Raw genomic sequence first — 446494 nt, 5'->3', positions numbered from 1 at the left:
AATGTTAGGGTTATTGTTTTTCATGGTAACTTATATTTTGTAAATAATTGAAAAAGTACAATTTTGAATGAAAATCAGTTTTTGCATGTGTTATACAAATAACTGTGCTAAAACAGTTTTCTTTGCATTTCAGTAGTTTAACAGGTTTGACCCCCCCCCAAAAAAAGAAAAAATTAAATAAATAAATAAAATTTCTGGCTCCGTGGCAACCTTCACGTTGGGGAGTTCCGGCAAGAAATTCTAGCCACTTTCACCCCTGGTGTACAGTATGATGTTACATGATGCATGAACAACGAAATGCTAATATACTGTCCTCACCAGGACGCTACGGCTCGGTCCTGGCTATACAGTGAGCTAAACTCCCAAATGACGATGCTGGACGTCCGTATAATTTGGTGAATCAATGTCATCCTTGATACCAAACAGGTTCACATCAATATAAATAAATGATAATTAGGTGCTATTACAACAATGACACAAACGGTTAGCATGCGTTCGCTAGGATTAGCACATCGTTCAAACAACCACACAACTGGCTCTAAGTGTCCCCTCGCGTGTGGAAAACATACAACAACAACAGAAAAGATAATACACACATGCGTAGCCTCTGTAGAGATATTTTACAAGGATAAACAATGAATGTAGGTTCGCAGCCGTATCTCTTTCTCTCTCTCCCTCTCTCTATCTCTCTCTCTCTCTCTCTCTTGCCCACTCGCTCAGAGACGCTGCGTAACTGTCCGTCTTCTTCTGGCGTGTGAGCGCTCTTCTTCGCGTAAACAAGTGCGAGTGCGCCCCCACGTGGGCATGAAAACGCCACAAACTAAAAGCATACATTTCAATATAAAAAAGTCAATAATACAATTGAACACACGTTGCCAAAGGCAGAAAGCGAACGTGGCCATAGCTATTAAGAGTAATTCAGATTACTATAGCATAAAGAACAAGCTAACAAGCACAACAACAAACCAACAGTGTCACTCCAAAAACCAAAATAATATGTGATATATACAGCATAGTTAATTTTGCTATTAGCTTAGAACAGCTGTTACTGTCCATAGAGGGCATCAAAAAAAAAACAAAAAAAAACTATATATGTACGTGTAGCTAAGGTCCCCCTGAACATTTTGAGTCATTGAAAGTAAAAAAAAAAAAAAAAAAAATCGGAAATGACAAAGTTATAACACCGCAAAGGCGTGGACATAAAATGGTCGAAATACCTCGAGTGTATATAAAATTATTTCTAACCCCAAGGGTTAATAAAGTTAACAAAAAAATAAATCACATTCATGAACAATTATCGAAAATAGATAGAAAATTACGAACATTACCGAAAGTATTTTGGAAACAGCCGAATGGGGCGGAGACGTCACAACAAGGAAACAAAAGGTCGAGGCAGGTGCCATCGTTGTTTATCGACGAGAGTTGCGTTCGTGTTTTATCAAAAAATCGCTAAAATGGTTCAAACCTGTCATGCTGTGTACAAATAGCCATTTGTCGCAATGTAGTACCCATGAGCTCCCGAAAGCGAGAAAAAGAGCTGGACTACGCAGACAATGAGTAAAGTTCCTCTGTGCTAAGAGGGCTAATTTGCAGACCCAGCCTCTGGCACGGTTTTGTGTGGTGCGCATTTTACACCTGAAAGCTATTCGAACTATGGACAAATGAAATCAGGTTTTGCTAAGAAATTGCTGATGAAAGCAGATGCGTTGCCCACCATACACGCGCAGCCACCTAAATGTCCCGAGATATCAAGAAAGAGGACAATGTCTGGCTCTAATGAGACAACCCCGGGCTAACCAAAGGAGCGGCGCAGCCAAGCTCGAAATGGCCAGAGTGAGTACTCTTTTATAATAAAAAACATCACGCATTGGATATAGGACTGGACACATGCATAAATTATCGCTCGTAAAATATATAGAACAAATCCTCTAATCCCATTCGTATTTGTGTCTGTTGGCAGAGCGAAAACCTATGATAGCACAATAAATGATAATTATTCTATACATTACTTTATTTGCGGTCACGTGTATCAGCTTCACAAAAAGAAATGCAAAACAAACCATTCGGTGTTTCCCACACGATATGTTGCCAGTGTTGCATCAGTGTGATTGCTCCCCTCAATGATCCTTTCATTAGGCTGCATTGGCTTTTGTTGGGCTCAAATTGATAACCCAAAACACAAAAGAAAGGTTCATAACTCTCCTCGTCACTATTAGAAGAATGTTCGTTTCGTCGGAATCGTCGCTGCAACTAGAAACAAAATTGTCCACCATCATCGCCGCCATTCAGTACTAAGCACTGAGCCGGTTGTTCCCTTGTAGTGACGTCATACACACAATATGCTATATTTCCGGGATCTCGGAGGCGGGTCCTTCCTTCCTTCACAATCGATCCAAATTTCTATCATTTTCATGGTGTTGCGATGTGTGTAATTACACGAAGTGGCATGATAGGAATCCAAAAGGCATGCGTTTATGGATAAATGATGGAATATTAGCATTTCCCCAGGTGGTGTAATACCCTTTAAAGGGGAAGTTCAGAATTGTTTACATTTGGCTTAATCTTCGAGTTAGAGGGTTTTGAATTACAGTTGAGTTGATTTCAACAACAACAATTCCATGCAGTTTGTCAGTTTTTTGTTAGTTTAAGGGCTCTGGAGTGGCTAAGCTTGTGTGAGTCAATGGTGCCTGCTTAACATGCCAAGAAAATAATAATTAAAAAAAAACCAGCTCTAACATAGTCAAATAAACTCAAAATGCTGATCATTGTTCTAAAAACCCATGCGGCCAAAACAATGTCACAGCAAACTGCCATAATTCATTTCGTTCTGCGGGCCTATTGTTAGGTTTTGTGTTTGTTTTCTCCTAGTGTGACTTGTCTCTGTGATTGCCCATTGATTTCACCTGAGGTGCCTTCTCCTAGTGTATCCTCCTGTGCTCACCTGTTCCTTGTTGTCTCGTTACCCCTTGTCTGCGTGTGTGTATATAAGCACCCAGTTTCTTGTCACTCCTTGTTGCGTCATTGTCAAAGTCTGTCTACGTCCATGTCCACGCTCTGATCAACATTCTCGCGTCTCTCCAAGCCCTCGTGTTCCCCTCAGTAAGTTTTGATACCCAGCCGCTGTGTTTTTTGGAATCTTGTCATCATTTGTTGGTACTTTGTTTTTCGCTTGCCATAATTAAATCATTTTGCACCGTCAATCTGCCTCGCCTCCTTTCCCTGCATTTGGGTCCACACACCACCTGCCTGCCCGTTTCCTGACACCTATTTTTTTTAGATGCGTAATGCGACCACAATGAAGAGGAGTACTTCGGCCACTCATGCCCAGTCTGCTGGGGAGTCCCTTTACTTCCCACAAAAAAATCAGCGGTGAAAAAAATCGTGTCATATCATTCCTCCCTGCTTGCCTAGACAGTCTGTTCCCTGCAGAGCTGCTGGATTACAAATGTTACTGTTCATACTAAAATTACTGACATATAATGGTAAGTGTTAATAACTTTATCCTGAAAACAATGCCAACACTGTTGATTGATGGGTCATCGATGATTTCCATGCATATGTTTATTGGAATGCTAAGCAGGCACCATTGACTCGCGCTAGCTTAGCCACTCTAGAGCACAAACTAACAAAAAACTCACAAACTGCACGGAATTTGTTGAAATCAACTCCACGGACCGAAGGTCAATCACATGCAATGACATTTTTTGGCCACTGAGGGGCACTGCCCACCGAATGTCCGACTCTGAGTAGAAGTACTACGTACACTTGACACATTCCTTCCTTCATCCTTCTTGTCTTCCGCCATACTTTTTTATACCATGCTCTCTCTAAAAATGGTATAACTACATTTGGCACAATCCATATAACAGTAATTTCACGATAAATGTATTTGAACAGAGTACAGCGTCATTGTGTTTCACATTCTCATTTTTTCTTCTATGGCAACATCACACGAAAAGGTGCTTCACATCAGCATCAACCATTACCTTGTGTAGCCTGTGAACGAGCCACTTGCGAGTCATTCCCCTTCCTTGCCAGCCGACCACATGAGCCCTATCCATAAATATAAATGCTTACTTTATCAAACTAATGCATATCAAAGCAATGCCATTGTCGGTGGGAGTCGTCGTGAAAAGGCTGCTTTTTTTTTTTTTAACGAGTGCGACTCACTTCGGCGCTCGGAATTAAAACTGAATTCTCAATATGTGCACGTCTCTTTACAAGCACGCCGTGCAGCCCTAAAACTTGGACGTATTTGTCTGTGAAGGTTGGATTTCACGAGGAGAAGCTATTGTGGGGCTTCTTGGCATCTCTCCTTGTGCAATTACATAAAGAAAGGCCGCTACTGGCGAATGATTTTGTCTTGACGTCTGCGGATAAAAACAACACCTCTTATATTGAGTTGTAATTACAATAGAAGCAGAGTTATGTGTTCCCTCTTACATGCTTCAATTGAGAACTGAACCAACCAGAAATGTTTGAGACACTGCAAAATAGCATGGATGTTTTAAGGCAGGGGTCTCCAACCTTTTTTTGCACCACAGACCGGTGTGATTTGGGTCTTTTTTTCAAGGACCGGTGTTCTGTCAAATTTTGCACCCTTATTAAATTTTGCTCCCAAAGCTTTTGTGGCGGTGAAAAAGCCCTCTTTTATATTCAGTTGGACTCTTTTCTACATGTCCGTCCATGATCAAATGTAAGATAATATTCCTTTCTTTAAAGAAAGTTTGTAGTGTTTACTATGGAATCGCTGCATTCGTGGCCATTTTTAACGTAACGCGCATGCAAAATTTGTCAGAACACCGGCAATGTACGGCAGAAAAATGCAGCAAATATAAAATAACATTTGTTTTTAGCCCCGTCGTGTTAAGTGCAGGGAAAATATAACTCACCCGCTGAATTAGTGGAAGGCCTGAGCTTGTTTCGTTGTGACGAGATGGTCCCATCTAGGTGTGATGGGACACAGTGAGACAGTGCTCCTTATGTCCAGTCTGTTCCGTAACTTTGTCTTGGTTGCCGTGATTGCAGAGAAGCCCGCTTCAGAAAGATACGATGTTGGAAATTGTAGCAAGGTTTTCAGTGCTCTCATAGCGATGTCAGGATATTCCGGAATGACATTAATCCAGAACCTCGGTAGAGTTGTTGCCGCAAATGTACGTTTAAGGTCGCCGTCATTTGCAATTTCTACAAGCTGATCCTCCTGTTGCACAGACATGCTCGAATCACTCGGTTTATTCACAAATGAGTCACGAATCCACTCCTTTGCAGTTTGTAGGTCTTAAGTGATTGGAAAGTAGCATAGAATTTGTTTTCTTCGAGGATGTAGGCTCATCTTCTGGCTCGTAAGGATGCCCTTTTCTCCATAAAAAATCTGTCCAAAGATGTCTTTTTTTCAGTCATTCTAGTGTTGGGGCTAATTATTTCCAGGAACAAATGTGATGCACCCACCCTACGTCATACGTTATTATCGAGGACAAGCGCACATAGATATACAAAACAAGATCTACTGCAAGCAGTACAATCAATGGATTTCTATGACAACATTCTATCCCAGGGGCCAGCACCCATGTCAGCACTGGCACGTGAAGGGTTAACCAGTGACACGCGAGCACATGGCAAAATCTAAATTAAAAAAAAGTGCCTTTTCACCTGAAATTAAAGCATTTTCACCGCAGTTCACTTTTCGGGGTTTAATTCTCCTCTATGTATTTTTATATTCTCTAGTTCGGTCGTCATTGAGTTGGGAGGGGCCAATCCCGCAGCTGGCTGATCAGAGACTTAACATGGGAGACGAGCTCTGTAATAAAATGCTCATCTCCACGTAATCTGCGATGGGAGGACCACAAATGGGCTCTGAATTGAAGCATATTATTGCAACGTACGTTTTAAGGTTCAAGTAAAATGTGTGAATGCATTATCAGCTAATCACAGCTCGAATAAGTCGAGCGAGCCGGCCGGTATATAAATTACTAGGGTTGTTCTGATCATGGTTTTTTGCTCCCGATCCGATCTCTATCGTTTTAGTCTGAGTATCTGCCGATCCCGATATTTCCCGATCCGATTGCTTTTTTTTTTTGATCCCGATTCAATTCCAATCATTCCCGATAATTTTTCCTGATCATATACATTTTGGCAATGCATTAAGAAAAAAATGAATAAAAGTCGGACGAATATATACATTCAACATACAGTACATAAGTACTGTATTTGTTTATTATGACAATAAATCCTCAAGATGGCATTTACATTATTAACATTCTGTCTGTGAGAGGGATCCACGGATAGAAAGACTTGTAATTCTTAAAGGATAAATATGACTTTGTATATTGTGACTAAATATCGCCATCTAGCGTATTTGTTGAGCTTTCAGTAAATGATACTGGAGCCATTTAACTTCTGCCCAAATGCATGATGGGAAGTGCAACCATGACTGTGCGTCGTTGTACCAATTGATATGTCTTCTCTGCGTTGGGAAATAACATACGGTGTTAAAAAAAAGATCAATGACTACCTTTCTTCCCCATATTGCTTCCCATGATATTTCTAATTGCAGGGAGAGGAATTGTAAGGCTTTAGCCAATTAAAAAAAGGCTCCAAAGGCTGCCAAAATTCACTTTACTCATTTTACGCTGCCTTTTAGCTCTATATATAGGTAAAACCGTTACAGTTTGAACGTGACAATGCGTGAGTGGGTCGTGCAGCGCATGCGTTAATTGCGTTAAATATTTTAATGTGATAAACTTTTTAAAAAATTTAATTACCGTCGTTAACGGGATACATTTGATAAACCTAAACTAAAGACTCTGGATGAGTGTAACATATTATGTCCGTAACGTTAAATACAATTAGAAAACGATTTAATTAAAAAATATACTGTATATATATTAAAAAAAGGCATGTCCGATATTTTTTTGCCGATTCCAATACTTTGAAAATGACGTGATCGGACCCGATCGATCGGGATGTAAATTACATTTAAAATTACAGAAATGACTCGCGAAGACATATGTTCCTGACACCTGTTCCCCACTCTAAAGATAAACTTTAAACAATGACTGTGGAAAAGAAAAGAGCAGGAATGCCACGTCTTGATCGTCCGCCTCCATTGTTTCCAATGCCGTCATGCCGCAGTAAAAATGGCAATGGAATGGCGTCACTTCCTTAGTATCCGATTGTTGTACGGACACTCTAGTCTATATTAAGCGGCGGGTAATATTAGCCGGCTAACTAATCTGTATAAGTTCTTGCACTGATAAGAGACACATTAGTGTAGCCGTCATGCAATATAGTCTAACTAATTACACATTTAAGGCAATTATTTGTCCTAGTGTAGACGTAGCCTGAACCTGAAAATTCCTTAAGTAGAGATGTTCGTAAGTGGGAGGTACCACTGTATTTCTGTGTCAATATTTTTTAATTTATCATTGAACATTTATTCTAATTCTCAACATTGAAGCAGACGTGATGTACTGCAGTACCAAATGACTGACAGTACATAAAGTAATAATTGGGCCTCAGTGGAGATCTCTACAGTACCTAATAGTTTTGATTATGCTTGCAAAAAACATTCCTTGTTGTGTAGACCACATTCTGAAACCCTATAGCATGAACCACTGAGTCATTAGTCCAGCAGAACACTTTTAGGTGTATTTTTGCACCGTTCCATTCTGTTAATGAGCGAGTTAATGTCATGACATGCATGAGACCAGTGGGTTCAAGGCAATCAAAACAATTATTCGTAGAACAGAGAGGACTGAGGTTGACATGTGCATACTGTAAAGTAGGGATGTGTTGCTGTTTAAAGTTCATTTATCTAAAAATCAGAATATACGCAGATTATACAAAATTCTGAACTCAATTTCCTCAAAGTTCCGTTGTCATTATTGGACAATGATGTTTTAGTTTGTGGCAACAGAGTGATCATCATGACTCCCGACCATTAAAGTGCATATGACATGACAAAAAAAATCTTAAATAGCATTATTATTGAAATTAAAATCATACTTTGAGATGATTCAACTATATACAACAATTTGGCAAAGCGCAGAATATGAGAAATGTGTCTTTAAATCTGCCGTTTAGCTCCTCCTGTCATTATAGCGCTCTGGCGCCTCCATCTTGATGATGATGTCAGACAATGAGAGATTTCAGCAGATTTAGTATGGAGCCCAATGGAGGAGGTAGCGTTTTTCAGCGATTGTGGCTCAAGTGTGGGTTTTTCAAACTTTACAGTCGATCCAGAGGAAGTATGTGACATACAGCCATGTAGGTTTGAGTCGTATTTGTAGGAAGATTCAGAACGAGAAAAAGGTGACAGAGACAACAAACATGAGGCTGATGACGAGAACAGAATGCATGGGCAACGCAAAATGTCATCATTGTCTGTATCGCTCAACTCCAATATTATTACAGAATATATGTATGTATACGTATTGATTCCCCGACTGCTATATAAATTGTATGGTCATGACAAAAAACAGTCTTATGCAAAATGAAATATTAAATATAAAAAATGAAAAATGAACTCAGTACAACAACTCCGACTCTTGTCACACATGGCAGCTGGAGTGATTGCCTTTACCGATCAGCCAGCATGCGGACTATTACAGCTCGTCATTCCCCTGCTGTGGCCCCGGAAAGCAGTTCTGCCAGACCAACAGCAACGAGGACGCAGCAATGAACGTTGAAAATGGCTCATTCTTGGCTGGCAAACGACCGACATTGGGCGGCTTGTCACGCAGGCCAATGAAGGCAAGCACGCTCTGCTTCACTGGACGACGGCAAGCATTATCACCCACAAAAAATACAAGCCTCCTCCTTTTTAAAACATGTGCGATGATCCCAGTATTTGATATACAGTGGGGCAAATAACTATTTAGTCAACCACCAATTGTGCAAGTGGTCCTACTTGAAAAGATTAGAGAGGCCCGTAATTGTCAACATGGGTAAACCTCCACAATGAGAGACAGAATGTGGAAAAAAAAAAAAACAGAAAATCACATTATTTGATTTTTAAATAATTTATTTCCAAATTAGAGTGGAAAATAAGTATTTGGTCACCTACAAACAAGCAAGATTTCTGGCTGTCAAAGAGGTCTAACTTCTTCTAACGAGGTCAAACGAGGCTCCACTCGTTACCTGTATTAATGGCACCTGTTATAACTCATTATCGGTAAAAAAGACACCTGTCCACAAACTCAGTCAGTCACACTCCAAACTCCACTATGGCCAAGACCAAAGATCTGTCAAAGGACACCAGAGACAAAATTGTAGACCTGCACCGGGCTTGGAAGACTGAATCTGCAATAGGTAAAAGGCTTGGTGTAAAGAAATCAACTGTGGGAGCAATTATTAAAAAATAGAAGACATACAAAACCACTGATAATCTCCCTCGATCTGGGGCTCCATGCAAGATCTCACCCCGTGGCGTCAAAAAGATAAGAACGGTGAGCAAAAATCCCAGAACCACACGGGGGGACCTAGTGAATGACATACAAAGAGCTGGGACCACAGTAAGAAAGGCTACTATTAGTAACACAATGCGCCGCCAGGGACTCAAATCCCGCACTGCCAGACGTGTCCCACTGCTGAAGCCAGTACACGTCCAGGCCCGTATGCAGTTCGCTAGAGAGCATTTGGATGATCCAGAAGAGGACTTGGAGAATGTTTTATGGTCAGATGAAACCAAAATAGAACTTTTTGGTAGAAACACAGGTTCTCGTGTTTGGAGGAGAAAGAATACTCAATTGCATCCGAAGAACACCATACCCACAGTGAAGCATGGGGGTGGAAACATCACGTTTTGGGGCTGTTTTTCTGCAAAGAGACCAGGACGAATGATCTGTGTAAAGGAAAGAATGAATGGGGCCATGTATCGAGAGATTTTGAGTGAAAATCTCCCTCCATCAGCAAGGGCATTGAAGATGAGACGTGGCTGGGTCTTTCAGCATGACAATGATCCCAAACACACAGCCAGGGCAATAAAGGAGTGGCTTCGTAAGAAGCATTTTAAGGTCCTGGAGTGGCCTAGCCAGTCTCCAGATCTCAACCCCATAGAAAATCTGTAGAGGGAGTTGAAAGTCCGTGTTGCCCAACGACAGCCCCAATACATCACTGCTCTAAAGGAGATCTGCATGGAGGAATGGGCCAAAATACAAGCAACAGTGTGTGAAAAGCTTGTCAAGAGTTACAGAAAACTTTTGGCCTCCGTTATTGCCAACAAAGGGTACATAACAAAGTATTGAGATGAACTTTTGGTATTGACCAAATACTTATTTTCCACCATGATTTGCAAATAAATTCTTTAACACTCACTTCCTCATCCATCCAATGGTCCCTCGATTTTTGGACTTGTTTTGCCCATTCTTCACGGTGAACAGGATCTTTTGGAAACCCAAAAAGGCTCACAACACTCTTCCTGCTGTAGCAACAAAAGCTTGCAGCACATTGGGCTGGCGTGACGCGAAAAATAAACTAATTGACCCGCAAAATCATCTGAATCCGCAGTCCTTCTGTATGCAGTAGTAGGGCTGTACCAGTATAGTGAAGATCATCTTATTCTCTGACGTCACATCCGCCTTCTTTCTCAATCCTAGACTCTGGCCAGAAGTTACTCATTTTCATAGCACCGGATTCAAAAAGTTGAATAAATATATCGATCACTTCCACGCACATCCAAGCAGTCCATTTCATTCAGGAGCATAAAACATTGCATGTAATTTGAAATAAACATGCTTTCTGGTGTCATATCCACTTTGAGTGCACAATTAAGTCTTTTGAAATTCACCCCCATCGTGTCGTCCGCACCAGGATCACAAGCGATGGGAGCAATTCCTCCCACAAGGACTGAGTGTTCCGCAACAAGGCTGATAATAGATGCGATCCAAAATATCAGCCATGTTTCATTCCTCTTGTAACCGCCTGTTCCCGCTTCCTAGCACAACAGCAGTTCTGAGAGGGCTCGGAGGAGTGCGTTTCTGTGTCTGTGTGGTCTCTGGGGTTTCATTCTCAAGAGACCAATTGTGGGATCTGGAAACTGGAGTTAGCTGTCATAACACTCTTACTTCACCATCCCAAAGTTCTTCAACAAAAAACGCAGCAAAAACTTTGGACCGTTTGTTCTTTGAAGCCGCAGCATCTGTGCTTTGCTACTTTCACCAGGAAAGTACTAATTGTCAACTTTTTCATAGGTTTTTTATTATTCAATATATTCATTATGTTTTGCTGAGAAGTGCTATATGTTAGAGTCTCTGGTGTTTGGTATCTTGCTCAAAACAGAATTTGTTCGAGAAAACGATGCAGTGGGTGGTCTGCCATTTTACTACAAGTGAGCTCCGAGAGCAGGGGTCCTCAAATACAAATCCTGAAGGTCCACAATTATTTTTTTCATTCAAGCATGGGTCCATTTATTAATGTCGGTTAAGTACAAGGCAGGTTGAAGGCAGTAAAGGTGGTTTTGTTTTGACCAAACAAAAATACAATGTACATTCTGATTAAATAATAAATAAAATACGTAAATAATAATAAATAAAATAATAAAATAAATAAATTAACAAAACATTTTTTGACTTAAAATAAAAATACAAAAAAAAAAAAAAAATGCAAGTACAATGTTTACACACGTACACTACATAATTGACAAGATCTGTTATTAAGGTGCAAACAATAACTATTGTCAGTACATTTTGTAATTGTAAAACTGCTGGACAAAAAAGAAAACATGTGCAAGTAGTACAGTACATGTTCACTTGTTCAGAACATAAATGACAAGCTCTATCATTGAGGTGCAAACATAATTATTGACTGCAACTTTAACTTTAAAACACTGCTCAATGAGTGAAATGGCATTTGGTGGTCACAAATCTGTTTACTCACATCATCAGCCAGTACTTCAGTGAGTCTTGTGGTTGATAAATCTGAGAGTGAGATTTGTTTGATTTTTGTTGTCATTTCTTCCCTTTCTTTCCCTTAGAAAATTGCTGTCATCACTTCAATCATACACTCTTTTATTATTTCTCCATCAGAGAACGGCTTCTTATGTTTGGCCAACACACACGACGCTCAGCGTGAACACTCTGTTTCAATTTGTTGTTGTGTCATAGATTTAACAATAACCTGGCTTGACTCTTGATATGACTGCTTCAACCTGTTAATTTCTTGCCTTCTCAATTCTGATTTAGGAGGAAACTTCTCTTCAAAAGAGCTGTGCTCTTAACATAATGGAGTTTCAAATTTTCACTTTTTTATCAGAGCAACTGTCTTTAAGCATATTAAGCACATATGTTTGGTACTTGCAGTTGGTAAAATGGACACATATTTGTCATTCCAATCCTCAGTGAAACGGCGATTTTCGTTGTCCATTTTTCTTCTTTTGGTCAACTTTGAGCATGCCATTTTGTTAGATTCGGTCTTCTACTGGTATCATGTGTGGTGTTAGTGAACGTTGCTTAACGTTGTGATCTTGAACGTTGCCCGCATGCAGTGAGAGTGCCGGCGTAACACGGGGAAATAAATAAATATATCACGTTTGCTCACAGTATGACTCACGTTCTTGAATGAAAAATAAAGTACACGACAGCATGTACAAACAGATTGCAAAGTGCCGGGTGCGACTCGTGTTTGAGGTTGCTGACACTGCCGCGATCCGTCCACGCTAGCTAGTAGCATGCAGGCTCTCTCAGCCAATCAGCGCATCGATGCACGCTCTCTCAGCCAATCAGCGCATCTTTGTCATAGAAATGACAACAGAAGTGAGAACATGGAAGATATTTGACTAAAAATGAAACAGAATTTAGCAATAGAATAATAGTGCATAGCGATAGATCGGCGATTCATACAAATGATATATGTTGAAATTATAATTTTTTAAAAAAATTTTTCTCCCATTCGTCCGTGGGTCCGCAGAGAAGTGTGCTGTGGTCCGGTCGTGGACCGCGGTCCGCCAATTGAGAGCCACTGTCGGAGAGCAAGGTTTTTGCACAAAGCTATGGCAAGTCTTTCCTTAATAAAAGCTCAAATACTACAAAAATGATGTGGCCTAAATTGCCCTTAATTAATTGACAGGTAAGAAAAATTTGGGGAGGGGCTTTCTTGGGCATGTGAGCTCAATGTGTCCAGGGATGGATTCAACCATCTTTCAAAAGAATAAGGCAAATGCAGTGCAGTGCGTGCAAGAAGGTTTTTAGGAACAAGTCCTAATTGGATCTTAATGTCACATCGGTGACACAAGATGATGTATTAGGGCTCCGACTTGAGCAATAGAAAAAAGCCAGTTTGAAGTTGTAGCTTCTTTAAAAGGACACTGAATCACTGCGAGTGCTGCTAATGAATTTTCATGCTCTTGCATCTCGCATCTCAGCTTGGCAGGTAGCAAAGATTTGGCCTGTGGGAAGACTTTTCTTGTCATGCGGACGACAGTGATGCCTTCAGAGAGCTGAAATGTGTTGGTTTTACATACCCAGAATAAATGATCGACGTGAAACATAGCGACAATGCTAGTCAGGTAATGTTATTTTTTTGTTTTGCTCATTAAATACTATCGATAACACACCCCAAAGTTGGTACAGTCCACCGTTACTGCTTTTCCAAGCATTGCTACCTGGGCCACAAATTGCAAGTCGACAGCATCACATTTCATTATCCCCACCAGAGACTCGCGAGGCTTTTAAACGAGAAACAAACGGCTCTTTGCCAGGTATCTTTCACGTTAATAATCGCATGACCGAAATCTTTCCACGTTTGCTTCATCCTGCTCAGGGACGGTGTAGGTGAAGCGTGAGGCTTACATGTTCACCTGAGCATAATGGTGATGTAATGGCCCGTGCTCAGTATGAAACTGGTGTTATTATATGAATGTATATATACAGCTCCTGCCAAAGCTTTACAAGCCATTTAGGGCTGTTCAGACAGATTGGAACGTGTTACATGACTGCCATCATTTGGTCACTGCATGAAATATTCACTCTAAATTAGAGACAGTCTAAAATTGCCTGCCACTACAACCTGGAGCCTACGGACTATCCCTGTCATCCCAATTGACGCCCTTGATTTCCATCTTGTTATCACATAGAAATTCAACTCCAGGCTCAGTTTTAAAAAGCTAACACATCTGATGTCCTCTCCAAGTTAACGCTTAACAGCCTCCGCATGACTAACTCGCCCTAATTACTGCCACTGTCATTTTTGTTTTAGCCTGTTCATTCATTCCTTTTTATCAGCCGCCTGGCAGAATTGCCAGCGTCTACCCAGGACATGCCGTTTGTCTCATTTACATCTTTCACATTCAAACCGCACTTATAAAAAGTGACTATGCCCAAGTGATAATTCACTTCCAAGTTCAGATGGATTGGACATCTATTCAGGGATGAAAGTGGCTAGAATTTCTTGCCGGAACTCCCCGACGTGAAGGTCACCATGGAGCCAGAATTTTTTTTTTTTTTTTTTCATTCAAAATTATATTTTTTCAATGATTTGCAAATTAAAAGTTAACAAAAACAGCAATAACCCCAACCTCCATCTCCTAATTTTTATTTTCCCTCATTTCATCACATACTAAATGCCAAATCCCAATTTTAACTGAACTAAATTGAAGTTAATCTTATATTATGCAGAGGGAAATGGAATTTATATTGAAGATCGCGCAAACACTGACTTTTTAAATCCTAAGGAAATGAATAAGTAGCCTAACATAAATGAGCAAATATAAGTCCAGAGTGCACATTGACAGCTAAGATGTTCTGATCCCCCCCCCCCCCCCCCCCATCGGAGAAAATAAAACTAAATATGATAAATAAGCCTCAACTCTTTCGTTGCGCTTTAAGATTTGATCAATTTTCTGTTGCATTGCCTTTTTCGTTTTTTTTTTTTTTTTTTTTTTTTTTCTGTTCCAAAAAACATGCACATTTGAACCAATCAGAGCTAACCACCTCTGCTGATCACATGTCAGTATGTCAGCCAATTGAACAGATGAATGAGTCCAGGCGTTTTGCTTCATCGTCAGACTCAGATAACTGCAGCAGCTGGGGAAACCTCAATGCCATCCGTGGAATAAAGTCAATAATAAATATTGGTGGAAACAGATTACGCTACACAAGCACTTTATTATGTTTGTTGTTAAAACTTGTGTATGTAAATCTGATGTTAGTAGATTGTTTTTTTCTAGGAGCTGAAATGCATGTGTGGCAGCTTAGCATTTATTTATTTATTTATTTATTTACATAGCGTTTTGACAGTTGCTGTCATATTTTCGGAATCAAAGCACCCTGTACCGGAACAGCATTCCAGCCCTGAATCTTATACCGGAACTGCGTTCCTGACCGTTCTGGCCCACTTTCACCCCTGAATCTATTGAAGTCAATACCAGTGAATGAGTTCAAATGCACATAACAACAGGTTTGTCCGTTTTAGGGGGAAGGCTGGAACGGATTACTAGAATTTCCATTTACCTCATTGGAAAAAGATTTGAGGGTGTTTGATACAAGCATAGTCATATTGATGACAAAAAATATTCATACATGGATGTCATTTAAATTTTCTCAATTACAAATGAATGATTTCCATGGAAAGTCCAATGTGAAACCCCTTTGAAATTTACCATCACCTTTCTGTATTTTGACTGAAAATACTTGTTTGCTACCCTAATCATCTCTGTTGGTAATCTTACTTTAAAAAGTAATTACTTACAAATTACTTCTCCCAAAAATGTAATTGAGTTAGTAACTCAGTTCTCTCATTGTAAGAGTAATTGCCCCGATAGCAGGTTATAGCTTGCCAGATCCACATAGCAATCACGCCCACTGAACGTCAGTTTGCCAGATGCGGCGGGGATCATCAATCTAACAGTCCAAACCCAATAGCAGGTGACTGTGCACCGGATCCGGCGTCAGCTCGCCAGGTTCCCATAGTAATCACGTCTGTTGAACGCCTCAGTGCGACAGATGCGGCAGGGATCATCAGTCTGACAGTACAAATGATAGGTTACGCACCGGCAGATCGGATACGCTAAAAACAATGTTCGTCCTGTGACGTCACAACAGCGCGCAAAGGCGGGCATCCGCTACGACATGGCAGATCGACGGCGTAGACCCGACCCTATGCCATCATTGAGAAGTTCTGCGTCAAGGGAACGCGATGCTCTATAATTCACCGCCGTGCCACTAAAGGGGTGTGGCTTTGTCTTTGTACAATTTGGGGGGACTCTTGTCAAATTCCTTTAGTTTCCCTGTCATTGACAACAATGGCAACAGATGGAACGTGTGTATTTTCAGCTGCAGCTAATCAATATTGAACAAACAAATGTTAATCCAAATGTTGAAGCGTAGGCGATACAGAAGATGTTTGCGAATGTTTGGAAACAGCGGTGTTGTCATGCTGAACTGGAAACATTCAGAGCGGACCAATCACTGTCCTTCGACATTCACAACACGCGCGTTGACATGACACATAGTCAGGATTTTTTGGAGGTGCACGTCAGGTTACCAAATTGTAGTAATGCCATAGGCGGAGTTTGACTTTTGGGGCAGGGGGGCACAACATGTTGATGACCCCGAAACGCAGTGTCAGCAATAAAATTAACTTACAAAAATAGTCATAATATTAATTTGACAATGAGATTTTTTTGTTTCCCATCATTCTTGAGGGGAATTCTAAATCAGTCTGCTTAGGCAATACTGTTTTGCCAAGATCATCATCCATTGAATATGGTAGGCCCGCTGGTGTCGTGCCAATGTAGTAACCTCAGTCAAAAATTGTATCCCCCTCGCCGGAGCCATATGGAGGTAGATTTGTGTCTTTATTATCCAATCAAATAAAAATGGTGGCACGGTGGCTGAGTGGTTAGCACGTCTGCCTCACAGTTCTGAAATCAAGGGTTCAATTCCGGGCTTCGGCTTTCATTCATTGTTGTTAGTTTTATTGCTTTACAACTTCTATATATGTAGCAAAGTCAATTACATGCAATGACACTTTTCAGCCATGGGGGGGTGTGCTGGCCTTACTGGCCCCCCCTTAAAATCCGCTTATGAGTAATGCGCTCCTTCACATCCTCAGTCGCGTCAACAGCGTTGCAAAGATGGGAAAAGTAATTCATTAGATTACTCCCGACTTAAAAAAATAACACCGTTAGAAACGCTGTTATACTCTAACGCCGTTATTAACAACACTGCTAATCATTAGTGAGAAGAATCTTAGATCTCTATTTTTTTTCAGACACTATAAAGGGAACATCTATCCGTCCGTTGATCATCCTGGAATTCCCCCTGCTTGCCCCCTAAATTTCATATCTCAAAGAGCACCATCTGAAAAAGTATCAGGCTGCCGTCCATGCAAAAGTTGAAAAGTCTGCTTTGGAATCCTCTCTAGGGATCCTCCACTTGGGGATGAAACCTAAACACTCTCATTTGCGTTTGTTTCTTCTGGAGAGAGCAGAGAGAAAGAGAGAGAATGAGAAGCACTTTGGGGAGCATTTTAAATTAACAGTGTGTTTATTTCCTGAGCTGGTCTGTTTAGCATTAAACGGAATCCAATCTCTGCTTAGACAGCAGCAAATTAGGCACAATTAATTTCTTTCTTCTGTTTTTTTCTTTTCCTGTATGTCCTGGGTATTGGGATTAGTCCAAGGCAGTTTCTACTCTGCGTACCCCGTTCACTGATGCTCTTAACTTATTGGGTGCCATTGACGGAATTAGATGTCAAATCTATTTGAATTGGGAGGGTTGGCAGCGAATTAATGAATGTTCATTTACGTTTCCAGTTGAGGTGATTTAGATGCTTCTTAGTGACAAACTCATTTCAGTTCACAGCAGAATGATGAGAAGAGCCACATGATTGGACATCCATCTTCATCAATGCCACCAAAAGAGTTAACTATTCCAAAAGGCTAGCAAAAAAGTGAAAAAACGAGTGTCAGGTTGAAGGGGGTTCAGTATATTTTTCGGTTTTCCGTCATTGTCTGCTGCCTACAGTTCTTGCTAGATATAGATCCCTTTCACAAGAAAAAGGCATGCCATGAATTATTAAAGACATGGCATATAATGTGAAACGTTTCTGAATTTGGAGTCCATGGTTCCCCCCCTTGACTCGTGATAAACTGCTGGAAGTTCCCCAGTTCTTTACAGCAGCATTGTGACAAGCAGCAAACAGTATTTAAACCAGTCTACTTTCAGTCAGGTGGTCTCGTAATAGGTCAAGCGACATCTTCTCAGTCTCTGTGTTCTCTGGCCTTGGAGATCTCATGGAGACCTCGACTAAGTCATGGACAGAATTAGTCCCTACGACGTCAACGAGATGTCCCTTCGACCAAAAAGAAGAAAAAAAAAAAGAATGAAATGAAATGAAAATGCCAACAGGACTCTGGCAAAAGCGAACAAATATAAATGTACTCCTACTCTTTGACAACTTAGGTAGTCTCCAGGAGATGTCCATACCTGTCAACCCATAGGCCGTTGGCAATCTTACAAATGGTGACGTATTCGCTTATAAATTGGTGACTAATCTTACAAAGTTTTATATAGCGTGCATTTTGAAACAAAAATAAAACTCAATTTCTAAAATAAAATGAATTTATTGGTAATATTGTCACATACAGTGGGGCAAATAAGTATTTAGTCAACCACTAATCGTGCAAGTTCTCCCACTTGAAAATATTAGAGAGGCCTTTAATTGTCAACATGGGTAAACCTCAACCATGAGAGACAGAATGTGGAAAAAAAAACAGAAAATCACATTGTTTGATTTTTAAAGAATTTATTTGCAAATCATGGTAAAAAAATAAGTATTTGGTCTATACCAAAAGTTCATCTCAATACTTTGTTATGTATCCTTTGTTGGCAATAACGGAGGCCAAACGTTTTCTGTAACTCATCACAAGCTTTTCACACACTGTTGCTGGTATTTTGGCCCATTCCTCCATGCAGATCTCCTCTAGAGCAGTGATGTTTTGCGGCTGTCGTTGGGCAACATGGACTTTCAACTCCCTCCTCAGCCCGTGGCGTCAACATGATAGCAAGAATGGGGAGCAAAAATCCCAAAACCACACGGGGGGACCTAGTGAATGACCTACAGAGAGCTGGGACCACAGTAACAAAGGCTACGATCAGTAACAAAATGCGCCGCCAAGGACTCAAATCCTGCACTGCCAGACGTGTCCCCCTGCTGATGAAAGTACACGTCCAGGCCCGTCTGCGGTTCGCCAGAGAGCATTTGGATGATCCAGAAGAGGACAGGGAGAATGTGTTATGGTCAGATGAAACCAAAACAGAACTTTTTGGTAGACACACAGGTTCACTTGTTTGGAGGAAAAAGAATACTGAATTGCACCATACCCACTGTGAAGCATGGGGGTGGAAACATCATGCTTTGGGGCTGTTTTTCTGCAAAAGGACCAGGACGACTGATCTGTGTAAAGGAAAGAATGAATGGGGCCATGTATCGAGAGATTTTGAGTGAAAATCTCCTTCCATCAGCAAGGGCATTGAAGATGAGACATGGCTGGGTCTTTCAGCATGACAATAATCCCAAACACACAGCCAGGGCAACAAAGGAGTGGCTTCGTAAGAAGCATTTCAAGGTCCTGGAGTGGCCTAGCCAGTCTCCAGGTCTCAACCCCATAGAAAATCTGCGGAGGGAGGTGAAAGTCCGTGTTGCCCAACGACAGCCCCAAAACATAGCTGCTCTAGAGGAGATCTGCATAGAGGAGTGGGCCAAAATACCAGCAACGGTGTGTGAAAAGCTTGTGAAGAGTTACAGAAAACGTTTGGCCACCGTTATTGCCAACAAAGGGTACATAACAAAGTATTGAGATGAACTTATGGTATTGACCAAATACATATTTTCCACCATGATTTGCAAATAAATTCTTTAAAAATCAAACAATGTGATTTTCTGGGTTTTTTTCCACATTCTGTCTCTCATGGTTGAGGTTTAACCATGTTGACAATTACAGGCCTCTCTAATATTTTCAAGTGGGAGAACTTGCACAATTAGTGGTTGACTAAATACTCATTTGCCCCACTGTATACCCTGGTGCAATCAAAGAACAATCATTATATTCAGCTACATCCTGATTACTAAAATTTAACAGTGACTTTTGTTATAATTGTATGTAGCACGTTTGGCAATTTCTATCATGTCTTTTGATAGCTGCACGTCATGGCACTTCAGCTCGCAATTCAGTTCGACTTGAAGGTACTTCGTTAGTGTGTCCAGTTATAAATTAAAAAGGTCAATTGATAAAAATAACTTACCGATGCAATCTTTGAGTCAGGGAACATTTCTTTTGCTAATTCTGAGAAGTGATCAGTGATAGTTGCAGGCAAATTGTGATCGGCAACAAATTGGCAGAATAAAATCTCCGCTTTCGTCACTCATTCTGCAGACTGCATCTTTATGACCAGTGTTGTTAATCTTACTTTAAAAAAGTAATTAATTACAGTTACAAATTACTCTCCCAAAAAGTAATTGAGTTGGTAACTCAGTCACCTGAATGTAAGAGTAATTAGTTACTTGGCAAAGTAACTGGTGTTACTTTTCATGTTTTTTTTTTTTTTTACTCACCCCCCACGCCCCCAAAAAACAAACCTTCGCTATGTTTGGAAGTCATTTAATGTTGTGAATCAACCCTTAAAGTTATTAAAATTGCTCCCGTTTTTCTATTAGTTCCCTTCTTTCGACATGTGAAAGTTTTAAAACTGTTTCATCATTTGAAGATAGATTCAAGTCAAGATTTTGCCGACTTAGGAGTATTTTAGATAAAAAGTTACTTAGGTTCACTAGGAAGGTTCACTACAACAGAGCCTTTCTGAGAAGTCTACTGCTTTAAGATGGCGGTTGCTTACTAATGCCGCCGAGTCTGTCATTTCGTATCTATTTCTATAGAGCCTTTCTGAGAAGTCTACTGCTTTAAGATGGCGGTTGCTTACTAACGCCGCCGAGTCTGTCATTTCGTATCTATTTCTATATGCATGTGATATCTAGTGTGGCATCAAGTGGGCGTAGATTGTAGGCTGTCGGCTACAGTCAGAAAATATTGGAGCCACCTAGCCGAGCATCGCGTTTGCAACAGCGTCACAACACTCTTTTCCCTCCTTCCCACTCCCGCTCTTCTTTCTCCGTCAGACTTTTCTAGCGTCATTCAAGCAACGGAGTAACGCACAATGTCTCGTTGCCGAAACGGTGACAAAATCCGAATGGAGAAAACAACGTAATGCACGAAAAATGTACAGTTTTTGAACGTATGGCGTATACATTTAAAAATCAGTGCTCGCTTGTACAAATTACGCCGAAACCGTACAACTTGACAGGTATGGGTGTTGCAGAGACATCTCAGTAACCAGGGTATCCAACTCCGGTTCTCGAGTGCCCCTATCCAGCTTGTTAACCATATCTCCCTCTTCCAACACACCTGACTAAAATAATCAGGATCGTTATCAGGCTCCTGCAGAGCTTGCTGATGAGCTGATCATTTGATTCAGGTGTGTTGAAGTGCCTTTGACACCATAAAGCATGTTTATTTCATATTTCACGCGGTATTTTATGCTCCTGAATGAAATGGACCGCTTGGATGTGTGTTGAAGCGATCGATATGTTTATTCAATTTTTGGAATACCACGCCATAAAAATGACTGACTCCCGGCCAGAGTCTGCATTGGGGAAGAAGGCGAATGTTACGTCAGCGGTAGAGATCATCTTCACTATAAAGCCATTACTATAGTATGCAGAAGTACTGTGGATTCAGCTGATTTTGCTGATTAATTAGTTTATTTTTCTTATCACGCCAGCCCAATGTGCTGCAGGCTTTTGTTGTTGTACCAGGGAGAGGTGTGTGACTATTTTTGGGTTTCAAAAAGTTCCCGTTTACTGAATGGCCAAAACAAGTCCAACAACTGTGGGACCATTGGACCGACGAGGAAGTGAGTAAACTACGTTTTGTATTATGTCAAATGCTGGGATAATGCGACGCGTTTTAATTAATAAATAATTAATTAAATTAATTAAGAATTATAATAATTAATTAAGAAGTTGGCTTGAATTTTATGGGTAACAATGCTCCCTGTTCGAGAAGGTCACTCAGCCGACGATCGACGGCTTGTCACACACCATGGTCACTTCTACCCATAATCAGAGTTTGAGGGGGGGCCCGGAAGCCCAAGCCCCCTATGTTGGCCGAAAAGTGTCATTGCATGTAATTGACTTTCCGATATATGATTTTAAAACAGTTTTCCAGTAAAAACTGTATATAAAAGTTATAAAGCAATAAAACAAACAACCAAAATGAATGAAATGAACAAAAAAAATTATTTTTATTATGGGTCAAAATTTGTTTGAGGCATATTCCCGATTTGTGTTATAATTGTAATTTTCCTCCTTGCCACTAGGAGATGTCAAACATTTCTTTCCACTGACGCCGAGTCAGCCCCGGTACACTTAAAATGGCAGCTAATGATGACACAGGGGTTGGTAGTTAGGAGGGCAAAACAGTTTTTGACCGTGACTTAGTGCATTGTGCTTGAAAGGAATGTACTCATTTTGTTTGTTCCGTTCTGAATACAGTTTTGAGTCTTTTGGTTTATTACTTTTATTTGGATAAAGAGCATTTGAGTTTAGTTTATTTTGGCGGCGGCGTGTAACTTTTGGATGAGAGAAATGGACTCGCTGTGTGTGCATCGCTTATTCAACTGCACTGGGCGCACATCCTCACAAAATTATTTTTCGAGCTGATAATGTGACTAGCACCTTAGACGGCCATTTGCTTTGCTTAGCCAAAACCACCCGAGGAAGGAAGACACAAGACAGATTTTTTTTTTTTTTTTCAAACCTATGCTTTCAAAAGCGACAACAACTACCGAGGAAGAACCAAGGATTGAAAATGTGGACCACGAACCGCCAGAGAGCACTGCCAAAATGGTGAGCGGAGCTTCAATTTACTCCACTAAAGATGCTAATTATACAACAGAGCCCCCACCGGTGTCTTGGCAATGTAGTTACCCCCATCGAAAAATTGTATGCACTGGCCGCGGGACCGCGCACACATTCATTATGAGTTATGTCGACTTAAACAATTATTGAAGCCAGAAAAGAACCACGTTTATTAAACTGGAGAAACTCCATACAGGACTTGAATTACAGTAAAAACAGTTATAGGTCATCCTACGAGTAAAACAGTAAAACCTTGCCTTTTTTTACGTTCAGTGCGTATGTTACGTTGTACGACAGAAGAAAAAAAAAAAGTTTTTTATTTTTTGATGGACGGACCATCTTTTAAAACCTCGTAGATAACTACATCACCAAAACATGGAAATCAAGCAAATCCGTGCAGCACAGTGGCTCCGCTGAGGGGGTACAATTTTTGACGAGGGTAAATACATTGGCAAAACACTGCCAGGAGTACTAAATTTAATGGACGGCGATCTTGGCGAAAAGTATAGCTGTCCTAAGCAGCCTGATTTAGAATTCACCTCAAGAATGATGAGAAACAAAAAAAAAAAATAATGCTCATTTTCAATTTATTATTATAAATATTCTTGTAAGTTAATTTTATTGCTGACACTACGCTTCTCGGTCATCAACATGTTGTGCCCCCCCTCCCCCAAAACTATATCACCAGTACACGTCCAGGCCCGTCTGCGGTTCGCGAGAGAGCATTTGGATGATCCAGAAGAGGACTGGGAGAATGTGTTATGGTCAGATGAAACCAAAATAGAACTTTTTTGTATAAACACAGGTTCTCGTGTTTGGAGGAGAAAGAATACTAAATTGCAACCGAAGAACACCATACCCACTGTGAAGCATGAGGGTGGAAACATCATGCTTTGGGGCTGTTTTTCTGCAAAGGGACCAGGACGACTGATCTGTGTAAAGGAAAGAAGGAATGGGGCCACGTATCGAGAGATTTTGAGTGTAAATCTCCTTCCATCAGCAAGGGCATTGAAGATGATACGTGGCTGAGTCTTTCATCATGACAATGATCCCAAACACACAGCCTGGGCAACAAAGAGTGGCTTCGTAAGAAGCATTTCAAGGTCCTGGAGTGGCCTAGTCAGTCTCCAGATCTCAACCTCATAGAAAATCTGTGGAGGGAGTTGAAAGTCTGTGTTGCCCAACGACAGCCCCAAAACATCACTGCTCTAGTGGAGATCTGCATGGAGGAATGGGCCAAAATACCAGCAACAGTGTGTGAAAAGCTTGTGAAGGGTTACAGAAAATGTTTGGCCTCCATTATTGCCAACAAAGGGTATATAACCAAGTATTGAGATGAACTTTTGGTATTGACCAAATACTTATTTTCCACCATGAGTTGCAAATAAATTCTTGAAAAATCAAACAATGTGATTTTCGTTTTTTTTCCCACGTTCTGTCTCTCATGGTTGAGGTTTACCCATGTTGACAATTACAGGCCTCTCTAATATTTTCTAGTGGGAGAACTTGCACAATTAGTGGTTGACTAAATACTTATTTGCCCCACTGTACTCAGGTGCGACTTATAGTCCGAAAAATATGGTACATTGAGGAAGTTACGTGATTGTTATTATTATTATTATTATTATTATATTATTCCAATTTGTAGTTAATTATATGTTTTGCTATGTGTGATTGCTATTTGTAATTTGACCTGCAGTATTTATGAAGGATTTAGCGTAGGTTTTTGGGATGTGGAACGAATTAATCGAATTATAATGAGTCTTATTTGTAAATCCAGCTCGTCATTCGACCATTTCGACTTACAAACCAGGTCCTGGAACCGATTATATCTGTATGCACATGTCCCTCTGTACAAAGGTTGATGCATGAAACTTTCCAAATAAGAAGGCCCTTGTTCTTTAAATTGGGTTATAATGGTGAAATCATTGATATGTACGGTGGTATCCCAACTTTTGAGTGTCTCACCTGAGGTACAGTCAGCAGCAACCGTGTAGCGCCCAAGGGATCAAATCTAGATCTTGTGCCAACAACTTACCCAAGGGAACTGATTAAAGTTCTATATTTCGGTTGTCGGGGAACCTGACACCCGCAAGAAAATGCCAATCCTACACAGAGAAGCCCTGCGGCTGGGATTCTGCTTCTCGGGATGAAAAGGTTGGGGATAAAACTCCAAGTGCTTGGCACTGTCGTTTGTCTATCACGGCATGTAGATGGCATTAAAAGTTTAGAGCTTGAAATGATTGGTAGCCCTGTAACATCACAATATGTAAGGATAGTCTATTAATTTCATACATTTCCTCGTCATGAGGCAGTAACACCACATTATGTGGCAATTTTGACATTCCAGGTTATTCACGGGACCATTGTTTTTTTTTTCTCTTTATGTAACTGTAACAACAATATTTATATGTAGGTATGGTTTGAGGGAATCATTTTGGAGTGCAAGTTCCCAATGACGGTTCATAGCTCACTGTCGAGGACACAGATTGGTTCCAAATACCATTGGGGGATATACAGAAGCAAAGGGCTTCATTTATTTTGTTACACCATTTTCAACTCAGTGATGACTTGTAGCAGACCAATCCCAATGAAAGAACAATGATGCCATTTTCTGCAAAGCCTTACTAAATCAGTTTAAGGCTTTAGTGGTCTAGCGGTTTTCTAAAAGCTTATCTCTGTGTGTGTTTTAGTTGTCAAGTATTTGGAAGAGGCAAAACAAATCTGTAGCTAATATGTCTATGGCGGAAAACACAGACAAGACTGAAAAAGCAGTTTCTGCACTTGCACCCCTCTTTAAAATAAACTGCTGTATTTTAAGATAAAACAACTGTTGTGTTTAATAGAACAATATGTTTATATGCTGCCATAGCAGATTCATGGCACATGAAGCCCCCGAACTATTTTTAATTTGTCCGTTTTACCCTGAAAACCCCCGTTTACAGACGTCGTGCAACCGCTTTTGTTTCAACCCAGCCATAAAACAAAGGTAATGAATTATATTTATTATTCAAAATATCTGTCGTTTTTAGCTTAGAATCATTCATTAATGTCTCATATTTCGGTTTAAAAAAAAAAAAAACACTTGAAAAAATTATTCACTCACACATTTTAAACTTTTAAACAAATTATGTCACAATGAAAAAAATGGCATTTGTAAAAAAAAGTCATGGATATCTACCTCATAACTATCGCTTAATTGTATTTTTTTTTTGTTACTGTCGCATTTTTTCCGATATGTTAGATGATAAATAATTGATCCAAACTAGGGGTGTGAAACGATTAAAATTTTTAATCGAGTCAATTACAGCTTAAAAATTAATTAATAGCAATTAATCCCAATTCAAACCATCTACGAAATATGCCATATTTTTCTGGAAATTATTGTTGAAATGGAAAGATAAGACACAAGATGGATATATACATTCAACATACGGTACATAAGTACTGTATTTCTTTATTATAACAATAAATCAACAAGATGGCATTACCATTATTAACATTCTGTTAAAGTGATCCATAGATAAAGACTTGTAGTTCTTAAAAGATAAATGTTAGTACAAGTTATAGAAATTTTATATTAAAACCCCTCTTCATGTTTTCGTTTTAATAAAATTTGTCAAATTTTCAATCAAAAAATAAACTAGTAGCCCGCCATTGTTGATGTCAATAATTACTTACACAATGCTCATAGGTGCTGAAGCCTATAAAATCAGTCGCACCCAAGCGCCAGCAGAGGGCGGCAAAACTCCAAAAAACACAACAAGTACACCTTTCACTGTGCTGTCATTTTAATATGTTTGAGCGGGGCATTTGTGCGTTAATTGCGTCAAATATTTTAACGGGATTAATTTTAAAAATTAATTACCGCTCGTTAACGCGATAATTTTGACAGCCCTAATCCAAACAAAAAAAAAAAAAGTTGGAAAAAAAACGTTTAAAAGGGTAAATATATGAAAAAGAAAATCTCGACCACTCCTTGATATCTGCGATTTCTGCATCGTGACCCTTGTTGTATTACCATGTTTCACCCATAAAATCCCCCAAAAATCCAGCCGTGGCCAATCACAGCTGTGTCTTGACACTCAGTGATACATGCTACATGGAGTTTTTTTTAACAAAACAAAGTAAGTACGTGATAATATCTTGTTAAAGTCATGGCGTCTGTAATTCTATTCTCGCGTGCGCTCACCTCCAGATAGGGTTTTGCTGTTTAAAAAAAATATCTTTTTTTAAAAAATGCCCTCCTGCTAAAAATTTTTCTTCCCCCCAGAAAAATGAGATTTTAAGCTTTCCAATGATGTATCACACATGCATATCGGACAATTTTGAAAGTTGGCTAAATTGGGGGTCTCAGAGCGGAACTTCAAGTCACCTGAGTGTTTTCCCCTCTATGCATTTTCAACCTCTCATGTCCTGATCGGGGTCATGGACACCTTGTAAGTGCCTTGTGGAATATTTGTAACTATTACTACTGTATCATCAGAAATATCCTTGCACCCATAAAATTTTGCAGCTGAGATGCATCAAACCGGGAGGAGCTTTGCGCATGAAAGCATCTCCCGGCGAGACGGTTAACAAGTCATAAGGATTTATTGGCGGGAAGGTGCGAAAAAGCGCTGTTATTGGATGCCGGGGAGTTGAAAATGATACGAGACATTGGTGAGTAACTTATAGTCCCGCTGCTGAAGACATAAAACCACATTATGATCTGACAGCCAGAAGCGCGATGGGCATCGTTTAAAATAAGCCGCTCTGATACGCGTCATCCCGTGGCATACAGAGTGCACTGTATAACGCGTCCTCGTATTTTCCACGGTATGCTGCAAATCTTCGGGTGCGGGTGGCACTTGGGATCTTGTTAGAGGACCCTCGGTTGGTATGAGCACAGAGCATGCCAATGTGGAGACAGACAATGATGTGCAGTTGTAAGGGGATGTTTCCAAGGCAGGGGTGGGCAAACTATTCCACAAAGGGCCGCAGTGGGTGCGGGTTTTTGTTCATATCCATCACGAGGACAGCCATTCACCAATCTGTTTTTTTACAAGTGCAATCAGTTGATTGCAGTCAGGTGCTTCTTGTTTCCACGGAAACCTCATTGGTTAAACTGTCTGTGCTGAATCAGTTGGAACAAAGACCAGGACCTACTGCAGCCCTCGAGGACCGGTTTGCCCACCCCTGTTCTAAGGGCTTGCTCAATTTATTATTGGTTCCCACCCAACAAAAATCGTTTCTCATTATCTGGACCCAAGAAGATAGGAATTCATACACCCTGTGCCTGTTTGGGAATAATTGTGGTCTAATATAATTTTGTAAAAATCTATTCCCTAAAGCATTTTTTCCCTAAAATGAAAGGGCAGCATGGTGCTCTCGCAGTTAGTATGTCTGTCGATTTGGTTATGAACATTTAGCGAAAACTATGTTTATAGTGGTGTAGATGGCCATTAACACTATTACTCTATTGTGAAATATCAGTTTCTATAACTGAATCATGTGAAGCGAAGGTCCACCATGTGCTCAAGGCAAGACTACATCACATAACACAGTGGTACCTACACATAGGATCGCACCAACATATGATCTTTTCGACATCCGACATAAAATTTGACTCATCATTTGTCTGGACATATGACGACATGCTCGAAATACGACGATTTATGAGAGCGTCACAATTTCATTTTTTTCCCACAAGACAGATGCATGGCAGATTTTTTTCTGAGAGAAAGCAACAATGGTCCCAAGAAGGTTAGTGCAGGTGGTGAAAAAGGGAAAAAGGTGATGCTTACCATTAAAATTAAGATGGAAATGATAGAAAGGGAGGTGTGCATGTCAGTGAACTGGCTCAACAAAACAGCCGGAATATGGTTCTCGACAGTCCTACTCCGGTCGCCAGTCATATAAGTTTAGGTGACAATTATTATTATTGCAACATCGGCATGAAGTCGCTAGCTTCGTCAGATTTTTTATCATTTATTTCAGAACTTGTGCAACACAACATGGTTCCTGTTCGCCGTAGCCAACGCCAACATCAACATGAAAAGAGACAGTAAAAACTCTTCCACACCTCTCTCAGTCTGTCGTCAGTCACACGGTGCGTTCTGCAACAGCATGCAAAACACAACTGCCACATTGGAACCCGATTCTGTCATGTTCTGCTCCTGGTCAGATTTTGTGTTGTTGCAGAGCCAGCTGTGGGCCGTTCTCAACGTCACACCTGCAGCTAATCACTGCTCATCAACAATAGTATAAAGACGCAGGCGACCCACTGGAAGGACGCCGAGATATTTCCCTTGCTGGTCGCCATTAACACATACTGTTTTCGAGTCGCTTTGTATTTGCCTTCGAGTTCATCAGACGTCTTAGTTTTGTGATCCTCTTCCTTGTGCAGGTATTGAGTGTAATTTTGTTTGTCTTTTTGGCTTTCTGCCCTCCGCTTGGTTTTCGCTGTTTGATCCCCGTCGACCTATTTGTCACGGAACCCTTTTGTTATTCCCTTTTACCGCGATCGCGTGTTTTTGTTTTGTATTTAATAAACCCTTGTACGCTCCCCTCAGTCGTTTTTTGTCTGTTGTGAGTCCAACCTTGTTTCCGCGTTCGCGGAACCTGACAGATTCGTTACATTATTATTATCATTATTGAATTATTATGATTTGTATTAATAATGTATATGGTGGAAAACGCTCAATAATAAAATAAATAAACAAATAGATAATATAAAATAAACGCTCAATAAAGCGTTATAAATAAGCGTTCCCGTCGGGGGGATATTTCACGTGGGGCGGCTATTTTTCGGCACAACACCAGCGCCGAACCAGCCGCCGCTGCTCTGCTAGATAATTGTAAACAAATAAAGCATAGCAGTTTTCCCGTTTTGTCCGAGTTGTAGTAAGTTGATGGCTTTAAGTACTGTAGCCCGTAATTTAGCGTTTGCTATCTTTTTTGCATTAGCTGCGGCGTTAAGTACATACCAGAAACATTGAGCACATCGCTTATTTCCCTCCAGGCAGCGTCCTTCTTGTTCCGGTCTTTCTATGTTGGCAACGTCGTGTTGTAAAGGACAGGATGGTCACTCACAGCAATTATCAAAGCGCCTTCCATTTTCTGAGTAGTTCGAAATACTTGGACTTGTGTTCACCGGATGTAGCGGCAGGTTTCCGCCTCCGGGGCAGCTATAGTCGCATGAATGAGAAACTTATTCGATGTGCTGCTTCCCCCTCGACACCGAACTCTGTCGGAGAAAGTTCAACCAAACCATCGCCTTGCGGCGCGTTAAATTTGACGCGCGACAGTCGATTTGGCGTCATCGCTTGACGCGCCTGTTCGCGCATTTACATTGACTTTCAATGGAAACCCGACGCGCCACAAGCAAATGATGCGGCCGGTGTGAATGTAGCTTAACACTTTCGCTCTGAGACCCCCAATTTGGCTAAATTTCAAAATTGTCCTACATGCATGTGTGATACATCTTTGGAAAGCTTAAAATCTCTATTTTCTTGGGGAACAAAAATTTTGAACAGGAGGGCATTTAAAAAAACAAAAACAAAAAATTTAAACACCAAAACCCTAATTGGAGGCTAGAGTACGCGAGAGCAGAAATAAAGACGCCACGATTTTAACGAGATATTACCGCATACTTACCTTGTTTCGATCCAAAAACTCCTTGTAGCATGTATCACCGAGTGTCAAGACACAGCTGTGAATGGCCACAGCCGGATTTTGGGGGGATTTTACAAGTGAAGCATGGTGAAATAACAAGGGTCGCAATGCAGAAATCGCAGACAACAAGGAGTGGTTGAGATTTTGTTTTTCATATAGTTACCCTTTTAAATGTTATTTTTCAAATTTTTTTTTGTTTGGATCGATTATTTATCACCTAACATTTCGGGGAAAATGCGACATTAACAAAACAAAAAACAAAACAAAAAAATACAAATAAGCGATAGTTATGAGGTAGATATCCGGGACTTGTTTTACAGACGTCAGATTTTCCATTGTGACATAATTTGTGTAAAAGTTCAAAATATGCGAGTGAATAATTTGTAAAGTCGTTTTTTTTTGTTTTTTTTTGTAAACGAAATATTATACATCAATTAATGATTCTAAATTAAAAATGACAGCCATTTTGAATATTAAGTGAATTACTTAACTTCTTTTTATGGCGAGGTTGTAACAAACGCGGTTGCACGACGTCTGTAAACGGGGGTTTTCAGGGTAAAACGGACAAATTAACAATAGTTCAAGGCTTCGTGTGCCATGAATCTCCTTTGGCAGCATATAGACATATTGTCCTATCAAACACAACAGTTGTTTTTGGCTTAAAATACAGCAGTTCCTTTTAAAGAGGAGTGCAAGAGCAGAAACTGCTTTTTCAGTCTTGTCTGTGTTTTCCGCCATATGTTTTGCTATGTGTAATAGCTTTTAGCGTAGATTTTGAGACTGTGGAACAAATTAATTGAATTATAATGTATTTTAATGGGAAAATCCCGCTCGACAGATGACCGTTTTGAGTTACAAACCAGGTCCTGGAACTAATTAAATTCGTATGTTGAGGTACCACGGAACAGTATCGCTTGCCTGGCACGGCCAGACTGTTCTCCCTGTGTTTTTCAAACACTGAGAGTATAGTCTGGGACCCAGCCCATTAACGGCCTCTCGAGCAAGTACAAAATAAATCGACAAATCAGATTAGTTTATTTGCGTGACATGTTCTTAACGAGCAACGTCACTCTTCCGCGTCGGAAGTCGTCTCCACAACAACACAGATGGCGAACGGGAGAGCCAAGAATATGTTCCAATCCACGGTAAAATCAGTTTTAAATTACCAAAAACACATCGACACAAGTCATTGACAACAGTCTGTCACGCGCTAGCCATGTTGAATAAACTCCACTCTCCTCGTATGTTTACTTCCGCGCGCAAGTCCCTCGTCCCGCCCGTCGCTGATTGGTCCACTCCGCTGTATGTTTGCTGTTGCTTGCTCCGCCCTGGAAATTTTATCCGCTTAATGGTGGCCAGACTCAATAGCTGGAACAGCGGTGAGTCTGGAGTACCAGGCTACAGTATCACTGGCTGCCATTGATAACATGTTCAATCCATTTGAACGGGGAAGCCTGTCAAACAAAGGGATTTAGCAGCCTCTTGTGGCATCTTCTGGAATTACAGAAAGAGTATTACACGAGTCACTTGACCTTCTTGAGATACATGTAACCAAATAAACGCATGCACTGCGTTCTAATTTGGCCACTAGGCCTTATTCTGCCAGAATCCCTAATGAATATGCATGAGGACCTCAGACAACATTCTTTGTGAAATGAGGAATCCACTTGCATTCATCTCTGACGAGACAATGTGCAGGAGCTCCAGTTTTCAGCACGCTGCCACGCATCCAGGGTTGTGTCATTTTAATTAGCCGTCCACCAAGCGGGTTGGCGACACGTCATACTTGAAGAGAGACTTCCTCAGAGGCGGCTAGTTGTTAGCGACGTCAGCCCGTGTGGGTTTTCTTTTTTCTTTTTTTTTTTTTTTTTTTTTTTTCTTTTTTTTTTTTTTGAGTCACGCTTGGCAAAGTGAATGTAATTAACCTCTGGGGAGCAAAATGGGAGGCAAGAGTCTCAAGCCCTGTATCTCCAGCCCGGTGGCCTGAATACTTGTAGTAAGGAAGTCACCGAGTGTGCAGTGGGTTCCTGTGATAGAGACCGACGAAGACGAAAAATAATTATAACAGTAATAAATTAATAATAATAAAAAACAAGATGAAATCTTCACAATCACACTTCTGTATATTAATAGCGTACTACATGCAACACGTCACTTTTGCTCATTAATATTCACGACTTTAGCAACTGTTATGCATGTAAATACTGTACGAACGAGATGTTTACTGAGCTAAACCTACCAATTCTGTCTGTAAATGATGTCCCTGGAGCCAAATTCACTGGTAACGAGATGGAAGAACATAGAAATGTTTAGTTAAAGAGATGGCTTCAGTGTCGCGGGCTGAAAAAGACGGGAAAAAGAGCCAACCTGATCCAGAAGTAGCTTTTTTATCGACACCTTTTTCTTGTGTGCATTGCCTTACGCCACTGACAATGACATTCTCCTGTATCAACAAGCGATCCTTTACCACCATATGCCCTGTCTTTCTTATATATTATATCCTCTGGTTGTCTTACGTCTCTGACTGTTCTTGGTGGTAATTTATATTGCTATTTTTGTTTAGCGGTCGCAAATGCTAAACAGTGACAGCGAATGAACACTTTAGATTTTTTCAGTAATAACAAACCTTATTTCTATTAATTTAGTTACACTTCCCCCTTACTAAAGTTGTTTCTTTACAACAGAAAAGGTAACAACAGTGGCAGTCAGATACCTTTTTAATTTTTTCCAGGTCAATCGTTGTCAGACAGAAGCAGCACGACAAAACCCCACGCTAAAAAATAAGCAAAAATATTAGAATTCAATTCAATCTTATTTGTATAGCCCTATATCACAACAGGTTTGTCTCAGAGGACTTTACAGAGTCATTTTGATACACAGTCAGATACAGTAGATGAATTGAAATATATTTGCAGTTTTGTAAATTTGTCAAAGGTACACTACACACATCTGAAAATCTTTTTAAAATTTTTTCACGTATAAGTGTCTGCTTCTCGTGGAATCCCTCGCATATTTTAAATTTGCTGTTGTTCCATGCAACCAATTTCTAGTCCAAACAGACAACAGTAGCAGCCAAGAAAAGCAAATAACAATAAATATTTAAACTATATATGTTATAATTTATTAAATATATTTATGCTTAGTCTTCATTTGCACTTGCAATGATGGTGGCACACTGTACAGTATCGAGTGTATTCATAGAAAGAAAGGGGATGCGTTATTCACAAATTTTCAATAACCGAGAAATATACAGTTACAGCTGTACAACAGTGTAATCTCCATCAAGTTTGAGTTTCTAATTTGTAACCCGTTTATTTGCTCTTGTGCATTCCTTCAAAAGTAGTGGGCAACTCACACCTACAACAAAACCTGCGTGGGTTAAGCCCTGTAAAACACGACGTAAAAAGTGAGTACTGCATATGTATATAGTGGAAAACATTCAGGTGACATGAAGTTCTGCTCTGAGACCCCCAATTTGGCCAAATTTCAAAATTATCCTATATGCATGTGTGATACATCATTGGAAAGCTTAAAATGTCAATTTTCAGGGGGAATTTTTTTTTTTAACTGGACGGCATTTAAAAAAATAAATATATATATATATATATATATTTTTTTTTTAAACAGCAAAATCCTAACTGGAGGTGAGAGCACGTGAGAGCATAATTAAAGACGCCATGATTTTAATGAGATATTATCGCGTGCTTACCTCTTTTCGATCCTAAAACTCAATGTACAATGTATCACCGAGTGTCAAGACACTGCTGTGAATGGTCACAGACGGATTTTGGGGGGATTTTATGGGCGAAACATGGTAATACAACAAGGGTTGCGAAGCAAAAATCTTCTTTTTCATATATTTACCCTTTTAAACGTTGTTTTTCAAATTTTCTTTGTTTGGATCGATTATTTATCATCTAAATTATCGGGGGAAATGCGACAGTAACCCAAAAAATATATTTAAGCGATAGTTATGAGGTAGATATCCGTGACTTTTTTTACAGACACCATTTTTTTCATTGTGACGTAATTTCTTTAAAAGTTTAAAATATACAGGTGAATTTTTTAAAATCGTTTTTTTTCTTTTTAAACGAAATATTAGACATCAATTAATGATTGAAAGCTAAAAATGACAGACATTTTGAATAATAAATACAATCACTTCCCTTCTTTTTATGGCTGGGTTGAACCAAAAGCAGATGCGCGATGTCTGTAAACGGGGGTTTCCAGGGTAAAACAGACAAAATAAAAATAGTTTGACGGCTTAATGCGGCATGAATCTGCTATGGCAGCATATAGACATATTGTTCTATCAAACACAACTGTTCTTTTGGCTTAAAACACAGCAGTTTAATTAAAAGAGGGATGCAACAGCAGAAACTGCTTTTTCAGTCTTGTCTGTGTTTTCCGCACTATATATTTGACTGGGCCTCCCAGTCATAATGGATTGAATGTCGGGATTGAATGTCTAGCGCCGTCAATGGAACTGAATGATAAGCATTGCAAACTGCTTTTTTAGCCTTGTCTGCGTTTTCCGCCAATATAATATTAACATTAATATCTCTCGTTCCTTTTGTTTTATCACTTTTCCCGTTTGTGTCATTTGGGACTACCCATCGAGATAGGAGGAATAATGACCTTCACCTGAGATGAAAAACCTTGTCCTGCATTGCCATCTAAAGGCAGGATGATGACATAACAGCCATTGCACTTAAACCACAGTGGTTGGTTTCAATCTAATCATGCAGGGGCGCAACTACCCGTTCTTTTTTGGGTATGTGAAATGAAAAATGGCCCAGCCCCCACTCACCCATGTCCCAATTGGCTCTAACCCACAATTTTGTTTGGGGGCATTCTTAGCTACTTTTTTAAGTATGTTAGTGATAGGGCTGCATCTAATGATTATTACTATTATTTTAATAACTGATTAATCGAACAGTTAATTAAATGATTAATCGGATAAAATCACTTTTTTCAATTACAATTTAACTTGAAGTTGTTTTAGGCATGTTGCAAGTAACGAAGAAGAAAAAAGGATGACTATTTCCTTCAAAAATAATATTTTATTACAGCTTCCTGACCTAACTATAGTCTACAACTGTGCTGTTTCAAGTACATACAACTTGTTAATTTTTTAGATAAAGGTTCTGAGTGTAAAACATAAAAATAATTTCTCAGTACACAAATGAGACATGTCCTGTTCATTCAAATGAAAAAAAAAAAAATGCGCTGCTGATTGACTTTTTTTTTTTTTTGTGGGCAAAGCGCTGATATAAATTGTGTCAATGACACATTTATTTTCTTTAAACAAACTAAACAACAAAATCAAATAAGGAGGATGCCGACTTTAATGAGTCAGTTTGCCATGCCTTGAGTTCAGCTCTGTTCAGTTTGTGCCCTAATGCAGCGGTCAGCAACCCGCGGCTGCAGAGCCACATGCGGCTCCTTGAACCCTCTGATGTGGCTGTTTTATATTAAATAAATGAATATTTGATATTATTATCTTCCATTTAGTACGTAAATCAAGTCAGGATCACTGTTACTCACACAGGTTATGCCATTCACAGATGAAAATACTCGTAGGTACACCTTCCAAGTGGCAACTGTGACCTTACATAGTTGGTGAATTCATGAACTGCAAGAGGGTTCTGTGAATAAAAGTGTGGACAAAGTGAGCACTTATTCTGCGTACTAAAAGGAGGCCAAAACTCCTTTGTCCAGTGAAATATGGACCACATAATATATTTATATATACAGTCAAGCTAATGCAATCATTTCAAGTGTCAATATGTGCGTGTGGCTCCAAGTGTTGTCTTTTCTGTGAAAACATGGTCAAAACGGCTCTTTGAGTGTTAAAGGTTGCCGACCCCTGAAATAGACAATGTTGAATAGTCTCATTTTTTGCATTCCTGGATAATTGAGATGATTAACAAATTTGTTTTTCTTGTGTGTATGTTAAAATAATTCAAGTTATGTTCAAATATTGTAATTTCAATTTGCTAATATAATCCAGATATTCTGAAAGTTTTCAAAATGTATCTTTAGTAGTTTTTGAAAGCAAAGGTTTGAATTGAACGGTGTATCATTTGAACCAATTCCCGTGAAAGTTAGTATAATCAGGGGTCGGCAACCGAAAATGTTGAAAGAGCCATATTGGACCAAAAAAAAAAAAGCCTTATATACAGTAGGCCTTATAATGAAGGCAATAGAGGCTGTATGTATCCAGATTAGCTTTATTAGTCTAGTATCAAAATGACTAAGTTGGCTACAAATACTGTACATAATGAGCCTTCATAATTAAATGTTTATTTTCCCTGCAGTGCATCCTATAGAGAATGATGCACCACGTGACTACTCTGGTGTACAATGCAGCCTCAAGTTTAACTTCATACAATATTATTGAATTAGAAAACTGTGTCATATTTCTCCTCCAATAGAAACCATATTAAAACAAAATATTTCCCTCCCCCGTCTTTTTCCATTTTCAAATTTTTTTGAAAAAGCTTTAGGGAGCCACTAGGGAAGCATTAAAGAGCCGCATGCGGCTCTAGAGCCATGGGTTGCTGACCCCAGTCTAAATAAGTTATATATATAGAATAACAAAAATAAATAAAAATGGAGCCTTCCTTCGGGTAAAACACTACCGCTTTTGTCCACAAGCACGGCCAAACTCAACAAAAAATTAAAACTTTTTCCCTCGATTATGATTAATGTATGATTATCTGAAAAATTGTCTGCATAGGCTGCAATTAACATTTTTTAAATAAATAATGTAGAAAATAACAATCCATTTTAAATAAATGCAAATCATCAGCCAAACAAACGTGCGTTTGTGGGGGAAATAATAGACTGGCACATTCAGCAAGTGAAAAGGGATAAATGTAAGTCTGAACATAATGAAAATAATTGACTCAATAATGGTAGGGTAAATTCTATCATTACAACATATGGGAAGACAATCAAAATTACCTTTATAACTGAATTTATTATCCAACCCCGAGCAAAAAGTATGGAATGACCAGTCTCGGACGAGCACTCACTCAGACATTTTATCATGTAGAACAAACTCTGATAAAAAGCTTGAAAAAATAATGAATTAATTCAAAAGTGCAACTCTTTAGCATTCACAAACTCTAAAAGAAATGAATAAAAAACATTGTGGTGGTCAGTAAATGTTAATTTTATAGAGCAAGTGCAGGGAAATTATATGGAATCACTCCATTCTGGGGGAAAAAATGAGTCCAATGCAGATTCTTGACTCCTGACAAGGTGATGATGCTGTAACTTTTGTTTGGTGCTGTTCCAGTGAGATTTACAAAGACATCAAAATTCCCTCAGTCCTTGATTATATGGAGCTGCATGTCAGGCAAAGGTACTGGGGAGATGGCTGTGGTTAAATCTTCAATAAATGCACAAGTTTACATTGAAATATTAGACAGCTTTCTTATCCCTTCATTTGAAAATATGTTTGTCATTTTCCAAGATGACAATGCAATGCATCATGCCACAGAGCTTAAACTGTTAAAGCATTCTTTGGAGAAAGACTCATCCAGTCAATGCCATGGCCTGCAAATAGCCCAGATCTCAACCCTATTGATAACCTGTGGTGGAAATTGAAAAAAAAAAAAAAAAAAAAGGTCCACAGCAAGTCTCCGACCTGCAAGGATGATCTGGCAACTGCAATCAAAGAGAGTTGGCACCAAATTGATGAAGAATACTCACTAAGTCCATGCCTCAGAGACTGCAAGCTGTTATAAAAGCCAGAGGTGATGCCACTAAATACTAGAGATGTGTTCTGATTGTTATTTGTTTTATTGTTTGTCATGACTCCATATATTTTTCCTCAGAATGGAATGATTCCATATTTATTTCCCTGCACTTGCTCTATAAAAGTAACATTTACTGACCACCACAATGGTTTTTATTCATTTCTTTTAGTGTGTCTAAATGCTAAAGAGTTGCGCTTTTGAACTACCGGTAATTAATCATTTTTTCAAACTTTTTATCTGAGTTTGTTCTACATGATAAAATGTCTGAGTGAGTGCTCGTCCGAAACTGGTGATTCCATACTTTTTGCTAGGGGTTGTATAATGCAAACAAGGTTACTTAAAAGTTGTTGGGGACAATTTGAGCATCCTGAAAAGTTGGTAGTGCTATGTTCCTTCCGTTCCGATGCAAACATACGCCCTTGTGTTCAAGCACCATTGATGGCGCTAGACAAAATCGATTGGCCGTCATTGGCAGCCAATGAGTTAACTAAACTAGTTTTCCTGGTCAATCCAAATGTTGTCACTAAAGCGCCGTGCTGCTATTTTGCCTCTAGAGGGCGTCAACGCTCTTTACTTCTGGTGAAGGCCAAACCTCAAAGGAAACGGATGCTGCATTCCTTTTTTGTTTCCTAAAAGTGTTTTTTTTTTCTTTTCAATTCAATAAAGAATAAAGAAGATGGTGATAGCGCCACACTCGGGTTATTCATGAGGAAAAAATTTGATATGTTCTTGCAGGCGAAGCTGACAAGTGCCTTGACAACAACCTTGATAGGACACCAACAATCTTTGGAAAATAAAAGAGTGTCGGCAACTTTACTAAGAATAGGACAGTCAGTTCAAAATGATTCACAAAATAGGGAAATACCCCAAGAAAAAAAGTACCAAAGAGCAAGAAATAGCGTAGCATGCACCTTGTCATTGTTAGAACTACTTCAGTCGGAAAAAATAATGGTACAGGATTCAGAATGAATGTTGGCAGGTCTATGACACCCAGGAAAAATTTAGTGTACCCTCGATTTAGAAATTATTTATTCAGTCTTGCGTTAAACCAAACTTGTGCTACTAGTCTCACACTATCTCACCCTCTGACTGATTGACATCTGTATTTTGGCCAGTTTTATGGTTGCTTCGCCTCCTATTTACCCAACTGACACTTGCAGATCACTATTTAATTTAATAGACTCTCATGCTGGCTAAACTATTGTTACAGGGTTTTTCTTTTAAAAAAAAAAAAAAAAAAAAAAAAAAAAACAGATTGTAATTTATCTTAAAACAAAAAAATCAGTCTTTGACATTTCTGACTTACAGTGCTGGCCAAAAGTATTGGCACCCCTGCAATTCTGTCAGATAATGCTCAATTTCTCCCAGAAAAAGTTTGCAAATACAAATGCTTTGGTAGTAATATCTTCATTTATTTTGCTTGCAATGGAAAAACACAAAAGAGAATGGGAAACAAATTAAATCATTATCATTTTACACGGAACTCCAAAAATGGGCCGGACAAAAGTATTGGCACCCTTTGAAAAATCATGTGATGCTTCTCTAATTTGTGTAATTAACAGCACCTCTTACTTACCTGTGGCACATAACAGGTGGTGGATATAACTAAATCTATAACTTGCAGCCAGTTAAAATGGATTAAAGTTGACTCAACCTCTGTCCTGTGTCCTTGCGTGTACCACATTAAGCATGGAGAAAAGAAAGTAGACCAAAGAACTGTCTGAGGAGTTCAGAAGCAAAATTATGAGGATGCATGGGCAATCTCAAGGCTACAAGTCAATCACCAAAGACATGAATGTTCCTGTGTCTACCGTGCGCAGTGTCAACAATAAGTGTAAAGCCCATGGCACTGTGGCTAACCTCCCTAGATGTGGACGGAAAAGAAAAATTGACGAAAGATTTCAACGAAAGATTGTGCGGATGGGGGATAAAGAACCTCAACTAACATCCAAACAAGTTCAAGCTGTCCTGCAGCCCGAGAGTATAACAGTGTCAAACCATACTATCTGTCAGTGTCTGAATGAAAAGGGACTTTATGGTAGGATACCCAGGAAGACCCCACTTCTGACGCTTAGACATAGAAAAGCCTGGCTGGAGTTCGCCAAAACGTATCTGACAAATCCAAAAACGTTTTGGAAGAATGTTCTCTGGTCAGATGAGACAAAAGTAGAGCTTTATGGGAAAAGGCATCAACATATAGTTTACATTTACAGGAAAAAAATGAGGCCTTTAAAGAAAAGAACACAGTCCCCAAAGTCAAACACGTCTGAGGTTCCCTGATGTTTTGGGGTTGTTGTGCTGCCTCTGCCACTGGACTGCTTGACTGTGTGCATAGCATTATGAAGTCTGAAGACTACCAATAAATTTTGCAGCATAATGTGGGGCTCAGTGTAAAAAAGCTGGGTCTCCCTCAGAGGTCATGGGTCCTCCCGCAGGGCAATGACCCAAAACACACTTTAAAAAGTACTAGAAAATGGTTTGAGAGAAAGCACTGGAGACTTCTAAAGTGACTAGCAATCAGTCCAGACCTGAATCCCATAAAAACACCTATGGAGAGATCTGAAAATGGCAGTTTGGAGAAGGCACCCTTCAAATCTCAGAAACCTGGAGCAGTTGGCCAAAGAAGAATGGCCCAGAATTCCAGCAAAGCATTGTAAGAAACTCATTGATGGATACCGGAAGCGGTTCTTTGCAGTTATTTTGTCTAAAGGTTGTGCTACCAAATATTAGGCTGAGGGTGCCAATACTTTTGTCCGGCCCATTTTTGGACTTTAGAGTAAAATGATAATGATTTAATTTTTTTTCATTGTCTTTTATGTTTTTTAATTGCAAGCAAAATTAATGAAGATATTACAACCAAAGCATTTGTAATGCAATCATTTTCTGGGAGAAATTTGGTATTATCAGACAGAATTGCAGGGTGCCAATACTGTTGGCCAGCAGTGTAGATAACTTTGTGCTCAGAATAAAAAAACATTGCTTAGAAAAAAAAATAATAATAATAATAATCATAAGCAGTTACTCACAATGTTACACATGAGTATTCTTTTCACCAAATACTTTTTTTACTTGTACTTGAGTACATTTTTTGGATTACTACTTTAACCGTTACTTGAGTAATATTATTTTGAAGTAGCGCTACTCTGACTTGAGTAAAATTTGTGGCTACTCCAACACCAACTCTGGGTGGCAGTTAATGTTTGTTTACATGCCAAGAATGGAGCTAGATGTCCAGTCCATTAGAATTCGAAGAGGCTGGTAGTGACTGCCTCCCAGTTCAAATGGATTAGACATCTATTGCTGTCAATGGCAGCAAATGAGCTAACCGAAACAGATTACAAATATGTTTTTAACAAGTAAAAATTGATTAAACGCTTACCCATTCATTGCCGCCATTCAACTCTTAAGGTGTTACTCAAGGTGCTACTGTATCAGGATTTTGGAGTTTACACCTGTTAAAATAAGAATCGAGTTTTAGATTTTCTTCAACTGTATAAATATTTGTGCAATTTTATTCTGATAATAATGAACTCATTGATTGCCATTGACAGATCAAGGCGTCAAATCTATTTTGACCGGGAGGGTTAGCAGTGATCATTCAAGAGAAACTGGTGTGCCTTATAGTATTACCGTTTATCGCAAAGATAAACAATATACAACTGTGTATTGTTATACTGTGTATACAACAAGATATACTGTCATAATGTCTCTCTTCTTAAGTTGCTGCACCATTATTGCTGCAATAATTAATGTTTAACCCATTGGCACTAATTTAACTCACTGGCTGCCATTGACCGTACTAGAAGTCCAATAGACCCTACTCACCTACGTCACAAAATGGGCGTGTCGCTGTTTCCGGCCGCCATATTGTACCTCTTTTTCAGACCTATTCTCATTGTTTTCTATTAGTCGAGCAAGTTATAGAGCAATTCATGGAAGCCCCGGTGTTATCTGACGCTGTAAACTCATTGGATCCGTTGCATAAAAGGCGTTACGTGGAAAAGCTTCAGTTTATCCATTCGCCAGATCCGTATTTGATGCCTAAATCGATGTTTTTCGACCCGCTGGCTTCGCCTGACATCTGATACCCACACAAAATCAGCTTATTCTCACGAAAGTTTGAAAAACTTTAAGAGCTTGGAGGCTTATAAATGCTACGTTGCTGGTTAGGTGAAACACGTCCTCGTACACGAAAATTCGGCAGGAATCTTGTGCTCGGAAGGTGAGTTACGAAATTTTCAATTGAAAATCTTTTGTTCTTGCTAACATCCACTGTCAAGTCTAATGTATTTCATGTCATTTGTCAATGGAGCTAGGGCTTTTAATGTTTATATGGTTTAGCGATAGCACTAACTACATACATACGTGTATGTTGTCGGCGATTAGCCTAGCAATGATCTTAATTGTGGTTGTCAGCCCGAAACCCTCTAAATATATATTAAATGCATCTTACCAGATATAAAATGACTACTACATAATCTGTGGTAGTCGTTTGGAGCCCAGTTGTCTCGTCGAATTGCAGCAGTCAATCGCGGCCTCCTCTTCGTGTCTCTCGGAATACGGTAAAAATTCAAGTCTCTCCGTCTATCTTCTCTGTTTTTGCAACCGACCGCCACACACGACTTCACCATTTTGAGTATTAATGTTGACGAGCAGTAAAACGTGCAATAATAGGAAGAATTTACTAAGCGCTCATGCATTTCTATGGCGAGTATGCGGACATCATGGCGCGGGGGCGTGGCTGTGACGTCACGTGAGTAGGGTCTATAGACAAGTACTTCCACTGTACTTCCACATTTCTGCTCGCTGCTTCCGTTTTACACTCTCTCCATCCAAAACAACAGTGGAGCTGGAGTAACATTACTCATCAAATTCCCTCAAACAAAGACAATTTGGAAATGCTGTATCCTTAGGTTTAAAGCACATCACATCCTTAACTTATTGTCTGCAGCTGATTTCGATTTAAGGTGTATGATGAGGTAGATCCACACTGGCGCTTTGAAGCTGGATGCTGTTCAAAACTTCCAACCATATACAGGATATGGGCGCTTCCAGGCATAAGCGGATTTTAAGGGGGGGCAGAGGGGTCAGCCCCCCCCCGGTGGCCGAATATTGTCATTGCATGTAATTGACTTTCCTATATATATTATATATATATATATATATATATATATATATATATATATATATATATACAGTATAAGTTGCAAAGCAATAAAACAGCAACAAAAATGAATGAAATGAACAACAAAATATATATACATATAAAATATATACAGTATTAGAGAAAAAGATATTTTTCAAAAATGAATTTTTTTTTTTTTTTTTGGATTGAATTTTTTTTTTTTTTTTTTTTTTTTTTTTGATTGAAGCAACTTTTGGGGGGGATTGAATGATTTAGACACAAATGTCCTAATCATAATATGGCCCAAACACAAAAAGGATTGCTTCAATCAAAGAAAACTTTTTCAATGAAAAATTAAGAGTTCAAATGCAATTTTTTCTATCTCAAATATTTTTTCATTCAAAAACTTTTTTCTATGATTGAATTTTTTTTTTTTTTTTTTTTTTTAATTGAAGTGATTATTCTTGTTGAAAATCTATATTTTTTTGACGCAACTTATTTTTTGATTGACTAATAGAGAAAAATGTCCTGGCCAAACTGTGGCCCAAGCTTTCACATGCATTTTTTTGAGTTTCAAATTTGTTTTTGCATTGAAACACATTTTTATTTTTATTTTTAATTGAAGTGACTTTTTGGGTTGAAAATATATATTTTGATTGAAGCAACTTTTTTTTTTTATTGAAGATTTTTTTTTTTGGTTGAATAATAAAGACACAAATCTACAACCATATGGCTCCGCCCAGGGGATACAATTTTTGACTGGGGTAACTACATTGGCACGACACTGGCGGGCGTACCAAATTCAATGGATGACTATCTTGAAAAAAAGTATTGCCCAAGCAGCCTGATTTAGAATTCCCCTCAAGAATGATTGGTAGCAAAAATATTGTGCCCCCCCTGCCCCAAAAGTCAAACTCTGCCTATGCTTCCAGGAGTTCACTCACAGCACAGAAAGTCTCGGATTCTCATCTACGTCGTTCTGAATCCATTTTGGGAGATTCTGTGGGTTCCACTGGTTTGATTCTGCAGTTTTAACTTTGTCAACTAAACTGGAAGTTCAGAGCAGGAATTATCAAACGTAATGTCAAAGGTAATATGTTTTTCGTTCAGGAAACTTGTCTATGACGGAAAACACTTAGGTGACTTGAAGCTACGCTCTGAGACCCCCAATTTGGCCATACTCAAAATTGTCCGATATGCATGTGTGATACATCATTGGAAAGCTTAAAATCTCAATTTTCTGGGGGAAGGAAAATTTTGAACAGGAGGGCATTAAAAAAAAAAAAAAAAAAAAAAAATTAAACAGCAAAACCCTATCGGGAGGCGAGAGCACGCGAGCAGAATTAAAGACGCCACGATTTTAACGAGATATTATCGCTTACTTACCTTGTTTCGATCCCAAAACTCCATGTAGCATGTATCACCGAGTGTCAAGACACAGCTGTGAATGGCCACAGCTGGATTTTATTTATTTATTTATTTTTTTTATGGGTGAAGCATGGTGATATAACAAGGGTCGCGATGCAGAAATCGCAGACATCAAGGAGTGGTTGAGATTTTCTTTTTCATATATTTACCCTTTTAAACGTTTTTTTCTTTCTTTCAATTTTTCTTTGTTTGGATTGATTATTTATCATCTAACATATCGGAGAAAATGCGAAAGTAACAACAACAAAAAAAAAAAACAATTAAGCAATAGTTATGAGGTAGATATCCGTGTCTTTTTTACAGACGCCATTTTTTTTTATTGTGACATAATTTGTTTAAAAGTTTAAAAAAAAAGTGAATAATTTTTTAAAGTCGTTTCAGGGTAAAACGGACAAATTAAAAATAGTTCGGGGGCTTCATGCGCCACGAATCTGCTATGGCAGCATATAGACATAATGTTCTATCAAACAACAGTTGTTTCGGCTTAAAATAGAGCAGTTTCTTGAAAAGAGGAGTGCAAGAGCAGAAACTGCTTTTTCAGTCTTGTCTGTGTTTTCCGCCCTATATATTGGATTTAATGTCTAGCGCCGTCAATGGAACTGAATGATAAGCATTCACGGCCAGTCATCCCAGTTTAAATCAATTGGACGTCTATCTTTGTCAATGGCAGACAATGAGTTACTGCTTCTTCCCAATAATTCGATAACAACTTTTCATAGTGATCTCTTGTGTCGCTTCTAAACCGCAACTGGGCAGTTTGTGCAATAATCCGAATTAGTGGACCATCTGCCGTCTCCTCCGCCTGCTCCGCGCACTACTTTGTCACGCGCTTCCTCCTTTTCCTCCATCACCCCCTCCTGTGTGCGCTTACATGCTGTGCAAGCGATGAGCCACCGGGCGGAGTAATCGCACTGGTATCATTTGAGCGTGTGCGTGTGAGTGTGCATGTGAGTGCTCCGGCTGCTGCTGCTGCTGCTTGTGCTGCTGGTTGTCACTCATATTGCTGCGCGCACACGGGCAGCGACAAGGAGCACCGAGAGAAACCCGCCCGCTGGCTGTTGTTGTTTACCAGCTTTTTCGAAACGAGGAGAATATCAGTGAGCTGCACTTAAAGATGCTTCAAACGAAGGACATCCTTTGGGGATTCTTCTACATCGCCTGCGCAGGTGAGTTATTGATTTAGGCGTCTGTGTTTTGGTGCAGCATCTTCCGGAGCCACCGGCGGACACCAGGGGGTACGTTCATCGGCAGGAGGCGCGCCGCGCTTGGGCCCAACAAGTTACCCTCATCGGCTTCCCCATGATGGTGAAAATTAAGCGACTTGGAATGAGTTTTTCGCGCTAAAACTTGCTTTTGTGGATACATTTAAGCTTTTTTTGGGGTGGGTTGTTGGTGGAGGGTGCTGGAGCATCACCACTCTTCTTTAGGTGGTTCATTCCAATTGCTTTCCAAGATGTATTTTCATAATATCAGGTGTGTTTTTCAGAAGTTGTTGTTGTTGTTGCCTGGTCTTAAGGTTCCTCTTTTGTTTCAGTGGTTGATTGCATTTTGGAGTCACTGAGTTGAACACATTGATGTGGTTGTCTTTTGGGTTTCCGATGCCTGGATGGCAAGGAACAGTTTCTAGCTGCGAGTCCAGACAGGACCAACTGTGGTGTTTAATCCGGTTGGAGACTGCTGAATAGTCATCGTGTGTGTACAATAGCTTCCAATCCTGAGGCTCCTGTGGTTAGGGGACCCTATTTTAACCCCAAAACTCCTCCTACTCCTTCTCCTCGCATCTGCTCTCCAGTTCTATAGTCAGCCCCAAGTGTAGTTTGGAGGGCTCCCAGGGGCCTTTGGAGAGAGGAAGAATAGTTGATTTACGAGACGTCTATCACAAAGAGTAAAGTTAGGCATTGTGGGCGCACAGTTCTTACGCCAACTGTTATATTTAGCCCATATGTACGATTAGAAGTAGAAGCAGCCGGTTCAGGAGGACTGCAGTGTAATGCATTCTGTGACAAGTCTCCTGTTTTCTGACAAATTAGGCTTGTATTGTACACTCATTGAAAAGGGGACATTTGTTCATGTTACCAACTTGAAATGACAATGGTAACACACTCGATTGACTCCATGGTCTCCACTGTGCTGCAGCGCTTTGGTTTCTTTCCCTCAGCCTACTTTCAGATTAAAACGATTGATCATACGACACATATTCATAGTTCTGAGAATTTTCATCTGAACAGAAATGTGCTGAAGTATTGATCTTAAACATTTGTGAACAAGAAGTTCCCAACAAAAAGCATCAAGATGAAGTAGATATGTGCCAATTACTGGTTTCAAGGTATACCGTGGTATGACAACATCACGGTTTCAAAGCCGCAAAAATTTTCTGTCATACCGTCCCTAAGGTATTAGCTATTTTTGATGTCCCAAGAATGCATGAAGAAATCCCTTGCTTGCAGCAGCTAGGCTCAACCCTTCCCCACCTGTTGTTGCTCAGTGTCAGTGAGTCAGCTGTGTTAGACGATGGCTGGAGGAGGTGAAACTCCTTAACTTTTTCCCCCATCGAAGAAAAAGAAATCGCTGTTATGGGAATACTTAGGCTACAGAAAAGTTAAAAACGGCCGCGGCTTAGAAGAAGAGGGCTAACCGACATGTAAAACATGTTTGTGGAGGGTGGCTGTCGAGGAGGAAATACCTCCAATATGATTTCACATTTATACAGAATTAAATGTGAGTAAACACCTTATAAGCATTTCCCACCAGCTACGAGAGTTAACTCTAGCTTGTTTAGTGTGTCAAGCGTCTGTGTTGAGAAAGAGTGTGTGTATAATGTAAACATGAAACGAGTCATACACACGTGCTTTTTATGGAAAATAATTCAATTATTTTTGTTCTGATGGTAATGATGTTGCGCTGTGTCTGTGGGTTTAGGCTCACCTAAAGGACTGCATTTATTCTAATTTTATCTAGAATATTTTTAAATTTGTTTTAACTTAACAATATATTTGTTTCGATTTGCTAATATGTTTTGAAAAATAAAAATGTAAAGTTATTATTATTATTTTTTTAACCAAGATATCTCAAAGTCACACATTTTAGAGCTGTAATTGCAATACCGTGATACCGTGATATTTTTCTTAAGGTTCTCATACTATCAGAATCTCATACCGGCACATGCCTACGATGAAGTCACAATTAAGTCGAAACTTAAAAAAATTCCACGCGTCATCAATATGATACCATGAAAAAAAAGACAATGAAACTTTAAATTATTTCTACTTTTAGTGATTCATTGAGCTGTGGAGGAAATTAAAAGAAATAAAATACAAGTTTAAATCAACGTCATTATACAGTATGTGCTGCTTAACTCATTGGCTGCCATCGGCAGAGATCGCCATGAATGATCGCTGTCAGACCCTCCTAGTTGGACATCATTCGCCGTCATTGGTAGTGATGGCCTTTGCCTCTATTTATCAGCGACTCAACCAGCAGTACTAATGCACCCTGTCAACACCCCGCATTGCTCGGAATCTTTCCGAGATATTTTAAGAAAGTCGCTGCAGTGCTCACAAGCCCTTGAAGAAAAACAGTGAAAAGAATGGAGAGGAAGATAATTAGATATGTGTGAGCTAGTGCTGCTCTGTTGGGGCAGGCGAAGAAAGTCAAAGAAATTGATCACATTATTTGATAGGCCAGGCTGTATTAAAAGGGTAATGGCGGTATTACTTATTAGAAGGCTGAGCAACATAATTGGCTTTATTGATTTCCGGTTCCTGTTTCAGTTCAGCGGTAATTAAATTTTCAGATGAGATTCGCATCACTTTTGGAGGAATTAAATTATACATTCAACCAAAAGAAAAGATAGATAATGGACTTTTGAGTGCGTCCGCTTTGGTCTGTCAAGTTGAAATGTTCATGACAGGATCCTAATTTGGAATGTCATCTTAGTCTTTCAAGTCAGTATCACCAAAAAAAATGTGTTTTCTACCAGTTGGAATAGCAAATTGTTTCCCCCCTGTTTTTCAGTGCAAATAAAAGCCATACTGTAAACTTCCTTCTGAGGCCATAAAATCCAAAGTGTGGTCTTTTCTCGTAACTGACTTCCCCTTTGTTACTTGTGGTATTGTTGCAATTAAATTCATTCATATAACAGCTTAGTCTTCTTTCAACACCAACTCCCATTCAAACTTTAAATTGTCATACAAGAGTGTGTGCTTTGAAATTGGATTTGAATTTTATTTATGAAAAACTATTTGATAAAGAAAACTGACTCATTACAGTCTGCCTATGCCTTATCCAATTTTGTTTAGTTTGTTAAAAGAAAATAAGTGAGTCAATGAGACAATTTATATTCGCGCTTTGCCCACAAAGAAAAAAAAAAAGTCAATCAGCAGCACTTTTTTTTTTAATTTGAACAAACAGGACTTTGATTTGTGTACTGAGAAATTCTTTCCGTGCTTAACACTCAGACCCTTTATTAAAAACTTTAACAAGTTTTATGTACTTAAAACAGTAAAGTAGTAGAGTACAGTTAGGTCAGGAAGCGGTAAGAAAATATTATTTTTGAAGGAAATGGTCATCCATTTTTTGTTCATTGTTACTTAAAACATTCCTAAAGCAACTTTAAGTTAAATTGTGAAGGTAATTGAAAAATTGATAGTTTGAGTAATCGTCCGATTAATCGATTGTAAAAATAATCGTTAGTTGCAGCCTTATCTGTTACAACTTCAGACGGCGTCCCACAGGGCACGATTTAAAACCCTTAGTCTTTAAAAAATCGGAAACAGTATCACAAGTCTTTTTTCAGTCCTAAGAACTGTGTGGTGTGAATTAACACATATATATCTGACTGTGTGAAAATTCACATTGCATCCATTTCAGTGCTGCAACGATTAATCAATTAACTCAAGTACTTTGATTAGAAAATAAGATTCTAATTAAATTTTGCTGCTTCGAGTATTCGGTTAATTAAAGTGGCGTTGTGGGTTTGTTTTGAGGGTTTGCATTTACTGTTATTGATTTGGGTGGATACACTGCCCTCTAGTGGTGACAGTGTATATTACATAACTCATTTCATTTGGCTGAATCCGGCTGCTCCCTGTTATGAACATCATAAGTTTTTGTTGAGCTAATGTTTTTTTTAATGCATTCGTAATTTATTTTATGGGTATATTTAGCCTTTTTTTCTGTGGGAATATGTGTTTGAACCATTTGTTAAGATCATTGTAAAAAAAAAAAAAAAATGTTGGCATTTAATAGCATTTAAGCTAACGGACTTTTTCTACGTAAGTTAGCCAATTGTTCTTTTGTCGTACTTAGATCCTCATTTATTTTTGTACACTATTTGAGGCTCAGCTCAGGCATTTTAATTTTTTATGTTCCTTATCCAATTACTCAATTATTTGAACATAACTAGTTAATTGATTAATCGACTATTAAAATAATCAATAATTGCAGCCCCAATCCATTTCCTTCCATGAGACCGTCAAAGTATGGTAGAAATTGTCAAGTTGACAATTGACAAATTTTCATGGACGCTGAATGTAAAATAAGTGAACAAGGGAGGACACGTCCAAAACAATGTTTTCCTACATCGAAAGTTAAGACTGAATTCCACCCACTGACAAAAAAGACGAGGAGACAGTAAAAGTTTTGAAAGAAATTATACAACTGCTAAATGGCAAACACATGTGACTTGAACTGCCGTGCGGTTTTGCATGTTCAAAGCCACTATGAAAATAATATGGGCTATTTTTGAACGAGTGGCAACCGGGGGAGAAAAAGCAACCAAACAAGAGGAAAATTATAAGGTTTCGCTTAGAATATATGTGAGCCTCTGAAACTTTGTCACTGCACCATCTGTGTGCAAAAGTGACACAGTGAACACGTTTTACTCTGGTGCATCACGGAAATAAGCTCTGAACTAACATGTACCGCAAGGTAGAACAGTACTAATTAGGAGTAGTTGTTTTGTGATTATGCTTGCAATTTGCAACTCTAAACACTTTTCTCACTAAAATAAATGGTTGTGTAAAACTAAAGATGTGCACGATCTGATTATGTGATTGGAAATCGGGCCGATCAGGCCATTTTTCTGAGGATGGGAATCGGGTGAAAAGGATCGGGTTAAGATCGGGAAAATATTGCCTGAACAGAATGTTAACAGAACGTAACATACTTATAGCTGCTGTGCAGTTGGCTATTGCCTAGCATTCCTCGCATCCAACTGGCTAAGAGGGACCGCCACTGTATGTGTGTATCCCAGCATCCTCTTCGTTAGCTCCACGTGTTCCAACAGCTGAGTGTATTAACTTTGATTCTTTACTCTAATCTTGTTTTTTTACATTATGCACAACTCGGATTTTATGTTTATTGTGCAATAATCTAATTGTAACAGATATTTGTTGCATGTTTTGATGCATTTTCGATGAATTATAAAAGATATAAATTATTTATGTCTGAAATTTGGGGGGCTTGAAACGGATTAGGGCATTTACATGGAACGCATCTCTACTTTCAGAATTTTCAAGTTAAGAAACTACTTCCAGAACTAATTAATTTCATAAGTAGAGGTACCACTGTATATAGATATAAATATATACCTTTTATACATTGTAACACTCCTGGAAAAAGCAGAAGAGGAATTACTGTACTGTAACATATAGAGGCGTGCGAAATTTCCGATTCTTAGATTATTCGAGATTTGGCCGTGGGAGATTCGAGAACGATTTACAAACATCCAAATTCCAATTATTGAATTATACCTGGTAAAGCAGAACTAAAACACCGTCAGCGCGGTCTTTGGGACGCAATGAGGAACGTACGGAGAGGAAATATCAGGTTTAACTCATGCCGCGAGATAAAAAAACAATAATACCTGACTGCGGCTGACAGCCGCTACAAACAACGCCCATTTGCTAGTTGCTACAAACATACGGCCACATAACGCTACGGTAGATATCACATATATGTAGAACTAGATGCGAAATGACAGACGACCGCGGTGTTAGAACATGTATCGAGAACTAGTTGCGAAATGACAGACTTGCAGGCGTTAGTAAACAGCCGCCACCTTAAAGCAGTATACTTCTCTGGAAGGCTCTGTTGTAGCAAACTTAATTAACTTTTAATCTAAAATACTCCTAAATCAGCAAAATCTTGAATCTATCTTTAAGTGATGAAACAGTTTTAAAACTTTCACATGTCGAAAGTAGACAGAAGGGAAATTATGGAATAACGGAAGCAATTTTAACAACTGTAAGGGTTGATTTGCAACATTAAATTGAATGTATTTTAAAGCTGCTGATACTGAATGGGGACTTGAGTTGAGTATTTTATTTACTGTTTTGAACTATTAACTTGATACTGAAATAGTAGTTTGGTTTAGCCTGAGAGGATTTTTGAAGAATTTCGGAAGTAATGTGCAAGACATTAAAAGGGGGGGGTATTGCATCAATTATCAATTTATAATCAAATCAAAATCGAATCACTAGGTGCCCAAAGATTCCCACCTCTAGTAACATATTTGGAGCTTCTATTAAACTAAAAAAATAAAAACTTTTTTTTCGTTATCGGATCAGGAATCCGCATTGGCAGATTCTCAAAATCCGGTGACTCGGACTCTGGTGCAAAAATATGCGATCGGGACATCCCTATGTAAAACCCAAATATTTTCAGTCTACAGCAAATGCTGGTTTTATATATGCTGTTCCAATACATCTGCAAGTGTGTGTATATTCCCACACAGTTCACTCTAAAGCTAAATAATGGTTTCATTATTCATAAATCCTCACCATATAGCAGGGTTTTGTCATGCTGAATTCGTTAGTGTAGCATTCATATTTGACAGTCACTCTATTTCATCTCCTGCCACTGGTAGACAGCGCTAGGCCGTCCTTTTGCATATTAATAAGTGCGTGAATAGAGCCGCGGGCAAACATTTGCATTGTGTGAGCTCTGAGGGTGTTCTATTGAAAAGTGAATGTGGGGGCAGGATGAGCACAAAAATTGGACTAAAAGCCCCCCCGTTCCCTTCTATTAATGCGGTATATGTATATGCAGACCATTACTGCAGATCAGTTCATTCATTATATATAGTACGTACATCACTGCAACCAATGATTTAGGTCAGGTTAAGGAACAAGTCAAGAGCACTTTCATGTGGTTTATGATGATATCAAACAAGTGCAGCCTGTACTTCAACCTATGTCAGTGGGTTATGCGTCATTAAAAGTACAGTAAGTTCTAATTTGGACTTTATATGATCTTACACATACTTTAATCTTGACAAGCGCCAAGAGGGTCACAAATGGACCGTCGTGGAGAAAAGTCCTGCTACAAAACCACACCCGAGTACAGATTTAATGGTTAACAAATCCTTGCTTCAGAAGACAGCTATTTGTAGGAGTTACCAAAGTAACATGACAGCTATTGAGGTTGGAAATTCTCCTCATGCTAAATCAAGATTTTGAGTTTAATCGGTTGATCTCTCCCAACAGATTATTATTATTATACAATTAGTTTAATCGGTTGAGCTCTCGCAACAGATTATTATTATTATACAATTAGCGAGAGTGTGCTGTTTTGAAAGCCAAAACTCCAGTTTCAGGTAAAAGTTTCAATTCAATTTAGATGTTGCATTAGGTCATATCTGTTTACAGGCTAAAAAAAGTGGTGCCTTGACTCTCCATTTAAAATTTCATACCTCAGTGACTAAAATGTCAAATAGGCTACTTTTCAAATCATCAGGAGGACTGAGAAAGATATTTGTTCCTCACCGGTGCTTTCTAAAAGAGCTGTCCTTCTATACTTCAGTGCTTAATTGTAGTTGTTATTAGTGGAGTCATGGGCAGAGTATGTCTAGATACAGAGGATGATTATAATTGTAACAAATTCCTACATTATGATGACTTTCAAGTTCTCATTAAATGTGGTCGGAACAACTCATTAGCTCAACGGGTGGTGGGTGTGTGATCTCATCCCAAGATGGTGTCTAGCTCTTTTGTGAGATTTAGATTAGCTTCTCAAATACTTCCCTTTAATGCCTTTGTTTTGTTTTGCTTGCTTCCACCGGATACGGGTTATAAGAAAAGCTCTGCGTCAATTAGCGGGTTTGCACAGTAACCAAGAACCAATTAATGCCACTTGCTGTACAATCGCTTGATGCTTACAGTGGCTGCAAGAAGGTAACAATGAGTATTGCCCATTGATCTTTGTCTGCTACTTGCAACTCTAAAAATGACTTTAGGAAACTCTTACCGGAACCTTGGAGTTCTGAAACCTGCAGAGTGCATGCATTTGAAGAAGCATATTTTTACACCCAAGTCCAAGTCGGAGTGATTTTGAGAATCTGGCGATACCGAGTCCCGATCCGATACCGCAAAGAAGTTTTTTAAAATTATTTATATATATATATATATATATTTTTTAAAATTTGAACAAAAATTCCAAACATGTTACCGTACTGTACTTTTTACAATACTTCCGCTTTCGTTTTTTTCCGGGCGTGTTGTGGAGTATAAAACATATATATTTTTGTATCTGTTGGCAATGCCATTGCATTTCTAGATTACTTTGTTCCTTTTTAGCCTTTAAAAAGTGAAAAAAAAAATATACCGTGTTTTTCGGACTAAACTAGTAAGTCGCAGTTTTTTTCATAGTTTGGGTGGGGGTGGGACTCATACTCTGGAGCGACTAATGTGTGAAATTATTAACACATTATTTTATTTTGGTGTTTTGGAGTGACACTGATGGTTTGGTAAACTTGCTAGCATGTTCTTTATGCTATAGTTATCTGAATAACTCTTAATAGCTATGTTACGTTAACATACCGGCCATGTTCGCATCCAGTTGTTCATGCATCATGTAACATTATCATACTGTACACTTTTTCAGCATGTTGTTCTCTATTGTATTTTTATTTTAAATAACCTTTCAAAATGACACATCTGTTCTATGTGTTGGATTTTATCAAGTAAATTTCCCTCCAAAATGCGATTTATACTCCGGTGCGACTTTTATATGTTTTTTTCCTCTTCGTTGGGCATTTTATGGCTGGTGCGACTTATACTCAGGTGCCACTTATAGTCTGAAAAATACGGTGTATTAACAAGTGAAGTTTCGCCATTTTCAGCCACTTTGTCAACTCTAGTCTACATGATGTCATGCCTTTGTGTTAAGAACATAAAGAATTCATAAGTTAATAAAGTTAGTTAAAATATATATAAGTTAGTTAAAATGTAAATATTGTTGTGGAAAGGTTTAATCTTAAAAAAAAAAAAAAAAAAAAAAAAAAAAAAATCAGACCTCCCTCCTCCAGCGAATGTGGATTTGTGCTTAGGGCAAGATCATCTTTTGCAATTAGCGATCTTTGATTTTTCCCCCCCCTTCATTCAAGCTTGTTTCTCACTCAGCGGCTGTGAGACTTCAAACGTTGACAAAGTTGCTCTCCCAGCTAAGCCTAAGCTAGCATTCGTCTTTGTAAGTTTTTAGTTAGTTTGTATATTGAATTTGAAAGGAAAACATGTGTTTTGTTTTTGGCGAACTTTTTCATGGTGGTAACCTGTTGAACCTACTCACACGTGGAAAAATACAATTGTATACTAAATCATTTTGGATATTTCACTTACCATGATTTGAGAGCACAATAAATTGAAGAAAAGTACGCCTTGTGTATGGAGTGTATATTTTTGGGTTCGCTGGCTGTTTAGCAGAATAGCGTCACTGACACAGCAACATTCAGGGGAGGGAGTGAGCGCTGCCGCACCAAGCCTCTTCTGGCCTCATTTTTAGCACATGAAAAATAGCGAATACCGCACTATGGTATGACGGAAATTTTTAGTGGTTTTGAAACCAAGACGTTTTCACACCACGGTAAACCATGAAACCGGTAACCCAAACTCGTCAGCTAGGGTTGCCACCTTTCAGAAATTTGCATCCAAACCCGTACATGTGACGAAAAAAAAGGGACATCCTCAAAATTCCTAAAATGCATAGAAATGTATCTATTTATATACAGTATATTCCCTATTGGTTGAAAAGTTATCTAGCTTTGCTTTAACGCCATACTTTTAATCACTCTCCATAACATTCATATAATTAATTCATCTTCTGAACCGCTTATCCTCAAGAGAGGTAGCCTATCGCAGCTAACTCCAGGCAGAAGGCGGGGTATACTCTGAACTGTGAGGTGGGCGAGCTAACCACTGTCCCACTGTGCTGCCTTCAAAATGTGAATTATTTTCGAACAAAAATAACGTGAAAATAATGCTTGTCTCTATTAAATGCTTCATTGAGTGAGTCCAGTCAAATTCACTCACGTTTTGACGCCCATGCTGCCGAGAACAGCCTCTCGACACAGGATACTTCAGACTGTAAGTTCAGTAGTGATTAATACATTTGTGCCTTTGATCGTTGAGCTACCGACTCTTCTGTGGCCAGATCAAAGCTACAAACCTGTCAATCATCGTTAACTTTAAGTACTAATTGCCAGCTGCACTGGTGACCAAGAAAACAGTTTTGTCGCAATGCTTAGCAGGAGAGAGAGTGAGAGGCTCTGGTGCTGTTCAAAAATAAAAACAAAATATCACACGTCCTTGCGATGCAAGTATTGCGCATCTGCACATCATGATGACGATGTTCAGGCATAATATAAGTATATTTTTTAAATTAAATACCCGATCCTTTTTACTCAATTTCACTCCACTGAAAAATGGCGCGATCGGCCCAATTTCCGATCACGTGATCGGATCGGGGACATCCCTATAGAAAATACTTATCCTGAATAGAAAAATTCCTCTGAAAGCAGACAGAAACCCGTTTTGAATAGTCAGAATTATGTGGATGTCACGCTTACTCGAACTTTTTGACGTATTTAAAAATATAAATAAACTCAGAAACTTTCACGGCATGATTAGCATCCTACACTTGTATTTCAGCATGCGTTTGGGAGCAAACCCAGCATAAGCATTGAGAAAACATCTCCAAAATAGCTTCCTGCATGTATAGTAGTTCAGCTTCCTCTTAGCTGATGTCACCATGCACTCATTTAAGCAGTAACTAAATCGAGTTTTCCTCTGCTGGTTGCAGAAAAAAAATCAATCCCAAATAGACTGAATGCTAAACCATCAACCATCAGTCATTTTTCCGGACATACTGTACATCAGTTTTATTCAAACTGAGTCCTAGGCTTAAATATCAAAAACAAATGTTCAATTTTCCTAATTCTCAGCTGACCACTGAGTGCACTTCAGGAGTTAATAATTTATGGACCTCAGAGCAGGGATCAATTCCAGAACTGTCTTTGTGGCTACAAGATGAGCTGCTGCCGTTTTTGTTGCCTTTGCTGAAAGCCATTGCCTCCTTACACCTTTCCTGGGTACGCGCTTAACTCGCTCCTGACCTCGCGCTATGACTCACCGTCATGATGTAATGCCTGGCAACTGTGGGTTAGCTCATCCCAGCAGGGGCATGGGGGCGCCGACAGAAATGAACCCCAGGGCGTTAATGCCTCAACCTTTGTTATGTCGACTCCTCCCTCTCACGACCAATCCCCCCAGGTGATTAAAATGTGGTTAAATATGCAGCATATGCGGTATTGCGAAAACCACTCGTTTATTGTCTGAACTGGCAACGTGAACATATTTTTGAGGCGAGCATCCTTTGTGGCCTAGCGGTCTTCTCGAGCTGTCTACCAGTCAAAGGCCAGAAAGACACAGGGTCATTGTGGCACAAACTTCTACTTCTTGCAAGTTCTTAACGAGAAAGTTTTGTGGAATCTTTATATTGTCAATATTTATTATAAGTTGGAAATTTTCAGTCCTGGCCCAAAGATGAGTTTAGTTTTGTTCAGTTCTGTCTTGCTTAAGATATCTTCTTTGTCCTCAAAATCAGTTAAATCTTAAATGCTGTGCATTTGCTATGTTATTTATAATTAGCTTACATTTTAGTGCTGCCAAAGCATTTTTATCCCTTCTGATATATCTGTATACTCCTGGGGTATATTAATAGTGACTGTACCTTCTGTCTCATTTCTTTTTTTCAGTAATGTATCAAGGTTTTGTTCTCAGTTTGATATTTTCCAACATATTCAAGGTTCTGATCACTGTTTTGTTTGCGACACAGAGTTGAGTGGAGTCTCTAGTGTTTTTAGTATAGTCAGTAGAGGTGGGAATCTTGGGGCACCTAACGATTCAATAACGATGATGAATCAGAGGCTACGATTCGATTATACATCGATTATTGATGCACCCCCACCACTGCTTTTAATGTTTCGTACATTAGTTCGAAAATTGTTCCAAAGTCCAACAGTTCAAAATAGTAAATAAAATACTCAAGTCTCCATTCTGTATCAGCAGCTTTAAACTATATTCAATTAATTTAATGTTGTGAATCAACCGTCAAAGTTGTTAAAATTGCTCCCGTTATTCCATAATTTCCTTTTCTGTCTACTTTCGACATGTGAAAGTTTTTTAAAACGGTTTCATTATTTAAAGATAAATTCAAGTCGAGATTTTGCCGATTTAGGAGTATATTAGAAAAAAAGTTAATTAGGTTCGCTACAACAGAGCCTTCCAGAGAAGTCGACTGCTTACTGCTTATTTACTTTTGCTGGTAAATCTGTCATTTTGCATCTAGGTCTCTATGGATGTTCTAACGCCGCCGTTGTCTGTTATTTCGCATCTAGTTCTATGTGATATCTACCACAGCATTTTGTGGCCATATGTTTGTAGAAACTAGCAACCGGGTGTTGTTTGTAGTGGCTGTCGGCCGCACTCAGGTATTATTATTATTATTATTTTTTTTAAATCTTGCAGCATGAGTTGAACATGATATTTACTCTCGGTCCGTTCCTCATTGCGTCCCTAAGACCGCGCTGACTGTGTTTTAGTTCCGCTTTACCTGGTACAATTAAATAATCGGAATTTGGATGTTTGTGAATCGTTCTCGAATCTTCCACGGCCGAATCGCGAGTAATCTAAGAATCAGAAATTTCGCACACCTCTAATAGTATTCTTTTATGTCTTGGATGTTTGTTCCATCCATACATCTTCAACCTCTTATCCAAAGTCAGGCCACATTTACTTGCTCTGACTGGGGGATCCCGAGGCGCTCCTAAACCAGTGTCGAGATATAATCCCTCCACCTAGTCCTGGGCCTGCCCTGAGGTCTCCTCCCAGCTGGACATATCAGGAACACCTTCCTCGGGAGCCGCCCTGGTCGCATCCGCACCAGACGTCCGAACCCCTTCGACTGACTCCTTTCTACGTGATGTAGCAGCGACTCGACTCTGAGCCTCTCGCGAATAGCAGCGTTTCTCACCCTGTCTCCAAGGCTAGCTTTATACCGCAGGTCTTAGTGCACGAACCTGACTTTTCGTGTTTTTCCGACTCGAGTGAGACATTAACTTGATGGTCTGAACGGGAAAGTCGCATAAAAATGGACAGTTTCAAATCAGTCACTTTAATATATGGTTAAAATCCGATCTGGGCCGCATTTTTCCAGAATGTGGCTAGGGTCTGAACTGTCAAGTCCCTCAAATTGGAACTAATACAGCAATTCCGTCCGCAAAAAGCTAGAGAGACAGGGCGCTACAGTAGCGGTGCAGCTGTCCATTAGCATTAGCGCCTTGCTTGAATGCGGCTTTTGGAGAAAGGGCAGACTTGTTTTTCTCTCTGCTCCAAATGAGCAATATTTCAAGATTGCTTACACGGTCGGGGGAGAGTTGGGGCAAACTGTCCGTACGTGTGTGTATGCCTCATGCGTAGTCCTTTTTTTTTTTATGCTCCTGGAAATGCGGGTCAGTTTGCTCTGCGCATGTCGGACTGCGAATTATTGCGCATGCGTAATACTTAAACAGACTCAATGGACAAAGGCAGTCTGAACGGGCACGCCAAAAAAACAGATATGACAAAAAAATCGGAATTGTGCATTAAGACCTGCGGTATGAACCTAGCCTAAGGGAGGCGCCAGCTAGCCGCCTGAGAAAACCCATTCTGGCCGCTTGTACCCGTGATCTTGTTCTTTTAGTCATTACTGGATATTTGTTGTTCTTTCTAAATGTTTTTTTTCCATTGACTGATTTTAACATGTTCACCCAGTCTCAATGTTTTTTTCTGGTATTGCTAAACAATATGTAAGATTTTCAGTCCAGTCCAAATTTTTAGGAGAGTTTACTGTCTTTTCAGTTGTGAAATTGGGCTTAAGTCTTGTAGTTCCACTTCAGGAGTGGTGATGAGCTGGCAAAGTTGCAGGGTAAGCTTGCTTTGCAGTTTGATATTCCATTCTCGTAATAATGTGAAACCTGTCATGCAGTGGGAACAAGATGAAACGCATTGGGAGATGTTTATTTGACAGGCTCTGAGGACCTTTTTGATCAAACTGTCATGTCAGCCATCATCCAATTAGCTCGTAACATCCAATATGTGGAGCCTGAAAGGCAAATGTGTGGTGATGAGGTAATGCTGATAGAAGTAAATGTGTTGTCGTCTCTGGGTGGTCGCAGGTGGCTGCTGAGATACTGTAAGATGGATGCTGAGGCAGGAAGAACATTGCAGACTAAGATTTTAAAAGATTGTACTACTGGAACATTCTTCATGGATTTGCCTAGATTGTCTTTAACCGAATGAAGACATCAGGTGTTGTGAGGTCTTTGAAATTGGTCTCGGTCATACAATCTCATTCTGTTGCACTGTAGTGGGACTGAGGTTTGAATTGTCAATCAATCGTTGGAGTTTGATTGAAATGTTTTGTCACTGACGTCTGCTTCAAAACTGTTTTCCTATCAGATTTCAAACACGTTATTTTTCCAGTTAACCCCTTTATTCCTCCTAAACTTTCTGTTTAAGGTCTTGTGTCTCAGCAAGAATCCACCCTATTGAATTTAAAGTCTTACAGACTGAAAAGGTCAGAGGTGGTATGGATTGCTCTTGCCTCCCCCAAGGGCCAATGGCTTAATCGATCTTCTTCAAGACTCGGGGAGTTTTGATTTTTTTCCCTCGTTTTTAACGCCATTTGATATGAGAGTCCTGACGAGGGTGAGGTCAAAATGTCAACTTGAGCACTTGTTCATTTTCAACACACAGAAAATGGTTCCAACTCCCAAGTTTTGAATATAGCATTACCAGTGGTTCTATCGTGCAATTAATTTGTGATCTAGCTTGGTTTATTGCAGTGAGTCATTGATCCCCTCTCTTACTTAACATGCCTCCAACCGTAGCAGAGCCATTACCGTTATGTGTCCGTGGTCTGTCTGAGTTTTCATTTACAGTATAAGGCTTCCACTGAATGGAGTGCACTGCCCAGGGAAGAAGCTTCAGGAGTGGGAGGGTTTCTTTAAGCTTGGCCAGGTGGGGGAGGGTGGGTTGAACAAAGGTGGCGTGGCTTTGGAGGAGGAAAAGGAGTGGCAGCTGTGTTGTTGTGACACAATGTCGTCAAAGAGGAAAAGCTCCAGCTTCTGGATTTACGACTTTCCTTTCAGTGGAGCGCTGTTTTTCGGGATCAAGTGGAACACAATCGGTTCATGATCAGAGCATTGCAAAGTGAATAATGTTTGTGATTAGGGCTGCAGCTATCGAATATTTTAGTAATCGAGTAATCGACTGAAAATTCTATCGATTAATCGAGTAATCGGATAAAACAAATATATTTTTAGGTGAAGAGCAATTATAAATATACATGAGAAAACAAGACATTTCATCTAATTTTGAACCATTTTCAGTCAATCAATGTCTTTATTTTCGATGTATATTGTTGAAAACAGCCAACAATTGCATCTCAGATGTAACTAGAATTAAAAAAAAAAAAAAAAAAAAAAAAGACTAATTCACTGCTTTCACTCAAAAAACTTTAGATCTTATTACAAATATATATATATATATATATATATATATATATCTTACCTAAAAATGCCGTTACGCTTGATAACACACATCACTTAAAAGTTTGGATTTTTTCCCACGTCTTTCAATTGAATTTCTCTTTGTGTCAAGCCATTTTTAAGTTCTAGTTAAGTTTTAAGTTAGTCTAAACTGCAAGTCCTGATAGGATTTTGAGTTTTTGCAGTGTTCAAAATAAATGTATGATACAGGCTGTATTGGAGCACATTAGCACCAGTGCTACTTGGTGTTTTATCCAGCAATGACTACTGAGCTAAAATTGATAGTTAGCATGATTAAGTTTTTATTTTACACCCTCATCACTCCACAATGCTATGTTATGTTAAAGCCTGTATGTAAGACACGTTAGCCAAGCATCGACAGTGGTCATAATTAATAGAAACCTAGCCCTCCGCAGGGCTAACGTTACTTCAGAACAGTAACGTTAATCTTATTTATTAGCGCTTAGCGCTCTTTATTAGCGTTTAGCGCTCTACTGCTTTAAGATGGCGGCTGTTTACTAAAGCTGCCCAGACGCCGCCGAGTCTGTCATTTAGCATCTAGTTCAACATACATGTGATCTCTATGAGACGCATGAGACGCTACCTGTACCAACGTAGCATCGTGAGGGCTAGTATTTAGCAACGTCGGCGTCGTTTGTGGCGGCTGTCGGCTGCAGTAAGTCCCCCCCCCCCCCCCCCCCCTTCTTCCTCTCCGCACGTGACAGCGCGTTGTCCCGCATTAAAAGTAGTCCGAGCAAAACGTGATGCTTAGAGCTGTCAAAATAAACGATTACTCGAGGTGAATAAAATTACTCGGATCAGTTTTTAAACTGAGTTACTCGAGATGCTCGAGTACTCGTTTCAGCTCTATTCGTGATCAATATATTTTTCGGTGGCATTAAACAATTGAATTTCAGTTGACAAATAAACATGTCTATGACGCAAATGAGTTAATTGCATTGATTTTCTTTCATTTTTTTGTTCAAACCCATTTGAAACCATGCATCAAGAAAGCCACACTGAAGTACGTCACTTTCTTGTTTGTATTGCAAAGATGTTGAATGAGAAGACACTTCCCGAACTGGCAGCTTCATTTTATCTGCGAAGTGCGCCGACGCACTGCTTTAATAAGATCATGTTGGCCTGATGTTCTCTTGCCGGGTAATTATTTTACTGTCTATTGACTGTTCGTAATTTGCCTGCACATGATTTGTCTTTGCTGTCTTACAGGATAGATGTTGACAAATGTTCGTTTTTTGAGCTGTCAAGTAATTTGGAAGCAATCTTTAGGATAGAGTTTGGTCTTCATTATTTTCCATAATTACCCCGGGGTAAATCCAAGCCATCCCACCATTCAGAAAAAAATGTCTAGAATGAAAAAAAAATAACCATCATGGTAATAAGTCCCTCCCTCAAAGTAGAGGAAGTGATTAGAAACGTAACTCAATAACATTCAGTCAAGCTCAGTTTGCTACACTGATTTACTCTGCTGCGCATTGGTTCTGTTATATAAACAGTCACTTACATTCAAACTCACACCTCTGGACAAGTTATAGCCTGCTTTGAATCAGCGTTTTGCATTAAAGTACTCTTATGTATGAAAATCACGATAAAAAGGGACTGTCATCCTTTTTTTCCAAGTTATTTATTGACGTAAATTTGCTCTTTATTTACAACCCTGCCTAAAAAGGCAATCCAATTGCTGTGACTGATATGATGAAAGGTGTTTCATTAATATGCATGATTGAATTCATGCATTTTCAAACAGCGCATCGTGAAGGGCTGAACGTCTTTTTGCTCGGGGCTATCCACTACATTAAGTCCGTGCATCGTAAAAAATTGTGCCGTTGTCCTTCCGTCATCAGCGTCGATGTTGAGGGAAAAGGGGGATGGCGGTTCTGTGAAAGTAGTGAGACACGTTTTTGCGCTGGTGCTGATGTGAATGCATGAGCAGCTGTTGCCTTGCTGAAAGTTTAATAGGGTTGCAGCGCTCATAGCCTGGCTGATTTGGTTCGCAATCCATCAAGAGCCGCAGTTTGTTTAGGGAAAATTGAGATAATTGTCAATGTGGTGTTGCTATGCATAAAAGACTTGACGAGTTAAAGATACTGTCAGCCCTCCCAGTTCAAATGGATTTTTTGGGAAATTTAGCAATTGAAACTTTGTCTATGCTTTTGTGAACGGGACTGCATTTGTGAACACTTTGATGATGGTTTAACTTTGCTCAATCATGATTCACTTTCCAAGCTCTGTGTGAAATGTTTGCCTGATTACAGCCTACTGTTGTCGCTCAGCTCAGCTCTGCTCTGCTTTCCGTTGCCAAGCTGGCAGCGGAGCCATAGTAACCTCCCGCAACTTGGCCTGCTCCCGTTTTCTCGGGTGACACCCCGAAGGGACAGAGGTGGCAGCCGGAAAGGCTCTGATCTTTGTGAATCACAAGCTACAGGGGGGGTGTATTGTTTCGGCTCCAAATCAGATCGGCAAATATAAGCGGACGAAAATGTCTGAGAACCAGCCATGTAAGATGGCGTTGGGCCAAATTGTTAAAAATCTTATCCAATTTCTTCTTCGAAGGGCAATTTGCCGGTTGGTTTTCATCTTGGCTGGATCGTTTCACACCTCAAACTACACCGACTTCATTTGGAAGTGAATTGCTTGGGTCAAAGCTGACTTAAAAAACGATCTGTTTTGATTTATTACCAAAAATAGTATATTTAAAGTTGGATAAAGCTACCATGTACACTCACCCTTTACCCAGGGATGGGCAAACCGGTCATAAAGGGCCGCAGTGGGTGCTGGTCTTTGTTACAACTGATCCAGCACAGGCAGTTTAACCAATGATTGGTCCTGGGAAACAAGAATCACCAGACTGCAATCAACTGATTGCACCTGAAAGACACCAGATTGGTGAAAAAGTGTCCTCTTGATGGGTTGGAACAAAAAAACGAATCTGCTGCGGCCCACTGTGGAATAGTGTGCCCACCCCTGCCCTAATGATTTACCTGTCCAAACCTTGAAACTAATCCTAACTCTCCCCCCACCAAATCCCAACCCTTCCTTTACTCTGACCCAAATTGTGAACTTAACCTTACCTTATGCCAGTGGTTCTCAATTATCTTCTCTCAGCGCCAACACTTCTAGACACATTTTTTGGTAAATTCACTCACTAATCAAAGAACCCAAAAATTCATTGACTGCTGAATTTTATTTAAAACTGCAAGATGGAAAAAAAAAAGCAAAAAAACTGATTGCACCTTAACCGGAAGCTTAACAAGCTCAAAAAACTCCAAAATGTAGCTTAATGGCAGATTACTTGCAACTATCAGGTCCCACTTACTGTACAAGAGTGTGCAGCACCCATCTGAAGGCGTGCTCCTCTCACTGTTGGTTTTTATTGGTCAATATCTTATAGTTGCATGAGCCTCATTGATTTCGCCGGAGGCATGAAAATGAAACTATCAATTCACACTGAGAAAAACAAACAAACAAACAAATAAACAAAAGTAAGGTGTAACGCAGGCGACAATTTGAAAAGTAGTAGAGTAAAGGCCGAGTTATGCTTCCGTGTCAGACCTGCGCCGTCAAGGAAGACCCGATTTATGACCCTCCGCCGTAGCCTCTCTTGCTCCTTCTCAATTTTCTGACTTTGCATCGCGTCATCGCGTGTGATGTGGCTCAAATGGACTCTGATTGGTCCGCTCAGACTGTTGTTTCTGCGCGAAATCACAGCCATTGTCAAACATGATTTTGCTACACGCAAAAATGGGACCAAGCCGACAAGAGCATCAACGAAGAGCAACTACGACAACTTCTACAATGTCTCGTCAAGACATTATGAAGATTGCCAAATGGCAAGCAATTCGTGGGAGGAGTTTGACGAAAATACGGGGCTGGATGTCAACCAGCGATTGAATAAAAAAATGGAAGAACCACCGAGACAAGTATGTGTGTGTTCGGAATTGAATGGCCACACGAAGCGGTGACCCAGTCGGACAAAAACTGCCAGCTTTTTATAACTTTATGTCGTATTTTTGGTTGGTGCACGTCGTCATTTATTGTTCACATGTGTTTGCTGTGAGTCTGTGACTTAATTACATGTCACACTTCAAGTATATGAAGAATGAAAGCACAGGTTTGGTGTCAAAAGAGTTGTTTTGATGTTAAATTTTCAACAACAGACAGTTCTCACTCTATACATCATCACTGATTGAGAGTGCCTCGGTGCTTTTATGATAACGTTAACATCAAGGCTTCCAACGCTGTTTGGGAAGTTCCATAGCCGCCAGGAATCTGCTACGGCTTCCCACTGGCTGGCTGTAGGACACGGCAAACAAATCGGGCTGGAGGGCTTTGCAGACCTTGAAAAAAGGCTGGACGCAGTGCTCGACGCCAGTTTGAAGCTAGCCGCCACAGCTTGCTGGTTTCCACCCGAGGCTAGAACTCTCTGTCCGGCATCATATGTTGGACAGACCGCCTCGAAACCGTCTTCTGCGTCGCCTGGGCTTCAACATTTGTATGGTCAACATTTATTCAATGTTGATGAGCTCAAGACCCACATTCAAGCGTTCCATCTTGCGTTGTTTATTTATTTTTTTCTCCGTTACACTAGACTAGAGGAAGTCAACAAGCATGCTCCAAAACCGCCACACCCCTCTAGTTGCTTGGCGGTGAATTACAGAGCAATGCGTTCCCTCACCGCAGAACTATCGAATGCTCATTGATGTCGTAGTCACGTCGCCGTCACCGCAATGCAGCAGCATAACTCAGGCTTAAGAAGTACAGATACATGCTGTAAAGTGTTGTGACGTAAAAGTAAAAAGTACCACTTCATATTTGTACTCAATTACAGTACAGATACACAAAAATGTACCCGAGTAATGAAGTACTTTTACTTTGTTACATTCCATTCTGCTTTTCATAAAGCTCTTTTCTGTTTAGAAGAAAATAGCAGTACAGGAAAAAACCTTTAAACTCTGAAACACTTCAAACTTCTCCAGATCAGTCTAAACATTGTTTTTTTTTTTTTTTTTTTTTTTTTTAGTGATAACGGAAATCGGGTTTAAGAACTCCACATATCTGACTGAATTCTCAGTAAACCCAAGAACTATTGAAGTTTCCTCGTGTTTTTTGTCCTCATTAGGTTCACCATTATCCCTAGCCTAGACCAACCTTGCCACTACTCCTATCAATAGACCTTCCCCTATTCAAAGCCTAACCTCAACCCCTTCCCTAACCTGGTAATGATGTGTTTCTGCCCTCCATCCCAGGGGGTGAATAACTCCCTAATTCCGACGGGAAGTGGAGAATAGAGGAGGCGGGCCCAGTGAGATGGAGAAGTTGGTGAGAAAGGCTCGGTTGTTAGTCCTGACATGCATGAGGTCGGTCGCGTTTGGATACAGTGGAGGCTGTCATGGCCAGCTTCCCGAGGACACAACTCTCTCTTTTTTGTCTTTCTTCCTCCCCAAAGCATCCGCTCATTAGGGAGAACATCTCGCTTTGTGTGCGGACTTTAATGAGCTTCAACGAAGCTCTGCATTCAAACATGTAGCATGTGCACTTATCCACTGGACGAGCTTCTCGTGGTTCTTCCTTTCTCTTGACTTTTTTATGCTAGAGATATTGTCTCCTACTCTACCTGGCTCTTCCCTTTGTTTTTTTTTTTTTTTTAAGGATTTTGTCCTTTCTCATTGCAATGTCAGGGCTCCATTTCTTTGACGACATCGAGCAGCCTAATTAGTTCATTTGCGGAGATGGCTTCTCTTACTTGACAAGGGCTTTCTGGTCTCAAGGGAAGACCTCAAATGCCATGCTCCCTCTTGGACACAGAGGAGAGATTGAGGCCTTAAATTAGGTGGGGCAGAAAACAACAACCTGTTAGGTTAATGGGGAAAAGAATCAGAAACTACATGCATTTAGCAAGCTGTTTAAAGCACTTTTGTTTTTGGCCTCTCAGCTTGAGCCAAGTCGGGAAAAGAACTTCGTAATGACATTTGTCTCTTTTAATTGTCGGCTGACTTTTGAACAAGGTTAAACTGAATAAATAGATACCACTTTGGAGGTGGGAAAAGGTTTCAAGTTCAATTCGGTAAAGTATAAAGTTACCAAACCCAATTTGTGTTCATCCGCTGGGCTCCAGATTGAGGAAATTTTTTCCTGGCGAGACTTTTAACTAAATGAACTGAAGTCCATACGGTGATTTTGAGATTTTAAGTGTTTTCTCCATCAAGTTGTAAAATGATACAGTACCAAAAACTCAATAACAGCGAGGTCATCCTTTCACGGTGGGAAAAAGGTCAGCCGGTGTACCCTTTCATCCAATCTGTGCCATTTTCAAAGATATCTCATTAAAAGTGAGAGGCGCCAGAAAAATGGGATGTCAGGGGCAGCAGCGTGTGGCGCACCGAGGGCTCACGGGGGGGGGGGGGTTAGAGGGCTGCTTCCTGTAACACTATCCTGTTTGTGGAACGGGGGGGTATTTCTGCAATGACATTCCATTTCTGGGCAACCGAGCAGCAGCTGTGCATATTTTGCGTCTAGGCAGGTATGCGGGGTGATAAGAGCCTGAGGACATGGCTGTTTGAACAGCGATTCCTGCATCATTTTGGCGAAAGACAGTTTTTTTGGGGGGCATTACAGTTTTGGTTGGAAGACTATGTCAGGTCTATTTTTAGGGGTGCCCATTGCATGACTTGAAAAACTTACTTTTAGTGTCTAATGTTACAGGTTGCAAAGAATAAAGAATCTAGACCGATGCTATATATTGTATGCCATGTAACGTTTTATTGAAACATTTATTATTCTCTCCACAGTCAAAATGGATTGATCGTGTAGCGCTTTCAATGGTAGCCAATGAGTTAAATGAGCGCCCTTTAAATGCATTCCAGAATGTTCAGGTTCCACATACCTGTGACCAGTGCGTTAATTTTTCCAGTTTTGTAGCTAAACCCGTGTCGATGCACACCATTATGAGATATTAGACCATTATATCTGGACATGGAAAAAGGTGCTGTCTCTAATTATCAAATAACATGTTAATGAAAAAACATCCTTAGATATGTATTTGGAGTTTTATGCTAATCCACATCTTAGAACCTGACGGTTAATTTGCTTCTGCCCTGTGTAAGCACTGCTTTCCAAGAGATAGGAAAGTGCCGTCGTGTTTTCAGGAAATGTATATCAGAGGACATCTCGGGAGTCATTAGTTGTGGACTGGCTCGCGCGCTCCAGAGTGGAGCTGGAGTATCAGGGAGGCGGGGGTGCTCTCGACCGGTGTGGCCTCATTAATCACTCTCTTCGCCACTAGCTGCAGCGCCTCCCTTTGTCTGCTTTTGTTCGGTAGCATCGGAGGCCATCAACTTCATTGGCGTTGACGGTGGCACGAGAAAAGTGTCCCTTGGTGGCTCGTTTTGGGAATCCTTCTTGTCTAAAGTTGGATTCTATTAACCTACATATAAGGCTTTGCAAAAGTATTCATACCCAATGGAACTTTTTCTTCCTTCCTGGCCTTCAGAGGGGACTGAATGGAGTTGATCCATATCAACCACGACTATTTGCAATTATAGAACATATAAACAGATAAACACTGTATTTATGCATGTATGCAACTGTGCTATGCACATTTGGAGCAGTTAAGAATCAGAATTTTGTCAGCTTAAAAATTAATTAATCGTAATTAATCGCAATTAATCGCAATTCAAACCATCTATATAATATGCCATATTTTTCTGTAAATTACTGTTGGAATGGAAAGATAAGACACAAGATGGATATACTGGACTGTCTCAGAAAATTAGAATACACAATATTCTAATTTTCTGAGACAGTCCTGTATATTGTTCTATGTAAAGGACGTCAGCCAAGGTCGGCCCCCCACATTTTTACCACGCCAAATCTGGTCCCCTTTGCAAAAAGTTTGGACACCCCTGCTTTAAATGGTGGATTAATGTACAGGACTGTCTCAGAAAATTAGAATACACAATATTCTAATTTTCTGAGACAGTCCAGTATATATATTCAACATGCGGTACATAAGGACTGTATTTGTTTATTATAACAATAAATCAACAAGATGGCATTAACATTATTAACATTCTGTTAAAGCGGTCCATGGATAGAAAGACTTGTAGTTCTTAAAAGAAAAATGTTAGTACAAGTTATAGAAATTTTATTTTAAAACCCCTCTTAATGTTTTTGTTTTAATAAAATTTGTAAAATTTTCAATCAAAAAATAAACTAGTAGCCCGCCATTGTTGATGTCAATAATTACTTTCACAATGCTCCTGGATGCTGAAGCCTATAAAATCAGTCGCACACAAGCGCCAGCAGAGGGCAGCAAAACTCCGCAAAACACAATTAACAAGTGGGCCTTTCACTCTTCTGTCATTTAATTCTGTCTGAGCTGGGCAAGTGTGTTAATTGCGTCAAATATTTTAACGTGATTAATTAAAAAAAGTAATTACCGCTCGTTAACGCGATAATTTTGACAGCCATAGTTTTTTATTTATTTATTTTTTAATTGGCATGCTTTAATTAGATACTGTTCTGACTACGGATGTCCTGATCCAATCCCGTGATCATAAATCAGGCTGATCGGGCCATTTTTCAGAGGATCAGAATCGGGTGAAAAGGATTGGGTTTTCTGCTTCATGCTTGTACAGCGTGTCAACCTCCCTCTTGCTAGTTAGGCAGTGCAACCAAACTGTTTTTTGTGGTCACCAGTGTGGTTAGTGTTTGGTACTTAAAGTTAACGATGATTGACAGGTTTGTAGCTTTGATTTGGCCAGATAAGCTCGGTAGCTCTACGATCAAAGGCAAAAATGTGTCAATCATCGTTTAGTTTGTCACACACCAGCGGTAGCCCAGTCTGTTGCAACTCATTCATTGTGTAAATGAGAGGCTGTTCTCGGCAGCGTGAGTAAATTTGATTGGACTCATCCAATGAAGCATTTAATGAAGACAAGCATTTTTCTGTTATTCTTATTTAAAAATAATTCAAATTACGAAGGTGGCGTGCGACGGTTTTCTCTGGGTTCCTGCAACATCCCCAAAAATGTGCATGGCATGCTGATTGAACACTGTGTGAGTGGTTGTGTGTCTATATGAGCTCTGCGACTGGCTGGCAACCACTTCACGGTGTACCAGTCTTCTCCCTGGAGGTAGCTGTGATAGGCTCCAGCACCCCTGCAGCCCTCATAAGGATAAGCGGTTCAGAAGATGAATGAATTATATGTTATGGAGTTATGGAGAGATTAAAAGTATGGTGTTAAAGGGGATACAATGAAAAATGTGGGTGCGCACCTGTGCAAGCAATGCAAAAATAAGTGTGGAGCCTTGGCAATATATATCGCAAAGTTAATTTTTTCCAATATCGTTCAGGCATAATTTTTATGTATATTTTTTACTTTTTAAGGACTAAAAAAACAACAAAATTATCCAGAAATAAAGTGGCATTGCCAAAAGATGCAAAAATATATGTTTTAGGAAGAACTGTAGAAACTACGGTAGTGTAACATGTTTGGAACTTTTGTTCAAATAAAAACGACAAAAAAACCTTTTTTTCGGTATCCGATTGGGACTTGGTATCAGCAGATTCTCAAAACTAGGTGACTCGGTCTCGGTTGCAAAAATATGTGATCGGACATCCCTATTTCAGACAAATAAAATAATAAAATACAGAGTTACCACTACGTACGAAGTTAACTCGTTCCAGGACTTTGTTTGTAAGTCGAAATGGTCGTATGTCGAGCCCGACTTTCCCATAAGAATACCGTAATTTCCCGAATATAAGGCGCACCCGTGTATAATGCGCACCCCAAATTTACTTGTAAAATCAAGGGAAAATTATTGTACCCGTTTACAACGCGCACCCTAATTTTAGCACCAATAAATAGAAGAATACAAGAAAACAGAGCTCGTGTACAGATACAGAAATGTAATTTTCCTGACTGGTGAAACACAGCACAAGCATAGAACATTAGTAGTTCAAAACTTTACCATAAACTAGCAATATTTACGGTAATAATATGATTTGACAACTTCTCCAACTTACCAGAATCTAGGAGAAAACAAAACAGATGTGACTTTTCTTTTAAAGGCTGCTGTATAACTTGCTCGTTTCATCATGATAAATAAATGTTTCTTCCATGGATTGATACGGTAAAATGAAAGTGAGAAGGTAAGTCGGAAATCCGTGAGAGCTCATCGCTGTCACCACGACAGTAACAATAGGAACTATTGTTATTTGGGTTTGAGTTTCCCGAGGGACAGATATAAATGACGGACACAGGAAGTCTGTGTTCTTATGTTTGTTATGGTCCGAGTTGCGGAGCTGCAATAAACGTTGACTCAAATGAGTTCAAGAAACTAAATTCTGTGCTTTATGAAGAGTGAAAAAAGCAGAATTTACCACGGACAAAATCATTGGGCCAATTAGAGTGAAGTATTACCGAAACAAAATGCTGACGTCACGTACCGTAATGGTCGGCAGCGGGTCGCCGCATACGTTTCTTCAACACAACGTGGCCGTGTAAATAAAAAAAAAATTGGTTTATATATATATATGTAATATATATATATTTCTGTCTCCATCCATGTACCCGTTTATAATGTGCACCATGATTTTACAAGTTGATTTTGGGGGAAAAAAGTGCGCTTAATATTCGGGAAATTACGGTACATTATAATTCCATTTATTCGTTCCACAGCCCGAAAACCTACACTAAATCCTTAATAAATACTGCTGTTACTCTCGCAAATAGCAATTACATAGAGAAAAACATAAATTATGAATAAAAATAGGAAAAATAATATAGTAATATGTAATAATAATAATGATACCTGTAATAATGTAACGAAACGGGTTCTAATTTGGCGAATGTGTTTTGCGTGTTGTACCTGAACGCATCGCGTGGCTGACTTGACAGAGTGAGAGAGGACTTTTTACTTTTATTGTTCACCTGCGGCGGACAGTTGGCATGTTGTGTTGTACAAGTTCTGAAGTGCTTAAAAATCTGCCAAAACTGGCGATTTGATGGCGGTTACAATCATAATAATTGTCACCTTAACTTGTAAAGGCTGGCGAACGGAGGTCGGAGGGGGACTGTCGAGATCATAGACATTTTATGGCCGTATTGTCGAACCAATTCACGGACGTGCACATCATGTTCATATTTGTCTATCATTTCCATTTTCATTTCAATGGTAAGCCTCACCTTTTCCCTTTTTTCACCACCTGCACTAGCATTCTTGGAACCCATGTTGATTTCTCTCGCAAGAAAAACCGCCGTGCGGCCGTCTTGCGGCAAAACAAACTGCAGCGCTGTCATAAATCGATTTATGACAAATTTCGAGCATGTCGTCGGATGTAGAAACAAATGGCAAATCAAATTTTACATTGGATGTCGAAAAGATAGTGTGTTGAAGCGATCGTATGTCGAGGTACCACTGTAGTTGACTTTAGGACAACAAGTGACTTCGATGTGTCTTCACACTACTTTCCATCCTCTAATTTGGGCTGCTGTTTTGATGCAGCACAAAAATCTGAAAATGCTGGCTTTGTCACACTTTGTCAAAGAGACACTTATTCTCTTGGTTAATCAGCTGCGAAGACACACTTTGTACTTTTGCGAGACGTTTGTCAATTTAGGATGGAATGAATGCCATTTCACTCAGAATAGATGCTTGTTTTGTAGCCGTTGTGCAAGATTTGGGGAGAAAATGAATGTGACCTCATTTAAGGAGGACAGAAATCAAGTATGTAAGACATCACTGTGGTACAGTGATCTGGTTTGGAGAAACATTCAAACACTTGATAGCTCAGTGCCAGCCCTGCTAGTTAAAATGGTTTGGATTCTCATTTTTCACTGCCAGCTCTCCAAGTTCTAATGGATTGAGCGTTTATCAGTGCTCATTACAGTATGTGAAACAGGACTGTGTTGGAGGCTGGGTATGTGAGCAAAGTGCTCGGTTCCTGCTGGTTAGCAGTTGATCTGTCAAACGTATTGATTCCTTGGAGCATTAAAATGGACCGCTGTGAGCAAGCCTGCGCCAGGACTTTGACGAGTTGGCTCGCTGACCCGCGGAGATGCCTGACATCAAACGTCCGACGTTGGTAATAGTGAACAATGAAAGCTGGTATTTTTATCGCAGGAGAATTGAAAATGTTGCTCCAAAAGTGAAGTCGACAGCCGATAAATAGCGATCCAACCCCCCGTTAGACTTGGGTAGGTAATGGCACCAATTATGCTGTCATCGGTGATCACACAACTCATAAACAAAACCCAATTAGAAGCTGTCGTGCGGAGAGGGTGTGTGATGTCGGAATTGATGGAGTGGATACTGCTTCTGTCCTGAAAGGGACGGCGTAGGTGCGCTGCTTAAAACATTCCATTCATAGGGACAAGACATCTAATCCATTCGAACTGGGAGGGATGGCAGCAAAATTCCAAATGTTAATTTGCTGCCAGCCTTTCCAGTTAGAATGAATTGCATGTCGGCAAGTGACAAACACATTTATATTTACTGCCGGACCAAGGCAACATCGCCGTCCCCGACTGTTCTCCCACCAGGCGGGAAGACCTTCCCAATGCAATGGGAGCAGGAGGGCGGGGGGGCCGACGGTCCTGTTTTCTGCTCTGCTTCACCTGAGACACTGATGGGGCTGGGCATATTGGTGCCAAAGGGAGGCTAGAGGTGAGAGCCAGCCCTGAATGCTGAAAGCTGTTGAACATATTGTGTAGTCTGAAACTCTGTATATTGATTTTTTCTGGCCAACAGGGGGAGTTGGAGAACATAAGCAAAACTTTGACAGATGTAACATGGAATTACTCTACGCACGATTTATGATGATTAATGGTGTTTAGGCAACAAACAGGATGAATCGTGATCCCACACACATACCTCAACACACAAGGCATTGTAATTCTAGTGCAGTGGTTCGATCGAACCCCAGGGGTTCGATGAGTAAGCCTCAGGGGTTTGGTAAAGGTTAAGAAACGAAGAGTCCTATTTTGTACGCTGACTAAATCTAGGCCAAGTGGCGTTTTAGACCAGGTTTTGGACTGGTTTGCCCTTAATTAACAGGCTTTATTCCATTTCTTTCAACTACTAGCCCTCTATCTAATGGGAGGAGAAATCGGTTTGCTCAGTGGAAGTTTGACTGGCACTTGGTATGAGGAAGTATAACAGACCCACAGACAGCGTGAACTGTGTAAAAAAATACCCCATCATTTTACCCCATGAAAATAGTATATAGGATACAAGGATGACAAAAAGGAACAGTGTGAAATGAAATGAGTTTAATTTAATTTTGCAATGTGAAAATAAACAGCAAAAGGCATAACTATAGTATTTGTAGTAAGTTTGAAATTTGGAAGAAATTTGAACAGGAATTCACTTAGATGTTAGCTTGCTAGGTTTTGAATTCGTTAAAAAATGGTTGTATTATGAAATTTCGAAGGGTTCAGTGAATGCACCTGTGAAACTCGTGGGATTCAGTACCAGTGCTGTTTTCGTCAACGATGACGATAACGAAAATATCTCGTCAACGAACAAATGACCCCAGGTTGTCATGAGAACGAGATGAAAATTTGCCAAAGTTTGTCATAAATTCATAATATGTGATATTTTCTTATTGTATGTCTAGTTAGCACGCATTTAGCAGTGTTTGGTCAGGTCACTCATGTGATGTGCTGCGCCTCCCCTTCCCCACACTCATGCTTAGGGATGGGAATCGAAATCCAATTCTAATTACGAACCGGTTCTGAGTGTTTCGAGGGCTCGACATCACAATGAAAAAGCCTTAACGATCCCTTTAACGATCCCTTAAGACGCATATTGCGTCGTGACGTGTCTTGTTGTCCAGACGCATCAAACTAGCATGGCGCCAAGAACCACTCGCTCCAAAGTTTGGGTACACTTCACCAGGAAAAAGGGTTTAAGATAGTTTAGCATGAGCATTGCCGCCGTAAACATAACAATGACAGCACGTAGGTTCAAACGCTCGAAAGTGTGTCTTCACTTCACGAGGAAAAATTACAACAAAGCTACTTTAGGTCATTGCAAGGTGGAGATAACTGCATCGGGAGGGAATAGACTGCACCGTCCTCACCGAGACGCTAAGGCTCAGTCCTGGCTATACAGCTAGCTAAACTCCCAAATGACGATGCAGAAGACGTTGGTATAATTTGCTGACTTTATTCAACCATCACTTGAAGAGTGAAACTAAAAATAGAAATGGAACAAATCAATTTCGTCCCCAATAACAAACAGGTTTGCATCAACATAAATCAGCTATGGTTAGCTGCTAAAACAAACAGTTAGCATGCGTTGGCTAGCATTAGCACATCGTTCAAACCACTACACAACTGGATTTAAGTGTCTGATCGCGAGTGGAAACACACAACAACAACACAAAAGATGATACATACAGGCGTTGCCTCTGCAGATATTTTACAAACATTAACAAAGAACGTAGGCTCGTGGCAGTGTTTCCCTTTCTCACTAACTTGCTCACTCGCTTGGGTGCGGCATTTCTTCTTCGCGTGTCAGCGCACTCTTCTTCACGTGAGCGCGTTCTTCTTCGCGTGAGGAAGCGCAAGGGCACCACCACTTGAGCGTGAAAGCACCATAAAAACTAAAAGGCATGCATTTTTTTCAATATACTGGTAAATAATACATTTTAACAAGGGTCCCCAAACTACGGACTGCGGCTCCACATTTGGTCCGGCCCCCTGAACAATACCAGAGAGCATTTCAATTTTTTTTTTTTTTTTTTCCTCCCTCAGTAGTCCTTCAGTAGTGTTATTTATTTCCTGGCCTTTTTCAGTGAATAACTCTTGTTATTTTTATTTTATTTACTTTTGTTCAGTGAAAAATCCACAGAGGGTTATTTGATTGTGGCTTTCTGAAAAACAATAATTTTTTTACATTTAAGCACTCCTGCAATGGTCACACATTTTCTGTTACAAACTGATGTGGCCCTCACAGGAAAAAGTTTGGGGACCCCTGCTTACACATATTGCCAAAGGCAGAACAACGACCTATATGCCAATATATACCAATATTTTTTATTTCTATTAGAAAAATGTTTCAGCAAAATGTTACGCATTCTTGTGCATTTGCCACTTATTGCCACAGTTAGCATTGAGGCTTTGGGCCTCTTTTGACCTCGTTGTGAGTTTGTAAGGTTGTGACTTCTGATTAAACAAACTCGATGCCAATCAAAATGTTTGTTCTTCTTTTTCCCGAAATTAGAATCGATAAGAGAATTGGTATAGAATCGAATCGTTAAGCAATATCGATAATGGAATTGGAATCGGAAAAATCATATCAATTCCCATCCCTATTAGGCTCGAGCGTATGACGTGGCACTCGCGAGGTTTCCGCCGCTATTGCCATTGTGGAAGCGAGAAACATAAACTGAGGCATTTCAACACAGGTCGCTTTTTAAAAATGGTTGGAAATTATTGTGCGGTAAAGAATTGCAACAACCGATCGAATAGAAAGGAGAATGTACAGCTCGACGGAACACCATTGAGTTTCTTCCGGATCCCTACATGGAGAAAAGGCGAGGGAAAGCTCATATCTGAACTTACCAAACGTCGAAGAATGGCATGGGTGGCCTCGATCAGAAGGAAGGGCATAACGTTTGATTCTCCAGTTACACACTGAGTTTGCTCTATGCACGTCCACTCCGGTAAGTTAATTTCGTTTGTTTACGCAAATTTCAGTAACTTTACGCCCTAAGTCGCCCTGTTGTTAGCTATTGCTACAGCTAAACAACTAGCATGCATACATGTGCATTGTCTTGATAAGACATCATTCCTGTCAGTGCTAAATGAAAAAGCTGTAATATTTTGACGTGAGAGAGTGGCAAAGAATTTGTACACATGCTACATTTTATGCAGCAAAAGATTTGTACATCCGTGGTCACAGACTAATGTAAACACACATTGCCTACCTTTGCTAGAAAGATGGTGTTGCCGTTTGCTATGGCCATAAAGTGAAGATCCTGCACCCATCCGCAGCAAAACTGTTCGTAGCTTTGTAGCGATTTGTATTTTCGGAATTGCTGATGAGTGTAGTAACATATACCAAACACTAAATACAGCGTGATGTCCATTTCGCGTAGTGGTGGAAGCTTGTCGACATCTTTATTCCATTTGTGTTCGGCTTGCTCGTGAGGGTCAACATTGTTCACATCCTTAAAATTGCTCACATATCTGTCCTTTGCCGTGGTAACAAGTTTGTCTCTGTTTCGAACTGGCAAGTTTTCCTTACATTTTTCCATCTTTGGCACTCGTAGTTGAATTGTATTTGCCGTTAAGTTTAAATGTCCCGTGATGCAGACGTGCTTCCGCAATGGATGCGTTGTCGCAAATCTCGCACGATCCCGTGCTGCTGTGACGTAAACGCTCGAGCCTAATATGAGTATTCACCAGCCGGTGAACCTATGCCCATTCCAGTCTCCTTTTGTGTAACATATGTGTCAGGTGCTGCTTGGTAAGTTTTGCTAGATATGCCTTGTTGCTTTAGCCTTTAAAGGGCTGTGCTGAGTGGTCATCACACACTAACTTGTAGTGTTAGCATAGCACTCGCTTTAGCATAGCGTTCGCATTAGCATTAGCATTTGGCGCTGTGGCTCGGTGTCTTCTTAAACTAAAACGTTTTACATACAGTTTGTGGCATCCAGGTGAGTTTAATTTATTACAAATGTGCTCGTCTGTCATGTTCATTTGAAATTGTTGGAAACCTTGGATTTATTTATTTATGAGTGCACTAAAACTTTTGTAGTTTATAGACGAAAACATTTTGAGAATTGTCGACTAAAACTAGACGAAGACGAACACATTTTGAAATGACTAAAATCGCATTTTTAAATGACTAAAAAATAACTAAGACTAATAAGTATTTTCGTCCAAAATACTAATATGAAAGTTAAAGTGGCTGCCAAAAACAACACTGTTCGGCACCTTTAGCAAGGTTAAGAATCACTGTTCTATTGCTATATATTCATATGTAGGGCTTACTTTAATACAAAAACTATAAATTGTCATTTACTTGTTGTATTATTTTTATTTGTCAACAAATATAGGTATTGGATCAATATCAGATCGGTATCAGTATCGGATTGATATTGGCAAAACATATCTTGGAAAAAAGTATGATATGTATGTCTATACTAGGAGTGGGAACCTCTTGGTACCTCACGATATGATACGATTTAAGATACAAAGCTCACGGTAACGATCATCTGACGATATAGCGATACAACGATTAGCAATACATTGGTCAGGAAATCATTCTAGGATATTCTACAAGCAACTAATAAACAGAAAAAACAACCTCCTGCTGTGAATTGGAATGAGTTTATCACTAGTAGACGTCCAATCCATTTGAACTGGGAGGGTGTCCCACTTCAAACGGATTGAACGTCTATGGCCGTCAGTGGCAGCCAATACCAGGCAATGAGGTAATTTTGTGCCATTTAAGGTCATTTACCTGTTTATTTTCAGTTACTTCTTGTTAATTTTGGGGTATTTTATAGGACATACTGTACTGACATACTGACATACTATAGAACAACGTTGTTTCAATGTCACTTAACGTCGAAAATTTTTATGTCAACCATACTGATGATTTTGATGGAAAATCAACGTTTGGTAATATCTGGGTAATATGGTAGAAGATTTTGGTAGCAACTTGTTGGTTCCTTTTTATTTTATTTTATTTAGACATAGACACCTTTTTAAAATCACAACTCCCGATTCTTGGCAGGAACATATTGATAACCTTTCGGGATACAAAGTATCACGATATATCACCATTTCGATATTTTGTCACACCCCTAGTCTATACAGTATCCCTACTTACGACAATTTGACACAGTCAACTAATTTGTAAGCATTACGAAAATTTTCCTTCCATTGGTTCAAACTGTCATCATTATTAACTCATTTTCTCACACTTAGACAAGATGAGCGGACTCAGATGCAGAATTCAGTCTTTTAATAACATAAAATGGTCAGAGGCAAGTACAAACTGAGGACGCTCCAGTAGGAGGAAATAACGGGCTATGAAACAAAAATAATAAAAACGAGAAACAAGAGAGCCAGGCAAAATGCACTGGAGCATACAATTGCAACAAAGGGCTATGCATGAGGCACAAAATAACAAAGAGCTATGGCAGAATACTATGAACAACTTACAACTTAGAATATCTTTGGCTATGGACTGGCTTTGGTGGCAACGAAGGGCGAAGACACTTTGGCACAAGACTAGGGAGTGATAAACAATTTAAGCACATGAGGAATGGGGCACAGGTGGGAACAATAGCTAATCATAATCAGAGACAGGTGAGACAGCAGGAAAGGTGAGTGGTGGAAACAGGAGGTTGAGCCTTCAAAATAAAGCAGGAAAAGACAACAATATATCAAGACATGACAACCCACACCCAGGCGTGACACATATAGTGGCAGTGTTTTTCACGGGAAGGGATCTAGGAATTGCAGAGATGGCCCAAAACTAGAATAGATTCAATTTTTAGTAAATAGTTGATGGCAAGTAAAAGCTTTAGTGCCTTGTGGACTGCAAAAAAGATGGAGTTTCACATTACAAATAAGGTCTCTAAAGTTTCCTTTTCTGTTCCCTTCATTACTTTAACTTCTGTTTTGTCGCCGGTATCGCCGCCTCCGGCTGTGCGCCGCCACGCTTCATTCTTTCATTAAGGATTGCTGGCGTATCCTTGATTCCTGCTGCTGTAGCGGCGAGGATGGAAAAGTCTAGACCGGTCGGGGAAAAAAAGAAAAGAGTCTGACGAATCACCTTCACACCGCTGCGAAGCCCACAAAATGGCAGCCTGCCTGATGGCTCCGTGATAATGTGTGCGTGCTAGGTAGCACGCGTGCATTCAGATCAATCACGCTTCCATCAGTCATGATGGATATTTCATGTCAGTCATGATGGATATTTCATGTCAGTGCAAGTTCATTGTGATTGCACGTTTGAGAACTCCTGTGTAGAGTCTATAATCACCTACCTGAGTCTAAATAACAGGTTAATTGTCTGTCTTTACAGTTTTAAAAAAATAAAAATATTTTTTTTTTATGACTACAGAATTCTATGATTTCTCAGTAGTACTCAAACCTCAGTGAAATTGTCAAATTGCCACTTCTGGAAGCAGTAATTCCCGTGTCTATTTTTGTCAAACCGCAGCCAGATGATTGCAGCACTGCCAGGTTTTTTTCTGAAGTCAACCAGCAAATGTCCTGGCTTTCCCATTGCCATTATCTACAGCTAAAGGGAAGCTGTGATTGATCATCTTTAGGGATCTTCTCTTCTGGTCTTGACCGGTCCACTCTATGTGAGAGATGGTCGTTTCTCGCAGTCCTCGCATTGCCTGTGTGCAGTCACTCTCTCCTGTGGGAGATGTGCAGTCCGGCAAACCCTAACCTAATTCATTGTTTGCCACTGTTGGCAATAGGGGTCCAATCCATTTTAACCTGTTCAAATGGATTGGACATATACTTTGATGCAGGAATTATGACTTTTTTTCACCCACTCTTTGAACTCATTGGCTGCCATTGATGGCCCTAGATGTCCAATCGATTTTGACCAAGAGGCCCATTCAAAATGGATTGGACGTCTATCAGCTTTAAAAGCACTGAAAGAATTAAAATGACGTCTGGAAAAAAAAACACAATTTAAGACATACTGTAACAAAAGCAAACTTTTTATTCCCCGTGAAAGCTTTCAGCGTCCCTGAAAAGATTGCTTTTCTTGCTGTGAGCACTGAATGAGCAAATGGCTAATTTTGCAGCATGAAAGATAACAACAAAAAATGTCTGTGCATGTGTGCGCTGAGTCTCTGTGCCTTTCTTTCCTGGGCACTAATTCAAAAAGAACTGCAGGCCAGAAGCCTTCCTTTCAATGCAACACCGCGCTCGGTTAAGCACTGGGAATCCGTTAAGTAAAAAAACAAAGTGAATAAAAGGCTTAAATTGGTCTTGGCCTTCGGATGAAGTAGGAATCAAGGAGCAGGAGTTTGCCGGGAAGTTTGAACGCAGTAACTTGTTCCTTGAGATGTGATCCACTTTTCCTCATTGAACTGCGTGAAAATGCCATGTTTATATGCTACTATGTACAATGATTTTCAGTGATCAGCCTAGACATATCTTTCACTTATTTTTTTCAATATACAGTATTTATTTGTCCATTAGAGGTGTGACATTACATCGGTGTGGCGTTACAACACGATACTTTGGATGCCAATTTGTCGATAAGCTTCCGTTAAGAAACGATATATCGTTTTAAAAAGATGTCATTGTTCAATAGAGGAACCAACAGGTTGCTGCCAAAGGTTTCCTCGAGAATGGTGTTTATGTTAACTTATTGGCTGCCATTGACAGCGCTATACGACCAATTCATTTTGACAGGGATGGCGCAAATCATTCAGTCCCCAGTGCAAAAAATAAACTTTTGTTTTACCATTTAGAAATACAGTGGTACCTTGACATATGATCGCATTGACACACGATCTTTTTGACATTCGACGTAAAATTCGACTCACCATTTGTTTCTACATCCGACAACATGCTCAAAATACGACGATTTATGACAGCAGATTTTCTCGTGCGAGAAATCAACACGGTTCCAAGAAGTTTATTGCAGGTGGTGAAAAAGGAAAGAAGTTCTTTCTGTGGATTTTTCTCCGGATTTCCATCTCTGCGCCGAGCCGATGTATTTAGCCAGCTGCAAGCTTTCAAATGGAGAACTGATGCACTTTTCAAACTAAAGTGTGTAATGGAACAATATGTATTTGACGTGCTATTTCAGACAACTTATGGCAAATATGGCGTACAAATGAGCTTTGTATTTTCATTGAGACATCATGTTAAATTATACAAATTATAAATTAAAATGGATCTTAAAATCTTTAAAAAAAAAAAAAAATCCCATTTTCAAGGCGTTGCGGCTTTTATTTTGGTGTGGCGCTGCGCCTTGATCTTTCATATGTAGGGGAAACCCTGGAGTAAAATTGGATTAAAACAACAGGCAAACACATTTGACTCATCCAGTATACCTAACCTAACCGTTAATATCTGTAATGAAGTACATAAAAGAACATAATGCAAAGGAAAAAAAAACAAAAACAAAAAAAAAACTTACCTTTTTTGTGAGGAAATGTCCACTTTCACGAGATCGATGGTGCTTATCGCTTATCTCCCTTTTCGTGACACAAAAACGTGAGGAGACCTGTGCTCTAATGTGCTACTAATGTAGTGAACCGTATGTGGGCTTAAAAATACTCTTCGTGACTTGTGCGCTTTTGGTGTAGATGTCGACCCGCTGTAATAACAACACTTTCGGGCCTGTGCACATCATCATTCTCAACACCCAAATTGAAACGTGATTAGCATTAGGCCAATAGGGGAGTGGAATGGCATTACTGAGCATGATGGGAAAGATTATGACCAATAGGACAGCAGGTTACTAAGGCCCAACATTGAAAAGCAGAAAGCAGGTAGTATATATATCTTTTACAGTACTGTATAGTATTTTTGCCTTTTGTACCCTGAAATTTCGTCCTTAACAAGAGGCAATATTTTCCCGTTGAGGCGTCGTTAACCTGAAAGTTACGTTTGTAGAGACGTATGTAAGTAGAGCTACATCTGTGTGTGTTATTGTGGAATATTGTAGATCGATTTATGATGATCGATGTAGCCGTAATTGTATTGCCATATTGTGAGATCATCGTTATTGTGAAATTGTATTATAGCAAATATGTATTGTATTTATTTATTTGGGGTATTTTATTTTGTCCGTTTTGCACAATGGCAATAAATTTATTTCCTAATTCTGTCTATAGCTATTAATGGCAGTGACACATGATCATTCACTTCCAGCCCTCTGAGCTGAAATGAATTTGACGTCTATCGCGGACAATGTTTGGCCTGTCAGAATACTGCTAGAAACTCATCCATTTGCATAACTGTCGCGTGACAGAAGAACGACGTGCCAGCAGGAGGTCCTAGCCATGGCGTTAGGGCACCATTGTGGACGTTTGTGAATGTGTCAACGGAGGTGGAGAGGGCTTTCATTTCATTGAGGAATGCACACTGGGTATATTTGTTCTGGTGGCGAATGTGTCCACAGTTCACTCCATGATATAAACAGTTGTTCCGTGGGGTCTCCACACCGGGCGGCCCTCCATTAGAAGCTGTCTGCGACTCGCCAACTGTGCTGAGAGTTTAACATTTGGCTCCCTTGCGGCTGCTCTTCTTTCAATGTTTGGTCGCTGCTGTTTATTTGGCTGTTATTTTTATGAGAAGGTCATCATGAGGCCATCAAGGACACGGTTAGTGATGAATGGACACGGAATCGAATCACATTTCAAACTGGTGTTGTACCAATACCATTTTTTGGCTCCCGATACCGATTCTGACAGCCCAGTGGCGGTTTTAGGGGTGGGGCCACAGGGCCTCACCTCTAATTGGAATGACCCTTGAAGTGCCCGTTTCAATTTTAGCACAAAGCATGGCGATTGGTGTATCCTTCGTGAGAGAGAATGAGATAATGTTGTTTCTAGAGTAGGCATGAACAATACAGTGATCCCTTGATTTTCGCGGTTAATGGGAACCACAACCCGCCGTGATAAGTAATAAACCACGAAGTAGCGCCCCCGCACCCCCCCAGAATAAAACAAAAACTTTTTTTTTGTTTAATGTATTTATTAGTGCTGTCAAGCGATTAAAATATTTGATCGCGATTAATCGCACAAATGTCATAGTTAACTCGCGATTAATCGCACATTGATCACAACTTTTTATCTATTATAAATGTCCCTTGAATTATTTTAATACTCTAATCAACATGGAAAAGTGGATAGGCTTGCTTTGTGCATTTTTTTCATTGAAAACAATATGTGGTGTTATATTTCGCAGTACCATTCTCACTTTGAGTAGTCATTCACATTTTAAGCAATATCTCACACAAGTTCAGACAAGTACCTGCAATAATATAAAGAAGCTCTTCAGTGTTGTTAGTCACATAGCACGCACGCACGCACGCACGCACTCACTCACTCACTCACTCACTCACTCACTCACTCACTCACTCACTCACTCACTCACTCACTCACTCACTCACTCACTCACTCACTCACTCACTCACTCACTCACTCACTCACAGATAGCTCACACTGGTATCAGTAGTTACAGTAGTATATGGATAGAGAGGAGGGATATGTCTCTGTGTCTCTGTCTCTCTCTTTCTCTCTCTCTCTCTCTCTCTCTCTCTCTCTCTCTCTCTCTCTCAAACACCCACACACACATTTAACATTACTGTTCTTAAACATATCTACTTTGATTAATAAATTAACAGATAGGCACATGACATGGACAAACTATGAGTTACCTGCACTGCTCCAACGCAGCTTTGAGCTTCCTCATTTTCTCCAGCTCAGTAGCTGGCATGGCGACATTGCTTGGGTGTAGGGCCAGTGCGTCTCTCGCATGTCCCGTATTCCGCTGGACGTGCTTGATCATTTCAAGGGTACTGTTCCATCTAGTTGACACTTCCTGTGTGAGCGACTCTTTCTTCTGATGGTGTGCGATCTGTTGCTGCTCTAGCTCCACGGCATCTGTTGCTGCTCTAGCTCCACGGCATTTGCTGGGCTGTGTTTGAAATGTCCAACTTTTCGGCATTTTGCCAGTGCGCTGTCAAACGGGCTGTTGTGTAAAGAAACCGTGACTGCTCGGTGCACACTGTGTCAAAGTCAAAGTGACTGAAGTTCCCACAGTGGGTCGAAATAATGTGCTGTGACCCCGAGGTAGTTATCATTACTGAAGGACGTCCAGTAATCTACAGTGAGCGCGACTGTGTTTGTCTGCTCCAACACGTGCTGTACCTTGCACTTCTCCGTTAACTTTCCGTTCAGAATTGTTTTCGTTTCCATTTCGTTTCACTCAAACAGCCTACTCTTTCACAGCAAGTGAGCAGGCAAGATCAAGCACATGCGCGGGGCGTGCCTATTGTTTTGTTTCCGGGTTACAACTTTTTTTCTCACGTTGCAACCAGGGCCCACAGTTTATAAAAACTGCAAGTCCAGTTGGTCACAATGAACGTTAATCTCGCGATTAAAAAAATGACACCTTTAAAATTGATTTTCGTTAACACGTTAATAACGCGCTATTTTTGACAGCAATAGTATTTATTCATTTGAAAGAGATACATATAAGACATGTTTTTTTCATCTTTTTTTCACCACCCCAAAGTATCATTTAAAAAAACTTTTATGCATATATTTCTTTTAATAAATGTTTTTAAGTACTTTAAATATAATAATTATAATAATTTTTAAACATGTTACTGTCCCACTGAATTATTTTTAAACAAGAAAAAAAGTAGACGCCCAATCGATTAAAAAAAAAGTGCTAAATGCTTCATTGAGTGTCCATTCAAATCCGCTCCAGCTGCTCACTTACACACAATGAATTGCCACAGCAACTGTTTAACAAGTTAAACGATGATTGACGCATGAGGCGCTTTGTAGGTCGAGTCTCTGGCAAAATCAAACCTTGACCGTCTTGCAATCATCATTTATTTTAATACGCAACTCCAGTTCACTCTCTGTCAAACAAAGAGCAGGGTGAGGGAGGGAGGGAGCGAGCGTGAGACAGCGCGATCGGGTTGGGATAGCTCATTATATTTATTTATTTATTTATTTTAATTGAAAAAAAAAAATCCGAGATAGACTGAGGGGGGGAAGTTTGAAGCATGAAGTAGCGAGGGATCACTGTATATCGTTTGTTTTTGATCATGCAAACTTGTTTTCCTGCTTCATGCTCGTACAGTGCCACAGCTTTCCTCCTGCTAAGCAGTGCGACCAAACTTTTTCCTCAGTCACCAGTACAGCTGGTGTTTTGTACTTAAAGTTAACGATGATTGACAGGTTTGTAACGTTGATCTGGACAACGAGGTAGTCAAAGGCACAAATGTGTTAATTATCGTTAAGCTGGTTACACACGAGCACTATCCCAGTCTTAACTGTGCTGTGGCAACTCATTTATTAAGTAAGTGAGAGGCTGTGAGAGGCTGTGCTCGGCAGCGTGAGCGTGATAACGTGAGTGAATTAAAGATGTTTTTACCGCCACATGAAGGTTAATCTGCATTTTGCCTTGTTGACCAGAACAAACACTGAACAAAGATGGCAGCGACACTTGGCCCCTTCTTGGCCTGTCTCAGAAAAATCCTAAAATGGCCAAATCGACACCGCAGAACTTTTATCAAAGCCACGTAAAAAAGAAAAAAAAAAAAATCTTATAAATACCAAAATAATACTAAATTACTTTGTACTCACTTGAATGTAACTTATTGTTTCCCAATGTCGGGGTTAGGCGTCAAATCCATTTAAAGTGGTCATACTTCAAATGGATTAGACGTCTACTAGTGATAAGCTTACTGAAACTCATCGCAGAAGGATGATTGGACACAAACGAATGGACGTCTGTCATCATCTTGTGAAGCGGAACAAGCATATCGTAATAATATTGGTTTCGGTTCACACTAATTCAAACCCAGCTTGTCTGCCGACCGACCAGTTTATAGGCTGCTTTTTTCCATGCGATTTTTCCATTTTTTCCCGTTTTGAATCTGTACGATATAGCCGAATATAATTACTTTCTGCAGGAAAGCATTCCTATTTTTTTACACTATATGTAGTAGAAATAGCCAGAATAGCCGTCGCTGGTTGGGCCGAGATAAAAACGCCGAGAGGCGGGATGGACTTGCGTCATTATTCAGTGGTAGCTGCTGATGAATGGATGCTTTTCAGCAACGCATTCAACACGTCTATTTTCAGCCGTCTTCATTTGCCACCAATGCTGGCACCGTTCAAGATTGCATTTTAAGTAATGACAGTCGGCTGTTGGTGAGATTTGCACTTGGAGAATTTGTGAGGAGGAGGCGGGCTTTCATTTGAGCTTGTTCATAAAAACACATTCAGGCTCTTCTGCGCTTTTATGGCTTTACGCTGGTTGAACAGGGGGTTTGAAGCTGGAAAGATTGTCTTGCGAGATGTTCACATGGGGCTGACTTGATTAGACGTTTCGTTTCATCTGTCTGCGTTAGCACAGGCAACTGCTGCTGACTGGCAAGGTAGTCGGCGAGTCCTGAGATCGATCGTATCAATTGTAACTGAGAATTACGGAAAGGTAAATCCAACTTAAAACAAACATAAAAAAGATTTATGTTCAAATTCTGTCCCCTGAGGGCCACATTTGAATATACCTTAAATGCGGAAGGTAGGAAGTGTGTAAGATTATGAAATATTCAAAGAAAAGATTTCAGCCATTCAATATATTCTGTGATTAATATATACATTACAACAGCATGTCTTTTTCAGTTGATCATAAATTGGATTTTAAAAAAATGGTGACAATTTACTTATTCTATTAAAATACTTATTTTTATTTCTACTTTTTAAATGGAAAAAATACATTTTTAGCAAGACTTTGCATAGGACCAAAATGGAAACTTGAATTATTATTATTGTTATTTATAAAAATAAATGAAATATTTAATTTCCTAGCATCAAAATGTTAAATTTTGACAACAGTAATAAATTATTTCATGACTGTACGCATACATCAAGTAAATAAATAAGTAAAATGTGTTGTAATTAAAATTGTTTTATTTTTAAGTCAATAACATAGTTTGCTGTGAAATTTAAAATGTTTTAAAGAACCTTTTAGTGTGGGTTCCGTTGGTCTGCGTGTTAGCCTGGGCGATATGAAATCTTTTTTTTTTTCCACCCAAAAATTTGATACACAATTTTTTCCTGATTTTATATTTTCCCTGCTTCTTTTTACGGAGACGATCAGGACAAAAGAAAAGGCTCAAAACAACTTTTTCTCACCTGTTGACAGAGTTACTTCTTGGCAAACAAAACAAATTATTATTATTAATCTTTTGGAATAAAAAAAACTCAAATATTTAAAAATATTTATCGTGCAAACCTGGGTCTTGTTAAATTTTATTATTAGAATACTGGATGTGCTATACCCCTCCAAAAAACACACATGCTGTAGACTTTGAGGCCGAAATCCTCTTGGGTCATTTAAGGTGCCATTTAAGCTCTGCTTACGCATCTCTCTCCGGAATGTTCCATGATTCATCCCTCCCGGTATTCTGTGTGGCCCCCTGTCGAGAACCCCATTCTGATCCATCACGGGAATACTGCGACGTGAAAAGCCGCACAGGTCGTGACATTTCTAAAAGGCGAATTGCCATCATTGCGTGGTGGCTGCCCCAGGCCGAGCTATATTTCGGCGGTGAGCGATGGGAATGCGCGGCCTGAACTGACACCGTTGTCGTTTGACTCGGAAGCAAGGAGAAGAGAGGGATGAGATAGTCAGGGCGTAAGGTGTTGCATCATTACGCTGAGATAAAGTTATATGTAGTAGGACTAAACCCTTTCTAGGACACTCATTTAACTCATTGGCTGCAATTGAATGGTATTGGACGTCCAATCCATTTTGACTGGGCGGATATTGAATGAATGTCAAAATAGATTAGATATCTACTGACGTCAATGACACTGAAACATGATCATTCACAGCCAGTACTCCCAGTTCAAAATAATCCAGTGTCAATCATTGTCAATGGCAGGCAATAAGTTATATTATGTATAGCACGTCCGATCCTTTTAAACTGGGTGGGCTGGCAGCAGTGTTGTTTTTGGCAGCCCTTTCAATTTTCGTCTGTTTTTTGGGATGAAAATACTTAGCAATCTTAGTCATATTTTTAGTCATATTTTAGTCATTTCCAAAATGTGTTGGTTTTCGTTTAGACAACGAAAACTCAGAGAAATTTAATTTAGTTTTAGTCAACAATTACTCAAAATGTATTCGTCTGTAAACTAAAGTTTTAGTCAATGAATAAATAAATAAAAGGTTTCCAACAAGTTCGAATGAACATTGACAAATGAGCACATAATTGTAGCATGTACAAGGATATCACTATCTTTGTGATAATAATACACACTCTGCAGGAAAACAGTACATTATGTTTATATATCATAATGTTGTATATTATATAATTAATTAAACTCACCTAGACGCCGCGAACTGTATGTAAAAGATTTTCCAAAACTAAGATGATTCACCATGCTAGTGCTAACGCTACAAGTTACATTTAATGTGTGATGATCACTCAGCACAGACCTTTAAAGGCTAAAGCAACATGACATATCCAGGCAAGATAAGAAGACAAAACTTACCAAGCAGCACCTGACACATGTTTCACAAAAGAAGCCTTCAGGAGTGTTCAGGAGTCTGGACGCAATGAGGAACGGACCGAGAGTAAATATCAAGTTCAACTCATGCCGCAAGATAAAAAAAAATAATACCTGACTGCGGCTGACAGCCGCTACAAACAACGCCCAGTTGCTAGTTGATACAAACTATGGCCACATAATGCAGTGGTAGATATCACATACTGTATTTATAGAACTAGATGCGAAATGACAGACGACGGCGGCGTTAGCACATGTATAGAGAACTAGATGCCAAATGACAGACTTGCCAGCATTATTAGCCGCCATCTTAGAGCAGTAGACTTCTCTGGAAGGCTCTGTTGTAAAGAACCTAATTACCGTAATTTCCCGAATATAACGCGCCCTTTTTTCCCCCAAAATCAACTTGTAAAATCATTGTGCGCATTATAAACGGGTACATGGATGGTGACAGAAATAAGACGAAACGTATGCGGCGACCCGTTGCCGACCATTACGGTAATGCTTGTCTTGTACTACTTACTCTAATCCATGGGTGTCCAAACCTGTCCTTAAGGGCCGCTGTGGGTCCTGGTTTTTGTTCCTACCAATCGACCACAGACAGTTTAACCAATGAAGTTTGTGCTAAAACAACCAGCACCTGACTGCAATCATCTGATTACACTTGTGAGACACCAGATTGGTGAAAAAATGTCGTCTTGTTTTGTAGGAATGAAATCCAGCACCCACTGTGGCCCTATGTGGAATAGTTTGGACACAACTGCTCTAATCGGCCGAATGATTTCGTCTGTGTTAAATTCTGCTTTTTTCACTCTTCATAAAGCACAGAATTTAGTTTCTTGAAGTCATTTGAGTCAACGTTTATTGCAGCTCCGCAACTCGGACCGTAACAAACGTAAGCACACAGACTTCCTGTGTCCGTCAACTATATCTGTCCCTCGGGAAACTCAAACCCAAATAACAATAGTTCCTATTGTTACTATCGTGTTGACAGCGATGAGCTCTCACGGATTTCTGGCTTACGTTCTCACTTTCATTTTACCGTATCAATCCATGGAAGAAACATTTATTCATCATGATGAAACAAGCAAGTTATACAGCAGCCTTTAAAAGAAGAGTAACATCTGTTTAGTTTTCTCCTAGATTCTGGTAAGTTGGAGAAGTTGTCAAATCATATTATTACTGTAAATATTGTCAGTTTATGGTAATGTTTTGAGCTACCAATTTGCTATGCTTGTGCTGTGTTTCACCAGTCAGTAAAATGACAATTCTGTATCTGTACACGAGCTCTGTTTTCTTGTATTCTTCTATTTATTGGTGCTAAAATTAGGGTGCGCGTTATAAACGGGTACAATAATTTCCCCTAGATTTTACAAGTAAATTTGGGGTGCGCATTATACACGGTGCGCCTTATATTCAGGAAATTACGGTAACTTTTTATCTAAGGGGCAGTTTACATGGCGACTATGTGGCACGAAGACGCAACGACTGTGTTACGGAGTGGCCTCGCCTCATTCGTCTGATGTCGGCGAAGACGGAAGGCAAAGACGCAAACCTTGAAATGCTGCCTCCAAAGTGGAAGAGTTTGATTGCGGGGGCTTGAGGGGGGCTTGTTCCGCATGCATATCAAAAGCTCCCGCGGCGCGGGACCAGGCCGATAACGTCAGCACTCGTACACGTCACATTTGGCGTGTGCAGCGGTGCTGCTAAACATTAAAAACAGCAAATATGGCAGAACTTCGGCTTTAATTTACTGCTTTTATAATATTTTTAATTTAAATAGGTTGAATGTTTCCACTTTTGTGCCTTTTTGAACAAAAGAAAATGCCATTGCTTGGAGTGGGCGGGCATGTTGTCTTCCAGGATGAGAAGGTCAAAGTGCATCATTTGCTGTCACCTTGTAAATCTGCACTGCCCACTAGGGCCTGGCATGAATACTACATCGTTTTCATGCGGAATTGTGACATTGTTTGAATGGAGATGGAACCATATAAATTCAAACATGAAATTTTTCGTCTTCTCGGAGAGCCATGAAAACGGCACTTCTAGATCTCCTAAATCGGCAAAATCTTGACTTGAATCTATCTTTCAATGATGAAACAGCTTTAAAACTCTATATGTCGAAAGTAGACGGAAGGGAAATTATGGAATAACGGGAGCAATTTTAACAACTTCAGTGCTTGATTCACAACATTAAATTAATTGAATGTAGTTTAAAGCTGCTGATACAGAATGGGGACTTGAGTATTTTATTTACTATTTTGAACAGTTAACTTGATACTGAAATAGTAGTTTGGTTTAGCCTGAGAGGATTTTTGTAACTTGAAAAATTCGGGGGGGCATCGATTATCGATTTATAATGACATCGTAGCCTCTGAATCGTAATCGAATCGTTAGGTGCCCCAAGATTCCCACCGCTAGTTTCAAATGTCGGTGGTACCAGTAAGAGCTTCCTAAATTCCGGGTTGTCCCGCCCAATCCAGGACTGTTGGCAACCCTAGTGGGGTGGCGCAGCACGTCACAAGAGTGAAACGACCACAAACACTGCTACCATGCGTTCTAACTACACATGCGGTTAGAAAAGATGTCACAATTTGTGAATTTATGATAAACTATGGAAACTATATTTCATCTTGTCTCGTCCAACTAAAACTGTCATCACTATCGTTATGTTTTAGTCTCCCAAGAAACGTTTATAGCTCGTCATTGTCACGTCATCGTAATGAAAAAAATGTTCGTTGACGAAATCTTTTCATTATCATCATTGTTGACGGAAACAACGCTGGCTGGCAGCAAATAAATGAATTCTCATATGGTGCCAGCCCTCCAAGTTCAAATGTCTACTCATGACAAACTAATTTAAATTTACAGCAGAAGGATGAGGGAGCTACATAATTGGACGTCTGTCACCGTCAGCACTGAAAAAGTTAACATGATGTGCCATACATTTTTAAGCCCCTATAGAAACTTTGTGGTAAGACGATGTCAGTTCATAATGAGGTTAATACCGCATCTCCCTCTGCAGAGGCAGCGGTTAAGTGAAAACATGATGACCTGCCTGTTTGCATCAACAAACTGCAGCGCCGCGATGCTGAGCTGGTTCCCAAACCTGCGTAGGAGCATTTAATCATCATTACGCCTTCTACTTGCAGGTGTTGCATTTCGTGTACTCTCAAGCACTGGTGTACAAAAGTAAGCTTGAATTGAACTTGCGACCGCAGGGGGAAAAAATAACAATGTAAAATAGAGCGGCTCGTTGTTGGCCAAAGGTCAGCAAGTCCTGGAGAGAGGGGTGGTATTATAAGAACTTGAACTTGTCTGCCGTAAGTGTGCACAAGTCATCGAAAGAAAGTTAAAAGAGCGGAAAAGGGAGACATGTTTTTTTTTTAATTTTTTTTTTTTTACTACAGCTGCAACCTAATGAACCATAGCAGCACTCCATCTAAAATCACCAATTTCTCATCATTTTTTTAAGACTCGTTGGGTCGCTGCGACCTGTAAACCCCTCGGCATCTTTTGGAAGGCGACCTGGCACCTGAACACAGTGTTCCTGCGCCAGTGTGGGCGAGGTCACCCGGGAATAATACCAACTGTTTGCCATGTTATTTAGGAGAAAGTGGCAACCTTTCTATTAGATGAAAAGACAAGTATGTGTAAGATGGTTGGTTAAAGATTCGAAATGTGCAAATTAGGATTATCTTTGAACTATGAAAACAGAAAACAACTATGTTTGAACTCAAAAACTGACAGCACTTGCAAGTGCAGCCGTTGTGTGACAAATGTGACATCAGGCCACGCGCATGAGGCACATAAACGCAGATAAAATTGAAATTGGTGTTGCACCAGCGATACAGCACTAAAATGACGTCATCGGTATTAGAGAGTACGGGTAGTCCCCAGGTTACGAACGAGTTGCGTCCCTATGATGGCGACGTAACCCGAATTTCCGCGTAAGTTGGAATTAACCCTTTAAGCACCCCCCAAATCTCAAAAATGATCCAAAACATGTAATATATGTCATTGTACTGTCCTTGCCAAGACGTTGGAGCTAAGACAGCGAGCCAAGCTCCCAAATGTCAGACATCTGAGTGGTTTGCTGACTTTTTTCAGCTGCTCATGACATTGACTAGGGGTGTGCCATCTAAGGCACCTCACGAACGATTGGATTCGATTATGCTTCGGGGTGCTACGATTAGATCATTGAAAGATGACCATGGTATTGACAATGATCACGATTATCATGATTATCGATGCATTTACATTTTTAATGAATAAAATAGTCAAACAAATTTATGTCCATTATTTATTTAAAATATCCTAATAATTCAACAGGAACGATGGAAACATGCCCGAACAACAAAAAGCTGCCCTTAGGCTGCTTTTTTTTTGTTTTGTTTTTTCACTAGAAAGTGCAAATACATTCACCATTTCAAAGGCAGTACTGATTTCTCAACATGCCTATACAAAACAAAGCTGACCGTAAGCTGCTCTTCTTCACAAGAAGGTGCAAAAACAACCGTTTCAAAGGCAGTACTTATTTCTCTCAAAAACACAATAAAATTTGCTCTGGTGTCTTTTAACCAATAGACTTTGTTTACACACTATTTCGCATGTTTTCAGTTTAACCGCTGTACTTAATCCTGGTTTTACACGTTCTGTATCTGGAGTAACTTTTGTACACCACCAAACAACGCACAAATGGACATGGAAATGCACGATTGCGAATTTGCTAATTAGCATAGCGCTCGGCACTATCTAGTGACATCCACAGGCATCGCGTCCCATTAGGCATACGTGGGCAATTGCCTAGGGCCCCCAGCCAGCAGGGGCCCCCCAGAGGGCCAACAGATTTGGCACACAAAGATTTAGCACACTCAGCTTCTCCGCACTGTCGTAGCTACAAGTATTGGGAGTGATTCAACACCATGAAATCATTTGGCCGATTAACTATCAATTCTGTCATTGGTCCCAATTAGCATGCATGTTTTTATACAAGTCCAATCAGTTTTACCACTGTATGTATGTAAATGGTGTTCTATTACGCTTTTCTACTTCTCAAGGTACTCAAAGCGCTTATCACTACGTTGCCATGTGCCTACTAATGAATCAGCACCAGGAACACGGCAGGGTCAAGTATCTTGCACAAGGATATATAAGAGAGTTCACCAGGGTAGGGAATCGAATTCACAATCTCTAGAGTCGGGGACAACCACTCCATCACTGAGCAATGCAATTCTAAAAGTACGAGCGTAACGTGATTCACTAAGAACTTTGAGAAAAGTCCTTGCAGTAATATTTTACGTAGGTTTTCACAGGCCACATCATTATTCATGTGACTACTTAAAGAAATGGTGATTTTTCCAAGAAAGTCTGTTAATGGGTCTATCGTAATCCTCGTTGAATACTCTATAAGAAAAATATAACATATATGCATCTAAAATAATCCTAAACGATTTTATTAGCAATTTTAATACTCCTTTTAGCAAGGTTCCTTGGGTATGCGGTATGCCGCTGCGTACGTTCCCATAGCAACAAGTGCTGTTATTGTCCTACGTCACAAGCGCTGAATATTCTGAGAACGAGAATAGGCGTAAGCGTAAAGTGCGCATTTCGAGCAGAGGACGGCCACCCCACCTGAGGATTAATCTGTGCGTCCATGAACGAATGTAAGTATTTCCTCTTCATGCCATAAACTTCTTATGATAAGTTAGAGCCGTTATCAGCGCGACCGTTTCGTGTTTTTCCTGTTACGTCGGCTGGTTGATCCTACTCGTTCTTGCTGCGTCAAGGAGAGCGTTCTTTACATAATATTCGCATTGCACATTTGCTTTAAAATGATGTTGTACATCCATGAGTGTAAAGTGTTTAGTTTTCGCCACTTTTATGGCCAAGATGACCTCACGCAGCGCGCACTCAAACCCCCCCACCACCTTCGTGTTCATTTTGCTGCGCAAATATGTATGTGTCACGTGACTCAGATCGAGAGTGGGTGGCGATCGGGCCTTTTTTTAATTGGCAAAATAAAGAGAAGTTATCTGTCTGGAAATGAAAAAAGAAAGAAAAAAAAGCAGAAGAGGAGAAAAGGAAGCAAGACAGCGGTGAGTGTACTATGTTACTGTAGTTTTATGTCCTAATGAAGTAGAAGCCGGCCACTCTGAGTGTCCTAAAAAACACTCCATGAGACTGAGGCGTTATTATACTTTTATTAAATATGCTATTGCTCCAAGTGTCCCCCTTACTTGCACACGCTCAAAGGGCCCCATGTTGCTTGTTGCCTGGGGCCCCCTGGGACCCTTGCTACGCCTCTGGTGACATCTCAAAAACAACAGCAACAATAAAAGCTAAACAGTACAAGAAGGTTTGTGTCCTCAGTTCTTATAGACGCACACAGGATTTAGCAACACACGAGAAACATTTTCCAATCAACACAACTTGAACATAGTGCTGGACAACTAAAAATCAAGGCGCTACAAATTATCTCTCTTCCCCCCTCGCTCTGAAAAATAACTTGCGCACAGAAGAGAACCCAAAGCGCGACCGCCCGGTACTTTCCTGTCTCATACACAAATATATTTTCAAGTCTTTTGAACAGGAGTAAATATATCGCTCGGTAACTTCTGCTGCAGCCATCCTAACCTTGTGCATCCCTTAAGGCAGGGTTCACTAAATCCGGACCTCTGTGCCACTTTTTCTGTCGTGTTTTCCATGTCTCTCTCCCCTAACACACCTGAATCAAATGATTATGTCATCAGCAACCTCTCCGGAAGCCTGATAATGATCCTGATTATTTTGATTCAGGTGTGTTGGAGGAGGGAGACATGGAAAACACGACAGGAAAAGTGGCACCGAGGTCCGGATTTAGTGAACCCTGCCTTAAGGTGTCCTGGCGGCAGACGTGTCTTGAATTCTGTTTCGCTAGCTGCAGCTGTCATTAAGTTGTGAGCGAAAAGCATAGTGTTTGAAGTTTGAACATTTATGAATCGTAATCGAATCGTCACATGTCGAATCTCGATGAATCTAATAAATGATGTATTGGCACGCCGCTAACATAAACACTTGCAGAATGAAACTAAAATAAAAAAAATGAAATTAAATCCATCTTAAATAACAGCAATTCAAATTTGCGTTTAGAACTAGCTGCTGATACAGCAATAACAATCCACACAAACGATTAGCATGTATCAGTTAGGGTCCACACATCATCAAAATCACATAAACTTGCCGCAAGTATCTGACCACAGTTGAAAAAGCACAGTAAACAGTATAAAAGGTGTTATTTACAGGTGTTGCCTCTGTGGATGCTTCACAAGCAACAAATGTGCGCACAGGCATGGAGCTGTAATCTTTCCCCTCTCTCACTCGGCTGCGCGACTTCTTCATGGGAGCAAATGCGCTCTTCCTTGTCTCTTTGGCTGTGCAAATACGTTCTTCTTCATGTGTACATGCGCTGCTCTGATTCCTGCGCCAAAATAAAAGCATGGATCACAAAACAAAAGTCAACAAAAAAAAAAAAGAAAAAAACCCACTGGAGACAAAATGGCAGGCCAGACGCCGGTGTTGTAAATCATCCTCTGCTGTGAATTTCAATGAGTTTTAGACGTCCAATCCATTTGAAGTGGGAGGGAGCAAGTCCTCACACTCTTTACACAATCTGAATCGGTAATGGGAGTCAAAATATCCCATCAATGCAACTCTGCTCGAAACATACCTTATAGTTTCTGAGAAAATGACAGAGGAGTGAAAAAAAATGAACAAAACCTAGATATTTGTAAAACACTTTGGCGGACACCAAACAATTCCTGCACATGCCCATCGTGAACTGCGCCATCAACCAAAATGCTCTTGAGCACCTTTACTTACTTTACTTTAGTGCTGCAACGATTATTCGATTAACTCGAATAATTCGATTAGGAAAAAAGCTTCGAATTCAATTATGCTGCTTCGACGATTCGTTTAATTACAGTAGAGTGGCGTTTAATTTGTTTGTTTTGGAAGTGTTTGCATTTAGTTGCATTGATACACTGCTTTCTAGTTGCAACAGTAATTATGACATAACTCATTTATTATGACCGAATCCAGCTGCTCCCTGTTAAGACCAACATAAGGGAAGTTTTTGTTTGAGCTAATGTTTTTTATGCATTTGTAATTTAGTTTATAAGTATATTTAGCAGTTTTTTTGCTAGGAATATGTGTTTGAACGATTTCTTAAGAGCATTGTATAACAAACGTTAGCATTTTACAGCATTTAAGCCAGCGGACTTTTGGTATGCAAGTTAGCCAATTGTTGTTTTGTTGTACTTGGATCCTCATTTAATCATGTTCTCGTACCGTTTGAGGCTAAGCTCAGGTATTTTAATTTTTTCTGCATAGTTTGAAGAAACACTTGGAAATTTTTGTTTTGTGTTCGCATTTAATGATCGTTTGAAAGTGATATATTAGCAAGCTTTTGCTTAACAGCTCCTAAAATTTATTCTGCAATGATCCTAATCCAATTACTGTATTGGCCCGAATATAAGGTGGCCCTGATTACAAGACGACCCCCTCTTTTTCAAGACTCAAGTTTGAAAAAAAAGACTTTGAACACCAAATTATTTTTTATACAGAAAATAATTACAGTACATCTGGAACAAATGATTATAACAATATATTTGAGAGAAAATGCATATTATTTTGCCTCATTCAAATCTTAATATCTGAACATTTAAATATGTAAACTAAAGTGCACTCACATTTCTAAATGAATAGCTTCTGTTTTTTGAAATGTAAATAAACCAATCTATTGTGATAAAACAACAAAACTGCAATAACTGCATTACCCATCAAAGTGACGTCTAACTGTAACTGTAGTCTTGAAACAAATCTGAATAAGGAAAAACATTGCAATAAAATAATGCAAACTGGTTAAACTTGAGAGTAGCTGAGATCTGACATGACAGAACATTACTCCTCATGTTCGGCATTCGCTGAATTGATATCTGGCGCCATCTAGCGTCGTGAATGTGTATAATATCCAGACCACGCATATAAGACGGCTCCCACTTTTTCAGTCTTATTTCAATGCAAAAAAACACCCTCTTATATTCGGGCCAATACGGTACCTTATTATTTGAACTAACGAGTTGATCGATTAATTGATTACTAAAATAATCGATAGCTGCAGCTACATTAGTTACTTTTGGTAAGTAAATATTTTACTCTTTTATAAACTGTCGCATAGCCTTACTAGAAAATGTGATCGTTTATATATAAAAAAAAAACAAAAAAACAACAATTTTAGTGACTCTTATTCATCTTTTCCGACCCCAATGGATGATGGGTATTTGTAGTAACCACAACTAAGAGTAGTGATTGCTGTTTTTACGTCATGTTTGTTCCGTTCATTAAAGCGTGTTGTTTCTTGGGGTCGTACGTTGAAAGGTGCACAAGAACAGCAAGTGTTAAAAACAAAAGCCAGTCTCTGTAATTCTTCTCTACGTCGCTCGCCACAATATTTACTTATCAAATCAATGTGCAGTAAGTGAAGTTGTTGAAGAGACCGCGGGTTATACTATATAAGATTATACTATTGATTGTTATACTATTGATTGTTCATTTCACACCAAGCATTAACAAAACATTCAGCAGCGTGTCAAGAGCCAATGTCTCTTGTGTCTTAAATGTGTTAAAAATGTTAATTAGCATGGTCTGTTTATATTGCAGAATTAAGTTCACCTGCATATAATGAATGAGCAACACTAAAGCTAACTAAGGTATCACTTCAGTACTGGAAACTCATAATAAATAACTTACTGAAATCTAATCAATTGCAGTCATTTTGAGCACTGCAAACTCAAATAAGTTACTGTCATCTAATGATGAGCACTGCAAACTCAAAATAAATAAGTTACAGTGATCTAATATTAACCTTAATTTGAATTCTTAAAATTTGAAATAATGAAATCTATTGTATCTCATTAATGTTAGTAACAAATTATTTTCTAAGGCAGCAAGTTTGTATTTTTTTAAGTAAAGTCAACTAATCATATTTCCCAGTGCAGGAAGATCAATAATTAATGAAAAAAAATGAAAATAAAAAAATTAAAGAAAACAAAATCTGTGTGAAACTGAAACTGTAGTGTCTGGAGCAACCATCATTGTCTTTGGCTTGGTCAAGCTGCGGTCACATGGTCTCTGGAATAAAGGGATTACCATGGAAGCAAGCTCCAGATGTTTTTCCTTACATCTTCCTTGGCTCTAATTAACCAGGGCCAAGCTTCTACCAAGGGGTTTATCTAGCTCCATGTCAATTTGCAGCTATCAGCTCGCTCAGGGAGGTCGCAACAGCTCCAACCATCTCCAACTTTCAATTAGATACAAACACATAAAAATGCTGCTGTTGTTGTTTTTAATGTAGGAAATGGAAAAAGATTGTTTGGTTGCAAGTTGACTTTGTTTCACCATTCCTTGTGGATGACATTTAACATAAAATAATACATGGAAAAATGAGTTTTTCACATGGCGGGAGCAACTTGATTAAGACGGAAAATGGCCTCAATCCGAGATCTAAAAATGAATATTAATAAAAGAAAAACTCATTCTTTTGAAGTGTAACGTTCATTATCAGCTTGCTGTAGGATGTTGAGTCTGGTTCAGTCAAGTCTGCTTTTAGCTCCTGATGCGGAGCAGATGTCACAGATCAAACCGGAACCTGACACCAGAATGAGCATTTCATTGGAGAAGATTTATCTCCCACTCCTCATTAACTCATTTGCTTCGATTAAAGATGATATGCATCCAATCCATGAGCATTTGTTCGAACTTATTTATATTCACAGCAGAAGGATACGTTTATTACTTGGAGATGTCCAATCCATTTGACATTGGACATCTATTGTCACCAGTGGCAGCCAATGAGTTCATTTTTTGCTACGCCAGCCACTATCGGAACTCAGTTTCCGTTTTCTTTGGCGCAATCCCACTCCAGGGCCTGTTAACTATTCAGTAGTACAGCTTCACATTTACTGGTTTGAATCCAGAAGGCCCTTTTGTTATTTATTTACACAATGTTGGATGTCAGGCGAGCAACATCTGTAAGCAATTGAGACAAAAGAAGGACATGATCTCACATTTAAGCCGCTCTCCTACCATAGCTGAGTTTTCCCACTCCTGTAGGAATGGGCTGAGAGGTCGGAGTAATTACTAGCTTTGGCTACTGGAGACACATTTTAAGTGCTGATTCATAGTGGAAATGCATGCTTTCGCACAAAAAAAGAAAAGTGGAAAACTTTAAGACTACTGTGCCAAAGCAATAAAATTCAGGGATAGCCTGTTTTACACTGCATTTCTGTGTCACCAGCGGTGACGAAACATTTACAGAAAATATTTGCTCTAAATTGGGAGGGCGGATGGAATATTAGTTCATTAGCCCCTCCCAGTCAAAATTGAATTGGACGTCCAGCCCCGTCATGGTCACAGGGTTCCCGCGGGTCCGTAGAATGTCTTAAATTTAAAATCTGGAAAATCAAGGTCCTAAACTGTGTCAAATTTAATGGAAAATTGCAGAAGGTTTTAAATTTCCAGACGGATTTTTTTTCAATTAAAAAAAAAAAAAATACTGATAAGCTGTCCCGAGCCGATCGCGCGGTCTGAAACCACAGCATTCACAGCCAGTCTTATGTGGGCATTTACAGGTTACCTCCTGTTGATTTTGAGTCACTTACTATTCATTTAGGAGCATTCCAAAGTCCCTTCCTTTTCAGTAACCCAAAATCAACAGGAAATGACCTGTAAATGCCCCCACATCAAAAGGAAGGGACCCATAAATACTTAAGCGGTAAAAGGAAATGACTGAAAATTTTTCTTATTATTAATTATTAAATAATAATTTTCGGACTGTAAGGGGCACCTGACTATAAACCGCGACCCACCAAATTTGACACAAAAACGGCCTTTGTCAATAGATAAGCTGCACTGGACTGTACTGTTTAGCTGTCCTCACTGTACTATGGGATATTTACGCCAAAAGATATTAACCGGTAATAATATTTGACAGCGGTATCATAAGATTGTCATAAGATCAAATGAACCACCATGAAGCTTTGAACCAATTGGCTGCAAAGCTTCATGGCTTCAAGAAGCTTCATTTGGCCATCAGTACTCCCTTGGGGAAGACAGTCAACCTCTGCTGCCACCTGCTGTCAACACTGTTGTCGTCTAACATGCCTCCTAACATGCATTACAGCGCTACAGATGTAAATAACAGTCAAAATTCATGTTCTATGCTAATTATATCTGCAATTACTGTTCCAGTTGTTTCATTAATTACTAGTTATGGTGTTTGGTAAGATCGTATTTAACAGTGGGGCCATAAGACTCATACGACCATCATAATTATGACATGACATTGCCATGAGCATTAATGAATGCTTATGACGGATGTCATTTTGTGTCATCCGCCAAATTAGCTCACTTTTGAATGGGATGTAAAGATCCTAGCTGTACATAAACAGAGTTAGTGACATAATTCACGATTTCATTGATGCCCATGATAGTGTCATGTCATAACTATGACGGTCTTATGGCAGTCTTATGACGCCGCCGTCAAAGAAAGTGTTACCTATTAACCTAAATAATAATTAACCAACAACTAAGCCACACTGGACTATAAGCCGCAGAATTCAAAATAAGGGAAAAAAGTAACGGCTTATAGTACGATAATTACGGTAACAGGAAAATTGTTGCCTGGAATTGGCTGCCACTGACTGCCATAGGCGTCCAATCCATTTGCAGTGGGAGGGATTGGACGTCTACTAGTGATAAACTCATTCCAGTTCACAGCAGAAGGATGAAAAGAGCTCATTTTTCTGTGTATTAGTTGTTTTGTAGAATATCCTGGAGTGATTTCCTTACCCGTAAGCCTGTCGGAATATGCAATAATTCCATTTATCGCACGGTAAATAAAAATGAAGGCGGTAATTTTCCACCGCGATTTATCACCTCACCTGCACGTGCGTGCGCGCGTGCGGCTGATGTGCTGTTAAGAGTTCAGCTTCCTTGTTACCAACTACGCAAAAAATGCATTTTCGTTCTGGGTCCGGCAAAAAATAGCGCCGGAGCCAATTTGTTCCCATTATATCTTATTGTTCAACGTATACCGGCCGCGTCAGTGCTCCGGATTGACTGCGGACCATCTCCGGCGTGCCGGAGCCCGCCGGATGGTTTAGGCTATTTTTTTATTTTAGTGCAGTTTTAGTTTAGTGCAGGTGGAGGAAAAAAAAGAAAAGGTGACGCTTACCATTGAAATGAAGATGTAAATGATAGCAAAATATAAGCATGGTGTGTGCATCCATGAACTTGGTCGACAGTAGGGCCGTAGAATGTCCATCTCGGCCGGTGTTCTGACAAATTTTGCAACCCATCAATTTTGCAACCCATCAAAAATTGCTACCTTGCGGTTTTGTGCACGCGCGTAACATTAAAAATGGCAGCGAATGCGGCGATTCCAAAGTAAACACTACAAATGTTTCTTTAAAGAAAGGAATATTTACTTAAGTTTGATCATGTAAAGACAAGTTCTCAGACACATCCTACTATGTTAGCTGCACACAGCAACTGCACCCCGCGCTCTCACTGTTAACGACTTCGCCGTGTCGTTAAGTATTAATTTACGCCATTTTCGTGTTGCACATGTATGTTTATGATGTATCTAGTTAGGTTAGTACCTTTGGATAACATTGAGAGTCCAACTGAATGTAAAAGAGGGCTTTTTCAGCGCCACGAAAGCTTTGGGAGCAAAATTTTATAAGGGAGCAAATTTTGACAGAACACCGGCGGTCCTCCTCCGTTCGCCAGTCTTTATAAGTTAAGGTGACAGTTCTTATTGTGGTAACATCGCCAAAGAAATCGCAGCTTCGTCAGGTTTCTAATCATTTATTCAATCAACTCGCCGAGTGTCCACTGCTGTTGACGCCAGGATCGAAACAGAAAGTAAAATAGCGCTCTCCTGCTCACCGTCAGCCCCGTGGTGCGTTCAGGTACAGCAAAAAAAGTCTGCTACATAAGAACCCGATTTGTTACATTATTACATCTACTGTACTGTATTATTATTGCTATTATTATATTATTGTTATTCTGATTTTTATTCATATTTTATTTGTTTTGCTATTTGTAATTGCTATTTGCAATAGTAACAGCAGTATTTATTAAGGATGTAGTGTGGGTTTTTTGGCTGTGGAACGAATTAATGGAATTATAATATATTCATATGGGAAAATCCTGCTCAACATACGACCATTTCGATTTACAAACACGCTCCTGAAACGAATTAACGTCGTATGTTGAGGTACCACTGTATTACACGTGGAACACCATAGCAGAAGCTATGAGGGGAAAAGTTTTCATTTGCCTAGATCAGGGGCGTCCAAACTTTTTGCAAAGGGGGCTAGATTTGGTGTGGTAAAAATGTGGGGGGCCGACCTTGGCTGACGTCCTTTACGTAGAACAATATATTTAAGCAAATTTTAGCAAGCCATTCAGTGTGTCACATTTGCTTAATTATTTTTTTCCTCTTTCGACTCGACTCAACGTCACTTTGCAAATGAGGCAGACACAGTTGTTGCGTATTTTAGTGAAGAAATAGTCTAATTTCCACCTATCCCTGAAACGTCGGCCGTCACAGTCAACTTTCTTTTTTTTTTTTGTTAATTGTCACCATTTTAGAAAATGGAAGTAAAAGGTCACACGGAGTAATGTTGCTTAGCCCTTAAATACCTCCAACATGAAGCAATTATTAGAGAATCCCGAAATTTGAAAAATAAGGTCCAAATTAAACTTTTTTTTTCAAATTTGTAAAAAGAAAAGTCAAAATGAATATGTGTAACAAGCGCTCTATATCTATAACCCGTATATAAATCGTGTTTTTTTTCTCATGGAACCTGCAGATGCATGTGTTGACTTGCATCCATTTTTTTTTTCCAAAACGAAATGTCAAAATTCTAAATTAGTCTCAAAATCATGGAATTTTAGTTGTATCAAATGTGATACATTTGGCAATAAAGGGTTAAAGTGCTGCTGCCTTTTAGTGGGTAAATGAAGGGCAGCATTTTGTGTGTAAGCTACTTCATATGCTGGTTGCAGTACTGCTGACCAATTCATTAAATCTGTGTTCGGTCCAGACGTTATTAATTTTATGACAGAGGCTAGGGGCCAGATGAAATTTGACCACGGGCCGCATTTGGCCCCCCGGGCCGGACTTTGGACATGTCTGGCCTAGATGCTTAAATTATTAAGTGGATTTTTTTTCTTTTCTTAAAAAACACATTTTATTTATTCTGTGTTTCTGTGCAGTCATAATATTGTTGTCTTTTACTTAAAAGAGGCATGGTGTATTGTTTTTAGTTGTGATTTTTAAATTTAAGAGTAAACATTTATTGGGTTTAACTGGGTGTACGTGATCTATTAATATATTCTGTATTCTCACAGTGTTATTGTATTTATTTTATTTTTTTAATTTGGGGGGTGCAATAATATCGCATATTGCAATAATTTATGAAATAAATTATCGCACACTAAAATTTGTTATTGCGATTGGCCTACTTACCCGTGTATTGATAAATTTTGTTTGGCCGTATTGTGGGACCGTTATCATGTGCTTTTTATCGCAAATCGTATCGTATCACAAGCCACCCAGAGTTTCCCACCCCTTGTGCAGTCTGCAAAAAGACTTCATGAGGGACAGTAGGAGTCATACGGGACCAGCGGTCTGTGGCAGCACTTCTTTGTTTACAATGAAATAATTTCTTCTAAATATTTATTCATCAGAAATTGTGACATGTTTTGGTCTTAAAATGTATAATTTTAAGGTCTTAAAAATGTCTTTAAAAAAACATTAAATTTGACTTTTAAAAGGGTGCACGAACTCTGTGTCAGCCAATGAGTTCAATGAGTGGTCCGTTTAGGGTTAATGATTAAAAGTGATTAATTCAAAACCTGTTCTTATTTTTGGTATATTTATATTTATGAGTAACAACAAAAATTTGAGATCACAGAATTCGATTTCCTAAATGAAAACCATGGAGGTAATTTTAAGAATAGGCTTCTACTAATATGTCTGGCCACTCATGTCTTAATGCATCACAGTTGGGTGTTGTACAAAAATATCGATGAGATCAAATAATAAAAGTTAAACATATTAAAACAAATACAAATCAGTACCACATCTGCTTTCCAAGTCTGGTCGCCCTCTACTTGAACCTTCAGAGTTTTCTGAAAATGATTTATACAACATGTGGTTATTCAGTTAATTATATTTCATTAATAATGAAAAGCAACACCCCTCTTTAATCTCTGGGCTTGATATCACTCCACCGCCTCATTTCAATCAATGCCAGCATGTGTAGTTGAGTGTTGAGTAAATCCTAGAAGGACGCGTTCGCCATCAAAGTTGTCTGTTTAGCTGCCAGCTGGATGGAAAGAATGCGATGTTCTGATTAGGTCTGCCTGCTCGGTGGAAGGCGGCAGATAACTTGGGCGTGATAAGCCAAGCAAATTGTGCCGTGTAACAGATGGATGGAGATAGCGAGCCTTCAGGCTGCCCAGGTAGACGTCGGGATTAGAGACGCCAATCTTTATGTCAATAAGTGATTTGATGGTTTGTAAAAATGCGCCTAGTGTTTTCCGCCCCAAAGGTAGATGAATCAGGTTTAATTTTTCATGGGAGATTTGTCAGAAGTTATGCTGAAGCTGAAGATGTGTGTCTGACTTTGTGTCTAGTGCTTTAAAATTCACCCAGGTTGCTAGTTTGCCTTTATTAATCTAAAAAAAGACAGAATTTTTTTTTTTTTTTTTAAATATATACAACCTGTCCTGTTCAGCTGCTTGACACGGAGAATGAAAATCTGAGTGTCAGATTGGGCTAAACAGTTTTAATGTATCACATTGGAGTATGTCATACTTCCATTGTGATCATTCAATATACCGCGTTTATTCTGAGAAAGCAGTGAACAGGAAGGGGTTATTGGGGAACAGAAGAAATGGAGAGACAAAAGAAGCACAAACAACAACAAGAAATACATTGAATGCCTACACTAACTATGAATATGTTGGTGCTATCGTCATCTAGTTGTATTTCGGGTTGACACCATGTGGAGGGCCTGATGACAAAGGAGAGGGACGGGGAGAGTCAGAAAGATAAGTGATTGGGAGGGGTTGAGGGTACACAAATCAGCCATGTGGTCTAGAACCAGTATTTGTGTGAATCCATTGTGAGTGTGAGTATGTTGGCATCCTCTACTATGCTGTCCGATCGCTAATGCTGACACCGAGGTTTTCTATTTGAGTGTGTCGAATTGCACCTAGGCATGCATGAATCCCATCAGACATGTGATAATCCTGCAGACTAGTGGAAATGCGGTACGGGTGCCGCTAGCCCATACCTTCTCCCGCTGCCCAACAAAGGGGCCGCCGTCATCCGCCCTGGGATCCAGGGCCAAAACCACCCCCACGCCTACCCCCACATGCCCACCCGGCCAACGAGCCACTGCCATGGCCCCCAACTGGCACGGCACATCGCGGGACCCTCAACGGTCCACCAAGCCCAGGGCAGGCCAAGATCCCCCACTAGAGCAGGCTATACTCAGACAACCAACTGGCAACCAGCCACGCAGGGTGGGTACCCAGGCAGAAAAGAGAGGGGAAGGGGGAATATCCGTATTCTCAATGGTTTCAATTTGTCGTGCAATTTATAGTGCAATTCATGGAAGCCCCGGTGCTTTCAGACGCTGTAAACTCATTGGATGCGTTGCATAAAAGGTGTTATGTGGAAAAGCTTCAGTCTATCCATTCGCCAGATCCATATTTCATGCCTAAATCGATATTTTTCGACCCGTTGTCTTCGCCCTCTCTGCCTGACATCTGCTACCCTGATATCTACAACTATCTTGTCCACACAAAATCAGCCTATTCACACGAAAGTTTGAAAAACTTTAAGAGCAGCACTCTAAGCAGCATTACCCCGTGTGACCCTTTACTTCCAATTTTCTAAAATGGCGACAATCAATAAAAAAAAAAAAAGTTGACTGCGATGGCAGACGCTTCAAGGATAGGTGGATATTGGACTATTTCTTCAATAAAACACGCAACAACTGTGTCTGCCTCATTTGCAAAGAGACAGTCGCTGTTTTCAAAGAGTTCGTTGTGACGCGATAATGATATTACCGAACAAGACACGCTGACATGTACGACAACATTACAGGGAAGATACGCAGCGAGAAATTATAGCAACTTGAAGCTAGTTTAATTTCACAGCAGCAGTATTTCGCAAGAGCCCGAGTGTCGAAAGAGAACGCCACAAAGACGAGACTGTTGAAATTATGAATTAAAAAAAAAAAAAAAAGCTAATGTGACACACAGAAGGGCTTGCTAAAATTTGTTTAAATATATTGTTCTATGTAAATCAGCCATGGTAGCCCCCCGCATTTTTACCACACCAAATCTGGGCCCCTTTGCAAAAGGTTTGGACACACCTGTTTAACTGATGATCCGTAGACGAGGCCAGCTTCTTTCACTTGGTACCAGCTAAATATTATTCAAAATGTAATGATGGCGGAAGAAATAAGCATCTTGAATTTGAAACTGTATGTTGTCGGCGATTAGCCTCGCAATGATCTTAATTGTGGTTGTCAGCCCAAAACCCTCTAAATATATATATTAAATGCATCTTACCAGATATAAAATGACTACTGCATAATCCGTGGTAATCGTTTGGAGCCCAGTTTTCTCGTCGAATTGCAGCAGTCCATCTCGCTCTCCTCTCCGGGTCTCTCGGAATACGGTAGAACTTCAAGAGTCTCCGTCTATCTTCTCTGTTATTGCAACCAACCGCCACACACGCCTTCACCATTTTGATTATTAATGTTAACAAGCAGAAAAACACGCCATAATAGGAGGAATTTACGTAGCGGTAATGCGTCAACACGACGAGTAGACGGACAATATGGCGCGGAGGCGTGGTTGTGACGTCATGTGAGTAGGGTCTATTGCTGTTGCTGCCAGGTCCCCGACTGGCAGCCATTACCTCGCACTGTAAATGGATTGTGTGGGGAAGGTAGTGCAGTATACCTGTATGGATTAAAATAGGAGAGCCCGGCTTAGCGCAGTGGGTCCGCCGCATGGAAGTTCTATCCAGGTGCCCGTCCCACCGCCCCCAAAAGACAGAACTTCTTGACGAACGCAATGAGGTTAGCCGTAAACTTGGAGAGGTAGAACTACAAATGTAAATGTTGACTGAAATCAAATTTGACAAGTTTTCAAATTTTAGGCACAGGAATGGTATTAGCTTTTTGGCTTGCTTAAGTTTGTCGAAGTTGTTGATCAAAGTTGAACTCAATGTATCAGGCATCACATACAATTCGTTGGTGTGGCGTGCCGTCCGGTGTGACAGGCATCGTGGAAATGTTATTAAATGTTGGGGTTTTTCGGGGCTGAGCCATCACTCACTGGCTCCTGACAGGTCACTGATGAGAATCACAAGCATTTCCTGTCTCACGCCCTCAGGGATATGTTTCAAGTTTGTGGGGGTGGAAAAAACGCAGGTCGGGGTATCTTTAAGTGGCATTGACGGACATTATGCTTATCATACCTGGGAAATAGACATGGGAGTCCTCTTTGCTGGGCTTTGATTTATAAAGCTCATTATAGTGTGTGTGTGTTTTTTTTTTTTTAGTGTCTGAGCAATTTTAGGGTGTTTACGTGGCGTTTTGCCTGTCACATTAAATCCATTTTTAAACTGAAATAACAAACTTATTTTTTTGTCGCTAGATTGTCCAAACTGGACTGCTTGGAAAAGCAGGTCAAGACTAGGAATGTCCGATCATATGATTGGAAATGGGGCCTGATCACATCATTCTCAGAGGATCGGAATTGCTTCTAAAAGATCGTGTTTTTAGAATGTATTTGTTGATTTGATTTGATTTTTAATGTATTAACTAGGGACATACCGAAAGCAAAGTTCTTGGCCCAAACCGAAAACTAATAGTGGAAACACTTGGCCGAAAAAAAGAAAACCAATAGGCCGAATTTTACACATGTATACAATTCATTATTTATTCCTTCTTTACAAATTCATATTTTATTTAATCATTTTCCGATGAATGCCCTTTGCCCTTGCCATTTTTTTTTTAACAATCAGGCGGAAATAAAATATGGTCCTTTCTCACAAGTACACAAACATCTTCCAAAATATTGTACGACCCCCGAGGCTCGAGGAATTTTGTTTGAAAGGTGCAGAATCTGAAACCCCTTGGGAAGGTGCGTTCTCGGCGGTAGTGAGCATTTGTGGCAAGCTCTGAACGCATCCTAGAGCAGAGATGCCAGCGTTGTCGTAGCATTAAGTTTGGTGGACGTCACAGCCGATGAAACATTGATAAATGTGCTTTCTTTGGGACAAAAATGGGTCTCACGCCGCCAGTTGCTAAGCTATTTAAGAACTCGATGGACGTTTGTGTGGAGCTGTAGTTCACAACAACGATAAAAATCTATTCCTGGAACTAGTAAAGCTCTGTCCAAGGGTATTACGATCTCTCGTACTCCTTAAAAAAAATCGCTGTTTTCTTGTGTGTGGAATCGATCAAGAGCCAGACGAGTGGGCTGAGTCCTAGCGGCGACAAATCTGAGCCAAGTTGCTCCCGGCCGGATTAAACGGCGGTGACATCATCACAAGAGGACTACGGTTATTCACACTTTTCGGTGGTAAACTTTCGGTCTTTTAAGTGAAAATGCAATTTTAGCTCTTTTCGGCCAAAAGTTTTCGGCACCAAATTTTCGGTCCCATCTCTAGTATTAACTCAATGGCTGCCATTGACTGCGTTCGATGTTCAATCCATTTTCCTGGTAGCCAAATTGGATGGCAGTGAAACATGATCACTCAATTTCAACCATCTCAGTTGAAATGGATTTGATGTCTAATGTAACCGTCAATGTCAATGAAGGAGTTATGGGCTACAAGCAACAACAAAAAAATCCAGATCATGCCGAAAAAACACAATGATATACAGTGGGGCAAATGAGTATTTAGTCAACCACTAATTGTGCAAGTTCTCCCACTTGAAAATATTAGAGAGGCCTGTAATTGTCAACATGTGTAAACCTCAACCATGAGAGACAGAATGTGGAAGAAAAAAAACAGAAAATAACATGGTTTAATTTTTAAAGAATTTATTTGCAAATCATGGTGGAAAATAAGTATTTGGTCAATACCAAAAGTTCCTCTCAATACTTTGTTATGTACCCTTTGTTGGCAATAACGAAGGCCAAACGTTTTCTGTAACTCTTCACAAGCTTTTCACACACTGTTGCTGGTATTTTGGCCCATTCCTCCATGCAGATCTCCTCTAGAGCAGCGATGTTTTGGGGCTGTTGTTGGGCAAAACGGACTTTCAACTCCCTCCTCACCCCATGGCGTCAAAATAATAACAAGAACGGTGAGCAAAAATCCCAGAACCACACGGGGGGACCTTGTGAATGACATACAGAGAGCTGGGACCACAGTAACAAAGGCTACTATCAGTAACACAATGCGCAGCCAGGGACTCAAATCCTGCACTGCCAGACCTGCCCCCCTGCTGAAGAAAGTACACGTCCAGGCCCGTCTGCGGTTCGTTAGAGAGCATTTGGATGATCCAGAAGAAGACTGAGAGAATGTGTTATGGTCAGATGAAACCAAAATATAACTTTTTGGTAGAAACACAGGTTCTCTTGTTTGGAGGAGAAAGAATACTGAATTGCACCATACCCACTAGAGGTGTGCAAAATTTCCGATTCTTAGATTATTCGTGATTCGGCCATGGAAGATTCGAGAACGATTCACAAACATCCAAATTCCGATTATTGAAATATGCCAAGTAAAGCGGAAGTACAACACGCTCAGCGCGCCGCGCGGTCTTCGGAATGAGGAACGGAGCGAAAGTAGCTAAACATCATGCTTCTCATTACCCGGCCCCTCGGGTAATGCCAATGCTCAACTCAAGGCTCTAGCTCAACTCATGCCACGAGATAAAAAAAACACAACAACATACCTGACTGCTGCCGAAAAGCTGCTACAAAGTACATCCACATAATGTTATGGTAGATATCATTTATATAGAACTAGATGCATTGAGATTCGGTAGCCTTAGCAGCACATCTACAAAAAGCTAGATGCGGGCGTTATTAAACGGCCGCCATCTTAAAGCAGTACACTTCCCTGCAAGGCTGTTGTAGCGAACCTTCCAAGCAAGCCTAATTAACTTTTTATCTAAAATACTCCTAAATCGGTAAAATATTGACTTGAATCTATCTTTAAAATAGTTTTAAAACTTTCACATGTCGAAAGTAGACAAAAGGGAAATTATGGAATAACGGGAGCAATTTTAACAACTTTAACGGTTGATTCACAACATTAAATTAATTGAATGTAGTTTAAAGCTGCTGATACTGAATGGGGACTGGAGTTTTTTATTTACTGTTATTTTTGTATATTTGTTTACTGCTATATGTTAACTTGATACTGAAATAGTAGTTTGGTTTAGACTAAGAGTATTTTTGAACAATTTTGGAACTAATGTACAAAACATAAAAAAAAAAAAAAAAAAAAAAAAGGAGGGGGGGTGCATCAGTAATCGTTTTATAATCGAATCGGAGCCTCTGAATCGTAATCGTAATCGAATCGTTAGGTGCCCAAAGATTCCCAGCTCTAATACCCACTGTGAAGCATGGGGGTGGAAACATCATGCTTTGGGGCTGTTTTTCTGCAAAGGGACCTGGACGACTGATCTGTGTAAAGGAAAGAATGAATGGGGCCATGTATCGAGAACGACAGCCCCAAAACATCACTGCTCTAAAGGAGATCTGCATGGAGGAATGGGCCAAAATACCAGCAACAGTGTGTGAAAAGCTTGTGAAGAGTTACAGAAAACGTTTGGCCTTAGTTATTGCCAACAAAGGGTACATAACAAGGATTAGAGATGAACTTTTGTCACTGACCAAATAGTTATTTTCCACCATGATTTGCATATAAATTCTTTAAAAATCAAGTATTGTGATTTTCTGTTTTTTTTTCCCACATTCTGTCTCTCATGGTTGAGGTTTACCCATGTTGACAATTACAGGCCTCTCTAATATTTTCAAGTTGGAGAACTTGCACAATTAGTGGTTGACTAAATACTTATTTGCCCCACTGTATCCAGTACATTACATAGCTCAATTCATCATATTGGATGACCAACTTTATTTTTTATTCATGTAAAACAAATCATTTGAACATAATTAATTTGCAACATTATTTTGTCTTATCTTGCAAAGAAGAAAAAGGGCATGAAATTTATTTTCGCTTCATTAAAACTCTACTGCACTAATAACCCTTTTATATGGCTATAATGTCCAGATAGCTTTGAAATGGGAAAATAAGGCATCTTGGTATACTTTTTTTCCCTTCCTTAAAACATTTCCACGGTATTGGCAGATCAGGTGACTCGGAGTCACTTGCAGAAATATGTTATCGGGATATCCCTAGTCACGACAATGGAATTGTTTCGCTCTATAATGTGTTCCTATCACCGCCATCTTATTATCAGCTGATTAAGGCACAAATTTCAGAGGGATGTGGCGGTGACCGGAAACCATATCGGGAAGCCTTTTGTGGGCGTGTACTAAAACCTTCCGATTGTTTATCGGAAAACTCAAGGGTCATTGCCTGCATAAAAGCCACTAATGACATTAGAATTGAATCTGCCGAGGTACAGAACAGAGGACAAGGGAAGAGATAATAGAGGTTCCGATTAGGCATCTTGGAGACGGCAGCCTAATGAGATTGCGGAGGTATGAGTTGATTATGCTGTCATATTGATAAAAAATAATTGCATTTTCCATAATCCCCACAAGGGCACCCGGTTCCGAGTGGGTTGAAACTGGTTTAGCAGTGCAAACATGTAACCATCCATGTACAGAGCAGCCCAATAACAGAAAAAATATAAAATGGAATCATATAGGCCATAATTAGTCCTGTGTGAATGGCAGCTCGACATGGTTACTTTGCCTCTAAATGTGGGCTGTCACAATAGGAAGCAGCATTTCAAATTATATATATGTAAATGACAATGCCAGCTGTATATGCATAAGGGCTTTTAGCGCACAAAAGGCAGAAATTGTAGTCCTCAGCAAGGAGTCAAAATAAATCTGTATGGGGCGAGAATACGACACATTTCATGTTTGCATTTACATGGTTCTGTCTTGGTTCGGTCTCCATTCAAACGATGTCGCAATTCCGTGTGAAAACGATGTAGTATTCATACCAGGCCCGATGCAGCAGTGCAGTTTTACAGTCAATGATGCACTTCCTTGACAACAACCTCCTCAGCCTGGAATATAACATACGCGCCCACTCTGAGCAATGGCGTCCACATTTTTTTCTTTTGCTTCAAAAGGCACAAAAACGCGAACATAAAATACATTTAGGTTAAAAATATTTTAAAAACAGTAAATTAAAGCTGACGTTCTGTCATGTTTGCTGTTTTGAATGTTTACTAGCAGCGAGGGTGTTCCATTTATATGGATGTTGAGAAAAAGTGCGTCTTCGCCTTCCGTTGTCATCGTCACCGTGTAAAGGTGAGGCTATTCCGCAACACAATTGTTGCGTCACCATATAAACGGCCACTGTATTTTGAAGTCCAAACTATAGCTGAACAATATTGGAAAAAACTAACATTGCGACTTTTGGGGGGTTTGCGATATACAGTATATTGCTAGAAGAATTTTCACCAAATGACCCGAATAGTTTGAGACGACTTTGGTTGACTCACTATGACCACAATGTATTTATTAGAGATGTCACGACTTGATCATGTGATTGGAAATCGGGCCGATCGCGCCATTTTCCAGAGGATGGAAATCAGGTGAAACGGATCGGGTTTTTCTGCTTCATGTTTGTAGAGCATCTCACCCTCCCTCTGGCTAAGCAGTGTGATCAAACTGTTTTTCTTGGTCACCAGTTCAACTGGCGTTTGGGACTTAAAGTTAAAGATGATTGACAGGTTTGTAGCTTTGATCTGGCCAGAGACTCCTTGGTAGCTCTTCGATCAAAGGCACAAATGAAAATCATAGTTAAACTTGGTTCTCAGTCTGACGTGTGCTGTAGCAATTCATTCATTGTGGAAGTGAAAGGCTGTTCTCAGCAGCAATATGCGATCAGGACATCCTGAGTATTCATATAATACTGTTTAATCCAGGCTAAGGGGATTTGTCTGTGAAAGATAAAGATTTCTCTTTATACAGTGGCATGAAAAAGTATCTGAACCTTTTGGAATTTCTCACATTTCTGCATAAAATTACCATCAAATGTGATCTGATCTTTGTCAAAATCACACAGGTGAAAAAACAGTGTCTGCTTGAACTAAAACCACCCGAACATTTATAGGTTTTCATATTTTAATGAGGATAGTATGCAAACAATGACACAAGGGGGGAAAAATAAGTAAGTGAACCATCACATTTAATATTTTGTGCCCCCCGACCCTTTGGTAGCAATAACTTCAAGCAGACACTTCCTGTAGCTGCAGATCAGTCTGGCACATCGATCAGGACTAATCTTGGCCCGTTCTTCTCTACAAAACTGCTGTAGTTCAGTCAGATTCCTTGTATGTCTGGCATGAATTGCTCTCTTTTGGTCATGCCACAGCATCTCAATGGGGTTCAAGTCTGGACTTGGCCACTCCAGAACGTGTATTTTGTTCTTCTGAAACCATTCTGAAGTTGATTTACTCCTGTGTTTTGGATTATTGTCTTGTTTCAGCATCCATTTTTAGCTTCAACTGTCTGACATACTGCCTCAGGTTTTCCTGCAAAACATCCTGATAAACTTTTGAATTCATTCTTACATTAATGATTGCAAGTGTCCAGGCCTGAGGCAGCAAAACAGCCTCAAATAATGACGTTCCCACCACCATGCTTCACGGTGGGGATGAGGTGATGATGTTGGTGAGCTGTTCCATTTTTCCTCCACACATGACATTGTGCTTTTAGACAACAGTGGCTTCCTCTGTGGAGTCCTCCCATGAACACCATTCTTGGCCATAGATTTACATATAGTTGATGTGTGCACAGAGATATTGGACTGTGCCAGTGATTTCTATAAGTCTTTAGCAGACACTCTAGGGTTCTTTTTTACCTCTCTACGTATTCTGCGCTGAACTCTTGTTGTCATCTGTGGTGGAGGGCCACTCCTTGGGAGAGAAGCAACAGTGCCAAACTCTCCGTTTGTAGACAACTTCTCAGACTGTGGATTGATAAATATCCAGACTTTTAGAGATAGTTTTGTATCCTTTCCCAGCTTTATACAATTCGACCATCTCTAAACGCAGATCTTCAGACAGCTCTTTTGACCGAGCCATGATCAGACAATGCTTCTTATCAAGACAGTTTTTACCAGGTGTGTGTTTTATTGTGGGCAGGGCAGCTTTAAACCTCTCATCAGTGATTGGGCACACAACTGACTTAAATTGTTTGGTAAAAATTGGTTTCAATTGCTCTTTAAGTCTCCTTATGCACAGGGTTTACTTATTTTTCCCCCTTCTGTCGTTGTTTGCATGCTATCATTAAAATATGAAAACCTATAAATATTTGGGTGGTTTTAGTTAAATCAGACACTGTTTTTACATCTGTGTGATTTTGACAAAGATCAGATGACATTTGGTGATTTTATGCCGAAATGTGAGAAATTCCAAAATGTTCAGATATTTATTCATATCACTGCAAAAGGAATCCAAGCAGCCATGTCTCTGCACAATTGCTGCTTTTATGAAGAAAAACCAAAGTACACTTAAAATAAATAAATACATAAAAATAAACAATCGCACATCTTGCAATGGGATTATTGCGCAAGCACACATTGCGATGGCAATATTCAAACGATATATTGTGCAGGCCTGGTTCAAACGGTCACGATCTTTCTTCAACTCAATAGCGTGGAATTCCCACACGTCCTCCTTTGTCCCGTTAACCAATCAGCTTCCTCGAACCACTCACTTCTAGTCCAGGTGTGTCTCATCAGGTTAATTTCCCTATTTGGGTAAGACTGTTTGGGTTTGTTGACGCTACTGAGGTTTTTTTACTCCTCAGTCAAGTTTCCTCTTGAGGTGAGTTTATTCCCAGAGTTTGTTTAATACTTCCAGTTGGGCTCACCACCCGCTATCTGTAACACAAACACCCCAAAATTTTGTGAACTTGTGAGCGACCTAGGAATTGAATTACTGTGAAGTAAGCAAATCGGCATAAGCAGAAAAGGCTCTTGGGGGCATCTTATGCTTCATTGACGGGGAACATTTAATAAACAGCATTTTAAACGTTGAGCTGCATCCATTTTTGATGAAGGTGATCAACTAGTCTGCTTAGCACCTCTTTGATACGTCCGTTTTGCTCTCCCAGCGGTTGAATGTTAGACGTCAGCCTTAGGGATGTCTTTTTTTGTTGTTGTTGTTGTTGAAAAGATTGATTCATTCTAGCACTAAAGATGCCCAGCTAGCAGAGTTGTTTATTTATTTATTTATTAACTCTTTCGCTGCCATTAGGTTATCACAAGTAAATGTATCCATTTGAACTCGAAGGGAGCTAAACTGGGAATTTGTAGTCAATGAACATTTGTTTATTCGCTGTCAGCCCTCCCAATTCAAATGGATTGGACGTCTACCGCTGTTAATGACAGCCAATGAGTTAAAGTGTCTGTGACACAAAATTATTTAATTTTACACGTGGTATTTTAAACTCCTAAATGAAATGGACCACTTGGATGTGTGTGGAAGAGATCGATATATTTATTCAACTTTTTGAATCCTGCGCCATGAAAATGAGTGACTTCTGGCCAGAGTCTGGATTGAGGAAGAAGGTGAATGTGACGTCAGCGGCCTAATCATCTTCACAATACAGGCATTAATATAGTATGCAGAAGGACTGCGGATTCAGCTGATTTTGCGGATTAATTTGTTTATTTTTTGCGTAACACCAGTCTAATGTGCTGCAGGCTTTTGTTGCTACACCAGGAGAGTGGTGTTAGGCTTTTTGGATTTCCAAAAGTTCTTGTTCACCGCGAAGAATGGGCAAAACAAGTCTGACAATCTAGAGACCATTAGACGGATGACAAAGTGAGTAAGCTACGTGTTTTAAGTTTTTTGTCAAATAATGGGATGATGGCAAACGTTTTAATTAGGAGGTGGCTTGAATTTTGTGGGTGACAATGCTCCCTGTGCACCGGGAAGGCCATTCGGCCAATGGCCGGCAGGTAACCGCACACCATGGTCGCCGGCTGATAAAAGCGTGCCCGCCTATAGAGCGCTATCCTCGGCTTAGTCCCAGGGAGCTCCCTGGTCTTGTCTCCGGTTCCCGATTGTGTCTAGACTTCGACCCCCTTGGCCTTCTTCACGTGCCCGCCTAGAGAGCGCTATACTCTACTTGGGCAGCCAGGCGCTCCGACGTCAGCTGGTTTGTCCACAGAAAATGCGCCATTTTTGGCATTTGTTCCCCTTTGCGTCCCCGGCGTAGTAGTAGGGTAGTTTTGTGTGATTTTTCATTTTTGAAAGGCGAGGAAGAGACTTGGAAGAGCCGCTCAGTTCGGGTTTGCATGTTGCCTAGCTCTCCTGTTTTGTTTCCGCTCTTTCCTCCGTCTCCGAAGCTGGGGCAGGGAAAAGACAAAAGCTGGACTAACTCCGGAGGCATTAAATACTGTTTGGGAGGTTTAAGAAGTCGGCACTTTTGACCATCATGCAGTAATTTAGCCTTGTCGTACTGAATAAATGCATTTTTAATTTAATGACATGACCATACAATTTCTTCTGCCATTTCTGAAAAATGCTTGGATAAAAAGAATATCCTATGAAAATTATCGGAGAAGAGAGATAAAAACTGATGACATTTTGCTGCTCTCTGTCGCATTTTCCTCGTTCTCAATCTTCCTCCTCCATTGGGCTGAATTCTAAATCAGCTGAAATTGTTACTCTGCCGACTTCATCACCCAGATGGCGGCGCCAGAGCGCTATAATAACAGGAGTCTCCAAACGGTAGCCTGGTATACCAGACTCACCGCTGTTCGAGCTATTGAGTCTGGCCATCATTCAGCGGATAAAATTTCCAGGGCGGAGCAAGCCACAGCAGACAGCTCTATACTCTACTTGGGCAGCCACGTGCTCCGACGTCAGCCGGTTTGTCCACAGAAAATACGCCATTTTTGGCGTTTGTTCCCCTTTGCGTCCCCGGCGACGAGCACTGCCTGCCTGCCGGGGCTGCAAAAGAACGACGATCCGAAACTTGCTCGCCACCGAGGGCTGGCTGATTGGTGAAGAAAATCACCCCCGCCGCCGTGTGTGAAACGAGTCGGGGTAGTTTTGTGTGATTTTTCGTTTTCGAAAGGCGAGGAAGAGACTTGGAAGAGCCGCTCAGTTTGGGTTAGCATGTTGCCTAGCTCTCACGCCTCCTGTTTTGTTTCCGCTCTTTCCTCCGTCTCCGAAGCTGGGGCAGGGAAAGGACAAAAGCCGGACTAACTCCGGAGGCATTAAATACTGTTTGGGAGGTTTAAGAAGTCGGCAGTTTTGACCATCATGCAGTAATTTAGCCTTGTCGTACTGAATAAATGCATTTTTAATTTAATGACATGACCATACAATTTCTTCTGCCATTTCTGAAAAATGCTTGGATAAAAAGAATATCCTATGAAAATTATCGGAGAAGAGAGATAAAAACTGATGACATTTTGCTGCTCTCTGTCGCATTTTCCTCGTTCTGAATCTTCCTCCTCCATTGGGCTGAATTCTAAATCAGCTGAAATTGTTACTCTGCCGACTTCATCACCCAGATGGCGGCGCCAGAGCGCTATAATAACAGGAGTCTCCAAACGGTAGCCTGGTATACCAGACTCACCGCTGTTCGAGCTATTGAGTCTGGCCATCATTCAGCGGATAAAATTTCCAGGGCGGAGCAAGCCACAGCAGACAGCGGAGTGGACCAATCAGCGACGGACGGATGTGACGTTAGTAAAGCGATGAAGGACTTTTGCGCGGAAGTAAACCTATGAGGAGAGCGGAGTTTATTCAACATGGCGCGTGACAGACTGTTGTCAACGACTTGTGTTGATGTGTTTTTGTTCATTTAAAAGTGATTTTACCGTGGATTGAAACATATTCTCGGCTCTCCTATTTGGCATCTGTATTGTTGTGGAGACGACTTCCGACGCGGAAGAGTGACGTTGCTCGTTGAGAACACGTCACGCAAATTTTGTTGATTTGGTTGATTTTGTTCTTGCTTGAGAGGCCGTTAATGGGCTGGGTCCCAGACTATTCTCACGGTGTTTGAAAAATACAGGGAGAACCGTCTGGTCGTGCGAGGCAAGCTAAATTGTAGATTGAAAGACTCATTTCTCGTCATCTGGGCTTTGCCAAATTGTTGTATATAGTCGAATTGTCTTAAAATATGATTTTAATTCACATAATAATGTTATTTAAGACTTTTTTTATGGTGTCACTGCCAGTTTAAGAGCAGCATTCAAACTCTTGTTCTTTTCTTATTTTTGCCTGATGTACTGCTGACATCCGACAGTGTATTTGTTTGTACCTGGATTTAGTCCTTGTGCGTTTAGGTTGAATTAGATTTACGTCTACACACGGAACATTGCCAGTTGTTTAAGTTAGTTTGTGCTTGTTGTTGCAGGAAGAGCTGTTTCTGGTTCAATGTCTTGAATCTTGAGTGTTTTGAGGATTCAATATTGTGAGGCCATCCGACACATCTGTTTGTGTATTAGATGAAGTTCAATGCATTTTTATTTGTGGATTTTCCATTTCTCTTCTGTGTGGAAATTGGAATGTCCTCACATTAATGCCATTTTTATCTTCATTTTTCTTCGTTAATTCTATCTTTCGTTTGGTTAGTGACGTCTGCCATCCTAAAGGATGTCCAATAGCAAACTGAGCTATTTTGCTAGTGGGAAGCATTCTCGCCAATTGGTGCCTCCACCTCGCGCCTTTTGTTGACCAAGTTTAGAACAGCCATACTTTCACTGTGTCTTAAGCTGGTTATCGCTGCCGTCCTTGCTCAGCTCGGGTTTCACGGTGGAGCCAAAATGGCGACCAAGCCAAAAGGCATTCTCTATGGTGTTGAAGCAACAGGAGTTTATAAGAAAGCATTTTCACAATAGAGCAAAACTGGCTTGTGTCGCGAATGCCACTGGCAGCGCTTCAGAAGCTGAACCGGCTGCCCGCATGATTTGCATACTCTTATTTTTATTCTACAATATTTGAGCCAAGACTTTTGAAGTTCCTCCCAACACCTTGCTTCTCCAACAGTATTTTGTCCTCCCCACGTTTCTCTTCCCTTCACCTGACCTCGTTTTCCTGAGCATCTGCGAGGCTTCAGGTGATTACCACTGGGGGAGCATTGGTAGATTAATAATTTGACCTACACATTTGCTTCTTTTCAGTCACTTTTATCGCAATAAGTAAAGTGCCCTTGATAGTCATTCAAAATGTTGCTTTAGTAATTTTTTTTTCTCTCTGAATAACTTTGACATTCTTTAATCATTCTTCTAATGTTGTGCACTTAGGAAATGGAAATGAGTGCTCCATGACACTGATTGACCTCCACATTTTGTTTTAGCCGTATTGAAGTCGAAAGGGGTGACCTACGTGAATTGTGTAGGTCAGAGGAGAAAATTTTTAGGAGGGGGTTTTCGGAAGTATGCATGTGCCGGTTACCAGTTTCGAGGTGTACCATGGTATGAAAACATTGCGGTTTCAAAAACAGTGAAATTTTCCATCATAACGTAGTACAGTATTCGCAATTTTTTATATGTCAAAAATGCAGCCAGAAGTGGCTTGGCGCAGCAGTGCTCACCCCTGACACTGTTTGTTGCTGTGTGTGACACAAGCCGTACTTTTTCAAATCGCGGTAACTGAAATATACAAAATGAATTCATTTAAAACGTTGTACAATAGTTTTTTGTGAGTAGCTTCAACAGATTAGCACTAAGGGTGTAACGGTACATGTATTCGTATTGAACCGTTTTGATACTCGGTGCTCGGTTTGGAACGGAGGCGTATGGAACGAGTTTCTGGCGTAATGTAAGCCATACTTTTCGAGGCTGTGAGTCGATCGGGTTAGCTTCTTTGTGTAGATTATTTTTACTCCGTCTTCTCTATTATAATGAGGACCAACACGGTAGGACAGTAAGAAACGTCAACGGCGGGACTACGTGGCCGCTGCAAAAACGCAGTGAAACGCGGCCGTTAAAGTCAATCAGCCAATGCACACCAGTCGCAATGTGGCCGCTTGTTAGACGCGTCCCAGAAGCGGCTCAACGTGATGCACGCGAAAAGAACTGAGTTTATTATTTGACGCGAGACGCGGCCCTCCTGCGTCAATACTACTAGCTAGCAGATCGGGCAGACCGGAAGTCAGTCGTGTAAAAATACGGTGGATCCGGTCGATTTTCAAACTAATATGCAATTGTAACCCACTTTTTGAGTCCATCAGATCTCTTGAGTGGTAGATCGGGGCACAGTTGACTTTTCTTTGTTGATTTACAGTTGTCTTGTCTGCGATAATAATAACCAACACGGCTCCGTGTTCAATACAAAACCCTCCTACCACAACAAAACAAGTAGGAACTACTATTAACATAGGAACTAAAGTTATACAACATAAAATATACAATATAAATGAATAATACATCACATTTGAAAAATACAAACACATAATAAAATAAATAATAGCCCATTTAAATAAAATAAATTGAAATGAGCTAAAACACCTGTAATTAAATGATAAAAATAATACCCAGATCCTGCTTACAGAATTAAATTTATGAATTTCTGTGCGACACTTTAACCTGAGAAAATCCACCAATAAAGCTTTTGAAACCGTTCATGAGAAAAAAAAAATCATTGAGGCATTTTATTTGTAAAATACATGTTAAAATCTTTGTCATTGGGATTGCTTTTCTCTTTAGCACAGGACTTCTTTTTTCTTCTTTCTTTCTGAAAGAACGCTTACCGATACGCGAGGTCTGAAAGGCAAATTGTTGCTGGATTATTATCTTTAAATACCCTCTATTTTTTTTTTAAACAGAATTCTAGCTTTGTATAGGCTAATGTTCCTATTGCTGAAAGCACAAAGTGTGTAATAAACAACTGGCATATTTATATTTTGCATTTTGTTTTCTCACTGTACCGAAAACAAACCGAACCGTGACCTCAAAACCGAGGTAAGTACCGAACTGAGATTTCTGTGTACCGTTACACCCCTAGTTAGCACCATGAAAAAGTTGGCCAAAACCAAAACACACATTTTCCTTTCAAATTCAATATACAAAACTAACTAAAAACTTACATAGACGAATGTTTGGCTAGACTTAGCTGGAAGAGCAACTTCGTTGAGGTTACAATCACAGCCGCTGAATGAGAAGCAAGTTTGTATGAAGGGGAAAAAGGACATCATCAAAGATCGCTAATTGTGACAGACGATCTTGCCCCAAGCACAAACACGTTCGCTGGACGAGGAGAGGTCTCACTCCCAATGTTTTTTTTTTTTTTTTAGATGAATGCATTTCCCAGCATATTGTCTTAAGTGAGTAATAGTTTCAATCGTTTTCATATTTTGCGGTATAACAAAGTTATTGCCGTTCATTGCAGCTTGCGTTGAACACTAGTCAGAGCTAGCCAAATCTCCAGTGAAAAAATAGCTCCCGTTAAGTTAGTGTCAAGCTTGTGTATTTAACGGTAATACAAAAGAAGAAACACAAGCTTCTTTCTAATATTGCTGTAATTGGAATTTCAGGGACGTGGGGTGCCCTTTTTTTCAGCGCGACATTCGTGTACAGTGTTGAACACCTAACTCTTCTTAGCTTCTGTGAAAGTGAACTTTGTTTCTAAATAAAACATGGCCAGCACAAGTAGTATGTGTGTCTGTGGTGCCTCCTGCAGATTACTGAAACACAGTGTGGGTCGACAGAGCTAAATATTTTGTTGGGTTGTACAGTGTACTGATGTTCGGCAATTCCTTCCTACGTGGCGAAAGGTCCTACACAATGCTCATTCGCACGCATGCGCACATCGGTTAAAAGCGGCAAGTCCTCACCATTATTGTTTTTTATTACTTTTTCATTCCCTCAAAAATGCTTTTTGCATGTATTACCCTCTCATAGTTTTAACAATTGTGTTTTTTTTTTTTTGGTGGTAGCGTTAAAGCAGTTAACCACATTAGTCACGTAGCGTATTTAAACCGTCCTTATTTGATATAACTACATTTAAGTATTTTCTTAAGGCATTTTTTTAGTACGTTCTGCCTGTATGCATCTAAACAAAACAAGTTGAGACCGCACGGTAGTACTTTGGGTGTCAAATTCGCCTCATGTAGGACGTTTCCTTTTTAACCCCTGACCCATTTTCATGCCTGGTTTTTAGTTTGCACGATTTTGCTTTAACTTGGGTACAAATACTCACGGCTCTTTCTTTATCCTCTGCGAAAAATCGCAGGGCAATAATACTGTGCCTATTGAGTGATGTCTTTGTATGTCCGTATTATCGCTGAGCAAACATTTGCAATGTTGATTAGTTGACTTAGTTTGCATTTTAGCTGAACTCCAACTTTGCTCTTTTGTTTTTTTTCCAGCCGGTTTGTTTATATAACTGTTTAACATCTCATCGGGGATTAACTTCCAAGTGCGGCTCCTTTTCCTCCACTCATTTGTACCGTTTTCATTTAGCGGAGGAACACTGACCTTTTCAAAGTGCGGTGCAAAAAAGCAACGGAGCGCCGCCATGCAAATGAATCCGCGGTATCTCGCCGCCGATTATAGCGCTATCTCTCGAAAGGTTGCGATGTAACACGAGACAGGCGCTAATCCGTTAAGCTGACTCAAATTAAAAAACGCAAACAATGCCGTGGTGGATTTAAGTGACGGCGCAACCTTCTGAAGGTTTTTCTTTTTTACTGAGCGCCACCTTTTTAATATTCCGACCGATGTGCCCTTTGTAGGCATTATGCGTAAACACGATCTGCCTTGTTGAGGGTAAACAGCCCTGCAGAGGGATGCATTTCAGATTTAGTTTAAAGGTCGTCGGGAATGAGTCTTTAATGTGTTTTTGATTGTTTTCTATGAGACTTGATTGTTTACTTTTAAACTAATTTGCCTTTTTTTGTCTTTTTTCTTTCCGGTGGATTCTTCGGCCCGTTCTTCTCGGCAGGTGAGTACTTATCTCAAAAAGTCTTCTGAAAATAGCCTCAAAATGTCTTAAGGGGCTATTTTGGCCCACTTGGTATGTCTGTAGGGTACCTTGATTCTTTTGTTAGCTGTCCTGTGAATATTCACTATCCATGGAAGATTTCTTTCGGAATGCTTCCAATCCCCTTTTACTGTTCTTGTGGGCTCCCTGTAGGACCTCTTAAAGGATAAATCAACAGCCGAGATCCTACCCCTGAAGACTTGTCCCAAATATCCTCTTTTCCTCAGGCTATCGCACAAAGTGCCCATTCAAGGCTTGGACATACTTGGACAAGCTCAAAATTGCTAATAAAATACAACTTAAAAAAACAGACCACCAAATCAACAGCCATAAATTTTCACACATTGTCTTACCTTAACACATGTGTTCTCCAACATTTTAGCCCAGAAATCAACTAAAGAATAAATAAAACACCAATTTAACGTAGCAGTACACACTCGAGTTCAACTGCCATTTTTTTTGTATAGAATATTTTACACCAGAATAAACCATTTCAAAATATTGACATGAATCAGCATAAATTGACCAACATTTTAAATGCCCCCAATATGACATTTTTTGTTAGCAAAATTTTGAAGGTTTTCTGCCAACTGTACAGAAGTTCCAGAATATTAACTCTTTATAGGGCAAGTGACTATATTTGGTAATTCAATAATAATAATAATAAATAATAACCTGACATCCACATAGTATATGTGGACATGACATTTTGGGTCCCTTAAGCCAGAATGCTAACATTTGATATCCAAGTGTGCCCTACCAAATACCATGTCCACATATATGGACATCAGGCCTCAATTATTCCTATTTATCCACAGTGATCCCTCGTTTTTCCCAGTTAATGTGGACCAGAGCCCGCCGCGATGTGATTTTATTTTATTTTATTTTATTTTTTTTGTGTTCAGTGTATTTATTCAGATTTAGCATTGGAAAGACATATTTCACTTTTTTTTCTCCCACAGTATAATAAAAAAAAAAAAAAAAAAAAAAAAAAAACTTTTATGTGTGTATGTATATTTTTTAATGTTTTTTAAGCACTTCAAATGTGATAATTATGATAAGTTTTAAACATGTTACTGTCCCACCGAATTATTTTTTTTAAACAAGTATAAAGTAGAAAAATGTTTGTCTTTATTAAATGCTTCATTGAGTGAGTCCACTCAAATCCGCTCGAGCTGCTCACTTGCTTACAATGAGTTTGTACAGAAACTGTTTAACAAGTTAAACGATGATTGACACATGTGGCGCTTTGAAGCTTTGGCTTCCAAACAACTGTGGCAAGCTCAAACATGAAACGTCTGTCATTCATCGTTAGCTTTAATTGGCAACTCCAGTGCACTGCCTGACCAGCAAAGAGCAGCAGGAAGGAGAGTGAGACTACGTGATCTGTATTTATTATTATTTTTCTTTTAATTGGGAAAAAAAAATCCACGATGGACTGAGAGCACAAATTTTGAAGTGGGAAGTAGCGAGGGCTCACTGTATATCATTAAAAAAAAAAAAAATTATTCTAAAAATACTCTCGTTATCGTTATGATGCCCAATAACATTCTCAAGTGAGATATACTGTGTGTGCATATATATATATATATATATATATATATATATATATATATATATATATATATATATATATATATATATATAGTATCTTAACCCATTAACCTGCCATTGACAACCACAGGAGTCCAGTTCTTTTAAAATGGGAGGACTGGCTCTGAATGCTCATCTTTTATTGGCACTGACAGCAACAGCCGCCTAATCCATTTTGACTAGGAATGGAAAATAAACGAATGTTTAGTGCCATCAATGGCAGGCAATGAGTTAAATGAGTACCTAGTAAAGGGTTCAAGTCTAGTTTACTAAGTGAATTAAAACAAATAACTAATATTTTTATAATTCTCTACACCTTTTATTCCCTTTAAAGAAATAGGAGTGGATTTTTTAGAAAATGCAATGTTTGTTCAGAAAGACCTGGACATTATTTATATAACGCTCCTTCTCATGTGAGATTGATGAGTTTGTATGGTAGAAATTCACAATCACAGCTTAATTGGCCCTATGATAATGTAAAAGGGGTAATTGGCTTGTTTACTTTGTGTGCTTGTTGATTTTTCTTGAAGTGGTCTTGATTCCTTTATTTGTCAAATTGCTCCTGCTCAAAATTGGGAAAACTACCATTTGGATGAAATTCAGCACTTAGTCCGGTCTAGTTAATTCACAAAAAACATGTATGAAAGCGTACATATTGATCTTCATTACACATGCAAAATGCTGCCGCACTCATTCTCTTGCCACGGTAACTGATTTTTCATTGGGTTTTTAGCTGTAGTCCTTTCATCTTGCGAGCGCAATACAGTTTTGTTGTGTTTTACGGTGACTGACAACGTAAGATGGTTGACACTTGCATTCCTTTTGAGAAATTTAGGACACCTTTTGAATAACATGACAGATCTGGATGGCATCAAATCAAGTGTAGCTGACCTGCTGAACTGGTACTACTTCCATACTGTAGTTCAATTCAATTCCTTTATTGTCATTGCAAGCAGAGCAAACAACGAAATTGGAAAGCTACTCCGTGGGACCATAAAACACAAGACTATAAAATAACACACAACTAAAATATATCACAGAATAAAAGACAAGAATAAATTATTGTGCAAAAGTCGCTGCATAGCAGCATCATGAGGAAATTAGTGCTGTTCAGTATTAAGAACGCGGATGGCCCTAGGAAAAAAACTATCTCTGAGTCTAGTTGTACGTGACCTCATCGCCCTATATCTCCTGCCAGAGGGCAACAGTTCAAACAGGTGATGGGCAGGATGGGAAGAGTCTTTAATAATGTTCCTAGCTCTTTTAAGGTGTCGCGCAGCAGCAATGTCCTCCAGAGGTGGCAGAGAGGAGCCAATAATTTTCTCCGCTGCTTTCACCACCCTCTGCAGTGATTTTTTGTCCGCTACCGAGCAGGTTCCATACCACGTTGGAATGCAGTAGGTGAGGATGGACTCAATAGCTGCTCGGTAGAAGGCAGTCATTAGTTCCTTGCCCGTGTGGTTGTCATTTGAAAGAGAGAGCTTTTGAGTTAGTTGTCCCGTTTTAATTCAAAGTAATTTGTTTTCATATTCACTATTGACAGTGATGTTAATCTTACTTTTAAAAAGTAATTAATTACAGTTACAAATTACTTCTCCCAAAAAGTAATTTAGTAACCCAGTTACCTGAATGTAAGAGTAATTAGTTACTTGGCAAAGTAACTGGTGTTACCTTTCATGCTTTTTTTTTTCTCATCCCCAAAAAAACATAGTAGGTGTTACCTTTCATGCTTTTTTTTTTCTCAACCCCAAAAAAACATAGTAACCTTTGCGATGTTTGGAAGTCATTTAATGTTGTGAATCAATTGTTAAAGTTGTTAGAATTGCTCCCGTTACTGCATGAGTTCCCTTCTGTCTATTTTCGACATCTGAAAGTTTTAAAACTGTGTCATCATTTAAAGATAGAGTCAACTCAAGATTTTGCTTATTTAACGCTTTAACACCTAAGCCCATTTTGGCCGAATTTGCATGCATTTGATGTTGCCTTTATATTTCAAAGAAAAAATTGTTCACAGTGGCCAAGTTGGGTCCCTTTTTTCAGGACACCTTGAACTTCATGTCCAAACTGTTGTTTTCTTCACTGACCAATTATAATCCACATTTTGGACCCAAAAAGACAAAAAAATCCCAAAATATTTTTTCAAAATTTGTAATGTTGGTGTCCCATTGACAACCAAACATGCTCGACCAACCGTTTTGAAGCTTGATAATATTTATTCAACTTGTTAGGATAAACATTCAACAGAAAAAAAATAAGATTGAATAGTTTTATGTTTGACTATTCAACACAAACAGCAGGTATGGTCATAGGCGTTTTTGGCCTTTACACATACTATGGTCTAAACAGGTTATATACAGTGCAAAATAGTGAGAAAAAATTATATATATCATCTAACACATAAAAGGTTTGGAGGATATCTCTTTGTGAAGTTAGGTATTATACCCATCACCTTATCTAAAGTATACGTACATGCAATCAAGCTTCTCGAACACACATCTATATAAAAATTGAAAAGATTCATAGTGAAGAAAAAACATATATAACATTGAAAAGTATTTTCAAAAATATTGACAAGTAAATCAGTTCAATTAAATTTTTTTTTTGTTTGCGCACTCAATAAAGTTTGTTTTTGATCAGGTCACTGAGCTGCGTCACATACAACGTCACACAGCCTACTCTTCTTCCGTTTGAGCGCTGCTGTCACTTCTACTCGCCGAGACGCCGACTAATCCGAGGAAAACAACGAAAAATGCAGCTCATCCTATTCCTTGAGTTGATGAAAAAAAATGCATTACCTTGCGCTAAATTTAGTTTTCGATTCATTCTGCACGTTTCAAAGTCGCTCGCACAATCCAACCGGTGTTCATGCCTCCTTTTCCTTAGTTGGCGCCTAGCTCGGCAATTTGTTAAAAATGTTCACATTCGGTTCGTCCTTCTTGACATCACAACGGATCTTGGGATATGTAGTCTTTTGTGCTGCTTTCGGTTTTGAAAAAGGACAAGAAATGATAGAAATGTGGAGATAGATACATGGTACATGCAGCGTTTTAATGCATATTTATGAGTGCAATAAAACTATAAAACTCAAATGACATTATCTCCCGTTTTTCTTGGTCGAATGACTTCAAATAGAAACTGGCGTGGACATCAACTTCCGCACTTTCAAATGAGACCAATCAGCGGCACGTGGGTGACGTAATTACAGCGTGACGAAGCTTCAAAGACGACATGCATAAACGCGTCGCTGCCGACACGTTCGGTGTTAAAGGGTTAAGAGTATTTTGATTTAAGAGTATTTTAGATTAAAAAAAAAAAAAGATTTTCTTGGATAGTTCTCTACAACAGAGCCTTCCTGAGAAGTCTACTGCTTTAAGATTGCTGCTGTTTCGTAATGCCGGTGAGTCGATCATTTTGCATCTAGTTCTCTGTACATGTGCTAACGCAGCCGTGTCTGTCATTTCACATCTAGTTATACAGTGTTACTACAACATACAATGGCTTCGACACATGATCTTTTCTACATCCGACATAAAAATTTCACTCGCCATTTGTGTCTACATCCGACAACATGCTCGAAATACGATAATTGTTGACAGCGCCACAGTTTCTTTGTTTTGAGAAATTCTTGTTTTGTTTTTTTCTTGTGAGATAAATCAACACTGGGTCCAAAAAGGTTAGTGCAGGTGGAGAAAAAAAAGAAAAGGTGACGCTTACCTTTGAAATGAAGATGTAAATGATGGCAAAATATAAGCATGGTGTGTGCATCCATGAGCTGGGTCGACCATAGGGCAGTAGAGTGTCGATCTCGGCCGGTGGTCCTCCTCCGTTTGCCAGTCTTTATAAGTTAAGGTGACAATTCTTATTGTGGTAACATCTCCAAAGAAATCGCCAGCTTTGTCAAGTTTCTAAACATTTATTCCATCAAGTTGTGCAACACAGCACACCTAGTGTCCGATGCTGTTGACTGCAGCATCAAAACAGAAAGTAAACAGAACCGCGCTCTCTTGCTCACCGTCACTTCAGCCCCGCGGTGCGTTGTGGAACAGCAAAAAAAGTCAGCCACATTAGAACCCGGTTCGTTACATTATTACAGGTATTATAATTATTATTATTAGCATGGAAATGAATGAATGAATTAATACTAATATTTTTATTCTGACTTTTGTTCACAATTTATTTGTTTTGCTCTTTGTAATTGCTATTTGCAATAGTAACAGCAGCCCCTATTAAGGATTTATTTATTAAGGATTTAGTGTAGGTTTTTGGGCTGTGGAATGAATTAATGGAATTATTTTGTATTCTCATGGGAAAATCCACCTCGACATATGACTATTTCGACTTACAAACAAGGTCCTGGAACGAATTAACTTCGTATGTAGAGGTACCACTGTATATACATATATCTACCTTAGCATCATGTGGGCGTAGTTTTTAGGCTATCTGCGACAGTCAGGTATTGTTTGAGTCACCTAGCATCGTGTTTGCAACGGCATCACAACTCCCCACTCCCACTTTGCTCTCTCATCTCTTTGAGTTCGTGTCTCTCACAGACTTTTCTCGCGTCATTCAACCAACGTAGTAACGCATAGTAACGCAGGCCTTCACGTCCTCAGTAATGGTAATGGCGTTGCCAAGATGAGAAGAGTAATTAATTAGATTACTCCCTACTGAAAAAAATGATGCTGTTAGTAACACTGTTATACTCTTGCGCTGTTATTAACAACACTGACTACTGGCTTAGAGAACCGAGCAAGTGGTGCAACAATTAACCAACAACAAATTATTGAATTAGTCAACAACTGTTTTGATGATTAAACCAAATCCTCTGGATTTCAACAGGATTTACTGTATGTACAAATGTGCTCCATGGAAGCTTGTCATTTTGAGTCAAAACAAGACCTTTGCAAACATAATTGTTTCTTCAGAAACAAATTTGCCATTATTCCGACATGTGTGTTGACGATACTAGTAGCATGCTGAGGTGATGTTGGGCCTAGCTGGTTTTGCTCCAAAAATGAATAGAACCTGCCCTGATCCGAGGTGTATAGCCGTTTGGCTGGCATGACGCGCTGACCCGAAGACAGCCGTGCAGTATGTGTAATATGTGCACAAGGCAGTCATATCTTTTCACAACCTGAGTAAATAATGTGGGAATAAAAGCTGACAGCTCGCGCGGGGTCGTATCTCCCTTAAAGATCTCCTTGCGACAGTTTTTCACCTAATAAACACACTCAGTCTCACTCTCACCTTCTTAGGACCTCATAAATTTGACAAGCTTCCTCGCTTTTTGTTTTCAATTCCCAAATCTGGTTGCCATTAAGCTGCAGAGGCATTTTGGATGGCGTCCAAGCCACACGCCGCCCCTCTTCTTTTTTTGTTGCCTGCTGCCGGCTGTCCGCCACTGTGCGCGCGGACCTTCCTTAAGCCCACCCATCCCAGAGTTCGGGGAGTATCGAGTGCCTACGCGGTGCGGCGTAATGTCGGGTTGGAATTTATCATGCTAGGCTCGCGGGACCACATGAAGGCGAGTTTCATCTCGGGGAAAAGCTGAAAAATGACCCTCGGAATTCTGTTTTTATTCTTCGCCTTTAAGGTTCATGTAAATTATGCAAGAGCTTTTTCTAACTAGCTGCCTTTGGAATGTAGTACCCTGCACACACATCCTTTCCATTTTGTGAGCTTTGCAAGCCTAATGCCTATGTGATTTATAGGGTTTCATTTCAGGAGAATTGCATCAAAGCAATTGCATCTCAGCTGCGTCAGGTTTTACAGCGGTTGAATAGAAGGACTGGGGGGGAAAAAAGGCAAAACAACGATGGTAGCAAGATTAAAAAAAACTGCGTGGGTGGATACTGTTATCTTTTGAAATTGCACTTTTTCATTGAGGTATCGCCGCTAAAAAATAAAGGAAATGCCATCTAAATGGAGGTGAACCTGAGGTCACGCAGTGCAGTTTAAAAATTAAACACTTTTGATTGCACGTGGTTTAAATTGTAGCTGGTTATTCTTTCCCCTCATCCTCCGCTTTGTTTGTACAAATAAGTGTAGTTCCTGGGAAACTTACATTTTTGTATTTGGCCCCCAATAACACTCTAAAGGAAACACTCATCTTTCAGTGCCATTAACAGTGCCAGACGTCCAATCCAATGAGTGGTTTTAAAAAAAAAAAAAAATTCTTCCCTCCGACCTTTCCGCTGGGCGACGAGCACCAGCTGTCAAAAGCTGCTGTCGTGAAGTTAAGATCACATAGGCTGCCGGCTGGAGCTTTCTTTTCAGGAAGCAAATCAAACGACTGCAAGAGAGGGTGAGAGGGAGGAAAAAAAGAAGACCCTATGAGATAAAACAATTTTGGAAAGTGAATTTAAAACACAGCTATTCCTTCTGCCATGATAAGCCAGTAGCACAATGAGCATTCCAATGTTGTAGTGGTCTGTATTACAATACTAAAAACAGTTGTTCATTTGTGCTATGTATATAGTCTATGCCAGTTTTTGACACATTGCCAGGGACAGAGGTTCCTTTTGTCAGAAAGAAGTAACGATTAGAGCTGGGAAAAAAATCATCTGGCGATATGTCACGATCCGAGTATCCATACCTTTTTTGAGTATCGATACTTCTAATGTGCTGCGCCAACGGAGCGCCGGCCACAAGCCAACAAACTAGAGATCCGATCACTGTCAGTCCTGCTGCTTTTCTTGGTCGGCAGTGCGCTCGAGATTTCTTGTTAAATTTTTAAAGGATTTAAAACTCTCCCAGTTTTTATTTGGCACCGATTGACCTCGGAAAACTGGAGATAGAGTAGGCCTGAACGATATTGGAAAAAACTATTGTTGCGATTTTTTTTAGGTGTGCAATATATTGCGATATTATATTGCGATAGTAAAAAAAAAAAAAAAAAAAAAAAAATTTAAAGAAATATTCACTAGATGACTTGAATAGCTGTTTGGAAATACTTTGCATGACACACCGTGACCACAGTGTATTCATATAATACCGTTTCATTTGTGAATGATTAAGATTGCTGTATTATTATGAAGGGATCCAGGAAGCCATGTCTGCACAAAATAGATAATTTCTTGAACACAATATTTGACACTTCAACAGCAGCAAATACATTAAATGACAAATAAAAGAGCAGGTGCATTCGTCCCCTGAGTTTTTGACAAAATATAACAATAAATAACAACTTCGGTAAAATAACAACAAAGTTGTAAACATATTTGAACAAAAATATTAAATATGACAAATAAGAGTTGTTCACAAACTATAACAATAAATAAGAACCTCAGTAAAACAATAAAGTTGTCAACATATTTGAACTTAAATATTAAATCTGTCAAATAAAAGTGCAAGTGCATTAGTCCCCTGAGTTGTTTACACAAAATATAACAATATAGAACTGCAAAACTGCAACAAAGTTGTAAAAATATTTAAAAAATATTAAGTATCAAAACTTTATGTGCAGCTGTACTATAGTTATTTGAAAAATACGATTTACAGTTAATTTAAATATAAAAAACAGAAACTCAATTGAACTTGTAAATAATTGAACTGAATAACAGCAAATAACTGATGAATAACAGAACCATTTTAACTCCCAAATTTATGTATTTGTCTGCATATCGTCCACCTTCCTTGCTCAGCAATTCTCAACTGGGTCTCATAGGTTTTTGGCCAAGACTACTAGTTTATCCACCATTGCAGGCTTGAGACAACAACGTTGGCACGTAACAACGTTCCCACCTGTACTAAAAAGCCTCTGATGGGAAGCTCGTAGCAGGAATGCATAGATACCTGCGTTTTAAATGGTCCCACATGTTCGACGGATTACTTCTTGTTGAGGCAACCATGGCGAGGCACTGTCAACAGGGCTGTTTTTTGTTCCTTATATTCTTGTCGATAGCCAAAATACTTCCAAAACTCCTTTTGGAGACAGTCTTCCCTATTCAACGTGCTGCTTGATTGCTTGCTTTCACTTTGAAAACGGCCCCTCCTCCCTCCGCTCTGCTGTTCGGCCCCTCCTCCCTCCACTCCGCTCTAGCAGGGGAGGGGGAGGAGCCGATGACTGCGAGCTGGAGAGAATGAGAGACTGTGCACTCTCTTTCTCGCTCCTTGCTCAAAACAAACGTTTGTGGATTTAAAAAAATTAAATGAAAAAACTATCGCACGTCCTTGCGATGGGACTATTGCGCATGCGCACATCGCGATGGCGATGTTTAAACGATATATCGTTCAGGCCTAAGATAGAGTATGATCCTTTTAATTTCACAATGGTAACTATGAAGGAACTACGGTATTCACTTCTCAAACTAGGAGCTATTTTCTCCACTAGAGGGCAAGGCATTCATGCTCTTTGAATGGAAAAAAATCTTCATTACTGTTTTGTTTCTAATAGAGAGTAGAGTAAGAGTAATTTTATTATTTTGAATTAACGCTACTCTTACTTGAGTAAAATTTTTGTCTACTCTACCCATCTCTGGATTTTCATCCGTGCATATGTTTTTTTTTATTGGCATGCCAATAAAGATGGCAGGCGGGATCATTAACTCGCGCTAGCTTAGCCACTCCGTAGGAAGGAAACTAATGAATAAGTACCAAACTGCACAGAATTAGTTGAAATCAACTAATTGAACCCCCGCCAACTCGAAGATTAAGCCTAATGTCAAAAATTCTGAACTTCCCATTTAAGGTAGAATAGGTTTTGCAGTTGCACTTTTGGTGCATGTATGATAGCTAAACTGTGAAGATCTTAAATGGAGGCATGGCTTTGAGGTGCAACATATCAATCAAAAGATTCATTCTAAAGGTGGAAAGCCTGAGGTACTAAGGCGGGGGCTCCACGAAGCCTACTATTCTATCACGGTTGGAGCTCGGTCCAATCAGTGAACCTAGTGGAAAGTGAGTGATGAAAATGTTTACTCGCCCCCCTGTACTATTTTTGCCCTAGTGGTCAGCTGTGAATGATTGCCCCCAAATATCCATCCGTCGTACATCCTTCCACAGCCAGCCGACTTCACTAACAAAAGCGCCTGCAACTAACTTGTTTCCACTTAGCAACGCCTCCCTGAGATTGCGGTTCCGAAAGCCCTTAGATTTATATCTGCATATTTTGCCCACCCACTGAGAACTGCACTTTCATGAGCACGAAAATCGACATCAGTCGGGAAAAAAAAAAAAAAAAAAATCAAACAAAAATGTTCTTTATAGTTGAGGAGGGGGATTGCAGAGAAACGCCAATGTTGTACTACTGTTTAACCGCTTCTAACGCACTCAGTGGCTGCCATTGACGACGCTAGACACCCGATCCATTATGAGTGGGGCGGGGGGTGAATTTTTTTTTGTTTCGCAATCCGATATTTGTGGCCAATGGCAAATTGTTACTGTTCCTTTGTTGAGATACCGCTAAAATACCCAACAGTCAGTAGCCTCATGTTTTCAGTGCATGTGCTAATGAATAAATGTTTTATCACATCATGTATGACAATGACCTTGGTCCAATATTTCAATGCATATTCCAGCAGGTGGATATACTGTATATTTTTCTGCCGTAATCTGCTTATCGTCATCTCACTGGGCGGAAAAAAAGCTCACCTTTCTGTCTCAAGCAAGGCAAAAGGAAAGTTGAGGTCGGACAAATATGATTTAAAAAAAAAACAATTCTTAAAGTGGTCACGTAGAGTTGGCAACAATAAACCGAGATAAGCGAGTGGAAAAAGAACAAAAGCAAGATTAGCCCTGGGCTTTATTTGAACAAATACATTTTTGGGGAATGAATGGGCCAGCAGCTTGAACATTTTAAACAATGTTACTGAAATGTAGCAATATGTCAAGTGACAGTTGCTTTAAAAACAAAGTGAAATGAAATCCAGACAGGGAACCAACAACGCAACATTTTGGCTTATCAGTCTTGACCTGATTGCTCGGTGCTACTGTTCTGGTTATCAATCTAGTTCAAGGCTTAGACGTAAATTCTTTCACGTCCTTGTGCTTGTGAACTGAGGCGATTATTCTTTCTGTATCTATTTTCCCTGGCGACCGCTTTTGACAGAAATACTGTATTCGTGCGTCAGCCTTAAAAATCTTTAACCCGTGAATTAAGGCCTTAATGGGATTTATACGGAACATGATGTCTGGAAATGGGGAAAAAAAAAGTAAGACACTGGCAAGGAATGAGTCTGAAGAGCCCAAAACAATGTTTGACTTAGTCTAGTCATACAGTGTCGAAGTGCACAGAATGTTTCTGTAAGGGTGATTAATACAAGGGCAGACATACGTCTCAAAAGCGGTGCAGTCGTTTTGGAGCGCTTTGTGGTTTCTTTCAAAAGTTAATACGACGGCTTCTTTTGCTCCATTCACATGGCTTTGGTTGATTCTGTGGAAGAAGCGCCTGAAGTGCAGTCATGTGCTGAACTCGTCTGTGGAACATCTGCCTTCAGGGTGAATAAGGGGAAAAAATGTGCAAGTTTTTAATGCACTGATGTTTGTGGCATCAGAATGAGTGAATGTAATATTTTATGATGTTTTGATAGGTGCTACTGATTTGGTTAGCAACAGGGAAGGCTGCCTGTGAATTGTTTGTACCATTGACAGTAGAGCTGGGAATCTTTGGGCACCTAACGATTCGATTACGATTCAGATGGTCCGATTCGATTCTAAAACGATTATTGATGCACCCCCCCCCCCCCCTTTTTTTTTTTTTTTTTTAAATATTTTGTACATTTGTTCCAAAATTGTTCAAAAATACTCTCAGGCTAAACCAAACTACTATTTCAGTATCAAGTTAAAATATAGCAGTAAACAAATATACAAAAATAACATTAAATAAAAAACTCCAGTCCCCATTCTGTATCAGCAGCTTTAAACTACATTCAATTAATTTAATGTTGTGAATCAACCGTTAAAGTTGTTAAAATTGCTCCCATTAATCCATAATTTCCCTTTTGTCAACTTTCGACATGTGAAAGTTTTAAAACTATTTTAAAGATAGATTCAAGTCAATATTTTACCGATTTAGGAGTATTTTAGATAAAAAGTTAATTAGGTTTGCTTGGAAGGTTCGCTACAACAGCCTTGCAGAGAAGTGTACTGCTTTAAGATGGCGGCCGTTTACTACGTCTGCATCTAGCTTTTTGTAGATGTGCTGCAAACGCTACCGCTACCGTAGTGCATCTAGTCTTATATAAATGATATCTACCGTAACATTATGTGGATGACGTACTTTTGTAGCAGCTTCAGGTATGTTGTTGTGTTTTTTTTATCTCGTGGCATGAGTTGAGCTAGAGCCGTGAGTTGAGCATTGGCATTACCCGAGGGGCCGGGTAATGAGAAGCATGATGTTTAGCTACTCTCGCTCCGTTGCTCATTGACCGCGCGGCGCGCTGAGTGTGTTGTACTTCCGCTTTACTTGGCATATTTCAATAATCGGAATTTGGATGTTTGTGAATCGTTCTCGAATCTTCCACGGCCGAATCGCAAATAATCTAAGAATCGGAAATTTTGCACACCTCTAATTGACAGTACGTAGACATCCAATATTGTGGCTCTTGAGAGCTAAATTAAATGTCTTTCAATGAGTTCAGATTGGACACCTATTGCCGTCAGTGATGGCCAATGAGTTAAGACATTTTTTGAAAATTCAGTGTCGTACCACAAAATGTAATATTGGTCATTCCACCGAACGATACTTAACGTTTGGCATGTTGACACGAAGCACACTACAGAAAATTAGGAAAATAATTTAGGGAAATGGACTGAGCCGAGATTTGAACTAATTCACGGCAGTTGACGGATATACTGTACTGGTTTTTCACTCTGGGAGGAGGGACTAATGCTACTTGAATAAAAATTTTGTATTTAGTTAAAATATTAAATTTTTCAGTTAGACAATTTTCCTGCCAAACAACTGCCAGGAGATGGCGGTGATCCACCAGTTTTGAAAAATGGCTACGTTTTCATAAAATCCAACTAAGGGCGCTTTCACACTAGCACTGTTTGGTCAGTTTTAAACCGACCAGTGTTTTTTCTCAGAAAGTCCGCTTCGTTTTGGAAATGTGAACGTGTATCCGAACTCTAGTTCGGATCAAACAAACAAGGTCAAAAATCGTGGGTCTCCGTCAGCTTTCAGCAAACCTTGCTTCGCTTGTGAATGCAACCGGAGCATGGTCAGCTTTCGCTACTTTATGTGCAGTGTCACCGCGTGGACCTATGTGACGCTACACGCAGGTCATTCTTGGAAGCGGTAGTAGAGCGTGCACACTACTCAAAATCAATGTGAGTCTCGCTCTCCTGGAAGTAGAGACAATTTAACAGTCCAATAAGTCACGAAAGTGAGAGTACCACACGGTTCCCTTTAGGGATGGGAATTGATAGGATTTTTACGATTCTGATTCCATTATCGATATTGCTTAACGATTCGATTCTTTATCGATTCTCTTATCGATTCTAATTTGGGGAAAAAGAAGAACAAACGTTTTGATTGGCATCGAGTTTGTTTAATCAGAAGTCAAAACCTTACAAACTCACAACGAGGTCAAAAGAGGCCCAAAGCCTCAATATTAACTGGCAATAAGTGGCAAATGCACAAGAATGTGTAACATTTTACTGAAACATTTTTCTAATAGAAATAAAAAATATTAGTATATATTGGCATATAGGTCGTTGTTCTGCCGTTGGCAATATGTGTTAAAGCAGGGGTCCCCAAACCTTTTCCTGTGAGGGCCACATAACTTTTAACTGATGAGGGGCTGGTGTCAGTTTGAACAGAACACAGAAAAAGTGTGACGATTGCAGGAGTGCCAAAATGTAAAAAAAATTATTGTTTTTCAGAAAGCCGCAATCAAATAACCCTTTCTGGATTCTTCACGGAACAAAAGTAAATAAAATAAAAATAATAATATAATATAATATAATAATATAATATAATAATAATAAATAATAACACTTTTAATCAAATAGATAATAACCAAATAACCCTCTCAGAGTTCTTCACAGAAAAAGGCTGAAAATAAATAACACTATTTAGAAAAAAAAAAAAAAAATTCAAAATGCTCTCTGGTATTGTTCACGGGCCGGACCAAATGTGGGGACGGGCCGTATCCGGCCCGCGGGCCGTAGTTTGGGGACCCCTGTTAAAGTGTATTATTTACCAGTATACTGAAATGCATGCCTTTTAGTTTTTAGGGCGCTTTCACGCTCAAGTGGGGGCGCCCTTACTCTTCCTCGCGCGAAGAAGAACGCGCTCATGTGAAGAAGAGCGCGCTTACACGTGAAGAAGAAATACCGCATCCAAGCGAGTGAGCGAGTTAGTGAGAGAGGGGAAACACTGCTACAAGCCTACGTTCTTTGTTAATGTTTGTAAAATATCTACAGAGGCAACGTCTGTATGTATCATCTTTTGTGTTGTTGTTGTGTGTTTCCACTCGCGATCGGACACTTAAATCCAGTTGTGTAGTGGTTTGAACGATGTGCTAATGCTAGCAAACGCATGCTAACCATTTTGTTATCACTGTCTGCAGCTAATCATCCCTGATTTACGTTGATGCAAACCTGTTTGTTATTGGGGACGAAATTGATTTGTTTCATTTCTATTTTTAGTTTCGCTCTTCAAGTGATGGTTGAATAAAGTCAGCAAATTATACCAACGTCTTCTGTATCCTCATTTGGGAGTTTAGCTAGCTGTATAGCCAGGACTAAGCCTTAGCGTCTCGGTGAGGTCAGTGCAGTCGTATTCCCTCCCGATGCAGTTGTCTCCACCTTGCAAGACTGCAAGTCGTTTTGTTGTAGTTTTTCCTCGTGACGTGAAGACACACTTTCGGCGTTTGGACCTACGTGCTGTCATTGTTATGTTTACGGCTGCAATGCTCGTGCTAAACCATCGTAACCTTTCATTTTCACCCTCTTTCCTGGTGAAATGTAGTCAAATTTTGGAGCGGGTGGTTGTTGGCGCCATGCTAGTTTGATGTGTCTGGACAACAAGACACGTCACGACGCAATATGCGTCTTTAGGAATCGTTAAAGGGATCGTTCATGCTTTTTCATTGTGATGTCGAGGCCTCGAAACACAAGGAGCCGGTTCGAAATTGGAATTCAATTCCCATCCCTAGTTCCCTTTCATGGTTTAATTTTTCCCTATTCATTTTTTTATATACTCCAGTTCACTCTGCATCGAGTCGGAGGGAACGACCCCGCCGCTGGCCGAGCGGCGACTTAATTTATGCTACATTACGTGCCTGGTATGATATTCTTACGGTTTGATAACCTTAAGCCAAAATATCACGGTTTCATGGTATTGCAACTACTGCTTTGAAATGTGTTACTTTGAGATATCTGGATTGAAAAGAAAACAAACAAAACATTTTTTTCCCCGTTGAACAGGATTTTTATTTTTCAAAACAGACTAAAATAAGTTGAAAAAAATATCAAAATATTCTAAATAAAATTAAAATAAATGCATTCCTTTAGGTAAGCCCAAACCCACAGCCACAGCTCAACATTATTACCATCAGAACAAAAATAATTATTTTTGATAAAAAGCACGTATGTATGACTCGTATCATGTTTACATCATACACACACTCTTTCTCAACACACAGTTGCCAGAGAGGAAAAAAAAAAAAACACATGCTTTACCACCGCTAGACACACTAAACAAGCTGGAGTGAACTCTTGTAGCTGGTGGGAAATGTTCATGACAATGTTTTCTCACCTTAAAATTTGTATAAATGCGAAATCATATTGTAGGCATTGCCTCCTTGGCAGCCACCCTCCATAAACATGTTTTATACGTCGTTTGGCCCTGCTCTAAGCTGCGGCTGTCTGGGACTTTTCTGTCGCCGAAATATTCCCATACCAGCCATTTCGTTTCTTTGATGGGGGAAAAAGTTCAAGAGTTTCACCTCCTCCAGCCATCGTGGAGCACAGCTGACTCACTGACACTGAGCAACAACCGGTGGGGGAGGGTTGAGGCTTACAGCTGCAAGCGAGGGATTTCTCATGCATTTTTGGGACATAAAAATAGCTAATACCTTCGGGACGGTATGACGGAAAATTGTACGGTTTTGAAATTTTGACGTTTTTATACCACGGTATACCTTGAAATCTGTAAACGGCACATGTCTACGCGCCACGCTCACTCTTCTCCCAGGAGGGACGTATTTGCTCTTCTATTTGTCCAATCAATGAGTGCACCTTTCGTCCATGTGATGCTACTCATGAAGTTTGGTTAGCGCAGTGTGAATCCAGAACATTTTCAACAAGTCATTTGCAAGTGTATTTGCGAGGTAGCTTCCCTGCTCCACTTGGTCTTATGTGAAAGCGCCCCAAGAATCATTCCCCCCTCCCCCTGAATCTATTCTTTTTTTCTTTTTTTTTTGTATTTCAAAACATAGAACATAATATTCTCTTGGTCTTGTCAAATTGCTCTAAAATGGTTCTGAATTGGGTTGGTTGTTCTAAAAACGCCGGCTGTGAATGAGCTTTGACAGAACTGTTTTAAATTACAAAAAGGAGCTCCACATCTTTTCAAAAAGCATAATAAAGCTTTCACCAAGTGTAACAAATGTCTATTTTGAGCTCCGACTCGCTCGCTTCTGAGCTTTTCCCGCCGTTGAGGCTTGAAACCATAAAGCATCAAAACAATGGAAATGTACATTGTCAGCTCATTTAGCTCGAGCCGTCCTCGCGGGGGCTCTGAGGGCGTCGCTCCTTGTTTTTATCATGCGGCCTCTTGGCCTTTGGAGGGTCGGGGGGAGAAAATCCAGCTGCCAAGAGCCGACCGAGGTTCCTTTCGGCTTTGTTCTCGGAGCCAAGAAAGGCCGCAATCCTCTGCTCGTCTTCATTAGTGTGGAAGAAGGGAGATCTCATTCCGCTTTCAGGAAGCATTAACGCGATCGCGCTGACGTCGGCTTCAAGGTTTGCTTTTGGAGTAGCATAAGTAACAGATGATTGAAGGCCAGTAAATAATTGCATTCTACTTAAGCGGGGGTCACTTTCAATGATTCATCGTGATAGACAGATTATATTATGCGGGCCACAACCTCATTTCGTAGATGCACGAAGCAATTCTTCACATGTCGTAGGCTGTGATTATTTTCCATATAAGCACTCAGGATTTCTTTTTTAACCACCGAAATCAGTCTGTTTTAGCCAAACACATAGTCAAGGGTTTTTCTTTCAAATAATGTTCATCAAGAGGAGACTGAGAGCAGCCAGAAAAGAGAACATGTTTGTATGTTTCCAGCCGTGCTTGATTGAAGATCAGGCTTTAATGTCCAGTTTGAGGACTAACCATCAGGATTTTTGGCCTTTTTAAGACACTTGCAGCTGTTCTACATAGAGAGGCGGACAAAATGAGGCTGGCTCTGGCTTTCCTCGCTCCATTTAATAGAACGATGAAGCGCTGATTACCTGCCATCTGCTCTTATGGCGGAATGAACGTCATCGTTATTATAATTGTCCAACAGATACAGTGTATTACATGAAATATCCTACGATGTCTTGCCTTGGGTTTTCGCCTGACAACTAATAAGTTGTTCTTTCATCTAAAATTTGAACTTATTTGACCTCAAAGCCTGAAATAATCACGTTTTAGTGCCAGTGACGACAATAGAAGTCCAATTTATTTGAATTCCTTGAATCGATAGGATGTTGTTTGCCATCAATGACAGCAAATGAATGTTATTTGAATTCATTTCAGTGCTTTTTTTGGTTGGCAAAAAAGCAAAAAGGGAAAAGTTCTCTCAAGGGTGTTTAAATTCATTCTCTGTAATGTTAATGCATGTTTTAGGATAGCAGCCATTTGGACTCAGATAGGATTTATTCCAACTATAATTGATTTCAGTGGGAACTTTTTTAAAAGATAGGAAAGAGGAGTCCCACTACAGCAGGCTTGAAAGGCACTTAAATGTATGATGTTCTCTTTTTGGAGTGCTCGATCGATGCTGAGAATATGACAAGTCAATATGTTAACAGGGTAGGACAGAAGAGCAAGAGGGAGAAACTGATGAATGGGAGTTTAAGCAAGTTTTTCCTCCACTCCCTGCTGCTTTTTTTTTTTTTCCTGAGGCCATGCCTTTTAAGGAATAGAAATTGTTGGGTAGAAAGAAATTGGGGTTCCTTAATGGCACACAGCCTGTAAACACATAAATAAACATTATGGCAAGGGATGGCGCAGGATACTTTTACGAGGGCAGGTGGTGAGAGGCTGGTTAAGTGGCGCGGAAAGCCAGTAAAACGCCAATAGTTCAGTCTTTAATCAAGTTTTGGCGGGGCGCTCAGCGGAAATCTGATTAGATGCAGACACCGGGCCGGCCGTGATGGATGTGGGCGGGACTTTATTCTACTAGCCTTCCCATCGCTCTCCCAGGATCAAGGCTGAGATGTTTCGCATTGATTTTTACAAACATGTGCCTTCATGGCACCATATGGCGTGGGTATCAGTAGCGCTCATGTCATCTTGGTAACACAATCTGCTCAGCAAGCTGATTGGCTGCGTTAATGTAGCTGTGATTCAACTATAATTGTTGTATTTTCTTAGTTTTCCTAGAGCCGTTGGCTAAGAAAAGGAAACCTAGGAACTGTTTTCAAGTTGTTTGATAATCAGCGTTGGGTAAAATGTAAAATTTCCATAATGTCTCCTTGAAGTAATATATATATATATATATATATATTGTTTTTTACATAATTAGCTATTATACATGTCAACCAGTTTTCAATGCAGTGGCTCCTTGAGATTCGGGCTGCAGCTCTCGATTCTTGTTGTGGTCGATTGATCGATAAACTAGTTAGTTCAAATAATTGAGTAATCGGATAAGGAACATAAAAAATTAAAATACCCGAGCCGAGCCTCAAGCGGTATAAAAAAAAAAAAAAAATATATATATATATATATATATATATATATATATATATATACGAGCATCAAAGTACATCCAAAGAACAATTGGCTAACTTACATAGCAAAAGTCCGCTAGCTTAAATGCTTAACTTTTTAAAAAAAAATTTTTACAGCGCTCTTAACAAATGGTTCAAACACATATTCAAACAAAAAACGACTAAATATACCAATAACTTGGGAATTCATTAAAACACACTTTCAAAACAAACCATTAAAACTCTGCTTTAATTAAACGAATCCTTGAAGCAGCAAAATTTCAATTTGAATTTTTTTTTTTCTAATCGTATTACTGTAGTTAATCGATTAATCGTTGCAGCACTACTTGAGATACCAGCTGAGGTGGATAGTAACGCGTTACATGTACTCCATTACATTTACTTGAGTAACTTTTTGAGAAAAAAATTACTTCTAAGAGTAGTTTTACTAAGCCATACTTTTTACTTTTACGTGAGTAGATTTGTGAAGAAGAAACACTACTCCGCTACTTTGGGCTACACTAGTGGTTACATTTTTCCTCTTTATTCTAAATTTTAGATTTTACTTTAAATTTTTTATTTTGCCAGAGACGCCAACAGCGGCTTGATCAGTTTCACCAATGAGACGTCGCAAAAATAATCACATGACTCCAATATACCAATCAGACTCGTCAGCTTTCCATTCTATGATCACGCCAGCCTGTTCAATCTTTAAGGCACTGTAAAAAAAATTATTTGACATGGAGCGCTGCCGTCAACATGACTCGAAAGCACAGATTTTAAACTCTCTCCCAGTTTTTATTTGGCACAGAATGACCACAGAAACCGGAGATGTGGTCCTTTGTTTCATAAGTGGAAATATGTTTTCTCCACTAGATGGTACTCATGCTCTTTGGAGTAATGCTGCTTCATTTGTTTTTTTTGGGTTTTTTTTTTTTCTTGGTAGAATTGATTGATTTATTATTACAGTATTTCTTTGGCTTAATGTGGATATGTAGTAGGTTATAGTCTTCTTCTTCTTCAAAGTATAATAACAGCAGATCATATATATAACTGCTGAGACAGAAAAATACTATCGTTTGAAAAAAATCATTTATTAGCACCTTCTCACAATGTTACTCATTACTTGAGTATTATTTTCACCAAATACTTTTTTATTTACATTATTTTGGTTGACTTATTTTTATTTGGGTAAAATTATTTTGAAGTAACGCTACTCTTGATTGAACTTTTTGGCTACTCTACCAAACTCTGTATACCAGTGACCCAAACTTTTGAGTAAAAAAGATTTCAAAAAAAGATTTCTGATTTGAATTGGGAGGGCAAACTTGAACTATAAGAGCCTTATGGTAGCAGTTAACTCGACCCACTTCTCAGTAAGCAGTACTATAATCAAAAAGTTATTTATTGTTACTGCCACTTTGATCGTTTGCTGTCACATTCTTTATCCTCTGCAAGGAACTGTTACAGCTTAAAGAGTATGTCGACCCCTGGGGAAATGTTAATATTCCATCATTTATTCATAAACGCATGCCTTTTGTATTCATATCATGCCACTTCGTGTAATTACACACAAGAAAATGAGAGAAATTTGGATCGATTGTCAAGCTAAAACGACCGGCGCCCGAGATCTGGCAGATTGTGTGCGTGACGTCATTACAAGTGAAGAGAGTGCCACCGGCCACTAGGGGGGCAGCGCCTGTCTGCATCAATATAATTCCTTCTAGTGAGGGGAGAATTAGGGGTGTTTTGAGCTTTTTATGCTGTTGCATTGTGTTCGTCCTGCTCTGCACATATTCCAGGTTCCCTCATGAAGAAACACCCCTCGTTGTCAATAAAAGAGAATTCAGAATTGACAGTGAGGGGTGTTTCTTCAACAAGAAAAAGGCTCAGTGCTTTAATACTGAATGGCGGCGCAGACAATTTTGTTTCTAGTTCCAGCGACGAATCCGACGTAGAAGGACGTAACGAATGCTCATCTAATGGTGACGAGGAGAGTTACGAAGCTTTAATTTGTGTGTTAGGTTACCAATTTGAGCCCAAACGAACGCAAATGCAGCGTAATGAAACGGTCGTTGAGGGGAGTAATGACACTGATGAAACATCGGATATGATATGTTTTTTATTATAGAAGAGTACTCACTCTGGCCATTTCCAGCTTAGCAGCTACCCTCCTTTGCTTTGCCTGGGATGGTGAGGTGGGCTCATCTATGGCAGTCTTCAGCCTCTTTCTTCGTGTCTTGGGACATTTAGGTGGCTGTGCGTGTATGGTGGGCACCCCATCTGCTTTTAGCAGCAATCTTTTAGCAAAAGCCGATTTCACTTGTCTGTAGTTCGAGAAGCTTTCAGGTGGAAAATGCGCACCACACAAAACCGTGCCGGAGGCTGGGTATGGAAAGTTAGCCCTCTTTGCACGGTCAAACTTTACCCATTGTCTGCGTAATCCAGCTCTTTTTTTCGCGTTCGGGAACTCATGGATACTATATTCCGATAAATAGCTATTTGTACACCACATAGCACAGCAGTTTTGAACCATTTTAGTGATGTTTTGGTCAAACAAACCCGAACGCTACTCTCTCGTCGATAAAAAACAATGGCACCTGGCTCCGCCTCGACTTTCATTCACTAGTAGTGACGTTGCCGCCCCATTCGGCTGTTTCCGGAACACTTTCGGAAATGTTCGTCATTTTCGATCTATTTTCGATAATTGCTCATTAATGTGATTGATTTTTTTGTTAACTTTATCAATATTTGTTATCTTGGCATATAACAGTTCTATTGATGTGACAAAAACGGTTCAATTCTTTTAGTTATATTTTTACTGAATGTTTTTATGAAGTGCCGTTTTAGTTCATTTAAACTCATCTAGTTTGGAATAGATTAAGTGAATTTCCATAAATTCAACACGAGAAAAGAATAATATCTAAAACAAAACCGCTCACTGTAAATACAAAACTATATAAAAGGTGATAATTATTACTTAGCTGAAGTTTTTAAGATTTGCCGACATCTGGTTCAATATCTGCACTTTGAACGCAGTACGTGAGTTAGCTTGGCCGTTGCTTTTAAATTCATGCTTTTCAAGCCACTGATCTCCACGGTAGCTTTGTAGTGGTAACAAGAAGATGGAGAAAGGGAGAAAGTGGGACGGGCCCTCTTAGTTCACGGCTAATGGGATCAAAATGGCTCTGCAGACGATGTGCAGATAATTGAATTGCAAGACTAAATCAAATTGGCCTCACAGGCTTGTAAGTTGAGTCACCGTTTGACTTGGTATTGACCATGCCGTGAATGGAGATCATCCCTTGCTTTTTCATGCTGTGACTCTGCTCAACTTGTATCTCATTTTGACAAAAATAGACTCGCGTCCCCCTTCTCATTATTATTATTTTTTCAGTTCTGGCGGTCAAGAGAGAACACAGCGTTCTATGATTTCATGCTAAAGGGGAGCTTGCTGTTTTTGGGTTACCCGCTTAGTAGTCACTGAACCGGGGGGGGCTAGCTCTTCTCTTTTATGTGTGGTGTTGTTGTTCACACACCTCGACATCCTCCACTCTCCCACCTCCGTACACTGGGGAGCCTGGAAACATATGTTGCAGAGTAAGGTTACATTTTAATACTTGCTCACATTGCTCCAGCGAGCTGATGTGGCGCCCCTGAGCACTTTAATAGTTGAGTGCCTTGCTGAAGGACACCTTGACAAAAATTAGAAAACAGAATAAGCTCTCTCGAGCAACAAGTGTTATTATTTTTTTGTATTACAAACTGTAACCAGCAATTCTGATTTGCTTTCATGCCTAGACTCAGTGGGTTGAAAAGAATTCAGCCAATTTGCCATTTAACACGGTTTGTATGAGGAGTCTAAAGTATAATAGGTTGCACATTACCCAGATTTTATTGTTTTGAAAGCACAAAGTTAAACCTTCGCATTCCTGACACTTTTAGTCACCAGATTCTGATACTCATTCGCTGTCATTGCTGGTGATGGTTGTCCAATCCATTTGAACAAAGAGGGCTTGCAGTGAGCAAGTACTCCCATTTAGATTGGACATTTGCCACTGTCAAAGGCAGCTATTAATTTAACCTGTGTCTTATTGGGTTGAAAAGATACTTAGTAACTGTTGCCGTCAACCTGAATTTGAATTTAAACATATGGGACTAATAAACGCATTGAGTAGCTGTTAACATTCCCTTTCTGACACCATTTATCATAGACCTCTGGTGGTCATGAGAAAACCTTGATCTTTCATCAGTGGGATTTGGAACCACATGAAAGTATTCACCTGGATTAGTTCTTCTTGAGCGTTTATTCTCCGAGACAAAGCGCATTCATTCCAAGGTTTTCTTCAATGCACTCCATATGCATGGTAACATCCTCATTCTGCTTTTGTCTAGACAGCTGCGCACTGCTGGCGTCTTTGTGCTCGCGTCCCCATACACTAGCAGCTGCTGGACACATTTGTCCTTAGTGCAACGTAACTGAATCCACCCGAGCAAGAAAAGAAAAAAAGCCCCAATAACTGAATTATAGAGGTCCATCGAAGCTGCTGCCCTGCGGCTTATGTAACGCGGTAATTTGCTTAGCGCTGCCGACTGCATGCGTCATGTATGACAACGGTCATATCCTCCTGTAAATGCGTTTTACATTGATTCCTTGGCGGTCATGCTGCCGTCCAGCGCTAAAAGGCTCATTTAGCCTCTAGCTGTACTTTGCTATTGTTGTTTGGACAAAGGGGAATCGCAACCATATATGGCAGCTCGTAGCAAAGCTGGCCTAGCTGCATCAGACACACTCTGTTTAAGGAGGCGGTCGATGATGCCCCCACTTTCCCTTAATTTATGAAGCCCCTTGAGCATATGAACTTGAGACGGATCGTGTGGATCGGGTGTTCAATCCCCCAATGGATTTAAGGCGCTCTTAAGTCAGGGGACCTCAGGGGAGAGCACACGGGTCTGAAACAGGTCAAGGACAGGTCTCACAGAGGTCAACACCAAATTACATAAAGTGAACTCATTTCCTCGAGCCATTAAGATTATTGAATGGCATATGGACAGAACGGCATGTAATGATATCCCAACTATAAATAGAACTGTTTTTACTTAATTAGCATCACTTTGAAGACGATGACAATTAGTTTTGTCACAGCTTTGGATCAGTTTGGCCTAGAAAGCAAGAGAACACAAAGCAAAGCATGCACAACCTTAAATACCCTATTTCTAAAACTATTTATGAGGTGAAGTCTGATTAGTGGAACAAAACAGATCCTAAACTATCCTATGCTTCCGTGGCCTGAATTACCCACTCCTAATTTACAACATAATTGTATCTATTACCAATTAGAAGCAAAAAAATTGCCTTCCAGCTCAGTAGATATTTCTGTTGCCATATATTATATGCTGCTGACACTTGAAACACAGTCTTAAACATCTGTCAAGTGCTTTTGTTGAGATTTTCCATTTTTCTTTACGAGAAGTTCTTTTAGCCTTCAAGTAACTGCCGTCCACGTCATTTAACATCGGAACAGGAATGGTACTGTATGAGTCATGATGAAGTGATGCATGACCATGGCGACAAGCTGTTATAATGATTTTGCAAGGTTGTTTTTGCCCCATTCACGCAAATAAACACATGTACACGGTACTTACAACATGACTTTCTGCCCTTTTGCTTTTGTTCCAGTGCTGTTGAAAGCCATGAAGAAAAATGTAATTTCTTAGAAATAGTTCACTGAGGCAACTAATGATTAATGACCGTACAATATCAGTTAAAAAATAACATTGCTGCGATTGCTTAGTGCATTGCTATGGCGCTATTTTCGCGACCGTAGGGCGCAATGTGATATTTTTGTCTTTAACACACACACAAGGCGCACCGCATTATTGTACTTAATTGAAGAATTTACTAAAGTACTCCCATTAATCTTTATCAATTCACAAATCCATCAGTCTTCATCTTCTGTATCTAAATTGGACAGCTGGGCTAGATCTCCGTCAAACACGGCAGCTCAACTTTTCTGAAGGCAGCGTCTTCCTCTTAAAAATCACCATTGGTGGCAGTTTTTTTGGTTCGCGTAGGTGATAGCCTTGAGTTTAAACTGGACTTTGTAAGCTGTCTCTTTGCAGTAGATGCCACTTTTGAGGGTCCTTCGCTAAATCAATGTTATTTAGCCTAACGCACACACTCGAACATTAGAGCTACTTGGGGTAGCCCTCTAGCACACGCAACCTTCTCCCTTTAAGGTTCTCATGCGGCTCTCACTTACGTCTGCCTTTTCAAAAATTGCTCAGTCAGGCGGACACATTTCGGTACTACCGTAATTTCCCGAATATAATGCGCACTTTTTTTCCCCAAAATCAACTTGTAAAATCATGGTGCGCATTATAAACGGGTACATGGATGGAGACAGAAATATATATATATATATAAACCGCTTTTTTGTTTTTATTGACACGGCCAGGTTGTGTTGAAGAAACGTATGCGGCGATCCGTTGCCGACCATTACGGTACGTGACATCACCATTTTGTTTCGGTAATACTTCACTCTGATCGGCCGAATGATCTGCTTTTTTCACTCTTCATATAGCACAAAATTTAGTTTCTTGAACTCATTTGAGTCAACGTTTATTGCAGCTCCCCAACTCGGACCATAACAAATGTAACAACACAGACTTCCTGTGTGTGTCCGTCAACTATATCTGTCCCTCAGGAAACTCAAACCCAAATAACAATAGTTCCTATTGTTACTGCCGTGTCGACAGCGATGAGGATTTCCGACTTACGTTCTCACTTGCATTTTACCGTATCAATCCATGGAAGAAACATTTAATCATCATAATGAAACGAGCAAGTTATACAGCAGCTTTTAAAAGAAAAGTCACATCTGTTTTGTTTGCTCCTAGATTCTGGTAAGTTGGAGAAGTTGTCAAATCATATTATTACCGTAAATATTGTCAGTTTATGGTAATGTTTTGAACTACCAATATGCTATGCTTGTGCTGTGTTTCACCAGTCAGTAAAATGACATTTCTGTATCTGTACACGAGCTCTGTTTTCTTGTATTCTTCTATTTATTGGTGGTAAAATTAGGGTGCGCGTTATAAACGGGTACAATAATTTTCCCTAGATTTTACAAGTACATTTGGGGTGTGCATTATACACGAGTGCGCCTTATATTCGGGAAATTACAGTAAGTCCACACAATAGGTGCACCACATTATTAGGCGCAACATCCATTCTGCAGAAAATTTTTACTTTTAGGTGCGCCTTTATGGTCGTGAAAATACGGGACTAGAAACTTGCAATTTCAGGAGAAATTCCATGGTGATGCGTTCTGGTCCTTAACCTTCCATGTGTCACTTCCTGTTGTTTATGTTGTTGTTGTTGTTGTGTATTCCCGGGTGACTTTGTTACTTTCCCAGCAACTTCCGTTGATTGTGTGGCAATTCTAGCAAGTTTTTTGTACATGGTAATGAAAATGAATGGAGTAATTGGAAATATTTAGGGAAATTTTTGTCAAATTTAGATGGTTTGTGTTTCTGCTAAAAACTTGCTGATAACATTGTGCGGTTTGATTTTGTGAAAACTTTCATGTGGGAATTATGGTAATTGGACAAAAATTGTAGGACTGTAGCTTTTTGAAATGAAAATTTTTTTTGCCCCCCAAAAATGTTGGTGACAACTGTGAATATTTAAGCAACACTGTAACCTTTCAGTTTTGGTCGATTTTAGCCACGCCGGTGGACAAAAGCAGTAGTGTCTTGCCTTAAGGAAGACTGCGTTTCCGATGAGGACCAGCGCACACCCGCAGTGTCGTAAAATCATCGATCAATCAAAAATCAATCCCCCGGTCGCTTGCAGATGGATTAAACAACATTTCTCTTTCTAGTGGCTGTGTGAAGGATGAATAGTAATAAGGTAATGAATCCATTTGTGGCTAAGCAACTAAGCATTATCGCTGACGAGTCACGGCACGCCAGCGAGTGAAAGCCAGGCCAATGTTTAGTCTGTATTCTGACAACTTTTTGTCTCTTGTTGCTCTGCCATCTCAACAGAATTCGCACAAAAGCAGACGCATTGACTTCTGTCTTCATAATAAATGGGGAAAAAGGGGAAGTGACGTATGCCATAAAGCAGTAAGCATTTCTGTATTTTTTTTTTTTTTTTTTGAGGGGCAGGGTTCCTGCCGCCCTCCTCAAAGTTTATTAGTGCCGGTGAAAGCAATTCAAAACCCCTCAAGATATGAAAGATTTAAGTCATTTAACTAGTTGTCAGTCGATATATCATCACAAATGTTATGAAAATATTTTATAAAGGTTGAAAAGTTACCTAGTGTTGCTTTAAGGGCAAAATCCAAAGGGGAGCCTGTGTCGTGTGAATTTTTGGAATGGAACGGAACGTGAGTTGGAACTGTCTGTACCGGTCAAGGCGTCTTGTGCAGTGTGCTGCAAAAGTGAATCCTGATAAAAACAAAATACATATATATGGGGAGCTTTGTTTTCCAACACATTCTTTTTAAATGGGTAGAGCAGTGTTACTGTTTGTACTGTAGTTCAATAAGAATAATGGGAACTGGATAGACTGACTTTAGAGTGCAGAATTTCATTATCTCCATTGAGAGTGAAGGTGTCTGAGTTCTTTGGAGGCCAAATCCAGCGAGGAGCTCATGGCTGCGTGTAGTAAATGCTTTCGCTCTGCTTCTGTGTTGTGGCTTTGGGGCGGCTCGCTCATATCGAAACCAGCTGTGACTGCTCTCTCAGAGACAGCTCTACTTGATCAAAAAAGATTAGGGGACCCCCCAAACCCCTACTTTGATGTGTTGCCGTTTAGACACAGTCATCTCCAGCAGAGCTCCCAGCCTTGGCTCTAAAACACTTCTCATTTTGCACCCTGGCTGTTATTTGAATTTTCGGTCATTTTTCTGCCCTCCGCCTCCGTACGGCCCGAGAGGATCTTGAAAGATGTCATCGGTTCGCCAGACCTCATGGTCTGGTTTATTGTGCGTGACAGGGTCCTGCGGGGATGAAAAGCAAGAGGGAGTTCATGTGTAGACGACTTCAACAGATGACAGCGACGCTCAAATGAAAATGTCCCTGCCTGTGGATATGGAGTCGACTCCCGCGCGCCGATATCTCCGTAGGCTTTCCGGTGCGCAAGTGTCATGTGGCGAGCCACGCGTTCAATACCGATGTGATGTGTTCATACCAGTAGCAGACAAAAAAGAGACATCAATTTCACAATTCAAAACAGTTCTCAGTTGGCTTAACTCTTTCAGTGCCAGTGAGGATGATAGATTTCCAATCAGGTGGCTCTTTTCATCCTGTAAATTTAAATGAGTTCATCACTAGTAGACAACCAGTCTATTTGAACCGTGAGGGTGGTAACGAAGGAATGTTCAGCTGCTGCCGCCTCTCCCAACACCGTTTGAACTTCAGTGGCGGAATGTAACGAAGTAAAAGTACTTTGTTACCACGAATCCACGAAGTAAAAGTACTTTGTTACTGTACTTAAGCACATTTTGTACATTTGTACTTGCGTACAAATATGAAGTGGTACTTTTTACCTTTACTTCACTACATTTTAGAACAGCTATCCGTACTTTTTACTCCACCTTTTTACAAATTGTGGCCCGAGTTACACGGTACTTTTGTTTTTCTCTTTTTTCTCATTGTGAATTGATAGTTTCATTTTCACGCAATCGATAAGCCCCGTGCAACTATACCATAACTGAGCATTAAAGGCAGCAACACGAGTACAAGCTTGATTAGGCAGGTGAACAAGATATTGACCAATAAAAACCACCCCACTCTTGTACAGTGGGTGCAGCTGATAGTTAATTTCAATGGGCCATTAACCTAGGTTTTGGAGCTTTTGAGCTTGTTAAGCTTCTGTTTACAGTGCAGTCAATTTTATTGTTTTTTTTTTCATTTTGCAAAGTTTAAAATAAAACTGAGTAGTATTGACTTTATATGAATTTTCTGGTTCTTTCTATGAATATTGACTCAGATCTCTTTTTATGTGTGGGTATTTATATATATATAATTTATACTGTATTGGCCCGAATATAAGACGGCCCTGATTATAAGACGACCCCCTGTTTTTCAAGACTCAAGTTTGAAAAAAGACTTTTTAAACACCAAATTTTTATACAGAAAATAATTACAGTACATCCGAAACAAATGATTATAACAATATATTTGAGAGAAAAAGCATGTTATTTTGCCTCATTCAAATCTTAATATCTGAGCATTTAAATATGTAAAGTGCCATCACATTCATAAGTAAATGGCTTCTGGTTTTTTAAATGTAAATAAACCAATCTATTGTGATAAAACAGCAAAATTGCAATAACAGCATTAACCATCAAAGTGAAGTCTAACTTTAACTGTAGTCTTGAAACAAATCTGAATAATGAAAAACATTGCAATAAAATAATGCAAACTGGTTAAACTTGAGAGAGCTGAGATCTGTCATGAAAGAACATTGCTTCAATGATATTTGGCGCCATCTCGTGTCGTGAACGGGGAGAGTAGCTGAGATCATGACAGAACATCGCTTCAATGATATCTGGCGCCAGTTAGCGTTGTGAATGGGTATAATGTCTAGACCGCGAATATAAGACGACTCCCTCTTTTTCAGTCTTATTTCAATGCAAAAAATGCCGTCTTATATTCGGGCCAATACATATATATATCTATATATCTATTTTAATTTTATCATGTTTCTGTAAATTATTGTTGGAATGGAACGATAAGACACAAGACAGATATATACATTCAACATATGGTACATAAGTACTGTATTTGTTTATTATAACAATAAATCAACAAGATGGCATTAACATTATTAACATTCTGTTAAAGCGATCCATGGATAGGAAGACTTGTAGTTCTTAAAAGATAAATGTTAGTACAAGTTATAGAAATGTTATATTAAAACCCCTCATAATGTTTTCGTTTTAATAAAATTTGTAAAATTTTCTATCAAACAATAAACTAGTAGCTCGCCATTGTTGATGTCAATAATTACACAATGCTCATGTGGTGCTGCAACCCATAAAATCAGTCACACCCAAGCGCCAGCAGAGGGCGAAAAAACACAAGTAACAAGTGGACATTACACTGTGCTGTCATTTTAATGTGTTTGAGCGGGGCATGTGCGTTAAATGCGTCAAATATTTTAACGTGATTAATTAAAAAAATTAATTACTGCTAACGCGATAATTTTGAGAGCCCTAATATATAGTGTATCACAAAAGTGAGTACACCCCTCGCATTTCTGCAGATATTTAAGTATATATTTTCATGGGACAACAATGACAAAATGACACTTTGACACAATGAAAAGTAGTCCGTGTACAGCTTATTTAATAGAGTTAATTTATTTTGCCCTCAAAATACCTCAAAATATAGCCACTAAGATCTAAACCCCAGACAACAAAAGTGAGTGCACCGCATGGGAAGTACTTACATCCCTAAATGTCCAAATTGAGTACTGCTTGTCATTTTCCCTCCACAATGTCATGTGACTTTGTTACAGGATTGCTGTCAGCATTGCTGCAGAGATTGAAGAGGTGGGGGTGGGGGGTCATTCCCACCACCATGCTTGACTGTAGACATGACACACTTATCTTTGCACTCCTCACCTGGTCGCCGCCACACATGCTTAAGACCATTGGAACCAAACAAATGAATCTTCGTCTCATCAAACCATAGGACATGATTCCAGTAACCCATGTGCTTTGTTGACATGTCTTCAGCAAACTGTTTGCAGGCTTTCTTGTGTACCGTCTTCAGAAGAGGCTTCCTACTGGGGTGACAGCCATGCACACCAATTTGATGTAGAGTGCGGCGTATGTTCTGAGCACTACTAGGCTGACCCACCACCTCTTCAATCACTGCAGCAAAGCTGACAGCACTCCTGTAACGTGTCACATGACATTTTGGAGGGAAAATGACAAGCAGTAATCCATTTGGACATTTAGTACGTATTTACTAATGGGTGTACTCGCTTTTGTTGCCAGGGGTTTAGATAGTAATGGTTATATTTTGAGTTATATTGAGGGGAAAATAAATAAACTCTATTATATAAGCTCTACACAGACTACTTTTCATTGTCATTTTGTCAGTGTTGTCCCATGAAAAGATATATCTAAAGATAAATATCTGCAGAAATGCGAGGGGTGTACTCACTATTGTGATACACTGTATATACTAGTGTAATATATAATATAAAATTTAAACCCCTAAACCTTAACAAGGGTCGCGATGCAGAAATCGCAGACATCAAGGAGTGGTCGAGATTTTCATATATTAACCCTTTAAAAAAAAATTTTTTTTTTTTCATTTTTCCTTTTTTGGATCGATTATTTATGATCTAAAATATCAGGAAAAATGTGACAGTAACACAAAAAAATACAATTTAGCGATAGTTATGAGGTAGACATACGTGACCTATTTACAGACAGTATTTTTTTTATTTAAAATTTTGATTTAGATATTTAATTTGTTTAAAGTTTGAAATATGCGAGTGACTAATTTTATAAAGTCGTTTTTTTAAGCTAAATATTAGACATGAATGAATGATTCTAAGCTAAAAATAATAAACATTTCAAAAAATAAATATAATTACCTTCTTTTTATGGCTGAGTTGAAACAAAAGTGGTTGCTTGGTGTATGTAAACGGGGGTCTCCAGGGAAAACGGACAAAAATAGTTTGGGGGCTTAATGCGCCATAAAACTGCTATGGCAGAATATAGACATATTGTTCATATCATACAATCAAACAGTTCTTTTGGCCTAAAATACAGCAGTTTATTTTAAAGAGGGGTGCAAGACCAGAAACGACTTTTTCAGCCTTGTCTGTGTTTTCCACCATATATATATGTGTGTGTGTGTGTGTGTGTGTGTAAGCAAGTACTTTTGTACTTGAGTAATTTTTTTCTTAGATGTACTTTTACTGAAGAATTTTTTGCACCCATACCTATACATAAGTAAAAAAAGTGAGTACTTCATCCAACAGTGTTCAAATTTAATGTATTAATTTTGCCCTCAACGTTCACGGTGCAAAAAGATTTTTGGGGTCAAAAAAGCCATTCTTTTCCTATGACAAAAACATACGTATTTAGAATTTGCTTGCTTATGTTATTTTATTGTTTAAAAGTATTGTATATATTTTTTTTCATTATTATAAGCTCAGTAAATGCATCACAAGCTGAGCGTGGGCAGCATTTTCACTCTGACCTCGTCTTGCTTGTTCCAAGCCACACACGCTCTCGTGCTGATCAACTATTCATGGGGCATTGGCTTTCGCAAGTCCTCGATATGGCCTCATGTAGGTCAAACAGATAGTCGGTGATACAGTGGCAAAGATTCATGGATTTCCCAACGGCAAATGGAAAATAAAAGAAGGCAGTTGCTGCTTTCTGGCTGGGAAAGTGACTTCCTAGTGTCTGTCTAGACACTTTTAACAAGTCATCTCGATTAAAGCAAGTTTGCCACACAGGATGTCGTTGGATTATTTTGAATTATGTCTAATGGTAACTCCAAGTTCCACTCAACTGTCGACATTTTAAAACTGTCAACGTCCCTGCCAATATTGTAAGTAATTGGAAGCAGAAGTTAGTCTAATATTAGCATGTTACAAATAAGAAAACTGTTGTGTGATAGGTCAAAGGGGCCCTCCAGCATTTTTTAAAAAATGTTTTCCGTCTTGGCAGAGTTATGAAACAATAATAAATGAAGGCAACCAAGTCTCCCAACTAAATTCCCACAGCAGATTGTCACATATTAACCTCATTGTCACCGATGGACCGTTTTCCAACAGCGCTTCCCATGTCTTCCCGCTTATTCACTTTTGTCCGGCTGCCACAGAACGAGTTGGCTCCCATGTTTGAGGGGGAAAAAAAAAAATTGGTGTGCTGCGTCAGAGGTTGTCTGTGGGTCAGCTCAGAAACCTGCAGAGCCCTAAAGGGCGCCGACAATCTCTGGGAAAACACCACAATAGCCTCGCTCATTTCATTGGCGAGACAATGGAGGCGATTGTCATCTCGCCTTTGGCCTTTTTTGAAACATTTCGCAAATAAATCATGGCGAGAGTCCTCCTCCCCCCTTGTAATTGTAAATTCTGTTTGTGTTTCACATTTAACGCTTCTGCCGTAGCAGTTTGAAGGGAGAGAGCTGGCAGCGGAAAATCATGTTTTAGTGCTATCATTGCTAACCCTCACAGTTTAAAAAGATATCAATGGCAGGATTTTTGATCAACCAAAAGACTTCCTAAAGACCTGGCGTTCACTTACGTGGACATCACATTTTGGATCATTTAGGCCACAATATTACCATTTGATATCGTACGACTGTGGCCCACATGACCCAAAATGTGATGTCCACATTTATGGATGGCATAAATATACTTATATAATAATCAGGGGTGCACATATTATTTTTTTGCCCAGGTTCTCAGAGGAGGACCTGGAGATGTGAAATGGTCCTCATTGAGCTTGAGAGCCGACCCGCCTGATGCGATAAAATTATGACAAGCTTTACTTAGAGCCAATTAACTTTAATTAATTATATTAACAATTAATGCTTGATTAACATCAACGGACACAACAAAATTGCCATTACTTTGAAGTGAAATGTAAAGAAATAAACATAAAAACACCAATTCAAAATAAAGGGCATTATGCGGCTCCCACATTAACTCCAAGCCTTTGTAAAAGTGGGATGTCCTCCTCATAAGACCTCATTGAACGTGCATGTTTAGCTTTGTAAAATGCGAGCAAAAACACGTTTGTCAGTGCATGGGGCTGTTCTTCATTACCTTTATTCCGCCACTTGTCCATAGGGCGAGTGGGGTCCTGTCTGACATCGATAGTTTGCTTAACTGCCACATGCTGTTTTTTTCGTGCTTTTCAAAGTTTGGTTGGCTGAAACTCTTTGACCCTACATAAAATGCGCTGCTCTTATCAGCGACATTGGGATTCTCACTGCACATTTTGTACCGCATTTCCGTGCGAGCATCATTTGCTTCTAGCCATGGTACCTCCTGCAGCCACTTTTCAGCAAAAGTCCTTTTTTTCGGTAGCTCTGGTGACGTCTCTGTCGTCTGTCTGTCTTTTGACGGGGGTGGGCGAACACGGAAATAATTACTCAGTGGGGCCTGCCTCTTCGACATTTTGAGAAGTTATTTTCTCGTGTCCGCCGCAAAAACTGGTCAGCCATCGGTACACAAAAGCGTATGGAAGCAGTTGAGGGCCAGCGCGTTTGTCTACGTCCAGTACGCATGCGCGCATGTGGACCACTTATGTGCACCCCTGACAATAATAAAATGTGAATGAAAACTAGATTAAAATGAACAAACAGAAATACAGGTGGTCCCCGGGTTACGACGTACCTGACTTATGTAATTTCGACTATACACCATTTTGTCTCTAGTTATTTTTGTTTTCTTTTGTGATGCATACTTTTATTTTGGCGCATGAAGCATAGAGCACGTAGTCCTTCCACAGGCGAGTAAGAGCACATTTACACACGAAGAAGAACGTGTTTGCGCACACAACGGAGAGTGCACGAACAAACAAGAAGGAAGAATGCATTTGCTCCCATTAAGAGCAAATGCGAAGCAAAGAGAGAGAGATAGGAGAAAGATTACAGCTGTGTGTGCAGACATTTGTTGCTTGTGAACCATCCACAGGGGCAAAATCTGTATAAAACACCTTTTGTAATGTTTATTGTGAGTTTTCAATTGTATTCAAGTAGTTGGCGTGAGTTTATGTGATTGCTTTTGATGATGTGCGGACGCTCACTGATACATGCTAATCATTTGGATTGTTATTGCTGTATAAAATGTGTATGTGTGAATGTAATGTGTATGCAAATGTGAATTGTTATTGAAACTCATTTGATTTCATTTTTGTTTTTGTTTCATTCTGCAAGTGTTGATGTCATGAACAGCTGAATAAAGTCCGCAAACCACACAGACGTCTGACCAGTGATGTTAATAACGTTGTTAGAGTATAACTGCGTTACTGTGTTAGTTTTCATCAGTAGTGACTAATCTAATAAATTTTCTTATCTTGGCCATGCCGTTACCGAGGATGTAATGCGTTACTATGTTGGTTGAATGAAGCGAAAAAAATCAGAGACACTGACTCACAGAGACGAGAGAGCAGAGCTGGAGTGGGGAGGAGGGAAGGGAGTTGTGACCCCGTTGCAAATGCGATGCTAGGTGGCTCCACTAATACCTGACTGTAGTTGATAGCTTACAAACTACGCCCACATGATGCTACGTAAGCTATCACATGTATATAGAACTAGATGCGAAATGACAGACACGGCAGCGTTAGCACATATATAGAGAACTAGATGCGAAACGATAGACTCGCTGGCGTTGGTAAACAACCGCCATCTTAGAGCAGTAGACTTCTCAGGAAGGCTCTGTTGTAGAGAACCTTCCTAGCGAACTTAAATAACTTTTTATGTAAAATACACAAAATCTTGACTTGAATCTATCTTTAAATGATGAAACGGTTTTAAAATTTTCACATGTCGAAAGTAGACAAAATAGCACTAATGTAATAACGGGAGCAATTATAACAACTTTAACGGTTGATTCACAACATTAAATGACTGTCAAGCATAGCAAAGGTTACTATGGTTTTTTTGTTTGTTTTTTGAATGGAAAAAAAAACATGAAAGGTAACAAGTTCCTTTGCCAAGTAACTAATTACTCATACTTTCAGGTAACTGAGTTTCAAACTCAGTTACTTTTTGGGGGAAGTAATTTGTAACTAATTTTTTAAAGTAATATTAACAACACTACGTCTGACATTGTCATTTCGGACAGTACAATGACATAGAATAGAATAGAATAGATTAGGTCCTTATTGTCATTGTCAGCAGCGGAACATTGTGAACAATGAAATTGGACATGGGACTTCAGTATAAAAATATGTGTCCAATAGAATAAAATAATGGGAAAATATATGCTCTAGAGCTATAAGTGCATAATTATAGCTTTCTTAGACTGAAATACATGCATGACAGGAATAGTGCAATGTGATCGTAATTGAGCAGTGTCACTGTGCAACTCTAAGAAAAGAATATGAATAAAAATTCTCTAAATAAAAAAAGCAGTCCAAGTGGTGTGCAGGTTCACGGTTTAGTACAAGTTATATCACCAAGTGAAAAAGTGTTTCTGAGGAGACCATATTTTCTTGTGTTTAAGGTAGTAATGGCCGTGGGAAAGAAGCTGTCTCTCAGCCTGTTACTTCTTGTTTTGTGGGACCTGTAGCGTCTGCCGAGGGCAGCAGGTCAAAGAGGTGGTGGCCGGGATGAAAAAGGTCCTTAATAATGTTTACAGCTCTGCTGTGATAGCAGGAGCAGGCGATGTCCTCAAGACTGGGCAGAGGGGAGCCTATGATCTTCTGGGCTGTGTTCATGACTCTTTGCAGGGTTTTCCGGTCTGCTGCTTTGCACCCAGCACAAATGTTTTTGGACAGTTATTTTGAGATTTGGGGGGTGTTTAGGTGTACTTAAACGGTTAATTCCAACTTCCACGAAAATTCAGGTTACGTTTCCTGCGTAGGAACCGAACTCGTTCGTAACCCAGGGAGTACCTGTACACTCTGTGTATGGCCTCAATTAACACTGTAAAGTTTATAAATAAAATACCATTTAATTGTACTTCATTAAAATTCTTGTTTTGTTTATAATTGAAAAAAGTAAGAGAATTGCAGTTTATTCTTTTATTCTATGAAAACAGATTTTTAACTTGGGGGAGGGGGGGGAGGAAACACAACTAATTAAAAAAAAAAAAAAAAAAAAAAAGATGAGAATGAATTGACTATGAACTCATTGCCTATCCTTGACAAAGATTGTCCAATTCATTTAAACTGAGGATTGGCTCATCTTTCAGTGCCATTGACTGCGCAAGATCCATTTTGACTGGGCTGGGTGAATGAACGAACGTTCATTTAGCACAGTCAGTGGCAGCCATTGAGCTAAATGAGTGCCCTGTAAAGTGTTAAGGCTGTCTTTAGATTCTCCCTTTGGAGGCGGTGCAAGACTTAACGTCCTTGAAAGGCTGAATTTTGGTCATGCAGTTCATGTTGCGCGTTTACCAAACAGCGAAAACGTCATGCGCAGCCATTCTGTGCAATGATTGAGGCCGATCGATACATAACTCAGTAGTATTCTTGCCTTAGGATAAATATTGCACTAAATCACTCATTGCCTGTGTTTGTGTCTTTAGTTTTTGTCAGATTTCCATGTAAAATCCATTATTTCTTAGAGGCAAAATTGTCACAGCTATAAAATAATTGGCTAATCTACAATCTTTTCAAATTGGTCAAAGGCGTGAGAGAAGGGCACCAAAAATATGGTGTTTTTGCTAGAGTGGATTCATTTGCAACAGTTGTTTGAAAACTGCTAAATATCCTCCCGCTGAGCACGCGAAAGAAAAAAGATTTTCTTCAAAAAAGGAAACATCCCTGAGGATAAGCGTGCCCGCCAGTGCTACAAATACACCATTTTACTTTCATCCTCTGCGGCGTTTTCCTCTGGCGTGAAATTTATCTCGCTTTTGCAGGAGGTAGGAAGAAGCGCAGACGTATACCGGTTTGTTCTGCGCTGGGTTAGAATTTTTTTTTTCTTTTCTAAAAGACTACACTTTTGTTATTTGGCTCCTCCTTTTGTCTTACACTTGAGCTAAATTACCTCTTGTTCAGGATTTGTCCCTGTTGTTTGGACAAGAACGACACGTGTTCAGAGCCGTTCTTCCAGAACAGAGAACATTCCTGTACTTTCACCAATGTGACTTGAATGTCGAATGTTGTGAGCACAATGCAAAAAAAAAAGGTTGAAAATTGACCTCCATGAACTTGGCTCCATCTGACGCAAATTTCTATAAAAATTATATCAACTGTTTGTGCTGTAAAAAGTTTCATTTGTGCTGCTATTGTTTTTAAGATATTTACAGATTTTTACTTTTATAGGTCAATATGAGGTCAACCAGCCTCCAATTTTGATAGAAAATGGCTAAAAATGGTGTCAATCGTTTATGCTTCGTTTGTGTGGGTTCGATCAGCTCGAAATTAATATCTCAATACAGGTAGCAAAATGTGACGAAGAGAGCCGCAAAATGTCAGTTTCAATTGCCACGTTTACATGGAGCCAAATATTCCAATTACAATCGGAATATTTGTTCAAACCGAATAAATGTGTTCCATATAAACACCTCATTCGGAATGAACAGGCCCAAACCGAATGGAATTTCATTCCGATTCACAGGGGTGGAATATTCCTTTTCCCAAACCGATTAGAAGTAAAATTATATCATGTAAACAGGGAAGCGGAATGGTGTCTGGTTGCGTTCTTTCTGCGCATGCTCCGTACTGACGTGGTGACGTCACTTGGTGACGTAAGTAACGTCACTTGCAACATGGCTTCCAAGCACACGCACAGCGCACCCACGCAACTTTTTAAATGAACGGCGTATCATTCTGAAGTTTTGTTTCCACTCGAAAAGTTAAAACAGCAGCTGATCTGACGATCGATACCCATGTTTTGCAACGTGACGCTTTGTTTTGATTAATCTGTGCATGTCAGACGGCAGTTGTCAAACGTTCTTTCGGAATAAAGGCAGTCACATGTAAACGCTGGATCGGAATAGATGAAGTGACATGTAAACAGCTGATGTGAAATTTCCATTCGGAATGATTTGAATCGGTATGAATAAAAGTCAGCATGTAAACGTGGCTACTGTCTCTACTCCAATATTTTTACAGGATATTCTTTTTATCAAAGTATTTTTCCCCAATTGCTAAATTAATGTTATGGTCATGACAATTAAGTCTTGTGCTAAATGGAATATGAAATAATAAAAATGCATTTATTCAGTTTAGGGCTGCAGCTATCGATTATTTTAGTAGTCGATTAATCGATGAACTAGTTAGTTCGAATAATCGAGTAATCGGAACAGAAAAAATTAAAATACCTGAGCTGAGCCACAAACGGTATAAAAAAAATTAATAAAGATCTAAGTACAACAAAAGAACAATTGGCTAACTTACATAGCAAAAGTCCGCCAGCTTAAATGCTATAAAATGCTAACTTTTTATTTATTTATTTATTTATTTTTACAATGCTCTTAACAAATGGTTCGGGCAATATACCTATAAACCAAATTAAGAATGCATTAAAAAACATTAGCTTAAATAAAAAAATAGCTTACGTTGGCCTTAACAGGGAGCAGCTGGATTCAGCCATGTGAAATTAGGCAGACCAGGGGGCAGTGTATCCACCCTAATCAATAAAACAAAATGCAAACACTTTCAAAATCAACCATTACAAACCCACTTTAATTAAACGAATACTCGAAGCAACAAAATTTAATTCGAATATTTTTTTCTAATCGAATACTCGAGTTAATCGATTAATCGTTGCAGCACTAATTCGGTTGGACATGGCAAAATTACTCCATAATGGTCAAGACTGTCGACTTCACCTTTACTGTCGAACCTCCCGAACGATATTTTATGCCACCGTAGTTAGTCAGGCTTTTGTCATTTCCCTGCCCTGGCTTTGGAGGATGTAAACAAACCAAGAGGTGTGACAGCGAGCTGACATGCTAACCTGAACCGAGTTTCGTCTCAAAGTCTTATTTTCGCTTTTCGAAGCGAAAAAATCACATAAAACTAGGGTTTATGTGATTACTAACTAACTAACTAACTAACTAACTAACTAACTAACTAACTAACTAACTAACCACCATCATGTCACACGGTGGTGGGGTTGTCGAATGCCTTTGCCGATCGGCAGCCCGCCCGGCGGCGAGCAAGTTACAGCTCGTTCCCCTGCTAAGGACAGGAGAACTCGCCGGGGAAGCAGCTGGAGAGTACGGCGTCGGAGGAGCGTGTAGCTGAACATTGTCAACACGAATATGGTGTAAAATAATGCTTTACTACACGGCGAAGACGTAAACGGAGAGCGGCATGCAGTTGTTGTGCAGCTAACATGGCAGGGTGTATCTGAGGAGAACTTTTCTCCATGTCCGTCCATGATCAAACTTAAGTAAACTGTCCTTTATTTAAAGAAAGTTTGTAGTGTTTACTTTGTAATCGCTGTATTCGTGGCCATTTTTAACACAGTTGCAATTTCTGATGGAGTTGAAAATTTGACAGAACACCGGGCACATGAAGAGGGCAATAAACCGAGTATAGAGGGGGATGTGCAAACAAGCCGCCGGTCGTGGGCTGAGTGGTATCTTGGTGGACAATCAGCCACAAAATGCAAGCCACCTCCGTATTAAAATGTGTGCCATGATCCCATTTGACATAATACAAAATACGATGTTTACTCACTTCAAGTCCAATGGTCCCACAGTAGTAGGGCTTACACGCCTCTCCCTAGAGCAGCAACAATTTTCTGCAGTTGTTTGGCTGGTGTGATGCGAAAAATAAACAAATTAATCCACAAAATCAGCTGAATCCGCAGTCCATCTGCATGCTATAAAGCAATGCTGTATTGTGAGACGCTGACCCGGGTGACGTCACATTCACATTCGTCCTAAACCTGAGACTGAAGCCGTAAGTCACTCATTTTCATGGCGCGGGATTAAAAAATTGAATACATAAAACGATCGCTTCCACATTCATCTAAGCAGTCCATTTCATTCAGGAGCATAAAACCCCGCTTAAAATATGAAATAAACATGCTTGGTGCAATACACACTTTAATGTGATGTGTTCTGTCCTCACTTCCTTAACTTTTGACGATTTTTAAAGCTATAACACACACATATAAACACTTATGTTCAAAATGACACGCATATAAACAATAAAACATTTGACACGAAACAGTTGGTGTTCAAACGTACATCTGGTCTGATCAATATGTAAATTTAGTAGATTAAATTAGCCCAATTTGCCTAACAAAAGTCAGCTATCTTAAATGCTATAAATGCTAACGTTTTTACAGTTCTCATAGCAAATCGCTCACACATAACTCCACGAGATCTAACTCGAAACTTTATTACAAATGCATACACAAACATATATTAGCTGAAACAACTTACAGCCTGATGTGGGCCAAACCAGAGCGTAGCTATCCTTTACCCATGTCAGACATCTAAGTCTGCTTCTCAGTCATACAAGGCGACAGCCAGACCCAACACTGCCACCAGAGGGCGGTATGTCCTCCAACAAAATTTGATACTTTTGGACTTTTTTGATAGTTATTTTAATGGTACTTAAAGGGTTAATCCCGACTTGCGTGGAAATTTGGGTTAGGTCGCCAGCATAGGAACGGAACTCATTCGTAACTCTGGGACTACCAGATTCTATAAAACGATAGCAGCACTTTTTTTTTTTTTTACAGCACTAACGTAGCAGATAAATGGGGGCTGATTGACTTCAGATTTACCTATAAAAGAATTGTAAATATCTTTAAAAAGAGAGCGGCACAAAAAAACTTTAGAACACAAACTTAGCACAAACAATTGACATTTTTACATAAATTATTTTCTGATGGGGGGCTAACTTCACTACAGGTATCTTTTTTGGCTGCCATTCAAGGTGCTAGAAGTCCAATCCATGTTTGACGGGGAGGGACGCCTCTCCCATTAAAATATGGTTTGAATGTCTGGCGCCGTCAATGACTCAGAAACATGAGCACTCACACCCAATTTTGTCAAGAAAAGCACTGCTATTATAAAACGTATACATATTTTAATTGCATCTGGTGATATGGTGAAAGCACAATGGTGACATCTTATGGATGCAATGCAGCTTAGTGCATAGCATCTTTGTTTCTTTCAACTATTTTAAGTTCCTTTTTAAATTCATTTAAATAGCTAAAAAATGGCTTACAATGACGCAAAATAGTCATAGTTTCAAAAATCCTGTCAAAGTAACATTTTTCTTAATTTATTTTACAAAAATGAGGGACTTCCACTGCACCGGGCTTTCCTAGTTTCCTAGGTGAAACTGCGCTCCAAATGTAAATGAATTGGACGTTCATTGCTGTCAGTGGCAAGCAATGACTTTAATAATATGAAATATTTATCATTAAAAAAAAACAACAAAAAAAACACGCACATTTGTGTTGATTATATATATATATATACATACACACACAAATTTCAATTTGGTTTCGGTATCGGCCGATACTTCACAGCCAGGTATCGGTATCGGGGCCAAAAAATGGTATCGGTGCAACATTAATATACGTGTATACTAATTGTATATATATATACATATATATGTATAGTGTGTGTGTGTATATGTAATTTTTTATTATTTTACAATTATTATTTTTCTATACAACCAAAAATAGTCACTTGCCCCAGAAAGAGTTAAAATATGAGTACCTGACATGACCAATCACGCAAGAAATGTCAACACTAATTGGCTGTTCAGTGACCTTTTGCATCGTGTGCGTGTTGGATAAGTGGAAGTGATTCTCAATCAATGCATGGAGTGTATTTTCTCATAAAGCACATGAAGAAGCCGTCATTTGTTTTTAAAAACATTTCCATATCTTCTCATGAATGAAAAGAAGCTTCTTTTGTGAGAGAAACAAAAGAGTAAGCCGGTTCATAGGTATTTGGTCAGTTATAATATTGTTTTTTGCTTGTTTTATTTAATTATTTCTGTGTTGTTACCTGATGCGTTCTGATGAACTCATTGGCCAATATTGATAGCGATAGATGTCAAATCCATTAGAACTGGGAGTACTAGCAGCAAATGAGCTTGCGTTTTGCATCTGTTTGAGTCCGCATACAAATAAGCACAGAGCACATAGTTTGTCCAATAATTAGCCAAGTGTGCATCCATGTTGACGCTAATAGGTTTGCAATGGTTGTTAGCCAGCTGTTTTGTATACAGCCACAAAAAGTGGCTAACGTGTCAATAGGATACACCGTGGGGAGGAGAAAAAGGCTGTGAAAGCACTTTTACTCTTAAACGGGTTGAAGTCCAAAGCAAAAAAAAAAAAAAAAAACATGCGCATTTGTTTTGCCTTTGTAAGCAATTCTACTGGCTTTGAGTCATTCCTCTCCAAAAGTGGACTGTAACAAATTCCTCCAAGGTTCGACTGTAAGCCGTCTAAAAATAAAGCAAAGACAAAAGATTCTAGGTTCAAGGAGAAACACATGGCATTAGCCAGCTGATGTGTTATTTTACGGGGGAAAAAGATATCACCTGGCATTGGCGCCTACATGCTATGCGCTTTTAATTTGTCGGTAGGTCATGACCTAATTTCGGCATGAAGATTTACAGAATAGTTTTGAATTTTTTTCCCCCCCGAAATGAATGTAATCAAAAAGTGGACACTGAAAAGGTTTAAGGTAATTTGGCAATTGTGGTGTTTTAACCCTTACAGCAATGGACATTTGAACAAAAATGGTGCCACAACACTTATAGACAGATATCATTATAATAAAATCAATTGCAAAAAAAATATTTGTGGAGCTTATTTAAGGCAGTTGTGAACGTCTACGTGTATTTTTTTCCCTGACTAACACTTCAATGAGCTCACTGACTGCAATTGACGCCGCTAGATGTCCATCCAAGTGAAAATAGATTGGACGTCTAGCGCTGTCAATGTCCCTGAAACACGAGCATTCGCAGCCTGTACTCCCAATTTAAATGAATTGGATGTGTGTAGCCATCAGTGGCATACAAATGTAGTTATAATCATAAAAAAGTATGTACAAACATTAATTGTATATATATGAGTGTAACGATATTTGTATTCATCCCTTGCCATCACTGTTCGGTACACGCAGTCAGGCAGTAAATACATCGGAAAAAATGATTTGAACTAAGTAGTTTGAGTAGATTTTTCGAGCAAAATGTACATTAGTTGACAAACGTGTGCTACTAGTGTCATAAAATTCACATCATGAGTATCAAGCAGACCAATGTTTTCCCTCAAACATGAACATCTTTGACAGGCACCTGTCAGGAATGCGGTTCCTCTCTTTATCTCTTTTGCAAATATGCACCAGAATGAGCCCCCACGCCGGTGATTGACGGACAACGCCTGATAATTCCACCCAATGTGCGCAATGAGCAATGATGAGCCGTCAACGCGTCACGCCGGCCGCCGATCCGTCTTTCCCGACAAGGCCGTCGCGGATGGCTGAGTTGCGACGCCGCCTCTGTGGAATTGATGGTGTTTGTACACAGTCGACTTTGCTCTGCTTAATGGCTTATTAAGTCGACGTGAGAGCGGGCAGTGACTGATGAGGTGGAATCCGCCAATGACGGCGGGAGGCAATGGAGAGAACTTGTCAAACGAAATCCACATCTTGGATTTCTTGGGTGAAGTTCTCATCATTTACTGTACCTTATTTTACTCATTCGCTAACATGGACAGCAATAAAAGTCCAATTCTTCTTGAAACTTTCATACTTTATCTAAGGTTGTTCCAATTGAAAAATGCTTTTATTTGTTGTATCACTAAAAAACCTTGAAATGTTTAATATCTGGCCCATGTTAAGACCATCCATTTATCCATCCATCCATGATCTACCGCTTAATCTGGGGTTGAGTCGTGGGGACAGCAGCTTTAGCAGGGAAACCCAGACTTCCCTCTCCTCAGCCACTTCAACCAGCTCCTCTGGCAGGATTCCACGGTGTTCCCAAGCCAGCCGAGAGACCGTCTCTCCAGTTTGACCTGGGTTGTCCTCGGGGCCTCCCGCCACTAGGGCATGCCTGGGACACTTCTCCAGGGAGGAGTCCAGGAGGCATTTGAACCAGATGCCCAAGCCACCTCAGCTGGCTTCTCTCAACACAGAGGAGTAGAGGCTCGACCCAGAGTCCCTGCCAGATGACCAAGCGTCTTACTTTAACTCTGAGACAGCTCTGACACCCTGTGGAGGAAACTCATTTCGGCCGCTTGTATCCGCAATCTTGTTCTTTTGGTCATGATCCACAGCTCGTAAACAGCTGTGGAACGTAGATTGACTGGTAAATCGAGAGCTTCACCATTTGGCTCAGTTCCTTCTTCACCACAACAGACCGGTACAGAGTCTGCGTCACTGCAGACGCTGCACCGATCCGCCTGGCGATCTCCCACTCCCTAACACTCGTGAACAAGACCCCAAGATACTTCAACTTCTCCACTTCGGGCAGGATTTCATCCCCGACCCGGAGAGGGCACGCCACCCTTTTCCGACTGAGGACCATGGTCTCAGATTTGGAGGTGCTGATCTTCATCCCCACTGCTTCACACTTGGCTTCGAACTGCTCCCGTGAGAGTTGGAGATCACAGCTTGATGAAGCCAACAGCACTACAGTATTTGCAAAAAGCAGAGATGCAATGCTGAGGCAGCCAAACCTGACCCCCTCAACTAAGGGTGTAACGGTACATGTATTTGTATTGAACCGTTTCGGTACATGGTGCTCGGTTCAGAACGGAGGCGTACCGAATGAGTTTGACGTAATGTAACCCTTACTTTTCGAGGCTGTGAGTCGATCGGGTTACAGTTTCTTTGTGTAGATTATATTTACTCCGTCTTCTCTACTATGAGGTCCAACACTATAGGACAGTATAACCCAGAAATGTCAACGGCGAGACAACGTGGCCGCCGTGAGAACGCAGTGAAACGCGGGCGTTAAAGTCAATCAGCCAATGCACAGCAGTCGCAGTGCAGCCGCGCGTCCCAGAAGCGGCTCAACACGAGACATGCGAAAAGAACAGCAGAGTTTATTATTTGACGCGAGACGCGACCCTCCTGCGTCAATACTACTACCGGTAGCTAGGATCGGGCAGACCGGAAGTCACTCGTGTAAAAATACGGTGGAACCGGTCGATTTTCAAACTAATATACAATCGTAACCCACTTTTTGAGTCCATCAGATCTCTTGAGTGGTAGATCGGGACACAGTTGACTTGTCTTTGTTGATTTACTGCTGTCTTCTCTGCTATAATAATAACCAACATAGCCCCGTGTTCATACAAAACCCTCCTACCACAACAAAACAAGTAGGAACTAATATTCACTTAGGAACTAAAGTTATACAACATAAAATATACAATATAAATAAATACTACATCACATTTGTAAAATATAAACACATAATAAAATAAATAATAGCCCATTTAAATAAATTTAAATGAGCTAAAACACCTGTAATTAAATAATAAGAATAATACACAGATCCTCCTTGCAAAATTAAATTGATTAATTTATGTGTGGCGCTTTAACTTGAGAAAATCCACCAATAAAGCTTTTGAAAACCGTTTATAAGAAAAAAAAAAGATTCATTGAGGCATTTCATTTGTAAAATACATGTTAAAATCTTTGTCATTGGGATTGCTTTTCGCTTTAGCACAGGACTTTCTTTCCCTTAGAAAGAAAGCTGACCAATACGCGGTGTCTCAAAGGCAAATTGTTGTTGGATTATCTTTAAATACCTGCTACTTTTTGAGCAGAATTCTAGCGTTGTATAGGCTAATGTTCCTATTGTTGAAAGCACATAGGTGTGTAATAAACAACTAGCAAATTTATATTTTGCATTTTGTTTTCTTACTGTACCGAAAATGAACCGAACCGTGACCTCAAAATGAGGTACGTACCGAACCGAGATTTTTATGTACCGTTACACCCCTACCCTCAACGCTTCAGCTGAGACTAGAAATTCTGCCCATGAAAGTTGAAACAGAATCTGTGACAAAGGGCAACCTTGGCGGAATCCAACCTTCATTGGGAACGAATCCGACTTTCTGCCGGCATTGCTAAAATCATGTATCCTAAGCTTCGATGATGACTTTGATGCAAAAAGATGGCAAACCTCTGATACCTTGCCCTTGTATTTATTTTCTTATTCCAAAAAAAAAAAAAAAAAAATTCACGTAAAGCATTTTTTCCCCTTGTTCATCTGCCGAGTGCCAGTGAAAGCCAACTTGCAAAAAAGGGCCAGCAATATCAGTATGCCGTTTCAAAGGTGCAGTCGTCGCAGGAGAGTGAATATTTTCAGTGGGGATGTTATTGAATGTGTTCCCGCATTCCGTCCAGCATAAGCGGCAGATGAGAGCGATAAGTTCAGGTTTGGCAAAGGCAACTTTGCTCTGTGTTGGTCGGGGCTCTCTGACCGTTGTTTTTATTCTTCTGGCCTTACATAAGTTTGGTTTGTAGCTGATCAAGCGTGTGATTGTGCTTTGCTTTCCAAGCTTTTGTTCACAAGACCCTCTCTAAGCTCTTAAACATAATCTTGTCTGTTCTGTCTAAACACATTTTATTTGTGTAAATAGGGCGGTTACAAGATTGCAAATGGTTCGACCTTTTGTCCATGTGGTAGTGCTTCAAGCTATTCCTCTTTAGGAATATTTTGGAGAGAAATTATCTTCCAGAAATTTTTCTTAAATGCAATTTTCACCACTGTGAACGGTCATGTTGAAGCCGAATTCTTGTCGTACTTAGCAAAATTAAGTAATTGAAAAGGTCAGCCGCTGCAGCGTGAGCTACAGGAGCTGTGGGACAGCCAAGGTGTTTTACAAGCGGTCCAATTGCGTTACTGCTTGCTTAATCGTGATTAATGACACCACCTGGCGCAGCACCCAAAGGCCAAAGGAAATCAGTCGCCAGTAAACTCAGCAGCAGTTCAAGAAAAAACCTAAAAGCTATTCGTCAAGTTGCTGTCGTGGATTCATTCCTTTTGGTTTGTTCTTCCTTGGTTGGAAATGTGCCGAATGGGTGTTCTGAAAAAGTTTCAGTCCACCTTGTAAGATCACGCTCAGGTGTTTAATCTCATCTTTTTGAGAGCCCTAGGCTATAGTGAATAACTAATCATGCGCTACCACATACTATTTCTTTCATTTAAAGTATATCTGTACAGCAAAGTGAACAAGATTATAACCCATTTGCATTGCTCTATCTAACTCACTAGTGCCCAAGGGTGGTAATTTCCTTTTATAACGACCCTTCAAATCATACTGCTTCGGAAAAAAATAAGTAATATGAAAAGGTAGAGTTGCAATTTTCATCCAAAGTGCACTTTCAGAGGTATTAATCATACTAAAAGTGAATGTACCTCACCTGAATTAGTTCCAGCCGTCAATGGATTTTTGTGTTTTTGAATTTTCCGTTGACTTTTTGCAGCTTTTTAAAAAGGGACATTACCCCTTGTGTCTAGTGTTGTGCTTTGGACTTACATGAGACAAGACCTCAGCAAGACGAGGTCAAGAGTTTTGGGGGTTCCATTTTTCTAATAAGACCAATACCTAGATTAGCCGAGACCAAGACGACAATAAAACTAGCCACAATTTGTTTTTCATTTGATTTTTTTTTATTAATGATTCTATACAATTTTAATCACCATTTGAGTTATTTATATTAGTGTTATTTTATACAAATTCCTCATTTTTTCACGCAATACCAGTTTTAACTTTTTAGACCTTTGCATAGTTAAATACATTTTTTAAATCTTTGTCAATATTAGCATGTCATATTTGACTGATTTTTTTGACATATTGGAGCACATACGGTGCAGAACTAAAGTTCATTCGCTGCCAGTCCTCAATTCACAGCAGAAGGATGAAAAGAATCATATGAATGGACATCTATAACCGTCCCTTGGCAATGAAAGAGTTAAAGGGAACCTCGGACCTAAAGACCTGTCGGCTCTAATGAGCCACGGTTTTTCTCTTTTACTAAAATATGTTATTAGAAACACATAAAATATTGCCATTAATTTAAAAATCTATAATATTTAGTACATGTTTTGACCTACGGAGGGCGCCATGTTTTATGCGTGCAATGGACGCTCGAGGTGATGACATTGACACTACTGGTTTACTGCAATTCCTTCTAAGCGGCGAGATGTCCAACACATGCGCACATTGATTAAAAGCCGCAAGTACTTTTGTACAAGTACTATTTGTGTTTTTATTGAGCCTTTTATGAACTTTTCATTGCCTCAAAATACTTTTTGCATGTGTTTTCCTCTCATATTTTTAAGCATTCTGTTTTTTTGTAGTCGCTGTAAAGCAGATTGTTGATCTGTTGACCACATTAGTCACGTAGTGTATTTAAACCACCCTTATTTGATATTACTACGTTTAAGTATTTTCTTAATATATCTTTCGTATGTTTCGTCTGTATGCATCTAAACCATCCATGTCCAAAGTGCGGCCTTGGGGCCAAATGCGGCCCGTGGTCAAATTTCATACGGCCCCCAGCCTGTGTCATGAAATCAATATTGTCTGGCCCACACACAGACCTAATAAATTGGTCAGCAGTACTGCTACCAGCATATGAACTAGCTTACACACTAAATGCTGCTCCTCATTTACCCACTAAAAGGCAGCAGCACTTAGAGATGCGATCGATCGGGTCCGATCACGTCATTTTCAAAGTATCGGAATTGGCAAAAAAAATATCGGCCATGCCTTTTTTTTTAATATATATATATTTTTTAATTAAATCATTTTCTAATTGTATTTAACGTTACAGACATAATATGTTACACTCATCCAGAGTCTTTAGTTTAGGCTTAAGGTAGGGTTACCAAATTTATCCCTATAACGGCGGTAATTTTTTAAAAAATGTATCACGGTAAAATATTTAACGCAATTAATGCATGCGCTGCACGACCCACTCACACATTGTCACGGTTAATCTGTTATGGCGCCATTTTACCAATATAGAGAGATAAAAGGCAGCGTAAAATGAGTAGAGTGAATTTTGGCAGCCTTTGGAGCCATTTTTTTAATTGGCTAAAGCCTTACTATCCCTGTCCCTAGGATTAGAAATATCATGGGAAGCAACGTGGGGAAGCAAGGTAGCAATTGATCTTTTTCTTAACACCTTATGTTATTTCCCAATGCAGAGAAGATATATCAACTGGTAGCACTGCGCACAGTCATGGTTCCACTTCCCATCATGCATTTGGGATGGCCACAGTATCGTTTACTGACAGCTCAACAAATACACTAGATGGCAATATTTAGTCACAATATACAAAGTCACAAGTCTTTCTATCCGTGGATCCCTCTCACAGAAAGAATGTTAATAATGTAAATGCCATCTTGAGGATTTATTGTCATAATAAACAAATACAGTACTTATGTACTGTATGTTGAATGTATATATTTGTCCGAGTCGGAACAACTCTAGCAGCACTCTAAGCAACATTACCCCGCGTGACCCTTTACTCCCAATTTTCAAAAATAGCGACAATCAACAACAACAAAAAAAGACTGTGACGGCCGACGCTTCAAGGATAGGTGGAAATTGGAGTATTCTCCACTAAAATACGCAAAAACTGTGTCTGCCTCATTTGCAAAGAGACCGTCTCTGTTTTTAAAGAGTTTGATGTGAGGCGATATTACTAAACAAGACAAGCTGACATGTACGACGAGATTACAGGGAAGATACGTGGCGAGAGATTGAAGCAACTTAAAGGTAGTTTAATTTTACAGCAGCAGTATTTCGCAAGAGCCCAAGAGATGAAAGAGAACGCCAAAAAGGCTAGTTGCAAGATTTTGTGGAAATTATAAATTTAAAAAAAAATAATGAAGCAAATGTGACACACGTTCTACGTAAAGGATGTCAGCCAAGGTCGGCCCCTCACATTTTTACCACACCGGTTCTGGCCCCCTTTGCAAAAAGTTTGGACACCCCTGAAATAGGACATATGTCATCATATTATAAAATTAAGTCGTAATATTACGAGACTAAAGTCGTCCGTTCTGATATCATAAGATTTAAATCATAGGTCATAATATTATTAGATTTAAAGTAACTATGACACCTCAAAACATCTAAGTCGCATTATTATGTGAATTAAAATCATATTTTGAGACGATTCAACTACATACAACAATTTGGCAAAGTGCAGATGGCGAGAAATAAGTCTTTCAATCTGGAAGGATGTCAGCCAAGGTCGGCCCCCCACATTTTTACCACACCGATTCTGGCCCCCTTTGCAAAAAGTTTGGACACCCCTGATCTAAACAAAACAAGCTGATAGCGTATGGTAGTACAGTGGTACCTCAACATACAATCGCTCCGACACACGATCTTTTCGACATCTGACGTAAAATTTGACTCGCCATTTGTTTCTACATCCGACGATATGCTCGAAATACGACGACATGACAGCACCACAAACGAACGCACGGCGGATTTTTCTTGTGTGAGAAATCAACAGTTTTCAAAAAAGTTGATAGTTGGTGAAACAAGGGAAAAAGTGATGCTTACCTTTGAAATGAAGATGCAAATTATAGAATAATATGAGCGTGGGGTGCGCATCCGTGACCTGGCTCAACAATACAGCTCCACGGTCCTCTTCCGACCACCGTTCGCCAGTATTTATAAGTTAAGGTGACAATTATTATTGTGGTAACATCGCCAAGGAAATCGCCAGCTTCGTCACGTTTTTATTTAAGAACTTATCCAACACAAAACGCCCATTGTCCTCCGCAGTTGAATTGTCTGCCGCACCGACCTATCTCACTGTGACGTCAGCCCCACGGTGTGTTCAGGTACAGTAAAAAGTGTCCACCACATTAGAATCTGATTTGTTAATTATTTACAGGAATAATTATTCTTATTATTATTCAGATTTTTATTCATAACTTGTTTTGCTATGTTTAATTGCCATTTGGAATAGTACCAGCAGTATTAAGGATTTAGCGTAGGTTTTTGGGCTTTGGAACGAATCAATGGAATTATGATATATTCCTATGGGAAAATCCTGCTCGACATTCCACCTTTTTGACTGACAAACAAGGTCCTGGAACGACAAGAACTCAAAGTCTTTCTCTCCGTGGATCCCTTTAACATCAGACCATCAGAATGGATCAACGTCAGCTAGTGTAAAAAACATATTAGAAGTGTGCTGTAATTGTAAAATTCAAAAGTTGTTAGTTTGGTGATGTTTCTTGTCGGGAAGAAAAAAAAAAAAAAACAGACTAGTGGTCTGGCATGCTAAGTACATTCACAAAGCTACAGTCAGTCTTGCAACAATCCATTTTGTATACGTATATACCCGGCATTAAACATTTTTTTCTTTTAGGTTTTCAATTGGATTTAGATGTTGCAGTTGCGAGAGCTCACATGGCCCTGCGCGACCCACTTGTTTGTCCTCCTTTCTCCATCTCTCATAAGGTTAGATTGAAATTCAGGTTAGGTCTTCTTCCGCGGCAGAGGATTCATTGTCTCCGGTCGAGTGGCTCGCCGGTCCGCGTCGGGCCAAGGCCACCATCACTAGCGTAATATTTCCGAGAGCCTTATTGCATTCTCCTCGTCCGTCCTCCAGGCCGATATATAAATCATACATGCAACTCTGTTGTTGTTTTTGTTTTGTTTTACAAAGCGTGTCATCACTCTAAATGAAATGGAAGCACGGTCCTCGCAATGTGATAGGCCAGGTTAGAGGAAATTCATATATCTCTTCACATCTCCAGTGCTCTGGCAGGAACAATTTGCCAGATTGTCTTTGACAAGGACTTGTATGCTGTCATTCTTTCCGTCGTGCTGAGGAATTTGTTTTACAGATGTCTGAGGCAACTTGGATGGAAATGTGTTCAGGGTTTGACATAAATTACATTCTAACTCTAACCGCATAGAGACATTATTGAGATATCAGCAGGGTCTGAGTTGGAATTCAAACCTAGAACTCTCTTGTCTGTGAAAGCAGACTTGGAAGCCACTTTGTCACTGCTGCCGTTGTTCTTTTCATTCATGGGAAATCTAACGCCACAACTTTTTTCTGTTTCAACTTCATTTGCCTGTCATATGTAGTTTTAAAAATTATTTTCTGTTTGGGTTTGGTCACATACTTGTTTGTTCCTCAATGTGTCACATCCTTGTGATATCCAATTCATATAACCAGTTCTTGGCCGCTCCCTGTCTGTCTACCAATCAGCTTCCCCTCTATTGAGCTAGAACAGTCTCATCATGAACTCTCACACATTTTCGATGTACATAAACACACACATTTGACGTGAAACACACATTTTCGATGCACACACACACCTGACACAAAACAAATTGTGGGATTTATAATGGCATCTGACACGAAACAGACACACATTGTGGGTTTTATCATAGGCGGAGTTTGACTTTTGGGCCAGGGGGGGGCACAACATGTTGATGACCCCAAAATGCAGTGTCAGCAATAAAATTAACTTACAAGAATATTTATAATAATAAGTTGAAAATAAGCATTTTTTTGTTTCCCATTATTTTTTGAGGGGAATTCTAAATCAGGCTGCTTAGGACAGCTAAACTTTTCGCCAAGATCTTCATCCATTGAATATGGTATGCCCGCCCCGCCGATGTTGTGCCAATGTAGTTACCCCAGTCAAACATTGTATCCCCTGGGCGGAGCCATATGGAGGTAGATTTGTGTCTTCATTATTCGATCAAAAAATGTGTTTGAATGCAAAAATAAATTTGAAACTCAAAAAAATGCATTTGAAAGCTATTTCTCTTTGAATGTTTTTTTTTTTTTTTTTTGATTGAAGCAACTTTTTTTGATTGAAGTAATGTTGTTTGGCGTTTGGGCCAAATTTTGGCTTGGACATTTGTGTCTTCATTAATAAATCAAAAAATAGGTTGCTTAAAAATATACTATATAGATATATATATTTTATATATTTTTTTTGTTCTTTTCAAATGAAAAATCACTTCAATCAAAATAAGAAAAATTCCAATCATAGAAAAAAAGTTTTGAATACAAAAAAATATTTGAGACTCAAATGTTTGCATTTGAACACTGATTTTTAATTTTAAAAAGTTTTCTTTGATTTTAGCAATCCTTTTTGTGTTTGGGCCATATTATGGGTAGGATATTTGTGTCTAAATCATTCAATCCCCCCAAAAAGTTGCTTCAATCAAAAAAAAAAAAAAAAAAGTTCAAACAAAGAAAAAAAATCATTTGAAAAATGCCCTCCTCTATTTTTTTTTTTTTTTTTTAAATAATATGCAAAGCAAATGACGGTCTAAGGTGCTGGTCACGTGATCTGTTTGAAAAATAATATGAACCCATTATAAAACTATCATTTTTTTGTTGATTTCATTCATTTGCTGTTTGCTTTCATTTGTTGTTTGCTTTTATTGCTTTACAACTTTTAGTCAGTCAGTTACGTGCAATGACACTTTTCGGCCACCGGGGGGCGGGGGGGCTGGCCACACTTTTATCAAATGTTCACATGGCTGTTTGGGTCTTTTTACACTGCAACGGGAGTGACATCGTGAAAACATTTCCAGAGAGCCCTATCGTTTACACGGTGACTGCGATTTGGGGGGCTGAAAAACGCAAAAATGTCGGAATACCTTACAGAGTGGAAATCTTAAACGCTCCCGCCTGTTGTCGCAGTCTAAACAGTTGACAGCGCAGAAGTGAGTTTTGGATGACAATTGACTTCCGTACTCCGGAACAGTAGGTGGCAATAATGCTCCAATATATTTATAAGTGAAGAGGGTGAAGAGTTTGATGACATCAGTGCACGCGGACAGTCCGACAGTATATGAAAACATGTCTTAAAGTAGCAACTTTATAGTTTTATGTTAAGCAACAGCTCTACTTCCTCGTCAGTCCACATGAAATTACTCTGCCTGATTGCCTGGAGTCTATAGAGTCTGGGACCCAGCTCCTTATTGGCCTCTCGAGCCCTAACAAAATTGTCCGTGCAAATCAGATTTGTTTATTTGCGTGGCGTGTTCTTAACGAGCAGCGTCACTCTTGCACGTCGGAAGCAGTCTCCACAACAACACAGATGGCGAACGGGAGAGCCGAGAATATGTTCCTATTCGCGGTAAATTGTTTTAAATGACCAAAAACGCATTGAATCGCTAAAACCAGCAGTCTGTCTTGTGGTAGCCATGTTGAATAAACTTCTCCGCTCTCCTCGTATGTTTACTTCCTCGCGCTAGAGTTTCTTGTCGCTTTACCAACGTCACGTCCGCCAGTCTCTGATTGGTCCACGCCGCTGTCTGTTTGCTGTGGCTTGCGCCGCCCTGGGAATTTGATCCGCGTCTAGATACACTTAGCCATGTTGTCATTTGACCAGGACGAAAGAGGAAACAGCAGAAGGGAAGGGTTTCACGCAGGAATAAAGTTTTGGTGGTGCTGCCACCTACACATTGGGAATTCATAATACATGGGCAAATAGATTTCATGCACTTTTGCGCTTCCGTGTGCATGCAGTTTTCTACACACATAATGGTCATGTAAATGTGGAATTAAAATAACGGCAAAATGCCACTTTTGTGTTATTGCCCAAGATCATTGTTGTGTAAACTTGACCTGAATTAGGGTGACCAAACGTCCTCTTTTGTCCGGACATGTCCACTTTTTACATCCTGTCCGTGGCGTCCGGGTTTTTTTTTTTTAATTCATGAAAATGTCCGGTTTTCATTATTTTTCACGGGACCAATTAGCGTGTGTTGACATTGACTGACGCTTTGCACAGAATACTACGGCACTGTGCTGCCTGTGACGTATTCCCAGAGAGCCTGCCCAGTTGTTAAGACTTTTATTAAGATCAATAGCTATATAATCAAATGCTCATTTACCCAAAAGAGTTATTGAGTCGAACATATATTTATTCTACTTCGGATACCAATTTGTGCATGCGTGTGCAGTCACAGACTTTATAATGGCGTCATTCCCAAACAAACTTTCGTCACGCCAGGGCTCACAGGCTAAATTTGACTTTCAATAACTGTTGACTTCTGTTGGCGCTTCGTACTGGTGTGATCTGTAAAATCCCGTTTGGTGTCGCATCGTTGCTCTGCCAATGATTGTAAACCATTATAGCAATGTTTAGCAATGTTGATTTTTGCATCGACTACAGGTGCTTGCGAATAGGGTAGTTGTCAGTAAGCTAAGCCACGCTAGGCATTATGGGAAATGTAGTTTTGAACTGCTGCGTTTGGAAACATGCTTGTTGAATTGTTTGTCAGTTTATTTTGGTTATTAAGTGATAAGGCATTTTCAAGTAAAATTTAGTTAGCTCGAGGCCGAGCAGAGTGTCCTCTTTTTTTTAAATCAAAATATGGTCACCCTACCTAAATGTCTCATTATCCCCATCTGTGAATTTTAAATCCTTGTTTCATTTCAGTTATTGTCGTCAATAATGTGCTTGTATTCAGGTCTGTATATTCCATGTCTTTGTTTGGTTTCATGCCCAATGTTTATTTCATACTTAAACTTTTTGTTTGTTCTTTGGTAATATTGAAGATATTTTTTGTTAAATGAATATATATATATGTTGTGCACCAGCAGCCCTCTGTCTTATTTTACATCCCTGTTCTCTCCTGCATATTCGGTCCCCAACGTTCACACCCACTCGCTGACACAAACATCACATTTTTAGTCTCTTATTGACATGGTCATTGCAGTGAATGATGAATAAACACTGACGACCTTCCCAGTTTAAAATGGATAGGACATCTACTGCTGTCATGACAGTCCAGGAGTTAAATCTTCTAACTCATCGCCTGCCATTGACAGCGATAGACGTTCAATCCATTTGAACTGGGCGGGTTAATTCGCTGCCATCCCTTCCATTTCAAATGGATTGGACGTCTACTAATGATAGACTAATTCAAATTCACAGAAAGATGAAAAGAGACACATGATTGGAAGTCTAGTATCGTCAATGGCACTGAAAGAGTTAACATGGGATCACAATTGAAACATGGGAATCATATGTCTCCTCTGTTCTTTTGAAGCAGAAACTATTACAATGCGAAGATTAGAACGTGTTTATGTGCCCTTGAAAAATTGATGACACAACCGCGAGAAGAAATCTATTCACCAAGCAAGTGAAGGGGATTTGTTGCCCTCCTCGGGAATGATTTTTGGCCGGGAAGCAGAATAAATTAAGCATTGTTGGGGGGAATTTGCGGTGATTTACAGTGTAAAGTAGCCACGAAGGCGATGCTTTGTTTGTCATCGCTTCCCGCGTGAGGTAATGTAAGTAATTCAGGCGAGTTGATCTCCCCCTCGTAAATCTTAAGCAAATCTAAATAGTTTTTTTTTTATGCATACACACCCCTTTTAGACAGGAATTTTATTGACGCAGCTTGTGTTTCTGCGGATAACCCGTCTTTGTTGCAAGGTTGAACTTGGCATGCAGATAAAAATAAATAAATAAAAATCGTCTTGAGCTCTTGAAAAGGTCATCGACTGTTTAGATGTTTGATGGTGATCTGCCTGAATAACCCCTACCTGTCCTCCGCTAGCTGAGCTCTCTCACTTATATTTCCATAACAGCTGTGATGCAGTGGCCCCTGTCATATATATGCAGGAGAAGAAACAATGACACGTCACATTGGAATATCAAAGTTAATATAAAAACACAATGAAGAATAAAAGCTGCCAGACTTGTTATTTTTAGTCATTTGCGTATGGGAATATAAGCAATATACTTTCAAATATATTCACTATATGTCCAAAACAAATATAATGTTAATGTAGGCATATGATGCATTTTTCCCCCCCACATATCCCATGTTGCCTCAACTCTATCAGTGCCATTGACGATGATAGATGTTTGACTAATCGATATTGGAAAAAACTGAGATTGCAACTTTTTGGGGGTTTGCGATATATTACAATAACTGTGTAGTTTTTGGCAGCCCTTTGTAATTTTCGTCTTAGTCTTTTGGATGATAATACTAATTTAAGTAATATTTCAGTCATCTCAAAATAAAATGTTTGTCTTCATCCAGTATTTGTTGACCAAAACTCAAGACTAATTACGTCTAGTTTTGGTCAGCGTTTACTAAAAATGTTTGGTCTGTAAAATTAAAAAAAACGTACTCCAAAAATAAAGGTTCCCAACTATTTCGAATGAACATTTAAAGACGAGCACATACTGTAGCATCTACAAAGACAATGTCAACTTGGTGATAATACACACCCAGCAGAAAAATAACACATTATTTTTCATTGATTATACCCACCTGGATGCAACGAACTGTATGTTAAAAAAAAAAAAAAAAATGTCCGAGAGTTTATTCTTTAAGACCAGGAAAAGAAAACAAATCTAACCTGTGTGTCTTAAAACAAGCAATTGAGAGCACACTGGCACATCACATGAGTGACACAACGGGACACTGCTACGTAGCAGGTTAACTACACATAAAATGTCACACATTGTGAACATGTTACGCAAGCTATAGCGCGTTTTCGTTTCGTTTTCGTCTTGTCAGACAAAAACTGGCATTAGTTACCTTATGTTTTAGTCTCCCAAAACACGTTTTTGGCTTGTTATCGTCTCGTCATTGTCATGAAGAAATTGTTGGCTGATGAAGTGTTTTTGTTATAGTCAAATCTTTGACGAAAACAACACTGTAGAATAGCGTTGTTTTTGGCAGCCCTTTTAATTTTTGTCTTAGTCTTTTGGACGGAAATACTTAGTAGGCGTAGTCAAATTTTAATCATTTCAAAATGCCTTTTCTTCGACTAGTTTTAGTCCACGAAATCTCATACAAATTGAATCAAGATTTAGTCAACAGTTACTCAAAATGTTTTTGTCTGTAAAGTAAAAAAATAAAGGTTTCCATCAATTTTCAATGAACATAGACATAGGGGTGTGCCTTCGAAGATGAAATCTTTTCGTTATCGTCGTTGTTGCGAAAAACAACACTGTTGCGATATTAAATCTCGAAGGATTTTCACCAAATAATTTGAATAGCTCTGTTTGGTTGACTCATCATGACCACATTGAATTTATTTAGTCACTGTTTAATTCAGGCTCAGGGGTTCATCTGGCCATGTCTCTGCACACTTGTTGCTTTTATGAAGCAAAACTGAAGCTTTTTTTTTTTTTTTTTGTGTGTGTGTGTGTTCTTTGAAGCATGCAATCGCATGTCCTGTGATGGGTCAATTTCAATTGCACGCATCACGATGGTGTTGTTCAAATGATATATCGTGCAGGGTTAGGGTTTTTTCACTCATACTCACTCATAGACGTCAGATCCATTTGAATTGTGAGGGTTGGAAGCGAATGAACGAATCTTCAAATGGATTAGACGTCCATCGCTGTCAATGGGAGCAAATTAGTTAATGCTCAAGAAACATTTTCATAAGCACTTCTTTTGGCTCTGACTGTTTTTCGCACTAAGTCTACTTTACCCTTCTTCACTTCCATGTCCCCCATTTCCTCTCTCTGGGGGAGTTTTGAGTCAGACGCAGAATTTGGTGCCAAGCTGCAACAATGCTTTAATAAAAGGGATGCTTTGAGGCACAGTGGGAGCAGCGCATGAAGCTTTTTCTCTTTTTTTTCTTCTCCTCACCCTGTTCTTCTAGCAACTTTGTTGCACTTCCTTTGTTTTGTGGTGAGAGAGAGTTCACAGCTTTCACAGCTCAGGCAACAGTTTGCAGTTTTTTTTTTTTTTTTGCTACCTTTTTTCCTTCTACTTGGTCACGTGGCCTCATCATGACTGCTGATAGATAACGGCTGTAATGTCAACGGCAACGTCTTTGGTTTAAGAGATGTCCCGTTGGCTCTCGAGTACCGCAGCCATATTGTCATTCTCTGTATGCACCATCCTCATCGTCAGGGCAACATGCAGATCTGCTCCTGCCGACCAGTCATTTTATGTGTGCGTGTGCAAGAAATGTGGAACTGTGTGTAATTGTCGCAGCAGCTTGCCTCACTAGCACAATAGTGCGTGATGAGGGTGGACCAAAACAATTAACCAGCGGGGAGTTAAGAGTTGAAAGATACACATGGAGGGATCACCAATTTTGCACAATAGTCCAAATCACCTCATTTTGCCAGTTCTCAGTCCTGATCTGATACCTCAGAAATCTCTCAAGGTGGGGGATAAAGAACAAAGCTATCCCAACATTGTAGCCACTTAAAAGTGTTGGAGATTACGTTCAAATATTTTGTTTATATGAATAAAATGTAACTTGGTCATCCAGTTTGATAAATTGAGCTATCTTGGTTATGGCTTTTGACTTTTTTTTTTTTTTTTTTTTGCTGTCGCTGGACATATCCTTCATTTCATTCTCAAGTCTATGTATAAATGTATATTTGGTATAAAATTTGCTCTATATACAGTTTTTTTGGGGGGCAATATTGTTATATCGCTGAATTATTTTGTTGCTTGTAGCCCTTAACTCATTCACTGCCATTGACTGTTATAGACTTTGACTGTCTCAACCAGGAAGGTCGGCATTGAGTGATCAAGGACATCCCTAACATCATGTAGAGCAGGGGTCCCCAACCTTTTTTGCACCACGGACAGGTGTTATTTGGGTCTTTTTTTCACGCCCCAGTGTTCTGACAAATTTTGCAACCTATCAAAAATTGCAACGATGCGGTTCTGCGCATGCGCGCAACGTTAAACATAGCCGCAAAATGCGCAAATGCAGCGATTCCAAAGTAAACACTACAAACTTTCTTGAAAGAAAGGAATATTAACTTACGTTTGATCATGGAAGTACATGTAGGAAAGTTCTCCTCAGATACATCCTGCCATGTTAGCTGCACACAACAACTGCACACCGCTCTCACCAGTAACGACTTCGCCTTGTCGTTAAGCATTAATTAAGAAGCTGGCTTCACAAAGATACGTTGGAAATTGTAGCAATGTTTTCAATGCTCTCGTAGCGATGTCAGGATATTCCGGAATTACTTTAATCCAGAACCTCGGTAGAGTTGTTGTCTCAAATATACGTTTAATAAGGTTGCTGTCATTTGCTATCTCTACAAGCGGATCCTCCTGTTGCACAGACATGCTTGAATCACTCTGTTTATTCACAAACAGGTCACGAATCCACTCCTTCGCAGTTTGTGGGTCTTCGAGGTTGTAGGCTCGTCAGGTGCCCTTTTCGCTGTAAAAATATCTCCAAAGACGTCTGTTTTCCAGTCATCTTTGCCCGTGTGGGGGCTAATTATTTCCGGGAACAAATGTGCTGTGCCCACGGCCTAGTAATACGTTATTATCGAGGACAAGCACACATAGATATATTATATACACAAACAAGATGTACTGCTAGCATTCCAATCAATGGATTTCTATGACGACAATCTAATCTATGCTGTAGTATTATATCTAGAGTAGACAGGGATATTGGTGTGTTAAGCAGGGGCAACAGGGTTAATTCGGCCAGAATGCGGTCGTTAATAAATTATTATTTCTGTGCGGCCCGGTAGCAAATGCGCCACGGATCAGTACCGGTCCGCGGCCCGGCAGATGGGAACCCCTGATGTAGAGCAATGCTATTCAATCTTTTATGTGTTACGGTTCGTGTTTACAACGGGAAAAAATGTCACGACACACCACGATTTTTTTTTTTTCCCGAAAATTACTTTCAGTACAGTATATTTATTTAATAAAATAATTTCTCAATATTTATACTTACTCAGTGTGAAACTTGAGCCTCTTTAGATGAACACAAAGCCGATATCCTGGCCAGAATCTTGAAAAGCTCTGTCTCTTTTTGTTTTCATTTTTTATAAAAGTTAGGCTTGAAAACCTCAGAATTACCAGATGTGACTTTAGAAATGTCTCTAATGTCAGTTTAATGATATCTCCAAAATAGCTGCGCAGAATGGATCCAATGGCTATCAAATAGTGAATCGTGCCTCGTTATAGTAATTACATTTGAAAATTTGAGTCTGGGACCTTTCTTTTTTGTGCAATGCTCAAAATACAGCGCTTTTCAGACCGAGAGTAGGGCACTTCGGCTTTATAACCGCATCAGGGCCAAGCATCTCGCTGACAATGGCTTTCCAGGCAGGCAGTGTTAATGTCTCTGTCACAGTCAGGGACTTTTTGAATTTAGCAACAAGGTAACTGGCTTTGAGGGCTTTCTCAATTGCCTTTGTAGTTCTTCTAAAAAAAAAATAAAGTTGCCTGTTTCTCTGTGTTTTCACGAAGGTGAACCAAATAGTCCATCAACTTGTTTTGAAGCGACGGATGTTTCGTTTAGAGACGACTTTTAATTTTGCTTGGCACCATGGCGCTGTTGGATAGCTGCTCGTGTCGCGTTCAAGAACTGCTCTGATTTCTAGCCATCAGCCACCTTGCTGTCGTCAACAATGTGTCGGAATAAAACACAGGAGAGAGGATTTACGGTCATCACGTATGGATAAAATGGAAAGGGCACTTTTGTGTATATCGACACTTGACGAGTCTAATCAAATGATATACAGTAGACGTGCTGGGTCCACATTGTCGCGGACATCAAGGTGGCTGAAAGCTAGAAATCCGAGCAGTTCTTGAACGTGTCACGAACAATAGCGTGATCATCTGCACATGACCAAAACCTTCTCCCGAATTCTTCCTTGCTACAACCCCTAGCAAAAAGTATGGAATCACCAGTCTCGGACGAGCACTCACTGAAGACATTTTATCATGTAGAACAAACTCAGATAAAAAGCTTGAAAAAATAATGAATTAGTTCAAAAGTGCAACTCTTTTGCATTCAGAAACACTAAAAGAAATGAATAAAAACATTGTGGTGGTCAGTAAATGTTACTTGTATAGAGCAAGTGCAGGGAAACATATGGAATCACTCCATTCTGAGGAAAAAAATATGGAATCATGAGAAACAAACAAAGAAATGAAAATCAAAACACATCTCCAGTATTTAGTAGCACCACCTCTGGCTTTTATGACAGCTTGCAGTCTCTGAGGCATGGACCTGATGAGCATTCTTCATCAATTTGGTGCCAACTCTCTTTGATTGCAGTTGCCAGATCATCTTTGCAGGTCAGAGCCTTTCTGTGGACGTTTTTTTTTTTCAATTTCCACCACAGGTTTTCAATAGGGTTGAGATCTGGGGTATTTCCAGGCCATGACATTGACTGGCTGAGTCTTTCTCCAAGGAATGCTTTAACAGTTTTAGTTCTCTGGCATGATGCATTGTCATTTTGGAAAATGACAAACATTTTAAAATGATGGGATAAGAAAGCTATCAAGGGAATTATCACCTTGTCAAGAGTCAAGAATCTGCATTGGGCAAGGTGTCAAGAGTCAAGAATCTGCATTGGACAAGGTGATGATGCTGGAATTTTTGTTTGGTGTTCTTCCAGTGAGATTTACAAAAATGACTGCCTGAAGAAAACATCAAAATTCCCCCAGTCCTTGATGATATGGGGCTGCATGTCAGGCAAAGGCACTGGGGAGATGGCTGTGGTTAAATCTTCAATAAATGCACAAGTTAACATTGAAATTTTAGACAGCTTTCTTATCCCTTGAATTGAAAATATGTTTGTCGTTGTTTTTCAAGATGACAATGCATCATGCTACAGAGCTCAAACTTTTAAAGCATTCCTTGGAGAAAGGCTTATGCAGTCAATGTCATGGCCTGCAAATAGCCCAGATCTCAACCCTATTGAAAACCTGTGATGGAAATTGAAAAATTGGTCCACAGCAAGGCTCCGACTGCAAGGATGATCTGGCAACTGCAATCAAAGAGAGTTGGCACCAAATTGATGAAGAATGCTCATCAGGTCCATGCCTCAGAGACTGCAAGCTGTCATAAAAGCCAGAGGTGGTGCTATTAAATACTAGAGATGTGTTTTAATTGTTATTTCTTTGTATCTCATGATTCCATATTTTTCCCCCAGATTGGAGTGATTCCATATATATTTCCCTGCACTTGCTCTATAAAAGTAACATTTACTGACCACCATAATGTTTTTTTTTTTTATTTTAGTGTTTCTGAATGCTAAAGAGTTGCACTTTGAACGAATTCAGTATTTTTTCAAGCTTTTTATCTGAATTTGTTCTACATGATACTATGTCTGAGTGAGTGCTCGTCCGGGACTGATGATTCCATACTTTATGCTAGGGGTTGTACTTTGCCCGACGAAGTTAAAAAAAAAAAAAAAAAAAATCAATATTGGATAATTTCACTGATATAGAGCACTTTGTGCCAACATGTTGTTTTCAAGCACTTTCTAAATAAAATTCAGTTGAATAGTTCACTGTACAAAAGTACAAAAAGAATAAACACGTAGCGCTCTGGGCTGATTGAATGGTCCCCAGCGATTATTCATCAACCTTAAAGTGAGTTAAAGTCGAGACGCTGATCTGGCAGCAAACAAATCAAACATGTCTACTTAAAATCCCGATAAGGTTTGCTTACGAAGTTGACATTTCCTCTCTTGCCTGTCATCATTCAGTCGGGCCGACTCCGCTGTGAATTTTGTTCGTGAGAGGATTAAGTCTTGTCGCTCCATGTGTCGACAAGACCCGCTCATCCTAGATCTCAAAAGCACACACAGCATAAGCAAACGTAATAAAAAAAAAAAAAAAAAAAAGTGCATGATCACCATTTGAGACAAATTATACAACTTGGTTATTTATTCTCAGTATTAAAGCTCTGGTGCAAAAAATAAATTTTAAAGTAGCGTCCATTTTGAGCTGATTTTTGCTATAAATGATAATGTAACACTAGCAAGCAGTAGGTTTAAAGCTAAGCGATTAGTTTGCAATTTTGCAAAACATGCCATTCTCATGTTAGTAATCTGTGAGTTGTTCTGAAGATTAGGGTTTAAATATTAAAACTATTATGGTTTGAAAATGAGCACATTAATACTCTTTGCTTGAATTATCTGTTCCAGTCAGGACAAGAATATTTACTGAGAGTATTATTTCAATATGTGATCTTTTAATGTGATTTATCGTTAATAATGGACTTTTTTAGGTAGATACATATTGTTATTCTAGTCTGACAATTAGCACCAGTTACTCCTCTAAGGAATTGTCATCAACTCATCATGTTGAACAGGTTTATCATTCAGCTTTGTCGGTCTTGACCTTGCTGACAAAAGTAGAAACTCGACTTTTGCATGTTTATAACTAGCTGTATTTACAGGCTTAGTCTGAGTTGTCCTTTCTACTTCTGCAACGTGGAAAGAAAAATGACATTGAAAGAGGATGTGCAAACATCCGTTTGAGGCACAACTTCTATCTCATGAAATTTTGTCATTTTCTGGAAGCAATTTCGTACCTGGCTTCCCTCGTGACGCTGTGCCTGCTCTCAGACGGATGGACGGCGGGGTGTTGTAAGCCCACTTCCCTGCGATTGTCAAAACAGCAGTGACGGGATTGCATTCACTTCTGCTTGTTCAACCTTATAACCAGGATGAGACAGCAGCCGTTTAACCAAGCTAATGGCAGATGCATGTGATTGCTATGCTCTTTGGACAACGAGCAGAATTTATGGGAAAAAAAATGCACAAATTGAAATTTGAAGTCAAGCTATTTCACTTAAATTTTCAAGTTTTGATGGAAAAATTGTTATCGCCTAATAAGTAGTCGAACTCAGTTATAAGTAAGTTCAACTACATCTATAAAACATAGCCTACTCTTTGAGTGCCCTTGATGATGATATGCAATCACGTGGGTCTTTTCATCCTTCTACTTTGAATTTAAAATTTGAACTGGGAGGAGGTTGGCAGCCAATGAATGGCCCTCCCAGTTCAAATGGGTTGGACTTTAATGGCAGTCTATGACAAGTTGTTGATGGACAAGCGGGCTTTTAACTTGTGATAGCTCAAAGACAGTGCAAAGCATAGGCAACTGAGCTAAACCGAGCTGACCATGCTGTTGTCAAGGCCAAGTTCACACAAATTAACATTTCGAGTTCAGCCTACTCAGAAACTGTAAGTGTAAGTACAGTGGCAGGTCTACTTACGAACGTCTCTACAAACGTAATTTTCAGGTTACGACACGCCTAAACGGGAAATTATTACCTCTTGTTTAGAAAAAAAAAAATCATGTTACAAGAGGCAAAAATACTGTACAATTCTGTAAAAGATAGATATGGACTTCCTGCTTACTGCTTTTCATTGTCGTGCCAAAAGATCCTGCTGCCCTATTGGTCATAATCTTTCCCATCATGCTTCAGTTATGGGATTCTGCTCGCCTATTGGCCTATTGTTGATGATGTTTCAATTTGGTTGTCGCAGTATGATGACATGCATAGGCATGACAGTGCGGTGGCCCTGAAGTGCAAACACAACACAAGGGCAAATAACATTAAAAAAAACAAATAACAAAAAACAAAACCCAAAATAACATACAGTCAACGGTAAGTACTAATAAGGTAGGCTCTTATTCAGTGTCTGGTGGGGTATTTGAAAATGAACATTACCAAAGATTCGAATGTGGCTTCCGCTATAAAGCCATCCATACGTCTTCAACCACTTTAAATAATTTTATTCGGGACATACATTTGAAGTAAAATATGCCGGCACCGCAATGGTGTGTCAGCGCGACTTTCCTATTGGTGCGACGCTCCCGTTGGGAAGCCACGTTTGCGTCTTTGGTAATGTTCATTTCAAATACCACACCAGACATGGAATTAAGTTTCTAGTTTATCGATACCTACCGTTGACGGTAGATTCGTCCAATCAGCCATGAGTGTGCTTTTTGACTGCTACCTAGCTCTTCCAGTTCCTTAATGCAGTGTTTTTCAACCTTTTCTGAGTCATGGCATGTTTTACATTGGAAAACATCCCACGGCACACCACACCAAAATGTTCCAAAATTATTTTCTCTATAGTATATTTAATTATAAAATAATCTCTCTGTATTTATACTTAGTGTGAAACTTGAGACTGTTAAGATGAACACAAAGCTGAAAAACGGGAATCTTCTTCAACAGCTCTGTCTGTTTTTATTTTTATTTACTTATTTTTTAGCATTTAGTCTTGAAAAGCTCAGAATTATCAGACATGAGACAGCTGAGACAGACGGTGACGTCAACAAGAGCGTCAGGTTCCACACGTGTTCTGCGGAGCTCACGTTGCGTTACTCCTTAGCTCGAGGTTGAAACCAACGATGAAGATGATGAAAAAAGTGAGACCAATCTTGATCCGGACTTGTCAGATTAGCCACGGGAGCAGCCGAGAGCCTTCCCCGTTGTTATGTGCGTAAATAGTTCAACAGTTTAATAGTTTAGTAATGTTTAAATAAATTGTTACTTTGTGATCAAAAGCTCTATTTGTCTTGTTGTTTATGTTATTTTGTAATAGGAAAGCATTATTCAGATGTTTGGGATGTAACTAAAGCAAAAAATAGCTGTGTTATGTGTTATGTTTGAAATGTATGCTTTCACAAAAAGCTCAATTTGTTTTTTCATCAGAAATTGGAAAACTGCTCAAACTAAGCTATTTTCTAATGCTGATTTCTAAAGAATTGAAAAAGATATGAACTATTGTTTTCTGCTGAAAGAAGAGTCATCTTTCTTTTGGTGGGTTCCATATTTATATAGCAATCGAACAGAATTTTCTGTGAGCCTTGCAAAATCAGTCAAAATCCAGTAAAACGGCCAGGAGCGAAGGGCCTTGTTCCGGTGAAAATGGCTGGGAGTGAATGAGTTAAAGTATTTTTTTTACAGTGCAGTGATGGTGTTTGCGGTACTTTTTAAAAAATTTAAATACCTATAATAATACATAGAATGCTATTAATAATCTGTAAATATTCGCAGTTGAGGTGTCTCATTATCGCGCTTAAACACCTTTATGGACCTACAGTTCATGTAATTGAATGGCTTTCACAAATTCATTAGCGCTATATGCGAGTTTCATGCCTCCTACTGTTAATGCTAGAAATGTGAAGGATTTTATTTATCAAAGATTTGCTATGAACTTGACGTTGTTCTGCAGTCCTGTATAATTTTTAACACACTCTGAGCATAGGGCTTTCTCTGCGAACTTAACATGAGAGACGAAAGTCCCTGTAGTTTACATCTGGACTTTTAACATGATACTGTGCTTACGCAGACATGTATAACCAATATTTGAGTGTTTGAGGAAACGTGCGCGCCTGATGCAGGGCGACATATGATGTATTGAGCCTGTGGTAGCAACATGGATCAGATTAACTGATTTCCCTTACGCCTACTGACCTTGGATCCATTCATTCCAAGTCACCATATGCGACCAATTTCATAAGCCGTTAGTGTGTGTAAAAAATGGCCTGAGAGGCATTTAGCTGAGTCACCGATCTGCCAGGGTGCTTCGGTTGTCTTTTATGGTCGCAGTCAGCAGTGGTGTTAAATGGCACTGTTTCAAACTAAGATGTTACCTTATTTAGGGCGAAACTGCTCTCTGCGTGACCCTGTGATTACAACCTAATCAATTCATACAATCACATAAGTATAATCAAATACATCAAATACCGGAAATACATGACTTAAATGTTCTCCATTAACTCTTTCAGTGCCATTGACGATGATAGACGTCCAATGTGGCTGATTTCAACTTTCTGTAAATTAGTTTGTCACTAGTAGATGCCCAATCATTTGAGCTGGTAGCCAAGGCAGCGAATGAACATTCATTCATTCGCTGCCTGCCCTCCCAATTCAAATCTATTGGTTGTCCAATAGCAGCCAATTAGTTAAGTGAAGTTGGTGTTGTTGATGCACTATATACAGTTGATGTGTTTTTTTGTTTGTAAAAAACACAAAATGACTTGATTAGTGTTTGCAGAGGAGAACTTGATCCTGCTTTATATCGATCATTTTTTCTTTTTCCACAAACCGAGCTGTGAAATTCTCCTCTGTTATCCTGATGCATTGTAATGTTCTAATGCATGTTTATGGTTTCGTGATCTAGACAAAAAACACTAACAATGAGTTCAGCAAGACTCACCAGCTTAACACGATGTGTCGCTCTGTTAAGCAGAAGGACATCAGCTCGGCCCTGATGTCATTTTGGAGCCCAGGCAGAAAATTGAATCCTTTGCTTTTTCTAGAGGACAGGATAATTACATGAAACCAGAGTCGTGCTGTCATAACTTGCCTCCAATACCCGGTCTCCTTTTTGAAATAGTATCTTTTTTGTCTGGGAGGGAAACGTACAGTTGTGACACTAGACAGAAGGCAATGCAGTCTATACTAGTAGTTCCGTTGAGTCTATTCTAAGATGAAGTGTGAAAAAGTCACAAGGAACTGTGCAATGGGAACTAAATTAACTCATTGGCTGCTAATGACAGCAATAGACAATAAAATGTTCATTCACTGCTCGTCTCTCAGTTCAAATGGATTAGACGCCTATTACAAATTCCCTGGACAATCGCGCCATGTTTTTGTGATTCAATAAAAAATACTAAGATAAACTTTGTGTTATAGGAGCCACGGAATACAATTCAGGGTTGTAGGTTTTCTGTTGTAGATTAATGTAGACTAAAGTGTTACAGGTTGTCTGAATATTTCCTCACATTAAGTGATTTCCTCTGACAATCACGGATTTGAAGCATAGGCGAAGTTTGAATTTTGTGGGAGGGGATAAAACATGTTGATGACCACGAAACGCGGTGTCAGCAAAAAAAATTAACTTACTATACTGTGTGTATACAATAAGGAAAATAAGTATTTGAACACCCTGCGATTTTGCAATTTCTCCCACTTAGAAATGGTGAGCAGGTTTGAAATTTTTGTGGTAGGTGCTTGTCCACTATGAGAGACAATCTAAAAATAAAGGTCAATATTTGGTACAGTAGCCTTTGATTACAATTACAGAGGTCAAACGTTTCCTGTAACTTTTCACCAGGTTTGCACAGACTGCAGCAGGGATTTTGCACCACTGCTCCACACAGATCTTCTCTAGATCAGTCAGGTTTCTGGACTGTCACTGAGAAACACTGAGTTTGAACTTCCTCTAAAGATTTTGTATTGGGTTTAGGTCTGGAGACTGGCTAGACACCTCCAGGACCTTGACATGCTTTTTACGAAGCCACTCTTTGGTTATGGCTTTGGGCCATTCTTATGTTGGAGGACCCAGTCAGGGCCCATTATCAATACTCTAGCTGAGGGAAGGTGGTTATTCCCTAAAATCTAATTATACATGGCCCTGGTCATCATCTCCTTATTACAGTGTAGTCGTCCAATGCCATGTGCAGAAAAACACCCCTAAAGCATGATGCTAGCACCTCCATGCGTTACAGTAGGGATGGTGTTCTTGGGATGGTACTTAATTATTGTTCTTCCTCCAAACACTATAAGTAAAATTAAGACAAAAAAGTTCCATTTTGATCTCCTATGACCACATGACTTCCTATCATGACTCCTCTGGATCATCGAAATGGTCATTGGCAAACTAAACAGGCCTGAACATTTGCTGGTTTAAGCAGGGTAACCTTCAGTGCCATGCATGATTTTAAACCATGGCGTCTTAGCGTATTACTAAGGGTGTAACCGTACATGTAATAGTATTGAACCGTTTTGGTACGTGGTGCTCGTTTCGGAACGGATGCGTACCGAACGAGTTTCTGCCGTAATATAACCCTTACTTTTCGAGGCTGTGAGTCGATCGGGTTACAGTTTCTTCTCTACTATAATGAGGACCAACACGGTTGGACAGTATAACACAGAAACCTCAACAGCGCGACAACGTGGCCGCCGCGAGAACGCAGTGAAACGCAGGCGTTAGAGTCAATCAGCCAATGCACACCAGTCGCAGTGCGGCATGTTAGATGCGTCCCAGAAGCGGCTCAACGCGACGCACGCGAAAAGAACGGCAGAGTTCATTATTTGACGCGAGACGTGGCCCTCCTGAGTCAATACTACTACCGGTAGCTAGGATCGGGCCGGAAGTAACTCGTGTAAAAATACGGTGGATCCGGTCGATTTTCGAACTAATATGCAATCGTAACCTACTTTTTGAGTCCATCAGATCTCTTGAGTGGTAGATCGGGGCACAGTTGACTTGTCTTTGATGATTTACTGCTGTCTTCTCTGCTATAATAATAGCCAACACGGCCCCGTGTTCAATACAAAACCCTCCTACCACAACAAAACAAGTAGGAACTAATACTCACATCGGAACTAAAGTTATACAACATAAATTATACAATATAAATGAATACGACATCACATTTGTAAAATGTAAACACATAATAAAATAAATTGAAATGAGCTAAAACACCCGTAATTAAATAATAAGAATAATACACACATCCTGCTTCCACAATTAAATTTATTAATTTCTGTGTGGCGCTTTAACTTTAGAAAATCCACCAATAAAACTTTTGAAAACTGTTCATAAGAAAAAAAATGTTTCATTGAGGCATTTCATTTGTAAAATACATGTTAAAATCTTTGTCATTGGGATTGCTTTTCTGTTTAGCACAGAACTTCTTTTTTCTTCTTTCTTTCAGAAAGAAAGATGACCAATACGGGGGGTCTGAAAGGCAAATTGTTGTTGGATTATCTTTAAATACCTGCTACTTTTTGAGCAGAATTCTAGCTTTGTATAGGCTAATGTTCCTGTTGTTGAAAGCACAAAAGTGTGTAATAAACAACGAGCACATTTATATTTTGCATTTTGTTTTCTTACTGTACCGTAAATGAACCGAACCTTGACCTCAAAATTGAGGTACGTACCAAACCGAGATTTTTGTGTACCGTTACATCCCTAAGTATTACCAACAGTAACTTTGGAAATAAGGGTCCCAGCTCCTTTCAGGTCATTAACCAGGTGGTTCCTCACCATTATTAGTATCAATGAGATCCTACGAGCTAGATCTTCCATGGAGCCCCAGTCCGAGGAAGATTGACAGCATGTTTAGCTTCTTCCATTTTCTAATAATTGCTCCAACGGTGGATCTTTTATCACCAAGCTGCTTGGCAATTGCCCCGTAACTCTTTTCAGCCTTGTAGAGCCCTACAATTATGTCTCTGGTGTCTTTGGACAGCTCTTTGGGGTGTATGGGGTGCTGCTGGCCGCCTCAAATAGGTCGAAATTTAGACTCAAAAAGTCCACCTCCCCTTTTTTGGAGAATAAGTGGAGTGGAGGTGGACTTTTTAAGGTCAAGTTTTTTGAGGCTCTTAATTCTACCTAATAGACAAGTATTCAAATAGTTATTTGCGTAAGTTCTGAATTTTTGACAATACGCTTAATCTTAGAGTTAGCGGGGGTTTAATTAGTTGGTGGCGTTTATTTAAAAGAAAAAAAAAATCTGTGCAGATTGCCAGTTATTTGTTAGTTTCAGGACTTCAGAGTGGCTCAGCTAGCACTAGTCAATGGTGCCTAATTGTCATGCCAATAAAAGACGAGATTAAGAGATCTCACATTGTCAAATAAATTCAAAATGCAAATCATTGTTCGAAATACCCATGCGGCCAAAACAATGTCATTCCAAACTGCAGTAAATTATTTTATTCTGCAGGACTAATTTTTTTTAGGTGCGTGATGCGACCACAATAAAGAGGAGTGCTTCAGCCACTCAGTCCATCAACTCCACCGATTAATTAACCCCCCCGCCAACTCGACTGAAGATTAAGCCTAATGTCAAAAATTCTGAATTTCTCTTTTAGTTCAATTATAGGAAAGTCAATTACATGTAATGGCATTTTCGGCCACCGATGGGGCACTGCCCCCCGCTCCCCCTCAATCTATGTTTTGAAGTAAATTTCAAACCGACCTTGATTACTTTACACCAGATGGATGGATGGATATCAGTTCATGCACATAACGGAGAAAAAGACCTTCAGCGGCCGCCTCGCTGATTCAAATTAAGAACTCATCGGTCCTTGGAACGAAGCAGCCTTATCAAGGCTTTGGAAGCATTATGTGAGATTATACAGTATGTTTCAATTTAATGCCACTCTTTGAAGTGAGCTCGTAGGGAAAACACTTGAGATGACATATTCATGTATCACGGAACACAAGTGATCATTGATAAATACAATTACAAGTGTTGTGATCGGCGGAATTTGTTTGAACACATTCTGTCGAGAGATATTTTTCTGAGTGTAGCATTTGCATAGTTGTATCGTTTTACCTAATGAGACATTTGGGTATTGTGGCAGAAAGAGGAATCAGATCTATGCACGACATGAGCGCTGTTTACGCTCCACCTCGTTGTCATGGCAACACACACTTACTCTTGCAGGTGAGGTAGCAACAACTCTATATGCATAAGAAGTCTCAAAGAGACAGGAACGTACAGTATAAGTGCAAATCTCTCAACCCGATCGACATAATCACAATTTCAGGTTGTGTTTGAGAAAATAAAATTGGAGATGGAGAGGTCAAGCCAACACCTGATAGAATCAGAGCGATACAGTCTACTAACCGGTGCGACATTATTCATTGATTGATGCCTGAGGAGTATCGGTCATCTCAGTTGCCCAAAGTGGGGTTGAATGAAGGTCGGATGAACTTTGCTGGAAAGAAGACATGCAACAGACGTTAATAAATCATTTGCTGCCATTGACGGGGATAGACATTCAATCTGGTAGGGCATTCGTTCATTCGTTGCCAGCCCTTCCAATTCAAATGGATGTCGTCAAAGCGTTAAAAAACTGTCTGCAGCTCTTGCTGTGAGTCGGACTGGACATTTGCCAAGAGACCAACCTCGGTTTTTACGAGGGAAATGATGATTAAGTAATGTCTGGTCGGTGCTCGCAAAGACCTTTTCACTCAGTTTTACTGTTTAATTTGATGCCCTGCTCACCTCTATGCTTATTAGAGGTTGACTTGCTCCGACATACAGTATATGCTATTCTCTCAAGGTACAAGTATCGCTACAGATAATTTAAACCTGAAAGACAGCAAAGACCCATTTAATGGATGGCTCGGAAAGATTTTCTTGAGTGATTATTTGCAGAAGGGTGTGCTGAGGGTTTTATTTTATTTATTTATTTATTTTTTTTTATACCTCAGGGATCTGCTTGGAAAATGTCCAAACCAGTCAATCGTAATTTGTAAAAATTCAACTATTTTTACAAACACAAATCCTTTGTGTGTAGGCAACACAAGGCTGGCAGAGCTACAAACTAAATTTAGAATTTGGTTTTCAAAAGGGAATCTTGTCATCTTTGAAAAGTGTCTTCAGAAAATTCAGATCCTCAAATATTTAATTCCATTTTTACATGGAATTTGAGGAGAATTCACATAATTGGTGAGGTTCACTATTTAGTTAAAGTGCCTATGACAGCAAAATAAATGTTTATTTCATATTTCACACCGTACTTTATGCTCCTGAATGAAATGGACCGCTTGGATGTGTGTGGAAGTGATCGATATATGTATTCAATTTTTTAAAATCCCGCGCCATGAAAATGAGTGATTTCCTGGATTGACGAAGAATGCAAATGTACATCAACAGGCTAATCATCTTATATACAACCAGTACTACAGTATGCAGAACAACTGCAGATTCAGCTGATTTTGCAGATTATTTCGTTTATTCGTTTATTTCGCGCCAGCCCAATATGCTGCAGGCTTTTGTTGCTGCACCAGCAAGAGGCGTGTGAGCCTTTTTGGTTTTCAAAAAGTTCCTGTTTACCGTGGATAATGGCCAAAACAAGTCCGACAACTGTGGGAACATTGGACCGACGAGGAAGTGATTAAGCTACGTGTTTTATATTATGTCAAATACTGGGATCATAGCACATGTTTTAATAAGGAGGTGGCTTGCATTTTGTAGGTGACAATCCTCCCTGTCCACAGAGAAGGCCACTCGGCCGACGACCGGCAGCTTGTCACACACCATGGTCACTTCCACCCCCTTGTTCCTGTTCGTGTTGCCGCAGCAGAATGACTAGCTGTAACTTGCTCACCGCCGGGAGCTGGCAGATCGGTGAAGACCATCAACCCCGCCACCATGTGTGAAATGAGTCGGGGTAGTTTTGTGTAATTTTTCGTTTTCGAAAGAGGACAATAAGACTTGGAAAAGCTGCTTGGTTCGGGTTAGCATGTAGGCAAGCTGTCACGCCTCCTGTGGTGTTTACGCTCTTTTCTCTCTTTTCTTTTCTCTCCCAAGCCAGGGCAGAGAAATGACAAAAGCTGGACTAACTACGGTGGCATAAAATACCGTTTGGCAGAGGAAGAATTTGCCAGTTTTGACCATTATGCTGTAATTTTGCCCTGTAGTACTGAATAAATGCATTCCCAATATTTCATATTCCATTTAGCACAAGACTGTTATTTGTCATGACCATACAATTTATTTAGCAAATGGGGAAAAATACTTATATAAAAAGAATACCCGATAAAAATATTGGAGTGGAGAGATTGAAACAATCATGACATTTTTCTGCTCTCTGTTGTATTTCCCTCGTTCTGAATCTTGCCCCACAATGGGCTGCAGTTTAAATCGGATGAAATTGTTACCCTGCCGACGTCGTCATTCAGCTGGGGACACTAGAGCGTTATAATAACAGGCGGGTCTAAACTTCAGATTAAAAGAGTAATTTCTTGTCATTTGTGTTTTGACAAATTATTGTATGAAGTCAAATCGTCTGAAAATATGATTGTAATTCACATAATAATGCTGATAATGCACTTTAAGGTCCTATGTGATTATGGAAGTTTGGTTGAATTGAATGAAGCGTAGGTACCAAATTAATTTGAGGGATTATTAAATATAGGTGCAAAATTCTGTGGTTAGTATGCCGTTGGAATTTTAGTCCAGATGCCAAACTATGAAACATCATGAGTTTTGCCCAAGTAAAAATAAGTAAATAGACATGTTACTCTGGACACTCATCTGACCTCAACTAGTTTTACTCCTACTACAAAGAACATTTTCCAAAGCCATGCACAATTTCAGCACGTCAATGCATCCCTTTGCGGTTTCACACGCATCCTCCTGATAGAAATATGTAGAACATTAAAAGCTTTTTCCCACCCTCCGAGCTGCTGTTAGCCGGCAAAGGAGCACTTAAGTGGGTCACTATCAGCCATTAGTTCCAGACAGGGCGCTTCAGCTGGACACAGTCCATTTGGCAAATGAAATTGTGTTGAGGCGCAAGTGTACATCTAGCCTGTCGGAGCACGTCCAGTGCTAATTGCATCACTTTATTTAAGAGGAAGTGATCATTGGGGTACATCATGGGTGTTGAAATCTTATTTAAATGGAATATTTACACACAAAATAAGTGTTTCAGTCCCGTAAATTATCACTGCTATACATACAATGTAGATGTATATAAAAGTCGATCAGCCAAGATTGCTATAACATATGTTTTTACAAACTATTGTAGGGCAGGATTAGAATGGTAAAGATCCTATGTGATTTCAGAATGTTTGCAATATTTCATTTCCTAGTTTTGAAGTGCTGTTATTTAATCACTTATCTGTTAATGGTAATCTTCGGATAAATTTCTTTAACATGAGTGTGGATGTTTATTATTTGCTATAGATCTGATTCATGTTAAGAGGTTAGTGAACTGTGAGTTTCACGGTTAAGTAAACATCAATATCACTCACCCGCCTACTTTAATTAGCTGTGATTACTCCACTTCACTAATACCTGTGGCTCTCAAAGAGGCTCCACCTCTCATGCACTTTTTTTTTCTTTGAAAATATGGAGCAAACAATCAATCTTGTTCCATTAGTGACACTTTGGATGGTCACATCGGTAAGCAGTTGAAGCCGCTTTGGTAATTAGTGCGAGTGGCAATTTCAGTTTCGGCTGCAAAAAGATTAAAAGAGTTTAATGGGCAAATAATCCATGTTGAAGACTGTGAACATGAGATTAGGCATGTGCCGGTATGAGATTTTGATGGTACGATAACCGTGAGCAAAAATACCACGGTTTTACGGGATCACGGTATTGCAATTATAGCTCCAAAATTTTGAGATGTATGGGTTTAAAAAAAAAAAAAAATTTTTTTTTTCCATTGAACAGGATTTTTTCCAAAACATATTTGCAAATTGGAACATGAATATAATGTGAAAATAAATAAACAAAAAATAACAAATATTTTATATAAAATTAAAATAAATAGAACCTAGACTATACCCACAGCCACAGCTCAAGTTGCTCAATATTAGAGTAAGAACAAAATAATTGCTGTAAAAAAGTAAAAACACTTCTAAATGAAATTAAAAATATATACTGTATGACTTTTTTTGAGGGGGGGAAGCACAAGTGAAGTTTCGCCATTTTCAGCCACTGTGTCAACTCTAGTCTACATGATGCCATGCCTTTGTGTTAAAAATAACAAAGAATTCATAAGTTAATAAGTTAGTTAAAAATGTATAAGTTAGTTTTATAAATTAGTTAAAATGTAAATATTGTTGAGGAAAGGTTTCAGGTGGTGTGAAACCGCAACGTTTTCACACCACGGTAAACCGTGAAACCGGTAACCGGCACATGTCTACATGAGATATGGAGTTAGTAACTACTTTTGTAGCCATACTTACTGTGATTAAAAATGACAAATTTTAAAGAGCAGATGAAGCGTTTGGCAGATTTCGGTGTAATTCGACTAATTTAAACTTTAGACGTGTTTGTCATTTCTTACGCGTAACAGCGAGAAGAATAAGAATACATTTTTCTACCATTCCGTCAATACTGCCTTCCCAATCCCGGAAGTGTGACGTCATTTACAGAAGGCAATAGAAGCTTTTTTTGTGACGTTAGTGATGACGAGGTCTCCCAGGAAAGATTATCTACAATTAATCCTTACATGTTTGAACCTGAGGCATCAAATGAAGACGACTGGCGGCTCAACACGTCACTAAAGGAAGAGTGGTAAGCCTATGTCTAGATTTCTATCTGAACCATTCTTTTCCTATTCATTCTGTGATATAATGATCAGTAATTGCAAAAATAGAGTAGTTATATACTTTAGATTTTAATGAATGTATGAAGTTCACATGAATAGACGACCAATCTACTTAGCTGTCCAATCTACTAATGACAGACCAGCAACAACAACAAAAAGAAAAAAAAAAAGGAAAAAAAAAAGGTCGCACTTTAATGAACGGGCAGAGGGATTTGCCCTCCTTCATCAACAGAATTGCATCAAATTTTAGAATTAGAAAAGCTGACAAAGGTCGACAGTCATCCCTCGCCACTTCGTGCTTCAAACTTCGCAATTTTATTTTTTTTTTCAAATTAAAAAGAAAAATACTGATGAGCTGTCCTGAGCTGATTGCGTAGTCTCTCTCCCTCCCTCTCCCAGCTCTTTGTTGGTCAGGCAGTGAGTGGGCTGGAGTTGTTTATTAAAGTTAACGATGATTGACAGCAGTGAATGTATGATTTTGCCAAAGAAGCGAACTTCAAAGCCTCACATGCGTCTATCATCTTTTAACTTGTTCAACAGTTGCTGTGGCAACTCATTGTGTGTAAGTGAGTGTCTTGAGCAGATTTGAGTAGACTCACTCAAAGAAGTATTTAATAAAGCCAAGCATTTTTCTGCTTTATTCTTGTTTAAAAATAATTCGGTGGGACAGTAATACGTTTAAAACTTATCATAATTATTACATTTGAAGTGCTTAAAAAAACATTTATTAAAAATATACACTCACCGGCCACTTTATTAGGTACACCTGTCCAACTGCTCATTAACACTTAATTTCTAATCAGCCAATCACATGACACACACATTGCATTTAGGCATGTAGACATGGTTTAGGACAATCCTGCAGTTCAAACCGAGCATCAGTATGGGGAAGAAAGTTGATTTGAGTGACTTTGACCGTGGCAATGGTTGTTGGTGCCACACTATACTCTCAGTGTTTGAAAAACACAGGGAGAACAGTCAGGCCATGCCAGGCAACCAACCTGTTACTAGCATGGTGTACCTAATAAAGTGGCCGGTGAGTGTATATACATATTTATACATACGTTTTTTAAAGTATACTTTCAATATACAGTATATTTTATATATGTCTTTCCAATGCTAAATGTGAATAAATACATTTAACACACCAAAAAAGAAAAAGGGGCTCGGGTTCTCGTCCCCAAAACCAAGGTTGTATTCTCCTAGGCTTTCAAAGATGTCGTCGCTGAAATGTTGAAAGCAAAGAAGCGATCGAGGAGCCTGGGAGTTCTTCTACTTGACTCGAACAAAAGTTATCCAAATCCTTGCAAAAGGTTTTTCTGGGCCACTAATAGTCTTGAGCCATTGTGTGAGCAGTTCATCGCTACACATGAAGATGGCAGGATGAATGTTGCAAGTAAAACCCAGAGAATCTTTGCAATATATGGTGAGGATAGCATAGTGCTGTACTTCTGTGTTGGAGTTGAGTTACGCCATTAGGTAACGGCAGCGATGCACATCCTTTGTTTTTGTTTTTATTGTAATTTTGAATTTTGACATAGCGCATGATTCATTCAATACAATTTAACCGAGTAAAATGCTCTAGAATTGATCTCCTCATCACGCTCTTTCTGGGGACCTGCAGAGCTGACAAATGGCTGAACTTTAAGAAATGGCAGAAAATTATCCTCCCACAAAAGTGCAATTTGGGGCTGACGTGCTGCTCTAGGTTCAGAAAGTTTTAGGGCCCTCTGGAATGACCCTTGAAATGTCAAGAGACATATTGCACTTAGAAGGCGTAAAAATAGCTCCAACTACTGGAGATTAATTCCTTGTGTGTGTGTGTGTTTTTTTTTTTTTTTTTAGCATGCTTGGTTAAGAAATATTTTGCGGAATCCTCAACATGATGATCAATTAAGATATGCCCTGGCATGTGTTAAACATATATTTGCAATTTTTGTATCCTTATTCACCAAGGGTAGCTTTTTCTGTTAGGAGATGTAGAAATTTTTAAACTCAAAGCGAGGGACCACTGAGCTCCTCGAGCTGAGATCAGAATTTTGCAGATGGACCTGAAGTACAGCAATTTTCTTAGGTTAGTGTCTACCTATAAATGTGGAATTTGTTTTGTGCTGGAAACTTGTAAGTTAAAATCTTTGCATCCTTCTTACATGTGGGCAAATTCCTGTTTATGTTTGTGCACCGAGATGGACACTACCACCAAGTTTAATGTTATCATTGAAACCGTTTGGGAAAAATGGGGAGAATATTTTTTTAAGGCAGGAAAAATTGTCACAAGAAAAATAATAAACCACGATTCCAACAGCGTCATCTCTTCGCCTGGTGCTCAAGCCCTAATAACTAGGATTTATATAGCGCCATTCAAAAGGAGTCAAGGACGCCTACATGGATTAGCGTGGTGCACGCGTGAATTCAATACCAACCGCCATCGAGGCACTAAATCCTACAACCACCTGAAGTCTACTTCACATTCATGTATTCCTTCCTTGGAATGCCAAAATAATGCTGTTTGCTGACTCTAATAAGCGCTCGCAGGTACGCTATTTGTTTTTTAGGGAGCTCTGCTCTGCCGCAGAGGAAACCGGGACAGCGCCGCATTAATCTTTCTCAGTGACGGCTAATAAGATGTAGTGAAACCTCCTGCACGGAAACGGCGGCGGATGTTATCGGCTCGACACGCTTTGCTTCTGTAGTATGTGTTGAATTACATTGTGGGTACAAGAAGCAGAAGTGGGGTTTTCACTGCAAGAGGGGCTGCTAGTGACCCTCGCAGCTGCCACAGTTTACCGAGGTTGAATTCTACATACAGTGAAAGATGTTACTGATCCGGCCTCCTGTTGTTAATGCAAATAGAGAGGCTAAAACAACCACCAACGCTGAGCTTACTAATGATCATGAAGTAGACTCATTAGCGTTTTGACTCTGTCAGCAACTTGGCTACTTTTTGTCGATGGAATTGGCTGAGTAGCTAAAATTAAAAGTTCAATATGGAGGTTAGTAGGTGGAGAATTTGGCATAAACGCTCATGTTTTAGTGCCAATGACGGCAATAGACATAAATCTGTTTTTTCACAAATGATTGAATGCTCATTCACCCCGCCTGGTCAGAAAATGGATTGTACGTCTATCGCCGTCAGTGGGTTTATCGCAAGGCCCCACCCCGTTGGAAAATTCTTACAACTTAAGGCTCGGTCAAATTCTCTCAGTAACTGAGTGAATCGAGTTCAAATTTCTGAATCTGCACCTGTTTTTTTTAAAGTATTGTTTTTTTTTTCCAATGAAATTCATCAAGAAGCAGACAGAGGGTTGCACTATGCAGTGGAGCGGTATAGACCCTACTCACCAACGTCACAGAATGACGTGTCGCCGTATCCAGCCGCCATATTGTCCGGCTCTGTTTAGCCCTATTCTCAATGGTTTCAATTATTTGTTCAGTTTATAGAGCAATTCATGGAAGCCCTGGTGCTTTCAGACGCTGTAAACTCATTGGATGCGTTGCATAAAAGGCGTTATGTGGAAAAGCTTCAGTCTATCCATTCGCCAGATCCATATTTGATGCCTGAATCGATATTTTTCGACACGCTGTCTTCGCCCTCTCTGCCTGACATCTGCTACCCTGATATCTACAACTATCTTGTCCACACAAAATCAGCCTATTCTCACGAAAATTTGAAAAATTTTAAGAGCAGCACTCTAAGCAACATTACCCTGTGTGATTTCTAAAATGGCGACAATTTAAAAAAATAAAAAGTTGACTGCGATGGCCGACGCTTCAAGGACAGGTTGATATTGGACTATTTCTTCAATAAAACACACAACAACTGTGTCTGCCTCATTTACAAAGAGACAGTCGCTGTTTTCAAAGAGTTCGATGTGACGCAATATTACTAAACAAGACACGCTGACATGTACGACAACATTACAGGGAAGATACGCAGCGAGAAATTATATCAGCTTGAAGCTAGTTTATTTTTTCACAGCAGCAGTATTTCGCAAGAGTCCGAGTGTCGAAAGAGAAAGCCACAAAGACGAGACTGTTGAAATTATGAATTAAAAAAAATAATAAAGCAAATGTGACACACAGAAGGGCTTGCTAAAATTTGTTTAAATATATTGCTCTATGTAAATCAGCCAAGGTAGCCCCCCGCATTTTTACCACACCAAATCTGGCCCCCTTTGCAAAAGGTTTGGACACACCTGTTTAACTGATGATCCGTAGACGAGGCTAGCTTCTTTCACTTGGCACTAGCTAAATATTATTCAAAATGTAATGATGGTGCAAGAAATAAGCATCTTGAATTTGAAACTGTATGTTGTCGGCGATTAGCCTCGCAATGATCTTAATTGTGGTTGTCAGCCCAAAACCCTCTGAATATATATTAAATGCATCTTACCAGATATAAAATGACTACTACATAATCCGTGTAATCGTTTGGAGCCCAGTTTTCTCGTGGAATTGCAGCAGTCCAGCTCGCTCTCCTCTCTGGGTCTCTCGGAATACGGTAGAACTTCAAGTCTCCCCGTCTATCTTCTCTGTTATTGCAACCAACCGCCACACACGCCTTCACCATTTTGATTATTAATGTTAACGAGCAGAAAAACATGCCATAATAGGAGGAATTTACGTAGCGGTATTGCATCAACACGACGAGTAGATGGACAATATGGCGCGGAGGCGTGGTTGTGACGTCATGTGAGTAGGGTCTATATCAATGGTATAAAACTTTACAGAGAGACCATTATTGTAATCGAGGCGAAATGTTACGATTCGCAACTTTAAAGCGAGAAACCCCACAGGCCGGATATCTATCAAGCTATAATGTTAGCTACTTAGTAACGTTAGGTCATGTGTTCTGTCTGATTTTTCTCCCGAAGCTTTTGTGGTGATGAATAAGCAGTCTTTTACATTCAGTCGGATTCTCAATATTATCCAGAGATGCTAAATAAACAACTTACATCGTAAACATACACGTGCAACATGAATACGACGTAAATAAATGCCTAAGGCAAACGATGAGAGTGTGGCGTGCAGTCGAGTTGCCTGCAGCCACATGCTCGGTGCGTGAGGAGAACTTTCCTTCGCGTGTGTCCGTGACCAAACATAAGTGCGTATTCCTTTTTTTAAAGAAAGTTTGTGGTGTTTACTTTGGACTTTCAGTGCTGGGTTCTTGACAGCTTAGTTATATTTTGTGTAGAGACAGGCTACTAAACAGGTAGGCAGTCAAATGTTAGCAAGCTAACGTTAATAGTCAAGCCTACATTTCTACCACATTCTATCAATTGTTTTTATTTACAAATCAATCATTAATCCTAGGGTAAATGTCTTGACATTCAGTTGTTTATGTGGTCGACGACAGAGCCTTATCCATAGCTTGCGTTTGGCAAGATTTCTTTTAGGCTTTGAAAAGGCACAGAATCCCCCCACACCCCTCAATCTTTCAGGGTACCTGGTGTCGGATTTACAGGTACCCCACAAACGGTGTTAAACCATGGGGTTTTTGCAATTTTAAGTTGGAAATAAGATGTTTTAAGTCACTACCACACAGTCATTCCTATGCAACTGGCAGGCTGGTGTCCGACTTTTGTGATTTGCGGGCGTGGTTTTGCGGTAGGCCCATTGCAAACAATTAGTTAAACATTGCCTGACCATTGTTTTACATTCAAAAGAGTATGGATAAATTACTACTAAATTACTACTCTTACATACTACACGTATGGGAGCCCAAATATGGTCTCGCTGCATCACTATATGAAAGTACTGTATAGGTTTAGAATATGTCAGATTCGGCAAGGACGTTTGATTAATTGTTCTGATAAATTTATCCCCATGTTTTTTAACAATAGCTAATATGTATAGTAGAGATGTCCGATCACGTCATTTTCAAAGTATCGGAATCTGCAAAAAAATATCGGCCTTGCCTTTTTTTGATATATACAGTATATATGTATATATTTTATAATTAAATCATTTTCTAATTGTATTTAACGTTACTGACATAATATGTTAGACTCATCCAGAGTCTTTAGTTTAGGCTTAAGGTAGGGTTATCAAATTTATCCCGATAACGGCGGCAATTAATTTAAAAAAAAAAAGTGTCACGTTAAAATATTTAACGCAATTAATGCATGCGCCGCACGACCCTCTCACTCATTGTCGCGCTCAATCTGTAATGACGCCGTTTTACCTCTATAGAGAGATAAAAGGCAGCGCAAAATGAGTAGAATGAATTTTGGCAGCCTTTGGAGCCTTTTTTAATTGGCTAAAGCCTTGCAATCCCTCTCCCTGTGATTAGAAATATCATGGTAAACAATGTGGGGAGGCTAGGTGGCAATTGATCTTTGTCTTAACACCTTATGTTATTTCCCAACGCAGAGAAAATATATCAATTGGTAGCACTACGCACAGTCATGGTTCCACTTCCCATCATGCATTTGGGATGGCCACAGTATCATTTACTGAAAGTTCATCAAATACACTAGATGGCAATATTTAGTCACGATATACAAAGTCACAAGTCTTTCTATCCGTGGATCCCTCTCACAGAAGAAATGTTAATAATGTAAATGCCATCTTGAGCATTTATTGTCATAATAAACAAACACAGTACTTATGTACTGTATGTTGAATGTATATATTCATCTGAGTTTTATTCATTTTTTTCTTAATGCATTGCCAAAATGTATATGATCGGGAAAAATTATCGGGAATGATTGGAATTGAATCGGGAGCAAAAAAAAGCAATCGGATCGGGAAATATCGGGATTGGCAGATACTCAAACTAAAATGATCGGGATCGGATCGGGAGCAAAAAAAACATGATCGGAACAACCCTAATGTATAGATTCCAATTCTTTTGGGCAACTTCAGTGAAGACGTTTGTCGATTAACTTATTGGTTGCCATTTGAACTGGGGTGTTTCTCTACGGACTGGATATGAATTGAAATATTTTATGGGTTTACCTACAGAAAGGACCTCCAAATTGTATGTTGAGCGGTGATCCCATTCACCACACACTGCCCACTTAGAGTAAATAAGTGCTGCAGTGTACAGCCTGTCACATTAATGGGATTTTTCAGCGGGTGGCTTAATTAGAGCATTTGGTGCATGAGGTTGAAAAACCATTTATAGTAGTGCCGTATAATTCTCAACCCCGTTCCCTCGATTCTCCATTCGGCCGGATCCGAGAAGCGTCTGTCTTTTCAGAGGCGCCGTGCCGATGCAAATTCATGCTGGCATTTGCTGACAATGGAGGGGGGAAAATTGTGCCTCTCAAGTCTCATGTTGGTTCGATGAGCCCTGGGGGAAAAAAAAGCCGCGTAGACAGCCCATAGAAAGCATCATTAAAATCTTTTTTTTTTTTTGTCTTCCCCAATAGATTGTCATTATTTGTGCAGGCAATGTTTTAAGTGGCACACAAGTGTTCTAAAAATCGTTTGCAAAATTGCTGTTTTTGTATGTAATGTACTGTAGGTTGTCCCTTCATAGAAAGGAACATGAGTTATTTTGCGTCCTACAAACAGCCAAGATGAACCATATTAATTTTATGTCTTTCTGTCAATCATCAACAAGAACAGATTTCTGAAATGTCTGTTATTCATTTTGTGTAAAAAAAATAATCATGTAAACTACAATTGTTACGAACAAATGTATGTACTGTAGTCCTTTGTATAATACAGGGTGACCCCAAAAAACTTTTTAACAATCCAATAAATCCAAAATGATAGAAGTAAAACATTTTATTCGTAGGAACTGAAACTTTAAACATGCGAATCAAGAAAGTTCTGGAATTTTCACTGAAAAATTGCATCATTGGTGTCCTTCTGTGTGCATGTATTCTTGAAATCTACTGTTGACCACTGTTGAAAAAACGAATTTTTGCGTATTGGCAGACATGAGCGAGTTGTACCACTGCGAAACACTGACCTTGAGCAAGTAAACAATAAATCATTTTAGTAGCCATGGTGAATTCAGGATGAAATTTACAGTATCCTAGCTCAGATGAGGTCTCAATGAATAATCTCTACAGCAGATTTCAAGAATGCATTTGTACAGGGGAACGCCATTTAAGGAATGTCATTAAAAAAAGAAAAAAAAAATCCGTCATTGTTTATGGGATGTTTTAAGGTTTCAATTCCTATAAATGTTTTTTTTCTTCCTTCACTCTGGGTTTTATCGGATTGTTGAAAAGTGTTTCTGGGTCAACCTGTATAACTACGTTGCCGTTCCCCAACCGAGAGGTTGTGGGTTCGATTCTCCGCCCTGGTGACCTTGTCTAAGTGTCTTTGAGCAAGATAATACACGTTCTTCTGAGTGCTGCTACAGCAGTAGCAGGGTTTCCCCTACACAGAAAAGATTGTGGTGCACCGCCACACCGAAATAAAAGCCGCCACCCCTTGCAATTGTTTTTTCTTTTAAGGCTGTTACAGACTAGCAGCAGCCTAGTGTGAATGGTTCAGCAGCAACCTATTCATTGTGTATTGTAATGTTTGGAGCTATGTGCGGCCCCCTTAAGAGACGATCGGACTGTGGAGCTGTGACGTAGGGGGAAGCGGATAGGAAGAATGGGAGAACGGGTGAGATAGCGAGAGATAGCGGTCGCATGTCACGGCAGCCCGCTGTTATTTTGTCATTATTTTTTCTTTATTATTGTTACCACAGTAAAGTGGGTTAGCCAATACCAACTCCTCTCCTTCTTCCCCCCCCTATCTGGGCCATTACAGTATTTTGGATCAGACTTCTCAGCGAAAGTGAGGGGTGATCGGCCGTCTTGGATGGAACGGCAAGTTTGAATGAATTTGCACAGATACACAGGGCCCAAAATAGAACCTTCTTCTACTTTCAGAGTGCTGCCACGCTATCATCAACAACGCATCCAATAGTAGAGAGGCAGGCGTACTTATATCTGTGCTATCAAGCTGTTTTAGGATATACGCAATCAAGGCAGACAAAACCTTAATGATATGTGCTTTTTTTCCCAAGTTTCGCGAGCTCTGGGACACTCCAAAAATGACTTTCATACTTCTCCTTGCTAAGCTAAATGGTACCTTGATGTGTGTTTGTGTGGAAATGTAGTTCACGAACAACAAAAAAAAAAAAAAACTATTCACCTTCTCACCAAAACTAGTAAAACTCTTTCCACACATATTAGAATTTCCCCCTACTCCTTGAAATGGGTCCATTAACAGAGGACTATTATTGTTGTGGTAATGTAGTACGCATTAGGAGCAAATAAAAGGAAAAAGAAGGACTACGAGATGGAAGTCGTACTATTGGTACAAGAAAAAAAGTCATATTATTACGAAGGGTAATGTAGCTGTAATCAGCTACGCATTTTACGTACCCGGAGCTGCTACGACATTAGCCTGGCTGATAAAATATTTCAAAATATCTTTGTTGTGGTTCTTCTTGGGGAAAAAATGTGGAAAAAAATTCTCATTTGTCATGATATGACGCAATTTCGCAGTGGCACGACATGGTGAGGCTGTCCGACTCCGATGCAGCCCACCACAACAGCTTCAAAAAATACTGCAGGTGGATGAGGTCATAATGTCAACTCTTTCAGTGCCTTAGAGGTGGAAAGGCAAGTGTAACTCATTTACCAAAATAGTCCATTCAAAAAAGTTTCTTGCATACTCTGTGGGATCGTACCAAGCATTGTCGTCACCAAATTCATTTTATATCAACTATCAACATTGACCGTCATAAAGAGACATTCACTCGTTCTACAAAATATTCTAATCTCCACCCATGTGAACAGGTTGCGTGGAAAAGGTTTGGCAATGCCTCTCCTGTGTTATCATTCCAAACGCCTCTAACACCCTCAATCAGAGCACATGGCAATGTTATCGACACACGTAAATGCAATCAAATGAATGAGCAGATATTAAAGTTTTTCCCATTCATCTGTTTGCTTTGACGGAAGCGATTTCCCCAGGCTCTACTTTTGCACCTATCAAATCTGCCGAAAGGCAACACAGAAATCCATACAACCATCTGTTATGCTCCCCGATTACAATAACATATCGCTTTAATTAGAAGCATGCAGTTGGCCAAATTGGTTGAGAAGGAAATGGGACAAAAACAAAAAAAACATGTGAAACGAGGCTGGGAAAAGCTCGCGGTGTGTTGCGCTTGTGTGCATTTCACCCAGCAGCGTTTATTTTTCATTGTGGGCGTGGATCGCCTTTGTTTCCTGCTGCCGTGAACACGTGGTGGCCGGCAGTTTATTTGCAAGAAGTCTACCAGGGTGCACAGTCATTTTTTGCCTCTTTCTGTGTTAGTCATGGTCTGGACTTTTAGACGCAAACTATAGGAGATGTAATATTTACATGTGATGTTTAAAGTACACGCTGGAGGAAAAAACAAAAACACAAAAAGCTTTATGGCGGAAAACACTCAGGTGACTTGAAGTTCCGCTCTGAGACCCCGAATTTTGTCAAATATCCAAATTGTCCGATATGCATGTGTCATACATCATCAGAAAGCTTAAAATCTCATTTTTCTGGGTGACAAAAAATTTTGAACAGGAGGGCATTTTTGAAAAAAAACATTTTTAAACAGCAAAACCCCATCTGGAGGTGAGAGCTCGCGAGAGCAGAATTACAGACGCCATGACTTTAACGATATTATCGCGTACTTACCTTGTTTCATTCCAAAAACACCATGTAGCATGTATCACTGAGTGTCAAGACACAGCTGTGAATGGCCACAGCTGGATTTTTGGGGGATTTTATGGGTGAAACATGGGAATATAACAAGGGTCGCGATGCAGAAATAGCAGACATCAAGGAGTGGTAGAGATTTTCTTTTTCATTTATTTACCCTTCTAAACGTTTTTTTTTTTTTTTCTTTGTTTGGATCCATAATTTATTATCTAACATATCGGAGAAAATGCGACAGTAACAAAAAAAAAATACAATCAAGCAATAGTTATGAGGTAGATATCCATGACTTTTTTACAGACACCTTTTTTTTTTTTTTTTTAAACGAAATATTAGACATCAATTAATGATTCTAAGCTAAAAATGACAGACATTTTGAGTAATAAATATAATTAATTTCGTTTTATGGCTGTGTTGACACAAAAGTGGTTGCACGACGTCTGTAAATGGGTTTCCAGGGTAAAACGGACAAATTAATAAAAGTTTGTGGGCTTAAAGCGCAATGAATCTGCTATGGTAGCATATAAACATATTGTTCTATCAAACACAACAGTTGTTTTGGCTTAAAATACAGCAGTTTCTTTTAAATAGGAGTGCAAGGGCATAAACTGCTTTTTTAGTCTTGCCTGTGTTTTCCGCTATATACAAAAAGGCCGATAGATTTATATTGCAGCAGTACAGCTCGTAATATTATGTTCACTCGTAAAATTGAGATTGAGGTGGGTTGCAGTTTCATTTCACATACCGTATGTAGTTTCGTAGTATTTCGACTCGTTATTCTTGTTCTCCTACGACTTTACTAGTATTCTGACGTAAAGTTCCTGTGACACAAAAAAAGCTTTTCATGTTACACGTTGTATTTTATGCTCCTGGATGAAATGGGTCGCTTGGAGGTTTGTGGAAGCGATTGATATATCGATTCAATTTTTGGACTCCCGTGCCATGAAAATGAGTGACTTCTCCGGCTAGAGTCTGGATTAAAGAAGAATGCGAATGTGACGTCAGTGGACTAATCATTTTCACAATACAGCCATTACTATAGTATGGAGAAGGACTTCAGATTCATCTGATTTTGCGGATTAATTTGTTGATATTTTGTGTCACGCCAGCCTAATGTGCTGCTGGCTTTTGTTCCTACACCATGGAGAGTGGTGTGAGGCTTTTTAGATTTCCAAAAGATCCTGTTCACCGTGAAGAATGGGCAAAACAAGTCAAAAAATCTAGAGACCACTGGACGTATGACGAAGTGAGTAAGCTATGTGTTTTACGTTATGTCAAATACTGGTATCATGGCAAATGTTTTAATAAGGAGCTGCCTTGCATTTTGTGGGTGACAATGCACCCTGTTCACCGAGAAGGCCACTCGGCCAACGACTAGCGGCTTGTTGCACACAATGGTTGCCGGCCGATAAAGGCATGCCTGCCTGTAGAGTGCTGTCCTCGGCTTGGGCCCGGGGAGCCTCCCGCTCCCGTCTCCGGTTCTCGATTGTGTCGAGACTTTCACTTCCGTCGGCCTTCTTCACGTGCCCACCTAGGGAGTGCTATTCTCTGCTTGAGCTCGGGCAGCCACGCGCTCAGATGTCGGCCGGTTTGTCCACCGAGAATGCGCCATTTTCGACGTTCATTTCCCTCTGCATCCCTGGCGACGAGCACTGCCTGCCTGCCAGTGGCGCAGCAGAACGACGGCCGAAACCTGCTTGCCGCCGGGGCCTGGCTGATCGGTGAAGACAATCAGCCCCCCCACCCGCTGCTGTGTGTGACATGAATTTGGGTAGTTTTGTGTGATTTTAATTTTCGAAAGACTTGGAAGAGCCACTTGGTTCGGGTTAGCATGTCGCCACCTCCTGTTTTGTTTACGCTCTTTCCTCCGTCTCAGAAGCTGGGGCAGGGAAATGACAAAAGCCAGACTAACTCCGGTGGCATAAAATACCATTTGGGAGGTATAAGAAGTCGGACGTTTTGACCATTAAGCAGTAATTTAGCCCCGTCGTACTGTTTTTAATATTTCATATTCCATTTAGCACAAGACTGTTATTTGTCATTTTATTTACCAATTGGGGAAAAATACTCAGATCAAAAGAATATCCTCTAAAAATGCTGGAGAAGAGAGATAAAAACAATGATGACATTTTGCTGCTCTCTGTCACATTTTCCTCGTTGTGAATCTTCCTCCTCCACTGGGCTGAATTCTAAATCAGCTGAACTCGTTACTCTGCCGACCTCATCACCCAGATAGCGGCGCCAGAGTGCCATAATGACAGGATTAGCTAAACGGCAGATTGAAAGACTTATTTCTCGCCATCTGCACTTTGCCAAATTGTTGTATGTAGTTGAATCGTCTCAAAATATGATTTTAATTCACATAATAATGCTACTTAGATGTTTTGAGGTGTCATAGTTACTTTAAATCTAATAATATTATGACCTATGATTTAAATGTTATGATATTAGAACGGACGACTTTAGTCTCGTAATATTACGACTTAATTTTATAATATGATGACATATGTCCTATTTCAGGGGTGTCCAAACTTTTTGCGAAGGGGGCCAGAACCGGTGTGGTAAAAATGTGAGGGGCCGACCTTGGCTGACATCCTTTACGTAGAACGTGTGTCACATTTGCTTTATTATTATTATTTTTTTAATTCATAATTTCCACAAACTCTTGCAACTAGCCTTTTTGGCGTTCTCTTTCATCTCTTGGGCTCTTGCAAAATACTGCTGCTGTAAAATTAAACTAGCTTTAAGTTGCTTCAATTTCTCGCCACATATCTTCCCTGTAATCTTGTCGTACATGTCAGCTTGTCTTGTTTAGTAATATCGCCTCACATCAAACTCTTTAAAAACAGAGACGGTCTCTTTGCAAATGAGGCAGACACAGTTTTTACGTATTTTAGTGAAGAATAGTCCAATTTCCACCTATCCTTGACGCGTCGGCCGTCACAGTCAACTTTTTTTTGTTGTTGATCGTCGCTATTTTCGAAAATTGGGAGTAAAGGGTCACGCGAGGTAATGTTGCTTAGAGTGCTGATATTGTTTTTTTGCTCCCGATCGTTTTAGTTTGCGTAACTGCCGATCCTGATATTTCCCGATCCGATTCCCAATCATTCCCGATAATTTTTCCCGATCATATACATTTTGGCAATGCATTAAGAAAAAAATGAATAAAACTCGGACGAATATATACATTCAACATACAGTACATAAGTACTGTATTTGTTTATTATGACAATAAATCCTCAAGATGGCATTTACATTATTAACATTCTTTCTGTGAGAGGGATCCACGGATAGAAAGACTTGTGACTTGGTATATTGTGACTAAATATTGCCATCTAGTGTATTTGTTGAGCTTTCAGTAAATGATACTGTGGCCATCCCAAATGCATGATGGGAAGTGGAACCATGACTGTGCGTAGTGCTACCAGTTGATATATATTTTCCCTGCGTTGGGAAATAACATAAGGTGTTAAGAAAAAGATAAATAGCTACCTTGCTTCCCCACATTGCTTCCCATGATATTTCTAATCGTAGGGAGAGGGATAGTAATGCTTTAGCCAATTAAAAAAAGGCTCCAAAGGCTGCCAAAATTCACTCTACTCATTTTACGCTGCCTTTTCTCTCTCTATATTGGTAAAATGGCGCCATAACAGATTGACCACGACAATCCGTGAGTGGGTCATGCAGCGCATGCATTAATTGCGTTAAATATTTTAACGTGATACATTTTTTAAAAAATTAATTACCGCCGTAATAGGGATAAATTTGATAACGCTACCTTAAGCCTAAACTAAAGACTCTGGATAAGTGTAACATATTATGTCTGTAACGTTAAATACAATTAGAAAACGATTTAATTAAAAAATATATATATATATATTCAAAAAAGGCATGGCCGATATTTTTTTGCCGATTCCGATACTTTGAAAATGACGTGATCGGACCCAATCGATCGCATCTCTAAGTGCTGCTGCCTTTTAGTGGGTAAATGAGGAGCAGCATTTAGTGTGTAAGCTAGTTCATATGCTGGTAGCAGTACTGCTGACCAATTTATTAGGTCTGTGTGCGGGCCAGACATTATTGATTTCATGACACAGGCTGGGGGCCGTATGAAATTTGACCATGGGCTGCATTTGGCCCCCGGGCCGCACTTTGGACATGCATGTCCTATTTTTTTTTAGTTTCCTTGTGTGGCCTGAATACTCTGTTGTAGCAAAGTTTGTTGTGGTTTGTTCGGAACAAAACAGAATACAATTTAAGACAGTCTGATCACTTTTTATGAGCAGTCCTAACACTATAGTGCACTCAAATCATCTTTACTGTTAGTTGAGTTGTTTTTTTTCCGTTTCGTGCATCCCCTCCCAGTCAATTGTGTGTTTTTATAGCCTCTCGCCTCCACATGCATGTACATTTTTCTACCTTTGATGGTTGGAACTGCACACCAGAGAAAGTGCTCAGTCATCGGAGAAGACAGGGGAACAGTATTTCTTCTTAACGACTCATGATCAAGGCAACGGTGGAAATGCTGACTCAGGTTCCCCGACTGGCACCGACTTGAGGTCGCCGTGACATCCAACCTGATAACATAAGTGCATTCTTTACCACATGCTCCTTCGTGCCATACTGTTTAGTTAGTTGAATTTTCCATCAGCAATTACCCAATCCTTATATTTTCTGAATAAGCTCTCGGGGCTGTTTTCCCTGCTAAACTGAAACATTCCGGGGGCAATTGTGTCGTAAACAATGAAGAACTCTTTAGCATAGAAATGCTGTCTTGACTTGTCACGAAACCAAATAAATGTGGAGAAACAAGCAATAAAAGGCTTGAACGTCTCCTCCAGAGTGCTGAATAGCTCCAAATTCCTTATTTTCCCTTTTCATTTTTGTTCACTGTTGACTCTCTAGATGTGGGGGAAGAAGCAGTCAGGAGAGTGCGGTTTACGGCGAGTGGTCAAAACCTTTCAGGCGGAGTCTTTGCGCTCATCATTCAACTATGTGCCATTTTGCATAAGTAAATGTGCCTGCCAAAGCACAATCTGCATTAGCAGTCAGGAGCTGGAATGTGGCATTCCATGGCATGAAGTAGCATAGAGAAATTGATGCAAAATGTTTTTCATCACTCAATCGTGTGCTGTGATTAGAATTTGTCAAGCGTAAAATATTCTTCTTGTTCTCCTTTATCTTGGGTTGGCCCTGCTTTCGTCATATTCATGTTGCAAAGAGACATTACAGAACAGTTTCCCCAGCTTGCATATTTTTGCTAGGTTCTAACCGCAGGTCTTGATGCACAATTCCGATTTTTTTTTCATATATATTTTTGGCGTGCCCGTTCAGATTGCCTTTTTCCAATGAGCCCGTTCAAGTAATACGCATGCGCACTAAGGGACAAGACACACAAGAGTTGACGTCACTCGCGTTCGACACATTTTCTAAGCGTGACGAGGTGGAAATCGCCAACTTTCTGGTGGCGAGGCAACACGCAACATTCGTGCACTTGAAATTTTGCACTTGTGCCTGTGTACGTGCAAATGCGGACCAGCAACGTGACATAAGAACAAATGAAACTGTTCTATTTCTGTGGCTGTCGCCTGGCACTACAGCCGATTAGCATGGATTTATTGATCGACAAAACACTACATGGACAATGGCTACCTTGGAAATTGACATCCAAACGCCACACTTTGTCAACTTGGAGGGAAAAAAAAATCTTTTTAAACATGGATATTGAACTTTCCTCTCACACTGTATCTCTCGTACGTTTGCTGTTCTTTCCAAGTTCTAATGATTGTATAACATTTTGGGTTGTTCCAATCATGTTTTTTTTGCTCCCGATCCGATCCCGATCGTTTTAGTTTGAGTATCTGCCGATCCCGATATTTCCCGATCCGATTGCTTTTTTTTGTGTGCTCCCGATTCAATTCCAATGATTCCCAATTATTTTTCCCGATCATATACGTTTTGGCATTGCATTAAGAAAAAAATTAATAAAACTCGGACGAATATATACATTCAACATACAGTACATAAGTACTGTATTTGTTTATTATGACAATAAATCCTCACGATGGCATTTACATTATTAACATTCTTTCTGTGAGAGGGATCCACGGATAGAAAGACTTGTGACTTTGTATATTGTGACTAAATATTGCCATCTAGTGTATTTGTTGAGCTTTCAGTAAATGATACTGTGGCCATGCCCAAATGCATGATGGGTGGATGTAACACGCCTTTAACAACCATGACTGTGCGTAGTGCTACCAATTGATATATCTTCTCTCCGTTGGGAAATAACATAGGATGTTAAGAAAAAGATCAATTGCTACCTTGCTTCCCCACATTGCTTCCCACGATATTTCTAATCGTAAGGAGAGGGATTGTAAGGCTTTAGCCAACTAAAAAAAGGCTCCTAAGGCTGCCAAAATTCACTCTACTCATTTTACGCTGCCTTTTAGCCCTCTATATAGGTGAAACAGCGCCATTACAGATTGTGCGCGACAATGTGTGAGTGGGTCGTGCAGCGCATGCATTAATTGCATTAAATATTTTAACGTGATACATTTTTTAAAAAATTAATTACCGCCGTTATCGGGATAAATTTGATACCCTTTTCTTAAGCCTAAACTAATGACTCTCGATGAGTGTAACATACGATGTCTGTAACGTTAAATACAATTAGAAAACGATTTAATAAAAAAAAAAATATATATTAAATAAAGGCATGTCCGATATTTTTTTGCCGATTCCAATACTTTGAAAATGACGTGATCGGACATCTCTAATAACATTGCTTTTTATCAAAAAAAAAAAAAAAAAACTTTGTCAACATGGAAGAGCGTATAATTTTAGCAGTGTGCGACCAGCACATACTTTATGATACCTCTCGGCATGATTTCAGGGACAGAGATAAAAAAGCATCAGTATGGCAAGTTTTTGGCATTCCTAAAAGACCGGAAGTTTTGGAATGCCTTCCAAATTCATAGCGAATCAGAGACTATGGATGACGCAGAGGGCGGTGCGTGACGCTGTCACTTGCCGCTGCAGTCGCATCGCGCCCCAGGTTTTGGCCTTCAGCTCAGCGGCGATAATTTTCACATTTCGCCATCACTAATCGCCTCCCGTGTGTCTTGCCCCACAACTAGCATCCAACACGCGCTCTGGAAACTGACCCGCATGCGCAGAAAAATCAAAACAAATGATTACACATTCTGGCTCTTCGTTCTTGTAGGGTGACCATATATTGAGTTCCAAAAAGAGGACACAAATAATAGACGTAAATAATCCCCGTTTAGTCTTATATTTAAAGTTTGAATGGATTGATCGAAAGCATGCACGTACTGTGCGTGCATGACACATACAGTCAGTGTGCCCGGACTCTCTGCCACGTAAGCAGGACTGAAATATTGCTCATTTGGCAAACAGAAAGAAAACCGAGCATTCTCAGGCTTATACTTTTTTCCCACTTTTTATATTTTTTGTGACTGTTGTCATCTTAAAATCTGAGCTCAAGCTAGGCGCGAACGGTAATGAACAGCTCCATGTCTGCCGTCCTCCCTGCCTCTCTCACTGTTTGATGACGTAATTGCTGCATTAATTCCAATTTGGGAGACTTTGGGAGAGTTCAGACCGCCGCCACAAAAATGTGGCCCAAATCAGATTTAAAACCAACTACGAAAGTGACCTAGATCGGATTTCAAATGGTTTAATTCTATGCGACTTGTCCTGTTCTGACTGCCAAGTTAATGCCTTACTCGAGTCGGAAAAACACGAAAAAATCGGATTTATGCACTCACACTATGCACACAGTCTGAACCTAGCCATCGATTCACAACTTTTTGTCCATGACAAGCCAATGTCAATTTGCTTCAAACTAGGCATGTGCCGGTTACCGGTTTAACGGTTTACCGTGGTGTGAAAACGTAGCAGTTTCAAAACCACTAAAATTTTCTGGCAGACCGTAGTATGGTATTCACCATTTTTCATGTGTCAAAAGTGCAGCCAGAAGTGGCTTGGCGCGGCAGCGCTCACCCCCTCCCATTTGTTGCTGTGTGTGAAAGTGACGCTATCGGCTAGACAGCCAGTGAACCCAAAAACAAGTACTCCAAACATAAGGCATACTTTTCTTCAATTTATTGAGCTCTCAAATCGTGGTAAGTGGAATATACAAAATGAATACATTTAAAGCGTTGTGCAATTGTATTTTTCCATTTGTGAGTAGCTTCAACAGATTAGCACCATGAAAAAATTTGCCCCAAAAAAAAACACACATTTTCCTTTCAAATTCAATATACAAACTAACTAAAAGCTTACAAAGACGAATGTTAGCCTAAGGTTAGCTGGGAGAGCAACTTCGTCGAGTGTTACAGCCGCAGAGTGAGAAAACAAGCTTGATTCGCTTGAATGAAGGGGAAAAGGTGATCGCATCAAAGATCGCTAATTGCGAAAGATGTTCTTGCCCTAAGCACAAATCCACGTTCGCTGGATGAAGGAGAGGTCTCACTCCCAATGTTTTTTTTTGTATGTTTTTTTATTTAGATGAAACCTTTCCACAACAATATTTACACTTTAAACTAACTTATACATTTTCAACTAACTTATTAACTTATGAATTCTTTGTTTTTTAACACATAGGCGTGACATTGTGTAGACTAGAGCTGACACAGTGGCTGAAAATGGCGAAACTTCACTTGAGCTTTTCCACCCTCAAAAAAAGTCATGCAGTAGAATTAAAAAAAAAAAACAAATATTCCAAAGTGTTTCTACTTTTTTATAGAAATTATTTTGTTCTTGCTCTAATCAGCAACTTGAGCTGTGGCTGTGGGTATAGTCTATAAGTTATATTTATTTTATTTTATTTCAAATATTTGTTTTTTATAATTGATAATTTATTTTAACAATATATTCATGTTCCAATTTGCAACTATGTTCTGGAAAAAAAAAAAAAAAAAAATCCTGTTCAATGGAAAAAATTTTAACCCATACATCTCAAAATAACACATTTTGTAGCTATAATTGCAATACCGTGATACCGTGAAACCGCGGTATTTTTGCCCACGGTTATTGTACCATCAAAATCTCATACCGGCACATGCCTACTTCATACCGTATGTATCGTAGATTAACATGTCCCGACATGTTTGTGTAGAAACATCAAGTAGAGAGGCTGGATTCCTCCTCACCAAAACAAACACATATTTGTGTGCAGAGAGTTGAAAAATGATATGGTGCCACTTTTTTAAGCACTATTTAAATCATTTCTAATGTCCCTGCGATCAATTTCTGGGAAGTGCGGCATATCCGTTTGCTATCTGCACCGTTGAGCTTGTACATCACTTTCATTGCACCGGCCGTGTCTCATACATACGGCATGTTGCCATGACAACGTCCCATCAGGACGAAGCGTTTGAGGAGCGCTGACGGGAGTGAGTTACCCGCATTCTCACTTTAACTGATGTGAACTTGAACAGGGAACATTTGCTGAGACACAAAACGAGTTGCTCTTCAAAACGATTGCTGAGGTCAGTTTCTGTTTTTCTCCTTGAAAAAGAAACATTGAGTAGTACTTCATAAACAATGTCAGACGCGTGTGATCCTAGTTGTCCAATCGGCCCACACACATTTTGCTGAAAGACATAAAAGTTTTGCTTCTTCAAAGCTCGGGAAGCCAAGAAGACTTTCCTCGTTCTCTGTGAATACTGACAGACTGTCCATCGCGGACTTTATCTTTGAAACCAACGTGTGGATTATGAGTGACAGTTGTCCTGAATAATCCACAAGCTTCCCCTGTGCGGAGAGAAACCAAACAGCCATGAGACAACATAATACTGCTTTTGTGCGCTCTCAGCTAATGTATTGTGATATATTCTCTTATCTTGTTTGCTGTTCAATTTATTTTCTCTTCTTCCCCCATACCTGTGTCTTTGAGCTGTAATTTCAATCTTTGATTAGCATCTCAGCTTCAGTAAGTTGAGCGCTGTGTATATTGGCATGGTTGTAACATTTCTCCAAGGCAAAGAAAGAATCCTGAGAGTTCCTGAGAACCTCAACCAGGGACTGAACATAGAGGGGTCCTGGGGGTGGGACCGCACCCTAGTCTAGAGGCCCACTTTGTGGGCGTAAAGTGGCTGTGGTTGGGCAAGGGGAGGGTCAAACACAAAGGTAAGATTATGCGCTGACCTGTAATATCATGTTAAAATATCTCTGCCAGCCGGTTATCTGGAGGGGCCTGCAAAACAATTTCCACTTGCAATCCATACACCAGACCAGGGGTCGGCAACCCAAAATGTTGAAAAGGCCATATTGGGCCACAATAACAAAAACAAATATGTCTGGAGCCGCAAAAATGTATAAACCGTATAGAAGCATCATAATGAAGGCAACACAAGTTGTATGTGTCTATATGAGGATACTCTCAAAATGACTACCGTAATTTCCCGAATATAAAGCGCACCCGTGTATAATGCACACCCCAAATTTACTTGTAAAATCAAGGGAAAATTATTGTACCCGTTTATAACGTGCACCCTAATTTCAGCACCAATAAATAGAAGAATACAAGAAAACAGAGCTCGTGTACAGATACAGAAATGTCATTTTACTGACTGGTGAAACACAGCACAAGCATAGCACATTGGTAGTTCAAAACATCACCATAAACTGACAATATTTACGGTAATAATATGATTTGACAACTTCTCCAACTTACCAGAATCTAGGAGAAAACAAAACACATGTGACTTTTCTTTTAAAGGCTGCTGTATAACTTGCTCGTTTCATCATGATGAATAAATGTTTCTTCCATGGATTGATACGGTAAAATGAAAGTGAGAACTTAAGTCGGAAACCTGAGAGAGCTCTTCGCTGTCGACACGACATTAACAATAGGAACTATTGTTATTTGGGTTTGAGTTTCCCGAGGGACAGATATAGTTGACGGACACAGGAAGTCTGTGTTGTTACGTTTGTAATGGTCCGAGTTGCGGAGCTTCAATAAACGTTGACTCAAATGCAGAGGTTGCGTTAGACTTTTTCGTTGTCTGTCATTTTGACTGACAGTGTCATAAAAATCCGGTCATAATCTATTTTTACCCGTCACTTACATTTTTAAAATGATAATAATGACATATTCAATAGTATTCAGTTTTCATTCATTTTTAATTAATATTCTGTCCGAACAAGCTTAACAAGAGGCAAACAGACAGCGGAGTGCACCAATCAGCAACGGGCAGATGTGCCGTTAGCAAAGCGACGAGGGCAGGACGAGGGACTTGCGCGCGGAAGTAAACATACGAGGAGAGCGGCGTTTATTCAACATAGCTAGCGCGAGACAGACTGTTGTCAATGACTCGTGTCGATGTGTTTTAGCTCATTTAAAACTGAATTTACCGCAGATTGGAACATATTCTCGGCTCTCCCGTTCGCCATCCGTGTTGTTGTAGAGACGACTTTCGGCGCGCAGGAGTGACGTTGCTCGTGAAAAACACGTCACGCAAATAAACAAATCTGATTTGTCAATTGATTTTGTACCTACTCAAGAGGCCGTTAATGGGCTGGGTCCCAGACTTTTCTCTCAGTGTTTGGAAAAATACAGGGAGAACAGTATGGCTGTGCCAGGCAAAAACTCAGTTGCCTTGACATTTTTACGAGTAAGGCCAACGACGTCATGCATCAAGAGAGACAATAGCTAATTAATATGCTCACTCGCCACCCTGTGGTCTGGGATGTGAATTGCAACCTGTCGAAATGACAGATGGACGTCAATTTTTTCCGTCACCGTTTTAAAAAAACGGTCGACGATGGAAAATATTCGGTTAACGCAACCCCTGCTCAAATGAGTTCAAGAAACTAAATTCTGTGCTTTATGAAGAGTGAAAAAAGCAGAATTTAACACAGACGAAATCATTCGGCCGATTAGAGTGAAGTATTACCGAAACAAAATGGTGACGTCACGTACCGTAATGATCGGCAACGGATCGCCGCATACGTTTCTTCAACACAACTTGGCCGTGTCAATAAAAAAAAAAAAAAAAGGTTTATATGAATATATATATATATATTTCTGTCTCCATCCCTGTACCCGTTTATAATGCGCACCATGATTTTACAAGTAGGTTTTGGGGGGGGGAAGTGCGCGTTATATTCGGGAAATTACGGTACGTTAGCTTTAAATACATAATGAGCCTTATGATTAAATGTTTATTTTCCATGCAGTGCATTCTAAAGAAAATGATGCACCACGTGACTACTTGTGGTTGTCTGTTCTGCCTCAAGTTAAACTTCATTACAATATTAATGAAATATGTTTAGTTGCTTTGATAAAATTAAAGAAACGCAATAAAGAAATCCAAATTTTGATGTCATATGTATTTTTAAGATTCGAAAACAACAACAACAACAAAATAGAATGTGCATAGCGTGCCCCTTATCTGGACAACAAACATAGTGCAACAAAACGCAGCCTGCATTTAAGAAAAAAATAAATAAAACGGCACTCTTTTGAAAAGTTAAAGTATATAATGGGAGTTCACGTACCTGCATAAAAGCGATGGGTGTTCAATATCGATCACGACACACGACGCATCACAGAATATGCTGCGGCTGAGTTAATGTCCTTGATTTGGGTTTACCCTTGAAACAGCAGTGGAGTTTGGAGATGCAATCCACTTTTTAAATGTATTTTTGCACTCCTATGATTTCTCCAGAAGTAATGCAATCACACTTACTGCGTACTTGGCTGCAAGAAAGTAGTATGCCTTCCCTGCAAATGTCTCTTCACATTGCTGCTTTTGTGATTTGACAACTTCTCGCTACAGAGCAAACATTGAGAAAATCCTTACGCATTGGCAATGAATGCAATTGATTCGGCCTAAGAAACGTTGGATTTTCTATGCTCCTCAGTTTTTTTTCCCTTTTCCTCTTTGGAATCCATGTCCCATCATATAGCGGCCGGTTTGTTTACAAGGGGCCCTGCTGATAGAAACGTGCGTCATAGGCTATGACGCAAATCTTCGTTGACAGAAATGTTGAAATGTGATAACTATTGTAGATATTTACACAGCATTGTTTGTCGTCCGACAGAAACCACGTTCAAACAAAAAATATATTTCCCTCCCCCATCTTTTTTCCATTTTCAAACATTTTTAAAACGCTCCAGGGAGCCACTAAGGGGGCACTAAAGAGCCGCATGCGGCTCTCAAAACACGGGTTGCCGACCCCCGCACCAGACGATCATCTTGAGGGCTGCGAAATTGTAGTGGGGCCTGCAAATAATTGTCCACTAGCACAACCACCCCGTTGGACGGTCCACTCAGGTGGTCCTCTTTATGCTCATCGCCCCGCCCTATTTACATTTGTTCCGCCACTGGCTTCAACGTGCGGAAACTCCACAGTATGGTTTAAAAGGATTTCTGCAATTTTCAAGGATCTCTATCTTCGCGTGTCAACTCATGTATAAGATTACTTAACTCTTCAGTGTTTGCAACGAGTAAAATACTGCCACAAAACTGTCAGTCAACTTCAACTCAATCCATCCACTGCAATCTTTCTGGTATTGACACAAATCAAAGCCTGTTGGACAGAGAATTGGAGAATGCCTGTGTCCAACTAAGGAATTGCTATGGCTGAAGTAGCAGAAAGCCAGATGGCACTTTGTTGAACAGTGGCTGAGAGAGCTGCTAGACAAGCTTTGGCGGGCGTGGTTTCGGAATGATTTACCCCCGCCTTACAGCTTATTCTGTTTCTTCTTTTTTACTCGAAAATATACGGGGAGGAAATAAAGCCCGGCCAGGGGTGCAATAGCAGGGATGTACTGTAAGTTCACCTAGGTAATGCCGGCGTTAACGGTAGGAATGTGACTTCGACGCCAAACCCTGAAGAATCCTTAGGTGGCTTTTGTTTGTGTAAATAAGTAATATGTGTCATTAATCCTATTTAGGAACAACTGATTTGAGTCCTACACTCTTCACTCATGCTAGAAAATATGATTTTCCTCACATATTACAGCCTCCCACTTCTCCAGGCAGTTCCACACATGCATGAATTGCACGGCGAGAACATACGGCCGCGTCATCAACACGTTGCAAAGTAGCTGCTTTGTTGCACCTCTTAAATATGTGGTGAGCACGAGGTTGGTTTTGACCATGAGAAATGTGACACCTTCACAGCTACGTAAAACCTTGTTAATAATCACATGGTTCTCACCCTTCTGCTGCGAATTTAAAATTAGATTCTCACTTGTAGATGTCTCATCCAATTGGACCGTTTAACTCACAGCCTTTGGTAAATTTAAGTTAAAGTGAGGCACGTCGCGCATGAAAAAAGTCATGAAAATTATCCAAACTCTACATGAGTCTAGGGTTGTGACAAAATGTTGATATGGTGTTACATCGCAAAACAGTGGGACCTCTATATATGAATTTAATTTGTTCCAAGACTTTGTTTGTAAGTTGAAATGTCGAGCAGGATTTTCCCATAAGAATACATTATACCGTATTTTTCGGACTACAAGTCGCACCTGAGTATAAGTCGCACCAGCCATAAAATGCCCAACGCAGAGAAAAAAAACATATGTAAGTCTAGGGTGACCAAACGTCCTCTTTTGCCCGGACAAGTCCTACTTTCACGTAGTGTCCTCATGGTCCGGGCGGGTTTTATAAATTCATAAAAATGTCCGTTTTTTTATGATTTTTCACGGGACCAATTTGAAGAGATCCCTCCGGCCGCTGGGTGGCAGCAGTTGACATGGCTCCTACTAGAATGGAGGGAAGTAGTAGTTCTTCTTGTTTTTGCTGGCAGTTTACCCCTATCATGAGGCATTACCGCCATCTACTGGGTTGACAATTTGGCCACAATGCCTGTTTTTTGTTTTTTTTTATGATAAATTGGTATATAATTGCAACTGTTGACTTCTGTCGGAGCTTTGACTGTAAAATCCCGTTTGGTGTTGCATCGGCGCACTGCCGATGATTGTAAACTTTCATAGCAAAGTTTGAAATTTGCCTCAGCTAGCTATCAATAAGCTAAACCGTGCTAGGCATTATGGGAAACGTAGTTTTGAACTGCTACGTTTGGAAACATGCTGATTGAATAGTTTGTCAGTTTATTTCGGTTTTTGTTTGTGTCAACATCAATTGAATGGGAATAACAATTTGTGAAGGACAATTGTCGTGATAGTAATTCATAAAAATGTTTAGTTGGCACATAGCCTACTGTGTGTATGTGTATTTACTGGACTACATTTCTATGGGTCTGCATCATATATATATATATATATATATATATATTAAGTCATAATTTTTTTTCAAACTGCATTTTTCCATCTAGAGTGAGGGGGCACACTTTATATTAAAGTGATATAGGCATCTTTGAGTGAACTTCGAGTAAAATTCAAGTATCTTGAGGCCGGGCTGAGTGTACTCTTTTTTGGAAATCAAAATATGATCACCCTATGTAAGTCGCACCGGAGTATAGGTCGCATTTTGGGGGACATTTACTTGATAAAATCCAACGCATAGAACAGATTTGTCATCTTTAAAGGCAATTTAATATAAAAATACAATAGAGAACAACACGCTGAATAAGTGTACAGTGCATGAACAACAAAGTGCAAATATACTGTCCTCACCAGGACGCTACGGCTTGGTCCTGGCTATACAGTGAGCTAAACTCCCAAATGACGATGCTTGACGTCGGTATAATTTGCGGAATCAATTTCGTCCTCGATACCAAACAGGTTCGCATCAACGTAAATAAATGATGATTAGGTGCTGTTCCAGCAATGACACAAACGGTTAGCATGCGTTCGCTAGCATTAGCACATCGTTCAAACAACCGCACAACTGGCTTTAAGTGTCCAATCGGGAGTGGAAAACACACAACAACAACAGAAAAGATGATACACCCAGGTGTTGCCTCTGTAGAGATATTTTACAAGCATAAACAATGAACCTAGGTTCACAGCTGTGTTTCTCTCTCGCTAACTCGCCCACTCACTCAAGCTGCGTAGCTGTCCGTCTTCTTCTGGCATGTGAGCGGTCTACTACACATAAACAAGTCCGAGTGCACCCTCACATGGGCGTGAAAGCGCCACAAACTAAATGCATGCATTTCAATATAAAAAAGTCAATAATACAATTGAACACACATTGCCAAAGGCAGAACGCGAACGTGGCAAGAGCTATTAAGTTATTCAGATAACTATGGCATAAAGAACAGGCTAACAAGTTTACCAAACCATCAGTGTCACTCCAAAACACAAAAATAACATGTGAAATGATATCATAATGTGTTAATAATTTCACACATAAGTCGTTCCTGAGTATAAGTCGCACTCCGAGCCAAACTATGAAAAAAACTGCGATTTATAGTCCGAAAAATATGGTAATCCGATTAATTTGTTCCACAGCCCAAAAACCTATGCTAAATATTAATAAATATTGCTGGTATAATTGCAAATTTCAATTACACATAGCAAAACAAATAAATAAATGCAAATCGGAATTATATTTTGTTATAATTATAATATAATACGAATCCGGTTCTAATGTGGCTGTTTTTTTGCATGCTGTTCCGAAACGCACCATGTGACTGATGACAGAGAGAGAGATGCGGAAAGTTTTTACTTTCTCTTTTAATGTTGTTGTTGGCGTCGGCTATGGCGGACAGTAGCTGTGTTGTGTTGCACAAGTCTAAAATACATGAGGGTTAACCCTTTAACACCTAAGCTGAATTTGCATGCCTTTGATGTTGCCTTTATATTTCAAAGAAAAAATTGTTCACAATGACCAGGTTGGATCTGTTTTTTTTTTTTCAGGACACCATAACCTTAATGTTCAAACTGTTTTTTTATTCACTGACCAATTATAATCAACATTTTGGACTCAAAAACACATCGATATGGCGGAAAACACAAGACTGAAAAAGCAGTTTCTGCTCTTGCACCCCTCTGTAAAAGAAACTGTTGTATTTTAAGCCAAAACAACTGTTGTGTTTGATAGAACAATATGTCTATGTTGCAATAGCAGATTCATGGCACATTAAGCCCCCGAACAATTTTCAATTGATCCGTTTTACCCTAAAAACCCACGTTTACAGACATCGCGCAACCGCTTTTGTTTCAACCTAACCTAACCCTACTCAAAATGTCTGTCATTTTTAGCTTAGAATCATTAATTGATGTCTTATATTTCGTTTAAAAAGAGAAAAAAACAACTTTAAAAATTATTCACTCGCATATTTTAAACTTTTAAACAAATTACGTCACAATGAAAAAAAATGGCATCTGTAAAAAAGTCACGGATATCTACCTCATAACTATCGTTTAATTGTATTTTTGTCGTTACTGTCGCATTTTCTCTGATGATAAATAATCGATCCAAACAAAGAAAAATTGAAAAAAACGTTTAAAAGGGTAAATATATGAAAAAGACTACTGCTACATGGAGTTTTTGGATCGAAACAAGGTAAGTACGCGATAATATCTCGTTAAAGTCATGGCGTCTGTAATTCTGTTCTCGCGTGCTCTCACCTCCAGATAGGGTTTTGCTGTTTCAATTTGTTTTTTTTCCCCAATGCCCTCCTGTCCTAAAAATTTCTTCCCCCAGAAAATTTAGATTTTAAGCTTTCCAATGAGGTATCACACATGCATATCGGACAATTTTGAAATTTGGCCAAATTGGGGGTCTCAGAGCGGAACTTCAAGTCACCTGAGTGTTTTTCGCCATATACAAATAGAAAAGATTGATAGTGAAAAGAAAATTAAATATAACGTTGAATTTTCAAAAACATTGACAATAAACTAGTTCAGTTCAACTTTTTCAGGCATGCCACTCAGTTTTCCCTTGAACAGGACACAGCTTACACTAGTCACACAGCCAACTCTTCCGCCGTTTGCGCGATACTGTCACTTCTCTTGCCGACTCGTCCGAAGAAAACGACAAATCTGTCTCATCCTCTTCCTCGAGTTGATCAAATAATGCATTAGCTTGTGCTAAATTTACTTTTCGATTCATTCCGCACGTTTCAAAGTTGCTCGCTCAATCCAACCGGACGTCGCTTGCTACCTCGCCTCCTTCTCCTTCACGAATTTATGAAAAGTGTTTTACACTACTTTCATATTACTTTCGTCCCTTTTGACATCACAATGGTTCCTAGGATATTTTGTCTTTCGTGGTGCTTTTGGTTTTGAAAAAGGACAAGAAATTATGGAAATATAGACATAAACACATAGTCCATGCAGTGTTTTAATGCTTATTTATGAGAGCAATAAAGTTATAAAAACTCAAATGACATTATCTCCTGTTTTACTTGGTCGATTGAGTAAAAACGAGCGTGGACCTTAACTTCTGCACTTTCAAATGAGACCAACTAGTGATCCATGGGTGACATAATTACAGCTTGACGAGGCTTCAAAGATGATATTTGTAATTTTGTTGCCGCCAACACGTTCGGTGTTAAAGGGTTGAAAACCTGACGACGCTAGTGATTTTTTTGCGGATGTTACAATAATATTAATTGTCAATGACGTGCACACTACGCTCATTTGTCTATCATTTCCATCTTAACTCATTCACTCCCAGCCATTTTCACTGGAGAAAGGCCCTTCGCTCCCAGCCGTTTTACTGGATTTTAATTGATTTTGCAAGGCCCACAGAAAATTCTGTTCTATTGCTATATAAACGTGGAACCCACCAATTCTATGATTAGGCTCTCTTCTTTCAGCAGAAAAAAAAGTTAGTTCATATCTTTTTCCATTCTTTAGAAATCAGCATTAGAAAATTGCTTAGTTTGGGCAATTTTCCAATTTCCGATGAAAAAACAGAAATTGAGCCTTTTGTAAAAGCATACATTTCAAACATAACTTTGACTTTAACACAGCTATTTTTCGCTTTTGTGACATCCCAAACATCTGAATAATGTTTTCGTTCTACAAAATAACAAACAACAAGACAAATAGAGCTTTTAATCGCAACGTAACAATGTATTTACACATAACTAAACTGTTGAACTATTTGTGCACATAACAACGGGGAAGGCTCTCAGCTGCTCCCGGTTGAATGAGGTGGTTCCCAGTAATCTGATGAGTCCTGATCAAGATTGGTCTCACTTTTTTCATCATCTTCATCGTTGGTTTCAACCTCGGGCTCAGGAGTAATGCAACGTGAGCGCCGCAGAACGCATGTGGAACCTGACGCTGTTGTGGCCGTCACAGTCTGTCTCATCAAAATCTCAAAATCTCACGCATCTTCACAAGATCCCTCCAACTTCCGTTTCCTGACTATTTTTCTTCACTTCTTTCTTGGCCCGAGTTCTTACAAAATGCGCTACTGCCCTCCAGTGGCCAGTTTTATTGCATTAAAATGCGTTTTGAGCATCGTGCGTTGCAGTTTAGGTGCGACAGAACCTAGAGATGGCTCTTGTAAAAAAAACAACAACAAAAAAACAAAACAAAAACAAAACGTAAAAGACTTATAATTACATTTTTGGGACAGTGAAACAATTAAAAATAGTACGTATTTCTACGTTTTTGGGACCAAATGAGTTAACTTCAATAGTAAGCGTCACCTTTTTCCTTGGTTCACCACCTGCACTCACCTTCTATGGACCCATGTTGATTTCTCTCACAAGAAAAAACGGCGTGCGTCGGTCTTGCGGGAAAACAATGAAATTGCGACGCTGTCATAATTAATCGTATTTCGAGCATGTTGTCATATTTTGAGACATGAGTCGAATTTTACGTCAAATGTTGAAAGGATCGTATTTCGATGAGGTACCACTGTACTTTGTATCCCAATCGGGCGTCTATATGCTCCCGCCAAGACCTGATTGGCTTCTGTTGACGTTGCAAGACATCTAATTCATTTTTACTGGGAGGGGGCGAATGAATGAATTGAACTTCTAGCGCTGTCAATGGCACTCAAAAATGAGGATTGAAAACCATTAATTCCATTTTAAATGAATTAAATGTCTATTGTTGAAGTCAGTTTGACAGATTGTCGGCGACCGTGCAAAAAAGATAGTTTTGTCTTTTACAAATAGTTTTTAATAATAATATGGCTGAATATCATCAATTGATTTCCTGGCCTTTGTATTGATAATTGTTGTATCTCCACATTATGGGATAATCGTTATCGTGAGCCTTGTATCGTATCAGGAGGTACCCAAAGGTTCTCACCCCTACGTGAGTCAACACCTGGTGACGGAGACAAAGAAAAAAAATGAAATTTCAAGGAGATGGTCAGTTTGAGATAAAGACAAACAGGGATTGACACTAGATGGGGGAGAAAAAAAGTCCAGAGTTAGTGCTTTTGGCCCAAATTACTACTTACTAATCGTGACTATTATATATTTTCTCAATGTTAACCACATTTCTTAGACTACATTCACCCCCATCGTGCAAGTGAATGGCAGTTAATAAGACAGTGCATAGGAAATGGCTTCACATTCATTGCTGGACCTATTTGACACTGCGTTTTTCATCAAGTGTGAAAAGACTTGATCAATAAGTCATCATGGGAAGCACGTTGGCTTATGTCCTCAAACAGCAGTCCATTATTTTTCACGTGGAAGATTAGCACGTGTGGCAACATTCATCATTTAGTTGATTCAGACCAACATGTCCCGACGCAGGGGCGACACACTGCGAGAATTACATTAACTAAATCGTCTGCTATCGACTGGAGAACATTCTTGTTTGTAAATTCAAATCGAAAATAGTCCAGCAGCGGGACGCACAAATTGGATTTTAATCAGACAGATGAGATCGCAGCATCCGTGGCCGTTTCAAACTATTTTTTTTTCTTTCTATCAATTAACTAACTTCTGACAAAAATTAAAGATAAGAACTAATGAATCCCAGTGGGAGACTGGGACATTGTGAAGGGGAAAAAACATTACATGGGAAAAAAAAAAATCTAATCAATCAACATGATGTGCTTCAACGATTTTGAAAAGAACTTTGACGTGAGAAGAGTGAGGGATGGATCACTGTAGCGTGATATTTCCAGTGAGAGAAAAAACATATTGTGATTTTTCACTACTAGCCCTCCCTGTTCAAATGGATTGGAAGTCTATTGTCTATCCATCAATCTTGGAGTAATTGACGCAAAGGATATGGAGCCACAACCACACTGAATAAACACTCTGTACATTCTGCTGTTATGCCAATATGAAGAAAAATGTTATTTCCGATTACATTTAATGTCAGACATAACTTTTCAACTCCCTCTATAGTTTCTTCCCCTCTAATTTGTTTTCTCCAGCAATCTTCAGTTCTGTGAACTTCAGAATCTATTACTTGTCACACAAGAACTTTCAACTATCCATCATGGCCTCTTTTAAGATATGCATTTTACCTTTTATAATTATATGACTTTGATACTTTCAAACTTGGCAATATTCAAGATTGACTGCACTTTTCAGAATTACTTTTTTAATTTTTTTAATGTGGGTTGTCGTAAAAGCCTGTTATTCAGAAAGACATTTTCACTGTCTAAGATTGCATTGTCTAGAAAGGATTTTTAGACTGAAAGCGCCTCAAAATGACTTGATAATGTTGCATGCTGGAAGCTATTGTTGGATATGGTTCTAACCCTCAAGAAAATTGAGATCTTGAACATAAAATTTTTCATCCTTCACTTACCAACGTTATATCATGGAAGAGAAACTTTAGGTCGCTGCTCCCACCTTGCCAATTTTCATACTGTGTTACCCTACCGGCAATCACAGCTCTACCTCTCAAGAAGTCCAGAAGACTGGCACCATTTTTCGCCCCTACAATTCCAGACATTACAGCTTCCTCTGCAGCCTTTGCCGAAGGCACGGTCTGTGACAAGAAAAGTCGAGTTTTACAAGTAACTTCCCTTCAGGGGTGGTTGTCTTTGTTTTTTTCTTCCTCGATAAAGGAACATTGGCACATTGTCATCAGGCCATAACACATTTGAGGAGCGCTCCGAGAGGGCAGACTCTGCCTAAGCAGCCAAATTCAAAGCATATGTATACGTGACTAAAATTCTACAAGAAAAAAAAATTGAGTACACGCGCTAAGAAATACCTTTTGAGACTTTTATTATGATCAATATAGAAACGAATACTCAAGTAACTCAACTTGAAACTAATCTGAGTAGTTTTATTCACCTCGAAGAATCCTTTAATTTTGCCAGCTCAAAAAGCATCAAGTTTTGCCCGGACTACTTTTAAGGCGGGACAACGCGCTGATGTCCCGTGCAGCCGACAGCCGCTACAAACTACGCCGACGTTGCTAAAAACTATGCCCGCATGATGCTAGAGTGGTAGCAGGTAGTGTCCGATGCGTCTCATAAATATCGCATGCATTTAGAACTAGATGCGAAATGACAGACTCGGCCGCGTCTGGACAGCGTAAGTAAACAGCCGCCATCTTTAAGCAGTAGTCTTCTCAGCGCTAATAAATATAACGTTGCTGTCACTCGCCCACGTAAGCTTAGCCTTTCGGAGGGCTAGGTTAGATTATGACCACTGTCGATGCATGGCTAAAGTGTCTTACATACAGGCTTTATTTAATCTGTAAAAACACAGCGCTGTAGAGTGATGAGGGTGTAAAATTAAAACATAATAAAGCTAACTGTCAGTTTTAGCTCAGTAGTCATTGCTGAATAAAACACCAAGTAGCACTGGTCCCTAATGTGCTCCAATACAGCAGGTAATATACATTTATTTTGAACACTGCAAAAGTTCAAAATCCTATCAGTACTTACAGTTTAGACTAACTTAACTAGAACTTAAAAGTAGCTTGACATAAATGGAAATTCAATTGAAACACATGGGAAAAACACATAGCTTTCAAGTGATGTGTGTTATCAACCATAATTACTTTTTTAGGTAAGATTTAAAAAAATTTTTTTTTATAAGATCTAGAAGTTTTTTGGAGTGAAAGCAGTGAATTATTTTCACATCTGAGACACAATAGTTGGCTGTTTTCAAGAATGTACATTGGAAATAAAGACATTGACTGAAAATGGTTCAATATTGGATTAAATGTCTTTTTTTTTCTCATGTATATTTATAATTGCTGTTTACCTAAAAAAAAAATTTTTTTATCCGATTACTCGATTAATCGATATAATTTTCAGTCGATTACTCGATTACTAGAATATTTGATAGCTGCAGCCCTAGATCAATACATATATAATCAAATGATCATGTACCCAAAAGAGTAAGTCAACACCATTATTATACTTTGGATTAAAATTTGCACATGTGTGCCGCAGTCACAGATCTGTTCATGTTCAGCTGTATCATGGTCTGAACTAGAGGTGAGAATCTTGGGGCACCTAACCATTCGATTACGATTAAGAGGCTATGATTCGATTATAAATGGATTATTATTATTATTTTTTTTATCTAGAAGCATGAGTTGAGCATGATGTTTACTCTCTGTCCTTTCCTCATTGCGTCCCGAAGACCGCGCTAAGTGTTATAAAAGTGTTATTTTAGTTCCGCTTTACTTGACATATTTCAATAATTGGAATTTGGATGCTTGTGAATCGTTCTTGAATCTTTTGTTTGGTGTTGAATTGTTGCACTGCCGACAATTGTAAACTTTCATTCCAATGTTTGATTTTGCTTCGGCTACCGGTGCTCGCTAATAGGGTAGCTGTCAGTGAACTAAGCCGCGCTCGGCATTAGGGGAAGTTTAGTTTTGAACTTTTGCATTTGGAAGCATGCTGGTTGAACTGTTTGTGAGTTTGTTTGTTATTATTTGCGTTCCATCTAGAACATTGAATGACAATAATAATAATTGAGTGGGAGTAATAATTTTACAATGACAATTGTAGTGATAGTAATTTATAAAAATGTTTAATTGGTACATATAGTGGTATGAAAAAGTACCTGAACCTTTTGTAATCCTCTGCCTAAGGAAACATAAAGAACAATTGAAACCAATTTAAGTCAGGTGTGTGCCTAATAACTGATGAGTGGCTTAAAGCTGCTCTGCCCACTGTAAAACACACACCTGGTAAGAATTGTCTTGATGAGAAGCATTGTCTGATGTGCATCATGGTTCGGTCAAAATAGCTTTTTAAAGACCTGCGATCAAGGGTTCTTGATTTGTATGAAGTTAGGAAGGATACAAAACCATCTCTAACAGTCTGGATGTTCATCAATCGACAGTCAGAGAAGTTGTCTACAAATGGAGAGAGTTTGGCACTGTTGCTTCTCTCCCAAGCAGTTGCCATCCACCAAAGATGACGCCAAGAGTTCAGCACAGAATACTCAGAGAGGTAAAAAAGAATCCTAGAATGTCTGCGAAAGACTTACAGAAATCACTGACACAGTCCAATATCTCCGTGCACACATCAACTATATGTAAAACTATGGCCAAGAATGGTGTTCACGGGAGGTCTCCACGGAGGAAGCCAGTAAAGTCCAAAAAAAAAAAAACAATTTTGCTCATTTAATGTTCGGAAAAAGGCACTTGGACACTCCACAGACGTTTTGGCAAAATATGTTGTGCACTGATGAGACCAACGTTGAATTGTTTGGGAGTAACACACAACGTCATGTGTGGAGGAATAAGGGAACAGCTCACCATCGTCAACACCTCATCCCCACCGTGAAGCCTGGTGGAGGGAGCATCATGATTTGGGGCTGTTTTGCTACCTCAGGGCCTGGACAACTTGCAATCCTTAATGGAAGAATGGATTCAAAAGTTTATTAGAATGTTTTGCAGGAAAACCTAACGCCATCTGTCAGACAGTTGAAACTAAAAAGAGGATGGATGCTGCTACAAGACAATGATCCAAAACACAGCAGTAAATCAACTTCAGAATGGTTTCAGAAGAACAAAATACACATTCTGGAGTGGCCAAGTCCAAGTCCAGACTTGAACCCCATTGAGATGCTGTGGCGTGACTTAAAGACAGCGATTCATGCCAGACATCTGACTGACATAAAGCAGTTTTGTAGAGAAGAATGGGCCAAAATTATTCCTGATCGATGTGCCAGACTGATCAGCAGCTACATGAAGTGTCTGGTTGAAGTTATTGCTGCCAAATGGTGCACAAAATATTAAGTGTTATGGTTCACTTACTTATTTTTCCACCTTCTGTCATTGTTTGCATACTATCCTCATTAAAATATGAAAATCTATAAATGTTTGGGTGGCTTTAGTTAAAGCTGACAGTTTTTTCATCTGTGTGATTTTGACAGATCAAATCACTGTTGATGGTGATTTTATGAAGAAATGTGAGAAATTTCAAAAGGTTCAGATAATTTTTCATACCACTGTAGCCTACTGTGTGTGTGTATTGACTGGACTACATTTCCATGGGTCTGCATTATATTAACGAAATAGTTAGCTATTAGTTTTTTATCAATTTCTATGTAATTATTGATGACTTAATGATGACGTTGCTGACTATGATGATATAACACATGATGATGATATATATTATAGTGATAGTACTATTATTTGTTTCCTAGGTTCATAACCTGTACATTTGTGGCAAAATAAAGAAAACCAATATAAGCACGAGTGGTAACCATTTGTAAGATGCAAGCCGCCTGTTCTGAAGACAAACCTAAATATCTGAACAGTACCCTTCCTAGATTATTTATATTTGTAAACAGATTTCTTTTTGAGTGCATGAATATAAATTGTATTTTGGTCCTAAAGAATTTTGAAAAAGAATCCTATAAAGAAGCCACATACGAATGGCAAAAGCTTTAATATTGTATATTGAATAAATAAAGGAACTAAGAGGATAAGAATGGACGAGAGAACAAAGCCACCCACGGATGAATGCCATAGTGACTGCGCGTTGGCGATGAATCTTTTTGTTCAACTCCAAGAAGGCTGGTCACTGATCTGATAATGAGCCAGGTGTCCAACACATGTAGGAAGATAACTGGCCTGTCAACTATGGTTCACAAATTGGAATATTAGCCTTGTTTCACTCATCCGCTGCCATTGACTGGATGGGCGTCCAATTTGTTTGAACCAAGAGTACCAGTTCTACCCCTGTCAATGGCAGGGAATGAGTCAATAAAAGTGAAAACACATAGCTACTACTACTACAGTGGGAATGAATCAGCCACCAACTAAACAAGCTTGTAATTATTAACTTTTTTTCTCTTTTTATGTTTTTTTTGTTTGTTTTTTTTTTAAATCAGAAAACTGATGGCACCAGGGGGATGGCTATGGTCCTCAAGAATCTGTCACCTAGTGTTGCATTTTTATTTAGTTGCATTGAGATTCAAATATCTCAAAGCCTTGGGAAAGGTGTGGTGTATTTCTGTATTATTATTATTTTTTGGGGGGTCGAATTTTCTACCAACATGCAAACAAGATACAGTGTTATGTAAAAGTATCTGAACCTTTTGGAATTTCTCACATTTCAGCATAAAAGCACCATCAAATGTGATCTGATCTTTGTCAAAATCACACAGATGAAAAAAAAAACATTGTATGGTCTAACTAAAACCACCCTAAAATTGATAGGTTTTCATATTTTAATGAGGATAGCAGGCAAACAATGACAGAAAGGGGAAAAAAATAAGTGAACCATCACATTTAATATTTTGTGCCCCCCTTTGGCAGCAATAACTTCAACCACACGCTTCCTATAGCTGCAGATCTGTCAGGACTAGTCTTGGCCCATTCTTCTCAAAAAAACTGCTGTAGTTCATTCAGTCAGATTTCTGGGATATGTGGCATGAATTTCTGTCTTTAGGTCATGCTACAGCATCTCAATGGGGTTTAAGTCTAGACTTTGACTTGGCCACTCCAGAAAGTGTATTTTGTTCTTTTGAAACCATTCTGAAGTTTATGTACTTCTATATTTTAGATCATTGCGTTGTTGCAGCATCCTCTTTTTAGCTTCAACTGTCTGACAGACGGCCTCAGGTTTTCCTGCAAAACATCCTGATAAACATTTGAATTCATTCTTCCATTAATGACTGTAAGTTGTCCAGGCCCTGAGGTAGCAAAACCGCCCCAAATGATGATGCTCCCTCCACCAGGCTTCACGGTGGGGATGAGGTGTTGATGATGGTGAGCTGTTCCATTTTTCCTCCACACATAATGTTGTGTGTTACTCCCAAACAATTCAACTTTGGTTTCATCAGTGAACAAAATATTTTGCCAAAACGTCTGTGGAGTGTCCAAGTGCCTTTTTTCCAAATATTAAACAAGCAACAATGTTTTTTTAGACAGCAGTGGCTTCCTCCGAGGAGTCCTCCCAAGTCTTTAGCAGACACTCTAGGTTTTTTTTTTTTTTTTTTTTTTTTTTACTTCTCTTTGTATTCTGTGCTGAACTTTTGGCGTCATTTTTGGTGGACGGCCACTCCTTGGGAGAGAAGCAACAGTGGCAAATTCTCTCATTTGTAGACAACTTCTCTGACCATCGATTGATGAATATCCAGACTTTTAGAGATGGGGTTGTATCCTTTCCCAGCTTTATACAAATCCTCTCCTTGATCGCAGGCCTTCAGACAGCTCTTTTGACCGAGCCGTGATGCACATCAGAAAATGCTTCTCATCAAGACCATTCTCACCCGGTGTGTGTTTTATAGTGGGCAGGGCAGCTTTAAACCACTCATCAGTGACTTTTGGTTTAAATTGTTCCTTAAGTCTCCATTGGCTTAGGGTTCACTTATTTTTTCCCCCCCCTTCTGTCATTGTATGCATACTATCCTAATGAAAATATGAAAACCTAGAAATGTTTGGGTGGTTTTAGTTAAAGCAGACACTGTATTTTCATCTGTGTGGTTTTGACAAAGATCAGATCACATTTGATGGTGCTTTTATGAAGAAATGTGACAAATTTCAAAAGGTTCAAATATAGTCCATACCACTGTAATTAAGAATTATTTGATGCATCGTTGTGTGGACATTGAAGGTTCTCTTTAGTGCTGTAATGATTAATCGATTAAATCAAGTAATTTGATCATGCGAAAAAAGCTTCGAATCAAATTTGCTGCTTCGAGGATTGATTTACTTAGAGTGGCATTGTAATGGTTTGTTTTTAAAGTGTTTGCATTTACTCATATTCTTTTGGGTGAATACACTTGCGTGTCCAAACAGCACAGACCGTTTAACCAATGAGGTTTGTGCTAAAGCCTGGCCTGACTACAATCAACGGATTACACTTGTAAAACACCAGATTGGTGCAAATGTGTCCTCCTGTTTTGTTGGAAAGAAATATCCTGTCCCCACTGCAACCCGATGGGGAATAGTTTGGGGATCCCTGCTTTTGTTGAAATAATGAATATGACATAACTCGTCGAACATGACTGGATCCAACAGCTCCCTGTTAGGACCAACATAAGGTTGTAAGTTTTTGTTTGAGTTAATAAAATTGTTTATGCATTCGTAATTTAGTTTAGAGGCTTATTTAGAAGTTTTTTTGTTTTTGTTTTTGTGGGAATATGTTTGTACAAAAAGTTAGCATTTCATAGCATTTATGCTAGCAAATTTTTGCTGCGCAATTTAACCAATTCTTCTATTGTTGTACTTTGATCCTGATTCATATTTTTTTAAGCCCAGGTATTTTAAATTTAATGTTAAATGCATTTATTTCTCTAGTGAAATGAGAGTGCAATTCTGCATCGTTTAAAAAGACACTCGGGAATTTTATTTTGTATTCACATTTAATGCTCTTTTGACAGTGTAATCTCCTTAAATTGATTCTGCAACGCATTTAAAGTTCCTAATCGGATTACTCAATTATTCAAACTAACTAACGGATTGATTAATTGATTACTTAGGTAATTGATACCTGCAGCCCTACTTCTCTCTGTAGTTGGGTCCACTTAAAGTATTTTCCAGTCTATTAAAGACAAGTGTAAAATTGTATGGAAGGAACAAGACTATTAAAGCTGATTCTCTGGGAAAAGTGGTTTTGTCACAAGCTGTATAGCTTAGTAATGATCCATAACATAAAATGGTTGCATTTCTACGTGATGGATCTGTGTATCAATTTCAGACACCGTTGGTCACATCCCCACGGTTTATCTTTGGTGCCGGCTACATTTGAGTGCAAAAACGTAGACTCAATCACCTGTGTAGGATACTACGTTGTCACGGCTGGCCGCCAATCCGTCTGCGGGAATGTGCCAATGCTGCATTCGTTGTTTGCGTGTTTGACACCAGCTCTCTCCCGAAGGAGGAGAGGCGTCATTCATATTCATAAGCGAGACCTTCGAGTGCTCCTGGGAGTGTCGCGCGCTGCAAACCGCCTGCGAGGCTTTGTCGACCCGGGATCCTTACTGCACGTCAGATTGTGACAGCGTGTCATATCTCCCTCTATCCCCCAGTGAAATGAACACTCAGAAAGTGTTAAAATTCATGAAATATAATGAACAGGTCAACAACTGTATTTTGGGGAAGGTCCTAGCTATACTGCAGAGTTGCCAAAATAGTGGGATTCATATTTTTGCTAAGCTGCTTCTGCACTGAAGATGACTAGATGTCATAGCTTTCTTGGTAAAACACTCAGTCAGGTACCGAGGGATCAAAACCCGTGTCTGATTGACTGGCACTGTCATCATTCTTGAAAAATAGACAATACCTAATTTCGAAGGCAACTTTTTTGAAGGGCGATGATCCTTTGCTGTGTAAAGATGCTCTTAAGCAGTAGTCAAAACAACCTTGCGCTTTTAGTGCCATTAACAATGACAGACGTCCAATCGTGTGGCTCTTTTTATCCTTCTGCTATAAATTGATATGAGTAATTCACTAGTAGACGTCTAATCCATTAAAACTGAGAGGGCTGCGAGCCCTCCCAGTTCAAATGGATTGGACATCTATCACTCTCAATAAAGATGTCCCGATCGATCGGCAAATCGATCGGGTCCGATCACGTCATTTTCAAAGTATCGGAATCGGCAAAAAAATATCGGACATGCCTTTTTTTAATATATATACATTTCTTAATTAAATCGTTTTCTAATTGTAATGTTACAGACAAAATGTTTTACACTCATCCAGAGTCTTTAGTTTTGGCTTAAAGTAGGGCTGTCAAATTTATCCCGTTAACGGCGGTAATTAATTAAAAAAAATTAATCACGTTAAATTTTTTAACGCAATTAACGCATGCGCTGCACGACCCACTCACGCATTGTCGCGTTCAATCTATAATGGCGCTGTTTTACCTATATATAGAGCTACAAGGCAGCGTAAAATCAGTAGAGTGAATTTTGGCTGTCTTTGGAGCCTTTATTTAATTGGCTAAAGCCTTAAAATCCCTCTCTCAAAATGAGAAATATCGTGGGAAGCAATGTGGGAAAGAAAGGTAGTAGTTGATCTTTTTCTTAACACCCTATGTTTTTTCCCTACGCAGAGAAGATATATCAATTGGTGTCACTACGCACAGTCATGGTTGAACTTCTCATCATGCGTTTGGGCAGAACAGTTAAATGGCTACAGTATCATTTACTGAAAGCTCAACAAATACATGAGATGGTAATATTTAGTCACAATATACAAAGTCACATTTATCCTTTAAGAATTACAAGTCTTTCTATCCGTGGATCCCTCTCACAGAAAGAATGTTAATAATGTAAATGCCATCTTGAGGATTTATTGTCATAATAAACAAATACAGTACTTATGTACTGTATGTTGAATATATATTCGTCCGAGTTTTATTCATTTTTTTCTTAATGCATTGCCAAAATGTATATGATCGGGAAAAAATATCGGGAATGATTGGAATTGAATCGGGAGCAAAAAAAAAAAGCAATCGGATCGGGAAATATTGGGATCGGCAGATACTCAAACTTAAACGATCGGGATCGGATTGGGAGCAAAAAAACATGATCGGAACAACCCTAACTCTCAATGGCAGCCAATGAGTTAAGAAGAACATGTAACATGAACAACCTGTTCTGGGCAACTTCCCACACTGTCAATATGGACATATGTGTACATTTACAGTACATTACCTAGAACAGTTAAATTTATCGTATTCTCTAGTCAATCAGTGAAATAGGCTGTCCTATTGCAAATCACTGTTGGAAATATGTCATTATTATGGGACATTTTTCAAGGAGTGCACAATCCCTGTGGAGAGCTGAATGGCATCCCACAATGATGCAGTCTGCTTTTGGGCTGATGCAGAAACTCTAGTTGAAAAGGATGGAGGCACTGGCAGCATGGCGGGGGCTTGTTCCATTTTTTTCCCCCTTCTTTGTGCACCCCTTAACCCCATTTTATAGCCTTTCTATTGCACAATTAAATGAGAGCTGCACAGTAGGAAGAGACACAATTTGAAAATTGTCCACACCAGGATATGGAATTTCCTGCTTAAAGTGGTCGGAAATTAGAGAACCGCCTTCTTTATTAGTCTTCGTTGCTGTATTTTCGATCAATGTTAACTCATTCGGTACCAAAGATGTGCAAAAGTGTTTTAATGTACAGTTATCTTCTGTTTTTTTTCCCACCGGGGGTTGGGGGGGTAATATGAATGTCTAAGGCTCGCTTCTTATTTGACAGTTAACTCATTAGATGGTAACAACATTGAAATTGAGTACTAGGAAATCCAACCAAAGTCAAGAACTGGTCTCAACAATTGCTCTCTGAGGAAATATCGAGCCTTGTTACCATTATGTAAGATGTATTTGCCGCAACTAACAGCAGTATAGAGTATGTAACCCTTTATGGGACAAGTGACTATTCTTGCACTTGGCATCATATAGACCGGGTGTATACATACATGGTTTTCACATTATAGGCCACACTTGAATACCAAATGTTAGTGTTTTGGCCGACATAACCCAAAATTTGATGTCCACATATGTTGATGCTGAAATTCGACTCCGAAAACTTTCGACAAAAAATAACAAACATCCCTCATACATACCGGTATATAAATATTTATATAATTATTTTGTGAGTAAATACAATTGTAATTAATAAAATGAATCAAATCAGAATTACACTTTGGTTATTGCGCCCACTCATACGTTCATAGAGAATTTAAAAAATGGCAATAATAAGAAATAACATTTTTTAAAATTCCTTAGTTTTTTATTTGAAAAATGACTTTAAAGAATGAAAAAAATGAAAAAGACTTTAAAGAGAATAATAGCAGTTTCATCTTTTTGTTTTTATTGAAGCCATTTTCAAAAAAAATTTCAAAAAAATGAATACCGTAATTTTTAAAAAATAAGGCGCACCTGACTATAAGCAGCCACCAACCAAATTTGACATGAAAACAGCATTTGTTCATAGACAAGCAGCATTGGACTATAAGCCACAGCTGTCCTCAATATATTGTGGGATATTCACACCAAAAAGTATTAACCGATAACACTTCATTTAACAACAACATTATAAGACTGTTATGAGACCCAAATGAACCACCATGAAGCTTTGAACCAATTGGCTGCAAAGCTTTATTGCTTCAAGAAGCTTAATTTGGCCATCACTGCTCTCTTGGGGGAGACAGTCAACCTCTGATGCCACCTGCTTTCAACACTGTTGTCATTCAACATTCCTCCTAGCATGCCTTGCAGCGCTACAGATGTAAATAACAATAAAAAAATAGGTTCTGTGCCAATTATTTCTTCAGTTACTGTTGTAGTTATTTCATTTATTGCTAGTTATTGTATTTGGTACCACTTTATTCGATAGTGGCGCCATAAGACAATCATAATTGTGACATGACAATGTCATCAGCATTAATGAATGCTTATAACAGATGTCATTTAGTGTCATCTGTCAAATTATCTCACTTTTGAGTGGATGTAAAAGACCTGAACTGGACATAAATGGAGTTAGTGACATAACATGCTGGCTGACACTTAATGACATCTGTCATAAGCATTCGGTAATGCCCATGATAGTGTCATGTCATAATTTTGACTGTCTTATGACAGTCTTATGACGCCGCGTTCAAATAAAATGTTATCTATTAACCCAAATAAATCAACACATAACGTAGGATCCGCAGGATTCAAAATAAGGGAAAAAGGTAGCGGCTTATAGTCCAAAAATTACGGTATTAGGCCCTCCACCCAGACACTTTTTTTTAATGAATAACAATAATTACTTTTCACTCATTGAGTGTCATTGAAAATGATAGGCGTCCAATTAATTGTAACTGAGAAAACTCACTGTGAATGCTCATGTTTCACTGTCACTGATAGCACTAGTCCAATCCATTTTGACTGATGTTCATTCACCCCTCCCAGTCATGATGTATTAGACGTCTAGCTCTGTCAGTGGTAGCCTATGAGTTCAATGAGTGCTTTGTAAAGGGTTAAAATTTTGCCAGACTCTGATCTTTCTGAAAAAATATGTAATTAAACAGCACTATTATCTTCCGCCTAAGAACGACGCATGACTTATGTGTTGTTCAGGTTCCGCAGCCGGTAATACAAAGCAGCTTTTATTTGACTCTGCAGTCAATGCCTAGAAACGGAAAAAATATGTGATTTGAGTTAAAGGCACCAGATTAAAAGGCTAATCAAGAAGACTGTGCAAAATTGCCGACTTCAATTATTCAGGGATACATTACTCATAAAAGGACGTGAATTTGAATAATTAAAGCAGTTATGACTTAAAATAACTAGCAGCTGTATGCGATTGTGACTATTCATTCATCAGTCAGCATGTAAGTGTGGGGAAACCAAGCAATTATTATTCTTGATAGCACTTTTCAGAGTAAAAACCATAGGAAGAATACGCCAAATTCAAAGTGAGGAGAGTCTCGAGTGCGCTTCAAGTGTGACTCATGGAGGTTCTAGTACCATCCTCACTTTATGGATTGTCACCTATCATTTTCACATTACATTAAGTATTAATCAGTTTGGAGTGGGACACGACTAATGAAGTAAACTCTTGCATATGATTGGATGTCAGGAAGTGTCCATATTGTCACTGTTTTTAAATGGCAGCTAAACATTTAATTTCCTACATGACTGCTTGAAGTGGTTTTGTTTTTTTCCTCCTGTTTTTGACTTTCTACATGAGGTGTTTCACTTGGATGTGGCAGGCATCAAGCGGATTTGAGTTTTCGGGGCTTGTGCTGGTCTTGCTCGAGGGCGGCCAAGCTGATCAGGGCCCCAAAATCAAAAGGCTAAATTAGTATGTGTGTTGATATACACACAGGAATTATCTTCCTAGCTTGGCAGTGCAAAAATTTAGAGCAATTGAGCTATGTACAGAATGAGTGTATCCGCTGTATCCACACGGCCTCTTTTTATCCTATTTTTTTCCCACGACCTCCACAGGGTTTTGTCATGCTACATGAATTGAAAAACTGAAATGTATTTTTTTTTTTTTAAGTCTCAGTGTCATTGATGTGTCCAATAACGTGGCTCTTCTGTATTTTTTTTTTTTTTAAGTCTCAGTGTCATTGATGTGTCCAATCACGTGGCTCTTAAAAACGAAATAAAAACTCTTTAAATGAGTTTATCACTAGTAGACGTTCAATCCGTTTGGAATTCAAATGGATTGGATGTTGTTTTCCAAAATTTCCAGGTTCGCGGTGAATCAATAACAGGCACACTTTTGCTCAATAGACAATGTTTATTGATTAGAAAATGCAGAATAAATGAGATTTATTGATTACAATCCCACAAGAGCAAGCAAACAAGTATCAACAAATGTCAACGATGACGCTAGATTTGAGTTTGTCAACCCCAGAATCCCCGCGTTACCATTACAGCACAACAAAATGTCCCTTTATCAATAAAAATCGCTTACCGTGACAAGTGAGTGGGAAGCCAGCAACACTCCAGTAAAGCGGCAAAGGAACAAAGCCAGGCGATCCGTACGCGACCCGCTGGCGGACTTCACTGGTCGCCCGGAAATGTTCGGTTTTTGTAGGGACGTGCCCCCCGGAGGCGGAGAGGCCAACTTCCGCCCCCGAGCGGCGCGGCTCCGTCCAATCACAGACATTTAAGCTACTTTTGGTTCAGCCCCCTTGAAAAAGGGCTTTTCACATGGGACAAATGAGCTGTGCTGCAACAGATGCAGCAAATGGTAAATATTATGGGTGCAAAACAAGTTATCTCTATGGGACCCAGGCGTGTACTATGGTGCAAAACAAGTTATCTCGTGAGATTCTGAAGCGCGTCTCCTAACTATGGGAACAAGGTGAAAAACAATAGAAGTTGTTACAATCTACGTCACAGAAGCAATCATACATCACAAAAGCATAATGTAATATTTTCCCCCATCAGATGTCTAGCACATTCAATGGCAACCAAAGAGTTAAATGAGTGCCTTGCAAAGGGTTAAGGGTGGAAAAGTAGTATCTTGTACTAATGTATTTGCACAGTAGAACTACGAAAAGAGCCACGTAAGAGGACATCTATCATTGTCAGTGGCACTGAGAGAGTTAAAATGAAACTTTTTTTTTTTAATAGAAAACTTAATCAGAGCACTGCATGTCAGGCAAAGCCAGCCGTTCAATTTTATCATTGTGCACTGAGGGCTGAATATACTCAAACTGACAGGGTTTAGCTTCAAAGTCATCCCTCAAAGCAATATTCCACATGGTCACCAGTAGTTCAAATTAAAGATAAAGAGGGTTGAATATCGATCCCTGCGGCGCTCCCTGGGACATTGTGAACCTCCAAGATGATTTCCAGTGGGGGTTAAATGACTTCTAAAATACCCACATTATGTATCGCAGCAGAAGTGTGCAATAAACTCTGGGGGGGGTGGGGGGGGGGCACAACATTTTTATAGGTTGACATTTTGTTCTAGTGGTCATCCTCGAGGAAAGTTTTTTGAGAAATTTCGAGTGTGTGCAATGTATGGCCCATGGGCTGCTTACCAATCAGCGTGGCTTTCATCTAGCGACAATGCAAACTGATTAAACGGTCTTTCTCACTCGCTCTTCTTTTAGAAGCATCAAAATACAAAAAGTTTAGTATTCGCAACAGCCACACAGAGCCTCTAGAGTAGCTGCCGACAATAGCTAATTCATCAGTGTCTGATTTGCTGCAGAGGGGAAGAGATTCCCTTCAGTGCTTTACCTCCACAACCACCACCACACTCGCCGTTTTTCACGTTATCTATCATCGCCACATGTCAGCACGTCTTGGACTTATCTTAAATACAACTTTGTTAGTTTTAACCCCGGTTTTGACCTCTGCTATGTTGATTTTCAAAGTGTTACACACGTTACTTGTTTACAAGTTACACGTGTAACTTGTTTTATTCAAATCCATGAAATACAGTGGTATGAAAAAAGTATCTGAACCTTTTGGAATTTCTCACATTTTTGCATAAAATCACCATCAAATGTGATCTGATCTTTGTCAAAATCACACAGATGTAAAAACAGTGACTGCTTTAACTAAAACAACCCAAACATTTATAGGTTTCATATTTAATGACGATAGCATGCAAACAATGACAGAAGGGGGGGACAATAAGTAAGTGAACCTTCTGCCTAAGGAGACTTAAAAGAGCAATTGAAACCAATTTTTACCAAACAGTTTAAGTCAGGTGTGTGCCCAATCACTGATGAGTGGTTTAAAGCTGCCCTGCCCACTATAAAACACACACCTGGTAAGAATTGTGCTAATGAGAAGCATTGTCTGATGTGCATCATGGCTTGGTCAAAAGAGCTGTCTGAAGACATGCGATCAAGGATTTTTGATTTGTATAAAAGTGAGAAAGGATACAAAACCATCTCTAAAAGTCTGGCTGTTCATCAATCAACAGTCAGAGAAGTTGTCTACAAATGTAGAGAGTTTGGCACTGTTGCTTCTCTCCCAAGGAGTGGCCGTCCACCAAAGATGATGCCAAGAGTTCAGCGTAGAATACTGAGAGAGGTAAAAAAAGGAACCCTAGAGTGTCTGCTAAAGACTTGCAGAATTCACGGGAGCAGTCCAATTTCTCTGCGCACCCTTCAACTATATGTAAAACTAAGGCCAAGAATGGTGTTCAACTGTTCATGGGAAGACTCCACGGAGGAAGCCACTGCTGTCTAAAAAATAAACAGTTTTGTTCATTTAATGTTCGGAAAAATGCACTTGGACACTCCATAGAAGTTCTGGCAAAATATTTTGTGGACTGATGAAACCAAAGTTGAATTGTTTGGGAGTAACACACAATGTCATGTGTGGAGGAAAAATGGAACAGCTCCCCGACATCAACACCTCATTCCCACCGCGAAGCATGGTGGGGGTAGCATCATGATTTGGGGCTGTTTTGCTTCCTCAGGACCTGGACAACTTACAATCATTAATGGAAGAATGAATTGAAAAGTTTATTAGGATGTTTTGCATGAAAACCTGAGGCCGTCTGTCAGACAGTTGATGCTAAAAAGAGGACGAATGCTAAAACAAGACAGTGATCCAAAACACAGAAGTAAGTCAACTTCAAAATGGTTTCAGAAGAACAAAATAGACGTTTTTGAGTGGCCAAGTCAAGTTCAGACTTGAACCCCATCGAGAGATGCTGTGGCATGACCTAAAGACAGAAATTCATGCCAGACATCCCAGGACTCTGAACTACAGCAGTTTTGTAGAGAAGAATGGGCCAAGATTAATCCTGCTCAATGTGCCAGACTGATCTGCTGCTACAGGAATCGTCTGGATGATGTTATTGCTGCCAAAGGGGGGGCCACAAAATATTAAATTTGATGGTTCACTTACTTATTTTTCCCCCTTTTGTCACTGTTACTATACTATCCTCATTATAATATGAAAACCTCTAAATGTTTGTGTGGTTTTAATTAAAGCAGACAGTTTTGTCATCTGTGTGATTTTGACAAAGGTCCGATCATATTTGATGCTGATTTTATGCAGAAATGGGAGAAATTCCAAAAGGTTCAGGTACTTTTTCATACCACTGAACTTATGTTGAGTAGGTTGAATTTTCAATTCAACTTAAATGTGTTATACATTCTAATGGAATCTTTTTTTGCCCCGTTATTGGGCAAGTGACATTTTTGGGAGGAAATAAAACAGCCTCATCAATACCAGACGTCCATACATGTTGACGTCACACAATATTCACATCACCTCACCACAACATTGGTAATTGGTATAATACACAACATTAACATTTGTACTATACAAGTGTGGCCCACATGGCCCAAAATGTGGCATCCTCATATCCAGTATATGAATACAGTACTGGCCAAAAGTTTGATACACCTTTTCATTTGTGCGTTTTCTTTATTCTCATGATATTTACATTGTACATTTTCACTAAAGGTCATAAAACTATGAATGAACATGCGTGGAATTATGTACTTAGCAAAAAAAAAAAAAGGTGAAATAACGAAGGACTTGTATAATATTTTACTATCTTCAAAGTAGCCACCCTTTTCTCTATTTTTTTGCACGCTCTTTCCATTCTCTTGATGAGCTTCAAGAGGGAGTCACCTAAAATGGTTTTTGATTTCACATGTATGCCTCTTCAGGGTTAGTGGAATTTATTGCTTTATTTATGGTTTTGGGACCTTCTTTTGTGTTGCATTGATTGAGGTGTGCCCAAACCTTTGGCCTGTACTGTATATATATATATAAATATATATATATATATATATCTTAAAATAACTTTTCTTATGAATAAAAACAATAATGAATTAATAAAATATTAATGAAAACAAAATTGCAAAACAAATAAACAGAAAAATACACTCTGGTCGTGGCCCCAAATACCATTCTAAAGTTGCTAAATTATAAATAGCACTAGTAATGAATAACATTTTTGAAAATTCCTTTTGTTTTTAATAAATGATTTTATTAATAAATATACACTCCAAATAGAAATATAACGACTGTAGTTGTATTTGTTTTTAATTCAAGCATTCTACAAAAATGAAAAGTTGCTGTTTATCTTTTTTTTCTGCTTTTACATTAAAAATAGGAGATTTACTGCTAACATATTGCATGCGATTGACAATGATAGATGTGAATGCTCATGTTTCAGTGCCATTGACGGCCCTAGACGCCCAATCCATTTTGAGTGGAAGGTGTGAATAAACTTAATACTCTTAAATCGCCCCTCTCACTCAAGATGGATTGGACGTTTAGGGCTGTCAATGGCAACCATTTAGTGAAATGAGTGCCCATAAAGGATGCAGTGCTAATGGTTATGAGTGCATATTGTTAGACAGGCATGAAAATTAGTCACCTTTCGGCTAAATGTTTTGAAGTCAAAAAGGGTGACCTATGTGAATTGTGTAGATCCGGGGAGAAATTTTTTAGGTGGGGGTCGTAAGTCCATCTAGCTAACTAACGACATGTTTTATTGAACTTGCTAAGCCTGTTGCGATATGCAATGAGTCCATTTATCGCAAGGTAAATAAAAATGAGGGCGGTAATTTTCAAGGCTGCGTTTTATCACCGCGTGCGTGCATACATTGGTGCGTGCGTGTATATGACATATGAGACTCCAGTTCCTTTCACAGATGTTTATTGGTCACCAACACGCCGTAGAATTACAGTTTACACATACAAAATAAGGAAACACATCTATATTAAACACTGTAAACGTTAGCATTGCTACATTGACACTAATGGGGAACAAAAGACGACCTGCTTTAGCCTGCTATAAAACTTTGGCAGTCTTCTCCAAAACACAAACTTGCGGTTAAAAGTTAACACTTCAAACATGAATATTTGCAGGTTAACAGCATTTGCAAACGAAAAAATAAAAAAAAAAATCTTCGTGACACCACAAGCATTGACGAAAAGTGCTTTTTGCGGAGTGTAAAGTTGTTAGCGGTTCGGCGAACGTCCTTCTGGTGAACATTTCAAAATAAAAGCACGTCACGTTCGTCATATAACGATTTCTGGAGTTAATTCTGAAGTATGTGGGATTAATACTATAATATGTAAATACTATAATTAGAGATTCTACACTAAGAATAGCTTTAAAATGACACCCTTTTTAAAAAAAAGAGGACTGGCAATAAATGTTATAATTATTATAATACAATTATATATAGTAGTATATACGATAATAATGCTAGATTTTTTTTTTTTAAGAATTGTTTTGAATAATGTAGGAAAGGCGAAGTCAGTGTTCTGAATCTGTTAACGTTCCATTTTTTCCGCACTAGTAAATGCTATCATCTAAGCTTGCAAAATATATCGTTTGAACATCTCCATCGCAATGTGCACATGCGCAATAGTCACATCGCAGGACAAGTCATTGTTTTTTTTCAACATTTCACTTTTGTTTTACTTCATAAACGTAGCAAGTGTGCAGATCCTGTATTAAACTGCGTTATATAAATTAGGGCCGATGGCACCGTTTTTAGAGCATCGGAATCGGGTGAAAAGGATCGGGTTTTTATTTAAAAACAACATACAGTATTTTTTTCTGCTTCATGCTCGTACAGAGTCTCACTCTCCCGCCTGCTAGGCAGAGCGACCAAACTGTTTTTCTTGGTCAACAGTGCAGCTATTCCAAACTGAGCTATTCAAGTTATTTGGTGAAATTTTTCTCGTTTTAATATCGCAAACTCCCCAAAAATCGCAATGACCGGTTTTTGCAATACCGTTAAAAAAAAATATATATTAGTCGACTAATCGTAAAAACAGCCGACTGACTAATCGGGAGAAAATTAGTCGTTTGGGACAACCCTTCTGAAACTTATTTCCTCCACACCCTTCTCACCTTTTTAACCCCTGACCCATTTTCATGCCTGGTTAGAGGCAGAATAAAATAAATGCCTCTTGTTATAAAAACTTGAAGAAGCACTCTGCTAAGCCATACAGATACTCTGTTGACCTCCTTGTGACTCATGTAAGCAAAACAAGCTTTGGATGAACTTTCCTTGTGGTTTAGTTCATCTGTGTCATGTTTCATTTTAAATTCTGGAAATACAAATGTTATCGGTTGAGAGAAAAAGAAATAAAGCCTTTAAGCGAACACATCACAACTGGACTTCTTCAAAGACGGGGCCTTTCACCTTTCTGTGGTTTTGAGAGAATAGTTATTCTTTAATGAAGGCGCTGTCCTTGGTCTTTTGTTGATCACTCTGAAAGGTTTTTGTTCTGCGACTTCAACAGTCTTGTTTTTCTTTTTCTTCCATGTCTGCTCACCTTCCTTTGTGACCTTCTTTATATCTCAACAAAGGTAAGAACATTCCTTTTATTTATCATTAAGAGTTGTAAATTTGGAAACAAAATGGCGGACTACTTGAGATAAGATGCATACCGGGAGAGCGATACTCCTCCATCTTGTTCCCCTTCCAGAAAGTACTCGGTAGCCATTAACAGCAATAAATGCCAGTCAAGAAAGAAATTAGCTTTCACTTTTAGACATTTGAACCGGAAGGGCTGTTGGTGAATGGATTAAGAATTCATTTGTTCATTTGCTGCCAGTCCTTACAGTTCAAATAGATTGGAGGCAAATGATTTAAGTGGGAAGTGAATAGAGTCTACTCTAGTGAGTCAAAACAAAAATGGGCTTGTCAGAAGTGATCATCATTGTGAGGCTGCAGTTATCAGGGGATGGGAAAGACAGTAGGGGGGCATGTGTGATGTTTGATGTTACTCACTAGTGTCTTTTGATATGGTTTGTGTTTGGAAGATAAGTAGTTGATGGTGCAGCGTTCAATTAAGGAGTGAAAGAGTGGAATATTATCAGTAGGCACATGACTAAGAGTTCTCTAAAGACTGTGTGCTAGGTCTTGCACAATTGGGGGGGGGGGGGGGGGGGGGGGATCCTCCACCAAGCAAGTCACAATGTGAGATGAGACCTGTCCTTCTGAAACGCAGCAATCTTAGCTAAACAAAGTGTTACCTCTACTTACGAAATGAATTCGTTCTGGAAGAATGTTCGTAACTTTAAAATTCTGTAAGTAGAGACGTGTTTTCCATATAAATGCCCTAATCTGTTCCAAGCCCCCCAAAATTCAGACATAAATCTTTTAAAATGCATAAAAATGCATCAAAACATGTTACAATTAGATTATTGCACAATAAACATCAGATTTGTGCATGATGTAAATAAACAAGAATAGGGTAAATAATAAAAGTTAATACACTCATTTAAAGTTGTCGAAACACGAGGGGCAAATGAAGAGGACACTGGGATTCACACATACAGTAGATGTCCTTCTCAGCCATTTGGATGACAGGAATGCTAGGCAATAGCCAATGGCAGAGCAGCTCTAAGTATGTTACGTTCAGTAAACTCTGGGAGCTGTGAGTACCAGCCAAACTGTATTTTTGTCTTTCGTATCCTGAAATTTCTGTTGCAGCAAGGGGTAATATTTTCCCGTTGAGGCGTGTCTTAATCTGAAAATTCTGTATGTAGAGAAGTACGCAAGTAGAGGTACCATTGTATTGATTAGGGATGTCCATACTTTTGCACCCGAAGAGTCACCTGAATTTGAGAATCCGATAGTCATTTCTTTTTTTTTTTTTTTAATTAATTTTTAACATTAATGGGATAGGAACAGGCAAAACACTACAACAGTAGAAACACATAAATGATAGTTGATGCTACATAAGGTTTTGATGATGCAAAGTGAGCTTCTCTCTAAAAAGGTCAAGATAAGGGTACCTTCCCGGCACGATCAAGACAGCAGACATTCTCATTCACAACTTGCACACAACACACACATAAAAAAAAAAAAAGAAAAAAAAAAAAAAGAAAAAAGAAAGAGGGGGGGTGTCAGTAGCTCAATGGTTTTCAGCTTCAATTGGTATGGAATCTGTGTAGGGTAGAAAAGGCTGCCAGATTCTGTCAAAGGTTTGCAGGGAACCCTTTAGGGAAAATCTAATTTTTTCAAGTATCTGGTTTTACAGGATATCTTGGAGCCATTAATTGTGTGTAGGTGGGGATGAGTGAGTCCAATTAAGGAGAATTAAGTCTGAGTTATACTCCCGCGTTGCGGTGACGGCGCAGCGACTACGGCGTCATTCGACATTTGATAGTTCTGCGGTGAGGGAACGCGTTGCTCTGTAATTCACCGCCAAGCCACTAGAGGGATGTGGCGTTATGTTTGTACGGTTTGGGGCCATCCTTGTTGACATCCGCTAGTCGAAGAAAAAATAAACAATGCAAGATGGAACTCTTGAACGTAAATATTCTGCTCATCAACACTGAATAAATATTGAACATACAAATGTTGAGGGGCAGGCGACGCAGAAGACGGTTTCGAGGCGGTCTGGCCGACTTGTGATGCCGCACAGGGAGTTTTAGACTCGGGTGGAGAGAGCTAGCTGTGGCGGCTAGCTTCAAACTGGCGTCGAGCACTGCGTTCAAGGTCTGCAAAGCCCTCCAGCCCGATTTGTTTGCCGTGTCCTACAACCAGCCACTGGGAAGCCATAGCAAATTTCTGGCGTCTATGGAACTTCCCAAACTGCGTTGGGAGCCTTGATTTTAACGTTATCATAAATAGCACCGAGGCACTCTCAATCAGTGATGATGTATCGTGTGTGAACTGTCTGTTATTGAAAATTAAAGATCAAAACAACTCTTTTGACACCAAATCTGTGCTTTATTCTTCATATACTTGAAGTGTGCCACGTAAATAAGTCACAGACTCACAGCAAACATATGTACACAATAAATGATGAAGTGCACCAACCAAAAATACGACATAATGTGATAAAAAGTCGGCGTTTTTTGGCCGACTGGGTCACCGCTTCGTGTGGCCACTCGATTCCGAACACACGTCTCGGTGGTTCTTCCATTTAAAAAAATTTTTTTTTTCAATCGCCGACCTTGCCATTTGGCAATCACAATAATGTCTTGACGAGACTTGCTCTTCGATGATACTCCCGTCGGCTTGGTCCACTTTTGCATGTAAAAAATAATGTTTGATTCTATTCTACAATGGTGGTGATTTGGCGCTAAACCGGAAACAACAGTCTGAGCGGACCAATCACAGTCCGTTTTCGCCACGTCATGCACGTCTACAGGACGCGAAGGTTAGAAACTTCGAGAGGCACGCGTCAGGCTACGGTGTAGGGTCGTAACTCGGTTCTTCCTTGACGGCGTAGGTCTGACGTGGAAGTATAACTCAGCCTTTAGCCTCCTAGCAAGTACCGGTATTGTTGTGACAGCAATCACTTTTCTTGATAGTTTGGACAAAGCGGGTGAGGGAGATGTTCCAAAAATTGCAGTTAGGGGGTCGGGATTCAGCGTACTGCAAAGCACTTTTCCTAAAGTGTCAAATGCAGTTTGCCAAAAGACAACTAGTTTGGGGCATGATTTGTATGCAGTATGATTGGCTGGTTAATGGGGACCAGCACCTGTCGCGATCAGTGGAAAAAACGCAAAGCAGTGCCCCCACCAAAAAAAAAAAAAAAAATTAGTCTTTTTGCGTGTGTGTTCAATTTATTAGATTTAGCATTGGAAAGAGTATAACTAAAAAAATAATAATTAAAAAAAACTTATATGAATGTAAATATTTTAATACATGTTTTTTAAGCACTTCAAATGTAATAATTATACGTTTTCAACATGTTGCTGTCCCACCGAATTATTTTCAAACAAGAATAAAGTATAAAGATGCTTATCTTTATGAAATGCTTCATTGAGAGAGTCCACACAAATCCGCTCCAGCTGCTCACTAACACAAAATGAGTTGGCACAGCAACTGTTTAACAATTGAAACGATGATTGACACATGCGCTGCTTTGAAGCCTCGGCTTCCAGGCATCTGTAGCAAGATTAAACATCTGTCAATAATCGTTAACCTTAATAAGCAACTCCAGTGCACTGCCTGACCAACAAAGGGGAGGGAGGGAGGGAGGGAGGGAGGAGAGTAAGACTATGCAATCAGCTCGGGACAGCTCATCTGTTTTTATTTATTTTCTTTGATCGAAAAAAAATCTGCGATGGACTGAGGGCGCGAAGTAGCAAGGGATTGCTGTATGTCATACATTGCCCTAAACGAATTTCTATCCTTTCCGCCACGCAAAATGCCCATTTTGCACACATTGCTGTCACACTGTGCTGTTGTGGGCATCTCCCCATTCGATGGTAAAATATTTCCATAGAGCAGACATGACCACTCGAGCAGCTACCACTTCAGTTCCTGCGTTAGGTTCCAGAACGTTCTCCTATTCAGGCTGTTTACAGTACTTCCTCTTCCGCTTTTCCCGGGAGTGTTGTATAAAACATATACTGTGTATTTTTGTTTCTTGTGTCAATTCCATTGTATTTCTGGATTATTTTATTACTTTTTAGCGCTTAAAAAATGTTTGTTCATATATTTATATATATATATATATATATATATATATATATATATATATATATATATATATATATATATATAGATGTGTGTGTGTATGTACTGTATGTATGTATACGTATATATATAAAAATAAAAAACCAATCCTTTTCACCCGATTCGGGTCCTCTGTAAAATGGCCCGATCGGCCCAATTTCCAATCACGGAACATCCCTAGTATTGATTTTATTTTTTTAAATCAAAGGGTTTTTGTGTAAATATAACTCGAGAAAGTTTTTCTTCAGCAGTGTAATTTTACGGGTTCTTAATAATCAAAAGGCTGACTTGGAGGCAATCACAAGAAGGAGTCATGCACTGATTACAAATTTCCTTTGGATTTCTGCAAAGGTCAGAGCAGCCCACTTTGAAAATTCGTTCTGGCCTTTCCGCTAGCAATTTTCGGGGTACCCTGTCCCAAGTTTTAAAAGAAAAAGCAGCACCTTAAAGGCACTTTCAATCAAACAAAACATATTTTTTATGCAGTTGGTAGCTTTAACAAAATGATCAAAGCGACTTTGTCCAAGATCACTTCCAATTCCCTCACTTCAAATGCCATTTTGCGTGTTCTAACTGATCTTTCCACAGTTGCTCCAAATGGCCCAACTATCTTTCACGCTTCGTGCAAACATGTAATCATACCTCTGAAGGCGACCTCCCACCGAGTCCAAACCTTTTCTTGTGGTTTTGCGATGGAGGCCTACAGAATAGCACCGTAAACAAAATGAGTCAAACACGTTGAGTTACGACGAATTGGACGGGTCCCGGACAGGACACGCTGAAAAATCAACCTCAGCAGAGTTCATTCTTGGTTCCTTTTTGCTTTCTCCCTCTGCAATTTCATCAGATGTTGTTCTTATTATGAAACAAAGCAGATTCAATTAGGCGGTTGAGAGTGCGATGCAAGGGGAAAAAAAACAAAAGCAGTGAGCACAGGGGGGAAAAAAAGGAATTGGATTTTCTTTTTGACTTATCTCCCAACAGCTTCAGCTGCAATACAGCATCTAATCTGCTCTTTGTTTTTTTGTAGTCTTTGTTTTCCCTTGTGACCGTCGTTTCGCTTTCTGACTCACTCACGTTTAGCACCATTTCGAGGAAATACAGCTGGAGGAAATGTTGACTTGACATGTCTGGAAAATTGGAGTAGAGCTGGTGGGAAAAAAATCAGAAAATCTTTATTTCGTCATGTTACAAATACTGTAATGTTGTTGTATGTTCCTGAAAAAACGACATCATCAAATTGATTTAATTTTTGTGTCCCCGAAATGTCCCCAAATCAACACGAAGTGACTCCAAAATTCCCCAAAATCAAGTGGCTGGGTCTTACATCTGTATAGACCAGAGCGAAACTCAATCATAATTTCTCCAGATATTGCAATTTATAGTTTCACTAATTTTTCAAAAAAAAAATGCTGATGCATCATTTCACGAAATGACACATACTTTAAAGCTGTTCTTTTAATTTGATGGTCGCTTGGAGGTGTTCAGAGAAAAATGTCTTAGTTACAAAAAGAAAAGGCCAAATTTAACGGAATGAATTTGAGATATCCACATAATTATTTTCAAAAGACATGATTTGGATGTCTTGCTCCCTCAACGGCTGCCAATGAGTTAATGATTTGGTTAAGTAACAGTAGATGTAATTGGTAGACTTTGCAAACTGTATGACCGTTTTTGATCGTTTATATTCAAGTAGATGCCCAAGTCACCTCAACTGGGCTTGACACAGAATGCCTCCTGGATGACGGAGCTTCTCACCCTATCCCTAAGGGTTAGCCCGAACACCCTGCGGAGGAAACTAATTTCAGCCGCTTGTATCCAGGATCTTGTTCTTTCGGTCACGACAAAACAGCTCATTACCATAGGTGAGGGTAGGAGGTCGACTGGTAAATCGAGAGCTTCGCCTTTCGACTCAGTTCCTTTTTCACCACTATGGACCGGTGCAGCGTCTGAATCACCGTAGATGCTGTACCGATCCGCCTGTCGATCTCCTGCTCCCTCCTACCCTCACTCGTGAGCAAGACCCCAAGATACTGGAACTCCTCCACATGGGGCATGATCTCATCCCCGACCCGGAGAGGGCCCTCAACCCTTTTCCGGCTGAGGACCATGGTCTTGGAATTGGAGGTGCTGATCTTCATCCCAACCGCTTCACACTCTGCTGCGAACCGCTCCGGTGAGAGTTGGAGGTCACGGCTTGATGAAGCCAACAGCACCACATCATCTGCAAAAAGCAGAGATGCAATGCTGACGCCACCAAACCAGACCCTCTCAACGCTTCAGCTGCGCCTAGAAATTCTGTTCATAAAAATTATGAACAGAATCGGTGACAAAGGGCAGCCTTGGCGGAGTCCAACCCTCACTAGAAACGAATTCGACTTACTGCCGGCAATGCAGACCAAACTCTGACACCGGTCGTACAGGCACCGAACAGCCCTTACCAAGGGGCTCGGTAAATTCACAAAACACATGTAGACTGGTCGAGCAAACTCCCATGCCCGCTCGAGGATCCTGCCGAGGGTGTAGAGCTGGTCCACTGTTCCGCAGCCGGAAGGAAAACCACACTGCTCCTCCTAAAGCCGAGATTTGAATTCCAAACAGACCCTCCTCTCCAGCACCCCGAATAGACTTTACTGGGGAGGCTGAGAAGTTTGATCCCTCTATAATTGGAACACAGCCTCCGGTCCCCCTTCGTAAAAATGGGGACCACCAACCCAGTCTGCCAATCCAGAGGCATTGTCCTTGATGTCCAGGCGATGTTGTAGAGGCGTGTCAGGCACGACAGCCCCACAACATCCAGAGCCTTTAGGAACTCCGGGGCGGATCTCATCGACCCCCGGGGCCTTGCCACCGAGGTGTTCTGGGCATGTCCCACCGACGGGAAGCCACAGGGACGACCCAGGACACGCTGGAAAGACCGTGTCTCTTGGCAGGCCTGGGAACGCCTTGGGATCCCGCTGGTGGAGCTGGTTGAAGTGGCTGGGGAGGGGGAAGTTTGGGCTTCCCTGCTACAGCTAATGCCCCCTCGACCCGACTCCGGAGTAAGCGGCAGAAGATGGATGGATGGATGGATGGATGGATTGATGAATCCAAGTACTAGTCCTTCTAAAAAAAATTAGCATATTGTGATAAAGTTCATTATATTCTGTAATGTACTGATAAACATTAGACTTTCATATATTTTAGATTTGTTACACACGACTGAAATAGTTCAAGTCTTTTATTGTTTTAATATTGATGATTTTGGCAAAAAGTCAAGAAAAAACAAAAATCCCTATCTCAAAAAATTGGCATATTTCATCCGACCAATACAAAAAAAAGTGTTTTTTAATACAAAAAAAAAGTCAACCTTCAATTAGTTATACCAGCTATGCACTCAATACTTGTGTGGGAATCCTTTTGCAGAAATGACTGCTTTTATGTGGTGTGGCATGGAGGCAATCAGCCTGTGGCACTGCTGAGGTGTTATGGAGGCCAAGGATGCTTCGATAACATCCTTAAGCTCATCCACAGTGTTGGGTCCGGTGTCTCTCAACTTCCTCTTCACAATATCCCACAGATTCTCTATGGGGTTCAAGTCAGGAGAGTTGGCAGGCCAATTGAGCACAGTAATGCCATGGTCAGTAAACCATTTACCAGTGGTTTTGGAACTGTGAGCAGGTGCCAGGTTGTGCTGAGAAATGAAATCTTCATCTCCATAAAGCTTTTCAGCAGATGGGAGCATGAAGTGCTCATAAATCTCCTGATAGCTAGCTGCATTGACCCTGCCCTTGATAAAACACAGTAGACCAACACCAGCAGCTGATATGGCACCCCAGACCATCATTGACTGTGGGTACTTGACACTGGACTTAATGCATTTTGGCATTTCCTTCTCCCCAGTCTTCCTCCAAACTCTGGCACCTTGATTTCCGAATGACATGCAAAATTTCCTTTCATCTGAAAAAAGTACTTTGGACCACTGAGCAACAGTCTAGTGCTACTTCTCTGTAGCCCAGGTCAGGGGCTTCTGCAGCCTTTTCACACACGCCTGTGCACGGTGGCTCTGGATGTTTCTACTCCAGACTCGGTCCACTGTTTCTGCAGGTCCCCCAAGGTCTGGACTCGGCCCTTCGCCACAAACTTTCTCAGGGTGCGGTCACCTCTTCTGGTTGTGCAGCGTTTCCTGCCACACTTTTTCCTTCCCACAGACTTCCCACTGAGGTGCCTTGGTACAGCACTCTGGGAACAGCCTATTCGCTCACAAATTTCTTTCTGTGTCTTAGCGTCTTGCTTGAGCGTGTCAATGATGGCCTTCTGGACAGCAGTCAGGTCGGCAGTCTTGCCCATGATTGCGGTTTTGAGTGATGAACCAGGCTGGGAGTTTTTAAAAGCCTCAGGGGCAGTTTACATGGCCACTCTGCGACACAAAGACGCAATGACCGAGTTGCGGACTCGCCTCGCGTGCAAATGGTGTCAGCAAAGACGGAAGGCGAAGATGAAAAATTCTGAATCCTACCTCCAAAGTGGAAAAATCCGATTGCGGGGGGTTGAAGGGGGCTTCCTCGGCATGCATATCAAAGGCTCCTGCAGCGCGAGACCGCGTCGTTAATGTCAGCAATGCAAATTTGAAATTTTTCGTATTCTCGGAGAGTCACCATGTAAACGGCCCCTCAGGAATCTTTCGCAGGGGTTGTGAGTTAATTCGTTGATTCAGATGATTAGGTTAGTAGCTTCTTTAGAGTACCTTTTCATGATATGCTAATTTTTTGCGATACGGATATTTTGTTTTTCTTGACTTTTTTGCCAAAATCATCAATATTAAAACAATAACAGGCTTGAACTACTTCAGTTGTGTGTAATGACTCTAAAACATATGAAAGTCTAATGTTTATCAGTACATTACTGTAAATAATGAACTTTTATCACAATATGCTAATTTTTTGAGAAGGACTAGTAGATGGTTTTGAATCCATCCTCTGTCTCTAAAACCTTTCAAAAACCTGACAATTGTTGTGTAATCATAACCTAAAACAGAGAAAATAGTAGGGTTGACGCTGCCAATTGCTCTAAAAACGGCCTGCATGCTTCAGCAACATATCAAAGTGTATCCGTGCGCAAAGCTTTCTATTGACATCCAAAGAGGTCTGTCATATGGCACCCTTGTCGCTGTCAGAAAATCAAGTTTTTAGGTCACTTTTCCCTCCTGATATCAGCAGCAGCCTTTTGTGTGCGTAGACAAGCCATGGGCTGCGTCTGCTGCGGTTCTGAAAGCATCCCGCGGCTCATCGTCATTCCTCCGGAGTGTGTGGCAAAACCATGTGGAACTTTGTGAAACTGTTCTCTCTCCCCTTTCACTCGCCTGTTTTTTTTTTTTTTTTTTTTTTTATTGGCCTTTCTTTGTGTCGAGTCAGCTTGGTGACCACACGTTCTGGAATGTTTTCTGTTCACTAAGACACGTTACAGTTTGAAAGCTGCGGCTAGAGATCGCTCCAGTTCCACAAAGCCAATACATCCCACTTGCAGTCTGGCGGTGTTGTGTTCAGTATAGTTTGTTGAGCAGGTTTATGCAAATAGAACCACAAAACTCATTGTGCACCAAATGTGAATGGAAATTTGAACTTGGGTTACTTTTTTAGGGTGCAAAGTAGCTGAGACTAGATTTGCACTGATGTAATTTGATGTGTCACTTTGACATATTGTAGTTTTCTTGGCACTAAGAAAGAGTTTGTGACATTTAAGGGCAGTTGAGAGAGAGCACAAAAAAAGAGTTTTTCAGCAAATATTGATTGGATACTCAAAATTTAGCAAATGGGCCAGTTTATGCACAACAAACAGGTAGGCGTGCTTTTGATCTTGATCTTTTATCGATCTGTCCAACACATAAGAAAATATAAATGTAATAAAAATTCACAATTCAAAGTAATACCAGCCCATAAATATTCCTTTAAAGTTTGAAAATATAATGAACAGCTTCGATTTGAAAGATATAGATGTACTTAAAATCTCAAGATTTAGAACTGAAGTCATGGAAATATGTACGGTAGTGAAAATGGAGACGTTAGAGAGCAACATTTCCATAGATTTCTAAAAGTCTCAATTAATTAAGACTAGGGATGTCCCGATCTGCTCACACAATTGAAAATCGGGCTGATCGTGCCGTTTTTCAGAGGATCAAAATCGGGTAAAAAGGATAGGGTTGAAAATGTGATCCTGCTTACTCTCCCTCCTGCTTTGTTGGTCAGCAGTGCAGCTGTAGTTTGCTAGTTAAAGTTAACGATGATTGGTTTGTAGCTATGATCTGGCAAGTCTATGTAGGTCTACGATCAAAAGCATGCTGTGTCAATCATCGCTTAGTCAATATTCGTTGTCTAGAAGCTGTTGTTGGCAGCGTGAGCATCGAAGTGTGAGTGAATTTGAGTGGACTTGCTCATATGAACTATATGAATGCTATGGAAAGTGATTAAAAATATGGTGTTAAAGGTGATGCAATGAAAAATGTGGGCGCGTCTACATTTTGTGCTGGTGCATTTTAAGAAAAACATTAGGTGCACCTGTGCAACCAGTGCAAAAAGTAAGTGTGGAGCCTTGGCAATATATTATCGCAATGTTAATATTTTCCAGTATCATTCAGGCCAATTTTTTTTTTTTTTTTTTTAAACTATTTAAAGGCTAAAAAGTAACAACATAATCCAGAAATACAGTGGCATTGCCAAAAGATACCAAAACACCCCTGGAAAAAGCAGAAGAGGAAGTACTGTAAAATGCAAAGTACTGCAACATATTTGGAACTTTTGTTCAAATGAAAACAAAAACACACACAAAAAAAGGTTGTTTTTCCGGTATTGGATCGGGACTCTGTATCAGCATATTTTCAAAATCAGGTGACTCGGGTGCAAAAATATGCGATCGGGACATCCCTTATTAAGACTGTATATTTGAAATGCTTACCATATCAAGGGCAGGGATGTCACGATAACAGAATCCCATGTACTTGAATGTACATTCATTTATTAGAAGGAAATAATATTACTGTGTGCTTATACAGAACAATCGGCCTGTGGCATTAAATCAAATCAAATCAAATCAAATAATGTGCATTAAACAATAGAATAAACAAAATGAAATACTGTGCATCAGGGCAATGCGCATACCTCCGCCATGTCGCATGCATTGACTGCTGTTCTCATTCCTTAACACAGCGTGGGTTGCCATATAACCGCTCATTTACAACCCCCATTTTGGGGGCGTAAATGACCGGTCATTTGGTTACTTGTGTTGCCCCGTATGACACACAAAACAACACAAAAGAAGCAGCCAGATCTGCCGCCTCGGTACCGGCGATACTTACCGGTATTGCGGAAAAAGCAGTGCCGTCACATTTTCAGAATCAGTATCGACTTGGTACCGAAGTATCGGCTTTCGTTACCACCCAAATCAAGGGGTAATAAATAATTACAAATATAACATATTTTTTTATAAACTTTTTTTGAAATATGTAATGCATGGTTTTTGGGGAAAAATAACATGAATTTCTTGAATTTTTGAAATTGTTAACTTGGTAGGAATTTTGAAATTATGACTTATGTGTCATCATAAGCCATTTATTACCTCATTGCCTGCCACTGACAATGCTAGTCATTTAGCCTAATTTAAACTAGGCTGTGAATGTTCACGTTTCATTGCCAATGACAGGGCTAGACGTCTATTTTATTTTGATTGTCAGGCCATGTCCACACCAAGCAGGGTTTTTTAAAACCGAGGATCCTGCCCTAAAACTTTGGGGAAAAATATTTGCATCCACACCTGCACGTTTGTTTAAAAAAAAAAAAAAAAAACTTCCACAGCCAACCGCTTTCATTTATTTTTAAGTACATTTATTACAATAAAATAATTATCCAAAATACCATTCTATAATAAGAGGCACAGCAAGAGTAAAAAAAAAATAAAAGCAAAAAAGCGCCTGACTAATTTACTCCAAATGTAAATATTGGTCTCATATGTGATGTGAGGACAAAGTTTGTCGCAGTTAGTGATGTTTCCAGTTAAATCTTCGGTTATCAGTGTTCACATGATAGCGCCACAAACGCAGAATTCGCACTTCTTCACTTTCCTCGTTGTTCTTAAGAGCCCTGGTTTAAATGTGCGCGTGCGTGTGGATGATAGACCAAACCGCAGAAAAATGTCTTCTTTTTGACAAATATCCTGCTACGTGTGGACATGGCCTCAGTCAAAGGGGAATAAAAGCCTGGTGGCCCACCAGGCTTATAAAGCACTAGGGTCACCTTGTAATGATGTAAAATGAGTCTGACTTAATGTTTGTTTGGGTTTTTTCTGCTCTTCCTTTTCAATTGCTTACTGGCATCATTTTTTCCACAGTTCATTAAGAATGAAGGTGCAGTTTGAGTGGTTAATCGTGCCCCTTGTGCATCACTCTTCGATTTTTCTTGGGAGTAATTATTTAGGACAACATCTTGCTTCAATAAATCCTTTCTGGCCGTTTCCTTGATGCTTCACAGATGCTCAGCAGGATGGCGGTTTAAGTTAATTGTTTTCCTGCATCACACTTCTATTTTTAGTAATTTTTCAAGAAAAAACATCTTCTTGCTTCCGTGTATCCTTTTTCGCTATCGCCTTGATGCTTCCCAGATGCTCAGCAGGGTGGCGGCCATGACGGCAGCATGCTTAAAATAACTGTTTGCGTGCTGTTGATAGCATAGTGTCCGATTGTGTTTGTGTTGCCTATCAGCAGAGATAAGTGGCCGTCATCACCGTCTGACATATGACCGCGACTGTGAGAGCAAGCCAGAAGGGGGCAGGCATAAAGGGGCTTTGCTATACTTACACTCCTGCACCCTTATCATATCCCTCCGAATTTAACTTTCACAGGTGACAGAGCAGAAACTGTCAATGGCAAATTATTTGTATTGAGTATTAGGGATGGGAATCGAAATCCGATTCCAATTCAGAACCGGTTCCGAGTGTTTCGAGGCCTCGACATCACAATGAAAAAGCCTTAACGATCCCTTTAACGATCCCTAAAGACGCATATTGCGTCGTGCCGTGTCTTGTTGTCCAGACGCATCAAACTAGCATGGCGCCAAGAACCACTCGCTCCAAAGTTTGGCTACACTTCACCAGGAAAAAGGGTGAAAATGAAAGGTTACGATAGTTTAGCACGAGCGTTGCCGCCGTAAACATAACAATGACGTAGGTTCGAACGCTCGAAAGTGTGTCCTCAATTCACGAGGAAAAATTACAACAAAGCGACTTTAAGTCATTGCGAGATGGAAATAACTGCATCGGGAGGGAATAGACTGCACTGTCCTCACCGAGACGCTAAGGCTCAGTCCCGGCTATACAGGTAGCTAAACTCCCATATGACGATGCAGAAGACGTTGGTATAATTTGCTGACTTTATTCAACCATCACTTGAAACTAAAAATAGAAATGAAACAAATTAATTTCGTCCCCAATAACAAACAGGTTCGCATCAACGTAAATCAGTGATGATTAGCTGCTAACACAGTCATAACAAACAGTTAGCATGCGTTCGCTAGCATTAGCACATCGTTTAAACCACTACACAACTGGATTTAAGTGTCCGATCGCGAGTGGAAACAGACAACAACAACACAGAAGATGATACATACAGGCGTTGGCTCTGTGGATATTTTACAAACATTAACAAAGAACGTAGGCTCGTGGCAGTGTTTCCCTTTCTCACTAACTCGCTCACTGGCTTGGATGCAGCATTTCTTCTTCTTCGCGCTCTTCTTCGCGTGAGGAAGCGCAAGGGCGCCACCACTTGAGCGTGACAGCGCCATAAAAACTAAAAGGCATGCATTTCAATATACTGGTAAATAAAAACAGGGGTCCCCAAACTACGGCCCGCGGCCCCATATTTGGTCCGGCCCCCTGAACAATGCCAGAGAGCATTTTGAATTTTTTTTGTTTTTTTCTCCCTCAGTAGTGTTATTTATTTCCTGGCCTTTTTCAGTGAATAACTCAGAGAGGGTTATTTGGTTATTATCTATTTAATTAATAGTGCTATTATTATTTATTATTATTATATTATTATTTTTATTTTATTTACTTTTGTTCCGTGAAGAATCCACAGAGGGTTATTTGATTGTGGCTTTCTGAAAAACAATAATTTTTTTACATTTCGCACTCCTGCAATCGTCACACTTTTTCTGTTACAAACTGACCCCGGCCTCTCATCAGAGAAGGGAAAAGTTATTTGGCCCTCACAGGAAAAAGTTTGTGGACATTGCCAAAGGCAGAATAACGACCTATATGCCAAAAAATACCAATATTTTTTATTTCTATTAGAAAAATGTTTCAGTAAAATGTTACACATTCTTGTGCATTTGCCACTTATTGCCACAGTTAACATTGAGGCTTTGGGCCTCTTTTGACATCGTTGTGAGTTTGTAAGGTTGTGACTTCTGATTAAACAAACTTGATTCCAATCAAAATGTTTGTTCTTCTTTTTCCCGAAATTAGAATCGATAAGAGAATCGATAAAGAATCGAATCGTTAAGCAATATCGATAATGGAATCGGAATCATAAAAATCGTATCAATTCCCATCCCTATTGAGTATTGTGTATACACCAAGTAAAATTGCTAAGTGAAAAGGAGGCTCACAGGTTTGAGGTGTGTGAAAATTTTCCAGGACTGATGTCTAACTATCCCACTACACTTTCAAGCACTCCCACTACGATTTATCCAGAATCAGCTTGGAAAGATTGGGAAAGATAGAGTTAAGCATTTGTGTTCATGTTAGGTGCAGAGTGTTATTGTTTTTTTTTTTTTTTTTTTTTTTATAAATTTGTTTAGTGGCTGGGGTCAAAGTTCGGATGTGAGGGTAGCTTGATATTTTCATACAAAGGCAGGGCAAGTTAACCCACAAATGAATGATCAAGCTAAGTAATTATTTTAACTAATTCCCAATGACTTTTTACTATTTTATTAATATGGTTGAACGTTTGAAAGAAAAATGTGCTAAATACTACTTTTGAATTCTTCTATCGGATTGTGTGTATATGACACTACAATTAATCTTACCCAACTAATCGTGATTAACGTGTAATGATTTCCCATCCCTACTCAAAATACATGCTGTATTTCTATTGGCATCGCTAATAAATCGGCTGATTACTAATTTAAATTCATAATCGGATTGTGTGTATGACAATGCAATTAATCGCAGTTAATTTTACATGTTTAATAGCGATTTAAATTTGTAAAATAAAATAAAATACATAACCGATAATGTCAGCATCACTAGCAACTGTGATACGTAGTCATTATCGTTTTACGCTCTCAGGGATGACTAAACATCCATACCAGGTTCTATAAACTGTTAATTTATAATTGTAGTTATTCATAAAATATATGGCGAAAAACACTCAGGTGACTTGAAGTTCCGCTCTGAGACCCCCAATTTAGCCAACTTTCAAAATTGTCCGATTTGCATGTGTGATACATAATTGGAAAGCTTACAATCTCATTTTTCTGGGGGAATAAAAATTTTGAACAGGAGGGCATTTAAAAAAAAAAAAAAAAAGTTTTTTAAACAGCAAAACCCCATCTGAAGGCGAGAGCACGCGAGAGCAGAATTACAGACGCCATGACTTTAACGAGATATTATCGAGTACTTACCTTGCTTTGATCCAAAAACTCCATGTAGCATGTATCACTGAGTGTCAAGAATGTGTGTGAATGGCCACAGCTGGATTTTGGGGGGATTTTATGGGTGAAACATGGTAATTTAACAGGGGTCGCGATTCAGAAATCGCAGAGATCAAGGAGTGGTTGAGAGTTTCTTTTTCACATATTTACCCTTTTAAACTTTTCTTTCAATTTTTTTTTTGTTTGGGTCGATTATTTAGCATCTAAAATATCAGAGAAAATGCGTAAGTAACAAAAAAAATTCAATTAAGCGATAGTTATGAGGTAGATACGGACGCCATTTTTTTCATTGTGACATAATTTGTTTAAAAGTTTAAAATATGCGAGTGAATAATTTTTTTTAAGTTGTTTTTTTTTTTTTTTAAACGAAATATGAGACATTAATTAATGATTATAAGCTAAAAACGATAGACATTTTGAATAATAAATATAATTCATTACCTTTGTTTTACGGCTGGGTTGAAACAAATGTGGTTGCGCGACGTCTGTAAATGGGGGTTTTCATGGTAAAACGGACAAATTAAAAATAGTTCAGGGGCTTCATTCGCCATGAATCTGCTATGGCAGCATATAGACATGTTGTTCTATCAAACACAACAGTTGTTTCGGCTTCAAATACAGCAGTTTCTTTTAAAGAGGAGTGCAAGAGCAGAAACTGCTTTTTCAGCCTTGTCTGTGTTTTCCGCCATATGTATAATATATATAATATAGCGGAAAACACTCAGGTGTCTTGAAGTTCTGCTCTGAGATTCCCAATTTGGCCAAATTTCTAAATTGTCCGATATGCACATGTGATACATTATTGGAAAGCTTAAGATCTCAATTTTCTAGGGTAAGAAAAATTTTGAACAAGAGGGCGTTTTTAATTTTTTTTTTTTTTTTTTTAATACAGCGAAACCCTATCTGGAGGTGAGAGCACGCGAGAGCAGAATTGAAGACGCCATGACTTTAACGAGATATTATCGTGTACTTACCTTGTTTCGATCCAAAAACTCCATGTAGCATGTAATACTGAGTGTCAAGACACAGCTGTGAATGGCCACACCTGGATTTTTTGGTATGTTTTGAGTGAAACATGGTGATACAACTAGGGTCGCAATGCAGAAATTGCAGACATCGAGGAGTGGTCGAGATGTTCTTATTCATTTATTTACCCTTTTAAACATTTTTCCCCCCCCAATTTTTCTTTATTTGGTTCGATTATTTATCATCTAACATATCGGAGAAAATGCGACAGTAACAAAAAAAATATACATTTAAGCGATAGTTATGAGGTAGACATCCGTGACTTTTTTACAGACATTTTTTTCATTGTGACGTAATTTGATTAAAAGTTTAAAATATGCGTGTGAATAGTTTTTTTTGTTTTTGTTTTTTGTTTTTTAATGAAATATTAGACATCAATTAATGATTCTAAGCTAAAAATGACAGACATTTCGAATGATAATATAATTACTGAGCTCCTTTTTATGGCTGGGTTGAAACAAAAGCGGTTGTGCGACGTCTGTAAACGGGGGTTTCCAGTGTAAAACAGACAAATTCGAAATATTTCGGGGGCTTAATGCACTACGAATCTGCTATGGCAGCATGTAGACATATTGTTGTATCAAACACAACAGTTGTTTTGGCTTAAAATACAGCAGTTTCTTTTAAAGAGGAGTGTAAGTGCAGAAACTGCTTTTTCAGTCTGTCAGGTGACTTGAAGTTCCGCTCTGAGACCCCCAATTTGACCAAATTTCAAAATTGTCCTGTATGCATGTGTGATACATCATTAGAAAGTTTAAAATCTCAAATTTTCTGGGGGAAGAAAATTTTTGAACAGGAAGGCATATTAAAAAAAAAAAAAATCCTAACTCAAGGTGACAGCTTGAGAGAGAATAACTAAAGACACCATGATTTTAACCAGATATTATAATAAAACTTAAACTGAACTGAACTGAACTGAACTTACCTTAGCTATCATTGCAATTTTTAAGGGGTTTGCGATATTATATTGCAATATTAAAACTAGAAGAATTTTCACCAGATAACTTGAATAGCTATGTTTGGGACAGGCCTGAACGATATTGAAAAAAAATTAACATTGCGATATGCTGTATATTGCAAAGGCTGCAAACTTACTTTTTGCTTTGGTTGCACTGGTTGCACCTAAGTTTTTTCTTAAGGCACACCAGCACAAAGCAGGAGGGCGTGTAAGAGGTTGTGGCGCTTTACGAGCATGAAGCAGAAAAAAAGATACATTTTTTAAAATTAAAAATCTGATCATTTTCCCCCGATTCCGGTCCTTTCAAAAATGGCGCGATCGGCCCAATTTCCGATCACTTGATCAGATCGGGGACATCCCTAATTTATGTAATGCCGTTTAATCCAGGCTTGCTGTATATAAAAAGTATCCAGCATCCACACTTGCTGCTTTTATGAAGTAAAACAAAAGTTTATATGTTAAAAAAAAAAAAAAAAAAAAAAAAAAACAATTGCACGTCCTGCGATGTGACTATTGCGCACATTCACACATTGCGATGTTCAAATGATATATTGTGCAGGCCTACTCAGGAAAACACCAGTCATATTTTAAAAAGTAGGAGAGATTGTAATAGCCTTGTAAAGAGCTTTACTAGTTTCGGCGAGAACGGAGTAGTTTTTTGTTGTTGTTGTGGACTACAGTTCCACACAAACGTACATCTAATTCCCATTTTGCTTAACAATTGGAGGCGTGAGACCTATTTCTCAAGTTTTCCCAAACTTCCAAGACAGCGCATATGTCAAGGTTTCATCAGACTTGACGTGTATGTCTACGTCCATCGCACAGAATGCTGTGACGACGCCAGCACCTCTGGAACGCACCCTCCGGTGGGGTTTCAGAATAGAATCTGCAAATTTCAAACCAAATTTCTCGAGCATCCGGGTGTAAAACCAATGCCAAGGCAAAGGGCATTAATCGGAAAATAATGAAATAATAATAAAAAAAAAGAAAAATATGAATTAAAGGCATGCATATTTTTAGGCCTTTCGGTCCAATATTTGGTTTTGGGTTTCGCCCAGTAATTTGATTTCAATTAATCAAATATGTACTGTATACCAGAGGTTGCGCTAGACTTTTTTGTTGTCTGTCATTTTGACTGACAGGGTCATAAAAATCCGGTCATAATCTATTTTTACCCGTCACTTAAATTTTTAAAACGTTAATAATGACATATTCAATAGTATTTAGTTTTCATTCATCTTTAATTAATATTCTGTCCGAACAAGCTTAACAGAGAATCCACACCGCGCCATCACACATCCGGCAGCTGTGCGTTATTAGCGCCTAGCTTGCCTTGAACACGGCTTTTTAGGAAGGGTCGGACTTGACAAGTCATTTAAAAAAAAATAAATAAAAAAAAAGGGGTTTGAGGATAAGCCTGAGAATGATCGGTTTTCTCTCTGCTCCATATAAGCAATATTTCAACATTGCTTACACGGCCGAGAGTCGGGGCAAACTGCTCGTATGTGTGAGTGACATGCACGAACAGTGCGTGCATGCTATCGATCCATATACTTTGAATATAAACCTGTACAGGGATTATTTATGCCTGTTATTTGTGTCCTCTTTTTAATAAGCAAAATATGATATCCCTGGAATGACGGATGACAGCCAGCATGTGTGATTGTATGGTCATTTGTTTTGATGCTTCTGCGCATGCGGGTCGTCTTGCTCAGCACATGTCTGACTGCGAATTAGTGCGCAGATATGACAAAAAATCAGATTCGTGCATTAAGACCTGTAGTATGAACGTAGCCATAGGCTTGTTGCTGTTAAAAAGATGACACAAATAACAGGCATATATAATCCCAGTTTAGGCTTATATTCAAAGTATATGGATCGATAGCATGCACGCACTGTTCGTGCATGTCACACACACATACGGGCAGTTTGCCCCGACTCTCGGCCATGTAAGCAATGTTGAAATATTGCTTATACGGAGCAGAGAGAAAACCGATCATTCTCAGGCTTATCCTCAAACCTATTTTTATTTTTTTATGACTATTGTCAAGTCCGACCCTTCCTAAAAAGCCGTGTTCAAGGCAAGCTAGGCGCTAATAACGCACTGCTGCATCGCTACCGTAGCTACCGTACCGTCTCTCGCTTTTTAATGACGTAATTGCTGCATTAAATCCGATTTGCGGGACTGGACAGTACAGACCGCCACGACAGTCTGGGAAAATGTGGCCCAGATCGGATTTAGACCACATACGAACGTGACCCAGATCGGATTTGAAATGGTCCCGTTCTATGCGACTTGTCGCGTTCAGACCAGCAAGTTAATGCCTCACTCGAGTCGGAAAAACACGAAAAAATCGGATTCGTACATTAAGACCTGTAGTATGAACGTAGCCTTAGTTCGGACGCTCAGTTGCCTTGACATTTTTCCGAGTAAGGCCAACGACGTCATGCATCAAGAGAGACAATAGCTAATTAATATGCTCACTCGCCACCCTGTGGTCTGGGGTGTGAATTGCAACCTGTCAAAATGACGGATGGACTTTTTTTTTCCGTCACCGTTTTAAAAAACCGGTCAACGACGGAAAATATTCTGTTAACGCGACCCCTGATATACTGTATATTATGGTTGAGACCCCGCCTCCACATATGCATAAAAACCTGCCCTTTAAAGAGTTTAGAAATAGCTGTCTATGGCTATAAGGTAGTTACCAAAGTCCCAACCCTCAAGCATGTTATGGCAGATCAGCAGAACTACCCAGAAATATATGTTTAAGTATCACACAATCAATATGTGGGCTGCCTGCGGGCAATGGTGTAGACTGCACTATTTTTTTGTTTTAGCACACTATAAACATTGTTGTTCATGAATCATATGCTTTTTGCAGCACTGTCGTTGGAGTTTAAGAGACTAAATAAGTATTCCTACGCATTTGGCTGTGTGTATAATTTACTATTTACGTTTGGCCACGAAGCCCAAACACTCCACAGTGCCAAATGAGGCTTCGCGTTGCTCTGCAGAACAACAGTCAAGTGTCCTTGTCCGCGTCTCCACCTGCCTCCATGTTAAAGCCCCCCCACCCCCTCATGAAGCTCTCAGCTCTCCGCGACCAATCGGAGGAGAGGCATGCGTTACCTTAGCAACTGCAATGAGTGGACTGCGCGAGAAGGGCCTGGTGGCTGCTAACGCACCGTCTGAGTGCGCGTGTAGGCGTCTGAGAGGCCCAAACCATCACTTGCCCTGGCATAAAGCATTGTAAATTAGCAACATTATTTCCTGAGGTGGCCTAAGTGCATTGAATGCAGAAATAACTGCTTGCAAGTGTCTGAAAATGAGCTTGCCATACCATTTTGAACTTTTCTCTTCTCATGGTTTGGCTAGTGAGCCTAGCTTTTTTATTGAGACATATTCAGTCACCCTGAACTCTCTGTCAGGTATAGATCATAGGCGGAGTTTGACTTTTGGGGCAGGGGGGGCACAACATGTTGATCACCCCGAAATGCAGTGTAAGCGATAAAATTAACTTACAAGAATATTTATAATAATAAGTTGACAATGAGCGTTTTTTTTTTTTTTCCATCATTCTTGATGGGAATTCTAAATCAGGCTGCTTTTCGCCAAGATCGTCATCCATTGAATATGGTACGCCCGCTGGTGTCGTGCCCATGTAGCTACCTCAGTCAAAAATTGTATCCCCTGGGCGGAGCCATATGGAGGTAGATTTGTGTCTTTAGTATTCAATAAAAAAAAAAAAAAAGTTGCTTCAATCAAAACATATATTGTCAACCAAAAAAATGTAGCTTCAATCAAAATAATGTGTTTGAATGCATAAATGAATTTGAAACTCAAAAACTAAAGAAAAATGCATGTGAAAGCTATTTGTCTTTGATTTTTTATTTTTTATTTTTTTATTTTATTTTTTTTTTTTTGATTGAAGTAATGTTGATTTATTTTTGGGCCAAATTTTGGCTAGGACATTTTTTGTCTTTATTATTCATTCAAAAAAGAAGTTGCTCCAAAAGGGAAAAAAAAGAAAGAAAAATTTCAAAAAGAAAATCACTTCAATCAAAAAAAGATGAATTTCAATCATAGAAAAAGTTTTTGAATGTGAAAAATTATTTGAGATTGAAAAATTTGCAAAATTTGTGTTCAACACTTAATTTTTCATTGAAAAAGTTTTCTTTGATTGAAGCAATCCTTTTTGTGTTTGTGCCATATTATGATTAGGACATTTGTATCTAATTCAATCCCCCAAAAAAGTTTTTCAGCTTCAATCACAAAAATACTTTTGATCAAAGAAAAAAATCATTTTTTAAAATCTTGTTTTTCTATTTTTTAAATTTTTATTATGAAAATTATATGCAAAGCAAATGACCGTCCAAGGTGCTCAAAAAATAATTTTCATCCATCCATCCATCCATCCATCCATCCATCCATCCATCCATCCATCCATCCATCCATCCATCCATCCATCCATCCATCCATCCATTATCTTCCGCTTGTTCTGGGGTCGGGTCGCGGGGACAGCAGCTTTAACAGGGAAGCCCAGACTTCCCTCTCCCCAGCCACTTCAACCAGCTCCTCCGGCGGGATCCCAAGGCATTCCACGGCCAGCCGAGAAATATAGTCTCTTCAGCGTGTCTTGGGTCGTCCCTGGGGCTTCCCAGCTGGTGGAACATGCCCGGAACACCTCTCCAGGGAGGCGTCCAGGAGGCATCCGAACCAGATGCCCGAGCCACCTTAGCTTCTCACCCTATCTCTAAGGGAGAGCCCGGACACCCTGCGGAGGAAACTCATTTCGGCCGCTTGTATCCGGGATCTTGTTCTTTCGGTCACGACCCACAGCTCGTGACCATAGGTGAGGGTAGGAACGTAGATCGACTGGTAAATCGAGAGCTTTGCCTTTCGGCTCAGCTCCTTCACCACTACGGACCGGTGCATAGTCCGCATTACTGCAGACGCTGCACCGATCCGCCTGTCGATCTCCCGCTCCCTCCTACCGTCACTCATGAACAAGACCCCAAGATACTTGAACTCCTCCACTTGGGGCAGGACCTCATCCCCAACCCGGAGAGGGCACTCCACCCTTTTCCGACTGAGGACCATTGACCCATTTGACCCATTTTAAAAATATATTTTTTTGTCCATTTTTGATCCATTTTTGTGGCAGTTTTATTGCTTTACAATTATTATATGCGTATATAGGATAGTCAATTACATGCAATGACATTTTTTGGCCACCGTGGGGGGGGGGGGGGGGTTCTGGCCCCTTTGGCCCCCCCTTAAAGTCCGCTTATGGTATAGATGTCCATAGGGTTTGGTTTTACTCACCCGATTTGATGACATGATCAGAAATCGGGCCTGTTCATGTCATTTTCAGAGAATCAAAATCTGGCGCAAAAGATTAAGTTTTTAAAAAATATTGATCTATTTTTATGTATTAACTCATTGGCTGCCTTTGATAACGATAGATGTCCAATCCATTTTGTCCAGGAGGGTTGGCAGCGATCGACAGATATTTCGATGTGCTTTATCATCCTCCTAAACACTTTTCCGAGGTATCGGATCGGGACACAGTTTTGACAGATCCTCAAAATCAGGCGGTTGTATGTGCTCTACTCGCTATGACTTCATGCCAGAGAATTGCGTTTGTGAAATTTTTGGCCTGATGTGGTTAACGTGTTTTAATTCGTCTGCCATTAAGTGACAAACTCATTTTAATTCACAATGGTTTCAATGGTTTTCCGCATAGAAGAGTGGAGCCAACCTGTGACACAAAAGTGAGTCCGATGGCTTAGATGAGGACACCCGTGTGGCAGCTTTTCATAGCTTTGCTTCCATAAGAAATCAAAAGCCCAAATTCCCCCTTACGGCTTTCCGTTTGGGATATTCTGTGAGATTGTTCTGATGAATAATTCCATGCGCTTCAGCTTGGAATTTTTCGAGGATGTTCTCCCTCATCGACAGCCACTTCAGTTTGTGCTTCTGTATTGCCCGTGCATGAAAGCAGATAGTGGGGGTGGCTACAAGACTTAGAGCCGGCATCCCCCAGGGCCTCTGTGGTTGGCGCTGCGTTTTATAGTTCAGTCCCTCTCCAATGAGAAGATCCTCTGATCTGAACTTGTAACAACTTTCATGTGATGAAGCTTCGCAGTTCAACACATCGGCCGGATACCAGAGATACGCATGATTCTTTGATTGTTCTGAATCATCTGGAAATCAGCTCAAGTTTCACATCTGTGAGGCTCTGGAGCAATGCCACCTTGGCTTCAAACAGAAAGAAGTTGATAGTATTTCAAAATATGCAACTGTAGAAAATGATCACAATTTTAAAATACTGACCTGCTTTTACGAAACTACCCCAAGGATAATGAACTACAGTATACTTTTTTCCATCTTTCTGAATTTTAATGCTTTTGATAAGGTCCTATGTCATACTGCACATACCTAACCCAGTTTTACTGTGGGACCAAGGGGATTATGGTTTTCCATACCATGACAACTATAGGCAAAGATAATAGTTGTGAGCCTAAATTTAAAAAAAAAAAAAAAAAAGTGAAGTACAGTAAATTCAAGAGTATTCATACTTCTGTAGCCTAGAGACTCCTGTTTTTTTAGATGAGAGAAATAGGGCTGCAACTAACGATTATGTTTTTATAATCGATTAGTCAGACAATTAATTAAACGATTAATTAATCAGATTAATGTCACTTTTTTGTATTACCTTCACAATTTGAAATTGTTTTAGGAATCTGGGGGGCACCTAACGATTCGATTACAGTTACGATTCAGAGGTTACGATTCGATTATAAAATGATGCCCCCCCCCCCAGCCCAGCTATTAGCCGCTTTTAATGTTTTGTACATTAGTTACAAAAAATTGTACAAAAATTGTACAAAAATCCTCTCAGGCTAAAATAAACTACTATTTCAGTATCAAGTTAACAGTTCAAAACAGTAAATAAGATACTCAAGTCCCCATTCTGTATATGTATTCTGTATCAGCAGCTTTAAACTACACTAAATTCATTTGATGTTGTAAATCAAATGTTAAAGTTGTTAAAATTGCTCCCATTATTCAATAATTTCCCTTCTGTCTAATTTCGACATGTGAAAGTATTAAACTGTTTCATCATTTAAAGATAGATTCAAGTCAAGATTTTGCCAATTTAGGAGTATTTTAAATCAAAAGTTCCTTAGGTCCGCACGGAAGGTTTGCGACAACGTCCTTCCAGAGAAGTTTACTGCTTTAAATGGCGGCTGTTTACTTAAGCCAGTGAGTCTGTGATTTTGCATCTAGTTTTCTATACATGTGCTAATCTCGCAGAGTCTGTCATTTCACATCTAGTTTTCTAAACATGTGATATCTTCCGGACCATTATGTGGGCGTGGTTTGCAGCGGCTGTCGGCTGCAGTCAGGCATTATTGGATTTTTTATCTATTGACATGAGTTGAGCATGAAAGCTGTATTAGTTTCGGTTTACTTGGCATATTTCAATATTCGGAATACTAATGTTTGTGAATCATTCTTGAATCTTCCACGGCCAGATCGCGAATAATCCAAGAATTGGAAATTTCGCACACCACTAGTAACAATGGGGACAAAATAGATAACTATTCAAAAATATTTTATTACGGATTCCTGACTTAACTGTAGTCTACAGCTGTACTGTTTTAAGTACATAAATCTTCACGTATTTTTGGGGGATAAAAGTTCTGACTATAAAACAAAAAGAATTTCTCAGTACACCAATCAGACAAAAGTCCTGTTCATTCAATTAAAAAAAAGTGCTGCTGATTGACATTTCTTATCTTGTGGACAAATCGCTGATAAAAATTGTATCAAGTAATGCTTTAAACAAACTAAACAACAAAATCGAATAAGGAAACGGCAATGAATCAATTTATCAAACAGTTGTTCCTAAATACAATCCAAATCCAATTTCAAAGCACACTTTCTTGTATGACAGTTTACAGTTTGAATGAGTTTGCGTGGTATATAAATGCATTTTTGTGTGGGGTATCTTCTTAAAAAAGTGAGACAACTTTACTATCTAACAATAACTCAAGTGCCAATATGCCTCTCCAAAAAAATACAAACGGTCACTTAAGTCACTGATTAGCACAATCGCTAACTAGCTTAGCGTGCGGTGCTAAGTAGTAACGCTTCATCAACAAAGAATAACAACAATACAATTGGCTTCATTTACTCACCTCTGACGGAGGCACACTGGATCTAACAACACACACAACTCAAGACAATCTAACTCTCGAGTAAATATTATTGATTGAGCAACTAAACCCGAATGTAGCAGTGAACTCTCTCGACTTCTCTAATCGCACGCACGCAGCCTCACGTTACACACAAATATGGAAACAAACGGGACTGTTCATAGCTGCCGGCAAAAATAGATTATCAAATTCGTTGGCAACTTATTTATTAGTCCATTTTAATCGATTAGTTGTTGCAGCCTTACTGGGAAACCTTCATTTGAAGGCTAGTTATGTCACAACACAGCGCCACGGCCTGTCCCAATTCTTTCAGTTTCAAAGGACATTTCAAATTCACGCTTCGAATGTGTCCTCCTTGTCAGTCATTTTGAAAAGATTAGAAGATGTAATGCTACTATCCTTGGCGCATTCTGACTTCCAGACCCATCAGGTCATCGAGTGAAGATTCATTTAGTTTTTTCAGGATCAGAACCACGCAAAATATAGCACCGAGACACAGCGGGGTTTTACATCCACAATCTCATTAGATTGCACATGTTTACTTAATGAAGTATCCAGTGCAATTCAAACGGTGTCATGTACAACATGTTTGTTGCACTTCCTGCAACTGTGTCATTTAAAGGACAGCTGGGTAATTGTGCAAAGATCTCAAATGAGATGCAATCAACAAGCCGTCGTGTCCCTGCGCTGGATTTCTAGTATAACCTTCATAATGCTTTTGCCATAAGCAATTAATTTGTGAGGTCACGGAGCTTGGAAAAACAACCTTTGCCCGATTGTTTGATCAATCTTGTAGAATTTAAACATACAGAGAGGAGAAAGAGAGCCGTGTGTGCATTTTTTAATTACCTTAAGACCTTGTTACACGTTACACAAAAAAGCGATTGTCATCGGGAAATGCGTGTAACACCTTGTTTTGACGGGAATGCACACACAATGCATTTTCATACTCTCAGAGCGCCCAACGAGCTTATGAAATCGTCAAGCAAAACGTTAGCGCTATGAGCGAGCGTTCTCAGCGGAGCTGTTAATTGGACGCTGGATCGTTAGGCAGCGATAACGTTAAAATGCTGTTTGTGTCGACGGTTGTAGTACATGTTCAGTTGTTTTTTCTTTGAGGATGGTGGCAGATGGTAATTACTTAACTACACATTAGGTGCATGAGAGCATTGACTATAATTGTGTTTGTATGATGTGTGTTCAGTTTTTTTTCCACCTTTTTGGCTTTTTCGAAGAAGTTAGTGCTGCAACGATTAATCGATTAACTCAAGTAATTCGATTAGAAAAAAGCTTTGAATCAAATTTTTCTGCTTCGAGTATTCGTTTCATTAAAAAAAAAAAAAGTAAAAAAAATAAAGAATAAAAAAAAGCTCGTTTAATTATAGTGGCTTTGTATTGTTTTGTTTTGAAGGTGTTTGCATTCAGTTTTATTGATTTGGGTGGATACACTACCCTCTAGTGACAACAGTGAATATGACATAACTCATTTAACATGACTGAATGCAACTGGTCCCCGTTAAGACCAACGTAAGGCAATTTCTTATTTAAGCTAATATGTTTTTTATGCATTCGTAATTTAGTCTATAGGTATATTTAGCCATTTTTTGTGGGATTATGTGTTCAAACAATTTCTAGCATTTTATACCATTTAAGCTAGCAGACTTTTGCTTTGCAAGTTAGCCAATTGTTCTCCTGTTGTACTTAGATCCTCATTTATTTATTTATTTTATACCATTTGTGGGTAAGCTCAGTTATTTTGATTTATATTTAAATGAAAGGGCAATTCTGCATAGTTTGAACTTAACACTCTGGAATTTTATTTTGTATTCACATTTTATGCTCTTTTGAAAGTGCAATTTTACCCAGCCTTTGTTTTACATTTCCTAAAAATTATTCTGCAACACATTGAATGTTCCTAATCCGATTATTTGAACAAACTATTTGATTTATTAATTGTGTACTAAAGTAATTGATAGCTGCAGCCCTATCTGAAATGCCCTGAATTCTAAAATTGTACCATTTGGAAATGGACGAACATTTTCAAAACACAGGATTGGACAATTTTTGTACCACTTGAAAGTGTAGTTTCAATTCCAGAAGAAAAGCCTCAATCATATCCAACTTTCCTATATAAAATTGCTTTAGGCTAGCTATGGTAAAATTGAAATTAACACTTTCAGTACCATTGACGATGATAGACGTCAAAAAATGTCCATAAACTTGTTCAGACACTCGCCAAAAAGTTTTTAAATGTGTATATATGTATATATGTGTATCAATTCTCAGCTATATAGAGTCAATCCTATTGTAATGCAAACTGTGTCGTCGCGGTCCTATTACTGTCCACCTGTAGCACTACGTCTTAATTTTGGACACGATGTGTGTTTACAAGCCCCTAAATGGATTAGCTTTGTTATCACAGGAGCCACTCGTAAGCGAGACCGTGGCTTTATTTACATTCCTTAGTCTGCCTTCCAAAATGTTGCAGCTTAAAGCCAATGCTGCATGCCGATCAAAGAGAAAAAGCTTTGGCTTTGGGCACCAAATGTTTTCGAAGTGCAACACCAAAGAACGACAAACCGCAGAGACGCGTCATCCTTTATAGCCAACCAAATGGAATAAGCTATCAAAGTGTGTTTTCGATGCTTTTAATTTCCATCACGGCTTTGAAATAGAAACCTAGAAAATACAGTGTATAAGGGAGCCTGGAGGGAGTCAACGTATTGAAATCCCTTTTGTCTTTGTATGCATGCGCGCATAATTGGTATAGCGAGGGTCGCTGCAGAAAAGTGCTATAACGCAGATTAATTCCTGTCAGCTGTGGCAGTCGAAATAAATGGCTTTGGGAATTGGGCGCGCGCAAGGCGTACGCAGGAAACTGGGCTAAATTTAGCCGCCCTCTGAAAAAGCAGGGGCCACAAATCGGGCACCGGTGGGTGAAAATGAAGCCTGCCGTTGGGATGGTGACAGGGTGAGAGATGAGGATTAGGTATTCAGTCTTCACGAAAATGTTTGACTTGGAGTATTTTTAATGAGTCCCCCATGTTGTCCTCGTGGTCGCACCAAAATAGAAGTGTGGGAGTTGACAGGGTTAAGGCCTGTCTAACTTCTGCCCATTTTTTCGGCATTGTTGGGGAAATTATATAATTAATATGAGGCATCAATAATGGAAATGGTACCAAGTGAGTTAGGAATTTATGTTTAGTGTTTTCGGATCATAGTTCGCAGAGTATTTATGCTTTGAATTATTACTGTATATGTGTCTTTTTTTTTTAATAATAATAATACAGTGCACTTGTTAAATACACTTTGGTTGTATCTAATGTTTGACTCATTGGCTGCCATTGACAGTGATTGAGATCCAATCCACTTGAACTGGGAGGGCAGCAGCAAATGAATGACTTTTTATATGCTGCCTAGTTCAAATGGACTGGACGTCTATTGGTGAAAAACTCAAACTTTAAATTCACAGTGGAAAGATAACAAGAGCCACATAATTGGTTGACACATGACTTAAACTTGTGATTGGACATTGGTGCTGCCAACTCCAAAGTTAGGAAATTAACTATTGACTGTCCTAAAAGTCGCTAGATGACTTCATCGCCTAATTTGCATAATTGTAATTGTAATGGACGCTTTAGGAGAAAGGAATAACATTGTGGGACAAGCAAAAAAGTGGGTTAAATAAATACAGTGAGGAAAATAAGTATTTGAACACCCAGCGATTTTGCAAGTTCTCCCACTTAGAAATGATGGGTGGGTTTGAAATTTTCATGGGAGGTGCTTGTCTACTCTGAGAAACAATCTTAAAAAAAGGAATCTAGAAATCACAGTGTATGATTTTTAACAACTTATTTGTATTGTACCATTGCAAAAAAGTTTTTGAACAGATGAGAAAATCAATGTTAATATTTGGTACAGTAGCCTTTGATTACAATTACAGAGGTGGAACGCTTCCTGTAACTTATCACCAGGTTTGCACAGGCTGCAGCAGGGATTTTGCACCACTGCTCCACACACATCTCTAGATCAATCACGTTTCTAGGCTCTCACGGAGAAACACGGAATTTGAGCTTCGTCCAAATATTTCTTCATTGGGTTTAGGTCTGGAGACTGGCTAGGCCCTTCCAAAACCTTGATATGCTTTTTACAAAGCCACTCCTTGGTTATTCTGCCTGTCGTCTTCGGGCCATTGCCATGTTGGAAGACCCAGTCATTTTCAATTATCTAACTGAGGGAAGGAGGTTATTCCACAAAATCTCTCAATACATGGCCCTGGTCATCATCTCCTTAATACAGTGTAGTTGTTCAGTGCTATGTTCAGAAAAACACCCCTAAAACATGATGCTAGCACCTCCATGCTTCACAGTCGGAATAGTGTTCTTGGGATGGTACTCATTACTTTTCTTCCTCCAAACACTATGAGTGAAATTAAGACTAAAATGTTTCTCATTTTGATCTCATATGACCACATGACTTTTTCCCGTGAATGCAAATAGTCATTGGCAAACTTAAAACGGGCCTGGACATGTGCTGGTTTAAGCAGGGGAACCTTCCGTGCCAGGCATGATTTTAAACCATGACGTCTTAGTGTATAACCAACAGTAACCTTGGAAATGGTGGTCCCAGCTCCTTTCAGATTATTGACCAGCTCCTCCTGTGTAGGTCTTGGCTGATTCCTCACCATTTTTTGGATCATTGAGACCCTACGAGGTAGATCTTGCATAGAGCCCCAGTCTAAGAGAGTTTGACAGTCATGTGAAGCTTCTTCCATTTTCTATTAATTGCTCCAACGGTGGATCTTATATATCCAAGCTGCTTGGCAATTGCCCCGTAACCTTGTCCAGCCCTGTAGAGGTCTACAATTCTGTCTCTGGTGTCTTTGGACAGCTCTTTGATCTTGACCATGTTAGGATTCCGGATTGTATGGCGTGGACAGGTGTTTATATGCAGCTAATCGCCACAAACAAGTCAAAAAGCCCGACTCAAAAAGTCCAGCTCCACTCCACTTATTCGTTGGACTTTTTAAAGGCGACCAAGAGGTCATTGAGGCTCACAATTCTAGCTAATACACAGGTGTTCAAATACTTATTTGCAGCAGTATAATACAAAGAAACTGTTAAAAAATCATATACTGTGATTTCTGGATTTTTTTTCTTTAGATTATCTCTCACAGTGGACAAGCACCTGCCATGAAAATTTCAAACCCATCCATCATTTCTGAATGGGAGAACTTGCAAAATTGCTGGGTGTTCAAATACTAATTTTCCTCACTGTAAACACCCTAAATACTTTTGGAACTACAAATTTACCCTAACCCTAACATTTTTTTAACATTGCCAAACATAATGGACCAGAAATACAGTACAGTACAATGAAAAAAAAATGTAACTTGTCGTTAGTCGCTTTTGACAACAGAAATAATTTGCCAACAGGCTTTGGAAAGTTGCCAGATTTAGTCTCCAAGCTGGCAACACTGTTGGACATCTATCATCGTCGATGGCACTGAAAGAGTTAAGTGCACTACATTTCTAATATGTTACTTGAAAGTGTCGTTGACATAATGCAATACTTTTACTGGAGCCTGAATAATTTAATTGGCTGATATCAGCTCATTTCAAATAGGTATAAATGAAGTGATTAATGTAGCTACTCAATTTTTATACAGTGATACACCATAGAACTCAAATTATGGAATTCAAACAGTTTTCAATTGCAGGAAAACTGCAAAATGTTCTGCCTGGAATATTTAAATTTACTTTAGTAGACAGAGGGACCAAAATATACTTTATTGTTTATTCAATTTTGAAATCTATGGACTGATTATTGTAATTGGAACTTTATTCTGCCAATTATCAGATTCAGAATCAATCCAGCCCAAATCTTTCGCTTTTTAGTGTTGCTAGTAATTTGTTCTGAACTATGTTGGATTGCGGTTGTTTGGGGCAAATTCAGCACCAGACGGTGATGTCTGTGACTTATAGAGCGCTCCCCCTATAATCAAATAAAGGCCGCAATGGCTTGTGTACATCATGACCCCCGAGGGAAGCCTCTTGTCCATCTGCAACCGTGCAAAGACAACAGCAGCTTGCAAAGCAGTCTTTATTGACCGTGGCAAAATGTGAGGCCCCATCTCAACAACGCCAACATATAAATCACCTCGAGTCGAACACAACAATGGCGGCGACGTAAGCAAACAGGACCGAGATTTTCTCCTGCATGCCTCCCTCATGGGACAAAGTGACTCATCAGTAGCATTTTCAAAGTTCTAGACGGGCTCTTTTATCGTGCTTTTTCAGTGCTTTGTTCAAAGGTTGCACTATTTGAATGGCGAAAATGAGGTGATGAACCCTTTTTTTTTTCCATTTCCAAACTATAATTTTTTTTTTTTTTTGCAAAATATGTGGCTCTTTTAATCCTTCTATAAGTTGAAATGAATTTATCACTCGTCGATATACAAATTCATTTAAACCGATTCAAATGAATTGGACATCTATTGAAGTCAATGGCACCCGATGCATTACCTCTTTTAACAATATGTCTGTGTGCCACATAGGATTATAATTTTGTCACTCCAAGACACGCACAGTCAAAAATGTTTTGCGACCCATCATCTCGGTAGGATCCAAGAAATGCAAAGTAATATCATAATTAAATACTCATGCAAGTCTTCTACTGGGAGGCAAGCGGTATTCCAACTGTTGCGTTATCAGCTTCAGGCGGCCATGATAGCAAAATGGCTTGCGTCTTTGTTGATAACGCACTCGGTAGAGACGCTCCAGGTCGGGCAGGGCGGGAATGAGGAAATGAAGAGAGCAGAAGGGCACTCTATTTTGAAAAAAAAAAAAAAAAGGGAAAAAAATGCATGCCTTTGACTGTCACTTTGGCTCAGGGAATGTAGTTGATGTCATTGGAAAGGCACTTAAGCAAATTCTGAGCACCCATTTTAATATTGATGTATTCTGATTGTTATATCATTATTGCCTTCTTGACACACAGACTTAAAATCCAAATAGCCCTAGAAAAACGTGTGGTGTTGATCCTTTCAATGTGTTCCACGCTAGGTCTTAAAAGATTTCAGAAAATTTCCCATGATCTTTTGTATGTACAGGTAGTCCCCGGGTTACGAACGAGTCCCGTTCCTACATTGGCGACGTAACCTGAATTTCCGCGTAAGTTAGAATTAACCCTTTAAGTACGCCTAAATCTCAAAATAACTATCCAAAAACATGTATTATACGTCATTGTACTGGCCTCGCCAAGATGAGCTAAGTCCTGGCTAGACAGCAAGCCAAGCTCCTAAATCGCGATGTCAGACGTTCGTGTGGTTTGCTGACATTATTCAGCTGCTCATGACATCAAAACTTGCAGAATGAAACTAAAATAAAAATTAAATGACATCAGTTTCATCACCAATAACAGCAGTAACAATCACAATCAATCATGTATCAGTTAGCGTCTGCACATCATCAAAAACGATCACATAAACTCGCCCCAAGTACTATGCTGCGCTACTACTTCGTGGGAGCAAACGCGCTCTTCCTCGTGTGTGCAAAAAAGTTCTTTGTGTGTGCACCTTTTTCGTGTGTGAAGTTTTTCTTCGTGTATGCATTGCAAAGGAAGTCAACATTTTTTTCATTAAAAAAAAAAAAAAAAACTAAACGAATGGAGGCAAAATGGTAGTTGAGATTCTGACATCGTAAAGTCTAAAATCACGCAAGTCGGGTACGTCGTAATCCGCGGGCTACCAGTATCTATATTTGAAGTATATAAAATATTTTACAGAACATTTAAAGGTGCTATATGGAGTTTGCCACTTTTTCACTCATGACTGCCACATCGGACCTAAAGTGTAACTGCAGCCTGTGTTAAGCTTGTGCATGGTGTGCATTCTTGTACGAGCAAGAAAATTAAGCAACGAGCATTTGGCCCATCAAATCGGCACCAGAAAAGTAAAAACGGTAAACAAGATTTTTTACTGTCAGTAGCAAGTTTTAAGTGGGTTAGAAAAATGTTTTTGCCAAGCTTAGACTAGGCAGTGGCTCAGTGAGACAGCTCCTCTGCCGCTGGAACGAATGTGGACGTGCACATTGTTCAACCCGAACAATTTCTATTGAAGGGAGAAAAAGGGCTTTTAGGGGCAGTCTCAGTTAAAGTGTCAGGATTCTGTGTAGTCATCAGGGCTTTAGTGGCACATGCTTTGAGTAGAAAAATATTTTAGATGAATACTAAATATTCCGTATAGTACATATAACTTCATATCGCATTGACCTAGAGTTGTAGCTACTACATAGAAATGCATCCCTCCAAGTCAAAATGGATAGGACATCCATCGCTGTCAATGGCAGATCAACATGATCACTCAAATACCATCCTTCCCAATTGAAAAGGATTTTATGTCTACAGTATTAACTGCCAATGGCAGTGGATGTAGGGCCGCAGCTATCTATTATTTTAGTAGTTGATTAATAGATGAAGTAGCTAGTTCGAATAATCGATTAATCAGATAAGGAACATAAAAAATAAAATGCCTGAGCTGAGCCTCAAACAGTATTAAAAAAAATTAATAAATGAATAAATGAGGATCTATGTAAACTAAAGAACAATTGGCTAAAGTCCGCTAGCTTAAATGCTATAATATGCTAATATATTTTTTTCTTTACAATGCTCGTAACAAATGGTCCAGACATGTATTCCCACGAAAAAAGGCCAAATATACCTATAAACTAAATTACGAATGCATTAAAAAAAACATTAGCTCAAACAAAAACTCAGCTTATTTTGGTCTTAACAGGGAGCAGCTGGCTTCAGCCACGTGAAATGAAGCAGACTAAAGGGCAGTGTGTCCACCCAAATCATTAAAACTAAATGCAAACACTTTCAAAACAAAGCATTACAACGCCACTTTAACGAAACGAATGCTCGAAGCAGCAAAATTTAATTTGAATCTTTTTTTTTCTAATCGAATACTCGATTTAGTCGATTAATCGTTGCAGCACTAAGTGGATGTTAGTCAAGATAGCTCAATATATAACATGAGATGACCAAGTTATTTATTAGTTTATGTAAAAACAAATCGAATTTGTTTGCAACCTTATTTTGTGTTGCATAACTTAATGAAAAAATGTTGTTGGTGAAATCACCACTGTCCTAATAACCCTTTTCTATGGCTGTAATAGTTGGATTGCTTTGTACTGATTGGGAAAAATAACATTGGGATGTGTTTTTTTTCCCTCTCAATGCATTTCTAAAGCATCAGCTCAGTATCGGCAGAAAATACGTGATTGGTTATACCTACTGTATTCCGTCCTGTAGAAACACAATGCATGTTTCTATTATGGACTTACTGACCTCATTTAAATATGATGCTGTGCGCATTGTCATTTTCTGAAGATTCAAAGCCTCCATAGTACCGTACGTCCACGTGGGAATTCTATTCAGCCCAGTTCCGACTGCTTGTCCTCATTTTTTTCCAAGGGCAAACTTTCTGTGCGTTTGCCCCCCCCCCCCCCCCCCCCCCCCAACCATCCAGCAGCAGCAGTGTGCCGCAGTCACCGCTTCCTCCTCCTACTGCTCTATCTATTCCTATCCCACTCTTTTTGCAGTCATACATTCATCCATACATTATTGAAGCATTTGAGAAAATAGTTTGGAGGGGAGGGGAAATGCTACAACGGAAAATTCCCAGCATGAAACATGGAGACAGATGTTTTTTTATTTATTTATTTTTTTTTTTTTTTTTATCACATACCATTCAGGTGTTTAAATAATGTATGCCTGAGCGTCATATACACACTGTCTTGTCGTGTTAGCGGAGGTGAGGAGAGTGGATGGAAGATTGCGTGGTGGACAGAGGGGGGTGTGCAAGATAGGGATCATCAGTATGCCAAGTGTGTCACTGGAAAGACTCCCTCCACTGAAAGATTGAATTTTGCAGTGAAAACAAGACAGAGTGGAATGAATAGGAAGCATCAGGAGATGGATACTGTAGTGTATTAATATTGTGTCTTGCTGTTCCAGCTTTTTGTACTCAAAGGGGAAGTATTATGCATGTGTTGCACAATTCAAATACTCCCCAGGTGACTAAATAACCGTGACTTGCTTCTAACAAACTATTTAGATCTAGATATTGTGATCGCTGTATTTATTGTCCAAAATTTGACATTTTTTAATGAATGTGAGACACGCCCCATATACTGCAGGGTCAGTGGGGAGTCTGGTTACCATGGCGACCATAGGCACAGGCATGTACTGTGCAAAAAGTGTGTGAGAGCACAAATCAAGATATTAATGTAGTTTAACCCATTAAAGAAAAATTCACGTCATCACTTCCCCTCAGTCCAGGTAATTTACTGCTGTCTGGGCATTTTCGGGTCATTTCCTGTTGATTTAGGTGTATTTCAGTGTCACTTTCTGTCTATTCATTAGACTAGCGAGTGAGTGGAGCGAACCATGAAGATGACATTCAAACTCTACACGATGATGCAGCAGATGATTTCCAATTAAGCAATGGCTGCCACTGACATTTGACCGGGATGTATGTACAGTCATGTATGAAATTATTGGCACCCCTGGAATTTTCCAGAAAATACAGTTTCTCCCAGACATTAACACAATTAAATGGTAAATGGTGCTATACTTCTATAGCGCTTTTCCACCTTTCAAGGCGCTCAAAGCGCTTTACACTACATTGCCATCTACCTACTGGTGACGCAGCACCGGGAGCAATGTGGGGCTCAGTATCTTGGTCGAGGATACTTAGGCGAGTTCATCAGGGCAGAGAATCGAACCCACAACCTCTAGGTTGGGGGGGACAACTACTCTATCACTGAGCCACGCCATCCCCACTTTACAGATTTTTCACTTTACAATTACAAATGTTTTCAGTATGAATGCGTTTATTTTCTGGATTTGCATTGGAAAAACACCAAAAAGCTGAAGAGAAAAGCCAAAATGTACACAATTTTACATGCAATGCAAAAAATGGGCTGGACAAAATTGTTGGCACCCTCAGGTCAATATTTGGTTGCGCATCCTTTAGAAGAAACAACTGAAAGCAATCGCTTCCTAAAACCATCAAAAAGTTTCGTGCACCTCTCAGATGGAATTTTGGACCACTCTTTTGGTCTTTCAGATTTGAAGGGGGCCTTCTCGCAACAGCAATTAAGATCTCTCACTTGGTGTTTAATGGGATTTAGATCCGGACTCATCAATGGCCACCTCAGAATTTTCCAGCGCTTTGTCTCCAACCATTTCTTGGTGCTATTTGAGGTAAGTTTGGGGTCATTGTCCTGTTGGATCACCCATGACCTTTGACACAGACCCAGTTTTCTGACACTACATCCTATATTGCGGCACAACACATTTTGATTGTCTCCAGATTTCATGACTCCTTGCACACTGTCAAGGCACCCAGTACCAGAAGTAGCAAAACTACCCCAAAACATAATTGAACCTCCACTATGTTTGACTATAGGCACTGTGTTCTTTTCTTTGTAGGCCTTATTCATTTTTTTTCCGGCTCTGGGTGCCTTGACAGTGTGCAGGGAGTCATGAAATATGGAGGCTATCAAAATGTTTTGGGCAGGACAAACGGGTCTGCATCTGAGCGTCAAATAGCACCAAGAAATGTTTGGATACCATGCCAGAAAAATGAGGCCTACAAAGAAAAGAACATAGTGCCTATAGTCAAACATGGTGGAGGTTCAATGATGTTTTGGTGTTGTTTTGCTGCCTCTGGTACTGGTGTAGTGTCAGAAAACTGAGTCTGTGTCAGAGGTCATTGGTGTTCCAACACGACAATGACCCAAAATATACCTTGAATAGTACCAAGAAATGGTTGGAGACAAAGCGCTGGAGAATTCTGAGGTGGCCATTGATGAGCCCGGATCTAAATCATATTGAACACTACGGAGAGATCTCCAAATTGCTTTTGCAAGAAGGCACCCTTCAAATCTGTCAGACCTGGAACAGTTCGCAAAAGAAGAGTGGTGTCAACAATTTTGTCCTGCCTATTCTTTGAGTTTTGTCTAAAATTGTGTCAATTTTGACTTTTTTCCTCAGCTGTTTTGTGTTTTCCAATGCACATCCAAGAAATAAACACATTCATACTGAAAACATTTGTAATTGGATTAATTTCTGTGAGAAATGCTGTATTTTTTTTCACCGGGTTTGTTGTCCTGGGCCTCAGGACCATAGGGTGAAGAATGACCCTTAATTTATTTTACATTACATTCACATATTTTTTATTTAAATCATTGTCTGATTAAATATTATGTTCAACGCGATATATACTTTATCATAATAAATATTTCAAATATATATTTTTCCCTTTTTTTGCAACAATCCACCCCCCCCCCCCCACACACACACACACACTCCCTCTGTCTTAGCAGAGAATGGTTTGACCTCGCTCTGGCGCACTCAAGGCTACACTACGTACGTGCCCTGAAGCGGGAAATTAAAATCTGTCATTGTTATAAACTCTAAACTTTGCGAGTTGTCATAAATCGGGTGCGCAGAAAAGAAAAGAAAAATGAAAAAGTGATGAAGATCATAGAGGTGAACAAGAAAAAATGATGAAGTTTTAAAAGGGGGACCAGAAGCCAGAGAATTAGGGCTAGAGTTGACTGTGGACGACAGTGATGTCGGTCAGTGAACAACAGCCACTAATACTGAACGTTTACATTCGCGATCACTGTGACCAAAGCCCGATTCGAGTCCGTCACCAGCCGCTTGTAGCCTATTGAGCTGCAGTATGACAAGACATGCTGCTCGCGTTGAGCCAAGGAGAGAGAATGTGATGGGAGATCAGATATATATGTTAGTCTGTGGGGAGCAGGTGCGCGAGGATGAACAGACTTGCACACGCATTTTCTTGTCTTTCCCATTGACTGTATCTGGAGGAGAGCAAGCCTTCAGCAAAATGAAAATAATAAAAAACTACCTAGGATCCACGATATCACAGGGCAGGCTGAACAACCTAGCCATGCTTTCCATTGAGTGTGAGCTTGCTCAAAAACTGGATTTCACTGATCTTATAAATGACTTTGCTGCCAAAAAAATCTAGGCATATCACTGTTTGAGGGCTTGAAAACCCCAGGGATGTGGAGGGGGCAGGCACAGGATGTAAAGTTATACTGTTTTGTTGCTTTGCAGGCAGGCATAGCACTCTGTTGTATTGTATTGAAGCCTATAAGGGACAATAGATGGAAATTGTTTATATTGTGTCACATCATATTACGGTCTGTTAAGTTGAACTGTCCATCTCAAATTAAATAATTTGAAAATTGACACGGTCTTTGCTTGCAAAGCGTTAAAAGTACTGCGCATGTTGTGGTGACAAGCCCTCTGCAAGTCTGTTGACAGCCCTGGGTTAGACGTATGAATGGTTCAAATGGATCGGACATCTACTAGTGATTGGACAGCTATCATCGTCAATGGCACTAAAAAAGAAAAGAAATCTGATGCAGGAAGAAGAAAAAATCCCTATAGGTTAACAAACACAACACTACAAGTTTATACCTCTGGATCATCTTTCTTTTTTGACATCTCACAATTGCCCTTTTAATGACTTTGATCACAAGAAACGGAAAATCCTAAAATTTGTCTCTGGCTATAACTGCGTACCCTGCAATTGGCACCGTGTGAGTTCTGTGCGATGCTATCTAGCCTTTGTCGACAATGACAAGTGTCACAACAGGCGTCCTACTAAGCGGAAGAAGTCCACTTAAAATTGAATCTGTCGGAAACGAGGTCCAGTGAAAGCATGCGCTTTCCCCGCTCTCAGTATCTCCGACTTGCCTGATAACACTCCCCATCTATTCTACCCTTCTCCCGAAGAATGAGCCCCACCAAGCGTAGGTGTTATCCCTTTTCCTGTGTTCCTAATCGCGTTCATTGGGCGGTGGAGACGGAACAACGAAAGAGACGAGCAAGCTGCTGCAAAGAAAAAAAAATGTACTCCGTAATACCTATTAAGCCACTTGCGTGAATTAGTTTGCATATATTTCACGCTGAACGCGCATGCCGTTCTTGCTGTTCTGTCGTCACTGCGGGTGAGAGTTTAAGGCTGAGGTTAAGGCACGCTGGGGAGAATTTTGGGGGGTAATAACGATAAGCTTAAAATGGTGCGGCCACACTGATTACATAGCAGCATTGAGGGATTATGCGGCGGGCTCACCAAGTGTGTCACTTGCACAAAGTCACTTTAACATTTTTACAATGCAGCCGTTGGAAGTCGCTTTAGAGTTGCCAGCGAGAATAGGCTACAACAAGCAGTGACATCGTAGCCAGCTTTTTTTCCCGGTGAATCCTCGAAATGGTCTCTAAACTTGGATTCTGAACACCCAGAAGCCATGTAAAAACAATTTGGGGATCGTTCACATGATAACGGTAACAGGGAAAACGCCAAAAACTTTCCTAAATGTCCATATCGTTTGGGTGGATATTGCATTATGGGGGCTGAAACTGCAAAAATCTGACAACTCCTACCAGATTGGAAATCTTGACAACGCTCCACCCTGTCTAAAGAGTTGAAAACACAAAATTAATTTTCAGAACGGGTTTCTCCAGAGTTGCCAGATCTGAAAGACAATGTCCAGATCAAACACAATGTAAACCCTCCACACAGTTCAATGAAAAATAACCCAAATTAGAACAATCTGCCCAACATAAGATTTTCTCAAAAGTAACCCAATTTTATCAACCCACCAAATGCATTTCTCGACCATCCCATGTCTTTGAAAATAGCCCAGTTGGGCGGGAACCCGCTCAATCCGGCCACATTGTCACCCATACTGTAGAACGGGAGCAAAGGGGTTACAGCTTTGGTGGTTCGGCCAACTACAGACTGGGCATACCTACTACATCAACACATTGTAAGTTTTATGCACTTTTGCTTCTCCGTGTGCACAGTCTAAATTTCCAAACGTGGCCTTAGATCCATTCAACCATCAAGGATACAGATAAGGATTTTATCAAAGTAAAAGCCTTGGAATTTGCCATGAAATGTCTTGTTTAAATCAAAACTAAGGACTTCCTGTAGTCTTAAAATGTTTTCATGTCCTGTTTAGGGTTGGACATAGTTTGAATTTGAACGGTTCCGATTCAGATTCCACATTTCGATTCCGGTTCCAAACGATTCTCCGTTCCAATTCTTTTAAGAGGCTGGGTAAAAAAAAAAATTGCATAGTTTATATTAATTTCTTCTTGATTATTATTATTATTTTTTAATTATATGAACTTTCAATTAACTTTGCTATGAATTTCTCACAGGGCTATTTTTAACTTTTGATGGTTTCTTTCCACAGGAGTGCACTTTCACAAAGATGTTTATTTTTCAAAAACTCACGGAGAAAACATTTCCACATATTATTTTGCCTATGTTTTAGAGTGTCTGATGCTGCAGGCATTTATTGTATTGCATCGTTTGTTTTAGGTGGTACTAAGTCAACACTCATTGGGAGTGTTTTGTCCCTTAATCTGAAGTCGACTACTTTTTAAGTTTGATTTCTTTCAAAACTGATATATTGTTCATCCATCCACAAGATGTCAGTATTGTAACTCCGGACTCTACAATTTTTCTTTAGTTTTGCTATGTGCGCTTGGCTTTCCCTAGTGGTGACTTACTGGAAGCAGCAGGTAAAAGAACATTACTTTAGTTGGCAAAGAATCCTTAAGGTGTACAGACGCTACACACCTCCTCTGCACTACACATCGTTGATAAAATAAAATCTGTACGTTTGAATGTTTTAACAGAGGGTCTGTAATCATTTCGGTGTGTTTATTCTGTTACTTTGTTGTCATTTATGTGAAGCGAAGCGACACGTTTTTGTGCTAAGCTAAATTAGCCACTTCATATGATTTGCTCAAAACGGAGCTTGTCTTCATGTGGATTATTTTTCGTGGTGTTCGGCAGCTGTTTTTTCCAGTCAGCGGTCAGGTCATCGAAACTTTGAATCGAAATTTAAAAAATGGAATGGTTCCGGGAGAACCGGAGTGTTAGTCCCGGATCCCATCGATGGTTGATGCCCAACCCTAGTCCTGTTTTGGCTGACAGTCATCTGACATGCCAACTCAATTTACAGTATGTATGTGAAAAATTCCTTCATCAGAGTTTTTGAGAGGGTTAAAAGTAGGGATGTCCTGATCGCATATTTTTGCATCCGAGTATGAATCACCTGATTTTGAGAATCTGCCATTACCGAAGCCCGAGCCGATACCAGAAAAATGTTTTTCTGAATCAAAGTTCTAAACATGTTACTGCCCCACTGTCCCACCTTCATAACGTGTATTATTTTTAAACAAGTTTAACGTAAAAAAAAATTCTTGTCTTTATTAAATGCTTCATTGAGTGAGCCCAATCAAATCCACTCACGCTGCTGAGAACAGCCTCTCACTTACACAATGATTTGCCACAGCACACTTATGCAGCTTTAACGATGATTGACACATTTGCGCCTTTGATCGTAGAGCTACCAAGCTTTTCTGGCAAGATCAAAGGTACAAGCCTGTCAATCATTGTTAACTTTAAGTACCAAACGCAAGCTGGACAGTTTGGCGCACTGCTTAGCAGGAGGAAGGGTGAGAAGCTGTGGCGCTGTACGAGCATGAAGCAGAAAACATGAATATATATTTTTAATTAAAAATCCTTTCCAATCCTTTTCACCTGATTCAGATCCTCTGAAAAATGGCACGATCGGCCTGATTTCCGCTGACGTGATCAGCGCGGGACATCCATAGTTAAAAGTTTTAAACAAAGCATAAAGTTGTCTGTTCCGCTTATTCCTTCGTACAATAGTCATAACTTAGTTCTGAAGGGAAGGTGCTTCAGCAATTCCTGACTTTATCGCTGCTGTTTATTTCATTTTTGACCCTGAATATCCATTCAGGCAACAAAAATGGTGAATAAGGAGGAGGAATACCAAGAAGGTTGAATCCACGGGTGATAAAGCCATAAAAACACGTTGAGAATGAAAGCGCTGCGGGCCATTTGAATGTAATGACAGTGACTGTCTGGATGGAAGCTTTAGGAATACCTGAGATTTAAAAAGAAATGTTCCATACAAATCTTACATCGGAGCATATTTGTATAGAAAATCAGTAAGACAGAAGGAACCCTTTTAATGCAGCGCAACCGTCAATGGAATACCTTGAAGGGGACATATTATGGACAATTGACTTTTAAATGGCTTGTATACAAATACTTTGCCTGCCCACCTATCAAGTGTGAAATTGCACAACCTACTAAATCTTTTGTGAGCTACCTGTTCCCATAAATGTGTCTGTGTGCAAGCCATTCAGAATTTCTCTGCTGCGTTCACAATATGCAAGGATTAGTTACACTAGGTGACAAGTGTAATAAGTCTGTTTCATGATGAGTGGGCGGCAGTGTTTTGAGTTGTTTCAATGGCATTGTCACCAAATTTTACCTCAGTTTCTTATGATGCACCAGTGAATGAGTTCGTCACTTATCTAATCCACTTGAACTGAGAGGTTTGTCAACAAATGAACTTTTGAACTCCCAGTGCAAATGAATTGAAAGTCTTATCGCCATCAGCAGCTACGTTTACATGGGTAGTTTTTTTAATCCGATCAGAAGTCGAATTGAAATGATGATTGGATGCACTGCTTTTCCCGGACTCTAAAAATATTGATCCGATTTGGACTTGTTTTAATGCATCGTACCTTTGGTTACCTCAAAACAAAATATACTGGAAATTGTAATAGAAGAGGCTGTAGTGGCTTTCATGTCAACAAAATATTGCTTTCACTGTCCATTTATACATTAACGGCATTTGGCTAATTTTTCTTATTAGGTCGATTATGTCATGTTAAAGTGCCTATGACAGCAAAAAGTAAGTAAGTCAGCCAGAGTCTGGATTGAGGAAGAAGGCGAATGTGACGTCAGCGGACTAATCATCTTCACAACATAGTAGCCATTACTATGTTATGCAGAAGGATTGCAGATTTAGCTGGTTTTGCGGTTTAATCGTTTATTTGTCACATCACGCCAGCCCGATGTGCATCAGGCTATTGTTGCTGCACCAGGGAGAGGCGTGTGAGCATTTTTGGTTTTCAAAACGATCTGTTCACCGCGAAGAATGGGCAAAAGAAGTCCGAGAACAGTGGGACCATTGGTCGGACAAGGAAGTGAGTGAGCTACGTGTTTTATGTTAGGTCAAATTCTGGGATCATGGCACACGTTAAAATAAGGAGGTGGCTTGCATTTTGTGGGTGACAATGCCCCCTGTCTACTACTGAAAAGGCGGGAGTGGCCGCCTCCCTCGGCCGACGACCGGCGTACCTCATGGTCGCCGGCCGCTGAGTGTCCGTGCTTAGGCAGCCACGCGCTCTCGTCTACTGTTCTCAATCGTGTAGAGACTTCCACCCCTCTTCATGTGCCCGCCGAGAGAGCACTATCCTCTGCTCGGCCAGCCACGCGCTCTGACGTCGGCCAGATTGTCCATCGAGAATGCGCCATTTTTGGCCGGGGGGTGGCCGATCGGTGAAGGCCTACAGCTCCGCCGCCGTTTGTGACATGGGTCGGGGTAGTTTTGTGTCATTTTTCGTTTTCGACAGGCCAGAGACTTGGAAGAGCCGCTCCGTTCGGGTTAGCATATAGCATAGCTCTCAAACTCTTTTGTTTACACTCTTTTCTTGCCTTAGTCCCCCCAAGGAAATGACAAGTGCCGGATTAACTCCGGTGGCATAAAATACCGTTCAGGAGGTTTAAGAAGTCAGCAGTTTTGACCATTATGCTCTAATTTAGCCCTGTCGTACTGAATAAATGCATTTTTAATATTTTGTATTCCATTTAGCACAAGACTATTATTTGTCATGACCATACAATTTATTTAGCAATTGGGGAAAAACTCTGTAAAAAATATTGGAGAGATAAAAACAATAATGACATTTTGCTGGTCTCCGTCGCATTTTCCTCGTTCTGAATCTTCCTACTCCATTGGGCTCAATTTTAAATCAGCTGAAATCGTTACTCTGCCGATGTCATCACCCCGATGGTGGCGCCAGAGCGCTATAATGACTTTCTTGTCATCTGCGCTCTGCCAAATTGTTGTATATCGTTGAATCAAAATATGATTTGAGTTCACTCCATAATGCTATTTCAGATTATTTCTATGGCCATGTTAAACGTAGCCAATGGCAACCAATGAGTTAAAACCCATTATAGCAGGACGTTGTTTTTGACAACTGACTACGAAGACCTTGTTGCTTTAATGTAGTCGGCCAAGCTATAATTTTTCACGATGTCATGACAATAGGGCCGATGTCAGTGAGAAGTATCCTAGGGTCCCATTTTGTGCTCACAGGTGGGTGATTCGCCTTCAACTGAAACCTCCTTGAACCCTCCTTCGCCCCTTTGTGAGACAGAAGTAGCATTCTGACACCCCAGTGGAGGGAGTGCTGTTGAAAAGTAGAATTTCTCCTCTCGATTAGTGTCAGAGCAACACATTATTAAAGCTTGTCTGATCCCATAGCACTGCTGAGAGTCCCACAGAACATAAATTCACTCATGGAAAACAAGAAGCAATGGCAGCAATCCTCCAAGTTAACAAAGCCGTTAATACAGAAACCAGGATATGACACTATTTTTTATTGAATATTTCAGTAGGAAACCAACCCACTAGGGGACTTCCCGTCCCGTCTACCTGGATTAAACATCCATTTTTATTTATTTCTGACAGCGTACAACGTTCCATGTTAGGTGAAAGAAGAATGATTGATGAAGTTAAGTCGGATCTCTGCAAGCAGTTGCTGCTGATTCTGTATGCCAAGTGTTGCCGTTCCCCACAGGTGGCCTGCTTGTAGGGGGCCATGAACGCACTTTGGGAGCACAGAGCTAATTCAAAGTTGGATTCTAATCAGTTCAATAGCAGACAAAGGGTGCTTGAATTTGTAAGTTGAGTGGCGGAAGCTTTCTCTGTGGTTGGTTGTTGTTTATATAATCACTGAGAGAAGGAAACTAATCCGGGGTTTAGAAGAATTGAACAAAGATAAATTCGATTCTAGATGTTTAAAAGTTATTTTTCACATAAGCGTTTGTCATAAAATGTCGATTTCACAATGTATTCCATCCCTGTCTAGGCATTGGAGTAATTGATTTTGCATTATTGTGGTGGATGTAACCTTTAAAGCCATAATTTATACCCTTCTGTATATACGGTGTCTTTCTGGAATCGACTGTTTCTTCTATTAATTAAAATCGGCTAATATTAATTCAGAAGTGTGTCAAAAGCAGGAATGCGTCATAATAATGGGTCTATTTTGAAACACTTTACTATTACTTAGAAAGCACATAGACCAAGCACCTTTGTATTTGAAGAGGATCTGCCTCCTGTCAATTTACTAACATTTACCTTGGCTCTGTGGCAGATGTGAATGACATTTCAAGTGTTGTGTGTTGGGGGGCAAACCGGATGTGTCTCGTATCCTGCCAGAGCCAGTGTGAGAAATAACACACATAACCGGCTAAAAAAGCGATTGCGTGGAGAAAAATAAGATTCTGATGGATTTAAGGGTAGCTTCTGTGCCGTGTCCAATCCTGTCTACAGGCTCAGGTTGATTTGCTGGACTGTCGGCTGAGCAATCGCTCCCTCCAACATATGGTATATCATGGAGCAAATGCAGAAACATCTAAATCTGTTTGAGTTGATTAACAGATTGTCTGCCATTGACGGTGATAGATGTCCAATCCATTTGGACTGGGAGGTGATGGCAGTGAATGAACATTTAAATAGAAAAATAGCTTTAAAAAGTCACTTTTGTTTAATTTTCCATTGTTAGGTAACGTTCTCTGATGCAAGGTAAAGTAAAATATGAGATATTCATCCAGTAACAAGAACAGCATCTAATAATTGCCCGATACATTTCATTGTGTTTGACTGACAAAAGGCTCATATCTTTTTAACACTCTTCCCGATGTCTGATTGTGATGCAGATTTTTCAGTTTTAAATCTCTTTGACGAAGCGCGGCTGATCGCCTTCAAGAAAAACCGCTTCCCAGACACTCAGATTGAGTTCATTGTGTCACCCGTATCTGCTTTTAAAGATAGCCGGGTGAAATTGAATCCACATTTGTCGAGTGCCTGTCCACCTGTGCGCAAAGGCATACCGACTAGTGTCTGGATGAAATTGCCTTTTGGAAGAAGGGACTGGCGATAACCACTTGACTTGTGAATCGGAGGAATATCCGAAATGCCTTCAGGGGTTGGAAGGTAACGTGCCGACTGGTTCCTCGCTTAGGTTTTAAACTGCTCACTGTCAAAAAAAACACCTCTCAGGTCGCTTGGTCACCATCAAAAATTGCCTGCGACCCCTTAATACAACAGTGACGCTTGCTTGCGTTTGAAAATGTATTGACTGTATGTGAAATGTTAACACAATTTATGAGCTTAAACAATTCTCCAGTTTGGGTCTTCATATAAACAGTTTATTTGATCATTCAAAAAGGATATAAAGTGGAACCTCAAGATAGGAGCACCTCACCTTACGACTTTTTCATGATACGAGCATCATCTTAAGAGAAAATAGGTCTTATTATTTGAGCAATTTCTGACAAGTGCCAGGAAAGCCTCTTTCTCACTTGGCATGTCAGAGTACCTCGGCATCCCGTCAGTTGGCATGCAAGTTCTCGCTTGCTTTGTCTCCCCAAGTATTGCGGCGTCCCGCTAGGGGGGATACGAGCATCTTGCGTCAACAGAATCTATCCATCTGCCCACCTCTTAGCTGATCCTTGTTACCTCCAGTGTGTGCATGTTAGCGATCTTTGTAAAGAGAATAAGCGTTCAAGTTCTACAATCTGGTACGTACAGTGGGGAGAACAAGTATTTGATACACAGTCAATGGGAAAACCCATTGGCAGTGTATCAGATACTTGTTCTCCCCACTGTAAGTGCTTCTATATAAATTAGATTGTTTTTATACTTTGAATTTCTTTTTCAGGTTATTTGCTCTTATAATGATGCCTTGAATTATTATTTAGGGGTAACATGAACAGTGATGGTATGTTTTGTGCACATTAAATGGAACTACGGAAAGAAAGACTTATAGTTCTTAAAAGATAAACGTTATTATGTGTTTAAAAAATTTGATATTAAAACCCCTTTTGATGTTTTCGTTTTTAGACAATTGTAAAATTAGTTTAACTAGTAGGTCGCCATTGTTGTTGACGTCGCAGGGCGGTGACACCACTGAGTTATGCTGCCGGGCTTCCAGAGTATGACTCCAGCGACATAAATATGTCATCTGTTCAGTCCTTTCAATTTGAACCTGAGAGGAACATTAATGTGCGTGACAGCAATGTCGATATATTTTACAAAACGAGCAGCAAAAGCAAAATGAACAGGAAAGACAGGATGAGATGAGAGTAGGACAAAACTGGTGTTCTGGCAAAATCTGCTACACCAGCAAAACGTACTAATAGAGGCGAATTTGACACCCAAAGTCCTACCGTGCACTTTCAGCTTGTTTTGTTTAGATGCATACAGACGGAACATACTAAAGATGCCTTATAAAAATACTTAAACGTAGTAATATCAAAAAAGGGTGGTTAAAATACGCTACGTGTCTAATGTGGTCAACAGATCAACAATCTGCTTTAAAGCTACCACAAGAAAACACAATGCATAAAGGTATGAGAGGGAAACACATGCAAAGAGTATTTTGAGGCAATGAAAAGGTAATAAAAGACTCAATTAAAACACAAATAGTAAGTACTCGCCCCTTTTGACCGATGTCCGCGCGTAGGAAGGAATTGCAGAACACCGGTCGTGTTCGTCTAGTGACAGTGACAAATAGGGCAGCAGCTATCGAATATTTTAGAAATCGAGTATACGACTGAAAATTCTATCGATTAATCGAGTCATCGGATAAAACAGTTTTTAAGGTAAAGAGCAATTATAAATAAGCTAGTGGTGTCAAACGATTAAAATTTTTAATCGAGTTAATTACAGGTAATTAAGGCGAATAAAATTCCTCGGATCAAATTTTAAACTCAAGTACTCGAGTATTCGTTTCAGCTCTAGTGACAAACTACATCATCACCCCAAGCTTCCACTGTTTGCATAAAATATGACGCCCTCCATAGTTCAAAACATGTACTAAATATTACAGACTTTTAAATCAATGGCAAAATTTCAAGTGTTTCTCATAACATATTTTAGTAAAAGAGAACAATTGTGGCTTATTAGAGCCTACAAGTCTTTGGCTAGATTCATACTACAGGTCTTAATGCACAAATCAGATTTTTTTTGCCATATCTGTTTTTTTGGCGTGCCCGTTCAGACTGCCTTTGTCCATTGAGACTGTTCAAGTATCATGTGTGCGCACTAATTCGCAGTCCGAGATGCGCTCAGCAAAGAGAAAACAAATTACACATGATAGCTGTATGTCATTCCAGAGTGATCATATTTTGATTTCCACAAAGAGGATACAAATAACAGACACTAATAACCCTCGTTTAGTCTTATATTCAAAGTTTATATGGACTGATAGAACGCACACATGAGCCTTGACGTGTGTGCGTGATATGACGTGGGTGCGTCAGTTTGCCCTGACTCGGCCATGTGTGCAATAATTAAATATTGCTCATTTGGCGCAGAGAATGAAAATTGAAAATTGTAAGGCTTATTCTTTTCTTAATTTTATTTTTTTATGACTGTGGTAAAGCCTGCTTCGTGCTTAAAAGCAGAGTTCAAGCTAGGCGCTAATGACTACATGGCTGCCGTCCTCCGTGCCTCTTGCTCTTTGCTGACGTAATTGCTGCATGAATTTTGATTTGGGAGTCTTGACAGTTCAGACCGCTAGTCACGTTCTGAAAAAATGTGGCCCAGATCGGATTTGAACCACATAAAGTGACTCAAATCGGATTTGAAATGGTCCACTTCTATGCGATTTGTCCCTTTCAGACTGTCAAGTTAATGCGCGTCTCGAGTCGGAAAAATGAACCTAGCCTCCTAGGTTCCCTTTAACTGGAATTCAATTATTTATGGAGAAAATACATTCATGATACAACATTTACGTTACAAGCTTGGTCGTGGAACGGATTGTGCTCGTATCATGAAGGTCCACTTTACGAGGATCTAAGTTCCGATATCTCCTCTAACAGCTGAAAACTGTTTTTTAGGGCTGCAGCTATCGATGATTTTAGTAGCCGATTAATCGATGAACTAGTGAGTTCGAATAATCGAGTAATCGGACAAGGAACATAAAAGATTAAAATACCTGAACTGACCCCCAAATGGTATAAAAAAATAAGGGTCTAGGTTCAACAAAAGAACAATTGGCTAACTTACATAGCAAAAGTCCGCTAGCTTAAATGCTATAAAATGCTAAAGTTTTTTTTTTTTTTTTTTTTTTTTTTTTTTTTTTTTTACAATGCTGTTAACAAATGGTTCAGACACATATTGCCACAAAAACTGGCTAAATATACTTTAAAACTAAATTACGAATGCATTAAAAAAAAACATTAGCTCAAACAAAAACTTAGCTTATGTTGGTCTTAACAGGGAGCAGCTGGATTCAGCCATGTGAAATGATGCAGACTAGAGGGCAGTATATTCACCCAAATCGATAAAACTAAATGCAAACACTTTCAAAACAAACCATTATAACACCACTTTAATTAAACGAATACTCGAAGCAGCAAAATGTAACACAATTTTTTTTTCTAATCGAATACTCAAGCTAATCGATTTATTGTTGCAGCACTACTGTTTTTCATCGTTTCTTCGAAAGCTGGGTTGCCTCTGTGTCAATCTGTGATTGACAGTTTACTGGCCCAGGGCACAACCCTGCGTCTTGCCTTACATTTAATGGGGCTGACCCACAAGAGAAAAAAGGGGATGGATGTAAAATGTACCACCCTGACAGATGTCACAAGTATCTTGTTTGCCGCTCCACCCTCCCCACCTAATTCTGTCAGCTTTTTTTGTTGTTGTTGCTGCATTGTGCTAGAATGTCTTAAAAGGCCCGCTGTCATCAGTATTGTTAAGATCTAACACTGCCATCTCTGCAGTGAGAAAAACTGAAGGACACTACAACTGCAGTCAGTGGTTACAAAAGTCTGGTGGTTAAAATACATTGGAGAAATGTGTGTTCCCGGGAGCTGGTAGGTTGATAAAACATTGACTTATTAAGGGTGTCAGATTTATCAGGCTTAAAGATAAAAGACACAGATCTTATTTTCTGTGTTTACTGTGCATATGTGTTCGCGTTTTAACATCCCTAAGTTGATCTACCTGTGTCCCAGGAATCGATGGAGGTCACAAAATGCATCACAGTATCGACCCATTGCAGGGCTGTAAAAAGGAGGCAGTTATTAAGGTGTAAAGGTGTTGAAATACATTCAGTGCTGTGCCATAAACACACCTGACTTTGTAGCAGGACACCACAGCAATTTAATTGCAGTGTGCTTGGTGGTAACATTGAAAGTTATTTAAAGAAAATTGCAAAGACAAAATGTTTCCATAGTTTCCCAATGTTGTTTAGCCCAAACAAAGATGTATTGAAGGTGGCATATAATAGAAAATTGACTTGAATTGCTTGCAAACAGATAATTGGGTTTCCCGAATTGCCTGCCCACCAATCAAGTGTGAAATTACACAACTAAGTGACTCTTTTGTGAGCTGCGCGGTTCTGAAAAGGTGTCTAATAGCAAGCCGTTCTGGATTTTGGGGGTTCTCCACGCGTGACTTGGAAGCTTGGGCTCTTGTGCGTTCTTTTTTAGCTGGTGAGAAAGTGGGGCAGAAGTGTGCGATAATTCTAAATCCTGAGGGTATTTTGGTAAAAGCAAGTTATTAAGACACCTAGGAATTGTTTTAAATTGTGAAAACATCCCCTAATTTGTCCTCTTTAATAATTTAACAGAAACAAAAATGAACTTCAGACAAGGTGATTGTGGGTGGGCTATAGTTATTGGATTTTTCCCCATTAGTATGCCCGGCATCATCAAGAGACTCTACGGTGATTATCAGGGTGTTGAGATGCAGAGCTCACCTCGAGGTCAAAGGAAGAGGGTGTCTTTCGCTCTTTTGGCCTCGTTAGTTAATTACGGCGCAGACTGGCAATCGCACTCAATTTGGCCTCTTTGCGCATGCAGAATACGTGAGCGATTGACCCAAAAATTATATGCTTCAAAGTGAATATCAAAAGTATGTGTATCAGAAATGGCACCGCCAATACTTGTGCAATTCTGTGTATTTTTTTTTTTTTTTAATTGCTTTTAAAATGTCAAAATAAAACATTCTTTGAGGGGGTGTCTAAAAGAGGTTATTATCAAAACATATCTCCCATTGAAAAACGTGACTACCACTGGTACCACTACTACTTTAGTGAGCCATCCGTGTCAGTAGACTGCATATCAGCCAGCATCAAAAGATTAACTCTGCGTTATATGAGCAAAAACATTAATAATATGTTTAGCACTAGTTTTTTGTTTGGGTAGGTTGCTACTTCTTTCTTGGTAGATTACTATTCCTGTTGGATTCACTTTATAGACACATTTCCTGAGCAAAACATGGCAGCGCCATCTTTGAAATTTTCTGCTAGGGACTTCCGGTTTAGACAAAACAACATGAAGTGCTGTTGAAGTAGACAAAGTTAAAACTGTAAAATCAAACCAGAGGAACCTACGGAAGCTCCAAAAATGGATTCAGCACGATGTATATCATGCTTCAGGACTTTGTGTTATGCGTTTGTTCTTATCACTTCATTGATCGTTCGTGGAGAAAATTTTATCCGTGCAGCCCGTGTTAACATGAGGTGTAGATTGATACGCCGACCACTTGAGTGACCAACATGAGGCAAAATTACGAACAAAATTACAGTTGCTTAATATAGAAGGGCTGACACCGATTTTGTTGTTACCAGGAAATAATACAAGGTTACAGTTATGGTATTATGAGCTCATCACCAATGTGCATATAAACACAAATCGTATGTCATTCTTTTTTATTGCCGATATTGATTGCAATAAAACTTTTGGACAACATGATTCCATTTCTTGATTTATTTAAAAAATGGTGCATGTGCAAAACAGGTTAATAAATCACAAATCATGAAATATTAGAAAAATATTAACGAAGTTGGAACATAATTCGAGCCTTCCGTTATCAAAGTAGAATGCATGTCTCTGCATAAAGTTGTGGTCAAAAGTTTACATACACTTGTGAAGAACATAATGTCATGGCTCTCTTGAGTTTCCAGTTCTTTCTACAACTCTGATTTTTCTCTGATAGAGTGATTGGAACAGATACTTCTTTGTCACAAAAAAACATTCATGAAGTTTGGTTCTTTTATGACTTTATTATGGGTGAACAGATAAAAAGTGATCAAATCTGCTGGGTCAAAAATATACATACAGCAGCGCTAATATTTGGTAACAAGTCCCTTGGCCATTTTCACTTCAATTAGGCGCTTTTGGTAGCCATCCACAAGCTTCTGGTTGAATCTTTGACCACTCCTCTTGACAGAATTTGTGCAGTTCAATTAATTTTGATGGTTTTCTGACATGGACTTGTTTCTTCAGCATTGTCCACAAGTTCTCAATCGGGTTTAAGTCAGGACTTTGGGAAGGCCATTCGAAAACCTTAAATCTAGCCTGATTTAGCCATTCCATTACCACTTTTGATGTGTGTTTGGGGTCATTGTCCTGTTGGAACTCCCAACTGCGCCCAAGACCCAATCTTCGGGCAGATGACTTTAGGTTATCTTGAAGAATTTGAAGGTAATCCTCCTTCTTCATTATCCCATTTACTCTCTGTAAAGCACCAGTTCCACTGGAAGCAAAACAGCCCCACAGCATAATACTACCACCACCGTGCTTGACGGTAGGCATGGTGTACTTGGGGTTAAAGGCCTCAACTTTTCTCCTCCAAACATATTGCTGGGCATTGTGGCCAAACAGCTCGATTTTTGTTTCGTCTGACCACAGAACTTTCCTCCAGAAGGTCTTATCTTTGTCCATGTGATCAGCAGCAAACTTCAGTCGAGCCTTAAGGTGCCGCTTTTGGAGCAAGGGCTCCCTTCTTGCATGGCAGCCTCTCAGTCTATGGAGATGCAAAACACGCTTGACTGTGGACACTGACACCTGTGTTCCAGCAGCTTCTAATTCTTGGCAGATCTGCTTTTTGGTGATTCTCGGTTGAATCTTCACCCTCCTGACCAATTTTCTCTCAGCAGCAGGTGATAGCTTGCGTTTTCTTCCTGATCGTGGCAGTGACAAAACAGTGCCATGCACTTTATACTTACAAACAATTGTTTGCACTGTTGCTCTTGGGACCTGCAGCTGCTTTGAAATGGCTCCAAGTGACTTTCCTGACTTGTTCAAGTCAATGATTCGCTTTTTCAGATACGTGCTGAGCTCCTTTGACTTTCCCATTGTAGCGTTTGTGGGCGTTTGCATCCAATGAGCCCTATTTAAATGGCCTCAGAGAAGTCAAAATTGCTAATTCGTGTTGCTGTATGTATATTTTTGACCCAGCAAATTTGATCACTTTTTCTGTTAACCTATAATAAAGTCATAAAAGAACCAAACTTCATGAATGTTTTTTGTGACAAAGAAGTATCTGTTCCAATCACTCTATCGGAGAAAAATCAGAGTTGTAGTAATAACTGGAAACTCAAGAGAGTCATGACATTATGTTCTTCACAAGTGTATGTAAAACTTTTGACCACAACTGTATATCCAACAACGTACAATAAGTGTTGTGAGGCACATCAAGTTGTCTTCCATTGTCTAACAGCGTTTTTCACCTGTAAACAAACAAAAACATTTAACACTTGCATTTATGCATTTAAGGTAATAAGCCCATGTATGACTTGTAGTAGATGAGTGCTTGTTTTCCATTTCTTTATCATTGTATAACTAGATTTAGCAAAGCCAATGATGTCTCAGCCGTGACGCAAAACACAGAATTGTAGTCAAATTGGACATAATTGTGTCTAGCCTAGAACTCCAGACTCACCGCTGTTCCAGCAATAGAGTCTGGCCACTGTTCAGCGGATCAAATTCCCAGGGCGGAGAAAGCCACAGCAAACAGACAGCCGAGTGGACCAATCAGCGACGGGCAGACGTGACGTTGGTAAAGCAACAAGAAACTAGGGTTGGGAATCTCTGGCTTGAAGCCAATTCGATATGTATCTAAATACACAGGTTACGATTCGATTGAAAAACGATAAATTTTTAAGGCCGAGCGATTCGATACGATTCGATACAGTTTAAGAACGATACGGTTCGATACAGAATGAAAACAATACGATAGTAAACATTTGTTGTGTGTGTTCATACAGTATTTTAAAAATATAAAAAAGACCACATTTTTTAATAGCAAAATTAAACAACAAAATTTCATACCAATGTTATGTTTTATTTTTTTATGAGAAAAAAAATAAGCCTTACTATATGACCGTCATTTTGTTGGATGGGATTGATAATACAATAAAACTCCAGTCACAGACAACAATAAAGTGCAGTAATTATTAATTATATGCAGCAGCTCTTGAAAAAAAAAAGAATCAAACCTGCTAGTATTATCATAAATAAATAATAAATTATGCTTTACGACTGGTATAATTGGAGGAATAAAAACATGGCATTTTAGACAGACAGGTCAATAATTATTACTTTGACTTTGCTGTGTATTAGGTTATTCTTTTATGCCTGTGCTTCCTCATTTTTTATTGCTCATCACTGTCCATATCTTTTTGGAAGGGCAGATTTTTCTTGAGGAAGATCAACTAATCCACATGTTCATGTTTAAGTAGACTGCGTTTCGCGGAAACAATATGCCGCCCTTTCCAGCATTGTAGTGGGTTATTTTTCAGGGTTAAAACTCACGATTTCTGTACCGCTCCACACTTCACACAAGCTCTGTCCCATGCGAACAGATCTGGCCGCCTTCATCACTTCAAAGTCCGACTTTTTTTCCTGGGTGCGTTGAAAATCAATCACAGCACGTCGCTGCCGTCGGTGATCACACTGCCCATTGTTTTAGCATGTTGCTTCGTTGCCACTACTAGTTTCTTTTTGGGCTGTGAAGAAATTGCTATGGAGCGTGCGTCACAGTGGTTTCGTTAGCTCTCGCGTTGTTATGACACGCCCGTGACGATCGGGTAATGACGGCGAATAATAGCGGTTCTGCCGAAATGCATGGGAAGTTGAGGCAACCACGACTGCGAGTAGTGCTTGTCCATATTATATCATGCGTGCGGTCTCGATCTAAGTGTGCGCTGTGTGGTGAATGTCATTCACTGAAAGACACAAGCGCAGCATGTGAAGTAAAAGATAAATTATCATATTAAGCAATGCATTGAACTAGGCATTAGAAACCGATTCTTGTGCTCGCGATAGCCGAATTCTATCTCTACTATCGGTTGATTGAATATTTAATGGCTAATTACTGTCGAATGGTAACTTTACTATCGATACATCTGTATCTCTCACCTGGAAAACCGGATATCCGGTCGTATCGGTTTATCGTTCTCAAGCATACAAGAAACTAGCGCGAAGACGTAAACATATGAGGAGAGTGGAGAAGTTTATTCAACATGGCTAGTGCGAGACAGACATAGTCTTAGCGACTCAGTATTTTTTGGGCCATTTAAAACTGAATTTACCGCTGATAGGAACATATTTTCGTCTCTCCCGCTCGCCATCTGTGTTGTTGTGGAGACAACTTCAACGAATAAGAGTGACGTTGCTCGTTAAGCACGTGTCACGCAAATAAATGAATCTGATTGCACGGACGATTTCGTTCGGGCTCAAGAGGCCAATAAGGAGCTGGGTCTCAGACTCTATAGCTGGAACAGCGGTGAGTCTGGAGTTCCAGGCTAGATTGTGTCATCCTACACGTACTGGTTAGCAACAGGCTAGCAGCAGATAGCATGTGTGGCAGCCACTGGAGTACAGTAGTTGTATTAAATAATATTAAAGATCATCATAATTACAATCATCATAATTACAATCATCATCGTAATAACAATATCAAAGACAATCGCTTCATGCGCAATATTTTAGCTTTAGTATTTTTAGAGCACTGGACACATGAAAATGTGGCTCCACTGTTGTTTTGGTTAGAGAACGTGTCAAACGGAAGTCGCGAGCAGAAATGCGGAAGTACCTCGGAAAGTTGTCTATATTTGTGTGACAGTTGACATATATTGACCGCTAGTTTGGAATAAGCATTTATCAAGATTAGCAAATTATGTTGTCAAAATGATCAGCACAAAGGTTACAGTTAAAGTACGCAAACATTATCATTAGTCCGTTTAAAAAGACTGAGATTCCTCTTTATGGCACCTATTTAAAATTGCTGATAACTGGATTTTTTTAAGGGTCTCTGTGACCTTGTGATACAGTTTAATGGGAAGGCACATCCAGGCCAGGTCAGATCTTGATTTTGGCTCTTAAAGTGATGATGAAGGTTTATGAGAGAGTCAGCCATGTTGGAATACTGCCGAGAACAATAACTGTAAATGCATCGGAATCTCAATAACGTACTTTGAAACAGAGTTGTTAAACTCACTTATGATGATGACCATCTGTCCAAACAAGTCGGTGGTCTTCAGCGCCTTTGAAATAAAACCTCCCAGGTTAGTCTGCGTTCACCAGCATTTTCAAGGCAAACAATGCTGATGGTTATGTTGCTCTCTCAGAGAATCATATTAAGAAAAGTGAATCTCCGTGAGGACTTAATCTTTTGAGCTGTTCAGCATTTTGCAATGCTTTTCCCTGAGTGGTACCTTGCAGTGCTTACATTTTGATATTGCAGGCTTCTGCAGTTGCTTTGCTTTTGAAATACAGTTGAGCTTAATGCCGGGCCAGTGTCAAGAAATTTTTACGTGAAAGTCTCTGAATAGCCTTAGTATGCATGTGCCGGTATGAGCCAAAATGTCACTGTTTCACGGTATCCCGGTATTGCAATTACAGCTCTAAAATGTGTTTTTTTGAGATTTCTGGGTTTAAAAAAACTTTTATTCCATTGAATAGGAACATTATTACCATCAGCACAAAAATAATTGAATTTTTTAACAAAAAGCATGTTTGTATGACTCATATCATGCTTACATTAAACACTCTTTCTCAACACAGACAGTTGCCAGAGAGAAAAAAAAAACACATTTTACCACCGCTAGACACTACTGGTGTCAACAATAATTGATGCGGCGATGCATCTCGATGCAGGGCATGGACGATTCGATTCAATGCGGGTAACAAGCCGAATCGATTCAGCGCATTTTAAAATATATAAGACTAATAGCCTAGACCTTGAGCCCGAACCCGACCCGACCCGACCCAACTCAACCCGAATTTCGGGCCGAGTCGGGCCCAAAATGTCAATGATTTACGTTCGGGTCGGGCTGGGTCAGGCCGGACTTTTTTTTTTTAAATAAATATTTGTATACTAAAACGATGTATGGATGTTAAACTAAGGAATATTTGTTATAAAAATAAATAAATTGGATAAAACAGAGAGAAGGCGCTTTGGTAATCCCAACCATGAGCCGCAGCAGAGCCAGTGCATTGTTTGCGCACATGAACGCCGTGGCCCTGCCCTCCTTTTAATCTTCCCCTCGCGCTTTGGCCTCTCTGCGAGTCTGCAACTGCACCCTCGTATTTCCTTTTCGAATTTCGAAATAGAGCAGCAAGAGGTGAAAAGCAAACTAAAGCCGGGGTGATTGAAAAGGCAAGAATCCACGAGTGCTGTGTGGAAAGGATTTAAATCCATAGTGGAAGATGCTACAGAAAACCGTGTCGGCCTTGCTGAATGCAACAAATGTGGCGCTTTGCTCTTGTACGAGAGCAGAAAGACTGGCACCTTGACGCTGAGCAGGCATTTTAAAAACTGTACTGGCCTAAAAGATGATATTAGTCAAACACCGTTATTATCATTTGTTTCGAGGGCTGCACCTCTTCGTGCAAAGCAGGACATCGTGGTGTTCCTTTAAATGTTATTATTTATTTTGTTTCAGTGCTTAAGGCAGGTTGTTCTTTTGTGTGTTCTAATGCGAGTCATTAAAATAAAGAATGTTATTTAAAAGTATTTTAGTTAATTTCTGTATATGCTGCTGTTCCTCTCATTGTCATAGAGGTGCGTAGTGAGCAAAATATCCCACACAGAAATATATTTAACAAACCTTTCCAGCGTTATTTCGTTGTGTCAATGCATTTATAATGATCAGAAAAAGAGGTAGACTATTTAAACATTAAGAAAACTTACGTTTTTTTCTGCCAACTCGAAGAAATTAAAATAAATGTCGATTGCATTTTGCCGAGGAAATGACTCATGAACTATCCACCTGTTAGAACAGACACAAAAATATAAAAGATATAAATGTTTATTGAATATGCATCTTACAGTGTTGTTTAACTGGGAGAATTTGTTACAAAAGACGGGCTTTAATTTGTTATCATTATGCACATGGCATCCTCACAAAAAACACAACCACGCATAATAAAACGAAATTTCAGGTTTTTTGCAAGCTAAGTTAATTGCTCGGGCTGGGTCGGGCTTGATTACGCGCGGTCCGGGCCGGGTCGGGCTGGATTTTTTTTAGGCCCGAACTAGGCTCTATAAAAGCACGTTAAAAAATCTTCCCTGCGCAATTCCCGCGATGCAACGGATTTGGTTCCCCCATTTGTATTATTATTCTCATGTTTACCTGTAGAGGAAGCTACTTTAAATTCAAAGCAATGCAGGGGGGACGAGGAACCCAAATCCGCTTCCTCACCGGAGTAACGTCACAGACATGCGCAGTTGCAATTGAGAAAGCAGAGAGATAGGACATAACATAACAATGGCTGAAGCGGAGAAAGAGGGAGTGCTACTGTGTGTAAAAAAAAAAAAAAAAAAAAAGAGAAAGCTCTGGTCTCATTCAAAGCACAAATTAAATGCTGTGATGTTTTTTTTTTGTTTGTTTTTTTTTTAAATATATATATCTGAAAGTAACCTATTTTCGTTTGACTTCAACCAGGAGTGACACAAGAGCCAATAAAAAGTTGTATAATGTCTGACCGCTTGTGTTGCCTCATGATTCACGAAAAATATGCTTTGCTTTAGAATTTTAATGCATCCCAAGCTTTAATGCATCGCGATGCATTGCCGAATCGAACCGAATCGAATCATGACCCTCTGAATCCAATTGAAATGAATCGAATCGTGGCCCTCCGAATCGTAATCGAATCGAATCGTGAGGGCAGTGCCGATGCACACCTCTACTAGACACACTAAACACGCTGGAGTTAACTCTCGTAGCTGGTGGAAAACGTTCATGACAGTGTTTACTAACCTTTAATTTTCTATAAATGCGAAACCATACTGGAGGTAAGCTTGTCGCAAAATGCAATAATTCCATTTATCGCACGATAAATAAAAATGAAGGCAGTAATTTTTCCGCTGCGATTTATCGCATCGCGTGCACGTGTGTGCGCACGTGCGGCAGACGTGCTGTTAAAATTTCGGATTCCTTATTACCAACTGTGCAAAATGCATCTTCGTTCCAGGTCCGGCAAAAAATAGCGCCGGAGCCAATCGTTCCCATTATATCCTATTGTTCAACGTATACCGGCCGCGCAAGTGCTCCAGATTGACTGCGGACCATCTCCGGCGTGGCGTTGTTGACGTATGGGTTAGTTAAATGCATTTTACCAGATATAAAATTACTACTACATAATCTGTGGTGATCGTTTGGTGCCCAGTTTTTTCGTCGAATTGCAGCAGTCCATCTCGCGCTCCTCTCCGGGTCTCTCGGAATACAGTAGAACTTCAAGTCTATCTTCTCTGTTACTGCAACCAATTGCCACACACGCCACCATTTTGATTATTAATGTTAACGAGCAGAAAAACGCCATAATAGGAGGAATTTACGTAGCGGTAATGCGTAAACACGACGAGCTGACGGACATTATGGCGCGGAGGCGTGGTTGTGACGTCATGTGAGTGGGGTCTATACATTGAAACCGGTAATCGGCACAGATCTAAGACTTAGTCTGTTAGACACACTCAGACTAACACTGCTCCAGGATCAAAAAAGACAAAAACAAAAAACTTACCACTTTTATAATATATAGCAAGATAGGCTATGCTAAATGGTTCTGGCGTTCTTGACTTGTCGGCAGGCAGATGCCTAATGTCTGTCTTTCAGTTACACAGTTGGTCAACCTGTTGTTCAGTCAGTCAGACTGACTAACTGTCAGTTGCTCATTCAGTAAGACATACTGTCAGACAGTCAGTAAAACAGACTCGGTCAGTCAGGCAGACAGTCTGTTTTTTTTCTAAGTTCGCTGACTTCCTCCCACATTCTAAAAACATGCAAGTAAGTGTCAAAGAAATTGTTTTTAAATTGGTGTTTTCAGGCTCCTTAGTGCGATTGCTTGTGTTACAGAATAGCCCAAATAAATCTTTTTGCACTCTAAATGCATTTTTAGCCGTCCATTAATGTGGCCCAGCCAAATCGGTGAAAGAGAGTGGGGAAGCTACTAAAGGGGTTAAAGATAAAGCATACTAAACAGTTGATTTCTGCTGGAGACCTTGGTGTTCCCTCTACTTGTAATACTTCCAGATGACAAGTAAAGAGGTCGTCAGGTTTAGGAAGTGATGGCAACAGCTGTAATCCCCACAAAGCTGCGGATGCTGAATGACTGAAGGCTGCAAAGAGTTCGTGGGGCTTAGTAGCTGATGCGCCTGTGTCGATTTGATTAAGGCGGCCGACACTCACACACAACACGCGGAAAAGGCTGCTTAGCGCTTTGCGCCTCGTCTCAGAGTACAGCAGGTTAATGATAAGTGGTGGGGACAGCTTTAGGATATGTTCTGAAAGGCTCATTTATTTTGTGTCGGCAACACAAATTGTGCGAGCATCATGCTCCGTGCTAGTTGGAGGGCTGAATAATTAAAATAAAATGCTATCTGCTTTTTTTCACTTGGCAGTCTCCAGAATAGTCCTAATTACTTGATGTCATTGTGTTGTAATATGCCATAGAAATTCTGAATGTTGCAATATTAAAGCTCGCCAAGTTCATTCTGAAGTATCTGAGTTACTAATACCAGAAATTCTACTTTTTATACCACCGAGGGTTCACCGGCACAAAGTGCACTGCTACAACTCTGGCCCTTTGGCCAACCAAGCAAATCGCAATGGAGGCTTGTCCTCATATGCTGTATCATGTCAGGCCATTCAGGTAGGCCGTGGAATAAATTGTCCTGCAATTCTTAACATATGTAAGACAAATGCTCAGGTGGCCAGTGTTCACCCTGCTGTCACTCATAACTTTGAATATCACGCCTCAGTTCACTTAACCTTTTAAAAAGAGAAAATAACTGAGAGTGGGCCAACCATTTTTCAACAGACTAGACCAGGCGCTGGGCCAATAGTGTCTTAAAATTGTGTTCAGTAGCACGAGTACATAGAAAACTTGAACTGTGAAGCGCATTTTTATAAGATTTTTTTTTTTTTTTTTTTTTTAATTGAGCCCCCTTGATGAATCTTTCAAGGTCAGGGTTGCAAATATGTGATGTGCTAGTTTAGTCTCTAAAAACTATTTCAATGGCATCACTCTCAGGAAAAAAATAATTAGTACAGTCCTTCACCAAATGCTGAACACTTGCTGTTGTGTCTTTCCTTTCGGTGTTTCGCTTTTTCATATTTTCTTCAAACATGAAAGTGAATAAATGGAAGTGAAAAGGGTGACCATGGATGAGAAATAAAGCATTGATCTATACTATACTGATGTACTTGCTTGATAAAAGAATAAGTTCAAATGTATTGAATGTCAGTTTATTGAATACAGTCCGGCTGCCGACTTCTTCAGTCAGTAAGGCCCAAGGACGAACGGTCACGGTCAGTCTGTCAGATAGTGAGTTAATCGGTGAGTCGACTGGTTGTTTGAATGGTCGGTAAATCACATAGTTTGGCAATCAGTGGGTTGGTTTTTAGTTAGTATTGTCAGTCACTCAGTTAGGCAGTCATTCAGGTGGTCATTCCTTAGTAATTTTATTAAATTGGTCTATTGTCAATTACATTTCTCGTCAGTCTGTTGGTTGTTCATTGGTTTGTTCAGCGGCAGGTCAGTCAGTTTGTTTGTCCTTTCATAAATAAGTGTTACTTGACAGTCCGTTCCTCCACATTAAGCTTAAAAAAACATGTAAACCCTTTGAAGGAGCAATCGCAGTTGAATTTATGTAATTTGAACACTGGACCCCAACACAAGGGCCCAGTGATTAGAAAAGAACAGACGAGAGAACTCGCGCTCCGGCCGACAATCATTTTCTCATCTCTGGGGTTGAGTGCAAGCCACCTTGACTTGAGGTTCTACTTTCATCCCCTTCATTACCGAGCATGTGAGGTGAATGTTTTCATTAAGGGTAATCCCTGGGGGATACATGAATAGATATTGTTCAGAGTCGCACTGATTCTTGCACCACATTGATACAACTCCACATATATTTACCCTTTATAGGGCACTCATTGAACCCAATGGCTGCCATTGGCGGCGCTAGATGTCCAATCTATTATGACTCTGGGACGAGTGATTGAACAAATGTTGAACATTTGTTCATTCACTCCTCTTGGAGTCCCAGTCAAAATGCATTGGACAGACAGTATAGCACTGTCATTGGCACTGAAACATGAGCATTCGAAGCCAGTCTTCATAGTCTAAATGAGTTGGACATCGTTGTCAATGGCAGGTGATGAGTTAATTGTTCTCTTATTTATTTTTTTCTCAAAATTAAACTTAGGGTTTTAAAAATATTTTTCAAAAGGAAGGAAAAACAGGAAAATTTCTTTTTTTTTTTTTTTTTTTTTTAAAGCAGCTACATGAAAACGTCACTCAATACCAACATTTTAATCACAAAAAAATTGTATTCATGCATGAAAATTTATATATAAAAATTAGTGTTGCACCGATACCATTTTTTGGGCCCGATACCGATACAGATACCTGGCTGTGCAGTATCGGCCGATACCGATGCCATTCCGATACCACTCTGTTAGCAAAAAAATAATAAAAAAATACACATACATATATATAAATTAATATATATATGTATGTATAAGGGATGCAACGATACAGTTAAGTCATGGTTCAGTACGATTTTCGATACAATTCAATACATTTAATGCTCTGAAACAGAAAATACAACTGTTGTTATTATTGTTATTTTTATTTGCTAACAAGCAAAAATAACATCATATATAAAAGCATTATTGTGCATAATATTTATGTGCTTACTTCTTACTGATCTGAAGAAATTTTGTATATAAGTGTTGAGAACAATCTTTACTGTTTGTAAAGTGGGGCACACTGTTGATTGCTGCAGCTGTCTTAGCTATATTTACCATATAAGCAAAATATCCCATTTGTGGTCCGAGTCCATCTGTAACATGTACAGAATTAACACTATTTGCAGCATTATCTATAGTCACTGGTATGGATTGATTTGGCCTGCTTAACTTCCATTCAGTCATGGCGGTTTCTAATTCATCATTGTGGTATATGGACCACGCATCGCTCTAGGCTCACGCAGCTAATGGCATGGGATCTAATGTAGCACATCTAGGTTGCTATTTGATGATATCTAGTGTGTGCGCGCGAGAGCTAGCATGGGAGCTAACAAGGGACATCTTGGTTGCTATTTGATGATATCTAGTGTGCGCGCTGCGCCGCTTGAGTGTTTTCTGGCCACAGAAGTCACTTCTGCTCATTACTGCACAACACATATGACAATCGACTTTCATAAACAGGACGAGTTTGAAGTACGGTGCTCTTAATTTGCCACTCATTGTTCATCCTGAAACCGTGAGTTTGCTTAGTCTCCCACGATTTTAACCTTTCTGATCCCATCGGTGCTAAAATAGCTTACGCATGCTAATTGTTTGTGAATGCCATGTTAGATGAGCACCATAACATCGCGGATATGCGTTGTAGTTTCCTTAAAATTGAAGACGAAGGAGTTAATTTCGTATGGTAATTTCAAGACAAAGACATACAGATGTCATGCATCGGAATTTGGGAAGTTAGCTCACGTGGGGAGGACAGTGCATTTGCGTTCAAGTGATGCCAGTAGATGGTATCGGTAGAGCTGGGAATCTTTGGGCACCTTACGATTCGATTACGATTCAGAGGCTCCGATTCGATTATAAAACGATTATTGATGCACCCCCCTCCTTTTTTTTTTTTAATTTTATTTTTTTATATAAAATAAAGTTTTGTACATTAGTTCCAAAATTGTTCAAAAATACTCTCAGGCTAAACCAAACTACTATTTCAGTATCAAGTTAACATATAGCAGTAAACAAATATACAAAAATAACATTAAATTAAAAAAACTCCAGTCCCCATTCTGTATCAGCAGCTTTAAACTACATTCAATTAATTTAATGTTGTGAATCAACCGTTAAAGTTGTTAAAATTGCTCCCGTTATTCCATAATTTCCCTTTTGTCTACTTTTGACATGTGAAAGTTTTAAAACTATTTTAAAGATAGATTCAAGTCAATATTTTACCAATTTAGAAGTATTTTAGATAAAAAGTTAATTAGGTTTGCTTGGAAGGTTCGCTACAACAGCATTGCAGGGAAGTTTACTGCTTTAAGATGGCGGCCGTTTATCAACGCCCGCATCTAGCTTTTTGCAGATGTGCTATCTAGTCCTATATAAATGATATCTACCGTAACATTATGTAGCTTAGCTGTACTTGTAGCAGCTTTTCGGCAGCAGGCAGGTATGTTGTTGTGTTTTTTTATCTCGTGGCATGAGTTGAGCTAGAGCCGTGAGTTGAGCGTTAGCATTACCCGAGGGGCCGGTTAATGAGAAGCATAATGTTTAGCTACTCCCGCTCCGTTCCGTCCCGAAGTCCGCGCGGCGCGCTGAGTGTGTTGTACTTCCGCTTTACTTGGCATATTTCAATAATCGGAATTTGGATGTTTGTGAATCGTTCTCGAATCTTCCACGGCCGAATCGCGAATAATCTAAGAATCGGAAATTTTGCACACCTCTAGGTATCGGCGCCCTAAATGTTGGTACTCATCGATACCACCAATTTGGGCCGGATCGGCGCCCCCTGCCGATACTGGTATCGGTATCGGTGCAACTTTAATAAAAATGAGTACTATTAAAAAATACATATAATTTAAACTGAGACCTGGGTCCACATATGTTGACATCAAATTTTGGGTCCTGTAGGCCACACTAAATGCCTTGTGACCTACATAACCCAAAATATGATGTCCACTCACAGTGCTGGCCAAAAGTATTGCCCCCCTGCAATTCTTTCAGATAATGCTCGATTTCGCCCAGAAAATGATTGGAATTACGAATGCTTTGGTATCAATGTCTTCATTTATTTTGCTTGCAATGAGAAAACACAAAAGAAAATGAAAAAAAAAAAAGAAATATCATTTTACACAAAACTCCAAAAATGGGCCAGACAAAAGTATTGGCACCCTCAGCCTAATACTTGGTAGCACAATCTTTAGACAAAATAACTGCGAACAACCGCTTCCAGTATCCAACAATGAGTTTCTTACAAAGCTCTGCTGGAATTTTAGACCATTCTTCTTTGGCCAACTGCTCCCGGTCTCTGAGATTTGAAGGGTGCCTTCTCCAAACTACCATTTTCAGCTCTCGCCACGGGTGCTTTATGGGATTCAGGTGTGGATTGATTGCTGGCCACTTTAGAAGTCTCCAGTGCTTTCTCTTGAACCATTTTCTAGTGCTTTTTGAAGTGTGTTTTGGGTCATTGTTCTGCTGGAAGACCCATGGCCTCTGAGGGGGACCCAGCTTTTTCACACTGGGCCATACATTATGCTGCAAAATTTGTTGGTAGTCTTCAGACTTCATAATGCCATGCACACGGTCAAGCAGTCCAGTGCCAGAGGCAGCAAAGCAACCCCAAAACATCAGGGAACCTCCGCCATGTTTGAGTGTGGGGACCTTGTTCTTTTCTTTGAAGGCCTCATTTTTCCTCTGTAATCTCTATGTTGATGCCTCTTTCCAAAAAGCTATATTTTGTCTCATCTGACCAGAGAACATTCTTCCAAAACGTTTTTTGGCCTTCTCTTCTTCAATTTTCGCAAGCTCCAGCCTGGCTTTTTTATGTCTCTGGATCAGAAATCGGGTCTTCCTGGTCTACCATAGAGTCCTTTTTCATTCAGACGCCGACTGATAGTACGGGTTGACGCTGTTGTACCCTCAAACTTGTTTGGATGATAGTCGAGGTTCTTTATCCACCATCCGCACAATCTGTCGTTGAAATCTCTCATCAATTTTTCTTTTTCGTCCACATCTAGGGAGGTTAGCCACAGTGCCATGGGCTTTACACTTATTGATGACACTGTGCACGGTAGACACAGGAATATTCAGGTCTTTGGAGATGGACTTGTAGCCTTGAGATTGCCCATACTTCCTCACAATTCTGCTTCTCAAGTCCTCAGACAGTTCTTGGGTCTTCTTTCTTTTTTCCATGCTCAATGTGGTACACACACGGACACAGGACAGAGGTTAAATCAACTTTAATCCATTTTAACTAGCTTCAAGTGTTATTTAGTTATCGTGTCACAGGTACAAGTCACAGGTACTGTTAATTACACAAATTACAGAAGCATCACATGATTTTTCAAAGGAGGCCAATACTTTTGTTCGGCCCATTTTTAGATTATTGTGTAAAATGATAATGATTTTTTTCCCCCATTCCCTTTTGTGTTTTTTTTTAATTGCAAGCAAAATAAATTAAGATAATACTACCAAAGCATTTGTAATTGCAATCATTTTCTGGGAGAAATTGAGCATTATCTGCCTGAATTGCAGGGGTGCCATTTTTGCCAATACTTTTGGCCAGCACTGTAGGTGGACGTCACATCAGGTCTTTTTGAGGTTAGATTAATTTAAATTACCGAAATTGCTACTTGCCCTCTATAGTGGTAACGGATGCGAAAAACCTTGGATCATATACTATGTTGCCATGAAGCTTTTTTTGAATGGTTTTGTGACTCATGTACCACCAACGGAAGGGGTATGTTGGACATATTTAATGGCGATGAAAACTGACATTTGGGGTTTTTGTGAAATCCCAGTTTAGATTTTATAGCTTTGTTTGGGAGTAGGGTAGAATTAAGCTGTGTGAATGAAGTCTATTCCACATTGAATTCTGCCTTTGTTACATAGTACCCTTGAAGCATGGAAATTTATGGGTCCAAGTTAGACCTGGGACAATAAGCGGCTTGGAGGGAAAATAAGCAGCTTCCATGGCCTGCGTGTCTGGTGCTTGTATGTCAAGCAGTTTACTCGTTTAGTAAGTTGGATGTTCTGTTGGTAGGTGGTTCCTTAGTTATGCAATTGACGCACATACTTTTTAATTAAGTAGTGTGGCAGTTGGTTTTGGCAAATCTAAAGTAGTAACTCTGAAGAAAGCAACAAATTCAGAGTTGAAAAACAACCCCCCCAACAAAAACATTTTTCCCAGCTTTACATCCACAGGCAGTTGTGTTCTAAGCGTACGTGAACTGAGTGCAAGCATCTCAGTCTGGCGCATTCACAATGATGTCTGCACTGCCCCGCAGAGTGTGTTTGCTCTCTCTCTCACCACTTGCATGCTAAGCACCGCTAGGTGACTTGTAGCCTCTCTGTGTCAGAGCCAGTCTCAACCGAATGCCAGAACCCAATTAAACACGTAAACCCTCCCGACACACAGTAGCAATGAAAGTGTTGTAGCCTAAAGTTGGCGGCTATTGACTTGTCATATCCATTTCCTGGTTGCTTTACACACCCACTGTTGAATTAACTCATTAACCGCCACTGACAGCGATAAACATCCATGGTGTTTGTTTGTTTGTTTGTTTGTTTGTTTGTTTTTATTATCATCATTGGTATCATTGACATTTACAAGATAGCATTGTGATAAGATTTATTAACCCGAAGAAAAGACAAGAGCTGACGGGAGAAGCCTGGGCTAATTAAATCCCGTCCCCAGTAAACCAAAGGACGCAAATCTTCGCATGATAGTGTAGACATTTCACATTGTGATACAAGTGCATTTTTTTTTTTTTTTTGGATGAATGAATTATCTTCCCAGTAGTCATTGATTAGACGTGGCACTTGGATCATTCAGTCAATCATCCGATTGCTCACTGATTCGGTGAGAATTTATCTGCTAGGAAATCTTCCAGTTGATGGAGGACAGCCGAGGGGGACACGGAGGCCCTCCTCCGCCGCATCCCGCGCAGGTGGTTCACTCCTCGTCAGCCCTGGCTTGGTTCACGCGAACAAGCCTCTCTTGGTCCCAAATCTCCGTGATGATTTTCGTCACCATTTGAGCTGTGGCAACATTAGACGCTGTTAGGTCCATATTCACCTGTGATAAGTCATCACAGGCCTTGTTGAGGCTGGCGTGCCCCGCATTGATAACATCGCCGATATTGCGAGCAAGCTTCATTGCTTCTCTATGGTGTCGCACCACTTTCGCCGAGAAACGGAGCATCCAAAGGGCACCAATACCTAGCAGGAGAGCGAGAACCAACAGTGTGCTGAACACGTAAACATCTTCGACATCCTCAATGTCAAGCGCGGTCAAGCATATGGGCCTCCATTTTCCCCCTATCTGCCCTAAAACCAGACGTGAAAGTGTTGGCCGGACATGGGCGTTGGCTCGATGTAGGTTGCATTGTTGAGAAAATCTTGTCCAAAGTACTTAGGGACCAATTGAGCAGTTCCATGACGCATAAGATTGGTACAGAATTAATCACAACTAGACAGTGTTGCCAAATCATCAGAGCAGTTTGGAGCGTTGTTAACTTCCACTACTGATTTTCAACTGAGTTCCAGACTATTTACAGGCCATGATTTGGCAGCCAATGAGTTAAACAAATGGCCACCATTCACGGTGATAGACGTCCAGTCAATTTGAACAGGGAAGGAATGCAGCGAATCAAAAATTATCTACTTCATAAACACTTTTCACAATATTTAGGGCCTAAAATAGTCTGAGGTGCATTTACCCAAAAGCAGTTGATGTGAACCATAGTTTAACTCATTGGCTGCCATTGATGGCGAAAGACGTACAGTATTCATTCATTTGCTGCCGACCCTCTCAGTTCGAATGGATTGGACATCTACTGGTGGGGATGGTGGTGCAGGTGGTTGAGTGGGATCGAGTCCAGCTCCTACTTGTGCCCATTGTTGTTGTATCCTTGGGCAAGATACTTCAACCTACTTGCCTGTGGTAAAGTAGTGCGAGAATGAGTGGGGGATTGTGGTCAGAAGGGTCGATGGCAAAAATTGGCTGCCTTGCTTCTGTCAGATTGCTCCAGAGCAGCTGTGCCTATAATAGCAGTTTACCACTATCTCGTGTGGAGTAAAAGAATGTAAAGCTTCTTTGGTTGTCATGAAAAGTGCTATACTATAAATCATTCATTTTTTGTGCCACTTATCCTCACGAGCGTTGTGTACTATGGGCAGTAGGCAGGGTACACCCTGAATTGGTTGCAATGAGACTATGCCAAGGTTTATAACGCAGGTCTTAATGCACGAATCGGATTTTTTCGTGTTTTTCTAACTCGAGTTAGGCATTAACTTGACAGTCTGAACGGGAAAAGTAGCATAAAAGTGGAGCATCTCAAATCCGATCTTGGTCACAATTGTGTGTGGTTAAAATCCGATCTGGGCCACATTTTTCCAGAATGTGGCTGTTAGAGGTGCGCGAAATTTCCGATTCTTAGATTATTCGCGATTCGGCCGTTGAAGATTCGAGAACGATTCCCAAACATCCAAATTCCGATTATTGAAATATGTCAAGTAAAGCGGAAGTAAAACACACTCAGCGCGCCGCGCAGTCTTCGAGACACAATGAGGAACAAGGCGAGAGTAGCTAAACATCATGCTTGTCATTACCCGGCCCCTCTGGTAATGCCAATGCTCAACTCACGGCTCGAGCTCAACTTATGCCGCGAGATAAAAAAAACAACAACATACCTGACTGCTGCCGACAGCTGCTACAAAGTACGTCCACATAATATTACGGTAGATATCATATTTACATAGGAATAGATTCAATATAGACTCGGTGGCATTAGCAGCACATCTACAGAAAGCTAGATGCGGGCGTTAGTAAACGGCCGCCATCTTAAAGCAGTAGACTTCCCTGCAAGGCTGTTGTAGCGAACCTTCCAAGCGAACCTAATTAACTTTTTATCTAAAATGCTCCTAAATCGGTAAAATATTGACTTGAATCTATCTTTAAAATAGTTTTAAAACTTTCACATGTCGAAAGTAGACGAAAGGGAAATTATGGAATAACGGGAGCAATTTTAACAACTTTAACGGTTGATTCACAACATTAAATTAATTGAATGTAGTTTAAAGCTGCTGATACAGAATGGGGATTTGAGTTGTTTTTAACTGTTAACTTGATACTGAAATAGTCGTTTATTTAAGCCTTTTTTTACAGGACTACGTTAGCGATGGAGCTGTGCATTAGCATTAGCGCCTAGCTTGAACGCAGCTTTTAGGGGAGAGGTGAGCTTGACAACAATCATAAAAATAAATAAAATGGGGGGGGCGTCTTTCTGTGCTTCAAATGAGCAATATTTCAAGATTGCTTACACGGCGAAGAGTCGGGGCAAACTGTCCGTATGCGTGTGTGTCATGCTAGCAATCCATATCAACTTTGAATATAAGACTAAACAGGGATTATTTATGTCTGTTATTTGTGTCCTCTTTTTGGAAATCAAAATATAATCACCCTAGAATGACGTCGAGCCAGCAAGCTCCTGCGTATGCTGGCCAGTTTGCTCAGCGCATCTCGGAGTACGAATCAGTGCGCATGTGTGATACTTTAATATGCTCAATGGACAAAGGCAAGCCAAAAATTGTGCATTAAGACGTGCAGTATGAACCTAGCCTATGAGAAAAACAACCATTCATGCACACACACACTCATACCTACAGACAATTTAACGTGATCAATAGGCCTACCACGCATGTTTTTGGGTTGTGGGAAGAAACCGGAGTCCCCGGAGAACTTGCAAACTCAACACAGAATGGCCGGAGCCCGGGATTGAACCCGTGATCTCAGAACTGTGAGGTAGACATGTTAACCACACTATGCCGCCTACTATAAATCCAATGCATTATTTTTATTATTAGAATTGTTAGAGGTGGGAATCTTGGGTCACCATACGATTCAATTGCGATTATAATTCAGAGGCTACGATTTGATTATAAATTGATGAAAATGCACCCCCCTGGCAGCACGGTGGTGCAGTGGTTAGTGCTCCTGCCTCATAATTCAAACATCACATATGATGGTGCTTTTAGCTGCTTTTAATATTTTGTTCATTAGATATAAAAATAGTACAAAAATCCTGTCAGTCTTAAATAAACTGCTATTTCAGTTTCAAGTTGACATTTCAAAACAGTCAATAAAATACTCAAGTCCTAATTCTGTATCAACAGAATAAATTGTAGCATTTTGCAGCAATATATAATTTTTATCCAACCAAAAGGGCAATCAGGTACAAATGAAAGACTGTGTACTACTACTTCATACAAAAGGCTAAAAAAGTGTTTTTCTGCTTTTTAAGTTGTGTAAACATGAACATGCAAACATTAATGGGTTTCCCTGAAGTACAAATCATTAAAAAAAAAAAAAAAACAAGTCCAATGGCAGCCGAACCTGAACAATATGCAGGACAGGTCAAGTGTGTTTAGCTGATAAGAAAATTCCATGTTCTTGTACTGTATAAGAACAGGAGTTGATCCACATGCTCAAATGAAAGTGTGCTGCGCTGTGCATTGACTCCTGCAGTCAAAAAAACAAGGTTCTGCATGTGGGCGTAGCATGTCAGATGGCTAACGTTACCCGGCTAAGCAGCGACAACCATACAGTGGTTATATATATAAGTATTATATTATATAATATATGTATTTAGTCAACCACTAATTGTGCAAGTTCTCCCACTTAAAAATATTAGAGAGGCATGTAATTGCCAACATGGGTAAACCTCAACCATGAGAGACAGAATGTGGAAAAACCCAGAAAATCACACTGTTTGATTTTTAAAGAATTTATTTGCAAATCATTGTGGAAAATAAGGTCAATATCAAAAGTTCATTTCAATATTTTGTTTTGTACCCTTTGTTGGCAATAACGGAGGCTAAACGTTTTCTGTAACTGTTCACAAGCTTTTCACACACTATTGCTGGTATTTTGGCCCATTCCTCCATTCAGATCTCCTCTAGAGCAGTGATGTTTTGGGGCTGTCGTTGGGCAACACGGACTTTCAACTCCCTCCACAGATTTTCTATGGGGTTGAGATCTGGAGACTGGCTAAGCAACTCCAGGACCTTGAAATGCTTTTTACGAAGCCACTCCTTTGTTGCCCTGGCTGTGTGTTTGGGATCATTGTCATGCTGAAAGACCCAGTCACGTCTCATCTTCAATGCCCTTGCTGATGGAAGGATATTTTCACTCAAAATCTCTCGATACTAGGCCCCATTCATTCTTTCCTTTACACAGATCAGTCGTCCTGGTCCCTTTGCAGAAAAACAGCCCCAAAGCATGATGTTTCCACCCCCATCCTTCACAGTGGGTATGGTGTTCCTCGGATGCAATTCAGTATCCTTTTTCCTCCAAACACGAGAACCTGTGTTTCTACCAAAAGTTCTATTTTGGTTTCATCTGACCATAACACTTTCTCCCAGTCCTCTTCTGGATCATCCAAATGCTCTCTAGCGAACCGCAGACGGGCCTGGACGTGTACTGGCTTCAGCAGGGGGACACGTCTGGCAGTGCAGGATTTGAGTCCCTGGCGGCCCATTGTGTTACTGATAGTAGCCTTTGTTACTGTGGTCTCAGCTCTCTGTAGGTCATTCACTAGGTCCCCCCGTGTGGTTCTGGGATTTTTGCTCACCGTTCTTATCATTTTGATGCCACGGGGTGAGCTCTTGCATGGAGCCCCAGATCGAGGGAGATTATCAGTGGTCTTGTATGTCTTCCATTTTGTAATAATTGCTCCCAGAGTTGATTTCTTTACACCAAGCGTTTTACCTATTCCAGATTCAGTCTTCCCAGCCTGGTGCAGGTCTACAATTTTGTCTTTGGTGTCCATCGACAGCGTCGACAGTGGACAGGTGTCTTTTATATCGATAATGAGTTAAAACAGGTGCCATTAATACAGGTAACGAGTGGAGCCTCGTTAGACCTCATTAGACCTCGTTAGAATAAGTTAAGAATAAGACCTCTTTGACAGCCAAAAATCTTGCTTGTTTGGAGGTGACCAAATACTAATTTTCCACTCTAATTTGGAAATCTTTTTTTCCCACATTCTGTCACTCATGGTTGAGGTTTGCCGATGTTGACGATTACAGGTCTCTCTAATCTTTTCAAGTAGGAGAACTTGCACAGTTGGTGGTTGACTACATACTTACTTGCCCCACTGTATTAGCTGCGTTGTCTGTAACAACAAAAACATCTTTTTTTGCGATGTCCCATTCATTTACAGCAGCGCTTAGCAGCTCAGCCATATTAGCACCTGTGTGGTTTTTTAATGCATGGCACGTAATGGCGAGTCGGTCTATATCACCAGTGATGGCATATATTTTAATTTTGTCTGCTTGTAGAGAGCCTGGACTGCTGTGTTAGTGAAATAGCGTCGAGGTGGTATGACCTGCCTCGGCCCTATTGCTTTCAACATTCTTCGAAATCCCCTATTTTATAGACGATGATTTTTTTCGTTGAATCCAAAATAATTCCACACGTCTGCTTTTATATTTTTGGGAACAGGTCTGATCTCACGAAGAAGCTGCTATGTTAGGTCAGCCATAGGCATGTGCCGATTACCGGTTTCAAGGTTTACCGTGGTATGAAAATGTCACGGTTTTAAAACCACTGAAATTTTCCGTCATACCGTAGTACGGTATGAGCTATTTTTTTATATCCCAAAAATGCAGCGACAAATCCGTGGCTTGGAGCAGCCGCGCTCATCCCTCCCCCTCCAGTTGTTCCTCTGTCCTGTGTCTGTCGGTGACACTACACCTGAGCTTTCCCCCCTCAAAAAAGACAAAGTCGCTAGTATGGGAGTACTCCGTCTAGTGAAAAGAAACAGACGGCTGCGGCTTAGAGGAGGAAGGACAGCCGACACGTTCGCCGAGAGTGGTCACCAGGGGAAGTCACACATCCAACATGATTTCACATTTACGTGACCATCATCTGTCACTTTACACAAGATTTAATGCAAGTGAATGCTGTCATCGTTTCCAAGCAGCTATGAGAAGTTCACTCAAGCGTGTTTAGTGTGTCTAGCGATGGTAAAAAAAAATACTATAGCATGTTAACATGTTAACAAGGCAGATAACGTGAATGGTTAGCATGCCAAGACGGCTAACTAGTTTCCTCTCTATCATTAGACCACTTTTGTAAAGTCTTCCATAGTGCTGCAACGAGTAATCGATTAACTCGAGTAATTTTAATTAAAGTGGCATTGTAATAGTTTGTTTTGAAAGTGTTTGTATTTAGTTTTATTGATTTGAGTCGATACACTGCCCACTATTGGCAAATGTGAATATGACATAACTCATTTCACATGGCTGAATCCAGCTGCTCCTTGTTAAGACCAACATAAGCTACGTTTTTGTTGGAACTAATGTGTTGTTTAATGCATTCGTAATTTAGTTTATAGGTATATATAGCCGTTTTTTGTGGGAATATGTATTTGAACCATTTTATAAGAGCATTGTAAATAAATAAATAAATAAAAAAAGTCTGCATTTTAATGCAATACCGTGATACCATGAAACCGCGGTATTTTTGCTTAAGGTTATCAGACCGTCAAAATCTCATACCGGCACATGCCTAGTTAGCCATGCTTGTTGCTGTTTTGTATCTAAGATGCGTGCGTTGTGGATCGGTACTCCTGGTCCGTTCCTTATAGTGTCCCGAAGACCGCACTGACTGTGTTTTAGTTCCGCTTTACGTGCCATATGTAAATAATCGGAATTTGAATGTTTGTGAATCGTTCTCTTCCACGGCCGAATCGCGAATAATCTATGAATCGGAAATTTCACACACCTTTAATAATTGTTATTAATACTAACAACAAACTAATTTAAGTTAGCAGCTGAAGCATGAAAAAGTCCCTGATGACCATGATTTTTACATCGGGGAGGGGGGGCAAATTTGACCATGTTCGCAGGTTGTCTTACTTTTACGGGGTCGTGTTAACAGTACCTGTGGGAGGCAAAACACCAAAAACTATCATCTTTTGTCTTTAGAAAAAGTCTAACATATGTTTTGACATACGAGACTCGGCGGAGAGCAAGTGGCTATTTCCAGGACAGGGAGTGAGAAAATGGCTCAGGGAAAAGCGATTCTTCTCACACTGCCTTGCACTTGTTTTTGTTGTCTTTAGCACCATAGATGTATTCAATGAGATTGTGTTGGATGGGGTTCACGGTATCTCCAGGAGGGTATGAAATGGATACGATGTTTTCTTTGTATCTACCTCCAACCTGGATAAGCAAACTGTGCGCGAGGGCTTAGCGGTTTTTATCCACATTAACTGGAAGCAAAAATAACTCTGTGAATGAGGTGGTGTACATATTTCTAGCATAGTTCCACAATCCAAAAACCTAAAACTGATAAGGTTTTAGACATTTTTAGCTTTTTGAAATAATGCCTTTGCCATTGGCCACCCAGACTACTTGAATATACAGTGGTATGAAAAAGTATCTGAACCTAATGGAATTTCTCACATTTCTGCATAAAATCACCATCAAATGTGATGTGATCTTTATCAAAATCACATAGATGAAAAATTGTCTGTTTTAACTAAAACCACCCAAACATTTATAGGTTTTCATATTTTAATGAGGATAGTATGCAAACAATGGTAGAAGGGGGTGGGGAATAAGTAAGTGAACCATCACATTCAATATTTTGTGGCCCTCCCTTTGGCAGCAATAACTTCAACCAGATGCCTACTGTCACTGCATATCTGTCTGGCACATTGATCAGGACTAATCTTGGCCCATTCCTCTCTACAAAATTGCTGTAGTTTAGTCAGATTCCTAGGATTTCTGGCATGAATCGCTGTCTTTAGGTCATGCCACAGCATCTCAATGGGGTTCAAGTCTTGACTTGGACTTGGCCACTCCAGAAAGTGTTTTTTTTGTTCTTCTGAAACCATTCTGAAGTTGATTTACTTCTGTGTTTTGGATCATTGCCTTCTTTCAGCATCCATCCTCTTTTTAGCTTCAACTGTCTGACAGACGGCCTCAGGTTTTCCTGCAAAATATCTCTGTAAACATTTGAATGCATTCTTCAATTAATGATTGCAAGTTGTCCAGGCTCTGAGGCAGAAAACAGCCCCAAATCATGATGCTCCCTCCACAATGCCTCACGGTGGGTATGAGGTGTTGATGTTGGTGAGCTGTTCCATTTTTTCCTCCACACATGATCTATGTGTTGCTCCCAAACAATTCCATTTTGGTTTCTCAATCCACAAAATATTTTGCCAAAACTTCTGTGGAGTGTCCAATCGCCTTTTTGCGAACATTGAACGAGAGACAATGTATTTTTTAGGGAGAAACGGCTTCCTCTTTGGAGTCCTCCCATGAACACCATTCTTGGCCATAGTTTTACAGATAGTTGATGTGTGTACAGAGACATTAGACTGTGCCGGTGATTTCTGTAAGGCTTTAGCAGACACTCTAGGTTTTTTTTTTTTTTTTTTTTTTTTTGCCTCTCTGAGTATTCTGCGCTGAACTCTTAGTGTCATCTTTGGTGGACGGTCACTCCTTGGGAAAGAAGCAAGAGTGCCAAACTCTCTTCATTTGTAGACAACTTCTCTGACTGTCGATTGATGAACATCCAGACTTTTAGAGATGGTTTTGTATCCTTTCCCAGCTTTATACAAATCAACAATCCGTGATTGAATGTTTTCAGACAGCTCTTTTGACCTAGCCATGATGCACATCAGACAATGCTTCTCATTAGGAGTGTGACAAAATATAGAAATGTTGATATATTGTGATACTTTGTATCCCAAAAGGTTATCGATATGATTCTGCCAAGAATCGAGATATAGTTATGAAAAGGTGTCAATGTCTAAAAAAATAAAATAAAAATGAACCTACAAGTTGTTACCAAAATTTTCCACCATAATAGTGTCTCAGTTAACTCTAAGGCTGCATTGACGGTGCTCGACGCCCAATCCATTTAGACTGAGGACGTTCGTTCATTCGAAACCAGAGCATTCAGTCATTCTGTTCGATTTCCAGTCACTGCCTATTCACTTGGGTGGTTTCCAGGTCATTTCCTGTTCTGTAACTCAAAATAAACTTGAAGAGACCCATAAAATACTCCAAAATCAACAGGAAGTAACTGAAAATCAAAAGGTAAATGACCTTAAATGACCCAAAATTACCTCATTTCCTGGCATTGGCTGCCACTACCGGCAATAGACGTTCAATTCGTTTGAAGTAGGAGGGATGGCAGCGAATTAACAAATATTCATTTGCTGCCACCCTCCCACTTCAAATGGATTGGACGTCTACTCATGATAAACTTATTCCAATATACAGCAGAAGCTTGTTTTTCTGTTTATTAGTTGTCTGTAGAATATCCTAGAATGATTTCCTGACCAATGTATAGATAATCGTTGTATCGCCATATTGTCAGATCATCGTCATCGTGAGCTTTGTATCGCATATTGTATCGTGAGGTACTAAGAGGTTCCCACTCCTACTTCTCATCGAGACATTTCTTACCGGGTGTGTATGTTTTATAGTGGGCAGGGAAGCTTTAAACCACTCATCAGTGATTGGGCACACACCTGACTTAAATTGTTTGGTAAAAATTAGTTTCAATTGCTCTTTAAGTCTCCTTAGGCAGAGGGTTCACTTCCTGATTTTCCCCATTCTGTCATTGTTTGCATGCTGTCCTCATTAAAATATGAAAACCTATAAATGTTTGGGTGGTTTTAGTTAAAGAAGACACTGTTTTTACATCTGTGTGATTTTGACAACGATCAGATCACATTTTAGGTGATTTTATGCAGATATGTGAGAAATTCCAAAAGGTTCAGATACTTTTTCATACCACTGTACACAGAACGAACCAGGCAAACTGTTAGGTCACTTCCAAATCACCTATTGTTTGCTTCATTTCACAATCTCCAAATCCCTGGCTCTGCCAACACCATACATGTAAGGTTTTTTAATATATTGCATCCTTTTAGACATTTTGAGAGAGAGGGGGCAAATGTACATTGTTTAATTTGCCCCTTTCCAGGCAAAATTAATTCATCATTTCGAGCCGTCAGTAGCAGCCATTCAGTTAATGAGACAGGATTCTAGTGGAAAATTTTGATAGCAACCTGCTTTTGCTTTTATTAAAGGGTATTAAAACACTAAGGGGCTGTGAGATATCAATAGAACCGTTATGTGGCAAGATAACAAATATTAATAAAGTTAACAAAAAAATAAATCGCATTCATGAGCAATTCTTAAAAATAGATCGAAAATTACGAACATTTCCGAAAGTATTCCGGAAACAGCCGAATGGGGTGGAGACGTCATAACAAGGAAACGAAAGGTTGATGCAGGTGCAATCGTTGTTTATCGACGAGAGAGTTGCGTTCCTGTTTTATCAAATAATCGCTACAATGGTTCAAAACTGTCATGCTATGTGGTCTACAAATAGCCATGTGTCGCAATGTAGTACCCATGAGTTCCCGAACGTGAGAAAAAGAGCTGGACTACGCAGACAATGAGTAAAGTTCGTCCGTGCTAAGAGGGCTAATTTTGCAGACCCAGCCTCCGGCACGGTTTTGTGTGGTACGCATTTTACACCTGAAAGCTATTCGAACTATGGACAAATGAAATCAGGTTTTGCTAAGAAATTGCTGATGAAAGCAGCCACCATACACGCGCAGCCACCTAAATGTCCTGCGATATCAAGAAAGAGGACGACTGGCTCTGATGAGACCACCCCAGGCTAACCAAAGGAGTGGAGCAGCCAAGCTCGAAATGGCCAGAGTGAGTACTCTTTTATAATAAAAACATATCACGCATTGGATACAGGACTGGACACATGTATAAATTATCGCTCGTAAAATATATAGAACAAATCCTTGAATCCCATTCATATTTGTGGCTGTTGGCAGAGCGAAAACCTATGATAGCACAATAAATGATAATTATTCTATACATTACATTATTTTGCGGTCACGGTGTATCAGCTTAACAAAAAGAAATGCAAAACAAACCATTCGGTGTTTCCCACACGATGTTGCCGGTGTTTCATCAGTGTGATTGCTCCTCTAAATGATCCTTTCATTAGGCTGCATTGGCTTTCGTTTGGGCTCAAATTGATAACCCAAAACACTAAAGAAAGGTTCATAACTCTCCTCGTCACCTGTTCGTTACGTCGGATTCATCGCTGCAACAAGTAACAAAATTGTCCGCTCTCATCACCGCCATTCAGTACTAAGCACTGAGCCGGTTGTTTCCTTGTAGTGACGTCACGCACACAATATGCTAGATTTCCGGGATCTCGTGGGCGGGTCCGTTTAGCTTGACAATCGATCCAAATTTCTATCATTTTCTTGGTGTTGCGATGTGTGTAATTACACGAAGTGGCATGATATGAATCCAAAAGGCATGCGTTTATGGATGAATGATGGAATATTAGCATTTCCCCAGGTGTTGTCATACCCTTTAAAGTGACACCTGTTAAAATTATGTATCGATTATACGTGGAAGCATTTCGCTAACCTATTGAGATACTAAGTATTGCAATATATCACCATATTTAATATTGTCACACCCCTCATGTCTATCATACTAGGATGCACAGAAAATGTCAGAAGGATCCATGCTTCCGACAGGAAGTCGTCCATTTTGGTTTGAAACGGATAAGTTGTACCTTATTAGTGAATTTACCAAATGAGTCCTGTTCAGAAGCAGGTATCATATACAGTAAAGGTGGGCAACAGTGAATATAAATAACCCGGAATCCCTACAAATATTTCCTTTATCAAAGACATATTACAGGAATTTCTTTGAATTATTGACTTACACGCTCAAAGTAATCCGCCTAAAGAAAAGAAAGTGTCCTGGAATGACTTGAGTCAAGCGCCTTTTATCGACACTGAGAGAAAAATCAATCTTCGAGGCGCATGCTAAAAATACTTCCAAGTGAGTCGCTGTGCTCTTCTTCGCGGTCGGGGGCTGCGCTGTCACACAAGGTCGCAGGTGCATGTTTCGTGAACAGCTAAAAGCTTTTGATGAGTGATTGCACGGGTGCAGCGCTGTCGCCTCTTGTGTTGTTGGCAACGCCGAGATGAAGCTTGTGCTTGCGCGAGAGTGTTTGCCTCTTGACCTCAAGATGTAATAACTTGAAATTAAAGATAATCCAAGCTGGCTTCCAGTGGAAAGATTCCAGAATATAGTGTATTTACTCAAATAGCAGTAATTCAAGTTGCGTCCTTTTCAACAAATTTGTGCCTCACTCACTTCTTAAATATTCTTTGCAATACATTTTTAGGAACTTTAGTCATATGGTTCATGATGTGAACCATATATTAACTCATTGGCTGCTATTGATGGTGATTGAGTATGCTAGCATTAATGCTAGTTCAGTCTCTTGTCTGCCCATGTCTTATTGATTTTCCAACTCTGACACAGAGGGTGCAGTCATCCTGATCCCAAAATGCAATGCACGCCTGGCTTCAGGAGCCACAGAGCTCAAACAAAGCAAGAGGTTCTTATATTTGTTCGGGTCGGGGTGGTGTTCATGGCCATGCAAGCAGGCAACACAATAGAGTTCGCAATTGGACCGAGACCACCTCCTTGGCGAGGTCCCGGCCCAGTTGTTTATATCCGCGCTGCAGTCTGGTAGCTGTGGTCACGCCCGGCCAAACAAACTAGATGAGCCACATTTTTTATATCAATCGAGTAAATAAGACCTCACAAGTGCATTTATCATTTACCACTCTCCTTGGTATGCAAGAGTGTATGTTTCTATAGACGGAGTTATATTTTGGGCGTAATTTTAATGCAATTTTAACTGATTTATCTGATAGAACCGTCGTGCAGCACTAATGAGGTCAGACTGATGGAAAATGACTCAGTGCCTGTACTGCAAATTACCTCAGAAATGCTGTTGCTTACCAAAATAGCAGCATGTAGATAGTCTCTCAGAGGAATAAAATTGTGGTGTCTTATTGACGATGAGGCTCTTTTCATCCTCTTTCTGTGAATTTAAATGATTTTTTTTTTTTTTTACAAGCATACATCCAATCAATTTGAACTGGGAGGGATGGCAGCGAATGATTCACTGCCTACCCTCGCAGTTCAAATGATTTTGACGTCTATCGTCGTCAGTGGCATTCAGTGAGTTAATATGGTCCCAGTCAGTCAATCTTGCCATCTCAAAAACAGGGCTAAATTGATTAGAAAAATCCAATATGTACTAACTTGATTGCCACATAACATAATTATGGCTGGGAAAAAAAAACATTTTAGAATTGAGTGTAGCTTATAAGGTTAAAATTAATAGTTCCTCCTGCCTAGGAACAAAAATGGAAAAAATATGGTTGTGTTTTGTGGCACTTAGGTCATAGCTGTTTTCAAAGACCCACATAATTTTATGCTCTGTGATGATGTAAGTTTTAAAGCTACGACAATAAAGTAGACAGGAAATTACCTTAGATGAATGCTGTACTAAAATGTACATTGTTTGTTATGAATCTTTTTCTTCCCCGATTGACCTACATCTCCAACCAAGGGCGTAGGTTTGCATAGGGACGGTAGGAACATAACACTATCAACTTTTTAAGATGATCAAATTGTCCCTACCAACTTTTAAGCAACGTTATATGCATCATTAAATGAGTTCAGTCATATAGGTAATTTCCTATATGTTGTAAGGCAGGGCTGTCCAAACTTTTTGCAAACGGGGGCCAGATTTGGTGTGGTAAAAATGTGGGGGGCCGACCTTGGCTGACGTCCTTTACGTAGAGCAATATATTCAGGCAAATTTTAGCAAGCCATTTTGTGTGTCACATTTGCTTTATTATTTTTAAAAATAATTTCAACAATCTCGCAACTAGCCTGTGTGGCGTTCTCTTTCGACTCTCGGACTCTTGCGAGCTAACTTCAAGTTGCTTCAATTTCTCACTGCGTATCTTCCCTGTAATCTTGTCGTACATGTCAGTGTGTCTTGTTTGGTAATATTGCCTCACATTGAACTATTTAAAAAAAGCGACTGTCTCTTTTCAAATGAGGCAGACACAGTTGTTGTGTATTTTAGTGAAGAAATAGTCAAATTTCCACCTATCCTTGAAGCATCGGCCAACGCAGTCAACTTTTTTTTTTGGTTGATTATCGCCATTTTAGAAAATTGTAAGTAAAGGGTCACACGGGGTAATGTTGCTTAGAGTGCTGCTGCCTTTTAGTGGGTAAATGAGGAGCAGCATCTAGTGTGTAAGCTACTTCATATGCTGGTAGCAGTGCTGCTGACCAATTCATTAAGTCTGTGTGCGGGCCAGACGTTATTGAATTTATGGCAGAGGATGGGGGCCGGATGAAATTTGACCACGGGCCGCATTTGGACTTGTCCTTTGTAAGGATAGAATTGACCCTGCCATTATTAAGTGAATTTTTTTCATTGTGTTCATACTTACATTTACCCCTTTTCACTTGCTGAATGTGCCGGTCCATTCCACTCCCCAAACGCTTGTTTGATTGGCTGATGACTTGAACCACCCCCAACACACAAACACACACACGCTCACACTCACACAGGGATATTAGAAGTTTTTTTCGGCCAGCAGCAGCCACTGTAAGTGATTTAAAAAGATGCCAATGTTGTGGAGGTGGGAAACGCACCACTAAATTTGCTACTGAAAGTCCTGCATCAGAGTAAGCATAACAATAAATTACTAACCAACTTGCTAACCTGCAAAACTCAAGTAGGAAGCTGCTTAGTGAGAAGTGTCCTTCTGTTTGTGTTCTCTACTGTGAACGTTAATTAAACTGTGAGAAATGTAGTGAACTCTGCTGGAAATTATAGAACCAGAAAAACATGAGCAGGAAGCTTTTTAGAGAGAGACGGGTACTGCATCACCTCATATGTTGCTCACACAACACAACATGCACACAACATAATCATAATTAACTATGTACAGTACATTAAAAAAATATGGGTATATAATAGGGCTGTCAAACGATTAAAATTTTTAATCAAGTTAATCACAGTTTAAAAATTAATTAATCATAATTAATCACAATTCAAACCATCTCTAAAATATGCCATATTTTTCTGTAAATTATTGTTTGAATGGAAAGATAATTAGTGATTGGAAGTACACCACAAGGTGTCAATGGCGAGTTTTAAACTAATTAGAGATCTAGCGACTAGCCAAGTCAAAGTCTGAGTAAGTTTGATGTGTATTTTGCATAGCTATTGTGATTGGCAATGCCAGCTCTCTGTGCATTGAGCGCTTTTCGTTTTGTGAACATTATTTTTTTGAGAGATAGGAATATTATTTTTGTTGTGCTTTCACTAAATGATACTGCAGCAACTTAACTGTTCTGCCCAAATGCATGCTGGGAAGTTGTGCAACCATGATTGTCAGTAGTGGCTGCAAATGGTATACAATATGGTCTGCGTTAAGCCTGAACGATATATCGTTTTAACATCGCCATCGCGATGTGTGCGTGCGCGATAGTCCCATCGCAAGGACGTGAGATCACACGCTCTTTGAACCTCACAGTCACTGCAGCACTTGCTTATTAAAGTTAACGATGCTGGTATCTTTGATCTTGCCAAAGAAGCGGACATCACAGCGCAGCAGCTGTCAATCATCGTTTAACTTGTACAACAGTTTCTGCAAGGAGCCACTTTGGAACCAATGTGTGTGTGGAGACGTTTGAGACATATACATTAAATGCCAGAAGTGATCATGAGGAGTTTGTAATTTCTACATGTCCAATAAGAGTCACAGCTAAGGTAGATAAACAGAAGTATTTAATAAAGCCAAGCATTTTTCGACTACAGTACTTTATTCTTGTTCAAAAATGATTTGGTTGGACAGTTATGTTTAAAACTGATCATAATATAACATAACATTTGAAGTGCTTAAAACCATTTATTAATATATATATATATATATATATATATATATATATATAAATATACATTTTTTAAAATCATACTTTGGGGAAAAGGTGAGGAAAAAAAAAACATGCCTTATATGCATCTCTTTCCAATGCTAAATCTGAATAAATACATTGAGCACACACACACACAAAAATAAAAATTTGGGGGGCGGGGTGCGCAACTTCGCGATTTTTCCCTTATCGCGGCGGGTTCTGGTCCCCATTAACCGCGAAAAACAAGGGATCGCGGTACACTGGTCATTGAGAGTCATCCAAAGTCTTTCCAAACAGCTATTCAAGTCATCTAGTGAAAATTTCTTTAAAAAAAAAAAAAAAACTATATATATATTTTTTTAAATATCGCAATATAATATCGCAAACCCCAAAAAAATCGCAGCAATAGTTTTTTCCAATATCGTTCAGGCCTAGTCTGCGTTGCGTACAATTAATCGCGTTAAGAAAAATATTGTCTCCCGCTCTGCCCAAATGCATGCTGGGAAGTAGTGCAACCATGACTGTCAGTAGTGGCTGCAAACTTTATACAAATGGTCTGCGTTGTGTTCAACTAAGCGTGTTAAAAAAATGATCATCTCCTGCTCTGCCCAAATGCATGATGGGAAGTTAGGCAACCATGACTGTCAGAGGTGGCTACAAATGGTATACAGTATGTTCTGCATTGTGTTGAATGAAGCGTTTTGAGTAAAAGATCGTCTGCTGTCTTCCCCAAATGCATGCTGGGAAGTTGGGGCAACCATGACTGTCAGTAGTGGCTGCAAATGGTATGCAATATGTTCTGTATTGTATTGTATTAGATTATGTGTGTAAAGAAAAAGATGGTCTGATCGTCAATAAACGCATGCGTCCACTCGCAATTCTTTGCCTTTTCACTCCCACTGTGCTAAAATGGCGTCATTGTAAACTGTTTGAGGCAACGCATGAATGGGTCATTCCGCACATGCGTTAATTGCGTCAAATATTTTAACATGATTAATTAAAAAAAAAAAAAAACTAATTATTGCCCGTTAACGTGATAAATTTGACAGCCCTAGAATATTTTTTTTTTTTTGGGGGTGGGGGGATGCCGCGAGCTACCCACACTAGTGTTGCGATCGACGTAATGAGCACTCCTGATCTAGCTTATCAATTAATTAGTTTCATATTCGTGAAAAATGTAGCCCTGACCCCCAATTACCCAATCTGTTTGGTGTTATTAATGTCCCATCCCGAGCAAAAAGTGTGCGCGCAGATTATCGTCCCTACCAATTTTGAGACCAAACCTATGCCCTCGACTCCAACTGATATAACTCGGAAACTTTGGGCTTGGGATTTGTTACCCCACAGAAGGAGAGAAGAAAGCTGATCATGTTTGCTTTTTTTGTCTCATTGCAGGACCGAGACGAATGTTTTAAATCTGTTGCATGTTGGCATTGCTAATAATCATAATAAAACTATGCGATGAAGTGTTTACAACTGCAGTCGCTTCCAGATTGTTCATCCAACTGTGTCTTTCGTTTTTTACTGATATTGAATTTAGTCTTTTTCCCCCTTCTCCACCCACAGCTGCCATCCAGGTGCAGGTCACTCCAACACACAGGGAGATCAGCGTGGGAGAATCCAAGTTTTTCCTCTGTGAAGGTAAGTGAGCACCCGGTGGTAACGGGGATCGTTGAGCTTTTGCATATCACTTCAAACAATCACGCTGAAGAATAGGAAAAGACGAAAGCAATGCTTTTCTTGGCAAGGTTTGCAAAAATAGTCACACTTTCTTCATTCAAGCAGAATTACTACAAATACTGGTGTAAAACAAAAAATATATACCTTGGTTACGTTATTCCATCTTACTGCTATCATTCTCTTTCACAAGTTACAAGAACAGAAGCTCTTAAAGGCTTTAATGATTGTTAACTTTGCCTTTATTCACTTCTTTTTATTTCTTGAAGTTATCATTCGCAAAGGTTGAAAAGGGTATGAAGCCTATTTATAACAAAGTGAAAGGAAGTACATAAATAGGCCCTACTTTTTAAAACTAAATATTTAACTAAAGTACAGCTACTTAAAGATCTACGTAGAGTGACAAAAATACTTCACATCACTGAACATCATCATGGACAAGCTGAGATATTTATTTGTGTTGCATGAGGCTGGTCAGTTATGACAGACAAAGAGTAGTCATTCATCGGTGGATGTTTGTCAGTAGATTACAAGCGAGCGTGTGTGGTAAATGAAACATTTGCTTTACCAGCCGGCCATGCAGTATTACATCTAACAATACTAACATATTTTTACAACTGCATTTCTGTTTAAATACTCAGTCATCCGCGTTTGTGCGGCCAAAAAGACTTTGGTTTCCGAGTGCCTGGTTCCCAGTCAGGCATTTAACGGCAGAGATTCCACCTGAGCCGAACATGGTGCGTTCCAACGCCACGTGGATTTTCTACTTGTCGTCTCCAGCTGGGACTGTTTGCGTGGAAAATCTTATCATTTTTCCTCAATTATTGCTGTTGGCTCCTGTGGAATATATTTGAGCTCCCCCGCGTTCATTCCAGGAAGGAAAGTGAAATTTGTGCAAGTTTTCCCAAAGCTCTGAAAAAGCATTCGATCCCTGAATTTCTTTTAGAAACCTCTCATTTGCAGCTTTCACAGTGATTTTGCTTCACATGGGAGAGCTGGCCTCTATTAGTCATTGCGGCTTCACAGATTTGAAACCATGGCGATGTTGGTACCATAGCTGTCAACAAAACGCACCAAAAATAAATGTACTTCGTCTTCTTTAGTGGTTGGTGATGCTAAAGACATAGACTGGTTTGCACCCAATGGGGAAAAAATCCAGCCAAACAACCCCAATATCCAAGTGACCCGCAACGACGAAACCACCTCCACCCTTACCATCTACCACGCTGATGTGGATAATGCCGGCATCTACAAGTGCGTGGCGAAGAGTGGTGATAAGGAGGCCCAGGCTACGGTTCAGGTCAAGATCTTCCGTAAGTGGACGGTAATCCTCAAATTTGCCCCGGGACCATCCTCTCATGTTTTTACATGTTGTTCTTTCAGAAAAGATCACCTTCAAGAATGTTCCCAGCCCGCAGGAGTTCAACGAGGGCGATGACGCTGACATTATCTGCGATGTGGTCGGGTCGCCAGTTCCTTTCATCATCTGGAAGCATAAAGGTGCTAGGATCCAAGCAAACAAAGATGGTAAGACGATACCAATGAAAATCCCCAATTTTTTTTTTTTTTTTTTTTTTTTTTTTTTTACCAGCTGGGCAAGCTTCATTCATCTTTTTTTTCGTTTGGCCTTTTTAAACCTTCTGCTGTGATGCCATTTAAATGGGCTTTTCACTTGTAGACATCCAGTCCAGTGTGGTTTTCATCAACAATGTCAGTAACAAAAATATTTTGTCAATGAACAATTTTTACATGACGATGACTGGATGACGTGACGATGACGAGCTAAAAACGTGTCTTGGGAGACTAAAACATAACGAGATGGAAACGAGATGAAAATTCGCCATAATTTCCATCATAAGTTCACAATCTTTGACATTTTCTTATCATATGTGTCGTTAGCACGCATCTTAGCAGTGTTTGGTACTTTGACATGCTGTGCCCCACCCCCGCCCCACAAACACTGAGTAAGCGTGTGTCCAGTCTAGGCTCATTTTGTGAAACACATGTGTCAGGTGCTGCTTGGTTTTGTTTTCTTATCTTTGCTAGGTACAGTATGCAAAGTTGCTTTAGCCTTTAAACGTCTGCGCTGAGTGAGCATAACACATTAAATGTAACTTATAGCGTTAGCATTAGAATTTAGCGTGGTAACTGTCGCCTTAAACTGCTGGAAAACCTTTTACATACAGTTGGGAGTCCAGGTGAGTTTAATTAATTAAAAATAATTTTGTGTTTTCCTCCTGAGTGTGTATTATCATGACGAAGATGGTGATGTCCTTGTACACTCTAAAATTATGTACTCGTCTGTCACTGTTCATTCGAAATTATTGGAAACCTTTTATTTATTTATGTATTCATGGACTAAAACTTTTGAAGTTTAAAGACGAAAGTATTTTGAGTAATTGTCGACTAAAACAAGACAAAATTTGAGTTTTCGTTGACTAAAATTAGACGAAGACGAACATATGGAAATTATATTCAAATATTTGAAATATTTTGATTTTGAAATGACTAAAATATGACTAAGTATTTTCGTCTAAAAGACTAAGTTGAAAATTAAAAGGGCTACCAAAAACAACAGGGCATCACACTCCTCTGCCTCCCTGAACTAGTCTACTCCAAGGTACTGGAAAGGAGGGTCCGGCCGATTGTGATACCGCTTATTGAGGAGGAACATTGTGGGTTCCGTCCTGGCCAAGGAACAACGGACCAGCTCTTTACTCTCACTGGAATCCTGGAGGGGGCATGGGAGTATGCTCATCCAGTCTACATGTGCTTTGTGGACCCGGAAAAGGCATATGACCGTGTCCCTGGGGATATACTGTGGGAAGCACTGCGGGAGTATTGGGTGAGGGGGGCACTCCTTAGGGCCAAACCCTGTACACCCAAAGTGAGAGTTGTTGCCATGTCTTCAGCAGTAACTCAGACTTGTTCCAAGTCGGTGTTGGCCTTCGCCAGGGTTGCGCTTTATCACCAGTTCTCTTCGTCATTTTTTGGACAGGATATCAAGGCGTAGTCGTGGTGGAGAGGGTTTACAGTTTGGTGGGCTGAGGATTGCATTGCTGCTAAGGTTGTTCCAATCATGTTTTTTTGCTCCCGATCCGATCGTTTTAGTTGGAGTATCTGCCGATCCCGATATTTCCCGATCCGATTGCTTTATTTTTTTTTTGCTCCCGATTCAATTCCAATCATTCCCGATAATTTTTCCCGATCATATACATTTTGGCAATGCATTAAGAAAAAATGAATAAAACTCGGACGAATATATACATTCAACATACAGTACATAAGTACTGTATTTGTTTATTATGACAATAAATCCTCAAGATGGCATTTACATTATTAACATTCTTTCTGTGAGAGGGATCCACGGATAGAAAGACTTGTAATTCTTAAAGGATAAATGTGACTTTGTATATTGTGACTAAATATTGCCATCTAATGTATTTGTTGAGCTTTTAGTAAATGATACTGTAGTCATTTACCTACCCAAATGCATGATGGGAAGTGCAACCATGACTGTGCGTATTGGCACCAATTGATATATCTCCTCTGCGTTGGGAAATAACATGGGGTGTAAAGAAAAAGATCAACTACTACCTTTCTTCCCCACATTGCTTTACCACAATATTACTACTTATTGAGAGAGGGATTTAAAGGCTTTAGCCAATTAAAAAGGCTCTAAAGACTGCCAAAATTCACTGTGCTCATTTTATGCTGCCTTTTAGCTCTATATAAAGGTAAGTCGGCGCCATTATAGACTGAACGCGACAAGTCGTGAGTGAAAAAAATTAATTACTGCCGTTAACGCGATAAATTTGATAGTCCTACTTTAAGCCAAAACTAAAGACTCTGGATGAGTGTAAGACATTTTGTCTGTAACATTAAATACAATTAGAAAACGATTTAATTAAAAAATATATATGTAATAAAAAAAGGCATGTCCGATATTTTTTTGCCGATTCCGATACTTTGAAAATGACGTGATCGGACCCGATCGATTGGCATTTAATTGCTGCTTTTGGCAGTAATATGGTCCTGTTTGCATCATCAGCCTGTGACCTGCAGCACTCACTGGACAGTTTTGCAGCCGAGTGTGAAGCGGCAGGGATGACGATCAGCACCTCCAAATCTGAGGCCATGGTTCTCTGCAGGAAACCGGTGGATTGCCTTCTCCGGGTAGGGAATGAGGTCCTGCCTCAAGTGAAGGAGTTCAAGTATCTCGGGGTCTTGTTCTAGAGTGAGGGAACAATGGAGCGTGAGATTGGACGGAGAATCGGGGCAGCAGGAGTGGTATTACAGTCGCTTTATCGCACTGTTACAACGAAGATGGAGCTGATCTGAGAGGTTAAGCTCTCCATCTCCCTTTCGATCTTCGTTTCTACCCTCACCTATGGTCATGAACGATGGTTCATGAGCGAAAGGACAAGATCACGGTTACAAGTGGCCAAAATGGGCTTTCTCAGGCGGATAGCTGGAATGAGAAAAATGAGAATAAGAAATGCTGCTATTCACGAGAGGAGAATCAGTTGAGGTGGTGCGGACATCTGGTGCGGATGCCACCAGGGTGCCTCCCTCGGGAGGTGTTCCTGACACGTCCAGCTGGGAGGAGACCTCGGGGCAGGCCCAGAACCAGGTGGGTGGATTATATCTCAAGACTGGCTTGGGAGCATCTTGGGATCCCCCAGTCAGAGCTAGTTGATGTGGCCAGGGTAAGGGAAGTTTGGGGGTTCCTGTTGAAACTGCTGCCCCCGCGACCTCACTCCAGATAAGCGGTTGAGGATGGATGGATAGATGGATGGATGGATGGATGGATGGATGGATGGATGGATGGATGGATGGATGGATGGATGGATGGATGGATGGATGGATGGATGGATGGATGGATGGATGGATGGATGGATGGATGGATGGATGGATGGATGGATGGATGGATGGATGGATGGATCAAAAACAATACTAGTTCATTGGCTGCTAGACCTTCCCAGATCGAATGGATTGGACTACTGTCAAGGGTAAAATTACCGATACAGTTATTAGCAATGCCTTACAAGAGTAGTACAGAAACAATTGTCACTCCCAACATTAGTTCTTCTTCATTTCTGTGAAGGCTTTCAGCTGTTCTCCAGCCCGTCACTCAGGAACAAAGCTCATTTCCCCTAAAACATCCTGGATAATGCATGAATGTGAATATTTGATTCTCTACCCAGCAGACTGAGTTGAATTTTGTCAAAAAGAAAGTCTTTAGGGAATTTGGGTTTCCTTGTCAACGCGAGCAAGAACAGGAATGCAAAGTAATGTAAGACTTTCCTTTCTGACGCTATCAGAAACACAGAGCATATTCTTAAATGCAGTCAGTTTGATCAGTTTCGGTGGAAGCTGCGATATTGAAGGTAAATTCACACAACAGAGCAAAATTCTGGAAAGTCCAGGGATGCTGCCGTGTCGTTTTCTCATACATTCACATTTCGTTGCATCTGAGAGTCAACAACGAAGCAGTGGAAAAGAAAAAGTTTTTTTAAAATACCAAGAAAAGCCTCAACAGAAGCCTGGAATAAGAAAGTTTTTCACTGCTGTTCCAGACAGTTGTTGATTTCCAAAGCTTGGAACTCAGCTGGATGCAGGTTGTGCATCTCAGGGAAACGACCACAATGTCCATGCACATAAGGAGAACGCACGCAATTCGATTTACTGTCATGACGAGAGGCTTTGACATCGGGGTGCAATGGGCCTGCTGTGAGTCATCAAGCAGCTGTCCGATGTCTGAGCAAGTCAAGTTTGTCAGCCTTTGAAGATGATGTTAATAAAAAGAGTGTGCTTTTCAAGCTGATCTGAGGTGATATTCTGTAAGAAAACACCACATTCCTTCAATGTAAAGGCTTTAGGCAAGGGTGTCTAAACATTTACACTGTAAAATGAAAGTTAAATGGCCGATATAACAGTAATAAATCAACCCTGGAAAATGGCTTGGACGTCAGGCACCGTCAATGGCAGCTATTGAGTTCCATTATGTAGTATTAAAACGGCACTTTAATCAGCGGTGTAAACAGGCTGCCAAGCTGCGCATGGTGGCAAAGGCTCTCTTAGCTCTCTCTTTAAAGCACTTCCTCAATTAGCTAGCATAATTGAGCCATTTCAATTTGGACTCGACCGCCTACTGTTGAAGCATTTAAACTTCTCTATTTCTGCTTTGAAGAAGGTGCCGTGATTAAAGTTGGAATTTCACACTCTGGGTGGCATTTGGCTGAACATAGACCAAATGGCTTTTATTTCCCTCGAAGGTTAAAATTTGCTCATTTTTGTTGTCTCTCTCTAGGAACTAAAGGCAAATATAACCATGCAATGAAACACATCTGTCTTGTTTGTTTCTAATCAAATGAGAAGACTTAACATTACGCAATTTTCTGGGAATTCAGGGTAATTTGTTGGAAGATCATTGTTGACATATTTCAACACATTTAATTGGGTGGCAAGAAGCGCCGAATATTATGGCATGCGGTGAAGACACGACAGTTAACGGGCAAAATCTCCGATATACAAACACTTTAACGTCTGGAGACCGGAAGTTTAGAGAGAAGTTTAATATATGTATTGCCGACAAAATTGAAGGAATCCAAAGCACTACGATTATTTTGTTTCAAGGAAAGTTAGGCCAATTTTTCTGCAAAGCACCAAGGCTTGATCGTGCTGAAAGTCGATTTTATACTTCATGAATTTGATTTAATGACAAGAAAAAGAACAGTCCAGAAATCACAATGTATGATTTTTTTTTTTTAACGATTTAATTGTATAATACAGCTGCAAATAAGTATTTGAACACCTGAGAAAACTAATGCTAATATTTGGTCGAGTAGCCTTGGTTTACAATCACAGAGGTCAAACTTTTCCTGTAGTTTTTCACCAGGTTTGAACACACTGTAGGAGGGATCTTGGCCTACCCATCAGTCAGGTTTCTGGGCTGTCACTGAGAAACACAGAGTTTGAGCTGCCTACAAAGTTTTTCTATTGGGTTTTGTTCTGAAGACCGGCTAGGCCATGCTAGAACCTTGTTATGGTTCTTACAGAGCCACTCCTTGGTTTTCCTGGTTGTGTGCTCCTGGGTCATTGTCAAGTTGGAAGACGTATAGAATGCATGTCATGTAACTGGTTTCGAAACGCGCCACATCCCGACGCGATCTGCTCCCACCTCTCTGACTAGGCTGGGACGCGAACCCACACCACACTGCACGACGCACTCAATATCGACAGTGTAGGAATGCTAACCACTGCGCCATAAAGCCCGAGACAACGGCACAGCCGCCATCGTCCTTACTTGAAGGCCTCGGAGGGAAGGTTTTCTACGCATCGCCTCACACACGCGGACCTGCGTATACCCGTCACACTTTGGCACACACGGCATCTTCAGTGCTCTGACTGAAGAAAGGAGGTTGTATCCCAAAATCTCACAATGCAGGGCCCCAGTCATCCTCTCTTTAATACAGTGCAATCGTCCTGTCCCATGCGCAGAAAAAACACCCGCAAAGCTTAATTCTACCACCCTCATGCTTCACAGTAGGGATGATGTTCTTGAGATAGTACTCATTATTTTTACTCTAATAGTGGACCTTTTTCTCACCAAGCTGCTTGGCAATTGCTCCGTAGCCCTTTCCAGTCTTGTGGAGGTGAACAATTTTGTCTCTTGTGTCTTTGGACAGCTCTTTGGTCTTGATCATGTTACAAGTTTGAGTTTTACTGATTGTATGGGGTGGACAGGTGTCTTTATGCTGCTATCGACCTCAAACAAGTGCATCTGATTCAGGATGATACATGGAGTGGAGGTGGACTTTTAATAGGCGGACTAACAGGTCTTCCAGGGTCAAAATTCTAGCTGATAGACAGGTGTTCAAATACTTATTTGCAGCTGTATCACACAAATAGTGAAAAAATCATGCATTGGGATTTGTGGATTTTTCTTTTTAAATTATGTCTAACAGTGGACATGCACTTACGATTAACATTTCAGACCCCTCCATGATTTCTAAGTGGGAGAATTTGCAAAATAGCAGGGTGTTCAAATACTTATTTTCTTCACTGTATAGAGGGCTTTGAGCAACATTTAACATGTGGAAAAGCGCTACATATTCATTCGGCTAATCTGACAGAACACCGGGTTTAATCTTCTAATCACCTGCAGCTATTCTGTTTTTCGCGGCCGTTTTCAGTGGGACAACCATTAACACACTTGTCCTTCATCCAATAGCTAAAAATGTCGCCCATTCCTAATATTTAAGTGACAATTTTGTTCGGATCTTTTTTAGTGCGTTACAACATCATGGAGAACGGCCACTTGATGATCCGCGGCATCAAGAAGACTGACGAGGGAGCATATAACTGCGAGGCACGCGTCATGGAGACTGGAGAAATCAACTTCAAAATGATCAATGTCATCGTTAACGGTGAGCCTTTTCCTAACCGTGACCCTGCCCCCTCAGAAATCCTCTTCCTCCAATCGATTAAGCATTTGGTAATTTTGTGACCCATATATGTCTGTAGTCCTCCCGACCATCCGTGCCAGGCAGTCTGAGGTCAACGCCACCGCAGACATGGGCTTCACCACTCTCTTGGCCTGCGACGCTGATGGCTTCCCCGAACCCACTGTCACATGGATCCAGTAAGTATGACTTAAAAAAGAATGGATGAAATGTGTCTAGAAATTTTAGAATAGTCTTAGGAGCTGTTTACACGGGAACTGGATGACAATGCAAATACCTTTCCAGAGAGCCCTATCGTTTACACGGTGACAGCGTTTTGTGGGGCTGAAAACGCAAAAATTCGAAAACACCTTCCACAGTGGAAATTTTGAAAAGCACCACTGTTTGAGAACTACTGCTATAAATATTTATAACCCAATTTGTATGTAGAGATTTACAGGCAAATTGCAATTTGGGCCGACCTGTCCAATGTATGTCAAAAGACAGGGCTTCATCCACATTTAACAGTATGAGGCAGAAAACTCTCAAATAGCACTAATAAATTTGTGAAACCCATTCAGTTACAGGAACTGTGGGTCGATAAAAGGTTTTAAGCTCGTAATGAGACCTCAACTGCGAATATTTACAGATTATTAAAAGTATTCTACGTATTATTAGAATATTCATGTAAATTCTTCACCCCAAACACCATCACTGCACTGTGGGAAAAAAAAATACTAAAACTTTCAATAAGTCGTGTTAATTTAAAATTTTAAATAGACATAACTCAAAAACTTAAGTAACATGTTATTTTAAGTATTCCTAACTCATTTTGATATGTTAACTTAATAAAATGAGATGTATCAGCTTGATTATCAAATTTATAGGTAATACCTCTACTTACGCCATTAATTGGTTTGAAGTCTCGTAACCATGTACCGTAAATTCCCTAATCCGTTCCTAGCACTCCTGAAACACCACAGAACCGGAATACAACGATGGGGGGGTTAAATGTCGGACGCTAGGTACGTAAGCGGGAAAAGCGCCACAAAGCCAAAAAAAGTGCACCAAAGTGGCCAAAACATTGACTTATTTCAATTTTGGAAGACAATAGGAGACAATTACAAGCTGGCAGATTGTAAGTCCATCTAACTAACTAACGACATGTTTTATTGAAGTTGCTATGCCTGTCGCGCTATGCAATGAGTCCAATTATCGCACGGTAAAAAAAAAAAATAATAATAATAATAAAATGAGGGAGGTAACTTTCATGGCTGCATTTTATCGCCGCGCGCGGGGATGCGTGCGTACATTTGTGCGTTCGAGCGTGCTGATGGCATATGAGACTTCAGTTCCTTTCACAGATGTTTATTGGACATCAACATGCTGTAGAATTAAAGTTCAGACATACAAAATAAGGAAACACGTCTATATTAAAAACTGTAAACGTTAGCATTGCCACATTGAGGCTAATGGGAAAAAAGACAACCTACTTTAGCCTGCTATAAAACATTGGCAGTCTCCAAAACCCAAACTTGTGGGTAAAAGATGACACTTCAAACATGAAAAATCACTGGTTAACAGCATTTGCAAACAACAAAAAATGAAAAAAAAATTTGATTACTGACACCACATGCAATGACAAAAAGAGCTTTTTTTGCGGAGTGTAAAGCTTACGATAAGTGGTTTAGCGAACGTACTGCCGGTGAACATTTCAAAATAAAAGCATGTCATGTTCATCATATAAGTAACGATTTCTGGAGTTAATCCCACATACTTCAGAATTCAGATTCTACACCAAGAATAGCTTTAAAACGACACCCTTTATGAAAAATCTGATTTGCAATGAATAATTATTATATAGTTCTAGACTATAATATTCATGCTAGATATATATTTTTTTGAATTGTTTTGAATCATGTTGGAAAGGCGAAGCCAGTGTTCTGAATCTGTTTATTTTTTCGCACTAGCTAACTCATTTGCTCCCATAAACATACAAATACTTTCTATTTTTAATTGTTTCAGTGTCCCAAAGACGTCTTTTACGTTTTTTTTTTTTTTTTTTCAAAAGACACATTTCTAGGTTCTGATTCAACTTAGCTCCAAAGCGCAATGCTGAAAATCACTTTTAAAGCAATAAAACTGACCACTGGAGGGCAGTAGCGCATTTGGTAAAACCCGCAACCCAATTCAACGGAACGAACGGCCGGGCTGCACGGCCGGGGTGCCGGTGGAAGACGACCGAATGGGCGGCCAGGATGCCCGGAATGCCAGGCGCTGGACGATCGAACAGAACGACCGGGACCACCAGTGCAGAGGACGATGCCGTTGAGTCCGTGCTGCTCGCTGAGCAGAGCCCACGCCGCCGTGCTCGGCAGCTCGCGTCTCCCGCACCCTCCAGTGTCCCGCGACTCAGCTGGAAACACACACGGCCAAACCGGTTCCCCCCCCAGGAACACAAGTTCCACAGGCAAACTCCACTACGAGGCAGGCGGCGATAAGGGAAAGGTTTACCCCGGCTGTTGCAGCCACAACAGCGTCATCTATCAGTTAGTTATGTGTAAATAAATTGTTACTTTACTATCAAAAGCTCTATTAGTCGTGTTGTGTATGTTATTTTGTAAGACAAAAACATTATTCAGATGTTTGGGATGTAACTAAAGCAAAAAATAGCTGTGTTAAAGTCAGTTACGTATATTTGAAATGTATGCGTTTACAAAAAGCTCAATTTCTTTGTTTTTTTCATCAGAAATTGGGAAATTGCTCAAACTAAGCTATTTTCTAATGCTGATTCCTAAAGAATGGAAAAAGATATGAACTTACTTTTTTTCCTGCTGAAGGAAGAGAGTCTAATCTTTCTTTTGGTGGGTTCCATGTCTAAATAGCAATAGAACAGAATTTTCTGTGGGCCTTGCAAAATCAGTCAAAATCCAGTAAATCGGCCGGGAGCGAAGGGGGTTGCACCGGTGAAAATGGCTTTAGTTAATGAGTTAATGCTATCAGCATTTGACCTCATTGTTTATATATGATTTATTGTTATTTACGTGTTAATTTGTACTTTAATAAAGAATTTAAGTGTTCCAAAATGTTTTTGTGAATTAATAAGCGTCATCAAAAATTTCCTCCCTAAATAAGTAAAAAAAAAAAAAAGGGGGGGGGGGGATTATTACATCAGTGGACGAATCATAAAAATAGTTAGCTGACTAATCGGGAGAAAATTAGTCGTTTGGGACAGGACTAGTTGTACATTGTACCTGAACATATTTCTTCCACACCCTTCCCACTTTGTTAACCCCTGACCCATTTTCATGCCTGTTCATTGTATTGTATCTTTGCCTGTCGTAACCTGAAATTTATTTAACAAAAAAAAAAAAAAAACAGTCTCGCGTTTAGATGTGTCCTAACTTGAAAATTATGTTTCTAGAGACATGCGCAAGTCGAGGTACCACTGTAACGGCAAAATGCCACTATTGCGTAAGATCGTTGTCGTGTAAACGTGGCCTTAATGGTATATGGTTTTACGGTTTACAGCACTTATAGTAACAGGTCCTTCAGTTCGGGCCGTTTGCATATTTAAATATGTTCAACGATAATTTGCATTTCAAAACATACAATCAAAACTTGCAAATACAAGTGAAATAGGATGATTTGTTATTTAAACCCTTTTTTACAGTGTGATGTGGTGAATAAGTATTGAAATAACTACCAGTGACTACTTTTAACAGCAGGCAATATTATGGCTTATTATGTCAAATTTCTATGATTTAAGCACAAAGCAGGCAAAGTTGTGCTGACTTCACGCTGTCTTTTCCTGTCAAAATGAAACGTTCCCAAAAAAAATTTGTTTTCACTGAAGCCAAGATGCCCACTCTCCGCATTAACTCACAAGGAAAAGTCAAGTATGTCTTTTTTTTAAATTCATTATCTCCTTTTTTTTTCACCCGGTGTGCAGCAACAACATCATCCTGCAGTCGGGAGATAAATACAGTCTGAATGAGGACGGCTCCGAGCTAGTGATAAAAGGGGTCGTCAAAGTGGATGAAGGAGAATACACCTGTTTAGCCAAGAACAAGGCGGGCGAAATGAGCCAGGAAGTTGGTCTCAACGTCTTTGGTAAGAAAAAAATCCATTTGAATTGGTATGGCTGGCATGTTTCACTGTCATTGAGAGATAGGCGTCCAATCCATTTAAATGATCGAATGTCTATCGCCGTCAATGGCAGCCGATGATTCAAATCACTGAAATGAAGTGCAATCCTGTGGTTTTCCTATCAGTGGCTTCCCGAGACTCCAGGCATTGTTTATCTTTTACCTCTAATGTCCTCAGCGTGGCTCCATGCTTCATTTATGCCAGAGGAAACTGCGGGGAAAAAACAGGCCTCAAAAATTGAACATTCATCCAAGAGCTGATTATTAATGAACACACAAATAAAAGGAAAGAGGAATAGAACTATCCATTAATGTATCTCACTTTTTCTCCCCAACTAGTGCAAGCTAAGATTACATACTTGAACAACGAGACGGCGACGGAGTTCGATGAGGAAGTCACCCTGACCTGTGAGGCCTCAGGTGACCCGACGCCCTCCATCTCCTGGAGCTTCCAAAATAGGATGTTCTCCGAAGGTGAACAGGTAAGAATGGAGGCAGGATCTGCCATGAAATTCACTGTCAAAAATAAAAATGAAATGAAACTCTTCACATTGCCGACAATGAACTACTACGTTGAGGATGAAATATGACGTGGTAATTGTTGTTATCGGAAATGGATTGGATCTTTGTGTTTACCATTGATTGATAAAGCCAGACACTTATTTTTGAAGTTGTAGCACTGTATAGTATGACGCTGAGCAATGGTAAACTCTGTATTGTCTGCTTGAAACAAAAACCGTAGTCCCTTGTTATTTGCTTGGTGAAATTCTTCACTTATGCTTTAATTTCCAAGCAGTTTAACCTCATAAAAGGTACAATTAAGACTTATAAAACTGATATTTGTGGGAAATCCCCCTCAAAAGTTTAAATGAATTAAGAATTAAATGCTTAAGGAAAATTTTTATAGGTCCCACAAATATGATGTATTATTTTCATAATATCAACTCATTACGTTAATGAAGTTGTAAGTATTATGGCAATGTCTATCCTTGTAATATAATACATAAGTACAGTGGTACCTCTGCTTTTGAAATGAATTGGTTCTGGAAATAGTTTCTTGACTTGAAAATTCTTTAAGTAGAGATGCGTTTTCCATGTAAATGCCCTAATCTGTTTCGAGCCCCCCAAAATTCAGACATACATCTTATATAATGCATAAAAATGCATCAAAACATGTAACAAATACATGTTACAATTGGATTATTGCTCAATAAACATAATCTTCAAATAGTGTATCATGTAAATAATAAAAAAAAAAAAAAACCAGAGTAAAGAAAAAAAGTTAATTCACTCATGTAAAGCTGTCGGAACACGAGGGGCGAATGAAGAGGACGGTGGGATACACGCATACACATACAGTCGAGGAATCCCTTAGCCAATTGGATGCCAGGAATGCTAGATTATAGCCAATGGCAGAGCAACTCTAAGTATGTTACGTTCAGTTAACTCTGGGAACTGCGAGTACCAGCCATACTGTACAGTGATCCCTCGTTTTTGGTGGTTAATGGGGCCCAGAACCCTCCGCGATAAGTGAAAAACTGAGAAGTAGCACCCCCCACCCACTCAAAAAAATTATTATTTTTTTTTTTTTGCATTTGAAAGAGATACATGTTTTTTTCACTTTTTCCCCCCAAAACTATTAAAAAAAACCTCTGATTTATATTTATAATTTTTTTTAATAAATGTTTTTTAAGCACTCAAATGTAATAATTATATTTTAAACATGTTATTGTCCCACCGAATTATTTTTAAACAAGAATGAAGTAAAAAAAAAAAATGCTTGCCTTTCTTAAATGCTTCATTGAGCGAGTCCATTCTAATCCGCTCAAGCTATTCACTTACACACAATGAGTTGCCACAGCAACTGTTTACAAAATTAAACGATGATTGACGCATGCGACACTTTGAAGTGAGCGTCTCTGGCAAGATCAAACCTTAACCGTTTGTCAATCATCGTTAACTTTAATAAGCAACTTCAGTGCACTGCCTGACCAACATAGAGCAGGGAAAGGGAAGGAAGGAGGGTGAGTGGGACTACGCAATCGGCTAAGACAGCTCGTCTGTATTTATTTATCCATTTTTTTAATTGAAGACAAATCCGTGAGGAACTGAGGGCGCGAAGTTTGAAGCGCTAAGTAGCGAGGGATCAGTGTATTTTTGCCTTTTTGTATCCTGAAATTTCTTTCTTCATTCTTCACCAGAGGCAATATTTTGCCGTTGAGGCGTGTCTTAACCTGAAAATTCTGCATGTAGAGACATTCTTAAGTAGAGGTACCACTGAATACGATTTTTAGAGATGTTTTGTTGACATTTTTATCATTACTGTTATGAGACTTACATGAAAATCCTAATGTGTGTGCATAAGAAAAACAATTATTTGGTCAAAAGCAGAGTTATCCGATAATAACTTTTTAACCGATATTCCGATATTGTCCAAACCCAATATTCCGTTACAGATATCAAACCGATACCAACATATGCGGTCGTGGACCAATCCGATATCATTTTAAAATACTTTTATCTTACAACTCCAGTAAAATGGTAAAACTGCACTGCTTGTTCCAAAAGAGAAAAAAATAGGATGTCAGTATCAAGGGCAAGACATCATTGAATGTCTGTTTAAAAGTTTGTAGAACTACTACTGAATGCCTGTTTTTCTAATAAGATGATGTTGGCGTTATAGTTAAACATTGAATATTGCAGCTCAACAAAAGAGAAAACGTTGAATGAGATAATTACATCTCCATTTCTCAAACTATGACTCCTGGTTGGAGATGGAGATGGTTCATGAGTCTCGCTCATTATTTTAAATGTCATATGTACATGGAAGAGGAAGCGAATGTATCATTCTATTTCTTTCATAGTACGAGACATACAATTAAATGTGCTTTTCTGAATTCTTAATGGATGGGAACCCAATGGATGTCCAGTCACATGCCAGGCAGTGACGCAGGAAATCGACAGGAGGTGTTTGTCAGAAATGATTGCAAGCTTCGGTCTTCACATAGACATGTTTTCAGCTAAAAGCGTCCTTTTGATAGAATGAATGATGATGAAAAGGTATTCTTTTCAATGTTGGGTGAGTGTGTTCAGAATTTTTGCGATGTACAAGTAGGTGTTTCCGTGGTATACTAAGATAATATAATCTAACGGTAAATAGATAAATATAAAAGATAAAAAGATAAATATAATAACAATATCTTAAGTAGATGTTGCTCATCAATTCGTTGGCTGCCAATTCATTTTGAATTAAGTTGGCTTTTGGTAATTTGCTGCTAACCCTCCCAGCTCAAATGGATTGGACCTCTACTCATGCCAAACTACTTTCATCACAGCGGAAGATTGATGATTCAGTGTCTGTCATCGTCAATGCCACTAAAAGATTTCTAATCTATGAAAATTGTTTAAGCTTGAACAATATCCATGATTTAAAAAAAAGAAAAGAAAAAGTATTTTCGTTGCTCTAAAGCACTTAGAGGACCTTTCGGGTTTTTGTAAAGGGATATACAAATTGATTTGATTTTTGATTTGATCATCAATCGGATTTCATTTTCGTTTCATTCACACTTGAAGTCCCAGAGAATTCTTGTACTCCTAATAGTCCCAAGCAATGGCCGATTTGGCCTCTACCCCGGAAAAACCCAGAGGTGGCCAAAATGACCCAAGTGCTTTTGAATTGGCAAGTCGTTGTCCGACAGACAAGAGCCATTCATATATGGGAATATTAGGAGTATTTGTCTTGGGGAAAGGCCGATTCGGCCTTTGCTGGGTTTTCTAGTGTTAATGGAAAACTGAGAATTTTAAAACTACTGATGTTTGATTTCTGATCAGATGTGTAAAAAAAAACCCGTAAGGTTGTCGATTTTGTCGTCGAATAAAAATGTTTTCGTACTTTTATCTGAGCTTCTTAATTTTGTTTTCTTGAGTAATAACATAATTGGCAAAAAAAAAAATAGTAGCTCTTGCTTACAAAGCAATTTCACTTTTTTTTTTTTTTTGTTAAACATTATAAAATAAGTACTCGTGTCGTGGATGGTTTTCAAAATGCTTATAACTGCTCTTGACATCAGTTCCATCTGTTCCCCTCCAATGTGACTCCAATGCAAAAGCCCCACTGTGCTGTTGTTTTTGTTTGTCATCTCCAGGCTTCATGGACGCGACCCGACCAGTACGAGGTATGGTGACTTATAGGGTATAGTTGCACAGGCCCCAAATTTAACGCACTAGCGCACCACCCTCAAGTGTTTGCAACCCACTTTAAGCGTGTGTGCTGTTAGCAGACCACTAACTGTGTCCACATTAGTCACGTACCACTCTTAATTTCATCTGTTTAGCTCTTTGTTTAATGTAGACCACTTTTTTGTCCATTGGTTCAACGTATGCATAGTTGTGGTGGGATAATTGCGAGGTGAAAATACAGTACCTCCTGCTGGGTCTTTAACAAACACCTTTTACAACAACTGAGGTGTGTTATCAACACATAAGGCTTCAAGCGGAAATCCCGTTGTCAAAATGTCTATATTTAGTGGCAGTTAACTCACTGACTGCCGTTGACAGTGATAGTTGAAGCAGAGTTGCTGTACAAATGTGCTGTTTTTACAGTGTTGTTTTTGGCATCATTTGAAATTTTTGTTTTAGTCTTACTAATTCTTCTTAGTCATACTCTAGTCATTATCTGATCTTTGCCTTTTTGGCAAAGCCAGATAATGTTATTCTGCGACTTTATTATTATTTATTAATCAACTTATTCTCCGCGTTTTTTCGGCGCGCCGCACAGCCCGTACCGTGCACCGATCGGCACCGTTCAGGTATCGACATATCCGGAATTTTCGTGTGACTGTGGCTTTTTGTCAAACGGCCCCAAAAAATTTTCCGTTCGCCCGTAAATGGCGATTTTCCGATTTTAAAAAACATTTTCAAAACGCTACTTGTCCTACAATTTTTGACCAAATCACATAATGAGGGGCGAGGGGCATAAAGATTGTATACAGAATGTGGGAAAAATTTACGGTTCCCTGGAAATTTGCCAAAAACCTTCCCATTCATTTCTAATGGGAACATTTCCCATTCACTTACAATGGGATTTCCAATGGAATTTACATTGAATTGATGCCACTGACGGCCATGCATCTCGAATCTATTGATGCCAATGTACTTGGATTCAATTGACTAAATGGATGTCGATGCCATTGACGGCCATGGACGTCCAAAATTTTTCCCATTCATTTTCAATGGGGAAAAAAACAAAATTTCCCCAAATCAACAGAAAATGACCAGATATCAACAGGACGTGTCCCCCAAACTTCCCCGCTTCCATTGACGCTTATAGGGGGTGATGCCATTGACAGCCATGGACGTCCAAATTTCCCATTCATTTATCATGGCATTTACTTTGTTTAATGCCATTAACGGGCATGTTTCTCGATTGTATTGATGACAATGTACTTGCTTTCCATTGACACCTATGTAATTCGATGCCATTGACAGCCATGGACGTCCAAAATTTTTCCCATTCATTTTCAATGGGGAAAAAACAACATTTCCCCAAATCAACAGAAAATGACCAGATATCAACAGGACGTGTCCCCCAAACTTCCCCGCTTCCATTGACGCTTACAGAGGGTGCTGCCATTGACGCACATGGACGTCCAAATTTTCCTTCATTTCCAATGGCATTTCCTCTGTTTAATGCCATTGACGGGCATGTCCATTCTATAAATGCCAATGTACTTGGATGCCATTGACGGCTATGAACCAAACCAACCTAGGCTGGGGCTAAGATCTGTATTTCCACATGGCAAAGACCAGAAGTAATTTCCCCCGAAATTGCAGTTTTTTCAAAATGTGTTCGTCCTCGTCTGGTTTTAGTCGACAGTTACTCTAAATGTTTTTGTCTGTAAAATTGTAAAAAGTTTCAGTCCAAAAATAAATTAAGGCTTCCAACAAGTTCGAATAAACATTGACATTGAGCGCATATTATAGCGTCTACAAAGACGGCAATTTGGGGATGATAATACACACTCAACAGGAAAAGCAGTACCGTAATTTTGGGTCTATAGGCCGCTACTTTTTTTCTTCATTTTGTATCCTGTGGCTTATTGTCCAGGGTGGCTTATTTGTTGATTTATTTGTGTTAATAGGTAACACATTCCTCCTAGCATGCATTGCAGTGCTACAGATGTAAAAACAATCAAAATTCATGTTCTGTCTATTTATTTATTTATTCATTCAGTTACTGTCCCAGTTATTTCATAAGACCATCATAATTATGACATCACACTAACATGGGCATTACGCAATGCTTATGACAGATGTCATTTAGTGTCATCCAGCAAATTATGTCACTAACTCCATCCTTTAAAAAGTGAGATAATTTGCCGGATTATACTGAATGACATCTGTGATAAGCATTCATTAATGCTGATGACATTGTCATGTCATAATTATGATTGTCTTATGGCGCCACTATCGAATAAAGTGGTACCAAATACCATAACTAGCAATTAATGAAACAACTGGAACAGGAACTGAATAAATAATTAGCACAGAACATTGATTTTGATTGTTTTTAAACACCTGTAGCGCTGCAATGCATGCTAGGAGGCATGTTGGACAACAACAGTGTTGACAGCAGGTGGCAGCAGAGGTTGACTGCCTCCCCTAAGGGAGCAGTGATGGCCAAATGAAGCTTCTTGAAGCAATGAAGCTTTGCAGCCAATTGGTTCAAAATTTCATGGTGGTTAATTTGATTTTATGACAGTCGTATGATGCCGCTGTCAAGTAAAGTGTTACCGGTTAATATCTTTGGTGTAAATATCCCATAATACAGTAAAGACAGCTGTGGCTTATAGTCCAGTGTGGCTTATCTATGAACAAATGCAGTTTTCGTGTCACATATGGTGGGTGGCGGCTTAAAGTCAGGTGCGCTTTATAGTGCGAAAAATACGGTACATCTGATCATTTTAAATTAAAGCCACCTGGAAGCCATGAACTGTATGTAAAAGAATGTTGCCCGAGCGTTTAACACTGGGTATTCTGGGATTTTTTTTTTCTTTTTTGCTATTCTTGGTCTAGAAGTTGCAAGCAATCAGTATTTCCCAGTAATTGCTCATTTACACAACAAAACAGCTGAAGTGGGCTAATAGCTAAATGCCATTTCGCCGACCAGCTCTCCTCTAGACTTACTGACCAGAAAAGCCAAGTGGCTCTGCTTTAGACTGGCCAGTGTTTTAAGAGGACGCTTGCCATTCTGAAGCGAATGCTATGCTAACGCTAGGATTTACATTTAGCATTAGATGATTATTCAGCACAGACCTTTAAAGCCAAAAGCAGCATTAGATATTATTTCTTGCCATGATAAGAAAACAAATCTTACCGTGTTTCCAAACAATCAAGGTGGAGCTCAGCCTAGCTTTAGACAAATCCTAATCTCTCCGGTGAGGAGAGTGAGGGAGAGGCGCAGCACATCTCACAGGAGTGACACTACCCAAACACTGCTACGATGCAAGCTGACGTACTCACGTACAATATGAAAATGTCACTCATTGTTAACATATGACAGAAACTAAGTCGTATTTATGACTCGTTGTTGTCTCGTCTGACGAAAACTGGCACTTGTCTCGTTATGGTCTAGTCTCCCAAGCCACGTTTTTAGCTCGTCATCGTGACGATGTCATGGAAAAATTGTTCACGAAAACAACACTGTATTGAACACAAATTAACTTTGTCAAATTACCATTAACAACACTAACACTAATGAAACATCAACAACTGATTAGATCACAGTTATTTACTGGTTTGACTGTGCAGCTACGCAAAGAACTTCACATATTTCCAGCTTATTTGGTAGAGATGAAGAGAAAAACTTTCTAAATACAAGATTTTAAAAGAAGTTTTTCCACCCTTTAATCATTGGTTACCATTGACTACAATAGACGTCCAATCCATTTGAACTGGGAGGGGCGAATGAACGAATCTTCGGTCCAAATGGATTGGACATCTATCGTCGTCGGTGGCACTGAAACATGACGATTCATTGCCAGCCACCCCAGTTAATATTGTTTCACTTTCATTGGCAGTGAATGAGTTATTTGGAAGAAAGCTTTTAGAAATAAACTTCTATCATTTTTGTTACGTGTCAAAAAGTTACTTCAAAAGTTATTTATTCAAGGCAACGGATCCAAGCATATTCTCGGGCTTCTTTCCCTTTGTGAGCATAAATGAGCCTTTCGCCTATGGGTGGGCAAACATTTGAGCCACTGAGAACTGTCATTTTGCAGCAGAGTGGTTAAAGTTTTATGGCTGCAATAAAATCTGGGGGATTTATATCTTGGTGAGTTATATGAATTTGATTTCTTCTCCTGGATACTTGTTGTTTACAGAAACGGTGGTTTACCTCAAATTTGAGCTCATTCCAAACATCCGTCAAGTTGATCAATATTACATGAAAGATGATGAATAACATTGAGATGCACTGGCCCCCGAGCTCAAGCACTACTTACTTACAGTCTTGTGTCAATAAATGAGCTTCACTTTCTGGGATCTTTTTGCGGGAGGCCTGTTTTCATGGGCATGCATATTAGAAATGGTCATAGGCATGAAGGCCTAACATAACGAGAAGTCATAATCTTATGTATGTTATGAATGTGATATTCATATTCAGGGCATATAATATTCCGGTTTTTATCCTGTCAGAATAGGGCTAGATTGTGTTGCTACATGGTATTAAAACTTGTACAGGATTCCAGAATCAATATTGTGAGATGCTGGCCGGCCTAATAACTGCCACCTTTTGATTATTATTTTTTTGTATGTGAAAAGTGATATGTATATATAAATATATATTTAATTATTACAATAATTGTAGTACAGGTAGTCCCCGGGTTACGAACGAGTTCTGTTCCTACGCTGGCGACTTAACCTGAATTTCGGCTTAAGTCGGAATTAAACCTTTAAGTACCCCTAAATACCCAACTATCCCAAAAACATGTATTATATTAATAAACTGAAGTAAAAATAAGATAGATATTACTTTCCTCTGGTAACACCGATCACACCATAATTCTTCTTACAACTGACAGCTGTTAATTGGTCACCATCAAACTATGAACACACTATTAGAAAATAAAATACAATAATGACAAAGAGCGTACAATAATGCTAATAAGGGAATCAATAGAGAAATATTTGCTGACAACAATGGCTGGACAAAAATAACGAGGGAAATGAGGTCCATATCTTGGGCAATTCAACAAGGAAAACGGCAGCTTTTGTGGCACCAGTCCAGCGGTAAAAATGAATGCTGCTGAATAAGCTAGAGGGTTAATAGCGAGCTAACAGGCGGGGTGCATTGCCGAGCCCGTGCCGTTTACCGTTTCTCTGCCTTCTTGAAATGTTAACTGCCGTTCACTAGGCGGTCCCTTTCACTTCCCAACGTGAAAGCAAAGCTTGGAACTAACAGAAAATAGCGCACAAGAAAGCCCACAAACAGTTTACTGAAGACATGTCAACAAAACACATGGATTACTGGAACCATGTCCTATGGTCTGATGAGACGGGCGGGCTTTCTTGTGTACCGTCTTCAGAAGAGGCTTCCTCCTTGGGTGACAGCCATGCACACCAATTTGATGTAGAGTGCGGTGTATGGCTGAGCACTAACAGGCTGATGCCGCACCTCTTCAATCTCTGCAGCAATGCTGACGGCACTGCTGTAACGAGTCACATGACATTTTGGAGGGGAACTGACAAGCAGTACCCCATTTGGACATTTAGGGATGTACGTAGTTTTTAAGGGGTGTACTCACTTTTGTTGCCAGGGCTTTTGATATTAACGGTTATATTTTGAGTTATTTTGAGGGGAAAATAAATGAACTCTATTATATAAGCTGCACACAGACTACTTTTTATTGTCATTTTCTCAGTGTTGTCCCATGAAAAGATATACTTAAATATCTGCAGAAATGCGAGGGGTGTACTCAGTTTTGTGATACACTGTGACGATGATCACAATTATCACAATTATCGATCATCATACAGCGTCATACAGTATTATTAAAGTAGCGAAGCAAATTTCTGTCCATTATTTATTTAAGATATATTAATGGTTCAGCAGGAATGATGGAAACATGCCCATACAACAAAAGCTGCCCTTCAGCTTCTTTTACTTTTTAAGAAAGTGGAAAAACATTAACCATTTCAAAGGCAGTACTTATTTCTCAACATGCCTATACAACACAAAGCTGACTTTAAGATGCTCTTTTTCACAAGGGGGTGCAAAAACATTAGCTGTTTCAAAGGCAGTACGTATTTCTCTTAACTAAACAATAAAATTTACTCCGCTGGAATGAATTCCCCATTTTCTGGAAACAAAGTGTGTTTAGAAATAAGACTTCTTTTAACCAATATATATTAAGGCTGTCAAACGATTAAAATTTTTAATCGAGTTAATTACAGCTTAAAAATTAATTAATCATAATTAGTCGCAATTAATCGCAATTCAAACCATCTATAAAATATGCCATATTTTTCTGTAAATTATTGTTGGAATGGAAAGATAAGACACAAGATGGATATATACATTCAACATACGGTACATAGAGACTTTGTTTATTATAACAATAAATCAACAAGATGGCATTAACATTATTAACATTCTGTTAAAGCGATCCATGGACAGAAAGACTTGTAGTTCTTAAAAGATAAAAGTTAGTACAAGTAATAGAAATTTTATATTAAACCCCCTCTTTATGTTTTCGTTTTAATAAAATTTGTAAAAAATTCAATCAAAAAATAAACTAGTAGCCCGCCATTGTTGATGTCAATAATTACTTACACAATGCTCATGGGTGCTGAAGCCTATAAAATCAGTCACACCCAAGCGCCAGCAGAGGCTGGCAAAACTCCATAAAACACAATTAACATGTGGGCATTTCTCTGTACTTTCATTTAAATATGTCTGAGCGGGGCATGTGCGTTAACTGCGTCAAATATTTTAACGTGATTAATTTAAAAAATTAATTACCGCCCGTTAACGTGATAATTTTGACAGCCCTAATATATATATATATACATATATATATATATATATATATTTTTTTTTTTTATTTTTATTTTTTTTTTCACAAATTTCTGTACTATTTCGTATGTTTGTTCTGTTACCGCTGCACTTAATCCTGGATTTACACTTTCTGCATCTGGAGTAACTTTTGTACACCATCAAACAACGCACAAATGGACATGGAAATACACGTTAGTGAATTCGCTAATTAGCATACTATTACCAACTAGTAACATCTCAAAAACAGCAACAATAAAGGCTAAACGGTACAAGAGGGTTCGTGTCCTCACCTCTTATAGACGCACATGGGACTTAGCAGCACACTAGGGATATTTTCTAATTAACATGACGTGAACCTACTGCTGGACAACTTTGAGGCAAAAAGCAATGAACAATCTTTCTTCCCCTCTCGCTCTAAAAAAATCACTTGCACACGGGAAAGGACCCAAAGCAAATTTATTTTCGAGTCTTTTGAACAGGACTAAATCTCTTGCTCAGTAGGGTTGAATTTCCTTCAACTAGCAGCGGCTGTCATTAAGTTATCAGGGAAAATCATCTTTTTTGATAGCCAATCAGATCCTGAGTTGGCCATTATTGGTCCGCTAGCTGGCTTCATGTGGTATACTTAAAGCTGACGTGTACTGTGATTGGATGCTCGCTTAAGACAGTTCAATGCAGTCACACCAGAGCCAGACCTGGAAGCCTTGAACAAAAAAAATCTAACACCGACTTTTTTGACCTACAATGGCCAGAGAAGAGGAAAACGTAGATTTGGTGGTATACTCGCAAGGCTATTTTCATGGACGACCTTTCACGAGAAGCTAGATTTCGTGAGACGAGGACGGACAGTGGTTATTAGTATTTAGTGTTTGATTGTGGTCCTAGTTTTAAATTTTTAGCCCACTAGCTCATCAAGTAGATTTAGACATCAAGACTTGCCCTTTCAGTAGATTGATGTTGATAGAAAAAAAATAGTGTCTTGACCTTTACAGCCTGCATAGTTCTCACTATGTTCTTATCTCAACAGGTTAAAAGAGCACTGAAGCCACAATTGAAATCTTGTATTTCATCTTGATGTTTGCAATCTGTCGCTGCTGAGAACTTTCCCGATACAACCAGGCCGCAGTAATTAGGAGAACAGTACCCGGTTGGATCGTTATTTGTACCGCCACAGAAAATCACCTATTGATTCATGTGCTCTCATCGATTGCATCGGCATTGATCTTGGCCGATCTTTAGCTAGGGCGCTGCTCGCTGGCTGAACGAGTCTATGAGATCATCAATCAAACGCCGCCAGCGAGCATTGTCGTTAAGTTCCGGACAGCCTCGTCAAGCGAGTGGCGTTTGAGTTAAAAGGAGCGAGCCAACACTTATTAAAGCAGACCTGGCCGATAATCGCAACCTGCCCGGAGCTGTCGTTAATGGCGGCAGCGCTCGTCAGGACTGTGGATGAATTACATCCTGTCTTTATCGTTTCAGTGCATTCATACGGCTTGCAAGCACAGCTGATTGTAATTCAGTTTTGACTAGAAAACAGTAAATGCTTTGAACAGAATTCAAATTAGTTTGCCACAAGTCGACGTTCAATTTGTTTGTACTGGGAGGCAGCCAATGAGTTAATACCTTAGCTAGCTGCTATGCATTTGAGATGGTGGAGGTTGAAAAATAGGAATATGAATAATGAAGAAGCGCCATGGTGCAGGCTGATAAAAACATTTGAAAAGCTCTCCTCCCTCTGGGCGACAACTCTCACTAACAGCACATCATACATATAAATACATCTTATTTCAGTGATAATTCTGATCTATTAATATTCATTGAGCATATACATTACGTGTCATCCGGATTTGAGCTCGGTAGCGTGAAAACGGACACGCAGCGACAATTTAAAACAGGCTGGTGGAGAGCAAAAACCCGGATTTCTTCATTAACGCAAATGAATAGTTTTAATTATGCAAGACGGACACGGTGCCAAATTAATGCTCATACTTATTGAGTAATCAGAAGCGTACAAATGTTTTTGCCACCGATTTTCCTCGTCACGCTGAATGTTAGTTCTTGCTAAGCAAACAAGCCTCTGGTGTAAACGGCAATGACGTTTGACACGTCTTTTTAACAAGTACATACTAATTTCATAAAAGCACGTGTAGCTCCTGTATGTTTTTTTTTTCTTGTATAAATGAGGGCAAACTGTTTGTTAATGCTGAGAAACACGCAATTTTGGTGGAGATTTATTGAAAAACATGGCATGTAATCACTTCTCGATTATGTGAACACTGAAAGCTTGTTAAAAATATATATATATATAAACAAGCGTACCTATGAAGTTATTGTTTGACATCAAGGATGTAATGAAGAAGCTGATGTTGGATATCCGAGTTATTGGGCATAGTCTAAAGCTGAAACGGAAAGAACCTCCAGGTTTTGAATTGTACCTCAACCACCCATTCATTGACATCTTGTTCACTGCATCAATATTTCACTTGTTCTATTTAACAGACTTCACTTTTAACTCCCTGGGTATCTTTCTCTCTAGGGAAGTGCCTAACATGCATGGATTCACGATATAACTTGAAGCAATGATATTGCCTTCTCAACCAGTTTCTTTTTACTTTTCACGCTTACAGAGCCACGACAGAAACATCGTGGTTCGCAGCCACGCGCGAGTGTCATCTCTCCTCTTGAAAAATGTCGACTTCACGTACGCCGGACAGTACCTGTGCACCGCCAGCAACTCTATCGGTCAGGACAACCAACCTGTGTACCTGGAGGTTCGCTGTAAGTCCTCCTAATACCTTGATTCTCTATTCTGTAAAGAGAAGCATGCAAGGTCAGGGTTTCCCCTAGGATTTTTTTAAGCTGTGGTGGTTGTTGGGCGACATCGGACTGTCTCAGTATGTCGTGCCGCAGCGAAATTACTTCATATCATGAAAAAAGAGAATTTTTTTCACATTATTTTTTTCCAAGAAGAACTATAACAAATATCTATTTAAATATTTCATTAGCCAGGCTAATGTCATAGCTCTCAGCTATAGTACATGTAAAATGCGTAGCTTTTTTTCCCCATATTTGGCCCTAATACGTACTACATTACCACAACAATAATAGTCCGTCTGTTAAGGGGACCCTCGTCCGTTGACAACTTAAATCTTTTCTAAATACTTCAAAATATTCATCTGAAATTACAACCAGTGCTATCAGCAACGAACAAATGCTATGCTAGTCCGCCAAGATTCGGGTCAAACATACGCCATGAAAAACCTAAACGTCAATGTTAAGGTCATTTTGACAGGCTTAAACCAGAATTACATTCTTTAACTTGAAATACCTTTCTGTGGATTTTTCTCTCAATTTCCAACTCCGCACTAACATAGTCAGGCACAAGTTAGCGACAGGAGAACCGATGTGAAATAAAGCATGTATGTAAAGGAACAATTTTTACCTGGCGTGCTATTTCAAACGACTTCTAGCAAATAGTGCATAAATAGTGAGCTATATATATTAATTTAGACGTTGTACTGCCCAAAACAGTGCGTTTCCTTGTGCACTGCCTGACAGCCAGCTAACACTAAATGTACTTCAAGAAACCATAAGGCTTGGTCTTTTCTTGCCTTTATGTGAAGTCACTTGTTTTTATATTGTGAAACTAAAACACAGAAACATACACATATTCAATACTCAATACACTACAAACTGTGCAACACTTACATTACAGCACCACTATTATATAGATATCACAATTTGCTTGAGCTACTACCAACCTTAAGCATAGGCTGGCTTCTATAATACAACAAGACTTAAAGAAGTTTTGACATTTCTCCACAGAGATATGCATATACAGTGCATCAATAGGTTACTGTACACTTAAAATACTTAGACATATACATATATAGGAGGCGGAAACGTAGCAGAAAGCATTCACGAGTATGAATGCGACCGACAGACACAGCGCTGTTTGAGTAAATGACTTGTGAGCCAAACTGTCACAAAATAGATGCAGTAAATTATTTTGACCAGCAGGTAGCAGCAACGTACTTCAAAAGCTCAACTGGTTTCCCACACTGGCGCATATAGACAGCACAGACGTATTGTTAAATTAAACAAATTAGAATGTATCTTTAATTTTTCTTTTTTTTAAACAATCTCATTTGCAACGCATGGCGGCTTTTATTTTGGTGTGGCGGTGTGCCACAATCTTTTATGTGTAGGGGAAAACTTGAAGGTATCAGAGTGATTCCCATCTTTGAGTTACAATCTTTTTACCCTTCTTCCCCGAGGTTGTTTATCATATGTTGACTGAAGAACTCTATCGAGTGAGAATGAAATGTAATAAAAGATAGCTAATGTAGATTCGCTCAGAGTTTGGATCAGCATGCACTAGTTAGAACCCATCCTCGGAAAATATTCATGTATTATTTATTCAGGGGCAGAACAAGAATCAAATTGATTTGAGATAACCACACAAAACGTAGCTGGGGTTAAGAATTCACTCAACACCAAGTTCTTTTGAAGCAGTGACAATCATCAAGCAATCTTCCTAAAATGATATGAAGTTATTAGTTTGTATGTGATGAACAAGAACCTTTTTAATGCCAATTCTACCAGTTAAGATCTTTAATTTATTGGGTTATTTCTAAGCAATAACCTTTTGTAACCATTCAATGTTTTCCCTCAGTGTTGTTCAATGGCAAAGCAAGATCTAGCTGAGTCAAAGAATAATCTTTGGTCATGGTCAATGAGAGCTCTATAAGACTGGACTGAAGGGTATGCTATCTCAAATATCATGGCAGACTGAGTTCAGACACCGGCATTCTTTAACCGTGATACCTCATCAATCCGGAATCTGATGATGAGCTACCACGAAATAGAATTTGACAGGATCCAGGCAACTTTTCTTCTTTTTTTTTTTCTCCCGCCATCTATATTTGTTTGCACCAGTTGGCAGACAAATCAATAAGACTCGCAACATCTCACTGAGATCAACAGAGCGTTTCTTTTTCCATCCAGGAGAAAACGCAAACCTGTTGGCCTCTATTTAAACTTCAACTTGCCACATGACTTGCATGTCAAGCCCTTTGCCAAGCAGGTTAATGGAAGCTGACCTTTGACATGAATGACTTGTCTATTTATTACCCTGCCATTCTAAAAGGGAGCCGGATAAAAATAGAGACGCTTGTCTTGCTTCAACAGTGCACAATGAGCGTTAATTTGTGCTTGAGCACCAAGCAGTTTCTTTTCAGGGCTGATGTGGGTATCAGAATAGAACAATAGAACTGAGAAATGCATGTTCTGGTACGTTGACGTGACATGTCATTGCAGACGCCCCAAAGATTCTAGGAGTTGTGACGGTCTACACGTGGGAGGGCAACCCAGCTAATATCAGCTGCGAGGTGGAGGCTCACCCCGGGGCTTCCGTCACTTGGTTCCGAGACGGCCTCCAATTACCTTCTGCAAACATCACGGGGGTGAAAATCTATAGCACGCCAAGCATCAGCTACCTAGAGGTAAATCTTTTAATATCTCAATCCATGTGTATCAGATCTTCAGTCTATTCTCTTGTCTGTACAGGTTTCTCCCGAGTCTCAAGGTGACTTCGGAAGCTACAATTGCACGGCAACCAATGTGATGGGTACCGAGTCCAAGGAGTTTCTTCTCATCCAAGCAGGTTTGTTTTTTTTTTTTTCATCAATTGAAAATCATTTTAGAGAGGGTCTGTGTTTGAAATTTCCTTTCTAACAGTTATCATGTTGTCCTGTTCTTAGGGTTTAATACCAAAAATGAACCTATATGTTAAAGGAGCACCAATATTCATGCTCGCTCTGTAGTGTGCAGTGTATCAAAGGGAAGCTGAAGAGCTTTTCGGATTTTGTTCTTGAGCGTTTTACTCGGTTAAATTGTATTAAATGCCTCTTTTGCTGCCTCAAAACTCATAGTAGTTTTTGAGTTACTGCCATAGCCACACCTGATCAACGAGGAACGCTACGCTACCCGATGACGTCAATTCTGGAGGACCCCGGCAGCACTCTAATACAAAAGTATAGCACCATGGTATTCTCGCTATATATTGCAAACATTTTCTGGGTTTTACTCGAGAGAGATTCGTCATGCCATTTCGATGTGTAGCGATGAGTTGCTCACACAAAGGCTCAAGACTCTATGAGTTGCCCAAAAAACGTCTTCTGCAAAGATTAGGACCACTTTTGTGAGAAAAAGTCGGAAGAACTCCCTGGCTCATTTCAGGGACGACAGCTTTAAAAGCCTACAACCATACAACCTTGGTTTTACAAAGATGTACGTAGACCCTTACTGGCTTTTCTAATTCTAAAATTTGATGCAATTCAGTTGATATACGAGGGCAAATCCTACTTCCTGTTCATTGAAGTGCGACATGTTTTTTTTCTTTTGTTGTTGTTGCTGGCCTGTCGTAAGTAGATAGTTAGCTGACAGGTCGTCAATTCATGTGAATTTGATACATTTATTACTAGATCTATAGGTATTATGTAAATTAAAATGTCCCCAGCACCTTGGCTATTTATTTTTTGGCCGGTCACTGGCTAAATATAAAGCCTACTAGCCGACTATCCTAGCAGTGAATTTGGATTGAGCTTGATCAGTTGGTCAACACTTTGGTTGGTTATGATTTTGGGCTTTGGGTTAACTAGTGTGACAATATTTTGATTTCCAAAGAGGACTCTTGGCCTGGCCTCGAGATACTTGAATTTTACTCAAAGATCACTCAAAGATGCCTATATCACCCACTTTTTTTTTTTTTTACTCAACAGGCTTTATTCTTCCTTAAAAAAATAATGAAACAAAAAAAAATTTAAAACATTTTTTTAAATATTAAAAAAATTATATAATGCAGACCCATGGAAATGTAGTCCAGTCGATACACACACACAGTAGGCTATGTGCCAACTCAACATTTTTTAAAATTACTATCACGACAATTGTCAATCAAATTGTTATTCCCACTCAATTTTTATTCTTATTCAATGTTCTAGATTGTACGCAAACAATAACCGAAATAAACTGACAAGCTATTCAACCAGCATGTTTCCAAACGCAGCAGTTCAAAACTACATCCCCCATAACGCCTAGCGCGGCTGAGCTGACTGATTGCTACCCTATTAGCGGGTACGGGAGCTGAGGCAAAATCAGACTTTGCTATAAAAGTTTACAATCATCGGCAGCGCAAAGATGCAACACCAAACAGGATTTTACAGATTACACCAGTACAAATGTCCGACAGAATTCAACAGTTGCCATTAGCCTATATGCGTATTTATCGTTTTAAAAAAAAAAAAAAAACTCATGAGAAACAGCTATTTAAAATATTAGCATTCAACAAAATAAACTAACGCAGAACAATTACAAGACTCATACAATATACTGCATCTCTGTATACACATATAACCCTATATACAACAGAAGACACGTGATCGACATTAACAGGAGATAAACTTACAGAAAGGTGTATGGAGCCACGTCTTTTAGAACTCCTTATTGAACTCCTTAATGTAGTCTGATCTCTCGCCAAAACGTCAGTAGATGGTGGTAATTCCCCATGAAACAAAGGGTAAACTGCCAACAAAAAAGAAGATCTACTGCTTCTCCCACCCCTACTAGCAGGAGCCACATCAATGCAGGCAGGCGCTGCCCCCTAGCGGCCGGAGGGATTCTCTTCAAATTGGTCCTGTGAAAAATCATAAAAATCAGACATTTTCTTGAATTTATGAAACCCGGCCGGACGCTCCGGAGGGCACGTAATAAGGGGACTTGTCCGGGCAAAAGAGGACGTTTGGTCACCCTAACATAACATAACTACTCAACTGTTTTTGCAGTGACGGCTAATTATATCACATAATGACCGCTGAAAGAAAGGCTGATAGAAAAATCACGATGCTGGACGTGGGCTTACCACTCTTCCGTTCGTGAATGTCGAGCTGTCAATCGCCGTCGTCACCAACGTCTGCTGTGCCGAGTAATCTCAATCATCATCTGACGCTTCAGGTTCAAACATGTAGGGATTAATTGTAGATCATCTTTCCTGGAGCCCTTGCCATCTTTAGCGTCACAAAAGAGCCACTCCATAAATATTTTTCTAGATCCGCCCAGTTTGGGATACTCGAAAAATGGATCTCATGCCTCCCATTGCTAATCTAAATGAGATCTCAATATACTAATACATTTGTGTGGAACTGGAGTTCACAACAACAACAAAAAACTATTTCGTTCTCCGTGAAACTAGTAAAGCTCTTTACAAGGCTATTAAAATCTCTCCTACTCCTGAAAATAATTCTCGGGATTTTCTTGTTCAACAAGTGGAATCGAGGGAGAGCCAGGCGAGGGGACCGAGATCTAGCGGCAACAAAGCCCAGTGAAGTCGCTCCCGGCCGGATTAAACAGCAACTGGCAGAGGGGGTGTGGAAGTCCCGGAAAAAATGTGACAAAAAAAGGAAGTGGTCGTGCCATAAAATGATTGTACTAAACCACAGCAAATGCACATGGATGCATTTAAATACTACTTTATTTTTATACTACTTTATTTTCATACTGCTCATTTGATTAAACTCCAAACTACTCACGCACAGACTCAAATACACTGTACTCGATGTGACGCGGGACGTCAATGAAAAGTAGTGCTGCAACAATTAATCGATTAACACAAGTAATTCGGTTAGAAAAAAGCTTCAAATTTTGCTGCTTTGAGTATTCGATGAATTACAGTGGCGTTGTAATGGTTTGTTTTGAAAGTGTTTGCATCCAGTTTTATTGATTTGGCTGGATACACTGACATCAAATGGCAACAATAAATATGACATAATTCATTTAGTGTGTGAATCTAGCAGCTCCCTGTTAAAACAAACATTAGGTACGTTTTTGTTTGATTTAATGTTTTTTTTTAATGCATTTGTAATATAATTTATAGGTATATTTAGCCGTTTGTTTTTTTTTTTTTTTTTGTTTTTTTTTTTTTTTGTGGGGGTATGTGTTTGAACGATTTGTTAAGAGGATGGTTAAAAAAACGCTAACATTTTATAGCATTTAAGCTTGCAGATTTTTGCAATGCAAGTTAGCCAATTGTTCTTTTGTTGTACTCAGATCCTCATTTATTTGTTTATTTGTATGCCGTTTGAAGCTAAGCTCAGGTATTTTAATTTATTTTTAAATCAAAGAGAAATTCTGCATAGTTTGAGGAAACACTCGGGGAATTTTATTTTGTATTTGCATTTTATGCCCTTTTGAAAGTACAATCTTAGCAAGCCTTTGTTTTACAGCTCCTAAAATTTATTCTGCAACGCATTAAATTTTCCAAATCCGATTACTCGATTATTCAAACTAACTAGGTGATGGATTAATCGACTACTAAAATAATCAATAGCTGCAGCCCTAATGGAGAGCAGCTTCGGAACGATCGTGTAGCAGTGATGAAGCAAATTTATTTTATTTGTCTTCATCGTTTATATACTGTATTTCTTTGATACCTCAAAATACTTCCAAACCGCGGACATGTTGGCGGTGAGCCAGTAGTGTTGCTTCTCGCCATGTTTTGATTACGTCATCACAAGAGGGCTAGGGTTCTTCACACTTTTCGGTGGTTAACTTTTGTTCTTTCAACAGAAAACTGGAAATTCACTTTTAGCTATTTTCGGCCCAAAGTTTTTGGTGCAAAAGCTTTGGTCATATCTCTATTTTTAGAGGTATTTTGTGACTCTTGGTTGTTAACCTCAAGACCTAAAATCAGTCAATGTTGTATCCTGGCGTACTTGCCTTTGGAAAAAAAAGCAAGTCTTTTTTTTTCCAACTTTCCTGTTTTGTGCAAACAACAACATGACTGAGTGAAAAAGTTTACTTTTCACCTTTGGATGTAGCTTCAGAGCCATAACTGAGTCAGTACACCCTCTGTGTGTAAAGTGTATTTCACAATGTAATTCTAGTAGGGTTGTTCCGATCATGTTTTTTTGCTCCCGATTGTTTTAGTTTGAGTATCTGCCGATCCCGATATTTCCCGATCCGATTGCTTTTTTTTTTTGCTCCCGATTCAATTCCAATCATTCCCGATAATTTTTCCCGATCATATACATTTTGGCAATGCATTAAGAAAAAAATGAATAAAACTCGGACGAATATATACATTCAACACACAGTACATAAGTACTGTATTTGTTTATTATGACAATAAATCCTCAAAATGGCATTTACATTATTAACATTCTTTCTGTGAGAGGATCCATGGATAGAAAGACTTGTAATTCTTAAAGGATAAATGTGACTTTGTATATTGTGACTAAATACTGCCATCTAGTGTATTTGTTGAGCTTTCAGTACATGATACTGCAGCCATTTAACTTCCGCCCAAATGCATGATGGGAAGTGCAACCATGACTGTGCGTAGTGCTACCAATTGATATATCTTCTCTGCGTTGGGAAATAACATAGGGTGTTAAGAAAAAGAACAATTACTAACTTTCTTCCCCACATTGCTTCCCACGGTATTTCTAATCGTAGGGAGAGGGATTGTAAGGCTTTAGCCAATTAAAAAAAGGCTCCAAAGGCTGCCAAAATTCACTCTACTCATTTTACGCTGACTTGTCGCTCTCTATATAGGTAAAACGGGGCCATTACAGATTGAACGTGACAATGCGTGAGTGGGTTGTGCAGTGCATGCATTAATTGCTTTAAATATTTTAACGTGATACATTTTTAAAAATATTAATTACCACCGTTATCGGGATAAATTTGATAACCCTACCTTAAGCCTAAACTAAAGACTCTGGATGAGTGTAACATATTATGTCTGTAACGTTAAATACAATTAGAAAACGACTTATTTAAAATATATATATATTTAAAAAAGGCATGTCCGATATTTTTTTGCCGATTCCGATACTTTGAAAATAACGTGATCGGACATCTCTAAATTCTAGTCTTCTGTTACATCGATATGGCAGTTTTCTGGATTTTATCGGCTCCTGCTGCCTTAACGCTCAACATAAGATAAGTAGTTTTAAATATGAAAGGATAGATGGTCCTCAGTTCAATAATGGTTAGATTTTACTTATAAAATGAAACATTCTAAAGGACAGGTCGGATAAAATGAAATGTCACATTGTCATGATACTGCAATGGAAATCAGAATTCCCTCTGGGATGTCTGCTACAAAAGATTGGATCGCTCTACCTTGAAAATGTTTTCTCAAGCAGCCACTGGGCAAGCCGAGGCAGACCTTGACCGAACACTTGAGGTCAGATTAACATGGTAATATAATCGGTCAGCTCACCAATCCTGTAGCGAATGATGCTCTTTATAGGCTACTCTAAAGTTTTTAGGGAAAACTCCTCTCACATTCCTCTCATATATCTATTTAACGAGATGATCACTCTGAGAAAGTAGACTTCCACCTAAGCAATCAAATTCAAAGCATCATCAAATTTGGTAGAGTGGGAACTTCCTTTAAGTACGAGTTATCACCAGACTTTTTTTCTGAGCTATTCAACCTCATGAGCACAAAATGTAATCATTTAATCACATTTCATAATACAACATTCCCTGCAAGTTTGACAATAATCCCTTTAAACATTCTTGAGAAGTTGAGAAATTCCTTTTCTGACCTGTTTTTGTGTATTGCAGAGGTGCCATCACCACCAGAGATCCGACGGACGGAGCCTTTCTCCAGTTCGGCTGTGGTGGAATTTGACGAACCTGATTCTTTTGGAGGAGTGCCCATCATCAAGTATCGGGTTCAATGGCGTCCCGATGGCCAGGGCTGGACTGGAAAGGAGTACGACGCCACAGAAGGTGAGACTATAAAATCCATAAATGACTTCAAAATTTAAAACTACTTGAGTAATTCTTCAACCGCTGCCGTTCGTAACTTAATTAACGGAAGACCCTTTGTGGTTGCGTGTACAACAGTCTAAAAAATGTGAGTCAAGTTGAGTATTACCTTGGGCAAAGACAATTTATTGCTTAGTTTCCCGATTGGCAAAAAAATGCTATGTCAGGGCTCCAAACTGTCCCCAGATGGGGGCATTTTGCAACTACAATTAGAGCCAGTGCGAATATTTTTTTCGTCTACTCGCACATGCAAGACCAGAAAGATTGCATTTATTTATTTTTTTCTATTTGTTTCTATTTGATATTTTCCAAGTGCCCAACTGCGCAACGATTGTAACATCCTAAGTAACTATGTTAAACATTTTCTCAAGATGTGTTTCAATCGCAACTCTGCGACTGCTTGTAAAAGCAGAGCACGCTCTATCTCCTGTATGATGCATTCAAATGACTTCATTGAAGAAACAGTGCTCACTAAACGGATTCAGACAAGCTGGCAAAAGAACATAGACTATACTATATATATTTATATTAGTGGTGTGCCATCTAAGGCACCCCACGAGTCGATCGTTGAACGGTGATCACAGTATTGACAATGATCAGGATTATCGATGCATCGTACAGTATTAATTATTAATGTCGCCAAACAGATTTAACAAAAACATGAACCATTTCTAAGGAAATGCTTATTTCTCAACATGCCTTTACAACACAAAGCTGAAATTAAGATACTCTTTTTCACAAGAAGGTGCAAAAACATTAGCTGTTTCAAAGGCAGTACTTATTTCTCTCTCAACAATACAATAAAATTTACACTGGTTGAATGAATTCCATATTTCCTGGAAACAAAGTGCCTTTCGAAATAAGACTTCTTCTAACCAATATACTTTGTTTTCACAGATTTCTGTAATATTTCACATGTTTGTAGTGTTACAGCTGTACCTAATCCTGGTGTTACATGTTCTGCATCTGGAGTAACTTTTGAACACCAGCAAACAACGCACAAATGGACATGGAAATACAGCGATTTCGCTATTTAGCATAGCTCTCGGCGCTTATTAATAACTTCTCAAAATCAACAACAATAATGGCTAAACAGTACAAGAGGGTTTGTGTACTTACCTCTTATAGATGCACATGGGACTTAGCAACACACTAGGGACATTTTTCAATTATCACATGAACCTACTGCTGGACAACTGAAAGGCAAGGAGCAACGAACTATCTCTCTTCCTCTCTTGCTCTATAAATAACTTGCACACAGAAGAGGACTCAAAGCGAGACCGCCTTGGCTGTCCCATACACTATAAATTTTCGAGTCTTTTGAACAGGAGTAGATCTCTCGCTCAGTAACTTCCGCTGCAGCCATCCTAATCTTCTGCATCCCTGTAGGTGTCCGGGCGGCGGACGTGTCTTGAATTTCGTTCCGCTAGCAGCGGCTATCGTTAAGTTATTAGGGAAAATCATCGTTTTTGAACATTTAGGAATCTTAATCGAATGTCACGTGTCGAATCTCGAATCTAATAATCGATGTATTGGCACACCGCTGTTTACAGACGTCACCGTCAACCGCTTTTGTTTCAACCTAGCCATAAAAAGAATGTAAGTAATCGGATTTATTATCCGAAATGTCTGTCATTTTTAGCTTAGAATCATTAATTGATGTCTGATATTTAGTTTAAAAAATAATTCACTCGCATATTTTAAATTTTTAAACAAATTACGTCACAATGATATAATTGGCGTCTGTAAAAAGTCACAGATATCTATCTCATAACTATCACTTAATTGTATTTTTTTTCGTTACTGTCACAGTTTCCCCAATATTTTAGATGATAAATAATCGATCCAAACAAAGAAAAAAAAGACAGAAAAAAAAAACGTTTAAAAGGGTGAATATATGAAAATGAAAATCGATTTCTCCTTGATGTTTGCGATTTCTGCATCGCGACTCTTGTTATATTAACATATTTCACCCGTAAAATCCCCCAAAAATCCAGCTGTGGCCATTCACAGCTGTGTCTTGACACTCGCTGATATGTACATGTTACATGGAGTTTTTGGATCAAAAAGAGGTAAGTAAGCGATAATATCTCGTTAAAATCATGGCATCCTTATTTATGCTCTCGCGTGCTATCACCTCCAATTAGGGTTTTGCTGTCTAAATTTTTTTATTATTATTGTTGTGTTTTTAAAATGTCCTCCTGTTCAAAATTTTTCTTCTCCCAGAAAATTGAGATTTTGAGCTTTCCAATGACGTATCACACATGTATATAGGACACTTTTGAAATTTGGCCAAAATGGGGGTCTCAGAGCGGGACTTCAAGTCACCTGAGTGTTTTCCGCCATATACACACATTTATATATATTTGGTTCTCTCGGTCAAAAAGGTTCACGACCCCTGACTTAAACCCATGACTATCTTTGGATTCTGCTTTTTTAAACTTCTTTTTCATATATAAATATCTATCTATCTATCTATCTATCTATCTATCTATCTATCTATCTATCTATCTATCTATCTATCTATCTATCTATCTATCTATATATATATATATATATATATATTTTTTTTTTTTTTATCATGAATGGGACACTCTGAATCCATGTTACAGCTAGGTCTGCTTAAAAAAATTCCCATGTTGACCTAATTTGTAAGCGGTATACTTGTTGATATTAAAACTGATGGAGAATAGAATATAGAATTTTTAAGTTTGTAGTTTTACTCATGTATTATGAAAGTATTTATCAGTTGAACTGTGAAAATTAGAGGAAAACTTCTGTCGGGAGCCCTGTATATGCAACATTTGGGTTGCTGAGAAGATTCACACTTTGGTGCCCAGATTAGAATTTTTCGGGTTTTCCGAGTTCTGTTTTTTGTGTTTTTCTGAAATACATTACAGTTAAAACCTGTCAATTTTATGGGACAAGTTCCAGAGCCGCTCAGTTATGAGTACAGTTCCGCAATGCAGAGAAGATGTGCATACATGAATACAACGATCTGTCTTTCACAGATTTGGGATCTGGAACTGAAACTGCCCCGTCTCAGTTGTTGATTCGGCAGTAGTAGAATTTAAATGCAGTAAGTTATTTTAGTCATCACAAATCAGACAGGATTTTCTCTGCTTTTGTCATTCATAACCTAATGGAAGCTAAACTGCCAATACCATACACTTCCCTCTGTCAAGTTTTTGTAGTTTTTTTGACGTGACAGAAGGAGGGGCAGATAACTCTCGAGCTATCACCAGGAGCTAATCCAAACATGACAGTGCCGCATGCGACCGACGTCTGGCCGAGAGCTAGGCTGAGTTGACAGTCTGCTCGGGCCCCAGATAATAGCCCAGTCCCGCCGAGACGCAGTGGCACTGCCGTATCTGGATGTTTCTGTCCTGTTTGCCGCATGGGGCGTATCTGTCAGCGGCTTTGCTCGCTGGCTGCTGTCATATCACGGCCCAAGAGCCACCTGTCATGTAAACCAATGCACTAAGCAAAATATAAAATCAACAAGCGCTCTGAGGAATTCACTTTGGATTTTGCTGTGTACACCCATTGTAAAATCAGGAATAACAAAAATCCTCCTCAGTATGGTAAAAAATACCCAACAGTCCCCTTTAATTAAATCAATAAAGCCCCAGTTGGTGCTTAACAGTAATGACATCATAAAACCGACTGCGGGCGAATAAGTGACTGACCAAAAACAGACATAAAATGAAAACATTCAAAAGACAAGTCCTGGATTTTCTTGATTTGTCATCACATCGCTGAATATTGCTTTTCATGAAAATACACGCCTCACTTGTCACTCTATATATGCTGCTATATACTAAAAAAGTAGAGAGTTGATCTTTGCTTCAGCAGTTGTAATTTTCTAGTAGCATTGTCCAAAAACTTCCTCAATCTTGTCACTAAAGAAATGACAGTTCGCTGCATTTGCACAGCTTGTATCAGAATTTATACTTCAGCCATTCATTCCTCAGCCGCTGTCAAGAAAGCGAGTACACCTCTAAGTGACAATATCCACATTTTATTAGGCTGCATGCACTATGTTGCACAGTTAGTGCTTGAATAATGCCACCCATTAATACAAAGCAGGACTGCCATCACATGTTTAAGGAAAGTACTGCAACATGTAAAACAACACGTTCGGAGTCTAATAAGCCACTGTACTTAGACTCAGTTTTAAACAGAGGTGGGTAGAGTGGCCAAATATTTTACTCAATAGTAGCATTACTTTAATAATAGTCAAGTACAAGTAAAAGTAGTCATCAAAAAATGTACTTAAGTACAAGTAAAAAAGTATTAAAGAGAATACTTAATAAGTAACATTGTGAGTAACTGCATGAGATGTTTGAATTTTTTTTTTTTTTTTAAACAATGGTATTTTTTTCTCAAGTTATCTATATATCTATATAAACTACTATTATTATACTGCACTATAGCATATAACATAACCACATTAAGCCAAAGAAATGTGAAAAAAACAAACAAAACAAAAAAAAAAAAAAAACATTCCAGTGAGTGAAGAAAAACTACAGAAATTAAGCCTTTTTTGTCCAAAGAGCATGAGTGCCCTGTAGTGGAGAAAACATATTTCCTATTATGAAACTAGAAAGATCATATCTCCGGTTTTCCATGGTCAATCCGCAGTGTTGGGCACGCTACTTTAAAAAAGTAATTAGTTATAGTTACTCACTACTTCTTCCGAAAAGTAACTGAGTTAGTAACTGAATTACTCCATAGTAAAAGTAACTAGTTACCAGGGAAAGTAACTATTTCCGTTACTTTAAAAAGAAGTTGTTGTATGTCAAAGAATTTGAAATTTTTTGAGCAGTATTCGAGTCAGTTGAATAGAGAAGAACAGACAGGTAATTGTGTTATAGAACCTTGTAATATTTATTGCACCTCACCAGCAACAGATTTATCCTACACTTGAAGTGCAACAAAAATAAACAGATTTGAATTGCTTACTACAGATGTCGACAAAAGCTTTGCACCGGGACATAAATTACACTTTACATGCACGTTCTTTCCTTTAATTTCGACCAACTTGAACTAGTGTTTATATCTCCACCTCGTAAAGGACAAATTTTCCTCTGAATGCTCTGCCATCATATCCCTCTGCATATGTTTTGCGTGTGTGTTTGCCGCACGCGCTGTTCCGGTTTGTGTGTGAAAACACCGGCTCTGAAGTATGTGTGCTATTAGGCTCGAGGGTTTACATCACAGAATGGGGGAATCACGTGAGATTTGACAACAATGCAGTTATATTGGAAGCAGGTCTGGCTCGCGGGACATTAAACTTTAACTTGCCAGTTCGATAAAAACTCATTACTAAGGGGAAGAACAGATATGTGATCAAACTTAAGAATGTGAACAATGTTGACCCTTACGAGCAAGCCGAAGACAAATGGAGTAAAAATGTAGACGGGCTTCCACAATTACACGAAATGGACATTCTGCTGTATTTATTGTTTGGTGCATGTTTACTAAACTCATTAGCGATTCCGAAATTAAAAAATCACTACAAAGCTACGAACAGTTTTGCTGTGGATGGGTGCAGGACCTGCACATTATGACCGTATCAAACGGCAACTCCATCGTTCATGCAAAGGTAGGGTATGTGTGTTTACTATTTACATTGCCATGAACCTGAACGCACCCCAAGTCTTGGATGACAAATAAACAGAGCAGAGTAGACTCGCTACGCCTGGTAGTTTCTTCAATGTATTCAAAGTAAGTAACGTACCGCTTTTGACCGTCAGTAGCGGTAACGGCGTTGTAATGGCGGAAAAAAATAATTTGTTAGATTACCCCGTAACTGAAAAAATAACGCCGTTATGTAACGGCCTTATTTATAACGGCGTTATTCCCAACACTGTCAATCGGTGACAAATAAAAAAGGGATAGATTAAAATCGGCGCTTTCAAGTCATGTTGATGGCTATGTCAAATTCTTTTTTTTCACTGTGCTTTAAAGACGCCACATGATTGAACAGGCTGCCTTGATCATAGATTGGCAAGCTTCATTGCAAGCAACATTGTTGTATTGGAGTTACGTGATTATTGTTGCGACATCTCATAGGTGAAACTGGTTGAGCCACTGTTGGCGTCTCTGGAAGAAAAAAAGAAACAAGGAACATCTCATATGTAGGTTAAAGAGGCCCAAAGTAGCGGAGTAAGAGTAGTGTTTCGTCTTCACAAATCTACTCAAGTAAAACTAAAAAGTATGACTTTGTAAAACTACTCTTAGAAGTAAATTTGTAATGTAATGGAGTAAATGTAACGCGTTACTACCCACCTCTGATTTTAAAGATGTCAATCCTTAGTTTTAATATATTGTTGAACTCTTTCAGTGTCATTGCCGATGTTTGGCATCCAATCATGTGGCTTTTTTCATACTTCTTCTGTGAATTTGAATAAATTCATCACGTGTACATGACTGCCGTCCTTCCAGTTCAAATGGATTGGACGTCTATCACTCAATGGGTGCCAATGGGTTTCTTTTAGAAAGCTCTCATATTGCGTAGCCTCAGATTTGTACATACTGTTTATTTGTGTGAATGAGTCATATTTATTTATTTTTGCCTCAAGGCCAACTTAATTGAATATTACATGAAACGCTCTCTTAACTGCAACCCAGAAGCAGATTGATGCTAACTGTGTTTGTGTAAATAATGGATATTTGACCATATAAGTGTAAGAGCGCGTTCCTCCAGGCAAACAAACAGCTTCAAATTAAACAAGCTTTAAATTCATGTGGTAGGCACTTTGGCTACTCTCAGTCATGACCGTGTTTTTCCCAGTAGGGGTGTGACAATATTCTGGATTGAAAAGGTGATATGTCCCATTACTTTAAATCCCAAAAGATTATTGAAATGCTCCCACCAAGAAACTCTATATAGTTTTAAAAAGGTGTAACTGTTAAAAAAAAAAAAAAAAAGGAACCAAATGGTTGCCTCCAAAATTTTGCTTTACGAGATCTTGCAGAGACAACCAATTCATTTTGACTGGATTGGACGTCGAGCACTCGTTTAATGGGCACTTTCTCTTCATTTTAGGGCATTTACAGGTTAATGATGTTTATTTTGAGTCATTTCCTATTCATATGGGGGCATTTTTGAGTATATTCCTTTTAGGTCGCCCAAAATCAACAGGAAGTGACATGATTTGCCCCCAAATTAACTCATTGCCTGGTATTGACTGCCACTGTCGGCCATTGACGTACAATCCATTTAAAGTGCGTGTAACACGATAAAAAAAATCTTAATAGCATTATTATGTGAATTAAAATCATAGTTTGAGACAATTTTACTCTATACTTAATTTTGGCAAAGCGCAGATGACCAGAAATGACTCTTTTAATCTGCCGTTTAGCCCCGCCTGTCTTTATAGCGCGCTAGCACCTCCATCTGGGCAATGACGTCGGCAGAGTCACGATTTCAGCTGATTTAGATATCAGCCCAATGCGGAAGATTCAGAATGGAATGGGGAAAATGTGACAGAGAGCAGCAAAATGTCATCATTGTTTTTATCTCTCTATTCCAATATTTGTACAGGATATTATTTATATCTAATTATTTTTTTCCCCAATTGCTAAATAAATTGTATGGTCATGATAAATAACAGTCTCGTGCTAAATGGAATATAAAATATTAAAAATGTATTTATTCAGTACGACAGCACTAAATTACTGCATAATGGTCAAAACTGCTGACTTCTTAAACCTCCCGACTGGTATTTTATGCCACAGGAGTTAGTCCGGCCTTTGTCATTTCCTTGCTCCGGCTTCGGAGACGGAGGAAAGAGCCGAAACAAAACAGGAGGCGTGAGAGCTAGGCGACAAGCTAACCATAACCGAGTGGTTTTTCCAAGTCTTTTCTTTGCCTTTCGAAAAGGAAAAATAACGCAAAACTACCCCGACTCATGTCTTCACCGATCGGCCAGCCCCTGGCGGCGAGCAGGCTACGGCTCGTCGTTCTGCTGCGGAATGAACAAATGTTCATTCGCCGCATTCATGCCAGTTCAAATGGATTGTATGTCTACTAGTGATAAATTCACAGCAGAAGGATGAAAACAGCTTGTTTTTCTGTTGATTAGTTTTGTAGATTTTCCTAGAGCGTTTTCTTGACCCATGTATCGAAAATTGTTGTATCGCCATATTTTGAGATTGTTGTCGTGAGCCTTGTGTCTCAAATCGTATCGTGAGGTACCCAGAGGTTCCCACCCCTAGCAGCCAATGAATTCCATTACTGTCATGAAAAGGGTTAACAATTATTGTAATGTATGGACATTTACAGTCCATTTTTAACCACCTTAAAACGTGATTTTTGTAGCATGCACAAGATATTTAGAATAACAGCATTTTTTTTCCTCCAACAGATATGACCAGGATTAACATCGCTGGCCTGACCCCCGACACCACATACGAGATCAAGATGTCAGCCATCAATGGAAAAGGCGAAAGCGAGAGCAGCACAGCTGTTAAGTTCATGACTGGACCGATCCGTACGTACCCATCCTTCATAACTTTCACCCTCGAAATGTCGCCTCGTCTCGAAACAAGTCCTCCGTTCCTTTTAGAAGCCATAATTTTTCCCAAGGTTTGGTTTGTTGGTGACGCCTTTGCGGTGATTGAAAGCTTTTACAAATCTTTGACAAAACAAAACGCTTCAAAGATTTTCTGCAATTGAATAAAGTTTTTAACCAGCCTGACATCAAAAATAAAAGTGAGTAAGGTATGGAAGAATCACAACATATCGCACAAAGGCTAAGTCATTGCCATTTAGTTATTCTGAGCCTTAGACTACATTTCCGATCAATTATATGATAAGGTGGTGCTGTGGGTAAATATCTTATCCAGGACAATAGTTTTACTGCCTTAATATTTTTTTTCCTTGTAAGCCAATTGTAACAGAATAAAATATATTTAGTTATGTATTGTATTGTTCGGGTTGCACCGATACTGGTGTCAGTACCGTTACGCCACTAAAATGACATACTGTGATCCCTTGCTACTTCACGTTTCAAACTTCGTGCCCTCAGTCCATCGCAATTTTTTTGTCAATTAAAAAAAATGTATATATACAGTACTGTGCAAAGGTTTTAGGCAGGTGTCCTGCCTAAAACCTTTGCACAGTACTGTACATATGAGATGTCCAGAGCCGATAGCACATTCTCACGCTCGCTCCCACCATCCCTCCCTCTCCTTTTTCTTTGTTCATCAGAGAGTTAACTGGAGTTGCGTATAAAACTAAACAATGATTGACAGACGGTTAAGCTTTGGTCTTGCCAGAGACGACCTTCAAAGCGCCTCATGCATCAATCATCGTTTAACTTGTTAAACAGTTGCTGTGGCAATTCATTGTAAGTGAGCAGCTGGAGTGGATTTGAGTGGACACTCAATGAAGCATCTAATAAAGACAAGCATTTTTTTTTGCTCTTGTTAAATGGATTGGATGTCTACTTTTTTTCTTGTTTAAAAATAATTCTTTGGGACAGTAACATGTTTAAAACTTGTCATAATTATTACATTAAAGTGCTTAAAAAACATGTATTAAAATGTATGTATACAAAAAAAAAAAAATTTAATTATACTTTGGGGAAACATGTCTTATATGTATGTATGTTGGGGTGGCGTGGCTCAGTGGTAGAGTAGTTGTCCCCCAACCCAGAGGTTGTGGGTTCAAGTCTCCGCCCTGAGGAACTCGTCTAAGTCTAAGACACTGAACCCCACATTGCTCCTTGTGCTGCGTCACCAGTAGGTAGATGGCGAGATAGTGTAAAGCGCTTTGAGCGCCTTGAAAGGTGGAAAAGCACTATATAAGTATAACACCATAACACCATTTACCATGTATCTGTTTCTGATGGTAGATCTGAATGAATGCATTGAACATTGTCGGTTTTTCACTTATCACGGCGGGTTCTGGTCCCGATTAACTGCGAAAAACGAGGGATCACTGTAATTGGTATTGACAAGTACTAACAAATTACATCCCAATGCTGCACTTTATGTACTTTTCCAGATCTCTTTTCCAACTGCTGGTCGCCCTACCTAACATACAAATTCCATATAGTCCGTGTCCGCTCAGCGTCGCTTCATTCCAGACGCAGTAACAAATAGGTTTTTATTTTAATAAATACGAAGTGGTCCGCATCATTCGTTCAGCTCCAATCCGGATCTGCTTGAGTCCGTCCTCTCCAGTCCGTCAAACCAAAAATACGGACGAGGTCTATTTTCTGGTCTGTCAACCTGCGGCCAAGTCCTGCCATTTAGCACGCACAAAACAGGAAATGAAACATGTGTCCGCAGGTGTACGGACACAGAGGTGGGTAGAGTAGCCAAAAACGTTACTCAAGTAAGAGTAGCGTTACTTCAAAATAATATTACTCAAGTAAAAGTAGTCATCCAAAAATGTTCTCCATTACAAGTAAAAAGTATTTGATGAAAAGAATACCCAAGTAATGAGTAACATTGTGAGTAACTGCTTACGATGTTTATTTTTATTCCATTATTTTTCATTTTTTAAAAAATGTTTTTTCAGTAGAGGTGGGAATCTTGGGGCACCTAACGATACGATTACAATTCAGAGGCTATGATTCAATTATAAATTTATTATTGATGCACCCCCAGCTTTTAATTTTTCGTACATTAGTTCCAAAATTGTTCAAAAATCCTCTCAGGCTAAACCAAACTACTATTTCAGTATCAATTAAACAGTTCAAGACAGTTAATAAAGTACTCAAGTCCCCATTCTATATCAGCAACTTTACTACATTCAATTAATTTAATGTTGTGAATCAACCGTTAAAGCTGCTAAAATTGCTCCCATTATTCCATAATTTCCCTTCTGTCTACTTTCGACATGTGAACGTCTTAAAACTGTTTCATCATTAAAGATGGATTCAAGTGAAGATTTTGCCGATTGGTATTTTCTATATTTTTCATTCATTCATTTTCCGAGCAGCTTACGAGGGTTGCGGGGGTGCTGGAGCCAATCCCAGATAGCTATGGGCAGTAGGCATGGTACACCCTGAATCGGTTCCCAGCCGATCGAAGGGCATAAGGAATATCTGTATGAATGGTTATTATTATGTTTTGAAGAAGACTTTAACCTACTACATAACCCCATTAAGCCAAAGAAAAACAAAAAGTCAAAGTCGGCTTTATTGTCATCTTCTTCATATGCACTGATCATTCGAAGAAAACAAAATTGCATTTCTCTCTCTATCCCATATCACTTAACACAGGACTAACATAAGTGAGTAATGCATACATTACATTGGAACACAAACATGACTGGTAACAATAATAATAGCGATGTAGTGACAGGCAACAATGAAGACAGTCCAATGTTGTGTATTGCAAAATAATACAGAAATGAAGCATCATTTGTCCAAAGCGCATGAGTGCCCTCTAGTGGGGAAAACATATTTCCTATTATGGAACTAAAAGGATCATATCTCTGGTTTTCCGTAGTCAATCAGTGCCAAATAATAACTGGGCGAGGTGTTAAATCTGCGCTTTCGAGTCATGTTGACGGCAGCGCTCTATGTGAAATACTTAATTTTTTACAGCGCTTTAAAGACGCCACATGATTGAACAGGCCGCCGAGATCATAGAGCGGCAAGCTTGAGTCTGATTGGTATAATGGAGTCATGTGGTTATTCTTGAGACTAGGGCTGCACCTATCGATTATTTTAGTAGTCAGTTAATCTATCAACTCGTTAGTGCAAATAATCGAGCAATCGAATTAGGATTTAATGCGCTGCAGAATACATTTTAGGAGATGTAAAACAAAGGCTTGCTAAGTTTGCACTTTCAAAAGAGCATTAAATGGACTACAAAATAAAATTCCCGAATGTCTCTTCAAACTATGTAGATTTGCACTTTCATTTAAAAATAAATTTAAATCCCTGATCTTTGCTGCTCGCTTAAATGCTATAAAGTGTTATCGTTTCTTTGGCAATTTTCTAAAAAATCGTTAAAACACATATTCCCAAAGAAACGGCTAAATAAACCTAAAAACTAAATTACGAATGAACTTGTGTTGGTTTTAACAGGGAGCAGCTGGATTCAGCCATGTTAAATGAGTTAAGTCATATTCACTGTTAATAATAATAATAATACATATTTCTAGAGCGCTTTTCAAACACACAAAGACGCTTCACAAGAGACATGGAATCACAGTACGATAAAAGCACAATAAAAAGAAGTAAAAATAGGACAGCTAGGGGTTATGGTGGGTAAGAAAGAGTGAACAGGTGTGTTTTCAGTCTAGGTTTGAAAAGTGATAGAGTAGATATGCTGCGGAGATCAGGGGGTAGGGAGTTCCAGAGCTGGGGGGCGCAATGACTAAAAGCTCTGGAACCAAAGATGGAGAGGCGGACACGGGGGACGGAGAGGGGAGGAATAGTGGTAGAGTGAAGTAAGCGGGTTGGATAGTTTAGACGGAGAAGATCGCAAAGGTAGGGAGGGGCCAGGGCATGGAGTATTTTGAAGGTGATGATGAGGATTTTGTAATTGATTCTTTGTTTGACGGGAAGCCAGTGAAGTTGACGGAGGATGGGGGTAATGTGGTGTGTTGTGGGGGTTCGTGTGATGAGGCGTGCTGCTGAGTTCTGGAGGAGCTGCAGTTTCTGGAGGGACTTGTTAGGGAGACCGAAGAGCAGTGAGTTGCAATAACCGAGCCGGGAGGTTATTAGATTACAGATCAGGGTGGAAGCGGTATGGCGGGTGAGAGAAGGGAGGAGGCGAGAAATGTTGCGAAAGCGGAAATAGGCCGATTTGGTGATGCTGTTGATATGTGACCGGTAGGAAAGTGTGCTGTCGAGGATGACACCCAGACTCTTAACCTGAGACGAAGGAGAGATCGGTAAATTGTTGATTGTAATAGAGAACTTATGGACATTAGAGAGCGTTGCGGTGGTACCAATGACTGTTACTGGTGGTACTGTTGCCACTAGAGGGCAGTGTATTCAACCAAATCAATAAAACTAAATGAAACCACTTTCAAAACGAACCATTACAACTCTACTAATTAAACAAATACTCAATGCAACAAAATTTGATTCAAAGCTTTCTTTCTAATCGAATTATGTGAGTTAATCGATTAATCGTTGCAGCCATAGTTGTGACATCTCATCTGTGAAACTGGTAGCGGTACTGTTGGCGTCTCTGGCAAAAAGAAAACGGGGAAAAAAAGTAAAATCTAATATGTGTAAAGAAGAAAAATGTAATGACTACTTTAGTGTAGCTCAAAGTAGCGGAGTAAGAGGAGTGGTTCTTCACAAATCTACTCAAGTAAAAGTAAAAAGTACGGCTTAGAAAACCTATTCTGAGAAGTACATTTTTCTCTAAAAATTACTCAAGTAAATGTAACGCGTTACTACCCACCTCTGCGAATGAGAGACGTTTGCAGTGGGCATGGGGCAACGCAGCCTGCACGCAAGTGGTCTGCAACTGATCGGAACAGAGCTGTGACGGACTCTGTGGGATTAAGGGCCAAGACTGCTGCCAGCTAGGCACTGCGCCGTAAAAAAGCAGCCTTTGTCGCTCTTCCCAAGATGATGATAGGCGTCCAATCGTGTGGCGTTCAGTCATCCTTCTGCTGTGAATTTAAATGAGTTAATCTCTAGTTGATGTCCAACTCATTTGAAGTGGTTGGCTGCCAACCCTCCAAATGAATAGGACATCAAGTTTTGTCAATGGCAGACATTGAGTTAAGCAGCCATGGTAGCAATCACTTTTACATTTAAGTATGCGGTAATTTAATTTTTATAAATATTTTATTATTATTCTGCACAATAAGAACAGACAGACTGGGCAAAACTGATACATTGTGTAACTCAGACCAAAACCATATGCACACTGTATCTAAAGCTCACAGTACATACACTGAAACACAGTTCTTTTAACATATTGATCCTTGACTGAGTTTCCAAGGCCTCCTTCAGAAGGGCTCATAAATAAATCTCGGACTCTCTGTTTTAAATCCATACCAGGCCTCCATACGTTTGTTCCTCCTATAGACCTGTCGACACCTTGCTCTTGCTTTATGAGGTTTTCCCACCACTTCACAGTAATGCTGTTAAAAACCCTCTGGCGGCACTGAGTCATTGTCCTCATTTGTGACTTTTCTCAATTCTAATTTTCATTGTCTCTCTTTTTGTTCGTGTTCGGCGCTTTCCAAATCTTTTCAGTCGGACCTCTCACCTTACTTTCATTCACATGGAAGTTTCCTCTGTCCTGTCTGTTCAGTTTTCCTCCTTAACATCTTTTCCTGTCTGCCAGTAAATTGCAAATTCAGCTCATTAGTGTCGAGCGAGATCTTTAAATGAGGTTCCCGCAACTGGGAACCGAGGTGTATTATCATAAGGAAATCAATGAGGTACTTACTGGTTGTAATGTTAAAGGCTGGGACGTGTTTGCATTTAAATCTCCCCCGTAAGGATTATGCTTAAAGAGCCCGACTCCTGAAAATCTTTACGCTTTTTAGCGCTCATAGAAAATCCTTTTAAGTCATTCTCAATTGCAAAATGCACAAAGCAATCAATATGTTCCTACCATCTTTCAGCTTCATCAGAGGTTCCTCCCATTATTGTCACCACCAGTATGGCGCTTAGTGAGTATGCCACCAATTGTTGCAGTGTGTTGGTTGTCGTTGTTCTGCAAGTTTGCTTGCTGTTGGTGTGCTGAGCCATCTCATCTATAGGTGAATTAGTCAATTTTGTGTGACATTTATTAAAAGTGATTGGATTAGTAGTAACGACATATCTAACTGGAATGTTACAGACTCACAATGCCATGTTCAAATATTGTTAATTAACAAAACTGCGAGCTAAATTGTGGATTTTTTATTTCTATGGTGTGGTCAGCGGCAAGGTGGAAGAGTGGTTAGCATGTCTACCTCTTAGATTGTTGGTTCAATCCATGCGCCGGTTTCCCTTTCTGGAGTTTGCATTAGGCCTGAACGATATTGGAAAAAACTATTGTTGCGATTTTTTTTAGGTTTGCAATATATTGCGATATTATATTGCGATATTAAAAAAAAAAAAGATCTATCTTTTTTAAAGAAATTTTCACTAAATGACTTGAATAGCTGTTTGGAAATACTTTACATAACACACCGTGACCACAGTGTATTCATATAATACCGTTTAATTTGTGAATGATGAAGATTTCTGTATGATGGTATCCAGGAAGTCATGTCTGCACAAAATAGATCATTTATTGAATACAATATTTTACACTTCAACAGCAGCAAATACATTAAATGATAAATAAAAGAGCAGGTGCATTAGTCCCCTAAGTTTTTGACAAAATATAACAATAAATAAAAACTTCTGTAAAATAACAACAAAGTTGTCAACATATTTGAACAAAAATATTAAATATGACAAATAAAAGTTGTTCACAAACTATAACAATAAATAAAAACCTCAGTAAAACAACAAAGTTGTCAACATATTTGAACAAAAATATTAAATATGACAAAAGAGTTCACAAACTATAACAATACATAAAAACCTCAGTTAAACAACAAAGTTGTCAACATATTTGAACTTAAATATTAAATCTGACTAATAAAAGTGCAAGTGCATTAGTCCCCTGAGTTGTTTACACAAAATATAACAATATAAAACTGCAAAACGGCAACAAAGTTGTAAAAATATTTCAACAAAAATATTAAGTATCAAAACTTTATGTGCAGCTGCACTATATATAGTTATTTGAAAAATACGGTTTACAATAAATTTAAATATAAAAGAAACAAACTCAATTGAACTTGTAAATAATTGAACTGAATAACTGCAAATAACTGTGATGAATAACAGAACCATTTTAACTCCCAAATTTCCTGCCTTCCTGATAGCTGTCACATTAAAAGAAGAAAAGACATTCCTTCAGCTGTGTTATGTATTTGTCTGCATATCGTCCACCTTCCTTGCTCAGCAATTCTCAACTGGGTCTCATAGGTTTTTGGCCAAGACTATTAGTTTATCCACTATAGCAGGCTTGAGACAAGAACGTTGGCATTTAACAATGTTCCCACCTGTGCTAAAAAGCCTCTGATGGGGAGCTCGTAGCAGGAATGCATAGATACCTGCGTTTTAAATGGTCCCACATGTTTGACAGATTACTTCTTGTTGAGGCAACCATGGCGAGGCACTGTCGACAGGGCTGTTTTTTGTCCCTTATAGTCTTGTTCTTGCCAAAATACTTCCAAAACTCCTTTTGGATACAGTCTTCCTTGCTCCTCCAACGTGTTGATTGCTTGCTTTCACTTTGAGAACGGGCCCTCCTCCCTCCGCTCTGCTGTTCGGCCCCTCCTCCCTCCACTCCGCTGTTGCAGGGGGAGGGGGAGGAGCCGATGACTTGCTGGAGAGAAAGAGAAACTGTGCGCTTTTTTTCCCCTCTCCTTCCTCAAAACAAACGTTTGTGGATTAAAAAAAATGAAATTAAAAAACTATCGCACGTCCTTGCGATGGGACTATTGCACATGCGCACATCGCGATGGCGATGTTTAAACGATATATCGTTCAGGCCTAGTTTGCATGTTCTCCCCATGACTGCATGGGTTCCCTCCACGTAATCCAGCTTCCTCCCATACCCCAAACACATGCATGGTAGGCTTATTGAACACTCCAAATTGTCCGTAGGTGTGAGTATGTGCGTGAATGGTTGTTTCTCACTATGTGCCCTGCGACTGGCTGGCAACCAGTTAAGAGTGTACCTTGCCTTCTGCCCGTTGATAGCTGGGATAGTCTCCAGGACCCCCGCCACCTTTGTGAGTAAGGCTGCAACAACTAATCAATTAAAATCGATTAATAACTTGGTTGCCAATGAATTTGATAATCAATTTTTGTTGGCAGCTATGAGCAATCCCATATGGGTCCTTGTATGTGTGTAGTGAGAGGCTGCGCGCGCGTGCTAGTGATTAGAGAAATAGAGAGAGAGAGTTCACTGCTACACTCTGGTTGGGTTGCTGAATAGATAATATTACAAGGTGTCGAGAGTTAGATTGTGTTTTGTGCTGTTAGATCCAGTGTGCCTCTGTCAGAGGTGAGTAAATGAAGCCAACTCAGTTGTTTGTATTTTTGTTGATGAGACATTACTACTTAGCATGGAGCACTAAGCTAGTTAGCGATTATGCTAATCAGCGTCTAATGTCCATTTGTATTGTGTTTTGGAGAAGCATATTAGCACATGAGTTATTGTTAATTATAAAGTTGTCTCACTTCTTTTGACAAAGAAACCACACACATAAACCTATTCATAGAACAGCTTAGACTGAGTCTCCTTTTCAACACAAACTCCCATTCAAACAATAAATTGTCATACAAGAGCGTGTGCTTTGAAAAAGGATTTGGATTGTATGTATTTATGAACAACTGCTTAATAAACATAACTGATTCATTACAGTCTGTCAGTTTGCTTTTGTTTTATACTTAGAACCTTTATTAAAATAAAATAAAGTTTTACGTACTTGAAACCATACAGTTGTAGCCTACAGTCATGTATTTGTATAAAATATTATTTTTGAAGTAAATAGTGATCCATTTTTTTCTTCATTGTTACTTACAATATGCCTAAAACGACTTCACGTTAAATTGTGAAAGTAATTGGGAAAAAGTGACATTTATCCAATTAATCGTTTAATTAATTGTCCGATAAATTGATTAAGAAAGTAATCATTAGTTGCAGTCCTACTCGTGATGATAAGAGATTCAGAAGATGAATGAATGAATTGCATGGTCAGACTTTATTAATGTGGAAATTCACTAAGAAAACAATAATGACAGTCACACATACGGGGTAAGAAGAACCCGAACAGCAGTCACTATCGGTTTCGCAACTCCTTTGGTGGAAAAGGGAAACGAGAGTGGATGAATGGGCAAAGTTGGGAAAAAATAAGAACATAAGCAACAGGTTAAATAAATTACAGAATTTAACAAGTGTTGCGCATGTAAGAGGTGGGTATAAGGAAGGATAGGAGATTGAAAATTCAAATGACATTTGACTTTGTTTCTTGTTAACCCATTGGCTGTCATTGATTGCAATAGACGTCCAATTCATTTGAAGTGGGAGGGTTGGCAGCCACCCTCCCAGTTCAAATGGATTTAATCTTTACTAGTGATAACTCATTTTAATCACAGGCAAAAGGTTGAAAAGAACCACATGACTGGACGTCTAACAATCAACGATCCTCTAATTGATCATCGCTGTGTCCTAATTAGTCACCAAGTGTGTCCTCTAAATAACAACAATAACATTTTCCCTCTTTTTTTCCATCAGGAGGTTAAATTGATGGTTATTTTCTCAGTTCTTTGTTGACACACAGACACGAGAGGAAACTGCTGAGCTCCGTTGCACGTCTAGAAGCAACTACAGCGCATCATTAGCCACGTTTTCATTACCCTTAGTAATTCGCAAAATGGAAATTTCGCAATGGAAAAACCAGTAATAAAAACGCCTGAATTTGTAAAGCACTAAAATATCGGAAAAAAGTTGATACTCTTTCATGAGGTGGCTTTTCACATGTCACTATATTACGATATGTCGCAAAGCAAAGCTCCCCACATATATTATCCATATTTTTTCACCCGCCCACTTTTTCGGCACACAGCACAGCCCACGCACTTTGACCGATTCTGAAGCGTTCCAAAAATTCACGTGACCCAAGCACTTTTTCCATTTCGCCCCTCGGTTGAGGCAAAAAACGAGAGGGGAGGAGCCCTATTAATTTCCAATGGCAAAAGCATTTCAGATTTTAAAATTTATGGATTTATATGTTTTTATCCAATTCATATATATCTTTCATACATAAAAAGAAATCGGGTAATCAGGGCACACAAAGTTTTTGCCAAATGACCTAGTATTACCAGGAAGTCATCCGGAAATGCCGTAAAATCAACAGGAAAAGATATACAAGGAGTGGAATGGCCCAAAATGTACAACAGGTGACACCAAAGTACTTTAAAATTGCTAAGGAAGTAACTCAAAATTTACTACCTACTATTTACAAGTGAAGTCCTTCATTTTAATTAAACTGTTCATTCACCCTTCTCAGTTCAATTGGACTGGACTGCTAGCGCTGTCAATGGCAGCTAAGTTAACTAAGGGCACTTTCACACTAGCACTGTTTGGTCCTTTCTCAGATAGTCCGCTTCGTTTTGTAAATGTGAAAGCGCAATGGAACTCTAGTTCGGACCAATCAAACAAAAACAAAAAAAAAATAGTGGGTCTCGGTCCGCTTTACAGTTTTTCTCAATTGCTTTGGTACGTTTCTCAGATCAGAATTGAAAGTCTTAAAACTGCTTGTTCAACCCTCACATGTCGCACAAGTAGCAAAATAACATGGATTACCTCTAAAAGCCATCTTTGTGTGCAAAATACATAATAAAATACTCAAAATTAAAATAACATTTCTGTGTCCAAATGAACATGGCAGTGCTGTCAGAATGACAAGTCCTTGTTTCATTGTGTACAGACAAGACGGTAAAATTGCTTAGTTATGCTCTCAATTGAACAGTTACTCTGGTGGAAGGCTCTGATGCTGAAGATAGTTTACGTAAGTTCTGATGAAAATCTTTGTGTGTGGGAGGTTGATTGCAAGAGACTGGACAAGATTCAATTTGCACTTTTACTGTTTTTACAATTTCTTGACAGACCATGTCACTGCGATACAGAAAACAAAAGATAGCACTGGGTATCACCAAAAAAAATAAATAAATAAAAAAAGGAAAATTAGAAATGTGAACATAAGACAATCGGCATGACTAAACTTTGAGTGCTACATGTCAGGATTTCCCCCCCATTCTTCTACACATCTTGACATTCCTCCCTGTTGGGCCACCGATTTTCATCCACGTCACAATGGATGTCCTCTCTTGCTATACAGCGTTGAAAATTATACATAAAAATCACATTTAATCACAAATACAATTAAAAAAATAAAAAAATAAATAAAACAAATACTACTACTACTACTACTACTGCTGCTAATAATTGAAATCAGCAATGGAGATAAGCACAAGAGGAATAGAAAGCAAATAGATTGAAATATATAGACAGTTATGGATATGCAGTGCTAAACTAAAGCGTTTTTAGCCCTGATTTAATGGAGCTAACAGTTTGAGCATACTTCAGACCTTCAGGTAACTTGTTCCAGAAGGGAAGGAGCATAATAACTAAATGCTGCCTCACCCTGCTTAGTTCTTGTTCTTGGAACAAACAGGAGACCGGTTCCAAACGACCTTAGGGGTCTAGATGTTTCATAGAAATCTAACAAATCAAGCATGTATTTTGGTCCAAGGCCATTAAGTGTTTTGTAGAAGAGCAGTAGTATTTTATAGTCTATCTTTTGACTCACTGTTAGCCAGTGTAACGATTTCAAAACCGGTGTAATGTGGTCCAGTTTTCTTGTATTTTTGAGGACTCTGGCTGCAGCATTCTGTACTAGCTGCAGGTTCCTGACTGATTTTTTATTAAGATCTGTAAATATACCTTTGCAATAGTCCAATCTGCTGAAAATGAATGCATGCATAAGTTTTTTCATGTCTTGTTGAGTCAGAAGCCCCTTAATTCTGGCTATATTTTTAGGTGGTAATAAGCAGATTTAGTGACGGACTTAAGATGGCTATCAAATTTTAGGTCTGAGTCAATAATTACGCCAACGTTTTTGATTTGATTTGTAGCTGTAAGTGACATTGTGCTAAACAAAAACATCTGCAACTTGCTCAAAGAAATGAGACACTGCTTTTTTGATCTGCACTAGTGATATGATGTTATGAGGATAGAACAAGTAGTTTAGAGAATTTCAGTTCTGATCTGAGAAGTATACCAAAGCAATTGAGAAAAACTGTAAGCGCACCCTGCTTCGATTGTGAATACAAGCGGTGAGTGAGCAATGAGTGCGCCTTTTCTTCCATGTGATGCTACTGGGAAATTTCGTTTGGCGGAGTGTGAATACTGAACCTTTTTAACAAGTCATTTGCAATTGGTGTTGCGAGGTAGCTCGCCAACTGGACACTGGTCGTCTTGGTCTATTGTGAAAGTGCTCTAAGAAGTGACCCGAAAATGCCCCCAAATTACCAGGAAGTGATCATGGGAGAGCAAAGCATCCCCACGCAAATATTCAGTTCCAAGTGAATTGGATCATAATAGGAGAGAAACAAAAGTCATAATTCAAGGGTACTGCAGTCTAGCAGATGGCATAAACTAACGATGATGATAATGATGATGTTTGTGGTCGTAAACGGGCAACCGATTTTGGTAAAAGCTGGAGCAGAGACAACAACACTATTGATGTATTTGGATGCAACTAAAAAGTACAAGCTAATCCTAGAATTCTGCTTCAAAGGATTTTTTTTTTTTTTTTTTTTTTTTCAATATAAATTTGGAAGAGCTGAAAACAAAGGGATCATTAACCAATCCTGTGGCTTTTTTAATCTTTCTGCTTTGACTTTGAATGAGTTCATCTGTAGTCGATGTCTAATCCATTTTTGCTTGAAGGGCTGCAAACATTTGGATTGGAAATCAAGCCAATAAATGAACAACCTCAATATATGTAACATTTCTCTAACACTTTTTAATTTCTTTTTTATTTCTTTTTTTTTTTAATGAATATCCAGTTCAGCTGAGTGCCAGATACAAAATATGGGAATTTGTATGTCTTTATAGGCTGAACAGTTTTAATGTGCCACATGGGAGTTTGGTGTACTCCCATATTGGTTGTTTTGTATTGTTGATTTTTCAGAGAAAAAAGCTTTACAGCAGGGGTGTCCAAACCGGTCCTCAAGGGCTTCCGGTTTTTGTTCCTACAAATTAAGCACAGACAGTTTACCCATTGACGTTTCAGATAAAACAAGCAGCACCTGACTACAATCAACTCATTACACTTGTAAGACACCAGATTAGTGCAAAGGTGTCGTCCTGTTTTGTTGGAAATATATCCAGCACCCACTGCAGTCTGATTTGGAATAGTTTGAGGGCCCCTGGGTTAGTGTTTTAGGGGGAGAGAGAGAAAGGAAGCACATTCAAAAGAAGATATTAGATAGTGAAACAAAAAAAAAACAAAAAAAAAACAAAAAAAGAAAAGAAATTAGGCCTGCCCAATATCGCCATCGCAATGTGCGCATGAGCAATAGTTCTATCGCAGGACGTGTGATTGTTTAAAAGCAGCAATTGTGCAGAGCCATGGTTTCCTGGATCCCATTTATGTATGCCAATCTTCATCATTCACAGATAAACCCCCTTAGCTTGGATTAAACTATATTACATTAATACTAGGGATGTCCCGATCACATATTTTTGCACCCAAGTCCAAGTCACCTGATTTTGAGAATCTGCCGATACCAAGTCCCGATCCGATACCGAAAAAAGATTTTTTTTTTTTTTTTTGTACTTTTGCTCATGCTGGCGAGAACAGCCTCTCACTTACACAATGAATGAGTTCCCACAGAACACTTCAGACTGTGTACCAAGCTTAACGATGATTATGATATTTGTGCCTCTGATCGTAGAGCTACCGAGGCGTCTCTGGCCAGATCAAAGCTTCAAACCTGTCAATCATCGTTAACTTTAAGTACCAAACGCCATCTGCACTGGTGACCAAGAAAAGAGTTTGGTCGCACTGCTTTTCAGGTGGAAGCGTGAGAGGCAATAGAAGCATGAAGCAGACAAACATATATTTTTTAAATCAAATCCCGATCTTTTTCACCCGATTCCACTCCTCTGAAAAATGACGCCATCGGCCCGATTTCCGATCATGTGATCGGATCATCTCTAATGAATACAATGTGGTCATTGTCAACCAAAGTCTTCCCAAACAGAGCTATTCAACTCTGGTGAAAATTCTTATAGTTTTAATTTCGCAATATATCGCAAACCCCCAAAAATCGCAATTTCATTTTTTTCCCAGTATCGTTTAGCCCTACATGAAATATATATATTCTTTCTACTTCTTTTTTTTCATCTGACAATTTCATATGGTGTGCTAATTCACATTTAACACAACAAAACTCATTGTCACACTTGTAATATTTATTCTTTATGGACTGACTTGAGTAGATTAGACTTCCAGAATGTTGTTTTTTTTTTTTTTCAAGTGTCAAGGACAAACACATTTTCTGTCTGCGTCATTGTAGAAAAAAAACCCATTAGTGAGGTACGGTCGGAATATTCAAACAAACAATAAAAAATGTAATGGTAAATATAAACAGGTTTCACAATTACGATTGACACCTCGTCCATTTTGCGCACAGATAAGAGAAGTACGCGTATGAAATATGAGTAAATGTTGCCATCTTAAAACCTTTCATCACATTGTTCTAAGTAACATTTTAAACCCTCACTTTTATTATTTCTCTTGCAAAAAAAACATCTGTTCATTTCCTTTTTGTATGTGTTCATTACATGTGTGAAACATTGTTTTTTTTTTATGTTGATTATGTTAACATTTTCATCATTTCCAAAAATTTCCTCTTTGTACCCTTCCCACCCCCCTTCCCGCCTCCTTACACACACCCCTTCGACCAATCATGCGACTGTGCATCATGTGACTTTGACATATGGCTCTTGCATGGTGCTGATGATGTCGACATCGCCGGCCAACAGAAGGTAACTTTTGCTTATTATTTGCAGACGAATGAAAGTTAAGGAGCACATTTCCCAAGACGAGGCCATTTTCGACGCGAGTCGTTTTAAACGCGACATCCGTTATTAAGACATCGCTCATGCCAACGACTTCCGCCATAACCCATTACTGCGGCTACAATTCAAGCCTAAATGGCTCTCTCTGTCGACTAACATTAAAGATTAATGCCGTTGCGCATTCTTGTAAAAGTGCGATCACCACTGCATAGACATTTGTCATGGTGTAAATGTTTTAGAGAATGTGACCTTGACAAATGGGTGTTTTTCATTTTGTTTGTTGTTTTGTCAAAAGCAGTTAATAACCAATTATTCTTGTTACTAAAAATAGTTATTCATTATAACTTCATTATTATTACATCATAATTATAATTCAAATTTGTGTAATGATCCCAATTTTAAACAACTTAATTTCTGTATTTAACACTTGATCTAGCTCTTTCCATCCTTGTGCTATGAATTTAAATTAGGTTATTACTAGTAGACGTCCAGTCTGTTTGAAGTGGGGGGGTTACTTGTTACCGTATTTTTTGCACTATTAGGTGCATCGAAACATAAGACGCACCTTCAACGAATGGCCTGTTGTAAAATTATTATAGTTGTTTGTTGCTTTAAAATTATTATTATAATATTATTTTAGGATTGCGTTATGCATCCACTAGATGGAGCTGCGCTAAAGATAATGTCATGCCATGAGTAACCGATATCGATCCATATACGAGGTGACCATAAAAAAAAAAAAAAAGCAATCCAATAAAACCAAGAGTGATGGAAGAAAAAATATTTTATTAATAGGAATCAAAACCTTAAAACATTTCAATTAAGAAACAATGATGGAATTTTTACTAAATCAGAAAAAAAGTTGCTTCAATCAAAATATATATTTTCAATTTAAAAAAGCCACTTCAATAAAAATAAAAAAAAATCAGCGAAGTCGTCCGCCTTAGGTGCGCCATTTTCGGCTTGAGCTGACGGCTGGGGCCCGACGGGTAGTGGCCGTGATTCTTGCTTCATCATACTTTAATGGCTTACGCCATTGGCGTAGTCACTTGTCACTCAAACATGTCTGACCAGTAGCGCGAAGTGAACATTTTTCCTCTTCAATCAAGCAAAAAGGTCATTCAAAACTTTTTCCTCTTCAGTCAAAAAAAAAGGTAGTTCAAAACTTTTTGCAATACAAAAAAGTGAAACTTCAATAAAAAGGAATTTCAAATAAAAATATTTTTAAAAAATAAATAAAATTAAAGGAGGGCAATTATCTTTTTCAAATGAAAATTTTCTTTGGTTGAATTTTTTTTTTTTTTTTTTTTTTTTGATTGAAGCAACTTTTTTTGGGATTGAATATTTTAGTCACATATGTCTTACCCCATAATATGGCCCAAACTCAAAAAAAGGAAACATTAAGTGTTCAAATGCAAATTTTTGAGTGTCAAATATTTTTTCGCATTCAAAAAAATTTTCAAAAATATTTTTGGGGTTTGAATAATAAAGACACAAATGTCCTAGCAAAAATATGGCCCCAACGCAAAACAACATTACTTCAATCAAAAAAGTTGTTTCAATCAAAAAAAATAATAATAATAATAATAATGACAATAAAAAAATCAAAGAAAAATAGTTTTCATATGCATTTTTTGATCTTCAAATTTATTTTTGCAGACACATTTTTTTTTTTTTTTAATTGAAGCAACTTTGTTTTGTGATTGAATAATTAAGACACAAATCTGCCTCCATACAAATGCATTCTTGAAATCTGCTGTTCAGATTCCTAATTGATTCCTCATCTGAGCTGGAGTACTGAGAATTTCATCCTGATTTCACCATAGTTACTAAAATGGCACATTGTTTACTTGCTCAAGGTCACTGTCTCGCAGGGCTGCTGCCACTTGCTCATGTCTGCAAATACGCAAAAATTCCCATGGTCAATGCAGATTTCAAGAATGCATTCATGCAGGAGTTCCCCATTTAAAGGTCATAATTTTTAAATGAAAATTCCATAATTATTTCTTAAATGGCTTGTTTTACTACGAATAAAATATTTTCATCAATAACTCTTGGTTTTATTGGATTGTTAAAAACGTGTTTTTGGGTCACCCCGTTGTTGTAGTTGTAGTAGCTTTATGCATGCACTAGATGACGCTACACTAAAAGGAATGTTATGTCATGATTAACTTGATCCATATTTAATGCACATCTGATTAGAAGGCGGTTATTGTCGGCTTTTGAGATAAAGGAAGGCTTTTAGGTGCGCCTTATAGTGCGGAAAATACGGTACGTGTACTGTACTGACTTTCCATTTATCGTCAGTCTATTTTCTAATCAGACGACCAATGACATTACTGCTGCATGCAAGATGATGCCTCCTCATTTATCTTTTACTACTTCTTGTTTTATTTTGTTCTATTCTTTAAGTTTTGTTTATGCATGTGTCAACATGATCACATCCTGTCCATCACTACGTCTATACAAACAAGTGCAAGTCTTTTCTCCAATTTAGTTTTGTAAAATGGGCTGAGATACGGGCCTGCATGTTAGTTTCTTCTTCTACTACTACTCTTTCCCTTACCATCTCTCTTTGTGCGTTCGAGCCGTAGAGAAAAACAACAACAAAACGACCTAACCGCAACACAGCTCACATACAAAAAATGCCTGCCCACATCCCTCGTTAAGTGCTTCCCTCTCTTAACTCTCACTCATCACGCTAACTGGAATGCACAGACTTGGAATTCAATCACTAACACCAATATTTCATTTCCTAACCATTTTCTATTGTCTGTTTATGAAACGCCAGAGGCGAACTTTCAAATATGGATTACATGGGAGGTTTAGGGTTGCCATATAGGTTATTTGAAGTGAGGATGAGACCGTGGAGCCAATACATTGATTCATAATTAATGAGTGTCTCCCACCGTAGACTGTCAACAAACAACAAAGCAAACGAACTTCCTTAGCATTAATGGAGCCTCGTGTCCATTCGACGCCCGGAGGCTCGTTAGTTGGAATCCCGGCGGTCATTACACACAGGATGCGTCCTTTAATGAGGAGCCTCGGCATGCCCTCAAAGTCCGACTGTTAAAATTGCCTTGAGATGTTTTTTTTTTTTTTTTAAATAAGGTTTCATTCCACTGTAGTGGTTGCCTAAAAAACAGCATCTTTTAGTGGCAGATAGCAACCTCTTTCATAAACGGTCACTCACTTATTCTTCGTAGGGGAACCCAGCGCGCCCAAATTGGAGGCCATGGTTCAAAATCAGGGCAACACTCTCAAGGTCAACTGGATCAAGCAGGATGACGGCGGATCCCCAATTAAGCATTACCTGGTCCGATACAAGCCTGTAAGTATTTCAGTGTTGCCATATTCCACGCATATTTCCAATTTGCACTGATTTTCTTTTTTGCCTGTCCCGTCTTATTTGTGTAACCTTTACAGGGCAAGTGACTATTTTTAGTTATTTTTAACAACTTAGTCTGATGATGAACTGGCGTCTATATATGCGGACATGAAATTTGGGTCATGTAGGCCGCAATATTAACAATGAGTAGAGTACAAGTGTGGCTGAAATTACAAAATGAGTGAACGCCATTCTTAGTTCTAACTTTATTTTTATTTTTTTAATTAACTCATTCACTCCCAGCTATTTTCACCGGAGCAAGGTTCTTCGCTCCCAGCCGTTTTACTGGATTTTGACTGATTTGGCAAGGCCCACAGAAAATTCTGTTCTATTGCTATATAAACATGGAACCCACCAAAAGAAAGATTAGACTCTCTTCTTTCAGCAGAAAAAAAGTCAGTTCATATCTTGTTCCATTCTTTAGAAATCAACATTAGAAAATAGCTTAGTTCGAGGAATTTTCCAATTTCTGATGAAAAAACGGAGAAATTGAGCTTTTTGTGAAAGCATACATTTCAAACATAACTTTGACTTATACACAGCTATTTTTTGCTTTAGTTACATCCCAAACATCTGAATAATGTTTTCCTTTTACAAAATAAGATTAGCAACAAGACAAATAGAGCTTTTGATAGAAAGGTAACAATTTATTTACACATATTTTACTGAAAGATGACGCCGTTCTGGCCGCGACAGGCGGTTAATCGTTTCCCTCATCGCCGTCTGTCTCATAAAGATGAATTTTTTTGAGTCTCTGCGGGCTCTGCTCGCGGGCAGCACGGACTAAAAAGACATCGTCCACTGCACTAGTGGTCCTGGTCGTTCTGCTCGGTCATCCAGCGCCTGGCATCCCGGGCGTCCCACGGGTTGTTTTGCTCGGTCGTCCGCCGCCTGGCATCCTATCGGTCATCTTCCGCCGGCGCCCAGCCTTGCGGCTTGGCCGTTCGTTGCCGTTGAATCAGGTTGCGAGTCTTACCAAATGCACTACTGCCCTCCAGTGGCCAGTTTTATTGCTTTAAAATGGATTTTCAGCTTTGTGCTTTGGAGCTAAATTGAATCACGACCCAGAGATGTCGTCTTTGAAAAAAAAAACGTAGACATATAAATACGTCTTTGGGACACTGAAATAATTAAAAATAGAACGTATTTATACGTTTTAGGTAGCAAATGAGATAATATTGATTATAGTTTTATATCATACATTTATACAGTACATGGCAAAAGTTTGGACACACCTTCTCATTCGTGTGTTTTCTTTATTTTGATGACTACTGTATTTTTCCAGATTATAAAACGCTACTTTTTTCTCGCCGTATTTACCCTGCGACTTTTATAAGGAAGCGGCTTATTTATGAATTTTTTGTTTGTTTTTTTTAAAGGCTTTCCAAACTTTGCTATGACATTGCTTTCAGCTGCTACACTAGCACCGATAAAGCATGCCAGAAGCTTGTCAGACTGACTCAAAAACTCAGCAATATGGTTCCGTCTGATACTATATGCTGCTACAAAAGAACAATTTTAAATGGATGGGCATCCACTATTTGCTACGACAAGAAAAGTCGATGCTAGTGTTGATTAGCCCTTTTCAACTGGGACTTGACTTTATTGCCACAGTATGCTACAACAAAGCTGCTATATAAGGTTTAGCGCTAGCTGTTAACCGTTTTTAAGAGGATTTCATCCTTTTCAAGTTTAGAAAGCAAGGTGAAGTGGATTATATATCTTTGTAAATGTAGTGACCTGTTTTTTTTTAGTTTTTAAGCATTCAGACTACATGTGTTGGTGATGTTGATGCGTGTTTATCTGGTTACCAAATATATTTTTGATCAATCAAATATTTCTGTGTAACATCTATGTGAATATCCGATGTTAAGATATGGGAACCTGCGGCTTACAGTCAAGTATAGGATATATGTGGATTTATTTCTAATATTTTGTGAACTTTGGCCGGTGCAGCTTATAATCAGGTGCGCTTTATAGTCCAGAAATTACGGTATTTACATTGTAAATTTTCACTGAAGGTAACAAAACTATGAATGAACAGAGATTTGAAGGATGCCTTCTCCAAACTGCCATTTTCAGATCCCTCCACAGGTGTTCTATGGGTGTCAGGTCTTGACTCATTGCTGGCCACTTTAGAAGTCTCCAGTGCTTTCTCTCAAACCATTTTCTAGTGCTTTTTGAAGTGTGTTTTGGGTCATTGTCCTGCTGGAAGACCCGTGACCACTGAGGGAAACCGAGCTTTATCACACTGGGTTACATAATACTGCAAAATTCATTGGTAGTCTTCAGACTTCATAATATCATACACACGGTCAAGCAGTCCAGTGCCAGGGGCGGCAAAGCAACCCCAAAACATTAGTGAGCCATGTTTGACAGTGGGGACCGTGTTCTTTTCTTTGAAGGCCTCGTTTTTTTCCCCTGTAAACTCTACGTTGATGCCTTTTCCCTAAAGCTCTACTTTTGTCTCATCTGACCTTGGCTTTCTCATGTAAGTTTTGGACAACTCCAGCCTGGTGTTTTTATGTCTCTGGGTCAGAAGTAGGGTCTTCCTTGGTATCCTACCACAGAGTCCCTTTTCATTCAGACGCCGACGAGTAGTAGGGGTTGACACTGTTGTGCCCTCGGACTGCAGGACAGCTTGAACTTGTTTGGATGTTAGTCAAGGTTCTTAATGCACCATCCGCATTCCCTGAAATCTATCGTCAATTTTTCTTTTCCTTCCACATCTAGAGAGGTTAGCCGCAGTGCCATTGCCTTTACACTTATTGATGACACTGCGCACGGTACACAGAGAAATATTCAGGTCTTTGGAGATGGACTTGTCGCCTTGAGATTGCCCATGCTTCCTCACAATTTTGCTTCGCAAGTCCTCAGACAGTTCTTGGGTCTTCTTTCTCTTCTCCATGCTCAATGTGGTACACACAAGGACACAGGACAGGACTTTGATTAATTTTAATTACAGAAATTAGAGAAGCATCACATGATTTTTCAAAGGGTGCCAATAGTTTTGTCCGGACCATTTTTGGAGTTTTTTGTAAAATGATAATGATTTAAAAAAAAATTTTCCATTCTCTTTTGTGTTAATTAATTGCATGCAAAATAAATGAAGATATTACTACCAAAATATTTGTAGTTGCAATCATTAGAGAAATTGAGCATTATCTGACAGAATTGCAGGGATGCCAATACGTTTGGCCAGCAGTGTCTGTGAAATAAAAAAAAAAGAAAAGAAAAAAATGTTAAAAGTGTGACCTATGTTTTTTATGGGCGGGTGGGGAGGGTGATCATTTCATACAATCATCTTTGATGTGAAAAATGTTACAGAATGTAGAACGTAATTATGTGTTCAACATGAAAAGTAACGAGTTATTTTGGTGAGTAACTAATTACTCTTACAATGAAGTAACTGAGTTACTAGCTCAATTACTTGTAATTAAGTAAGTAATTTCTAATTTGTAACTAACTTATTACCTTTTTAAAGTAAGATTAACAACACTGGTAACATGTAATTGTTTCTTGTCTTGTCTGAATTTTGGGGGCTTAGAACTGATTAGGGCATTTACATGGAAAACGCGTCTAAAGTTCTTAACAGAATTTTCAGTTCACGTGACTGATTCCAGAATCACTTGATTTCGTGAGTTGAGGTACCACTGTTTAAATGAATAAAATTTTAATAAAATATTTAAAATGAATAAAAACTGTGGCGAAGGCCCAAATAACAATCTAAAAGTAATTTTTTTTCACTCATGTTTAATTTGATAGTATTTAACTAGTTTCCTGCCATTGAAAGGATGGCTGGCATTGAATACTCATGTTTAAGTGCCATTGGAGGCGCTAGACATCCAATCCATTTTGATGGAATGTTAGTTCATTACCCCCTCAACTCAACCCAGTGACGCTGAAACATAAACATTCAAAGCGAGTCCTCCTGTTGAAATGAATTGCATTGGTTTGACTTTAAGGTAGCATGTAAAAAAAAAAAAAAAAAAACATCTTCTTTTCCTTTTTTAACAAATGAAAATAATAGTCGCCCTCTTCTTTCTTAGAAACATGTGTCCGACTGGAAACCTGAGATCCGCATTCCACACGGAAGCGAGCACGTGGTGCTGAATGGACTGGACTGGAATACGGAGTACGAGGTCCGTATTGTGGCGGTCAATTCCAAGGGTCGATCCGAGCCTGGCGTCCTGTCCTTCAGAACAGCCACAGAACCTACCACCATGCCAGGTATTAATATTTCCCCATATTGTGACAGGATTTATTAGTTTGTAGGGAAAAAGCTTTCAACATTTTGAAAAGCATCTATAATGATAAAAAACATACGATCAGAATTGAAATCGGACAGATTATACTGTTTTTTTTTTTTTTTTATTCTTACGAAATCAGGCAGGGGTTCCTATAGCGATCATAAGTTGACCATAGTGGTTTGCCATTTAAAAATAGAACCAAGAGATCCTTCACCGATACCTGCAGCACAGAGTAGCTGATTAGCATTTCAGAATGTACCTCGCCATCTTTTGGCGGCCGGGCTCAGTGAGATAACACTAAACTATTGAGTAAATAGCGGCAGAACGTTTTCAGAGGTGCAGATAGGCTTCACGCTATGCCACTTTCCTAATCTTTGGTCATATCATTAGGGCAGCCGCCGCTCAGCAAGCGGAAAACCGGCGCAGATATCGTCAAGCCAAATGCTTTTTTTTTTCTTGGGGTGCGGTTAATCCCTAAAAGCTCTACTCCAGCGGTCACGGTCGGCCTTCGCTCTGTTGTTGTTGCTGTTGTGCTGTGTGCAATAATATTGAAGCTGGACTGCTTCCCCACCACAATACACCGCAGGCTTATAAAAGTTGGACAAAGCCAACTTAAGAAAAGTGTTCTCTCATCCTCACCCCAAGTCTTAACCGCACTTCATTTCTATGGGAAAAGCTTTTCATTTTATTGCCTCGTCGAAAAACAATCTAGAAGATTATCTAAGGACAAAGCTATAGTTTTTCAAGTCATAACAATAAGAACTAGCGCTGAAAAAAGGACGGAAATAAAACGGAAATCTGAAGGCCGACTTTGAAAATGCATTATGATGGAGAAAAAAATATTAGCGTGCATTTTATTTCTCAATGTAGTGCTTTTCAGTGCCAACAGATATTTTTTTACAATGTCACCAATAATGCTCAATGGCCCTCTAAAGTAGCTCCACCTTTTCTTTTCATCCCCCCAAAAAATGTTTTTTTTCTTTGGTTTGCACTATAAAATATTGTTGCTGTCCAATGAAAAGCATGTACTTGCAAATCAATTTTTTTGTTTTAACAGTAGCTAATCATTTACCCCTGTGGCTGCTCACTGACTCATTCCATAATGATACTTGAGAACCAAAGACTCCTTAAATGGCTTGCTTTTTTTTTTTTTTATGTGTCCAACCCAAGTGTGCTTTTGTGGTCCTTTTGCACATTCGAAACCCACACCCTTGAGAATGACGTCACTACTTTGCTTATTCACATTACCATACAGCTTGTTACTTGTAATGCGGCTTGGTTGGTTGGGGATGCAGCCTTCTTAATCTTTGCATGGTAATAATTAGTGTTGCACTAATGTTGCACCGAAATGGCACTAAAATCACATCATTAGTATCGGGAAGTACTAAGAAATAAAACGACGATGCTACGAAATCTGTATATTTTGAAATCTGGGTTGTGTTTCAAAAACCGTTTGAGTCGCCCTCGCACACTTGCCCTCAGTACTTGCCCTCGGGGGAATACCCACCGCCATCATAGGGCCGTTTCATTTCTTTAAACAGCTGAAGTGAACTTGGTGAGATCGACCCTTGAGGGCTTAGTGAACGAGGCAACGACGAAGGTCACTCCAGAGCTGTATATATCAATGCATTGCAGTGGTGCACAAAAAAAATGTCCATGTGGTGGCGATAACAAAGCTCAAACAACGTTGGCTGAGGTCTATTTACCACCAAAGACGAAGAAAATTAATAAAGGAGCCAGCGCGGTGTTTGAATATTATACCAAACCTATACCTTTCGAATAGCAAAATTCATCATTGTTGTTCAAAAAAATGATTAAATTTAGACTGTCCCTGGCAGGTATTGCAGAACGTATGGCATCGCAGGAGTGCGAAAATTAAAAAAGAAGAAAAAAGATTAGAGAGGCCTGTAACTGTCAACATGGGTAAACCTCAACCATGAGAGACAGAAGGGGGGGGGTGAAAGTCACATTGTTTGATTTTTATTAGAATTTTTTTTCCAAATTAGAGTGGAAAATAAGTGTTTGGTCACCTACAAACAAGCAAGATTTCTGGCTGTCAAAGAGGTCTAACTTCTTCTAACGAGGTCTAACGAGGCTCCACTCGTTACCTGTATTAATGGCACCTGTTTTAACTCATTATCAGTATAAAAGACACCTGTCCACAAGCTCAGTCAGTCACACTCCAAACTCCACTATGGCCAAGACCAAAGAGCTGTCAAAGGACACCAGAGACAAAATTGTAGACCTGCACCAGGCTGGGAAGACTGAATCTGCAATAGGTAAAACGCTTGGTGTAAAGAAATCAACTGTGGGAGCAATTATTAGAAAATGGAAGACATACAAGACCACTGATAATCTCCCTCGATCTGGGGTTCCATGCAAGATCTTACCCTGTGGCGTCAAAATGATAACAAAAACGGTGAGCAAAATTCCCAGAACCACACAGGGGGACCTAGTGAATGACCTACAGAGAGCTGGGCACACAGTAACAATGGCAACTATCAGTAACACAATGCACCGCCAGGGACTCAAGTCCTGCACTGTCAGACGTGTCCCCCTGCTGAAGCCAGTACACGTCCAGGCCTGTCTGCGGTTCGCGAGAGAGCATTTGGATGATCCAGAAGAGGACTGGGAATGTGTGTTATGGTCAGATGAGTGAAAATCTCCTTCCATCAGCAAGGGCATTGAAGATGAGACGTGGCTGGGTCTTTCAGGCATGACAATGATTCAAACACACAGCCAGGGCAACAAAGGAGTGGCTTCGTAAGAAGCATTTCAAGGTCCTGGAGTGGCCTAGCCAGTCTCCAGATCTCAACCCCATAGAAAATCTGTGGAAGGAGTTGAAAGTCCGTGTTGCCCAACGACAGCCCCAAAACATCACTGCTCTAGAGGAGATCTGCATGGATGAATGGGCCAAAATACCAGCAACAGTGTGTAAAAAGCTTGTGAAGAGTTACAGAAAACGTTTGGCCTCCATTATTGCCAACAAAGGGTACATAACAAAGTATTGAGATGAACTTTTGGTATTAACCAAATACTTATTTTCCACCATGATTTGAAAGTAAATCAAACAATGTGATTTTCTGGGTGTTTTTTCCACATTCTGTCTCTCATGGTTGAGGTTTACCCATGTTGACAATTACAGGCCTCGCTAATATTTTCAAGTGGCAGAACTTGAACAATTAATGGTTGACTAAATACTTATTTGCCCCACTGTATGTTACATTCAAGTGAGTATGCAGTAATTTAGTATTAATACAGATGACGGAAAACACTCAGGTGACTTGAAGTTCCGCTCTGAGACCCCCAATTTGGCCAAATTTCAAAATTGTCCTATGTGATACATCATTGGAAAGCTTGAAATCTCAATTTTCTGGGGGAAGAAATTTTTTTAACAGGAGGGCATTTTTAAAGAAAAAAAAAATTTAACAGCAAAACCCTAACTGGAGGTGAGAGCATGAGAGAGCATAATTAAAGACGCCATGATTTTAATGAGATATTATCACGTTCTTGCCTCTTTTTGATCCAAAAACTCCATGTAGCATGTATCACCAAGTGTCACAACACAGCTGTGAATGTCCTCAGCTGGATTTTTAGGGGATTTTTTTGGGGTGGCCCGCGATGCAGAAATCGCAGACATCAAGGAGTGGTCGAGATTTTCATTTTCATATATTTACCCTTTTAAACGTTTTTTTTTTTCTTTCATTTTTTCTTTATTTGGATCGATGATCATCTAAAATATTGGGGAAAATGCGACAGTAACAAAAAAAAATACAATTAATATCCGTGAGTTTTTTACAGACGCCATTTTTTTTATTGTGACGTAATTTGTTTAAAAGTTTAAAATATGCGAGTGAATAATTTCATAAAGTCTTTTTTAAACTAATATTAGGCTTCAATTAATTATTCTAACCTAAAAATGACAGACATTTCAAATAATAAATATAATTCTTTTTATGGCTGGGTTGAAACAAAAGCTGTTGCGCGACGTCTGTAAATGGGGGTCTCCACGGTAAAACGGACAAATTGGGTTAATGCGCCATAAATCTGCTATGGCAGCATAAAGACATATTGTTCTATCAAACACAACCGTTCTTTTGGCTGAAAATACAGCATTTTATTTTAAAGAGGGATGCAAGAGCAGAAACTGCTTTTTCAGCCTTGTCTGTGTTTTCCGCCATACGTTTTTTTTCATGTGGTATCAGTAAATTGCCGGCATCAGTTGATACCACACAATTGGAATCGGTATCAGGCGGCAAAACATGGTATGTGACAGTGCAACACTAGTTTTTTGTGGCAACATCATCAAGTTGGCAATGTTGGTTAACTCATTGTCTGCCATTGACGGTGATAAACGTCTGATACATTTGAAGTGGGAGAACGGACGTTTATATTAGTGCAGCAACGATTAATCGATTAACTCGAGTATTCGATTAGAAAAAAAACGAATTCAATTTTGCTGCTTCGAGTATTCGCTTAATTATTGTGGCGTTGTCATGGTTTATTTTGAAAGTGTTTGCAATCAGTTTTATCGATTTGAGGGTATATACTGCCCTCTAGTCTGCCTCATTTCACATGGCTGAATCCAGCTGCTTCATTTTAAGACCAACATAAGCTAAGTTTTTGTTTGTGCTAATGTTTTTTTTTTTAAGTATTCGTAATTTAGTTTTTGGGTATATTTAGCAGATTTTTGTTGGAATATGTGTCTGAACCATTTGTTAAGAGCATTGTAAAAAAAAGTTAACAATTTATAGCATTTAAGCTAGTGGACGTTTGCTATTTAAGTAAGCCAATTGTTCTTTAATTATTTTTTTTTTTTTATACCGTTTGAGGCTTAGCTCAGGTATTTTATTTTTTTCATGTTACTTATCCGATTACTCGATTATTCCACAAACTAGTTCATCGATAAATTGACTACTAAAATAATCGATAGCTGCAGCCCTAGTTTATATGCTGCCACCCTCCCACTTCAAATGGTTTGGACGTCTGCTAGTGATAAACAAAGAGTTTTAATTTAGTTTTTAGGAGCCACATTATAGGACGCGTATCATCATCAATGGCATTGAAAGACTTAAATATTACTGCATCCAAAATCCATGCAAATCAATGTGAGTAATGTGTGTTGGGAGATTCTTTCATTCCATGAACGCATTGCATGGCCCCATCCTGCTCTCTGCCATGACCAGTGGTGTAGCTCAAGACAGTACAATAATAACCTCTTCTAATCTGCCATTAATAGTACTCTCAGGCATATATTCTTTACCCTCGGGAAAGAAGGACTGATGAGCTGAAAGGAGTTGAGATGTCTCTATTTAAAAGGAAAACGAAAATGAGGACATGCAAACTTTTTATCGGTCAGAAAGGGGTTTTCAAGATGTTAAATGAATTGGACGTCTATGGTCGTTACTGAAAGCCGATGAGTTAAATTGATGTTTAGTATAATAAGTATAAACACCACTGGCCATTTTCCATGTGATATCCGTCTTGAAAGTCTTCCACCCACACCAGCAATAAACAATCTTTGGCTTGCTGACTAACTCACTTTGGCTTCCTTCTGTTTTTTTTTGTTTTTTTTTTAACTCCTCACTTTAATCTCTTGTAACCTTTCGAGGTTGTATTTCTGTATTTCTGACCTTAATTTTTTTCTATCTCTCCCTGTTTTTCCTCCCCTTCTCTTTTCTCCTTTCCTTCCTTGTTGTTGTTCCACCCTGTACTTGTTGTGTCTCTTGTCCTGTTCACGTGTTGTCGGGGGCACCTGCGGACCGTGACCTTACTGTACGCCCCAATCTCTGCCTCGTTTTTCAAAATTCTTTTTGCGTCATGGAAATATTGGTGGTCACCCGCAGCGACGCTGGGTTGCCAGTGCGTAACGTACAGTTTTGCTACTCTTCTGCTCTCCACCTCGCTGACTGCGCTCTGGCTCTAGTAAAACTGATCTCATCTGAGAAGAAAGGAAAAGAAAAGCAGTTTTTTTTTGTTGTTGTTTTTTTGAGGCTCTAATGACCTCCAAATCCCCCTCTTTCGCTTTCTATGCCTTTTTGAGCCTTGTGTACCCACACACAAGATCAGAACAAGATGAAGAGTCAGAGATGTTGCTTTCATGATTGTTATTCCAGGGTGCTCTGTCCGTGTATCACTTTTCTTTGGTGGGGATTAAGAGTTTTGCTTTCTTTTACATGAATATATGTAAGGACTTTCTATTTCAGGGGTGTCCAAAGTTCTTCTTGAGGGCCCCCCAGTAGGCATTCTAAAAGTTAACAAACACCTTGGAACAATTTCCTACTTTGTACATCCGAGAGCCATGTAGAAAGAGAGTTGCGACACTCCGATAGGGATCTATTATACGATTTTACTTCCGGCTTAAACATAAGTAGTCCCCAGGTTATGACGTACCTGACTTACTTTATTCCGACTTTACGACGCCTCAGTCTCGTCCGCCATTATTTTGTCTCCAGTGTTTTTTAAATAATATTGACCTTTGTTTTGTGATGCATACTTTTATTTTGGCGCAGGAAGCATAGAGCAGGTAGTAATTCCACACACGAGTTAGAATGCATGTACACAGGAAGAACAACATATTTTCGCACACGAAGAAGAGCGCACGTGTACACACGAGGAAGAGCACATTTTGCTCCCATGAAAAAGTCACGCAGCTGAGTGAGAGAGAGAGAGAGAGAGAGAGAGAGAGGAGAATGATTACAGCTTCAAGCCTGCGCGCACATGTGTTGCTTTCGAAGCATCCACAGAAGCCACACCTGCATATAAGACCTTTTGTACTGATTATTGTGTTTTCAATTGTGGTCAAATACTTGGCGCGAATGTATGTGATTGTTTTTGATGATGTTCGGACGCTAACTGATACATGCTAATCGTTTGTTGGGATTGTAACTGCTGTATCAGCAGCTAGTTATAAACACAAATTTGAATTGCTGTTATCGATGATGAAACTAAGTTAATTTCATTTTTATTTTAATTTCATTCTTCAGGTGTTGATGTCATGAGCAGCTAAATAAAGTCAGCAAACCACATGGATGTCTTAAATTGTCATTTCGGAACACCGCTCGCTGTCAAGCTAGGAGTTAGCTGCAACGTCTTGGCGAGGACAGTACAATGATTTATAATCCATGTTTACATGTATACGTGGTAGTTATTTTGAGATTTAGGGGGTATTTGTTGGGATGTCCCGATTACATATTTTTACACCCGGGTCAGAGTAACCGGATTTTGAGAATCTGCTGATACCGAGTCCCGATCAGATACCAAAAAAGAAGTGTTGTTCAAAAATAAATAATTAAATATGTTAGTCTCCCACTGTGCCACCGTCATTATGTGAATTATTTTAAAACAAGAATAACGTAGAAAAACACTTGTCTTTATTAAATGCTTCATTGAGTAAGTCCACTCAAATCCTCTCACGCTGCCAAGAACAGCCGCTCATTTACACACACACAATGAGTTGCCACAGCACACTACCGCTAGTGTTTAACAAGCTAAACAATGATTGACGTATTTTACGCCTTGAAGGTGGCTCTCCCAAGCTTCTCTGGCAAGAGCAAAGCTTTAACACCTGTCATTCATTGTTAACTTTAACAAGCAAACTCCAGTGCACTTCTAACCAAGAAATGAAGCAGGAGGGAGAGTGAGAGGCTGTACGTGCATGAAGCAGAAAAACATAAGTATGTTCTTTAAATTAAAAACCCGATCCTTTTAACCCAATTCCAATCCTCTGAAAAATGGCGCAATCGGCCTGCTTTCCAATCACGTGATTGGATCAGGACATTTCCAGGTATTTAGGGGTAGTTAAAGGGTTATTTACGATTTACATGGAAATTTGGGTTACGTCACCAGCGTAAGAACTGAACTCTTTAGTAACCCAGGGACTACCTGTAGTTCCAAACATTGCTTCAATGAGGGCGGACCCCAATGAGATATACATTTTTTACCTTAAATATCACAATTACCGCTGTCAGTTCCATCGAAAACCATGACAGCGCTGCTTGTGCTTGGAACTATTGAGGCCTTCGTGAACCACGTAACCACCCGCAGCAAGATCAGAGAGTGTCGCAACTCCTTCTACATGCATCTGGTACATCCTATAGGAGGAGCTTTATTGACGACTTTTTTTGCATTTCTCAAGTTGCATCATGATAGTTTGTGCCAAAAACAGTGTTTTACTATCAGTTTGATTGTTTTGCATGTTTGGACAAGGATTTAGCGAGGCAAATGGTTGACTCCTACTGTCCGGTCGATTGTACTATATGTTTCATCATTGGGCCCGATAAAACATTTTTTCGAATCCCCTCCGAAAAGGACTGTGAAAAATGAAAGAAATGGCTGCGGGTGGCCAGGAGATTAAACCCAGACTTCTGTCAGATTAGCATACCCGTATGATTGCAGTATATAGCACTTTTTCACACATTAAATGTTGCTCAAAGCGATTTATAATACTTACCCTTCTTAAATTTTGGATGTTATTTTGTTCGGCATCTGAACTACAATTTATAAGTCTGTGTCCTCTTTTTCTGTATTAAAATGCAGATACATTTACAGTATTGTCATTGTGTCGAGGGGTTATAACCATTTGATGACTGTTAGTGTATTAATTAAAAAATTGAATTTATGTTGGCAGAAGAATTTTGCCCAACTTTCCTTGGAACAAAATAATCATAGCGCTTTGAATTACTTGGAATTTGTTTCCAACACAAATTTTAAGCCTTTCGCTTATCCTCATCCAGGCTTCAGACATTCAAATGTTTAGATATCAAATATTTCAGCCTGTAACTGTTTGTCGCATCTTCACTGCACGGTATCTTGTTTGTTTTCTGCCACCTAACCAACTGCGCATGCACGGAAAATACAGTATGTCAATAAAGATCCTCCTATACTTACAGTGGGGCAAAAAAGTATTTAGTCAACCACTAATTGTGCAAGGTCTTCCTCTTGAAAATATTAGAGAGGCCTATAATTGTCAACATGGATAAACCTCAACCATGAGAGACAGAATGTGGAAAAAAAAAACTGAAAATCGCATTGTTTGATTTTTGAAGAATTTATTTGCAAAATATGGTGGAAAAGAAGTATTTGGTCAATACTAAAAGTTCATCCCAATACTTTGTTATGTACCCTTTGTTGGCAGTAATGGAGGCCAAACGTTTTCCCTAACTCATCACAAGCTTTTCACACACTGTTGCTGGTATTTTTGCCCATTCCTCCATGCAGATCTCCTCTAGAGCAGTGATGTTTTGGGGCTGTCGTTGGGCAACACGGACTTTCAACTCCGTCCACAGATTTTCTATGGGGTTGAGATGTGGAGACTGGTTAGGCCACTCCAGGACCTTGAAATACTTCTTACGAAGCCACTCCTTTGTTGCCCTGGCGGTGTGTTTGGGATCATTGTCATGCTGACAGACCAAGCCACGTCTCATCTTCGATGCCCTTGCTGATGGAAGGAGATTTTCTCTCAAAATCTTTCGATACATGGCCCCATTCATTCTTTCCTTTACACAGATCAGTCGTCCTGGTCCCTTTGCAGAAAAACAACCCCAAAGCATGATGTTTCCACCCCGATGCTTCACAGTGGGTATGGTGTTCTTCGGATGCAATTCAGTATTCTTTCTTCTCCAAACACGATAACCTGTGTTTCTACCAAAAAGTTCTATTGTGGTTTTCATCTGACCATAACACATTCTCCCAGTCCTCTTCTGGACCATCCAAATGCTCTCTAGTGAACCGCAGACGGGCCTGGATGTGTACTTTCTTCAGCAGGGGGACACGTCTGGCAGTGCAGGGTTTTAGTCCCTGGCGGCGCATTATGTTACTGGTAGAAGCCTTTGTTACTGTGGTCCCAGCTCTCTGTAGGTCATTCACTAGGTCCCCCCGTGTGGTTCTGGGGTTTTTGCTCACGGTTCTTGTTATCATTTTGACGCCACGGGGTGAGATCTTGCATGGAGCCCCAGATCGAGGGAGATTATCAGTGGTCTTGTACGTCTTCCATTTTCTAATAATTGCTCCCACAGTTGATTTCTTTACACCAAGCGTTTTACTTGGCCTGGTGCAGGTCTACAATTTTGTCTCTGGTGTCCTTTGACAGCTCTTTGGTCTTGGCCATAGTGGAGTTTGGAGTGTGACTGACTGAGATTGTGGACAGGTGTCTTTGAAACCGATAATGAGTTAAAACAGGTGCCATTAATACAGGTAACGGTGGAGCCTCGTTAGACCTCGTTAGAAGAAGTTAGACCTCTTTGACAGCCAGAAATCTTGCTTGTTTGTAGGTGACCAAATATTCATTTTCTACTCTAATTTGGAAATAAATTCTTTAAAAATCAAACAATGTGATTTTCTGTTTTTTTTTCCACATTCTGTCTCTCATGGTTGAGGTTTACCCATGTTGACAATTACAGGCATCTCTAATCTTTTCAAGTATGAGAACTTGCACAATTGGTGGTTGACTAAATACTTATTTGTACTGTACTTATGTACCAATGTGCTAATATGTTTTGAAAAATAAAAATGCTGTTCAATTTTATTTATGTATTTATTATTTATTTTTATTTGCCCCACTGTACATGTCAAAACTATGAGCAACAGCAGTCTTCGTTGAAAAAAAATGTCAGGAAAAAAAACTGCTGCAACAACTGAAATAAATATGGGGTTGTTTAGATGCACTTTAATTGGTATGTTCATAATTTTTGGAAGTATATTTTGATTATTCAATTGAAGTCTGTATATTATTAACTAGATGGCCGTCATTGATGGCTATAGAAATCCAATCCATTTGAACTGGGTGAGCTAGCAAATAAATGAATATGCCAACCCTCCCAGTTCAAATGGATTGGACGTCTGCTAGTGATTTGAAGAGTTTTGATTTAAATTTGTAGAGCAACATGAATTGACGTCTATCATTGCCAGTGGCACTGAAAGAAAACGTTTTGGACACCCCTGATTAGAAGGTTACAATATAGGGATGGGTATGATAATGCAGTTATTGATCATTCAAAATCCTGCTGATTGTGCGCTATTGATTGTTGATATGTTTTAGCTGTCTTAAAGTTGGTCTTCAGCCAAGTTGCGGTAATTTAAAAGTTCCATTTAATTAGACATTGATCAATCCATTGTTCAATGATTTCCCCCATATTAGTGACCGAGGAACTTTACGTGAATGCCCATCCCTTGTTGTGTTTGTGTTAAAAGTCAGATAACGGGTGGAGATTAGTTCGGAGGAACACAATCATAATGCCTTAACGTGAACTTCAGAGTCACGTGATTGTGTGTCTGAGATAGATAGACCTGGGTAAATGATAAAGAGAGGCTTTTATTTCTTCCTCTCTTGGCCTAAGAGCATGAAGAGAGCATGACACACCCCCCGCTACTCCCCCGTGTCAAACATTATGAATGTGAAGGGAGGTGAGGATGAACACTGCAAATTAGATCAGGAAATTACTTCTGATGCACTTTTCTCCCCACTTCGCATTTTAAGCATTGTGACATAAATGCCTTGAAAGGATAGAAGTAAAGAAAGGAAAATGAACATGTCTTGTATGTACATAATCTTTTCAGACTGAAATCTGCTGGTCTCTTCACTCCTCTTGTATTTATACTGTATCTAAAAGCGGGGGAAACGCCTGAAAAGGGTGAACAAAATTACGAATATCACTATTAAAAAAAAAAAAAAAGGCACATCCTTTTTGGATTAAGTGAAATGGTTTGGGATTTTGGTTTGAAGACATTTTTGTAAGTACATATCTGTGCGTGTTTCCATGTAACCGTTGTTGGGGTGGAAATAAAGTGTGTCTGTTTTCTTTCGCTGATGTGTGTGATTTTTGTTCACCGTCATGCCGAGTGTCAAACTCAATTATGTCAACGAGTGGTTAAAGGGTACCACGGATAGAAAGACATGTAGTTCTTAAGAGATAAATGTTAGTGTGAGTCATAATAATTTGATATTAAAACCCCTTTGAATGTTTTTGTTTTAATAACATTTGTAAAATTATTTTAACTAGAAGGTCGCCATTATTGACGTCGCAGGGCGATGACGTCACATGGGTACGCTGCCGGACTTCCACAGTTACACACATTAACATGTCATCAGTTCTGCCCTTCCAATTTGAACCTGAGTGGAACATTAATGAGAAGGACAGCAAGAGCAAAATGAACAGGAAAGACAATTCGTATAATTATTATGGAGATAGTAAGCATCCAGAGCTGCCGTGTGGTTTACATATGATTAGGATGTACAGACAGTGAAACACAGCAGTTTGATTACTTTTTTGCTGATAGCCGAGGGCCGTGCATCACAACACACGAAAACGTTTGCCTCTACCGAGATGTCTCATGGCATCTAATGACGTCTTACCTTATTTTTGTCACGTGAAAGCAGACGTCCAGATTGTTGATCATCCTGCTGGTTGTTTCCCAGTGAATAAGTGACACGGAAAACGAATAAATATATATTAAACTTAGTTTGGTTGCTGGCTATTCGTATCATTTTGCATATTGAGATCTAAGAGGCAGAGAAAGACGAGTCGGCACGCGTGTTCAGATTCGTAGCTTGGACCGGGCAGTTTATTGGCTTAAACTTCAGTAACTCCTTCACAACAAACATAAGTATCATGTAGTGAAAATACAACAACAATAATATTCATGTCTCTCAAAAAACTAATGTTCATAAAAAGAAAAGTGCTTCAATCTGTATTAATGAGGCCCTATTCTCACATAGTTAAACAACAATGCAAAGAGAACTGGCATTCAAAAATTCACAATAAAAATATACATAAAACTTACTCAGACTTTGGTCAAACTCTATTTAAACAAATACAAATACACTGGATGGCAATATTTAGTCACATTATACAAACTATGATGCTGGGAGCCATTATCAAGAGTCGTTTATTATGAAGACAACACTCAATGAACGTAAGTCACAATGGACCCGGACGAAACAGGAAACTACGGTGTCAGTTGAGGGAGAAAACACACCCACTGGTTTGATCTCTTATTAATTCAAAACTCGCCATTGACACCTTGTGGTGTATTTAAATTACTACCTTACATAGTTAAAGAGTGAAACTGAAGTACGGCATTGCGTTGCCATGTGACGTCACCGCCCTGCAACGTCAACAACAATGGCGAGCAACTAGTTTATTTTTTTATTTGCATTTTTTACAAATTTTATTAAAACGAAAAAATTAAGAGGGGTTTTAATATCAAATAATTATAACTCGTACTAACATTTATCTTTTAAAAACTACATTTCTTTCTATCCGTGGTACCCTTTAAAGTTGGGGATAATCAAGTCATTCTGATTAAAATTATTCTGATTGAAGCCCTCAGGTGTACATGGGAGGTGATTTTTTTTCCCGATCTAGTGTTTACATGTGCTACAACGTTTAAACGGACCGTCTGTATTACAGATATGTGATACACACAGGCGTACATATCATGTGATAGTAGCCACTTTTAAGTGTTTTCCATCAGTTCCTTAGTTGTGCAACATTTTGGTCAATCACAGCTTCGCTCAACTTTAGCTGTACTGTTTCAAATTCAGTGGTACCTCTACTTATGAATTTATTTCATTCCAGGACCTTGTTTATAAGTCGAAATGGTCGTATATACATTTTAATTCTATGAATTTGTTCCACATCCCAAAAACTAATGCCGGTACAATTACTAATAGCAATTACACATAGCAAAACAAATAAATTATAAATACAAATCGGAATAATAATCATAATAATAATGTAACCAATCGGGTTCTAATGTGGCGGTTGTGTTTTGCATGCTGTTCCCGAAACTGTAAACTGTGTAACTAGCAAGAAAGTGAGAGAGGTGTGGAAGAGTTTTTACTTTCTCTTTTCATGTTGTTGGCGTCGGCAATGGCGGACAGTAGCTGTGTCGTGTTGCACAAGCTCTGAAATAAATTATCAAAAACCTCACAAATCTGGCGATTTACTTGCCGAAATTACAAAAATAATAATTGTCTCCTTATAACGACTGGCGAACGGAGGTCGGAAGAGGACCGTCGAGACATTCTGGCCGTATTGTCGAGCCAGTTCACTGACGCGCACACCAAGCTCATATTTTTCTATCATTTCCATCTTAATTTCACTGCTAAGCGTCACCTTTTTTCTTTATTCACCACCTGCACTAACCTTCTTGGGACCCATGTTGATTTCTCTCACAAGAAAATCCGCCGTGCGTCTGTTTTGCAGGAAAACAACGAAATTGAGACGCTGTCATAAATCGTCGTATTTCGAGTAGTCGTCATATGTCGAGACAAATGACAGGTCAAATTTTACGTCGGATGTCGAACGGATCTTATGTCGAGGTACCACTGTAGATATTTTCATGCCTTTCTTCCGTCTAAGCATGCGATGATGTGAAGCTCTTTTAGAGAGAAAACTGCGATGCAGAACAGTGCGTACTCTTTTTAGGCACTATATTTTTAATGTATAAACTAGGGCTGTCAAAATTATCGCGTTAACGGTAATTAATTGTTTTAATTAATCACGTTAAAATACTTGACACATTTAACGCACATGCCCCGCTCAAACAGATTAAAATGACAGGACACCGTCATGTCCACTTGTTACTTGTGTTTTTTGGTGTTTTGTCGCCCTCTGGTGGCGCTTGGGTACGACTGATTTTATGGGTTTCAGCACCATGAGCATTGTGTAATTATTGACATCAACAATGGCGAGCTACTAGTTTATTTTTTGATTGAAAATTTTACAAATTGTATTCAAAAGAAAACATTAAGAGGGGTTTTAATGTAAAATTTCTATAACTTGTACTAAAATTTGTCTTTTAAGAACTACAAGTCTTTCTATCCATGGATCGCTTTAACAGAATGTTAATAATGTTAATGCCATCTTGTTGATTTATTGTTATAATAAACAAATACAGTACTTATGTACAGTATGTTGAATGTATATATCCGTTTTGTGTCTCATCTTTCCATTCCAACAATAATTTACAGAAAAATATGGCCTATTTTATAGATGGTTTGAATTACGATTAATTAATTTTTAAACTGTGGTGAACTCGATTAAAATTTTAATCGTTTGACAGCCCTAGTATAAACGTCACTGTATGTTTACGTCACGGGAGAGCATGCACAGACAGGACGCTGCCCGACAACTTTCCGAAGCAACGTATACATGACAGGATTTTACTTTTAATCAGCTTGGGAAAAGGAATATTCCACCCTTGTGAATAGAAATGACATTTCATCCGGATTCGGTTTGTTCATTCCGATTGAGATGTTTAAATGGACTATTTATATTCAGTTTGGTCTTATATTCTAATTGTAATTGGAATATTTTGCTCCATATAAACCCAGTAACTGACGCCGACTTCATTGATTAATATTGAACAATTGTGGTTTTGTTTTTTGTTGTTGTTGTTGTTGGTGTTGTATTTTTTATCACCTCTGCGTCACGCCAACAGGCAATTAACTGTGCGAGGGCACATGACTTAAAAATGCGCAATAGTTGAGCGCCAGCGAGACACATGTACAGTTTGCCTTTAATCAAACAGATGTGCCTAGTGATTGTTTCCTCAGCCTCGCTAATTAAAACATGGCACCAGCTAATGAATTGGGGGGATTTGAGCATCTGCTCCCTTTTGAATGCTCATCAATCATTTCGTGTTGCTTTTCAGACAAAGGCATGATTTGGTAAAACAAATTTAAGGGTTTTAACAGTTGTCACACAGTGTGGTCAAAGTGGCACAAGACTCAAAAATAGAACGGCAATCAACCTCCCCGCAAAATTTTGCTCATGTCTTTTCATAATCATTTTTTAGTTCTGCACTTTGTGACAGGATGGCATTTATCATGCATTTGTAACTTTTTTATATTGTTCTTTTGCTATATTGTGATATTATGATTTTCTCTCCAAAAATATTTTATTGTCGTAAATGGCTGACCTAGTTTTTGTCACGTTTGGAATTTTCGTTAATGTTTCATTTGCAAGCTAAAAAAACAAAATAACTGAAACTTCCTTTCTCAAGCTGAAAATGATTTTTTGTTTTCTTTCAAAACATTAATTGAATTGTCCGATAATATTAGCCGATAAAAGATCACAATGCCGATCACGAGGTGTGCAAATACTTCTGCTCCTCACTGTATGTTGCCTTCAAGTCAATGGAGAAGCCTTCTGCCTTTGTACGAGGCCTGGTCACAGCTTAACACTGCAGTTATGCTTATTGACCATTTTCTGTCTCCAAACTTAGATGCTTGGGATTTGGTATGTGAGCAGAGCATTTGCATTCATGGTGCAAAAATTAAATTAACAATAAACTATTACAAAATAATGAATAAAAACTCATTTACATACCTCATTCACTGTACTGAAGCTGAGTGCCTTCGTTGTTATTTTCAGCCAGAAGCACTGTGTGAGCCGTATGTGATATGGCAGTGCCTTATAGGCACTTTGTATTTGCACTTGATCCAAAAAAACTGATGCCTGCAGTATTTTGATTAAACGATATAGTCACGCAATGTATGCACTTTTTTGATAACTTCAGTTATTTTTCACAGAATGTGTATTGGCATATATTGCTGTTGTTAAATTTATCAGTATTAAAGTATCCAATGAGGCATCACAATTCAATTAGCCATAATTATTTTAAAACCAAGAACATATATATTGTTATCAGTTTGATATTGGTATCGGATTTTTGGAGTTAGATACTATCGTGATAACGGTTATCGGTTAAAAAGTCATTATCGGACAACTATTCATTGCTCCCAGCCCGCCATCAAATTTTTGATAAACGCTAAATGTTATCTTTTTATTTCCTATAACTAATGATGAAAATATACGCACAAACCTACTTCCCGTATTGGCCCGAATATAAGACTGCCCTGATTATAAGACGACCCCCACTTTTTCAAGACTCAAGTTTGAAAAAAGACTTTTTGAACACCAAAATAATTTTTATCCAGAAAATAATTACAGTACATCTGAAACAAATGATTATAACAAAATATATGAGAGAAAAAGCATATTATTTAGCCTTATTCAAATCTTAATACCTCAACATTTAAATATGTAAACTAAAGTACAATCACATTCGTAAATGAATGGCTTCTGGATTTTGAAATGTAAATAAACCAATCTATTGTGATAAAACAACAAAATTGCAATAACTGAATTAACCATCAAACTGAGGTCTAACTGTAACTGTAGTCTTGAAACAAATATGAATAAGGAAAAACATTGCAATAAAATAATGCAAACTGGTTAAACTTGAGAGTAGCTGAGATCTGTCATGACAGAACATTACGCCTCAAGTTCAGCATTCGCTTATCTAGCGTCGTGAATGGGTATAATGTCTAGACAGCGAATATAAGATGACCCCTACTTTTTCAGTCTTATTTCAATGCAAAAAAAAACACCGTCTTATATTCAGGCCAATACGGTATATACTGTACATCCACATATGTTGATGCTGATGTTTATGTTTATTTCTATATATTTATATTTTTGATGAGTTGAAGAAATGTTAATTGAAACATTTTTTTATGTGTTTAGTTTACTATTATTTAGCTCACTGTCTGCCGTTGAAAACAATTGATGGCCAATTCACTTAAACTGGGATGATTGGTTGTGAATGCTCATCTTCCTGGTTGTTATCAATACTAAAATCAGGAGGTCTCGCGCCGTTAATGGCATCCAATGAGTTAAATGAGTGGTTAAGGTAATAAGCTTTCATCAGTGTTGCGTGTCGCTGTTTTGTCTGCAGCCCTCTTGTCTTCCTGCATGAGGTTTGTTTTCCTTCTCCGTGTCCAAACACTGTCTATCCTCTCTCCAGGTTTCTCTCTTCGGTGAGAGGACGTCGCGTGGCTCAGGTCTACCTGGAAAGTCGCCTGACGTCCTCCTAGCCCCCGTCTCTCCTTTAACCTTTGGTCATCTTGTCTTTCCATACTGTTAAATTTCTACTTTCTTTCAGACGAATTGGAAAAGTGTCTTCTATTCAACCCCGGATAGAGCATTCACTTGGAGGCGAGGCGAGAGCGCGTAGTCTATCAAATCGCAAATTCCTGAAAGAAATTTGTCATATTTGTAAACATGATAGCATCACGCAGGAAATTGGGGTTTTATTCAGGGTTCTAAACACTATTGCTTATGCCAGCGGCACAAACATTGATACTGGAATTACAATATGGTGGTGTTTTGACTCAAGTGTGGGAATATTCCGTGATCATGCTCAAGAAACAATTTATTTATTAGATTTATTAGCTCAATTTTCTCCTGTGAAAATCATTAACGGTCACTTGATGGCAAAAAAAAAAAGAATGCTGATTCTGCGTAAAACAGTATGCACTCTTTGAGATCTAGATTCCAAGTGAAGGCCACCCTACCCAAAATGGCTGCCATAAAAAAAAGTGCTTGTCCTTCCCAAGATGATAGACGTCCAATCAGACGTACAATCCATTTGAACTGCTGCCAACCCTCCTAGATCAAATGGATTGGACGTCAAGTGCCGTTAAGGGCAGCCAATAAGTTAAACCAGGGGTCGGGAACCCATAATGTTGAAAGAGCCATTTTGGACAAAAAAAAAACGTGTCTGGAGCCACAAAAATCTATAAGCCTTATAATGAAGGCAACACATGGTGTATGTATCTATATTAGCTAAATTAGCCTACCATCAAAATGACTAAGTTGGCTACAAATGCATCATGAGCTTGTCAAGCCCGGCATTTTCACTATCATGATTAAATGTTTATTTTCCTTCCAATGCATCCAACAGAGCCACCCACCACGTGACTACTCTGTTGTACGATGCCACCTCAAGTTTAACTTCGTTACAATAATAATGAATTGGTGTCATGTTTGTCCTTCTACAGAAACAAACAAAAATATATTTCATACTCCCCCATTTTTCTCTATTTTCAAAAAATTTTTAAGAAGCTCCTGGGAGCCACTAGGGCAGTGCCAAAGAGCTGCTTCTAGAGCCGCGGGTTGCTGACCCCCAAGTTAAGCAATGTCAGATCAAGCCAAGATAGAATTACTGTACTTTACATTCAAATGAGTATGGAGAAATTTAGCGTTAAAAGAAAACAGATTTTTTTCAAATACCGTAAATAAATATCAGTACAGTATACAGTAAGCCGACACCACACATTATTGCATCGGGAGACAAAACATTTGTATCAGTGCAACACTACAGTAAAGGCTTATCACAAGCTGCTCAGACTCGTCAGAACCCTTGAAGAGAATGTCCGCCTAGCTTGACTTGACACTTCCTGATTTATGCTCCGCTCCCTACCCTGACAACACTCCGATTGTCACGCCGCCACCACCCTCTTTTTTTTTTACGCACGCCACATGATTTATTGTGCCTGTTAAAATGTAAATGAAGCGGCTGGGGGAAACAAGCGCCGTTGTGTGTTTACCAGCGAGGCCCCGGCATGCCCGCCGAGGAAAAGGAAGACATCCAATTAGAAATCAATTGAGCATGTGTTGCCAGAAAATGTATTTGCGGCAAAAGTGGAAAAGAGGGTATTATCAGTCTTGGTGACACTACCGAAGGCGGAGATCCCGTGGCAGTGTAAACTATTTAGCCCCACCACGTCGGCGCTCTCCCACAGTTCACCTTCCATAACTCATGGTATAGCACAAATATGTATTCCCCTTACAGTGAAACCGCCGTCTTCGAACATTTTAAATTTTTGCCCAAAACATATAATTCCACTGAAATTTAACACAGTCATCCACACTTATTTCCAATGGCCCCATTTCCAGTGGTGAAGAAAATGACTCAATATCAACAGGACTCCAAAATCTAGACCCGGAAATGCCCTAAATGCAATAGAAAATGATCCAAAATATACAGGAAGTGACCCCAGAATGTCCCCAAAAGTGCAGGAAGTGACCCAAAATCGACAGGAATTGATCCGAAATTATCTGATTGCTCGCCATTGACAACGGAAGTCATCCAGTTCATTTGAACCGGGAGGACTGATTGTGACTGCTCATCTTTCAGTGCCATTGAAGGCGCAATCCGTTTGGACTGGGATGGGAGAATGAACGGAAATACATGAGTCAACAAGAAAGTGATCTGAAAATGCCCCAAGAATAATAACAAATGACAGAAAATCTCAAGTCAAATTTTTTTTTTCTAGTTGCATCTCTATTTTTCAGGATCGTCGGAATTGTCAACTTAGCCATACGATACTCGTTAGCTAGATCCGTAACATGCACACCATTTTCATACAGTACTTAGTAGTTGTCCAATAAAAGCATTTTAAAATGATATCGGATAATATCGACATTGGCTTTTCAATATCTGTTTTGGGCCAATATGTTTGTTACCTTCGAAGTAAATGTAGAAGCCTTCTGCCTTTGTCCAAGGGCTGGTCACAGTTTAGAACATCAGTTATGCTTATTGACCATTGATTTCTCCAAACTTAGATGCTTGGGATTTGTTATGTGAGCAGACCATTTTGCATTCATGATGCAAAAATTAAATGAACAATAAATGATTGAAAAATAATGAATTATAAACTTAGGAATTTGCCATAATATGTCAAGTCCACAACTGCAAATGTCTGTATCGGTTTGATATCGGTATTGGATTTTTAGAGGTGGAAAATATCGGGATATCGGTTATCGGTCAAAAAGTAATTATCGGACAACTGTAGTACTTAGCGGTGACTATTTTTCTTAAACTCACAATGGCATGTAGCACTTTGTTTTTTTTTGTTTTCCTGCCGCTGGCGTTGTTGTCTATCTTTTTGAACGGCGGCTTGACTTAAGTACGTGTGCCTTCTCGCCATGAGTTCAGGCTCTGAAAATTAGGTTACACTTGAGGCTTTTTTTACTCAGTTCTTTTGCTCATAGTCCGATTCGTATGAGTTGTGATCCTTTTGTACTCTGAGATTCCTCTGTATTTGACAGCGTTTCTCCCCTCCTTTCCTATGGTCAACGCATTTCCAGGCGCATCAGGCTCAGGCCTGAGCACGGGCGCCATCGTGGGCATCCTTATGGTGGTCTTCTTTGTGCTGCTGGTGGCCGTGGACGTCACCTGCTACTTCCTCAACAAGTGCGGCCTCCTCATGTGCATCGCTGTCAACTTCTGCGGGAAGGCCGGGCCGGGAGCCAAGAGCAAGGACATCGAGGAGGGCAAGGCCGCCTTTACGTGAGTTCGAAAAATCACAGGAATTATGAAAAACTATAAGGTGCTGGCCATTGACTGTAAAAAACTGGACATAACACCGGTGATATCACCTATATAATTTTCTGGTTTACATTTCCCTAGTCAGGTCAATTAAAAAATTACAATATCAACCACAGTGGGAGTACATCAAACTTCCATGAGGCCTATAAAAGTGTCAAGCCTATAAATACATTCAGATTCCTATTCTCCGTGTCTAATCAGCTGAACAGCGCAAAAGCTTCATCTCTTTGAAAACAAACAGGCCTACTGACCTGTATCCTACTTTTTGACCCATCATGGATGATGCAAAATGTGACCTGTCGTAGAGATTCCTTTTCATGTAGCAATGTAGCTACTGCTGCAGAATTTAAATAAGATCACAATCTATAGGTTTTATAGAAAGTTTTGTTCTAAATATGATACACATATCAAACATCAAACCACCTTCCATTACCTCAAAAGGGCAGCATACTCACATACAGGACTTTTTGGAGCATTTGTATGTTTGTCCATGGCCAGAGTGGGACTCACTCTCAGCCCGGGAGTTTCATGCCACAGACCGGTCCACTTTATATCATGACCTACCGTATTGAAATATTATATTAATAATTGTGCTGTCAAGCGATTAAAATGTTTAATCGCGATTAATTGCATGCTGTCAATAGTAAACTTGCGATTACTGGCTTTTTTTTTTTTTAATGCAAAAATTATATACAGTGGTACCTCTACATACGAAGTTAATTCATTCCAGGACTTTGTTTGTAAGTCGAAAGGTTGTATGTCGAGCAGGATTTACCCATCAGAATACATTATAATCAGGGGTGCACATAAGTGGTCCGCATGTGCGCATGCGTACTGGACGTAGACAAACGCGCTGGCCCTCAACGGCTTCCATACGCTTTTGCGTACCGATGGCTGACCACTGTATTTGCGGCGGACAAGAGAAAATAACTTCTCAAAATGTCGAAGAGGCAGGCCACACTGAGTAATTACTTCCGTGTTCCCCCACCCCCATCAAAAGACAGACGACAGAGACGTCACCGGAGCTACCGAAAAAAAGGATTTTTGCTGAAAAGTGGCTACAGGAGGTACCATGGCTAGGAGCAAATGATGCTCGCACGGAAATGCGGTACAAAATGTGCCGTGAGAATCCCAATGTCGCCGATAAGAGCAGCGCATTTTATGTAGGGTCAAAGAATTTCAGCCATCCAAACTTTGAAAAGCACGAAAAAAACAGAGAGCATGTGGCAATTAAGCAAACTATCGATGTCAAACAGGACCCCACTCGCCCTATGGACAAGTGGCGGAATAGGGCGGAATAAAGGTAATGAACAGCGACATGCACTGACAAACGTGTTTTTGCTCGCATTTTACAAAGCTAAACATGCACGTTCAATGAGGTCTTATGAGGAGGACATCCCACTTTTAAAAAGGCTTGGAGTTAATGTGGGAGCCGCATAATGCCCTTTATTTTGAATTGGTGCTTTTTATTTCTTTACATTTCACTTCAAAGTAATGGCAATTTTGTTTTGCCAGTTGATGTTAATCAAGCATTATTGTTAATATAATTAATTAAAGTTAATTGACTCTAAGTAAAGCTTGTCATAAATTTATCGCATCAGGCGGGTCGGCTCTCAAGCTCAATGAGGACCAAGTCACATCTCCAGGTCCTCCTCTGAGAACCTGGGCAAAAGAATTATGTGCACCCCTGATTATAATTCCATTAATTCATTCCACAGCCCAAAAACCTACACTAAATCCTTAATAAATACTGCTGTTACTATTGCAAATAGCAATTATAAAGAGCAAAACAAATAAATTATGAATAAAAATCGGAATAACAATATAATAATAGTAATAATTAGAGTTGCACCGATACCATTTTTTGGGCCCGATACCGAAACAGATACCTGGCTGTGCAGTATCGGCCGATACCGATACCATTCCGATACCACTCTGTTTGCAGAAGAAAAAAAAAACATATATAATATTTTTTTTTTTAATTATTAAATTTATTAGGATCATGGAAGCTTCAACTTGCGGAAAATATATACATACAGTATATCCTGTATATACATAATATAATTAAAATATACAGTTCTGTGCATATATATATATATATATATATTAGGGCTGTCAAAATTATCGCGTTAACGCGCGGTAATTACTTTTTTTAATTAATCACGTTAAAATATTTGACGCAATTAACGCACATGTCCCGCTCAGAAAGTATTCTGCCTTTTGGTAAGTTTTACAGCAAGACTTTTTGTGCTGTCCAACAGCGAACTCTTGTGGTCGCTTTGCGACATGGTTTATTGTTTTCTTTCCAGTTCATTATGGCTGCATGACGTCTCGGGCTGATAATATTGTGCTTATATGATCGTTGGACAAGATTTGTCCGTAAGTATGGTTGTTGTAAAGAATGTACATATTATGTTAGTAAGCGAAATGTTATGTTTTTTGTATGAGACGCTGTTTGTTTATGTTTAGTGAACCTGTATAGCGTGCTAAGCTAACGTTGTTGCTAATGCAATGCTTGTGTACTTTTTTTTGTAGTTTTACGACGGTCTAAAGAGGACAATGGTTTGAGGCCATTTTATTAATAAATCAGATGAAAATGGAAGAAGTCTAATTATTAAGGCGTCGTTCACTAGCTGTCTAGCTTTGGAAAAAGTAGACGCTTCGGAGTGAGGACAGCATAGACAGATTTAAATGACAGTAGAGTGAAACGCCCACTACAGTCCTTTTGTACCGTATGTTGAATGTATATATCCATCTTGTGTCTTATCTTTCCATTCCAACAATTTATTTTACAGAATATATATATAATTTACAGAAAAATATGGCATATTTTATAGATTTGAATTGCGATTAATTGCGATTAATTACAATTAATTAATTTTTAAGCTGTAATTAACTCGATTAAAAATTTTAATCGTTTGACAGCCCTAATATATATATATATATATATATATATATATATATATATATATTTATGTACGTATGAGGGATGCAACGATACAGTTAAGTCACGGTTCGGTACGATTTTCGATACAATTCAATACATTTAATGCTCTGAAACAGAAAATACAACTGTTATTATTATTATTTATTTATTTATTTTATTTGCCAACAAGCAAAAATAAAAGTGCCATCATATAAACAAGCATTTTAGTGCATAATATTTATGTGCTTACTTCTTACTGATCTGAAGAAATTTTGTATATACTGTAAGTGCTGAGAACAAACTTTACTGTTTGTAAAGTGGGGCACACTGTTGATTGCTGCAGCTCCCTTAGCAGCTATATTTACCATATAAGCAAAACATCCTATTTGTGGTCCGAGTCCATCTGTACCATGTGCTGAATTAACAGTATTTGCAGCATTATCTATAGTCACTGGTATGGATTGATTTGGCCTGCTTAACTTCCATTCAGTCATGGCGGTTTCTAATTCATCAATGTAGTATATGGACTATGCGTCGCTTTGGGCTCACGCAGCTAAAGGCATGGGATCTAATTTAGCACATCTAGGTTGCTATTTGATGATATCTAGTATGTGCGCGCGAGAGTTGCCATGGGATCAGACATAGGACATCTAGGTTGCTATCTGATGATATCTAGTGTGCGCGCTGCGCCGCTAGAGTGTTTTCTGGCCACAGAACTCACTTCTGCTCATTACTGCACAACACCAGCATAATATGACAATCGATTTTCATAAACAGGACGAGTTTGAAGTACAGCGCTCTTAATTTGCCATTCATTGTTCATCATGAAACCATGAGTTTGATTAGTCTCTCACGGTCTTAAATTTTCTGATCCCATCGGCGCTACTACAGCAAGCGTTAGCTTAAGCATGCTAATTGATTGTGGGTGCCATGTTAAAAACGCAGCGTAACATCGCGGATATGCGTTGTAGTGAACATGCTTAATATTGAAGACGAAGGTGTTATTTTCGTTTGGTAAGTTGGCTCACGTGGGGAGGACAGTTCATTTGCGCTAAAGTGATGCCAATAGATGGTATCGGCGCCCTAAATGTTGGTACTCGTCGATACCGATACCACCAATTCGGGCCAGATCGGCGCCCACTGCCAATACTGGTATCGGTATCGGTGCAACTTTAGTAATAATAATAATAATACCTGTAATAATGTAAAAAATCGGGTTCTAATGTCGCGGATGTATTTTGCCTGGTGTACCTGAACGCATCGCGTGGCTGACGATAGAGTGAGAGAGAGTGTATTAGTTTTCACTTTTCCGTGTTCTGTTGTTGGGCATCAGCTGCGGGGGACAGTAGGGATGTTGTGAAGGCAAGTTCTGAAATAAATGATTAAAAACGTGACGAAGCTGGAGATTTCTTTTGCGATGTTACAATAATAATAATTGTCACCTTAACTTATAAAGACTGGCGAACGGAGGAGGACCACTGAGCTCGTAGCCATTTTACGGCCGTATTGTCGAGCCAGTTTACGGACGCTGACACCACGCTTATATTTCCCTATCATTTCCAAATTCCTTTTAATGGTAAGCCTCACCTTGTTCCTTTTTTTCACCACCTGCATTGTTGGAACCCATGTTGATTTCTCTCACAAGAAAATCCACCGTGCGTCTTGTGGGAAAAAGACACTGCCGGGCTGTCATAAATCGTGTTTTTGAGCATGTCGTCGGATGTAAAAACAAATGACGAGTCAAATTTTACGTCGGATGTCGAAAAAAAACGTGTGTCGAAGCGATCGTATGTCGAGGCACCACTGTATTTTAATTTTTAAATACACCTTTTATCACAAGAGTTGACCAATGTGCTTACCTAACATCATTCAAATTTAAGCCTGATTAGAAACAAAAGTTTTACTTTACACTTGTAAAGATGAATTGAACATGAATTTTCCCCAAATAACTTGTAAAAAGGGAGGCACGGAGAAAGAGTGGTTAGCATGTCCACTTACAGTTCTGAGATCAAGGGCTCAAGCACAGGCTCTGTGCGGAGTTATCATTTTATTTTTGGGGTACTATCTATAATTTTATCTTATACACTGTATTGGACTGACTTTTTAAAGGCTCAGGAACTTTTTGCAGGTGGTTTGAAATTACACATGTAGAAACTGTGTACAAAACTGAAGCTTTTGATCGTATTCAATTTTTTTTTTTAGGTTTGTGGTTAGAATAAGCTAAAAACTCTTAATCAGAAAAGTTACGAGGAACCCCTTGAGATGAGCCATTACATGCAGATTGACATATACAATTTTATTCATGTTAAATTGTCGAAATGAAACAACTTTTACTTGATATTCAATTTTTGGGGGGAGTACAGTACTTAAATGTAATATATCAATGGTTTCATATTATTTAGGGCTTAAAATTTCTTGAAATTAAATGTGAAGATAAAAGGATTGAACTCACCAAAACAGCTGTCTCCCAAAGCACTTACCGTATTTTTCGGACTATAAGTCGCATCTGAGAATAAGTCGCAGCACCAATAAAATGCCCAACGAAAAGGAAAAAAACATATATAAGTCACACCGGAGTATAAGTCGCATTTTTCGGGGGAAATTTACTTGATAAAATACAACACATAGAACAGATATGTCATCTTTAAAGGCAATTTAAAATAAAAAATACAATAGAGGACAACATGCTGAATAAGTGTACAGTATGATAATGTTACATGATGCATTAACAACGAAATGCGAACGTGGCCGGTATGTTAACGTACCATAGCTATTAAGAGTTATTCAGATGTCTATAGCATAAAGAACATGCTAACAAGTTTACCAAACCATCAGTGTCACGCCAAAACACCAAAATAACATGTGAAATGACATAATAATGTGTTAATAATTTCACACATAAGTCGCTCCAGAGTATAAGTCGCACCCCCAGCCAAACTATGAAAAAAAACTGCGACTTATAGTCTGAAAAATACGTTATACAGTACGAAAACAACCGTAATGGGTCGCGCAAACAGCCCGACGGATTCACGCTCGTCATGCTGCCTCAACGTGCCTCGTTTTGGCCATTAAAACCTAAAATTAAGTTTTACCAGGATCAAGTCAACAGGATGATACTGTCTCCCAGAGCTGGCGGCATTGGAAGCACGTCGCAGGGTCTTGAATTCCAAACTACGGGATGCTAAAAGTGCCATAATTTATCGAGCAAAGTTCAGTTTAAGTTTACTTATTTAAGTAAAAGGGGGGGTGCGTAATGCCATTATTAATGACTTTAACTGACAGCTTCATTAAAAATGTATATAACGACCGGCCCGAACGTCAGGCCGGTCCACCCGGAAGTGTCCCGGTGTTCTGCCAAAATCTACTACATCGGCGGAACGTCTACATGAGTCGAAATTGAACCCCAAAGTACTACCGTACGCTCTCAGTTTGTTTTGTTTAGATGCATACAGGCAGAACGTACGAAAAAAAATGCCTTAAGAAAATACTGAAACGTACAGTGGGGCAAATAAGTATTTAGTCAACCACCAATTGTGCAAGTTCTCCAACTTGAAAAGATTAAAAGACGCCTGTAATTGTCAACATGGGTAAACCTCAACCATGAGAGACAGAATGTGGAAATAAAAACATAAAATCACAGTGTCTGATTTTAAAAGAATTTATTTCCAAATTAGAGTGGAAAATAAGTATTTGGTCACCTACAAACAAGCAAGATTTCTGGCTGTCAAAGAGGTCTAACTTCTTCTAACGAGGTCTAACGAGGCTCCACTCATTACCTCTATTAATGGCACCTGTTTTAACTCATTATCGGTATAAAAGACACCTGTCCACAATCTCAGTCAGTCACACTCCAAACTCCACTATGGCCAAGACCAAAGAGCTGTCGAAGGACACCAGAGACAAAATTGTAGACCTGCACCAGGCTGGGAAGACTGAATATGCAGTAGGTAAAACGCTTGGTGTAAAGAACTGTGGGAGCAATTATTAGAAAATGGAAGACATACAAGACCACTGATAATCTCCCTCGATCTTGGGCTCCATGCAAGAGCTCACCCCGTGACGTCAAAATGATAACAAGAACGGTGAGCAAAAATCCCAGAACCACACAGGGGGACCTAGTGAATGACCTACAGAGAGCTGGGAACACAGTAACAAAGGCTGCTATCAGTAACACAATGCGCCGCCAGTGACTCAAATCCTGCACTGCCAGACGTGTCCCCCTGCTGAAGAAAGTACATGTCCAGGCCAGTCTGCGGTTCGGTAGAGAGCATTTGGATGATCCAGAAGAGGACTGGGAGAATGAGTTATGATCAGATGAAACTAAAATAGAACTTTTTGGTAGAAACACAGGTTCTCGTGTTTGGAAGAGAAAGAATACTGATTTGCATCCGAAGAACACCATACCCACTGTAAAGCATTGGGGTGTAAACATCATGCTTTTGGGGTGTTTTTCTGCAAAGGGATGATCCAGGACGACTCATCCGTGTAAAGGAAAGAATGAATGGGCCATGTATCGAGAGATTTTGAGTGAAAATCCCCTTCCATCAGCAAGGGCATTGAAGATGAGACGTGGCTGGGTCTTTCAGCATGACAATGATTCCAAACACACAGCCAGGGCAACAAAGAGGTGGCTTTGTAAGAAGCATTTCAAGGTCCTGGAGTGGCCTAGCCAGTCTCCAGATCTCAACCCCATAGAAAATCTGTGGAGGGAGTTGAAAGTCCGTGTTGCCCAACGACAGCCCCAAAACATCACTGCTCTAGAGGAGATCTGCATGGAGGAATGGGCAAAAATACCAGCAAAAGTGTGTGAAAAGCTTGTGAAGAGTTACAGAAAATGTTTGGCCTCCGTTATTGCCAATAAAGGGTACATAAAAAAGTAGTGCGATGAACTTTTGGTATTGACCAAATACTTATTTTCCACCGTGATTTGCAAATGAATTCTTTAAAAATCAAACAATGTGATTTTCTGTTTTTTTTCCCCACATTCTGTCTCGCATGGTTGAGGTTTACCCATGTTGACAATTACAGGCCTATCTAATATTTTCAAGTGGGAGAACTTGCACAATTAGTGGCTGACTAAATACTTATTTGCCCCACCGTAGTTGTATCAAATAAGGACGGTTTAAATACGCTACATAACTAATGTGGTCAACTGCTTCAAAGCTAACACAAAAAAACAAAATAGTTAAAAGTACAAGAGGGTAATACATGCAAAAAGTATTTTTGAGGCAATGAAAAGGTACAAAAAAAACTAAATAAAAACCAAATAGTGAGTACTCGCCGCTTCTAACCGATGTGTGCATGCGTGCGGATGCTTGCGCAAGTGCTCTGAGCATTGTTCGTCTGACAAATATGTATCACATTATTTTAAAACGCTAAAGTTATGTGTTTTTTGAGATATTTATAGTCTAATCCACAACTGACTACAAACAATACAAATGCAACAAGCGGAGCGAAACTAAGATAGTGGCTTCGATAACATTTACTAACATAAATATGGCTCTAAACAAGGCTTAATATACCAGAATAAAAGAATTGAATAAAGGCTGGGCGTTGGTGCTGATGCAAAATGACATGAAATTGCGTGACTTGATCGTATCTTTGGCCAGCAGGAAGGATGAGTCCAAGGAGCCCATTGTGGAAGTGAGGACTGAGGAGGAGCCAACGCAGAACCAGGAGGGTGTAGTACCCACCGAGCCCAGTGAGACCACGCCTCTGACAGAACCTGAGTGAGTATTAACAACGCCTTGTCGACCACCGTTTGGTTTGATGGGTCAGATTCATGTAATTCAATTGACAGTTAAAAACTTCTTCTATGACTTTGATTTTTTTTTAAATCAATGCATTAGTTAAGCTATTTGTGACATTCCTTCCAATAATATACAGTACAAATATAGCACTAAGTATATGTCACCTCAGCATTTTTAAAAGCAACAAGCTTTATATATGGATTTTATTAAATCGGGAAGTGATGCATACGTATTGGCGGAGTTGTATTTGGTTTTTAAAATTCAAGTCAACTATGTAAAAAAAATAGTTTTTGTACCTAAGTAACTTGAAATTCATTGTTGTACATATTTTTCAGGTTTTTTTTGTTTTTGTTTTGTTTTGTTTGTAGTCCGGCCAAAAAACAATTTTGTTAGCTTTTGTAAAAAATAACTTTAACCTCTTACCCTATAGCTTCCATTTTTTATTTGCCATTGAAAGTGAAAGAGATCAAATTGCTTTTTGATTGAATGATCATGTTTCAGTGTTGTCTTAACAAATTGACGTACAGTATGTCCATTCGCCCCTCTTAGTCAAAATGGATTGGACGTCTAATGCTGTCAATGAACTGAGACATGAGCATTCAGAGCCTGTCCTAACAGTTTAAATGAATTGGAAGTCCATCATTGCCAATGGTAGGCAATGAGTTAATATGCCAAAATCACTGTGGGGTCAATATAAAAAGGTAATTTTTAAAGCAAATGTGATTTGCCTATCACCGTCAGTGGCAACCAATGAGTTAATTATAAGTAATTGGAATAAATGCATAAAATAATTGAGATATTTATCTTCAAATTTTGTTATGTTTTTCACAAGAATTTAACCCCTAGCCCACTCTGCTTAAACTGATTAGTTATTTTAAGGCTTGTCTTGTGTTGTTAACATTTTAATCGTTTTTGTGTTTAACTTCAACACAATTCGCTCAACCTTCTTCACTCTCCCTCCTTCTCACTCTCACTTTTCTGTCGGTGTAACTGCCCGACCCTATTCCCCACCTTTCCCCGCCGCCATGAACACCACCTCCAAAACAGGCCCACAGATGCCACTCCCCTGGCGGTAAAAACCCTCCCCTCCGATTCGACTAATTCGAACAACCCGGCTTTTGCACCGAGCTCCGACACAGTTTCGGAAACGGTCGAAAGTACCCTACCCGACGTTGGGCCGCTGGTTGACCTGAGCGACGCCGCTAAAGCCGAGCCCATCGGTAACGGCGAAGGGCCTCGGGAGCGGCCTGGGAGCCCCCCAAGTCGAGTAGACGACTGTGCAAAGGATGCCAGGAAGCACACTCAAAATGAGTATGAACGTTTGAACTTCCGTTTTTGTCTCCGCTACACCGCCAGTCATTGATAATGTCTCAGTGCCACTGACGCCGATGGTCGTCCAATCCATTTTTGGGCTGGAAGGGCTGGCGGCGATCATCCACCGTCAATGGCAGTGAACAAGTTGAGATGGTTTTGTGATGCCAACGGTGTAGAAATGTCATTTGCCATCCTGCTTGTTATCTCTACGCTTGCCCTCTGCTTGCTATCTCCACCCAAACTGTTTGTGTCCAACGTTAATATCTAACCAGCTCCTGCTTGAGAGCATCCATTTGCTTGCAAATAGCACTTTCCACCATCATCCTTTTGTGTCACATAATGTGTCCACATGAGTGTTCTAGGCGTAGTTTACATTATGCTACCTTCTGTTTACTTCTTAGATGTGTGTCCAAATTCAGGCTTTTTTATATATTCTGTTACATATTTTCTAAATTGCTTTAGTACGTTTCTCTACTCAGACTTGAAATTGTCAAAACTTCTATTTCAATCCTCACAACATTTTATCACTAGTGCACATCAAAAAAGCAGTTTCTCATTTCTTTGAACAAATTGCAGATGTTTTTGTACATCCATGCAAATGATTTGTACAATTTTCTGCAGTTTCCTACATTATCAGCTGCATATGTTATGTTGGTCCAAATGGATTATCATAGGTCTCTATTGAATAGTCTCACCACCCACAACCTTTAGGCATTATTTCATTGCATAAATCTTTACATGTGAAATGGATTAACATGTTTTCAGAATATGCAACCATGTGTGTGCTTATTTCTAAGCATTTTCGTTGCGTACTTTACGCCATTTATTTTAACCTGCCAAAATTTGTTTTGCCGTATTGGCCCAAATATAAGACGGCCCTGATTATAAGACGACCTCTCTTTTTCAAGACTCAAGTTTGAAAAAAGACTTTTTGGAAACCAAATTAGTACAGAAAATACTTACTGTACATCTGAAACAAATGATTATAACAATACATTTGAGAGAAAAAGCATGTTATTTTGCGTCATTCAAATCTTAATATCTGAACATTTAAATATATAAACTAAAGTGCAATCACATTCGTAAATGAATGGCTTCTGTTTTTTGAAATGTAAATAAACCAGTCTATTGTGATAAAACAACAAAATTGCAATAACTGCATTAATCATCAAAGTGAGGTCCAACTGTAACTGTAGTCTTGAAACAAATCTGAATAAGGAAAAAACATTGCAATAAAATAATGCAAACTGGTTAAACCTGAGAGTAGATGAGATCTGTCATGACAGAACATTACTCCTCAAGTTCAGCATTCGCTTCAATTATATCTGGCGCCATCTAGCGTTGTGAATGGGTGTAATGTCTAGACCCCGAATATAAGATGACTCCCACTTTTTCAGTGTATTTCAATGCAAAATACACCGTCTTATATTCGGGCCAATACGGTAGTTTGGGACAATGTGAGTTTCCACCATGCCAACATAATCAAAGAATGGTTTGCAACCCACAACTGAATGGTAATTCTCACCATACTTCCTATCCTCAATCCCATAGAATAATTTTTCTCCACCTGGAGATGGCAAGTGTATAATCGCCACTCAGATGACTCTTCTGGATGCCATGAATGCAGAACGAAGTGACATCACAGCAGATGCCTGCAGAGGCTGGATAAGGCATTCAAAAGATTTGTTCAACACTGTATAGCAAGATAGGACATCCGTTGTTATGTGAATGAAAATTAGTGGTCCAACTGAGAGGAATGTCAAGATGTGAAGAAAGAATGGGGGGGGGGATCCCGACAGCACTCGCTTATTTGTGGCGATTGTCTTATTTTCACATTTCTAATTTTGCTTTATATATTTTTTTCTTTGTGATACTCAGTGCTGTCTTTTGCTCTCTATCGCAATGACATGGTCTGTCAAGACATTGTAAAAACAGTAAAAGTGTAAACCTGCAATTTTCATCAAAACTTACGTAAACCATTTTCAGCATCAGAGCCTTCTACCAGATTGACTGTTATATTGAGAGCATTACAAAGCAATTTGACTGTCTTGTCTGCACATAATGAAACGACAACTTGTCATTCTGACAGCACTGACATGTTCATTGACACAGAAATTAAATTTATGAGCGAAAGACTAAAGAATTATGCACAAAAAAACAGGCTTTTGCAGGTAACCCATGTTCATTTGCTTCTTGTGTGATGTGTTTGAGAAATGCACAAACTGTTTTGAGAATTTCAATTCTGATCTGAGAAACATACTAAAGCACTTGAGAAAAACTAACACTGGTCAATGAAATTTGCATACACTTATTGCATAACTTGTTTTTGGCAGCTGCTTTAATTTTTGTCTTAGTCTTTTGGACTCATTCTTATTAGCCGTAGTCATATTTTAGTCATTTCAAAATGTTTTCGTCTGTCTAGTCGATGAAATCTCAAACAAATTTAGTCTAGTTTTAGTTAACTTTAGTCGTCCGTTAAATTCAAGAGTTTCAGTCCAAAAATAAAGGTTTCCAATAGGGATGGGACTTTGACTAATTTCCCTGCCAATTAGTCTCAGATTTTATTTGTGACTAGTCGACTAGTCTATAAGCAAGAAAACTCGCAATTTAATGCACATATTAAATAAAATGTCTAAAATGCAAAAGTTTTGTAAACCTACCAGCTATTTTAGCCGAAACATTCAGGACAAGTTGTTTATTTAAATTCTATTGATGTAACAAAAACTGACTGAATAAAGGTAAACAATTGAAAGAGAAATACATTCCTGATACGTTCGCCAAAACTTCCCCAAACTTTGTGTCCCCGCCCCCTCTTATGTGTGTGTAGGGGGGGTTCGTGTCGTGGCTATAGGCGGAGTTTGACTTTGGAGGCAGGGGGGGCAAAACATGTTGATGACCCCAAAACGCACAGTCAGCTACAAAATTTAACTTACAAGAATATTTATGATAATGACAATGAGCGTTTTTTGTTTCCCATCATTCTTGAGGGGAGTTCTAAATCAGGCTACTTAGGCAATACTTTTCGCCAAGATCGTCATCCATTGAATATGGTACACCCGCCAGTGTTGTGCCAATGTAGTTACCCCAGTCAAAAATTGTATCCCCCTGGGCGGAGCCATATGGAGGTCGATTTGTGTCTTTAATATTAAATCCAAAAAAAAAAAAAAAAAGTTGCTTCAATTAAAACATTGTTTCAATCAAAATATATATTTTCAATTTTTAAAAAAAGTGTTTAAATGCAAAAGCAATTTTAAACGCAAAAAAAATGCATGTGAAAGCTATTTTTCTTTTATTTATTTTTGATTGGAGTCTTTTTTTTTTTTTTTTTTTTTTTTAATTAAGCAACTTTTTTGATTGAAGTAGTATTGATATGTGTTTGGGCCACATTCTGGCTAGGATGTTTTTGTCTATACTATTCAATCAAAAAATAAGTTGCTTCAAAAATATATATATATATTTCCAAAATGAAAAATCACTTCAATCAAAAAAAGAAACATTTCAATCATAGAAAACGTTTTTGAATGCAAAAGAATATTTGAGATTGAAAAATTTGTATTTGAATACTTAATTTTTCATTGAAAAACTTTTCTTTGATTGAAGCAATTCTTTTTGTGTTTGGGCCACATTCTGGGTAGGACATTTGTTTCTAAATCATTCAATCCCAAAAAAAGTTGCTTCAATCAAAAATATTTTCAATCAAAGAAAAAAATCATTTGAAAAAAAAAATTGCCCTCCCCTAATTTTTTTTGTTGTTGTTTTTTTTAAATTATATGCAGATCAAATGACCGTCTAAGGTGCTAGTCACATGATCTGTTTGAAAAAAATAATCTTGACCCATTATAAAAAAAAATTTTTTTGTGTTCATTTCCTTTTTGTTGCAGCTTTATTGCTTTACAACTTATATATATATACATATATATATATATATATATATATATATATATATATATATATATATATATATATAGGAAAGTCAGTTTCATGCAATAACAATTTTCGGCCACCACCTTAAAATCCGCTTATGGTCATGGCTCTCAGACTTTAGGAGATGTACCAGGAATTACGGACACTTTTAGGTGGCTACTCGGTGTTCTCTGTGCATGGATGGCGAGGGATGGGATTTTATAGCCCGTAGATTATGTCATTTTTGGTCGGCATCAGCAACAAAATAAACCACACATTTCCAAAGATGGAAGATGGACTGTCTCTGCATAGAAAAAGTCCTCTAGCTTAAATGCTAAAAAATGCTAACTTTTTTTTTTTTTTTTTTTTTTAACAAAGATCTTAACAAATCATTCAAACACGTATTCCCACAAAAAAAAGTGCTAAATATTCTTCTAAACTGAATAACGAATGCGTAAACAAACATTAGCTCAATACAAATACATACCTTATGTTGGAAGCAGCTGGATTCAGCCATGTTAGATGAGTTTTGGCATATTCACTGTTGCCACTAGAGGGCAGTGTATCCACCCAAATCAATAAAACTAAATGCAACACTTTCAAAACAAACCATCACAACCGCACTCTAATTAAACGAATCCTCGAAGCAGCAAAATTTGATTCACAGTTTTTGTCTAATGTAATCACTCGAGTTAATCGATTAATTGTTGCAGTACTACAATATTTCCAAAAGAATGCCGTCTTGCTCCACCCCAACCCCTTTTAATCCACTAGAGTTCCACGTCAGCTGTTATTTTCAGCTTTTCTCCAAGCGTTGTCTAACAACAGCGTTATCGGCGTCTGAGTCCAGACGGCCTGCTAATCCTCTTGTGTGTGCGTGTGTAGTTTGCGTTGTAGGTCAGCTCTTTTCACTTTCATTGTGTCTTCATTTGCACGCCGGCCGTCGTCGTCGCCGGGAAGCGGCCACAACATTCGTATGCTGTCATTCCGATGCGCGGCTCGAGGATCGGCCGGATGATCCCGTTATGTGTGAAACTCTCTTCTAAAAGGAGGGCGAGGGGCGGGGGGAAGCAATTTCCCTTTAAAGAATCTTACAAAAGCTCCCTTGTGTCGTCTTCGCAGCGGGAAAATGAAGGACGACGTCAAGACGGAGGCCAACAACACCGCGGCCGAGGTGAAGACGGTCCCCAACGAGGCGCCCCAGACCAACGGCAACGAGAGCAAAGCGTAATGGGGAAAACAGAGGGTCAGGATTAGTTTTGGAGGGTCAAAGTTGTTAAAGGGTGGGGGGGGGGGGGGGGGGGTGGAAGGTGGGTTTTAGGGTCACAGTCACTGAAACCTTGACATCATTTTCACATGGCAACGGGAAAAAATGTTAAAGCTGTAACGAAGTGGGGTCTCGTCTTTTGGTGTCTTTGGACCAACTAAATGTAAAGACTTTGATGCACATGCCTTAGGTTGTTTGTAAAAAGAAACATTTCAAATCCACAAGAGTGAGCGTGAGGACCACGCTGAAATGAGAACGAAAAATCATATTCGAGAAGATAAGGGAAAATAGTTTGTAAAGTAAAAAGGATAAAAATCATCATTTTACAAGTTGTCATACCACAAAGACCGTGAAAAAGTCCCAACTAAGTCCAGTTTTGAAAAAATATTGATGATGTTAAAACACAAGAAATAAGAAAAGCGTCATATCAAAATATATGCTGAAATTCTACGAGGTGGAAAGTTTTCATTTTGACAAAATAACATTAGATGTCTAAAGAAAAAAATACTTATTTAGGTCAGCAAAGCGCATTTTATGGGAAATAAACATAATTCTTAATAAACATTTTGAATACTACAAGGAAAAATAGAAGTCAATTTTCAAGAAATATCTGTGTTTCCTGAAATAAATTTTACTACACCAAAGTTGTAACATCGTGAGTTTTAATGTTAACACTTTCAGTGCCATTGACTATAATAGACGCCTAATAATCTGTAAATTGAAACGACTTTGTCACCACTCGACCATTTGAACTGGCAGGGCTGGCAGCGAATGAACATTTGTTCAAGCGCTCGATCATCATCAATGTAGCAAATAAGTTAAATTAGTTTGTCTCCAGTAGACATTCAAGCCATTTGAAGCCCTTCCAGTTTAAATTGATTGGACGTCTATTGCCGTCAATGGAACCAATGTGTTGACTAGAATACAGTTGTAAAATGATAAATAGCAAGTTTCAATTTTACAAAGATTAGGTATCTTAAGACTAAACAAAAAAGCTAAATAAGTTAAATGCTGAAAACCATGTTGCTTAGAGTAGATTAGAAGGAAAAAATGACAATTTCATAAGAAAAATTGACTTTTCATAGAAATGTTTGTCTCATTGCGACATTTTCCACGTAATATTTACTCTGTGCTTTTCCGTATTTTTGTATTTACATTCTCTGTCCAGTTTCTCTTTTCTGCGTGGCCTCGTAACGCTCCTTGTTGCCATCACAAATACAATATAGATTCTATATTATTGGACTCAGTTGGACTGTAGCTTTACTTCACGAATAACTGCCTTCATGTAAAAAAAAAAAAAAAAAAAAAATGCTTTGCCGTATTCACGCAATTTGTGTGACATTTTGCATTGTGGCTCTTAATGGCCCTCTTTTGTTGTTGTGTCATTGAATTCATGTGCAGACATTATTGCCTATTTAGCTTTTTTTTTTTTTTTTAAATACTCACTGGCTGCTATTGCCGGCAATAGACGTCCGATCAACTTTGACTGCGAGTTCAAATAGATTGGATGTCTAACCCGTCAATGGCAGCCAATGAGTTCAGGTTTGTTTGCCGGATTTAGTGATTACATTGTTAGCATGCCTGTTTTT

General features: G+C 39.4%; 1 protein-coding gene across 8 annotated transcripts; it reads left to right on the top strand.

Moving 5' to 3' along the window:
• Positions 1-45816: 45816 nt before the first annotated feature.
• Positions 45817-444915, top strand: ncam1a (neural cell adhesion molecule 1a). Of its 8 annotated transcripts, XM_057820264.1 has the most exons (21): positions 45817-46055; positions 341670-341744; positions 342884-343093; positions 343164-343307; positions 350075-350212; positions 350310-350427; positions 354180-354340; positions 354715-354857; positions 358521-358550; positions 368059-368209; positions 370751-370935; positions 371000-371096; positions 377066-377233; positions 385648-385773; positions 391842-391889; positions 404131-404255; positions 408362-408542; positions 429505-429706; positions 438284-438400; positions 439469-439732; positions 444761-444915. In XM_057820264.1, exons 1-21 carry the CDS (start codon positions 46004-46006, stop codon positions 444867-444869), a joined length of 2844 nt encoding a protein of 947 aa, XP_057676247.1. In that variant the 5' UTR covers positions 45817-46003; the 3' UTR covers positions 444870-444915. The 8 variants fall into 8 exon arrangements, with proteins under 8 accessions (XP_057676247.1, XP_057676248.1, XP_057676249.1 ...); XM_057820265.1 differs by lacking the exon at positions 358521-358550 and having other exon boundaries at positions 45818-46055; XM_057820266.1 differs by lacking the exon at positions 391842-391889 and having other exon boundaries at positions 45818-46055.
• Positions 444916-446494: the final 1579 nt, after the last annotated feature.

Source organism: Corythoichthys intestinalis, chromosome 18, assembly GCF_030265065.1.
Source record: "Corythoichthys intestinalis isolate RoL2023-P3 chromosome 18, ASM3026506v1, whole genome shotgun sequence".
NCBI classification, from domain to species: domain Eukaryota; kingdom Metazoa; phylum Chordata; class Actinopteri; order Syngnathiformes; family Syngnathidae; genus Corythoichthys; species Corythoichthys intestinalis.
The sequence above is the reverse complement of the archived record's forward strand: the minus strand, read 5'-3'. Positions and strand labels throughout refer to the sequence as shown.

What these genes read in the sequence shown, in the direction of transcription:
- ncam1a (XM_057820264.1), top strand. Translation starts at nt 46,004, where the DNA reads ATGCTTCAAACGAAGGACATCCTTTGGGGATTCTTCTACATCGCCTGC. An exon ending in GTTCATGACTGGACCGATCC is followed by an intron (nt 385,774 to 391,841) that starts GTACGTACCCAT and finishes ACCATCTTTCAG; the next exon opens with CTTCATCAGAGGTTCCTCCC. An exon ending in AGGAAGCACACTCAAAATGA is followed by an intron (nt 439,733 to 444,760) that starts GTATGAACGTTT and finishes TCGTCTTCGCAG; the next exon opens with CGGGAAAATGAAGGACGACG.